General features: G+C 39.4%; 10 protein-coding genes and 1 long non-coding RNA gene across 28 annotated transcripts; 4 read left to right on the top strand and 7 right to left on the bottom strand.

Moving 5' to 3' along the window:
* Window positions 1-75,519: 75,519 nt before the first annotated feature.
* LOC130907933 (uncharacterized) lies at window positions 75,520-79,237 on the top strand. Its single transcript, XM_057823477.1, has 4 exons — window positions 75,520-75,659; window positions 77,788-77,886; window positions 78,085-78,425; window positions 78,511-79,237. Exons 1-4 carry the CDS (start codon window positions 75,603-75,605, stop codon window positions 78,728-78,730), a joined length of 717 nt encoding a protein of 238 aa, XP_057679460.1. The 5' UTR covers window positions 75,520-75,602; the 3' UTR covers window positions 78,731-79,237.
* A 2,361-nt stretch (window positions 79,238-81,598) lies between these two features.
* On the bottom strand, window positions 81,599-94,358 carry nit1 (nitrilase 1). 2 transcript variants are annotated; one of them, XR_009061415.1, is made up of 8 exons: window positions 94,173-94,358; window positions 89,770-90,003; window positions 89,591-89,694; window positions 89,390-89,526; window positions 89,193-89,318; window positions 83,802-89,113; window positions 82,166-82,296; window positions 81,599-82,064 (listed from the first exon to the last, which is right to left on the bottom strand). XR_009061415.1 is itself a non-coding variant. In XM_057822017.1 (6 exons), exons 1-6 carry the CDS (start codon window positions 94,238-94,240, stop codon window positions 88,829-88,831), a joined length of 954 nt encoding a protein of 317 aa, XP_057678000.1. In that variant the 5' UTR covers window positions 94,241-94,358; the 3' UTR covers window positions 83,048-88,828. The 2 variants fall into 2 exon arrangements, 1 of the variants encoding a protein (XP_057678000.1); XM_057822017.1 differs by lacking the exons at window positions 81,599-82,064; window positions 82,166-82,296 and having other exon boundaries at window positions 83,048-89,113.
* A 5,405-nt stretch (window positions 94,359-99,763) lies between these two features.
* LOC130907687 (gastrula zinc finger protein XlCGF17.1-like) lies at window positions 99,764-109,737 on the bottom strand. Of its 5 annotated transcripts, none has more exons than XM_057823056.1 (4): window positions 109,060-109,737; window positions 105,318-105,413; window positions 103,764-103,874; window positions 99,764-102,598 (listed from the first exon to the last, which is right to left on the bottom strand). In XM_057823056.1, the coding sequence occupies exons 2-4, from the start codon at window positions 105,322-105,324 to the stop codon at window positions 101,592-101,594; spliced, it is 1,125 nt and encodes a 374-aa protein (XP_057679039.1). In that variant the 5' UTR covers window positions 105,325-105,413; window positions 109,060-109,737; the 3' UTR covers window positions 99,764-101,591. The 5 variants fall into 5 exon arrangements, with proteins under 5 accessions (XP_057679039.1, XP_057679038.1, XP_057679041.1 ...); XM_057823055.1 differs by having other exon boundaries at window positions 109,580-109,737; XM_057823058.1 differs by lacking the exon at window positions 105,318-105,413.
* Window positions 109,738-117,312: 7,575 nt separating this feature from the next.
* hadhb (hydroxyacyl-CoA dehydrogenase trifunctional multienzyme complex subunit beta) lies at window positions 117,313-132,015 on the bottom strand. Its single transcript, XM_057823684.1, has 16 exons — window positions 131,918-132,015; window positions 129,516-129,588; window positions 129,397-129,438; window positions 129,210-129,306; window positions 129,007-129,051; window positions 128,760-128,859; window positions 126,911-126,998; window positions 124,518-124,705; window positions 121,585-121,765; window positions 121,294-121,415; window positions 121,123-121,202; window positions 120,991-121,038; window positions 120,787-120,874; window positions 120,617-120,691; window positions 120,373-120,537; window positions 117,313-118,047 (listed from the first exon to the last, which is right to left on the bottom strand). The coding sequence occupies exons 2-16, from the start codon at window positions 129,580-129,582 to the stop codon at window positions 118,012-118,014; spliced, it is 1,422 nt and encodes a 473-aa protein (XP_057679667.1). The 5' UTR covers window positions 129,583-129,588; window positions 131,918-132,015; the 3' UTR covers window positions 117,313-118,011.
* Window positions 132,016-132,277: 262 nt separating this feature from the next.
* On the top strand, window positions 132,278-165,575 carry hadhaa (hydroxyacyl-CoA dehydrogenase trifunctional multienzyme complex subunit alpha a). Of its 4 annotated transcripts, none has more exons than XM_057823192.1 (22): window positions 132,278-132,378; window positions 133,098-133,139; window positions 133,338-133,408; window positions 133,519-133,652; window positions 135,153-135,291; window positions 135,393-135,512; window positions 135,729-135,831; window positions 137,166-137,288; window positions 137,506-137,624; window positions 137,727-137,783; window positions 138,238-138,347; window positions 140,044-140,178; window positions 140,284-140,455; window positions 140,531-140,617; window positions 141,057-141,197; window positions 142,669-142,737; window positions 142,848-142,961; window positions 143,099-143,180; window positions 144,487-144,601; window positions 144,679-144,824; window positions 145,037-145,203; window positions 165,005-165,575. In XM_057823192.1, the coding sequence occupies exons 1-21, from the start codon at window positions 132,312-132,314 to the stop codon at window positions 145,180-145,182; spliced, it is 2,292 nt and encodes a 763-aa protein (XP_057679175.1). In that variant the 5' UTR covers window positions 132,278-132,311; the 3' UTR covers window positions 145,183-145,203; window positions 165,005-165,575. The 4 variants fall into 4 exon arrangements, with proteins under 4 accessions (XP_057679175.1, XP_057679173.1, XP_057679174.1 ...); XM_057823190.1 differs by lacking the exon at window positions 165,005-165,575 and adding an exon at window positions 163,745-164,631; XM_057823191.1 differs by lacking the exon at window positions 165,005-165,575 and adding an exon at window positions 163,745-164,631 and having other exon boundaries at window positions 145,037-145,207.
* On the bottom strand, window positions 145,042-182,799 carry gareml (GRB2 associated, regulator of MAPK1-like). 2 transcript variants are annotated; one of them, XM_057823193.1, is made up of 8 exons: window positions 182,566-182,799; window positions 178,557-178,697; window positions 168,961-169,091; window positions 164,945-165,110; window positions 162,667-162,747; window positions 154,153-155,003; window positions 151,285-151,454; window positions 145,042-149,403 (listed from the first exon to the last, which is right to left on the bottom strand). In XM_057823193.1, the coding sequence occupies exons 1-8, from the start codon at window positions 182,675-182,677 to the stop codon at window positions 148,833-148,835; spliced, it is 2,223 nt and encodes a 740-aa protein (XP_057679176.1). In that variant the 5' UTR covers window positions 182,678-182,799; the 3' UTR covers window positions 145,042-148,832. The 2 variants fall into 2 exon arrangements, with proteins under 2 accessions (XP_057679176.1, XP_057679177.1); XM_057823194.1 differs by lacking the exon at window positions 162,667-162,747.
* Window positions 182,597-311,314, top strand: LOC130907760 (nesprin-2). 7 transcript variants are annotated; one of them, XM_057823185.1, is made up of 68 exons: window positions 190,718-190,898; window positions 192,049-192,158; window positions 193,823-194,608; window positions 197,864-198,025; window positions 200,063-200,218; window positions 200,325-200,566; window positions 200,875-202,891; window positions 203,092-203,426; window positions 203,487-203,631; window positions 203,752-203,952; window positions 204,290-204,552; window positions 204,625-204,775; window positions 207,808-207,951; window positions 208,048-208,179; window positions 208,287-208,469; window positions 209,481-209,618; window positions 209,794-209,979; window positions 211,288-211,410; window positions 211,564-211,746; window positions 214,921-214,986; window positions 223,814-223,909; window positions 224,209-224,283; window positions 224,606-225,007; window positions 225,106-225,185; window positions 225,276-225,414; window positions 225,490-225,576; window positions 225,800-225,949; window positions 226,031-226,231; window positions 227,694-227,786; window positions 229,373-229,555; window positions 229,649-229,819; window positions 230,413-230,550; window positions 230,964-231,163; window positions 231,528-231,663; window positions 235,832-236,014; window positions 236,557-236,706; window positions 238,751-238,927; window positions 239,154-239,309; window positions 239,399-239,548; window positions 239,996-240,166; window positions 244,869-245,002; window positions 245,139-245,319; window positions 247,646-247,828; window positions 250,037-250,150; window positions 250,257-250,411; window positions 250,574-250,706; window positions 251,124-251,218; window positions 253,152-253,386; window positions 256,892-257,089; window positions 259,615-259,737; window positions 262,430-262,585; window positions 267,809-267,967; window positions 270,316-270,482; window positions 276,169-276,331; window positions 276,629-276,819; window positions 278,678-278,828; window positions 279,031-279,213; window positions 280,965-281,102; window positions 281,322-281,513; window positions 283,435-283,723; window positions 288,556-288,677; window positions 290,445-290,568; window positions 290,676-290,878; window positions 293,214-293,390; window positions 293,674-293,802; window positions 304,816-305,007; window positions 305,107-305,180; window positions 308,958-311,314. In XM_057823185.1, exons 2-68 carry the CDS (start codon window positions 192,102-192,104, stop codon window positions 309,163-309,165), a joined length of 13,377 nt encoding a protein of 4,458 aa, XP_057679168.1. In that variant the 5' UTR covers window positions 190,718-190,898; window positions 192,049-192,101; the 3' UTR covers window positions 309,166-311,314. The 7 variants fall into 7 exon arrangements, with proteins under 7 accessions (XP_057679170.1, XP_057679166.1, XP_057679169.1 ...); XM_057823187.1 differs by lacking the exons at window positions 190,718-190,898; window positions 192,049-192,158 and adding an exon at window positions 182,597-182,748; XM_057823183.1 differs by lacking the exons at window positions 190,718-190,898; window positions 192,049-192,158 and adding an exon at window positions 190,337-190,409 and having other exon boundaries at window positions 225,276-225,405.
* On the bottom strand, window positions 184,677-187,457 carry atp5mj (ATP synthase membrane subunit j). Its single transcript, XM_057823198.1, has 4 exons — window positions 187,330-187,457; window positions 185,327-185,450; window positions 184,999-185,019; window positions 184,677-184,791 (listed from the first exon to the last, which is right to left on the bottom strand). The coding sequence occupies exons 2-4, from the start codon at window positions 185,448-185,450 to the stop codon at window positions 184,778-184,780; spliced, it is 159 nt and encodes a 52-aa protein (XP_057679181.1). The 5' UTR covers window positions 187,330-187,457; the 3' UTR covers window positions 184,677-184,777.
* Window positions 311,315-311,391: 77 nt separating the features above from the next.
* Window positions 311,392-360,813, bottom strand: esr2a (estrogen receptor 2a). Of its 2 annotated transcripts, XM_057823197.1 has the most exons (10): window positions 360,641-360,813; window positions 347,589-348,059; window positions 347,297-347,500; window positions 343,243-343,403; window positions 342,957-343,073; window positions 340,430-340,732; window positions 334,828-334,966; window positions 332,140-332,273; window positions 322,945-323,128; window positions 311,392-318,628 (listed from the first exon to the last, which is right to left on the bottom strand). In XM_057823197.1, exons 2-10 carry the CDS (start codon window positions 347,744-347,746, stop codon window positions 318,400-318,402), a joined length of 1,629 nt encoding a protein of 542 aa, XP_057679180.1. In that variant the 5' UTR covers window positions 347,747-348,059; window positions 360,641-360,813; the 3' UTR covers window positions 311,392-318,399. The 2 variants fall into 2 exon arrangements, with proteins under 2 accessions (XP_057679180.1, XP_057679179.1); XM_057823196.1 differs by having other exon boundaries at window positions 347,297-348,059; window positions 360,641-360,812.
* Window positions 360,814-363,353: 2,540 nt separating this feature from the next.
* LOC130907354 (uncharacterized) lies at window positions 363,354-366,056 on the top strand. The gene is made up of 3 exons (XR_009061451.1): window positions 363,354-363,452; window positions 365,317-365,678; window positions 365,987-366,056. It is a non-coding gene; the product is annotated as an uncharacterized LOC130907354 (long non-coding RNA).
* Window positions 366,057-432,172: 66,116 nt separating this feature from the next.
* On the bottom strand, window positions 432,173-561,490 carry jag2b (jagged canonical Notch ligand 2b). 2 transcript variants are annotated; one of them, XM_057822239.1, is made up of 26 exons: window positions 560,976-561,490; window positions 559,054-559,368; window positions 508,327-508,381; window positions 490,520-490,777; window positions 488,537-488,597; window positions 475,907-476,037; window positions 468,248-468,367; window positions 468,021-468,134; window positions 466,182-466,295; window positions 462,440-462,553; window positions 462,015-462,052; window positions 461,746-461,919; window positions 455,585-455,747; window positions 455,296-455,457; window positions 453,278-453,391; window positions 449,931-450,044; window positions 449,696-449,809; window positions 447,086-447,202; window positions 446,915-446,942; window positions 446,241-446,326; window positions 442,429-442,542; window positions 442,203-442,318; window positions 439,403-439,651; window positions 439,169-439,300; window positions 437,296-437,446; window positions 432,173-433,322 (listed from the first exon to the last, which is right to left on the bottom strand). In XM_057822239.1, the coding sequence occupies exons 1-26, from the start codon at window positions 561,042-561,044 to the stop codon at window positions 432,787-432,789; spliced, it is 3,759 nt and encodes a 1,252-aa protein (XP_057678222.1). In that variant the 5' UTR covers window positions 561,045-561,490; the 3' UTR covers window positions 432,173-432,786. The 2 variants fall into 2 exon arrangements, with proteins under 2 accessions (XP_057678222.1, XP_057678223.1); XM_057822240.1 differs by lacking the exon at window positions 462,440-462,553 and having other exon boundaries at window positions 560,976-561,489.
* Window positions 561,491-576,716: the final 15,226 nt, after the last annotated feature.

Below are 576,716 nucleotides of genomic sequence, written 5' to 3'. Positions count from 1 at the left end.
ATGTTCCAATATGTCACACATGCATATCGGACAATTTTGAAATTTGGCCAAATTGGGGGTCTCCAAGCGGAACTTCATGTCACGTGAGTGTTTTTCGCCATATACATATAGTTTTTAGATAGATGCATATTTATGTACAGTATATCGGTTTTCTTTAGTGATTTTCCTTATTTGGATTGCCAGTGAAAACAAGTCAAGTGAGCATGTCTTCCATCTCATACAAACACTGCATAGTTGGGGGACCATTTTGTCTCGATCTAAAGATTCAAACAGTACATTTCAGTGAGTAGACTTGGAATCCTTCATATTCTAACTCCATTAGTCAGGTTACTGGGGCTATCCCTCCTGTTTTACAGCATGTGCCTCATCATCTGTGTTTTTACTAAGTGCCCTGGGCAACGTAATCGTCAAATCCATCAACACACTCACTTGGCATCAGATCAGCGAGGTGCTCTTTGAAGGAGATGGACTTCACAGCTTTATCAAACAGACAAAGCGGAGATCCCTTCCGGCGCCCAACAACTACTTTCAGTCCATCTTTCAGCAAGTAGGTGGGTAGCTGCAGTAACACTAGTAGATGGAGGTAATTGTGTGTGAGTGTGTGTTGTGAGTATGCACATGTGTGTGTGTGTGTATGCGGACCTTGCCTCAAGCCAAAGTCATTGAACAGTTAAGGAGTTCCTGCTACACTCCAGGCTAAAGCTGAAAGGCAACCACTAGGCCATGCGTGAAATTACCAGCTTTTTCATGAGTGCACACATACACTTGTGTTCTCGCTCACAAAATCCTAATTGGACATTTCCATGTGCAACATGTTTGTATCAGATCAATGCCACTGACACGCATTCCTAAAAGCTTACCAAAATCCAGATATGCCCCCTCATCTCACAATATCGCCTCATACTTTGACAACATTAGGCAGGGCAAGGCAAGGCAATGCAAATTCATTTACAGTGGGGAAAATAAGTATTTAGTCACCCACCAATTGTGCTAGTTCTCCTACTTGAAATGATTAGACAGCCCTGTAATTGTCAACATGGGTAAGCCTCAACCATGAGAGACAGAATGTGGGGAAAAAAAACAGAAAATCATTGTTTGATTTTTAAAGAATTTATTTCCAAATTAGAGTGGAAAATAAGTATTTGGTCACCTGCAAACAAGCAAGATTTCTGGCTGTCATAGAGGTCTAACTTCTTCTGACGAGGTCTAACGGGGCCCCACTAGTTACCTGTATTAATGGCACCTGTTTTAGCTCATTATCAGTATGAAAGACACCTGTCCACAAGCTCAGTCAGTCACACTCTAAACTCCACTATGGCCAAGACCAAGGAGCTCTCGAAGGACACCAGAGACAAAACTGTAGACCTGTACCAGGCTGGGAAGACTAAATATGCAATAGGTAAAACGATTGGTGTAAAGAAATCAACTGTAGGAGCAATTATTAGAAAATGGAAGACATACAAGACCACTGATAATCTCCCTCGATCTGGGGCTCCATGCAAGATCTCACCCCGTGGCGTCAAAATGATAAGAACGGTGAGCAAAAATCCCAGGACCACACAGGGGGACCTAGAGAATGACCTACAGAGAGCTGGGACCACAGTAATAAAGGCTACTATCAGTAACACAATGTGCCACCAGGGACTCAAATCCTGCACTGCAAGTCATGTCCCCCTGCTGAAGCCAGTACACGTCCAGGCCCATCTGCGGTTCGCTAGAGAGCATTTGGATGATCCAGAAGAGGACTGGGAGAATGTCCTAAAGCATGATGTTTCCATCCCCATGCTTCACAGTGGGTATGGTGTTCTTCGGATGCAATTCAGTATTCTTTCTCCTCCAAACACGAGAACCTGTGTTTCGACCAAAAAGTTCTATTTTGGTTTCATCTGACCATAACGCTGTTTTTCTGCAAAGGGGACCAGGACGACTGATCTGTGTAAAGGAAAGAATGAATGGGGCCATGTATCGAGAGATTTTAAGTGAAGATCTCCTTCCATCAGCAAGGACATTGAAGATGAGATGTGGCTGGGTCTTTCAGCATGACAATGATCCCAAACACACAGTCAGGGTAACAAATGAGTGGCTTCATAAGAAGCATTTCAAGGTCCTGGAGTGGCCGAGCCAGTCTCCAGATCTCAACCCCATAAAAAATCTGTGGAGGGAGTTGAAATTCCGTGTTGCCAAACTACAGCCCCAAAACATCACTGCTCTAGAGGAGATCTGCAAGGAGGAATGGGCAAAATTCCAGCAACAGTGTGTGAAAAGCCTGTGAAGAGTTACAGAAAACGTTTGGACTCCGTTATTGCCAACAAAGGGTACATAGCAAAGTATTGAGATGAACTTTTGGTATTGACCAAATACTTATTTTCCACCATGATTTGCAAATAAATTCTTTTAAAAAATCAAACAATGTGATTTTCTTTTTTCACATTCTGTCTCTCATGGTTGAGGTTTACCCATGTTGACAATTACAGGCCTCTCTATTTTCAAGTGGGAGAATTAGTTGTTTAGTGGTTGACTAAGTACTTGTTTGCTTCACTGTATATAGCACAATTCAACACAAGGCAATTCAAAGTTCTTTACATCACATGAAGATCATAAAAATCACATTAAACTCAATCGAACGTAAAAACAAAGACAATCGAAATAGGAAATAAAATTATACATAAAAATCACATTTAATCACGAATAGAATAAAAAAAATAAAAAAGAAAACAAATACTACTATTACTACTGCTGCTAATAATTGAAATCAGCAATGGAGATAAGCACAATAGGAATAGAAAGCAAATAGATTGAAATATATGGACAGTTATGGATATACAGTGTTAAACAAAAGCCTTTTTAGCCCTGATTTAAAGGAGCCAACAGTTTGAGCATACTTCAGACCTTCAAGTAACTTGTTCCAGAGGTGAGGAGCATAATAACTAAATGCTGCCTCACCCTGCTTGGTTCTTGTTCTTGGAACATAGAGGAGACCTGTTCCAGATGACCTTAGGGGTCTACATGTTTCATAGGAATCTAACAAATCAAGCATGTATTTTGGTCCAAGGCTATTAAGTGTTTTGTAGAAGAGCAGTAGTATTTTACAGTCTATCCTTTGACTCACTGGAAGCCAGTGTAACGATTTCAAAACCGGTCTAATGTGGTCCAGTTTCCTTGTATTTGTGAGTACTCTAGCTGCAGCATTCTGTACTAGCTGCAGCTCCCTAACTGATTTTTTATCAAGACCTGTAAATATACCGTTGCATTTGTCCAATCTGCTGAAAATGCATGCATAAGTTTATCCATGTCTTGTTGAGTGAGAAGCCCCTTAATTCTGGCTATATTTTTTTAGGTGGTAATAAGCAGATTTAGTGACGGACTTTGATGGCTATCAAATTTTAGGTCTGAGTCAATAATTACGCCAAGGTTTCTGACTTGATTTGTAGCTGTAAGTGACATTTTGCTAAGGTGCCTGTTTATATTTGACCTTTCCTTTTTGGGCCAGAAATGATCACTTCTGTCTTCTCCACATTTAACTGCAGAAAATTCTGGCACATCCATTCATTGATTTGATGAATGCATTTAGTTTAGTTGGCATTGAAAACAACAACTATGAAAATGTTTTGCTATTTATTTGTGTGTGCGCGTGTGTCATCACAGAAGGATACCAATAGACCCTACCCACGTGACGTCACAACTCCGCCCTCCTGACTGGTGCCGCCCAATTGTCCGTCAACACATCATGTTTACCTGTTACGGCTACGTACATTCCTCCTATTTACGGCGTGTTTTTCTGCTCGTTAACATTAATGATCAAAATGGTGAAGGCGTGTGTGGCGGTCGGTTGCAATAACAGAGAAGATAGACGGAGAGACTTGAAGTTCTACCGGATTCCGAGAGACCCGGAGAGGAGAGAGCGAGATGGGCTGCTGCAATTCGACGAGAAAACTGGGCTCCAAACGATTACCACAGATTATGTAGTGGTCATTTTATATCTGGTAAGATGCATTTAATATATATTTAGAGGGTTTTGGGCTGACAACCACAATTAATATCATTGCTAGGCTAATCGCCGACAACATACACGTATGTATGTAGTGAGAGTGCTATCGCTAAACCATATAAACATTAAAAGCCCTAGCTCCATTGACAAATGACATGAAATACATTAGACTTGACAGTGGATGTTAGCAAGAACAAAAGATTTTGAATTGAAAATTTCGTAACTCACCTTTCCAAGCACAAGATAGATTCCTGCCGAATTTTCGTGGACGAGGACCTGTTTCACTCAACCAGCAACGAAGTATTTATAAGCCTCCAAGCTCTTAAAGTTTTTCAAACTTTTGTGAGAATAGGCTGATTTTGTGTGGACAAGATAGTTGTAAATATCAGGGTAGCTAGCAGATGTCAGGCAAATACGGCGAAGACAGCGGGTCGAAAAACATCGATTTAGGCATCAAATATGGATCTGGCGAATGGATAAACTGAAGCTTTTCCACATAACGCCTTTTATGCAACGCATCCAGTGAGTTTACGGCATCCGAAAGCACCGGGTCTTCCATGAAATGCATTATAAATTGCTCGATCAATTGAGACCATTGATAATAACAGACACAAAATGACGGACAAGGGGGCGGAACAATACAGCGATCACGTGATTTTGTGACGTCGGTGGGTAGGGTCTATAAAGGCAAAGATGAAATATTTGATATACTTTAATTTTAATTTCACAAAAAAATGTCTGTATTTCGTAACTTTGTCAAGATTTGTTGCTTTTACAGAGCTCATCACATCTCAAGCCAGAGAGTATAACCTCTAAATTGTCTATAGGATTTCAATTAAATCTGATGCAAACTGATTGGGAGCGTTCAATAACCCTCAGACTGTCAAGTGACGCTAAAAACGGCTCTGCTTACTTGGGCTGAAAACTCGATTACGCGTCCCTCACGCAACCTATTTATCTGTCAATCAGTCTATTAATGTTGGTTATGTGTCACTCTTTTTCTCCCTCACACACACACGCGTGCGCACCCCAACAAACGCACACACACAGACCCTCTTGGCAACTGGGTGTCAGTTGATAGTGGGGTAATAAGAACACAAGCCTTTCAGAAAGGAGTGTCACAGCATATTATCTCAATTTTACATCACAGCAAGAGTCATTTAGACACACAGTATAAGATACTTATACGCAGACTGACACACAAGCACGCGCGCACACACACTGAGCCTTCATCACTTCAGTCGTCAGTTAGATTAGATTCTTTTGAAACACAGCAGAAGTGTGGTAATGTCACTGCCCTGGGCGACAGACAGCAAGCGCCCTGTCACCCGTATCACTACTCTCCTCAATGGCCGAGCCACCATCAAGAACAGTTCCCTCCCATTTTACTACTGTAGCTCAAATACAACCATAAACACTGTTCTTAAGTACACGGACCCACTGTTTGAATATGAGTAGTTCAGTCACAAATGTGTTGCTTATAGACATTGATCTTCTTAATGTAATATTTTATTCTATGTTGTAAAAGGTCAAAAAGTGATTAAGATAGATATTCATAATCTGATAAAATACAATAAAAGTTTGGTGAATTTATCTGGTGAATTTATCAAACTACTTAATTTTGGTAACATTGTTAAGAGGTACAGTGGGGCAAATAAGTATTTAGTCAACCACTAATTGTGCAAGTTCTCCCACTTGAAAATATTAGAGAGACCTCAGTCCTGTAATTGTCAACATGGATAACCTTCAAACTTGATAGACAGAATGTGGAGAAAAAAAAACAGAAAATCACATTGTTTGATTTTTAAAGAATTTATTTGCAAATCATGGTGGAAAATAAGTATTTGGTCATTACCAAAAGTTCATCTCGATACTATGTTATGTACCCTTTGTTGGCAATAACGGAGGCCAAACTTTTTCTGTAACTCTTCACAAGCTTTTCACACACTGTTGCTGGTATTTTAGCCCATTCCTCCATGCAGATCTCCTCTAGAGCAGTGTTTTGGGGCTGTCGTTGGGCAACACGGACTTTCAACTCCCTCCACAGATTTTCTATGGGGTTGAGATCTGGAGACTGGCTAGGCCACTCCAGGACCTTGAAATGCTTCTTACGAAGCCACTCCTTTGTTGCCCTGGCTGTGTGTTTGGGATCAATGTCATGCTGAAAGACCCAACCATGTCTTATCTTTAATGCCCTTGCTGATGGAAGGAGATTTTCACTCAAAATCTCTGGATACATGGCCCCATTCATTCTTTCCTTTACACAGATCAGTCATCCTGGTCCCTTTGCAGAAAAACAGCCCCAAAGCATAATGTTTCCACCCCCATGCTTCACAGTGGGTATGATGTTCTTCGGATGCAATTCAGTATTCTTTCTCACCCAAAAACGAGAACCTGTGTTTCTACCAAAAAGTTCTATTTTGGTTTCATCTGACCATAACACATTCTCCCAGTCCTCTTCTGGATCATCCAAATGCTCTCTGGCGAACCACATATGGGCCTGGTTTCAGCAGGGGGACACATCTGGCAGTGCAGGATTTGAGTCCCTGTCGGGGCATTGTGTTACTGATAGTAGCCTTTGTTACTGTGGTCCCAGCTCTCTGTAGGTCATTCACTAGGTCCCCCCGTGTGGTTCTGGGATTTTTGCTCACCGTCCTTGTTATCATTTTGACGCCATGGGATGAGATCTTGCATGGAACCCCAGATCGAGGGAGATTATCAGTGGTCTTGTATGTCTTCCATTTTCTAATAATTGCTCCCACAGTTGATTTCTTTACACCAAGCGTTTTACCTATTGCAGATTCAGTCTTCCCAGCCTGGTGCAGGTCTACAATTTTGTCTCTAGTGTTCTTCGACAGCTCTTTGGTCTTGGCCATAGTGGAGTTTGGAGTGTGACTGACTGAAATTGTAGACAGGTGTCTTATATACCGATAATGACTTAAAACAGATGCCATTAAAACAGGTAACGAGTGGACCCTCATTAGACCTCGTTCGAAGAAGTTAGATCTCTTTGACAGCCGGAAATCTTGCTTGTTTGAAGGTGACCAAATACTTATTTTCCACTCTAATTTGGAAATAAATCCTTTAAAAATCAAACAATGTGATTTTCTGTTTTTTTTTCCCACATTGTCTCTCATGGTTGAGGTTTACCCATGTTGACAATTACAGGCCTCTTTAATCTTTTCAAGTAGGAAAACTTGCACAATTGGTGGTTGACTAAATACTTATTTGCCCCACTGTATTTGTGCCCTCTCATGCAGCATATTACACAAGAAACTACTCTTTTTTTTAATACATAAATCAGTTTAAGAAAATGCAAACTCAGTGATAAAGCAAAACAATCTATTCCATAGAATTGTGTGACTTTACAGCCCCAATTCCAATGAACTTTATACGTTATGTTAAACATGAATAAAAACGAGTACAGGTAGTCCCCGGGTTACGAACGACTTCCATTCCTACGCTGGCGACGTAACCCGAATTTTCGTGTAAATTGGAATCAACCCTTTAAGTACATACAGTGTATCACAAAAGTGAGTACACCCCTCGCATTTCTGCAGATATTTAAATATATATTTTCATGGGACAACACAGACAACATGACACTTTGACACAATGAAAAGTAGTCTGTGTGCAGCTTATATAATAGAGTTAATTTATTTTCCCCTCAAAATAACTCAAAACACAGTATAGCCATTAATATCTAAACCCCTGGCAACAAAAGTGAGTACACCCCTTAGAAACTATGTACATCCCTAAATGTCCAAATTGAGTACTGCTTGTCCTTTTCCCTCCAAAATGTCATGCGACTCGTTACAGGAGTGCTGTCAGCATTGCTGCAGAGATTGAAGAGGTGGGGGGTCAGCCTGTTAGTGCTCAGACCATACGCCGCACTCTACATCAAATTGGTGTGCATGGCTGTCACCCCAGGAGGAAGCCTCTTCTGAAGACGGTACACAAGAAAGCCCGCCCTTCTCATCAGACCATAGGACATGGTTCCAGTAATCCATGTGCTTTGTTGACACGTATTCAGCAAACTGTTTGCGGGCTTCCCTGAAGCATTCATGTGGTACAGCTGGGTAGCGAGGCTTCGGACGTCATCGTTTTCAGAACCTCAGCTAAATTAAGCGAGCCTCACGGAAACGTCCCTTCATTACTCGATATGCGCTTTGAGGACTCTGCGCACCTCGTTGCATAACTAGTATATACTCACTTTTGCACTTTGGATTGTCACAGAACACTGCCTGTATGCTTGTTGGGAACGTCGTTATAAAAAAACCACTTAAAACTGTCATACTGCTTCGGTTGCCATTCTTTTTGAGCAAACGCCCCGCCACATATAATGGCAGTGGTGCGATGACAAGCTGGAGAAAATGACGTTCCCAAAAGCGAAAGGTGGAGGAGGAGGAATTTTCTGAGGGCCAGGGAATGGCGACAGTACAACCACCCTTAGGGGAGCTCCCTGGCCTGATGTGACACACGGGAAACAGGCTGACCATTGTAACACATTGACAAGCATCAGCCAGTAGCCGAGATAGGAGCTACAATGGAGTTCAGCGAGATTTACCAGGAGGTCAAAGGCTTGTAGAACGATAGCCACCTGCGCTTTAGCAAGCAGAATGTAGTGTACAAGATCAGCTGTTAGAGGGGCAACTGAACGTGTAATTAGTACGTAAATAAGAACAAGCTATAGTCTAGCTCAGGGGTGTCCTAACTCTTACACAGAGGGCCGCAGTGCGTTCATTCCAACAAAACTCATTCCACTCAGGGGCGTTACCGGGGGGGGGCAGGGGTGGCAGTGCCCACCCACGGACACGCTCTACTCACCCAAAGAAAACTGGATGTAGTACTAACAGGAGTCTTGGCACCGCGTATGGTATCCCATTCATATAGTAATGATGGGTTCTAAGTTTTAACCTTTGCGTTGTTACCTCCTTTTTCACCTTAAAAAAATAAATAAAATAAAAATGAAATGCAATGTTTTTCCCTAGGGGGCGCTACACGCATTAACACATATTTTTATTTATTTATTTTTTATTTTTTTACATTTTATCAAAGTTTTCACCAGTGTTCACCTGGCTGTTGAGTTTGGTGAGTTTTGAAGCAATTTGAGGGGGTAAGAGTAGGGCTCAAAGTGTCGGCGGGACAATGAATGACGGCCAGGGGGCGCTACATAGCGTAATTGGAATTTGTCTTTACACGGTATTAAAGATTGCATCTGTCTTGACTTGCCTGCCAATTTTGGTGCATTTTGAAGCATTCCAAGGGGGTCAGATTGAGCTCAAAGAGTAACTATAATAATAATAATAAAACCAAGGAACCACAACAATAGGTTACCTAAAAAAAAAACATTGTCACCTGCATGTCCATTTTGTTCAGTTATGGATGTGTTCTAAGTCAAATAAAATCAAATAAACTTTTATTTGTTTAGACCAAATCACAACAACAGTTATCTCAAGGAGAAAACAAAACATGTTTTGAGGTGCAGTAGCCCTACGCTGGATTTCAACCTACTTGAGCATTGTAGCTTTTTTTTTTTTTTGGACCCCCCCCCCCTCCCCCCCCCCCGGCAAGACAAATGCCCACCCACACCTGGCATCTTGGTAACACCACTGATTCCACTGCTTCGGTTGCCATTCTTTGTGAGCAAGAGCACCGCCACACCCTCTCTCCCTCTCACTTGGCTGCGCGATTTCTTCGTGGGAGAATATGCGCTCTTCTTCGTGTGCGCAAATACGTTCTTTTTCGTGTGTAAATGTGGTCTTATACACGTGCGTAAGTACTACCTGCTCTACGCTTCCTGTGCCAAAATAAAAACATGCATCACAAAACAAAAGTCAACATTATGGGAAAAAAAAGTGATGAATAGTGAAAGGCCTTCCATGAGTGTTTTGCTTAATTTTCAAATAAAAGGAGAATTAAACAGCAGCTGAAGAGCTTTTCAGATTTCGGTGATATTTTACAAATACAAACTTTGTACGAGTTCGTCAAAACAACTAGGTTTTGTGCACTACATTAATAGTCCCTTCCCAAACCCGGAAGTGTGACGTAAATTCCCCAAAGCAACAGAAGACTATCCACAGCAAGCATAGCAGCAACAACGATATCAGTGATATTTCTATCCAAAGTAACCATTCAGGATCACTCTTATGTCTAGCATCGTAATTTCTCTCTGAACCTTTCTTTCTCCGGTCATTCTATGATATAATTATCACTAATTGCAAATAAAAAAAAGACGAGTAGTAATATAGATCTAGTAATAAATATATCAAATTGACATGACAAGACAACCTGTCAGCTGTCTTACGACAGGCAAGCAGCAACAACAACAAATAAAAACAGGTCGCGATCAAGTAATAAACATATAAATCTGTCAGTAAGGGTCTACTTATGTTGTATCCTCCTAGACTAGTCTGTTAGGGCTCCCTGATTGCAGGCTGGAGGCCAGACGGGAACGATGACAGCTGCGACCGTTACAATCAGCCGCCTTCATAAGCGTGCTCGTCATTGTTGTTTGTCGCCAGACCAACACTTTCAGCATATCCATCAGTCACGTCCAGCATTCAGGTATTTCTCATATTGTATCACACCCGGCTAAGAATTCCCCGTGCCTGATCCCGAGCTGTCCTGTCGCCTGATTGACCACCTGTCAACTATTGACAGCTACGACCCGGCATGCACGTGCGCTGCTCCGAGCCGCGTGCGAAATTAAATAAACGTTGCATATTAGCACAGTTATTCTCTTTGTCGCCCAGCGCACCCTAACATAGTCGCTGAAATGTTGTAAACAAAGACGCGATTGAGGACCCGGGGAGATGTTCTTCCACTCGACTCTTAAAAAAGATGTCCAAATCCTTGCAGAAGGAGGGTTTTTTTTGGGCCACTCATAGAGTCTCGTGCCTTCGTGTGAGCAATTCATCACCACACATCATGATGTATCTCACGAGTAAAACCCAGAAAATCTTTGCAATACCGTATTGGCCCGAATGTAAGATGGCCCTGATTATAAGACGACCCCCTCTTTTTTTTTTTTCTTTTTAAAAAAAAAAGACTTTTTGAACACCAAATTAATTTTTATACAGAAAATAATTACAGTACATCTGAAACAAATGATTATAACAGTATATTGGAGAGAAAAAGCATGTTATTTTGCCTCATTCAAATCTTAATATCTGAACATTTAAATATGTAAACCAAAGTGCAATCATATTCGTAAATGAATGGCTTCTGGTTTTTGAAATGTAAATAAACCAATCTATTGTGATAAAACAACAAAATTGCAATAACTGCATTAACCATCAAAGTGAAGTCTAACTGTAACTTTAGTCTTGAAACAAATCTGAATAAGGAAAAACATTGCAATAAAATAATGCAAACCGGTTAAACTAGTAGCTGGGATCTGTCATGATAGAACATCGCTTCAATGATATCTGGCGCCATCTAGCGTTGTGAATGGGGAGAGTAGCTGAGATCTGTCATAACAGAACACTGCTTCAAAGATATCTGGCGTCATCTAGCGTCGTGAATGGGTATAATGTCTAGACCGTGAATATAAGACGACCCCCTTTTTTTCAATCTTGTTTCAATGCAAAAAAACACCCTCTTATATTCGGGCCAATATGGTATATGGTGGGGATAGGGTGGTATTCGTATGGAGACCTGGCGAGGTCTTGAGGAAATGACGTCATCAGGTCGCAGCTGGCAGCGAGGCGTGTCCCTCATTGCTAAGGTGTTGCTATAGCAGTAACTCAAAAACTACGCGGTCAATTCAAACAAATTTTTGGTAATGTGAGTTTTGAGACAGCGAATGATGCATTCATGCCAATTTAACTGAGTAAAACGCACATCCGAAAAGCTCTTCAGCTGCCCTTTAATATCTGTCATAGTTCCTATGAATGGAACATTCTACAGTATAACAGCAGTTTGTACTCACACTTTCAGGAATTTGTTTCGTTGCTGAAACTGATTTCTGCAATCCTAGACACAATAACTGCTCAGAGCTTTATGGACGTGACAACTCAACATCTCTACTCAATATTTCATTTCTGTCAGTTAATTTTCCTCACTTTTAAGTCAGCCTTTATACCTGAGAAACGTATGATGCTGGAGAATATTTGGGATGAACACAAAAGACTGTGTGGTTTCACGTGCATGAGGATATACCGCTGTACGAATGTATGTGTGGTCGAAATGTGTGTTGCGGTTTGCATGATAACTTTGGTGTGTGTGCATGTGCGAGTGGGTGTTTGTGTGAAAAAGAGACAGACCATGGCCCGAGGTCATATCTGCGTCAAGCGGCTGCTAGAGCTCAGTGCCGGAGCATGATCCCCTACGCTTTTAATTAGACACATTAACATACACGCAGACACACACTTTTGGCACACACAGACACACACTTCAGTTTCACTTCATCCTCTCTCATTCTCTCTCTCCCTGCCTCCCACAATAGGCCTGTTGCATGACCTGAGGCTATGTCGACCGTACCACATTAAAACCTGGACTTATCAGCCTCATACTCTCATGGACACTTACACACTCACATGGAGCCCACCCACAAGTCACACATAGAGAGCTCAGTAATCATCTAGAGGTATGAAAAAAAGTCGCAATATTTTGACGTGATACACTGTCATGGGTGATAAATTATACCTTCAATCCTACCAAATAAAGAACAGAACTGCCTTCACTGGTGAATAATGAAGGTAGCAGGAGATCATGCACGATGTTTTCTTATGGATTTTTAAATTTGCATTGCCGCGTCGCCAAGGAAAACACATCCGTCTTTTAGCCTGTGGTCAAACAGACTCACCCGCTGAGTAAATGTATAATCATGGACGTAAAAGTAGTACAAACTAAATCAAATAAGACAGGAATGAACGTAAACTTAGGACATCTCTCATAGGGGAGAAATCACAAGGTAGCGTGACAGTATGATCTAGTGGTCTCTAAGGGTGTAACGGTACATGTATTTGTATTGAACCGTTTCGGTTCAGGGTCCTCGGTTCAGAACGGAGGCGTACCGAACGAGTTTCTAACGTAATGTAAATTATGTAACCCTTACTTTTCGAGGATGTGAGTCGATCGGGTTACAGTTTCTATGTGTAGATTATATTTACTCCGTTTTCTCTACTATAATGAGGACCAACACGGTAGGACAGTATAAGAAACGTCAACGGCACGGCACCGTGGCTGCCGCAAGAACGCAGTGAAACGCGGGCGTTAAAGTCATTCAGCCAATGCACACCAGTTGCAATGCGGCCGCGTGTCAGAAGCGTGTCAGAAGCGGCTCAACGCGGCGCACAAGAAAAGAACGGCAGAGTTTATTTTTCGACGCGAGACGCGGGCCTCCTGCGTCAATACAGTCTACTAGCTAGCATCAGGCAGACCGGAAGTCACTCGTGTAAAAACACGGTGGATCCAGTCGATTTTCAAACTAATATGCAATCGTAACTCACTTTTTGAGTCTATCAGATCTCTTGAGTGGTAGATCGGGGCACAGTTCACTTGTCTTTGTTGATTTACTGCTGTCTCCTCTGCTATAATAATAACCAACACAGCTCCGTGTTCAATACAAAACCCTCCGACCACAACAAAACAAGTAGGAACTAATATTCACATAGGAACTGAAGTTATACAACATAAAATATATCAATGAATACTACATCACATTTGTAAAATATAAACACATAATAAAATAAATTAAATTGAAATGAGCTAAAACACCTGTAATTAAATAATAAGATCCTGCTCACACAATTAAATTTATTTATTTCTGTGTGGCGCTTTGAGAAAATCCACAAATAAAGCGTTTGAAAACCGTTCATAAGAAAAAAAAAATGATTCATTGAGGCATTTCATTTGTAAAATACATGTTAAAATCTTTGTCATTGGGATTGCTTTTCTCTTTAGCACAGGACTTCTTTTTTCTTCTTTCTTTCAGAAACAAAGCTGACCAATACGTGGGGTCTGAAAGGCAAATTGTTGTTGGATTATTACCTTTAAATACCCGCTACTTTTTGAGCAGAATTCTAGCTTTGTATAGGCTAATGTTCCTATTGTTGAAAGCACAAAAGTGTGTAATAAACAACTAGCACATTTATATTTTGCATTTTGTTTTCTTACTGTACCGAAATGAACCGAACCGTGACCTTAAAACCGAGGTACGTACCGAACCGAGATTTTTGTGTACCGTTACACTCCTAGTGGTCTCATGTAGATGTCAGACCGTGGAAACTAGAGGTGTGCGAAATTTCCGATTCTAGATTATTCGCGATTCGGCCATGGAACATTCAAGAACGATTCACAAACATCCAAATTACAATTATTTTAAATATGCCAAGTAAAGACTAACTAAAACACAGTCAGCGTGGTCTTCGGGACGCAATGAAGAACGGACCGAGAGTAAACATCATGCGCAACTCATGGCACTGGCTCAACTCATGCCACTAGATACAAAAACAATAATACCTGACTGCGACCGACAGCCACTACAAACTACGCCCACATAATGCTACGGTAGATATCACATATACTATATGAAGAACTAGATGCGAAATGACAGACTCGGCGGCGTTAGTAAACAGCCGCCATCTTAAAGCGGTAGACTTCTCTGGAAGGCTGTTGTAGCAAACCCTCCGAGCGAACCGAATTCGCTTTTTATCTAAAATACTCCTAAATCGGCAAAATCTTGACTTGAATCTATCTTTAAATGATGAAACAGTTTTAAAACATCTCTAAAGTAGATAGAAGGGAAATAATGGAATAACGGGATTTATTCAACTTTAAACAACTTTAACGGTTGATTCACAGCATTAAATTGATTGAATGTAGTTTAAAGCTGCTTATACAGAATGGGGACTTCAAGTATTTTATTTACTTTTTTGAACTGTTAACTTGATCCAGAAATAGTAGTTATTTAAACCTGAGAGGATTTTTGTACAATTTTTGTAACTAATAGACGAAAAATTAAAAGCAGCTAATAGCATGGGGGGTTGCATCAATAATCGATTTAATAATCTAATTGTAGCCTCTGAATTGTAATCGTGATCAAATCACTAGGTGCCCCAAGATTCCCACCTCTAGTTGAAACTATAGTGCTCTTTCTGACTAGCTGATGTTTTTTTTTTTTCCTCCTTTTTTTGGTCATTAAACTTAATATTTCAAGCAGTGTTGATTCATTTATTCATCATCTAAACCACTTATCCTCATGAGAGGTGAATAATCTAATTATTAGTTGTTTTATATATTCTAAAAGGCAGAAACAAAAGTTTTTATTTTGTTAGTTGCTCTATTTGAAAACTTGAACGCATCTAATGTCAGTTCTGACAGTGAATCTCTTTGACTTACTTTTCACTGTTCCATGAGGCAATAATATTATGTGACTCTTCAAGCTCTCCCTCCCAGATAAAGAGACAATCAGTAGCCTGCGGAATCCTTTATCAAATCAGCACTCTTTGTTGGAAATCAGTAGCTTTCCAGCGGCTAGTTTACTGAGGTTTGGACGCAACAGTAGCCTCGGGGTGCAGAGCCAGGGAGCCTTGAGGCTGCCACGAGGAAGTATTGTGAGTAATAGAGGCATGCGCAGGCCGCTAACCTGCTGTTAAATACGACAAAGATTCACTTGTACTGTGCAGTTATCAGTCTGATAGATATTGACGAAAGGATTAATCCGTTTTGGACCTCTCCATCACGTCAATTCATTTAGACATGAGAATAAAGCCATATGTGGAAAGTTGTGTAATTTCAGCAGATTTGAACTGATGGCAATTTTATCGTTAAGTAATGCTTTTATGACAGTGAAATGGTTGAAAATACACTATCATTGTCCCAAAATTACGCTCACACCTTTATACTGCTGTAGTTAATTCCAAACTGAATGTTTGAGTTTGTCATGTTTCATCACAAAAATATCCTGTCTTTATTACCCTGCTTTGTTTGCTGAGAAAAAGCCATTCTTGCACAAAACGGTATGTTGGAATCAAGATTAATTTGTGAAATGCCTTAGGAAAATAAAGAAATAAAAGAGTCATGAGGGCGAACGTTTGTAGTTGAGGTTCACATTTCATTAAGATCATTAAAATGAAGGTATCCTATACATGTGGATGTTATAATACCTTACAATAAATAACATTCAATATGAATGTTGGCTTGTTTTTCATCAGGCCTACTTACATGACTATTTTAATGTCGGTCATCATGGTGGCATTTGGAGAGCTGGAGTATGTCGGTTGTATTTTAAAAATGTTGAAGAAACACCGATCGTGATCAAGCCACCGATTGACTAGTTACCCAATTAAAAGGTATGTCTAATTGGTTAAATGTACTATTTCTGTCAAATTGGAAATAAACATGTGCCGATTACCGGTTTCAAGGTATACCGTGGTATGAAAATGTCAAGATTTTAAAACTGCAAAAAATTTTCCGTTATACCGTCCCTAAGGTATTATCTTTTTTATGTCCCAAATATGCATGGAGAAATCCCTCGCTTGCAGCTCAACCCTCCCCCACCGGTTGTTGCTGGTGCTACATGATGGCTGGAGGAGGTGAATCTCCTGAACTTTTTCCCCAATCAAAGAAAACGAAATCCCTGGTATGGGAATACTTGAGCTACAGAAAAGTTGCAGACGGCCATGGCTTAGAGGAGGAAGGCCAACTGACATGTAAAACATATTTGCAGAGGGTGGCTGCCAAGGAAGCAATACCTCCAATATGGTTTCGCATTTATACAAAATTAAAAGTTAGTAAAAACTGTCATGAACGTTTCCCACCAGCTACGAGAGTTAACTCCAGTCTGTTTAGTGCAGTGGTTGTTAACCTGGGTTCGATTGAACCCGAGGGGTTCGGTGAGTAAGTCTAAGAGGTTCATTCAGAGTAGAGCCTAGTTCGGGCCTAAAAAATCCAGCCCGACCCGACACGGCCCGCTGGTATTGAGGCCCGACCCGGCCCGAGCTCGATCACTTAACTAGATTTGCAGGCCCGAGCCCGAAAAACCCGTATTTTATTTTATTTATTTTTTTTTGAGTGACGCGGAAAAAACGCAGCAGCAGCAATTTATTTTCATTTCTTCGAGTTGGCAGAAAAAAACGCAAGTTTTCTTAATGTTTAAATAATCTACATATTTTTTTGAGAATTATCAAAGCATTCACACAACGAAATAACGCTGGGAAAGTTTGTTAAACATATTTCTGAGTGTGTGGGATATTGTTCTCACATGGACGCGCCTCTCTGACAAGGAAATGAAAATGAGGGCGGCGCCTCGGCCGTGCGCAAACGGTACAGCGGGAGGACAAGAATAAAAAGCGGCCGGCGCCACGGCGTTCGTGCACACGCACAAGCAGAAGCGCAATACAGAGAGCCTGCTCTCCATTTTTTTTTTTTTAAATAATTTATTAGTCCGGCATGGCGGCCCGACCCGAACTGACCCGAACGTGAATGCTTAAAATGTGGGCCCGAGGGTCGGGTCGGGTTCGGGTTCGGGCACAAAATCTAACCTCTAATTCAGAGGAAGGTTGACTCGCACTTGGTATGAGGGAATACAACAGACCAATGGGCAGTGTGGTCTCAAATTTTGACCTGTTTATGAACATGCTGTCAAAATGAGAAGAATTTTGAACTGTAATTTGCTAAATTATTAGCTTGCTAGCTTAGATATATGGGTTTTGAATTTGAAAAAAAAAAAGCTTCATTATCTAATTCCGAAGGGTTCGTTAAATCCACACGTAAAATATGTGGGGTTCTTTACCTTTAGCAAGGTTAAGAATCACTGGTCAAGTGTGTGTAGCGGTGGTAAAACATGGTGTTTTTTTTCTCTATGGCATCTGTCTGTGTTGAGAAAGAGAGTGTGCTTGATGTAAACATGATACAAGTCATACACACGTGCTTTTTATGGAAAATAATTTTTGGTTCTGATGGATGGTAATGTTGAGCTGTGGCTGTGGGTTTAGGCTCACCTAAAGGACTGCATTTAAATAATTTTACTTTCTATTTTTTTTCTTTATTTTAACTTAACATCATACTTCCAATTTGCTAATATATTTTGAAAAATAAATATCCTGTTCAAAAATCAGTTTTGTTTTGTTTTTAAACCCAGATATCTCAAAGTAACAAATTTAAGAGCTGTAATTGCAATACCGTGAAACCGTGAAACAATGATATTTTGGCTAAGGTTATCATACCGTCAGAATATTATACCTGCACATGCCTATTGGAAATACAATGACAGATGGGGTAGTATTCTTTTGAATCATAACACACTGCTGTATAGCCACGAAAGTGCACTGATGCATAATCGGGGGGCCATGGGCAATCGGACATGAGAGGTAGAAAAAGCTCAATGGTTTACGCTCTGAGCACCTCTCACCTGGAAAACTAATGATTATTGACTTCCCTCCAGCGAGCATTGGGGACGTTTGCCTCAGGCCCTCAACCAGCCCCCTCAATGCACACGTAATACACACACAAATGCACAAGCCGGCTACAAAACTACAGTTGACACCAGACACATGCAACCTCAGAGGCAGAAAGCTACAGCCATTTAGCATCTTCCTGACAGAAGCCATGCACACACATTTAACATTGACAGGGCGGGGTTTGCAAGCAAAGGTGCGGGGGAGGGGGGATTGAGGGAGTCAAAGTAGTGATGAGTGAGGGTAGTGGCTGTGGGAGGATAGTCTGCATTTTTTTAAAAACCCGAGTAACTGCATTTTAGCCTGGGGGCCTTCAGATCTGCCACTCCCAGGCAGAGTAGAGGCCCTGTCACTATGCGTCTATGTCACCGTTTGTGTAAAATGTGTGTATGTGTGTTAGTATTCCAGTGTGTTTTTGTGCAATTCTTCAGTGTACGCGTGCACTTGCTTTTCCTTGCCAGTGTTGATGTGTAAGAGTGTGTGTCACCACAACTCTCTGTCACCTGCTTAAAGCTGCCAGGGCGTATTGTGTCCTATCGCTCTCTCGTAGGTTTCCTCTCTCCCTCGCTTGGCTCTGATTGGCCAGTTAGTGACTTCCAGTGGTGACTGAGGCATGAATAAAATAAGTCTGGGCGAGGGCTGCAGCCAAACAATTACATTAGTTTCAACAAGATTTTTTTTTTTTTTAATAACTTTTTATGGACCTTTTTCAACCTTTGATGGTTGGAACATTAAAAAAAAGGGCAAAACAACATGCAATGGTTGAAACGAATACTACTTGTATGAAATGGTCACTAACAAACAATGACCAACCAACATTTTCCAAATTTTAGGTTGAGGTAAAATGGAATATGGACCACGTATGTACAAGGTTAGACACAATTAGCTCTGGGATTGACCAAACATTTGTTCAAATTCCAAAAGAGATGGTTGTTTCAAGAAAAATTCATTATCCAGAGTTATTCTGCTTTTTACATTTTTTGTTAGAAAATACAATGCTACCTCTACATACGAAGTTAGTTCGTACCTTGTTTGTAAGTCGAAATGGTCGTATGTCAAGCAGGATTTCCCATAGAAATACATTATAATTGCATTAATTCGTTCCACAGCCCAAAAACCCTACACTAAATCCTTAATAAATACTGCTGGTACTATTACAAATGGCAATTACACATAGCAAAACAAATAAATTATAAATAAAAATAGCAATAATATAATAATAATAATGATAATAATTCCTGTCATAATGTAACGAATCGGGTTCTAATGTGGCGGACCTTTTTTTTGCTGTACCTGAACGCACCACGTGGCTCAGACGTGACAGAAAGAGGTAGCAGTGAGCTTGAGTTTACTTTCATTTTCAATGTTCTCTTGAGAACACCGTCAACTGCGGCAGGCGTTTTGTGTTGGATAAGTTGAATAATAAAAAAAAAAAAAAAAACGTGACGAAGCCGGCGATTTCTTTGGTGATGTTACCACAAGAATAATTGTCACCTTAACTTATAAAGACTGGCGAACGGTGGTCGGGGGACGACCATGGAGATGTATTGTTGAGCCAGTTCACAGATGTGCACCCCACGCTCACATTTCTCTATAATTTGCATCTTCATTTGGAAGTTAAGCGTCACCTTTCTCCTTGCTTCACCACCTGTACCAACCTGTGAAACCTGTGTTGATTTCTCACACAAGAAAATCCGCCGTGCGTTCATCTGCGGTGATGTCATGTCGTCGTATTTCAAGCATGGCAAGTAATATTTTATGTCGGACGTCAAAATGATCGTGTGTCGAAGCGATGGGATGTCGAGGTACCACTGTATTAGAATTATTTGCCCTCATACAAAGTTACTATACACAAAGCTAACGAAAACAAAAAAATACAATGATGCACCATACGCTTTGAGCAACTTTTGAGAAGATGGCTTGCTAAATGTGAACCCAGTTCATTAACAATGATGCTCTTTAATATTCTTAACCAAGGACAAATTGCAGCGTTAATAACTTTACATTAAAATGGAAAACAGTTGTGTACTCACCATGACAACAGTTACATGTGATCATGATGTGTTCCTTTTCCAACTATAGACAAGTTTCATGAGTGAAATATGGGTGGCGCCATCTTGGAGAATGTCTGCCTAGAAATTCTGGTTTAGAAAAAAACATCATTAGTTGCGGTTAAAGTAATCAGTATGTTGAGTCAGTTATCTCACCAGAAACGGATTCAGCACAACATTGATGACACTCCGAGGCGCTCTGTGCTGTTCTTCAAATCCTGGAAGCGCCTATATATGTAGTTTGAAGTGTTTTGAAGAGCATCCAGCTTCAAAGCGCCAGTGTGGATTTACCTTGCCATACGCCTTAAATCGAAACCAGCTGCAGACAAGAAGTTAAGGATGTGATTTAAACCTACAGATTTACCTAAAAGATTGTATGGTTGTTTTTATCACTTTGTTGGTCAGTCATGGATAAAATTATAACCTGTCAGCTTGTGTTGACGTGAGGTGTAGACTGATACGCCGGCCACTTGAGCAGCCAAAATCAGGTGGAATTACAAATAATATTACATTACCGAATGCAGAAGGGCTGGCACGGATTTTGTTGTTACAAGGTATGTATCTAAAACTAAATAGTATGTCATTCTTTTTAATTGCAGATATTGATCACAATAAAACATCTGGACAACATGATTCCATTTCTTGTTTTATTCAAAACGATTGCTGTATGTGCTAAAAAAGTCAGTAAATCACAATTTATAAAATTATTAGAAAAATAGCATATGATAATGTGATATCAAGACAGCACAGCTCCGGAGCCTCGCTGGGTATAATGCACGTAGTCTCGATACATGTCCACGAACGTACAGTAAGTGTCGTTGACATTGTTGTGAGGCACATCGAGTTGCAACACTTGCATTTATGCGTTGAAATCCTAAACACACTGAATAGCAACAGACTAGTAGCAGATAAATATGTGTTGCAGTCACAGCAGTACAGTAGTTGTAGTAAATAATATTAAAGATCATTATAATTACAAAGCCTCGTCGTCATAAGCGGATTTTAAGGGGGGCAGCGGGACCAGCCCCCCTGCCGGTGGTCTAAACGTGTTATTGCATGAAATTGACTTTGTTATATAAATAAAAGTTGTAAAGCAATAAAACTGCGACAAAAATAAATGAAATGAACAAAAAAATATATTTTTATAATGGGTCAAATTTATTTTTCGAACAGATCATGTGACTAGCACCTTAGACGGTCATTTGCTTGGCATATAATTTGAAAAAAAAAAAAAAAAATTAGGGGAGGGCAATTTTATTTTTCAAAAGTTTTTTTTCTGTGATTGAATATATATATATATATTTGTTTTTTGTTTTTTTTGATTGAAGCAACTTATTTTGGGATTGAATGATTCAGACACAAATGTCCTGACCATAATATGGCCCAAATACAAAAAGGATTGCTTCAATCAAATAAAACTTTTTCAATGAAAAATTAAGTGTTCAAATGCAAATTTTTCAATCTCAAATATTTTTTCGCATTCAAAAAACGTTTTCTACGATTGAAATTTTTCTTTTATTTATTGAAGTGATTTTTCTTTTTGAAAATATTTATTTTTTGAAGTAACTTATTTTTTGATTGAATAATAAAGACAAAAACGGCCTAGGCAAAATGTGGCCCAAACACAGATCAACATTTCTTCAATCAAAAAAGTTGCATCAATCCCCCAAAAAATTGAATCATAGAAAAATAGCTTTCACGTGCATTTTTTTTTAGTTTCAAATTTTTTTAGCATTCAAAAACATTTTCTTTTTGATTGAGGCGACTTTTTTTTTTTTTTTAATTGAAAATATATATTTTGATTGAAGCAACTTTTTTTTTTTTTTTAATTGAAGCTACTTTTTTTTTGATTGAATAATAAAGACACAAATCTACCACCATATGGCTCCGCCCAGGGGATACAATTTTTGACTGGGGTAACTACACTGGCATGATACCGGCGGGCGTACCATATTCAAAGGTTGATGATCTTGGCGAAAAATATTGCCTAAGCATCCTGATTTAGAATTCCCCTCAATAATGATGGGAAACAAAAACTCTCATTGCCATCTTATTATTATACATATTCTTGTAAGATAATTTTATTGCTGACACTGTGTTTCGGGGTCATCATCATGTTGTGCCCCCTCTGCCCCAAAAGTCAAACTCCGCCTATGCTCGTCGTAATAACAATATCAAAGGCAACAGGTTGTTTCATGTGCAAGATTTTAGCTTCAATATTTTTTGAGCATCAGGCACATGAAAATGCAGGGATATGACGAACATACCATCCATAACACCAATGGTAGCACGGCTACAAAAACACTCGGTCTTTGTGGTGGCACGAGCCTGGTTCCACATCTGCCTTCATGAACATGTTGTCCTCCCCTGTTGTGATGATAGCAGATGGATGCGGTATTTCCAAATCATCTTTTTTAAGGGATTTTGATGAGTAATGTTACTCCAGCTCCACTGTTGTTTTGGATGGAGAAATTCAAAAATGGAAGTTGCTGGCAGACATAAGGAAGTAAAGCGGAAGTACCTCTGAAACTTGTCTATACAGTAACCATGACATTTTTTTTCATTGGTATTATTGTTATCTAGTCAAGTCAAATTTATTTACAAGGTATATAGGCCTTAATCACAACAAATGTCTCAAAGCTATCTGTGTAAAATTTTGTGAGATAAAGTATGCCAAATTATTGTGCAATGACATTGAAGATACAAGACACACATTTTTATTTTATATTGTTGTAGATTTGCAAAATACTTAGCGGTTTAGGAAATTTAAGATTTTTAAAAAAAAATTTTAACAATAAATGTGACCGCCAAAGAATGCTGATATTATGACATTTCTTCTACACCTCATTTGCTGCTTTTTAGACTGCAATTTAAAACAATTACACAACGAGAACAAATTTTAATTAAAAAGAGTCGTTCCTCAGTTTGGACAGCTTGAATTAAAAACATCATCAGGCTGACAGATGCTGGCCTGTTTTCATCATCATCATCAAGCACATTTGACTGATGTGAGGTTGCACTTGTGTGTCTGCGTTGTCAGTCTCGCATGTCTGACTGGATTCCGAAACACGCCATGGGCGCGGGGAGGTTTCCCAAAACTGACAGATGCGTTACAGCCGCATGGACCCTCGAAACTCGGCCTTGTCAACCTTCAACACGCCACTGTCAGATTCCTGGTGATGAGCTCTACGGGTGAAATGTCTCTTCTTGTTCAATCCAAAGGAAGCATCGCTTTCTTAATCATTAAAATGATTGGCTGTCATTAGGAGATTTCAAAAAAATGGTTATTTTTCCCATTTGACATAATAAGATTTAATAGACTTTAATCATATTAGATTGATTCTGTCAGTTCGGTGAACTAGTATTCAGGACATCTGTGTGACAGTTTGGAAGTTAAGGGTTCGACCGTGGTTCGGGCCTGAATGTGTGGGTTTTGCCTGCTTTCCCCAGTGCTTGCCTGACTTTTTATTGAGTATTCTTTCAAGGTTCTAAAAACATACATGTTAAAGTCAAAGCCAGTCCTAAATCAGCTTGTATAGGCTAGAGCTCACCCGCGACTGATTAGAACACAAAGCCGCTACTTTTTCCCCTCATTTTGAATCCTGCGTCTTACAGTCCAGTGCAGCTTATTTAATGTTTTATCTGGGTTAATAGGTAACGCTTTATTTGACAGTGGCATCATAAGACTGTCATAATTATAACATGACACGACACGATCATGGTAATTGCTGAATGCTTATGACAGATGTCATTAAGTGTCATCTAACAAATTATGTCACTAACTCCGTGTATGTCCAGCTCAGAACTTTTACATCCATTCAAAAGGGAGATAATTTGTTGGATGACACTAAATGACATCTGTTATAAGCATTCATTAATGCTCATGACAGTATTGTTACGGGGGGTTTAGAACTGCAATTTGAATGTAAAGCAGGAGTTGTGTCTGTAGTTTAGAAGGACTGAATCAGGGGCATGGATCATGAATTTAAAATATACATTTGGGCCATTTTTTCTGTTTTCTGTGTGTGGAGTATAGGGGAAGTGAGTTAAAAAATGTGTAAAAAGTGTAAAACTCCATAAGTAAATATAGCTTGACTTGAACTGACACAAACTATCACATGAATAGTTCAACCGGGGTGGGTTCCCTTCCGTTTGGGCCGAATACCAACACATATATGTCTAGTGGTTGCATTTCTGTATGAACAGCTGTTGTCTGTTGGACAATGACTTACCAATTCAAAAGCACTTGGGTTCTTTTGGGCACCTCTGTGTTTTTCAGGGGGAGAGGCCATAGAATTCTCCGGGACTTCTAGTGTAAAGCAATGAAGCTTTGCAGCTAATTGGTCCAAAGTTTCATGTTGGTTCATTTGGTCTTCTGACAGTCTTATGTTGCCGCTGTCAAATAAATTGTTACCTGTTAATATATTTTGGTGTAAATATCGCACAATACAGTGAGTCTCAAATTAATGTAGATGTTTCTGTCCTCTGATTGCCAACTTCAGCTCGTAAAACCCTTGTTGTGATTTGAAAACAAAAACTACCTGTACATTTAACAATCAGCGTCTAAGGTGAGTATGTTGTATTAGATTCAAAATGTTTAATGTTTTCACCCTGTTTTTAAATACATTTTGATTGAGCTATAGATTACATGTGTCACCACTCCAATTGGTGTCAATTGTCGGTCTATATGTGCCTAAAGATTGACTGGCAAGTGGGATACAATTCAGCTCAATCACAACAATAAAGACAAAACAGCTACGGAAAACAGATCGAAGCACTAAAAATAATTCCAAAGAAGATACTGTATATTATGGAGAGGGGGAATATGTTGGGTTAAGTGGGCTAAAAAAACAAGACTTTCAACTCTTTAAATTCCACTGGAAAAAGACTGGTTAACCCTTAAGTGTTTCACCCCAAGGGCATGCATAAAAACTTAATTAGTGCCACTTGGGAACGACCCTTCTATTACAATGGCTACTATGTGTGTGCGTGTGCATTTTGTTATTTAAACAATGTGAAAAATAGTTACATCAAATTATACTTACTACAATCAATGATTAAGATGTCCGTTTATGGTGAGTGACAGGCAAAGCTCGGTAATTGTTGAGGTTTTGATCTTTGGTCTTGACAGTGAAATATAGCCAGTGGGTGAAAAGTCATGGTCACTGAGGTGTGCAGAGTTATGTCTAATTAATGAATTTGCTGGCAGCTAGTGGGTGGGCGTAGTGTAAACTGTGGCACCAGATTCGAAGAAAATAGTGAAATTGTGCAATGAAATAAACTGACGTCCATATGGACACATTGAGATGATTAGCATGCCCGAAGGCGTGAAAGCTTTAATCTGAATGTGACAACATTGTAGCAAATGATCGTTGCCATCGCTGCAGTAAATTGGTATGGCCTGCGTGTGCTTTTTTATGGCTTTCTGATTGTATTGGAACCAATAAACCTGAATATGATTTATTTTGTTTGTCAGCTTTTGATATGCACAATGATGGCTGTTGTATGTACATGAGCAGTACACTTTTGCATTGGCATTTGGATTATGGAAAAACATTTAAACTCACGAGCACCTGGCTAACTAATAGTCCATGGCATGTACCCCCTTCCTTAACGCCTTAAGCAAACTGGGATTAACTCAATTTTATCCACAACCGTGTTGGTTTTCATCTCCTAAACAGCGACATTTATAATCGCATTAGCTGTCAAAAATAGATAATTTCTGATGTTAAAGAAAACCAAGACTAGGGATGAGCCAGATTCTCGACACTCGATACACGACACGAGTATCCATTTTTTCGAGTGTGAGCAGAACACGAGTGTCCGTGCTCAAGTTGAGAATCCTGCTCACTGAAAGCTCGATGCTTGCTCGTTGCTGTCTTCTTGCTACTCCTTCGTTGCTGGAAGGATGTGGAGGCATTCACTGCCACTATCGCGCGCCTGTACAGACCACACATGACATCTACAGTAATTCTCTGCCAGCACCCCAAATGAATTTGATGATTAAGGCCGATTCATACTGTGTTTTACACAGTTAGCGTACTTGGAGTAAAGGCAAATAATACAGGTGAGATGGTTAAGGTTTGGAAAAAAACAGCCTTAGAATAAATTACAATGAATAATATCACTTTCTAGTTACAGAAGTAATGATATTTGGATTCACATGTGCGTGCTTTCATCAAAACTGCTTTTCAGTGGAAATCGAACTATTCTGTATCCGCAATGGGCTACTCATCGATATCATTGATTACACACTATGGTATATATTGTGTATGGTAATTCTAGAAAGCTAATGAGACACACGCACAGTTTAACCCACCTGAGAGGTAGTTGCTTTCGCCTACAAAGAGGCACCAGAACAAAACATTCATTTATTATTCAGACTTATTTTATTCATCTATTCAATTAGCTGCTCTTCTCCCTTAGCAAACCCAACGAATCAATGTGGCCAGTAGATGTAAAATGCATAGTCCATCGTCTCCAACACACAAGTGCACAAAGACACACGTTTAGAAAATGGGAGAAATTTGTGTCAGCATTCTCATTTTTCTTCAGTTTGACGAGAAATCAAATATACTACAATATTAAGTGTCATCAAATGCAAAGGTTCTTTCATGTGAGCGACCAAAAGAATCTGGATTGTAATTAACTTAAGCTTTGGTGAAAACTACATAATAGTGAATAGAATAGAATAGAATAGAATAGAATAGAATAGAATAGAATAGAATAGAATAGAATAGAATAGAATAGAATAGAATAGAATAGAATAGAATAGAATAGAATAGAATAGAATAGAATAGTGACTTGCAAGTATAAAAATATAAAATCTAAATATAAAATGTGGATGAGGGAGTCCTATGTTCAGGCAGTGCAAATAATCGAAGTGAAGTACCAACAGTTGACAGTGAAGACATTGGAATATTGCACGTTAATATTGCACGTAAATAGTACTACACATAGAATATGTGTGAATAAAAGTAAAGTAGCAGCAGTTGACAGTGCAGGCATTGAATATTGTACTTTAATATTGCACGTAAGTAGTATTGAACATAAAATTTTGCATTTATATGAATATTGGACATTGGATGATGTGGTGTTACATATGGCAGTTCAGGGTGGAGATGGCTTTAGCAAAGAAACTGTTCCTCAGTCTGTTTGTACTTGCTTTTAAACATCTATAGCGTCTCCCAGAAGGGAGCAGTTCAAACAGCTGGAAACACTAACACTAGTGTCTGATGCTAGTGAAAACCCGTCCACCAATATTTTTTCTGAAAAGCAGTTTACAAAGTCTAAGACTAGTATATTTTCATTAAAGGCAACTGTGAAGGACACACAGTATTATTATTATTATCATTTTATTTGGTAAATTATTGTCTTACTGCTGTTCTGGACGACAAAAGATTTGGCAGGAATGATCGATTGTACAAGACCACTTTGGACAAAGCATTCCGACGTTTTTTTAAAAAGTTACTGTTGGCCCATGCAAACCCCAGTACATCAAATTCCTTATCCAATCAGTAGAGAATGTTCTCCCAAGCCCAACTAACATGCAGCGCTGGGGATTAGCAAACACTGCAGAATGCCAGCTGTGCCAGAAGAGAGCCACCCTAGAGCACATCCTCAGTTGCTGCACAAAGGCCTTGGGGGAAGGGCTGTACCGTTGGCGTCACGACCAGGTTCTTAGGGCCCTGGCCGATACGCTCAGCACAGCTATTACCAACTGCAGGTAGCAGCGCACTCCCTACCAGTCCATCACCTTTGGCAGAGCTGGGGAATTGGTGCAACACCAGCCAAGTACCTCTAGGCGGCTTCGCACCACCGCACAGGACTGGAAACTTTAAGTCGACCTGGGAAGACAGCTCAAATTACCAGAGAACATCCTGGCCACTTCATTCCGCCCAGACATGGTGCTAACATCAGGGTCGAACAAGCAAGTGGTTCTGGTTGCGCTTACCGTCCTCTGGGAAGACAGACTGGAGGAGGCCAATGAACGTAAGCGGGCCGAATATGCAGAGTGGGTACCCAAGTGCTGGAACAATGGCTGGAAAGTCTGCTGTCAACCAGCTGAGGTGGGGTGTCCTGGTTTTGCTGGCCAGTCATTAACTTGAACCCTTAAACTCCTTGGAGTACAAGGGCAGCTGTGTCGAAGAGCCATCAAATCAAACTCTGAGGCTGCGGAAAAAGCCTCAAGATGGCTATGGATCCGGAGGGGGGATCCTGGAGTAGCAGGCCACTTGGACACAAGTCGGGCGCTGATCGCCAGAGCGAGAGTGTATGATGATCAAAGACCCGAAACACCCTATGACCTCCGGTTCATTACTGATGATGTGTCCAAATAGCACCAAGAGGTGTACTTAAGAAGCATATCCAAATTTTAGGATTACAGCAACTGTTGTTGTTGACGGTAAGATCGAGGTCATGTAATCACAGTAAGGAAATCAGCTGGATGTTGTAAGTTTGTTGCACATGAACAGAATGTGTCTAGCCTGCCAACCATACAGAACATCTATGAGTGCCCTTCTCTCTGTCCACCAAGGGATACGGCACCGGACGTAACCCCAATTTAGACACTGCAACAACTAAAATAAACCACATACACAGCAGATAGCAAGTTAACTTCTGTGTTTTTTTGTTTTTTTTTTAACATTCCCTGTTTAGCTGCTTGGTCATCCACAATAGTAAATCTGAATGTCGTTAACTGATACAACAGTTTTATTGTGCCAAAGAAGAGATTTGATGCACTCTTGTGGTTGCTGATGTTGTAATGTTATTGATAAACTGCATTTGGGGGGCTAGGGGACGGGAAGAGAGAACTGTCAAAGGGAATGATAATACAGACATGTATGAATATATACTGCATACTGGTAGAGCTAGTCAACATTACCTGTATTTCGGTATATTGTGATAGGAAGTGACAATACTCATATCGCAGTACATTAGGTTTCCAATATATTGCGTAAATACCTTTGTGGCTAAATACTTCATAATTATTAATTTTTTTTTTTTTTTGTGAATGTTTCTCACAGGCGCTATCCTACCATGTGACAATACAGGTCAAAGTCTTTTTTGAAGCAAGCCGCAACCATAGACAATGGATACTCGGGGCCTCATTGAACTGGGCATTTTAGGCCGTTCGCTCCACCACCCTGAGCCCAGACCAGGTCTGTCTGTGTGCATGTGTGCCCATCAGGCTCCTTGATTACATGTTGAACACCAGACAGGTGGAGTGACAATGGGTGTGATCCATCACAACCACTCACCTTCTTAAGCCTGTTCAACGATCCAACTCATCGCCAGATTGACTTTTTTAGGCAACTCGTTCTTTGCGTCTAACACTAAGGTATACAGTATATACAGTATATAATGATATACTGTAACTCTTTCTGTGATCACACGGCTAATTCATGTTTCTTCTACTCGTCCCAGCATCTCCTTTTGCTGATCCTTCGCCTATAAATTACCTGACACCACTTTCTCGCCACACAGCCTGTGACTGGGCTCCTGCTGCCCTCATTACACTCCTTTGAAATAAACTTTTGCTGCGCTAGTATTGCTTTTATTTCATTCTTCTTTGCTTTGGAGTCCTCCTTTCAACACTTCATAATAGGGCATGCAAGTTGCAACTACAATAATCATAATCTAATGATTTTTGTTAAAGGTTGTTATAAAGGTCAAATATGTATGCCTAACTATACAGTGGGGCAAATAAGTATTTAGTCAACCACCAATTGTGCAAGTTCTCCTAATTGAAAAGATTAGAGAGGCCTGTAATTGTCAACATGGGTAAACCTCAACCATGAGAGACAGAATGTGTGAAAAAAACCAGAAAATCACATGGTTTGATTTTTAAATAATTTATTTCCAAATTAGAGTGGAAAATAAGTATTTTGTCACCTTCAAACAAGCAAGATTTCTGGCTGTCAAGAGGTCTAACTTCTTCTAACGAGGTCTAACGAAGCTCCTGTATTAATGGCACCTGTTTCATTATCGGTATAAAAGAAACCTGTCCACTACCTCAGTCAGTCACACTCCAAACTCCACTATGGCCAAGACCAAAGAGCTGTCAAAGGACACCAGAGACAAAACTGTAGACCTGCACCAGGCTGGGAAGACTAAATCTGCATAGGTAAAACGCTTGGTGTAAAGAAATCAACTGTGGGAGCAATTATTAGAAAATGGAAGACATACAAGACTACTGATAATCTCCCTCGATCTGGGGCTCCATGCAAGATCTCACCCTGTGGCATCAAAATGACAACAAGAACGGTGAGCAAAAATCCCAGAACCACACGGAGGGAGCTAGTGAATGACCAACAGAGAGCTGGGACCACAGTAACAAAGGCTAGTATCAGTAACACAATGCGCCGCCAGGGACTCAAATCCTGCACTGCCAGACGTGTCCCCCTGCTGAAGCCAGTACACGTCCAGGCCCGTCTGCGGTTTGCTAGACAGCATTTGAATGATCTAGAAGAGGACTGGGAGAATGTGTTATGGTCAGATGAAACCAAAATAGAACTTTTAGGTAGAAACATAGGTTCTCGTGTTTGGAGGAGAAAGAATACTGAATTGCATCCGAAGAACACCATACCCACTGTGAACCATCGGGGTGGAAACATCATGCTTTGGGGCTGTTTTTCTGCAAAGGGACCAGGACGACTGATCTGTGTAAAGGAAAGAATGAATAGGGCCATGTATCAAGAGATTTTGAGTCACAATCTCCTTCCATCAGCAAGGGCATTGAAGATGAGACGTGGCTAGGTCTTTCAGCATGACAATGATCCCAAACACACAGCCAGGGCAACAAAGGAATGGCTTCGTAAGAAGCATTTCAAGGTCCTGGAGTGGCCTAGCCAGTCTCCAGATCTCAACCCCATAGAAAATCTGCGGAGGGAGTTGAAAGTCTGTGTTGCCCAAAACATCACTGCTCTCGAGGAGATATGCTAGGGGATGGGCCAAAATACCAGCAACAGTGCGTGAAAAGCTTGTGAAGAGTTACAGAAAACTTTTGGCCTCCGTTATTGTCAACAAAGGGTACATAACAAAGTATTGAGATGAACTTTTGGTATTGACTAAATACTTATTTTCCACCATGATTAGCAAATAAATTCTTTAAAAATCAAACAATGTGATTTTCTGTTTTTTTCCACATCCTGTCTCTCATGGTTGAGGTTTACCCATGTTGACAATTACAGGCCTCTCTAATATTTTCAAGTGAGAGAACTTGCAAAATTAGTGCTTGACTAAATACTTATTTGCCCCACGGTAAATATATAGCTACCGTTGATAGCTAACTAGCTATTGTTTGCAGTAGCATGGAATAGATAGAAGTAGTTACAGTAAACCTTGTTTTCAGTTTTTTATTTCGTCTGTATAGCATTGCCCAATATATTACAATGCTTATTACAATATCCCAATACGCTTCATGCCACAATACCCAGACCTATTTGCCAGCGGTGATATTCCCATTTATCATCCATTCTAAAAGAAAAAAATGTCATATATTAAAGGTTGTGCTTTGCTAGATACACTCTATGACCAGACCCATCACCCCTGTGATAATGACAGTGACGGAGAAAAAGACAAGTATCTGTTTGTCCACATGAGTGAATGTGGATTGCAGTAAATAAGCTTTGATAGAGATGTTGGTGCATTTTAATGTCCCTCCAAGGATTATCGTTTGCATATTCATAAATGCAAAAATTACATGAATAATTTCCCTCTCCACCTTCCTCTCCCGCTCTCCAAAGGTTAGTTCATTAATTGCAGCCCCACAATTAGTAGGAAACATTTTTTATAATTAATGTTTTGGTGTTTCTTGGATATCAGCATGTGTGCATAACTTACAGCAGGGTCATAGCCGAGGACAGCTGTTGCCTGTGACGGATGTGAATGATGGCCTCATGCTGATTTAGTTTGTGTGTGTATACATGTGTGAGTTAAATCAGAGACTGAAAAAAAATAAATACAGATTAGTTCATGCACTATCAAGGCAAGACCACAAGGAAATCAACGCAAGTACCAAGACAAAAAAAAACAAAAAAAAAACATGCTTACATCCAGGCCAAACATCCTTGTTCGATCTCAAACTAACACGCACACGCGCGAACACACACAGATCTGTGTGTTGCTTGTTGCCTGTGGGCCTGCAGACTTTGAACTGCCTCGCAGACTCCAGTCTGTCCAAATTCACTATGAGAGATCCAGCGCTGCCTGCCTAAACTACTACTAGTCACATACATACGCACATAAAAAAAATAAAAACAGTTTAAGATACACACATGCGCAAACACACCTAGATTCTCACACCTGCTCACAAAAAGACATACACAAATACATGGCTATATTTCAGCGTGCCCTCACGTCTCAAAAAGTTCACAAAGTCACTTTTATTTTCTAAACAGTCTAATGGTTTAAGAAAACAACTAATATTACATTCTATGTATAAACATCGCATAACAATTTGATGAATAATCACTGAGCTACATAGCAGTAGGTTTATTCAATTGCCTTTTGTTTTAATATATCATGATACAATATGTTAAAGGGTCGCAGGTGAGTTTGAGCCAACCACAGCTGACTTAGTCTACGTCTACACTAGGATGGATAATGGCCTTAAACATGTAATTAGTTGGACTATATGCCATGTCGGCTATACTAGTATGCCTATTATCCGGATTAGTTGTTAGACGTATAATGTAGGCGGGTAATGTTACTCACCGCCTACGCGCCGCCCAATATAGACTGCCGCCTCCATACAACATTCCGATACTCAGGAAGGGACGTCATGCCGTCACTGTTTTTAGTGCGAAAAGCCGAGTGTGCTCCCCGGATAGCCGGTAAAATACCATGGAGAAAATTATCTGTCCTACTGTAGAGGTAGCCTCAGAGTGACAGAAAGTGCTTACCAGGGCCGTTTTACCGCTTAAGCACGTAACGCTATGTGTGTTGGGCACTAATGTGGTCAAAGGGCCCCACTGCAAGTCATAATCTCTATGTCTGTCTTTATTTGTCAACTATGACATGCATGGTTGTCACACCTGGTAAGAGAGTGCATCCGGCAGAGAGGAAGAACAAGTATTCAATTTTTTTTTGCTATTTTTTTTTTCACTAAATTGTCTGTCATATATTTAAGGTCTGTTGATTGATATAAAAAATAGGTCAGACCAAAGACACTGGGTGCCATACTGAATGGTAGAATGGTATGAGACTTTGCGTCGTCATGCAGGTGATAGGTTCATTTCCCATTCAGGTAGGTAACAAATATTTATAAATACAAGAACAAAAGTGACAATGTACATATGGTAATAAAAAAAAAGAATAGGTGGGCGCTCATTATTTGAGAAACTTCACAACTGCTTATTTTAAGTTCTGTTTTTTGACAAAGGGCGAACCAGGAAAATTGGCAATCCAATTATTATTTATTTATTTATTTATTTTGGACTTCTTAAAGGTTCCCCTTTGTTGACAATGCCCTATATTTAGGCTAAACAGGGTGAAAAAGTATATTATGTGGGCTTTAGCTATTTGCAATATTGCTCAGAACATGTAGCTTTTTTTTTTTTTTTTAACTTAGGTTTTGTTGTAATTTGACTTTATTCAGAATAATACTACTATAACACAGTGGTGTATTTCATGTGATTATTAATAAAAACATGTTAGAATTTACAAAAAAAATGTTTCTTGTGACTTATTTGGGTAACATGAAGCTGGGCCCAAGGCACCAACCTGACTTTTCAGCTTTGGTCACCCAAAGGGGTTGCAGCGGCGCTAGGGGTTTGCCCATTAAACCATTAATCACACATACAGGTATAGTATAGAGGGGCACCTTGCTATATATGTTATAAGCGCCACATCTATTTTTTTATTTAGTTATGAGCCATCACTTTTTCCAAAATTTGAGTTACACACATATTTCAGACATGATGCTGATTGTCTAAAATGAAAAAAAGAGAGTCAAAGTCACTGACAGCAATGCTTTCAGCAATTTAGTAAGCAGGTAATTAATGCACACATATAAAAAATGCAAGCAAACGCAAGGAGCATGGAGCAGAAGTTATCATCGACACTGAGCAAACCGCGCAGTGAAATGTAATGATATATAAGCCTTTAGAAAGCACGTAAATCCATTGACTGATCGAAAAGTTGCCGGATCTTCACAATTCAAAGCTTCCAAAAAGTTTGTTTATAAATGTTTTAGGAGATACTTGTGCGCTCATTGTGCAATCAAGGGTGTTCTTCAGCATGTTCCGCTTCAGAGCGCAGAGGTTCCTGATGTAGCTATCCCTTGACTACAGAGCGCTTCACTACATTCCCTCATTTCTCTTCAGCGCAAAACGAAATAACAAAATTTGACAAGGAGTAAACAAAGAACTTATTAAAAGGCGCCTCCAGTCAAAATCGTACTATTTTTCAAAGCCAGACTTACTCTATGTAATGACCTGAAACATACTAGCAATGATTAGTCCCAATCTTTCCAATATTTTTGACACAATTTGACATCGAAGGTGCGCCTGCCTCACTGGGCTACAAGACGCTTCCGGATCAGAGTGTAACACTGTCGCGAGGCCATACTTCTGCGTTTTTCCATTCACGAGTCAGGAGTGATTATAGTGTAATGCATGTGTATTCTACAGCTGTATTCAGTCATTGGAGCCCAGTGTTAGCACACTGCACGGATTTCCAAAGGATACCACTTCGAGGATTGCCTGGAAGTGTTTTTTTTTCAAGAGAACACAACCTCACTAGAGAGGACCATCGAAATAGACTTGTCTGAAGTTACGAGTTTGGTCATGGAACAACATAAACTTACAAGTTAAGGTATAACCATTTACATCTGAACAGTTTAGCATCTTTTATTAAGCTCCTGTCACACACGCCAAAAAATCGCGGAATTTAAATGTGCAACCCTGGCTGGGTGGGGGCCGTGGCCCTGGGGTGGTCTCCGCTCGTCTGCATGGCAGTCGCATGTTTTGATCGGGCTCGCGCACAGCTGGATGTGATTGGGCGCACTCGGGTGGGGGGCCTCGGTGCTGGGATTGGCGATGCGGCTGCGTAGGGTCAGTTGCCGACGGGCTTACACTCACAAGGGATTCACACGATTACTGGTTTCTAGATCACAGAGTTGATCTGTGTACAGTCCACCCCTTCAAATCACTTATCTTATAGCCCCCCCCCCTTCTTTCCCTGGTCAACAGGCCCTCCATATGGTGTCAACCAGAAATACATCTAGCTGACGATAGCACCAACATATTCATAGTTAGTGTAGGTGTTCAATGTATTTCCTGTTGTTGTTTGTGTTTCTTTTCTTTTCTTGTGTTTCTTTTCTTCTGTTCTTCCATAACCCCTTTCTGTTCGCTGCTTTGTCTTAATAAACGAGGTATGTTGAATGATCACAATGGGAGTATGTCATACTCCAATGTGAAACATTAAAACTGTTCAGACCAACCGGACACTTCCAATCTCCGTGTCAAACAGCTGAACAGGACAGGTTTATAAAAAAATAAATACATAAATAAATAAATAAATAAAGGTGCAGTCCTTGTAGGTGAACTAAATTTCCCGGGTCGACTGACACGGAGATGACGCGGACATTTCATGGGTCACGTCTTAGTATAATATCCAGGACTTTCCCGGGAAGCCTTGTGCGTGAAAGCAGGGCTTAAATTCCCGGGTCACAGCACGATGGCTGATGACGTAAATGTCATGGCGGGCCGATCATCACTTCCTCTTTCTTCACAGTGAGACGAAAACTGGTAAACAAACATCGCAACTATCAACATAGCAAGCTGGAAATCGCAAAATTAAACTGAAGGCATAATGAAATTAAATTCCTACAGGATCGTAGAACCGAGGAAAAGAGTCCATCATCCATCTTCGGAAATGTGTGGTTTATTTTGTTGCCGATGATAGGGTCCGGTACTGCGGAAGCAAGGTTGTACTTCAAAGCGGAAAACAACGGAGGGACGCGTTCAAGCGTTTATTAAATACAAACAAAAATATAGTATACGTGAACGCGGAAAAGGGGGAATAAGACAATGGGTCCGTGACAGTAGGTCGACGGGTATCAATCATACTAACCTAAGCGGTAGGCAGAGAGCCAATATTAAATACCAGCACAATGTAAGGGATTTCAAAACAAGGGCAACAGAGGTGTCGAATGGCCCCCAGACAGTTTATATCTCGACACCCTTCTCTTGGATCGCATGGGCTTACAGTCTTGATGAGCTTGAATTGGCTGCAGTTACGGCGTCGGGAATGCTCCCTCCGGAACAAAACACGATTCGACCAACATTGTGACAGCCGATGCTGACCAAAAATTACATATTGTCCGGGTTATAAAATGGCGCCAGCAGCCCTCCCCGCACAGAGAGCGCCAGTGGGAAACACCGGACAGGTCTTTGAAAGAGTCCAACCCGCGTCATTCTCGGGGCATCTCTACATGCGTGAAAGCAATGACGCGAGTAAATCCCATGGCACCTTACACGGGAATTTCCCTGGATATGTGTGTGAAAAGGGCTTTAGTTAAACACGTCTGTTTAAAACACTGCACCTGTAGAAAGCAGATGCAAGCACATCGCAAGCACAGCTGGGATTCAAACCCCAAAATGTTTGGCATGCATAGTTCACCTGCCCAGCAAGTTACCCATTTGTGTGACGATTAAAAATGTTAAAATATTTCTTTCGATTGAATGCATGAAATTATTTTCTTAAAAACTATTTTGCTCTGACTGAGAATTTGAGGGGGTGAAAGTCTTGTATTTAAGTTGTATACACGAACACATACACACATTCTTTGATACAGTATATGATGGAAAACAGACAAGGGTGAAAAAGGAGTTTCTGCTCTGGCTCCCCTCTTTAAAATAAACTGCTGCATTTTAAGCCAACGAACTGTTGTGTTTGATAGAACAATGTGTGTATATGCTGCCATAGCAGATTCATGGCCCAATAAGCCCCCGAACTATTTTTAATTTGTCCGTTTTACCCTGGAAATCCCTGTTTACAGACGTCGCGCAACCGCTTTTGTTTCAACCTAGCCAAAAAGAAGGTAAGTAATCAATCGTATTTGTTATTCAAAATGTCTGTCATTTTTAGCTTAGAATCATTAATTGATGTCTATTATTTAGTTTAAAAAAAAAAACGACTTTAAAAAATTATTCACTCGCATATTTTAAACTTTTAAACTAATTACGTCACAATGAAAAAAATTGGCGTCTGTTAAAAAGTCACGGATATCTACCTCATAACTATTGCATAGTTGTATTATTTTTTCGTTACCGTTGCATTTTCCCCAATATTTTAGATAATAAATGATCGATCCAAACAAAGAAAAATTGGGGGGGAAAATGTTTTAAAGGGTTAATATATGAAAATGAAAATCCTAGATGTCTGCGATTTCTGCATTGCGACCCTTGTTATATTACCATGTTTCACCCGTAAAATCCCCCAAAAATCCGGTTGTGGTCTTTCACAGCTGTGTCTTGACACTCAGTGATATACAGTATGCTACATAAAGTTTTTGGATCGAAAAGAGGTAAGTACGCGATAATATCTCGTTAAAATCATGGCGTCTTTAATTATGCTCTCGCGTGTTCTCACCTCCAGTTAGGGTTTTGCTGTTTAAAGTTTTTTTTTTTTTTTTTTTTTTAAATGCCCTCCTGGTCATAATTTTTCTTCCCCCAGAAAATTGAGATTTTAAGCTTTCCAATGATGTATCGCACATGCATATAGGACAATTTTGAAATTTGGCCAAACTGGGGGTCTCAGAGCGTAACTTCAAGTCACCTGAGTGTTTTCCACCATATACATTCACAATGCAATGCAACTACATACAACAATTTGTAGTTCTAAATATTATTGTACATATGTCAACAAGTGCTTCATGCTATAAGAGCTGCACTTCCCCCAGGTTTTAATGCAAATACAGAGAGGATTATTTCTAACAAATCCCTATTCCTGGCCAATATGACAAAGACTGCATACCTTCACTGTCACAGTGTTATGCAACAAATTACTTGTTTTAATTTGCGCGAAGGTATGACATATTCTCACTTGAAAAGAGTTTGCTGTTTGAGCGTCTATTTGTCTTCTTCCTTTAAAGATGGGTGTTTCAGCACCACGCAACCTGTCCTACTCATTTCTCCTGAAGACCAATTTACCCACGATTTGACTCATGTACGCACCACTCTTCCACGACAGCAAAGCAGTTGTTGACTTCAACGGAGGCAGGTTGCGCTCATCAGTTTGTGCATGTGTGTGAAGAGATGACACGTGGGTGTTTGAAGAGTGAAAGGAAACATTCTGCTGCTCTCTCCTCCCATTAAATATATTTGTACATTTCATCGCCAATAAAAATAGCATATCAATCTCATCCCGCACTCTTCAGAGAGCTCTTTGATGCCTTCTTAGTAAACGACCTCCCACTTTCTCCATCAACTTTAACTCTATACTAAAATAAAAAATAAAAGACTAGTGCAATATTTATCTCACTTCACTAAAATGTCTTTCCTTTTTGGGGGTGAAAAATCCTTGAAATTTTCATCAAAAACACTTTAATCAGCCAGTCCTCAGGTCAGCTAATGAGCTAGCAGGAGCGCGGCCCTTGCTGGGCTGGTCTCTTCAAAGAGCTAGCTCATTAGCATTAGCAGCTCTGATTATGGTTCTTTCACATGCTCCCCTGCATGCATTTATACAGCCGTTAACTATCTGATGCCGGCTTTTTTCCTCAATCAGTCACGCACACACACACACATTGAGAGAGCGCTGTCATTGGACCAGCTAGCATCATTAATGTTGACTAGCCAAGGTCAACGTTTGAAGGCGCCATTACTCTAAAACCAAACTCTTACACTGTCACTTTTAGCTTCTTGAACAGCCCCTAAATAACATTGAGCGAGACGACACAGAGAGGAGAAAACCAAAGAAAGCCAAAGAAAAAAAGTGACCATCTAGCAAAGAGAAATTAATATTTACAGTGTGCTCTTCAATCCTTTGTAGATTTTCTTTGAATCAAGAGTTTCCCATGTTTTTCCCACTGCAAAGAGGAAAGTCACAAGTGATTTGACAACTCCACTGAGAATTAATTAAAAAGAAAAAAAAAATCAAGGCTTATTCAGCTATACATTCAGAGCATCAGAACATCACAAAAGCACATCATTTTTCATGTTTGTTGACATTAACTGCGGTGAAAGCTTGATGAGTACGAGCTATTCTAAACTCCTTTTACCCGTATATAAAATACCCATTTTCAAGAACATTTTACAACTATTGTACAAGTTAGACCCGTTCAATGTATACCAACACAGGGATAGGCAAAATTACTTTCACTGCAATAGTTTCCACACACAAATAAGGGGCACAATTACTTTTCATTTTCAAAAAAGTCTCCAAAGTCATTTACCAAACTACAAATGGCAAGGAAAAAGGTTTCCAACAAGAATGTAGTTACTAGATAAGATAACGCTCAGGGCTCTAAACCTCCTAAAATGAAAAGTGGGAAAAATTTCTTGCCGGAACTATCTGACAAAAAGTCGCCACGGAGCCAGAATTATTTTTATTATTATTATTTTATTTTATTTTTGGTGGTGGGCGTGGGGCAGTCAAACCTCCTAAAACCCCCGAAATGCAAAGAAAACTGCTTTTGGCCCAGTAATAACAATCAGAAACAATAAAACACAACATGTTTTACGTATGCATTACCCTACTGCATGTAACAAGGCATACCGATAAACCGATTTTCATTCAAATGTGTATTTTTGCAGTGTTTTGCAAAATATCAGTTAAAAAAACACTAGTAACATGTCCATCTAATTTTATTTTCCCTCATATCTTCATATCTACATGCAAAACCTCAATTTTAACTACTTAAGAACATAGGATGTACATTAAAATTGAAGATAATGCATACATTTGATTTATTAAAAATAATAAAGATATAAGTAACATACAGTAACAACGATAAGTACAAATTAATTATATTATGGACAGTGACATGGAATATATTTTGAAGAGATGACGCAAACATTTTTTTTTTTAATTATAAGGGAATATAAGGGAATAAGTAACCTAACATAAATATACAAAAATAAGTCCAAAGTGCACATGAAAATGGAAGATATTCTAAATCTCACCATCAGAAAATATAAAATAAGATAAAATAAAACAATATCATTATCTTCAACACTTTCCTTTCTCTTAAAGAACTGATCAATTTCCCGTTGCATTGCCCTTTTTTATCGCATAACAGTGATCCAGTGACCAGAACCCGCCGCAGTATGTGAAAACCACAAAGTAGCACCCCCTACCAAAAAAAAAAAAAAAAAAATTGTATGTGTGTTCAATGTATTTAATCAGATTTAGTATTGGAAAGAGTTAAATATAAGACATGTTTTTTAAAAACCTTTTTTCCCAAAAGTATGATTTGGGAAAAAAATTACAGTATATATATATATATATATATATATATATATTAGGGCTGTCAAACGATTAAAATTTTTAATCGAGTTAATTACAGCTTAAAAATTAATTAATCATAATTAATCGCAATTAATCGCAATTCAAACCATCTATAAAATATGCCATATTTTTCTGTATATTATTGTTGGAATGGAAAGATCAGACACAAGATGGATATTTACATTCAACATACGGTACACAAGTACTGTATTTGTTTACAATAAATCAACAAGATGGCAATAACATTAACATTCTGTTAAAGTGATCCATGGATAGAAAGACTTGTAGTTGTTAAAGATGAATATTAGTATAGTATAGTATAGTATAGTTATAGAAATTTTATATTAAAACTCCTCTTAATGTTTTCGTTTTAATAAAATTTGTAAAATTTTCAATCCAAAAATAAACTAGTAGCCCGCCATTGTTGATGTCAATAACTACTTACACAATGGTAATGGATGCTGAAGCCAATAAAAGCAGTCGCACCCGAGCGCCAGCAGAGGGCGGAAAAACTCCATAAAACACAATTAACAAGTTGGCCTTTCACTATACTGACATTTAAATCTGTCTGAGCGGGGCTAGTGCGTTAATTGCGTCAAATATTTTAACGTGATTAATTTAAAAAATTAATTACCGCCCGTTAACGCGATAATTTTGACAGCCCTAATATATATTTAATATATATTTTATATATATATATATATATTTTATATATATATATATATATATATATATATATATTAATAAATGGTTTTTAAGCACTTCAAATGTAATAATCATGATAACTTACATGCAACTGTCCAAACGAATTATTTTTAATTAAAAATAATGTAGAAAATGCTTGTCTTTATTAAATGCTTCATTGAGTGAGTCCACTCAAATCTGCTCACTTATACACAATGAGTTGCCACAGCAAGTGTTAACAGGCTAAATGATGATTGACACATCCTGCGCTTTGAAGTTTCGGCTTTCAGGCATTTCTGGCAAGATCAAACCTTAACATCTGTCAATCATCGTTAACTTTAATAAGCAACTCCAGTTTACTGCCTGACCAAGAAAAGCAGCAGTAGGAAAAATTAGACTAAGTGATAGGATCGGGACTGTTCATCTGTATTAATTTATTGATTTTTTAATTGAAAAAAAAAATCCGCGATGGACTGAGGGCGGAAAGTTTGAAGTGCGAAGTAACGAGGGATCACTGTAATTCAACAAGCTTGTTCTTTTTCCCTTTTTTGATGTTCCACATGTTCCATTTGAACCAATCAGAGCTAACTATCCATGCTGATTACGTGTCAGTATGTCAGTCAATTGAACGGACAACTGAGTCCGGGGTGGTTTGCTGCGCACATGCGCACATCGACACAATTTGTCTGACTCAGATGCACTGAAACAGAAAGATGCTGGGAAGAATGCTGTAGAATAAATAAAGAATAAATATCGGTGAAAACTGATGACAGTACACAAGCACCTTATTAGGCTTGTTGTCAACACTTGTGTATGTATATCTGACGTTAGTAGTTTCTTCTTGGATATGCATTTGTGGAAGCCTGCCAGTTTTTTTTTTAACATGAGGTTTTTTACCGTTACCATCATATTTTCGGGATCAAAGCTTCGTTCCGCCCCTTTCTGGCCCCGAATCTTTTTACCGGAATGGCGTACCGGACCGTTCCGGCTCACTTTCACCCCTGGTCTCAAGTCAGAGATTTGCGATTGTGGGTGAAGATAACGTTGCTGTGCAAGTATGGTGTGTCGTTCTGGTCATCTTGAATGCACTTCACACTAAAGAGCATTAAGAACACACATGCCAATTTTTTTTGTTCATGTAATTCTTTGTTTATTTCCTCCTTCATACTTATTGTCAATGTATAATAAATCCTAAATTCCTCTTTCAATTTTGGCTCTAGGAATATTTAGAGAAGATCTGATTTATCCATTTGTATCATTTACAGTGCACAGTGCACACAGCGCACGTTGCTCATAATCATCATCGACTACAAATGTCTGTTGGAACAACTTCATGCTCGTGTGTTTGAAAACTTTGTGTGGATGAATGCATCCTGTGTGCATCTATGTGTACTTCCAGGCATAGCCTACTGATGAAAAAACCCTCTATCCAGTCAGATTAGCTCCATTAGTGGATTAACTGGATTAGCGGGTTAATTGCAGTCTGGTGCTGCGTTGGTTTACGCAGGCTAATGATGGTTAACGCTAGTTAATCTCACAACACAGCCGGATAAGCCAGCTCCTGTCACGTCTGGCAACATGGCATACACATCGAGAAGCTTCCCAAGAGGATTAGGAGCAAGGGTTGTTTGGAACACACATCTGTAGCTAATCTCGGATTAATTATCAGAGGTTTATCTATCTTTTATTGACCACTGTGGCGTGTGAATTTTGTTTGACATGACATGTTTTCACTTGGATTGTCTCTCACAATATCAAATTGATATCCAATACATGGCAATGAATGCATTTGAATATATTTCTTTATATCCAGAAGAGCAGATCGGACAACTGTCTGTTACCTGCTCCAGGAGCAAATTTTTTACTATCAAGTTTTGAGGAACAACTAACGTATAAACACTAATTTAATTCACTAAAGAAGATCATGTCTGGCTAACCACAACAAAGATTCTCAATGATTCTTCAACATCTACAGAAAAGTTTCCTGAGAGAAACATGGGCATCTTTGCATCTTTGTCATGTTCTGCTACAGATTTCCAGTTTAGACATAACCGCATGAAGTGCGGTTGTAGTAAGCAGCGTGTAGACAAAGTTAAAACTGCAAAATCAAACCAGAGGAACCCATAGAATCTCCAAAAATGGATTGAGCACGACGTGGATCAGGCACCGGGACTTTCTGTGCTGTGCGTTTGTTCTTATTACTTCGTTAATCGTTTATGGACAAAATTCTAACAATCTGTGCAGCCTGTGTTAACATGACGGGTAGATACGCCGACCACTTGACAAAAGCAAGAGCAAAGGCAAAATTACAAATAATATTACAGTTGCGGAATGCAGATGGGCTGACACGGATTTTGTTGTTACTAGGAAATACCACAAGGTATTTTTAATCTGATTATAGTTATGGTATTATGAGCTCATCATGTACATATAAACACAAATAGAATGTCGTTCTTTTTTTAATGCAGATATTGATCGCAATAAAACTTTTGGACAACATGATTCCATTTGTTCTTTTATTTAAAACGATTGCAAAACAGGTCAATAAATCACAATAGATAAAATGATTAGAAAAATATTAAAGAAGGTGGAGGCTAAATCGAGCCTTCCATCATCAAAGTAGAATCCACGTAGTCTTGATATTTTGTTGTGAGGCACATCAAGTTTCCTTCCCTTGACTAATAGCATTTTCCACCTGTAAACAAATGAACAAAAAACTTACAACGTAACAATTGCATTTATGCGTTTACATAATTGTAACAACCTACACATACGAATTAGCAACAGGCTATCAGCAGTTAGCATGTGTTACAGCCACAGCAGTTCAATAATTGTAGTAAATAATATTGAACATCAACAAAATTACAATCATCATCATAATACAACAACACAATATCAAAGACAACAAGTCGTTTCATACGCAAGTTTTTAGCTTTACTAGTTTGGAGGACTGGACACATGAAAATGCAGGGATAGGAAGAACATGCCTTCCACCACACAGCGGAAACATGGCTACCTGAACACCCGGTCTTTGTGGTGACACGGGCTTGGTTCCACATCTGCCTTTATGAACATGTTGTCCTTCCATGTCGTGATGATGGCAGAAGGATGCAATCTTTCCAAATTGTCTTTTTTAAGGAATTCTGATGAGTGAAGACACTCCAGCTTAATTGTTGTTTTGGTTAGAGAACGTGGAAAACGAAAGTCACGAGCAGAAATAGGGAAGTCAAACGGAAGTAGCTCGGAAACTTAGTCTTTTTAACTCATTTTTTTGTTCTACAGATAGACAAATTCATTTTATGCATTCATTGGTTGGATGTTTATAGTATGTTTGCCGCTCCGTGTTTTGGGGTTGAACAGATTGCAGGTACACTGGGGTCTACTCGGGGGGGTAACAATGAACCCACCCTGGAGGGTGCTGTATAAATAGAAAGCGATAAAGTAGAAAATATTGATAGTGGTAATGCGTCTGGATTTGTTTTTATTACTATCGTTCTCTAGTATCTAATTATGAATATAAATTTTACTATTACTTTTCACGTCCTTTTTAGCTGATTTGAATTGATGAATTAATCATGAATTGATTTTAAGACATCTAAGATTGACGGAACCCTTCAAGGCGATGGAGAGGATCTTGCATGCCCTCTGACTGGAAAAAGACTGGTCAGCATGGGTCCATTGTGGTTTGGGGAATGCAAGGATTTGGTTTCATCGGTTATGGTCTCAGTTGCTATTGTTTTTGCCATTTATTTTGCTGATGTTGCTGTATTCCCTGCATTCGTTCATTTTGCACCCGTGTCATCGTCGGGGCGGTAGAGGGAACTACTCTACTCTACCCTATACTCTATAGTATAAAATTATGCAGTACATATACTTGAACAACATTGTAACTTTCCATGAAAAATGAACAAGGAAACTTTCTTGCAAGCCCCCTGCATGTTTATTTTAAAATCAGAATCTTTGCAGTCAATTGACTCCGCATGTAGATGTGAGCGCCTGAAAGAATAAGCAGTGTTTCAAAACTATTTAGACACAGAATGGTAAAAAATAATATAACAATTGCTAAAACAAGGTACAGTGGGGCAAATAAGTATTTAGTCACCACCAATTGTGCATGTTCTCCTACTTGAAAAGATTAGAGAGGCCTGTAATTGTCAACATGGGTAAACCTCAACCATGAGAGACAGAATGTGGGGGGAAAAAAAACAGAAAATCACATAGTTTGATTTTTAATGAATTTATTTCCAAATTAGAGTGGAAAATAAGTACTTGGTCACCTACAAACAAGTACGTTTTCTGGCTGTCAAAGAGGTCTAACTTCTTCTAACGAGGTCTAACGAGGTCTAACGAGGCTCTTCTCGTTACCTGCATAAATGGCACTCATTATCATTATTTTAACTCATTATCAGTATAAAAGACATCTGTCCACCACCTCAGTCAGTCACACTCCAAACTCCTCTGTGGCCAAGACCAAAGCAGCTGTCGAAGGACACCGGAGACAAAACTGTAGACCTGTACCAGGCTGGGAAGACTGAATCTGCAATAGGTAAAACACTTGGTGTAAAGAAATCAACTGTGGGAGCAATTGTTAGAAAATGGAAGACATACAAGACCACTGATAATCTCCCTCCATCTGGGGTTCCATGCAAGATCTCACTCCGTGGCATCAAAATAATAACAAGAACGGTGAGCAAAAATCCCAGAAGTACACGGGGGGGCCTAGTGAATGACCTACAGAGAGCTGGGACCACAGTAACAAAGGCTACTATCAGTACCACAATGCGCCGCCAGGGACTCAAATCCTGCACTGCCAGACGTGTCCCCCTGCTGAAGAAAGTACACGTCCAGGCCCGTCTGCGGTTCACTAGAGAGCATTTGGATGATCCAGAGGAGGACTGGGAGAATGTGTTATGGTCAGATGAAAACAAAATAGAACTTTTTGGTAAAAACACAGGTTCTTGTGTTTGGAGGAGAAAGAATACTGAATCGCACCATACCCACTGTGAAGCATGTGGGTGGAAACATCATGCTTTGGGGCTGTTTTTCTGCAAAGGGATCAGGACGACTGATCTGTTTAAAGGAAAGAATGAATGGGGCCATTTATCGAGAGATTTTGAGTGAAAATCTCCTTCCATCAGCAAGGGCATTGAAGATGAGACGTGGCTGGGTCTTTCAGCATGACAATGATCCCAAACACACAGCCAGGGCAACAAAGGAATGGCTTCATAAGAAGCATTTCAAGGTCCTGGAGTGGCCTAGCCAGTCTCCAGATCTCAACCCCATAGAAAATCTGTGGAGGGAGTTGAAAGTCCGTGCTGCCCAACGACAGCCCCAAAACATCACTGCTGTAGAGGGGATCTGCATGAAGGAATGGGCCAAAATACCAGCAACAGTGTGTGAAAAGCTTGTGAAGAGTTACAGAAAACGTTTGGCCTCCGTTATTGCCAACAAAGGGTACATAACAAAGTATTGAGATGAACTTTTGGTATTGACCAAATACTTATTTTCCACCACGATTAGCAAATAAATTCTTTAAAAATCAAACAATGTGATTTTCTGGGGGGTTTTTTCACATTCTGTTTGTGATGGTTGAGGTTTACCCATGTTGACAATTACAGGCCTCTCTAATATTTTCAAGTGAGAGAACTTGCACAATTAGTGGCTGACTAAATACTTATTTGGCCCACTGTATTTGTTATGATGGTTTAACAGCATCTTACCAGTCACTGTTGTTTACCTTAGATATCTTGCTCATTGCCTCAAACATAGTGAGTGTTTCGACAATACAGACCAGCCTCATGAAGTCAGTAGTTGTCTGAGCAAATGAGAGGTGAGGCATATTAATGACGCCAATGTATTTACTTGATGGAGTGAACTATGATCATTTACAAAAACAAAACATTCAAAACCTTGATGCTTTGGTGGCAAATTGTGGTGTTGGGATCTGAGTGAATTCGTTGTTATCGATGTGGTAGCCAATGCGGTCTTGACAAATGGCTTCAGGACAGGAAATGCCAGGGGTTATGGGTAAAATGAGTATTACCGAGTGTGTGCGGAAAACCAGAAGTGCGCCTACCCATATGCATGCCGTTTGCACGCCACATTGTGGGAGGGTGGGCATGGTGGACACACACTCAAGTATAGTGTGTGGGCACCTTAGCCTCATTAAGGGGAAGTGAAGCGCTCCCTGCTCATCTTTTAAAGATAAAACAAAGTGCTGTGATGTCATACCTTATCAGCCTTGGCCAAGAAGACGAGAAGCACTTTAGCAGAAAGAGCAAAGTGTGTGATCGCCTGAACGCACAGACCTCCCTCTGACTCTCTGTTGTGCTATTTCACTCGCTGTCTCACACACATACACATACACAGACAGACACACAATCGCTGTGGCGGTGGATGTTGGATGAAGGATGCATGTTGGTTTGGGGCTAAACATGATATCTCCTTTCCCCAGGGCCAGCCAATCAGAACAGCCTGCCAGGGAAAAACAGCAAAAGCACTCAAGACAAGGACAGAGGGGGAAAAAAACGCACTCGTAAATACAAGACACAACACTAACAGGCACGTAGAGCTACAAAACACACGCTCCCCAAACTTCACCGTGGAGCCAAACTCCCTCCGAGCAAACGATCCTTCACGAGAAAGAAATGCTTGACGCACAAAATGAAAGTTAAATGATTCTACACATTACGCAACTTCTACATCATCATTATTTGTGTTCATCAAAAGGAAAATAGGAACACACATACATGGAGAAGTACATGTGAACAAGGCAGTACAAAGGCAAGCCTCGTCCTCCCCGCCATTGTTCTTAGAGTTGCACCAGTGCCTGCAGGGGCTTTGTTACCTTAAGGTGGGTGCTAAAGGGTGTGGGGCACAGGAAGTGAGTACCTGGGGGGCAACAGTGAGGGGAAGTGCCTAGAGGTCCAGCGTCACTGCTGTGGGCTCTGTTTAAGGCGAAACGATCAGGGCAAAGTTTTTCAAGAGGAAGTGGAATAGTGGCAAGAGAGGTAGATCAGAAGATATAACCACTGTCATCAATTTGGTGCCAAGATGAAGAAAATAAATAGGAGCAGATTAAATAAATAAAGAACAGGGCTATGGAAGGTTTCTGTGTAAGAGTTGAGAATTGTTAAAATGCTAGAGAACATAAAAGGCTTAAGACTTGGTTTTATTGTGTGTATATATATATATATATATATATATATACATATATACATATATATATGTGTGTCTACCTCATAATCATCATACCTCCTATTGCTAAATTGTTTTTTTTTTACTGTCACATTTTCCCTGATATGTTAAATGATAAATAATCTAACCAAACGAAGGGGGAAAAAAAGGGGAAAAAAAGGAGAAAAAAACGTTTAAAAGGGTAAATATATGAAAAAGAAAATCTTGACCACTCCTTGATGTCTGAGATTTCTGCATCGCGGCCCTTGTTATATTACCATGTTTCACCCTTAAAATCCCCCAAAAATCCGGCTCTGGCCATTCACAGCTGTGTCTTGACACTCGATGATACATGCTACATGGAGTTTTTATATCGAAACAATTTAAGGACGCGATAATATCTCGTTAAAGTCATGGCGTCTGTAATTCTGCTCGCGCGTGCTCTCACCTCCAGATAGGGTTTTGCAGTTTAAAAACATTTTTTTTTTTTTTAAATGCCCTAATGTCCAAAATTTTTCTTCCCTCAGAAAATTGAGATTTTAAGCTTTCCAATGATGTATCACACATGCATATCAGAAAATTGAGAAATTTGGCCAAATTGGGGGTCTCAGAGCGGAACTTCAAGTCACCTCAGTGTTTTCCGCCACACACACACACGTATATATATATATATATATATATATATATATATATATATATATATATATATATATATATATATATATATATATATATATATATAAAAACAATGAAGTTGCGACACTGTCATAAATCATCATATTTCGAGCATGTCGTCACGTGTCAAGACAAATGATGAATCAAGTTTTCGATGCGATCGTATGTCGAGGTACACTATACATTATATAAATATTATAATCAGTAAGAGAACCGAACAAGAAGCCATTTTGTGAAAAAAATGTTGTATCCAGAAGAATTTTATGTACAGAAAGAATTCAGCATGGTTGGAATGAGTACCAAAATAATCTATTGAGTCAAAGTTATTTTGTTACTTGGGTGTGTGTGTAGAGAGGGGGGGGTGTTGTTTATGTTGAGGTGTGTGGGTGGGGACAACAAAATGTTCTAGAGACAATAACTCGTAGTTGGTTGCAATCACTCTTTGAAGACCATATTATAATAATATTGTAATGTACCTTGACTTTGTCAAACATGAAAAAACTGTGACTTATAGTCAGAAAAATACGGTACATTTGATGAAATTTTGGTATCACTACCCACATTATATTAGGCATTTTATTTGGTTTCCATCGTCAGCGTCTCATATAAATATTATCCTACAAAACAATCGGTACAGCAGGCAATATACAGTAAATGTAATAATAATCCCCAGATTTGATTGAAGTTGCCAGAAAGTATTAATTACATATTAGGCCTGTCGACAATAACGCGTTAACGACCATGATTAATCTGGAAACATTAATGCATTAAAAAAAAGTAACGCAATTTACCGTTCACACTAAGTTTGGCCACGACTGCCTCCCGTAGTCCCACACGCTGATGTTTACATTCTGCAGGACAAAATGCCAGCCACGATGAGTGAGGATGATTACCAAATTCCGTTTTAAAAAGATGCCTAATGGAAACCTGGATAAAACCAAATTTGTGTGCACATACTGCTGTGATGAACTGTCCTTCAATCGAAGCTCAACCAGCCTAAAGTACCACCTTCGGGCAAAGCATATCTTCGCTAGTGTTAGCAATGACGCTAACACTGCGGGAACAAGCTGCAGTCATCAAGCTACACTGGCAGAGTGCAGACTTGGACTTGCCAACAAAAAGAAACCAAGTAGGTTGACTACTGCTATCGCTACATGGGTAGCCAGAGACTTTAGAGTCTCTTTAGAGACAATTAACATTGTCGAAGACGAGGGCCTTGAAAATCCAATGACAACAAACAACAACAACCAATGACAAACCACTAGACAGGTACAAGGCAGTGCCAGCATGGACTCATGTCCACTACAGTGGTGGTCTGCGCACAATAGTGCCCACAGTAAGCTGGCCCACCTTGCAAAAAAAGTATCTGGTCACACCTGCCACAACCGTTCCTTGCGAGAGACTGTTTTCTTTGACAGGGTACATTGTTCAAAAGAAAAGGTCTGCTCTGTTATCTGAAAATGTCAACAAGCTCGTTTGCCTGAGAAGTTGGTTTAAAAAAAAATTAGAGTATGGCTAACTTAAGCAGTGTTTCTAAACACCTTTACACACAGTTTAGTGTAATATTTTTTAGTTAAGTGTGTGAAATATATATATATATATATATATATATATATCTCACACAGCTTTCAGGCCATTTAGTGTAAAACTGCAAATGCTGCATTTATTTGTGTGAAATGTTGAATTTAACAGACAAGTTGTTTACACATTTTTTGAAACACTAGTTATTGTTACTGTATAGTGCTTGTCTGCTCTTTAAATTGGCAGTCAATTTTGGATAATATGCCAAACGGTACTTGAGCCACATTGTTAGTCTGAGGCACTTTAATCTGTTAAAACTCTTTGCTGTATAATACAGACATTTTATTTTTTACTTTATTCGAGCTGAGTTGTTAAATAAAATTTTAAAACTCTATTTGGTTAATTACTAATTCATTCACACATCGTACATTTCATCTTAAAACAAATTTTAAGTCAATTATTGTATTTTCCTAGATTTTTTTTCCCGAAGAGCAACTTTATTCATCCCGAGGGAAATGTGATTAATCATGATTAATCACACAATTGACATATGATTGACTAGATTAAATTTTTTAATCGTTTGACAGCACTATTAGATATATGTTAGTATATTGCCATTGGCTGCAGTGGTGTAGAACAATCGCTCTGAAACATCATATGCAGTATTGAAGTGGTTTTCTAAAATGTATCTCAAACCACATTAGAATCATCTTTAAGATGTCAATTTCTGACCACGTCAAGCAAAACATTATTTAGCATTACCGTAATGTCCTCCAGTAATCCACAACTTTTTTTCCCCACCCTGGAGCAACTGTTTATGTAACATTAAGATCGAATGTAGAGTGGCGATCTGCCATTGTAAAGTGCAGTTTAAATGTGTATTTTTTCCCTTCTTGTTCTATAGTGCAGAATTTATGGTATTACATTTGATTATCTTTGATCCAGCTTGTTATCTGCCTGAGTGCAGCTGATCCCAATGTTGTGGCCACTGAGGGCATCTATGATGAAAAATAAATATTTATAGCTTTTAACTTTCTTTGTGCCTACTTCTATTTGATATGTTGCAACATTAAAATACACAATCAGCACAGCCCAAAGTAACATGCAGGGTGAGGAATAAAGTAGGAGAAGGTAGTAAGGTGAGGTATTTGGCAGAGGCGTGTCATTGTGTACTGTAGAAGCAGGGCAGGAAAAAGGGGTTTGGACGTGGGGGCTGATGGTTGAGGGGATTTGCGCGGGGTGAAGGCTAGGTGGGGGGACTTGGAGGCTGGTGTGTGGTGGGGGTGAGGGAGGATGGTTGGCGCTGGTGGACTGGGGTGGGGTATCAGTGGGGAATGGTGTCAGCTGCGGAGGCAGCAGGGAAAGCCGACATCTTAATAAAACAGCCTCGGGCTAAATCCCATTAAAGGCCTCAGAGCCTGTTACCACTGCTGGCCAGGTAGCACACACACACTCGTAACACACAACAAATTCCTCACATACACACGCATCGGATTCGGGCCCGCGCGTGCACACACGAATATATTATATACGGACCCATGTGTCCGTCTCTCTGCCTGGTACTGTCTGTCCATGTGTGTCTTTGTGTAGTGGGGGATTTTTCTTTGTGTTCATTTTTGTGTCGATACGTGTGGTTTTGGCATCTGATTGTCACGCTATTCCATCCTCCAAATCGACATCCTCTCGCCTTTTGTTGTAGCAGGGTCAAAGTTCATGCGATTCGACACTGAGGTGTGTGCAAATTCAAAGGTCATAAAGCAAAAAACTATAAATGCTGTTGCTAATGTTGTATTGAAATGCTTGGCAGATTGAAACACCTGGAAATTCATTATGCAATGAGATGATGCGATTAATGTATTGTTCAAACAATCACTGTTAGACTACATAAATTGATCTCCCTTCAGAACTCAAATATTCACATTTTCGAAACATGCTTGAGAATTTGCGGGCTGTATTAACTGGCTGTGACTGCTCATACAGCAATGCACCTAATAAAGACATGCATACCAAAATGTTTGGTTTCAAAATAGGACATCACACAAGATTAGGCCCAAGAATAGTGACTTCTGTTGTATATTTTCCCACAGATGTGTAAAATCATTTCAACAATGTCTCTCCAGAACAGCAATTTAAATTTTGTGGCTGCAATGACCAGGGGTCTGAATAATTCCTTTACATAAAAGTGTCAGTGAGGGTGAATGAGTTAAACTATTCAAAATATAAATGCAGTAATAAGTTTGTAATGGGATTTTGAAAAGTGACATTACGAGTTCAACTTTTATGGTTAGACTTTTCACTTTCTGGACTTGGATAGGCACGCCATTCCTCAATGTCTCAACAGCCTGCTCTACAATTCCCCCTGGTGGACACGGGCAGGATTGTCTACTAGGGCAATACTTGCGTCTCTAAGGCAGCCTCCACATGGGATCTTTTTCAAATCCAAACTGTGTTTCGGCTGAACGTCTGCTGGGTCTTTTTCTTTAATTCATTTTTATAAAATGTTAAATTCAACGTTTGTCATTTTTAAATACAATTTTCTTATATAAATCCACTCCACCCCAAGTAGTTAATTCACTCAACACTCGTCTGTTGGGGGAAGGTGCATACAGTTTTAGTAAGGGGCCTTTTTCGAATGATTTTTAAAATATATACAGTAGTATGGAACATCACATATCCTGGCACTATAGTGTTAAATGCAGCCGGAGATTTCTTTGTTTTTGTTTTGTTTTGCTGTTTTGTTTTTTGTTGTTGTTGTTTTTGTTTCATACAGAAGGCAAGAGTTCAATCCCTTGCCAGTGCCACAATAACCAACACCGGATTAAAAATAAAACAGGTGACTTATGTCAAGAATAGTATCTGAGGTAAAACTGTGGCAAACAAATTTCGCAAGTGGATTCCTGTGTCAAACCCTGATGGGACATGGTACACATCACATTAAATGTCTCAAAAAACATCAACTGCCCATAAATGTCTCTCGATTAAGATACTGCCGTCACTGCGGAGCTCCAGACTAACATTTTTTACTAGGAGCACAGTGGCCCCTTACTTAAAATTTTAGGGGCACAAGCAGAAGATTCAGGGGCCCACACGGTAATTCGACATGCAAAGTTTCTTCTAATGTTCATTGTTTAACTTTCAGAAAAAACGCATAAAACTACAAACTTATGGATTTATATTTTATTCTCTATAGGTTTTGACATGAGCCAGTATACTGCTTAGAAATTAGGTAAACTTGGGAATTTTGTTCTATTTCTGTGACAGTCACCTGGCACTACAACCAATCAGCAACAGATTTATTGATCGACAAATCACGTGCGAGGACACTGGACAACCCGGAAATTGACATACTGTACATATGCCACACTTTGTCAACACAGAGGAGCATATCATTTTACCAGTGTGCCACCAGCACATACTTTTTAATACTCGGTATGATTTTCGGGACATAAATATAAAAGCAGCAGTATGGGAAGTTGTTGGCACTCAGAAAAGACCAGAATGTTAAAAATCCCCTCCAAATTGTTAGCTAGTTAGACACGAGTGGCTGTCGCTTGCCGCTGCAGTCGCATCACGCCCCATGTGTTGGGTCTCAGCCCAGCAGCAATGATGTTCACATTTCGCCATTGTTTAACACCTCCTGAGACCCTGAGTCGGACTTATTACCCATGGGCGGAGTCTGATTTTTGAGGCAGGGGGGGCACGACATGGTGATGACCACGAAATACAGTGTCAGCAATAAAATTAACTTACAAGAATATTTTTAATAATAAGTTGAAAATGTTTTTTGTTTCCTATCATTCTTGAGGGGAATTCCAAATCAGGCTGCTTAGGTTATACTTTTCGCCAAGATTGTCATCCATTGAATATGGTACGCCCGCCGTAGTCGTGCCAATGTAGTGACCCCAGTCAAAAATGGTATCCCCTGGTCGGAGCAACTGCACTGCACCGATTTGCTTGATTTTCGTGTTTTGGTGATGTCCAGTCCCTGACAAAAGTCTTGTCGCTTATCCATTTTGTAGAAACAATTGCTAATAACCTGACTTTTAATTATTCAATTGGTTTCAGAAATAGCTCATATGAAAGCTAAGACCCTCCCAAATGATGTTGAATGTACAAAAATATATTTGTTTCACTGAAAAAAGATTTATCATTTAATGAAGACATAAAGGTCCAATTTTGGCAAGACAAAAGTTTTGTCGACTACAGAAAGTAGTGTGAAAATTGAACAAAAAATGTACTTCAAATACAAAAATATGTTACATAACATAAGCGAATTAAGTAGTGGTGCTGTGAGATCCAAATTTAATATTTTGTATGACTTCCATGGGCTTGAAGGACTGCATCCATGCGGTTCGGCAAGGATTCATACAATTTATTGATGAAGTCATCAGGAACATCAAAAAAAGCAGTATTGCATGCCTCCCAGAGTTCATCAACATTCTTGGGTTGCATCTTCCATGCTTCCTCTTTCATCCTACCCCAGTCATGCTCAATGATGTTCATGTCTGGTGACTGGGCTGGCCAGTCCTGGACGATCTTAATCTTCTTTGCCTTGAGGAACTTTGAGGTAGAGATTGAAGTATGCGATGGAGCACCATCCTGCTGCAGAATTTGTCCCTTTTTATGGTTAGGAATGTAAGAGGCAGCTAAGATTTGTTGATATTTCAGACTATTTATGTTGCCTTCTACCCTGCAGATCTCTCGCACACCCCCATACTGGATGTAACCCCAGACCATGATTTTGCCACCACCAAACTTCAATGTTTTCTGAGTGAATCTCGGATCCATGCGGGCTCCAGTAGGTCTCCTGCAATATTTGCGGCAACTGTGGTGTAATTCAATGGAAGATTAATCTGAAAAATCCACCTTTTGCCACTTTTCCAGCGTCCATCCTTTTGACCGGCTGTGGGCCTTGGCAAATGCCACACGGTTTTTTAATTGTCTGCACCCTGGGAGATCTGCAGGGTGAAAGGCAATATAAATAGTCTGAAATATCAACAAATCTTAGCTGTCGCTTACATTCCTAACCATAAAAAGAGACAAATTCTGCAGCAGGATGGTGCTCCATCGCGTACTTCAATCTGTACCTCAAAGTTCCTCATGGCAAAGAAGTTCAACATCCTCCAGGACTGGCCAGCCCAATGTTTCGCTGTTTGACTAATAGGATTACCTATAACAGTTATTACTGTAATTCAAGTCCTGTGTGGAGTTTCTCCAGTTTAAAAAACGTCTATGTCCTAAATATAACTGTGGTTCTTTTGTGGCTTCAATTCATTAAGTCGACATAACTCATGACTAATGCGTGTGTGTATGCGCACCCGCGGCCAGGGGACACAATTTTGGAAGGGGGTAACTACATTGGCAAAACACCGTGGTTGCTCTGTTGTACAATTAGCGTCTTTAGTGGGGCAAATTGAAACTCCGCGCACCATTTTGACGGTGGTCTCTAGCGTTTCATGGTCCACATTTTCAATCTTTGGTTCTTGCTCAGTAGTTGTTGTCGCTTTGAAAGCTTATAGGTTTCAAAAAGATGACGTACATCTATCTTGCTTCTTCGGAACTCGGGTGTTTTGGCTAAGCAAAGCAAATGACTGTCTAAGGTGCTAGTCACATGATTTGTTCAAAAAATAATTTTGACCCATTACAAAAAAAATTTTTTTTTGTTCATTTATTTTTGTTGTATTTTTTGCTTTACAACTTTTATAGACATTATTTTACTGGAAAATTCTTAGTTTTAAAATCATGTACTGTAAAGGAACGTCAATTACACGCCATGACACTTTTCAGCCACCATGGGGCTTATGTTATTACCCTGTCAGCCTCCTTTGAAACAGTACCAGCAGGTTTTTTGGAGATAAAGTAGTTACTTATAGTCCTTTTCGCCATTGTTCGCAAGTGCTGTCAAATTTTCCCACTAACCCCAATTACAACCCACTTCACACATCGCCCACCCTCACCTTCTTTTTCTTCTGTTGTATTTTCCCTTGGCAAACCAGCTCGTTAAATTACTGCCCACTAGTGGATTTAACCGTGAAGGAGTTTGTCAACAACAACGAAAACACCGCAATGTTACTGGTCGCACACGTGCAAGTAGATGAACAAAATACTTGAACTGCCTCTAATTTTAGTCGCAAAATGCAACAATTTGGTCGCAGTCTGAAGTCCTGCACTGCATCTATTTCTTTTAGTCCCAAGTGGAATTAGTTCATTTTAAAAGTTTGGCACATTTATTACTATCTCCCTTTATGCGATGTTTTTGTCAGTACATTTGAGATTGTTCTTTTGGTTTTGGAATCCCTCATTCTTTTCAGGTCACTGTTGAAATTTTGCTTCATGCTGCTTTACAGTTACCATCTCATATCTGCAGGTAGTGTGTATTTTTATAAACTTCCCAATGGTACATTGAAGCTGTTATTTTTTTTAAAAGTGGATGAACTCCAGGCCACTATTTTGGGAATAAGGTATGTCTAAAGTACAATCAGGAAAATGTAACTTTTTATTGCAAGTTCACAAGGCCAAACGGGAGCAAGTCACCAGTCAGTGTCTCACACAGCAATCTCCATCCTCTCTTGTGAGTCACTTTTCTAAAAGAAGAACTTTCTTTCATGCACACAGCAGTGCGAATGTGTGCCGGAGAAGCTCAGGAAAAGATTTGTCTGCCATGGCAATTTCTCCGCGGAGCACTACAGAGACTCTTGTGATGAGCGGCATCTAAACTGTCCTCTGAGTTTTTATGCTCACATAAAATTCTCCGAATATACCCCAAAATTTAGCTATCCATCTATGGATCCACGTGTACTGCCCTGATGAAACACCTACTCACACATGCAAAGTAAGTGTGGGGGCGAAAGGAAATCAATTTGGAAAAGCAATTTCTATACGTCCCAAAGTTGAAGTTAAGCCTCACTGTGACAGAACACTCAAGTTCCTGTTGTAGTAAACTATTGTTTTGACAGGATGTCACTTCTGTTCTGCCGAGTGTGTGTGAGAGCGCCGAGCGTCGCGCGCCTCCTCTTTATCTCAGGCCTAGGGCTACTGTCACTGAGCCGGGGGGAGAGTGGGAGACCTAGGCAGACAGACAGAGGGAGAGAGTAAGAGAGAGAGCTAGAGAGAGGGAGGGAAAAGAGAAGAAAATTGGATAGATAATTCACTTGTCAGCTGCCTGATGAAATGCCATTTTAACTGAAGTTACTAATAGGACCATTACAGGGGTTCGGCAAGCCATAGAAAACTTGCTGGGTGCGCCTGTATTGTGTTTGTGTGTGTGTTTGCCCGCACATTTGTATGTTATAAGCATAACTTTTTCCAATGTGTACATTAAGTCGAACCGATTGGGTAGGGTATTTTTATTTCTCGCAAAATGAAAATAAATGTGAAAAATCACCCGTGCTTGTGTTACAGTAGTTTTACAGGAAAAGTACCGGTAGCCTTAGTTGGTGACTCCAAGTTTATTTGAAATGAACGCTATGGAGCTCATATAAGGCAAGGCAAGGCAAGGCAAATTTATTTATATAGCACAATTCAACACAAGGAAATTCAAAGTGCTTTACATCACAGGAAGATCATAAAAATCACATTAAATCAGTAGAATGTAAAAAAATACTACTACTAATAATAATAATAATAATTGAAATCAGCAATGGAGATAAGCACAAGAGGAATAGAAAGCAAATAGATTGAAATATAAAGATAGTTATAGATATGCTGTGCTAAACAAGAGTGTTTTTAACCCTGATTTAAAGGAGCTAACAGTTTGAGCATACTTCAGACCTTCAGGTAACCTGTTCCAGAGGTGAGGAGCATAATAACTAAATGCTGCCTTACCCTGCTTGGTTCTTGTTCTTGGAACATACAGGAGACCGGTTCCAGATGACCTTAGGGGTCTGGATGTTTCATAGGAATCTAACAAATCAAGCATGTATTTTGGTCCAAGGCCATTAAGTGTTTTGAAGACGAGCAGTAATATTCTATAGTGTATTGTTTAACTCACTGGAAGCCAGTGTAACGATTTCAAAATCAGTGTAATGTGGTCCAGTTTCCTTGTATTTGTGAGGACTCTAGCTGCAACATTCTGTACTAGCTGCAGCTTCCTGACTGATTTTTATTTTTTATCAAGACCTGTAAATATACTGTTGCAATAGTCCAATCTGCTGAAAATGAATGCATGCATAAGGTAAAACAATGCAATTTCTCTAACACAACCAACAAAGAAAGCTCATAAAAAGTTGTCATGTACTCATATAATGTTGTGGGGGTCCAATCTTGAATTGTAGATTTATTCATCCTGTTCTATGAAGGATTATATCTTCAGGATTATTTAAATTATTAGAAGAGGAAGTTAAAGAGTCTGTAGAAACATACACTGGTAATGTTCCACACATACTTTCATGCTATACTTTTATGGGTTTGTTTTTTTCTTCTTTGGTGGTTAAAGTTTGGAAGAGTGTTTTAAAAGTTTTAAAAAAAAATACTTGAACTATATTTGGATTTAATTTGAGGATTGCTGGAAGTTTTCCCTTCTGAAAAAAAAAAACTATGGTAATTTACTTTGAGGTGGCACTCCTGTTTCTCTTTCCTGTCTGGAGTTTCCATGTTCTCCCTGTGCTCTTGTGCGTTTTTTTTTTTTTTTTTTTTTTTTTTTAACAAAACCTGTATATAACAGGACTTGAAGACTCCAAAATGTCGTTAGTGTGCATATAAATTGTCATTGTCCTTTCTGGCACCCAATGACCAGACAAGAACATACCTCTGCTCTTGCACAATGGAAACCGTTGGAGGTTTCAGCTCACCTGCTCACCTACTGAGGGTAAGGGGTGTAGAAACTAGGTGATTAGAAAGATATATAGCTATGATGAGAAAAAGTATATATACATTGTCTATCCCTATATTGTGATACTTGATTTATAAAATACAACTTTGCACGGAGCACTAAAATTCCACCATTAAAAAAATAGTCATGCTCAATTTTAACGGACAGTTTGAGTGAGGTATTAACTCAAGGGTTTACGGTCAATTATTGAGATTTGGGCCTCCAGTTGTAAATGGATTTTATATGCAAGCAACAAACATATATATGTATGGCAGAAAACAAAGACAAGGCTGGAAAAAGTAGTTTCTGCTCATGGAACCCTCTTTAAAATAAACTGCTGTATTTTAAGCCATAAGAACTGTTGTGTTTGATAGAACAATATGTCTATATGCTGCCATAGCAGATTCATGGCGCATTAAGCCCCCGAACTATTTTTAATTTGTCCGTTTTACCCTGAAGACCCCTGTTTACAGACATCTCGCAACCGCTTTTGTTTCAACCAAGCCATAAAAACAAGGTATGTAATTATATTTATTATTTGAAATGTCTGTCATTTTTAGCTTAAAATCATTAATTGATGTCTAATATTTAGTTTAGAAAAAAAATCACACGCATATTTTAAACTTTTGAATACATTACGTCACAATGAAAAAAATAGTGTCTGTAAATAAGTCACGGATATCTACCTCATAGCTATCGCTTAATTGTATTATTATTTTTGTTGTTGTTGTTATTATCGCATTTTTCCCAATATTTTAGATGATAAATAATCAATCCAAACAAACAAAACATTGAAAAAAAAAACAAAAAAAAAAACATTTAAAATGGTAACTATATGAAAAAGAACATCTCGACCACTCCTTGATGTCTGCGATTTCTGCATCACGACCCTTGTTATATCACCATGTTTCACCCTTAAAATCCCCCCAAAAACCCGGCCGCTTTGACACTCGGTGATACATGCTACATGGAGTTTTTGGATGGAATAATATCTAGTTTAAAATCATGGAGTCTTTAATTATGCTCTCTCATGTTCTCACATCCAGTGAGGCTTTTGCTGTTTGTTTTTTTTTTTTTTTTAAACGTCCTCCTGTTCAAAATTTTTAAGCTTTCCAATGATGTATCACACATGTATAAAGGACAATTTTGAAATGTGGCCAAATTGGGGGTCTCAGAGTGGAACTTCAAGTCACCTGAGTGTTTTCCGCCACATATTTACGTATATATACATACATCACTGCGATGCAGTGCACTTGTACATCACTTCAAACTGCTTCAAAAATAACAAATATACCCCATTATAATGCAATGTGTGTACTTTATAAAGTGTTCAGTGGGTGCATGAAGGTTTGTTGAATGAGGGTATATTTAACCCAAAAAGAGTTATGATTCTGCTTTGGATTTCCCGCAGATACAGTGCTGGTTGATATGCAGCATCATCACAGCAAACAGTAGCAGTGTCCACCAGCATTAGCGCTTTAAAAGCAACATCTAAGAGACACACACACTCACTCACACAGAGGAAGGGTTAAGAGAGCCCTGAGGCCAAGTGATTTACGCAAGAATGGGCTGAATACTCGCTGTCTCCTTCTGCATGTGTGTGTGTAAATGTATGCATGTGTGTGAGTAGTCAGAGGCTGCATTCTCCAATACACATTTGATAGATACATGTATATATTAGCTACATACTGTAAATACGAATATGATATAAAGTTCATTATCATCTATTGTTTATACAAGATTGAGAGTGATAATTTTTTAATTGAAGCGTTAAATACTTAGTTTCCCTAACAGTTCTTCAGCGATTTTTTGTTGTTGTTGATTTTCTCAATGTTTATTTTTAGTGGCCTGAATTTCAATCATTATTCATCTTATAAAATAACAACAAGTGCTGTATTTTCTCAGTGTTTATTTTTAGAGGCCTGAATTTCAATCATTATTAATCTCATAAAATAACATAACCCATAGTCTCAAATATTTCACCGAGAAGAAAAAAAAACAAATTAAACTGTTTCGATCATTTTATATAAAAAGTGCACTGGCCTAAAGCATTCTACCACTGTGGGTGTTCTACCATATTTTTTACAAATATTATTTCTCAATGTTAACTCTTTAGAAATAAAATAAACATGAAAAAATGTAAAGGTTATGGAAATAAAAGCAATCCATTTTAAAAACGAATTTGCTCAGTGCCAAACCCTAAAGAGTCTGAAGGCCATCTAGTGGTTAAAACGATACTCATACTTCCTTCTCTTTCAGGCTGATGGCGGCATCATGACCAGAGGTCACATCCGAAGTTACTTGCATGTACACAGCACCCCCTGTAGGCCTAATTTTTAAACGATTATTTTGACATCCATTACTTGGTCATGCAAGGCAATTCCATTATTGGAGGACATTTGGTGTTTCACTCATGTGTTTATAAGATTTAGCTACCCTTAATAAAATTCATAATTTGTTTGGTTTCTGCATATTGTTTGTGCTCTGTTTTAATGTACCTCCTCTGTTACTCCTAAGTCTAAATGCCTCATTTTTTGCATCTATTACATTTCATATCTATTCACTAGCAACTCACCAGGGTTTAACACTGCCAATTATATTAGAATGCAGTCATAAAAAATGAAGTTTGAATAAAGTTTGGAAAAAAACTGAAATTTAAGAATAGTAAATTCAAAGCTTAACAGCTGGAAAATGTAGTCTTGAGGGGTTTACTTATGGTCAAATTGTGATTTTGTGACCAGACCTTTTGAGATACTCTATTTTAAAGTCCCGGTCTGCAATTAATACACCTACATAATCTAACAAGATCCAAAAGAAGTGACTGTTAAATGAGCACATTCAGCAACACCAGAATAACAACTTTCCTAGGTTAAAATAAACACCGTAAATAAATTTTTAAAACGTTGGCAGAGTGTTTAGCACGTCTGCCTCACAGTTCAGAGCTCCAGTGTTCAATCCCGGGCTCCGGCCATCCTGTGTGAAGTTTGCGTGTTCTCCCCGTGCCTGCGTGGGTTTTCTCTGGGTTCTCTGGTTTCCTCCCACATCCCAAAAACATGCGTGGTCGGCTGATCGGACACTCTAAAATTGTCCCTGTATGAGCGTGTGTGCTAATGGTTGTTCGTCCCCTTTTTGCCCTGCGATTGGCTGGCAACCGATTCAGGGTGTACCCCACCTAGTGAGGATAAGCGGTTCGGAAAATAATTAATGAAAATTTTAAAAACACTTCTTCTGCTTCTTCATCGGCATTGTTCATAATCAGTATCCATCTTGTGAAGCGCAGCAAGTGCTGCTTCTTTGAAAGTGGCGTTTGTAACTGACAGCCTTCTTGGGAAGGGTGACCGGTGGTTGGAAACCATATCTTGAACAGCACATACAGTGGGGCAAATAAGTATTTAGTCAACCACTAATTGTGCAAGTTCTCACCCATTCGAAAATATTAGAGAGGCCTGTAATTGTCAACATGGGTAAACCCCAACCATGAGAGACAGAATGGGGGGAGGGGGGGGGGGGGGGGGGCAGAAAATCACATTGTTTGATTTTTAAAGAATTTATTTGCAAATCATGGTGGAAAAAAGTATTTGGTCAATAACAAAAGTTCATCTCAATACTTTGTTATGTACCCTTTGTTGGCAATAACGGAGGCCAAACGTTTTCTCTTCACAAGCTTTTCACACACTGTTGCTGGTATTTTGGACTATTCCTCCATGCAGATCCCCTCTAGAGCAGTGATATTTTGGGGCTGTCGTTGGGCAACACGGACTTTCAACTCCCTCCACAGATTTTCTATGGGGTTGAGATCTGGAGACTGGCTAGGCCACTCCAGGACCTTGAAATGCTTCTTACGAAGCCACTCCTTTGTTGCCCTGGCTGTGTGTTTGGGATCATTGTCATGCTGAAAGACCCAGCCACGTCACATCTTCAATGCCCTTGCTGATGGAAGGAGATTTTCACTCAAAATCTCTCGATACATGGCCCCATTTGTTCTTTCCTGTTTACACACATCAGTCGTCCTGGTCCCTTTGCAGAAAAACAGCCCCAAAGCATGATGTTTCCACCCACAAGCTTCACAGTGGGTATGGTGTTCTTCGGATGCAATTCAGTATTCTTTCTCCTCCAAACACGAGAACCTGTGTTTCGACCAAAAAGTTCTATTTTGGTTTCATCTGACCATAACACATTCTCCCAGTCCTCTTCTGGATCATCCAAATGCTCTCTAGCAAACCACAGACAGGCCTGGAAGTGTACCGGCTTCAGCAGGGGGACACGTCTGGCAGTGCAGGATTTGAGTCCCTGGCGGCGCATTGTGTTACTGATAGTAGCCTTTGTTACTGTGGTCCCAGCTCTCTGTAGGTCATTCACTAGGTCTCCCCGGTGTGGTTCTGGGATTTTTGCTCATCGTAATTGTTATCATTTTGACGCCACGGGGTGAGATCTTGCAGGGAGATTATCAGTGGTCTTGTATGTCTTCCATTTTCTCCTAATTGCTCCCACAGTTGATTTCTTTACACCAAGTGTGTTACCTATTGCAGATTCAGGCTTCCCAGCCTGGTGCAGGTCTACAATTTTGTCACTGGTGTCCTTCGACAGCTCTTTGGTCTTGGCCATAGTGGAGTTTGGAGTGTGACTGACTTGAGATTGTGGACAGGTGTCTTTCATACCGATAATGAGTTAAAACAGGTGCCATTAATACAGCTAATGAGTGGAGCCTCATTAGGCCTCGTTGGACCTCGTTAGAAGAAGTTAGACCTCTTTGAGTCAGAAATCTTGCTTGTTTATAGGTGACCAAATACTTATTTTCCACTCTAATTTGGATATAAATTCTTTAAAAATCAAACAATGTGATTTTCTGGTTGTTTTTTTTCCACATTCTGTCTCTCATGGTTGAGGTTTACCCATGTTTACAATTACAGGCCTCTCTAATCTTTTCAAGTAGGAGAACTTGCACAATTTGTGGTTGACTAAATACTTATTTGCCCCACTGTATTTCACAACATAGGTGCGTTATTTCTTAATACTAGCCAATACTGATGCCTTTATTTTATCAGGACCCCTTCAGATACTATTATCGGTATTTGTGCAACATTATAAGTTAATCAGGTTCTGGAGATTCAGAGCGAGTTTTACATGCAGATAGCCTTTCTTAATCAGAATATTTACAGAACATTAGTTACCCAAAATACGCAGGGCATAAGCATTATATATCTTCTGGCTAGTAGAAAAGCGAGATTTACAAAAAGTTAGAATAAGGGAATTTTCAGACCATCCATTGTCTAGTGTGAAAGTGTCTGATGGCAACACGCTTTTCAGAATGACCAAATTTGGAACTGCTGGCATTGCAGAAAACCAATACAGTAAAGGAAAAAACATGCAAAATTCACACAAGAATGGCCAGAGCCTGGACTGGAAATCAGAACTGGATGTGCTAATCAGTCTGCCACAGGTCTAAAATATAATTGTGTGATGTTCTGTGGGTCTAAACATCCTTATTCAATGGTCACCGATTCATCCAGAAAGGCATTTTGTAGTTGACATGTATAGCAGGTTAAAATGGTCCATTCCAAAGCCAATTAAAGGTGACAGGTGAATGAAAAATCATGAGTCAATAAAAATAGCAGAGAAGATGAGCCAAAAGAAGATGGCCATTTTCCAACACAACCTATAACCCAATGCTGTTGTTAAACTCAAATCCAACACAAATTCAACAGTCTACGACAAAATTTGGGTTATGAAATTTATGTGGGGTTTTACATTGCGGGCAGGGCAATTGTCTCCAAGTCGATTGTTTATAGACGTTTAAAGTAATTAGCCAATAGTTCAGATTGTTTCATGCATAAGATGGGTGTGTGCCCTGGTTGAAGTCTGTTATCTATGTGGCTTTGTTTTTTGTTTTTTCTTTTTATATCAATCGCATTTGTAAGTTAAATAGGTCTGAAATCGGTAGGTTTTTAAATTGGTCATGGTTTTGATGTCACACAGTGCCTTATTATGCAAGTAGTACCTGCCCTCTTCGCTCTTCCTCCTCACCCTACTAATATTGCGAGCTCTGAACACTAAGAAAACCCAACAGGTTGCCACTTCCTGGTTCTAAAATATGTTGCGTTAAGTATTAGTGCGGCAACGACTAATCGATTAACTCAAGTAATTTGATTAGAAAAAATATTCAAATTAAATTTTGCTGCTTCGAGTATTCGTTTAAGTGGCGTTGTAATGGTTTGTTTTGAAAGTGTTTGCTTTTATTTTCATTGATTTGAGTAGATACACTGCCATCTAGTGGCAACAGTGAATATGATATAACTCATTTCAAACGGCTGAATCCAGCCGCTCCCTGTTAAGATCAACATAAGCTACGTTTTTGTTTGCGCTAATGCTTTTTTAATGCATTCGTAATTTAGTTTATCGGTATATTTAGCCGTTTTTGTGGGAATATGTGTTTGAACCATTTGTTACGAGCATTGTAAAAAATAAAAAATAAAAAAACCTTAGCATTTTTTAGCATTTAGTCTAACTGACTTTTGCTATGTAAGTTAGCCAATTGTTCTTTTGTTGTACTTAGATCCTCTTTTTATTTTATTTTTTCCTGTTTGAGGCTCATATCAGGTATTTTAATTTTTTATGTTCCTAATCCAATTACTTGAGTATTCGAACTAACTAGTTCATCGATTAATCGACTACTAAAATAATCGATAGCAGCAGCCCTATTAAGCATACAGTTCATAAATAAAGCCTTATTTAAATCTATACATGTGCATTTGCTGTGGTTCAGTACAATTCTTTTGTCAAACGGTAAAATGGCAACCAAAGTTACAAAAAAAATCATGTAAAACTAAAGCTGTGATGCCACTTAATAATTTCATCCCACTTTTAGTAAAACTGACTGATATTGTAAACCCAACAGTTCAATGGCAAAACTGACCCAGTAGTTTTAGGTGTGCATAAATAACCCTAACCTGAAAGGTCACTTGTAAATATTCACTCATTATGAGTAGTTTAATTAGTGGGTTGGCTTGATAATAAATCATTATTTTAAATGAAGGGATTGCCGTTGGAACTGCCATTTGCCTTCCTCCTCTTTTCTAAAAACATTAGTCAAGCATAAGGAAAGAAAATTGCCGGACTGCAATGCCGTAGTATCCCCAACCATATTCAAGTCCCAGCGGCCATCAGTATTCAGCTGGAGAGTAGAAAACAGTGACACCGAATGGGCTCCCAATGGCTGACTGCAGACGAGCAGACAGAGGCCTATGGAGATAAGACATAATGTGCACACACACGCGCACACATACAAAAACCTGTGTGCACCCTGTGTGGCACCTAGATCTCCTAATTTAGCCTCTAGAGAGCTGAGACGTCGGGATGTCAATCTCACAGTGCAGCTCTTTTCCCCACTTAACTTTTTAACAGAGTTTTCTCCTCATCACTACCCTCTGTATTTATAGCTGCCAAGCCTGGAGCAGCCACGTATTTCTCCCACTGTATGTGTGTGCGCACATTATGCGTCTGTGTGTGTATTTACCAACTGTTTATTCTTTTTGCTGCGTGTGTTGAGCTGCACAGCTGTTGATATTGTGGGGCTACGGGGTTTGGTATTTCAGTCAATTTCCACCGAGACAAAGATGAAGCACAAGGCGAGAGACAGAAGACGAAGAGCGTGAATTGCTGGAGGAGAAAAAACGAGAGCGGAGAGGAAGAAAGTGATGGCGGTTAAAGGGACGGGGTGTTGATGGAAGGGTTTTGAAGAGGATAGAGAAGTGGATGGAGGGATGAGGCAGACTCCTGGCCGAGCGAGCTGCTCTGAGACTAATTAAGGTGAGGTCAATGGCAGAGAGGAGGTAATGATGAAGAAAAGGATTTACTCCTTCCATCCCTGCGTCTAAACTGCACACTGCCAGCTCTCTAGAAATCACTTGGCACCCCCTACACCTATAACCCCACTCTCTCCAACACCTGCATTGCTCTCCAAGCCTTCGTCTGGTCTTCTTCTCCTCTCCATCAATAGTTCTTACTACCAGCAGTTAACAAAACGACAGAGGGTTTTAGTCAGTGACAGAGTATGAAATCAGTTTATTGTTAGAATTCTCAAAGCTTTTAGTTTCAAATACATCTTAGAAAGGAGAGATCTTTCATGTGTACCCCTGGATGTCATGTAGAAATTGAAAAGTTGTTTTATTTTTGTTTTGGTTTTTTGGGAGGGAAAACTGTAATGTTTTTAGAATGTAGATGATATATACAGTACATACTGTATATATACATTACACAAACCTTTTGTAACTGTCTATTCTTCATTGTAACTGGATGAAAAATTTAAGTTGAAACATCATATTGTTTAGCATCAAGTCCCAATCTCAACAACTGAAAATAAACTCAACAAATATTTTTATTTGTAATTGCACCGTTTTCACATTTTGCATTAAGTAAAAAGCAACTTACCATATTGGCCTGAATATAAGACAGCCCTGATTATAAGACGACCCACTCTTTTTCAAGAGCTTCTGGTTTTTTAAATGTAAATAAACCAATCTATTGTGATAAAACAACAAAATTGCAACAACTGCATTAACCATCAAAGTGAAGTCTAACTGTGACTGTAGTCTTGAAACAAATGTGAATAAGGAAAAACATTGCAATAAAATAATGCAAACTGGTTAAACTTGAGAGTAGCTGAGATCTATCATGACAGAACATTACTCCTCAAGTTGAGCATTCGCTTCAATGATATCTGGTGCCATCTAGCGCCGTGAATGGGTATAATGTCTAGACCGCGAATATAAGACGACCCCCACTTTTTCAGTCTTATTTCAATGCAAAAAAACACCGTCTTATATTCGGGCCAATACGTTTTTTTTTTTTTATACAACCACAAATACAAAGTCCAAATATCTTACCCTGCAATGAAGACACTTGATGAAGGCAGCACTGCTTCCTTGCAGTGCCTGGTGCCAGTGCAAAGCAACACCAGTGATAGTGGGCCTGATCCTGCAAGACATTGGGCATGGTACACTGAAAGATAGTTTTTAAAATAAATAACATTTTTAAAAACAAAATATAAATAAATAAACAAACAACAGCAAATAAAGTATCAATAACAGCCATCATTCTCTATCCCAAAATAGAATCGAATCGAATAGAATAGCCTTTGGTCTCACTGTACAGAGTACAATGAGATTTAAAGCGTTGCCATTTAACGTGCACAACATAGAACAAAAGTATAATAAGGCTAAAAAAAATCATCAAACAACACAAGTTACAATTTACACAGAGGGGAATAAAGTGAATAAGTGACTAGCAGCAAATGATGATGTAGTGATAATATAACAGTGTGTACATGACAATTGACAGGCTGTCAGTAGGTCTACTCAGACTAGGAGGCAGATGGCTGACTTGATATGATAGTGAAAATTATACTTTGTGCATAGATATTGATGTAACAGTGCAAAAATGCTATGCTACTGTGCAAATATTGCATATGCAGTACCCAAATTATGCAGTACCCAGATTGAGACAGATGTCTGACAACATATTACTTAGTGAGGTGCAAGTGATAATGTTATGGCATTAGCAGTCACCTCCTTATTAGTTTTACAAGTGAGTTGAAGCCTTTTCCATTTAGATTTAAGTACCTCCAATGTGAGCTTTACTGATGGCTTATGACCAGTCTAGAATGTACCCTGAATTATGTTCTAAGTCAGATGGGAAAGACTCCAGCTCATCAGAGACACTTTTGAGGCTAAGTGGTACGTAAAAAGGTTTCATGGAACTATTTCCAATAGAGGACCGCACGAATGCTATTTTTAGACCGTGACGTCGCCATCGTAACGCGGAAGTGGGACATTATAGACACGCCCTCGCATACAAACCATTTTGTTTCTGCTTGTTTTCTCTGGTAATCTTTCAAAAAAGAACATGCTGATTAAACACTGCTTCTATGGAACTTGTAGAAACGGCTCTAGACATTAAGACATATGAAGGATGTTTTCTGCATACGTTTCCCGAACCCAAAAACTCGGAGGAAAAAATGTGAAGAATGGATCAACTTGCACAGATATCCAAAAGACCAGTTTAACGCTAGCAAGTTGAAGCCATTCACATTTCATATGTAGTAAACATTTTGTCGGGGGGCATGGTCCTTCAGAGGACGAAAAGGTTAGCCGTTTTGATATTTTTACTTATGTTTTAGCTGCTTCTGTCTGACAATGAATTACCTGAAAAAAAATTAAAATGGTATCTTACTGTCACTGTTATCTTTTCTGTTGTTAAAAAAAAAAAAAAAAACTAATTTAGTAAGGGGAAAGTGTATATGAATTATAGAATGAAGATTTCTTATTAAAGAAAAAATTAAAAGTTTTTGCTGGCTGTCACCGAGTAGCATTTGCGATCGCTACACAAAAATAGCAATGTAACTAGCCCCCAAGAACGGTCAGAGACGTAAGACAACCAGAGGGTATAATATGAGAAGAAAGACAGGGCATATGGTGATAAAGGATAGATTTTTGAAACAGGAGACTGTCAGTGGCGTAAGGCAATGCACACAAGAAAAAGGTGTCGATAAAAAAGCTAACTCTGGACGAGTTTGGCTCGGCTCTTTTCCCTGTTCTTTCAGCCCTTGACACTCAAGCCATCTCTTTAACTGAACATTTGTATGTTATCTTTACCAGTGAATTTGGAACCAGGGGCATTATTTTCAGACAGAAATGGTAGGTTTAGCTCAGTACACATCTCGTCCGTACACTATTATGATTCATTCACTATTGGGGACAAATGAGAGGTTGACCCGCCTAGCCACAATTGCTAACGTCATGAATATTAATGAGAATAAGTGACGTGTTGCTTGCGGTACGCCAGTAATGCCGGTCATATTGAAAAAGACAGCGGCCCCTTATGGATGCCGGTAACACTAGCATGCATGTTTTTAGAAACCCACTACCAATAAATGAAATTAATTTCAAAAGGCAGTATAGGTATTATCGGCACGTTCACCTCAGCTCAGACTAACAATTGTTCATAAATACTGGATGCTTTGCATATATTTTTTAGCAAGTATGGCTCCTGTAGGAAAGCATTTTTAACAATCTACACTTAAAATGTCTGAACACACACTTACCTGGCTGCATTCCTGTAACATATTAAGATGACTTACACTTTGTGTTCGTCAATAGGCTGAGTATTGGTTAATAAGCAAGGGGTAGGTTTGCATAGGGACGGTAGGGACATAACACTACCAACTTTTCAGGATGCTCAAATTGTCCCCACCAACTTTTAGGCAACCTTATTTGCATTATATAATGACTTCAGTTATATAGGTAATTTAGATAATCTCCCCATATGTTGTAAGGATAGAATTTACCCTACCATTATTAAGTGAATTATTTTCATTACGTTCAGACTTACATTTGCCCCTTTTCACTGCTGAGTGTGCCAGTCCATTTTACCCCCTCAAATGCACGTTTCATTGGCTGATGACTTGACCACCCCCCCACCACACACACAAGCACTCACAGCCCCAGCCCCATGCCGCCTACTCCGCCCCCTTCGAAGAGGAGGGATATTAAAGGTACAAAGGTGTTTTTTTTTGGCCAGCAGCAGCCACTGTATTTAATGTAAAAAGACGTCGATGTTGTGGAGGTGGGGAACACACCACTAATTTTGCCACTAAAAGGCTAACCTGCAAAACTTGAGTAGGAAGCTGCTTAGAGAGAAGTGTCCTCCTGTATGAATTTTCGACAGTTAACGTGAATTAAACAATGAGAAATCTAGTGAATCAAGGTTTATCCCTTTCTCCCCAATTTTCATTTTTATTTTATTTATGTGGTTTTAAAGCAGCCCAAATGAGCTTTCATTGTTTGTTGAGGTTGACTGTGCTTGTGGATAAAAGCAATAGTGTCTTACCTGAAGGAAGTCTGAATTTTTATATAATTTTTTTATTCCCAGGCTACAGTGTATCACAAAAGTGAGTACACCCCTCGCATTTCTGCAGATATTTAAGTATCTCTTTTCATGGGACAACACTGACAAAATGACACTTTGACACAATGAAAAGTAGTCTCTGTGCAGCCTTATATAATAAGAGTTAATTTATTTCCCCTCAAAATATAGCCATTAATATCCAAACCCCTGGCAGCAAAAGTGAGTACACCCCTATGAAAAAAACGTATATCCCTAAATGACCAAATTGAGTGCTGCTTGTCATTTTCCTTTTAAAATGTCATGTGACTCGTTACAGGAGTGCTGTCAGCATTGCTGCAGAGATTGAAGAGGTGGGGGGTCAGCCTGTTAGAGCTCAGACCATACCCCGCACTCTACATCAAATTGGTGTGCATGGCTGTCACCCCAAGAGGAAGCCTCCTCTGAAGAAGGTACACAAGAAAGCCCGCAAACAGTTTGCTGAAGACATGTCAACAAAGCACATGGATTACTGGAACCATGTCGGTCTGATGAGTCAGGCGGGCTTTCAATACATAAATATTTGCGGAAATGCGAGGGGTGTACTCACTTTTATGATACACTGTAAGAGGTTTTTCAGCTATATCTAATCTATATTTTTATATATTATATATATGTTGATTTCGAAACGATTTTTAGTGGTCTTAAGACGAATGTTTTTTGGTGGTTTTTGCATTCCTGGATAGTTGTAGTTGTAGTAGATTATTAACAAGTTTGTACTTATCATGTATTTTAATATTATTTGAGTTATGTTCAAATATTGAAATATAAATTTGCTAATTAAGTCCAGACATTTATTCTGGAAGTTTTCCAACTGTTTCTTTAGTAGTTTTTGAAAACAAAGGTTTGAATGGAACAGTGTATCACCTGAACCAATACACATGAAAGTTAGTAAAAGTCAATAGATTTATTTTTGCATTGATTATTTAGCCTATCAATTAATTAGGTTCATATTCGTGAGAAACGTAGCCCTGACCCCCGTTCACCCGATCTGTTTGGTCGTATTAATGTCCCGTCCCTAGCAAAAAGTGTACATGCAGGTTATGCTGTTATATCGTCTCTGCCAATGTTGCCCTACGCCCTTGCTAATTAGAGACGCGATCATCTACCAGTATATAATTGTTTTTGGTATTTATTTGCTGATTATGTGGGCCAACACCCGGAAGTCTCTTTGATCTCACTACTTTCCAGTTACTCTCCTGCTCCAATCAAAATGAATGAGCCGAAGCGTTTGAACGCTCCATTCAAACTCTAACCGTTTGGGGTGAAATTAAAAACATCCCTTGCGTTATATTTCCAAATGTTTCTGCCATTTAAAGTGCTTGAGTTTTTAACTTGAAATGTTTGCTAGCATTTGTTACATATTTGCAATGGCTGTGTAAAATCAGGCATGAATATAAGTGTAACACCATAACACCATAACACCATGAAAATGGGTCAGGGGTTGAAAAAGTGAGAAGGGTGTGGAGGAAATATGTTCCGGTACACTGTACAACCCAACAAAATATTGAGCTCTGTCGACCCACACTGTGTTTCAGCAGGGCCGTGCGGGGACAGGTGGAGGGGCGGGTGCTTGTAGATCAAAAGGGGCACATGAACAAGTACTTAATAAACCTTAAAACAGCATAACTTCAATTTTAACCAGCTTTAGATAATAATTGGCTGCAACTGTGACATACTTTAATTGGGAGGGGGCAACAGTGAATCGAAATCAACACTGTCATCAACGCTTTCTGGCTGTGACTCAGTCAGTCTGCCTCTTTTCTTTCTTCAGCCTCTGCATCAAAACTTCCTTCCTCAACTTGTTCATCTGAGAACAAACCACATCAGATGGTCACTGAGCCACCAACAGCACAGTTTTCTCAAAACTATTATTTCATTATTATCCATACTTAACAATTCTAGCACCTAATAATAAAGCAATGACAGCAAATCTTATAGAAAAATAACATTGTAATTGTGTTTATAATTGTATTTTATACCCAACTGTCCTTGCAAACTTAGTCTTATCAAGTGTGCTATTCACCCAGCTGATGAGGTATCCACTGCCTTTAGCAGCTTCAGCCAACTCTTTTTTTTAATCCCTCAATCTCCTTTCCTTATAAGGCACATCTATATAATGAAATATAAATCTTAAAAAAAAAAAAAAAAAACTCAGACTCCCAGGTGGCTTTTATTTTTAAAGCTTTCTTAATTTCTTTCTCTCTCAATAACTATGGAGGTGGATTTGTGTCTTTATTATTCAATCAAAAAAAAAAGTTGCTTCAATCAAAATATTTTTAATCCCCCCAAAAAAGTCACTTCAATAAAAAGATTAGTTTTTGATTGCAAAAATAAATTTGTGATTAAAAAAAAGCATTTGAAAACTATTTTTCTTGATTGAAACAACTTTTTCCATTGAAGTAATGTTGTTTTGTGTTTGGGCCACATTTTGGTTAGAACATTTGTGTCTTTATTATTATTCAATCAAAAAATAAATTGCTTCAAACAAAAAAACAGACCAAAAAAATCAATTAAATAAAAAATAATAATTCAATCATAGAAAAAGTTTGCACATGCGTCAATCATCGTTTAATAAAGTGAGCCGCCACAGAGGATTTGAGTAGACTCACAATGAAGCATTTAATAAAGCCAAACATTTTCTTACTACTTTATTCTTATTGAAAAATAATTCGGTGGGGCAGTAACATGTTTAAAACTTATTGTAATTCTTACATTTTGAATTGCTTAAAAACATTTATAAATGATACTGGGGGGGGGGGTCTTATATATGTATCTTTTTTCCCCAATGTAAAATCTGGATAAATACATTGAACGAACGCGCACAAAACATTGAGGGGGAGGCTACTTCACGGTTTTCACTTATTGCGGCTGGTTCTGGTCCCTATTAACCGCGAAAAACGAGGGATCACTGTATTTCTGAAAAGCTTTAAGAAGCAAGAATCATTCCCACCACTCGGGCCGGTGTTGTGCCGCCCCCGGCCGTCAGCTCAAGTCCCAGCCAAAAATAACGCGTCTCAGGCGGACGTGACGCCCCCCTTCATCCGAGAGCATGCCGCTTAATTTGACTCAACAGTGTTTCTTCGCTTATATTACCGCTAAATACACAAGCTTGACGCCAATTTAACGGGAGCCATTTTTTCACGGGAGATTTAGCTAGCTCTGACAGTGTTCAACGCAAGCTGCAACGAATGACAGTAACTTTATTATATCGCAAAATATGAAAACGGTTGAAACCATTACTCACCATATTCAATCTGCTGGCAAATACAGGCAAGTGTGTATGCTGCGCTCTGGTCTGCCCCGGCTTGGATAAGGCCTGCTTTTTGTTTTCGCAGTTTTGCAATGCTACCAAAGGTTCTCCAAGCACTCCGTGTACACGTAAAGAGTGCGCGCGATTGGAATAATGGAATGCAGTTTGGGCCGATGATTGGTTCTCGTCAGCGAAGCATCTAGAAGGATTTGCTTACTGTCCAAGTGTCACTTTTTTAAAGGACCTATTCCTGAATTGCTCACTTTACGTACTAAGTTCATCACATGATGATAATAATAATAATAATAATTAAATAAATAATATCTCCCGACCCCCCCATGTCAAAAAGAATTTCTCCTCGGATCTACGCAATTCAGGTAGGTCACCCTTTTTGACTTCAAAACGGCGAATTTCGCCGAAAGGTGAGAGATTTTAATGCCTGAAAATACAAACGAGAATAAAACGCTGCTCACAACATGTTTGGGCCTAAATCAAACCCGACCAACACCGGAATGACGTAAACCGTGACGTCACACGACAAGTGCTGCTTTGGCATCAGTTGGGATTTAGAAATACTGTACTATACATTGTAATAATAACCTCAGCGAGGACAATCGAAACTTTTCTGCTCGGTGGCTATACTTTTACAATGTCTACTTCCTACATGTTACGCTCAGCAAGTCATCATCTTGCCATGATGTCAACCGTGAGTTTTGAACATTTCTCTAAAATTTGTTTTAAATTTTGTTGAAGAGCGTCGTCTATTTTAACCGTTGATTTCGCCATTAGTGGTGCTTTGCTAGTGTGTTCATCTACGAACACAAGTGCTACAGAAAAAATAAACAGTACAATATCTTCATACGGTAGATTACAGAAACATAAACAGTACAATATTTTAATAGATTACACATATTGGTGTGTCTGCACTTAAACCCGTCTTTATTCATTGGCGCTAGCTTTTTAACGGTAAAATGCCGAACGAACATGCTTCAGGATGAACTCAAAATGCTCTGTAAACTAAAAGTGCAGTTATTTTAGCCTCTAAATTAAACGCAACCCTACCTAAAATTAAAATCCAGTCGTACTAAAGTTGAGAATCTGGATTTTGGCCCACCTATTCTGAATTTGTATACAACGTGGCAAAAAAGTATTTAGTCAGCAACGAAATGTGCAAGGTCTCCCACTTAAATACATGATAGAGGCCTGTAATTTTCATCATAGGTAGGCTTATATCTGAACTATGAGGGACAGAACTAGGGGGGTGGGGAGCAGAAAATTGTCTGACTTTTAAAGTACGTATTTGCAAATTATGATGGAAACCAAGTATTTGGTTAAGAACAAATACTTTGTTTGTTACATTCCCTTTTTTGGCAATGACAGAGGTCAAAATATTTCCTGTAAATCTTCAGAAGGTTTTCACACACTGTTGCTGGTATTTTGGCCCATTCTTCCATGCAGATCTCATTGAGAGCAGTGATGTTTTGGGGCTGTTGTTGGGCAACACAGACATTCAACTCCCTCCAAAGATTTTCTTTGAGATCCAGGAGATTGGCTAGGCCTTTCCAGGACCTTGAAATGCTTCTTACGAAGCCACTCCTTTGTTTCCCAGGCCGTGTTTTTTTGGATTATTGTCATGCTGAAAGACTCAGCCACGTTTCATCTTCAATGCACTTGTTGATGGAAGCAGGTTTCCACTCAAAATCTCACGATACATGGCCCCATATATCCGTTCCTTTACACAGATCAGGTGTCCAGGTCCCTTTGCAGAAAAACAGCCTTAAAGCATGATGTTTCCACCCCTTTGCTTCACACTAGATATGGTGTTCTTTGGATGTTATTCGGCATTCTTTCTCCTCCGAGCCCAAGAAGTTGCATTTCTACTAAAAAGTTACATTTTTGGTTTCATCTGACCAGATGACATTCTCCAAGTTCTCTTCTAGATCATCCAAATACTCTCTAGCAAACTTCAGATGGGCCTGGACGTATACTGACTTAAGCAGGGGGACACGTCTGGCACTGCAGGATTCAGTCCTTGGTGGTGTATTACTGATAGCAGCCTTTGTTATTTTGGTCCCAGCTCTCTGCAGGTCATTCACGAGGTCGCCCCATGTGGTTATGGGAATTTTGCTCACTGTTCTTGTGATCATTTTGACTGCACAGGGTGAGATCTTGCATGGAACCCCAGATCGAGTGAGATTATCAGCAGTCTTGTACATTTTCCATTTTCTAATAATTGCTCCCACAGTTTATCTCTTCATACCATGCTGCTTACCTATTGCAGATTCAGTCTTCCCAGCCAGGTGAAGGTCTACAATTTTGTTTCAAGGGTCCTTTGACAGCTCTTTAGTCTTGACCATAGTGGAGTTTGGAGTGTGACTGTTTGGTTTGTGGACAGGTGTCTTTTATACTGAGAATGAGTTTGAACACGTGCCATTAATACAGGTAACAAGTGGAGAGGACAGAGAAGCCTCTTAAAAGAAGTTACAGCTCTGTGAGAGCCAGAAATCTGGCTTATTTGTAGGTGACCAAATACTTATTTCCCACCATAATTTGCAAATAAATTCTTAAAAAATCGGACAAAGTGATTTTCTGGATTTTTTTTCTCTCTTTCATAAGTGATGTATACCTATGATGACAATTACAGGCCTCATCTTGCACAATTAGTGGCTGACTAAATACTTTTTCGCCCCACTGGATTTGTTAACATCCTTAAATTAGAACAAGTTGTACTACGTACTTCTGTCACCCTAATGTCAAGAGCAACGGACAGACAAATGGATGGCACTTGTTGGATGTAACTGCTACTAAATTCCTCCAAAATGTGTGTTTTTTAGTGTTCTGTGTCTGGAGTCCTGGAAGATCACGCCCACTATCAGCGCAGCTATGAAAGGAAATATCCCTTTATCAAGTGCTCCACTTGTACGGGGTGCAAGGTAAGCCATTTGAATGTTCTACTGTGTTGTGATTCCATAATTGAATTGTGGAAAAAGCAGTAATCAAAATGATTTGCTTCACAGAGCTAATTCTTTAAATAATATAGAAAACTTTAAATAAACATATATACTGTATTTATTATTAGTATTTAATAATTATAATATTTGTCAAGAACATAATAAATGTTTATCTTGCAGCCATTCCAGAGGTCCCAAGCTCCCCTGAAAAGGAAGAGATCATCTGAGACCCGGCCAGAGGCAGTGGTACCCAGTTTTAGCTCAACCACCCGACCTCATGACCTACCAAAAGAGACCGTGGAATCCATTCCCCTCATAGTCATTCCACCTGTTGGCCAAGAAACAGAGGCAGAGGCACCCATTCCTTACTCAGCCATCCCACATTGTGACCTACCAGTGGCATCCGTTTTTCCTCGCATCCCACAGCCCCCCATCTGCTCTCCTGAGCCACTAATCATCCACAACCTCTCAGTGGAAGAGCACCAGTACATCTATCATGAGATTGTGGATGAAAAATTAAGGTTCGTCTTAACTACACGCCAAGTACATTATGTTGTTCTCTATATGTATTTACAGTATTTAATGTTGCTATATTTTCTGTAACAGGTTCATGAAAGGCAGGACAAGAACTTACAGACTTGCAGAGGGACGTCTCATCAAAGAGAAGTTGTGGGAGCGTCTGTGTCATCCTATGTTCACAACAACAGAGGACGCAAATGGCCGCGTGCAAATCACCCCATCTTACGGAACTACGGCGCTTCCTCCTCAGTATGAGGTCGATATCTCACAAGAGCCCAAACCTCCAAAGTTGTCAAGAACACAATAAAAAGGACATACAGTGGGGAGAACAAGTATTTGATACACTGCCAAGGCAGTGTATCAAATACTTGTTCTCCCCACTGTAGCTAGTATGAATGAAATTCACCACATTTCTTTTAACTACATCAGTTACGAGTGAAAACAAAAGGGTCAGGAGACAACTTCACGATGGCAGAGAGACATTCTTTAATGGTATGGACATAAAGATCAAACATATCTTTCTCTGCTTCTCTGCAGCATGTGATGAATTTAACATTTTAAAACCATTTTTGTACATATGTAAATAGTTCAAGTTTGATAAATGAGTTGTTTTTTTTTGACAAGACTATTTTCTCGTTTTATTGATTTTATGACCGATGTTTTAGTTTGATATTCTTTTTAAAGTAACATTTTAAAAATAAGAACCAATTCCATTAAGATGGCATGGTGACTGCCTCTCTGACAATGGATGGATGAACTGTTGCTTTCAAAATATTAATATTTTTTCTGAATTTTACACAATGATGATTTGTTTGTGGGGGTTTGTCAACAATAATAAATATTGAATACTTATGACCTTGTTTTGTGTGTCATTATTCAGGAAATCAATACACTTCAGTAGGAAGTGGTTGAATAAAATGGAATCTATTTGAACAAACGTGAAGGAGTGGTCAAGATGTTCTTTTTCATATATTTACCCATTTAAATGTTTTTTTTTCCAATTTTTCTTTGTTGGATCAATTATTTATCATCTAACATATCGGCGAAAATGTGACAGTAACAAAAAAAATACATTTAAGCGATAGTTATGAGGTATATATCCGTGACTTTTTTACAGACGCCATTTTTTCATTGTGACGTTATTTGTTTAAAAGTTTAAAATATGCGAGTGAATAATTTTTTTAAGTCTTTTTTTTTTTTTTTTTTTTAACGAAACAGACATCAATTAATGACTCTTAGCTAAAAATTACAGACATTTTGAATAATAAATATAATTAATTACCTTCGTTTTATGGCTGAGTTGAAACAAAAGTGGTCGCATGACGTCTGTAAATGGGGGTTTCCAGGGTTAAAGGGACAAATTAAAAATAGTTAGGGGGCTTAATGCACCGTGAATCTGCTATGGCAGCATATAGACATATTGTTCTATCAAACACAACAGTTATTTTGGGTTAAAATACAGCAGTTTCTTTTCAAGAGGAGTGCAAGAGCAGAAACTGCTTTTTCAGTCTTGTCTGTTTTCCGCCATATACAAAGTCTAAACATCTGCTCAAAAGCCAGGTTCTGTGATTAAAAAAAACAAGCATTAACGTTTTTTTTTTCATTATTAATGCATCCTATAACTTGTACAACTCAAGGGATTTTGTTTAAAAGCAAAAACTAATCACATCCAATGTGTTCAAAATTTACTTCTGTTAAATTAACACACACCTTCAACCATTTAAAATGCCTCTGATTTATCCCAAATTTAAACTGTTCATGTCGGATTTTCCTGCTGTTCATTTTTCTTGCCAAAGCAGTGACTGATACGTTACCTGTTTATAATACCTAACCCTTGACTAAACTGGTCCATACGTGCACAAAAGTTTTCATCAATAGTACTGAACTCATTATCATTGATAGTTGAATATTTGTCCTACATGCTCAAATATTGTGCAATATTAAGTTTGTGCCCATCCACCATAATGGAATGATCAATAGCCCTTGCTTTTGCGTTTTAGTCTCAAAGCAAAAAAAAAAAAAAAAAACACACAAAAGTGGGCTAAAAATTGCTTTCAGCACCGCGCAAAATTTGGTCATGCCATATCATTCAAAGAATTGCTAAATACTGAGCCAAATGACTACAAAAACTTTTTGAATGGATGGAGATTCATTTGATGAACTTTTGGAGTTTGGTACACCATTTATAAGCAAACAAGAGAAAAGAGAAAAAAATTATGTGCAATGCCATAACCTGCTCAGCGACTTTTAATAAGTCTTCGATTTTTGGCAACAGGGAATACAATCACCTGCGGTATTTGTGTAGAAGAATCTCATATGCAAAATCTTTTCATCCGATCATTATCATCCTTGCTTTAGCTTTCCAAAGTGTAGGCCAAATCAGAAGAAATTTCTTTTCTTTCAATGACACCATGACGATGTGTTCCCTTCCATATCAAGTCAAGAAATGCAGATATAAAAGTTGTAAAGCAATAAAACTGCAACAAAAATGAATAAAATGAACAAAAAATATATTTTCATAATGAGTCAAAATTATTTTTTGAACAGATCATGTGACTAGAAACTAAGATGGTCATTTGCTTTGCATATAATTTTCAAAACAAAAAAAAAATTGAGGGAAGGGCAATTTTATTTTTCAAATGATTTTTTTCTTTCATTGAAAGGTTTTTTTTTTTTTTGATTGGGGCAACATTTTTTTGGGATTGAATGATTTAGACACACGTGTCCTAATCATAATATGGCCCAAATACAAAAAGGATTGTTTCAAAGAAAACTTTTTCAATTAAAATTAAGTGTTGAAATGCAAAATTTTCAATCTCAAATATTTTTTCCCATTCAAAAACTTTTTCTTTGACTGAAATTTTTCTTTTTTTGATTGAAGTGATTTTCTATTTGAAAATCTATATCTTTTGAAGCAACTTATTTTTTGACTGGATAATAAAAACAAAAATGTCCTAACCAATCAAAATAGTTGCTTCAATCAAAAAAAAAAAAAAAAAAAAAGAAAAAACAAAATAAAATCTAAGAAAAATTGCTTTCACATGTATTTTTTTTGTTTGTTTGTTTCAAATTTATTTTTGCATTCAAACACATTTTTTTCAATTGAATAATTTTATTTTATATAATAATTTTATTTTTGGTTGAATAATAAAGACACAAATCTACCTCCATATGGCTGCGCACTGGGGATGCAATTTTTGACTGAGGTAACTACATTGGCACGACACCGGCGGGCGTACCATATTCAATGGATGACGATCTTGGTGAAAAGTATTGCCTAAGCAACCTGATTTAGAATTCCCCTCAAGAATGATGGGAAAAAAACGCTCATTGTCAACTTATTATTCTAAATCTTATTATTATAAATATTCTTGTAAGTTAATTTTATTGCTGACACTGCGTTTCGGGGTCATCAACATGTTGTGCCCCCCCTGCCCCAAAAGTCAAACTCCGCCTATGCATTTAGGTCATCAATATCATCCACACAATTACAAAAAATGTCAAAACATTTGACGTCAATAGTATTGATGAAAAACATTGTGCCTGTATGGGAGCCCTAGGATGCAGCTTGAGAAAAACAGCTCCAGATCATCCCCTCTCAAAAAAGGCCTTGTAACTGGTGTGGTCATACATCTTTTGCACTGTAATTTTCAAAGAAAATGAGTTCCATTACTCAAAAAGCCACCATTTTTGTGCATAGCAGAAAATAAAGAATAATAATAAAAAAATTTAAAAAACTGACCTTTTTCCCCATAAAATGTTCAGATGTGTAAACTTTGACCTCTTAAGAGTTTGGGAGTAAAGCACGCTGGATGTGCTCAATTGGACAAGGTCATAGGACATCTTGACCCTGTGGTAGGGGATGATATTTGACTGTGAAGTAAGAGGAACACCAACACTACATGAGCAGGACTACCCAAATGTATGTGTGTGTATGAAATAGCAGTAGAGTAGAGCAGCATGTCAGTGTACACTGTGTCAAGATTGCTGTCAGTCACTCATCCATCCAGCTGGCTAATTGGCTCCTTACCCCTTCTCTTTCTTTATTCCTCTCTCTCTCCCTCAGTCTCTCACTCTCTACTTCCCTCCCTCGCTTGCCCTCTCTCTCTCACTCCATCAGGCATTGCTCCTAACTGCGCGCCGGAGGCCAAAATGCAGATGAGGACTGCCTCGCGTCAGGGGGAGCTTCTGCTCTGCTTAATTATCCGAGTGCGTGTGTGCGTGCATGAATGTGTGTGAAAAAGCATGTGTGTAAGAGAGAGACAGTGCTAGCTTATCGGTTTAGTGGCCCACACGCGCGCGCTCACACACACAAAGTTTTCATCGCTGCTGTTGCTTCTATGCTAAACAGCAAAGCATCCTGGGAATTGCAGTGACAGCTCATTTTGGTTTCCTTGCAGTCTAGGTTTGAAAGCTGCAGAAAGACAACCTGTCCCTTACCCCTTGCCTTCCCCTTTCTCTCCCCCCTTTCTAACACACACTGACACAAAAGCACACCTTCACGCATACACGCACACACAAACTCCTCTCTCCACGGTGCTCATGGGAACAGGTCCGGGGCCTGTCACAACGCACTCCCCACCACCACCAATCCACCCTCCCCTTACCACTGCAGTGACAGTGCTTGTTGACAAACGCCAGCAGTCATCAGGGCACCATGGGAAATCTTCTGCCACCATTTTGTCAGCAGAATGACAGAAGTTGTTAATGTCTCGCCTCTTGCCCTGACACGAGAAGCAGGGGCTGACAGACTCTGACACATGCCATACACACAACACAAACACAAGCGGTGCACACAAACATGCTCCCTGACGCGCACACACTGCTGAGGGCGGCCATCTCTACCAACACATGGCTGTATACGTACAAAACAATATGCTGCACACAAACACACACACCCTTCATGACCCCCAAGCCTTCCCACACTCCGTCAGTGTGTGTTAAGTGCCTGCCAACTAGTGTGGATATTTAGTGTATGAGCAGGCACTGTTAATGAGGAGGTGTGTATGGCTCCTAATGACTGAAGAGTGTGTGCACAAATAGTGTCTCCGTCCAACACAGATCAATAACATTTACAATCCCGACAGGAGATCGAGCCCGACCAACAAGCCTAACTGCCCGTTATGAGAACATGATGAACTCCAGACATTACCAACACACACACACAGATACATATGGACAGCTTCTCTGGACAGCCAATTACTGCTTCTCATAATCCACTAGCTCCACTCCAAGCTGCTGCATCCACCTGTGTGCACTCAGTGTGGTATCAACAAATGCAAGTGTGTATTTTTGTGTTTGATTCTGAGGATGACAAAATTCCCTGGAAAAATCTACAAAGCCAGTGTCTTAAGTACACGGGCCCATTGCCAGTTTACCTGTTCTCTCTGCACTGGCTGTCCTGTTAGGAAGCGAAGTGCCTGTTTCATGTCTCCAGACTTGAGGGAGTGATACTTGCCCGGGTGCAGGATGTGTTGAGGTGTGCTTCAAAGTGTATATTGGGATCCGCTCGAAGCATTCTAAAGCCCTGAGAAGAACAAAAGAAACATGAAATTTGTGTAAATGCTGCTGGTCTCAGTTTGGATTGTTGATATAGTAATGAATTTTGGCAGTGATGGCAAAAAGAAATGGTTTGTACATTTGTTAGCAGTGTCAAGGTGGGCGCTCACTATGGTGAGCTCTCGAAATTATATTTAATCAGAGACAGAGGTATTGTGGTGATATGAAGATAGATTTAGTACAAAAGGGCCTAGCGGAGTAATTTCCCAATGTTAAGCACAATATGTAGAGAAGACTAGCTATGCCAGTGAGATAAAACTAGATCGTAAATATGGGCAAGCTTGTATGCACGATATTGTTATTAGCAAACACCAAGAAATTCAAGTACAATGTGAAAAGGTTAGTATGCCAACAAATGAGGGATTCAATGACAAAGCTCCTTAAGCCAATACTACTTGGTAAAATACATTTTGGTATGTGGCATTTTTTTTGCCATTTGGCAAAATGGATTTTGGCATGTGGCATTTTTGAGTTTGTAGCAAAATGGAATTTGGCATGTGGCATTTTTTTTAGATGTGGCAAAATAGATTTTGTCATGAGGCAAAATGTATTTTGGCATGTGGCATTTTTGGGGTATATAGCAAAATGGAATTTTGGTATGTGGCATTTTTTTGCTATGTGGCAAAATGGATTTTGCCATGTGGCATTTTTTTGGTATGTGGCACAATGGATTTTGGCATGTGGCATTTTTGTTGATATATGGCCAAATTGATTTTGCCATGTGGCAAAATGGATTTTGGCATGTGGCATATTTTTGGTATGTGGCAAAATGGATTCTGGCATGTGGCTTTTTTTTTTTTTTTTGGTATGCGGCAAAATAGATTTTGGTATGTGCCAGTTTTTTTTGCCATGTGGCAAAATTGATTTTGCCATGTGGCAAACTGTATTTTGGCATGTAACATTTTTTTGGGTATGCGGCAAAATAGATTTTAGCATGTGGCTTTTTTTTTCCATGTGGGAAAATGGATTTTGGCATGTGGCATTTTTTTTGGCATGTGGCATTTTTTTGCTATGTGGCAAAATGGATTTTGGCATGTGGCATTTTTTTTTTTTTTGCCATGTGGCATTCTTTTGCTATGTGGCAAAATAGATTTTGGCATGTGGCATTTTTTTTGGGGGGTATGTGGCATTTTTTTGCCATGTGGCAAAATGGATTTTGGCATGTGGCATTTTTTTTGGCATGTGGCATTTTTTGGTATGTGGCACAATGTATTTTGGCATGTGGCATTTTTTTGGTATGTGGCACAATGGATTTTGGCATGTGGCTTTTTTTTTTGTATGTGGCACAATGGATTTTGGCATGCATGTGGCATTTTTGGAATGTAGCAAAATTGATTTTGCCATGTGGCAAAATGGATTTTGGTTTGTGGCTTTTTTTTTCATATGGCATTTTTGAAGGCCATGCACGTCCATGCCATTGACGGCAACGCATGTCCAAATTTTGTATTCATTTTAAATGGCAGAAAATAATGTGTGGCTGTGATTTTTGACGGTACACTTACCATTACAGCACATTGACATTCAACTGGACATTCAACTACCCAAGTCAAGCTATGCCTTTGACGTCCAAATTTTCCATTCATTTTGATTGGCAGAAAAACAGTAGCTAGAGCAACTCTCGGAATCACTGGCAAAAAAGAACAAATTTAATATGAAGAATAAAGAGGAAAAATGTAACAACTCTTGTGTAGCCCAAAGTAACGGAGTAAGAGTAGCCTTTTTTCTTCACACATACTCATACAGCAGATGTCCCTCTTAGACAACTGGATGTCAGGAATGCTAGGCAATAGCCGATGGCAAAGCAGCTATAAGTATGTTACGTTCCACCAACAATACTGTATTTTACCTTTAGTATCCTTAAATTTCTTAACAAGAGGCAATATTTTACTGTTGAGGAATGTCTTAACCTGAAAATTCTGCATGTAGAGACGTTCTTAAGTAGAGATACTTATGAAATTAATTGGTTCTGGAAGTAGTTGAAAATTCTGAAGTAGAGACGCTTTTTTTCCATGGAAATGCCCTAATCTGTTCCAAACCCCCCTATAATTCAGACATAAATCTTTTACAATGTTTATAATACATAAAAATGCATCAAAACATTTAATAAATACGTTACAATTAGATGATTGCACAATAAACATCAAATCTGAGTTGTGCATAATGTAAAAAACCAAGAATAAAGAATAAAACATAATAAACTCATGGAAAGTTGCCAGAGCACGAGGCGCGAATGAAGAGGATGCTGGGATACAGTAGATGTCCCTCTTAACCAATTGGATGCCAGGAATGCTAGGCAATAGTCAATGCAGAGCAGCTATAAGTATGTTACGTTCCACCAGCCATACTGTATTTTTGTCTTTGTATCCTGAAATTTGTTAATAAGAGGCAATATTTTACCATTGAGGAGTGTCTTAACCTGACTATAAAAATAAAATTGAATTGAATTGAATTATATAGAATCAAAACAAAAAACAAGTTTCTGGAAAAATGTGCCTTTTTTTTTTCAGCTGTCAGTACAAAATAAAAATTGGGACATCCGTTTTTTCTTGTCATTTATCTCTTCCAACACTCTGCTTCTCTACTTTGTCTGGATAGCAATAGGGACGTATCACTCTATGTGTTATGCAATTAATCAGTGTTTCTTAACTGGTCGGTTGTGACAAAAAAGTGGTTTATATTACCAGCAGTTGTATGAAAAACTATCTGAACCTTTTGGAATTTCTCACATTTCTCCATAAAATCACCATCAAATGTGATCTGATCTTTGTCAAAATCACACAGATGTATTAAAAATAAAAAATAAAAAAATTTTAAAAAGGAGGAAAATAAGTAGGTGAACCCTCTGCCTAAGGAGATTCAAAGAACAATTGAAACCAATTTTTAGGCAACAATTTAAGTCAGTTGTGTGCCCTATCACTGATGAGTGGTTTAACACTGCCCTTCCCACTATAAAACACACACCTGGTAAGAATTGTCTTGATGGGAAGCATTGTCTGATGTGCATCATGGCCCGGTCAAAAGAGCTGTCTAAAGACCTGCGATCAAGGATTGTTGGATTTTATAAAGCTGCGAAAGGATACAAAAGCATATCTAAAAGTCTGGATCTTCATCAATTGACAGTCAGAGAAGATGTCTACAAACGGAGAAAGTTTGGTACTGTTGCTTCTCTCCCAAGGAGTGGCCGTCATGCAACGATGAAGCCAAGAGTTCAGCGCAGAATACTCAAAGAGGTAAAAACCCTAGAGTGTCTGCTCAAGACGAGCAGAAATCACTGGCACAGTCCAATATCTCTGCGCACACATCAACTATATGTAAAACTATGGCCAAGAATGGTGTTTATGAGAGGACTCCACGGAAGAAGCCACTGCTGTCTAAAAAAAAAACCATTGTTGCTCGTTTAATGTTCTCAAAAAGGTACTTGGACACTCCACACAAGTTTTGGCAAAATATTTTGTTGACTGATGAAACCAAAGTTGAATTGTTTGGGAGTAACACACAGCGTCTCGTGTGGAGGAAAAATGGAACAGCTCACCAGCATCAACACCTCATTCCCATCGTGAAGCATGGTGGAGGGAGCATCATGATTTGGGGCTGTTTTGCTACCTCAGAACCAGGACAACTTGCAATCATTAATGGAAGAATGAATTCAAAAGTTTGTCTGGATGTTTGCTGGAAAACCCGAGGCTGTCTGTCAGACAGTTGAAGCCAAAAAGATAATGGATGCTGCAACAAGACAAAGATCCAAAACCAAGGAGTAAATCAGAATGGTTTCAAAAGAACAAAATACACGATCTGGAGTGGCCAAGTCAAAGTCCAGACCTGAACCCCACTGAGATGCTGTAGCATGGCCTAAAGACAGCCATTCGTGCCAGGCATCCCAGGAATCTGACTGAACTACAGCATTTATATTGAGAAGAATGGGCCAAGATTAGTTCTGATCAATGTGCCAGACTGATCTGCAGCTACAAGAAGCGTCTGGTTGTTGTTATTGCTGCCAGGGATCACAAAATATTAAATGTGATGGTTCACTTATTCATTTTTCCCCCTTCTGTCATTATTTGCATACTATCCTCATTATTATAAATATGAAAACCTATGTTTGGGTGGTTTTAGTTAAAGCAGACGCCAATTTTTTCATCTGTGTGATTTTGACAAAGATCAGACCACATTTGCTAGTGATTTTATGCAGAAATGTGAGAAATTTAGATAATTTTTCATACCACTGTAGGTGGGTTACCAACCTTGCCGAAGCCCGACAGTCCAACATTTAGTTGGTGGACTGCATTTTAAATCGTAACTGGTTCCCTCTTTCTGTAAGTGATTTGGGGTGAAACTGTATAGCAGGTGGCCCACCTTCAGTCTTTTCGTACCCAGGTCCTCGCCTCGCCCATATTGTTAACTATGGAGCTGGTGTGTTATTGCTGCAGGATGACCTGAAAGGTATTGAGCAACCGATTTGCTATTTTTCAAAGAAATTTCTGTTGAACTCATTTTCTACTGTTTTTTGTTTATTGTAGGAAGTCAGGTTAGTGGCTGTTTTGTTTTCCTTTTTACGATTAGCGGGTAAGTTAGCAGGTGGGGTTTTAGTGCAGTATAATTTTTGTGTCGTTTTGGCCTTGCCTTAAGCTTCTCCCATGTACTGAATATACAGTAGTGTGTCTTGGTCTTTGTAAAAAGACTGTGTGAAATTGTAGAAGTGTCACTGCCTTGTTTTATGTTGCATCCCAAGCCAAGCCTTCAATCAGGACACAACGGGCTGATATAAATCAACGAATCTTCATTCAAAATGGATGAAGATGACTCTTTCTTGGATCGTTCTTTTCAGTAGCTATCCACATGATTTGAATCAGTCTTGTGATGTTTGACACAGGGTCTCCAGCCTGGCGTAAAAGGCGGAATCTCTGCGATGCTTTCCGAGCGGCATGTTCAGGCGGACGCTGTGAATTTTCTCCAAGTCCACTTCCACGAGAGCCAGGCCCGCTCGTTCGCCCCCGCAGTCGGCCGTCACCGTGCCCCAAGGGTCCACGGCCAGGGCGTGGCCGTAAGAGGAGCGCCCGTCGTGATGCCAGCCCACCTGCGCCGCCGCCAGAACATAACACTGGTTCTCGATGGCTCGCGCCCGGAGCAGTGGCTGGAAAAGCAAAGGTGTTTAACCCGATTCAGTTTTTGCTCATAGAAAATTGAATGAATGTCGAAACGGCGTGGCCTACCTCCCAGTGAGCGGCTCCCGTTGCCGGCGTGAAGGCCGATGGGAAGGTCAGGATCTCCGCACCGCTCTTCTGCAACGCCAGCGAAAACTCAGGGAACCTCAAATCGTAGCAGACTCCCAAACCGAGCTGAAAGCAAAACGCCACGTTCAAGAGAAAGCTGAGTGGAAGCGCTCGTGCCGGCAGCGAGGTGGAGTCACCTTGCCGATGGGAGTTTGGACCGGCGCTACCAGCGAGGGTCCGGGGATGGCAAAAGCGCTTTCCTTGAGTGAGATACCCTTATTGGGAAGCTCCACGTCGAACAGGTGGCACTTCCTGTAAGTGGACACAATCTCGCCTGCGTGTAGATAAAATCAAATGTGAAGACTTGAACTCAAAGTTGTATCTTAGGAGAACAAGACCTTGATTGTTCATGATGATGTGGCAGTTGTAAATTCGCCGCTGGGCCTCCCACTCCGGTCCACGTTCATGGAAGCCACCCAGAGACAACCAGATGTCCAACTTTCTTTAATAGGGACAAGGCGCTAGAGTTTTGGTAATATGTAATAGCTGTGAATCTTGTGCAACGGGCCAAAAGTACCTGGCCATTTCAGCGTACTGCGTCACTGTATCACCCGTCAGGGTCTCGGACAGCGCCAAGGTCTCCTCTCGACTGGATCCGATGTAGTCAAAGGCTTCGGGAAGGAAGGCCACAAGGGCCCCTCGCCGCTTGGCCTCTTCAAGCAGGCCTCGGGCAGTGCATAAGTTGGCCTGCTTGTCGGCGGTGACGCACAGCTGACACAAGGCGGCCAGCGGATGGACAGAACTAGACATCCTGCAGCAATAATGAATCCCATAAGCCTGAGATGAGTTACTGTCAATAAACTTGACTTTAACTAAGTTGAGTTTTTCAGGTGCCAGGCCCAGAGTGGCTAATCGGGAGGAACGGGACAAGTCCCATTGGGCCGGCCTTTATATACCGTAATTTTTGGACTATAAGGCGCACTTGACTATAAGCCGCCACCCACCAAAACACGAAAACAGCATTTGTTCATAGGTAAACTGCACTGAACTATAACCCGCAGCTGTCCTCACTGAATTATGGGATATTTACCAAAAGATATTAACCAGTAACACTTTGTATGACACTGGCATCATAAGACTTTCATAAGACCAAATGAACCACCATAAAACTTTAAACCAATTGGCTGCGAAGCTTCATTGCTTCAAGAAGCTTCAAATGGCCACTACTGCTCCCTTGAAGGAGACAGTCCGCCACCTGCTGTAAACACTGTTCTCCTCCAACATGCATCCTAGCATGCACTGCAGTGCTAAAGATGTGTATAACAACAAAATTCATATTCTGTGCTAATTATTTCTTCAGTTTCTTTATTGTATGTGTATGAGTTATTGTTGTGTTATCTGTATGCTTACCTGCTGGTAGACAAGTTTCCCCTTCCTAGGAGACAATAAACTTAAACTGAACTGTTCCAATTGTTTCATTAATTGCTAGTTATGGTATTTGGGAACACTATTTGACAGTGGCATCATAAGATCTCCTAAGACCAAATGAACCACTATGAAGCTTTGAACCAATTGGCTGTGAAGCTTCATTGCTTCAAGAAGCTTCAAATGGCCACTACTGCTCCTTTGAAGGAGACAGTCTGCCACCTGCTGTAAACACTGTTCTCCTCCAACATGCCTCCTAGCATGCATTGCAGTGCTACTGATGTAAAGAACTCAAAATTCATGCTCTGTGCTAGTTATTCAGTTACTGTTCCAGTTGTTTAATAAATTGCTAGTTATGGTATTAGGTAACACTATATTTGACAGTGGTGCCACTGTCATAAGACCATCATAATTATGACATGACACTGCCATGAGTATTCATGAATACTTACGACAGATGTCATTTTGTGTCATCCGGCAAATGATTTCACTTTTGAATGGATATAAAAGATCCGAGCTGGACATAAATGGAGTTAGTGACATAATTTGCCGGCTGACACTTAATGATATCGGTCATAAGCATTCATTAATGCCCATGATAGTGTCATGTCATAATTATGACAGTCTTATGGCAGTCTTACCATGCCGTTGTCAAATATAGTGTTACCTATTAATCCAATGAATAAATAAATAAGCCGCATTGGACTATAAGCCACAGGATTCAAAATGAGGGGAAAAAGTAGCGGCTTATATTCCAAAAATGACGGTACTTTTCTGATAAAGCTGTCTATCAAACACGTTAATAATTGTGTTAACACAACCCCACTTTTACTCCGTTAATTTATTATTTATTTGATGCAGTGTGACCAGCGTGAACCTGCCTGCCCCCTTGGCATGACCGATTATGGTTTTCAAGCATTTTTGGATGAAAATACAGCGATGAACTTCCTGGCATTTTGGGCAGATTTCATGGCTGTGCGAGACGCACTATTAGCAGGAGCAAGCACACGGAAGAAGTAGGTGAAATCCCAAAATGTGGCACTCTCAGGCAGATCGTGGCATTTATTGGTCCTGAGCCTATAGGTCAGTCTAAGGTTGGCTCAGAACAGTTCAGACATGCATTGGAAAGACTGCTGATCCAACAGGCAGATCGTGGCATTTATTGGTCCTGAGCCTATAGGTCAGTCTAAGGTTGGCTCAGAACAGTTCAGACATGCATTGGAAAGACTGCTGATCCAACAGGATATTGTCATTTTCTGAGAAGTAGTGTACAGTCATGTGAAAAAATTAGGATACCCCATTAAATATTCAGTAACATATCAATGTCTGATCTTGTTTTTCCTTATCGCTGGAAAAGAACGTGATTTGATTGGAGGTAAACAACAAAACATTTTTATACTCATTAAACCAAATATATCAACAAAATTGCATATTCTAACTGAGGAAAAAGTTAAGACACCTTACCACCTAATAGCTAGGTGTTACCCCCTTTTGTGAGATGTATTTTGTAGCCATCTATCTGTCTTTGACATCGCTCTGATCAGATTTTGCCCCACTCCTCAATGCAGAGTACTTTCAGCTGTGAGATGTCTGAGGGGTTTCTTGCATGTATAACCCGTTTCAAGTCACCCCACAGCATCTCAATTGGATTAAGATCTGAGCTTTGACCCGGCCATTTCTTCCTTTTCAGCCAGTCCTTGGTGGATTTACTGGCATGTTTTGGGTCATTGTCATGTTGCAGGGTCTAGTTTCGCTTCAGCTTTTTAATAGATGATCTTACATGTTCCTCAAGCACCCTCTGATACACGATAGAATTCATGTTGGATTCTATGATGGTGAGCTGGCCTGGTCCTGCTCTAGCAAAGCATCACCAAACCATGACACTTCCATCTCCATACTTCACAGTTGGTATGAGGTTCTTTTCCTGGAATGCTGTATTGGGTTTACGCCAAACATGTCCTCTGTTCTGGTGTCCAAATAATTCAAATTTTAGATACATCTGTCCAAAGAACATTATTCCAGAAGTCCTGGACTTTGTCTACATTCACTCTGGCGAACTTCAGTCGGCCTCCATGTTCTTCTTGGAGAGCAAAGGTTTCCTCCTTGCACATCTCCCATGAAGGTTAAACTTGTGAAGTCTCTTTTTGATTGTAGAGGCATGCACTTTCACATCAACAGAAGCAAGAGCCTGCTGTAGGTCCCGTGATGACATTTTAGTGTATTTGGAGACTTCTTTTAGCATCTTGCGGTCTGGTCTCGGGGTGAATTTGCTTGGAAGGGCAGACCAGGGCATGCTGGCAGTTGTTTTGAATGTCCTCCACTTGTAGACTATTTTCCGGACAGTGGAATGGTTGATTTTATATTCTTTTGAGATCTTTTGAAATCCCTTACCAGATTCATTAGCATCTACAGTCTTCTTTCTGAAGGCCTTAGACAGCTGCTTTGATCTCACCATGGTGTTTTCTCTCACTTCAACAGTCAGGGGCACACCAAACTAAATATGAGGTTTAAATAAGGGAAGCCTCCTTCAAAACACTGGATAATGATGTTCTAATCATGTGCACCTGATGTGATACACCTGTAGTTCATTTTAAGTGGGATTGAATGTGGAGGTGTCCTAATTTATTCCTCAACAGAAATTGCATTTAAAATTACATTTTACAGAACGTTATAAAAAATCTGTTTTTTTGTTTTATTGGTTTAGTTCTATTACTTGAATCTCTGAAGATTGTTAGAATTGATATTAAATATCCATCTAACCCAAAGTGTTAGAAAACACACAGTCTTCAATAGAGTCACTTAGGGTGTCCTAATTTTTTCACATGACTGTATATAGTAAAATACAAGTACTATAGATTGTGACTGAGGAGGAAAAAAAGTTTTGGGCTACCAGGATAGACAAAATAAACATTGGCTCGGCTTTCACTCACTGGCGTGACGCCTCCCTCCCCTCGACCGAACTTGTTGGTAGGGCGAGGGGGTTTGCCACACTAAGCCACAGGTTGCTAACCGTCATATGCTATGATTTAGCCACAACTGGATTCATCACCTTATTACTATTCCCCCTTCACACAGCCGCTGGAAACAGAAATGTTTAATCCATCTGCAGGCGACCGGGAGATCATGATTTTGCGACACTGTGCGGGTGTGCGCTGGTCCTCATGGGAAACACAGTCTTCCTTAAGGCGAAACACTACCGTTTTTGTCCACCGGCACCACTAAAATCGATCAAAAATGAAAAGTTACATAGTGTTGCTTTAACTGCAGACATCACACAATTCATCGTGAGTAAACTATGAGCAGCATGATGTTAATAATGATTAAAATTTTAATCGCTTGACAGCACAATATAAGTACATTATTTAGGTAGGTCTATAGTCCGACTCCGTCCTAACCCTGACAGTTTATTTTTTAAAAGCCATTTTCTATTCTCTCCCATTGTTTTCAACTTATTTCTTTCACTCCCTGGTGTTGTTTACTCACTGAACTTTGGTTCGGTTTTTTAATGTGAAGTCACATAAGGTGCACATGACATGTAGCGGGAATGATAAATACCTGGAGGGTACTTGAGGAGTCCAAAGAGGCAGAGAGACGACTGATGACCGCAGCACAGAGACCAACATTGGTGAAAATTATCAACTGTGTCTTCATGCCATGTTAAGGTTTAACTCTTGTGTCCTGGTCCGCTAGTTTAGACTGGTGGCTAATCAGTATGCGAAAGCAACTCCACTTCAGGCAGCCACCAGGTCGGCCGTTTATTTGCATACAGGCAATCTCGCAGGCAGCCTTTGGGTTGTCCCGGTTGACTGACGTGCCTACCTGGCCGCCATGTTGGCAAGGACAAGGTTCCCATCAAAACCGACACACGACTTTGATGTTAGCACAAATATTTAGTCGTTTTGGCCTCAAACCCATAAACCAAAAATAAATGTTACTTTTTCTCTGGTGTTTTTTTCTAAATAATGTATTTTCGTTTATTTTTGAAAACATACAAACAGTCGATATAATCACAACCAACATAATAACTACAGTCATATGAAAAAATTAAAACACCCTATGGAAGCATGTGTGTTTTCTAACATATTTGGTCATATTGATATTTAATATTAATTTTAACAATCTTGACAGATTCAAATAATAGAACCAAACCATTAAAACTGAAAAAAAAGATTTTTTATAACTTTCTGTAAAATGTCATTTTAAATAAATGCAATTTCTGTTGAGGAATAAGTTAGGACACCCCCCACATTCAATTCCACTTAAAATGGCTAAAATCACACACAGGTGTATCACATCAGGTGCATATGATTAGAACATCATTACGGTTCTATTATTATAGTTTTGAACGAGCCTTGCCTTATTTGAACCTCACATTTAGTTTGGTGTGCCCCTGACTGTTGAAGTGAGAGAAAACACCATGGTGAGATCAAAGCAGCAGTCTAAGGCCTTCAGAAAGAGGATTGTAGACGCTTATGAGTCTGGTAAGGGATTTCAAAAGATCTCAAAAGAATATAAAATCAGCCATTCCACTGTCTGGAAAATAGTCTCCAAGTGGAGGACATTCAAAATAACTGCCAAAATGCCCAGGTCTGGCCGTGCAAGCAAGTTGACCCTGAGAGCAGACCGCAAGATGCTAAAAGAAGCCTCCAAAAACCCTAAAATGTCATCACGGGACCTACAGCAGGCTCTTGCTACTGTTGATGTGCAAGTGCATGCATCTACAATCACAAAGAGACTTCACAAGTTTAACCTTCATGGTAGGTGTGCAAGGAGGACACCTTTGCTCTCCATGAACAACATGAAGGCATGACTGAAGTTTGCCAGAGTGAATGTAGACAAAGACAGGACTTCTGGAATAGTGTTGTTTGGACAGATAAATCTAAAATTGAATTATTTGGACACCAGAATAGAAGACATGTTTGGCGTAAACCCAATACAGCATTCCAGGAAAATAACCTCATACCAACTGTGAAGCATGGAGATGGAAGTGTCTAGGTGTCGGGATGCTTTGCTAGAGCAGGACCTGGCCAGCTCACCATCATAGAATCCACCATGAATTCCATCGTGTATCAGAAGGTGCTTGAGGCTCCCGGGGTGTGGCCTCCCCTCTGCCTCGGCTGCCGGCCGCGGGAGTGGGTTGGGGGGTCGGGTCTCCGATCTTGCACCGCCCCGTGGCAGTTCCTGGGCGTTCTCCTGCCTCCGCCTTCCCCTCTCTTCTCTGGCTGGGCATCCGCCCTGCGCTCCGTCGCGGGTCGCTGGCTGGGCGCCGGTGTATCAGCGGGGTGTCGCCTGCACCGGCGGGGGACCCTGCCTTGCCTGGGGCTTGGTGGGCTGCTGGGGGTCCCGTGGCGTGCCGTGCCGGTTGGGGGGCTGTGGCTGTGGCTCGTGGCCCGGGTTGTAGGCGTGGGGTTGGTGATGCGTCCCCTCCTGCCATCCCTGTAGGCCGGTTGATGGGCGCGCGGGTGGCCCGGGGGACCACCCTGGGTCCCGGGGGGGGGACGGTGGCTCCTTTGCTGGGCGGCGGGAGGAGGGATTGGCTGCGCATTGCCCCCCCACCCCCCCGCCCCGGGCTGGCTGGGTGGGGGCAATGGCCCTGGGTTGGCGCCCGCGCGGTTTCTCCGCCCGTCTGTGTGGCTGTCCCGCGCCCGGTGGGGCTTGCGTGCTGCTGGATGTGGTAGGGCATGCTCGGGTTGGGGGTTCCGGTGCCGGGATTGGCGATGCGGCGGCGTAGGGTTGGTCGCCAACGCGCTTACACTCATAAGAGATTCACACGATTACTGGGTTCTAGATCACAGAACTGATTTGTGTACACTCTACCCCTTTCAATCACTTAGCTTATAGTCTTACAGACACCCCCACCCCCATTCTCCTCTTTCACTGGCCAATTGGCCCCCACATGGTGTAAACCGGAAATACATCTCGCTGACGATAGCACCAGCATATTAGTAACTAGTTTAGATGTTCAATGTATTTCTTGTTGTTGTTTGTGTATGTGTTTCTTTTCTTTCTTCTCTTGTATTTCTTTTCTTCTGTCCCCCCATAATCCCTTCCTGTTCGCTGCTTTGTCATAATAAAAAGGTATTTTGAAGGATCACAATGGGAGTATGTCAGACTCTCCATGTGAAACATTAAAACTGTTCAGAATCTGGGCACTTAGACTTCCATTCTCTGTGTCAAACAGCTGAACAGGACAGGTTTTAAAAAAAAAAAAAAAAAAGAAGGTGCTTGAGGAACATGTGAGATCTTATGTGAAAAAGTTAAAGCTGAAGCGAAACTGCACTCTGCAACATGACAATGACCCAAAACATACCAGTAAATCCACCAAGGACTGGCTGAAAAGGAAGAAAAAGAGAGTCCTAGAATGGCCGAGTCAAAGCCCAGATCTTAATCCCATTGAGATGCTGTGGGGTGACTTGAAACGAGCTGTACATGCAAACACCTCAAACATCTCAAGGCTAAAACTATTCTACGCTGAGGAGTGGGGCAAATTTTCTTCAGACCGATGTCAAAGACTGGTAGATGGCTAAAAAAAAGGCATCTCACTGAAGTTATTTCACACTAGCTATTATGTGGTATGGTGTCCTAAATCTTTCCTCTGTTAGAATATATTTTTGTTGATAAATTTGGTTTAACGAGAATAACAATGTTAATTTTTGTTGTTTACCTTCTTTAAATCACTTTCTTTTCCATTAAACAAGATCAGACATTTATATGTGAACATTTTTTTTTTTTTTAACTTTATATATCTAGATACTTTTTTTTTTTTCATACTATATGTGAACACTTCTTAATAAAGAACTGAATATTTCATGTGATGTCCAAATAAACAATTTAACAATTCATATACAATCAACAAATTTAGAACAAACAAACAAAATAATGAAAAAAGGGTCAGTGTTATTTTTAACAAAAGCTGTATTGTTTGCAGTCTCTTGGTCCTTATAGCCTTGGGGTTCAAACAAAACTTAAATCGTCCAAATACAGTGGTATGAAAAAGCACCTGAACCTTTTGGAATTTCTCACATATCTGCATGAAACTACCATCAAATGTTGATCTGATCTTTGTCAAAATCACACAGATGAAAAAATAGTGTGTTTATCTAAAACCACCCAAACATTTACAGGTTTTCATATTTTAATGAGGATTGTATGCAAAAAAATGACAAGGGGGATGGGGGGGGGGAGACAAGTAAGTGAACCATCACATATAATATATTGTATATTGTGCCCCCAACCCCGTTTTGGCAGCAATAACTTCAACCAGACACTTCCTGTAGCTGCAGATACGTCTGGCACATCGATCAGAACTAATCTTGGCCCATTCTACTCTACAAAACTGCTGTAGTTCAGTTAGATTCCTGGGATGTCTGGCATAAATCGGTGTCTTTAGGTCATGCCACAGCATCTCAATGGGGTTCAAGTCTGGACTTTGACTTGGCCACTCCAAAACATGTATTTTGTTCTTCTGAAATCATTCTGAAGTTGATTTAATTCTGTGTTTTGGATCATTGCCTTGTTGCAGCATCCATCCTTTTTTTAGTCTCAACTGTCTGACAGACGGCCTCGGGTTTTCCTGCAAAACATCCTGATAAACTTTTTAATCCATTCTTCCATTAATGATTGCAAGATGTCCAGGCCTGGGGCAGCAAAACAGCAAATCATAATGCAGAGATATTGAACTGTACCAGTGATTTCTGCACCAAGACACTCTAGGGTTCTTTTTCACCTGAGTATTCTGCGCTGAACTCTTGGCGTCATCTTTGGTGGACGGCCAGTCCTTGGGAGAGAAGCAACAGTGACAAACTGTCTCCATTTGTAGACAACATCTCTTACTTTTGACTGAGCAATGGTGCACATCAGACAATGCTTCCCATCAAGACAATTCTTACCGAGTGTGTTTTTTATAGTGGGCAGGGTAGCTTTAAACCACTCATCAGTGATTGGGCTCACACCTGACTTAAATTGTTTGGTAAAAATCAGTGTCAATTGCCCTTAGGCAGAGGGTTCACATATTTTTTCCCCTTCTGTCATTGTTTATATGCTATCCTCATTAAAATATGAAAACCTATAAATGTTTGGGTGGTTCTAGTAAAAGCACTTTTTCATCTGTGTGATTTTGACAAAGATCAGATATTTTGAACACTACTGTATCATATCGTGACCCTGCCATATCGAGGCGAATTGTATCATACAGTGGCACAACAACATGAACAATAAAATTTTTCATGCACACAGCAGGCTTGTTCTGAAGGACCAGAACAGGAGGCTCGTCCTGAATGAAAACAGTCTTTATTATGATTAAAAATAAACAAGTACGGTTGAGTACAAGCACTTTGAAGTTTGAAACAGAGTTGAGTGATTTTCATCATCGGGGACTGGTATGATTAAAAGCACAAACGATATAAATATCATATTTCCATTTCATAGTATAATAGCCAAAAAAAGGGAGAGATTAAAGTGATACTGTTATATTAAGATAAAAGAAGTCAAACTGTCGCTACAAGAAAATAAGTCGTACGATTACTATGAGAGTTAAAGTCGCATTACGTAGATTTGGGGTTTACCGTTTCAAATGTTAACTGTGAAAAGTGTAGTTTGAAAGAGGGGGAATAATGTATACAGTCATGGACAAAATAATTTGCCCCCCTGGAATTTTTCCAGAACATACACGGTTTCTCCCAGACATTAACGCAATTACAAATGTTTTCATTGTGAATGTGTTTATTTTTTGGATTTGCATTTGAAAAACACAAAAAAGGCTGAAGAGAACAGCCAAAATGTACACAATTTTACACAGAAAACAAAAAAGGGGCTGGACAAAACTGTTGGCACCTTCAACTCAATATTTGGTTGCGAATCATTTGGAAGAAAAGAAAAAAAAAAAAATCGCTTCCTGTAACCATCAACAAGTTTCGTGCACCTCACAGATGGAATTTTGGAACACTTTTCATTTGCCAAGACCAGGTCTCTCAGATTTGAAGGTGCCCTTCTTGCAACAGCAATTTTGAGATCTCTCCATAGGTGTTCAATGGGATTTATATCCGGACACATCGATGGCCACCTCAGAATTCTCCAGCGCTTTGTGTCCAACCATTTCTTTGTGCTACTTGAGGTATGTTTTCGGTCATTGTCCAATTGGATCACCCATGACCTCTGACGTAGACCCTTTTTTCTGACACTACATTCTGCATTGCGGCCCAAAACATTTTCATGGTCTCCACATATCTTGCTCCAGACTCCTTGCACACTGTCAAATCACCAAGTGCCAGAGGCAGCAAAACTACCCCAAAACACCATTGGACCTCCACTATGTTTGACTATAGGCACTGTGTGCTTTTTCTGGCTGCCTTGACAGTGTGCAAGGAGTCATGAAATATACAGACTATCAAAAGGTTTTGGGTCAGAACATAGGGTGTAGTGTCAGAAAACTGTCTGCGTCAGAGGTCATTGGTGTTCGGACGGGGGTGGGGCGGGCGTGGGGATGGTGGTGCGTCCCCTCTTCCCGTCTCTGAGGGCCGGTTGATATGAGCGCGGGTGGACCGGGGGTGGGGTGGGGGGTGGGGGTAACGATGGCTCCTTTGCTGGGCTGCGGGAGCAGGGATGGGCTGCACTACAACCCCTCCGGGCACCCTCCCTCCCCGGGCTGGCTGGGTGGGTGCCGTGGCCCTGGGTTGGCGCCTGCGCGGTGTCTCTGCTCATCTGTGTGGCTGTCGCGTGTTTGGTGGGGCTCACGTGCGGCTGGATGTGATTGGGCGTGCTCGGATGGGGGATCCCGGTGCCGGGACTAGCGGTGGGGCGGCGTAGGGTTGGTTGCCAACGGGCTTACACACACAAGGGATTCACACGATTACTGGGTTCTAGATCACAGAGATGATTTGTGTAAACTCTACCCCTCCCAATCACTTAGCTTTTAGACTTCCCCACCCCCCTTCCCTTCTGTACCTGGTCAACAGGCCCCCCACATGGTGTCAACCGGAAATACATCTAGCTGACGATAGCAACAACTTATTAATAGTTAGTGTAGGTGTTCACTGTATTTCTTGTCGTTTCTTTTCTTCTGTTCTCCCATAACCCCTTCCTGTTCACTGCTTTGTCATAATAAACAAGGTATGTTGAATAATCACAACGGGAGTCATGAAATATGGAGGCTATCAAAATGTTTTGGGCCGGAATGTAGGGTGTAGTGTCAGAAAACTGGGTCTGCGTCAGAGGTCATGGGTGTTCCAACAGGACAATGACCCAAAACATACCTCAAATAGCACCAAGAAACTGTTGGAGACAAAGCACTGGAGAATTCTGAGGTGGCCATCGATGAGCACTAAATTATTTTGAACACCATGGAGAGCTCTCCAAATTGCTGTTGCAAGAAGGCACCCATAAAATCTGAGAGACCTGAACATTTCGCAAAAGAAAATTGGTCCAAAAGAGAGGTGCACGAAACTTGTTGATGATTAGAGGTAGCGATTGCTTTGTTATTTCTTCCAAATATTGAGGTGAGGGTGCCGAAAATTTTGTCCAGCCTGTTTTTTGAGGTTCATCTAAAATTGCGTCAATTTTGACTTTTTCTCAGCTTTGTGTTTTTCTAATGCACATCAAAGAAATATACACATTCATACTGAAAACATTTGTAATTGCTTCAATTTCTGTGAGAAATGCTGTATTTTCTGGAAAAATTCCAGGGTTGCCAATAATTTCGTCCATGACTGTACATAATGCCACTTAATTTAAGAGTTAAATCAGGTGAGCCAATACTTTTGGCAATAGTGTGGATCCACGTCAAACAAGGAATTGACAAAGCACATGTAATCCTCAACAGGAAGCGCTACAGAATAATCATCCTGCGTGCACAATCTGATGAAGGCAGCATGGATGACAGGCAAAACAGTCACTGGCCACTGCTTCTCACACCAACACACACTTCATCTGGTCCTACAGAGCGAATCCTTGACCACAAACTGAGCAGGAAAAAAAGTTTTATATTCCAGTGTGGGTTCTTATGTGTCTTTGCATGTTTTGCTTTCGAGTGAACCCTTGACCACAAACTAAGCAGGAAAAAGGTTTTTCACCAGTGTGGGTTCTTGTGTGTTCGTTTACGTTTTGCATTTGAGCAAAACCTTTACCACAAACTGGGCAAGAAAAAGGTTTTTCACCAGTATGGGTTCTTGTGTGTCTTGTTAAGTCTCCCGAACTAACAAATCTTTTTCCACAAACTGAGCAGGAAAAAGGTTTTTCACCAATGTGGGTTCTTGTGTGTACTATTAAGTTTTGCTTTAGAGTGAACCCTTGACCACAAACTGAGCAGGAAAAGGGTTTTTCACCAGTGTGAGTTCTTGTGTGTACTATTAAGTTTTGCTTTCGATTGAACCCTTGGCCACAAACTGAGCAGGAAAAAGGTTTTACACCAGTATGGGTGCTTGTGTGTTTAGTTAAGTCTGCCGTCCAAGCAAATCGTTTTCCACAAACAGAGCAGGAAATAGGTTTTTCGCCAGTGTGGATTCTTGTGTGTCTGATTAAGCTGGTCTTCCAAGTGAATTTTTGACCACAAACTGAGCAGACAAAAGGTTTTTCGCCAGTGTGCCTCCTCATATGCAGACGACAAGTGTAGTTATTAGCAAAGGTTTTCCCACACTGAGAGCATTTGCAGAGTTTGTCGTCACTGTGAGATCTTTTATGACCATCATCTTTGTAAGTTGAGAGTGACGTGGCGCCATTTCTATCTGATGATGCTCCGATGGCCTCAGTCTCCCTGCTGGACTCAGTCGGACCATCTTCACTCTTCAAGGGCTCACCAGTCGACCTGGTGATATCGTCCTCCTCTTTAACGTATGGCAGCTCTACCTCCTCCTTTTTTATTGGAAGTTGCACTTCTCTCTTTTGCTGTCGAAGGTGCTCTGGCTCTTCCTCTTTCATATGCCAGTGCTCGACTTCCTCTTTAACGCCAGGAGACTCCTGCCACTCAAGATCAAGATAGTTGCCGAAACCTGCAAGACACAAGAAGACAAATGATATATTATATAGACCGTCAAAATGTTTACATCTTCTTTTTAGGGTAAGGGGGCCGTAAAAGAAAATAATTGAGAAGCACTGGTCAATGTAAACATAGGTGTATCATGAACAAATGTTCCACTTGATTTGGTGTGGTTGGAGTGACCAGGTGATTGTCTTTGGTATGTTTTACACAACGTTACGTTCTCGTTTGCTCCACTCCGTGTGTGTGTGTGTTCTATACAGGTAATTGTGCGTAATATACACTATATACAGCACATGATGTAATTACTTCAAACTAGGGCTGTCAAATGATTAAAATTTTTAATCAAGTTAATTACAACTTCAAAATTAATTAATCGTAATTAATAGCAATTCAAACCATCTATAAAATATGCCATATTTTTCTGTAAATTACTGTTGGAATGGAAAGATAAGACAAAAGATGGATATATACATTCAACATACGGTACATAAGTACTGTATTTGTTTATTATTACAATAAATCAACAAGATGGCATTAACATTATTAACATTCTGTTAAAGCGATCCATGGATAGAAACACTTGTAGTTCTTAAAAGATAAATGTTAGTACAAGTTATAGAAATTTTATATTAAAACCCCTCTTAATGTTTTGATTTTAATAAAATTTGTAAAATTTTCAATCCAAAAATAAACTAGTAGCCCGCCATTGTTGATGTCAATAATTACACAACTCTCATGGGTGCTGAAGCCAAAAAAATCAGTCGCACCCAAGCGCCAGCAGAGGACGACAAAACTCCAAAAAACACAAGTAACAAGTGGACATTGCACTGTGCTGTCATTTTAATCTGTTTGATTGGGGCATATGCGTTAATTGCGTCAAATATTTTAACGTGATTAATTAAATAAATTAATTACCGCCCGTTAACATGATAATTATGACAGCCCTACTTCAAACAAATCAAATTTGTTTCCATAGAAAGAAATCTTTCAATCTGCAAACAATTGTAAAGTCGACGCCGTGGCACAACCCTCACGTCGGTGAACGAGTCCATTGCACAGCTACTAAATGAGATAAGCCACTATATTAAACGAAGACATTTCCGCACATATGAGAAGGTACCATTGTTTGATTTCTGCCTGATCTGAAGAAGAAAAAAAGCCATGCTTAGAATGACCTTGAATGGGTACGGACTCTTGCTCATCCTTGATGTATGGTGACTCCTCCTGCTTCTTAATGCATTCTGACTCCTGGTGCTCAGGAGGATGGGCTTGGGTGACATTTAGATCTGCAAGACCACAAACACATGGGCCAAATCTTATTTCCTTAATTGCAAACTTGTGTCCCCAAAGTTGATTTAAAAAAAAAAAAATTTTTAAAGCCTGTCCTGTTCAGCCGTTTCACACGGAGAATGGAAGTCTTGGTGTCCGGTTGGTCTGAACAGTTTTAATGTTTCACACTGAGAGTATGACATACTCCCATTGTGATCATTCAACATACCTCGTTTATTATGACAAAGCAGCGAACAGGAAGGGGTTATGGGGGAACAGAAGAAAAGAAACACAAGAAAAAAAAAAGAAACGCAAACAACAACAAGAAATACATTTAACGTCTACACTAACTATTAATATGTTGGTGCTATTGTCAGCTAGATGTTTTTCCGGTTGACACCATGTGGGGGGCCTGTTGACCAGGGAAAGAAGGGGAGGGGGTTGGGGAAGTCTATAAGTGATTGGGAGGGGTAGAGTGTACACAAATCAGCTCTGTGATCTAGAACCTAGTAATCGTGCTAATCCCTTGTGAGTGTAAGACCGTTGGCAACCGACCCTACGCCGCCCCACCGTCAATCCCGGCATCGAGACCTTCCACCCGAGCGCGCCCAATCACATCCAGCCGCACATGAGCCCCACCAAACGCGCGACTGCCATGCAGACGAGCGGAGATGCCGCACAGGCGGCAACCCAGGGCCACGGCCCCCACCCAGCCAGCCCAGATTGTTGAAATTTACACAGCGCTAATTGATTGCGTAATTTCCATTCCTCTCCACCAGGCTTTCAAGGTACATGCCATCAATGGATTCTCGAAGCAGCTATGGTGCTTGATATTAGAACTAATGAAGGGGAGGTTTGCCAGTTGTATTCTACTGCAGTCTGTTTGCACTAATTCTAGCCATGACTGTTGTTCAGTGTTCAGATGTAACCACTTAATAAGATATTGTATTGATTTGCTATATAATAGTGTGGGAAATTGGGAGCCTCTAAACCCCCCTCTGATTTATTTCTTTACAAGTCGGAAAGCCTAATTCTGTTTTCTTGTTCTTAAAGTAGAATTTTGTGACAGCTGAGTCTAGGTCTTGAAACCATTATTGAGTGGGTTTACAGGGGATCATGGAGAACAAATCATTTATTTGTGGTAATATTTTCATCTTGACTGTTGCCATCCGGCCCAAAAGTGAGATGGGTACATTATTCCAGTGTATCAAATCTTCACATAATTTTGCCAAGATATGTGTATGATTTAGCTTGTAATTCTGTAAGTTTTGGTGAAATGTTGATTCCAAAATACTTTATGTTCCCCATTGGAATATTGTGAGTTTGTTGATAAGGGCATTACAATTGATTTTGACCAATTTATAGCATAATCTGATATTTGTATTGAGTTCATTTTGCCTACGCTTATAGATTAGTCAAAACTTTCTTTTATCCCAGACAATAGTAGGTGATTTAATTACCTGACATGTTTCGGCGAACACTTCCGCCTTCGTAAGAGGGTCACTGGTGTTGGTGTGACGCGTCTTTATCAGCTGATGGATGAAGGCGTGACCCACCTGTCAGATTGACAGACAGGCGAGTCAGTAGGCAAAATGAACTAAATACAACTATTAAGAGAAAGTTATGGAGAAAATTTCGTCAAGGAGTTCGCCTCCTGGAAAAATTGACGAGGAAACGGGCCCGGTACAGAAACCACCTGAGATTCAACTTGCGCTGCCAGGACGAGGAAGTAATACCGGCCAGCCTGAATATAAAGAGCCCGATCCCAACCAGGAACGCGGAGCGGATCATCAGGAAAGGATCACAACCAGTAAACTCAACAACATCAACAGTGAACTACAGTGCCTAACGGAGCACTTTGAATGCCGATTTTCCCTTGGACAACAACAAGGTAGCAACACTACGCGCACACTTAGACAACATACACGAACAAGAATTCACAACCACCAAAAGCCGACACATCCGCAAACTGGACGGACTCATCGTACAGAAAAAGAAGGCAGAAGCGGACCACACGCACATTAACGACAAATGGATTCAAAACATGTCACAACTTAATCTCACACAGGCCGAGCCCAGCATCTTGGCAAAAGGACTCAACTACGCCGTCACACTCAAAAAGATACCGCAGGAGGAATTTATTTTAGCAACGGAACTAGCATGTGAAAAAATACACAACTCAGGGCAAAAAGCGGCATTACCCAATGAAATAGCAGGAATACTAAAAACGGCCAAACCAACACCCAGCTATATTACCAAACAGGAAGCAAGAGCAATTTCAACACTATCAAAAGATAAAGATATCACAATACTCCCACCAGACAAAGGCAGAACAGTAGTTATTATGGACACCGACACATATGAAAAGCAGATGCAGCACAGGATGATGCTTATGAGGTGTTAAAAAAGGACCCAACAGAAAACAATCAACTTAATGTGCTACTCAAACCACTACTTAATGAAAATAAAATAGACAAACAGTCGTACAACTACTCATTACCCACAGCAAACATCATCCCCAGGATGTACGGCACCCAAAAAATCCATAAACCAGGTACACCTCTCCGCCCCACAGTAGACAGCATAGGATCAGTAACATAGAGTATAACCTTGAAAGCACTCACAGAAATAATAAAACCATTACTGGGTCTCACAGATCAACATTGCATCAACTCAAAACAACTTGCCACAGAACTCACAAACATAAAAGTACAGAAAGATGAAATGCTCACATCACATGATGTCATTTCACTCTTCACCAAAACACTCACGCAGGCCACCATACATATAGTGCAGGACAGGTTAATTGCAGACAGAACACTGAAAAAAACGCACAAATCTAACAGTACAGGACATCACTCAGCTACTTCATTTCATCGCAACTTCCACCTACTTCCAATGCAAAAACACAATTTACAGACAAAAAGAAGGATTTGCCATGTCTGCCATCATGTGCGGTTTCTTCATGGAGGATTTGGAACAGAAAGCACTCACGGACCACCTCAACACTATAGACACCACCGGCAGCATCAAATTCACCCATGAAGAAGAAACAGATCAATCCATAGCCATTCTGGACATAAACATACATCACACAGACAACGGCGACATCAAAATAAAAGTACACAGGAAACCCACACACACCGACCAATACCTCCTATGGGCATCGGAACACCCCACTATCCACAAACTGTCAGTAGTCAGAACACTGCATTAACGTATGGCAATTATAATGGACCCGGAAAACAGAACACAGGAAGAAAAACATATACAACAGGCATTAAAAAGGTGTCAGTATCCACAGTGGGCAATAGTAAAAGGTCCAGGACAGGTCAAAAACAAGAACAAGACAACATCAGGGGGAAAGAAAAAAACAAACAAAACAAGAACACAGAGATATGGTGATGTTGCCGTACGTGAGGGGAGTCACGGAACGTATCCAAAGGGTCATGAAAAACTACAACATAAACACACCGGTAACACCACACACAACACTCCGCCAGATTTTGGTCCATCCAAAGGATAAAATCCACCCAGAAAACAAATGCAACTCCATATATGAAATTCAATGCAAATCATCCAATAAACCATACATTGGGGAGACAGGGAGGAGTTTTCTTTCAAGAAAAACAGAACACAAGAAGGAATGTGAAAAGGAGACAACAATGAGACCAACAAGGGCAATAAAAGAAGAATCACAACAAGAACATCACAAATCAGCCATCACTGATCACTGCAAAAGGGAAAACCACATCATGGACTGGGAAAAGGCCGGAGTCATCCGCACCGAAGAAAACAGACATAAGCGCTGGATCAGGGGGGCCACTGAGATCCGCAAGCGGGGCCCGAGGACCATCAACAGGGACGTGGGGGCGTACATGCTCTCTACGACCTGGAACAGCATCCTGGAAGAGTGAATGGGCAGCAGAGGGCGTGACTCGCCTGTCAATCTGACAGGTGAGTCAAGCCGTCATCCATCAGCTGATAAAGACACGTCACACCAACACCAGTGACCCTATGACGAAGGCTGTGTTCGTCGAAACATGTCAGGTAATTAAATCACTTACTATTGTTTGGGATAAAAGAAAAGCTTTGAATAATCTGATACTTGTGAAAATTTCTTTATAAGTTGAAAAACCTCATGAAGGGAGGATTCTATTTTTTCTAGATATAATATCGTCTGCGTATAAGTTAATTTTATGTTCTAATGTTTGCGAGCGGATCCCTTTAATATTAGCATTATGTCTTATTGCAATTGCTAATGGTTCAATAAATAGAACGAATAATAGGGGTGAAAGTGGGCAGCCTTGTCGAGTTCCCCTGAGACAGAAACAGAAGACAGAAACTTTGTGACCCCGTTTGTGTTGACAGTGGCTTTTGGAGCGTTGTAGAATGTTTTTAACCAGCGGATAAATGGCTCACCAAAGCCAATTTCTAATAAAAAAATTTAAGAGAAAAATCCAGTGAACTTGTCAAATGTCGGTTGTGCAGCTAGCAAAGCCGACGCTCTGCGCACGCGTCTACCGTCGTATAGAATAGAATAGAATAGAAGAGAATAGAATAGAAGAGAAGAGAATGCCTTTATTGTCATTACACAAAGTGTTATGGTGCTTTCTCAAGGAGGCGTTGAGGGGTGACTATAGACCCTACCCACGTGACGTCACAACTCCGCTCTCCTGAATGGTACCGCCCAATTGTCCGTCAAAACATAGTGTTAACCTGTTACGGCTACGTACATTCCTCCTATTTACGACGTGTTTTTCTGCTCCTTAACATTAATAATCAAAATGGTGAAGGCGTGTGTGGCTGTTGGCTGCACAAACAGAGAAGATGGAAGGAGAGACTTGAAGTTTTACCGTATTCCGAGGGATCCAAAGAGGAGAGCGAAATGGACGGCTGCAATTCGACGTGAAAACTGGGCACCAAAAAATCACCACAGACTATGTAGTAGTCATTTTATATCCGGTAAGATGCATTTAAGATATACTTAGAGGGTTTTGGGCTGACAAATAACCACAATTAAGATCATTGCTAGGCTAATCGCCGACAACATACACGAATGTATGTAGTGAGAGTGCTATCGCTAAACCATATAAACATTAAAAGCCTTAACTCCATTGACAAACGACATGAAATACATTAGACTTGACAGTGGATGTTAGCAATAACAAAAGATTTTGAATTGAAAATTTCGTAACTCACCTTTCCAAGCACAAGATAGATTCCTGCCGAATTTTCGTGGACGAGGACCTGTTTCACCCGACCAGCAACGAAGTATTTATAAGCCTCCAAGCTTTTGAAGTTTTTCAAATTTTCGTGAGAATAGGCTGATTTTGTGTGGACAAGATAATTGTAAATATCAGCCTAGCAGATGTCAGGCAGACAGGGCGAAGACAGTGGGTCGAAAAACATCGATTTGGGCATCAAATATGGATCTGGCGACTGTATAGAACGAAGCTTTTCCACATAACGCCTTTTATGCAACACATCCAGTGAGTTTACGGCATCAGAAAGCACCGGGTCTTCCATGAAATGCATTTTAAATTCCTCGATCAATTGAAACCAATGCTAATACAGAGACAAAATGACGGACAAGTGGGCGGAACCATACAGCGAGCACGTGGTTTTGTGACGTCGGTGGGTAGGGTCTATTCAATGACTTGATACAAAAGCTAGCCTCCGGTCCGTTAGCTGCAGCGTGCAAGGGAGGACGCAAACCAACCTTGGCGAAGCCTTAAATCCATTCAGGACGCAAGAGTTCATCTTGGCTCTGGCTTCCAATCGCCTACTTTAGACAAGCAGACGATTGCGCAAGCGGCAGCAACGGTCGCAACTCTCTCGTCAATCGCCCCTATGTTGTCGTCTCCCGTCTTGTTCCTGGGTCAGTGACGGTTGCTTCCGGTTTTCCGCGCATGACGTCACCTGGTCGCACTTGTTAGGGCTCGTGCAAAGGCTGTATATATAATATATATATATATATATATATATTTACAGTGGGGCAAATAAGTATTTAGTCAACCACTAATTGTGCAAGTTCTCCTACTTGAAAAGATTAGAGAGGCCTGTAGTTGTCAACATGGGTAAACCTCAACCATGAGAGACTGAATGTGGGGAAAAAAAACAGAAAATCACATTGTTTAATTTTTAAAGAATTTATTTCCAAATTAGAGTGGAAAATAAGTATTTGGTCACCTACAAACAAGCAAGATTTCTGGCTGTCAAAGAGGTCCAACTTCTTCTAACGAGGTCTAACGAGGCTCCACTCGTTACCTGTATTAATGGCACCTATTTTAACTCATTATCGGTATAAAAGACACATTTCCACAACCTCAGTTTATCACACTCCAAACTCCACTATGGACCAAAGACCAAAGAGCTGTCAAAGGACACCAGAGAAATAATTGTAGACCTGCACCAGGCTGGGAAGACTGAATCTGCAATAGGTAAGAAAATGGAAGACATACAACACCACTCCCTAACACCAATCTCCCTGGATCTGGGGCTCCATGCAAGATCTCAGCCCATGGCGTCAAAATGATAACAAGAACAGTGAGCAAAAATCCCAGAACCACACGGCGGGACCTAGTGAATGATCTACAGAGAGCTGGGACCACAGTAACAAAGGCTACTATCAGTAACACAATGCACCCCCAGGGACTCAAATCCTGCACTGCCAGACGTGTCCCCCAGCTGAAGAAAGTACACGTCAGGGACTGTCTGCGGTTCGCTAGAGAGCATTTGGATGATCCAGAAGAGGACTGGGAGAATGTGTTATGGTCAGATGAAACCAAAATAGAACTTTTTGGTAGAGACACAGGTTGTCGTGTTTGGAGGAGAAAGAATACTGAATTGCATCCGAAGAACACCATACCCACTGAGAAGCATGGGGGTGGAAACATCATGCTTTGGGGCTGTTTTTTTGCAAAGGGACCAGGACGACTGATCTGTGTAAAGGAAAGAATGAATGGGGCCATGTACAGAGAGATTTTGAGTAAAAATCTCCTTCCATCAGCAAGGGTGTTGAAGATGAGACGTGGCTGAGTCTTTCAGCATGACAATGATCCCAAACATACAGCCAGGGCAACAAAGGAGTGGCTTCGTAAGAAGCATTTCAAGGTCCTGGAGTGGCCTAGCCAGTCTCCAGATCTCAACCCCATAGAAAATCTGTGGAGGGAGTTCAAAGTCCTTGTTGCCCAATGGTAGCCCCAAAACATCACTTCTCTAGAGGAGATCTGTATGGAGGAATGGGCCAAAATACCAGCAACAGTGTGTGAAAAGCTTGTGAAGAGTTACAGAAAACGTTTGGCCTCTGTTATTGCCAACAAAGGGCACATAACAAAGTATTGAGATGAACTTTTGGTATTGACCAATACTTATTTTCCACCATGATTTGCAAATAAATTCTTTAATAATCAAACAATGTGATTTTCTGGGATTTTTTCCCCACATTCTGTCTCTCATAGTTGAGGTTTACCCATATTGACAATTACAGGCCTCTCTAATATTTTCAAGTGGGAGAACTTGCACAATTAGTGGTTGACTAAATACTTATTTGTCCCACTGTATATATATATATATATATATATATATATATATATATATATATATAAACATTTATTCATTCATTCATTTTCCATGCCGCTTTTCCTCATGAGGGTGGTGGAGGTGCTGGAGCCTATCCAAGCTAAGTACAGGCAGTAGGTGTGGTACACCCTAAATTGGCTGCCAGTCAATCGCAAGGCACAATGAGACATACAACCATACACACGCACACTCATACCTACGGACAATTTAGAGTGTTAAATCAGCCTACCACGCATGTTTTTGGGATTTGGGAGGAAACCGGAGTCCCCGGAGAAAACCCACACAGGCACGGAGAGAACATGCAAACTCCAGTCAGGAAGGCCAGATCCCAGGATTGAACACTTGATCTCAGAACTGTGAGGCGTACGTGCTAACCACTCGGATATATATATGGCGAAAACACTCAGGTGACTTGAAGTTCCGTTCTGAGACCCGCAATTTGGCCACATTTCAAAATTGTCCTATATGCATGTGTGATACATCATCGGAATGCTTAAAATCTCAAATTTCTGGGGGAAGAAAAAATTTGAACAGGATGGCTTTAAAAAAAATAAATTTTAAAAGCAAAACCCTAACTGGAGGTGAGAGCATGAAAGAGCATAAAGACGCCATGATTGTAACGAGATATTATAGCGTACTTACCTCTGTTTGATTCAAAAACTCCATGCAGCATGTGTCACCGTCACCAAGACACAGCTGTGCATGGCCACAGCCAGATTTTTGGTGGATTTTATGGGTGAAACATGGTAATATAACAAGGGACGCGATGCAGAAATTGCAGACATCAAGGAGTGGTCGAGATTTTCTTTTTCATATATTTACACTTTTAAACGTTATTTTTAAAATATTTTTAAATGTTTTCTTTGTTTGGATCGATTATTTGTCATATAAAATATGGAACATACAGTACAAAAAACAAGCAATAGTTATGAGGTAGATATCCGTGACTTATTTACAGACACTATTTTTTCATTGTGGCATAATTTGTTTAAAAGTTTAAAATATGCGAGCGAATAATTTTTTAAAGTCGTTTCTTTTTTTTTTTTTTTTTTTTTTTTTTTTTTTAACTAAATGATTCTAAGCTAAAAATGACAGACATATCGAATAATAAATATAACTTCGTACCTTATGGCCCCCAACATAACTTTTTTTATATTTATACATTAATTTGATAGCTTTTAAGTGAGGGTTAATGCACTGCTGTCTAATCTAGTTGGCTATAATAATAGATAATTGTCATAGGATATAGGCAGGGTTGAAAGTGGGCCAGAACGGTGAGGAACGCAGTTCCGGTATAAGATTCAGGGCCAGAACGCAGTTCTGGTACACGGTGCTTTAATTCCAAAAATATGACGGCAACTGTCAAACCAAACAAACAAAAAAAAAATGCTTAGCTGCCACACATGCATTTCATCTCCAAGAAGAAAACAATCCACCAACATCAGATTTACATATACACAAGTGTTAACAACAAGCATAAAAAAGTGCTTGTGCAGCGTAATCCGTTTCCACCGATGTGTATTATTTATCTTATTCCACGGACGGTTTCCCCAGCTGCTGCAGTTATTTGAGTCTGACGATGATGAGTCACGTCAATGTGAATGCACGCAGCACAGCAAAACACCTGGACTCATCCGTTCAATTGGTTGACATACTGACATGTGATCAGCAGAGACAGTTAGCTCAGATTGGTTCAAATGTGCATGTTTTCTGGAACAGCAAAAAAAAAATAAAATAAAAAATAAAAAATTGATGCGACCAAAAAAAGGGCATTGCAAGATACAATGGATCAAATCTTTAAGAGTAGCGAAAGAGTTGAGTGGGCTTATTTATTATATTTAGTTTTATTTGAGCTACTTATTCATTTCCTTATCATTTAAACAAGTCAATGTTTGCACGAGCTTCAAAATATATTCCATTTCACGCAGCATAATATAAGTCATTTGTACTCATTTTTCTGAATCTATCTTACTTATATCTTATATATCTTGAGAAAAAAAAAAAAAAAAAAAGCAAATGTTTATGTCTTCAATTTTAATATACATCCTATATTCTTAACTAGATAACATTGAGATTTGGCATTTAGTATGTGAAGAAATGAGGGAAAATAAAAATTAGGAGATGGAGGTTGGAGTTATTGCTGTTTTTATTTACTTTTATTTTGCAAATCATTGAAAAAATACAATTTTGAATGAAAATCTGTTTTTGTATGTGTTATAGAAATAACTGCTAAAACCATTTTCTTTGCATTTCAGTAGTGGTTTGAACCCCCACCCCCACCAAAAAAACAAAAAACAAAAAAAAAAAAAACAAAAAACGAAAGAAAGAAAGAAAGAAAGAAAGAAAAAAAAATTGCAAAAAATTTCTGGCTCCGTGGCGACCTTCACGTCGGTGAGTTCCGGCAAGAAATTCTAGTCACTTTTACACCTGGATTTTGGTGAAGGACAAAGTGACCTAAATGACATCATAATGTTTAAAAAAAATTAACCAAAGGTTACAGTATACTTGAAGTACTTCTGTGACAAGTTACGACCCTCCCCATACAGGCGCACCACTGTACCCTGCTTTAGCATCAGAGGCTGAGCAGATGTGCACGCTCCATCCTAAACATTTGAACAGGTGTGCGCGTGCGCCAGGGAGTACGCGATGAAAGCGCGCTTATACACGCACCAACCCCTCCTCGCCCTCCACTTCCACGCGAGTCCCGCCGCACCAGCACCGCATCCTCCCCGCGCGCACGCCGAAGTAGACGTGTAGATTTGTAGTGACAGCAGCGGGTGCCTCCGCCAGTCATCCCCGATAAAAGGTTGAGCGTGATCAAAGCCCGCTGAGGCAGGGAGGCGGCCCGCCATGTCTACGCGTGTCTCCGGTGTCTCGGGTTGAGGCGCTTTTTTTGTTGAAGCTTTAAAAACACAAAACCCTCGCCTGTCTCTCTCCCTGCTATTTACATTTGAGCGGCGTTTTGCCTTAGCGGTAAAACATTGGTTTTATTCCCCGCGCCTGCAGCCGGTGACAGGTTCGGCTGCATAATCGAGTCTCGACAAGCGTGGCTTCAACTGCAGGAATTAAATCTTTAAATACATTTAAAACGGAAGTGTCTGTCTGAAGTTATGTTAACAAGGCTTCTCCAACCCGAGCTGTATGTGTGTGTTGTGTTGAATTTAATCCCTGGTGGTGGGGTAAAAAGTGAGGAAATGTTGATAAAAAAAATAAAAATAAATAAATAAAAAAATCCAGCCATCCGAGGTGAATTAGACAAACATATGAGCTCAGCACCCCCCCTAAATATCTTTTCTGTGAAGTCAACTTTTTAAGTCACCTGCCATTCACGCCCCAGGGTTTCCATATTCATGTTGTTTAAACATTACCAGAAAGGAGCATCCATTTTCCCACCTCATTACCATCAGTCATGTAGTCAAGAGGCAGACAGCAATATTCACTATCAATTAATTTTGCAGTCAGTGCTGACACATCTTGGTGCAGGGGCCCACATGCAAATACCCTCCAAAATGAAGGCAATGCACATTTTGAATTCTGATTTTGAATAAAACACCCCTAAATTATGTTTGCTTCCATATGTTGATCTTCTTTCTTTTGCTATAGTTTCCTGCTGAATAAAACATGACCTTCATCATTAGTGGAATAAAGACAAAATAAGAGGCAGGCATGTGTGCTCACAATGCTCTGTATTTCTAATTGCATTTTAGTTATGAAATTGGCATAATAATGCTTTCATCATTAGGAATTTGTTTGATCCTATGGTCATAATCCACATAATCAAGAAAATGATGTAATGGTTGCACGGATACTAAACAGCTATAGCTTTCAGCGATTGAAGAATAGGGTGCTTGCAGGTAACAGAAATTATCTGAGAAATACGACCAGGCCCCTTAAACCCTAATAATAAAGATAATCTTATCATCAATCATTTATACAATCTTAAGAGCATAGACTTCATAATGATGTTGACAGGACACATTTCCCAGACACTGCGCCCCGCCTTAAAGTAGGGGGTCGTCCCACACTCCGCTTCAGTCGGTCAAAGCCGGTCGCGGTTATTGTCAAACATGCAGCGATCCAACGCTGGATTTAGGTTGAAAAAGTACGAAAGCTGTACCGCATACAAAGAAGAGGGACTGTCTCAGGAGTGATTTGTTCGAGGTAATTATTATACTTTTTGTACCATGCCTGCATTTTAAAACGTCGTGAAAAAATCAATGAGAGAAATTAATCGCTACAGCATTTGCGTCATAATTCACAATATTTACGTAAAATAAATGCTAACTGCCCGTTCTTGTCTGCTTTTCAACAAGAATTGAGATTGTTTTACGTTCATATCTATAAAGAATTCAGGGAATTAAGCATTTATTCACAATAATTTTCAATGAAAACAGCTCTTTGTTGTTATAAGGCGGCACCACAGTGACTTAAAAACTAGCCGCACATTCGACACATTTATGTAAAATAAATGCTAACCGCCCGGTTCTTTGCTCTTTTAACAAAGAATCGTGACTGTTTTATGTCTATATCTATAAAGAATTCAGGCATTTACGCATTTATTTACAAGAATTTTCTACGTAAAAAGCTCTTTGTGGTGATAAGGCGGCGCCCCAGTGGCTTAAAGACTGGCAGCACATTCAACATATTTACGTAAAATAAATGCTAACTGCCCATTTTTTTCTTTTCTTTTTGCTTTTAATCAAGAATCGAGACTGTTTTACGTCCATATCCATAAAGAATTCAGGGATTTAAGCATTTATTCACAAGAATTTTCAACGTAAAAAGATTTTTGCTGTGTTTCCACTCGGTCAGCTTTGAAGGAGATAGGCCCTCTATTAATCTCCCCCAGTGTCAAGTCAATAATAAATATATTATGAAGTCTATGTTACAGGATTCAGCAACACAGAGTTTAACTATATAATTTGGAGGTCAAATGGACATAAAGAATAATCAACCGAGAAAACAATAAAAAGACTGTACTAAGCTAAAATGGTCCCTAATATTAAAAACAACACAATTTTAATGAAGTTCAGGATCACAGATAGTGACCGCATCAGTTTGAGACCCCCTTAAACTATCTCAATTAATGAGAGCATAGTAGGCAACTAGCCTACTGTACAGTGAATCAGTATGGTCTGATACTACCTTGGAGCAGCAAACACTTGCTGTCCTTAACACCACCACTATAAACTGAGAAGAGGGGCTTTTTAAAGATAGCCTAGGGCGCTTGAGCTAACTACTGCAATAACAATTGTCACCAGTTCACAACTTAATTTACACATTGGGCTCTATTTTCACATGCCATCAAAATCTAGACCAGTGCTTGCGGTGCCCAGAGAAATGGTTTGTTATACCAGGTTTGGTAGTTTGTAAAAATGCAATTATGTTCACGAAAGTGCCACTTTCTGCGTGTGTCTGCAAAATTACCATCACTGTGCCAGTATGCCAATATAACAATGAGGACGACAGGTCTAGCAACTTCCGAAACTTGTGCGGGGTTGTTTTCGTTGTCACGAAAATACAGGAAGGAGCATTGCATCCTCTTGGAAAATTGAGACCATTGTGTATATTGTATTGTTTATTACAATTCTTACATGTTGTCAAAGACATTGACATGTTAATTTCCCGGAAGACTAACAAAATATGTGTCAATTTTGAACAATATGGAGTTTTATTTAACAAAATACTAATAATTCTTTTAATCGTTTATTTTTCAATACAATAAGGAATTTGTGTGCCGTTTGTCAATAAAGTTACCGTTGAATCATATTTAATTTGATTTATGAAAGACAGAGTAAAAAACCCAGCGAAGGGATAATGGACATATAACAAAGACACAAGATATAAAACCATATTTTATATAATAAAAATAATTATCTATGATAATTTTCTGTAAAGTCATCTGAATAATTGCAGCATCAATAAAACATTGCAAATGTGTTTTTGTTTTCCATATTTCTGCTTGGGACACAAATTCTTTGATAGTTGGAAAATCACACAATTACATTATCATCTGCTGAAGCAAAATTAAGTTTAAGATGGTAATTCTACCCGAAAAATTGCTTTAAGATTCAAAGAAAAACAATATTCCTTTTGGCAAAAGGAATTATGATTCCTGCAAATCTGCCTGCTATAACTCGACTTATTTTATGAACATTTATACAATAAAAAGTAAAATGAGTATGGATTCATGATAACAAAGAAACAACTGCAGTCTGTACCATCACATGCTTTAATTCCATCAGTTTTGTAAGAAAAACATTCTAACAAGTATAAACATTAGCATAATCTTATCTCATCTGAAGGCCTTAACTTTGCAATGATACATTGTACTGAAAGTGCTGACATGATGCTCCTGCAACTTCCTAAACTCAAAAGGCGACTTTCCACATTTCCCTGCAATAATTGACTGACATTTCACACGAGGCTCCCGCCCACTCTACATAGATTCTCTCTAATCAAGGCAAGTGGTGGAGAAATATACACTCGGCTGTTAAGTACTGAATGTTTTTGAGTATCGCTCTTGTGATAAACATGATGATGTTGGTAAGCGGTGTTAATGTACATGCTTTACTGGGGGTAGGCTTCAATCACCATGGCATGACCCTGCAAAACAAAAGTGTGAAATATTTATACAGTAGAGATGCGAAGATAATTACAGGCATGAAAATGGGTCAGGGGTTAAAAAGGTGAGAAGGGTGTGGAGGAAATATGTTCCAGTACACTGTATTGTACACCCCAACAAAATATTGAGCTCTGTCGACCCACACTGTGTTTCAGCAGGGCCATGCAGAGACCGGTGGAGGGGTGGGTGCTCGTAGATCAAAAGGGGCACATGAACAAGTATTTAATACACCTTAAAACAACATAACTTAAATTTTAACCAGCTTTAGATAATAATTGGCTGCGACTGTGGCATACTTTATTTGGGAGGGGGCAACAGTGAATGGAAATCAAAACTGTCATCAACACTTTCTGGCTGTGACTCAGTCAGTCTGCCTCTTTTCTTCCTTTAACCTCTGCATCAAAACTTCCTTCCTCAACTTGTTCATCTGAGAACAAACCACATCACATGGTCACTGAGCCACCAACAGCACAGTTTTCTTAAAACTATTATTTCATTATTATCCATACTTAACAACTCTAGCACCTAATGATTAATAAAGCAATGACATAAAAATCTTATAGAAAAATAACATTGTAATTGTGTTTATAATTGGATTTAATACCCGACTATCCTTGCAAACTTGTTCTTATCAGGTCTACTATTCACCCAGCTGATGAGGTATCCCCTGCCTTTAGCAGCCTCACCTAACTCCTTTTTTTATCCCTCAATCTCCCTTCCCTACGACGCATGTCTATGTAATGAAATATAAATTTTTTAAAAAACAAACAGACTCCCCGGTGGCTTTTAGTTTTAAATCTTTCTTAATTTCTTTCTCACTCAATAACGATAGTTAGATTTGTGTTTTCATTATTCAATCAAAAAACAAGGTTACTTCTATCAAAAACAAAGTTGCTTCAATCAAAATACAGTATATACTTTTAATCCCAAAAAGTAGCTTCAATAAAAAAAAAACGTTTTTGATTGCAATAATAAATTTGAGACAAAAAAAGCATTTGAAAACTATTTTTCTTGATTGAAACAAATTTTTCCATTTAAGTAATGTTTTGCGTTTGGGCCACATTTTGGCTAGGACATTTGTGTCTTTATTATTCAATCAAATAAGTTGCTTCAAACAAAAAAATATATATAAAAAGAAAAACTTTGCACATGTGCCAATCACAGTTTACCAAAGCCTGAGAGGGTTTGAGTAGACTCACTATGAAGCTTTTAATAAAGCCAAGCATTTTCTAACTACTTTATTCTTGTTTAAAAATCATTCGGTGGGGCAGTAACATGTTTAAAACTTATCATAATTCTTACATTTTGAAGTGCTTGAAAACCATTTATAAATGATACTTTGGTGAAAAAAGTGAAAAAACATGTCTTGCATATATGTATCTTTTTTCCAATGTAAAATCTGAATAAATGCATTGAACACACACAAAAAGATGGGTTTGGGGCGCTACTTCGCGGTTTTCACTTATTGCGGCGGGTTCTGGTCCCCATTAGCCGCGAAAAACGAGGGATCCCTGTATTTCTGAAAAGCTTTAAGAAGCAGGACTCATTCGCACCACTCGTCGGGCCGCTGTTGTGCCGACACCGGCCGTCACCTCAAATCCAAGCCGAAAATAACACGTCTCCGGCGGACGACGGGAGCGATGTGAGGCGCCCCCTCCATCCGAGAGAATGCCGCTTAATTTGACTCAACAGTGTGTTTCTTCGCTTATATTACCGCTAAATACACAAGCTTGACACCAATTTAACGGGAGCTATTTTTTTTCATGGGAGATTTGGCTAGCTCTGGCAGTGTTCAACGCAAGCTGCAACGAATGGCAGTAACTTTTTTATATCGCAAAACGTGAAAACGATTGAAACCATTACTCACCAAATTCAATCTGCTGGCAAATACAGGCAAGTGTGTATGCTGCGCTCTGGTCTGCCCCGATGTGGATAAGGCCTGCTTTTTGTTTTCGCAGCTTTGCAATGCAACCGAAGGCTCTCCGAGCACTCCATGTACACGCGTAAGGAGTGCGCGCGTTTGGAATAATGGAACGCAGCTTGGGCCGATGATTGGTTCTCGTCAGCGAAGCATCTAAAAGGATTTTGCTGACTGTGTTCTTAAGTGCTCAGTTTACGTACTAAGTTAATCACATGATGATAATAATAATAATTAAATAAAACCTCCCGACCCCCCCCCCACCAAAAAGAATTTCTCCTCGGATCTACGCAATTCACGTAGGTCGCCCTTTTTGACTTCAAAACGGCGAATTTCGCCGAAAGGTGAGAGATTTTCATGCCTGTAATTAACACAAGATATAACTAACCTGTCCTCCAGCAGCACATGCGGCCACGAGTCCATATTGTCCTCCTTCTTTCTGCAATCTGTGTGCAACTGTGGTGACCAGTCTGCAACCTGTAGCACCAAATGGATGACCCAAGGACAGAGATCCTCCCCAGATATTGAACTTCTCCATGGAAGGAGTGCCCACCTATATGGATTGTTATGTTGATTTGAATTGCTTAATGAATATGAACAGATTGACAAACAACAGACAAATGTAAGTGTACCTTAGATTTTCTGCCCATATAAGTCTGGGCAAACCAATCAGAGTCCATAGCCTTCAGATTTGCCATAATCTGACCCTAGAAAACCGACGTGATATGTAAGACGTACATACAATATACGAAACTATGTAACTCCTGCAAAACCTTTTCCCAAATAGCGTGTGATCACTTACTGCGAATGCCTCATGGAACTCAAACACATCAATGTCATTCATTGTCAGACCGGAGCGTTCTAAGGCTTTAGGTGTAGCATACGTTGGTCTGAAATGGTCAGATAGATTAATTGTAAAAATCGAGTAAATTAGTTTATAGTATTAAAAAATAATAATAATTCAATGTAAGGATCACCAAGTAACATTGATTTAAACATGACTCACCCAAGAAGAAGTTGATCTTTAGGATCCTGAGACACGTAAACAAAGTCTCTGTCAAGAGGAATATAAGGAAGCGTAAATCAAATGCCATTTGGGGTGAAATGGAGGCACTAAGGCCGTAGAAGGCACAGTTACCTCAGATACGCTTTAGGCTTGTAGCCCATTGCCAGAGCTTTCTCTTCAGACATAATGAGCACAGCAGAGGCACCATCAGTCTGAGAGCATGAACAAATATGAGACAGCTTGGTAAGGAAAAATCACACGACCAGAGAAAGGTTAGCAGCTCCTATGGCCTATGTGTCTTACCAAAAAGGAAGAGTTAGCGGCAGTGACGGTGCCGTGAGGTTTCACAAAGGCTGGCTTCAGTTTGGCCATCTGTTCCTTGGAGGATGGACGGATGCCGTTGTCCTTGGAAACAATATCTCGACCTAAATAGATAGGAGAGTGAGGCAAAACCAAAAAAAAAAAAACAATCAAAAATTACTTAAATAATACGTCTTTGACTGCAATTACCTCAGAGAGCAAACACATTTTTAAAATTGGTGACTTTTTAAGTAAATAGCTGAGGGTACAATTTCTGTGGGACGAAATATTTACCTGGCACTTTAAAGGAGATGACATCCTTCAGCAATCCTGCATCCTGAGCCTTTTGGGCAAAAGTGTGCGATCGTAGTGCAAACTCATCCTGCTCTGCTCTGGATACTCCAAATGCTGCAGCCAGGCGGTCAGCACTGTGGCCCATTGTTTCAGCTGTTGAGAATTCAGCTACAGCCGGAAGCTTTAGGCACATTACATAAAGGTGCAGCATTACAATGGATGCAATTTCTGGCAACACAGGAAGCATTCGTTCATTTACAGTACTTTAAAACTCACTCCTGTAACACATGCTGTGAATATGACATCTTTGATTCCGGCACCCTCTTATTGGTCTAAGGCAGTACTATCTATACACCTAACATTATACCTGTCCCGCCCCCTGCTCCAAGAGAAGCATAGCATATTAAAAAAAAAAAAATAAATAAAAAAAAATATATATATATATATATATTTTTTTTTTAAATTGATATTATCTTAGAGCTGAAATGACTACTCGAGTAACTCGAGTTTAAAATTTTATTCGGCCTGAGGAATTGTTTAATTTTGCGAGCTCTAAGCATCACGTTTTGCCCGGACTACTTTTAATGTGGGACAACGCGCTGACGTCACGTCTATAGAGGAAGAAGCAATAATACCTGATTGTAGCAGACAGCCACTACAAACTATGCCAACGTTTCTACAAACGACGGCCGCATGATGCTACAGTGGTAGCAGGTAGTGTCTGATGCTTTTCATAGATATGACATGTATATGGAACTAGATGCGACATGACAGACTCGGTGGCGTTAGCAGATGTGTATAGAACTAGATGCGAAATGACAGACTTGCCAGCATTAGCAAACAGCCGCCATCTTAAAGCAGTAGACTTCTCGGTGCTAATAAATAAGATTAACGTTACTGTACCTTGCTAACATAATGTTAGCCCTGCGGAGGGCTAATTTTCTATTAATTATAACCACTGTCGATGCGTGGCTAACGTGTCTTACTTACAGGCTTTATTTTATCTGTAAAAACACAGCCCTGTAGAGTGATGAGGGTGAAAAATAAAAACATAATAAAGCTAACGGTCAGTTTTAGCTCAGTAGTCACTGCTGAATGAAACACCTAGTAGCACTGGTGCCCAATGTGCTCCAATACAGCAGGTATCATACATTTATTTTGAACACTGCAAAAACTAAAAATCATTTTAGGACTTTCAATTTAGACTAATTTAAAGTGCCCGTGACACGAAAAAGCATGTTTATTTCATAATACACGCGGTATTTTATGCCCCTGAATGATATGGACCGCTTGGATGTGTGTAGAAGCGATCGCTATATTTATTTAGTTTTTTGAATCCCGCGCCATTAAAATGAGTGACTTCCGGCTTCGGTCTTGCATTGAGGAGGAGGGCGCTGTGACGTGTACGGTAGAAGACGTTCTCTTCACTATACAGTGTACTGTTGTGTATGAAGACGAAGGATTCAGCTGATTTTGCGGATTAATACTTTTATTTTTTGCATCACGCCAGCCAAACGGCTGCAGAAAAATCATTCTGTGTGCGGGAGAGGCGTATGCGCCTTTTTGGAGTTTCAAAAGGTTCCCATTCACCATGGATATTTACTGTGGGACCATTGGACTTACAAGGAAGTGAGTAAACATCTTGTTTTGTATTATGTCAAATACGAATACAGTGATTACAAAGTAAACACTATAAAATTCATTTAAATAAAGGACTACTTACGTTTGATCATTGATAGGCATGTAAAAAGCTATCCTCATGGTCATTAGCAGTTAGCTGTTAGCACGTTAGCTGCACAACAACTCCAGCCACCCTCCTCCAGGGAACGAACTGTAAATTGCTTTCCGCTGGGCGGTTTGCCGATCCGCAAAGAAACTCGACAACCGGGTGGTCATGTCAAATAATCCAGGCTACTTATGTGTGATTTTCCACTTCGAAGATTTTGAAACATCCCTCGGTTCGGGTTAGCATGTCGGCTAGCTGTCACTCCTTCTGGTCTGTTTACATTCTCCGAAGCCGGGGAAGGGAAATTACATATGTCCGATTTAGGTGTCATAAAATATCGTTTGGGAGGTGTGACAGTAAAGGTGAAGTCGACTGTTTTGACCATTATGGAGTAATTTTGCCATGTCGTCTTGAATAAATGGATTTTTATTATTTTATATTCCATTTAGCACAAGATTGTTATTTGTCATGACCATGCCATTTATTTAGCAATTGGGGAAAGTACTTGGGTAAAAAGAATATCCTGTAAAAATATTGAAGAGACAGAAACAATGACATTTTGCCGCTCTCTTCGTCGCGTTTTCCTCATTGTGAATAGTTCCCCCTCGACGGGCTGACTGGTCCTTCTCAAGCCATTTATATAGCTATTGGGGAAAAATACTTGGATAAAAAGAATATCCTGTAAAAATATTGGGAGTAGAGAGACTGAAACAATGACATTTTGCAGCTCTCTTCGTCTCGTTTTCCTCGTTCTGAACAATTCCCCCTCAATGGGCTGAATAGTAAAACCGATGAGCCCAGTCTACCGCTGACGTCATCCACCTGTTGGGGACGCTAAAGCCCTACAATGGTAGGCGTGGCTAACCGGCAGATTAAAAGACTAATTTCTCGTCATCTGCGCTTTGCTAAATTGTTGTATATAGTCGAATCGTCTCAAAATATGATTCTAATTCACATAATAATGCCATTTAAGACTTTTTTTCTGGTGTCATATGCTCTTTAAACTTAACTACAACTTAAAAATAGCTTGATACAAATGGAAAATCTATTGAAACCCGTGGGAAAAACACCTAACCTTTAAGTGATGTGTGTTGCCAAGCGTAATAACCTCTTAGGTAAGAAATACGATTTTTTTTTTTTTTTTACTAGATCTAGAAGTATTTTGAGCGAGTAATCTGTTTACTTTACAACGAATACAAATACTTACTTCTGGTGACAGGTGTGCCAACCGAATGCTGCCAATCAAACTGAGCCTCTGGCCAAGGGTCTTTGCCTTGTTGAGCGAAAGCATCGTCTTCCTCATCTTGCGGCTGTGACGAATAGGAACGTCAGACATGAACTCGACCCCGCCTGCCACCACGGCGTCACATTGGCCCGCAGCAATTAGGCCAACAGCTATAAAGAGTGAAAAGAGAAAAATAAATTACAAGTTCTAATCTGGGGTCAGTTTTCATTTTGCTGTCCAGTGTCAGTAAAATGCTATAAGGTACCACCTATAGGCATACATTTATGCTGGCGGGAGAGTATCGTAACAAATGAATGCCTTTCATTTCACCATCATTAACTTGTAGTAACATGATATTACATAACATGACTATTTTTTGGGTAAGATGAGGACCACTTTTAGTTTTCATGTATGCATTTAGAAGCAAACCTTAGCCCCTGCCTTTTTATGTATAGAAATAACACCAGTATTAATACCTTTAAAACAATTTTTTAAAATGGATTTTACAATATTTGTAGTACTTCGGCAATGACCTGTGGGGTAAGCAATTGGTTATGGCCACAAGGCAGTAGGAATTAGGCAAAAGAGTATGAGGCTAGATCAGTGAACACACACATTTAACATAAAGCACACGCAATGTGGGATTTATAAACACATTTGACACAAAACACACACATCCAACATGAAACGCATACGCACTGTACGATTCGTAAACAAATATCACACGAAGCACACACGCATTGCACGATTTGTAAATAAACATCACACGAACCACACACGCATTGTACGAGTTCTAAACACGCAACACACACACATTCATCAAATGTGTGTGTGAATTGCGTTATGCACATTTATAACGTGTTTTTAATTTGAAATTCCCACTCACGAGAGTAATTATTTGAGACTCATTTCACGCAGCCGAGAAGCACACTTGCATTTTTGCTAAACGGCGCCCGTCTGCAGCCAATCAGACATCTCCCTCTTAAACAGCCAATTACACGGGCTGGGCTGTTTTGTTGCTGTGTGCCTTCGAGTACAGCACAAGAAACCTCATCTGGCTTGCAACTTCGGTGAAATTAGCTGCCTTTTCTAAATAAGTGGTTAAGCCAGCTGAACTTTATTCTCAGTTGCATTTCCCTTTAAGGTAGTAGTAGTCCCTTTATTGCAAAGAGACAAAGCATGTGGATTCCGTCGGGTTTAAAAAAAGAAAATCATCACCACGTTGTTCAATGGTAGTGTAGTCCAATGGTATGAACGGTTGACTGTCACAGAGGAAGCGTCACTTTGAAACCCGTTGGAGTCTATTTCCATTTATTGTATTTTCCTCAATAAAAACATGAATTATGGCTGCCTCACTAATAAAAACATTACTATTGTTATCATCCAGATAACCACTCATTTTACATTTATTCCTGTAAATATTTGCACAAATTGAAGAATTAATCAAATGTTCAGCAAACAGCAATGAGAGTAAAAAGGTCACAACACCAATTAGCGATTGAAGTGAAAAGGAAGTCACTAAATAAAAAGAACCTTAAAAAAACTAAACAGATATATTGGGGAACAAAGAGGTGTGCCCCAGCCTACAAGGAGAGTACTCTCCTTGCTGTAGGCGAAACAGTTATTTTTATCATTCAGACAGCCACACATTTTACATATACTCCTGTAAATATCAGCACAAATTGAATATAATCTGTCAATATACTTGCGACAATTAAACGAAATGCGTGCGTAATTCCCTTGCACAGCAATTTTTTTAATAATCAGGCAGCCATAATTCATACTGTTATTGAGGAAAATACAAGTAAATAAAAATGGTCTCTAACTGGATCCGAACCGACGCTTCATGTGTGACAGTCAACCGTTTATACCACTGGACTATACTTCCACAGTCATAATTTTCTTTTATAAAGCCGACGGAATCCACATGCGTTGACTGCTTCTGTGCAATAAAACATAAAAAGGAAACTCAACTGCAAAGAAAATGCGGTAACTTGACCGATGTTGCCAGCCAGCCTGTGTGATTGGCTGTTTAAGAAAGAGACGTCTGATTGGCTGAGGACGGGTGCCGTTTACAAAAAAATGCAAATGTGTTTCTCAGCTGCGTGAAATGAGTCTCAAAAAGATCAACACATTCGTGAGTGGGAATTTCAAATAAAAAGCACGTTATAAATGCGCGCAAGACAATTCACATTTCACAAACACATTTGATGAATTTGTATGTGTTTCGTGTGAAATGTGTTTACGAAGCGTACAATGAGTGTTTCATGTGTCATATGTGTTTATAATTCCCAAAATAACTGTGTGTTTCATGTTAGATATGTGTGTGTTAATTATGAGACTGATCTAGCACCATAAAAGAGGCTCTGGCATACCTGAGGTCATGGCCTGGTTGGAGGAGATGCATGCCATGGTGACTGTGTGAGCAGGGATCTTATCAGAGAAGCCTGCACCCAGTGCCGCCTGAGGACACAGTAAAGCATTAGTGTGAGATCTACCATTTGGTAAAACGAAGCTGTTATGCTAGCATATTGCTAACTGCATTTGTTAGCCACTTTGGGGATTTTAATCGATGAAGAAGGCTCATGCCTTGGTGCCATTACAGAAGAATAAGTTAAGACTAGCCATGAGGTGTTTGACAGAAAAGAAAATAATGGAAATCCAGCGTGCTACGACAAAGCTGCTATAGACCCTACCCACCGACGTCACAAAACCACGTGCTCGCTGTATGGTTCCGCCCACTTGTCCGTCATTTTGTCTCTGTATTAGCATTGGTTTCAATTGATCGAGGAATTTAAAATGCATTTCATGGAAGACCCGGTGCTTTCTGATGCCGTAAACTCACTGGATGTGTTGCATAAAAGGCGTTATGTGGAAAAGCTTCGTTCTATACAGCCGCCAGATCCATATTTGATGCCCAAATCGATGTTTTTCGACCCACTGTCTTCGCCCTGTCTGCCTGACATCTGCTACGCTGATATTTACAATTATCTTGTCCACACAAAATCAGCCTATTCTCACGAAAATTTGAAAAACTTCAAGAGCTTGGAGGCTTATAAATACTTCGTTGCTGGTTGGGTGAAACAGGTCCTCGTCCATGAAAATTCGGCAGGAATCTATCTTGTGCTTGGAAAGGTGAGTTACGAAATTTTCAATTCAAAATCTTTTGTTATTGCTAACATCCAATGTCAAGTCTAATGTATTTCATGTCGTTTGTCAATGGAGTTAAGGCTTTTAATGTTTATATGGTTTAGCGATAGCACTCTCACTACATACATACGTGTATGTTGTCGGCGATTAGCCTAGCAATGATCTTAATTGTGGTTATTTGTCAGCCCAAAACCCTCTAAGTATATCTTAAATGCATCTTACCGGATATAAAATGACTACTACATAGTCTGTGGTGATTTTTTGGTGCCCGGTTTTCACGTCGAATTGCAGCCGTCCATTTCGCTCTCCTCTTTGGATCCCTCGGAATACGGTAAAACTTCAAGTCTCTCCTTCCATCTTCTCTGTTAGTGCAACCAACAGCCACACACGCCTTCACCATTTTGATTATTAATGTTAAGGAGCAGAAAAACACGCCGTAAATAGGAGGAATGTACGTAGCCGTAACAGGTTAACACTATGTTTTGACGGACAATTGGGCGGTACCATTCAGGAGAGCGGAGTTGTGACGTCATGTGGGTAGGGTCTATTCATGGGGCAAGTGCAGTATATGGATTTTAAAAGGACTCTATCCGCTACAAACTAAGAAGTCAAGGTAAAGTGGATATTTTTTTATTTCTCTTCATAGGTGTAACGATCTGTTTTTTTAATGTTAATGTAAAGTGTTTTCACGGTTTAAGACTGATTTTGAACACACAGGTGGGACTTGTGACATTGTTTGGCTGCCTTGACAGAGGGGTGCACATGAAGAACTGGACACACAGTATGAATAAGGGTGGGGTAACTCGTCATATTGATGATGTTAATTTGGAAAATAAATATATTTTTGATCAATCAAAGCTTTCTGTGTGTCTCTGTACATATATTAAAATGTGGACACCTGCTGCTTACAGTCAGATATGCAGTTTGGAATTTATGGTAGTTTAAAAAATTGACATATACAAATGTTGAAAATGACCGCTTTTTTTTTTTTTTTTTTTTTGCAACCCGATGGTGGTTTTGGAGATTCACACCTAATGCCAAAAATATTAATGCTTGAATGATTTTTTTAAATACCTCTCTTGCTACATTGCTTGTCTTTACTTCCTGAATGACTGTTCCATAGATGATATAGTCCACAGCATCTTTGGGTAGGCCTGTTTTGTGTAGAAGACCTCTAAAATACAAAACAAAACAACAAAAAATACTGGTTTGGTAGTAAATTGCATAATGAAAGACAAGATAAGAAGATAAGATTTACTTTTTTATCTATAAAAAGCTTTCATACTGCACAAATGGTAGTGTTTATAGGCCACACACTTACTGTAAAGCTGCTCTGGCTAAATCGTGAGGCATCAGGTCAGCATAGCTAAAAATAGAGCAAAAATTGAATGCTAATGAGGTTATTTTTCTGACAGAATTGTGTATCTGCAAAATTTGAATCGTAATTGTTGAAATTTGATTATCTTCTGTGAAAGATAAACCTTACAAATTAATAGGAATCCAAACAAACAAGAGTAGACGTACGTAGTCCCCGACATTAAGAACGGGGTTCGTACTCCTTCGACCAGTACTATGTTCTTCACACCAGGACGAGCCAGTGTCTTCTTGCTTTTTGTCTGAGCTGGAAAAAAACAACAACGACAACAGTTTAGCACACTGTAATAGTCATTAGTCTCATGCTTCCTTTCATGAAAACAATCTTGGTCAGCACCTTGAGCCTGCAGCTGAGTCGTCGTGCTAAGGGATCGTGTGGCTGAAACGCAAAGAGTGAGGGTCAGTGTTTAGGTGTGTTTAGGATCCAAGCATTTGGATATACAGTACTTGGCTTACCGAACTGCAGAGCCCATGAGGGACTGACAGAGGAGTTACGAACTGACTTCAGCAGCATGGAGGCCATTGCGTCCTGCAAAGAAGTGTGATATTATAGTGCAATTAAGGGCATAGGTAGGAAACCTAGGAAAAAATAATGACAACAAGGACCACTGGAAAATGAGAAGTATTGCAAAAAGTGATTAGCTTAGTCAGCATAATTTACCATCCTCCGATATTGTATAACACCAGTGCTGTACAATATGAGGATATACAGTGCCTTGCAAAAGTATTCGGCCCCCTTGAATCTTGCAACCTTTTGCCACATTTCAGGCTTCAAACATAAAGATATGAAATTTAATTTTTTTGTCAAGAATCAACAACAAGTGGGACACAATCGTGAAGTGGAACAACATTTATTGGATAATTTAAACTTTTTTAACAAATAAAAAACTGAAAAGTGGGGCGTGCAATATTATTCGGCCCCTTTACTTTCAGTGCAGCAAACTCACTCCAGAAGTTCAGTGAGGATCTCTGAATGATCCAATGTTGTCCTAAATGACCGATGATGATAAATAGAATCCAAATGTGTGTAATCAAGTCTCCGTATAAATGCACCTGCTCTGTGATAGTCTCAGGGTTCTGTTTAAAGTGCAGGGAGCATTATGAAAACCAAGGAACACACCAGGCAGGTCCGAGATACTGTTGTGGAGAAGTTTAAAGCCGGATTTGGATACAAAAAGATTTCCCAAGCTTTAAACATCTCAAGGAGCACTGTGCAAGCCATCATATTGAAATGGAAGGAGCATCAGACCACTGCAAATCTACCAAGACCCGGCCGTCCTTCCAAACTTTCTTCTCAAACAAGGAGAAAACTGATCAGAGATGCAGCCAAGAGGCCCATGATCACTCTGGATGAACTGCAGAGATCTACAGCTGAGGTGGGAGAGTCTGTCCATAGGACAACAATCAGTCGTACACTGCACAAATCTGGCCTTTATGGAAGAGTGGCAAGAAGAAAGCCATTTCTCAAAGATATCCATAAAAAGTCTCGTTTAAAGTTTGCCACAAGCCACCTGGGAGACACACCAAACATGTGGAAGAAGGTGCTCTGGTCAGATGAAACCAAAATTGAACTTTTTGGCCACAATGCAAAACGATATGTTTGGCGTAAAAGCAACACAGCTCATCACCCTGAACACACCATCCCCACTGTCAAACATGGTGGTGGCAGCATCATGGTTTGGGCCTGCTTTTCTTCAGCAGGGACAGGGAAAATGGTTAAAATTGACGGGAAGATGGATGCAGCCAAATACAGGAACATTCTGGAAGAAAACCTGTTGGTATCTGCACAAGACCTGAGACTGGGACGGAGATTCATCTTCCAACAGGACAATGATCCAAAACATAAAGCCAAATCTACAATGGAATGGTTCAAAAATAAACGTATCCAGGTGTTACAATGGCCAAGTCAAAGTCCAGACCTGAATCCAATCGAGAATCTGTGGAAAGAGTTGAAGACTGCTGTTCACAAACACTCTCCATCCAACCTCACTGAGCTCGAGCTGTTTTGCAAGGAAGAATGGGCAAGAATGTCAGTCTCTCGATGTGCAAAACTGATAGAAACATACCCCAAGCGACTTGCAGCTGTAATTGGAGCAAAAAGTGGCGCTACAAAGTATTAACGCAAGGGGGCCGAATAATATTGCACGCCCCACTTTTCAGTTTTTTATTTGTTAAAACTAAGTTTAAATTATCCAATAAATTAAACACTTGTAACTTAGTTCATTAGATGAGGTCTTTAACTTGACCTGATTTCACAGTTGTTTATATTAGCTTTAAAACAGCATACAGATATATAAAAAAAAAAACCATATTATATGACATTGCTCTGATACAATATTGAGCTCAATGAAACGATCAAATACAACAAAATTATTGTCGTTGGCATTTTAAAAATAACACTTGGTTACACAATCGTAAATGATGAAGACACACGTCATCATACATTCTTGATTGTGAAGCTAACATTCAAACGCAGAGGTTTATAGAATGGCAACCTTTTTTTTGTTAAGGATATTTCATTGACGGTCACCCACTTACGTCCAACCTTCCTCACCCGTCTATGACCCTTCACCCAGATTTACTAGTTTGAGAATGTATAGACCAAACAGGGTCAAAAAGTATTCCAAAGTGGATTGTGCATCTATTTAAGTACAAAACAATGACTTCAGAACAGACATTTGAAATAAACCGTTCTGTATTACTACAGTTTACTGATAACGTGACTGTTAGCTTGTGGGCAGCCCTTTTTCATTGTTAAGTTACCCATTTATAAATACACATTTTGGGGCGATCACAGAATGCTCAAAATTACTTTCTATAAACAGCCACTTATACTAAAATGAGAATTTGGTTTTTACCTGTATAACACTTCAACTATGTGTTCGCAAACGCCGCTCCCCTGAAGGCTTGGCCTCAACCGTGTAGCTGAACTACAAACCCGCTTTCAGTCTCAAGGACCCAGAAGTCTATTTTAGCTGACCAAAAATATGCCAGAACATGCATGACAGTCAGCACTGACATTATAAAGTGTATGTGATTTGTTTCTGAGATTATAATGACATAATTGTTATTATAAAACATAGATTATGTGTATTTCATTATTTAAAACACAATTTAAAAAAAAATAGAATAACATTATGCAACGGCGATATTGTGCTTTTTGTACGTGCTTATATCATTCGCCATACCAAAATCTATTGCGCCCTCTACTGTTTCAACGTCCCTCTTCTTGGTTTCCAGTTTCAGTTAAATATGGCTGCAACTCTTTCTGCCGGTTGTTTCACTAGGTTTGCGATCAAAAAATACCTCCTGTTGTCAGGTACGTGTCACAAACATACCTAATATTCACATAGTTTAAATTCACATGGTTCCAGCATGCCCTGTCTCACCGTTTCATAGACCCGAGATGAACTTTCACCTAGATCAAAGCGACAATAATTAAAGATTTCGCAGGGTGGTGCTATAGTCGCTAAACGCTATGTCTTTTACCAATGCACGTATACGCATGTATACTTTTGCATTATTATGTGTTTTGATTTGACTATATCGCCCACAATTTAAAAGAGTTTATCATATGAACAGTAGGCAAACATGTTACAATGCACAGTGCAATTAAATTCTTACTTTGCCATCCACATACATGCAAACACAGTATTTATTCGACAGATAATCAATGATGCATAGAAAACACATATAAGGCAAATCATTACGTATTTCATTCATTCATGCATGCATTCATGCATGCATTCATTCATTCATTCATTCATTCATTCATTCATTCATTCATGTAAATAACTGTTACTTTTATTCGGCCACCTGAACAGTTTTGTGTCATCAGATTCTCATTTTCCCTCCAAAGATGCAAAACCAAAATAAACTGGGCCAAGTGGTGACTTATAAGAGGCACATTTAAAAACAAGCAAAAGAGTGATTTATAAGACTCTAATATGATGCAATACAATATGAATAAGTGAGACAAAAACAGGTTCACCGGTGATATATGGGTCGAAATTCCAAAGCTGCCTTTTTTTTTCTTAGGCCATGCAAGACGCTGCATTTCTATGTCCTCTTTGCTGGCAGGTAACTATCAGCTTAATGGTCCAATAAGGACAACCTTTTTTTGCTCTTGACTTTTCTTGGCTCCCTCTTACTGAGGACATTTTTCAGAACGTTTGTGATGTTTGCATCAACGTTGTAGATGCTAATACGTAATGCAAAACAGGTCGGCACATAGCTGAAAAGTTCCATTTGAAATTTTTTTTTTTTTTTTTCATGAAGCTCGAACACACATCAGCTACGAGCTCAAGGACGATGTTGCAGTTATCCGTCTCAATGATCCAGCATCCAAGGTGAATGTTTATGACTGTGGCACCACAGGGATTGTGACAATCTTATTTTTCCCAATTCAGTCTCTTAGTGACATACTGTATTTGGCATGATTATTTGTGTGTTTGTGCAGGTGAACACACTTTCTGTGCAGATGCAGTCTGAGCTGACAGAAGTGATGAGTGAGATCTGGTCAAACGGAGCTGTGAAAAGTGCCGTCCTTATATCCAGCAAGCCTGGTTGCTTTATTGCTGGGGCAGATATTAAGTAAGCTGCACTTTCACACTTTTGCAACTTATGTGTGGGAAATAGTGTCACCATGGAAAAGATGATTCAATCTAACAAAATATATCACAAGGACACTAGTCAATCTTACCTGTAGATTGTTTGCAATTCACAACTTGTTCTTTTTTTTTTTTTTTTTTTTTTTTTAAATAAAACCACCAACAAACATTAATGTGCGAAATTCATTTTCAACATTCCTAACTTTAATACAATTCTTAAAATAAGTTTAAATAACCTGTTATTATTTAAAGGGAACCACAGATAGAGTTGTAGTTCTTAATTAATTAATTAATATGAGTTTAAATAATTTGATATCAAAATCCCTGTTGATGTTTTCGTCTTTATACAATTTGTAAAATTAGTTTAAGTTGTAGGTCGCCATTGCTGTTGATATCGCAGGGCAGTGACATCACTGGACTACGCTGCCAGACTCCTAGAGTATGACTAGGGAAATAAACATGTCATCTGTTCAGCCCTTTCAATTTGAACCCGAGAGAACATTAATGAGCATGACAGCACTGTCGATATTTCACAAAATGAGCAGCAAAACCAAATTAAAACAGGAAAGACGGCATGAGACGAGAGTAGGACAAAACTGGTGTTCTGCCAAAATGTGCTACGCCGGTGAAACTGACATTTGAAATTTGACATCCAAAGTACTACCATGCGCTTTCAGCTTGTTTTGTTTAGAGGAATACAGGCAGAACCTGCTAAAGATGCCTTTAGCCTTAAGAAAATACTTAAACGTACTATTATCAAATAAGATAAGGTTTGAATACGCTCCGTGAGTGATGTGACAATCTGCCTTAAATCTACCACAAGAAAACACAATGCTTAAAAGTATGAGAGGGAAACACATGCAAAAAGTATTTTGGGGCAATGAAAAGATATTAAAAGACTCAATAAAAACACAAATTGTAAGTACTCACCGCTTTTAACCGATATGCGCATGTGTTGGACGTCTCGCCGCGTAAAAAAACAAGGCAAGCAAATAAGGGATCAAGAATACAAATTGTCAAATGGCAGCAAGTCAATATCTCGGCAACCTGCCTAGGATCAGTTTAAAGACACCGCTGATGAGCTGGAATTGGATGCAGGTACAACGTTGGGAACTCATCCCACAGCTCTGTAACAAAACAATCTGACCAGCAGCAGAATGTGACAAAGTCATGCCAGTCGTCATACTACTTCGCTTGCTAGCTAGCACAGCTATTCTCCCGGTCTAGGGCAACTGCGTCATCACCCCGAGCGTCCATTGTGCGGATAAAACATGGCGCCCTCTGTAGGTCATAACATGTACTAAGTTATAAATTTTTAAATCAATGGCAATATTTTATTTGTTTTCTAATAACATATTTTAGTGAAAGAGAACAATTGTGGCTTATTAGAGCCTACCAAGTTATAAGTCCGAGATTCCATTTAAGAAGTACACACCCTCCTAAGGGCATTTGTCTTTAGGTGGTCCATCTATTTCTTTCACAGTATGATACAGGCCTGTAAGAGCAGCGATGAGGTTACCCGTCTCTCTCAGGAAGGTCAGAAGATGTTTGAAAAGATTGAGAAGTCTCCCATCCCTATTGTTGCTGCCATTAATGGCTCATGTTTGGGAGGAGGCCTTGAGGTGTGTGAGTGTGTGCTTGCCTTAATGTTTGGTTGTCTAAAATAGAATGGATTGAAAATATCTGCTTAAGATGAATCTGCTAAATCTGTGTTTTTCTGTAGTTTGCCATATCTTGCCAGTATCGAATTGCCACGAAAAGTCGGAAGACAATATTGGGCACACCAGAGGTCATGCTTGGACTCCTTCCTGGAGCGGGTGGCACCCAGAGACTACCCCAAATGGTACACATCTACACACACCTGTTCATCAAATGCAGCTGTAGATGTTTTTTATGTGACGTCACTGGCTCATTCTTTGCCACATTGTTGTTCTAGTAGTGGAATGACCAAGTTTCATAGTTAAATATGTCACTAAGCTGCGTAGTTTAATTTTAGTTGACAATAAACAAGAAAATGTGTGTGTGCGCGGTCTGCGCGTGTATGTGCATGTTCATGCAGGTGGGTCTACCTGGAGCGTTTGACATGATGCTGACAGGCAGAAACATCCGTGCTGATAAAGCAAAGAAAATGGGCCTAGTGCATCAGCTTGTGGACCCGCTGGGTATGTGCTCTACATGTCATATTTTAGCTGTTACATTTTATTAGACACTGGCAACAGTTATGTCAACACTCAGCATTAAATGAAACTATATATTTTTCCCGGTTTTAGTTTCCGGTACAATATATTCATGAGTTTCGTTTTGTTGCTTTCTGCATCATATTATCTTATACTTTACAACTTCATAATGTCAAATTATGATGAAACATCATGAGAGTGCATTGAGATTGCTGTCATTATCAGTTATTTCAGATCTTCATCATTTGAACTGAACTACTTCTCACTTAAAGCTGCAAGGATGTGGAATTCATTACCATTAACTGTCTGCAACAGTTTAAATTGAACCTTAAAAAATGGTTGAACTTCTTGTTATTTTATTTTTTAATTTATTTTATTTAATCTTTATTTTATCAGGCAGTCTCATTGAGATTAATATCTCTTTTACAAGAGAGGCCTGAGCACAAAGAAACATTCACAAATGTCAGACAACACAAAATACACTAATGGAAACAGTTACCTGTACAATAATCAGTAAAAACATCAGACAAAAGAGATTTGAAATCACCAAGATGAATGATGGACTGTAGTTTAAGAGTAGATTGCAATTCGTTCCACTTAAGAGGAGCATAATAGCTGTAGCCAGTTCTGCCAACATTAGTGCGTGTGAGAGGGATATTTAGGGTTAAATAGTTAGTTGATCGTGTTTTGTAGTTACTGGATTTAAATGACAGGAGAGACGTGAGGTAGTTAGGAAGTTTGCACAGTAAAGCCTTATAGATAAATAACATGAGGTGGATATTTCACTGTAGTGAAGACCACCCAACGTTTTGATAAAGGGTACAATTATGAGTGCAGAAATTGTCATTGGTGATGAAACGTAGTGCACTGTGATAGACCAGGTTTAACTGATGAAGAGATGATGGAGCTGGATGACAATACAGGATGTCCCCATAATCAAAAACAGAAACAAAAGAAGATAACACAATGGTTTTTCAGTTATAAGTTGACAGACAGCATTTGATTCTATACAGGAAGCAAAGTTTGAATTTAAGTTTACGGATTAGATGATGAATATGGGTTTTGAATGATAAATTACTGTCAATCCAAATTCCTAAGTATTTGTATGAATCAGTGAGAGTAATTTGGGTACCATTTTGGGATTTGATTCCGGGTAAATCATTGTCAGTAATGGTGGAAGTGGAGAAAACCATGTATTTAGTTTTTTCAGCATTTAAAACTAATCTGTGGTTATGAAGAGATATTTGTAAAGAATCAAAAGCGGTCTGTAAATGAGTTATAATGTAACGCAATGGCTGTGACTGACCCAATCACTCCAGGTCCTGGGTTGAAGCCAGCAGAAGAAAGAACCATTGACTATTTGGAGGAAGTGGCAGTAAATGTTGCTAAAGGCATTGCTAATGGGACGGCGTCTCTCTCAAAGAAGAAAAGTGTCATGCAAAGTAAGTAAAATCCTGCTCTCCCCAATCTCATTCAAATACAAAAGTGGACTTTTCAACAATTCAAAGCTAACTTTCAATTTGAATACTGTATATCAATGGAAATCACACTTTATCATTCCAAATTCCACTATGGTTGTGTAAAATTAAATCCAAAGAATCTTAGGCACTTTGAATAGAGAAATGATCCTCCGCCGAGATTAACTTTGCTCATGTGCAGAGCTGCAGGAAAGAGTGATGAGTCTTGGCCCAGTGAAGAAAAAGATCTACAAGACTGTCAGTGAGAAAGTTCAGAAACAAACTAAAGGACTGTACCCCGCTCCTGTCAAAATCATTGAGGTAGTCAACTTGGAATGTGGCAAACAATAGTAGATCTAAAGCACAGGACTTACCGAATGTGTGTACATGTTCATGTGTGCGTATGTGTCTACAAACGAGCAGACGATCAAGACTGGAGTGGAACTGGGAAGAGAAGCAGGTTATCTGACTGAAGCTGAAGTATGTTTGTTGTCTTTATTCATTTTACACATGAGATTAGTGTGTATGGAAACTACAGAGTACAATGCAGTTCGGATGATAAGAATATTAACATGACTATGCATAGGCACAATATTTTGGTGAGAAGGGAAGAAAAAGTAAAATACTACAGTAGGGAGAAGATAAAGTTGTAATGTTGAAATAAATCCAAAGGGATGGATGGAAAGAGAGGAGTTTATTGTGCCATGGGACATCCCTTAGTAGTCTAGGCCCATAACAGTCAGTCCTAAATATAAATGTATCAAAAAGGCAAGCCCTCTGAAATATAAAAGTAATGTGTGCCTCCCTGGGGAGAGAGAATCAAGATGTTTCCACTGGAGAGGAGCCTAGTTTTTGAAGGCAGACCATAAAGAACTCAATAAGCTCTTTACATTCTATTATGAACTACACTTATCTACTTTTTCCCCTTACGCAGAACTTTGGTAAACTGGCTTTGACGCCAGAGTCCAAAGCCTTGATTGGCCTCTACCATGGTCAAGTGACTTGTAAGAAGAACCGATTTGGCACCCCTAAAAAGGAAGTCAAGTAAGAGCAATGCAGTACACTCCTTTTACAAACCTTTACTCCAATGAGATGCATTAAATATTTTGACCCATTTTGATTTATGCTGTAAAAGTGTACATTTCAGTGACACTAGTTAGCTTCATAAAGGAAGTGTAGTTGATTCATTTTTTAGATCTACGTACAGTGGGATGAAAAGTATCTGAACCTTTTGGAATTTCTCACATTTCTGCATAAAATTATCATCAAATGTGATCTGATCTTTGTCAAAACCCTCTGCCCTAAGGAGACTTAAAGAGCACTTGAAACCAATTTTTACCTAACAATTTAAGTTAGGTGTGTGTCCAATCACTGATGAGTGGCTTAAAGCTGTCCTGCCCACTATAAAACACCCACCTGGTAAGAATTGTCTTGATGAGAAGCATTGTCTGATGTGCATCATGGCTCGGTCAAAGAGCTGTTTGAAGACCTTTGATCAAGGATTGTTGATTTAGAAAAACGTCCGAAAGGATACAAAACCATCTCTAAAAGACAGAGAAGTTGTCTACAAATGGAGAGAGTTTGGCACTGTTGCTTCTCTCCTAAGGAGCGGCCGTTCACCAAAGATGACGCCAAGAGTTCAGCACAGAATACTTAGAGAGGTAAAAAAAATAATCCTACAGTGTCTGCTAAAGACTTACAGAAATCACTGGTATATCTCTGTGTAAACATCAACTATACGTAAAACTATGGCTAAGAATGGTGTCCATGGGAGGACTCCACAGAGGAAGACACTGCTATCTAATAGTAACATTGTTGCTTGTTTCATGTTTGCAAAAAGGCACTTGGACACTACACAGAAGTTTTGGCAAAAATATTTTGTGGACTGATGAAACCAAAGTTGAATTGTTTGGGAGTAACACACAACGTTATGTGTGGAGGAAAAATGGATCAGCTCACCAACATCAACACCTCATCCCCACCGTGAGGCATGGTAGAGGGAGCATCATGATTTGGGGCTGTTTTGCTGCCTCAGGTTCTGGACAACTTGCAATCATTAATGGAAGAATGAATTCAAAAGTTTATCAGGATGTTTTGCAGGAAAACCTGAGGCCGTCTGTCAGACAGTTGAAGCTAAAAAGAGCATTGATGCTGCAACAAGACAAGTAAATCAACTTCAGAATGGTTTCAGAGGAACAAAATACACATTCTGGAGTGGCCAAAGTCCAGACTTGAACCACATTGAGATGATGTGGCATGACCTAAAGAAAGCGATTCATGTTAGACATCCCAGGTATCTGACTGTACTACACCAGTTTTGTATAGAAGAATGGGCCAAGATTAGTCCTAATCAATGTGCCAGACTGATCTGCAGCTACAGGAAGCATCTGGTTGAAGTTATTGCTGCCAAAGGGGGGCCACAAAATATTAAACGTGAGGGTTCACGTACTTATTTTTCTCCCTTTTGTCATTATTTGCATACTTATCCTTATTCAAAATATGAAAACCTATAAATGTTTGGCTGGTTTTAGTTAAAGCAGACACTGTTTTTTCATCTGTGTGAATTTGACAAAGATTACATCACATTTGGTGGTGATTTTATGCAAAAATATGAGAAAGTCCAAAAGGTTCAGATACTTTTTCATACCACTGTATCTATTGCAGCCTCATTATTGTACAAAATAGAGAGTCCTTTTTGTGCAAAGTACCTCTGACAATTTGCCAATGCTTTCTCGGACAGGAATCTGGCAATCCTGGGTGCAGGACTAATGGGTGCAGGTATAGCTCAAGTATCAATAGACAAAGGCATCAGAACAATACTGAAAGACACCACAGTTGAGGGTATCAGCAGAGGAGAAGAACAGGTCTACAATGGGTAATATCTGCATGCATTTGGCAGTTTCTATCTACTGTGATCTGCACCAAGCAAGGACCAAATCATAAAAAGTGGGAATTCATGTCATTATGTTTTTATCGATAGTCTGAACATGAAGGTGAAGAAGAAAACACTGTCTTCATTTGAGCGCGACGTCACGCTGTCCAACCTCTCAACCCAGCTCGATTTAACGGGCTTCTCATCTGCCGACATGGTGATCGAGGCCGTGTTTGAGGATATTAGCGTGAAACACAAAGTTCTTAAGGAAATGGAGGCAGTAAGTCCCTAATGATCACTTGAATTCAATGTAGTGAATTTCTTCTTGCTAGTTTTTTTATGTGTGTCTGTGTAGGTGATTCCTCCTCACTGCGTGTTTGCCTCCAACACTTCCGCACTGCCCATTAAAGATATAGCTGCTGCAAGCAAACGGCCTGAATTGGTAAGAATACCTTTTGTGGGAATAACTGCAATCAAATGATTTCTATGAGTGTCAATTGGACTTTTTTATGGCATAACATGGTACAATGCCCCCCCTCCCAAACTATTATGTTTTCGTTAACTGTGTGTTTTTGTTCATTGTGTTGGGTGATTTGCTACCAACCGAAAGACTGATTTGCACATTTTGCTCCAGACTGCTTTGTTAGTTTTAAGACTGAGTGCAAGTTGTGGCAAAGCAGACAGAACGTTACTAAGCCTGTTGTTTGTTTCACCCTTGATAGTGTTTTGTTTGCTTCACATGACAGACAGGACAACAGCGTTGTTGGTACCCTTCTGTTAAAGAATGAAGAACCAAGAGTCAATAAATAACTTCAAATTAAATTTCAATGCAAAAAAAATTCAAATGTAACATACGCTACCAAAATTAATGTGATTCACAGGTGATTGGAATGCACTACTTCTCACCAGTGGATAAGATGCAGCTGCTTGAGATCATCACCACTGATAAAACATCCAAGGACACTCTGGCTTCAGCTGTGAGTGTGGGGCTCAAACAGGGCAAGATCGTCATTGTTGTCGGGGTAAGAGCCGCTCCTCTCTAAATCAAGCAGTATAATACAGTGGTACTTCTACATACAAAGTTAATTCGTTCCAGGTCCTTGTTTGTAAGTCGAAATGGTCGTATGTCAAGCAGAATTTTTTCATAAGAATACATTATAATTCCATTAATTTGTTCCACAGCCCTAAAACCTACACTAAATCCTCAATAAATACTGCTGGTACTATTACAAATGTCAATTACACGTAGCAAAACAAAAAAATATAAATGAAAAAAAAAAAAAAAAAATTCCTGTAATAATGTAGCAAATCGTGTTCTAATGTGGCGGACATGTTTTGCGTGCTGTACCTGAATGCACTGTGTGGCTGACGTGACAGAAGGAAAGGTGCGGTAGAGATTTTACTCTGTTTTAATGTTTTTTTGTTGGCGTCAACTGCTACGGACAGTAGGTGTGTTGTGTTGCACAAGTTCTGAAATAATTAAATAATAAATGATTAAAAACCTGACGAAGCTGGCAATGTTACTACAATAATAACTTATAAAGACTGGCGAACTGAGGTCGGAGCAGGACCGTCGAGATGGTAGACATTCTACATCCGTATTGTCGAGCCAGTTCATGGATGCGCACACGACGCTCATATTTTTCATTTCCATCTTTATTTCAATGGGAAGCATCACCTTTTTCCTTTTTTTTCCACCACCTGCACTAAACTTCTTGGAACCCATGTTGATTCCTGAAATACGCCGTGCGTCTGTCTTGCGGCAAAACAAAGAAACTGCGGCAGGGAATTCAGGGATTTAAGCATTTTTTCACAATTTTAAATGGAAAAAGCTCTGTTTACATATGGTGGCTCTAATTTCCTTACTCACCAGCCTCATAGTTCGGAATATTTACGTAAAATAAATGCTACCTGCACGTTTTTTTGTTGTTGCTTTTAACCAAGAATCAAGACTGTTTTACGTCCATATCTATAAAGAATTCAAAGATTTAAGCATTTATTCACAAGAATTTTCAATAGAAAAAGCTCTTTGTTTACATATGGCGGCCGCTAATATCCTTATTGACTAGCCTCCTAGTTCGCAATATTTACGTAAAAGAAATGCTACCTGCACGGTTATTTAGCTTTTAACCAAGAATCGAAACTGTTTTACGTACATATCTATAAAGAATTCAGGGATTTAAGTATTTATTCACAAGAATTTTTAACAGAAAAAGCTCTTTGTCTGTTTTTCCACTCGGTCAGCTTTGACTTGGATAGCCCCCCTATGAATCGGCCCCGCACCCCGTGTCCCGACAATACATTATGAAGTCTCGGGTAGAGGTATTACTGTACTTGTGTTTTCACTGTGTGAGAAGGCCATAGATGTAGGAACACTATAATGGTAAATGGTGTTATTCTTATATAGCGCTTTTCCACCTTTCAAGGCGCTCAAAGCGCTTTACATAAACAACTTTTGTTACTTCTTGTTACTACTGCTCACTTTGAATACAGGATGGTCCTGGTTTTTACACCACTCGCTGCTTGGCTCCCATGTTGGCAGAAGCTGTCAGGGTGCTTCAGGTAAATAATAGATTTTACACTTAAAAAAAAAAAAAAAAAAAAAAAAGCATTTCGTCATTTTTCACTAAACTAAAAATTACTACTATGATCTGTATGTATGTCGAACGCAGGAAGGTGTAGGTCCAAAGAAGCTTGACAACTTGACAACAAGCTTTGGCTTCCCTGTCGGCGCGGCAACTCTGGCAGATGAAGTCGGTATTGATGTGGCTGCTCATGTGGCCGAGGTAATATCGTTTATTTTTCATGAGTCATGTTTAACGCAAGAATTAAATGCTGCTCTCTGGAACGTCCAGACGTATTAAAACTCGGAAGAGAGAATTTTCAATGCAGAATCGTGTAAAAGCTGTGTGTTTGATTGTAGGATCTGGGCAAAGCTTTTGGTTCTCGGTTTGGAGGTGGAAATGTGGATGTTCTTAAGACCATGGTGGAGAAAGGCTTCAAAGGTAATATTTTTAATCCATCCATTTTATGTAGGGTTTGTCCTCATTTGGGTCATTAGTGAGATGGAGTCGATCAAAACTGTCTGTTGGTGAGAAGGGTATGGTTCACCCTGGTCGCCAGGCATACATCGACAGCTATTATCATAGACACCTAAAGGCAATTTAGTGAGTTAAATGAACACAACTTGCATTTTTTTGAAAGTAGCTTTCGTGTTAATCATTAACCAAAACAATTAATGGTGATCCTGTCAGCTGAACACATTTCATGACCTTCTTCATTGACAATTAAGAGTTTACTCATTTTTGCTCTTACGAGTTCCATGGATGGGTTTGTATTCTAATTTCCACACAATTTCTATTTTTTGCTTCTGTCCTTTCCACTAATGAGGTACCATTTTGAAAGTGGCTTTCAATTAGGAGTGGAAACCTCTTGGTACCTCACAATACGATACGATTTGCGATACAAAGCTCACGATAACGATGATCTGACGATATGGCGATACAACGATTATCGAACCTTTGGTCAGGAAATCATTCTAGGATATTATACAAACAACTAACAAAAAGAAAAACAAGCTTCTGCTGTGAATTGGAATGAGTTTATCACTAGTAGACGTCCAATCCATTTGAACTGGGAGGGATGGCAGCGAATGAACATTCGTTCATTCGCTGCCATCCCAAATGGATTGAACGTCTATGGCTGTCAGTGGCAGCCAATGCCAGGCAATGAGGTAATTTTGGGCCATTTAAGGTAATTTACTTGTTGATTTTCAGTTACTTCCTGTTGATTTTGGGGTATTTTATGGGTCACTTCCTGTTAATTTTGAGTTACAGAAGAGGAAGTGACCTGGGAATCACCCAAATAACTCAAACTCAACATAAAATGACCTGTAAATGCCCTACAATGAACAGCAAGTGACCTCTAAATGCCCTAAAAATCACAGAATGACTGTGAATGCTCTGGTTTCGAATGAGCGAACGTTCCCAGTCTAAATGGATTGGGTGTCAAGCACCATCAATGCAGCTTTAGTGTTAACTGAGACACTATTATGGTGGAAGATTTTGGTAGCAACTTGTGTGTTCCTTTTTATTTCTTATTTTTTAAGACATTGACACCTTTTTAAAACGATATCTTGATTCTTGGCAGGACCATATCGATAACCTTTTTGGGATACAAAGTATCACGATATATCACCATTTCGATATTTTGTCACACCCCTACTTCCAATAGCACTAATAATAATGAGACAGTGCTTTACCACAGTGTTTCGATGTGCTTACAATGTACAGTATTTATTGTTTTGCGCAGGTCGTAAATCGGGAAAAGGCTGTTTCATCTATGGCAAAGGGAAGAAGGAGAAGAGTGTAAATCCCGAAGCTGAAGCAATTCTCAAGAAATACAAACTGTCTGCTGCTCCATCAGTGTAAGAGGAGATCCTGTGATTTATATTTGCTTTTAAGTTTTTTTAAAGGTCACCTTTTTTTTTTTTGTTTATTGCAGATCATCAGACTCTGACATCCAGTACCGGCTAGTGTCTCGCTTCGTGAACGAGGCCGTGTTGTGTCTCCAGGAGGGGATACTGACAAATCCAGTAGAGGGAGACATTGGAGCTGTGTTTGGACTTGGCTTTCCTCCCTGCCTGGGTGGTATGTCACATGAAAATATATTCACAGAACACTCAGTCTCCCCCCCCCCCAAAAAAAACAACAAAAATACCAAAAATGATGATAACGTTGAAATATATAGAACACATGGTGATCGCGGTAGCTTTTTTTTTTTTTTTTAGTCAAGGGACCCAAGCATTTACACTATTTAAAATCAGTTTTAATAGATTGTTTATTGTCTCGGTCTCATACAGGTCCATTCAGGTTTGTGGACTCATTCGGCGCTGATCGTCTTGTAAGCAACATGAGACGTTTTGAAGAAGTGTATGGAAACCAGTTCACACCATGCCAGCTCTTACTGGACCATGCTGGAGACTCCAGCAAGAAATTTCACAATTGATTCAGCCAAGTATTCTGAAATGTGGGTAAGCGTCAATATTCTAAAAAAACAATCATCTCATAGACTGAATACACTTGTCTGGTGTCAGGAATTAAGTGAGGGGAGCATAAATTCATTCATCAGTTTTAACCACCACCACCACCCCCTTTTTTATTTATTTATTCATTTATAAAACATCACTTTTTGGAAAAGGTTCTCAATTCTACTTTGAACAGTTTTTGGGTGGTGTTCTATTATGTGTTCATCCCATTTAGTCAGCTTTTAATCATTTCATACATGACAATTAATGTATTCAATTGACTACAGATTTGTATTACATTTGACTACACTGTGATTTCAGCTTGTTCAAGTGAGTGACAGCTACTAACTCAAAAGTTCTATCTATTCCTAATGTGACTGAACTGGGACTTATTCAGGGTTTGGAAAAATTGAGGAAGTTCACTCAAAACTAACAAACATGTATTAAAAAAAACAACAACATTTTGTTCAATACTTCATTACATTATTTTCTGATGAAATGAAATTTAAATATGACCATATAGTAAAATCAAGCATGATTTAATTTATTATTTATGCATGGCATTTCAAAGTGATCTGAGGTACATTTTAGAAACTATATTTTTGAGGCAGTCAACATTTACATGTCTATAAACAGAACAACAGTTTGTGTTATTCAAAAGGGAATGTTAAAAAAAATTGACTCCTATAGTATAAACAAAAATGTCACCCATCACATAATGTTGCGAATGTACTGATTTACTGATTGCAGATGGCTTCTAATTATCTTACGCCACACAGTTATTGGCCGCAGATTTTTTTTTTTAAGGCATCTGTTTATCTGAAAAAGGCTGAAAATTACTTTTGGCCATATAAGTGGCATCATATTCCTCATCTGTAGTCAAGATAGTTCATTCATTATCAGCATTGTATTTGGAAGGATCCACTATAATCAGGTAACACTTAGAATAGTCTTTCAGCAACTTCAGCATTTTTGTGCAAAAAAATAATTCGATATACTAGTTTGTACTTTGGCCATAATGTGGCATTGACCATATTTGACTGTAGCTGTGCGAAAGACACAATATAATATCTTTAGTATGTCATTCCATTTGTTAGTAAACCAATTCTAGTCTGGGTTTCAGACAAAAAGCAAGTCTGCAATGTCGGTTCAGGAGTTGGGGGGAGCGGCTTCATTTAACTTGGTCACAGTCAAAGGCACATTTAGGATGGCTAAAAAGGCACATTCTAGCCCTGCTTCTACCAAGTAATCCAATTTGGCTCATGTGGTTGTGCAATGTGTACACACATATTGTGAAACGTTATTTCATAACTCATTCACTGCCAGTTGTTTTCAAGGAAGCCAACCTTATATTTCAAGCTATTTTTTTCAACATGTTGACTGATTTTGTTTTCAAGATCCACCAAATATTGCATTCTACAACTCCACATACAAGAATATGCTTTTCTTTTGCCAGGAAAAAAGAACATATGTATGGTTTTAGATTGCATGTTTTAGAAAATGTAGCTGTTCCTCTCAAAAAGTGGAGAAATGTTGTATTGTGAAACAAAACATATGAAGCAGAATTAATGTCAGTCACAGGCACGGTTGCCAGATCAGAAAGACAGTCTCCAGCCCAATCACATCATTAAAAAGGCCCAGTTCAATGGAAGAAAAAAAGGGGGGAAAAAAAAACCCCCAGTCAAAATTACAACTTCCCGTTCATGATAAAAGGTTTCCCTTATACAACTCTGTACTCTTTATGTTTTCGTTTTATAAGTTATAAACAGTATGAATAAATACGCCAAAATCAAGTTATTGTTGTGGAATCAATGCTGTTTTGCCAATAAGCATCAAAGGAGTTGAGTTCTGTATATTTACTCATTATTTAATGCCAAAGATACACGTTTGCCAATAGAAATCACTGTCGAAGTACAACTTATACAATATTTTCAGCATGCACACCTGCATGTGAGCCCATTAAAGAACTGTATTTGAGTTCATCTCCTGGGCTCTCTAACGGTGCCGGAGCCCCTGTAGTGGTCAACACGTCTTAGCCAACTATTCACAAGTAAAAGCTTTTACACTTTTGTTTTTATTAATATTTGTGATTTTAAATGAATATTCTCATGCACATATTGATTTTTGTGCACTATCAAATTGCATGATAGCATTAACAAATGTAACCCTCTTAACAAATACTGTGTTTCGGTTGTTAGGTTGTGCTAAGTACACTTCATGTGCTGTGTTTTGTGAGTGAACCGTAGGCAAGTGCCGATGACCAGTTTCAAGGCATAACGTGGTATGAAAACGTCACGGTTTCTAAACCCCCAAAATTTTCCGCCATACAGTCCCTAAGGTATCAGCTATTTTTTAGGTCCCAAATGCAGGGAGAAAATTCGCTTGCAGCTGCAAGGCTCAACCCTCCCCCATCAGTTGTTGCTCAGTATCAGTGAGTCAGCTGTGGTACACGATGGCTGGAGGTGGTGAAACTCCTTAACTTTCCCCCGCCCATCGAAGAAAAAGAAATTGCTGGTATGGGAATACTTTAGCTGAAGAAAAGTTACGGCCGGCCGCAGCTTAGAGAAGGAGGGCCAACCGACATGTATAACATGTTTGCAGAGGGTGGCTGCTGAGGAGGCAATACCTCCAATATGATTTCGCATTTCTATAAAATTAAAGGTTAGTAAACGCTATTCCCACCAGCTACAAGAGTTAACTCCAGCGTGTTTAGTGTGTCTAGCAGTGGTAAAATATGTGTTTTTTTTTCTCTGGCAACTGTCTTTGTTGAGCGAGTGTGTGTGTGTGATGTAAACATGATACAAGTCATACACATGTGCTTTTTATGGAAAATAATTCAATTATTTTTGTTCTGATGATAATAAATGCAAAGCTATGGCTATGGGTTTATGCTCACTTAAAGGACTGCATTTATTGTAATCTTATTCATAATATATGTTTTTTAATTTAACATTATACTTATGTTCCCATTTGCTAATTTGTTTTGAAAAAATAAAATTCCTGTTCAATGTTTTTTTAAAATCCAGATATCTTAAAGTAACACATTTTAGAGCTGCAATTGCAATACAGTGAAACCGTGATATTTTTGCTTAAGGTTATCATACTGTCAGAATCTCATACAGGCACATGCCTAGTCAACCGTTGTTGGTTTTTGGCAAGGGGTTCTATTTTTTTTTTTTTAATCAACCCGCCCAATACATTACTCTCTCGCCCTAAAAATAGCCAAATTTTGGGGAACCTGCCCAATCGGACAACACTCGTCATGGGGTCATATTTTTTACAGGCTCCTTATTCAGCAAGAGCTATTCTCATCATTACATCTAAAATATCTGTTATATTTCACTATATTATTTTTTTTCACCATACCATGTCATAGCAAGAAAAAGTTCTGACATCAAATCTGAAATGGTGTATCATAACCATCTTCTGCTGGCGGTAGTGCATTGGTACAGTTGTTTGGACACCCGAAATTAACAGTGGAGCAGAATTGGATCCTAACACACAATTGACAAGTACACTTGTCAATGGCAGTGAATGAGTTAAGAATTTCAATGTAATAGATAATGTACCAGCTCCTACTGGAGTAAAGCCAGTGCTATGGATTTGTTTGACAGGGAATAGTGTTTATGTGTTAGATTTTAGGCCTCCATCCTTGTATAAACTGTGTGATCTTGGTGACATGGAGTCGGCTCAGGTGAAAGTCATGTGACAGGATGTCCTCTGTCAACTGAACTAAAAGGCTACCATCAATACGCTCCCTCTGGAAAATGGACACTGCAGCCTCCGACAGGCCTATGAAACGCAGGCAGGCCGACACTTCCTCCAATGACAGCGCGGACAAGTCAGCGGGGGGACGCCAGGTCGGGTCGGTGGGTGCGGCAGAGCCTTCAGTTATCCCACCTCCTTCTGCCCCTCTAGAGGTTTCTGGATTGTCTGACAGCTCAGGTGATGGGCAAGGGGACTGACGGTTGAAAGGGTTCAAAGCACCAAAGGGTGCGAAGCGACTTTGCGGGGGCGGCGGTTTCAGCCGAGGGCCACTAGTGAAGGAGTCCACCCACGGCTCGACCCAGGTGGCTTGTGCTGTCTGGGGGTTGGCTGTGTTGTCCGCGGGGATGGTTGAGACAGGCTCAGGATTGGGGGCAGGACAATCACTCCAGGAACATGGGTAACAGTAGAGGGAAGCGTCTGGAGAGAGTGAGCAGCTACAACAGACCAAGGAAATATAACATCAGTCAGAATTAATCAAAATAATTTGTTTTATTATTTTAATTTGGAGGACTTTGTCCAAGAATGTTAATAGTTTAGCTGAGCCTTCCCGAATATATCCCATTAACAGAATTACTGTACACACAGCGCCAGCCTGAAAAGAGTTGTTGATTTGAACGTACACTGCTGGCCAAAAGTATTGGGGCTCCTGCAATTCTGTCAGATAATGCTCAGTTTCTCCCAGAAAATGATTGCAATTACAAATACTTTGGTAGTAATGTCTTCATTTATTTTGCTTGCAATGAAAAAACACAAAAGAGAATGAAAAACATGAAATAATATTTAATTTTACACAAAACTCCAAAAATGGGCTGGACAAAAGTATTGGCACCCTCAGCCTAATATTTGGTAGCACAACCTTTAGACAAAATAACTGCGAACAACCGCTTCCGGTATCCATCAGTGAGTTTCTTACAATGCTCTGCTAGAATTTTAGGCCATTATTCTTTGGCCAACTGCTCCAGGTCTCTGAGATTTGAAGGGTGCCTTCTTCAGACTGCCATTTCCAGATCTCTCCACAGGCGTTCTATGGGATTCAGGTCTGGACTCATTGCTGGCCACTTTAGAAGTCTCCATTGCTTTCTCTCAAACCATTTTCTAGTGCTTTTTGAAGTGTGTTTTGGGTCATTGTCCTGTTGGAAGACCCATTGCCTCTGAGGGAGACCCAACTTTCTCACATTGGGCCCTACATTATGCTGCAAAATTTGTTGGAAGTCTTCAGACTTCATAATTCCATGCACACAGTCAAGCATTGCAGTGCCAGAGGCAGCAAAGCAACCGCAAACCATCAGGCAAACCTCCGCCATGTTTGACTGTGGGGACCATGTTCTTTTCTTTAACGGCCTCGTTTTTCCCCTGTTAACTGTATGTTGCCTTTTCCCAAAAATCTCTACTTTTGTCTCATCTGACCAGAGAACTTTCTTCCAAAACGTTTTTGGCTTTCTTAGGTAAGTTTTGGCAAACTCCAGTCTGGCTTTTCTATGTCTCTGGGTCAGAAGTGGGGTCTTTCTGCCATAGTGTCCCTTTTCATTCAGACGCCGACGGATAGTACGGGTTGACACAATTGTACCCTCAGTCTGCAGGACTGCTTGAACTTGTTTGGATGTTCGTCGAGGTTATTTATCCACCATCGGCACAATCTTTTGTTGAAAAATCTCGTCAATTTTTCTTTTCCGTCCAAATCTAGAGAGGTTAGCCACAGTGCCATGGGGCTTTACACTTCTTGATGACACTGCGCACGGTGGACACAGGAACATTCAGGTCTTTGGAGATGGACTTGTAGCTTTAAGATTGCCCATGTTTCCTCATAATTTTGCTTCTCAAGTCCTCAGACAGTTCTTTGGTCTTCTTTCTTTTCTCCATGCTCAATGTGGTACACACAGGACAGAGGTTGAGTCAACTTTAATCCGTTTTAACTGGCTGCAAGTGTGATTCAGTTATTGCCACCACCTGTTATGTGCCACAGTTAAGTAACAGGTGCTGTTAATTACACAAATTAGAGAAGCATCACATGATTTTTGACCCATTTTTGGAGTTTTGATAATGATAATGTTTTAAAAAAAATTCCATTATCTTTTGTGTTTTTTCATTGCAAGCAAAATCAATGAAGATATTAATACCAAAGCATTTGCAATTGCAATCATTTTCTGAGAAAAATTGAGCATTATCTGACGAAATTGCAGGGGTGCCAATACTTTTGGCCAGCAGTGTATGTAAGTGTCTGGATCTCTTGTATTATGGCATTATAAAAATATCACACTATCATATTGCCAAAGAGCCAAAAGGGTTTCAGTAATTGCAAGGAAAAGTGACTGAACCTGTCCTGCAGTCCTGAGGAGTAGAAAGAAAGATTGGGTCTGGCAGAGATGGCAGCCTTGGTGAAGCGAGGAGGCACAGGAGGGCTGGGGGCTGGACTGGAGATGGAGCCCAATTTAGAGCCACGAGGAGGGACTGGAGGAGCAATCAAGTAGCGACACTCTTCTCGCACCTATAGAGTCAGATGCATACGCACACAAACAATGTGAACCACAATAGCAGATGCAGAGTGCATGTGAGTGAGTGAGTGAGTGAGTGAGTGAGTGAGTGAGTGAGTGAGTGAGTGAGTGAGTGAGTGAGTGAGTGAGTGAGTGAGTGAGTGAGTGAGTGAGTGAGTGCGCATGTGGGCAGGTTTGTGTCACTATTACCCTCTCTCCTGGTTGGTAAATGTCAAACTTGGATGACCTTTAGACACCAGGAAAAACTCTTTCCACACACATGCATGTACACATTCAGACAGAAATGTTTTGAGATGCTTCACCATGCAGTAGGAAATGTTTGCCTGCAGGTGTACACAAATTCAGTTTGGCAGACTAAATATCAGGGAATGAGGAACACTGTCAGGCGAGTCAGGCAATGATTCAGACGAAGGAAGCTCCCACACTTCAATTTTGCTGACAGAAACCATGACGATAAGTGTACAATTCAGATGACCGAAAACAAGCCTTGTACGTATTCATAAACTTCACAGAACATGCAAAATATGAGAAATGTTAGCAGTTTGTTGTTTTTACAGACACAATTCAGGCAAATCCTACTTTCGAGTTGTGCATCTGCAGTGTAGTACTACATTTTGCCACATCATGCCAGATAGTACTGAGCTGCAATATGTTGACAGATTCTTTAAGGCCCACAGAATATTTTTCTTATATTATAAGGACACACAATCTATCCACCAAGACACCGTGCTTTCATCGTGAAAAAGTTAATTATTCTTTTTATTTTTTTAGGAAATACCAATTGACAATGCTTTAAAACTTAAATAGTGGTATTTTATAATGCAGCTAAAACACATTTGTGAACAGTTTTGATAGCGATATTATGTATTTAGTCATATTTGAACGCTACAAGTAACGTAACTAACTGGAATACACAAATCGTGCTCCCTGTAATGTGTAATCTTTATCATATAGCCAAGATCTCAGCTGTAATTTTTCACATTTATGAACAATGCAGAACTCTGCTAACTGCCACAAAACAGGGCACATGAAATCTATACATCCACACTATCTGTTTGAGTGTAAAATGCCTCAAACACTCTGTCTTCAAGCCTGTAGGCGCCACCATGCAATCCTCATACATTGTAATGTGTGGACTAGAGCAACCTAGGCTGGCTTCAAATTAAAAATGATGCTTTGCTGCCCTCTATAGGAAATTTCGTTTCATTCACCATGTCTGCAAGCTTTCAATTCACAATACAGCTTCTTCATCAATCCCTGTGAAAATGTAAAAGATTACATAAAAACAATAGATTCAAAATGACACGTGCGCATCAGACACCAGTAGTTTCGGTGTGCTAAAAATAATAATACAACATTTAGTTGAGCTTTACTTCAATCTTGAACTCAACTAGTCTCAAACGATAAAATAAATAAATAAATGAGGATCTAATTACAACAAAAGAACAATTGGATAACTTGCATAGCAAACGTCCGCCAATTTAAATGCTATATAATGCTATTGCATAGACTTCATAATGATAACTGACAGACCAGCATCGTACTTCGACATATTTACGTAAAATGAATGCTAACTACATGTTTGTTTGTTTTTTTGCTTTTAACCAAGACTCGAGACTGTTTTACGTCCATATCTATAAAGAATTCAGGGATTTAAGTATTTATTCACAAGAATTTTCAACGAAAAAAGCTCTTTGTCTGTGATTCCGCTCGGTCAGCTTTGACGGCCACGCCAACAATGCAGGCCCCCTATTAATCGGCCCTGCACCCCTTCAATAAACCGTATTGGCCCGAATATAAGACGGCCCTGATTATAAGACGACCCCCTCTTTTTCAAGACTCAAGTTTGAAAAAAGACTTTTTGAACACCACAATAATTTTCATACAGAAAATAATTATAGTACATCTGAAACAAATGATTATAACAATATATTTGAGAGAAAAAGCATGTTATTTTGCCTCCTTCAAATCTTAATATCTGAACATTTAAATATGTAAACTAAAGTGCAATCACATTCGTAAATGAATGGCGTCTGGTTTTTGAAATGTAAACAAACCAATCTATTGTGATAAAACAGCAAAATTGCAATAACTGCATTAACCATCAAAGTGAAGTCTAACTGTAACTGTAGTCTTAAAACAAATCTGAATAAGGAAAAGCATTGCAATAAAATAATGTAAACTGGTTATACTTGAGAGTAGCTGAGATCTGTCATGACAGAACATCGCTTCAATGATATCTGGCGCCATCTAGCGTCGTGAATGGGCATAATGTCTAGACCGCGAATATAAGACGACCCCCTCTTTTTCAGTCTTATTTCAATGCAAAAAACACCGTCTTACATTCGGGCCAATACGGTAATTCGGAAGTCTATGGCTAATACTTACTAGATTGTTTCTGGTGCCCACCTGAAACAATCCGGTGCGCACAAGAAACAAGCAAGTGCGCACCAGATTGTTTCAGGTGCGCACTATAAACAATCTGGTGCGCATCAGATGGTTTAAATTTATTTTATTTCCATCAATGTTCCCTTTAGGGGCTCCGTAGGATAGAAATATTTATAAAAGAGATAATTGCTGATAGAACGTCTGTAACATCCCTAGCGATATACGGGTAATTCATGAGCAGCATCCTCACTGCCGATGTTGCCTTGAACAGGATTTTGGGGGGGGGGGGGGGGGGGGACTCACAGCATCAGATTTTGGTGGCACGGGCGGCGGAACAGCCACTGTTGTCACCACTGTACCCAGGGAGCCATCCATTGAGGTGGATGAATGGAAGGAAATGAGGTTTGGCTCCTTCCCTAGGCCGTCTGCATTCTGGTTGGTCCAAAGTTCCTCATAGGGTATCTCCTCAGTGGTCCTCATTTCAGCCTCGGTCCATTCGGGAGTGACGTACTCCCTCTCCTCACCTGGTCCCTCCCCTAACTGGACCCCAAGAGAGTCCCTGCAGCGCTGTGATAAGTTTTCTGAGACCCCGCCCCCATAACTGCACATGGACAGCTGCTGAAGGGCCGGCGCCAATGAGTCCTGTGTTGTCACATATGTACGTGAGTGTCGTGGACTCACACATTCCTCTGTCATACACTCCAACTCAGGGCGGGTTTCCCTCACAGCTCGAGAGTAGGCATCCGGGTCAAAGGAGTATCGCAAAAGCAGGCTTTCCAGGGCTGCTGTGTGCACAGAGGCGTCGGCCACGTTGAACCGAGGCATGCAGCGTAGCAGTAGGAAGTGGGAGGGCGACACTTCCTGTCTGCGAAGCACCATACAGAGTACCACTGTCTTGCTGACGATGTTGAGCAGCTTGAAGCGGTGGCCTTCTCTTACCGCATGGCGGTCATATGGGTTTCGTGGCGGGCGGGACGGTACAGATACATTGACGGGGAGGCGGACCCTCTCGATGATGCTGCGCACCGTATGCTCTCCACCCAGCATACCTTGCTCCAGTGGCGAACGTGTGCAAAAGCGCCCACGGCAGGCAAAAGGCAAGCTGACGCTCTGATTGGTGCGATGGTTCATACACACCAGGCAAGGGGTTTTACCTGGACACAATAAAAAGACACCTCAGTTTTGATTGATTTCAATTCGATTGTTGTAACAAATCTATATATTGATATAGAATGAATAATTGTTTCATCCCAAATGATTACTAAGTTTTTAAAAGAATGCTCTTCTTTTTTCATTGGTTTCTAGATGTTTCCGAGCAAATTAACTTGTTCACAGTTCGCAAGGTAGAGAGACGATTTTTGAAGCTGGACAATTTAAACCATCCATAAGCAAGTACATACAAATACATTGGGTGAATTATTATATTTTCGAAGGTGACCAATAGTAAATACAGGTTTCCCGGGTTACGAATGAGTTTCATTCCTATGCTGGCGACGTTAGTCGGAATTAATCATTTAGGTACCCATAAATACCCCCTAAATCTCAAAACAACTATCCAAAAACATGTATCATACGTCATTGTACTGTCCTGGCCAAGGCGTTGGAGCTAAGTCCTAGCTAGACAGCAAGCTAAACTCTGAAATTACGATGTCAGATTTCGGAGTGGTTTGCTGACTTTATTCAGCTGCTTATGGCATCAACACTTGTAGAATGAAACTAAAATAAAAATGAAATTAAGTAATCTTTAATAACAGAAATTCAAAATTTGTGTTCATAACTAATATTAATAACAATCCACACAAACGACTAGCACATATCAGTTAGCGTCTGCACGTCATCTAAAACAAACACATAAACTCGCCCCAAGTATTTGACCACAATCGAAAACGCACAATAAATAGTACAAACGCTGTTACATCTAGGAGTTGCCTCCGTTGAAGCTTCACAAGCATAAAATGTGCGCGCAGGCTTGCAACTGTAATCTTTCCTCTCTCTCACTTGGCTGCGCGACTTATTTGTGGGAGCAAATGTGCTCCTCCTTGTGTGTGTGCGAGCGCTCTTCTTCGTGTGCACAAATGTGTTCTTCGCGCTCTTACTCGAGTGTGTACTCGAGTGTGGAAGTACGACTTGCTCTAGACTTCCTGTGCCAAAATAAAAGCATGCATCTAAAAAAAAGTGAACATTATTTTTAAAAAATAAAAAAGGACTGGAGACAAAATGGTGGTTGAGACTCCGGCATTGGCATCGTAAAGTCTACTGCTCTAAAATGTGTTACTTATATCTAGATTTAAAAAAAAAAAAAACTTTTTTCTATTGAGCAGAATTTTTTTTTTTCAAAACAGATTAGCAAATTGGAACATACTTACAATGTTAAGTTATAATGTTAAGTTGTAAGTTGTTGTTAAGTAATGTTAAGAATAAAAAAAAAAAAACAACAAAGTCTTTTAGGTGAGCCTAAACCCAAGCCACAGCTCAACATTCTTACCATCAGAACAAAAATAATTGGAATATTTTCCCATAAAAAGCACGTGTGAATGACTCGTATCATGTTTACATTATATAAGGGGTCCCCAACGACCGCATTTGGTACCGGGCCGCGCAGAAATAATAAATAATTTATTAACGACTGCTTTCTGGCCGGCTGACTTTGGCCTGTGCCGCTTAACCCACCAATATCCCTGTCTACTGTAGATATACAACTACAGAATGGGAGGTTGTCATAGAAATGCATTGATTGGACTGTTAGCAGTACATCTTGTTTTGTATATCTATGTGTGCTTGGCCTCGATAATAACGTATGACGTAGGTCATCGCCCATCACATTTGTTCCTGGAAATAATTAGCCCCCACACTAGAATGACTGAAAAACAGACGTCTTTGGACAGATTTTTAATGGGGAAAAGGGAACCTCACGAACCAGAAGATGAGCCTACAACCTCGAAGAAAACAAAATCTATGCTACTTCCCAATCACTAAAGACCCACGAACTGCAAAGGAGTGGGTTCGTGACCCGTATGTGAATGAACCGAGTGATTCGACCATGTCTGTGCAACAGAAATATCAGCTTGTAGAGATCGCAAATCACGGCGACCTGAAACGTACATTTGAGACAACAACTCTACCGCGGTTCTGGATTAAAGTCATTTCGGAATATCCTGACATCGCTAGGAGAGCACTGAAACAAATGAAACAAGCTCAGGCAGGGAAAATACAACTCACCCGCTGAATCAGTGGGAGCACTGATTCAGCGGGTGAGTTGTATTTTCCCTGCACTTAACACGACGGGGCTAAAAACAAATGTTATTTTATATTTGCTGTATTTTTCTGCCGCGCATTGCCGGTGTTTTGACAAATTTGGCATGCGCGTAACGTTAAAAATGACCGCGAATGCAGCTATTCCAAAGTCACACTACAAACTTTCTTTAAAGAAAGGAACATTAACTTACGTTTGCCATGTTAGCTGCAAACAACAACTGCACGCAGATCTCTCACTTAACGACTTCGCCGTGTCGTTAAGCATTATTTTACGCCATTTTCGTGTTGCACATGTATGTTTATGATATAAATAGTTTTTTAGCACCGTTGGATAACATTGAGAGTCCAACTGAATATAAAAGAGGGCTTTTTTCCCCCACCACAAAAGCTTTGGGAGCAAAATTTTATAAGGGTGCAAAATTTGAACACCGATCCGTGAAAAAAAGACCCAAATCACACCGGACCATGGTGCAAAAAAGGTTGGAGACCCTTGCATTATATACACACTCTCTTTCTCATTATAGACAGTTGCCGGAGAGAAAAAAAAAAAACACGTTATACCACCGCTAGACACACTAATCACACTGGAGTTAACTCTCGTAGCTGGTGGGAAACATTTATGACAGCGTTTTCTAACCTTCAATTTTGTATAAATGTGAAATCATGTTGGAGGTATTGCCTCCTCGGCAGCCACCCGCCACAAATATGTTTTACATGTCAGTTGGCCCTCCCCCTCTAAGCCACGTCTGTAACTTTTCTGTAGCTGAAGTATTGCCGCACTAGCGATTTCGTTTTCTTCGATGGGGGAAAAAGTTTCATGAGTTTCACCTCCTCCAGTCATCTATAGCACAGCTGACTCACTGAAACTGAGCAACAACCAGTGGGGGAGGGTTGAGCCTTGCAGCTGCAAGTGAGGGATTTCTCCATGCATTTTTGGGACATAAAAAATAGCTAATACGGTATGACGGGAAATTTTTGCGGTTTTGAAACCTTGACGTTTTCATACCACAGTATATCTTTAAACCGGTAATCGGCACATGTCTAGTCGTAACCTGAGGACTACTGTACCCGTATATAGATTTTGGCAATGATTGGTCGCTTTATTCGCAGGTCATGCCACAAGCTATGGCAAAAGCTCTATGGGCATCACTTTTGTCCATAAAATCTAAATATTGGGCAACTCTTGATATTTTCATATTCGAAGTGTGCATGAGTAGATGTGTCCTCATAAATTTTGGATGTCTTCTATGTCAATACATACGCTGTTAGGTTTTGTGTTTGGTTTCTCCTTGTGTGACTTGTCCTGTGATTACCCATTGCTCTCACCTGTGTGTGTTTTCCCAGTGTATTCTGCAATCTGCATCCACCTGTGTTACCCAGCTGTTCCTTGTCTCGTTATCCCTTGTCTGCTTGTGTGTATATATGCTCCCATTTTCTGTTCACTCCTTGCTGCGTCATTGTCCATGTCTATCTGCCAAACTTCAAGTCCGTTCCAAGCCCTCGTGTACCAGTCCCTCTGATTTAAGTAAGTTTTGTTTCAATCTTGCCCTTTGATCCCCAGTGGTTTTGTTTGTACTTTGTGTTTTTGTTAGTTATAATTAAAACGTTTTTTGAGTTCATTGCCTTCTGCCTCCTGCCTTGCATTTTGTTTCCTGCGTTTGGGTCCACACACACCTGCCTGCCCAGCATTCCCTGACAGAATGACGCAGCCTTTTGTGGACCCAGCGGGAAAAATTCGCCGCCGGCGTACACGCCGACGACCATCTGCCCGTTCCCCTGATTATGTTTTTCCTCGACATATTTTTTTGGATTCAGGTTTTTCGGATTTTGAGGAAGATCATAATTTATATGATCTTCTCTCTGATTCAGACTCTGATTTTGATTTCATGCCCTCTGTCTCCCCTGATTATTTTTCTTGCCACCCTCCGCACTCGGTGTCACGTTCGGAGATCATAGCCAAGGACTCCTACCTGGGATCCCGTTGGGCCATCTATCGGGGACCCCCCCGGGGTGGTCTACGGGGTCGCCCAGGCTCAAGGCGGCCTAATGAGGCTGTTCTGCCGCCCCTGCCACCTGAAGGCGCTCACCAAAGGCCTCGGCGTGGTCATCAACGCCGACGGCGTGCGGCAGTTCCTCCAGCGCCGGCTCCCCGCAGTCAAGTTCCTCCCGCGCCGGCTCCCCGCAGTCAAGTTCCTCCCGCGCCGGCTCCCCGCAGTCAAGTTCCTCCCGCGCCGGCTCCCCGCAGTCAAGTTCCTCCCGCGCCGGCTCCCCGCAGTCAAGTTCCTCCCGCGCCGGCTCCCCGCAGTCAAGTTCCTCCCGCGCCGGCTCCCCGCAGTCAAGTTCCTCCCGCGCCGGCTCCCCGCAGTCAAGTGGCTCCCGCGCCGACTCCCCGCAGTCAAGTGGCTCCCGCGCCGACTCCCCGCAGTCAAGTGGCTCCCGCGCCGACTCCCCGCAGTCAAGTGGCTCCCGCGCCGACTCCCCGCAGTCAAGTGGCTCCCGCGCCGACTCCCCGCAGTCAAGTGGCTCCCGCGCCGACTCCCCGCAGTCAAGTGGCTCCCGCGCCGACTCCCCGCAGTCAAGTGGCTCCCGCGCCGACTCCCCGCAGTCAAGTGGCTCCCGCGCCGACTCCCCGCAGTCAAGTGGCTCCCGCGCCGACTCCCCGCAGTCAAGTGGCTCCCGCGCCGACTCCCCGCAGTCAAGTGGCTCCCGCGCCGACTCCCCGCAGTCAAGTGGCTCCCGCGCCGACTCCCCGCAGTCAAGTGGCTCCCGCGCCGACTCCCCGCAGTCAAGTGGCTCCCGCGCCGACTCCCCGCAGTCAAGTGGCTCCCGCGCCGACTCCCCGCAGTCAAGTGGCTCCCGCGCCGACTCCCCGCAGTCAAGTGGCTCCCGCGCCGACTCCCCGCAGTCAAGTGGCTCCCGCGCCGACTCCCCGCAGTCAAGTGGCTCCCGCGCCGACTCCCCGCAGTCAAGTGGCTCCCGCGCCGACTCTCCGCAGTCTTGTTCTCCCGCCAGCAGTCTCCTGCGACTCCGCTGCTGTTCCGCCAGCAGTCTCCTGCGACTCCGCTGCTGTTCCGCCAGCAGTCTCCTGCGACTCCGCTGCTGTTCCGCCAGCAGTCTCCTGCGACTCCGCTGCTGTTCCGCCAGCAGTCTCCTGCGACTCCGCTGCTGTTCCGCCAGCAGTCTCCTGCGACTCCGCTGCTGTTCCGCCAGCAGTCTCCTGCGACTCCGCTGCTGTTCCGCCAGCAGCCTCCTGCGACGCCGCTGCTGTTCCGCCAGCAGCCTCCTGCGACGCCGCTGCTGTTCCGCCAGCAGCCTCCTGCGACGCCGCTGCTGTTCCGCCAGCAGCCTCCTGCGACGCCGCTGCTGTTCCGCCAGCAGCCTCCTGCGACGCCGCTGCTGTTCCGCCAGCAGCCTCCTGCGACGCCGCTGCTGTTCCGCCAGCAGCCTCCTGCGACGCCGCTGCTGTTCCGCCAGCAGCCTCCTGCGACGCCGCTGCTGTTCCGCCAGCAGCCTCCTGCGACGCCGCTGCTGTTCCGCCAGCAGCCTCCTGCGACGCCGCTGCTGTTCCGCCAGCAGCCTCCTGCGACGCCGCTGCTGTTCCGCCAGCAGCCTCCTGCGACGCCGCTGCTGTTCCGCCAGCAGCCTCCTGCGACGCCGCTGCTGTTCCGCCAGCAGCCTCCTGCGACTCCGCTGCTGCTCCGCCAGCAGTCTCCTGCGACTCCGCTGCTGCTCCGCCAGCAGTCTCCTGCGACTCCGCTGCTGCTCCGCCAGCAGTCTCCTGCGACTCCGCTGCTGCTCCGCCAGCAGTCTCCTCCGACTCCGACTCCGACTCCGCTGCTGCTCCGCACGACGACTCCGACTCCGACTCCGCTGCTGCTGGTCCGCACGACGACTCCGACTCCGACTCCGACTCTGTTCCTGGTCCGCACGACGACTCCGACTCCGACTCTGTTCCTGGTCCGCACGACGACTCCGACTCCGACTCTGTTCCTGGTCCGCACGACGACTCCGACTCTGTTCCTGGTCCGCACGACGACTCCGACTCTGTTCCTGGTCCGCACGACGACTCCGACTCTGTTCCTGGTCCGCACGACGACTCCGACTCCGTTCCTGGTCCGCACGACGACTCCGACTCCGTTCCTGGTCCGCACGACGACTCCGACTCCGTTCCTGGTCCGCACGACGACTCCGACTCTGTTCCTGACCCTCGCCCCGATGATGCTGCTCCCCGTTTCCTGCCAAAACGTGGCGGTATGGACAACCGAGCACTACCTCGTCGGGGACGCCCGCCTGATCTGCCTGTGCGGTCGCCCAATGTCTGGCGCCCCGGGCGCCCTCCCGATCGACCCGTGCGATCGGCCCACGTCTGGCGTCCTGGACGCCCGCCTGACTGGCCGTGACGGGCTGGTGTTGCTCCCTCCTCCGAGCAACCTTCTGACTTTTTGTTTCCTCGGGACGTCTGGGATCCGTCCCTTGAGGGGGGGGTACTGTTAGGTTTTGTGTTTGGTTTCTCCTTGTGTGACTTGTCCTGTGATTACCCATTGCTCTCACCTGTGTGTGTTTTCCCAGTGTATTCTGCAATCTGCATCCACCTGTGTTACCCAGCTGTTCCTTGTCTCGTTATCCCTTGTCTGCTTGTGTGTATATATGCTCCCATTTTCTGTTCACTCCTTGCTGCGTCATTGTCTATGTCTATGTCCGTCTCTGCCAAACTTCAAGTCCGTTCCAAGCCCTCGTGTACCAGTCCCTCTGATTTAAGTAAGTTTTGTTTCAATCTTGCCCTTTGATCCCCAGTGGTTTTGTTTGTACTTTGTGTTTTTGTTAGTTATAATTAAAACGTTTTTTGAGTTCATTGCCTTCTGCCTCCTGCCTTGCATTTTGTTTCCTGCGTTTGGGTCCACACACACCTGCCTGCCCAGCATTCCCTGACATACGCACACAGTTCGAACCTGCGATGCTCTGAATCAGGAGAGTTTTACACAGAAATTTACAAGATTAGGCATTATACAGTATGTATATTAGGATGGAAGTACGTTTTTCACAATTGGTATCGGTAAACATTAAGGGTGTAATGGTGCATGTAATAGTATTGAACAGTTTCGGTACGTGGTGGTCGGTTCGGAACGGACGCGTACCGAACGAGTTTCTGACGTAATATAACCCTTACTTTTCGAGGCTGTGAGTCGATCGGGTTAGTTTCTTTGTGTAGATTACATTTACTCTGTCTTCTGTACTATAATGAGGACCAACACGGTAGGACAGTATAACCCATGAAACGTCAACGGCGCGACAACGTGGCCGCTGCGAGAACGCGGTGATACGCGGGCGTTAGAGTCAATCAGCCAATGCACACCAGTCGCAGTGCGGCCGCGTGTTAGATGCGTCCCAGAAGCGGCTCAACGCGACGCACGCGAAAAGAACGGCAGAGTTTATTATTTGACGCGAGACACGGCCCTCCTGCGTCAATACTACTACCAGTAGCTACGATCGGGCCAGAAGTCACTCGTGTAAAAATATGGTGGATCTGGTCGATTTTCAAACTAATATGCAACCGTAACCTACTTTTTGAGTCCATCAGATCTCTTGAGTAGTAGATCGGGGCACAGTTGACTTGTCTTTGTTGATTTACTGCTGTCTTCTCTGCTATAATGATAATAACCAACACGGCCCCGTGTTCAATACAAAACCTGAGTCCTACCACAACAAAACAAGTAGGAACTAATATTCACATAGGAACTAAAGTTATACAACATAAAATATACAATATAAATGAATATTGCATCACATTTGTCAAATATAAACACAAATAAAATAAATAATAGCCCATTTAAATAAAATAAACTGAAATGAGCTAAAACACTTATAATTAAATAATAAGAATAATACACACATCCTGCTTACACAATTAAATTTATTAATTTCTGTGTGGCGCTTTAACTTGAGAAAATCCACCAATAAAGCTTTTGAAAACCGTTCATAAGAAAAAAAATGTTCCATTGAGGCATTTCATTTGTAAAATGCATGTTAAAATTAGGGCTGTCAAAATTATCGCGTTAACGGGCGGTAATTAATTTTTTTAATTAATCAAGTTAAAATATTTGACGCATTTAACGCACATGCCCCGCTCAAACAGATTAAAATGACAGCAGTGTAATGTCCACTTGTTACTTGTTTTTTTGTGTTTTGTCGCCCTCTGCTGGCGCTTGAGTGCGACTGATTTTATGGGTTTCAGCACCACATAAGCATTGTGTAATTATTGACATCAACAATGGCGAGCTGCTAGTTTATTTTTTGATTGAAAATTTTACAAATTTTATTAAAACGAAAACATTAAGAGGTGTTTTAATATAAAATTCCTATAACTTGTACTAACATTTATCTTTTAAGAACTACAAGTCTTTCTATCCATGGATCGCTTTAACAGAATGTTAATAATGTTAATGCCATCTTGTTGATTTATTGTTATAATAAAAAAATACAGTACTTATGTACAGGGTGACCCAAAAAAAGTTTACACTGCCATAATACAACTTAAATGCCATGTTTATTCATCTTAGAATTAGAATTTAACCACAAATTATACATTATTGTTAAGAACATGTAGTCTAACACTCTATTTTTCAATGTGTCCTCCCTTAAGTGTCACAACAGCCTCCAGGTGCCTGCGGAACGCTTGACAGGTCTTCTTTATGAAGGATACTGTCATCTTTTCCCAAGATCTAACAATGGACCTCTCCAAGGCTGCCACAGAAGTGTGTGGCTTCTTACAGGCACTGTCCTCCACAGTTGCCCATATGCTATAATCCAGGGGATTGAGATCTGGACTCTGGGTGGCCACATATCACCTTGTCAATCAATTTTTTGGTCCCCACAGATCGGGCACTTCCAGACCCAGGTTTTCGTGAGGCTGTTCCAGTATCTTTCAGCTTCTTTTTAACTTTGTAGACTGCACATCTGTATATTCTCAGATTTGCTGCAATCTCAGTAGGTGTCAGACTGGCACGCAGCAATTCAGGTACAGCTAAAGTTTTCTTCATTTTCAGCAGAAGCACAGGAATTGTAGAGACGAGAGATTACCAGCTGCATTGAGTGACCTTAATGAATCACTTAAGCATGACAACCTATTTAGATATGTTTCAATGGCTTTTAAACAAGCAGTCAACTGAGTGTAAACTTTTTTTTTGGTCACCCTGTACTGTATGTTGAATGTATATATCCGTCTTGCTCTTGTGTCTTATCTTTCCATTCCAACAATAATTTACAGAAAGATATGGCATATTTTATGGATGGTTTGAATTGCGATTAATTACGATTAATTAATTTTTAAGCTGTAATTAACTCGATTAAAAATTTTAATCGTTTGACAGCCCTAGTTAAAATCTTTGTTATTGGGATTGCTTTTCTCTTTAGCACAGGACTTCTTTTTTCTTCTTTCTTGCAGAAAGAAAGCTGACCAATACGCAGGGTCTGAAAGGCAAATTGTTGTTATCTTTAAATACCCGCTACTTTTTGAGCAGAATTGTAGCTTTGTATAGGCTCATGTTCCTATTGTTGAAAGCACAAAAGTGTGTAATAAACAACTAGCACATTTATATTTTGCATTTTGTTTTCTTACTGTACCGAAAATGAACCGAACTGTGACCTCAAAACCGAGGTACGTACCAAACCAAGATTTTTGTGTACCGTTACACCCCTAGTAAACATCTATACAGTAAGACAGATTTTCTTAATTTGGTTGTTCACCGTATGCATTCGCAACACATTCAATTATTGATGATATTTTTGCCCCCCACAAAAAGTGCAAACACGCAGAAAACTACAGTATATCATGTTTTCTTACTTCGGGGAGTCTTTCCCAGGCGTTTCAAAAGTGCACTCAGTCCTGTCTTTTCCTTCGTAGGCGTGGCACATAGGATCTCGGCCTTTCCCATGAGTGACAGCTCATCTCCCGCCTGCAGAGTGAAGCTGTATGGCTCACTGTCCTCACTGAACTCTCCTGAAACCACCTGCGCAATTTCATACATGCATAACATAGTATGTGAAAACGCAAGTGGTCTTCATTCTTACCAAGATGTATGTAGAGTTGCTATAGACCCTACCCACCGACGTCACAAAATCACGTGCTCGCTGTATGGTTCCGCCCCCTTGTCCGTCATTTTGTGTCTGTATTATCAATGGTCTCAATTGATCGAGCAATTTATAATGCATTTCATGGAAGACCCGGTGCTTTCGGATGCCGTAAACTCACTTGATGCGTTGCATAGAAGGCGTTATGTCGAAAAGCTTCAGATTATCCATTTGCCAGATCCATATTTGATGCCTAAATCGATGTTTTTCGACCCGCTGTCTCCGCCGTATTTGCCTGACATCTGCTAGCTACCCTGATATGTACAACTATCTTGTCCACACAAAATCAGCCTATTCTCACGAAAGTTTGAAAAACTTTAAGAGCTTGGAGGCTTATAAATACTTCGTTGCTGGTTGGGTGAAACAGGTCCTCGTCCACGAAAATTCGGCAGGAATCTATCTTGTGCTTGGAAAGGTGAGTTACGAAATTTTCAATTCAAAATCTTTTGTTATTGCTAACATCCACTGTCAAGTCTAATGTATTTCATGTCGTTTGTCAATGGAGTTAGGGCTTTTAATGTTTATATGGTTTAGCGATAGCACTCTCACTACATACATACGTGTATGTTGTCGGCGATTAGCCTAGCAATGATCTTAATTGTGGTTGTCAGCCCAAAACCCTCTAAATATATATTAAATGCATCTTACCAGATATAAAATGACTACTACATAATCTGTGGTAATCGTTTGGAGCCCAGTTTTCTCGTCGAATTGCAGCAGCCCATCTCGCTCTCTTCTCTCCGGGTCTCTCGGAATCCGGTAGAACTTCAAGTCTCTCCGTCTTCTCCGTCTATCTTCTCTGTTATTGCAACCGACCGCCACACACGCCTTCACCATTTTGATTATTAATGTTAACGAGCAGAAAAACACGTCGTAAATAGGAGGAATGTACGTAGCCGTAACAGGTAAACATGATGTGTTGACGGACAATTGGGCGGCACCAGTCAGGAGGAAGGAGTTGTGACGTCACGTGGGTAGGGTCTATAGTTCTTGTATTGGCTACACCTTCACACATATGAGATTGAGAACAAAAGCTTTATATTTTGCCTTTCAAGAGATAAAAATGGTCAGTTTTTAGACTGCCTGGGGGGGAAATCTCAAGTTCTCACTACACTGTTCTTCCTCTTCTTGGGACACTGACTAAAACTGCTCCTCCATTATTTTCATAATGAAATGTGGTAGGGATATTCTAGGGATGTATACCGACTGTCACAGCTAAATTTGAGATTTTTTTGTCTCAGGGCTAATAATTTAGATGAATAATATGCTGAATTAAAATTGCTACTCCTTTGTTATTCATGAAAAGATCACAATGAAATTTGGTAGATATATTGTAACGGATATATAAGCATCGTTCCTTGGAGGACTTCGAATTTTTATTTATCCTATCACCTTTGTGTCGCCGCTGGAAGCCTGCAAGACGACAATGACCTCCAGCCTTGACGCACCATGTGAGTGTGTTGCCATCAAGTTTCTTTACGTAGAAATATTACAGGAATATCTAAGCATTTTGGAACCAGGAAATCCAAGCAAAATATTGCCTCCTTACTAAATAAACCTATTTGTGCGCAAGCACTCACAGAGCCCGTTGAGGTGTGAGTGTTACGTGAGTAAATATTTAATTTTCACATAACTTTGAAATACAGAAGCTTGGTGTCATTGAAGAACAATTTAGTCAGCATCTCTGCGATGAGTTAAAGTCACCACATGAGTTGCCAACGCCCACGAGCTTCCCATCGACACAACCTCTCCGCCGATAGCCAATCAGAGCAAATAGTGTTCAAATTAGATCCAGTCAACTGCATATTAATGAGAAACCACATGTCTCCAGAAGGGCCCCAAAAGGGCCAACCAAAGTAGCTTGAAAAATGACATTCTGGTCACTTTCAATGCAAAATGAGCCCTTTTCACACACATATCCAGGGAGATTCCCATGCAAATTGACCCTGGACTTACTCCAGTCATTGCTTTCATTCATGTAGAGATGTCCCGAGAATGACGTGGGTTGGACACTTTCACAGACTTGTCACGTGTTGCCCACTGGCGCTCTCTGTGCGGGAAGGGGTGCTGGCGCGATTTTGTAGCCCGGACATTACGTCATTTTTGGTGGGCATCGGCTGTCATAATGTTGGTCATATCTTGGTTTGTTCCGGAGGGAGCGTTCCCGACGTCGTAACTGCAGCCAATTCAAGCTCATCAAGACTGTCTTTAAGCCCAGGCGATCCAAGAGAATGGTGGAAGAAAGAATCCCGCTGGTTTGGGAAGAAAGAACCCCGCTGGCTTTGTTTTGTTGTCTTATCGACTCTCTGCCTACCGCTTAGGTTAGTATTTTATTGATTACCGTCGACCTACTGTTACGGACGCATTGTGTAATTCCCCCTTTTCAGCGATCATGTGTATTTTTGTATTCAATAAACCATTGAACGCTTCCCCCCGTTGTTTTCTGCTTTATAGTACAACCTTGTTGTAGCGGACCCTAACATCGGCAACAAAATAAACCACACATTTCCAAAGATGGACGATGGACTTCCTTCCTTGGCTCTACGATCGCGTAGCAATTATTTTGTTATGTTTTCAGTTTAATTTAGCTATTTACAGTTGCTATGTTGATAATTGCGATGTTTGTTTACCGCTTTTCGTCCTACTGTGAAGACTGAGGAAGGGACGATCGGCCCACCATGATATTTGCGTCATTTAGCCATCGTTCTGTGACCGGGGAATGTAACGCCTGCTTTCACGCACACCTCTTCCCGGGAAAGTCCCGGACATTATACTAAGACGCGACCCGTGAAATGTCCACGTAATCTCCGTGTTAGTCGACCCGGGAAATTGTTTTCACATACAACTGCTGCACTGTTAAATCCCGCGATATTCCCAGTGTTTTGGAGTGTGTGAAAAGGGCTTTATTGTGCCAACCTAATAAAATTGCATCACTGATTATAAAAAACGATGTAAAAAAAAAAAAAATAATAATAAAGCTTTAGTGCCAGTAAGTGGGTCAGACTAGTGCACTGCTCAGCTGCAAGGAACTGAGGTGTTATTTATGTCTCATTCAGTTTGAGGTTTAAAAGCATAAGACCGAGAAAATAATGTAAAGCTGAGTTACATCTATCCTCATCCCAACTACAGTATTATTCTTAGTGAAACAATTATGGCATTAAAATAGAAGTTCAGAACATTCACAAAGTTATTTTTACATTCATTTGGGGTAGCATCTGAGCAGTTTTCATCCAAGCTGAATTTGGGGCAAAGGTAACATACCACCTGGACTGGTCACCAAGCAATTGCAGGGCAGACAAACAACCATTTTCAGATGCACACCATTTGACAATTTAGTGTCCACAATGTAGTTAATGTGGAACATCTAAAGAAGTCAGAGTGCTAAAAGAAAACACATTTAAACATTGGAAGAAAATGTAAACTCCACATATTTGATCAAGTGAATTTAATCAAATACTCATCAAACTAATGCATGAGAAGTTACTGTATAACCAAAAGGTTCAGGCACAGGCTATGTTTGGAGTTGAATAGTTACAATTTGGTGCTGATCCAGTTAAGCAATTATCACTTTGGCATGCTTCTGCCTTCTCCTGAATGCCGTTCTAGTTGAGCCTAACCTTCTACAACTCTGTGCAAGTGTACCAAATGTTGGCCAGTTTGAGTGTACATAATGTCGACAATGTAGTTAAAAATCAGCACATTCCTAAGTAGAAGCAACAGGCCACGAACCTTGACGCTGAAAGTGATTGTTTCCATGACAAATACTCGGTCGGGGAACACTCCAGCAACCTCCTCCACACTTGAGAAATACTGGATGGGATCCCTGATGTCTCTGTCTTCATCCAACAATTTGAATTTCCCTGTGGAGGGAACAAGAACAAGATGAAGGGTCAAAGGGTGGTTAAGGCCACTTCCCTGCATCTATTACAGGATTGACCTATAAGATTGAGGAGATACAGAGTAAAAAATGGATTAGGAAAGAGGGTAAGAAGTGTTTAGTGTCTTCTTTGTCTGCCAACATTCTTCTTACAACAACACATCTGCAGCGCACACAGTTTTGGATGACGGTAGTACAAAGACACCTCAGCGACCTCTGACCTGGCACCAGCTCTTGAACCAATCAACAGTCGACGGGGTTGTCAAGGAAACCGGTAAAGGACCTCCATTCTCACGCAGAGCAGAGACACATCACCATGGAGACACTAACACACTCTCACACACAACCCTCTGCCTTTCTTTCACTTCCTCGTCCCCTCCTTCATCTGTAAATCTGTCCCAATCAGTGATGGCGAGCATACCGTATTGCGGACTAGTAACACTATTTGTTTTGGTTTAATTGGTGCTACTTTTTCATGTTCAATTAAAGTGCCCTTAAGATACCCATAAAGAACATTTTAAGATGTTATTGCATTCTCACTCATTCCTACAGGTTAATTTGAATGCTGCATAGATGTTGTCTTGAATCCCGAGAACCCCCAAAGGTCCTTCTATTTCTTCTGTGAAAGATGAGATTTTTTTATGCATCAGAGGCAGAGCAGAATACCAAACTCCAGCATCTTCTTTGCCTGCAAGTCCCTCCTTCATTCTTTTCTGCATTCACCCCCACAATCCCCAGCCAACGTTCAAGCCAAACAGCTCCCAGGCTAAGACAAGACAGAACAATGCCAGCAAGTAGTGCTACCCAACACCGCTTTTTGGGATGAAAATTGAAGGACTACACCTGGATTTGAAATTACAAGAAAGAATTCCACGAATACAAAACACTGAACAAGTGGGAGGACTTGTTGCGAAAGTGACACCAATGCTATTAAGACCCTGACAAATCCAGTATACCTATTTAAAACAAATGTAAGTATTCCTGTAGTTTACTTGTAATTCACGGATCAGATACTGTAACGGGTACACACACATAAACATACCCTCACTATTTCATTGGCTAAATAAATGTAAGTATCATATATAAAACGGTGTTTTTTGCATTGAAATAACACTGAAAAAGAGGGGGTCGTCTTATATTCGCGGTCTAGACATTATACCCTTTCAAGACGCTAGATGGCGCCAGTTATCAATGAAGCGATGTTCTGTCATGACAGATCTCAGCTACTCTCCCCATTCATGATGCTAGATGGCGCCAGATATCATTGAAGCGATGTTCTGTCATGACAGATCTCAGCTACTCTTTTTCGTTTAACCAGTTTGCATTATTTTATTGCATTTTTCCTTATCCAGATTTGTTTCAAGACTACAGTTACGGTTAGACTTCACTTTGATAGTTAATGCAATAATTGCAATTTTGTTGTTTTATCAAAATAGATTGGTTTATTTACATTTCAAAAACCAGACGCCATTCATTTCCGAATGTGATTGCACTTTAGTTTACATATTTAAATGTTCAGATATTAAGATTTGAATGAGGCAAAATAACATGCTTTTTCTCTCAAATAAATTGTTATGATCATTTGTTTCGGAGGTACTGTAATTCTGTATAAAAATTAATTTTGTGTTCAAAAAGTCTTTTTTCAAACTTGAGTCTTGAAAAAGAGGGGGTCGTCTTATAATCAGGGCTGTCTTATATTTGGGCCAATACGGTAATTAAATTTGTCTCATCACACTTAATGTCATTTATTTAGTGTGTCTCTCTTACTGTATGTCTTCGTCTGTGTGGTCATTGATGAAATGAGACTCCCACCCCACACAGGGTTTTGGCATTAGGCAATGTGTGATATAACCAGATAAAAAGAAAAAAACATTCTGCTGGTTCACATTGCTGCATCTAGTCTGGGGGTCAGCAACTAACGGCTCTAGAGCCGCATGCGGCTCTTTAGCGCTGCCCTAGTGGCTCCCTGGAGTGTTTAAAAAATGTTTGAAAATGGAAAAAGATGGGGGAGGGAAACACATACTTTTAGTTTTTATGTGGTTTATGTAGGAGGACAAATATGACACAAACATTCTTCTAATTGAATAATATTGTAATGAAAAACTTGAGGTGGCATCGTACAATAGTGTAGTCACGTGATGCATCATTCTCTATAGGATGCAGTGCAGGGAAAATACACGTTTACCATATTTTCCACACTACAAAGCACATCGGAGTATAAGGCGCACCTTCAATGAATGGCCTATTTTAAAACCGTTTTCATGTATAGGGTGCACTGCATTATAAGGCGCAGTAGTAGGAGTAGTAGTGGTTGGCGTTGTGTTGCGTTATGCATCCACAAGATTAGCTGAGGTAAATGGAATGTCATGCCATCATTAACCAATATTGATCCCTATACAGTATAAGGCACATCGGATTATAAGGTGCACTGTCAACTTTTGAGAAAATTGAAGGGCTTTCAGGTGCGCCTTATAGTGTGGAAAATTCGGTAATCATGAAGTCTCATTATGTATTTGTAGCCAACTTAGTCATTTTGATAGTAGGCTAATACAGCGAAGACAGATACATACAGTACAGCATGTGCTGCCTTCATTATGGGGCTTCCATTTTTTCGCAGCTCCAGACTTATTTGTTTTTTTGCTCCAATATGGCTCTTTCAATATTTTGGGTTGCCGACCCCTGATTTAGTCCAAAACTGATTTTTCTTCAATTATGAATAAAATGTATCATTAATTATGTTGTGTTCGCTATGTGAGTCATAACAGAGCTGTATGAATACAAAATAAAGTGTGAAAGGATCCTATGGGAAAACAGGCAGACTACACCCTGGACTGGTTGACAGTCAGTCACAGGGCACATAATAGAGACAGACAACCATTCACACTCGTTGTATTTCAAAAGATTACTTGGACTTGAGGGCTTTTGGGCAAGGTATCAAGTACTGTACGTGACTTTCACATCACTGCTTAGAAGAGAATTGAAAATATTGAAAGCTGTAATTGAGCATGGGCTCAGTGTTTTGATCCCCCCCCCCCCCCCCCCCAACTAAACATTGAAAAAAAAAAAAAAAAAAACACAGCACACTTGCATAACGCAACACAAAAAAATTTAAACATGTACTCTGAAAGAAAGAAAAGTACCCAGAAAGCTTGTCAAAAGTTACAATTGATTGAGAGACACATACAGTGCCTGAGCATTCAGGTCCTGATTCTATTCGCTATGACTCAAAATGATCCGGCTTGTTTTGGGTAAGATTCTCTCAGAAGGGATTGACGTTGCTGCAATGCATAATTTTAAGCAGAAAGTTTGAAACTCTTGCACTCTGGAACATGCTTGCGTTTACTCCCCCTCCTCTCTGCTCAGCATAGTTCAGCACAGCTCAGCACTAATCATTAATTTGAAAGAGACTGCTTGTTTAGTATTGCATATTGCTTCAAAAATGCTCAATAGTGGTACGAGGATTTTCAGTGGTATCTGATACCTTGCCTTTTAAAAACCTGGGTTATACTTGAAAGCAAAAATTGGCCCACGTCAAAGGGAAAGAGTGTGACAGGTCTTATAGAAAAGCAATATTAATTTGGAAGGTGTCATTGTAATCTCACATGCACTTATAGTCTGTGTGTAACATCATCTTTGTGTGTAAGACAAGGGCGTAGGTTTGTATAGGGATGGTAGGGACAACACTACCAACTTAAATTGTCCCTACCAACTTTTAAGCAACCTTATTTGTATTATATAATGACTTCAGTTATATCGGTAATTTAGATTGTCTCCCCATATGTTGTACGGATAGAATTAACTTTACCATTATTAAGTAAATTATTTTCATTATGTTCAGAGTTACATTTACCCAGTGCTTAATTTGTAAATCATATGGTGCCGGAACGCAAAGTACATATGACAGCGCAGGTATGATGACACGGGCACAGGTCCCGCAACATACGCAGAAAATGGTGCTGAAAACAAAATGCACTTCGCAGTTATTTTGTTCATTGTTTTCTTATTGTTGCCACAATAAAGTGGAGAAAGCCATCAACGACTCCTCTCCATCTTTCCGCCCAATGTTTTTATATTATTATTATCTTATATGCACGAGAGGTGCCGGATCTGCCCAAATAAGTCCTGGAACACAGGGAGGCCAAAATCAAGAGGTGAAGGATCTTGTTCCGGCAAAATCCGGCTCAAATTAATCCAAGCATTTACCCATTTTTTCACTTGCTGAATGTGCCAGTTCTTTTTTCCCCTCAAACGCACGTTTGATTGTCTGTTGACTTGACCCCCCCCCCCCCCCCCCCCCGTCCCGCCACACACACACAGAGCCTCGACAGAAATACAACATGTCAACAATATGGTGCCTCCTCCGCCCCCTTCGAAGAGGAGGGATATTAGAAGTTTTTTCGGCAAGCGGCAGCAACTGTAAGTAATGTGAAAAGACGTCAAAGTTGTGGAGGTGGGGAACAAACCATTTCGCTACTTAAAGTCCGACCGGCATCAAAGTTAGCATAATATTAAACTGTGTAAATTTGCTAACCTGCAAAACTCGAGTAGGAAGCTGCTTAGAGAGAAGTGTCCTCCTATATGTGTTTTCTGCTGTTAACGTTAATTAAGCTGTGAGAAATGTAGTGAACCGAGGTTTTCCACCTTCTCCCAAATATTCATTTTTATTTTATTTATATAGTCTTAAAGCAGCCCAAAGGAACTTTTTTTTTAGTTTGGGTCTGCTTTTTGACAAAAGCAGATGTTTTACTTGAAGGAAGGCTCCATTTTCATTTATTTTTGCTATTCCCTCACTAAGACGTTTTTTAAGTTATATTTAATTTCGTTATTTAGACAATGTTGAGTGATCTTAAGACTAAGGTTCATTTTTTGCATTCCTTGTTACTTAAGAGATTATTAACAAGTTTGTATTTATTGTGTATGTTAATATAATTTAAGTTATGTTCAAATATTGCAATTTGAATTTGCTAGTAACACCCAGACATTTGTTCTGGTAGTTTTCAAAATTTCATTTTTCTTTTTTTTTTGATTTTTTTCTTTTTTGTGGTTTTTGAAAACAAAGGTTTGAATCGAATGCTGTATCACCTGAACCAATAAATATGAAATTGTTTTGCATTGATCATTTAGCCTATCAATGAATTAGGTTCATATTCGTGAGAAATGTAGCCCTGACCCGTTCACCCAATCTGTTTGATCATATCATGGTCTCATCTCCAGCAAAAAGTGTATATGCATGTTATGCTGTTTTATCGTCCCTACCAATGTTGAGACCAAACCTGCGCCCTTGGTGTAAGGGTTACAATATGGGATGTCTTGCTAATCCATCTTTTCAATTGCAAAGATGATCTGGGGCCAGGAATGGCTGAGCCTGAGACACCACTCACTTTCAGATACCCATTCATAATAGTGAATCATTCAGCTTTTCTGTCCTCTACACTTCACTCATCATTTGAGAAGAAGGGAAGAAAGAGAGATGGAGCATCCTGTTGTGTATCCTCAAGAGGAAACCTATATTACCCTTCTCCAAAGCATATTTGGACTTCCTGTATGAAGTCATCACACAGACATGAGCTCATCACTGCCAGTGATTTGTCATTCAGACTGCAGTTCTCTACCATTTCTGGAATTAATTAAACCATTAACCATTTAAATTGCATGGCAGGCAGAATTCATATATGAAGTGCATTTTTCTTAAAATAATTAAACATTTACAATAAAATAATACATTTATGGATGTAGATATGCTTAGCAGACAAAAAAATCCAAACCATATCGTGCAAGAAAATTCTTCCAGAAACATCCACAATTTCAATAATTTGAGTTAAACTTCATGTTAATGTAAAAAAATAAAATAAAATAAAAAATCCAAATACTCTAAGAGTATCGTTGCATCAAAATACTATTACTCACATAAAAGTAGTCATCCAAAAAATGTACTCACGTACAAGTAAAAAGGTATTTGATGAAACAAATGCTCAAGTAATGAGTAACGTTGTGAGTAACAGCTTATATATATTTTTTAATTTTTTTAAACAATGGTATTTTTTTTCTAAGCACAGTTATCTATATGACTGTTGTTATAATGATACTGTACAATAACCATATGTACAACCAATGACATAATGACATTAGCCAAAGAAATACAAAAAAAAAATAAATAAAAATCGTTAAATTCCGACGAGAGCCAAAAAAAAAAAAAGTAATGAAGCATTATTCGTCCAAAGAGCATGAGTGCCCTCTGGTGGAGAAAATAGTTCCTAGTTTGAATAGTGAAGAGTTCCTTCATAATTACTATTTTGAAATTAAAAGGATTATGTCTCTGGTTTTCCGTGGTCAATTGGTGGGTTTTTTATTTTTGAAATGATTGTTTTGATCATACTGTGATTCCATCTCTCTTGTGAAGCGTCTTTGTGTGGCTTGAAAAGCGCTCTAGAAATAAAATGTATCATTATTATTAAGTAAAAACTGGGAGAGAGGTTAAAATCTGTGCTTTCGAGTCATGTTGAGGGCAGCGCTCTATATCAAATACTTTATTTTTTACGGTGCTTTAAAGACACCACATGATTGAACAGGCTGGCGTGAAGATAGAACGGCAAGCTTGCGTCTGAACGGTATAATGGAGTCATGTGATTATTGTTGCGATGTCTTATTGGTGAAATCGTTAGCGCTACCCCAGTAATACACCAGGCACGTCTCTCCTCTTGGTATCGCTGGCAAAAAAATAATAAATCTAATACTTAAATAAAGAGGAAAAATGTGACAACCCTTGTATAGCCCAAAGTAGCGGAGTAATAGTAGCGTTTTTTTCTTCACAACTAATCAAGTAAAAGTAAAAAGTATAGCTCTGTAAAACTACTTTTAGAAGTACATTTTTCTAAAAAAGTTACTCATGTAAATGTAACGGAGTACATGTAATGCGTTACTACCCACCGCTGATAAAGATTGAGTCTTAAAAAATACTTTGAATTATACATTGGTTTCGATTTTCGGCCTCAGTTTTCTCGACTTCGGCTAAGACTTTTCATTACGGTGCATCCCTAGTGTACACCCATCTACGTATTTACTTCACAGTTTACTACTAAACTTTAAAATGTCATGGAGTACTGTATTGGAGGCTTGTTCCTAAATGTGTCAAGCAATAATCTTCAATCATCTTCGCTAGACCCTATATGTCCTCTCATTCCTCCAAAAAGGAGCAAGTGAGGCAGTAGTCGTGTGAGGTGACATCAGCGCTCCATCAGTAGAGGAAGCAATGAAGAGGAGACATAAAGCTCCAGTTACACTGTGAATAATACAACTGGTCGGAAGAATGGGATTGCGGGGATGAGTTTTAGTGAGGTCATACTAAGTAGATGCATATAGCTTTGCAGTCAATAAAGTAAAGCAAGAGAAACTATCAGTGTAGGTTTCTTGTTCCACCCCAGAATATAGTGAGACTGTCTGGAGCATACTTCCTTAGAAAAATGCAACTTACACTCTTTTGTTATACACTTTTCGTACGTATGATTTTGTGCTTTTCAACACAAATTAAGGACGGCCAACACTAGAACTTGGTCAAATTGTTTCTAATACATCCATATGTCACAAAGTGTGGTCAATTTTATGTTTCACAACCACCACGCTAATTCAAAACGGACATGATTATAAGTAACTTTACATACATAATGGAACATACATGCACTGTGAGGGTAACTTAAGGCTGAGAGTAGAGTGCACATAGTACACAGTCTTCAAATCACCTAACATGCATACAGTGGGGCAAATAAGTATTTAGCTAACAACTAATTGTGCAAGTTCTTCCACTTGAAAATATTTGAGAGGCCTGTAATTGTCAACATTGGTAAATCTCAACCATGAGGGACAGAATGTGGAGAAAAAAAAACAGAAAATCACACTGTTTGATTTTTAAAGAATTTACCGGTATTTGCAAATCATGGTGGAAAATAAGTATTTGGTCTGTATCAAAAGTTCATCTCAATACTTTGTTAACGGCGGCCAAACGTTTTCTGTAACTCTTCACAAGCTTTTCACACACTGTTGCTGGTATTTTGGCAATTCCTCCATGCAGATCTCCTCTAGAGTAGTGATGTTTTGGGGCTGTTGTTGGGCAACACGGACTTTCAACTCCCTCCACAGATTTTCTATGGGATCGAGATCTGGAGACTGGCTAGGCCACTCGAGGACTTTGAAATGCTTCTTACGAAGCCACTCCTTTGTTGCCCTGGCTGTGTGTTTGGAATCATTGTCATGCTGAAAGACCCAGCCACGTCTCATCTTCAATGCCCTTGCTGATGGAAGGAGATTTTCACTCAAAATCTCTCGATACATGGCCCCATTCATTCTTTCCTTTACACAGATCAGTCGTCCTGGTCCCTTTGCAGAAAAACAGCCCCAAAGCATGATGTTTCCACCCTCATGCTTCACAGTGGGTATGGTGTTTTTCGGATGCAATTCAGTATTCTTTCTCCTCCAAACACGAGAACCTGTGTTTCTACCCAAAAAGTTCTATTTTGGTTTCATCTGACCATAACACATTCTCCCAGTCCTCTTCTGGATCATCCAAATGCTCTCTAGCGAACCGCAGACGAGCCTGGACGTGTACTTTCTTCAGCAGGGGGACACGTCTGGCAGTGCAGGATTTGAGTCCCTGGCGGCTCATTGTGTTACTCATAGTAGCCTTTGTAACTGTGGTCCCAGCTCACTATCTGATCATTCACTAGGTCCCCCCGTGTGGTTCTGGGATTTTTGCTCACCACTCTTGTTATCATTTTGACGCCACGGGGTGAGATCTGGCATGGAGCCCCAGATCGAGGGAGATTAGCTGTGGTCTTGTATGTCTTCCATTTTCTAATAATTGCTCCCACAGTTGATTTCTTTACACTGAGCTTTTTACCTATTGCAGGTTCAGTCTTCCCAGCCTGGTACAGGTTTACAATTTTGTTTCTGGTGTCCTTCGACAGCTCTTTGGTCTTGGCCATAGTGGAGTTTGGAGTGTGACTGACTGAGCTTGTGGACAGGTGTCTTTTATACCGATAATGAGTTAAAACAGGTGCCATTGATACAGGTAATGAGTGGAGCCTCGTTAGACCTCATTAGAAGAAGTTAGACCTATTTGACAGCCAGAAAACCTGCCTGATTGTAGGTGACCAAATACTGATTTCCCACTCTAATTTGGAAATAAATTCTTTAAAAATCAAACAATGTGATTTTCAGTTGTCGTCCCCCCCCCACACACACACACATTCTGTCTCTCATGGTTGAGGTTTACCCATGTTGACAATTACCGGCCTCTCTAATCTTTTCAAGTAGGAGAACTTGCACAATTGGTGGTTGACTAAACACTTATTTGCCTCATTGTATATCTGAAATATTGAAGGAAGCCAGAGCACTTTGAGTGGTAAATTTGTGTGTGAACTTTATATGTATGTGTGGTTTTATAGTGTCCAGTCACCTTGGTATTGCAGAGGGATGTCAATCTTGGGCCCAATCACATAGTGCCCTTCTTCTAAGCTATGAGCTGTCACTGTGGTCCACTGACGACAAGAGTGGAGCAGAACCACATCCTCTTCTGACAGACCCTCAACGCATTCACCTGATAAACACACAAACACACATACATAAACCACACTTCAGAGAGCATAACTGGATTTGCCCCAAAGCCTTATTGCAGGCCTGATAAGACAAATCTGATACCAATGAACATTCAAGAAATGCACACTAAAACCTATGTTACAGCATGGAAGATCACTAAATGATTGAATGAATGAACACACACAAACACATACATTCAGGAAAGAAAGGCCACAATTACAACCACAAGTGACAGTTCAAGTTACCTGCTGTTGTCGCTGGTAACCCGCTATTACAGTGCATATACAAAGAGCTCTGAGCTCTGGGTCAGTCTTTATCGGATATCGGTAACTGTTCGATACTTTTTAAAACGCTTTCGGTACTGAATTGGTTCCTAAACAGATTCTTAAAAAATAGGTTTGTGTGCATTTCATTTATTTAACTCAAAATCACTATCTTTTAATTAGCGGTGTTGAATTGAATACAACATAGAGTAACATTTTCAAATTTATAAATACAAGTACAGTAACATGACAATGATAGCTAATAATCTGACCAATTGCAAGGCACATATAGGCAAACAACCTTCCGTGCACACACTTATATACCTATGGCCAATTTTGAGCATTCAATCAGCCTACCACACATTTTTGGAAAGTTTAAGGAAACTTGAATACCTACACAGGCATGGTGAGAAGATACAAACATGTTATTGGCATGGCACCAAATCGATTTGTTTCAAATGTTTAGTGATTTTTTAAATCTCATTCCCCAAAAATAACAAGACAAAAATTTATAATTTTTCAATATGTGAAACAAATGTCTGGTTTTAGTGGAATGCTTCACAAATTATGAGTATATACTGTATATATATGAGTATTATCTTTATAAAAAAGTTAGGAATAATAAGATTCTTTATGAAATTGCAGGATGAGCCTTTACTTAATTTGGTCTTCTGTAGTTTTTGAATGCCCTTCCATCCAAATGTTCATAGCTCATCATAATCCATGCCTCTCTGTCCTTTGCATCTTTTGTTTTATCCGTCAAACATATAGTAAAGATGTGACCGAAAATTTGGCGCCGGAAATAAGTAGCTAAAATTGCATATTCGGTTTTCTGTTAAAAGGCCGAAAGTTTACCACCGAAAAGTGAAGAACCTTAGTCTCTTATTGTTGTGATGACGTAATCAAAATACAGCGAACTAAGACTACTGGCTCAGAGCCAACATGTCTTCGGTTTGGAAGTATTGAGGTATCAAAGAAATATATTAATTTCTAAATGAAGGGAAATAAAATAAATCTACTTTATCGCTGCTACATGCTTGTTCTGAAGTTGCTTTCCAATGACGTCCCGCTTCACATCACAAGTTTCCGAGGTACTTCCGCTTTACTTCCACATTTCTGCTCGCAACTTCCGTTTTACACTTTCTTTAACCAAAACAACAGTGGAGCTGGAGAGACATTACTCATCAAAATCCCTCAAAAAAGACAATTTGGAAATGCCGCAGCCATCTGCCATCATCAAGACATGGGAGTACAACATGAAGAAATGGCTAAAAGTCGCTACAACCAAAATAGTTTCGCAATCAGGGACCTGAAAATCTCTGAAACATCCAGTTGAATGTGTCCTAATACATGAACATGGGAATTTTGTGTTCATGAAGGCAAAAAAACGGTACAAAGATGTTCAATTTGACTACAATTCCATGTGTTGTGTCACGCTTGAGACATCATCAGCTTTGCATTAGCTTCAACGATAAAGAAATGGCAAACAAACAGTCATCTACGACAAGCTGGCTTTTTACCCTTAATGCATTAATAATTTATGCATTAAGGGTAAAAAGGAATTTAAAATTCAAGCATTAGACGTTTTTTGATCGTTTGTTAACAGGTGGAAAACACTGTTAGGAAAGAGAAGACAACTTGATGTGAATCACAGCAACACTTATGATGATGGATATACCGTATTTCGAGACTACATGCATTCTACCTTGATGATGGAAGGCTCGATTTATGCTCCTCCTTCATTAATATTTTTCTAATAATTTTATAATTTGCGATGTATTGACCTGTTTTGCACCTGCACCAGTCGTTTTAAATAGAACAAGAAATGGAATCATGTTGTCCAAGAGTTTTATTGCGATAAATATCTGCAATAAAAAAGACATACTATTTGTGTTTATATGTACATGTGTGATACACTCATAATAATCTAAACAGATGAAAATTACCTTTTAGTATTTCCTTGTCACAACAAAATCTGTGTCAGTCCTTCTGCCCTCGGCAACTGTAATATTATTTGTAATTTTGCCTAATTTTGGTCCCTCAAGTGGCCGGCGTATCAACCTACGCCTCATGTTAACACAGGCTGCACAGCTTGTTAGAAATTTGTCCATTAACGAAATGAAGTGATAAGAACAAACGCACAACACAGAAAATCCCGGTGCCCCATCTACGTCATGCTGAATCCATTTTTGGAGATTCCGTGGGTTCTTCTGGTTTGATTTTGCAGTTTAACTTTGATGGGGTAATGGGGTGGAAAATCTGACAGACCACCTGGACCGCACCCTCCCATGGGGCTTCAGAATCGGCAACTTTCGAACTAAATGTCACCTTTCAAACTAATTGTCTCCAGCCTCCGGGATTGTAAAACCAATGCCAAGGCAAAGGGCATTAAATGGAAAATAATGATACAAAATAATAATAAAAAAATAAAAATAAAAAATAAAAAAATTAAAAAAAAGAGCGAGAGAGATGAAAAATGAATTTTATGCATCACAAAGTACAGCAATATCCGTCTGATGACCACCTGCAAGGTATTTTGTCCTAGACCTAGTAAGTAAAGCGCTCTCGTGAATGGTATTAAGTATAAAACTGAAACTTTTACCTGCCTGTTCTTAATTTACCAGCACTTATGTGGAAGTAACTCTATGGTGCTCTTAAACAGTGCGGTTGCACTCGGCAGATGCAAGGTGCGTAGTCGTGCGTTTTATTGGAGCGTGAGAGACGCATGAGTCGCGCGCTTTTCGGGAAGTCGCAAAGCTGGAGCTTTTCCCACTCGCAGTCCTTAGTATTCAGCGCAACCACCGACACGTTGCATCATTTACATATGAAAAGGATTGAGCGGCACTTTAGCCGCACAACAGACACTTTGTGGCTTTTCCGGGCAGCTCTGGACCAGAACAACTTGGACAGAACACCCACGCCGCTGGTTCCCAAAGTCAAGCCCCCTGATGTGCAGGCGACAGATTCACTTTGGCAACGGGCGGTACTCATGACGAAACAACGAGAAGTTTCAAATGTTTCCACTACGAGTGGGTCGTTTAAGATTAACTCGAAGAGGCAAAGGACGGTCATGACATCAGTCCAGCTAAAGTGATGTGAGGGACGGAAATATTTTTTTAATTCCTTCTCTCGAAAAAGAGCTCCTGCTTAACACCTATTTTTTACTGAAAGTTTTGATATCAATGTTACAATTAACATATTTTATCAGACATACATAGACCCATTCATAACACTACTTTAAATAAATAAAGAGAAAGAAAAAAAAAAAGTTTAAAAACATGAATGTTTTATTTTGTATGTCTACCGGAAGCAGCACAACACATTTTCGCTAACCTGCCACAACCAAAACAGTTAAACTTTAAATGTCACCTGCAGAGATTTTCAAAGTCCACACCACCTGTTGACTATTTAGTCGTTTATAGTCTCAATTCGGTGTCCTAATCGCCACATTAAATAAATTTTGCTGATGTATTTGCACCTGCACGAGAAGCAGGTGCCATAGTTAGCCAACAGTTGTCTGAAAACTCGACTAAGAAAAATGTCTTAGTTTTCTAGAAGAGATGTGTCCAACAGAATGCATTGTCACATGGATAAGATGTCTTTTACCGTGGACCAGGCGGACCAGAGTGGGCAGACGAAACTTGCTGACCACCGCGTCCAACGGCAGCGCGAGAGGGCTCCAGCAGATCTCCGACAGGCTCGCCGACAACTTCTCCATCCTCCCGGGTCATCACTGTGCCGGAGATGAGGTGGAGGGTGAAGATGGCGGCGTTGGTTGTACGGTTGAAGGTGAGGAGGGTGGATTTGAAGGAGGTGAAGTGGCGGTGAAGAGTTTCGCCATGTTCGAATGTGGTTAAAAAAAAAAAAAAAAAAAAAGCCGCAGCTTGTGAGCGCGAGCTGAGGGAGGGCGCCAGAGACCCTTTCACACCTCCCACTTTACATGCTCAACTAACACAGTGCAAATAACCCCCTCTGAAATTCTTTACATTGGGTCTGTTTGGCAAAGAAAACACCAACAAAATGCAGAGTAATACAACCGAATGTTTTGGAAACGAGTGACTGTGAAGTTTACTTGTTTGCAAACAAGTGGGATCTAAATGGAAAATAAAGATCACAATCTGTTTATTTTCATCACTTTTTTTTATGTGTCACTTTCCAATGTGTCATTTTAACATTTATTCAAGGGCGTAGGTTTGCATAGAGACAACAGGGACGTAACGCTAGCAAATGTTCAGGATGCTTAAATTATCCCTACAAACTTTTAAGCGACCTTATTTGCGTTGCAGTGCTGGCCAAAAGTATTGTCACCCATGCAATTCTGTCAGATAATGCTCAATTTCTCCCAGAAAAGTATACAAATGCTTTGGTAGTAATATCTTTTTTTGCTTGCAATGAAAAAACACAAAAAAGAGAATGAGAAATAAATTAAATCATCATCATTTTACACAAAACTCCAAAATGACTCTATGGTAGGATACCCAGGAAGACCCCACTTCTGACCCAGAGACATAAAAAAAAAAAAAAAAAAAGCGAGGCTGGAGTTTGCCAAAACTTACCCGAGAAAGCAAAAAAACGTTTTGGAAGAATGTTCTCTGGTCAGATGAAACAAAAGTAGAGCTTTTTGGGAAAAGACATCACCATAGATTTTACAGGGAAAAAATGAGGCCTTCAAAGAACAGTCCCCACAGTCAAACGTGGCGGGGGTTCCCTGATGTCTTGGGGTTGCTTTGCTACCGCTAGCATTGGACTGCTTGACCGTGTGCATGACATTATGAAGTTTGAAGACTACCAACAAATTTTGCAGCACAATGTAGGGCCCAGTGTGAGAAAGCTGGGGCTCCCTCAGAGGTCATGGGTCTTCCAGCAGGACAATGACCCAAAACACACTTCAAAAAGCACTAGAAAATGGTTTGAGAGAAAGCACTGGAGACTTCTAAAGTGGCCAGCAACGAGTCCAGACCTGAATCCCATAGAACAACTGTGGAGAGATCTGAAAATGGCAGTTTGGAGAAGGCACCCTTCAAATCTCAAGAGACCTGGAGTAGTTGGCCAAAGAAGAATGGTCTAAAATTCCAGCAGAGCATTGTAAGAAACTAACTGATGATACCGTAAGCGGTTGTTCGCAGTTATTTTGTCTAAAGGTTGTGCTACCAAGTATTAGGCTGAGGGTGCCCACACTTTTGTCTGGCCCATTTTTGGAGTTTTGTGTAAAATGATAATGACTTTTTCCCCATTGTCTTTTGTGTTTTTTTATTGCAAGCAAAATAAATGAAGATATTACTACCAAAGCATTTATAATTGCAATCATTTTCTGGGAGAAATTGAGCATTATCTGACAGAATTGCAGGGATGCCAATACTTTTGGCCAGCATAAAATTCATAAACACTCACAGGAATACTCCACAAGTTCATAAAAAATATTAATAATAACATTACCAGATTTTAAACAGAGATATGTTGTTTTCCTAACTACTTAAGGGCTGGACTAATGATCAGTAGTAACAAACTTTGACCCAGTTCAACATTGACTCCTTCTTAAAGTGCCAATCAACAACGAGCAGTATTAATTTGTAAAGAAAAGTTTTACATGAGGTTATCCAGGACCAGAACAATAAACCTATTTCTAAGTGGGATATAATCAAATAGGGTATTCAGTGAATCATTCAGTAAACCTTAAGGGTACGTCAGCAAAGGTTCACTCATTAAAACGACCAAAATTTTTCTTGGTTGACATTTTTATTTGTTCCATATTAACAAGATGTCCGATGTGAAAGGGGCAATTTTACAGCAGGAGGGGTTGTTCAGTAGGAATTGAAACCTAATGAGCTGGCTCTGCAAAAAACAAAGATATATTGATTAGACGTTGCTGCAGTGACATCTAGAGGAGAATGCATGTAAATGCTAAAACAGCTAAATGAACAGATTCATCATGATCAATTTAAGTGAAGCAACCAGTCAAAGACAATTTCCCTACATAAACCACATTTAAAACAAACAAAAAAAGGGGAAAACAATATATTTAGAAGTTTGGATACTTACTGTCCTTCACTGCCTTCTTGCCTGAAATGACAGAAAATACATGTCACTCCCATATACCAGTAAGGCAACATGTTCATCGAAGTGACTTATGATCGCAAACGGTATATCTGATGAGTGTATCACACCTTTAGATTTTTATTTTATTTTATTTTACTGTAGTTCCATGGTCTCTCTCAGAGTATTGACAACTTGGTATGAAATACTGCACAGACTATAGTTTGGAATATTGCATTCAGATGTTGGCCTACTCTTTCCCAACACATTAAAGTAACTTGCAGTCAGCTACACAAATCCATGCTCAATTTATCAACAGAAACACTTGACTTACCTCCATAGGAGATTTTGTAGTAGACGTACGCCATGAGGCCAACACCCACCCACATCTCTTGATACGCTTTGGTGTAGTAAGGGCTCATCTTGGCCCACCAACGTGCAAACACGCTTCCGGCCATCTGCGGAAGGAATCATCATTAGAAACACGAGTGTCGTTTTTGGTTGGGGTGGGGGGGTGATATTATTTCAAGTTATATATTTTGTGGATGTTTTACTGACGACTAAGATGAGATCAAAGGCGTAGGTTTGCACAGGGACGGTAAGGACATAACACGACCTAAATTTTCAGGATGCTCAAATTATACCCATCAACTTATAAGCGACCTTATTTGCATTATATAATGACTTCAATTATATAGGTAATTTAGATTATCTTCATATATGTTGCAAGTATAGAAACGGCCCTTAATGAAGTGAGTTAGTATCATTATAGGTAATTTAGATTGCGTTCCCATATGTTGTAAGTATGAAATGACCCCACCTTTAATAAGCGAGTTATTATCATGATGTTCAGACTCACAGTTTCCCTTTAGACTTGCTGAATGTGGCGGTCCATTTCCCCCCCCCCTCAAATGCACATTTGATCGGCTGATGACTTGACCCCTCAACCCTCCCACACACATACCCACACAGCACCGACAGAATTGTATGTTGACAACATGCCCTTCGAAGAAAAGGGATATTAGAAGTGTATTTTCAGCCAGCAGCAGCAGCCACTGTAAGTAATGTAAAAAGACATCAATGTTGTGGAGGTGGGGAAAACACCACTAATTTTGCTACTGAAAATCCGACCTGCATCAGAATTAGCATAAAATTAAACTGTGTGAATTTGCTAACCTGCAAAACTCGAGTAGGAAGCAGCTTAGCGAGGTGTCCTCCTGTATGTTTTTTTTTTACTGTTAACGTTAAACTGTGAGAAATGTAGTGAACCGAGGTTTACCCCCTTCTCCCCAAATATTACTTTTATTTTATTTATGTGCTCTTAAAGCAGTCCATAGGAGCTTTCATTTTTTGTTGAGTTTGGCTGTGCTTGTAGACAAAAGCAGTAGTGTTTTACCTAAAGGAAGGCTCCATTTTTAAATTATTTTTGTCATTCCCAGACTAAAAAGTTTTTTTCAGTTATATTTATTTATTTAGACAGACAACTTTGAGTGGTTTTAAGACAAATGTATATTTTTTGCATTCCGGGATCGTTAACAGATTATTAACAAGTTTATATTTTTGTGTAAAGTGTTAATACAACTCATGTTCAAATATTGCAATTTAAATTTGTTAAAGAAATCCAGACATTTATTTTGGAAGTTTTCAAAATGTTTTTGTAGTTTTTTAACAACAGTTTTAATCGAACAGTGTATCACTTGAACCAATACACATGAAAGTTCGTATTAATCAATTCAGATTTATTTTGCATGGATTTAGCCTATCAATTAATTAGGTTTATATTCATGACAAATGTAGCCCTGAGCCCCATTCATTCACCCAATCAGTTTGGTCTTATTAAGGTCCTGTCCCCTGCAAAAACTTTACATACAGGTTATTCGGTCCCCACCAATGTTGAGACCAAACCTACGCCCTTGCATCAGGTATTACAAGCTACAAAGTTAAAAATAAAAAAGGAAATGATTTTAAATCATATATTTTATTCATAACAGAATTTCTGCCATTTATAGGTAGTAGCGATTTGTTGTACAACATTATGAATGTGCTACATGAGATACAACTTCAATTGTTCATCTTCGCCAAGTTATTACATTTACGGCAAGACATTCAGCTCATGTATTCACTTTTGTAACAAAACAACGTGTACCTCACTGGTTTTATTTCTATGAACGATTGCCATCTAAACTAGCACAGCTAGCTTTAGGCTAACAAGATGAGCTGACACAATGCGCTTATTACTGTTGCACGCAATATATTCCAGCACTTTCATTTAATAATTAACGGCTAAGCACCAGCGACATGCATGATCATACGAGTTACAATACACAGGTAGTTTACCTTTTAGTTTGTCACGAAGCAAGAGGAAGGTCAAGATAGCCCAAGAATGCCGACGTCAAAGTCGTGGTGATGAATCTTCTTCTCCTCTGAACTACGCAGTTGAGCACTGGATTTGTTAACAGCGTGCCACCCAACGGATAACTATGGACAAACACCAAATCTCGTAGAAAATCTTTGAAGAATGGAAGTTGGCATATTGGAATTTGCAAAGAGGGATACCAAGCTGATATTATTATTATTATTATTATTATTTTATCATTGCAGGTCACCTGAAGTTTAGTAAGGGACGTGTTTTAAAATACCGTTCTCAATAATGTCTATGAAAACAGAAGATTCACATAGTCAGACTATGACTCATTTCATGGACAGCTACTCCACCTGAAGTACCTGTATGAGACAATTTTCAAATTAATAGTGTCTTAAAATCTACTGGAGCTGCAGGCCTAGTGAGAAATAAACAAATCAAAGCTATCAAAACATCACATCCGTATTGAATTAAAAAATCCAGCAGAGTCTGTTCTGAAAAGAGGACCACCTCCATGTGAAAGTCCAAAATCCAGAAATAGAGGAAGAAAGGTAGTTGAATAATGATTCTCTTTATAGGTAACAGAAAATGTAGTTCAAAATGCCTATGTCTAATGTTAATGTACAGTACATCGATCTACTTACCGTATGCCTTCTTTTGTAAGAGCCGCAGTTAATTTATGGTATTTTAGTGGTTTCTGTAGATGCTTAACCAAGTGTTGTCTTAATGTGCAAAAAAGTAGTCTTTTAATGGACAAAATACATGGGTATGAAAAAGTATCCGAACCTTTTAGAATTTCTCACATTTCTGCATAAAGTCACCATTAAATGTGAGCTGATCTTTGTCAAAATCACACAGATTTAAAAAAAAGTGTCTGCTTTAACTAAAACCACCCAAACATTTGTAGGTTTTCATATTTTATTGCGGGCAGCATGCAAACAATGGCAGAAGGGGGAAAATAAGTAAGTGAACCATCTGCTTATGGAGACTTAAAGAGCAATTGAAACCAATTTTTACCAAACATTTAAGTCAGGTGTGTGCCTAATCACTGATGAGTGGTTTAAAGCTGCCCTGCCCACTATAAAACACACGCCTGGTAAGAATTGTCTTAATGAAAAGCATTGTCTGATGTGCATCATGGCTCGGTCAAAAGAGCTGTCTGAAGACCTGCGATCAAGGATTGTGGATTTGTATAAAGGTGGGAAAGGATACAAAACCATCTCTAATAGTCTGGATGTTCATCAATCAACAGTCAGAGAAGTTGTCTGCAAATGGAGAGTTTGGCACTGTTACTTCTCTCCCAAGGAGTGGCCGTCCACCAAAGATGACGCCAAGAGTTCAGCGCAGAATACTCAGGGAGGTAAAAAAAGAACCCCAGAGTGTCTACTAAAGACTTACAGAAATCACTGGCACAGTCCAATATCTCTGTGCACACTTCAACTATATGTCAAACTGTGGCCAAGAATTGTGTTCATGGGAGGACTCCATGGAGGAATCCACTGCTGTCTAAAAAAAAAAATTATCGTTGCTCGTTTGATGTTCGTAAATGGCATTTGGACAGTCCACAGAAGTTTTGGCAAAATATTTTGTGGACTGAACATATTAAAGTTGAATTGTTTGGGAGTAACACACAACTTCATGTGTCACCAACATCAACATCTCATCCCCGCCGTGAAGTATGGTGGAGGAAGCATCCTGATTTGGGGCTGTTTTGCTGCCTCAGGGCCTGGACAACTTGCAATCATTAATGGAAGAATGAATTCAAAAGTTTATCAGAATGTTTTGCAGAAAAACTTGAGGCCGTCTGTCAGACAGTTGAAGCTAAAAAGAGGATGAATGCTGCAAAAAGACAGTGATCCAAAGCACAGATGTAAATCAACTTCAGAATGGTTTCAGAAGAACAAAATACACGTTCTGGAGTGGCCAAGTCAAAGTACAGACATGAACCCTATTGAGATGCTGTGGCATGACCTAAAGACGGCGATTCATGCCAAACATCCCAGGAATCTGACTGAACTATAGCAGTTTTGTGGAGAAAAATGGACCAAAATTAGTCCTGATCGATGTGCCAGACTGATATGCAGCTACAGGGAGCCTCTGGTTAAAGGTATTGCTGATATCACTGAGCAATGTATGAAGAATGTTAATCACTATAATTACAAAGTTATAATTTAAATCAATAAAAGAAAATGACATCATGCTTGAATATAGTTATTTCTGCATATGACAATAATATTTTGGGTTTAAAAGCTCTAGCATTTATTTTAATTAGTCTGCAACAAAGGTTTCTAAATATGCAAGGTCAGTAATCTAACATTTATTGAGGACAGGCACATTTTAAACATTTCATAACACACTCCAACAGTATGAATAGTGATATAACAATGATTTTGTCTCAACTTACCCACAATTTTATTTCTATCTGTAAAATATGGGATTGTTTGAACACAAAATTGAAATACTCGCAGGAAGTGATTTCTTATTTTGTCATATGACAGGCAAAAGGTGAATACAACAGGTTTTTTTGTTTGTCCTCTGACCTCTCATAAAAGTGGATCAAATGTTTTTCCCCATCACTAACCACCACAAAGAGTCACTGGCATACATAGATGAACAAAAAAAATCAGTCTTTTGACAAATTAAATAAAAACTCAGCAAGCTTCTATTTGGGGAATAATTGCTGTAGATACTGGATTTTGAATAGAAAATGTTTAATTAGAGGACAACAATAATTGATGTAATTAATTAGTGTCTTCAACCTATTAAACTGTATTTGAGTTCACTTTCACTAGTCACATTTTCAGAAATACAGTATCAATAGTTTTGATGAAGACGTTGGCATATGAAATGAGTAGTGTGACTAGTTCTACTTGTTTGCTCAAGTTGCGTTGTGTGTGTATGTGCATGATCACCAATATGCTCACTCTTGCATTCATGTGGATGTGTGTTGTTCCTGGCTACAGAAAGTGAGTGTGTATTTGGAGCAATGCTTCCATGCTGCTGTGCTCAACACAGCAACACAGGATATACTGAAAGAGCCGACACCGTATCAAAGGTATTTAAAAATAAAAAAGTGTAACTCAGACAGCATGTGCTAAATAAGTTATATTTTTGCACCATAACATATGGAAGCTTTAAGACATAAAACATTGTAGCACAGGAGATTTTGTAGGGCAAGCTCGGCTTGTGTGTTATTGTGTCACATATGGGTGTGTTCGTACTGATCTTTTTTTTTTTTTATTTTTAATTTATCCCCTTTTTGTTTCCACTTGCTCACTAAGGTGTGTCCATTTGTTGCCTGAAAACATTTTGGAAAATCAAGATTTGCCACGCAGGTGTGTTTTGTAACCACTCAGTTCATTATTTTATTTAGTGTTTGAAAACTCATTTGTAGTAATATACTACATTCAACGGCAAGCACACATTAGATTGCTGAGATTTATTGGAAATAATGTGAGCTGCAGGAAAAGGATTGAAGCTGGAAATTTAAGACAACAAATGAGACGTGAAAGGTGGCTCCGCACTCAGTACAACCTTGTCTCAGGTGAGTGAACTGAAACAGACTGACAACAAAATCTTAGAGAATACTACAGAACTATGCATACCTACTTCAAGGTCAAACGGCACTAATTAGGAACAGCTTCAAAATGAACACAAATTATGTGAGAATTGAAGCTATGCAGTATGTATTCTGTCTGAAAGACCTTTCTACGACTTGTCAGCTGGAATATGCTCTGCTCAATCGCGACTATAACGAGAACAATTGGTATTAAAAAAATTGATGGATGGTGCTTAGGAGTGGGAACCTCTTGGTACCTCACGATACGATACGATACGATTTGCGATACAAAGCTCATGATAACGATGATCTGACGATATGGCGATACAACGATTATCGATATATTGGTCAGGAAATCATTCTAGCATATTCTACAAAATAATAATAAACAGAAAAAACAAGCTTCTGTTGTGAATTGGAATGAGTTTGTCACTTATAGACGTCCAATCCATTTGAACTGGGAGGTTCATTTGCTGCCATCCCTCCCACGTCAAACGGATTGAACGTCTATGGTCGGTAGTGGCAGCCAATGCCAGGCAATGAGGTAATTTCGGGCCATTTAAGGTCATTTACCTGTTGATTTTCAGTTACTTCCTGTTGATTTGGGAGTATTTTATGGGTCACTTCCTGTTTATTTCGAGTTACAGAACAGAAAGTGACCTGGGAATCACCAAAATGAATAGGCAGTGACTCAAACTCAACAGGAAATGACCTTTAAATACCCTAAAATGAACAGCAAGTGACCTGTAAATGCCCTGAAAATCGGACAGAATGACTGAATGCTCTGGTTTAAATGAACGAATGTGCCCAGTCTAAATGGATTGGGTGTCGAGCATCATCAATGCAGCCTTAGAGTTAACTGAGACACTATTATGGTGGAAGATTTTGGTAGCAACTTGTTGGTTCCTTTTTATTTATTTATTCATTTATTTATTTTTAGACATTGACACCTTCTTAAAACGATATCTCGATTCTTGGCAGGAGCATATCGATAACCTTTTGGGATACGAAGTATCACGATATATCACCATTTCAATATTTTGTCACACCCGTAATGGTGCTATGTATTTTTGCTTTAAAAGGTAACCCACCTCAGAAAAAAATTCTGTTTTTCTATCTTCTACTCTATCTGTAGATGATGGTCCATTTGTTGACGAGAGAAACAGAAGTTCATTGACAACATGACTTATGCTACGAAGCCACCTCGGACATACAGTTCACACAGACCAATCTCAATTTGACGAGGTAATATAAGTTTAAATAAATAAAAGTACTGTCATTTTCAGACTATAAGCCGCTATTTTTTCCCTCATTTTGAATCCTGTGGCTTATACTCCAGTGAAGCTTAGTTGTTGATTAATTTGGGTTAATAGGTAATACTTTGACAGCGGGGTCATAACACTGCCATAAGACCGTTAATGACATTGCAATGTCACTAACTAAATTTATGTCCAACTCAGATCTATGCATCCATTCAAAAGTGAGATAATTTTCCGCATGACACAAAACGACATCTGTCATAAGCATTCATTAATGCTCATGGCAGTGACCTATCATAATTATGCTCTTATGACAGTCTTATGGCGCCACTGTCCAATAAAGTGTTACCAAATACCATAACTAGCAAATAATGAAACAACTGAAGCACTAACTGAAGAAATAATTAGCACAGAATATGAATTTTGATTATTATTTACATCTGTAGCATTGAGATGCATGTTAGGAGGCATGTTGAATGACAACAATGTAAACAGCAGGTGGCAGCAGGGGTTGACTGTCTCCCCCAAGGGAGCAGTGATGGCACGCAACATGTCACTTTTGCTCATTAATATTCATGACGTTAGCAATTGTTAGTTGCAAGGCGGGTCAGGCTAGCGTTTGTCCCAATGCTAAATGCATGTAAATGGTGTATGAACGAAATGTCTACTGACCTAAACCTACCAATTCTATCCGAAAATAATCCTAAATTCATTGGTAAAGATGTGGAAGAACATACAAATATTCAATTGAAGAGATGGCTTGAGTGTCGAAGGCTGAAAAAGACGGGAAAAAGAGCCGACCTGATCCAGAGGTAGCTTTTTTATCGACACCTTTTTCTTGTGTGCATTCTCCTGTTTCAACAAACTATCCTTTACCACCATATGCCCTTTCTTTCTTATATATTATATCCTCTGGTTGTCTTACGTCTCTGACCATTCTTGGGGGTAATTTACGTTGCTATTTTGTGAAGCGGTCGCAAATGCTACTCAGTGACAGCCAACAAACACTTTTAATTTTTTTTCATTAACGTCCGCGCAAGTTGATCCATTGTTCACATTTTCCCCTCTTTTTTAGCTTCGGTAAACGTATGAAGAAAACATCCTTCATATGTTGTAACGCCTAGAGTCGTTTCAACAAGTTCCATAGCAACAGTGGTTACTCGGCATGTTCTTTTTTTAAAGATTACCGGTCGAAAACAAGTAGTAATAACATGAGTTGTATGTGAGGGCGTGTTTACGTTGACCCACTTCCGGGTTACGTTGGCGATGTCACGGTCTAAAAATAGCATTCGTGCGGTATGCTATTGGTTCAAAGCTTCATCGTGGTTCATTTGAATCTTATGACAGTCTTATGATGCCGCTGTCAAATATAGTGTTACCGATTAATATCTTTTGGTGTAAATATCCCATAATCCACTTAGGACAGCTGTGGTTTATAGACCAGTGCGGCTTATTATTGAACAAATGCCGTTTTTTGTCAAATTTGGTAGGTTGTGGCTTATAGTCAGGTGCACCTTATAGTCCAAAAAATTACGGCAACTATATTCAATAAAGGTACTAGTTAATGGCTCAAAAAAACTCCTCACATTTATTAAAGTGTTCATGCCTAAATACCAATAGATTGTAATAGAGTGCTTTTTTTACTTATAGGTTGAAAAAATGAGTAAAGATACAAGAAAAGGAGTGGACTCAGAAGTGGTTCCAGTTACATCTGACAGCAACATGGAACTCAAACACATCTCAAACAGCAGGCCACGAAGACATCATGGTTCCACAGAACCCACTATGCAAAGTTTGGATGCTCTGGGTACGGAACAAGCTTGGAATTCAGTCCAACAACAGGCAGGAAACAGCGGAACACATACTTTAGATCATTTTAAGCAAACACCTGATGCAGAAGCCTATCATCAAATGCATTTCCCATGTCCTGATCTATTGATGGACATGCACCGTTTAGCAGAAGGCGGGGACAAAGGATCACACGCAGCTATTCGTTTTGAGAGTGCAAAGAGCAAGAATGACAGTACAGACACAATCCTACAAAGAAAACATGAAGTTCCATCATTTGAGAAGCCCCTACCGGATGTCTCTCCTTTTTCTAGTTCAGAGTCACAATCCTCATCAAGATGTATAAACACAAAATTGTGCGATTTCAAATCTACAAATGACAAATTATTCTCTGGGTACCAAGAAATCAAGGGGAAACTACTTTGTGGGTCCTCTGAGTCAAGTGGAATCACAGCAAACTTTAATCTTGTTAATTCAGATTCAAAAGGATCATTTCCGGATGCCAAAAACAGAGAGATTTCAGATTACAGTTTCCCCAAGGGGAAAACACACCGAAATAAATATTTGATTCCCGAAAGATGCAACGATTCAAAAGCTGAGGAGGAAAGTGAGTTACTGTTGTCTTTGGAGGCCAGAGAGATGACAGAAGTAAGTTTAATATTTTTTCCTTTTTATCTTGTGTGTTCTCAGGAGTTTGCGGCTTTTCTGTTCTAAAAGGATACATTGTACTAGTATGTCTATAATTCATTTCATGTTGAAATGTTGATTAATGTTCTTTTTGGTTACTTCAGTGTTCAAATAATATCACTTGAGTCTTTCGATGTTAGTCAGAAATAAGCATTGTACATGTATAAGAAGGGTTTTCCTTTAAGCAGCTTTTAGCAAGCAGATAGTTAGGCACATTTGCTTCAATAACTAAATGTCAAAAGAATTTCCCCTTGACATTTCCAAAACATGCTCCACCTTATTTCTGGTTATTTAGTATAACCAGGATATATTTGACATTTGGCAGCAATAATACATTGAACAATTTATTCCAAGCACCCTTTTGCAATTTCGTCTCATCAAGTGAGCCGCTGACTTTTGGGAATTGCATGTTTGTTGACCATTTTATGATCATTTAAATGCATTACATGTTTGAATTCAAATGGGCATTTTGTTAAGGAAAAAAAACAATGAACCAGGGCAGACTAATGGACTTAAAGTGCCTATGGCAGGATAAAAAAAAGTCTTAAATAGCATTATTATGCGAATTAGAATCATATTTTGACTATATACAACAATTTGGCAAAGCGCAGATGACGAGAAATTCGTTTTTTAATCTGACGTTTCGCCCCTACCTGTCATTATAGCGCTCTAGCGTCCCCAACAGGATGATGTTGGCAGGGTCATGGTTTCATCTGATTTAGAATCAGCCCATTGAGGGGGAATTATTCAGAACGAGGAAAATGCGACGAAGAGAGCCGCAAAATGTCGTTGTTTCAATCTCTCTACTCCAATATTTTTACAGGATATTCTTTTTATCTCAGTATTTTCCCCCAATTGCTAAATAAATGGTATGGTCATGACAAATAACAGTCTTGTGCTTAATGGAGTATGAAGTATTAAAAATGCATTTATTCAGTACGACATGGCAAAATTACCCCATAATGTTCAAAACTGTCGACATTTTATGCCACCGGAGTTAGTCCGGCTTTTGTCATTTCCCTGCCGGAGAGCGTAAACAAACGAGGAGGCGTGACAGCTAGCTGACATGCTGACCCAAACCGAGTGATGTTTCAAAGTCTTATTCTCGCTTTTCGAAGCAAAAAATCACACAAAACTACCCCGGATCATATGGCGGGGTTGTCGATTGTCTTCGCTGATCGGCAACCCGCCCGGCTGCCAGCAACTTACAGCTCGTCGTTCCTCTGCTGCGGGCAGGAGAGCTCGTTTGCCGGGGAAGCAGCTGGAGAATGACTGCCGGACAAACCGGCCAACGTCAGAGGAGCGTGTCGCTGCAACATGGGCAACATGAATATGGCGTAAGTGAATGCAATACACGGCGAAGACGTAAACAGTGAGAGAGCGGCATGAAGTTGTTGTGCAGCTAATATGGCAGGATGTGTCTGAGGAAACCTTTTCTACATGTCCATCCGTGATCAAACGTAAGTAAATTGTCCTTTATTTGAAGAAAGTTTGTAGTGTTTACTTCGTAATCCCTGTATTCGCGGCCATTTTTAACACAAAGTTGCAATTTCTTATTGGGTGCAAAATTTGACAGAACATCAGGCACACGAAGAGGGCAATAAGCCGAGTATAGCGCTAATCCGGCGAGCACGAAGGACCGAGGGGGGTGTGCGACCAGCAGCCGGTCGTCGGTGGACAAGGAGCATTGTCAGCCATAATATAAAGCCACCTCCATATTAAAACGTGTGCCATGATCCCAGTATTTGACATAATACAAAATACGATGTTTACTCACTTCCTCATAAGTCCCACAGTTGTCAGACTTGTTTTGGCCATTCTCCGAGGGTGAACGGGAACTTTTTGAAATCCAAAAAGGCTCACATGCCTGTGAAATATGAAATAAACATGCATTTTGGTGTCATAGGCACTTTAAGCACAGCAAAAATGTATATGTTATGATGCATCAGCATGCATTAGCTGGTATGAAGCTTAATAAGTGTCTATTTGGTATTCTTTTCTCTAAATAAAATATTGCAGTAAAATAGTTGTAAAATGAATACACTGTAATTACTGAGCACTACAGCCAACTAATTAAAATATAATTGGAATATTCACTATTCTTCTATCCCTTCAGAATTGGAAATAATAAAAGGTTAAAGGTCCCATGCCATCAATATCTAAAGTTTCCCACTGTTATATGCATAACATATGTGAAAATGGATCTGAGAGTGATCGAAATGTGAGCAAAGGGTAATTTTCCAATTATTGTGATTGATTATGTTAACATCCTAAAAGCAACGTTGCTATGAAAGCTTAGCCGACACAAGCCAGTTACCCCTGTAATTTTTACAGTCGTAACGCACAAGGCTATCATGATAATGAGTGTTGACAAGGTGCTATATAAGGTGAAAAAAAACACAATCCTGTGTGCAGTATGACAAATCAGAAAAAAGATGGTTTCCATATTCAATTTAAGGGTACACAGTGATTCATTTAAATATCAAATATTATGAGACGTCTAACCGCCTCAGCTGCACTATATCTGCCCAATACTCACAATGCTTTCAATTGATTTTGACCATATTCTGCACGTACGTAATGTATGCTCTATATGGTTTTTAAATGCAATAACACATATTTTAAATTTTTTCCCAAGACACCCTTTCATTTGTGCCTGTAATTATGATCCGCCTCCCACTCTGTAAAGAGCTATTAGTCAGGACTCCCAAGTTTTTTATGATCTAATTCCCAAAATATTTCAAACGTTACACGATGACATCAAAATGTGTACTGCAGTTGTCGCTGCCAACTGCTACCTCTAAAGCCACTGCAAAATTAAAAATCCTGATGATTATGTTTTTTTCTTTTGCAAATGCACTTGTATTGAACATCAATTTTTGGTGCAAGTGACGTGCTGGTGTACGGTCAGTTATTTCAACATACAGACAGCCTTGGTTGACCTCTTTGGTCCATGATCATGTTGCCTACTTATGTTATAATTGTTCACGGTTTAAGTCTGACAAGTTCTCAACTTTTAAACTCATAGCAGTTCTTCAACCCTGAGGCGTGCTGTTCCACACTTGGCAAATTCTTGTGTTCAATGCACTGACTCGCCTGGAGACCGTCAACATCGTAACATTAACAGGAAACTCTGTTATTATCTGGGCCCAAACAGGAACCGAGGGAGGCTGTTTTGTGACACTGCCCTTTAGTGTATATTTTTTGTGCATTTAGGTCGATGCAGAGATGTCCTCCACCATAAGGATTGAAGAGATGGAGTCTGACCAGGAGAAGACTTGTGAATCACCTGGAAAGGCTTCATACAAACATAGCTTTACCATGCAGGATCTTTTCTCTGAGGTCCAGGAAATAGTAGAAAGGAATGACATTATAAATGTAAGTACGGTATTCACTCTTAAGTAATTATTTTTACAATTCTCTCAGATCTTTCTTTCAACTTAAAATTACTGTGACAATCATGATCATTGTACTTAACCTGCTGGAATGCAATAACTTAATTTAAGTCATGGAAGACTGAGAAGATAAGATGTTCTGATGATGTTTATGCCTATTGCGCTTCTTACGGAAAGATGGGTTGATTTCCTGCTGCTTTACAAGAGTGCACAACTGGGGATTTGTTGTGTTGATAGAATAGAACATCAATGTCTGTGATATTGGTCAACCTATGATTAATTCAGATTTCAAAAATAATTTTTCCATAAATCATAATTGGTATCTACATCATTTGATCCGGGGTTAAACTGTCGCCATGCCCAAAATGTAAAGTGGCTCATGTTTTTTTCTTTCTTAAGTAACATCCAGTTTAATTTAATTTTAAGTTACAATAATTAAATTGTACAGTGGGGCAAATAAGTATTTAGTCAACAACTAATTGTGCAAGTTCTCCACTTGAAAATCTTGGAGAGGCCTGTAATTGTCAACATGGGTAACCCTCATCTATGAGAGACAGAACGTGGGGAAAAAAACAGAAAATCACATTGTTTGATTTTTAAAGAATTCATTTGCAAATCATGGAGGAAAATATGTATTTGGTCAATACCAAAAGTTCATCTCAATACTTTGTTATGTACCTTTTGTTGGCAATAACAGAGGCCAAACATTTTCTGCAACTCTTCACAAGCTTTTCACACACTGTTGCTGGTATTTTGGCCCATTCCTCCATGCAGATCTCCTCTAGAGCAGTGATGTTTTTGGGCTGTCGTTGGGCAACACGGACTTTCAACTCCCTCCTCACCCCGTGGCGTCAAAATGGTAAGAAGAGCGGTGAGCAAAAATCCCAGAACCACACGGGGGGACCTATTTAATGACCTACACAGAGCTGGGACCACAGTAACAAAGGCTACTATCAGTAACACAATGCGCAGCAGGGGCTCAAATCCTGCACTGCCAGACGTGTCCCCCTGCTGAAGAAAGTACACATCCAGGCCCGTCTGCGGTTCGCTAGAGAGCATTTGGATGATCCAGAAGAGAACTGGGAGAATGTTTTATGGTCACATGAAACCATAATAGAACTTTTTGGTAGAAACACTGGTTCTCGTGTTTGGAGGAGAAAGAATACTGAATTGCATCCGAAGAACACCATACTTACTGTGAAGCATGGGGGTGGAAACATGGGGGCTTTTTTTCTGCAAAGGGACCAGGACGACTGATCTGTGTAAAGGAAAGAATGAATGGGGCCATGTATCGAGAGATTTGAGTGAAAATCTCCTTCCACCAGCAAGGACATTGAAGATGAGACGTGGCTGGGTCTTTCAGCATGACAATGATCCCAAACACACAGCCAGGGCAACAAAGGGGTGGCTTCGTAAGAAGCATTTCAAGGTCCTGGAGTGGCCTAGCCAGTTTCCAGATCTCAACCCCATAGAAAATCTGTGGAGGGAGTTGAAAGTCCGTGTTGCCCAACGACAGCCCCAATACATCACTGCTCTAGAGAAGATCTGCATGGAGGAATGGGTCAAAATACCAGCAACAGTGTGTGAAAAGCTTGTGAAGAGTTACAGAAAACGTTTGGCCTTCGTTATTGCCAACAAAGGGTACATAACAAAGTATTGAGATAAACTTTTGGTAATGACCAAATACTTATTTTCCACCATGATTTGCAAATAAATTCTTTAAAAAGCAAACAATGTGATTTTCTGGGTTTTTCTTCCACATTCTGTCGCTCATGGTTGAGGTTTACCCGTGTTGACAATTACAGGCCTCTCTAATATTTTCAAGTGGGAGAACTTGCACAATTAGTGGTTGACTAAATACTTATTTGCCCCACTGTATGTTAATTTATTGTTACTCATTTTGCACATTGAATACTTAAAGTATTTGGTGTGTATATTTTCTTAGATGGTCACTGTCTTCAGGCATAGAAGCTATATTGTATGTGTACCAAGATGCATATAACTTTTGTTTATCTTATAGAGGACAACACGCATGGATTTAAACTGGTACCTACAGTCTTCACCGAGTGAAGCAGAGATAAGACTGGTCAGAGCGGTCCAAAAAGTGTTGGTATGTCGATATCTGCCAGCACAGCTGAATGTTACTGCTATGGCTGAACAAATGAATGAAGCAGAAGTAAGTCATACATTGTTTAATGCGTATAGCGAATTAATCTCTGAATGCTTTTTTCTTTATTGCACACTACCAATAAAAAAATGTCTTTTCATTCTGACTACTGCAGGATTATAAGAATTGTGTCCTGGAACAAGTTGCCTTGATGAAAAGTACCAGTTTGTCTCAACTTTGTGGTCCAAACGTCTTGAAAAGACTAGAAGCCCAGTGGAGTAAAGCAGTGTTGGATGCCTCAGCCACAGTGCAAGTCAAAACAGCCCAGATGGGTGAAGTCATTCAGTATCATAAACTGTTGGGAAAAATCAAAGCGCTCCTGGAGGAAGTGGATGGTCAGAAGAAAACAATTAACTTGTGAGTAATCTCATTGTTTGAATGTCATCCTGCATCTCAGCAGCTCCCATCAAGGGATTAGGATATTTTACATCATACATTTTGGAGATGACCATAGCCAACTTTGTAAAACTGATACTAGTGTACTGATACTAGATACTACTGTGGACTCTTTATGGTGCTATTAAGTTTTGTACTTTCTCATGCAAAATATGACCAGTCTTATAAATCCCAATGATATTTTACTCGCACACGTTTTTAATGTACTGTAGGCTATGTGTGTGTTTGATGTAAGTTTTCTGAATAATCTTTTCTATTGATTTTATTAGACATCCCTTGGAAAGCAGTGCACAGCAAGCTGAACAGCTCCAAGCCCTGCTGCAAAGGTTAAATCGAAGCGAAGAAATGTGGGAAGAGCTCCTTGCCTTGAGTAGCCAATTGGCTGTCCACTTGAGTGATGCGGAAAGCTCAGGTGTTCTACTCGCTCAGCTTGGAGATGTCCAAGATGCATGGAGACTTTTGAGTGGTCATATTAAGAGAGCCCTGTGGCAGTCAGCTAACTCTACCTGTCAGTCATCTGTCCTTATGAAAGAGGTTCGACGTCTTAAAGACAAGATTGCAGGTGTCCAGGAATCTATTAATTCCTACGGGGAATGTCATGACACCAAAAGCATTTTAGAACTTTTTTGTTTGAGCGAAGACCTAAAAATGTGTTACCAAATATATGGGCATCTGCAGTCTTTCTCAGATGCTCTTTTCCAGTGTTCTATTGGCCAGAAAGAGAAGAAAAGCATTGAACTTCACCTTGAAGAATTGAGGACTTTACTGCAAACTGCCCAGATCAGACCCTCCGTATGTGGTGATAATCCTCATAAGCAGTTCAAAGAATGGATCACATGGGCAAAACAGATGGAATACCGCATTACCATGGGCCAAAAATTGTCGCTTTTCCCAGAAGAAGCTCGTATTCAGATTGTTGAGATGAAGAAGTACCAGACAGATAGCTTGAGCAGAAGGTCAAAGATGAAACTAGAGGAAATGAGAGAGGACATGTCAGACATGAACAATGAGGACTATCGCCAAGGGTTGAAAGTTGTAGAAGACCTGTATCAAACTATGACTGAAAACTTGGATAATGTTATAGACAGAATGAAAAAGAATCTTCAGGAGAGGGAGACACTATTAGACCACATTGATAGTATTGATGTATGGCTTGTAGAAACTAAAGCGAACAAGGACCCCAGTGCTTATGTTGAGAATGTTTCAAGAGTTGACATCAGCTCACTTGAGAACAAGCTAAAACGTCATCAAGAAGTCGCTGATGAAATTGAAAGACATCTAGCTCTGGTAGAGTCTTTGGAGACAAAGTTCAAGGAAGTCTCAGAAAGCCTGAGCCCTGTAGAGAGCTGTTACATTGTCAACAGACTCTCAGGCATCTGGACAGAATTCGATGGGTTGCTGGCGCAAGAGAGTGCAACAAGCTGGCATTTGGCGGAGATGATTCACGAGCGTACCTCGTCTGGTGAGGAGCTTGCTACCATCAAGGATAGTCTAAAGAACATATACATTTCTTTGGACCAGCTTCATTTTCCGATGACACAGGAAGCAATTTTGACAATTGCGCATCTGGAGCAGATGCTAATGGAACATCAGTGTCAAGTACAAGAGATTCAACACAGTGATGAGGTAGAGCGGAGCTCTTTACTCTGCACCATTGGGGAACTGCAAGAGAGGTGCAAAGTTCTTAGTTTTTTTGCTTTTGAGCAAGACAAATATCTGCAACTGAAAAAGCAGATGGAGTATTCAATGGACACGTCTGAAGAGCAAATCCAGCATGCTAGAGATAGAACATTGAGTCTGGGTGAAAGGTTCAAACTTTTCCAGGCCCTCTTAGTGGACCTCCCGCTGATGAAGACACAGTGTCAAGAAGCGGCGGACCAACTGGAGGTGATTGCTCAGGAGCTGAACCCAACAGAGCTGGATTTAGAAAGGCAGAACATTCGCTATACTGTGGACAAATTTGTTACTTGGGAGCACACGGCCTCAGATGAGATCAAACATTTGGAGGGCAAGCTTCTTCTGGGACTGCGCTTTTCCTCTGAGCTTCCTACATTGATGGCATTTTTCCAAACAACTACCCAAGAATTGCAGAGCACGGAACCAGTCAGTCCAGATGAAAGAGCCATAGATGTTGCACTGCAAAGGCGTTGGGTGATATGGAAAAACATGGAGTCTGGCATGCGAATGTTGCGAGCTCTAGCTTCGAAAGGGAAAATTAACTTACAGAGCCACAGTGATTTGCATTCATTTAGAGAGGCTGCCATGCACGAATGCCATATACAGATGGTAAGTCTAGACATGACTAATGATGTGAATTGTAGAACCTTGAGTGTCAATTAATTGATCAATCAATATCACATAATATAATGCATTACTGCAGTTAAATTGCTTTACTTGTATGACTTTCAAAACACTTGTTGTATGAACTCAAGGATGGTTACAGCATGCGACTTTCACCACATTGTTCTCAAATTCCTATTCTACAGGAATGTTTATCCAAGACTCGAGAATCCTTGAAAGATTATCAGTGGGCTGCCCAGGGGGCTATTCACTTCCTTCACAATGCTGAAATGACATTTTTGTCAGCTCCTGGTGGGTTTCTTGACTGTACGGAGGAACAAACTCAGACCCAACAGGCCATTGAAGCTCTAGAAGAAGGATTTGTTGCCCATATCCAGCATCTTGTACAACTGGTGCCGCAACAAGCTTGTCTTTCCTGCTCAAAGACTCAAGATCTTCACATTGGCATCCTCAGCCAGTTGCTAGTGGGACGAGCCATATTGGAGGCTCAGGCACAACTCAGACTTGAGTCCTTACAGAGGTACTGCAATTTCCTTATTGTGATTTTTTTCTTAAATAAGTAATAACAATTATTTTTCAGATGTGCACTTCGACAACAGAGTCACAGGGTTTGTCACAGTGACGTACAACTGCGTCTGACTGAGTTTGAAGCAAAACTTTCAGCATGCGCAGCAGAAGAAGTGACATCATACAATAAATGTACTGCGCAACACAAACAATCTAAGGTATGCTTGATGAGCCTAGATATTTTATGTGTGACATAACTCCAATTGAACCTAACTAATGAGTTTGAACCATACCCAGAGGTGTTAGATGCTCAAAGATGCTATGTTTTTTCCATTAAGGACTTGATGGAGGGTGTCTATGATCTTGCAAGGAAGACTGAAGAACTACGAGCAAGATGCCCCATGCAGGGATGTGGTGTTGGAAAGGATGGGGAACTTGGTGCCCTCTGGAGGCGATGGGTATCACTGCGTCGTGGTGTTGGTCTGTTGATGGCACAAACAGATCAAAGAGTAGAGGAATGGAAGGACATCACAACCAGTGTAGGACAAACACCTCTTATTAGAACGATTGTCATCCATTACAGCACAGGCATTCACCAAGGATAGATCTGATTTTATATTCAGGCTTACATTCGCCGTACATAAGAACATCCCTGTGTTAATAATTGAAGCCTGTGATCTTTATTCGAATACATTTAGGCGTACTTTTTGATTTACACAAATTAGCTCATTTCCTATTTGGCCAATTTACCACCTGTAACAAATTGAAATGAAAACATAACATTTGTCCCTTTTGTATGAATTGAGGAATCAATTGAATGTTTTTTTTCTCTCTTTTGAATAAAAATAGATTAACAGCATGCAAATTTTCCTTTAGGTGGAGCAGTGCCGCAACTCCTTGGCCATACTTCAGACTAAAGTTCCTGACTCCTTGACTGTAATTTTGACACAAGACGAGCTCCAGAGGCTTGTTTCCCAGGCAGAGATGCAGCAGGTCGGTCTGGAACAAGAACAGCAGACTTTAGCATCCCTGGAACACTGTTTAGAGCATGCGTTGGGTTGGACTACATCCAAAGATCCCAGCAGTCTGCCAGGGCCATTTGGTGTAACACTTGTGAAGATTCAAGAAAATATCAAATGGTTTGTTATGTTTAGGAAAACCCTGATATTACCTTCGAACCAAACATACTAAAAAATATATTTTCTCTGCAGTTTGAAAGAAAGAAATCTCCATGTGATAGCTGTTGCCCATATGGAGGAGAGGCAAAGACATCAGTTTGAAGAGAGGATAGGAGAGGTTGAGAAGAGCATGATCACTATTCTTCCCATGTTGGATAACGACATGAATTCATCGCAACACCAGGTAAACTAAAAAAAATGTTTGAGGTGTTAAAACTGTTTCATTTCACTGTCACAGTATTCACAGGACATCTTGATGACCAATTACAGCCTGCCATTCTGTCAGCCGGTGACATTCTGCCAGCCAGACATGTTTCGCCAATTCGCGATCTTTTACCAATGAAATACAATTTTTTTTTTTTTTTACAAGACTTTGTCTTGTCAAAGATTCTAAAAAAAGAGCTGTTACCGTGCCAGAATTACTGAATATATTTCTCACCAATACATAGTACCAGTGTGCTTGCCATTGGGTCTGTAAACATGATGTGCAACACTTAAAAAAATTATTCTAGTGAAGTACTGCGTTTTGAGTATTTGTCTAGATGAGAAGTGGAAATATTACATGTAATGCTACATTATGCAAATTCATTTCCATTGCTTATTTTCAGAGGTGGGTAGTAATGCGTTACATGTATTCCGTTACATTTACTTGAGTAACTTTTTGGGAAAAAGGAACGTCTAAGAGTAGTTTTACTAAGTCATACTTTTTACTTTTACTTGAGTAGATTTGTGAAAAAAAAAAACCCTACTCTTACTCTGCTACTTTGGCTACTCAAGAGTTGTTACATTTTTCCTCTTTATTGTACATATTAGATTTGTTTTTGTTTTTTGCCAGTGATGCCATTGCCAAGAGTAGAGCTATTAATTTCACCAGTGAGACATCGCAACACTAATCACATGACTCCTTTGCACCAATCAGACGCAAGCTTACCATTCTATGATCACGCCAGTCTGTTCAATCACTTGGCGTCTTTAAAGCACCGTAAAAATGAAGTATTTGACATGGGCTAGGTTCATACTACAGGTCTTAATGCACAAATCCAATTGTCCATCCATAATCCATATGTGTTTTTTTGGCGTGCCCGTTCAGACTGCCTTTGTCCATTGAGACCGTTCAAGCATCACGCATGCGCACTAATTCGCAGTCCGAGATGCGCTACGCAAAGAGACCCGCATGCGCAGAAGCATCAAAACAAATTACACATGCTAGCTGTATGTCATTCCAGAGGGATCATATTTTGATTTCCAAAAAGAGGACACAAATAACAGACATTAATAATCCCCGTTTAGTCTTATATTCAAAGTAGGGCTGTCAAACGATTAAAATTTTTAATCGAGTTAATTACAGCTTAAAAATTTATTAATTGTAATTAATCGCAATTAATCGCAATTCAAACCATCTATAAAATATGCCATATTTTTCTGTAAATTATACATATATTCTGTAAAATAAATTGTTGGAATGGAAAGATAAGACACAAGATGGATATATACATTCAACATACGGTACATAAGGACTGTATTTGTTTATTATAACAATAAATCAACAAGATGACATTAACATTATTAACATTCTGTTAAAGCGATCCATGGATAGAAAGACTTGTAGTTCTTAAAAGATAAATGTTTGTACAAGTTATAGAAATTTTATATTACAACCCCTCTTAATGTTTTCATTTTAATAAAATTTGTAAAATTTTCAATCAAGAAATAAACTAGTAGCCCGCCATTGTTGATGTCAATAATTACTTACACAATGCTCATGGGTGCTGAAGCCTATAAAATCAGTCGCACCCAAGTGCCAGCAGAGGGCGGCAAAACTCAAAACACAATTAACAAGTGGGCATTTCACTTTTTCACATTTAAATTTGTCTGAGCGGGACATGTGCGATAATTGCGTCAAATATTTTAACGTGTTTAATTAAAAATTACCGCCCATTAACGCGATAATTTTGACAGCCCTAATTCAAAGTTTATATGGACTGATAGAACGCATACACGCACACACATGAGCCTTGATGTGTGTGCGTGAAATGACGTGGGTGCGTCAGTTTGCCCCGACTCGGCCATGTGTGCAGTAATGAAATATTGCTCATTTGGCGCACAGAATGAAAATCGAAAATTGTAAGGCTTATTCTTTTCTTCATTTTGTTTCTTTATAACTGTGGTCAAGCCTAAAAGCTGAGTTCAAGCTAGGTGCTAATGCCTACATGGCTGCAGTCCTCCGTGCCTCTTGCTCTTTGCTGACATAATTGCTACATGAATTCCAATTTGGGAGTTTTGACAGTGAAGACTGCCAGTCACGTTCTGAAATAATGTGGCCCAGATCGGATTTGAACCACATACGAAAGTGACTCAGATCGGATTTGAAATGGTCCACTTCTATGCGACTAGTCCCGTTCAGACCGTCAAGTTAATGCCTGACTCGAGTCGGAAAAACACGAAAAAATCGGATTCGTGCATTAAGACCTGTAGTATGAACCTCGCCATAGAGCGCTGCCTTCAACATGACTCGAAAGCCCATATTTAAACCTCTCTCCCAGTTTTTATTTGGCACTGATTGACCATAGACAACCAGAGATATGATCCTTTTAATTTCATATTAGTAACTATGAAGGAACTACAGTATTTACTATTCAAACTGTGAAGTATTTTCTCCACTAGAGGGCACTCATGCTCTTTGGATGAATAATGCTTCATTACTGGTTTTCCTTTCTCTCTTTAATACTTTTAAAAAAATATTTCTATGGCTTAATGTGGTCATGTAATGGGTTATTGTACAGTATCATTATAACAACAATTCCTATAGATAAGTTTGTGCTGAGAGAAAAAAAATACCATTGTTTAAAAACAAAAAACAAAATAAATCAAACAAAATTAAGCATTTACTCATAATGTTACTCCTTACTTGAGTATTCTTTTCACTGGATACTTTATTACTTGTACTTGAGTACATTTTTTTGGATGATTACTTTTACTTGTGTAATATTATTTTGAAGTAACACTACTCTTACTTGAGTGAAATTTTTGGCTACTCTACCCACCTCTGGTTATTTTATGTATCGCTATATAAGCTGCTTTAAAAAAAAAATGATAATAAAACAAAACTGGACTTCCATTGTTGGATAAAAAAATGCTTGCAAAAATTCAATTTAGATCACTATCTTTATGATTATTATTTCTTTTCTCTTTACTCCTTTATCGTCACACTGAAAGGAGCTAACAAAAGATTTGACCAACCAGCGGGTTGAGCTAAAGAGTATCCTGGTAAGTCTGCAGGAGAAATACACTGATATTCCACCTGATTTTGGAAAGCGAATACAAAAACTTGAAGAGTCTGTGGAGGAAGCTGAGAAGAAGGTAGTGTATTTAAGACAATCCTCAACCACGTTATAATTTCCTTACCAAATGTTTTACAGTATTTGTGTGTGCATTTACATTATGGCCTTCCCGCAGCTGATTAAACAGAGTGAGATGATTCGGAAATTGGCTTGTCAAGTGACAGAGTTGATTTCTGGCCTGGAGCAAGTTAAAATATCTTTGGGGCAAAAGAGCACTACTCTCCTTGAGGCCCAATCTGCTCTCAAAGTAAGGAAATGATGTGTCATGTCATATTTGCATTTGCCTCATTGAGTAAAGCAGAACTACAGTGCAGGAAACTTAACGTATCAATCAAATGATTTTCTTTTTTCCAGCATGTGTGGGACAGGTTAGACTCTTGCCACAGTCGCTTGATGCTCCTGGAGAATGACGTGCAGGATCTTGTAGAAGAAAAATCCGACCAAGCTCACCTATTCATGGACCAACTGACACGTCCAATGCAACTTTACCAAGAAGCTGTGCAGATGGCCGAGCACCGCACTGCTTTCCTCAACAAGGTAAGGCAAAAAAAAATATTGTTATTCTTTTTTCAAATCGTATGTCTGTCCATCCGTTCATCCATCAGTCTTTTGGTCTTGGAAGAACTTTTACCGTAATTTTCGGACTATAAGGCGCACCTGACTATAAGCCACATTTGACCCGAAAACAGCATTTGTTCATAGATAAACCGCAATGGACTATAAGCTGCAGCGGTCCTCACTGTATTATGGGATATTTACACCAAAATATATTAACCGGTAACACTTTTTTTGACAGCGGCATGGTAAGACCAAATGAACCACCATGACTCTTTGGACCAATTGGCTGCAAAGCTTCATTGCTTCAAAAAGCTTAATTTAGCCATCATTGCTCCCTTAGTGGAGACAGTCAACCTCTTCTGCCACCTACTGTCAACACTGTGGTTGTGCAACATGCCTCCTAGCATGCATTGCAGCGCTACAGATGTAAATAACAACCAAATTCATGTTTCCAGTAGGTTCATTAATTGCCAATTATGGTATTTGGTAAGACTTTATTTGACAGTGGTGCCATAAGACTGTCATAAGACAATAGTAATTATGACATGACACTGTCGTGAGCATCAATGAATGCTTATGACAGATGTCATTCAGTGTCATCCGGCAGATGGTATCACTTTTGAATGGATGTAAACGATCCTAGCTGGACATAAATAGAGTAAGTGACATAATTTGCTGGATGATTGCTGCCCCCGCGACCCGACCCGGATTAAGCAGCAGGTGATTAATGGATGGCACTGTCATAACACCTGTCATTACATGACATCTGTTATAAGCATTCAGTAACGCCCATGATAGTGTCATAATTATGACCTTAAGACAGTCTTATGACGCCGCTGTCAAATAAAGTGCTATGTATTAACCCAAATAAATCAACAAATAAGCCGCACTGGACTATAAGCCGCAGAATTCAAAATGAGGGGAAAAAGTAGCGGCTTATAGTCCGAGAAATACGGTAATTGTAGGTAATGCAATTTTGTGTCTCTTTAGATACCTGCCTTTCTTCAAGAGTTTGAAGACCTGCTTTCCAGTGCCAACTGTTGGTTTGATGAAGCTCAGGCATGGCTGAATACTCCGTGCTCTTTCCCAACATCAAAAGGCCTCCATAGTCATGCAAGGTCCCTGCAGGTTAGTGGCTAAAAACAATTGGAATATCACAAGGGCACTTTTGGTTGGTGTCACTCTGCACTAACGCAATTTAGGGGCAACTTGACAACTAAATAGACAAGCCTTTTCAATGCGTATCTCAAACTCTTTTTCAATGTGTATCTCTAAAAAATGTTTATTCCATCCATGTTTCCAGCTGGTCCTCGATGACTCAACAAGAATTAGGAGCATGCTGAAGGATTTTAGGCCTGTGTTGGCTGAGATTTCCACTGTATGTGATCTCAGTGCACAGGAGATGAAGATGGAGATTACAGACCAACAGGTGGAAAAGATGCAAAAGTGCATTTGCGAGCTAATGGAGCAACTTAAACAGGCTGTTGAGGTGCTGTATGTTTTTAAATCTAACACATTAAAAGCCGCATTATTTTTTGGAATGGTGGGAAGTTTTTCACTTGGAGCCCTTCTTTTAGGAATTTATCCATTTTTCGTGTAAACAAAAGCATTGAGACATGTGAGTGACAGGTGTTGTTGACAACTCAACCAACAATGAGTGCTGTCTGGGCTCAGATTTGGAATGGATTTGGAAGACTACATTTACATTTAGAGGTGTAACCAACATGTAACCCATATGCTTTCTATGGGTGATGAGCACAAAATTGTGGACCTGAGAGAAAATGGAAAATCAAATGAAAATGAGGCTTATAAGTTTTGTGACTGATGCAGATGTTAATGCCAGGGGTGCTAGAAGTCACTCACAGCAGGGGGAGCTGAGGATCTTTTTTAGTTTTTCCCATCCAAAAACAGTGGTTTCACAAGCTCGCGCGTTCCTCCATACGAGGCGTGCACAATGGAAGTACACACGCATGCTGGATAGTTTATGTACTACTAATAGGCTACTACAAAGACAGCGTTCTATTTCACCTAGAGTGTGTGTTTGAGTTTTTGTATTGGAAATAAAGGCTCCTGTGTACAAACAATAATATGGCTACAATGCACACATGTCTAACCTATTTGAAGACCGAAAAGGACAATCATCTTCATTTTTGACCTCAAATTGAGTTTTAGAAAATGTCGCTGTTTTTGTGAAGAAAAAAAATGCCAGTTTGTTTTTGTGTCATGTTAACACCTCCTCTGGCAACAATTTACTTTTCTGTTCCCATAGCGCCTTATGTATCGTGACCCGGTAGCAAGCAAGGTGTCAGGTGGTGTTATTAGCAAAAAAAAACAAAACTTTTTCAACATATATACTGTATTTAATCCCCAAAGTTAAATACGCTATTGTTTCAATATGTTTAATGAATTTATTTATTTTTATCACACAAAAAAAAAAGAATCTACCAAATCTTTTTCCCCTTCCCAACACCAGGGGGTGCTGCAGCACCTCAGCACCCCATTTCCCGTGCCACTGTTAATAGCTGAAAATGATTTTATTTACTGTATGCCTTATGATGCCATAAGAATTGTTTTAATTCTGCTGCAAAAAATAAATAAATGCAAGAATAGACCTCTCTGACAATACCAAGAGTCAAAAAAGACACACAAAAACAAAGTTATCACCAGTAATTTTGATTATACAGTATTTAATGGGGATTTCAGTAACAATTTGATATGATCAGTTTCCATGGTACATACAATTGACTACTGACATACAGGCCAAAACAGTCAAGTTTTTCATCTATACATTTTCTAGGTAGTGGACACCATGGAAAATGAGTTGCAGGCCTTTGAGGAGAATATCCCCAAAATCAGAACTATTTTATCTTCTATGAATAACTCCAGCATCACAACATTAGAGCACCTTCAAAACCAAAAGGTAAAATAAGGTTTATTAAAATATAATTTAAAAATGTTCAAAGGCTTTTAAACAAACGAAACATACAGCTACCGCTAATTAAATGTAATCCTGTCCATTTAAACCCAAACATGACCGTTTGACTTTGCTTTTCTTCCCCCTTGACTTTTAAAGGTGATCTTGGACAATGTCCACTCCATGCAGAATACATTAGCAGACATGGAGCACTACAAAGAAGATTTATCCCTCCCACAGGAAACAAAGGAGAGTCTTCTGGTGTTCTCCCGAATAAAAGTTCTCCTACAGGTGCTGAACGATTTGGAACATCTCACCCGGCAACAAACCATTCTTTTGGAGGTAAAGCACGCTATGTTACACTTCAATAAAACCCTGGACAGTAGCTTTAACAGCTAACAATGATAGGAACATGAACGTGCTGACATTATCTAAGACCAAGCAAAATTTGACTAGCACCAAATTTAGGTGCAATAGAGGTAGGTAGAGAAGCCAAAAATTCTATCCATGGATAGAAAGACTTGTAATTCTTAAAGGATAAATGTGAGTTTGTATATTGTGACTAAATATTGCCATCTAGTGTATTTGTTGAGCTTTCAGTAATTGATACTGTAGCGACTTAACTGTTCTGCCCAAATGCATGATGGGAAGTGGTGCAACCATAACTGTGTGTGGTGGCTGCAAATGCTATATCTTCTCTGCGTTGGGTACACTACAGGGTGTTAAGAAAAAGATCAACTCCTGTCAATCTTCCCCACGTCACTTCCCACAATATTTATAGTCGCTGTGGGAGAGATGATGAAGCTTTTGCCAATTAAAAGCACGGCCCCAATGAATGCTTGTATCTACTCCACTTACTTGACACTGCCTCTTGTCTCTGTATATACAGTAAGTAAAAACGGCGCCATTGTAGGCTGTTTGCGGCAATGCGTTAATGAGTCGTACCGCGAATGCGTTAATTGCGATAAATATTTTCACGTGATTAATTAGAAAAAAATAATTACAGCCCGTTAACGCGATAAATTTGACAGCCCTACATTTAAAAAAACAAAATAAATGCATTCATTTGGGATGAAATGCATAACTGATGCTTCAACAATCTAACAATACACTGGCAAGCGGGGTGGCCAGTGGGGTGGCCAACCAATTTATAGGGGTGGCCGTGGCCACCCCCTGGTGGCGCCACTGGTTGAGAGACGCAAAGGCCAACCCCTTATCATGGCGAAACGAGCGGGCAGCGATACATTCACTCACCATGCCAAAGTAAAAAAGAAATGCGGTTCATATAAGATGGAGTGGCTGTCGGAGCATGTGCAAATAGACGAACAAGCGGTGAAACTGATATTTGCCACGAAGCCAAAGTACCAAGTGAGTTTTCAGAGGGAAAAATGCAGACTGAATGGAAGTTTGGCTACCTCAAGTGTCATATTCAGCAGAAAAGTCATTTGAAAGCTGTTGAAAATTACGAAGACTCAAGATGGGATAGGCAATTGGTACATTATTGCGGGAGAATGCAAAAAGACCGACAGAAGAGAAACAAGCTGTCCCACGAAACAAAATTTGACCCAGAGTAAGTTGAAGTTCTCATTGACGATATTTTACTTGCCATCGAAATGAATGCGTCAATGGTGTCAGTTCAACAAATCCGCAATCACATGGCAAAGTATGTAAGTATACCAGAAAACTGGCGAAGTAAAAACTATGCCTTTGAATTTGTAAACTCAATAAATGAGATAGTGGAGAATGAGACTATGTGCAGTGTTAAAAATGCACCCTGGCATACACCGATAATAGATGAGAGCACTGTCATATCAGTACACCAAATGCTAGTCCTATATGTTAAGATGTGAAAAATAAGGTACAATTTAATTCAGATTGGTGTGTATTCTAGTGACATTTATAAAGATATTTTAATTATGGATATTAATCATTAAATGCTCTTAATACTAGATAATTTAAGGGCAGTAGAAATGTTAATAGGCGTGAAAAGGTGTGATACTGGTATGTGGCCGCCATGTACCGTATTTTTCGGACTATAAATCGCAGTTTTTTTTCATAGTTTGGCAGAGGGTGCGACTTATACTCTGGAGCGACTTATACTGTATGTGAACTTATTCACACATTATTAAATCATTGTTGCTAGTTAGCATGTTCTTTATGCTATAGTTATCTGAATAACTCTAAATAGCTATGTTACATTAACATACCAGGCATGTTCTCAGTTCGTTGTTTATGAGTCATGTAATGTTAGCATACCGTACACTTCTTCAGCCTTTTGTTCTCTATTGTATTTTTACTCTAAATTGCCTTTCAAAATGACATGTCTGTTCTTGGTGGTGGATTCTACCAAATAAATTTCCCCCAAAAATGCGACTTATACGCCAGTGCGACATATATGTTTTTACCTTTTAAATGCGCATTTTTTGGCTGGTGCGACTTATATTCCCAAAAAATACGGTACACATCTGATGTTGCTCACCATGGGCCGCAGTGTGCTCAGGGAGCTGGTGTGTTTGCTCAGACACATAAAAAATTAGAGGGAACATTGGTTGTGAGTAACTGCTTACAATGTCTGATTTTTAAACAAATAATGTAATAGAATTATTTTTTTCTCTGCCCAACTTCGTCTATATGAACTGTTGTTATTATTAAACTGTACCCAGTGGTCCCCAACCTTTTTTGCAACACGGACCGGTGTGATATGGGCCTTTTTTGTTCACGTACACAGCCAATAGCTGGGATGCTATAGGTATGCAAACACTCCAGTAATGGCGGCCAAACACTAGAGGGCGACATACACAAATCTCTACTCGGATTAGTCAAAAGGCACAGGCCAGATTGCGTTCATTAACAAATTATGTATTATATCTTTGCATAATGGTAGCAACTGACTGCTACCGGTCCCCGGCCTGGCGGTTGGGTATCCCTGCTGAGTTGCTGAGCCTATTACATGACCGTATTATGCCAAAAAGATGACACATAAATTATCAAATTTCGACCAGAACGCTATGACTCATTACCCATCCAAAGAGCATGAGTGCCCTCTAGTGGAGAAAAAACATTGTTACCTCTGAATGGTATAATGGAGTCATGTGTTTATTGTTGTTTATCTCATTGGTGAAACAAGTAGCGCGACTGTCGGCATTTCTGGCAAAAATAAAGTCAATATGTAGAATAAAGAGGAAAAATGTAACAACTCTAGTGTAGCCCAAGGTAGCGGGGTAAGAGTAGTGTTTATTCTTCACAAATCTACTCAAGAAGAAGTAAAAATCTAAAAATCTACTCTAAGAAGTAATTTTTCGCAAAAAGTTACTCAAGTAAATGTAGCGTTACTACCCAACTCCGCTGAAAATCTCAAATATTTTGTCAACTCCTTCTCACCAACAAATGGGGGGGAATACATTACATAATTATAAGGGAGGTACAAATAAATCTCTTTGTGACTTTGATGCTCTAGTGTACAGTAGTACTAATGATGTGAGTTTACTATGTGAGCATGTCCATTTTTTTTTAAAGGATAAGCGTGACAGGACCTGTGCTGATGTGTCCCACTTGGATGGAGATAGAAGATACTTGGTCCAGGTAACAATGATTAAACACATTTGTCCAACAATTCAATATCAAATTGAACCCTTTGTATAATTCATTTCTTTGTCTTTGAGATAAATTGGCTATTCCTAACTACTTCCACTGATCTGTTGTTCATTTGAGTGGCACAATGACCCAAGTTATTCCGGCTTCCTTCCACTTTTTTAAGAGCTTTGTTCTTGGTTGAACTTGAATTTCGCTGTAGGTTTGAATGGTTGTTTGTCCATACATTTTCCCCGCGAATGTCTATTTTTTCCCCTGCCATTGTTTGGCAACAAGTTTACGGTGTAGCTAGGATAGGCTACAACTCACTGATTACTGGTCAATGTTCACTTCACTAACAGCGGAAATATTGTCTTCACAGAACTTTAGCTAATTGGATTTTTCTTTATTCCCAGACAATTGTTTTAGGTTGTTTTAATTACCTGACATGTTTTGGCGAACACTTCCGCCTTCATCAGAGAGTCACTGGTGTTGTGGTATGACACGTCTTTATCAGCTGATGGATGAAGGCGTGACTCACCTGTCAGAATGACAGGTGAGTCACGCCCTCTGCTGACCATTCACTCAAGGATCAGGGAGGCCACAAGCGGGGCCTGAGGACCATCAACAGGAGTGAGGGGGCTTGAATGCACTCTACTAACTGGACCTGGAAGAGCGAATGGTCAGCAGAGGGCGTCACTCACCTGTCAATTTGACAGGTGAGTCACGCCTTCATCCATCAGCTGATACAGACATGTCACACCAACACCAGTGACTCTCTGATGAAGGCGGAAGTGTTCGCCGAAACATGTCAGGTAATTAAACAACCTAAAACAATTGTCTGGGATAAAAGAAAAATTCAACTACCCGTAATTTTCGGACTTTAAGCCGCTACTTTGCGGCTTATTTGTTGATTTTTTTTTGTGTGTGTGTTAATAGGTAACACTATATTTGACAGGGGCTTCATAAGACTGCCACAAGACTACAACTTATTTACTTATTCACATATTTCTTTCTACCACTATCATGGGCATTAATGAATGCTTATGGCAGATGTCATTAAGTGTCATTCGTCAAATTATGTCAAAAACTTCATTTATGTCCAGCTCGGATCTTTTACATCTATTCAAAAGTGAGATAATTTGCCAGATGTCACAAAATTCAATCTGTCATAAGCATTCATTAATGCTCATCGCAGTGTCATGTCGTAATTATGATGGTCTTATGACAGTCTTATGGGGCCACTGTCAAATGTATTCCCTATAATACCATAACTAGCAATTAATGAAACAACTGGAACAGTAACTGAAGAAATATTTAGCACAGAACATGAATTTTGATTGTTATTTACATCTGTAGCGCTGCAATGCATGCTAGGAGGCATGTTAAACGACAACAGTGATGACAGGTGGCAACAGAGGTTGACTGTCTCTCCCAAGGGAGCAGTGATGGCCAAAATAAGCTTCTTGAAGCAATGAAGCTTTGCAGCCAATTGGTTCAAAGCTTCATAGTGGTTCAATTGGTCTTATGACAGTCTTATGATGCCGCCGTCAAATAAAGTGTTCCCGGTTAACATCTTTTGGTGTAAATATCCCACAATGAGGACAGCTGCGGCTTATAGTGCAGTATGGCTTATCTATGAACAAATGCCTTTTTCCTGTCAAATTTGGTGGGTGGCGTCTTATAATCAGGTGCGCTTAATAGTCCAGAAATGAATCTATGATAAGTGTAGAAAAAATGAACTCAGTACAACTACTTCACAGAGCGTTGTACATAAGATGATGCTATTGAACATTACACACTGGACTGTATTTACCAAATGAGTGGCATTGGGTAAAATCCTCCGACCACCAAAACCATATTTTTTTTAATTAACCAGAATAATGCTTGCATTAATATTGCATCCCCAATAGCAATACATTTTCAACAGTTTATATTGATAAATTATTTGTAAAAATAACAGACCAATAGGGGGGACTGGATAATTTGACTTTTTTTTTTTTTTTGGTTGTTGTTTTTTTTAAGTTTAGACAAAGGAAATTTGGACCAACGGCAGTTAAATACAGTAGGTGTTTCTAAATATATAATAACATTTGAGATGTTAATATGGCAGAAACTACATGGTCATGTCATATTTGTGTGTGTTCTCAGTTCTTTTTTCTTTATGCAGCACCTGATTGAGCCAGATTGGCGGGGTAACACGACACACCTGTGCTTCATTAGGAAAGCTCAGTATTTAAGGAAGCCTGTCACCATCTGCAAGTGTCGGACTATTGCTTGCTATTTGCCTTGCTTACCGCCTGTGTGTTCATCGTCATCCTTCAAGTTTCCCGACGTTCTACGGTCGTATTCTGGTTTGGTTAGCTTTACTTTAGTGCTCTTTTGGACTTTGTAGTTAGACTCTTGTACTCTGTTATATTCATGCATTTTAGCGTGCTCTCTTAGTTGTACTTGTTAAACTCGCGTTTGTTAGCGTGCCCTTAGTTGTACTTGTTAAACTCGCGTTTGTTAGCGTGCCCTTAGTTGTACTTGTTAAACTCGCGTTTGTTAGCGTGCTTCCTTTGTTGTACTTGTTAAACTCGCGTTTGTTAGCGTGCTCCTTTTGTTGTACTTATTAAATACAAACATTTACTCTACTGATCTCCTGGTCTGTGTTTTTGGATCCACATTAACGGCTTGCCGTTCCTAACAGAATAGTCCGACCATGGATCCCACAGACTCGGAGAGTATTCGCCATGCACTTGCCGGTCATGGCCATACGATCAGTAAGCATGAACAATTATTAAATGAACTTGTGAACGTGACCACCGCATTAACCACTAGAATAGAAAATATGGCCCCACCTGCACGGACCGGTGGTGTAGGTAACGCTGCCGCGGCGCCCGATCACTCCACCCCGTCTCCGGTTGTTCCACCGGCTTCTTTTCGGGAGCCGGTGTTGCCACATCCCCATCGTTATGAGGGAAAACCTGGCGCTTGCCAACAATTTTTGCACCAGTGCTCTCTTGTATTTGATCAACAGCCATATACGTTTGCAAGTGACAGGTCCCGTGTAGCGTATACTATGAGTCTCCTCGCCGGTAAAGCGGCCACTTGGGCAATGGCGGTGAGCAACGCTAATCCCGCGATCCGTCAATCGTTCGAGATTTTTAAAACTGAGTTTGTGAGGGTTTTTCATCACCCGGTTAGGGGCAGGGAGGCAGGCAGCCGCCTGCTGGATTTTTTTCAGGGCGATCTTAGCGTGGCGGACTACTCCATTCAATTTCGCATTTTGGCCGTGGAGTGCGGTTTTGGCGAAGCTGCGCTGTGTGGAATTTTTCGGCGGGGGTTGTCTTCTGCGGTGAAAGACGAATTGGCGGCCCGGGAGGATTCTTCGGGCTTGGAGGACCTGATTTCTTTGTCCGTAAAATTGGACAATCGGCTGAAGGAGCGTGAGAGGGAACGAGCCTTGGAGCAGCGGGGACGTCAGGGGTCGTCGTCATCGTGGAACGGCCCAGCTGGGGTCCGTGCTGAGGGCTTCATCGAATCGCCATCTGCCTCTACGCCGACGCGGAGTCCGGCCCTGACGGGGGAGGAGCCAATGCAACTCGGCGGCGGTCGTCTTCCTGCGGAGGAGCGGCGGAGACGGATGAGGGCAGGCTTGTGTCTTTACTGTGGCTTGCCGGGGCACCACATCTCCACCTGTGACGCGATTCCTTCACGTCGTCCTGGATCTTCGGCTCCTGAGGTTCCTCTCGCCCGAGGGGGGCCCAGGTTCGTACGTGATGGCAATCAGTCAAATGATTTGCCTCGCAACGAGTTGAAAGAACTAAAACAAACTCTAAGTGAAATGAGACTGCAATTGCCGGGAGAAGTTTCGCATGGTGGGGTTAATTTTAGGTTCACTGCCTTAATAGATTCGGGGGCAGATGACTGTTTCATGGACCAGAGTGTTGTTGATGCGCTTAAATGTCCATTAATAAGACTCTCTTCTCCCAAAAGGGTTTTAGATCTCGATGGGCGACCCCTGGCGGACGTAAGGTTTATAACGCCCCCGCTTAAAACCAAGTTGTCCGGGAATCATTTTGAGGTCCGTAGTTTTTTGATTATGCCATGCAAATCGGCTCCGGTTGTGCTAGGGCTCTCCTGGCTAAAAGTGCATAACCCTAATATTGACTGGGCTAAGACACAAGTAGTGACTTGGAGTTCCTTCTGCTACGCGCACTGTTTACGCTCGGCGTGCCTACTTCCTGATCAAGCCCAAACTGTTCCCGAGCCTGTTAATTTGGTAAATGTGCCTGCCGAATACCATGATCTCCAACACGTTTTTAGTATAGACCAGGCTAAGACCCTGCCCCCGCACCGTCCTTACGATTGCGCCATTGACTTGCAGCCCAATGCCCCTCTGCCTAGCTCGAGATTATACAAAGTCTCTAAACCTGAGCAGGAGGCTATGAAAGAATATATAACCTCTTCCTTGGCAACTGGCCTAATTCGCCCTTCGTCTTCACCATTGGGAGCAGGGTTTTTCTTCGTTGGTAAAAAAGATGGGGGTCTTCGGCCGTGCGTCGACTACCAGGGCCTTAACGAGATTACTGTTAAAAATAAATATCCACTGCCATTGTTAGATTCGGCCTTCGCACCGTTAAAATCAGCCACCATATATACTAAATTAGACTTACGCAGCGCTTACATTTGGTTAGGATTCGGGATGGAGATGAGTGGAAAACCGCTTTCAAAACCCCGCTCGGACATTTTGAATACCTGGTCATGCCTTTTGGTCTGACTAATGCACCTGCCGTTTTCCAGAGCCTCATAAATGATGTGCTTCGTGACATGCTAAATATCTTTTGTTTTGTTTATTTAGATGACATTTTAATATTTTCAAGAAGCTTGCAGGAACACCGCCAACACGTCCGCATGGTCCTGCAAAGACTTCTGGAAAATAGGTTGTTAAGGCCGAGAAGTGCGAGTTTCACCGGGGGTCAATGCAGTTTCTTGGTTTTATCGTAGAAAAAGGGCAACTACGGCCTGACCCAGCCAAAATTCAGGCAGTGGCAGAGTGGCCAACCCCCACTTCACGTAAGCAGCTACAAAGATTCCTCGGGTTTGCTAATTTTTACAGGCGTTTTATCCGGAACTATAGTATGAGGGCCGAGCCCCTTACCAGGCTGACCTCTAATAAACGCCCATTTGTGTGGTCCTCGGTGGCGGAGGCCGCTTTTGTAAGTCTAAAAAGGGCATTCACTAGCTCTCCTGTCCTTGTTCACGCTGACTCAGATCTTCCTTTTGTGGTCGAGGTTGACGCGTCGAGTTCCGGAGTGGGGGCCATCCTATCCCAGAGGTCTGCAGTCGACCAGAGATTGCACCCCTGCGCCTTCTACTCTCGCCGCCTCACCCCCGCAGAGGCAAATTATGATGTCGGCAACAGGGAGCTGCTCGCTATAGTCCAGGCTTTGCAGGAATGGAGGCACTGGTTGGAGGGGACGGAGGTGCCGTTCCAGATACTCACCGACCATAAGAACTTGGAGTACCTTCGGGCTGCCAAGCGCCTCAACTCACGCCAGGCCCGTTGGGCGCTGTTCCTGACGCGTTTCAACTACGTGATTACTTACCGTCCAGGATCACGCAACGGGAAACCGGATGCCTTGTCGAGGATTCATGAACCAGTGGAGGAGAGGCCTTCAGAGGAGCCTGTTGTTCCTGAGAACCTGATCATCGGCGCACTACGATGGGAGGTCGAGCGGCTTGTGGAAGACTCTCTACGAGGTGTTAGGGTGCCCGGAGGCTGCCCTGCTGACAAACTTTTTGTTCCAGAAGCTCGGCGTGCGGGAGTGCTGAAGTGGGGGCACACCTCAAAGTTCGCCTGCCATCCGGGTGTGTCCCGCACGTTCTTCCTAATTTCCCAGAGGTTTTGGTGGCCAGGTATGCGAAAGGACGTCATGGACTACATTTCAGCTTGTTCCATCTGCGCTCGGGGCAAATCAGTCCATCAAGCTCCAGCGGGACTTCTGCGCCCATTGCCTGTTCCATCTCGCCCCTGGTCCCATGTTGCACTCGACTTTATCACTGGCCTTCCACGCTCAAGGGGATATTCCGTCATCTTGACAGTGATTGATCGGTTCTCAAAGATGGCGCACTTCGTCGCTCTCCCAAAGTTGCCTTCAGCTCTGGAGACCGCTGACCTGCTGGTAACGCACGTTTTTCGACCCCATGGCATTCCGTCTGACCTGGTTTCTGACAGGGGACCCCAGTTTGTGTCTCGTGTTTGGAGAGCGTTCTGCAAGGCCTTGGGGGCCACGTCAAGTATGTCTTCTGGCTACCACCCACAGTCCAACGGGCAGACAGAACGGGTCAACCAAGAGCTGGAGGCTGCCCTCCGTTGCGTTTGCCAACTGCATCCGGCCTCTTGGTCTTCACACCTGCCTTGGGTGGAATACGCCCACAATACCCTCGTTTGCTCAGCCACTGGGAGGTCACCTTTTATGACTGCATACGGGTTCCAACCGCCACTGTTCCCTTCTCAAGAAGCCGACGTCGTCGTACCGTCCGTCCAAGTGCACCTGCGGAGGGCCCATAGAGTCTGGAGGGACGCAAGGGCAGCACTAGTCCGCACTGCGGCCCGCAACCGCCTGATTGCTGACCGCCGCAGAAGACCCGCTCCGGTCTATCGTCCGGGCCAGATGGTCTGGTTGTCAACGCGGGATTTGCACCTTGCTGGGACTTCCAAGAAGTTGGGCCCTAGGTTCGTGGGCCCTTTTGCTGTGGACTCTGTGGTGAACCCCGTAGCGGTCAGGCTCAAGCTTCCCAGTTCAATGAAGATCCACCCGGTCTTCCACGTGTCTCTGCTCAAGCCGGTCTCCACCTGCCCCCTGAACCCTCCGCCAGTGCCTCCGCCTGCCCCTCGCGTGGTTGACGGTGGGCCGGTGTATACGGTGCGTTCTATTCTCGATTCTAGGAGGCGGGGTAGGGGGGTGCAGTACCTGGTCGACTGGGAAGGTTATGGCCCAGAGGAGCGCCAATGGGTCCCCCGCTCCTGGATCCTCGATCCGTCGCTGCTGCGGGATTTCCACTCCCTTCATCCCACGAAACCAGGTGGTCCGCCAGGGGGCGTCCGTTGAGGGGGGGGTTCTGTCATATTTGTGTGTGTTCTCAGTTCTTTTTTCTTTATGCAGCACCTGATTGAGCCAGATTGGCGGGGTAACACGACACACCTGTGCTTGATTAGGAAAGCTCAGTATTTAAGGAAGCCTGTCACCATCTGCAAGTGTCGGACTATTGCTTGCTATTTGCCTTGCTTACCGCCTGTGTGTTCATCGTCATCCTTCAAGTTTCCCGACGTTCTACGGTCGTATTCTGGTTTGGTTAGCTTTACTTTAGTGCTCTTTTGGACTTTGTAGTTAGACTCTTGTACTCTGTTATATTCATGCATTTTAGCGTGCTCTCTTAGTTGTACTTGTTAAACTCGCGTTTGTTAGCGTGCCCTTAGTTGTACTTGTTAAACTCGCGTTTGTTAGCGTGCCCTTAGTTGTACTTGTTAAACTCGCGTTTGTTAGCGTGCTTCCTTTGTTGTACTTGTTAAACTCGCGTTTGTTAGCGTGCTCCTTTTGTTGTACTTGTTAAACTCGCGTTTGTTAGCGTGCTTCCTTTGTTGTACTTGTTAAACTCGCGTTTGTTAGCGTGCTCCTTTTGTTGTACTTATTAAATACAAACATTTACTCTACTGATCTCCTGGTCTGTGTTTTTGGATCCACATTAACGGCTTGCCGTTCCTAACAGGTCAAGGTTATTCATTAATACATTTTCCAAGCCGTCTATCCTAACAAGGTTTACCGTCAAATTTGAATGCTAGACCATAGACTTCATAATATAGTTACGGGACATGTGATGCGGGGCCGATTAATAGAGGGCCTATCTTTGTCAAAGCTGACCGAGTGGAAACGCAGACAAAGAGCTTGTTACGTTGAAAATTCTTGTGAATAAATGCTTAAATCCCTGAATTCTTTATAGGTATGGATGTAAAACAGTCTCTATTCTTGGTTAAAAGCAGAAAAAAACGGTCAGTTAGCATTTATTTTATGTAAATATGTTGAAAGTGCTGCTAGTCTTTAAGCCACTGTGGCACCGCCTTATCACCACAAAGAGCTTTTTACGTTGAAAATTCTTGTGAATAAATGCTTAAATCCCTGAATTCATTATAGATATGGACATGAAACGGTCTCGATTCTTGCTTTAAAGCAAAAAAAAAAAAAAAAAAACGGGCAGTTAGCATTTATTTTCCGTAAATATTGCCAATTATGACGCCAATGCGGTTAATTTCTCCCATTGATTTTTTTCACAATGTTTCAAAATGCATGCATGGCACGAAAAGAATAATATTGTCCTTGAATCCTTGAACAAATTACTCCTGAGATAATCCTTGCTATTCATATGTGGTACAGCTTTCATACTTTTTTTCAACCTAAATCCGGCGTTGGTTCGCTGCATGTGTTTGAGAATAACTGCGACCGACTTCGACCGACTGAAGGAGAGTGTGGGACAGCCCTGTACTTGAAGGCGTGGCGCAGTGTCCGGGGAAGTGTCCCGTCAATATTTTTATGAAGTCTATGGATAAATTCTAACATATTTATTTCATAGCTGATTTTGATGCGCTCTGCAGGCCAGCTGCGTGCCAATTGCATGCTTTAGTCATCATAAAAACATTACATCAAAGGAAGAGGGTGTGGATCATAGCAGTTTATTATCTGAAAATTACACTTACAATACAATTACATGAAACAGTATGTTTTAATTAAGCTTTCCACACTAAAAATAAACAATCAAATAATCCCATTTACTTTGCCATTGCCCCTCAAACTAGGAGGCTTTTGAAGAGTCTAATTCGGAAGATGGTCTAGATGAAGATGAGAGCTGTCACTCGTCCTCCTCTGACACACTAACATGCAGTATTCCTGAGGTAACAGATGCTTTCATTTGGGTTTTATTCCAAAACATCTTTAAAGTATTCCTCACAAACTGAAAATGATCACTACATTTTGAAATTGAACCCAAAAATCTTTCTAATATTCCTAATAATCCTTCCTCTCTCCTGGTTGACATTTTTTTTTCACATACATTGTTTTAATATTCATAATTCTTGTTTTTTCTACTTATTTGGGAATTAATATTGTACAGTACGTGTTGATATCAGGCTCTGAGTGGTCTAATTCTCCTGTCACAAGCAGCTGTTGAAGACTCATACGTTTCATTTGTTAGGACCCAGAGGATACGCTCGATGCTTCAGAGGTGCAAAGTAAAATGACTGATATGGAGGGACAGTCTGACGACAAGGTAAATAATCCTTTGACTGCGTACATAATGGTTGTTAAGTCATACAACACGAAATGATGTTGCAAAATATACCTCCGCATAGTATTTTGTTTTATGGGGAATAGTCTGGCCACATACTACGTATATGTGGAAAATCTGCTGTGTTTAAAGAAATATTTTTGCATCATGTTAAAAGAAATAAAATAAATAAACTTCATTTTAATTTAATACTGCATCGATTGCCATGATAACCCCAGATTTCCTAGATTTGTTGTCAATATTTTTGGTGCCATTTCAGAATATTTCCTTAATATCCTAAACTGACTTGCTGTATTTTTTTCAGGTCTTGGAGACTGTGTCTGCCAAAGTCTCTGCCCAGACAGATTCTGAAGTGGAAACAAGTTTAAATAATACTGAGTTATCTGGTCTTCATTCCAAGATGTTAGAGCAAGAAATTCCTCAATGTGGATTAATAAATCCAGAAACAAGACTGGATGCGGAAACTGATAGTAGTGAAGTACATGGACTCAAAATTATGGCACCTGACTCTTTAATAATTGGCACTATTTCTGGCAATGAAGACTTTGCATCAGTTGTGGCCTCAGAAAAAAATTCTACACTTCAAATTTCTGACATGTGTCCCCCAAACACCAATATAATGTTAAATCAGCCTGCAGTGCATCTCATTAACTCTGTTACTCTAGTCACGGCCACAAGGCAATCCACTGCTACATATTCAAGTCAAGTAAGTGGTTAAAAATGTATTATCTGAAATTGTTTTGGAAGTTGATACATTACCATTCAAACAAGCTTTTTTTCTTAACTTTATTCTGTAAATTAAAGGTACAAAGTGGACTGACAAACAATGATTGCACGGAGGGAAAACAACAAAATGACTACAGTCCCTCAGTGGTTTCTAGCATGTAAAATCTCATCCATTATACAAATACCGTACATTCTGAAATACTGTATATCAAATGCTGCAGTGCATTAATCCATCATCTCCATTTAAGATTGGTGGGGCCCAGCAAAGATTGCACGGACCAGCAACAGTGGAGCCAGCTTCACCTCAAAGTATCTCAGAAGTTGGAGACGCTACAAAATTTTCAACAGGAGCATCAAAATCTGATTACTTATGACAAGGTTGCAAAGGTTGACTTTTATTTTAAATGCAGCCCAGTATAAGGTGAAAATCATCACTCTTTTGATAACTACATTTCTATTCAGGTTCCAGAAGGAGAAATTGTGTCAACCGGGTCAGTTTCAGTTGTTCTCCAGCATGCAAATGAATCCATGACAATGCTGAGTAAAATAGTAAGTGCACGAGCATTAAAGTCAGATTCTCATACAGTGTACACAAGATGAAATTGATATATACACATTTAGTCTTTTCAAGTGTATCTGTTAGGGCTTACTTTGTACAATAGATATTTTGTTCGGTGTACTTTATCTAATTTAACAGTATGTCCTCGTCACACAATGAGAACCATTGCTTTTCACTTTAACAATGTAGTAATGACAATGTATTGATTCTTAGGTAAGTTCTCCAGATGATCCAGACCTTAAAGAACAGCTATTAGTGATGACACAGCAAGTTCTTAAATCCTTGGATGCTTTAACAGACTTTCTGTCAATTCCTGGAGGTCTTGGGGACAAACAGAACCAGCTAAGGATATTACAGCATGAAGTGAATAACAATGCGTCTCAATAATTTTGAAGGTCTCAACCACAGCTTCCCTAAATGACTCCATCTTCAATCCTTTTGTAGTGTATATCATTTGAGCTGGTGAGGATGGTTGGTCTGCTGCATGATGTGGAGTCAAAGATCAGACCTATACTTCAGAATGATGAACCGGATGCTTTTAAGTGTTTAACATTCCTGCAGAAAAGTTTGAAAACTGTCCAGTTGATCATCACTTCTTTCAGTAATCCCTCCTCTGACCCTCTGGATATTAAAAGCCAACATCAGGTAGAAAATGCCTTACAGATTTCGATTGTTTTTGACTGTATTTTAAGCAGAGTTATTTTCATCAGCTGTTTAAATTTATGTCATAGTCTTTTGGACGATAATACATATTAGTCTTAGTCATATTTTAGTCATCTCAAAGTTTGTTTGTCTCGGTCTAGTTTTTCTTGACAAAAATTCAAGACAAATTTCATCTAGTTTCAGTCGACGTTTACTGAAAATGTTTTTGTCAAAAAAAAAAAAAAAAAATTATATATATATATATATATATATATATATATATATATATATATATATATAAAATAAAGGTTTCCAACTATTTCGAATGAACATTGATAGAGGAGCACATATTGTAGCGTCTACAAAGACAACAACAACTTGGTGATTATACACACTCAGCAGGAAAACAGTACATTATTTTCAATTAAATACACTACCGTTCAAAAGTTGGGGTCACTATGACCCCAAACTTTTGAAGCGCAGTGTATCAAATGGGATTTTTCATTATGTACACTCTGGTTCAAACTTTTGAACAGTCGTGTATACCCAAAAAATTGTCCGAGAGTTTAAGAGGACGCGAATGCTATGCTAACGCTACCAGTTATATTTAGTGTGTGATGATAACTCAGCACAGACTTTAAAAGGCTAAAACAATATTGCATATTCTCTCTGGCCAAGAAAACTAATCTTACCGTGTGTGCAAGCCTGAATTGAGACTGGAGATGACATACTGGTGAGTTGGGAATTAAGGGTGCGCAGCAGATAATGAGTGACATAACCAGACGCTGCTACATACAAGCTAACTACAGATAAAATGTCACACATTGTGAACAACTGCCGGAGACTATTGCGCATTTTCATCTCGTCAGACGAAAAATGGCATTCGTCTCGTATGTTTTAGTCTCCCAAAACAGGTTTTTACCTCATTATTTTCTTGTCATCATCATGAAAAAAGTCTTCGTTGATGAAATATTTTTGGTATCATTGACGAAAACAACACTGATTTTAATTGGTTGTGACCTTTTACAGATAATTACCAACTGCATTGCCCAATAATTGAATATTTTAAAACTGTATTTCATCGTTGGTAAATTATCTGTCAAATGCGATATTGCAAAAGATTATATTTTTTAAAATGTATTACCAAGAAGTTTAACACTTATTAGACTGCTGATTGAATTGTTTAGTTGCAGTTAGTGAAATAATGTAACTGAAAATTCTAAGTTTGAAATACTGCCAAATACTTCTAATGTAACTGAAAATTCTAAATTTGAAACGTTGCCAAATATTTCTGTTTACACAATATCTTTGTTTTTGAAAAGTTTTGTGATACATGTCTTAATTATTATTATTTGTATTTAGACATATGACTTGAAATCCAAATGAGCATAGAGCAAGTGCTTACAAAATCTATATAAATACTGAAAAAACACTATATACAATAAACACCACTTTTTCCACTCAGGAACTATTCTCCAACCAGCTTTGTTTTATGGGGGAGATTCAGTTGGGGCATCATGAAATAATCCCATGTCAAAAGGAAGCTTCCATGCTGGAGGTAATATTATATGATTGTTGTGTGGTTTTGTTGAAGTATCATGTCACATTTGCTAATGTATGTATTTAACATTCTAACAGAATAGATTGTGTGATATGTTGCAACTTCTGTATTACAGTGGGGAGAACAAGTATTTGATACACTGCCAATGTCTCCCACTTGAAAATATTAGCGAAGCCTGTAATTGTCAACATGGATAAACCTCAACCATGAGAGACTGAATGTGGAAAAAAAAACAGAAAATCACATTGTATGATTTTTAAAGAATTTATTTGCAAATCATGGTGGAAAATAAGTATTTGGTCAATACCAAAAGTTAATCTCAATACTTTGTTATGTACCCTTTGTTGGCAATAACGGTGGCCAAACGTTTCCCGTAACTCCTCACAAGCTTTTCACACACTGCTGCTGGTATTTTTGGCCCATTTCTCCATGCAGATATCCTCTAGAGCAGTGATGTTTTGGGGCTGTCGTTTGGCAACACGGACTTTAAAATTCCTCCACAGATTTTCTATGGGGTTGAGATCTGGAGACTGGCTAGGTCACTCCAGGACCTTAAAATGCTTCTTACGAAGCCACTCCTTTGTTGCCCTGGCTGTGTGTTTGGGAACATTGTCATGCTGAAAGACCCAGCCACGTCTCATCTTCAATGTCCTTGCTGATGGAAGGAGATTTTCACTCAAAATCTCTCGATACATGGCCCCATTCATTCTTTCCTTTACACAAATCAGTCGTCCTGGTCCCTTTGCAGAAAAACAGCCCCAAAGCATGATGTTTCCACTCCAATGCTTCACAGTGGGTATGGTGCAATTCAGTATTCTTTTTCCTCCAAACACGAGAACCTGTGTTTCTACCAAAAAGTTCTGTTTTGGTTTCAACTAACCATAACACATTCTCCCAGTCCTCTTCTGGATCATCCAAATGCTCTCTAGCGAACCGCAGACGGGCCTGGACGTGTACTTTCTTTAGCAGGGGGACACGTCTGGCAGTGCAGGATTTGAGTCCCTGGCGGCGCATTGTGTTACTGATAGTAGCATTTGTTACTGTGGTCCCAGCTCTCCGTAGGTCATCACTAGGTCACCCCGCATGGTTCTGGGATTTTTGCTCCCCATTCTTATCATTTTGACGCCACGGGGTGAGGAGGGAGTTGAAAGTCCGTGTTGCCCAACGACAGCCCCAAAACATCACTGTTCTAGAGGAGATCTGCATGGAGGAATGGGCGAAAATACCAGCAACAGTGTGTGAAAATCTTGTGAAGAGTTACGGAAAACGTTTGGGCTCCGTTATTGCCAACAAAGCGTACATAACAAAGTATTGAGATGAACTTTTGGTATTGACGAAATAATTATTGTCCACCATGATTTGCAAATAATTTCTTTAAACATCAAACAATGTGGTTTTCTGTTTTTTTTTTCTTCTCCACATTCTGTCTCTCATGGTTGAGGTTTACCCATGTTGACAATTAAAGGCCTCTCTAATATTTTCAAGTGGGAGAACTTGCACAATTAGTGGTTGACTAAATACTTATTTGCCCCACTGTAGGTGTGTGTTTTTAAAATAAAATGAGCTTATCTTTATCTCACCAGTGTTTGCTCGGAAGACATGAAAGAGAGAGTTCAGTAGAAAAGGCCATGTTACAGAGAGCAACTGGGTCCTTACTTCATGGGATAAGTAGCCTACTGGATCTTGGTGAGCAATCCATGGCTGAGAGGCAGGCTAGACCTGTTCAAAACATCACCCAATTACACAGTGGTCTCCATAGGGACGAGGTATTTGTGTCCTTCATTAGAAATGTAACATTGTTTCACAGTTGACTGATTAAACTATAGTGATAGTATTCCATTAAAATGTATTTTATCCAGAAGTTCCAGCAAGTACTTGGAGCTCACCTGACATTTATACAACATCTATTCCATCGAAAGCAAGAGGTACTCCAAGCTCAAGAAGATGAGCAAGCACAGCTGGATGTTCGGGGCAAAGCCTTGCTACAACAGATGCTACAACAGGAAGTGGCATCACAATATACACTCCAGGTCTGTTATTTTCTAAGAATATGTAATATACATGTAACATCACACATCGTGAAGAAGCTGGACTTGGAACATAGCCGGCAGCCAAGGATGCCCTTGAATTAAATTTTATGTGGATATCAGTAAATTTACATCATCCTCTCGTATCTAATTAACTGTTCATTAAGTGTTCATGGGTCGACAATGTAAGTGGCCCAGTGGCCCTGACGTACTTTCAAAACCGTCAGGGCCGCAGACCCGCCTCCTCCTGGAGCTCCCAAGAAAAAAAAAAGTTTTTGGGGTGTGTGTTTGTTTCCCAAAAACATTAAAATATGTGTAAGTGGTCAGTGTAGTCGATTTGGGTTTAATCATGTTTCTGGTTGGGTTATTTTTTTGCACTGTTTTGCTACACTTTTCATTAAATCTACCGCAAAAAAAATGTTATTCGAACAAATTGTTCTTTTTCGTGATTATTGGGATCAATAACTGACGTGTTGACCTGGGCCAGTGGTTTTGATAGCGGGGCCAGTGAACTTCAAGTTTCCTTATTTTCTACCCCTCATGTTAATTAGTTGTTAATTTTATTAGCTCTCAAAACAAATGTTTACTTCCTGCAGGAGTGGACCCGCTGGGAGGATAATAGCAGTCGATTTGGTAGACTGCTAGACAACCTTGAAGTCTGTGTCAGTAGATCTGAAGCAGAGGGGGAGGATGAAGAAGAGTCCCACATACAGCAACGTCTACATACTTGTCAGGTAAGTGAGCACCTATTACATTTAAGATGGCTATGCTGTGGTAGAAGGATGACATGATCAGCGTGCCAACTTAAAAATGAGGACTGGATTTTAACAACAGGACAGAAATGACTCAAGCAAACTGTTCACACACTAAAGTTGATTCAAATGCCAACTAATTATGTTATTGATGTATTTTGTCCACATAAGTGAATTTCATAGTGCTGGTTTGAACTGTTTGTTTTTCTAATGGTTTAAATCTATGGTAGTTTAAAAATTACAGTGATACTGTAAAATTTACAAAATTATTTCCACTGCTGCCTTGCCGTCCTGCAGTTTTATGATCAACTCAACAGTTGGCCTAAGTATTTATTTTAATGCTGATCGGTAAAAGCTGTTGGCTAAGATCGCTGTTGATTCTCTTTCTCATTCAGCAAACTTTGGTCGAAATGGAAGTGAGCAGAGCTGCCCTGGGACTGCTTGTAGATCAAACATGTGGTTTGCAGACAGATCCTACGTTTGCAACTTCAGTCAAACAGGCAGGTGGTGCTCTAGAGTTGCGATGGCGACGCCTTCGCAGCCGCGTGGAAGAGAAGGTTCAGCACTGGAGTGACATCTGGGAAAGATGGGTCAGGTGGGCTATCTGACAATACGGAGTTCTGCCGCTACCGTTTTTTTATTCAGTGATTTTGTCCAGGCCCTAAACAACACATTTTTATACTGATAATAATTAAGGATAAAAAATGATAGAGAATGGATTTTATGCAGGTGAACAAAGTGAACAAAGTTTCTTTTTCTGTTTTTCTTAGGTATTTACTTTAATTATACTGTATCTAGAAGATTTATCTGTAGCATGGATAATATCACAGAGAGTTAAAAGAAGGTCCTGTTATCAGTATTGGATCGAAGCCCCTTTCCTCCTCTCCCACTTAGAGAGACGAGTCATGTTCTGCTTCACTAACTGAACTGCCTATGTGTTATATTTGTCCTCCCCACAGATTCCAGACAGACTTTGCCTCTGTCAGTAAATGGCTCCTTGACGCCAACAAACACCTGACAATTTGGTCAGAACTGAGCACTGATGCCTCACATGTGAACCAGGAGAATGTTTGCAAGGGTTTCATCAAGCTTTTGGTAAGACTCCGGTCTCTACTAAGAACATTGACTAATGTTTCACAATAGACATGTGCCGATTACCAGTTTCTAGGTGTACCGTGGTATGAAAACATAAAGGTTTCAAAACTGCAAAAATTTTGCGCCATATTGTCCTTAAGGTATTAGCTATGTTTTGTCTCAAAAATGCATGGAGAAATCCCTCGCTTGCAGCTGTAAGGCCTCAACCCTCCCCCACCGGTTGTTGCTCAGTGTCAGTGAGTCAGCTGTGCTACACGATGGCTGGAAGAGGTGAAACTCCTGAACGTTTTCCCCCATCGAAGAAAACAAAATCGCTGAAATGGGAATACTAATACGGCAGAAAAGTTACAGACAGCCGCAGCTTAGAGGAGGAGGGCCAACCAACATGTTAAACATGTTTGCGGAGGGTAGCTGCCGAGGAGGTAGTACCTCCAATATGATTTCACATTTATACAAAATTAAAGGTGAGTAAACATTGTCATGAATGTTTCCCACCAGCTACGAGAGTTAACTCCAGTGTGTTTAGCGTGTCTAGAGGTGGTAAAACATGTTTTTTTCTCTCTGGCAACTGTCTGTGTTGAGAAAGAGAGTGTGTGTATAATGTAAACATGATACAAGTCATACACACATGCTTTTATGGAAAATAATTTAATTATTTTGTTCTGATGGTAATAATGTTGGGCTGTGGCTGTGGGTTTAGGCTCACCTAAAGGACGGCATTTATTTTAATTTTATTTAGAATTTTATATATATATATTTTTTTATTTGAACTTAACATTATACTTATGTTCCAATTTGCTTATATGTTTTGAAAAGTAAAAAAAAAATTTTAAAATTTTTTTTTTAACACAGATATTTCAAAGTAACACATTTTAGAGCTGTAATTGCAATACCGTGACACCGTGACATTTTGGCTTAAGGTAATCATACCGTGAAATTATCATACAGTGGTGTGAAAAAGTATCTGAACCTTTTGGAATTTCTCACATATTTGCATAAAGTCACCATCAAACGTGATCTGATCTTTGTCAAAATCACACAGATACAGTGTCTGCTTTAACTAAAACCACCCAAACATTTATAGGTTTTTCATATATTAACGAGGATAGCATGCAAACAATTACAGAACGGGGAAAAATAAATAAGTGAACCATCACGTTTAATATTTTGTGGCCTACAAGTCACTTGTTAAACAGAAAACATTGGCCATCTAACATAATCTGTAACATGTTATTATAACCATAGAATTAGAAGAATACGTGGCATGGTGGCTGGTGGTTAGCAGGACATGTCAGTTCTGAGCTTCAATTTTCAATCCCGAGCTCCTCCTGCCTTTCTGTGGATAGTTTGCATGGTCTCCTAATGCCTGAATGGGGTTTCTCCGGTTTCATTCCACATCCCAATAAATTATTTGGTCACTCTAAATTGTCCATCGGTGTGCTTTTATGTGCAAAAGGTTGTTTTTCTATATGTGCCCTGAAATTGGCTGACAACCAGTTCAGGGTGTACCTCGCCTCTAGCCCACACTCAGATGGAATAGGCTCCAGCACTCCCATGACCCTTGAGAGGTTAATTATTATAGACTAACGGTCCCCAACTTTTTTCTCACCGCAGATTGGTAAAGGCATTCCAATTTTAAAAATCTCGCGGACTGGCGGGGTGCCAAAGAAGTGTGGGGGGTGCACGTTAGCAAAACACAGACCTCGCCACGGCCAGGAAACGAAATCCCAAGTAGAAATGCTTTCTTTTTCTTGACTCTTATTTTTGCAAGGAGAAGGGGGAGATTGAAACGGTCATACGTAAGGTGAGCCACTTATCGAGTGTCCCATCGCCCAGGGACAAACACACAAACTGATTGGGTTTCCGTTCTGCAAGCCTGTTACTGCTGTTGCTCGTTTGAACAGACCTTTATGCCCGGTGCACACAAGACCTCATTGGCAATCCGCAGGGTTCTGATCGCTCCCAAGTGTCTGTTTATCGTACAACCAAGCACTGACTGCACTGCAATGAAAAGAATTAAGTTTCTGAAACATACTCACAGTGTGCCGCCATATCATATTGTATGAAGAACGCATGTGCAGTGAGTGCAGTGGTGCAGCAGTGTTGACAGACTGAGCTGGTTCCCACCGAAACGGGCGGGTTATATTTACGGTGTGATTGGGTTGGAGAATGTTCTGATCTGGCAACACTGAGGCGCAGCGGGCCGTTGGATCCTGATCTCTACACTTCTGTGTCAAAAGTGAACACATGATTTACAATCAGGGGTGAAAGTGGGCCGGAACAGTCCGGAACACCATTCCGGTATAAGATTAGGGGGCCGGAACGGGGCAGAATGGTGCTTTGATCCCAAAAATATGACGGCAACTGTCAAAATACTATGTAAAAATAAAAACAACCAACCAACCAACAACAACAAAAAAAACCTGCCAACATCTACCAACGTCAGATTTACAAACACAAGTGGTAACAACGAGCATAATAAAGTGCTTGTGTAGCGTCATCCATTTCCACCGATATTTATTATTAATTACCGTATTACCGACGACCCCCTCTTTTTCAAGACTCAAGTTTGAAAAAAGACTTTTTGAACACCAAATTAATTTCTATACAGAAAATAATTACAGTACATCCGAAACAAATGATTATAACAATATATTGGAGAGAAAAAGCATGTTATTTTGCTTCATTCAAATCTTAATATCTGAACATTTAAATATGTAAACTAAAGTGAAATCACAATCGTAAATGAATGGCTTCTGGTTTTTGAAATGTAAATAAACCAATCTATTGTGATAAAACAGCAAAATTGCAATAATTGCATTAACCATCAAAGTGAAGTCTAAGTGTAACTATAGTCTTGAAACAAATCTGAATAAGGAAAAACATTACAATAAAATAATGAGAGTAGCTGAGATCTATCATGACACAACATCGCTTCAATGATATCTGGCGCCATCTAGCATCGTGAATGGGGAGAGGAGCTTAGATTTGTCATGACAGAACATCGCTCCAATGATATCTGGCGCCATCTAGTGTCGTGAATGGGTATACTGTCTAGACCGCGAATATAAGACGACCCCCTCTTTTTCAGGCTTATTTCAATGCCAAAAACACCGTCTTATATTCGGGCCAATACGGTATTTATTTATTCCACAGACGCTACGGCGCTTTCCCTAGCTGCTGCAGTTATCTGAGTCTGACGAGTTGCGTCGATGTGCGCATGCGCGCAGCAAAGCAAACTGCCTTGGACTCAGTTGTCCGTTCAATTGGCTGATATACTGACAGGTAATCAGCAGAGATAGTTAGCTCTGATTGGTTCGGTTCAAGTTTGCGTGATCTTCAAAATATATTCCATTTCACTGTGCATAATGTAAGGCATTTGTATTTATTTTTGTGAATGTATGTTACTTACTTACTTACTTATTATATCTTTATTATTTAAAAAAGAAAAAGTACATCAAGTACAGCTTCAATTTTAATGTACATCCAATGTTCTTAAGTAACTAAAATTGAGGTTTTGCATTTAGAAGTGAGGAAATGAGGGAAAATAAAAATTTAGAGATGAAGGTTGGGGTTAGTGCTGTTTTTGTTAACTTTTTAAAAAATACAATTTTGAATGAAAATCAGTTGTTTTGTTTGTATGTGTTATAGAAATAACAGTGCCAAAAGCAATTTTATCTGTATTCATTGGTTTTAGGAGGTTTGACCCTCTCAGACCCCCAAAAAATAAAAATTCTGGCTCCGTGGCGACCTTTACGTCAGTGAGTCCTGGCGACAAATCCTAGCACTTTCACCCCTGTTTCCAACTAAAATGTTATGTTTTTTGCGGACCGGTTCCAAGAGGCTCACGGACCAGTACCGGTCTGTGGACCGGTGGTTGGGGACAACTGTTATAGACGATAAATTAATTTTACGAATTACATATCAAAAGAATGCATAAAGTCACAATTTGATATATTGGTTTCTTGAGGATGTTTTGCCAACTGTAGTCCTGTGAAGCCCTTTAATTCATTGTTTTTACCAAATTAAAAAAATGCTTCTTTATGATTAAAGGTTATACAAATAAACTTGATACTTCACTCCAATTTAAAGACATCAATTTTACAGTCATTTTCCTATTGTAACATTTAAAATGAGTTTTCTGATAGAAGTTGAACATGTCCGGCAGGATTTCTCTATAGAGATGGAAAGCATGTCTGCCATCAAGAAATCTACCTCCAGAGAAGCCACTCAACTTCTTCATCTGAGGGAAATGGAATGCCCTGGTCTGAGAGGGTGTCTCGCAGAACTAGAGGATACCTGGTGCAAGGTCACCTCTGACCTAGCAAATATACAAGACCAGCTACAACAGGTCCAAATGACTGCACGTAAACATATTGTTAAACATATTGCACTTTTCTACTTGTAAGATAAATGAAATAGCCAATACTTAACTTGTACATTAAGGGCGGTCCTGGCACAGTTGATAAAAGGGTCAATGGTTAGATCCTGCCTCCAATTGGCCTCTGTTAATTGTCCTTTAGCAAAACACTGAACCTGAAATTGGTCCTAGTGGGCATAGCAGCAACACCGCTATAATGGTGTTTTATGGATGTGTGTTTTTTTTTAACCACATGAACTCTGTGAACATGCCTAAAGTGACTGAATGTTCTGTTTTATTGAAGGACATTTAAAGGCCGCAGTTTATCAAAAATAATGAGGGTTCAGCCTTGGGAGTCAAAATCACTTCAGTCACATATTAAGACTAAATTCCCACAAGTGGGAGGATATCTTTAATTTCTAACTACCATTTATCACCTGTGACTACAAACCCATCTTTTCAACACTTGATTAAATACCAGTTTACCAAATGATGAGTCAATTTTAAACGGTGTGTGCTGCTTGTGTAATCAGAAGCTGCTGCTGATGTGGCCACCGATGCAACTGCTGGCTTACTTAGAAGATTGGCTCACAAAACAGGAGGTCCAACTGGAGAAGGAGGGAGAAAAAGTCCACAAGGTCACAGATGCTGCACATATCATTAAAACCCTGCAGTGTTATCAGGTACGCATACTGTAGCACCTCAATCCCATATCTAGCACCTTGACATATTGCTCCAGTTTGAAATAAAGATGTTAATTTACTGTATCCTCATAATCTTTTCCAACAAGCAGCTCTAGAGACATTGATGTTTTGTGACTAAGTGTTCAAAAATTGCAGATATCTCGTCTTTATAGATACTATTGTGTGCTAGCATCACCTCCCCACAATCCTGAAATCACATCCCACACAGCGTGGAAAGTTCACTATAAAAATACACTTGGCCAACCGATGTTTGGCCCAAAAACTTTCTGGGGACATTTTCTGAGATCATAAAGCAGACACATCAAATGATATATAATACATACATACAGTGCTGGCAAAAAGTATTGGCACCCCTGCAATTCTGTCAGATAATGCTAAATTAATCCCAGAAAATGATTGCAAATACAAATGCGTTGGTAGTAATATCTTTATTTATTTTGCTTGCAATGAAAAAACAACAAAAGAGAATGAAAAAAAAAAAAAAAGAATTTTACACAAACCGTCAAGAATGGGCTGGACAAAAGTATTGGCACCCTTTGAAAAATCATTTGATAGTTTTGTGTAATCAACAGCACCTGTTACTTACCTGTGGCACATAACAGGCGGTGGCAACAACTAAATCACACTTGCAGCCTGGTAAAATGCATTAAAGTTGACTCAACCTCTGTCCTTTGTCCTCGTGTGTACCACATTGAGCATGGAGAAAAGAAAGAAGACCAAAGAACTGTCTGAGGACTTGAGAAGCAAAATTGTGAGGAAGCATGGGCAATCTCAAGGCTACAAGTCAATCTCCAAAGACCTGAACGTTCCTGTGTCTACCGTGCGCTGTGTCATCAATAAGTGTAAAGCCCACGGCACTGTGGCTAACCTCCCTAGATGTTGACGGAAAAGAAAAATTGATGAGAGATTTCAACGAAAGATTGTGCGGATGGTGGATAAAGAACCTCAACTAACATCCAAACAAGTTCAAGCTGTCCTGTAGTCCGAGGGTACAACAGTGTCACCCCATACTATCAGTCGGCGTCTGAATGAAAAGGGACTCTATGGTAGGACACCCAGGAAGACCCACTTCTGACCCAGAGACATAAAAAAGCCGGGCTGAAGTTTGCCAAAACTTACCTGACAAAGTCAAAAACGTTTTGGATGAATGTTCTCTGGTCAAATGAGACAAAAGTAGAGCTTTTTTGGGAAAATGTATCAACATAGAGTTTACAGGAAAAAAAACGAGGCCTTCAAAGAAAAGAAAACGGTCCCCAATGTCAAACGTGGTGGAGATTCCCTGATGTTTTGGGGTTGCTTTGCTGTATCTGGCACTGGACTGCTTGACTGTGTGCCTGGCATTATGAAGTCTGAAGGCTACAAACAAATTTTGCAGCATAATTGGGCCCATTGTGAGAAAGCTGGGTCTCCCTCAGAGGTCATGGGTCTTCCAGCAAGACAATGACCCAAAACACACCTCAAAAAGCACTACAAAATGGCTTAAGAGAAAGCACTGGAGACTTCTAAAGTAGCCAGCAATGAGTCTAGACCTGAAACCCATAGAACACCTGCGGAGAGATCTGAAAATGGCAGTTTGGAGAAAGCACCCTGAAATCCCAGAGACCTGGAGCAGTTAGCCAAAGAAAAATGGTCTAAAATTCCAGCAGATTCTAAGAAACTTATTGATGGATACCTGGAGCGGTTGTTTGCAGTTATTTTGTCTAAAGTTTGTGCTACCAAGTATTAGACTGAGGCTGCCAATACTTTTGTCTGGCCCATTGTTGGAGTTTTTTGTAAAATGATAATGATTTTAAAAATTGTTCATTCTTTTTTGTGTTTTTTTCATTGCAAGCACAATAAATGAAGATATTACTACCAAAGCATTTGTAAGTGCAAACATTTTCTGGGAGAAATTGAGCATTATCTGACAGAATTGCAGGGGTGCCGTACTTTTGGCCAGCACTGTATACTGTTGCTTCATCAACTTGATCTAATTTCTCTTCATGGGAATGCTATAGGATTCATTGATATATTTTTTGTATAGGCATTAAAGATGTCTTTGGTCAATGGACAGCCTCTTCTGGAATTCCTCTCACAAACCCCTCGTAAAGTGATGGGAGTGGATGTCCAGACTCTTCGAGCGGAACGTATAATGTATGCAGAGCAACTTGGTGCCCTCAGGCAACGGTGGATTCACCTGCAGGGGTCGCTGGAGAGCCAGGTCTGTTTTTGTTGTTGTTTTTAAAAAAAAAAAAAAAATTCTGGACGCTTTATTATGCTGAGCAACATTTACATAAATACTCTGTTGTACTGTATAGTGATGCCATAAACCAATGTAGACAAGGTCATTTATAAACCTGTGAATTATGAGGAGTTTACAGTAATTAGTTATTCAATACTGTTTGTGTTTTCTAGCATTTTTATGTGTTGCACAATTTCTTTTGCAGATTCATGGTGATCAAGAGCTCTATTACACTTGTAGTGCGAGAGAAAAACAGTTGAAGCATCTCCGTCACTCAGTTGAACAACAGAAAAAGCAAATTAATCAGTGGAAATATCCTTCTAGTCAAACACAGATTCAAAAAGTTCTGCAGGAGTGGGAGGTATGCAAACATGATATGAGTTACAGGTTATATGCACCGTGCTTTCTGCCATTCTAATCTGAACAGATATTCTTGGATTTTTCCTCCAGGCCGTTGTTGGAAGAATAAAAGATGTGGCTGCAGCTCTGCAGGGGGTAAAAACCACACGAGTTTTTGTCGAAAAGGAGCATCCGTGTGATGTCGCTTTTTGTGAGCAGGCAGAGACTGTCAGTCTTGCTTGTGAGGATCTCATTCAGCAGGTAGAAATTGATGATAAATGGTAATCATGAATTTAAATTTGTGTAAATTGGTTAGTAGAATATATGATGAGAACTAACAAAGCTTCATCATCCAGAATATGTGCACTATACATTAAGAAGGTGCTGCAAGGGTGCACTTAGAATGAAATCTTGCCAAAGCACTCTCTATACACAACTCAAGTACTTCAAGTTTGCCCTCATTTCATAATAATAAACGATTCATATGACTATCATAACATTCCCCAGACAAGCAAAAAAAAAAAAAAAAAAAAATCACTGCTGTTGAATTGCAACTGCAATCATGTTTTGCCATTAGTCCTACTGGGTCATTATTCTATAAACTGATTGTTGCACGATAAGACCAAAACAACACACTTAAGAAAGTGTAGTTCCATTGAAATAATGACTGAAATATATTCACCCGTTTGGCTTTGTGTGGATTCTCAGATGCAAACTTTGGACCCTGTGTTACAACAAGTTGTCAAAGAATGGTCCTGTCTAGACAGGAATCTGCGGGAAGTTTCTCAGTATACTAGCAGGGTTCTCTGCACCATGAAGCTTAACAGAGAAAACTTGTTTTCACTGAAGTTGACAGAAGAGTATCTGGAACTTCTGCAGGTGAGCCCCATGTCTTTTGTACTTGTGAACCAAGGGCGTATAGGTTTGGTCTCAACATTGGTAGGGACACTTCTTGCTGGGGACAGGACATTCATAAGACCAAACAGATTGGGTGAACAGGGGTCAGGGCGACATTTCTCACGAATAAGAACCTAATTAAATGATAGGCTAAATGATCAATGCAATATTAATCTGTATTGATTTATACTAACTTTCATGTGTATTGGTTCAGGTGATACACCGTTTGATTCAAACCTTTGTTTTCAAAAACTACTAAAACATTTTGAAAGCTTCCAGAATAAATGCCTGGATTTTATTAGCAATTTTAAATTGCAACATTTGAACATAATTTAAATTACATTTACATACACAATAAATACAAATTTGTTAATAATCTCTTAACTATCCAGGAATGCAAAAATATAAACATTTGCCTTAAGACCACTCAACATTGTCTTGTCTAAATAAAGACTATGAAATATAAGCAGGGGTGCACATAAGTGGTCCGCATGCGCACATGCGGACTGGACGTAGACAAACGCGCTGGCCCTAAACGGCTTCCATACGCTTTTGCGTACCGATGGCTGACCACTGTTTTTGCGGCGGACACGAGAAAATAACTTCTCAAAATGTCGAAGAGGCAGGCCACACTGAATAATTACTTCCGTGTTCCCCACCACCGTCAAAAGACAGACAGACGACAGAGACGTCACCGGAGCTACCGAAAAAAAAGGACTTTTGCTGAAAAGTGGCTACAGGAGGTACGATGGCTAGAAGCAAATGATGCTCACACGGAAATGCGGTACAAAATGTGCCGTGAGAATCCCAATGTCGCCGATAAGAGCAGCGCATTTTATGTAGGGTCAAAGAATTTCAGCCATCCAAACTTTGAAAAGCACGAAAAAAACAGAGAGCATGTGGCAATTAAGCAAACTATTGATGTCAAACAGGACCCCACTCGCCCTATGGACAAGTAGCGAAATAGGGCGGAATAAAGGTAATGAACAGCGACATGCACTGACAAACTTGTTTTTGCTCGCATTTTACAAAGCTAAACATGCACGTTCAATGAGGTCTTATGAGGAGGACATCCCACTTTTAAAAAGGCTTGGAGTTAATGTGGGAGCCGCATAATGCCCTTTATTTTGAATTGGTGCTTTTTATTTCTTTACATTTCACTTCAAAGTAATGGCAATTTTGTTGTGTCAGTTGATGTTAATCAAGCATTAATTGTTAATATAATTAATTAAAGTTAATTGGCTCTAAGTAAAGCTTGTCATAAATTTATCGCATCAGGCGGGTCGGCTCTCAAGCTCAATGAGGACCAAGTCACATCTCCAGGTCCTCCTCTGAGAACCTGGGCAAAAAAATTATGTGCACCCCTCAATATAAGACTAATATAATATACTAATATATAATTACTAATATAATATAATAATATATAATTAGGGCTGTCAAACGATTAAAATTTTTAATCGAGTTAATTACAGCTTAAAAATTAATTAATCGTAATTAATCGCAATTAATCGCAATTCAAACCATCTATAAAATATGCCATATTTTTCTGTGAATTATTGTTGGAATGGAAAGAAAAGACAAGATGGATATATACATTCAACATACGGTATATAAAGACTGTATTTGTTTATTATAACAATAAATCAACAAGATGGCATTAACATTATTAACATTCTGTTACAGTGATTCATGGATAGAAAGACTTGTAGTTCTTAAAAGATGAATATTAGTACAAGTTATAGAAATGTTATATTAAAACGCCTCTTAATGTTTTCGTTTTAATAAAATTTGTAAAATTTTCAATCAAAAAATAAACTAGTAGCCCTATTCTGTCCTCAATGTGTGTGAGTACACAAATTGACAGATAGCGAACATAAGTTCCAAAAAGAAATCAGACGGTGTGGCAAAGTTGCATGGGCTTTACTGAAGTCATCTCTTTTTGACAGGAGCACGTTTCTTGTATTTTTGTAAAACTGAAAATAACAAGGCAATGTGTCAATAACTTGCATAAATCACAAAATAATATAAAATGTACACACACGTGTCCATTTGAGCAGTAGCACTAGCCAATTAGCTCACAAGCATCTAACAATGTAACTGCATTTCACCATATATGTGAACAAATTCAAATACACATCATCAATAACTATCTAATGCTCATGAATATAAACAAAGGAGGAATATAACTCACAAGCGATGCATGTATTAGACACAAACAGTGTGATGGGGCTATGAGAACTGCCACTGAATACTGGATGCGGACGTTAGCTGGTCTGAATAGCAGTGTCTATTAGTGTGAGTTCGCGTCGACATATAATCACGTCAGAAAAGCGCGCCGAAACCCAAATAATCAGCTGCACTGAATCGCCAGCAGAGGGCGACATTACGCCACATAACATATGCAAGTCACACCCAAGCGCCAGCAGAGGGCGGAAAAACTCCATAAAACACAATTAACAAGTTGGCCTCTCACTGTACTGACATTTAAATCTGTCTGAGCGGGCCTAGTGCGTTAATTGCGTCAAATATTTTAACGTGATTAATTTAAAAAATTAATTAACGCCCGTTAACGCGATAATTTTGACAGCCCTATATATAATATATAATAATATAATAATATATAATATATATATACATAATAATATATATATATATATATATATATATATATATATATATATATATAATTTACTAATATAAATATAAAGACTATGAGAAATATGACTGAAAAAACTTAGTCAGTGAATAACAAAAATAAATAAAAATGGAGCCTTCCTTCAGGTAAAACACTCCTGCTTTTGTCCACAAGCACAGTGAAACACAACAAAAAACGAAAGCTCCTTTGGGCTGCTTTAAGACCACATAAATAAAATAAAAATGAAAACTGGGGAGAAAGGGGTAAAACTCTGTTCACTACATTTCTCACACTTTAATTAATGTTAACAGTAGAAAACACATACAGGAAGACCCGTTTTTCTAAGCAGCTTTCTCCTCGAGTTTTGCAGGTTAGCAAATTCACACCGTTTAATATTATGCTAACTCTGATGCTGGTCGGACTTTCAGCAGCAAAATTAGTGAGGTGTTCCCCACCTCCAAAACATTGATATATTTTTACATAACTTACAGTGGCTGCTGCTGGAAAAAACAAACAAAAAACTTTTAATATCCCTTCTCTTCAAAGGGGGCGGAGGAGGCGGCATGTTGTCGACATGTATTTCTGTCAGGGCTGTGAGTGCGTGTGTGTGTTGGGAGAGGGGGGGTGGTCATCAGCCAATTAAATGTGTGTTTGTGGGGGGAGACTGTACTGGCACATTCAGCAAATGAAAAGGGGTAAAAGTCTTAATATAATGAAAATAATTCACTTAACATTGGTAGGGTCAATGGCGTACCGCAAGCAACACGTCACTTTGGCTCATTAATATTCCTGACGTTAGCAATTGTTGCTAGGCGTGTCAACCTCCCATTTGTCCCTAATAGTAAATGCATGGAAAAAGTGTACGAACGAGATGTTTACTGAGCTAAACCTACCAATTCTGTCCAAAAATGATGGCCCTGGTGTCAAATTCACTGGTAAAGATGTGGAAGAATATACAAATGTTCAGTTAAAGAGATGGCTTGAGTGTCGAGAACTGAAAAAGATGAATAAAGAGCCGATCTGATCCAGAGGTAGCTTTTTTATCGACCTTTTTCTTGTGTGCATTGCCTTACGCCGCTGACAATGACATTCTCCTGTTTCAACAATCTATTCTTTACCACCATATGCCCTGTCATGTATATTATATCATCGGGTTGTCTTATGTCTCTGACCGTTCTTGGGGGTAATATACATTGCTATTTTTGTGTAGCGATCGCAAATGCTACTCAGTGACAGCCAACGAACGCTTAATTTTGTCAAACATCTTAATTCTATAATTTATTTACACTTCCCCCTTACTAAAGTTTTTTTTTTTTTTTTTTTTTTTTTTTTTACAACAGAAAAGGTAACAACGGTGGCAGTCAGATACCATTTTAATTTTTTCAGGTCATTCATTGTCAGACAGAAGCAGCACGGCAAAATGCCATGCTAAAAAATAAGTAAAAATATCAAAATGGCTTACCTCGTCGTCCTCTGTAGGACCATGCCCCCCAACAAAATGTTTACTGCATATGAAGGTGAATGGCTTCCCCTTGCTGGTGTTTAAACTGGTCTTTTAACGTCCGCACTAGTTGAGTTTTTCCTCCGAGTTTTTGGCTTCGGGAAATGTATGAAGAAAACATCCCTCATATTTCGTAATGTCTAGAGTCGTTTCTACGAATTCCATAGCAGCAGTGTTTACTCGGCATGTTCTTTTTTGAAAGATTATGTTGACCAACTTCCGGGATAAGATGGCGACGTACTGTCTAAAAATAGCATTCGTGCGGTATGCTAATCTAGCCTTACAACATATGGGAAGACGATCTTAATGACCTATAACTGAAGTCATTATATATTGCAAATAATGTTGCTTAAAAGTTGGTGGGGACAATTCGGGCATCCTGAAAAGTTGGTAGTGTTATGTCCCTACCGTCCCAAGGCAAACCTACGCACTTGGTGTGAACGTTTTTTTTAATGACTTACTATTTCACAGTCATTGTAATAAAAAATCAAAATGATTTGAAATAAATCTGGCGTTTGCTATATGAAAAAGAAATGTTTTGTTCAAAGCAACTCCAGGAGATGTGTGAACAAGCGAAGAAACTTTGGACAGACATCAGCAAATCCTTTCAGATTCTTTTGAAGACTCTTAATGCTGAAGCAAGCCAGTCACTGAATGATCGGATAGAACAAGAGAGAAAGCGGTCAGTGACACAATCAAATATTTCTTTCATCACTTTGAAGTTATTTTGGTGGCCATTGTGTTGTCCACAGGTGTCGGACTGAGGAGTTTTACTGTACTGTAAGATATAAATTTAAAGTTACTTCATCTAATTCCAGGTGGGAGGACATGATGGATAAATTAAAGGAGGAACACCAGAAAACTGATGAGACTCTTATCCTCTGGCAGAAGTATAATCACGCCTTTGATAACAGTTCTCTTCAACTGGAACACCTTTGGTGTCAGTTCTCCTCCTTTTCACCCCAACAGGAACCACAGACTACTGTCCAGCTCATGGAGGTTAGTTCATGCAGTCCACATAAATTATGGAATTAACTGGATAATTTTTTAAGAGTAATTTTCAGTCCAGAAATCACTTTAACAAAAATTGTAATCATTTCTATTACCAAACAGGTGCATGGTCACAGAGTGCAATCAATTTATTTTAATTATTAGACCATAGACCACCCTTTTCTTTTTCTGTTATTTAGTTCTGAAGAATAGTTGAATAACCTGCTTGACTCATCGTGTACTTATATTGATTGAGAGGATGAACTCATGACTGTTATGCCTCTTTCGCTCTGCTATGTTGGTTGGTGGTCGTGTACAGTCCACATGCTGCATTAGAGGTTGTTTTGAAAAACAAAATTGAGGGGCAGAGGGTTCAAACTTTAATATTTTCCACATCCCTCCTCAAACATGGGATTTTAGTCAGAATCATTCATGCGAACAACTGTTTTTCAAGCAATGAGGTCAAACAGATATGAGCATTTATTTTGTAAATGCTTTGACCATTACCGTAATTTTCAGACTATAAGCCGCTACTTTTTTCCCTCCTTTTGAATCATTCGGCATATAGTCCATTGCGGCTTATTTGTTCATTTATTTGGTTTAATAGGTAAGACTGTCATAAGACTGTCATAAGACTGTCATAGTTTTTACATGACACTATTGGCATTACTGAATGCTTATGACAGATGTCATTAAATGACATCTGTTATAAGCATTCATTAATGCTCATGACAGTGTCATGTCATAATTATGATTGTCTAATATCAGTTTTATGGCGCCACTCAAATTAAATATTTCCAAATACCATAACTAGCAATTGATGTAACAACTGGAACAGTAACTGAAGAAATAATTAGCACAGAACTTGAATTTTGATTGTTTTCTACATCTGTAGCGTGCAATGCATGCTAGGAGGCATGGTGGACAATAACAGTGTTGACAGCAGGTGGTAGCATAGGTTGACTGTCTCCTCCAAGGGAGCAGTGATGGCCAAATGAAACTTCTTGAAGCAATGACGGAGGTTCATTTGGTCTTATGACAGTCGTATGATGCCGCTGTCAAATAAAGTGTTACCGGTTAATATCTTTTGGTATAAATATACAGTGAGGACAGCTGCATCTGATAGTCCAGTGCAGCATATCTATGAACAAATGCCATCTTCATGTTAAATTTGGTGGAAATTGGCTTCTAGACCCTACCCACGTGACGTCACAACTCCTTCCTCCTGACTGGTGCCGCCCAATTGTCCGTCAACACATCATGTTTACCTGTTACGGCTACGTACATTCCTCCTCTTTACGACGTGTTTTTCTGCTCGTTAACATTAATAATCAAAATGGTGAAGGCGTGTGTGGCGGTCGGTTGCAATAACAGAGAAGATAGACGGAGAAGACGGAGAGACTTGAAGTTCTACCGGATTCCGAGAGACCCGGAGAGAAGAGAGCGAGATGGGCTGCTGCAATTCGACGAGAAAACTGGGCTCCAAACGATTACCACAGATTATGTAGTAGTCATTTTATATCTGGTAAGATGCATTTAATATATATTTAGAGGGTTTTGGGCTGACAACCACAATTAAGATCATTGCTAGGCTAATCGCCGACAACATACACGTATGTATGTAGTGAGAGTGCTATCGCTAAACCATATAAACATTTAAAGCCCTAACTCCATTGACAAACGACATGAAATACATTAGACTTGACAGTGGATGTTAGCAATAACAAAAGATTTTGAATTGAAAATTTCGTAACTCACCTTTCCAAGCACAAGATAGATTCCTGCCGAATTTTCGTGGACGAGGACCTGTTTCACCCAACCAGCAATGAAGTATTTATAAGCCTCCAAGCTCTTAAAGTTTTTCAAACTTTCGTGAGAATAGGCTGATTTTGTGTGGACAAGATAGTTGTACAGTTCAGGGTAGCTAGCAGATGTCAGGCAAATACGGCGGAGACAGCGGGTCGAAAAACATCGATTTAGGCATCAAATATGGATCTGGCGAATGGATAAACTGAAGCTTTTCCACATAACGCCTTTTATGCAACGCATCAAGTGAGTTTACGGCATCCGAAAGCACCGGGTCTTCCATGAAATGCATTATAAATTGCTCGATCAATTGAAACCATTGATAATACAGACACAAAATGACGGACAAGGGGGCGGAACCATACAGCGAGCACGTGATTTTGTGACGTCGGTGGGTAGGGTCTATAGTCAGGTGCGCGTTATTGTGCGAAAATTACGTCATGTTTTTAAAGCTAATTTGCTCACTTGTGTCCAGTCATCAGTGTCACCAATCTGTTTCATTCTAACATTCCTTTTCATCACTGCAAAGAAACTGCAGAATTTGTCTGAGGATCTACAAAATAGCGTGGAAAATGTGCTGGCCTTGTCAAAGCCTCTCATTGGATGTCTCAAACCACTGGCCCAAAATGTTGTCCAGTCAGAGAGCATGGAGCTGTCACTTGAAGTCCTCCTGCTGAACCAGGCGATGTCAGACACAAAGAAAAGTTTTCAGGTATTGTCTAAATCACAGGGTTAATTATAAACCATAGATCAATTGAAGTTGCAAGGGACAATTAATTACAAAACAGTGGGTAATATTTTTGAGAGGAATGTACAGACTTTATTGAGAACCAAGGCGCTTCATGGACTGGTCGCCACTCATCCGTAGGCTACAGTAAGACAAACTACCATTCACATTCTTACATTTGTCACTTTTCGAATATGGGAACCTGAGTACTTAGTTCCTATAGCTATTGGCCTCTCCAGTACTTATAGGCAGAGATGGGTAAAGTAGCAAAAAATATTACTCAAGTTAGAGTAGTGTTACTTTTAAACAATATTACTCAAGTCAAAGTAAAAGTAGTCATCAAAAAAGTTACCCGAGTACAGGTAAAAAAAAAAGTGTTCGTTGAAAAGAATACTCATTGAGTAACGTTGTGAGTAACTGCTTACAATGTCTGATTTTTTAAAAAAATAATGGTATTTTTTTTCTAAGCACAACTTCATGTATATTATTATACTGTACTATTACCTATTACATGACCACATTATGCTAAAATGATGACACAAAAATCATCAAATTCAGCCCAGAACAACATTATGACCCATCATCTGTCCAAAGAGCATGAGTGCCCTCTAGTGGAGGAAAAAACATTGTTAGTCACGTGTTTATTGTTGTGACGTTTTATTGGTGAAACTGAGACAGCTGCTATCGGCATCTCTGGCAAAAACAATACATAGAATAAATAGGAAAAATGTTACGACTCTAGTGTAGCCCAAAGTAGTGGAGTAAGAGTATTGTTTCTTCACAACTCAAGTAAAGGTAAAAAGTATAGCGTGGTAAAACTACTCTAAGAAGTATATTTTTTTTTCCAAAAAGTTACTAAAGTAAATGTAACGGAGTAAATGTAAAGCGTTACTACCCACCTCTGGTTATAGGAACGATCCTTCGCTAGGCAGTCGTGTTCAAACTTGATACGAACTGCTGTGACGTTGGAGTCTGCACCAGTGAAGCATTATTTTCTCGCCACACCCACCTCCGGCAAAATAAAACCGCGAAAATTAAGGTGAACGGAAAACAACGAAATGGAGAGGACAAAGTGTCAAATCTTGCATGTCCGAAGGAAATAGTTTCCGTCGGCGAGCAAATCTAGTATCCAACTATGAGACTGGAAGAGCACATAGATTTAGTACTGGGAAGTTTTTTTTAAAAATACTGTATGTTGGCGCCTCGAGACGCACGAGTATGGAAGGGGAGTAGCTGCTGATTTCAGCAAATCACCAAACACCTACGTAATCGGGTTCCTACGGCCACACTGAAAGTAACTACCTTAGAGTAGGAGCTAAAATGTTTCCCAGAAACATTTTAGCATTGGTGGAGTTTGACTTTTGTGGCAGGAGGGGCAAAACATGTTGATGACCCCTCCCTAGGCTTCTTAGGACAGCTAAGCTTTTGGCCAAGATCATCATCCATTGAATTTGGTATTGGCTGGTTTTGGCTCTGTTGTACAATTAACGTCTTTAGTGGGGCAAACTGAAACTCTGCTTACAATTTTGGTGGTGCTCTCCGGCGTTTTATGGTCCATATCTTCAATCCTTGGTTCTCGCTTTTGAAAGCTTAGGTTTGAAAAAAATTCTCTTCTGTCGTCAGTTGTTTTTTTTTAATTGTTTTTTTTTTTCTGCTAAGCAAAGCAAATGACCGTCTCTAAGGTACTAGTCACATTATCTGTTCGAAAAATAATTTTGAACCTTTAAAGAAATATATTTTTTTGATCATTTCACTCATTTTTGTTGTGTGTTTTATTGCCTTACAGCTTTTATAGACAACATTTTACCGGCAAAGTCTTAATTTTAAATTCATATATAGGAAAGTCAATTGCTTGCAATGATATTTTCGGCCACCAGGGGGCTATGTCCCACGGCCGCACATTAATCTCCGCGTATGGTTCCTCGTACCGAGTTCCTACATGTGCGAACACTCAAAATGATGTCATCGTCCCTCAAAAGGATCTAGGTATTAGGTAGTTCATACAATGCAAAAGCGGCTATTGACACACATTGGGGGGAAAAAGGATTCTTCAGTTAAGCTAATATGTTTATTTTTTGGAATTTGGGAGTAAACTGGAGTTGAGTGAGGAAAACAATGTCCTGGTCAAGATTTAAACACAGAGCATCTTGACTGTGAGACAGATGTGCTAACTCTGTCCCATTTCTTTCTTAGGAAGATTTGGAAAACGACACACTATTTCACACGCAGCTGGAAGCCCTTGAGCAGCAGATACAAAATATAGTGCATGGGGAGAAATCTAACATGAATGACAAAGACATTGTGAAGGTTGGTTTGAGTACGTGCCAGCAGACAGGAGCAATGGTTGCTTTTAAAGTTTTTTTTCGATCAGATTATCTAATCAAGGGCTCTGTTTTATTTCTTGGCTGTATAGCAAGAGCTTTTGAAACTAATTGAACGGCTTCCATCAGTGGTTGATGTCAGCGAGATGAGTGGCTGTGTGATCCTTAACAAGGAGGAGAAAGACACACTGCACAAGCTCAGCAAAAAATGGACCCACAGTGTGAATCACATGTCCTTTTTGTACAGGTGAGAATGTTTAATCAGTGTGACAGTGAAATGAGACTACTCTGTGGAGAATAGAACCAATAGTGTAGAACAGGATGAGAAGGAGTGTCATTCAGTGCACTAAAATACCTTTTGGCACAAAATTATATTCCTTTTTTATTTGTATGAATGCTGTTTGTTCAGAACTCTGCAGCGTGAACTTCAGCAGTCCCAAGACTTTCATCTGAAGTGTCAGGAGCTAACATTTATTCTGGAGACGCTAGAGTCAGAACTTCCAGAGAGCTTCAACATCCAAGAAAAACTTGCTGTCCAGCAGGTACATTGGTACAATCACGTATATTTGTGTCAAATGCTGAACTCCCATTTGCTCCCGATTCTTCAATAGTATTAAAATGCTTTAAGTACCTTAAATGTACAAAAGGGTGATCAATGTGAAAGTCCTTTTCCCATTTACGGATAACAATACCCCAATATGCTATAAATGTGATCGCAAATATAATGGCTTTATTTACTTAGGTTGACAAATTAAACTATGGTTTGAGTAACATCATGGTCAATGAAGCCATTTTGGCAAAGTGCTTCATCCAAAAAGTTGAACTTGTGACAATATTTATGTTCATTTAAGAATTGCAGATGAATCCTCAAGTCAATCCTCTGCATTCCAAAGATATTTTGTTGTTTGTAACTTACATTATTATGTTATTATAATTGTGTTGTTTTATAACCGATTAAGAGGCATCAGATTGAAGTGATTACTGGACAAGAGCTTCTTCAAAGTCTGCTTTGCAATGCATTGAAGTCCGTGGAAGAGCAAACAATAGAGGAAAAGTAAGTGATCATAATATACACACACACTCACCGCCCACTTTATTAGGTATACCTGTCCAACTGCTCGTTAACACTTAATTTCTAATCAGCCAATCACATGGCGGCAACTCAGTGCATTTAGGCATGTAGATATGGTTTAAGACAATCTCCAGCAGTTCAAACAGAGCATCAGTATGGGGAAGAAAGGTGATTTGAGTGACTTTGAACGTGGCATGGTTGTTGGTGCCTGAAGGGCTGGTCTGAGAATTTCAGAAACTGCTGATCTACTGGGATTTTCACGCATAACCATCTCTAGGGTTTACAGAGAATGGTCCGAAAAAGAAAAAATATCCAGTGAGCGGCAGTTCTGTGGGCGGAAATGCCTTGTTGATGCCAGAGGTCAGAGGAGAATGGCCAGACTGGTTCGAGCTGATAGAAAGGCAACAGTGACTCAAATAACCACCCGTTACAACCAAGGTAGGCAGAAGAGCATCTCTGAACGCACAGTACGTTGAACTTTGAGGCAGATGGGCTACAGCAGCAGAAGACCACGCCAGGTGCCACTCCTTTCAGCTAAGAACAGGAAACTGAGGCTAAAATTTGCAGTAGCTCATCGAAATTGGACAATAGAAGATTGGAAAAACGTTGCCTGATCTGATGAGTCTCGATTTCTGCTGCGACATTCGGATGGTAGGCTCAGAATTTGGCATCAACAACATGAAACCATGGATCCATCCTGCCTTGTATCAACGGTCCAGGCTGGTGGTGGTGTAATGGTGTGGGGAATATTTTCTTGGCACTCTTTGGGCCCCTTGGTACCAATTGAGCATCGTTGGAATGCCACAGCCTACCTGATTATTGTTGCTGACCATGTCCATCCCTTTATGACTACAATGTACCCAACTTCTGATGGCTACTTTCAGCAGGATAATGCGCCATGTCATAAAGCTGGAATCATCTCAGACTGGTTTCTTGAACATGACGATGAGTTCACTGTACTCAAATGGCCTCCACAGTCACCAGATGTCAATCCAATAGAGCATCTTTGGGATGTGGTGGAACGGGAGATTCACATCATGGTTGTGCAGCCAACAAATCTGCACCAACTGTGTGATGCCATCATGTCAATATGGACCAAACTTTCTGAGGAATGCTTCCAGCACCTTGTTGAATCCATGCCACGAAGAATTGAGGCAGTTCTGAAGGCAAAAGGGGGTCCAACCCGTGACTCAAAAAACTCCAAAAAGACATTACATAAATGTCTATATATTTTTATATATATATATATATATATATATATATTTGCCGAACCACAAATTACAGTACTGTACTTGGGTATATGTACAATATGCGTCCTCCATTAGCATTTGCGGGGTCATACACCATCATCAATCAAGTGAACAGATCTTCGGCTTCCCAGCTGTATTTAATTTTTTGTTTGTTGGGTATGAGACACTGGATACGCACTAGTGCGACAAAGTGTAGTAATATGCAGATGTTTCCGGCCTTGGAAGAGCTAAATGTCCCTCTCCTTGATCCTTCCATAAATCCTGTTTGTGGTCTCTTGATACTTGGACAGCCCAAGGATTATCACTGAGGTCTAAGGGAAAGTTTTTTCCTCTTCTGCTTGGTGAAAGTGCCAAAGGCTGTTAACGGTCGTAAAATCCCACTGGTTTTATGCTGATTTGGGAATTGGTTGAAAGAACTATGACTGACATGTATGATGTTGGCTGCTGTTTCATTAGTATTTTATTTTATTTATTTATTTTTTTAACAAGGAAAGTCATATTGTTGAACTTTTGATTGTAAACCTTGATTTATCTTTAGTAATCCATATATTGTAAAACAACTAATACAACTATACTGAGAAGTATGTGCTTTACAGTACATTCTTTACGCAGTCCGTTGAGTGTTCTGGAGTGTGGACCAAATGTAGCTTTTGCTTCTGCCATAGATCTGAGCTGCTGACACAAGTGGTCCAACTGCGAAAGAGATGGTTCAGGGCTTTGTCGCTGGCTGGTCAGCACCAGTCTAAAACTAGAGAACAGATCCACCAGTGGAGGATCTATAAACAAGGCATGAAGGTTCTGGGGAAGACACTGAAAACTGCTGAAACCCTGCTGTCCTCTGCTCAACCTTCACTCACTCTCTCCTCCGTCACATCACAACGGCTTGCAGGTTGCTACCAGGTTAGTCTGTCAAGTAAAATGACTTCAATTCATAGGTGGGTAGAGTAGCCAAAAATTTTACTGAAGTAAGATTAGTGTTACTTCAATATAATATCACTCAAGTAAAAGTAGTAATCCCAAAAATGTATACTGAGTACAGATTAAAAAATATTTAGTGAAAAAAATACTCAAGTAATGAGTAACATTGTGAGTAACTGCTTACGATGTTTAATTTTTTTAAGTTTATATGAACCGTTATATACTGTAAAATAACAAATTACATAACCACATTAAGCCAAAGAAATACAAATACAAAAAGAAATCATTGAATTGAGAGAAAAAAAAAAACTGAAATAAAGCATCATTTGTCCAACGAGCATGAGTGTCCTCTAGAAGAAAATAGTTCCTAGTTTGAATAATTGAATAGTGAATAGTTCCTTCACAGTTCCTATTATGAAATTAAAAATACCATATCTCCGGTTTTCCGTGGCCAATCGGGGCTAAATAAAAACTGGGAGAGAGGTTAAATCCGTGCTTTCGAGTCATGTTGAGGGCTGTGCTTCATGTCAAATACAGTGGTACCTCTACATACGAAGTTAATTCGGTTCAGGACCTTGATTGTAAGTCGAAATGGTCGTATGTCGAGAAAGATGTTCCCTTAATTCGTTCCACAGCCCAAAAACCAACAATAATTATTAATAAATACTGATGTTACTATTGCAAATATCAATTTCAAAGAGCAAAACAAATAATTTATGAATAAAAATTGTAATAGTAATATAATAATAGTAATAATGATACCTGTAATAATGTAACAAACCGGGTTGTAATGTGGCAAATGTGTTTGCGTGATGTACCTAATCGCATCGCATGACTGACTTGTCGGAGTGAGCCTTTTTACTGTCATTTTGTTTACTTGCTGCGGGGGACACTAGGCGTGTTGTGTTGCACAAGTTGGTGGAATAAATGATTAGAAACCTGACGAAGCTGGCGATTTCTATGGCGATGTTACCACAATAATAATTGCCATAAAGACTGGCGAACGGAGGAGACCCGCCGAGACAGACAGTGTATTGTTGAGCCATATCACAGATGCGCACCCCACGCTCATATTTTTCTTATAATATTCATCTTCATGTCAATGGTAAGCATCACCTTTTTCCTTTTTTTCACCACCTGCACTAACATTGTTGGAACCCACGTTGATTTCTCTCAGAAGAAAATATGCTGTGCGTCCGTCTTGAGGGAAAACAAAGAAACTGCGGTGCTGTCATACTGTAGATCATCGTATTTAGAGCATGTCGTCGGATGTAGAAACAAATGGCGAGTCAAATTTTTCGTCGGATGTCGAAAAGATCATGTGTCGAAGCGATTGATCGTATGTCGAGGTACCACTGTACTTCATTTTTTACGGTGCTTTAAAGACGCCCTGTGATTGAACAGGCCGGCGTGATCATAGAACGGCAAGCTTGAGTCTGATTGGTATAATGGAGTCATGTGATTATTGTTGCGATGTCTCATTGGTGAAACTGGTAGAGGTACTGTTGGCATCGCTGGCAAAAAATAAAAAATAAAATCTAATATGTAGACCAAAGAGGAAAAAGTAATGACTAGTGGAGCCCAAAGTAGCAAATACAATACAAATCTACTCAAGTACAGTGGGGCAAATAAGTATTTAGTCAACCACTAATTGTGCAAGTTCTCCCACTTGAAAATATTAGAGAGGTCTGTAATTGTCAACATGGGTAAACCTCAGCCACGAGAGGCAGAATTTGGAGAAGAAAAAAAGAAACAGAAAATCACATTGTTTGATTTTTAAATAATTTATTTGCAAATCATGGTGGAACATAAGTATTTGGTCAATACCAAAACTTCATCTCAATACTTTGTTATGTACCCTTTGTTGGCAATAATGGAGGCCAAACGTTTTCTGTAACTCTTCAAAAGCTTTTCACACACTGTTGCTGGCATTTTGGCCCATTCCTCCATGCAGATCTCCTCTAGAGCAGTGATGTTTTGGGGCTGTTGTTGGGCAACATGGACTTTCAACTCCCTCCACAGATTTTCTATGGGGTTGAGATCTGGAGACTGGCTAGGCCGATCCAGGACCTTGAAATGCTTCTTACGAAGCCACTCCTTTGTTGCCCTGGCTGTGGGATCATTGTCATGCTGAAAGACCCAGCCACGTCTCATCTTCAATGTCCTTGCTGATGGAACAAGATTTTCACTCAAAATTCCTCGATACATGGCCCCATACATTCTTTCCTTTACACAGATCAATCGCCCTGGTCCCTTTGCAGAAAAACAGACCCAAAGCATGATGTTTCCACCCCCATGCTTCACAGTGGGTATGGTGTTCTTCGGATGCAATTCAGTATTCTTGATCCTCCAAACAAGAGAACCTGTGTTTCTACCAAAAAGTTCTATTTGGTTTCATCTGACCATAAACACATTCTCCCAGTCCTCCTCTGGATCATCCAAATGCTCTCTAGCGAACCGCAGACGGGCCTGGACGTGTACTGGATTCAGCAGGGGGACACGTCTGGCAGTGCAGGATTTGAGTCCCTGGCGGCGCATTGTGTTACTGATAGTAGCCTTTGTTACTGTGGGCCCAGCTCAGCTCTCTGTAGGTCATTCACTAGGTCCCCTCGTGTGGTTCTGGGATTTTTGCTCACCGTTCTTGTTATCATTCTGATGCCACGGGGTGAGATCTTGCATGGAGCCCCAGATCGAGGGAGATTATCAGTGGTCTTGTATGTCTTCCATTTTCTAATAATTGCTCCCACAGTTGATTTCTATACACCAAGCGTTTTATCTATTGCAGATTCAGTCTTCCCAGCCTGGTGCAGGTCTACAATTTTGTCTCTGGTGTCCTTTGACAGCTCTTTGGTCTTTGCCATCGTGGAGTTTGTAGTGTGACTGACTGAGGTTGTAGACAGGTGTCTTTTATACCGATAATGAGTTAAAACAGGTGTCGTTAATACAGGTAACGAGTGGAGCCTCTTTAGACCTCGTTAGACCTCGTTAGAAGAAGTTAGACCTCTTTGACAGCCAGAAATCTTGCTTGTTTGTAGGTAACCAAATACTTATTTTCCACTCTAATTTGGAAATAAATTTTTTAAAAATTAAACAATGTGATTTTCTGTTTTTTCCACATTCTGTCTCTCATGGTTGAGGTTTACCCATGTTGACAATTACAGGCCTCTCTAATCTTTTCAAGTAGGAGAACTTGCACAATTGGTGATTGACTAAATCCTTATTTGCCCCACTGTATAAGTAAAAAGTAAGTAGTATACTCTTAGAAGTACTTTTTTTTCCCAAAAAGTTACTCAAGTAAATGTAACGGAGTAAATGTAATCTATTACTACTCACCTCTGCTTCAATTTAAAGTTTTCATTAACATTTAAACCATTGCACAGATTTTGTCAAGTGCTGTTTTTCCAAATAAAATGTCCAGTATACACTGTATTTTTCTTCAGTGATTTATAAAGTCAACATTCAACATTTTTCTCTCAATCTGCTCTAGTGTCTTGAAAAATCTCTGGAGCTCCACTCATCCATGCTCACAGATACTTTAGAGGCTGGCAAAAATTTGTGTGAGACTACGTCAGACTCACAAAGTCGGAGTCGATTGGAGTCAGATATCCGGGCCATAGAAGGGGCCTGGAAACACACTAACTCACTGGTCCTTAAAAGGAGAGCCCTGCTCAGCACCACTGTTCAGGTAATTGCTGTGTTCGCAATAATATTATTTACATCCAGAAAATTCTCAATGTTGTTTTGGGGAGAGGTATTGTGTGGGAGAAATTTTGAGTTCCAATAGAAAACCTAAGCAGTCGTGGGAAGAACACTCAAGCCGAGAACAGGAAGCCTAGAATTGTCATAGTCTTCAATGGACTTTTATCATAGTGGATGCAAGCTCTGGACTGAAGGAATTCAAACACGTGGGTTACAATGTTAATGTGGTAGCAGGGGGTGGGGTCAGCTTTACATGACCCATATCCAAGCCCTGATCCCAACATAAACACAAAGATACACGCGCACACGCGCACACACACACACAAAACACACTATCACACATAAATTCTCACACTCAACCATGGCGTGAGCCCTGGCGCAAAGCTCCTGCCAAGAGGGATCAAAGTGCAGCTCAAATCTATCACTGATCCACATTCAGAGACAGCTGGGTACGACTGACAGTCATTTCATTCTATCATAGTCGCTCCTGAAAAATGGAAAACATATAAACGTAATTTAAAAAAAGCAAAGAAACAGGATGCAGAAACTTTACCGCTTTTGCCCTGTGATGTCTCAGCGCCTAGAGTTTCATCTTTAGATGGACCAAAATGGAAAAACTATATTCATATGAGTTGTTTGTCATGTTGTAGTAATGAGTAATTACAGTTGTGTTCCATAGTATTCAACGCCCACAGTGGATAAACGTTTTTTTCAAGTTTGACATTCATTTTTCATCTTCTTTAAAATCACATGAAATAATGACATGTCAAGTAGACAAATACAACTGAAATAACAAAAATATTTTTTGGAATACTGTATAATGGCCTTTCTGTGATTACCTCATTGACAAATTATTCAACCCCCTAAGTCCACCACTCTTAAAAACAAAGTTTCCATCAGGGAGTTGTAAAAAGCTGATGAAAACATCTGTAGATGTGACCAGAACCCTAATGAGCAGCAATTAAGCAGATTTAAAAGGACTGTGACACATGGCTCTTTTTGACAGTTAATGACATCTTTACAACATGGTGAAGTCCAAGGAATGGTCAAAAAAGTTCAGAGAGGAGGTGATTTCACTTCATGAGCAAGGATATGGATATAAAAAGATAGCAAAAGGACAAAACATTTCAAGAGACACAATTGGGAGAATAGTCCAAAAGTTTAAAGCTAAAAGCACAATGGAAACGCAAAATGAGCGTGGTAGAAAGAGGTTTTTTAAAACCACATACGAAAGTGACAGCTGAGGAACTACGACAGGACATCTTATAGAAGGTATTCAGGGTTCATCCCAGACAATAAGACACACACTGTGAAATGATGGCTTCCTTGCAAGAACTCCCAGGCGCACCCCCTGCTGACTCCAAAGCACAAGAAGTATGCCAAAAACCATGTGGACAAACCACAAAGGTTTTGGGATACTGTTCTCTGGAGTGATGTGACCAAACTGGAAATTTTGGGGCCAATGCATCAACGCTACATGTGGATGCCTATAAAGAAAAGAACACCCTATCTACTGTGAAGCACGGTAGGGGGTCAGTCATGCTCTGGGGCTGTTTTGCTTCTTCAGGTACAGTGAACTTTCAGCGTGTGTAAGGTATTATGAATTCAGTTCAATACCAGGAGATCAAGGATGCAAATGTCATGCAGTCTTTGACAAAGCTGATGCTTGGGTGAGGTTTGACCTTCCAACACGACAATGATCCTAAGCATACCACAACATCTACTGCATCATGGTTGAAAAAGAGGTGCTGGAAGATTCTGGAGTGGCCATCGCAATCACCAAACTGAAATCCCATTCAAAATCTCTGGTGGTACTTGAAGAAGGTAGTTGCAGCACGCAAGCCCAAAAGTGTTAATGAATGGGCAAAGATACCTGTGGATCAGTGCAAGAAACTTGTGTCAAGCTATGCCTCACGTCTAAAGGATGTCATTGTTGCAAAGGATGTTGTAAATAATAAAGCTATACATTCCTAAGGGGTTGAATAATTTTGTCAATTAAGTAATCACCGCAAGGACATAAATTTGAATATTCCCAGAAATATTTTTGTTATTTCAGTTGCATTTGTTTATTTGACATGTCATTATTGAATGTGATTATAATCCAGATGAAAAATAAATGTCAAACTTGCAAAAACACTTATCTACTGTGGGGGTTGAATAATTTTGAACACAGCTGTAAGTTAAACTCTTGCTTATGTGTCACACATTACACTTATCATCATTACCACCCAAAAAAGAATTGACAAATACTGAACTAAGTGTGTCCAAATATGGAAATAATGCTGAACGTCTGTAATTATGTTCTTGGATAAAAGAAAAATTCGACTAATGTAATCATGCAGATTATATTTTTATGAGCTCTAGCAGGGGCATTTTTATGTTAAAAAGCTTAAAAATTCAGCGTGCATATCTAAACCCTAATTGCAAACAGTGCTTAGGATGCGTATTTTAGACTCCCTCAAACCTTCATTAAATTTACAGTTCAGTCCTGCATCTTTGTTGATTTGATAGAACTGGTCACAATGTCAAGATGGGATGAGTACCATAATGTGTGAGTTGGACAAGCTGAGGACCCAGTTGAAGTGGCAGCTGCCTGAGAAAATGGAGGAGTCTGAGCAGGAGGAGCGCCTTCAGGTGATTACAGTACCAGCATGCAATAGTTAATTCTTTTATTGTAGGATAATGTACGTACACTCGTTCCAGTGGAATATGAATAGGTTAATTTTGTCTCAATAGTGTTGGTAAATTGAAAAAAAAAAAAAAGAGATCATTTACAGCGTAGCAGCTCGTCTGGATATACACTGCAAAAACGCACTTCGTTCACACTAGTCAAATTCCCTTGTTTTCAGTGGGAATCTACTAGAAACAAGTGAAATTATCCTCCATTGCTCCAGCAAATTTTACTCACTTAGATTTCTTGAAATATGAAAAATAGCTAGCTGAAAACACGTTTAGCAGATTTAGTTTAGCAAAAAACTAGTATATTAATCTCATCTTTAAAAAAAAAAAGCTTTGAAATGTGGAAATGTTCTTAATTCAAGAATAGATAATGTTCAAAATATTATTTGAAAGCTTGTTTCTTGATGTAGGTGAAAAATGACATAACTTTTAGGTCTATGGGCTTAGTAAGAACAAATACTAATATTTACTTAAAGTGCCTATGACAGGATAAAAAAAGAAGTCTTAAATAGCATTATTATGTGAATTAGAATCGTATTTTGAGACGATTTGACTATATACAACAATTTGACAAAGCGCAGATGACGAAAAAAAGTCTTTTAATCTGCCATTTAGCCCCTGCCTGTCATTATAGTGCTCTAGTGTCCCCAACAGGAGGATGTCAGCAGGGTCATGGTTTCATCTGATTTAGAACTCGGCCCATTGAGGGGGAATTATTCATAACGAGGAAAATGCGACGAAGAGAGCAGCAAAATGCAATTGTTTCAATCTCTCTACTCCAACATTTTTACAGGATATTCTTTTTATCGAAGTATTTTTCCCCAATTGCTAAATAAATGGTATGGTCATGACAAATAACAGTCTTGTGCTAAATGGAATATGAAATATTAAAAATGCATTTATTTAGTACAACATGGCAAAATTACTCCATAATGGTCAAAACTGTCGAATTCTTGCACATTTAATGCCACCGGAGTTAGTCCGGCTTCGGGGAGCGTAAACAAACCAGGAGGTGTGACAGCTAGCCAACATGCTCACCCGAACCGAGTGATGTTTCAAAGTCTTATTCTCACCTTTTGGAGCGAAAACTCACACAAAACTACCCCAGATCATCTCACATGGTGGCGGGGTTGTCGGTTGTCTTCGCCTATCAGCAACCCGCCCGGCGGCGAGCAAGTTACAGCTCGTCGTTCCCCTTATGTGGGCAGGAGAGCTCGTTTGCCAGGGAAGCAGCTGGAGAATGACCACCGGGCAAACCGGCCGACGTCAGAGGACCACGTAGCTGCCACATGGTCAACATGAATATGGCATAAATTAATGCTTAACTACATGGCGAAGCGAGTGAGAGAGCGACGTGCAGTTGTTGTGCTTCTAACATGGCAGAATGTGTCTGATGAGAACTTTGCTACATCCCTCTATGATCAAACGTAAATAAACAGTCCTTTATTTAAAGAAAGTTTGTAGTGTTTACTTTGTAATTGCTGTATTCGCTGCCATTTTTTACACAAAGTTGCAATTCCTGATGGTGTGGAAAATTTGACAGAAAAGCGGGCACACGAAGAGGGCAATTAGCCGAGTATAGTGCTCTCCCGGCGGGCACGTGAAGGACCGAGGGGGGTGTGTGAGAAGACGCCGGTCATCGACCGAGTGGCATTCTCGGTGGAAAAGAAGCATTGTCAGCCACAAAATGCAAGCCACCTCCGTATTAAAACGTGTGCCATGATCCCAGTATTTGACATAGTACAAAATAGGATGTTTACTCACTTCCTCATAAGTCCCATGGTCCCACAGTTGTCGGACTTGTTTTGGCCATTCTCCGAGGGTGAACGGGAACTTTTTGAAACCCAAAAAGGCCTGGTACAGCAACAAATCCCTGCAGCACATTTGGCTGGCGTAATGCGAAAAATAAACAAATTTATCCGCAAAATCAGCTGAATCTGCAGTCCCATCTGCATGCTATAAAGTAATGCTGTATTGTGAGATACTGACCCGGGTGACGACACATTCGCATTCCTCCTCAAAACAGGAAGTTATTCATTTTCGTGGCGCAGGATTCAAAAATTGAATAAATAAAACGGTCCAATTTATTTAGGAGCATAAAATACCGCATGCAATATGAAATAAACATGCATTTTGGTATCATAGGCATTTTAACACTCAAGATGGAGAAAGTTATTTGACTAGATTTAAGAAAAATAATCTGATTAAGACATTATAAATTTGCTGTGTACATACAGCAGAGTTATTAACAGAGAGTTATTATATCTCTTTAAACCAATTAGAAAAAAAGATATGTAAGCAGTAAAATTACAACTGTTAATATACAACAATAACTGTGGTTTGGTTCAACAATATTAAAACCACTCATATCATGTCATGATATATTAGCACAGCATTTATTTCCTTCCAATTGTCCTGTCTGTTCCACCAGAGTACTTTTGTGTTTACCCCCCCTTCCCCTTATTAAATGCCCTCATGGCTTTGCTCCCCTCCCCCTTTTGGCCCTCGACCCCCTTCCTCCCCTGTCCCGTTCACAGCCCTTTTAATCTGGACAGTCGGAGCAAACAGGAGCAAGAAAGTGTGTACATACAGCCTCTTTATGGCTGCCTGATCGTGTTTTGTGTATGGTCGTGTTTGTACGATGCAGAAGACGGACCTCTCTCTGCGCCTGGTAGCTGGTGGATTGAAAGACCTGGCCTCCATGAAGACTGACCTGTCTCCATACGTTGCGGCAGCGGATTCTGCTCTGCTGGAGCAGCAGCTGGAACAACTTCACATCCAGTGGGAAGAACTGTGTACCAAGGTGAGGAAAGACTGAAAGATGACAGACATCAACAGTCAGCATTATAGTGTTGGTGCAGGTGCAGTGAGAGTAGGAGGAGAAAGTTAATTCCATTGGTGTCTTGGTGGTCAACAGCAGCACAATGCCTCTGCCTCACACACTCATTTGTGTGTTAATGTTTTAGGAGGGAAAAGTACTTAAGTCTTTTCAGCTCTTATACAGAAAACTGAAATACATTTTTCCTACTCCAGTGCACCTTTTAGTCCATACATACTGTGGTTGCCTATTAACAAAAAGAAGAAGAAAAAAAAAAAAAGAGTTAGCTGGTAGTTTTCATCATGAAACTTTCGAAAGCTTTCCTGTACAATCAGATGTTAATGTGTTGACTGACAGATTTCATCATAAAATGTAAAACCTGCCCTATCTTTTTATTTTTGCCTGGCAGCTATCAGTATTAAAGTCCAAACATTTTTCTACAAAAAACAATTGTGTTTTAAAAAAGTTGCCTGGCAATGTCATGCATTTAAATGATTCTCTGGCAGCTATCAGCATAAACAATTTAAATGTTTTTTTCCCCCCTCGAATTTCTGAAATGGTTGCTGGGAAGCTTCTCTCGGTAAAAATGCTGACTATTTTTTCAGTCCAATCCAAGTTTTTACTACAGCTTTCAGTATTTAACAAGCTCAATCTGCTTGCTGACTAATCACTTGGAGCGTAGCTGATTCTGTGCATGCTATTCAAGTGAATGCAGGGTCAAATTCCTACAGTTTAAGTCTTTTGGCTCAAACACAAACACACTCTTGTTCTTGAAAATTCACTGATTATGTCATCTCATCTGTAAACAAAGATCCGTGCGCAGTCACTTAGACTGGTACTAATTGGTTCTCCACTTGAAATGGATGCTGTCACCTGCTCCACCTTGGCAGCACTGAATGGCACTCACAAATGCAACAACAGCAGCAGGATGGTGTCCAATTGTCAGGTTTTGTTTTAATGATTGGTGCTCTCTGGGCAGCACTTGTAAAACGTCAACCATAGAAGTGGGTTTGTCTCTAATACAGTTGAAGAACTTGTTTACTTGTTTACCATCCCACTACTAATACTCTACAAATGCAATTGTTGTCTCAAAACATTTCCATACATTTTTACAAACTAAGCTACAGGCATGTGAATAAATTAGGACACCCCATTAAATATTCAGTTCTTTATTAAGAAATGTTCACATATCAATTTCTGATCTTGTTTTTCTTTATCTCTGGAAAAGAATGATTTAATAGCAGGTAAACAACAAAAATTAACATAGTTTTACTCATTAAACCAAATTTATCCACAAAAATGCATATTCTAACTGAGGAAAAAGTTAGGACACCCTACCACCTAATAGCTAGTGTTACCCCCTTTCAGTGAGACGCTTTTTGTAGCCATCTACCAGTCTTTGACATCGGTCTGAAGAAAGTTTGCAACACTCCTCAACGAAGAATACTTTCAGCTGCGAAATGTTTGAGGGTGTTCTTGCACGTACAGCCCGTTTCAAGTCACCCCACAGCATCTCATTGGGATTAAGATCTGGGCTTTGACTCAGCCATTCCAGGACTCCTTTTTAGCTAGTCCTTGGTGGATTTACTGGTATGTTTTGGGTCATTGTCATGTTGCAGGGTCCAGTTTTACTTAAGCTTTGATTTTTTTCACAGATGATCTCACATGTTACTCAAGCACCATCTGATACACGATAGAATTCATGGTGGAATCTCTGATGGTGAGCTGGCCAGGTTCTGCTGCAGCGAAGCATCCCCAAATCATAACACTTCCACCTCCATGCTTCACAGTTGGTATGATGATCTTTTCCTGGAAGATATCATCATGTCCTCTGTTCTGGTGTCCAAATAATTCAATTTTAGATTCATCCATCCAAAGAACATTATTCCAGAAGTCCTGGTCTTTGTTTGCATTCTTTCTGGGCCTGGCACACTTCAGTCTGGCCTTCATGTTCTTTTTGGAAAGCAATGGTTTCCTCCTTGCACACCTGCCATGAAAGTGAAACCTGTGAAGTCGCTTTCTGAATGTAGAGGCATGCACTTTCACATCAACAGTAGCAAGAGCCTGCTGTAGGTCCCGTGATGACACTTTTAGGTTTTTGGAGACTTCCTTTAGCTCTCGGGGTGAACTTGCTTAGCAACCAGACCTGGGCATGTTGGCAGTTGTTTTGAATGTCCTCCACTTGTAGACTATCTTCCGGACAGTGGAATGGCTGATTTTATATTCTTTTAAGATCTTTTGAAATCCCTTACCAGACTCATAAGTGTCTAAAATCTTCTTTCTGAAGGCCTCAGACAGCTCCTTTGATCTCACGATGGGGTTTTCACTCACTTCAACAGTCAGTCACTGTTGAAAGTATTCTGCGTTGAGGAGTGGGGCAAACATTCTTCAGATCGATATCAAAGACTGGTAGATGGTTACAAAAAGCGTCTTACTGAACACTAGCTATTAGTTGGTAGGGTGGCTATCTTTTTCCTCAGTTAGAATATGCAATTTTGTTGATAAATTTGGTTTAATAAGTAAAACAATGTTATTTTTTGTTGTTTACTTGCTATTAAATAACTTTATTTTCCACAGATAAAGAAAAACGATCAGATATTGATATGTGAACATTTCTTAATAAAGAACTGAATATTTAATGGGGTGTCCTAGTTTTTTCACATGACTGTATAACTTGTTTTTTGGTTGCACCAGTCTCCTACGCCTAGCTAACAGGTTGTATGTTGGGGGACGCCACTGGAATGGCCCTGACAACCAGATGGCCTGGTTGGGCTGAAGGGATTCAGGGGGCAGGGTCCATTGTTTTCAGGGGGAAGCACAAAGTCCTCACAGTGCTGACAGCAGCTTTGAATACCTACTTAATACTCAGGGGTCCAGGACACCCACAAATCCTGTGTTAAAACAGAACCAGAGCTTGTTTAAATCAAATAAATGCCTCCTAACCATAAAAAATAGCACCTCAAAACAAATCACGTTTGACCTACCAAAAGATAATCACCGCCTCTGATGTGCAATGTGAGGTTTTCATGGCCTTAAACTGTCATTGAGAAAATGGAACTTGTTAATCAGCCAAACTCTGTTGAAGATGTTCCCCAATTCAGATTATTACTAAGATCACTGAGAGAATAAATGATTCTGTTGAGTTTATTACCGTAATTTTCGGACTATAAGATGCATGGATGAATGGATTTCATAATTTATGAATCAGAGGGTTAATATTATTCAAAAGTATATCTTTTTTTTCAGTCAAGCTCACAAGGATTGCCATGGGCCAACACATTTACATTCTATCAAAGATCATAATGTTAGTTCATAATGCTGTCATATTATTATGTTCTTAGTCCAAACCCTGCACCTTGCGGCGATTGGCCTGCCCACGTATACCTAACGTATCCTGACATATCCTAAAGTAATCCTAACATATCATAACGTTTCCTAATGCCTGTCCGATATATCCGAATGTTTTTCGTAACTAAAGCTAACACATCCGCGGGGGAAAGGCATGAGTGCCAATCGAGAGAGCGGATGGAGCGAGCGGGTCGACGTAGCACAGCCAATCACGTGTAAATGCGAAGATGACCGGCGAGTGTGTCATAGTCAGCGCAGCCAGTCACGAGCGAGTGCTGAAGAATAGCGCCAACCAAGTCCAAGTCGGCGCAGCCAATCACGAGCGTGGCCCCATTGGAGACGAGCAGCATACTTTAGTGGAGACTAAAAAGGGTCGCGCTTGAAGACCAGGAGCGAGAGGCAAGGGGGGAAGCCCCAAAGAAAAGGCGGTTTAGAGAAAACCATGAGTACAAATGCCAAAAATGTGTAAAAAAAAACAAACAAACAAAAAAACCGCACCACAGGTCACAGCCAGGTAAAGGGAATATGGTACTGTCCTGCTTCTGGCAAAACCATAGAGGAGTGGAGGAACATGCTCACAATGTAAATATAATTAATAAACATTCAAACATTGACATTTCTTCAAAACTGAATATTGTTTATTTTGCTTGTGTGATTTTTTTGCTTTTTATATTTTAAATATGTGTTTAAAATTTGCATGTTGTAAATAGTTCGTGTTGTGAATAATTCCCACTTTTTTCTCACAATGTAAAATCCATATTTTTGGACATACGTGATGTTATTTTTGTTGTTGAAGAATTTCCAGTTGTTATTAGTGTTATATTTGAGGACATGAATAACTGTTATGTGTTTAAAATGACATAATGGTGGAGATACATAAATCTCATTTTTACGTTAATGTAACATTGTGAACATTTTCTTTAATACATTACTTTACAATCATAGTTTTCTTTGTGTGTGTAATTGCAATTGAAATTCCTCCTTACTACTACATACATTTAGGCCCCAAACAAACACACAAAACAAAACAAAATCTGATGACGTATTGTTAATAATTAAAGATTTGATTGTTTAAAAAAAAACAACAACAACATGTGACTGTAAGTCACCGCTGACGTAATGTGTGAAGGAATAAAGTTTGATTGAAAAAAAAAAAAAAAAGTGACAGGAAGTCACCACTGTTCTGGCTAGCGGTGGTTCGATTCCAGCTGGTGACGCATCCCACCCCCGTCCTCCCATTGACTTCTTTTCGTCTTTTCTGCTGTTTTCGTGGACATTCGCCCAATTTTTTTCATTTTCTCTCCCATTTTCCCCCTCTTTCTTTTCCCTCTTTCCCCCGCTCAGGCTGGCTGTTATGCCCTGGCCCATGCTGTTAGATTCCAAAGTCAGTAAGCTCAAAGATCAGAGACGCAAAAGCAATGATGCCACGATGATGCCGTTGCATCACCAAAAAAAACACTAGCAAAATATCTAATTGGTTCACTATGATGTCATCTCTATTTTTGTCAGAGTCCCTGGCGGGCGTACTTTTATAGTATGTTGGTATTGCTGTTAAAGGATTAGTGTTATTTAAAGTCAATGAAATATTGGTTTGACATTTAGGTTTGGCAACATCAACTCTCATCATTCACACAGAAACTTTGGGTTGAGTAACCATTATTTTCATGGTGTTTAATCTTATAAACAATTTTAGACATCAGCAATATTTGTTTAGGCCTTGTAAACCTGCTCTTGCCTTTTAACAACACATTTATATGGTGAGGTTTACGTCTTTTAAAATGAAATGTTTGATACAAAAGTGTCTTCTACACTGTGCATGTATGCCATAGACTTAACACCCTCATATGTCTCTTTCCCCAGGTATCTTTGCGCAGGCAGGAAATTGCTGACCACCTCAACGCCTGGACTATATTTAATGACAAAAACAAAGAGTTCTGCGATTGGCTTACCCAGATTGAAAACAAGGTGTGCCAGAGCACGGATCTCAGTATTGAAGAAATGGTGGAGAAGTTGAAAAAGGTACCGTAATTTTCCCACTGTAAGGCGCACCAAATTTGGCACGAAAACGGCATTTGTTCATTGATAAGCCACACTGGACTATAAGCCGCAGCTGTCCTCACTGTATTATGGAATATTTACAGCAAAAGATATTAACCGGTAACACTTTATTTGACAGTGGCATCATACGACTGTCATAAGATCAAATGAACCACCATGAAGCTTTGAACCAATTCGCTGCAAAGCTTCATTGCTTCAAGAAGCTTCATTTGGCCATCACTGCTCCCTTAGGTGAGACAGTCAATAGCTGCTGCCACCTGCTGTCAACACTGTTGTTGTCCAACATGCCTCCTAGCATGCGTTGCAGTGCTACAGATGTAAATAACAATCAAAATTCATGTTCTGTGCTAATTATTTCTTCAGTTACTGTTCCAGTTGTTTCATTAATGGCTAGTTATGGTATTTGGTAACACTTTATTTGACAGTGGCGCCATAAGACTGTCATTAGACAATCATAATTATGACATGACACTGTTATGACCATTAATGAATGCTTATAAAAGATTGATCCGGGAAATTATATCTCTTTTGAATGGCTGTAAATGATCCTAACTGGACATAATGGTGTTAGTGACATAATTGGCCGGATGACACTTAATGACATAAGCATTCAGCCCATGATAGTGTCATGTCATAATTATGACAGTCTTAGGACAGTGTTATGACACCGCTGTCAAATAAAGTGTTACCTATTAACCCACATAAATCAACAAATAGCCGCACTGGACTATAAACCGCAACATTCAAAATGAAGGAAAAAAGTAGCGGCTTATAGTCAGAAAATTACAGTAAATTATTTGCTCTGTTTTGAAAGCTTCTTGTTTATTTAATTCCGTCAACGTCAAGGTTATTCACTGTGGTCCCATTGTAAATCAGCGTCAACGTCAAGGCTATTCTCTTTGGTCCCACTGTAAATCAGCACATGCACGTTACTGATGTAGTCTTTATTAAACTATACAAACAAAATGTTCAATGCTGTTCGTAGCAGATTGTAACAGGTTACCTGGGATGTAGTGGTGTTTGTATACAACAGTTCACTCTTCTGTGGCTAAAAGAGCCTTTTGTACCTTGGTATTTCATAAAAAGGCATGTTCATTCAGCTGACAAGGTAATTGCTTGAAATGTTGTACGTTGTTTCTGGTACTGTGTGGAAATTCTCGAAATTACCATAAATTGAATGTTTTGGTAGTAATTGTCAGTTTTTTGGGGGAATAACCAGACTCTTGATAGCCTTTTTAAACACAGCTTCCAAGAAGCATTTTTTAAACAAAACTTTCGTTCGTTCATTCATTAATTCGTCCTCCTTACCACTTATCCTTATTTGGGTTGCGTGGTTGCTGGAGCCTATGTCAGCTAACTATGGGCAGGAGGCAGGGCCTGAACTAGTTCTACGGCAGACAAAATTTTCATTCGAGAACATTTGTTTAGTGACTCATGAAAAATGTATGACTACAGTGGTACCTCTACGTACAGAATTTTCAGGTTAAGACATGCCTCAACGGGGAAAATATTGCCTCTTTTTCCGAAAGAAATTTCAGGATATGAAAGTCAAAAATACAGTATGGGTGGTCCTCCCTGCTCCCAGAGTTTTCTGAACGTAACATACATATAGCTGCTCTGCCATTGGATATTGCCTAGCATTCCTGGCATCCAATTGGCTGAGAGGAACCTCTACTGTATGTGTGTATCCCAGCGTCCTCTTCATTCGACCCCCGTGTTCCGACAGCTTTACATTAGTGTATTAATATTTATTCTTTATTCTTATTTTTTTTTTTTTTAGATTTTACAATACTCTGATTTTATGTTTAGATTTTACAATACTCTGATTTTATGTTTATTCTGTAATAATCTAATTGTAAAGTGTATTTGTTACATGTTTTGATGCATTGATATGCATTATAAAAGATTTATGTCTGAATTTTGGTGGGCTTAGGGCATCTACATGGAAAACACGTCTCTACTTACAGAATCTTCAAGTTATGAAGCTGCTTCCAGAGCCAATTAATTTCGTTAGAAGAGGTTTCACTGTACTGTTAATCTAATGATTTTCGATCATTGATTTACAAATGATACGGTATATCTCATATTCAAATATATGCCTGCAATATCCTTTTTTTTTTTTTTCCACTGCACCTGCTAACGTCTGAAAATGCTTATATCAGAAATGTTCCCAATCACCATAGATGCTGAATCCTGCCCTGATATATTTATTGGTATAAGACCAGAAATGTTATATGAAGAATGCTTGACTTAAGATGTTCAGTACAAAATTCATGAATCGGCATAACCTTTTTATAATGTTTTCGTAGGATTGCATGGAGGAAATCAATTTGTTCAGTGAGAACAAAAGCCACTTGAAGCAGCTGGGAGAGCAGCTGCTGTTGGCCAGTGACGAGGCCAAGCAGACCCAAGTGTTTTGCTCCCTGCAAGAGATTAACCAGAGATGGCACAACCTCTTCGGCCACATCGAGACCAGGTGATTATGCAACCTGAATGTCCGGGTTCAAGATTCACTATAGCTCCACCTCAGTGCACCAAGTAGGGTTAATGCAGTCATTCGTGCATAGACAGAGACAAGACAATTCTTGCAAAACACTAAACTTAAAATAATTAGTTTATTTCCATCCATCCATTTTATTTCCCAAGTACAACACAAAAGTTGTGTTAAGGTGGAGCTTATGCCAGCTGACTAGTCCTTTGATAAGCACTATAGTTCTAATGTGAGTCCATCCACCTGCTGTTGCTTGCTCTGCAGCTGTCAGGAAAACCTGACTCCTAATGTACACAAAGCAGGTTAAGCCCCCCTAATCATGAAATAGGTCCTGCTAGACAATGTTGTGCTGGAGCAGCTGCTTGAATCCCTTGGTAGCTCTACTCACTCAGTCCAGCCACACCAACTAGAAAAAAAACTTTGCCATAATCTCAGACAGGACCATATGTCCTTATATCCACGCTGACTACCCCCTCCATCTCAGCTTCATTAGGGGAGGGTGGGCTACGAGGGCGTGATCTGTCAGCATGAATTACCAGTGATCCTGAAAGCACAATTCAAAAAGAGCATTCGGGGGACACCCGTGGCAAGATATGGACATTGACAATGCTGCATTGTTTAGAATTTGCTCCTAAAATAACAGAAAGTATCCGAAACAGTTTCTGGCATTGTCTGATAAAGTCCAATAAAGAAGCTCAATGGTTAATAGACAGAAGATATCGTATCCAACCATAAATGCGACTAATCTTTTCTTAAGATGGTAGATGTCCATTCGTTTGTGTTTGGCATTTTGTAAGTACATAGCGCCAACTGCTGCCTTTTATTACAGGAAACAGCATGTCAGCGCTATGACTTGGTGAACAATGTCTCATCTAAGAGTCTCCCCTCACCAAATAGAGGTTGCAGTGATAATAATACTTAGTACAGGGGTGCCCAAGTCCGGTCCTCAAGAACCCCTATCCGGCTTGTTTACCATGTCTCCCTCCGCCAACACACCTGAATCAAATAATCAGGATCATTATCAGGCTCCTGCAGCGCTTGCTGATGAGCTGATCATTTAATTCAGGTGTGTTAAAGGAGGGACACATGGAAAACATGCTGGATAGGGGCTCTCGAGGACCGGACTTGGGCACCCCTGACTTTGTCGTGGGGGCATTAGAGAGCATAATTAAAGGCACCATGATTTTAACGACATATTATCGCGTACATACCTTTTTTCGATTCAAAAACTCAGTGTAGCATGTCTCACTGAGTGTCAAGACACAGCTGTGAATGGCTACAGCTGGACTTTTGGGGGATTTTATGGGTGAAACACGGTATAATAACAAGGGTCGCAATGCAGAAATGGCAGACATCAAGGAGTGGGCGAGATTTCAAAGCCCTTTTAAACTTTATATTTTTCTTTGTTTTATCGATTATTTATCATCTCAAATACCGGGGAAAATACGACATTAACAAATGAAAAAAAAATACAATTAAGCGATAGTTATGAGGTAGATATCTATAGCTAGATGATCTATCGACAGACACTATTTTTTTCATTGTGACATAATTTCTTTAAAAGTTTAAAATATGCGAGTGAATAATTTTATAAAGTCGTTTTTTTTTTAAACTAAATATTAGACATCAATTAATAATTCTAATGAAAAATGATACATTTCGAATAAAAAGAAAATTACCTTCTTTTCTATGGCTGGGCTGAAACAAAAGCGGTTGTGCGGTGTCTGTAAACGAGCGTCTCCAGGGTAAAACGGACAAATTAAAAATAGTTTGGGGGCTTAAAAAGCCATGAATCTGCTATGGCAGCATATAGACATATTGTTCTATCAAACACAACAGTTGTTTTGGCTTAAAACACAGCAGTTCCTTTTAAAGAGGAGTGCAAGAGCAGAAACTGGTTTTTCATTCTTGTCTCTGTTTTCCATATATATATGGAAAACGAACATATATATGTGTATATATATGTATATATATATGTGTGTGTATATATATATGTGTGTATATATGTGTGTGTATATATATATATGTATATATATATGTGTGTGTATATATATATGTGTGTATATATGTGTGTGTGTATATATATATGTATATATGTGTGTATATATGTATATATGTATGTATATATGTATGTATGTATATATATATATATATATGTATGTATATATATATATATATATATATATATATATATATATATATATATATATATATATATATATTTATATATATATTTATATAGTATATTGTAGTATATTGTCCCTTTTACCCTGAAAACCTTCGTTTACAGACGTCGCGCAACCGGTTTCGTTTCAACCCAGGCATAAAACGAAGGTAATTAATTATATTTATTGTTCAAAATGTCTGTCGTTTTTAGCATAGAATCATTAAGTGATGTCTCATATTTCATTAAAAGAAAAACGATTTAAAAAAAGTATTCACGCACATATTTTAAACTTTTAAACAAATTGTGTCAAAATGAAAAAAATGGCGTCAGTGAAAGTCACGGATACAGTATCTACCTCATAAGTATCGCTTAATTGTATTTTTTTGGTTACTGTCGCATTTTCTACGATATGTTAGATGATGAATAATCAATCCACACAAAGAAAAATTGGAAAAAAAAAACATTTAAAAGGGTAAATATATGAAAAAGAAAATCTCGACCACTCCTTGATGTCTGCGATTTCTGCATCGCGACCCTTGTTATATTAGCATGTTTTCCCCGTATAATCCCCCAAAAATCCAGCTGTGGCCATTCACAGCTGTGTCTTGACACTCAGTGATACATGCTACATGGAGTTTTTGGATCGAAACAAGGTAAGTGAGCGATAATATCTCGTTAAAGTCATGGCGTCTGTAATTCTGCATTCGTGTGCTCTCACCTCCAGATTGGGTTTTGCTGTTTAAAAAAACTTTTTTTTTAAAAAATGCCCTTCTGTTCAATATTTTTCTTCCCACAGAAAATTGAGATTTTAAGCTCTCCAATGATGTATCACACATGCATATCGGACAATTTTGAAAGTTGGCCAAATTGTAAAAAAATGGTTTCATGTGTAACGCTGAAATCTTTGGGGGTGAATTTTTTTAAGTTCATCCATCAACCATTTTTAAGTTGTGGTTTATGATTTGGACTGAAATATTATTGTTTTCAGCAAGAATATGCAGGTACACGCTCATCTTGCTGAAAGTTCACATTGGCCCAGATTTTTTTTTTTTTAATATTGTGTTTATATAGTCCATGTACTGTATACAGTAACACAGTGTTCTCAACAAATAGTTATAGCCCTCCTGAGATACTCACACTTTGTCCTCCACCGACCATCCTTACTGTTCCTGCAGCTTTTCCCTTCACCCATTACGCCCTTGTCCTTCTTGGAATGGACCCCTGACCGGGTTTTGTGTCTTTGTTCAGCCCCTACATTAAGATTCTAGCTTTTGTTGAGCTGTCAAAGGTTAGATAAGGTAAATCAGACCAAGTCACACTATAGTAGACCATGATGGTGACGCAGAGGGGGATTTAAGCCTACTCTACTGTCTTTATTTCCCACCATAAAACCTGAAATGTCAAGTACAAGTGGAAGCGGCGACTTGTATTGTGTGACTTGAGCTCTATCTGTTTGATCAAGTTCAGGTTTAAAGAGCAAAGCCTTGCTTTTGTTTGTCACAAAACCGAATTTTAGGGAAATTCATTTCTAAATGTTACACTTTATATATGGCCATGTGCAAAAAGACCGAAAGAATGCTCAAACTGTCCACACCAACCTATAATACAGTATCTATTATGATCAAAATTTATGGGTTTGACTATATAAAAGTATATTGTTGTACAAGCTACTCCTCTTCGTCATGGTATCGCATATGTCGTCAGTAGGTGAATGAGCTGCAACTTTCCAATGGTGACAATATTTTTCATTTATCATTGTTTATTGAGGTTAAAAGCAAAGTACAAGTGATGTCCATTTAGGATTTAGAGTTTGGTTGGATTTCATGCTCTGCTTCTGTCTGAAATTACAACCATTCTTTGGCCCTCCATTTACAGTCAGGACTGTTTTTAGTGCTTACTGTTTGGGCTGAGCGCCTCTAGTTCTCCTCACTGACCAGCCTTGATGGACCTCAACCGAAGAAAAGGGATCAAATAGGGAGATTAACTCAAACTCCTGAATGGGGCACACTTCAGGCTTTTTTAGTCTCTGGGGAGAACTTCTATTGTCTCGAGCGTTACTATGACACCAGTCGGGGTGGGGTGGGGGGTGTTGCCATGGTGATGTTAGGGGTATAATGGGGGATACCTGAGAACTGGAATGAAGACCTTATAACATTTTCCTTTGCCTTAGATTTTTTTGTAGTGGCATGTTAAACAAGCGATTTAGGGAGTCCCAAACATTAGATTGTAAAATAAATCCCGGCAACATTAGACAGGGAAAATGGTTGAGTAGGGTTATCAGTCTCCCCTTTTTTCCTTGCAAGAGCAATGTCCACACCACACCAGACCAAGCATGCAAATGCCTTATACATTTATTCATTTGCTATTGTTTTTTTAAATGCGGGATTGTGAGCCGTATCCATTTCCTGTAACATTTAAAATGTTATAGGATTTGCTTTGCTATACTAGTGTCTGTCTAACATTTTGTACTTAATTACCGTACTTTTCGGACTATAAAACACTACATTTTCCTTTGATTTTGAATCCTGTGGCATATAGTCCAGTGCGACTTACTTGTTGCTCTATTTGGGTTAATAGGTAACACTTCATTTGAAAGCGGCGGCATAATTATGACATGACACTATCATGGACATTACTGAATGCTTATGACAGATGTCATTAAGTGTCATCCGGCAAATTATGTCACTAACTCCATTATGTCCAGCTTGGATCTTTTACATCCATTCAAAAGTGAGATAATTTGCTGGATAACAATAAACGACATCTGTTATAAGCATTCATTCATGCTCATGACAGTGTCATGTCATAATTATGATTAACTAATGAGTCTTATGGCGCCACTGTCAAAAGTGTTACCAAATACCATAACTAGCTGTTAATGAAACAACTGGAACAGTAACTGACGAAATAATTGGCACAGAACCTGAATTTAAATTGTTATTTATATGCAACGCATGCTAGGAGGCATGTTGGACGACAGCAGTGTTGACAGCAGGGGGCAGCAGAGGTTGACCGTCTCCCCTAAGGGAGCAATGATGAACAAATGAAGCTTCTCGAAGCAATGAAGCTTTGCAGTCAATTGGTTCAAAGCTTCATGGTGGTTCATTTGGTCTTATGACAGTTGTATGATGCCACTGTCAAATAAGTTTTTACCGGTCTTATATCTTTTGGTGTAAATATCCCATAATACAGTGAGGATAGCTGCGGCTTATTGTCCATTGCGGCTTATCTAGAAACAAATGTCGTTTTCGTGCCAAATTTGAAGGGTGCGGCTTATAGTCCGGTGCGCCTTATAGTGTGAAAATTACGGTAATGTACCTTTTCCAAACCCTTTCTACTTAAAATGTGGTCTACTTGAATTCTGGTTCATGTACAATATTTTTTTTGCGTTATTTTCGGTCATATTGTTGTTCCGCCCCTTGAGCCTTCTTGTGCCTTCAGTGGAGCTGTAGCTCAGACTTTGAAAACTACTTCATGCATGTCCCAAAATGTTTGCTTGTTTAGAGTGACAAAGCTGAAAGAGACCTTGCTAAGAGTGCAGCAGTTGGACAAAAACATGAGTAACCTCCGATCATGGCTTTCGCGTGTTGAGGCTGAACTGTCCAGACCCATCACTTACAGCGTGTGTCATCACCAGGAGATCCAGAAGAGGCTTGCTGAGCAGCAGGTAATACACACACACACAAAACAAAAACACCAATTTAAACTGCCATTCACTACTTGTGTGTTGTTCTTTTGTGATTATCTTTTGTCTTAATTTTTCAATGTCACTGCATTTTTAAGTGTCCCCATCACGTTCTTTGCATGTTTTTTTTTTTCTTCATTTTTTCATTAATAATGAATTTTGATCTCTCCATTGTGTAAATTTGGGTGGGGTAAACTCATGCAGCTGTCAAGGTCTCTTTTATTATGCTTCTATGTTTGAGGATTTGAAGAAATGCTTGCTGCACTCGTGTCTGTTCAGGAGCTGCAACGCGACATCGAGCAGCATACGGACGGCGTAACCTCTGTCCTGAACCTTTGCGACCTTTTGTTGAGGGACGAAGATGCCGCTGCTGCCACTGAGATGGAAAATGACTCCCTGCAGGAAACCAGTCGTAGCCTGGACCAGCGCTGGAGGACCATCCGTGTCATGGCTCTAGACAGGCGACTTAGGTAGGAACTCTAACATCACTTTAGAAAAGCCAGTGTAAAACCCAACAAATATGTTTTGAGAAAAATGGATTCAGTCGCTACTTCTACTTTAATCACATAAACACATCAAAGTAGTAATGTTTTTTGGACTATTGGGTCACATTTTTTTTTTTTTTTTCATAGTTTGACTGGTCCTGCGCATAAGTGGATTTTATGAGGCGGGGCCAGGCCCCCCCGGTGTCCAAAAAGTGTCATTGCATGTAATTGACTTTCCTATATATATATATATATAAAAGTTGAAAAGCAAAATAACTGCAACAAAAATTAATGAAATGAACAAAAATATATATTTTTATAATGGGTCAAAATTATTTTTCAACCACCTTAGACGGTCGTTTGCTTTGAATATAATTTTAAAAAAATGTTTTTTAAAAAATCATTTTAAAAAATGATTTTTTTTCTTTGACCGTAAATATTTTTTTGATTGAAGTTTTTGGGGGACTGAATGATTTAGACACAAATGTCCTAATCATAATATAGCCCAAACACAAAAAGGATTGCTTCAATCAAAGAAAACATTTTCAATTAAAAATTAAGTGTTCAAATTCAAATTACTCAATTTAAAATATTTTTTCGCATTCAAAAATGTTCTATGATTGAAATTTTTCTTTTTTTTTTTTTTTTTTTTTTTTGGAGTAAAGTGATTTTCTTTTTTAAAATCTATATTTTTTTGAAGCACCTTTTTTTTTCATTGAATAATATAGCCACAAATATCCTAGCCAAAATGTGGCCCAAAAACACATCAACATTAAGGTACTTCAATCAAAAAAGTCTGTTCAATCAAAAAACCTTGACTTCAGTAAAAATCAAAGAAAAATAGCTTACACATGCATTTTGTGGGACAGGGGGGGGGTTTGATTTTCAAATTTATTTTTGCATTCAAACACTTTTTTTTTTTTTTAATTGAAGCGAATATTTTTTGGTTGAATAATAAATACACAAATCTACCTCCATATGGCTCCGCCCAGGGGATACAATTTTTGACTGGGGTAACTACATTGGCATGACACCGGCAGGCGTACCATTTTCAATGTATGACAATCTTGGCGAAAAGTATTGCCTAAGCAGCCTGATTTAGAATTCCCCTCAAGAATGATGGGGGAAAAAAACACTCATTGTCAACTTATGATTATAAATATTCTTGTAAGTTAATTTTATTGCTGACACTACGTTTCGGGGTCATCAACATGTTGTGCCACCCCTGGCCCAAAAGTCAAACTCCGCCTATGGTCCTGCGACTTATACTCTGGTGCGATTCGTATATTGAAATATGTAATTTCACAATTTCTTAAATGTTATTTCACACTGACAGACTTGACTAAGGAATACTGGACTGTCTCAGGAAATTAGAATACACAATATTCTAATTTTCTGAGACAGTCCTGTATATTGTTCTATGTAAAGGACGTCAGCCAAGGTCGGCCCCCCACATTTTTACCACGCCAAATCTGGTCCCCTTTGCAAAAAGTTTGGACACCCCTGCTTTAAATGGTGGATTAATGTACAGGACTGTCTCAGAAAATTAGAATATTGTGTATTCTAATTTTCTGAGACAGTCCAGTAAATATGACCTACAATAGTGTATTATGTGTGTTATTTTGTTTTTTTCCCCCTCCCTACCTTGATGCATTTTCTATTTAGTGGTGCGGCTTATACTCCAGAGCGACTTATAGTCCAAAACATACAGTAGTTCTTGTCAACATAATCAAGATCCTGTCAAAACCGCTATTTAAAACTTCAGTTGTGATCTGTGGCTTTGGTAAAAATGATCAGTTTTACACTATAATCCAAAGTACTTTGGTTTTATTTCGCCTTGTAGGATTGAGGAAACATGGAAACTTTGGTGCAAGTTTCTAGAGGACTATTCACAGTTTGAGGACTGGCTCAAGATGGCTGAGAAAACTGCTTCCAACCCTAATACTGGAGATGTTCTTTACACAGTCGCCAAGGAGGAGTTGAAGAAGTTTGAGGCAAGTTGAGGATTGGCTGAAAGTTTCCATTGTATCTAATTAGTATCCAGGTATACTTTAGTTTGATAGTTAAGGATTGAACTCAATCATCATTGACTGACTTTAAAATTGAAGAATACAACAAGAAAAAAACTTATAGCCACTTTGTTGTTATGAGATTCCTTCGTCCTAACGTTTTGTTTATTCCGCCTCCAACTTTTAGGGTTTTCAAAGGCAGGTGCATGAGCGCCTGACCCAGTTAGAACTCGTCAACAACCAGTACCGGCGTCTTGCAAGGGAGAATCGTACGGATCGCTCCAGCCAGCTTAAAGCTATGGTCCACGAGGGCAACCGTCGCTGGGATATTCTGCACCGACGAGTGGCCGCTATCCTTCGCAGGCTTAAGGTAGCATCAAGGAACATGTAAAAACAACAATACATGACATTAACCTCAAATTTGTACTGGCTAAATTGTACCTGGAACACAACATATGTCATTTTCTTCCATGTTTCGAATCAGAATAAAAGTTTGGTGCCAGATATTGGCCAATGGAAAGTCAAATTAGTGGCCTAACTTCAATTTAAAGAGAGTACGTTTTCCCTCCTAAAGTCCGAAGCTGAAATATAACAGTGTGAAACATTCTTCCACTGAAAAGTATGATCTTGTTATTCCTCTTAATCAGAGGTGGGCTACAGTATCCCAAATTTTTGTTCAAGTAGCATTACCTTTAAATAATATCACTCAAGTAACAGTAGTCATCCAAAAATTTACTCAAGTACAAGCAAAAAAGTGTTTGTTGAAAAGAATACTCAAGTAACGAGTAACATTGTGAGTAACTGCTTTACATGTCAGATTTTTTTTAAAATTAAATAATGGTATTTTTTTTCTCAGCACAACTTCATCTTTATGAACTGTTATTATTATACTGTACTATAGCCCAGTGGTTCTCAACCTTTTGTGTACTTTGGACCGGCAATGTGTGGCAGAAAATGACCGTAAATTTAAAATAACACGACGGGGCTAAAAATGAACATCAAGTGCAGGGTAAATGTAACTTACCATTCTCTGAATCAACCTCTACCAACAGCGGTCTCTTCTAAAACTTGACAACAAATATACTTGGTCGCCGGCATAATGAGTTCTTCTCCAATCATGAAAGGTTTCTTGGCTTTAGCCATAAGGTTCACCACTAGGTATGATGCTCTCAGTGCACTCGCTTTTGTTGCCTCAGTAAGGGGTGCGTGTGCAGAGGGGGGATCCTAAAGCAGTCAGCCGATTGTGATGAATGATATTTTATTGGTGAACACAAGATAGTTGATGACGTTAGAGCCAAGGGAGAAGGCGGGTGACGTTAGGGAGAAGGCGGGTGACGTTAGGCTTGTAGTAGTTTAGCCGGGGGCAAAGAGGAGGCTCGGACGGAGGCAGGCGTGGAAGCCGACAATCCGCGCTCATAAGACAGGTCCTGAGGCAAGAGCAAAAATAGTGAAAAAAAACAGTGATCAAAACAATGAATCAAAATGGCGAGATGCAACTGACGGATGTAACCAGACGAGTTGATCGGGCGACGAGGTGGTGGCATCCACTGGCTTTTAAAGGTGGCTGATTGTTATTGCCCGCACCTGTCGACGTCCCAACCTATAATCAGATAAAAACACGAGTACCTGCCCAAGTTGGGTCAGGTCTCAGGAGGGAGGGGCGGAGGCCCTGACAGCCCCATTTGCTAGCTTTTAGCCACGTATTATGCAGAGTGGAATTGGTTGTAGGCTCCTCTCCTGGCTCAGCAACTGGCATTTTCCCCATAAAAAGCTATCCAAAGACATCGCCGCCTGCAGCACAGAGCCTGCAGCACAGAGCGACAGCAGCTAATGTTATTGTTTACATTGACTGTTTATATTGGCCAACCACTGGAGGGTGACGCACGCAAATTTCCACTCGAATTAGTCACAAGTCGAATATAACGACTCTAGTGTAGCCTAAAGTAGCAGAGTAAAAGTAGTGTTTCTTCTTCACAAATCTACTCAAGTAAAAGTACTTTGTGGTAAAACTACTCTAAGAAGTACATTTTCTCAAAAAGTTACTCAAGTAAATGTAACGGAGTAAATGTAACGCTTTAGTAGTCTGCTCATAACATCCTTCACTTTCTTTATTTCTTGCAGCATTTCACTAGTCAGAGGGAAGAATTTGAAGGCACTCGGGAGAGCATGTTGGTGTGGCTGACGGAACTGGACTTGCAGCTTACCAACGTCGAACACTTTTCTGAGAGCGATGTCCATCACAAGATACAGCAGCTTAGTGTGAGAATCATATTTTCATTAGACTTCGTTCATGTTGTGTTAATGCAGTCTATAGATGGCCTTCCTATTACATATTATATCAAATGTTTGGCCTTGGATATGTGTGCATTTTTTTGTTTTTGTTATTAGTTTTTGAGCGCAAACAAGTAGTATTACAGTCAAATGCATTTTGTTGTGTTTCCAACTATGATAGTTATTTTGTTCATCTTTTTGGTGCAGAGTTTCCAGAAAGAGATCATCGTCAACACAGAGCGAATTGACGGGCTGATCGTGTTTGGTGAAAGTCTCATCCAGAGGAGTTCACCTGAGGACGCTGCACTGATAGAGGAAGAGCTGGAGGAGCTTCACTGCTACTGTCAGGAGGTTTTCAGCCGACTGGTTCGGTTCCATCAACGTCTCAGCCAGCCCCCGGTAAAGTCAATTTTTATCATTCATAAAATTATATCATATAATACAGTGGTACCTCTACATACAAATTAAATTTGTTCCAGGAACTGATTTGTAAATCGAAATGGTCGTATGTCGAGCGGGATTTTCCCATAAGAATACTCGTTCCTCAGATGAAAATTCCACGCTAAATCCTTGATAAATACTGCTGGTACAATTACAAATATCAATTACACATAGCAAAGCAAATAAATTACAAACACAAATCGAAATAATAATATAATAATAATGTAACAAATCAGCTTCAAATGTGGTGGTTGTGTTTTGCATGCTGTTCCTGAACGCACCCTGTGACTGACGAGAGAGAGCGGTGCGGTAGAGTGGGAAGTTTTAACTTTTTTTGTTGCTGTTGGTGTCAGCTAATGGCAGGCAGTAGTTGTTTTGTGTTGCATAAGTTCTAAAATAAATGATTAAAAACATGACAAAGCTGGCGACTTCCTTACGGATGTTACAATAATAATAAACACAGGTGGGTAGTTACGCGTTACATGTACTCCGTTACATTTACTTGAGTAACTTTTGGAGAAAAATTTACTTCTAAGAGGAGTTTTGCCAACCATACTTTTTACTTTTACTTGAGTAGATTTGTTAAGAAAAAACGCTACTCTTACTCCGCTACTTTGGGCTACACAAGAGTCTTTACATTTCTTTATTATACATATTAGATGTATTAATTTATTTTGCTAGCGATGCTATTGTCAAGAGTAGCGCTACTAATTTCACCAACGAGACATCGCAACAATAATCACGTGACTCCATTACACCAATCAGACGCAAGCTTGCAGTTCTATGATCACACAAGCCTGTTCAATCACACGTCTTTAAAGCACCGTAACAAATGAAGTATTTGACGTAGAGCGCTGCCCTCAACATGAATCGAAAGCGCTGATTTAAAACTCCCAGTTTTTATTTGGCACCGACTAACCACGGAAAACCGGAGATATGGTCCCTTTAATTTCATAATAGTAACTATGAAGGAACTACAATTTCCACTATTCAAACTAGGAACTAATTACTCTATTAAATAGAGGGCAAGGTACTCATGCTCTTTGGACGAATAATGCTTTTTTACTGTTTTTCTTTTCGCTCCTTTATTTTTTTTGTTATTTCTTTGGCTTAATGTGGTTATGTAATCAGTTATTGTACAGTATTATAACAACAGTTCATATAGATAAGTTTGTTCTGAGAGAAAAAAAATACCATTAAAAAAAAAAAAAAAAAAAAAATCAAACAAAAATAAGCAGTTACTCAAAATGTTACCCATTACTTGAGTATTTTCACCAGATACCTTTTTACTTGTTCTTCAGTACATTTTTGGTTGACTACTTTTACTCTTATTTGAGCAAGATTATCTTGAAGTAACGCTACGCTTACTTGAGTAAAATTTTTGGCTACAATACCCACTTCTCATCATAAATTGGGAATTAAAAAACAAAAAGCGTTTTTATTGTCACCTTAAATTTTAGAGACTTGCGAACGGAGGTCGAAGGAGACCCGCAATATTGTCGATCCAGTTCACTCACACACACACCACGCTCAAGTGTTTCTATCATTTCCTTCTTAATTTCAATAGTGTCGCCTTTTTCCCTTTCTTCACCGCCTGCACTAACCTTCTTGGGACCCACGTTGATTTTTCTCACAACAAAATCCGCCGTGCGTCCGTCTTCCGGGAAAACAATGAAATTGAAACGCTGTGGTAAAAATCGTCGTATTTCGAGCATGTTATCAAATGTCGAGACAAATGACGAGTCAAATCAGATGTTGAAAGGATCGTATGTCGATGCGATCGTATGTCGAGGTACCACTGTATTTTGAATGATGAAGGTTAAGGTTGTCAGACGTTATGACAAAAATAGAAAATAAATAAGAGTATTTTTCAACTTAGATTATCGCTAAAGAACCGGAGTTCTCCGGCACCACTTTTTCCTTGGAGTCAAGCTTGGAACTGATTGGAAGGCCATGGCTAGGCCGGAGCCAAGGAAGCCTTCCGGCCACACCCTCCCACCTGCTGGCGTTTCCCCTGGAGCATTCCGGGCGGGAGACACCTGTGAGCGTGGACTCACTGCCCTTAGAGTGGGACCACACCGGGGATGTTGGAGGATCATCATCACATGAGGATGATGAGGATGACGGTCGACACGATGAAGAGGGAATTTACTTCAGTGCATTGTCAGGTAGTGATACAGTATCAACACATACTGGACCCTTTATCAGGTACCCCTCCACAATCTAAATAGATCAAATAAAACAGACGCGTGCCTTAATGAAGTCAAAAATGTAGATTTTAAGGAATACACTGTCATAACTGTAATGTATATTCAATCTAAATATTAATGAATCAATTCACAATTTAGTAGAAATTATATATTATAAACACATAAAACTTAACCAACAGCATGAAATAATAAACAGATTAATAAAAACAACATAAATGAATGCTAGACAGGCTACTTCAATTTTGAATTCAAATTTGTGTCAAAGAGCTTTACAAATGGATATTTGGCATGAAAGAAAATCAATGTATACATCCAAAAGGACATCATTTTAAACTAATACTGCCATAAATCTAGTGCCTCAACAATTAATCAATTAACTCGAGTAATTGATTGGAAAAAAGATTCAAATTAAATTTTGCTGCTTCGTGTATTAGTTTAATTAAAGTGCTGTTGTAATGGTTTGTTTTGTAAGTGTTTGCATTTAGGGTGGATGCACTGCCCTCTAGTGGCAATGATGAATATGACTCATTTCACATGGCTGAATCCAGCTGCTGCCTAAGACCAACATAAGCTAAACTTTGGAGTTGTTTTCTTTTTTTAATGCATTCGTAATTTAGTTTATCGGTATATTTAGCTGTTCTTTTGTAGTACAATGTGTCTGAACCATTTGAGACAAAAAATTGTTAAAAAAAAAAAAGTTAGCATTTATAGCATTTAAGCTAGCGGACTTTTGCTGTGTAAGTTAGCCAATTGTTCTTTTGTTGTACTTAGATCCTCATTGTTTTCCTTTTTATACCATTTGAGGCTCAGCTCAGGTATTTAATTTTTTATGTTCCTTATCCCATTATTCGATTCATTGAACTAACTAGTTAATCGATTAATCGACTGGTTGGGAAGAGGGATGGGCTTAATCGAACGAATTAGTTCATCGATTAATCGATTACTAAAATAATCGGTAGCTGCAGCCCTACATAAATCGCATAAATACACTTATTGGCCTGGTTGCTGTTTTTCTATTTTAGTGTTTCGCTAAGCACAGAAAGCAGTGCATATATATTTCTCTGAGACGAAATCAGTGGTTCCCTTAAAAAAATAAATAAATGAATAAAAATCAGGCATTCAGTAGTGTTCCCATAGTGATGTTTGATTGGATGTTGTTGAGGAGATTGAAAATAGAATTGGATTAAGATTGAGGATTCTGCACATCTGATGCAGGCTGCTTTCCTTAATATGTTCATGGTTATATTGGACAGATCATGGATGTGTCCATTACTTTTTTTCCCAGTAAAATCTTACATTTTCTGGCTCATTTAGTGCTAACGTCCCTTAACTCTGTTCAGCTTCTTTTTTTTTTTTTTTTTTTTTGGACAGGGTTTAGAGCCAAGCAAAATTTTCACTCTCATTTTTCTTTTCTTTGACACATTCTTGTTTGATGAAAGTTACGTGAACTGGGTCAACTTGGTGCGTTAGGATTATTTTACTACAAAGTTGACCTTGTTTCCTGCTCCCATTTATTTTCCTCCACAATAAAACTCCCAATTAATTAATTTTGCTCCTCCTCCCTCTTTCATGCCAATACCCCTTCCTCACCGTTAAGCAACATAATCACAATAACGAGCACCATAAGCCTCTATTTACTGTCCCCTTCTGCTGTCTTTTACAACCATTTAATGTGGCCACTTTAGTTTTACAAATGCCTCTGAAGTAATTTTTCTGTTTTTATACTCATCGTAACGTTTCCAGCAGGACACTGTTAATACACAACCATACAATCTAATCAGACCGCAGCTTTAATAAAAATACAAATTAGGTTTGTTTGGCAACTCATTTTTTTCCAACTATGTTTATAGTTCAACTACCAAACGTAAGGTTTTTCTAATATTTTGTCCCTTTCAAACAACACCCAAAATATTACGAACTCCTTTCAAAATGAATCATTAGTTCTGCAAAACCCTCAAATAAAAACATATTTATAACCAGAAGTGGGTAGTAACGCATTACATTTACTCCATTACATTTACTTGAGTAACTTTTTGACAAAAGTGTACTTAGAATAGTTTTACCACGCAATTATTTTTACTTGAGTAGATTTTTGAAGAAGAAACACTACTCTTACTCTGCTACTTCGGGCTAGACTAGTTGTTACATTTTTTCTCTTTATTCTGCGTATTGACTTTATTTTTGTCAGAAATGCTGACAGTGGCTGTCTTAGTTTCACCAATGAGTCAAAAATATCCACATGACTCCATTATACCAATCAAAGGTAAAAATGTTTTTTTTTATCCACTAGAGGGCACTCATGCTCTTTGCATGGATTATGTTTATCCCATCAATATAATAAAAACAGTTTATATAGATAGGTTTCCTGAGTGAAACATTGGCGGTGCCATCTTTGGCAATTTCTGCTCCGAACTTCCAGTTTAGACAGAACAACATGAAGTGCGGTTGAAGGAAGCAGTGTATTGACAAAGTTAAAACTGCAAAATCAAACCAGAGGTACCCATGGAATCTCCAAAAATTGATTCAGTATGATGTAGATGAGATTCCAAGACTTGCTGTGCTGCGCGTGAACTCCTGAATGCGCCTATATATATGGTTGGAAGTGGAATGTTTTGATCAGCGACCATCTAGTAGCTACAATGCGCCAGTGCGGATCTAGCAGCTGCAGCCAATAAGTTAAGGATGTGCTTTCAAACTAAGGAGCTACATAAAAGATTGTATTTTTGTTCTTATTGTATTTTTGTTCTTATCACTTCCTTGACCATTCGTGGACAAAAGTCTAACAAACTGTGCAGCCTGTGTTAACATGAGGTGTAGATATACACGCCGGCCACTTGAGTGACCAAAATGAGGTGAAATTACAAATAATCAAGCCCATCGACAGAGGGGGCAACGGGGTATGTTGTCCCGGGCCTCAGGACCATAGGGGCCCCTGAATGACACTTAATTTATTTTACTTTACATTCACATATTTCTTTTTTTATTTAAATCATTTTCTGATTAAATATTATGTTCTACTCGATATATACTTAAAAACCATAACATATTAAATATTTCAAACATATATTTTTTCCTTTTTTTGGACACCGCCCCCACCCCACCCACTCTGTCTTAGCAGAGAATGGTTTGACCCCGCTCTGGCGCACTCAAGGCTAGACTACGTACGTGCCCTAAAGCGGGAAATTAAAATCTGTCATTCTTATAAACTCTAAACATGGCAAATTGTCATAAATTGGGTGCGTATAAAAGAAAAGAAAAAAGAAAGATGAAGATCATGGAGGTGAACGAGAAAAATGATGAAGTTTTTAAAAGGGGGACAAGGAGCCAGAGAATTAGGGCTAGAGTTGCCTGTGGATGGTTGTCGGTAAGTGAACGACAGCCGCTAACACTGAGCTTTTACTTTCGCGATCACCGTGACCAAAGCCCGATTCTAGTCTGTCCTCCAGACGAGCTTTCTCCCGCTGTCCTTGGTAATTCCAGCTCCGATAGTGTATCTTAAAGTTGCTGGAGTTAAAAAGCTCGTTTTTGAATCTCGGGATCGAGCTGACGGTCTGCTGCGAGGCGAGCCACCGTCTGTCCCAGCCCCTGCCTCTCGGCCGCCCCCAGGAGTCGAGTCTTCCATCATTCAAGTAGAATGCACATGGTCTCGGTATATGTCCATCAACATACAATAAGTGTTGCTGTGAGGCACATCAACTTGTCTTCCCTAGCCTAACAGCGTTTTCCACCTGTAAACAAACACACCAAAAAGTAACACTTGCATTCATGCATTTACATAATTGTGCCATCCTACACGTACTGATTAGCAAAAGGCTAGCAGCAGATGGCATGTGTTGCAGCCACAGCAGTACAGTAGTTGTAGTAAACAATATTAAAAATCATCATAATTACAATCATCATCGTAATAACAATATCAAAGGCATTTTAGCTTTAGTATTTTTTGAGCAGCGGACACATGAAATGCAGGGATAGGAAGAACCTACCTTCCATAACACAACGGCAACATGGCTACAAAAACACGCGGTCTTTGTAGTGGCACAAGCTGGGTTCCACATCTGCCTTCATGAACATGTTGTCCTCCCGTGTGATGATGATGGCAGATGAATGCGGTATTCCAAATTGTCTTTTTTGAGGGATTTTGATGAGTACTGATGAGTAATGAGTCTATAGATGATGTTGTGCTGAGAAAAAAAATATACCAATATTTTAAAAAATAAAAAAATCAGACATTGTGAGCAGTTACTCACAATGTTACTCATTAACCTGAGTACTCTTTTCAATGAATACTTTTTTTTACTTGTTCTTGAGTAAATTTTTGGATGACTTTTACTTGAGTAACATTATTTAGAAGCAACGCTACTTTTCTCAAGTAAAATTTTTGGCTACGCTACCCTCCTCTGTTAATAACATATTTCAAACAAGTAAAGGCATACTTAAAAAAAAGTTTCTGTCAAAATTCTCCCTGCAAAGATAGAATTTGTAATGTAGGAAATGTGCCTGCTGCGTGTGTATCAACAAGAAAGCTTTTATGAAGCTTGAGTGTTAAAAAGGGTTATATTTGGTCTGAATCCATGTTGTACAACTTCACTGAATGAGTCGTAAGAGACCCTCCTGCTGGCCTGTACTCTATTAATCATGTGATCTATTTATGAGCCCACATGGGTTTGACAGGTACACTATGAACATGTTTTTGTTCAGAAAATACTAATATTTTTGGTGAATGGGCTCTGCTAGATCTCAAGGTTACTATTGTCTATGGGTTCTCCTTCATTTTTTTGTTTCTATATCAGGCAGGTCGATGGCTGCCTATGACTCACCAACATGGCAACCAGCTGGAGAAGAACAAACTGATGCGGGAAGCGACACTAGGACTAATCCCACCCTCACCAGCACACCTGTAAAGCAGAGCTATGTACGTTTCACATTTATCTTTCTGCGAGATCCAAACAAATCAGTGACCGCAGAATGCTTATTGGTGAAGAAAATGTTTAATCTGCTATTATTCATCAGATTAATCTTTACCTTTATAAATCATTACACTGAAATAATTGTTAGATTACCCTTCAAATGAATCAAATCAGTCAAATGTGATGGCAAATAATTGTAAAATTAAGGTCAATCGCAGAAATTGTTGACATATCAACCTACTATCGACTTGATTTTGCATTAGAAGTCGACCGATATTGGATTTTTAAATGCCGATGTCATATCTAAAAATTTTTTAGCCGTTTGCCGATACTATTTGAGGCCGATATACCTTTTTTTAACATATTATTTCAACAGCTTCAAATTTACAAAGAAGACCTGAGACTTAAAGGAGAAATTTGGTCAAGTCTCTAGTGCTACCAAACCAACGAACGCAGCACTTCTTTTTATGATGATACACACACTCAAGCAAGAACAGTACATTATTTTTAGGGATGTACCGAAAGCAAAATTCTTGGCGGAAACCAAAAACGGAATATTGGAAACACTTGGCCGAAAAACCGGCAGAGGGGGTGTGGGAGTCGCGGAAAAAATGTGACAACGCGTTGAAGTGGTCGTTCCATAAAATTATTGTACTAAACCAAGGCAAATGCACATGTATGCATATAAATACTACTTTATTTGTATACTGCTCGCTTGATTATAAAGTCCATACTACCGTATTTTTCGGACTATAATTCGCACCAGCCATAAAATGCCCAACGAAGAGGAAAAAAACATATATAAGTCGCACCGGAGTATAAGTCGCATTTTTAGGGGGAAATTTACTTGATAAAATCCAACACATAGAATAGATATGTCATCTTGAAAGGCAATTTAAAATAAAAATACAATTGAGAACAACATGCTGAATAAGTGTACAGTATGATAATGTTACATGATGCATGAACAACGAAATGCGAACATGGTCAGTATGTTAATACCATAGCTATTAAGAGTTATTCAATAAAGAACATGCTAACAAGTTTACCAAACCATCAGTGTCACTCCAAAACACCAAAATAACATGTGAAATAATAATGTGTTAATAATTTCACACATAAATCGCTCCAGAGTAAGTCGCACCCCCAGCCAAACTATGAAAAAACTATGAAAAAAAAACTGCGACTTATAGTCCTTAAGTCACGCATGCACGAGTTTAAATGCACTGTACTCGATGTGACACGGGACATCAATGGCAAGCAACTTCAAGGATGAAGCAAATTTCTTTTATTTTCCTTCATTTAATAATTTATGTTTTTATGTCATGAAAATAGTATGTGATGCAAGAATGTGACAATAAGATTAGAATGTAGACATGAAAACAAAAACAACAGTGTGAAATGAAATTTCATTTAATTTACCAATGTGAAAATCAACAGAAAAATGCAACATTTTTCTGGAAGAAATTTGAACAGGAATTTGCTTAGATGTTAGCTTGCTAGGTTTTGAATCAGTTAAAAAATTGCTTTATTATGAAATTCCGAAGGGGTCGGTAAATGCACCGATAAGACTCATGGGGTTCGGTACCTTTAGCAAGGTTAAGAACCACTGCTCTCGAGGCTTAAATGTTATTTTGTACTGCAACATGTTATAAAAACTGCACAATGAGCTATTAGCCATTTTGCACAGGCACTTGAAAAAAATCCTTATATCAGTCATTCACTTATGTGACACTGGACTAAAAACATGTACACTACTACTTTGTTTCCAGTTGCATCAAATGTCTCAGTGCAGTGATGGCGTTGAAGAGATTAAAAGAGTGTCTTTTATGCTCAATGATGAGGAGCAGCCTGAGATTTCTTTTAGCAACTGCGAAGGCTCGGACTTACAGTCAGGTGAGCAGTGGGTTAAAAGTGAAAATTGAATTGATTTTAACAATATATTCGAATACATGTTTCCATGAAAGGCTCCCTCAGCATGTACTGTATGTCTGATCTCTCAGGTGTGATTGAACGCTGGGAGCTGCTCCAGGCTCAGTCCAGGAATGAGCAAGACGCTGACCCCCGGAACCCACAAACTGTCACATCTGACATTGATGATGTCATTTCCTGGTTAGACAATATTCATCCGGTACTAGACCGCCTCCAGCAGGCGCAGTCAACTCACAGGATTGTTGACATGGCAACCAGAGCTAAAGAGATGAAGGTAACATTAAGGTCCAAAATAAAATAATTATTCGTACAAGCATAGCATTGTGAACAGTTTAGACCTGCACCAACAACAAATTGATTTATTGTGTTTCAGTTTGTTTGTCCAATTACATTGTGGAGGTTACTGTTTTCATCAACATTCTGATAACATGGCTGTAAATGAACAAAAAATAGACATTTTTACCCTGTTGACAGTCACGTGGTGCAAGGGGAAATACATGCTTAAAATGTTGGAATTGTACTATATTTGAGCAGGGGTGTGAGCATTTCCCTCGTGATGAAGTTGCCGAGCCATAGTTGTCAGCCATCCCACCACAGCCTCAAATGTGGGTCAAAACTTAAAAAATGAAGATTTTTGGCTTTTAGAACTGGTCAAGTAAACATTCTGTCTCCTTCAAATTTGAGGTAATCTAAGAAAATCGACAAAGAGGAGAGAGATGTTTTCTTTTTAAAAGTCCTTAGCTACCATGTTTTTTGACCCTTATTTTGAAAATGTGTGGAAAAGTGGCATTGTACTAGTATTTAGTTGCCAATTCTATAAACATGATACAAGCTGGTCAAAAATGGGCTTTGGCCTCCTCTCCGCCGGGGGCACCGGTTGCGGGGGTGGGGTCAGTGCTCCAGTCCCGCGCTGCCCTGCTCTCCTGCTTCCGCCTCCCCATCCCTTTTCTACCCGGGTATCCTAGTTGGGCCCCGGCGTGGGTTACTGGCTGAGTGGGTCAGAAGGGTGTCGCCCACTCCGGGTGGGGAGTCTGTCCTGCCCCGGGCCTTGTTGGCCATGGGGTCCGTTGTGTGTTGGGGGGTTGTGACGGTGGCTGGTGGGCCGGGTGGGCTGGCGGTGGTGGGGGCGGGTGTTGGTGATGGTGGCACGTCCCTTCATCCCTTCCCTGAAGGGTGGCTAATAGAGGCACGGATGGTTGGGGGACCACTCTGAGTACCAAGGAAATGTTGATGGCCCCTTTGCTGAAGCTGCAGGAGGAGGGATGGGCTGCACTGGCTCACCCCACTGATTGGCTGGAAGGAGGGCGTGGCCCTGGGGTGGCCCCTGCGTAGCATTTTCACTTGTCTGCAGGACTATCACACGTCTGATGGGATTCACGCATGACTGGGTGCAATTATTCCAGCGGTTCTTAACCTTGCTTAAGGTACCGAACCCCACGAGTTTCACAGGTGCATTCACCGAACACTTTGAATTCAAAACCTAGCAAGCTATAAGTGAACTCCTGTTCAAATTTCTACCATATTTCAAATTTACTATAAATAATTTTGCCTTATGCTGTTTTGATGTTCACGTTGGTAAATGAAATGTAACTTATTTCATTTCACAATGTTCCTTTTTTTGTTTTCATGTCTGCATTCTCATTTTATTGTCACATCCTTGCATCACATACTATTTTCATGGCGTAAAATAACGCTATTTCTTTTTTTTTATTTTTTATTTTTATATACGCTGTCTATAGGTTTGTTACACTTTACTCATACAAAGTGCCAGTCATCCTTCCACTGAGCAACCGATTTCTCCTCCCATTAGAGGACTAGCATTTGAAAGAAATGGAATAAAGCCTGTAAATTGAGGGCAAACCAGTCCAAAACCTTGTCTAAAATTACACTTTGCCTAGATTTAGTCAGCATACAAAATAGGGCTCTGCGTTTCTTAACCTTCACCGAACCCCTGAGGCTTACTCCCCGAACTCGAACCCCAGTTAAGAACCACTGAATTAGTCACACTCAAGTAGAGAGAATGTCAGTGCCAGGATGAGCGACCACGCAGCATAGAATAGGATGTAAACATATCCACGCATACAAGTGATTCACATATGACTGGGTTCTACACCTCACATTGCTGATTTATGTACGCTCCACCCTACCTAATCACATCTCCTTTTGATTCACCCCCTCCTCTTTTTCCTCGGCCCCGCACATGGTGTGCACAGGAAATAGAATTAGCTAATGAAAGCACCACTATATTCATAGGCACTGTAGGATTTCAATGTATTTCTTATTGTTGTTTGTTCTTCTCCTCTTCTGTCTCTCTTTCCTCTTTTATTTTTCTTTTGGTCCCCCCACAACCTCTTGCTGCTGACTGCCTTCTCCTAATACATGTGATACATTAAAACTGTTCAGACCATAAATACACTCAGGTTCCTATTGACAGATTAAAAAAAAGAAAATGGGCTTTGGCGTCTTTAATTTTTTCATATATTAGATGTTTTCTCAACGCTTAAATGTAAATGTTTATAAGGTGAGATTTTAGTCAGAATTCATTTAAAATGCTAATCATTCATGAGTATTAAAAACATATGTTGAAGCTGCTTTTTTTTTTTCTACAGGAGATGCAGAAGATGTTTACACGCTACAAGCCTATAATGCTGTCTGCCAACCTGCGTGCTCTTGAAGTCCCAGAAGAGCAGGAAAAACTCATTGATTTGAACCGAGCCTGGAGTCGAGCTTCTACGCAGCTTCACCAGTGGGAGACTGGTTTGAGAAGGACTCTGATGCGCTGCGAGGTTAGAAGTGTCATTTATCACAAATGAATGATCAGTCTGTTTTAGTGGGGCCTTTCAATATCTTGGATGTGTGCGAAGTGTTTCCAGCAAATATTTTTTATATGATGTAGTCTGCATAGTTTTGATGTTTTTAACAATGCCCCTTTTAAGACAATCTAATTTATTGGTTTTTTAAGCGGATCCAGCATATTATACAATCGTGCAGACAGAAAAACAAACCAACAGATGTGTCTAAGAACGCACCCTCTTTGGAGACACTCACCTAAGACTATCCATCACACAGGAGTTTCATGAGAGCCTCCATTCTCTGTTGCTGTGGTTGGCGCACGCCGAGAACAGACGCTTAGCAGTGGACATCAGGGACCCCGAGACACCTGTCCAAATTCTCAAACAACACCATAACTCCCTCACTGTAAGCACATTTGTTACTGCCTGCAAAGTGTACGTGTATTATGCACTGCTTTTCCAATCAAGCCATTCCAGGCAAAAAGGTTTGATAAGTACTCGAGTGTGTGCGGTTTCACTTGTTACTCCGCATTATGGCTTTGAAAAGATCATACAATGTAAAAGTAAAGAAAATAATGCGGGAAAACAAGTTATTGGAATACAGTCATGGGAAAAAATTAGGACACCCCATTAAATATTCAGTTCTTTATGAAGGAATGTTCACATATCAATGTCTGATCTTGTTTTTCTTTATCTCTGAAAAAGAAAGCAATTTAATAGCAGGTAAACAACAAAAACTAGGCCTGCAAGCAGGACTGAACGGGCCCTCGCAATCTAGCGCAACTCGGACGTCACGCAACTCGGACTGTGTGCAGGTCAGGGTGGTGGCAGATCCTCCTCTCTAATCATCTCATTAGAACCTAACATGCTCGAAAGTCGCCTAATTACATTCCCACACCCAAGAGATAAAAACCCCTATTGGAGAGAGTACTACAAAAAAGGAGCCACTACTGAGCTGTGCAGCCAAGCCCTTATTCAAAACCAAAATTAATCTTCTAACTTGGCCAATTCGACCAAGTGTGCCAAATATTGTGGCTCTATAAGCTGCCTGAGTCTCTGAAAAAAAATATTTCCTTTAAATGGCGAACAAAGGGTCGTCACGGCAACAGACAGAGACACGTGGACATGGGCCGTAAAAAAGTATTTTAATAGGTCTTGAAACTACAATGACCAACATGAAAAGAACTGGACATGTTTTGGAAAAACGAGTGACTTCCTATCGCCACTAGTTGGCGCTGTAGGGTTGATGCAAATGACCCCTACAAGTTCCTTCAGGGTATGACTCTCAACAAGCACGGGAAGTTTGGCGCAGATATGTTCTATATCTGCCGAGTTATGATTGTTCAAAGTTTTTGGAGAGAAAAATTGTTGACAGTCATTTTCACTTTCCTGTATGGACCCCTCCGCTACAACGAAACTTCAATATTTTTCATCAGGCACCTGAAGACAGGTCTTAAGGCTTCCCTTATGCAGGTTTGAGGTAGATTGGTTTTTTCCCTTTAGAGGAGGAGTGTGTCCCGTAAAAAAGGGCATTTCCTGTTTCCACTAGGAGGTGCCAGGCACAAATGGTAAATTTTCAATCCAGTCCTGCTCAGGCTGGTATACCTCACACACATGCCAGATTTAAAATAGATTTAACATTGTATGAGGGTGTTATCAGTCATTTTCCGAATTTGGTGTTTTGGCGAAAAAATGTAAGAATTTGGCGCCCCGCCCAGGTCAGGCCCGTGAATGAAAACACACCATTTTTATAACTTAAGATTTCATATGCCTCATGAACAGTCTCGCCAATTTTGAGAATGATCAAACTAATTCCCTAGGTGCCAAGGTGTAAAATGTGCACACTGTAAATCGATAAAAAGTTCACATTCAATCCAAAATACCCGATTTCCTGTAGGATTTGGAATGTGTGTGCAAGAGACTTTTTGGAGCAGTTTTGCACAAAGTTTTGACTCTCCAAATTTTATCACTCTATGTTAGAAAAACCTAAATGGAGAGGCCTTTTTGAAAATTTCAAGGGGGCGCCACTGAGCCATTTTCTTAAATTGTTTCGTAACGTTGCAAGATTATCGAACGTTATCCAAAGCCGCATGTATGTGCAAATTTTGGTGAGTTTTTATGCATATTCAAGCCTCCAAATGTAAACTCTTACTGTGAACCCATGAAAATTTCACATTCGATCCAAAATACCCGATTTCCTGTTGGATTTGGAATATGGGTGCAAGAGACTTTTTGGAGCAGTTTTGCATAAGGTATCTACTCCCCAAATTTCCTTGCTCTATGTTGAAAAAACCCAATAGGAAAGGCCTTTTTTAAAACTTCTTTCTGTCGCCACTAGTTGGCACTGTAGAGTTGATGCAAATGACCCCTACAAGAACCTTCAGGGTATGACTCTCAACAAACACGGAAAGTTTGGCGCAGATATGTTGCATATCTGCCGAGTTATGACTGTTCAAAATTTTTGGCGAGACAAATTGTTGACGGTCATTTTCACTTCCAGTTTGGACCTCTCCGCTTCAACGAAACCTCAATATTTTTCATCAGGGACCTGAACACATGTCGTGAGGCTCCCCTGAAACAGGTTTGAGGTCAATAGATTTTTTTCCCTTGGAGGAGGAGCCTGTCTCGTAAAGAAGGCCATTTCCTGTTCCCACTAGGGGGCGCCAGGCCTAATGGGTAATATTTCAATGCAGTCGTGTTCAGGCTGGGATATCTCATATACATGCTAGAAATGAAAAAGATTGAACGTTGTATCACGGAGTTTTTAATCATTTTCTGAATTTGGTATTTTGCCCAAAAATGGCCGACTTTGGGACCACGCCCAGGTCAGACCCTTGAGTGAAAACTCACCATTTTGAAAACTTAAGATCTCATATGTCTCCTGAATAGTCTGACCAATTTTGAAGACTATCCAACTATTTTCTTCAGCGACAAGGTCTCAAATGTAAATCGATAAAATTTCACATTTGATCCAAAATTTCCGGCTTCCTGTTGGGTTTGGAATATGGGTGCAAGAGACTTTTTGGAGCAGTTTTGCACAATGTATCGACTTGCCAAATTTCATCGTTCTACGTTGAAAAAACCTAATAGGAAAGGCCTTTTTGAAAATTTCAAGGGGGCGCCACTGAGCCATTTTGTTAAATTTTTTTGTAGATTATCAAAATTTACGCAAAGTTGCATGTATGTGCAAATTTTGGTGAGTTTTCGTGCATGTTCAGGCCTCCAAATGTAAACTCAAACTGTGAACCGATAAAAATTTCACATTTGATCCAAAATATCCGATTTCCTGTTGGATTTGGAATATGGGTGCAAGAGGCTTTTTTGAACAGTTAGGCATAAGGTATCTACTCCCCAAATTTCATTGCTCTACGTTGAAAACCTGAGAGGAGAGGCCTTTTTGAAAATTTTAAGGGTCAAGGGGGCGCCACTGAGCCATTTTTTGACATTTTTTCAAAACGACACAAGATTATCGAAATTTACGCAAAGCCGCACGTTTGTGCAAATTTTGGTGACTTTTCGTGCATGTTCAGGCCTCCAAATTGGCCATTTTCATTTGCCCTGAAAAAAGAAGAATAATAATAATAATAATAACTAGGCCTGCAAGCAGGACTGAACGGGCCCTCGCAATCTAGCGCAACTCGGACGTCACGCAACTCGGACTGTGTGCAGGTCAGGGTGGTGGCAGATCCTCCTCTCTAATCATCTCATTAGAACCTAACATGCTCGAAAGTCGCCTATTTACATTCCCACACCCAAGAGATAAAAACCCCGATTGGAGAGAGTACTACAAAAAAGGAGGTACTACTGAGCTGTGCAGCCAAGCCCTTATTAAAAACCAAAATTAATATTCTAACTGGGCCAATTCGACCAAGTGTGCCAAATATTGTGGCTCTATAAGCTCCCTGAGTCTCTGAAAAAAAATATTTCCTTTAAATGGCGAACAAAGGGTCGTCACGGCAACAGACAGAGACACGTGGACATGGGCCGTAAAAAAGTATTTTAATAGGTCTTGAAACTACAATGACCAACATGAAAAGAACTGGACATGTTTTGGAAAAACGAGTGACTTTCTATCGCCATTAGTTGGCGCTGTAGGGTTGATGCAAATGACCCCTACAAGGCCCTTCAGAGTATGACTCTAAACAAGCACGGGAAGTTTGGCGCAGATATCTTGTATATCTGCCGAGTTATGACTGTTCAAAGTTTTTGGAGAGAAAAATTGTTGACAGTCATTTTCACTTTCCTGTTTGGACCCCTCCGCTTCAACGAAACTTCAATATTTTTCATCAGGCACCTGAAGACAGGTCTTAAGGTTTCCCTTATGCAGGTTTGAGGTAGATTGATTTTTTCCCTTTAGAGGAGGAGTGTGTCCTGTAAAAAGGGCATTTCCTGTTCCCACTAGGAGGCGCCAGGACAAATGGTAAATTTTCAATCCAGTCCTGCTCAGGCTGGTATACCTCACACACATGCCAGATTTAAAATAGATTTAACGTTGTATGAGGGTGTTATCAGTCATTTTCCGAATTCGGTGTTTTGGCGAAAAAATGGAAGAATTTGGCGCCCCGCCCAGGTCAGGCCCGTGAATGAAAACACACCATTTTTATAACTTAAGATTTCATATGCCTCATGAACAGTCTCGCTAATTTTGAGAATGATCAAACTAATTCCCTAAGTGCCAAGGTGTAAAATGTGCACACTGTAAATCGATAAAAAGTTCACATTCAATCCAAAATACCCGATTTCCTGTAGGATTTGGAATGTGTGTGCAAGAGACTTTTTGGAGCAGTTTTGCACAAAGTTTTGACTCTCCAAATTTCATCACTCTATGTTAGAAAAACCTAAATGGAGAGGCCTTTTTGAAAATTTCAAGGGGGCGCCACTGAGCCATTTTGTTAAATTTTTTCGTAACGTTGCAAGGTTATCGAACGTTATCCAAAGCCGCATGTATGTGCAAATTTTGGTGAGTTTTTATGCATATTCAAGCCTCCAAATGTAAACTCTTACTGTGAACCCATGAAAATTTCACATTCGACCCAAAATACCCGATTTCCTGTTGGATTTGGAATATGGGTGCAAGAGACTTTTTGGAGCAGTTTTGCATAAGGTATCTACTCCCCAAATTTCCTTGCTCTATGTTGAAAAAACCCAATAGGAAAGGCCTTTTTTAAAACTTCTTTCTGTCGCCACTAGTTGGCACTGTAGAGTTGATGCAAATGACCCCTACAAGAACCTTCAGGGTATGACTCTCAACAAACACGGAAAGTTTGGCGCAGATATGTTGCATATCTGCCGAGTTATGACTGTTCAAAGTTTTTGGCGAGACAAATTGTTGACGGTCATTTTCACTTCCAGTTTGGACCTCTCCGCTTCAACGAAACCTCAATATTTTTCATCAGGGACCTGAACACATGTCTTGAGGCTCCCCTGAAACAGGTTTGAGGTCAATAGATTTTTTTCCCTTGGAGGAGGAGCCTGTCTCGTAAAGAAGGCCATTTCCTGTTTCCACTAGGGGGCGCCAGGCCTAATGGGTAATATTTCAATGCAGTCGTGTTCAGGCTGGGATATCTCATATACATGCTAGAAATGAAAAAGATTGAACGTTGTATCACCGAGTTTTTAATCATATTCTGAATTTGGTATTTTGCCCAAAAATGGCCGACTTTGGGACCACGCCCAGGTCAGACCCTTGAGTGAAAACTCACCATTTTGAAAACTTAAGATCTCATATGTCTCCTGAATAGTCTGACCAATTTTGAAGACGATCCAACTATTTTCTTCAGCGACAAGGTCTCAAATGTAAATCGATAAAATTTCACATTTGATCCAAAATTTCCGGCTTCCTGTTGGGTTTGGAATATTGGTGCAAGAGACTTTTTGGAGCAGTTTTACACAATGTATCGACTCACCAAATTTCATCATTCTACGTTGAAAAAACCTAATAGGACAGGCCTTTTTGAAAATTTCAAGGGGGCGCCACTGAGCGATTTTGTTAAATTTTTTTGTAGATTATCAAAATTTACGCAAAGTTGCATGTATGTGCAAATTTTGGTGAGTTTTCGTGCATGTTCAGGCCTCCAAACGTAAACTCCAACTGTGAACCGAAAAAATTTCACATTTGATCCAAAATATCCGATTTCCTGTCAGATTTGGAATATGGGTGCAAGAGGCTTTTTTGAACAGTTAGGCATAAGGTATCTACTCCCCAAATTTCATCGCTCTACGTTGAAAACCTGAGAGGAAAGGCCTTTTTGAAAATTTTAAGGGTCAAGGGGGCGCCACTGAGCCATTTTTTGAAATTTTTTCAAAACGACGCTAGATTATCAAATTTTACGCGAATCTGCACGTATGTGCAAATTTTGGTGACTTTTCGTGCATGTTCAGGCCTCCAAATTGGCCATTTTCATTTGCCATGAAGAAAGAAGAATAATAATAATAATAATAACTAGGCCTGCAAGCAGGACTGAACGGGCCCTCGCAATCTAGCGCAACTCGGACGTCACGCAACTCGGACAGTGTGCAGGTCAGGGTGGTGGCAGATCGTCCTCTCTAATCATCTCATTAGAACCTAACATGCGCGAAAGTTGCCTCTTTACATTCACACACCTAAGAGATAAAAACCCCTATTGGACAGAGGACTACAAAAAAGGAGCGAATAAAGGGTCATCACAGCAACAGACAGAGACATGTGGACATGGGCCGTAAAATAAGTATTTTAAAAGGTCTTGAAACTACAATGACCAACCTGAAAAGAACTGGACATATATTTAAAAAAATGAGTGACTTTCTATTGCCACTAGTTGGCGCTGTAGGGTTGATGCAAATGACCCCTACAGGACCCTTCAGACTATGACTCAACAAGCACGATATGTTTGGCGCAGATATGTTGTAGAAGTTATGACTGTTCAAAACTTGTGGTGAGACGAAATGGCTTCAGTCATTTTTACTTCTCCTGTTGGACCCTTCTGCTTCAACCAAACCTCAGTATTTTTCATCAGGCACCTGAACACATGTCTTCAGGCTCCCCTGATGCAGGTTTGAGGTGAATAGATTTTTTTTTCCTTGGAGGAGGAGCCTGTTTCGTAAAAAAGGCATTTCCTGTTCCCACTAGGGGGCGCTAGGCCTAATGAGTAATATTTCAATGCACTCGTGTTCAGGGTGGGATCCCGCACATACATGCCAGATATGAAAAAGATTGAACGTTGTTTCAAGGAGCTATTAGTCCTTTACTGAATTTGTCATTTTGCCGAAAAAATGGCCGACTTTGGCACCACGCCCAGGTCAGACCCATGAATGAAAACACACCATTTTGAAAAGTTTAGATTTCATAGGTCTCCTGAATTGTCTAACCAATTTTGAAGATGATCCAATTGATTCCCTCTGTGACAAGGTCTCAAATGTGCACCCTGTTAATTGATAAAAATTTCACATTCGATCCAAAATACCCGATTTCCTGTTGGGTTTGGAATATGGGTGCAAGAGACTTTTTGGAGCAGTTTTGCACAAGGTATCGACTCCCCAAATTTCATTGCTCTACGTTAAAAAAACCTAATAGGAAACGCCTTTTTGAAAAATTCAAGGGGGCGCCACTGAGCCATTTTGTTACATTTTTTTGTAACGTTGCAAGATTATCGAAATCCACACAAAGCCGCATGTATGTGCAAAATTTGGTGAGTTTTCGTGCATGTCCAGGCCTCCAAATGTAAACTGTACTAGAAATGGACAGAAATTTCACATTTGATCCAAAATACCCGATTTTCTGTTGGATTTGGAATATGGGTGCAAGAGGCTTTTTTGAGCAGTTAGGCATAAGGTATCTACTTCCCAAATTTCCTTGCTCTATGTTGAAAAAACCCAACAGGAAAGGCCTTTTTTAAAACTTCTTTCTGTCGCCACTAGTTGGCACTGTAGAGTTGATGCAAATGACCCCTACAAGAACCTTCAGGGTATGACTCTCAACAAACACGGAAAGTTTGGCGCAGATATGTTGCATATCTGCCGAGTTATGACTGTTCAAAGTTTTTGGCGAGACAAATTGTTGACGGTCATTTTCACTTCCAGTTTGGACCTCTCCGCTTCAACGAAACCTCAATATTTTTCATCAGGCACCTGAACACATGTCTTGAGGCTCCCCTGAAACAGGTTTGAGGTCAATAGATTTTTTTCCCTTGGAGGAGGAGCCTGTCTCGTAAAGAAGGCCATTTCCTGTTTCCACTAGGGGCGCCAGGCCTAATGGGTAATATTACAATGCAGTCGTGTTCAGGCTGGGATATCTCATAAACATGCTAAAAATGAAAAAGATTGAACGTTGGATCACGGAGTTTTTAATCATTTTCTGAATTTGGTATTTTGCCTAAAAATGGCCGACTTTGGGACCACGCCCAGGCCAGACCCTTGAATGAAAACACACCATTTTGAAAACTTAAGATCTCATAGGTCTCCTGAATAGTCTGACCAATTTTGAAGACGATCCAACTTTATCCTTCAGCGACAAGGTCTCAAATGTAAATCGATAAAATTTCGCATTTGACCCAAAATTTCCAGCTTCCTGTTGGGTTTGGAATATGGGTGCAAGAGACTTTTTGGAGCAGTTTTGTACAATGTATCGACTCACTAAATTTCATTGTTCTACGTTGAAAAAACCTAATAGGAGAGGCCTTTTTGAAAATTTCAAGGGGGCGCCACTGAGCCATTTTGTTAAATTTTTTTGTAGATTATCAAAATTTACGCAAAGTTGAATGTATGTGCAAATTTTGGTGAGTTTTCGTGCATGTTCAAGCCTCCAAACGTAAACTCCAACTGTGAACCGAAAAAATTTCACATTCGATCCAAAATACCCGATTTCCTGTTGGATTTGGAATATGGGTGCAAGAGGCTTTTTTGAACAGTTAGGCATAAGGTATCTACTCCCCAAATTTCATTGCTCTACGTTGAAAACCTGAGAGGAGAGGCCTTTTTGAAAATTTTAAGGGTCAAGGGGGCGCCACTGAGCCATTTTTTGACATTTTTTCAAAACGACGCAAGATTATCGAAATTTACGCGAATCTGCACGTATGTGCAAATTTTGGTGACTTTTCGTGCATGTTCAGGCCTCCAAATTGGCCATTTTCATTTGCCATGAAGAAAGAAGAATAATAATAATAATAATAATAATAATAATCCTTTGCATTACAATAGGGCCTTCGCACGTCTAGTGCTCGGGCCCTAATAATAATCCTTTGCATTACAATAGGGCCTTCGCACGCCTAGTGCTCGGGCCCTAATAATCCTTTGCAAAACAATAGGGCCTTCGCACGCTTAGTGCTCGGGCCCTAATAAACATTGTTTTACTCATTAAACCAAATTTACCAACAAAAATGCATATTCTAACTGAGGAAAAAGTTAAGATGCCCTACCACTTAATAGCTAATGTTACCCCCTTTGGCTGAAATAACTTCACTGAGACGCTTTTTGTAGCCATCTACGAATCTTTGACATCGGTCTGAAGAACGTTTGTCCCACTCCTCAACGCAGAATACTTTCAGCTTTGAGATGTTTGAGGGGTTTCTTGCATGTACAGCCCATTTCAATCACCCCATAGCATCTCAATGGGATAAAGATCTGGGCTTTGACATGGCCATTCCAGGACTCATTGCTTCCTTTTCAGCCAGCCAGTGGATTTACTGGAATGTTCTGAGTCATTGTCATGTTGCAGGGTTCAGTTTCGTTTCAGCTTTAATTTTTTCGCAGTTTAACTCACATGTTCCTCAAGCACCCTTTGATACACGATAGAATTGATGGTAGAATCTATGATAGTGAGTTGGCCAGGTCCTGCTGCAACAAAGCATCCCCAAACAATGACACTTCCACCTCCATGCTTCACAGTTGGTACGAGGTCCTTTTCCACAGTATTTCAGAAGTCCTGGTCTTTGTCTACATTCACCCCAGCAAACTTCAATCTGGCCTTCATGTTCTTCTTGGAGAGCAAAGGTTTTCTCCGTGCACACCTCCCATGAACGTTAAACTTGTGAAGTCTCTTTCTGATTGTAGGGGCATGCACTTTCACATCAACTGTTGCAAGAGCCTGCTGTAGGTCCCGTGATGACATTTTAGGGTTTTTGGAGACTTCTTTTAGCATGTTGCGGTCTGCTCTCATGGTGAACTTGCTTGGATGGCCAGTACTGGGCATGTTGGCAGTTGTTTTGAATGTCCTCCACTTGTAGACTATTTTCCGGACAGTGAAATGGCTGATTTTATATTATATTTTATTTTTATATTTTATAGACTCATAAGCAGCAATCTTCTTTCTGAAGGCCTCAGACAGCTCCTTTGATAGGACCCTGGTGTTTTCACTCACTTCAACAGTCAGACACTGTTGAAAGTATTCTGCGTATAGGAGTGGGGCAAACTTTCTTCAGACCAATGTCAAAGACTGGTAGATGTCTACAAAAAGCGTCTCACTGAAGTTATTTCAGCCAAAGGAGGTTACACTAGCTATTAGGTGGTAGGGTGTCCTAACTTTTTCCTCAGTTAGAATATGCATTTTTGTTGATGAATTGGGTTTCATGAGTAAAACAATGTTAATTTTTGTTTTTTGCCTGCAATTAAGTCACTTACTTTTCCAGAGATAAAGAAAAACAAGATCAGTCATTGATATGTGAACATTTCATAATAAAGAACTGAATATTTAATGGGGTGTCCTAATTTTTTCACATGACTGTACATCATGGACAGAAATGTGTCAAATTGGTTTAAAAACTGTTACAGATAGAATATTTTTTATTACCAACACAGTAGACAGCTAGACAAAAATCTGCTTTGGATAATAATAGGACATTTGGAGCTGGTTTGGCAGGATGCTTTGCACCATATTGTAGTCAAAATGCCCTTAAAGAGACCAAATCCAAACAAGCTGCTCATTCATAGTGACATCACTCCCTTGCTGGTTTCCCTACACGAGTCTTACATTATTATTGCAGTGTAACCCAGCTAACATTAAAATAGTGTAAATGGGACACTATTTGGGGATTAACAGCGTCCTATTCTAAGTACACAATAGCACTTATTAGTGCACGGATTTCCATTAAGTTCAAACTGATAACAAATGTGAATAATAAAGGCTCACATGAGTATAGTATTGATTTGTTTGTCTGATAGACAGACTGAACCATTTATATTTCAGTCTGGAAGGAATGGTTCTATCATGAGAAAATGAATTCCTCTGTCCACATTTTGAAAATGTCTTATGTACATGTAACCTTTCTAAAAAGCCTTGGATGTACCCAGTGTCCTGCCCAAAATAGGCTGGGATATAGCCCATCTCCCTGGCACTGACCCTGAACAGAATAAGCTATTGTTAGGTGAAAATGGATAGTGATAAAAGCTGTCCAATTTTTTTTTTTTTAAAGAACAAGAAGGATGTTGTTGAACACGTGTTGTGTAGGTGCTGCGAGAGGAGTTACTAGAGAGGCAGACCCAGCAGGCCTCGCTCCAAACTTTGTGGTCTCAACTGCAGCCGGATGACTGGGATGAAGGAAGTGACGAGGCCCAGGAGAAGATCCATGTGACGGGCACCAAACTCAAGTTACTTTTGAGTGATGTGACACAGGATTTGAGCACCCTGCAACAGTGTCTGGTAAGCTCTAAACACCCACATTTTTATCCTTAGTTACATGTGCTAGAGGGTTATATACAGTTAAATCTGAAAGCAATACTTTTGTCTTTTTCAATGCAGGATTTCAGAGGTCAAGATATCCCTACGGATTCTTTTCAGAAGGTCACACAAACAGTGACATCTCTCACTAAAAGGTATAACAGTATTTACTCAGTGTTGTTGAGAGAATTACTGTATTTTCCGCACTATAAAGCGCACCTTGAATGAATGGCCTATTTTAAAAAAATTTTCATATTCAGATAGTTCCTGTGTTGCAAACGAGTTACGTTCCTACTCTGGTGACGTAACCCAAATTTCCGCATAAATCTGATTCATCCCTTTAAATACCCTTAAATACCCCCTGAATCTCAAAATAACTATCCAAAAACACAAATTATACGTGATTCTACAGGTGTTGCGTCTGTAGATGATTCACAAGAAACAAATGTGCGCGCAGGCTTGCAGCTGTAATGTTTCCCCTTTCCCTCTCACTCGGCTGCACGACTTCTTCGTGGCCACAAACGCGCTCATTCTGATGCGTGCGCGCTTCTTCGTGTGCGCAAATAAATTTTTCGTATGTACATGCGCTCTTACTCACATGCCATTAGTACTACCTGCTCTTTGCTTCCTGTGCCAAGATAAAAGCATGCAACACAAAACAAAAATCAACATCATAGAAAAAAAATAAAAAAATAAAACAAGACTCCGGCATTATAAAGTTGAAATCAAGTACGTTGTGTACGTCGTAACCCGGGGACTACGTGTATAGAGCACACCACATTATGATTAACCAATATGATTCATATATAAAGCGCATTGGATTATAAGGCTCACTGTCGGTTTTTGAGAAAATTGAAGGATTTTAGGTGCGCCTTACAGTGTGTTATTACAGTGGATTGTATATAATACTGCAATAAGGCTCACTGTCGGTTTTTGAGAAAATTGAAGGATTTTAGGTGCGCCTTACAGTGTGTTATTATAGTGGAGTGTATATAATACTGCAAGTGTTTTTAAACTTTGGGTCTCTCTTTAGGCTGTTGGTGCTTTTGCAGCAATTTAACACATTTGAAAGACGGAGTTTGTTATGCTTTGAGCATGAGCACAGCCAACTCCATTCTATGCCAATCAAAGAGGCTTCTTACATTCCCTTTAAATGTGGCAAGGGGTGACTGATAAATAACACCATGTAGCACATATTTTGTTCCCGGGTTCTAATAGCGTACCACACGTAACACGTCACATTTGCTCATTAATATTCATTCCGTTAGCAACTGTTGCTAGGGGGGTCAAACTTGCGTTTGTCCCTCATGCTAGATGCATGTAGAGCAGGGGTGTCCAAACTTTTTACAAAGGGGGCCAGATTTGGTACGGTAAAAATGTGGGGGGCCGACCTTTGCTGACGTCCTTCACGTAAAACAATATATTTAAGCAAATTTTAGCAAGCCATTCGGTGTGTCACATTTGCTTTATTATTATTATTTTTTTAGTAATAATTTCCACATTTTCCATCTCGCAACTAGCCTTTGTGACGTTCTTTTTCGACTCTCGGGCTCTTGTGAAATACTGCTGCTGTAAAATTAAACTAGTTTCAAGTTGCTTGAATTTATCGCTACGTATCTTCTCTGTAATCTTGTCGTAAATGTCAGCGTGTCGTTTGGTAATATCGCCTCACATTTAACTCTTTAAAAACAGCGACTAGCGCAGTCAACTTTCTTTTTTGTGTTGATTGTCGCCATTTTAGAACATTGGGAATAAAGGGTCACGCGGGGTAATGTTGCTTAGAGTGCTGCTGCCTTTTAGTGGGTAAATGAGGAGCAGCATTTAGTGTGTAAGCTACTTCATATGCTGGTAGAAGTACTGCTGACCAATTTATTAAGTCTGTGTGCGGGCCAGACGTTATTGATTTTATGACAGAGGCTGGGGGCCGGATGAAATTTGACCAAGGGCCACATTTGGCCCCCGGGCCAGACTTTGAACATGTCTGATGTAGAGTATGAATGAGATGTTTACTGAGCTAAACCTACCAATTCTGTCCGAATATGATGTCCCTGGTGCCAAATTCACTGGTAAAGATACAAATGTTCAGTTAAAGAGATGGCTTGAGTGTCGATGGCTGAAAAAGACAGGAAAAAGAGCCAACCTGATCCAGAGGTAGCTTTTTTATCGACACCTTTTTCTTGTGTGCATTGCCTTACGCCACTGACAATGACATTCTCCTGTTTCAATTAGCACCCTACGCCCTTCTTATACAGTATGTTATATCCTTTGGTTGTCTTATGTCTCTGATCATTCTTAGGGGTAATTTACATTGTAGCGATCGCAAATGCTACTCAGTTACCGCCAACGAACACTTTTAATGGTAAATGGTGTTATACTTGTATAGCGCTCCACCTTTCAAGACACTCAAAGCGCTTTACACTACATTGCCATCCACCTACTGGTGACACAGCACCAGGAGCAATGTGGGGTTCAGTATCTTGCTCAAGGATACTTAAGCGAGTTCATCAGGGCAGAGAATGGAACCCACAACCTCTGGGTTGGGGGACAACTAATCTACCACTGAGCCACGCCCCAAATGTTAATGTTTTCACTAACAACACATTTTAATTCTATGAATTTATTTACACTTCCCCATTACTAAAGTTGTTTCTTTACAACAGAAAAGGTAACAACAGTGGCAGTCAGATACCATTTTAATTTTTTTCAGGTCATTCATTGGTAGACAGAAGCAGCACGGCAAAACGCCACACTAAAAAATAAGTTAAAATATCAAAATCGCTTACCTCTTCGGAGCAGGCTGTGGCAGGCAATGGATCAGCATTGTTATTTGTAGGACCATGGCCCCCAACAAAATGTTTACTGCACATGAAGGTGAATGGCTTCACGTTGCTTGCATTCAACTGGTCTTTTGTACGTCTGCACAAGTTAATCCATTGTTCACATTTTGGCTTCGGGAAACGATGAAGAAAACATCCTTCATATGTCGTAATGTCTAGAGTAACTTCTACACGTTCCACAGCAGCAGTGTTTACTCGGCATGTTCTTTTTTGAAAGATTACTGGCAGAAAACAAGCAGTAGTAGCATGGGTTGTATGCTAGTGCGCTTCTATGTTGACCCCCTTCCGTTTTACGACGATGACGTCACGCACCCTTTCGGTCTAAAAATTGCATTCGTGCGGCACGCTATTGGTATTTTCTAGTTTGTTTGGTTGCATTGATTGACATATAAAAACTTTTGTTTCCCAAAAAGTTTCCTTACTTTATAGACTCAGTTTGACCTAAAACATGAAGAAATTACATTTAACAAATATTTTCTGCATTACTAGGATGCGCAATTGGAAATTCTGAATAAAGCCTCTAATTTTAGCAAAACCTAACTTTCACCTTTTTAGAAGCACTTTTTCCATTTAGTTTGGACCCAAGCAACACAAAATGATTACAATCCAGGAATAAAATTAAATTTTTTTCTGGAACATGATGTACCGGTAATCTGTAAGTAAAGTCTTAAACAGACTTACGTATTTACAATTTTCTACAGTAAATTTATTTATTTAAATTTAACATGACTTTTAAATGGCATTGTAATCCATCTGGTAGGTCTTGAATTACTTATATTGTGCCACATTGAATGACATTTTTGTATGAGTTATTTATTTTGCGTCTCACCTGCCAATCAAAAGAACTTCAGAACTTCTACAAGCCCGAAAAATGGATTCTACTTTGTCATGTGTAAATTCCATCTCAAATGCAACTATAGTGATGCCTTCAATACTTTTAGAATTTGCATTTTCACATGGATTTTTTTTCTTTTTAAACCTTAATGTGTGTCACTGATCTTGATTCATTCTGGTTCAAAATATTTCCACATTTTCTTAGTATGTTCCCATATTCCCGAAGCAAATTTTCTTAATGACTCTATGTGTGCCACCCAGAGAGAGCGGACACTCAGCTCCATCTCGGCCCTTCTTCCATCGGGTCCTGCGAGCTGCTTTCCCGTTTCATCTCCTCTTCTTGTTCCTGCTGCTCCTCACGTGTTTGGTCCCTCATTCGGACAGAGACTCAAACTGTACTGTTGTCAACAACTTTGCCCGATCTTTTCATCCCATGTTACACTACACAAACGGACCCCCGCCCACCTGATTATAAGGTGAACTTCAGGGCCATGACACTTTTTTGGAATCAACTTTTTCTACACTGGCACCTGTAATTTACTGTAATTGGCATCAGAGTGATGAAGTAGTAATTTTCCCAAACAAAAGCATCCAAAGCCTACATATAATATTTGTTTGTATTTATTCTACAAAGACATCCTTAGTAACAATAGATTCACAAGTACCGTAATTTTCGGACTATAAGGCACAGCTGACTATAAGCCGCCACCCACCGAATTTGACACGAAAATGGCATTTGCTCATAGATAGGCCGCACCATACAATAAGGCGCAGTGCTGTCCCCACTGTACTATGGGATATTTACACCAAAAGATATTAACAGGTAACACTTTATTTGACAGCGGCATCATAAGATTGTCATAAGACCAAATGACCCACCATGAAGCTTTGAACCAATTGGCTGCAACGCTTCTTTGCTTCAAGAAGCTTAATTTAGCCATCACTGTTCCCTTGGGGGAGACAGTCAACAACTGCTGCCACCTGCTGTTCACATTGTTGTCGTCCAACATGCCTCCTAGCATGCACTGCAGTGCTACGGATGTAAAAAACAATGAAAATTCATGTTCTGTGCTAATTATTTCTTCAGTTACTCTTCTAGTTGTTTCATTAATTGCTAGTTATGGTATTTGGCAACACTTTATTTGACAGCAACATCATAAGATTGTCATAAGACCAAATGAAACAACATGAAGGTTTGAACCAATTCACTGCAAAGCTTCATTGCTTTTAAAAGCTTCATTTAGCCATCAAGGCTCCCTTAAGGGAGACAGTCAACCTCTGCTGCCACCTGCTGTCAACATTGTTGTCGCGCAACATGCCTCCTAGCATGCATTGCAGCGCTACAGATGTAAGTAACAATCAAATTTATGTTCTGTGCTAATTATTTCTTCAGTTACCCTTCCAGCTGTTTCATTAATTGCTAGTTATGGTATTTGATAACACTTAATTTGATAGCAACATCATAAGATTGTCATAAGACCAAATGAACCACCATGAAGCTTTGAACCAATTGGTTGCAAAGCTTCATTGCTTCAAGAAGCTTCATTTGGCCATCACTGCTCCTTTGGGGGCGACAGTCAACCTCTGCTGCTACCTGCTGTCAATATTGTGGTCATCCAACATGCCTCCTATGATGCATTGCTGTGCTACAGATGTAAATTACAATCAAAATTCATGTTCTGTAAGTCATGTTATTTCAGTAAGGAAAATAGAAAAGGAGAGAGAGACAGAAGAGAAGGAAAAACAACAAGAAATACATTCAACGCCTAGGCTAACTACAGTATGTACATAGTAGTGATTAATGACATCTGTCATAAGCATTAATTAATGCCCATGACAGTGTCATGTCATAATTATGACAGTCTTAAGATGCCGCTGTTAAATAAATCAACAAATAAGCTGCACTGGACTATAAGTCGCAGGAATCAAAATGAGGGGGAAAAATAGCGCCTTATAGTCTAAAAATTACAGTTCAGTATTAGGGTACCTGCCACAAAAAGGAACTGAAAAGAGATATTTTTTTTCGACACCCTGGCACTGCGACCATTGGAAAAGAAACTTGTTTTTCAAGGTTGCCTGGGCTTGGGTATAATGTATGGCTCCCAACATCATTTTCATGGTCAAAGTTCTTTGTCAGATTCTTATTGTATTTTTAGCAAGGTAAGTAGTTCATTTTGGCTGTTATATTTAATTTGACATAAGTTTAAAGTTTAAAGCATAGCCGAGTTAGCACATTTTTATACTGTACAGATATCTAATTTATCATCATTTCCGATGGGTTATTGTTTTGCGTTTCTAATCATTATTTGCTATGGCTATATTTTTGGGGTAAATTAAACTTTAAAGGCTGAAAAAATATATGCTCTGTATGGTCAGAGGGGGTATTTAACAACTGATTGTTTATTATTGTGACTGTAATTTTCAGTATTAGGGATGTGATACAGGAAGAAAAAAAACCTAATTGGTCTCATACTGTGCAAGTGTACCTAATGTTGATTCTGCATGGTGTTATCACAACCATGTTTCTGCATGATGAACCACAAAAACACTCTGGAAAAATATGTTGTTACACGTTTGGATGCTTAGAATTAAATCATATTTTGCCAAGGGCACAATCATTTATTGTCTAAGTGTACTATGTGCATTTAAAAACACGTTTACATTCATGAACATGAATAAGCATGACTAGTATCTGTAACATTAAGCTTGTTTAAAGACATATAAGCCACTCATCGTGAAAAGAACCACTCTTCTTGCCACTTAAAGGTCTCAATACTGTACAACAAAGAATGTGTTTGCGAGATGATTCATGATTAACACATTGCCCAGCAGTCTTTTCACTTCAAATGTTACTTGTTTACACATGGTGGTCCTGTAAGTGAACACCAGATATGAAGCAGTAATAATTCATGTTAAAATAGCACAAAGCAGACAAGCTGGAACTGGTACAGATCTTCAACCTTGATTTTTTTCTTTTTTTTTTTTCCCCGTTTCACAAAACATTCAGTGAACATTACATTATTTTACCAATGCGTACAACAGCGCTAGCTACAAGAAGATACAAAAATAGTTGTTGTTTTTTTTTCTCAATCAAAATTCCAACAGGTAAGTGCAACTTTGTCAGACGTACAGTAGTGGTTACAATTCTGACCAAAATAAAAAAGCCACAATTGAACACAATTTTTTTAGCGAGCTATGCTAGGTGGTATAAAGTAGTAAGAAGTGATTTTCGCACAATTTGTCGCTGTCCAATGAAAAGCATGTATTGTTCCTCCGAATAGTTATTTCCCTTTTTATCCAGCACTCATTTCTGCACCATTTCGAGATTCATACTTTTGGTTAAATAGCGGCAAACTGGCACAAGCATTGTCAAATTGAATTGTGGTTTCATGTTCATAGATCACTGAAGAAAAGCTGAAAAATAATGATTGTAAGGGCTTTCTGCTACCATATACAACTTTGCACATGATTATGGATTCATCTCATGTCTCTAATTGCTTCCTCGATGACCCCATCAAATGAAGATGGCAACAATGATGTCTCTTCGTTGAAGCTTGTCACAAAATGGTCACGAATCAATTGTCTGTATGTCGAAATTGTTACAACAGTGGTACCTCTATTTACGAAATTAATTGGTTCTGGAAGTAGTTTCGTAACTTGAAAATTCTGTAAGTAGAAACGTGTTTTCATTGTAAATACACTAATCCGTTCCAAGCCCCCCAAATTAGACATAAATCTTTTATAATGCATAAAAATGTATCAAAACATGTAACAAATACATGTTACAATTAGATTATTGCAGAATAAACATAAAATCAGAGTTGTGCATAATCTAAAAAAAAAAAAAAACAAGAATAAAGAATAAATGTTAATATACTAATGTTAAGCTATCGAAACACGAGGGGCAAATGAGGACGCTGGGATACATACAGTAGAGGGCCTTCTTAGCCAAGTAGATGCTGGAAATGCTAGGCAATAGCCAATGGCAGAGCAGCTATAAGTAAGTTATAACAATAAGTTACGTTCTGTAAACTCTGGGAACTGTGAGTACCAGCCATACTATATTTTTTGTTTTTTCGTATCCTGAAATTTCTTTCGTAACAAGAGCCAATATTTTCCCGTTGAGGCGTGTCTTAACCTAAAAATTCTGTATGTCGAGACATTCTTAAGTAGAGGTACCGCTGTATAAAATATTGAATTATTTAGCAAAAATATTCCTATAACCACAAAATATCCATTTTGTGCTTTACATGCTTTATATTTGAGTTGGTATTAAATTCAAATCAAATATAATGAAAAGCTTTCATGTTTCACAACTTTCGACAATCGTGATTGGTTGGCATCACTTTTGAGGAACCATAAGACATAGACTTCATAATCGTATTGATCAATTTGGCCAGAACAACGCCTTCAAGCAGGGGGCCCATCCCACCATCCGCTTCAGTTATTCGCAGTCGGTTCCAGCGACACATTCAGTGATTCAACACCGGATTTAGGGTAAAAGTACGAAAGCTGTACCGCATACAAACAGGAAGGATTGTCTCAGGAGTGATTTGTTCGAGGATTCGAAGAAATTATATTTTTCGCACCATGCATGCATTTTGAAAAGTTGTGAAAAAAATTAATGGAAGAAATTAGCCGCTACGGCATTGGAGTCATAGTTTGCAATATTTACGTAATATAAATTCTACCTGCATGTTTTTTTTTTTTTGCTTTTCACCAAGAATCGGGACTGTTTTACGCCCATATCTATAAATAGTTCAAGACTGTTTTACGCCCATATCTATAAAGAGGTCAAGGATTTAAGCATTTATTCACAAGAATTTCAGCATAAAAAGCTCTTTGTTGTGGTAAGGCAGCACCACAGTGACTTAAAGATGAGCAGCACATTTGACATATTTATGTAAAACAAATAATACGGCCCTTTTTTTTTTTTTCTTTTAAGTTTTAACCAAGAATCGAGACTTTTACGTCCATATCTGTAAAGAATTTGGGTATTTAAGCATTTATTCACAAGACTTTCAATGTAAAAAGCTCTTTGTTGTGGTAAGGCGGCGCCACAGTAACTTAGACGAGCAGCACATTCGACATATTTACTTAAATGCTAACTGCCTGTTTTTTTTGTGTGGTTTTTTTTTGCTTTTAACCAAGAATCGAGACTGTTTTACGTCCATATCTATAAAGAATTGAGGGATTTACACATTTATTCACAAGAATTTTCAACGTAAAAAGCTTTTTGTGTTTCCACTTGGTCAGCTTTGATGGAGATAGGCCCCCTATCAATCGGCCCCGCGCCCCATGTCCCGTCAATATAATATGAAGTCTATGCATAAGATTTTCTCAAGAGTATATATCAGAACTTCTTCAATTTAAGCTAGCCCAAGGAAGTTACTCGATCCTTGATGAGCGTTAAAGCGGGAAGGGTCTGAATGTAGCCCAGAGCCAAGCGACTGCCGCCGCAAACAACACCTCATACAAACCACGCCTGCTGTTGGTACGTTGGCGAGAAGAATTTGTTTATTATGTGAAGTTCAACGGGTTTTTGGGGCAACAGACCCTTACCCAATTCCTCACCCTATATTTAACTAGACACAGGGGGATTGCGGGCACAGAGGCGTGCCCATTGGTTCTTAACTGGGGTTCGATTGAACCCCAGGGGTCCGGTTACTAAACCTCAGAGTTTCGGTAAAGGTTTTCAGAAACGCAGTCCTATTTGTTAGGCTGACTAAATGCAGGCAAAGTGGCGTTTAAGACCAGGTTTTGAACCAATTTGCCCTCAGTTTACAGGCTTTATTCCATTTCTTTCAACTGCTAGCCATCTATCTAAAGGGAGAAGAAATCGATTTGCTCAGTGAAAGGTTGACTCGCACTTTGTATGAAGAAGTATAACAGACCTACAGGCAGCATGAAATGCGTGAATATATTTATATGTATTTTTTAAATTCCGTCATTTTACGCCATTAAACGAGTATGTGATGTAATGATGCTACAATGAAAACAGAAAAGGGAACTGTGTGAAATGAAATATTTGTAGTAAATTAGAAATCTGGAAGAAATTTGAACATTTACTTAGATGTTAGCTTGCTAGGTTTTGAACTTGTAAAAATGGGGTCCGGTACCTTTAGCAAAGTTAAGAACCACTGGGCATGCCAAAACATACCTAGATTGTAACCTTTGCAATGTTTGGAAGTCATTTAATGTTATGAATCAACCGTTAAAGTTGTTAGAATTGCTCCCGTTATGGCATTATTGCTTTATTTCCCTTCTGTCTACTTTCGACATGTGAACGTGTTTAAACCGTTTCAGCATTAATGATAGATTCAAGTCCAGATTTGACCAATTTAGCAGTATTTTAGATTAAAAGTTGCTCACTTTAGGTTCGCAACGACAAAGCCTGCCTGAGACGTCTTCTGCTTCAAGATGGCGGCTGTTTACTAACGCGGCCGAGTCTGTCATTTCGCATGTAGTTCTATATACATGGGATATCTATGAGAAGCATCAGACGCTACTAGAGGTGGGTAGTAATGCTTTACATGTACTCCGTTACATTTACTTGAGTTATTTTTTGAAAAAAACGTACTTCTTAGAGTAGATTACTAAGCTATACTTGAGTAGATTTGTGAAGAAAAAATGTTACTCTTGCTCCGCGACTTTAGGCTACGCAAGAGTCGTTACATTTTTCCTCTTTATTCTACATATTATTATTTTTGCCAGCGATGCGATGAGTAAAGATGCGCGTGGTGTATTACCGGGGTAGCTTTACCGATTACACCAATGAGACGTCGCAACAAAAATCACATGACTCCATTATACCAAATTGGAGGCAAGCTTGCCGTTCTATCTTCACGCTAGCCTGTTTAATCATGTGGTGTCTTTAAAGCACCGTGAAAAATGAAGTATTTGATATAGAGATATAGATATCTCTCCCAGTTTTTCTTTGGCACCGATTGACCACGGAAAACCGGAGATATGATCCTTTTAATATCAAAATAGTAGATATGAAGGAACTCGTCACTATTCAAACAGGGAACTATTTTCTCCACCAGAGGGCACTCATGCTCTTTGGAGGAATAATGCTTTATTTTTTTTCTCTCGTCGGAATTCAATGATTTAATTTTTATTTATCTTTTTTCATTGACCTAATTTGGCTATGTAATGGGTTTTTGTATCATTATCACAACAGTCCATATAGATAACTTTGTGCTCAGAAAAAAAAAAAAAACAATTAAGAGATGCCGATCGATCGGGTCCGATCACGTCATTTTCAAAGTATCGGAATCGGCAAAAAAATATCGGCCATGCCTTTTTTCAAATTTTTTAATTTTTTTAATTAAATTGTTTTCTAATTGTATTTAACGTTACAGACATAATATGTTACACTTACCCAGAGTCTTTAGTTTAGGCTTAAGGTAGGGTTATCAAATTTATCCCAATAACGACGGTAATTAATTTTTTAAAAAATGTATCACGTTAAAATATTTTACGCAATTAATGCATGCGCTGCACGACCCATTCACGCATTGTCACGCTCCATTTGTAATGGCGCCATTTTGCCTATATAGAGAGCTAAAAGGCAGCGTAAAATGAGTAGAGTGAATTTTGGCAGCCTTTGGAGCCTTATTTTAATTGGCTAAAGCCTTACAATCCCTCTCCCTGATTAGAAATATCATGGGAAGCAATGTGGTGAAGCAAGGTAGCAATTGATCTTTTTCTTAACACCTTATGTTACTTCCCAACGCAGAGAAGATATATCAACTGATAGCACTATGCACAGTCATGGTTCCACTTCCCATCATGCATTTGGGCATGGCCTTCAGTATCATTTACTGAAAGCTCAACAAATACTCTAGATGGCAATATTTAGTCACAATATACAAAGTCACAAGTCTTTCTATCCGTGGATCCCTCTCACAGAAAGAACGTTAATAATGTAAATGCCATCTTGACCATAATACCATAATAAACAAATACAGTACTTATGTACTGTATGTTGAATGTATATATTCGTTTGAGTTTTATTCATTTTTTTCTTAATGCATTGACAAAATGTATATGATCGGGAAAAATTATTGGGAATGATTGGAATTGAATCGGGAGCAAAAAAAAAAAGCAATTGGATCGGGAAATATCGTGATCGGCAGATACTCGAACTAAAACGATCGGGATCGGATCGGGAGCAAAAAAACATGATCGGAACAACCCTAATACCAATTAAAAAAAAAAAAAAATCCAACATAAATATAAGTGGTTACTCACAATGTTACTCATTACTTGAGTATTCTTTTCACCAAAATACTTTTTTGAGTACATTTTATGGACGACTACTTTTACTTGAGTAATATTATTTTGAAGTAACACTACTCTTACTTGAGTAAAATTTTTGGCTACTCTACCCACCTCTGGACGCTACCACCGTAACATCATGTGGGCGTAGTTTGTAGGGGCGTGGTTTGTATGAGGCGTGGTTTGTAGTGAATGTCGCTTGGCTCTGGGGTGAAGTCAGGTATTATTGGTTAAACAGGCTTGAGGCGCTTCTTAATATTGTGGCTGTAATATTTTGGGAACACTGAGTGAGGAATATTGCATTCAAGGGATTTGAGATGACCCCATAGAATGGATGACTCCTGTTTAGCATCACAGAAAGACAGTATGGCTCACTTTGCTAGATTGTATGGGTTATCCAATATTATTCCGTGATTACCGGTTATAAGACAGTTGTTTTAACCAGAAAAATGTCGACTAAGTTGATTGAAAGAGTAATAATTTGTACATAGGAATTCATACTGCAATTAATGAGGTCGCCCTCTGCTGGCAATTTGGACGATCCTACAGGTTTAAGGCACTTTTCACATTGGCTTAGGTTTTGAAGCTACATCTACACTTTATACATGATAAAAAAGGAACAGTATTGTTCCCACATGTGTTAACCCTGCCTGTTGTTCTTTATAAGTGCCATTTTACCCACAACTGATTTGATGACGGTCTTTAAGCACATTTTATGGGTTCTGTTGCCTTCGGCTCCATACACAGGCACACACAATATAATTTTCACTGTTTCCTCTAGTTTATTTATCTGGTCCCAGACATTTTTCCCCATAGAAATAGAGCATCTACTTTGTTCGCTTGTCTGAATTATTAAGGCAAATATTCGGTTCATTCATTGTCCTTTTGTTCTATTTTATGTAGCAGGGAGTAAGGCACTACCTCCAGATGATGCTTTCGATATAAGACCTTGTGTGTTCTTCACCAATAAACACTAGAGAGTGCAGCACCAGGAAAGATCAATAATCGGCTAATTAAAAACTTGGCCTAGAATAAAAAGATCTCCAAGATGGCACCAGCATGGATCAATTTTAGGCACAAATGCGAAATTAAGTAAAACAGTATGTTGTTTGTCATTATTTTTCGTCTCGCACGGTCCGTCTGCATGTTATTAGTAAAATTAAATGATCTTTTCACGATGGAGCCAGTTGCCATCTATAGTATTTATAGGCCTTGATATGGTGCGGCAATAAATACAGTACAGTACTGCATGAGTTATGTTTTGGACGATGTGTTGTGCAAATAAAATTATGAGCGTCTACATTCACAAGACGGAATTCAATAAACATCACAGTTTTTTTTTTTTTAAACCAATTTTTAGGCAAAGAGATTCATATCATTGCATCTAGATGCATTTCAAAGCCAAGAGGCGACTTGATAGCTACTGAGCATCACCTCCGTTTTCGGTAGTGCAACTATTGGAGGAGGCGCTGCTGGAACCCTCGTGCTTGGTGCAGCTCTCCTCCTGCTTGTAGGCCTCCTGTTGCGGACCCTTGGCGGGCAGCCGAGAGCTGTTCATGATGTGAGCATCCAACATTTCCAGCAGCAGGTCATACAAAGGCACCATGTTCTTCATTTTCATGCAGTGGAGATGGTCCATGCCCTTGTTGCTGCGCATTGAAGAGGTAAAACAATAATTATTGTTGGACTGTTTTCCCCCCAAACTACTGGTTTTGAAGTGCTCATATTTTACTTTTTAAAGAAAAAGCATGCCATACAATATATCACAAAAGTCCTTCCCCATGTCAGAGTCAATCCAGCCAGATGAAACAAGTTTTCCCGGCATGTGATATGACAAAATTAGTGGCCATAAACGACAAAGGAGATTAAGAAAGTGCCACACAACTAAAATAAGAAATTTTGATGAATGAAGATTTTTTTTTTTTTTCGTCACCGCAACATTTTGTCTCAGACGTAGCTTAAACTGGAAACTATCATGTAGAGGACATAATTGACCTGCAGTGAGTCATTCAAAGCACTCAAAATATTGATTGGAGTAAAGAATAAATCGATGTTAATATTGTGCAATTGGTATCAAAGGTTTGTAAACATGATAATCAATGACTGGTGGCTAGAGTCAATTTGTCCCAGTGTAACATTAGGGGCCGTTTACATGGTGATGCGCTGAGAATACAACACATTTCATGTTTGCATTAACATGGTTCCGTCTCCATTTGAACTACAGTGATCCCTCGCTACTGTGCGCTTCAAACTTCGTGCCCTCAGTCCATCGCGGATTTTTTATTTTCAATTAAAAAAAAAAAGATTAATACAGATGAGCTGTCCCGAGCCGATTGCGCTGTTTCACGCTCCCTCCCTCTCCCCGCTCTTTGTTCGTCAGAGAGTGAATTGGAGTTGCTTATTAAAGTAAACAATGATTGACAGACGGTTAAGCTTTGATCTTGCCAGAGACTGGACCTTCAAAGCGCTTCATGTGTCAATCATCGTTTAACTTGTTAAACAGTTGCTGTGGCAACTCATTGTGTGTAAGTGAGCAGCTGGAACGGATTTGAGTGGACACTCAATGAAGCATTTTTTTTTTTTTTTTTTTTTTTTTTTTTTTAAACCTGTCCTGTTCAGCTGTTGACACAGAGAATGGAAGTCTAAGTGCCCGGATTCTGAACAGTTTTAATGTTTCACATGGAGAGTCTGACATACTCCCATTGTGATCCTTCAAAATACCTTTTTATTATGACAAAGCAGCGAACAGGAAGGGATTATGGGGGGACAGAAGAAAAGAAATACAAGAGAAGAAAGAAAAGAAACACATAAACAACAACAAGAAATACACTGAACATCTAAACTAGTTACTAATATGCTGGTGCTATCGTCAGCGAGATGTATTTCCGGTTTACACCATGTGGGGGCCAATTGGCCAGTGAAAGAGGAGAATGGGGGTGGGGGTGTCTATAAGACTATAAGCTAAGTGATTGAAAGGGGTAGAGTGTACACAAATCAGTTCTGTGATCTAGAACCCAGTAATCGTGTGAATCTCTTATGAGTGTAAGCCCGTTGGCGACCAACCCTACGCCGCCGCATCGCCAATCCCGGCACCGGAACCCCCAACCCGAGCATGCCCTACCACATCCAGCAGCACGCAAGCCCCACCGGGCACGCGACAGCCACGCAGACGGGCGAAGAAACCGCGCGGGCGCCAACCCAGGGCCACGGCCCCCACCCAGCCAGCCCGGGGAGGGATGGCGGGCGGGGGGGTGGGGGGGCCATGCGCATTGAAGCATTTAATAAAGACAAGCATTTTGTTTTAGACATTTTTCTACTTTTTTTTTTTTTTTTAAAGGAATGGGCGTCTACTTTTTTCTTGTTTGAAAATAATTCTGTGGGACAGTAACATGTTTAAAACTTATAATTATTACATTTAAGTAAATATATTCATCTAAATTACATAAATACACAATCAATACAAAAAAAATTAATTAAATACTTTGGGGAAAAAGGTAAAAAAAAACATGTTTTATATGTATCTCTATGTATTAGCAAAAAAAAATTTTTTAAATTGGAGGGGAAGGCGCTACTATGCAGTTTTTCACTTATCGCGGCGGGTTCTGGTCTCGATTATCCCTGAAAAATTAGGGATCACTGTACGTCGCAATTCTACGTAAAAATGATGTAGTATTCATGCCAGGCCCAAGGAGGGAGTGCAGTTTTAAAAAGTGACAGCCAATGATGCACTTTTTTGACAAATACCTTTTTTTTTTTTTTTAACTGAACCATATACAAATAAAACAGAGCCTTCAAGTATCAACATCAAATATAAATAAATTATAAATATAAATTCTCTCTTGAGAGAGGACTTTTTAAATCAACTCAAATTCTTTAAATAAACAAAACAGATGAAGGGCCTTCCCATGTATCAAATTCAACGCTTTGCAAAATATAGAGAAATCACTTCTCCAATGAGCCAAACACTTACTTAAGAATGAAACATTTCTCCATAAGCATCATCACATTTACAAAAAATTCTATCATGTCATCTTTTTGATAAACACCAAACAAAATTGTTTCTTCTGTCAGGGGCATATCATTTTTTTCAGATTGCAGCCAAGTCTTTATTTGATTCCAGAAGGAATTAACTACAGTGCGATGTAAAAAAGATATGATTTAAATTTTCAACATTCGCATTACTTGCATCAAACCAAATTTCAGTCTCAAAAATTCCTTTGTTAGGCAAATTTAGTTTAAAAATTTGGAATAGAAACTCTTTAGTCTTTAGTCCTTGACAACTACCTGCAATCGTTCCGCTTTGGAGGCCGAAATCAAAAGTTTGCATCTTCACCTTACGTTTTCGCCTTCACTCTGTAAAGGCAAGGCAATCTTTGCATCCTGGTGTCGCAGCATCACCACATAAAAACACCCTTAGAATAGTTTACATCTGTCCACAATGTTTCTGATGGAAATTTACAACAGGTGTGATCACTATGGTGCCCCAAAAGGACCACACATCGCAAATCCCACAAATGTCATGAAATTTAATCATTTCAGTAAAATAAGGGTTTTATTGAAAATACTTGGAATTACAGTATACAGTGGTACCTCGACACACAATCTTTTCGACATCCGACGTAAGATTTGACCCGCCATTTGTTTCTATATCCTACGACATGCTCGAAATACGACGATTTATGACAGCGCCGTAGTTTCTTTGTTTTCCCGCAAGACGGACGCATGGCTCTTGTGAGAGAAATCAACATGGCTCCAAGAAGGTCAGTGCAGGTGGTGAAAAAAGAAGAAAAAGGTGGCGCTTTCCATTGAAATTAAGATGGAAATGATAGAAAAACATGAGCGTGGTGTGCGCGTCCGTGAACTGGCTCGACAATCTGGTCGTAGAATGATCTCGACAGTCCTCCTCCGACCTCTGGTTACCAGTTTTTATAGGTTAAGGGGACAATAATTATTGTGGTAACATCGCAAAAGAAATCACAATCTTCGGCAGGTTTTCAATCACTATTTCAGAACTTGTGCAACACATAACAACACGCCGCAGTTGACGCTAGTAACAACAGAGCATTAAAAGAGAAAGTAGAATCCCTACCGGACCTATCTCACTTTCACGTCAGCCATGTGTGGTGTATTCAGGTACAGTACGCAAAACACAACCGCCTCATTAGAACCCAATTCGTTACATATTACAGGAATTATAATAATGATTATAATGTATTATTATTCAGATTTTTATTTATAGTTTATTTGTTTTGCTATGTGTAGTTGCCATTTATAATTGTACCAGCAGTGTTTATTAAGGATTTAGTGTCTGTTTTCGGGCTGTGGAACAAATTAATGGAATTATAATGTATTCTTATGCGGAAATCCTGCTCGACGACCATTTCGACTAACAAACAAGATCCTCGAACTAATTAACTTCGTATGTAGAGGTACTACTGTATATCAGTTGTCTGGAAGCTGTGAAAGTTTACAGTACATTGAGCACTCTACAGCATTGCTTAAACTTTTAGTAGTGGAGAAAGTACTTGAATTAGTTTCCACAGTATGTCTAGAAGTTGTGGTTTTTGGAGCGCTCATGGATTTTGCAGCACAAAATTTACAGTCGGTTGTCATCGGTGTTGACCTTGAATCCTAATCTCCACTCATCTGCTTCACAACAGATTTTTGTTCAAATATATAACGTAGTTTGGTTGATCTGTTTGGTTGTTTTTTTAAATATACAATGTTTAATACTCCTTTGAGTTATGAATTAGATTTACAGTAAATGTCAGCTGGTTGCAAAAGCAGAAGTTTGAAGTCGGCATGATTTGTGGATTAAAATCTGAGAACTGAGCATGCAATATTTTTCTTATTTTTCCATTTCTTCAAAGCAACATAAGATTGACTCCAATTTCCGAGTGTAGTAAAACACTTTAGAATTTTCTTTTATGGCCTCTTATATCGTGGTGTTGAAGCACTCCCTCACCTGACATGGCGAATATGCGAGAGCAGCATAAGAAGATGAGCCAGGCGGGTGTACTGCTGTCGAAACGGGAGACCGGTTTTGGCGATGGCCCACACAAGAGCTTCGGTGACAGCGTCAAGAAGACGCAGCAGCTTGGAGCGACTCTCCACCTCATCGCTGCCCTCAGAAGAGGCGAGGCACATGTCTGGGTAATAAAAAACAAGTCATGTGAGGGGAAAGATCTTTCTGAATGGATGCTTTCTCCATTTGTAAGATCATTCCTAAAAGTATGACACCGCTGCTGGCTACATTTCATGTTGGACTAGGACAGCGACTGTTGTTTCCCCACATTACTGATAAGATGTAAGGACTGCTGGTTAAATAAAGACTACTGAAGCGGGATCGAGACTATTTGACCTTGATCCCTAGAATTCAGAGAAGTAAAAATAAAAGTACTTATAGGAACTTTACAAGTTTTTCAGCCATCTCGTGGCAGACATCATTTAGAATGATGGATGCTCTTCGTGTAAAAAGTACCAAAAAGCTTCCTCGAAGTCAAAAGATGAGCACTGGGTGAAAAAAACCTTAACACAGGCAAGAAAAAAAAACCAATATGACTGTAAAATACAGGTGGTCCCCAGGTTATGAACAAGTTCAGTTCCTACGTTGGCGACGTAACCTGAATTTCCACGTAGGTTTGACTTAACCCTTTAAAAAATCAAAATAACTATTCAAAAAATCCAAAAGTATTGTATTTTGTTTAATGGTGGAGGATACATTGCCCTATGGTGGCAGCGTTGGGTCTGGCTAATTTGTCGTTCAATAATGCTTCCACACAGGAGCAGACATCTCACCTGGATAAAGGATAGCTGCACTTTGGTTTGGCCCACATTAGGGTGTAACTTGTTTCAGCTAATATATGTTTGTGTATGCATTTGTAATTAATTTTAGAGCTACAGTTTGTGAGATTACATGTGAGCGATTTGCTATGAGAATTGTAAATATGTTAAAATTCATAGCATTTAAGCTAGCAGACTTTTGTGAAGCAAATTTAATCTACTACAGTGGAAGGAAAACGTATCTGAACCTTTTGGAATTTCTTACATTTCTGCATAAAATCACCATCAAATGTGATCTGATCTTTGTCAAAATCACACAGATGAAAAAACAGTGTCTGCTTTAACTGAAACCACACAAACATTCATAGGTTTTCATATTTTAATGAGGAAATTATGCAAATAATGACAGAAGGGGGAAAAATAAGTAAGTGAACCATCACATTTAATATTTTGTGGGCCACCCTTTGGCAGCAATAACTTCAACCAGATGCTTCCTGTAGCTACAGCTCAGTCTGGCACATCGATGAGGACTAATCTTGGCCCATTCTTTACAAAAACCACTGTAGTTCAGTCAGATTCCTGGGATGTCTGGCATGAATCGTTGTCTTCAGGTCATGCCTAAAGACAGTGTCTCATCTCAATGGGTTTCAAATCTGGAGTTTGACTTGGCCACTCCAGAACGTGTATTTTGTTGTTTTGGAACCTTTCTGAAGTTGATTTACTTCTGTGTTTTGGATCATTGTCTTGTTGCAGCATCCATCCTCTTTTTAGCTTCAACTATGTGACAGACGGCCTCAGGTTTTCCTGCAAACATCCTGATAAACTTTTGAATTCATTCTTCCATTAATGATTGCAAGTTGTCCAGACACTAAGGCAGCAAAACAGCCCCAAATCATGTTGCTGCCTCCACCTTACTTCGCAGTGGGTTGAGGTGTTGATGTTGGTGAGCTGTTCCATTTTTCGTACACACATGTCGTTGTGTGTTACTCCCAAACAATTCAACTTTGGTTTCATCAGTCCACACAATATTTTTTCAAAACTTCTGTGGTGTGTCCAAGTGCCTTTTTGTGAACATTAAACGAGCAACAATGTTTTTTTAGACAGCAGTGGCTTCCTCCGTGGAGTCTTCCCATGAACACCATTCTTGGCCATACTTTTACATATAGTTAATGTGTGCACAGAAAAATTGGACTGGGCCAGTGATTGCTGTAAGTCTTTAGCAGACACTCTAGGGTTCTTTTTTTACCTCTCTGAGTATTCTGCGCTGAACTTTTAGCACCACTCCTTCGGAGAGAAACAACAGCACCAAACTCTCCATTTGTAGACAACTTCTCTGACTGTCGATTGATGAACATTGAGACTTTTAGAGATGGTTTTGTATCCTTTCCCAGCTTTATACAAATCAACAAACCTTGATCGCAGGTCTGCAGACAGCTATTTTGACCGAGCCATGACGCACATCAGACAATGCTTCTCATCAAGACAAATTTTTCCAAGTGTGTGTTTCATAGTGGGAAGGGCAGCTTTATACCACTCATCAGTGATTGGGCACACACCTGACTTAAATTGTTTGGTAAAAATTTGTTTCAATTGCTCTTTAAGTCTCCTAAGGCAGAGAATTCTCTTACTTATTTTCCCCCCTTCTGTCATTGTTTGCATGCTATCCTCATTAAAATATGAAAACCTATAAATGTTGGGGCGGTTTTAGGTAATACAGACTGTTTTTATATCTGTGTTATTTTGACAAAGATACAACACAATTCGATTGTGATTTTATGCAGAAATGTGAGAAATTAAAAAAGGTTCAGATACATTTTCATACCACTGTAAATATACATATTGATCAGACTAGATGGACGTTTGAACATCAATCGTTTTGTGTCGAGTGTTTTATTGTTAAAATGTGTGTTGTTTTGAACAGACGTGTACATATGTGTGTTACAGCTTTACAAATTGTCCAAAGGGAAGGAAGTAAAAAGCTTCAAAAAGCACAATTGCTTTGTTTGCTGTCTGTCAAGCTGAACAACTTCATGTTTAGTGAAGTCATGGTTATAAAGCAAAGTAAAAAATAAGATACTTTGAGATACAACTAGGTACTGTTTGTGTGACTAAAAAAAAAAAAAACTGAGGTACAACTAGGTACTGTTTGTGCGACCAAAAAAAAAAAAAAATTAAATTACAAGACTGGAAATGGCAGACGAGACTCCGGCGTCGTAAAGTCGAATACGCCGCAACCCGGGAACTACTTGTATTTACAATAAAAGGATTAAAAATACTTTGTTTTTGGAATTACGTTCCCCTTTCACCAGATTTGAATTTTAACAATGAAAGTTATATGTTGTTTCTTAGCAGGTTCAAATCCCGTTATATTTTTATGTCCACATGAAGATTCTTTTTAGCCCGACATCTGTTTTTGGTCTCTATCAAGTCCTAAGGGAACACTTCCGTCCTTTCAGCAGCTAAACACATCACAGGGTCTTCTATTCAGTCATTAGATCTGCACACTGTTCACTATTTCCTGTTCAGCAAGAACTACTGTATTTCGGCTCCAAAGAGGTAAAGGCGAAAAATTGTTCGCACATTTTTTTTAAACCAAAGAATGGCCATATCAAAGAATTTTTATGGACATTCACCACCTGAAGAGACTTGGAGTTATTTTTCTTCAAATACTCCAAACTAGCAGCACTGAAACACATTAAACAGTAACTGCAAAGTGAAAACGGCCTGTTTAATGACTTCCCTGGGCCTGTAAAATAAAATGTTGAAACCACGAATCTAATAAAATGTGACATTTGATATATTGTTTCTCATAAAAAGTCCTCACAGAAACTCTTTTTCATTCAAAACTTCTATAAATGTCTCTGCTACAAGAGCTGGATTTCATATGAAACAAAATTGACTTTTTACTGTTTGCAAACAAAGAATCGGGTCTTCGGCACGTGTGCCAACTTATCAAGGGGAAAATTAAACAACCACACAAATATTTGATGTACTTATTTTTATACATGTGTCTCTGCGTGAATTGTCCTGCACTTTTGTTTCGCTGTTACACATCAGGGGCTGATTAACATACCGGTAATTACTAAGGGTGTAAATTGCATATCGATTCTTTGGACAATGATAACGATATTTGCCAATATTATAAAGTCTGTTCGAATCGATTCAAGGGCCTTCTATTAATTTAACACAATATTATGTACTCATTTAGCACAATTTCAATTTTATTATGCAGCATAAAAATGAAATTGGCATACAGATTTCAAAACATCTGTTTTTTTTCTAGCAGTTTTTTTTTTTCACTCCACAGCTTATTGTTACTATGATATTACAATACTTGTTTACAACTAGGCATACATTTTGTAAAAACTTGCCAACATTAGCATTTCAATCAGGCCCGTTTATTTTTATGTGTGTCAATATTACATTTTTTGTTTTGTGGATGAAGTACTCACTTTTTTTTTTTTTTTTTTTTTTTTTAACTTAAATAATACTACAGATACAAGGGCAAAAATGACTTCAGTAAAAGTACAAGTATCAAGAAAAAAAAATTACTGAAGTAAAAGTACAAAATTACTTGCTTTAAAATTTACTTTAAAGTAAAAAGTAAAAATGTTCTCGCTCGGTACATAAATGTAATATATGTATATCTATATACTACATATACATATTTTTTAAAATATACATACATACATACAGAGATCTGAGTCAATTTTCAAGAAAGAACCAGAAAATTCATTGACTGCTCTGGTTTATTAAAAACTGCAGAATGCACAGAAATAAATAAATAAAAATATTTACAAGTAAAAAGAACAACTATTTCCCCCGATGCATCAATGTGATACAGTGATCACTCGTTTTTCGCGGTTAATGGGGACCAGAACCCGCCGTGATAAGTAAAAAACCTGTTCCATGTATTTATTCAGATTTATCATGAGAAAGAGATACATATAAAACATGTTTATTTTCACTTTTTTTCCAAAGTATAATTAAAAAAACTTTTACAGGGTGACCCAAAAAAAGTTTACACTGCCATAATACAACTTAAATGCCATGTTTATTCATCTTAGAATTAGAATTTAATCACAAATTATACATTATTGTAAAGAACATGTACAGTACACTCTATTTTTCAATGTGTCCTCCCTTAAGTGTCACAACAGCCTCCAGGCGCCTGTGGAACGCTTCTTTATGTAGGATGCTGTCATCTTTTCCCAAGATCTAACAATGGACCTCTCCAAGGCTGCCACAGAAGGGTGTGGCTTCTTACAGGCACTGTCCTCCACAGTTGCCCATATGCTATAATCCAGGGGATTGAGATCTGGACTCTGGGGTGGCCACATATCACCTTGTCAATCAACTTTTTGGTCCGCACAGATCAGGTTTTCCAGACCCAGGTTTTCGTGAGGCTGTTCCAGTATCTTTCAGCTTCTTTTTAACTTTGTAGACTGCACATCTGGATATTCTCAGATTTGCTGCAATCTCAGTAGGTGTCAGACCGGCACGCAGCAATTCAGGTACAGCTAAAGTTTTCTTCATTTTCAGCAGAAGCACAGAAATTGTAGAGACGAGAGATTACCAGCTGCATCGAGTGACCTTAATGAATCACTGAAGCATGACAACCTATTTAGATATGTTTCAATGGCTTTTAAACAAGCAGTCAACTGAGTGTAAACTTTTTTTTGGGCCACCCTGTATGGCGGAAAACACTCAGGTGACTGGAAGTTCCACTCTGAGACCCCCAATTTGGCCAAATTTCAAAATTGTCCTATATGCATGCGTGATACTACATCATTGGAAAGTTTAAAATCTCAATTTTCCGGGGGAAGAAAAATTTTGAACAGGAGGACATTTAAAAAAACAAACATTTTTTAAAACCCCTACACCCTCACTGGAGTTGAGAGCAGTGGACAGCATAATTAAAGATACCATGAATTTAACGAGACATTATCGCGTACTTATCTTGTTTCAATCCAAAAAGTCCATGTAGCATGTATCACCGAGTGTTAAGACACAGCTGTGAATGGCCAAAGCCGGACTTTTGGGGGATTTTATGGGTGAAACATGGTAATATAATAAGGGTCGCAATGCAGAAATCGCTGACAACAAGGAGTGGTCGAGATTTTCTTTTTCATATACAGTATTTACCCTTTTAAATGTTTTTTTTTCAATTTTTCTTCGTTTGGATCGATTTTTATCATTTAAAATATTGGGAAAAATGCGACAGTAACAAAATAAAAACAAGTGATAGTTATGAGGTAGATATCTGTGACCTATTTTCAGACACTATTTTTTTTTTCATTGTGATGTACCGGTAATTTGTTTAAAAGTTTAAAATATGCCCCCCAAAAAAACAAGTGATAGTTATGAGGTAGATATCGGAGACCTTTTTACAGACACTATTTTTTTTCATTGTGATGTAATTTGTTTAAAAGTTTAAAATATGCGAGTGAATAATTTTTTTAAGTCTTTTTTTTTTTTTTAAACTAAATATTGGACATCAAATTATGATTCTAAGCTAAAAATGACAGACACTTCGAATAATAATAATTACTATAATATAATTACCCTCTTTTTATGGCTGCGTTAAAACAAAAGCGGTTGTGTGGTGTCTGTAAACAGGGGTCTCCAGGGTAAAACGGACAAATTAAAAATAGTTCGGGGGCTCAATGCACCATGAAACTGCTATGGCAGCATTTTGACATACTGTTCCGAATTATTTTTAAACAAGAAAAAAAGTGGACACCCAATCCAGTTAAAAAAAAGTAGAAACGTCTTTATTAAATGCTTCATTGAGTGAGTCCACTCAAATCCGCTGAAGCTGCTCACTTACACACAATGAGTTGCCACAGCAACTGTTTAACAAGTTAAACGATGTTGAAGCATGCAGCGCTTTGAGGTTTCGGCTTACAAGCGTCCTTGGCAAGATCAAACCTTAACTATCTGTCAATCAACTTATATAAGCAAACCCAGTGTACTGCTTGACCAATAAAAGCAGCAGGAGCGAGACAGAGAGATTAGGTGATCGGATTGGGACAGCTCTATAAAATACTGATTTTATTTATTTATTTTTTAATTGAAAAAAAAAAAAATCCGCAATGGACTGAGGGCGCGAAGTTTGAAGCGGGAAGTAGCGCTTCAAACTAATATAATATATTTTATATTTTGAATATAAATATATTATATAACCGGGCAGAAGGGAAAAAGTAATAAAACTGAATGCACTGTAAACAGAAGCTTAACAAGCTCAAAAAACTCCACACCTTATATTAATCGCGGATCACAAGCAACTATCAGGTGCATATTCCCACGCACTGTACAAGAGTGTGCAGCACCCATTTGAAGGCGCGTTGCTCTCACTGTTGTTTTTTTATTGGTCAAAATCTTTTGGTCAATATTCACCTGCCTAATCTTGCTTGTACTCATGTTGCTACCTCTAGTGCTCAATAACGGTATAGTTGCTCCGGGCTTATGGATTGCGCTGGAGGCATGAAAACGAAACTATTAATTTACAATGAATGAAAAACAAACAGAAGTAACTTTTAACGCAGACGCCAATTTGAAAAGTAGTAGAGTAAAAAGTAGGGTTGTTCCGATCATGTTTTTTTCTCATGTTCCGATCCCGATCGTTTTAGTTTGAGTATCTGCCGATCCAGATATTTCCCGATCCGATTGCTTTTTTTTTTGCTCCCGATTCAATTCCAATCATTCCCGATAATTTTTCCCGATCATATACATTTTGGCAATGCAAGAAGAAAATGAATAAAACTCGCAAGAAGAAAATGAATAAAACTCGGACGAATATGTACATTCAACATACAGTACATAAGTACTGTATTTGTTTATTATGACAATAAATCCTCAAGATGGCATTTACATTATTAACATTCTTTCTGTGAGAGGGATCCACGGATAGAAAGACTTGTAATTCTTAAAGGATAAATGTGACTTTGTATATTCTGACTAAATATTGCCATCTAGTGTATTTGTTGAGCTTTCAGTAAATGATACTGCAGCCATTTAACTTCTGCCCAAATGCATGATGGGAAGTGCAACAATGACTGTGCGTAGGGGCAACAATTGATATATCTTCTCTGCGTTGGGAAATAACATAGGGTGTTAAGAAAATGATCAACCACTACCTTTCTTCCCCACATTGCCTCCCACATTATTTTTATTTGCTGAGAGAGGTATTGTAAGGCTTTAGCCACATTAAAAATGGCTCCAAAGGCTGTCAAAATTCTCTCTACTCATTATACGCTGCCTTTTAGCGCTATCTATAGGTAAAACGGCGTTTTTATAGATTGAACACGACAATGCGTGAATATTACCGCCGTTAACGCAATAAATTTGATAGCCCTACTTTAAGCCAAAACTACTCTGGATGATTGTAAGACATTTTGTCTGTAACGTTAAATACAATTAGAAAACGATATAATTAAAATATATATATATTAAAAAAGGCATGTCCGATATTTTTTTGCCGATTCCGATACTTTGAAAATGACGTGATCGGTCCCGATCGATGCCGATCGATCGGGACATCTCTAGTAAAAAGTATGGATACGTGCTGTGAAATGTAGTGAAGTAAAAGTAAAGTACAAATACAAGTATAGTACAAATACACAAAAATGTACTTAAGTTCAGTAACAAAGTACTTCTACTTTGTTTCATTCCACTACTGGAAAAGCGTTGTGTTTTGTTACTATGAAAACAAGGATCCTATAGTTACCCCTTTTTTTCATTTCATTCCCAAAAATGAGTGAAAATCGGCAGTTAGACTGAAGTAAAAAAAAAAAATGTTTTGCCCAGCGTTGTAATCGTTCTTACTAGTAGTATTTCTTCAGGCCCTCATTCTTGTTAGAGCAAACTTTCTCTTTGTCTCAGTTTCTAAATTTTTTTTTCTATCCGCTCCAAGAAGCCCGACATTGTTTGTCTGGCAGGCTCAACCTCCGAAAGCTCTGTCAAAGCGGCAACAGGAAGAGCCATTAAAACGGGCCCAGATATATTCATTAAATCATTTTTTTTTTCCGGGGATAGTGCTACATGTGGTCTGCAGAGCTCCGGTAACACGAATTCATTTTATTTTCTGACTCACGGCCATTACACAAATGATGAGACACGATGAAAGCAGTGTTGGAGGAGAAGGCGCAAAAACCCAAACCCTGTTCATCTTTTTTAGCAAGGGAAGACAGCTCGGCGGTAATGCTGTGAACACAGCTCACCTTGTAGCTGGTAGCGCCCGATTGCCACCGACACAAACATACGCAATTGCGTCCTGTTGTACCTGGCCCACATCACACACAAAAGCATTTGACAGGGGCACGGCCTGACTCTCATGTAAGAGCCGCAGTGTGTGTGTGTGTGTGTGTTGACTCACTGGAGTTAAGGAGGATCATGGCCTTGAGGCAGACATACTCCTCCCTCTGCAGCTTGAGTTCTCGCACCCTGGATGTGGCGGCTACGAGCATGTCAAAGATCTCCACAAAGCCCTGGACGCAGCTGCCCTCTTCTCTGCCGCACAAACAAAACCGTTGTTATTTCCTCTGGATGATGAGATTAAAGTAATGTGCATAACGCAAAGGTGAATACATGAATAAAAAAATAAAATAAAGGGTGATGGTTATGGAACCGGCCAGCTCTACCAATGAGGTTCAGTGAGTTGGCATCCCTAATAGTGTACGTAGAGTGCCCTCCATAACTATTGGCACCCCTGAAAAAGATGTGTTTTTTAGCTTGTAATATATATTTTTTTAATTCAAATAGTATGGGACCTTAATGGAAAAAAAGAGAAAAATCCAACCTTCAATACAAGTGCATTCATTCAGTGGGGAAAAAATCCCACTTAAAGAAAAAATTATTTGACATCAAATAATGTGTGTCACAATTATTAGCACACCTGGTGTTAATACTTTGTACAACCCCCTTTTGCCAACAAAACAAGGTCTGGGGACTGAGATTGCCATGGGAGGAGCTTGATTTTGTGTCTGGTGAACCATTTCTGTGTAAATTTGGCTATATTTTTAGGGTCATTGTCTTGCTGAAAGACCCAGTGACGACCCATCTTCAGCTTTTGGGCAGAGGGCAACAGATTTTGATTTAAAATGTCCTGGTATTTCAAAGCATTCATGATGCCATGCACCCTAAAAAGGTTCCCAGGGCCTTTGGAAGCGAAACAGCCCCACAGCTGATCACTGACCCACCCCCATACTTCACAGTGGGTATGAGGTGCTTTTCAGCATGCCCATCTTTCGTGGCACGCCAGACCCACTTAGAGTGTTTGTTGCCAAAAAGCTCAAGCTTGGTCTCATCTGACCAAAGCACACGGTCCCAGTTGAAGCCAGTTGAAGCCTGGGCCAATAATTATGAGGGCACTATATATAGCCATTTTTGATATGTGTATTCTGAATTATATATTAAAAGTGTACAGTAAAAATATTTAGTATAATATACTATACTGTACTGTGAAGCAAATGTGGGCACTTGAACCTGAGCATAAATCTGGCGTGATGCCATCCTGTGGAATCTAACCAAGTAAAATCGTGACAAAATAGTGACATTCCTGTTTTTACCAGCATACAGCAAACTTATTTGTGTATTTGTGTATGGGTGGTCGTAGTGCAGTTGGTAGCTGGAGTTGTCCCTGGACCGAAGGGTCAGTGGTTTGATTCCCGGCTACGACTGCCCACTGTCGAAGTGCCCTTGGGCAAGGCACTGAACCCTGGCCCGATTTGCCTCCAATGGGTTGACAGCGCCTTGCATGGCAGCAGCCCCATTGGTGTGTAAATGTGTGTTAATGTAAAGTGCTTTGGGCATGGTAACCATGCAGATAAATGCGCTATATAAGTACTGTCCATTTACCATTTATTTTTGAGTTGTGTTAACCAGCGTTACTACCCGAAATATATTACTTTGTTGCCACTTAAAGCAACACTTGGTAACTTTTCAGTTTTGGTCACTTCTAGCGACACTGGTGGACAAAAGCAGTAGTGTTTTGATAAAATCATAAAAATTTTCATAAAAGACTGAGTTTTCCCATGAGAACCAGCGCTGCATTTCCCATGAGGATCAGCTCGGACCCACACAGTGTCGTAAAATCATTAATAAATCGAAAATCAATCTCCCGGTCACCTGCAGATGGATTAAACAGCATTTCTGCTTCCAGCGGCTGTGTGAAGGATGAATAGTAATAAGGTAATGAATCTACTTGTGGCTAAACAATAGCATACAACGGTTAGCAACTGTGGGGCTTAGTGTGGCTAACATCCCCACCCCACCCGAACTCGAAAATGCTGGCGAGTTCAGTTGAGTGGTGTGGTGTCACACCAGCGAGTGAAAGCCGGGCCATTGTTTATTCTTTATATCCTGGTTCCCTCCCTTTTTTTCCCTCCTTAGACAAAACATTTTGTGTCTTTTGTTGCTCTGCCATCTTTGCAGAATTCTCGCGAAGGCGTTCGCATCGACTTTATAATGAATGGGGAAATGGAGAAGTGACGTATGCCATAAAGCAGTCAGCACAATTGTAGTTTTTTTTGTGTGTTGGGGTTCCTGCCACCCTCCTCAAATTAATTAGTGCGCGTGAAATCGATACAGACTCCTTCAAGACATAAAAGAGGTGTCATTCAACTAGTTGTCAGTTGACACATTATCACAAATGTTATGAACATATTTTATAAAGGGTGAAAAGTTACCTAGTGTTGCTTTAACTTGCTCAATTTTTGGATTGTCTAGATTTCAACCCTTCTGCTATCTTCAGATTGTCATTTCATTTATTCCAATTGTCTTCAAAGCTTTGAAATAAGACAAAAATCAGTGATGCAAAAAAGGGATGATATTGCTTGTGAAATGAATTGAAAGCTCATATCAGTCCCCCGATAAACAACACACCCTACTAATCAGAGGATGGCATCATAGCAATATGTCAAGACATATAGTAGCCACAACCATATTGCTTTTTTGTTCATTAACCTTTCTATGATAAAAGATGGAAACTAAACAGCCTGCCGATTTTCTTCTTTGGACAAATCCCTAAAATGACATGCTGAAATCTTAAGAGAAAAATAAATACCTGTTCAGACTTAGGTCAGGTGAGAAGATGAGTTTCCCTGGGTGGTTGACCGACCTCCACATCAGCCCTATCATTAGCACCTCCAGCCAGCAGCACTCCAACAGGTGCACTTGGTCCAAAATACTGAGCTCCACAAACCCTGAAAAAGTCACAGTGAGCCATGTGTGTAATACTCAGAGCTGACAATGTCAAATACGTATATTATACGGTAAAGGCAACTCTTCCCTAATTCCCTTTTTCTTTATTAATCTGCAATTTTTGCCTGCATGGTCAGGCAATATGCGGGATCTCAATGAGAATGGCTCAACTACAGCATTTGATAACATGACAACGACTTACTGTGAAATAGCCAGTAGTGGAGAAGCAGATAACTGGAATTATGTTAACTATCTGACTATTATTATACAGTATTTTGGCAGACATACTCCTCCTGCAGACATGCTCCTCCAAATGAACATCCCTTCTCATAATCCAAGTGTGCCCTATTCATGAATTCTGGTTGTGCTTAATGTCAGAAAGACCACATCAGCTCGGAACTACTGACATTGTTGTTTGAATACATATAATGCGTCGTAGAGAGCGAAAGCGTTACTTATATTCCTCTTCTATCGCAGTCATCAGACGATTGGACATCAACCTCGACAGCTGCTGACTGCCCTATTCCCTTGTGTTTGTTGATGTGTGTGAATAAGCAAGAACTAGTGTGCTACTACAGGCTCAGGGCCGTAACGAAGACTGTGCATGCCCTCTACTGGCTAACTCCTAACTGGCAGGCAACAATAGTTCCGCAATGATTTAATTAGCACTGATACAAAAACAAAAACAAACAAAAAATCGGGTTCTGAGAATCCAGGCGTACCCATCCCTTGAGTCCACAAATAACGGAGGAATTGATAAAAAATTATAGTTAACCCCAACAACAACAACATGATCGGTGACTTGACAGGCCTTCAGCCTGTAAAAAAGTTGACCTTATTCCTTATTTTTGTAAGATATCTTCGTTGTACATGTCATGCTAGTTAAGGCCGACTTATGCTACTGCGGAAGTTCTGTGCCGTCAAGGCAGACCCAATTTACAACCGTCCGCCGCAGCCTTTCGTGTTCCTTCACAATTTTCTGACTTCGCGTCGCGTCAACGCATGTGACATGGTGGAAATGGACTGTGATTGGAATTTGAATTGTGAATCACCGCCATTGTCAAACATCATTTTGCTACACGCAAAAATTGACCAAGCCGACGAGAGTACCAACGAAGAGCAAGTACGACAACTTCTACAATGTCTCGTCAAGACATTATGAAGATTGCCAAATGGCAAGCAATTCGTGGGAGGAGATTGCTGAAAATATGGGGCTGGAGGTCAGCCAGCGATTGAATAAAAAAATGGAAGAACCACCGAGACAATTTACGTGTCGCACTTCAAGGATATGAAGAATAAAGTACAGGTTTGGTGTCAAAAGAGTTGTTTTGATGTTTAATTTTCAACTAGACCAGCGGTGTCCAAACTATTCCACATAGGGCCGCAGTGGGTGCGGGTTTTTGTTCAAACCCATCATGAGGACAACCTTTCACCAATCTGGTGTCTCACAAGTGTAATCAGTTGATTGCAGTCAGGTGCTGCTTGTTTTAGCACAAACTTCATTGGTTTAACTGTCTGTGCTCGATTGGTAGGAACAAAAACCAGGACCCACAGCGGCCCTTGAGGACAGGTTTGGACACCCATGAACTAGACAGTTCACACACTTGATACAAAAAAATGGAAGAACCACCGAGACAAGTATGTGTGTTCGGAATTGAATGGCCACACGAGGCGGTGACCCAGCTGGCCAAAGACTGCCAGCTTTTTATAACTTTCTGTCATATTTTTGTTTGGAGCACTTCATCGTTTATTATGTACACGTTTGCTGTGAGTCTGACTTATTTACGTGTCACACTTCAAGGATATGAAGAATAAAGCTCAGGTCTGGCGTCAAAAGAGTTGTTTTGATGTTTAATTTTCAACTAGACTGTTCACACACTTGATACATCATCACCGATTGAGAGTGCCTTGGTGCTTTTATGATAACGTGTTTACCATCAAGGCTTACAATGCAGTTTGGGAAGTTCCATAGCCGCCAGGAATCTGCTATGGCTTTCCACTGGCAGGTTGTAGGACACGGCAAAAAAAATTGGGCTGGAGGGCTGTCCACAATTCTTTGCAGACCTCGGACAAAACGCTGGACACGGTGCTCTACGGCAGTTTGAAGCTAGCCACTACAGCTTCCTGGCTTCTACCCGAGGCTAGAATTCATAATGTGACGGCATCAACAATTCGACAGACCACCTCCGAAACAGTCTTCTGCATCGCCTGTGCCTCAACATTTGTATGATCAACATTTGCTGTTCAATGTTGAGGAGGTGAAGATCCACATTTAAACAATTTATCTCCGTTAGCATTTTAGCATAGCAGTGTAACTGAAAGAAAACTTGAAGTCGTCAAGAGTCCCCCAAAACCCTACAAACACAACGCCACACCCCTCTAGTGGCTTGGCGGTGAATTACAGAGCAACGCCGCAGAAGTATCGAATGCTCATTGATGCCGTAGTTGCTTCGCCGTCACCGCAACGCAGTAGCATAACTCAGGCTTTAGTGTAATGATATGCTGTATGTGAATTATTAGTTAAATTTCATCAACTTTAAAATACAGTGATTTGTATTGTTGAGCACACTGTTGTGCACCCCATTGACATGTATTACATAATTTGTTTTACACATATTTATGTTGTGTGTAACTTATTTAGCTGTGTTGTTGCAGACCACAGTAAATGAACCGTTGTGGAATACGTGAAATAAGAGCTGTGTTCTCTAATCAGAACTCAACCCACGATATTTTACCGATCTAAACCGAACAAGTTGGCGACATCAAGCACACGCCTCTGATCTTCTACCTTTCTTTTAGAGAACTTGAGCTTATTTTGTTGGCGCATAATTGTATCTATTACACTGATCCAGTTAAATTAACACAGATTAATTGTTCATTAAACAATAAAACTAATAATAAATAATTTCATGACTGAAACAAATATTATAATGTTAAAAGATAAAGAACAAATGACAATGCAGTACACTCATGCAGTGATGTACCTAATAATCAGGTGCACCTTATATATGAAAATCAACTTAATCTCTCGTCGTGAGCCTTCCAGTCCGATGAACACAGTAATCTATACAATAGTAACTTAGTATTATTATTAGTGTTTTCCGTACTATAAGGCGCACCTAAAAGTCTTCAATTTTCTCAAAAGCCAACAGTGCGCCTTGTGATCAATACGCTTTATACAGTGAGGAAAATAAGTGTTTGAACACCATGTGATTTTGCAAGTTCTCCCACTTGGAAACTGATGAGCGGGTTTGAAAATTTCACAGTAGGTGCTCGTCCACTGTGAGAGGCAATAACAAAAAAAACAGAAATCAAAATGAAGAAACACAGAGTTTGAGCTTTCTCCAAAATGTTCTATTAAGTTTAGGTCTGGCCACTGGCTCGGCCCCTCCAGAATCTTGATATGCTTTTACGAAGCCACTTCTTGGTTATTCTAGCTGTCTGCTTTGGGCCATTGTCATGTTGGAAGACCCAGTCACGACCTATTTTGAATGCTCTATCTGAGGGAACGAGGTTATTTCCCATAATTTCACAATACATGACCCTGGTCATTCTCTCCTTAATACAGTGCAGCCATCCAGTCGCATGTGTAGCAAAACACCCACAAAGCATGATACTACCACCCCCATGCTTCACAGTAGGGATTGTGTTCTTGGGACGGTACTCATTATTCTTCTCCCTCCAAACACAACGAGTGGAATTAAGACCAGAAAGTTCCATTTTGATCTCATATGACCACATGACTTTTTTTCCATGACCCCTCTGGATTATCCAAATGATCATTGGCAAGCTAAAAAACAGGCCTAGGCATGTGCTGGCTTAAGCAGGTGAACCTTCCGTGCCATGCATGATTTTAAACCATGACATCTTAATGTATTACCACCAGTAACCTTGGAAATGGTGGTCCCAGCTCCTTTCAGGTCATTGTCCAGCTCCTGTGTAGTTCTTGGCTGATTCATCACAATTCTCAGGATCACTGAGACCCTACAAGGTAGATCTTGCATGGAACCCCAGTATGAGGGAGATTAACAGTCATGTTCAGCTTCTTCCATTTTCTAATAATTGGTCAAACGGTGGATCTTAGACGACCAAGCTGCTTGGCAATTGCCACATAACTCTTTCCAGCCTTGTAGAGGTCTCCAATTCTGTCTCTGGTGTCTTTCGACACCTCTTTGGGGTGTTTATTTACATCTAACCGCCTCAAACAGGTCAAAAAGTCCACCTATTTAAGAGAACACAGTAAGTGGAGTGGAGGTGGACTTTTTAAAGGTGACTAAAAGGTCTTTGAGGCTCACAATTCTAGCTAATAGACAGGTGTTCAAATAATTATTTGCAGCAGTATAACAAAAATAAAATGTTTAAAAAAATCGTACACTGTGATTTCTGGATTTTTTTAGATTGTCTCTCACAGTGAACAAGCACCTACCATGAAAATTTCAAACCCGCCCATCATTTCTAAGTTGGAGAACCTGCAAATCGCAGGGTGTTCAAATAGTTATTTGCCTCAACTTACATGGATCACTATTAGTTAATCATGGCATGAAATTCCCTTTAGCGCAGCTTCATCTAGTAGTATGCATAACGCAACCCCAATACCTCTACTACTACTGCACCTTAAAATAGGCCATTCATTCAAGGTCCGCCTTATACTCCGCTGAGCCTCATTGTTCGGAAAATACGGTATTTGTGATTGTACGTACCACCGTTTATCTTGCCAATGTTTAGAATATACAGCATTCGCAGAAAAGAAAAGGTTTAGCTGAGTGAATGACACCGCAATTATGCAAACTAAATGACAAAAAATTGGCCCTATTTAGTGAATTGCCCATGAATGTATGGGATTGGACTTTTCCTGCAACACATCAGCATTTCTCCCGTACTGAGTGTGCCAGATCCATGAAACGATTCTAGTAAATGGACTGAACTACTAATAACATATTTTTGCCAATGATGCCGCTATTCCAGGGTAACGGAATAAAGAGGCTGCACGTGTAGTGCCTTTTATTATTTTTTTTTTAGTAGTGGTAAGAAAAAAATAAGCTAGACAAGGGGTAGGAGTGTGGTAGACATGGACATTTTCCACACTCCTTTCCGAGAAATTATAATGCTCTATTTATATGAAAATCAGAATGTAGTTTAAATGAGAGATAACATCTATTTTGATTTTAATAATAAGGTTGAGGAAATAATGTTTAGTCAAGGGTCATTTATCATTTTTGTAAAGGTGTGTTTCAACTCTTTTCTTTTTTTAATTACCTGGGGTGTAGTAATCATTTTAGGCATATACAGTACATGTGTAAATGATACGCGACCATGTGCTGTAATCTGCTTTTTCACCCCTTCTTACTAGCACGCTGTCTTGTGAGTAAAAAACCAATGCAGAATGGTTGACTGGTGTCAAACTGCCAAATTGCCAGCAAAATACATACTATATTATGGTTAATAAGAGCTCTAGACACACCCACCTGGGATCTTCTTCGCCCAGCTGATCATGTGAACCAGTTCCTGATCAGCGAGGTTAGTCAGAGACATCATGACGTTTGCTTCAGTGAGTGGTCTCCTCATATCCTGCATCAGGTAAATCTCAGGTGGCTCCGCCTCCATGATTTGCTTTATTAGCTGCTCTGGAGTCATAGCAGGAGGATGGAGCTCAGGAATTGCTGCTGGTTCAGTTGACGCCTTTGCTGCTTGAGTCTTGTTGTGTGAGGACACACCACTCACTCGCCTCCTCTGCTGGTTCCGGTAGTTTCCACGTTCTTTGCGCATACCTGAGTCAGCAAACACAAGATAAAACATGATGAAATGCAAGGTAAATATTCGTTGTTTAAACAAAACATAGAGAATATACAGTACACTGGTGAGGAGTATTGTATGCTGCAGTTGTATGTGTTGCTGCTCGGTGTTAATATAGCAGCTGGCGATAAAGTTCAATGAAGTAGATGAATATTTTGTGCTCAAGAATACTTTCAAAAGTGTGTTCTAATGAGTTTGTAAATGTTATTAAAGTGTGTGATAGGACATTTTAATAATTTTCTATTAAAATATGTCCGATAGCATTTTTTGCACCTGAGTCCGAATCATCTGATTTTGAGAATCTGTCAATAAAGTCCCGATCCGATACTGAAAAAAAAGTGTTGATCAAGTAAATTTTTTTTTTATCTTAAAGTTTTCAAACATGTTACTGCGCCCCCATGCCGACTTCATAATGCGAATTAATTTTAAACAACAAAATAAAAAAATGCTTGTCTTAAATAAATGCTTCATTGATTGAGTCCAATCAAATCCGCTCATGCTGCTGAGAACAGCCTCTCACTTACACAATGAGTTGCCACAGCACACTGTTTAACAAGCTAAACGATGATTGACACATTTAGGCCTTCGATGGTAGATCACAGCTACAAACCTGTCAATCATTGTTAACTTTAAAGGGTACCACGGATAGAAAGACATGTAGTTCTTAATAGATGTCATAACACGAGTCATAACAATCTGATACTAAAACCCCTCTTAATGTTTTCGTTTTCATAAAATTTGTAAAATTTTAAATAAAAAAAAACTAGTAGCTCGCCATTGTTGTTGATGTCGCAGGGCGGTGACGTCACATGGCCACTGTTGTACTTCACAGTGTCACTCATTATCCATGTAAGGTAGTGATAGTGTAGTTAAATACACCACAGGGTGTCAATCGCGAGTTTTAAATTATTCAGAGATCAAGCCAATGAGTGCGTTTTGTCCCTCGACTGATGCCGTAGTTTCTTGTTTAGTGCGGGTCCATTGTGATTTACCTTCATTTGAGTGTTGTCTTCACACCAAACAAGACTCCTGAAAATGGCTTCCGACATAGTAGTTTGTATATTGTGACTACATATTGCTATCCAGGGTATTTGTTGAGTTAAACGAGTTGCTAAAATGTTTAAAAAGAGTTTGACCAAAGTCCAAGTAAGTTTTATGTATGTATTGCGAATTTATGAATGCCTCTTTGCATTGTTGTTTAACTGTGTGAGAATAGGGCCTCATTAACACAGATTAAAGCACTTTTCTTTTTGTGAACATTATTTTTTTGAGAGATATGAATATTATTTCTGTTGTATTTTCACTATATGATACTTATTTTTGTTGTGAAGGAGTTGCCGAAGTTTTTGCCAATAAACGGCGCGGTCCGAGCTACGAATCTGAACGCCTGTGTCCACTCTCCTTTCTCTCTACCGTACACCCCACTGTGGATTAAAGCAAAACTACAGCATCAGTCAAGGGACATAACACACTCATTGGCTTGATCCCTAATTAATTTAAAACTCGCCATTGACACCTTGTGGCGTATTTAAATCAGTACCTTACATAATTAAAAAGTTACACTTTTTTTTTTTTTTTTTTAATAAAGAGTGACACGTGGAATTCAGGCAGCATGGCCATGTGACGTCACCGCCCTGCAATGTCAACAACAATGGTGACCTACTAGTTAAAATAATTTTACGAATTTTATTGAAACTAAAACATTAAGAGGGGTTTTAATATCAAATTACTATAACTTGTACTAAGATTTATGTATTAAGAAGTACATGTCCTTCTATCCGTGGTTCCCTTTAAATATGTAACTCCAGGGCACTGTTGCCCAAGAAAATCAGCAGGAGGGAGAGGGAGACGCTGTACTGCAATATTGTTTTTTAATTAAAACACGATCCTTTTCACCCGACTCCGATCCGCTGAAAAATGTCGCGATCGACCCGATTTCCGATCACGTGATCAAATCAGGACACCCTTAGTTTATTATTCACCTCAAAAAACGCCATTTTTCTTGAACATGAACCTTTAATAAATAATCGTTCACTGTAAAAATTTGTATGAAAAGCACTTCTATGAACTACAGTAAATAACAATAATAAAACACTTGTGGCACTGTGAAAAGTAGTTCATTGGGTGTCCTTCAGAACCTTAGTATGTTGGATAATTGTGAACAGAAACCCAGGTGAAAGAAATGAAAAGATAGCTCACCACATTTGGTCATGCCGGCTTCATAGCACTTGCGAAGACGGCATGCCTGACAGCTCTTACGGCGGTTCTTGTCTATGGTGCACTGATTAGTTGCTGGGCAGATGTAGTCATTGTGGCCTGAATCAAAGAGGACAGGACAGATCAAAGATAAGGATTAGCGATGGCTAATTCAAATCCAAACAGTCAGTGCTGAATCTACATATACTTACAATGTGGAAATAAATAAAAACTAATTCATAAAAATCCTTAGGATTGACTTATTAAGAAATGTTTTTCTTTGCCTCACCTTGAATGCTCCTTTTGAAGAAGGCCTTACACCCTTCACAAGACCAGACGCCATAATGATAGCCAGAGGCGTAGTCCTGGCAAACAGCACAGAAGTGAAGATCTGCTTTTCCACCTGACGACACCACAACTTCCTCGCTCTCCTGGGAACGCCTGCGCTTACTAACAAACACGTGAGTCAGTAAAGGTTTATAGTAGGCAACACTAAACGTGTGTGCTCATTTGGTTAAAGGTGAACACCAGTAATGTGCTGCCAAAAAATGTATTGGTTTGACTTTTGACCACATTATTAACTCGGTAGACTAGCATCTTGCATTGAATATCTTTAAAAATCAATACAGTTCTTGCACAGACGTATTTCAATAATATAAAACAAGAAGAGAGGCCATCATGAACATGAACACTTGACTTTGGACACTGGCATCTTAAATCCAATCAGGGTTCAGATTTAATATTCTTAATTGTCTGATATAAAACAATAAAGTTGCTCATGGGAATATAAATAACCTTGTGAGAATTATGACTTGTAAACAAGTGACAGTCAACTACTAGTAGGCAACGCTACTGATGTGAAATGTCACCATTCTTGGATTGAATAGGATTTAAAATCAACTAAGTTATTTCTCTAGTGAATAATGATTGAAAATGGGGATGATTGTAGAGGAGATAAATAACATGAGCAGCTTAACCTTTGGATGCAAACTATTTCAAGCACTTATAATGGATACAACCTTTGTATCAAATCAATGATCAAAAGTAAAAATCAATATGTTCTTGCTCAAAAAGTGTGCAATAAACAGAGAAATTGTGAGCAGTTTAGAGCACAGTGACACGAGCAGGGTTCCTGCTCTGTTATAGCTAAATCTAAAAAAAAGGAAAAAGAAAAAAAAGAATATGTTTGACAACAATGATTTTGAATTAGATTGCAACATGACAGGCATGGAAAAATTATGGGAATTTTGGCACTAAATGTGATTCCCTCACCGGACCTCAGCATATTAGTGTGTGACGTTGTGACGTGATATATTAATACCATTTCACAAAGACTTGGTCTGAAAAATAATATATATTCGCTACAAATAAATAATGCATTTGTGTTCACTATACAGTGTTTGCTATACAGTACTTACAGTATGCCAGAGGCGTGCAGTGATAGCCAGAAAAATTCCACTACAAGCGCCTGATTTCATTGGTCTTGCTACTCTGTAGCTCTATTAAAAAAACCTACCAAATTCCCAAAGACTATTGGCGCCACTGCCAGAGGTCAGTTAAAGAGGCCAAAACAGAACACCTCTCAAACCTCATTTAGTGTAATTGTCGCAACATACACACAATTTAAAAACGCAAATCAAGTTTCCAAAGTCAAAGCATCCCACATACAGTATGTTATTGCTCCATTTTACCCGATTTAAACCATTCCAAATTTAAAATGTTCCAAAATTCACACGACGCAGCTACACAAGGTTGTTTTTATCAGCCCAAATTGATTGTTCTCACAAAAAAAAAAAAAAAAAAAGCCCAATTCTTTTCCAATGACACATTCAAACTAACATATTGGCCTTATTCATTCAAATCTGATTGCCACTGATAAAATTAAATGATCCATTCACACCTTTAGCTTTCAACTTTGACCCAAAAAAAACCCCTCCATGACCTTGGGGGTCTTGTCCTGCTGGCCCAAACTGTAATGTTTAATTTAAAGATTTTTTTGTCAATTCCGTTTTGGGGTGTAGCCTTTCATATTGCACAAACATGCGATTTGCAGTGTGACGGGAATGCATATGTGACAGCACATGCATGTGCACTGCAACACGTGTGACACTTCTTCTCGTGTCACAGTGTTTCTGAAGTGAATACGGTCCCTGCAGGTGGTCTCAGCCATCACGCTTTTTCCAACTTTGATGATTTTATGCTACTGGAGCCAACCTTTTTTTTTTTAATGTGATACGAATTTCATGTCTGGAATGAAGAAGAAAAAAGTATTTCTACTAGGGATGTCCCCGATCCGATCATGTGATCGGAAATCGGGTCATTCGCGCCATTTTTTAGAGCTTTGGAATTGGGTGAAAAGGGTCAGGTTTTTAATTAAAAATATACATATACAGTATGTACAATCTACATATACATACATATATATATATATATATATATATATATATATATATATATATATACACACACACTCACCGGCCACTTTATTCGTTTTTATTTATTTATTTATTTACTATTATTTGTTTTAACGCAGCCATAAATAGAAGGTAAGTAATTCATTCATTCATTTTCCATGCCACTTTTCCTCACGAGAGTCACGGAGGTGCTGGAGCCTATCCCAGCTAACTACGGGCAGTAGGCAGGGTACACCCTGAACTGGTTGCCAGCCAATCGCAGGGCACAAGGAGACATACAACCATTCACGCACACACTCATACCTACGGTCAATTTAGACCATGCATGTTTTTGGAATGTGGGAGGAAACCGGAGTTCCCGGAGAAAACCCACTCAGGCACAGGGAGAACATGCAAACTCCACACAGGAAGGCCGAAGCCCGGGAATGAACCCTTGATCTCCGAACTGTGAGGCAGACGTGCTAACCACTCAGCCACCGTGCCGAGTGAGTAATTATATTTAATTTTTTCAATGTCTGTCATTTTTAGCTTAGAATCATTAATTGATGACTAATATCTAGTTAAAAAAAAAAAAAAAAACACTTCAAAAAATTATTCACTTGCATATTTTAAACTTTTCAACAAATTACGTCACAATGAAAAAAAATAGTGTCTGTAAATAGGTCACGGATATCTACCTCATAACTTTTGCTTAATTGTTTTTTTTTTTTTTTTTTTTGGTACTGTCGCATTTTCCCTGATATTTTAGATGATAAATAATCGATCCAAACAAAGAAAAATTTATGAAAAAGAAAATCTCGACCACTCCTTGATGTCTGCGATCTTTTTGGATCGAAAAGAGGTAAGTATGCGATAATATCTCATTAAAATCATGGTGTCTTAAATTATTCTCTCTCATGCTCTCTCCTCCAGTGAGTGTTTTGCTGTTTAATTTTTTTTTTCAAAATTGTTCTCCCCCAGAAAATTGAGATTTTAAGCTTTCCAATTATGTATCATACATGCATATAGGTAAATTTTTAAATGTGTCCAAATAGGGGGTCTCAGAGCTGAACTTCAAGTCACCTGAGTGTTTTCCGCCATATACATTTTACACTCCCAGAAAAAGTGGAAGAGGAAGTACTGTAAAGTGTAAACAACACAGTGCTGTAACATGTTTGGAACTTTTGTTCCAGTAATTTTTTTTTTTTTTTAATTGTTTTTAACTTTTTTTCTCCGGTATTGGACCGGTAGTTGCTACCGGCAGATTCTCTAAATCAGGTGACTCAGACTCCGGTGCAAAAATATGCGATCGGGATGTCCCTAATTTCTACACCTTCATCTACACCTCCATTGGTCATTCGAGTCTGTTATTTGTTTTGTCGAACAGTGGTAACGTATTTTTAGTTTTTGATGTATGGTTCACATTCACGTGGATATGTATTGATACTGCAGAGGTGTCAGATAGACATTAGACTTTTAGCCACATATGAATGAGCCTCGATCGGATATGGGAAAAGAATTCAGAATTGACCTGCAGTGTGAACGTAGCCTTGGTCTCTACATTGCCTTGTGAATAAGTGGTAGTGCTCTGGATTGGTTTTGATGTAAGGGTGTCCAAACAAAGGCCCATGACTGTTATTAAAAATTTAAAATGGCTGCAATCCTAAATTTTCCAAGCTTTTATATAGTGCTATGTGCAGCGTGCATGTTTGTTTGATCGTCTCTCGCCTCCAAACAGACTGGATGACAAAAGAGTTCACTCTGTGCATCGGCCTCACTACCTTGGTGCATTTGTTTTTCATTAGAATTAATGAAGTAAACCTTGCTGTCAGTCATCTAGTCTCTTTGTCTGTTGCACAGAGGCAGGGCGGCTAGCTTAGACAAACAGAGTGCAGGTTGAGAAACACAGTAGAAAAGGCTAATAGTCCAACAAGTTATGTAGTGTCCTACCTGACAGTCAACTCACTGTCCCCTGGTGACAGCTCCACCCATTGACTCTGGACAGGCTGGCTCTGCTGTGGACGTACCTGGGAAGGGTGCAGCGGTCCAGAAGGACCCATGTGGCCGTGGCTGGGCCAGAATAAGGAAGGCCTTAGGGTCTGGTGCACAGGCGAACAGTCTGAAAGTCCTGGCCCAGCGTATAAGATAGTCGGACTGTAGAAAGGGATGGTGGGAAAGTCATGGCTGAGCTCGGTGTAAGGTGAGGGGATACAGATGGGCTGACTGGTTTCGAGGGACAGACCCGGGGAGGAGGTGTTGAGGATGGGGGAGAGCACGCGACAGCCCACTCGACTGGAGTCCACCTCCTGGAGTTGAAGGAGGGGCTGACCCTTGTCGGTGGCCATCATAACTATAAGATTGTGTCTCTATAAATGGAATTTCTACATCATATACATCCATGTAGAATAAACACTTCTATGATTGATTAATACTTTTCCACTGCATAAGTGCAAAAACCCTTAACTGGTTAAAACTGAGAGATTACAGTATATTACGACTGAGCTCCAACTGCCCTGTGACCTAGTTCTTGTTGACTACACCCACTTTGATATACCAGTGTTGGCATGCATTCTGTACAAATAAGGAGAAGCTTGAACTGATATTCCAAAATATCCCAGAATTATGAGATGTGTCCAGGCTACACTAAAGAAGCAATGACATTCAGTGTTCAGGCCAGCCACGAGCAAGAGTCACGGAGACAGACAGGAGATCCCTGCAAAGAAAAGAAAAAAAAAAGAAAATACTCATTATAACACCATGAGAGAGCATTGTGGCAGACCAAGATGAGTTGACCCAAAGAGACAACCAAATACATTTTACACATGTGAACTATTGTCCTGTCAGTGCCCCCGTGGATTGCAGTATCAACATTATTTGTACATTGTAAACAATATTTGCACATACTGTCAAATACAATCTGCACATTTGTTAATGTCTCAACACTGTTGACCATACAGTACATATAAAATTAGACCTTATTTGTTTAGCTCCACCCAAACTCTAACTTTTTCTTATACAGTACATCACATTTTTCTTTGTTAAATGCAATGCTTAGCCCTTGTGAGAGGAAATTCAAAGGTAGGAAAATTCATTCCTTCATGTAATCACTAAGGTCTGCAAAAATGAATCAATAAAACTGATGAAAATCAAACATTCACAGTACTCGCAAAAAAACAAAATCTCCCTATGCTATCCCAGTTTGACTTTTTCAGCATGCCGATTCTGCACACACATTAGCTTCTTGCGTGTGGGCTATACATTTTGCATACCTACTTTAGATAAGCGTTGAGGAACAAAGTTGTAAATAAACCATTAAATTTACTCACTTTCAAAAAGTACGAAGAATATACAGCATGCTTTTGATTGTTGTCTCATTGTGTGATTAGTCTATTTATGTGAATATCCATTGCCAATAGTGGATGAAGTACTCACTTTTTTTACTTAAGTAAAAGTACAGATACTGGTGCAAAAAAAATTACTTATCTAAAAGTACAAGTATCTAAGAAAAAAAATACTCAAGTAAGTCTACAAAAGTACTTGCTTTAAAATTTACTTTACAAATAAACAGTAAAAGTGTTTTCTCACAGTGCAAACATGTAATAAACATACAGTGGGGAGAACAAGTATTTGATACACTGCCAATGGGAAAACCCATTGACAGTGTATCAAATACTTGTTCTCCCCACTGTACATACATACTTATATACATACAGAGACCTGAGTCAATATTCAAAGAACTAAACTGAAAATTAATTGACTGCTCAGTTTTATTCAAAACTGTGCAGCATGAAAAAAAACAAGCAATAAAATTGTCGGCACTGTAAACAGAAGCTTCACAAGCTCCAAAACTCCAAAACTTGGGTTAATGGCAGATTTCAAGCAACTATCAGGTGCATATCGCCACCTACTGTACATGAGTGTTGTGGTTTTTATTGGTCAATATCTTGTTCACCTGCCTAATCTTAATTGTACTCGTGTTGCTGCCTCTAGTGCTCATTTACGGTTGCACAGGGCTTATCGATTGTGCCGGAGGCATGAAAACGAAACTATCGATTCACAATGAGAAAAAGGAAAACAAATAAAAGTAACGTATAACGCAGGCGACAATTTGAAACAGGTACCTGCTGTAAAATGTAGTGAAGTATGAGTAAAAAGTACCAATTCATATTTGTACTCTAGTAAAGTACAGCCACACTGAAATGTACTTAAGTAATGAGAATGAAATACTTTTACTTCATTACATTCCGCCACTATCCATTTTTAAGGGTTAAATATGCTAACTTCAATACAATTTTTCGTTAGCATATAGTTAGCATATTACATTGTGTATTAGTAGTCCTGCATAATTATACAGTATATACACATAGTGTTAAGAATGTGCTAATAGTTATACTGTTATACTGTACATAATAGGGCATGAAAATGTAAGATTTTACTTATAGTTTGGCAGGACTAGTACTCTTACTATGTGTTAGTAATAAAAGACAGGACTTACTACTATTTTTCTGTAGAACCCTCGTTTCTCCTATTACAATTCAATACCGTTACTGTTATGAGTTGTAGTTTTCACCTATAACACTTTTGCAATAGTAATCTATTACAATTAGGGTTGCACTATTAAACAAATTTAATTGTGATCATGATTTTACCTGCCATGAATAAATTACCTTGATCGTGAACAGTATTTAGATTTAAAATTATACATTGTGAACAAGTATCCAGCCAATCCCCAGTGTGTGGATGTGTGGGTAAACTTCATTATGCTGCCTAAATAACAAGGGAGCCAATCATGTTAAGAGAAGAAATTACTGCAAATTAGGAACATCTTGGTGGGGCGATGGAGGCAACAACATTTCTTGTCTCGATGCTTCAGATACAGGGCAAAGGGTTTAAAACAGGTTAATAGCATAAGCCGACCTCAGTAATGTTTAAATTTGTGGGCTTATTTTATTTTATTTTATTTATTAATATATTCTAAAATTATAATCGGTTGCTAAATTTGCACCCAAAAACTGTTTCCATAGTTTGTTGAAAAACTGCAATAAAATACAGACATTTTCACAAACATGATGAATTATTTGTTATTAATAATCATTGGCAGTTTTGATCAAATTTAACAGGATGAGCATTTTGGCTCATATCATGCAACCCTGACAAACCAGATAAATCCATTTACTACCACATGCAATCTTGGCAAAGTTAATGTTGTTAAAAGGTCAAAAATCATTGCGCCACCCATTGGGTCACATTAGCTCTTAAAAATCCTCAAATGCTGGATGTAATTTGCATATTTTACTTGCTGCATCTACTGAAGTCGTCAGCCAGAACAGGAAATATGATTAATAATGTACTTTAGACATTCACCTGTTCGATCAATAGGCAACACAGACTAGATCCCAGGAAAGTAAAGGACATGTTCGTTTGCTTTTACAACATCTGATACAGCATACCCAGCAGAGTTAATCATTCCTGGGTGGCAGCTGTCTCGTCTTCACTCCGAGTTGGAGAACGTTCTTTTCTCCATTTTGGCATCACGTTCATTTATTGTTATCTTATTTCTACACGAGTCGAGGTTAACCATGTACTAAGGAGTGATCTATCTTTCCGAGCTTCACAATGAGTTGCCAACATCATTTGGTAAAATGCTCCAATCTATTATACATTGACATTGGAATTAAACTTCAGAACACTCTAAGATCACAGTGACCCTGAAAAGTAATCAGTAATTACTTGTAAGGAACACTCATTCAAAGTTGTAAAAAGTAATGGTCAAAATGTGATTTTTTTTTTAATTAACCTATGACCTTTTTGAATTATTTCAAATGGTTATTTTACAGATAACAGCACTGATGTGCACTTTTGCACATGTACTTTTTTTACCTTTGACCTTCCTCTGCAAAAGTGACTCTGAACATCTTCGATATCTGTATTAATGGTTAAGGCCAACATTTAAAGGGCCAATCAATTAAAGAACAAGCTGAGCCCCGCAGTTCACCAAAACTAGTTTTTTAAGGCTCATAGCACCTATTCAATCAACTCAATTAAATGTGTATTTTTTCAGTGGTCTCTGCGTGAGCATGAGTGGTCCTGGAATATTGAAATTATAAACAGGACTGAACCTTCATATACTAATGTTAGCATACTGAACAACACTGTTCAGAAAAAAAGAAGACAAAAAAAATGTTGAATAAATAAATAACTGAAAAAGCACAGTTTGCAGGCACCCATCAAATTCTATTATCTAGGTACAGTGGTACCTCTGCTTATAAAATTAATTGGTTCTGGAAGTCGTTTCGTCACCTGAAAATTCTGTTAGTAGATGTGTTTTAAGATGTGTGTATGTAGAGACATGTGTAAGTAGAGGTACCACTGTACAGGTAGTTCCCGGTTTACGAACGAGTTCCGTTCCTGCGCTGGCAATGTAACCCGGGTTTCCGCGTAAGTCGGAATCAACCCCTTTAAATATCTCAAAACACCCTCTAAATTAAAAAAAAAAAAAAAAAAAAAAACCTAAAACAATTGTCTGTGATAAAAGAAAAAAATCAACTAATCTACGAGTGTAGACAAAATGAACTTAATACAACTAAAAAAAAAAAAAAACTATCCAAAAACATGTAATATACGTCATTGTATAGTCCTCGCCAAGACATTAGAGCTAAGTCCTAGCTAGACAGTGAGCTAAGCTCCGAAATGAAGATGTCGGAAGTGTGGTTTGCTGACTTTATAGAGCTGCTCATGACATCAATACTTGCAGAATGAAACTAAAATAAAATGAAATTAAATCAGTCTCAATAACAGCAATTCAAATTTGCGTTTACAAGTTACGGCTGATACAGCAATAACAAACGATTAGCATGCATCAGTCAGCGTCCGCACATCATCAGAAGCAATCACAAAAACTTTCCCCAAGTATTCAACCACAATTGAAAACGCACAATAAACAGTACAAAAGGTGTTATACACAGCCGTCGCCTCTGGATGCTTCACAAGCAACAAATGTGCGCGCAGGCTGTCACCTCTGTCACTCGGCCGCTCTGTGTGTGCGTGTGTGGGGTCAGCGGTCGCGTCTGTACATGTGATCGCTTCCTGTTATAAGCTTCCTGCACCAAATAAAAGCATGCATCACAAAACAAAAGTCAACATTTAAAAAATAAAAAATAACGACGAGACTCAGGCGTCGTAAAGTTGAAATCGCGTAGGTCGGGTCCGTTGTAACCTGGGGACTACCTGTAATTTTTTTTTCAATCCATTTCTTTTTTCATTTCTATATTAACTTCTTTGTTCTGTACTGGTGTTATTCACCTACATTTTTGACATGTTTAGTGGATACACGCAAACACCGTGATATCTATTATAGGTCACATGAAAGTAGAAGTACAGTCGAAAAAGCGCTAACAAGCAGGGAAAACAACATACTTTTTCATTGCTTTTTCAATGATGACTTGATGAATCATTTGCTCAAAACTGCACTGATCCCACTTTAATGCCTATAAATAAGGACTAACATGGATGTCTTTAAACGCTAATCCGTATTTTAACTCCAAGATAAATTAATTTAGCACAACAAATACATTATAATGACACATGTGTTTAGAACGTTTTCACAGTAAGATTTCAAGATTATATTGCAGAAACACCTTATTAACTGAGATGAATACATTTTGAAATATGAAAATGTAAACATTTGCTAATGAAACTGGTTATTTCCATAGGGTCCATCGGTAATTTATGTGAGAGATTGTGCTTGTGCTTATGTCGACATAAAGTAAGTAAATATCAGTTAATACAACAGAGACATAATGATACTGGATGCCCCCTTCCTTTACTGCTACTGTGATCAGTGGCGTCGCATTATGGACATTTTTTTTAAACAAACAAACATCAAATTCTGATTGCTATACAAGCACCGATAAATAGTGTTTAACAGATGACTTGTGAAGGACATAAACATTAAGCAATTGACTGGGTGAATTGCAACCTACATGTACATTTACATTACAGCATTCTGAGTTGTTTTGAAAATGTCTGTACAAAAACAGTTTTGTCGCCTCGTGCTGAACGTACCCTTAAAAATGGTCATTGGACATGATCACTTGTTCACTCATATAAAATTATCCAGTGATGACAAATGAGCGAGCTACAACATATTAACATTGGATTTTACCTTTACCTCAGTTAAATAAGAGTTTATGAAGGTTCATGAAACACCGCAAAGTTAGATTTTTAAGGGTGTACACTCTGTTGATGTTTAATGAATTTGCCAGACAGCTCACTAGTTTAACCAATCTCGCTCGTATTGCACTGGATCTTAGAAGTAATTGAAGTAAATTAAGAACTACTATTTACACTTTGATTGACTATACTGCGCACAAACAATAATAGGGGTGTGACAAAATATCAAAATGGTGATATATCGTGATACTTTGTATCTCAAAAGGTTATCGATATGCTCCTGCCAAGAATCCAGTTATCGTTTTAAAAAGGTGTCAATGTCTAAAAAATAATAATAAAAAGGAACCAACAAGTTGCTACCAAAATCTTCCACCATAATAGTGTCTCAGTTAACTCTAAGGCTGCATTGACGGTGCACGACACCCAATCCATTTAAACTGGGAATGTTCATTTTTTCGAAACCAGAGGAGTCACAGTCATTCTGTCCGATTTTCAGGGCATTTACAGGTCACTTGCAGTTCATTTATAGGGCATTTACCGGTCATTTTGAGTTTGAGTCACTGCCTAGTCATTTGGGTGATTCCCAGGTCACTTCCTGTTCTGTAACTCAAAATAAACAGGAAATGGCCCATAAAATACCCCAAAATCAACAGGAAGTACCGTAATTTCCCGAATATAACGCACACTTTTTTCCCCCCAAAATCAACTTGTAAAATCATGGTGTGCGTTATAAACGGGTACATGGATGGAGACAGAAATATATATATATATATATAAACCGATTTTTTTTTTTATTGACACGGCCACGTTGTGTTGAAGAAACGTATGCGGCGATCCGTTGCCGACTATTACGGTACGTGACGTCACCATTTTGTTTCGGTAATACTTCACTCTGATTGGCCGAATGATTTCGTCTGTGTTAAATTCTGCTTTTTTCACTCTTCAAAAAGCACATAATTTAGTTTCTTGAACTCATTTGAGTCAACGTTTATAGCAGCTCCGCAACTCGGACCATAACAAACGTAACAACACAGACTTCCCGTGTGTGTCCGTCAACTATATCTGTCCCTTGGGACACTCAAACCCAAATAACAATAGTTCATATTTTTACTGTCGTGTCGACAGCGATGAGCTCTCTCGGATTTCCGACTTATGTTCTCACTTTCATTTTACCGTATCACTCCATGGAAGAAACATTTATTCATCATTTATTCATGAAACGAGCAAGTTATACAGCAGCCTTTAAAAGAAAAGTCACATCCGTTTTGTTTTCTCCTAGATTCTGTTAAGTTGGAGAAGTTGTCAAATCATATTATTACTAGAGATGCACGATAATATCGGTCACCGATAATTATCGGCCGATAACAGCAATTATGACGTCACACAGATAATCCAGATAAAACGAAATTCAACCGATAATGCAATCCGATAATTATATACTTGATTTAGCCTCCAAATGTGCACAATCAACAGTTTTGTCCAATTCTGCTAGTTTTAAGGAGGTGTTTTTGCAGTGTAGTAATGTGATATATGTTAGGAATAGCTTACTTTTAAAGGCATTTGTGTGCAACTTGGGTGTTTACGCTCTAAGTAATTGTTGCCAAAAGATTACCATTACACAACGTCATTGCCATTGTTTAGTTGTTGGAATTTACTACTTGTTCACATTTGATGTGGAAAAAAATAGCACTAAATTACATTTTTGCACAGTAACATTTGATCTTTGTATACTTAAAAATTTTACACACATATTTGAATAGAATTATCGGAGTGACATTATCGGTTATCGGGTGGAAGGGGCAGGAAATGATCGGTTATCGATATCGGTTGAAAAATGTATTATCGTGCATCACTAATTATTACCGTAAATATTGTCAGTTTATGGTAATGTTATGCTTGTGCTGTGTTTCACCAGTCATTAAAATGACATTTCTGTATCTGTACACCAGCTCTGTTTTCTTGTATTCTTCTATGTATTGGTGCTAAAATTAGGGTGCGCGTTATAAACGGGTACAATAATTTTCCCTAGATTTTACAAGTAAATTTGGGGTGCGCATTATACACGGGTGCGCCTTGTATTCGGGAAATTACTGTAACTGAAAATCAACAGGTAAATGACTTTAAATGCATGCTTTTAATACAAAATTATCTCATTGCCTGGCATTGGCTGCCACTGACGGCTATAGACGTCCAATCCGTTTGAAGTGGGAGGAATGTTCATTCGCTGCCATCCCTCCCACTTCAAACGGATTGGACGTCTACTAGTGATAAACTCATTCCAATTCACAGCAGAAGCTTGTTTTTACTGTTCATTAGTTGTTTGTAGAATATCCTAGAATGATTTTCTGACCAATATATTGATAATCGTTGTATCGCCATATCGTCACATCATCATTATCGTAAGCTTTATACCGCAAATCGTATCGTATCGTGAGGTACCAAGAGGTTCCCACTTCTAAACAATAAGTATACAAAAATGAAACTACCATGTCCCATTAAGTTTTCAATAAAGTTAAGTCTGTTTCTAACAAAATGACTAGTAAATCAGATGAGTCATGCTAGCAGAACAACAAAATGAGAAAATACAATAGCGGATGGGACTGTGCTTCTTAAATTGGCATTGGAGGGGTAAATGCTGATGTGGAGGAATTACCCGCCTTCATTGGAAGCTTTGACCTTGACTTTAAAGCTGTCTCCCTTCTTGTCATACATGCATTGTGTGTCTATGTGTAAACGTGCCTGTTTAAGTGAGACTTTTATGTTTGTTATAAGCGGACAATGGAAAATATTGAATTCCTAAAGTGGCGAGTAAAATGTAAAGTTTCCTCGATCACTGCACACCATGCATAGTGCTCAATACACACTCATATCCAAACAATGCTCATGCAAAAGGGTTTGTATTACATTTGCAACACGATAAACCAAGCTTCAACACCTGTATGCTACATTAATTACATTTGCAAATATTTTGCATACGCTCACACTCCCACCATGTGCACAAAAGGTCAGAGCCAAATAAAACAAAGTAATGAATGACACACTTTTCCCAGCCATTAAAGACACTTCCATGCTTTGAACAGAAAAGCTCAAGGCCATTGCCATTTCCCATCCATTCCTCCCCCTTAAGGGAAAAAAAACCCTCCCGCTCTCTTAATATTGCGGATATGGAACGGCTGTGGATCATGAAGCTGCACCTTCTTCAGTTAAGGAGTGTGTGTTAGACCATGCCAGTGGGAGTCAATAGTGAGAATTTTAATAAAGAGAAAAACTGCCCTTTTGAGAACTTAGAGAAAGTAAAGTAAAAGCATGACTTTGATTCACTGCACTATTTTCTACAAGGGCATAGGTTTGGTCTCAGTATTGGTAGGGAAGATATAACAGCATAACCTGCATGTACACTTTTTGCTGGGGACGGGACATTAATAAGACCAACCAGATTGGGTGAACGGGGGTCAGTGCTATTTCTCACCAATATGAACCTAATTAATTGATAGGCTAAATCAGGGGTCGGCAGCATGCGGCTCTTTAGCGCTGCCCTAGTGGCTCCCAGGAGCGTTTCAAAAATGTTTGAAAATGGAAAAACATGAGGGAGGGAAATATATTTTTTGTTTTAACATGGTTTTTATAGGAGGACAACATGACACACACAATCTTAACATATTCCAATGCTGTAACAATGTGTACAATAATTATTACATTTCAACCTTTCTGTCAACGAAGAGTTGTGTCGTGGTCTGCGACGCACGTTTCTATCAGCAGGGCAGCTGTTGTAAACAATATATGATGGACATAGATTCCAAAGAGGAAAAGAAAAAAACTGAGGAGAACAGAGGATTCAGCGTTTCTTGGGCAGAATCAATTGCATTCATTGCCAATGCGGAAGGATGTTTGCTCTGTAGCGAGAACTTGTCAGATCACAACAGGAGTAATGTGGAAAGACGTTCGCAGGGAAGGCATACTACTTTTGCTGCCGAGTGCCCAGTAAGTGCGACTGCATTACTTGTGGACAAAATAAGAGGAGTGCAAAAACAGATTTAAAAAGTGGATTGCATCTCCAAACTCCACTACTGCTGCAAGTTTTGTAGCAACACCGGAAAAATAAAGCGTGGGAAACCATTCATAGATGGTGACTGGTAAATGAAGGAGTCATTCATCAACACATCAGAACACCTATTTGAAGATTTCAAAAGCAAAATCGAGATAATACAGAAAATCAGTGAAGAAAGGGCCATAAAAATGGCAGGCAACTTCACCAATCAGCAAATCAAGGATATTAATTCAGCGGCAGCATACTCTGTGATGAGTCGAGTGATGTGATCGATATTGAACAACCATCGCTTCTATGCAGGTACGTGAACTCCGATTATATACTTTACCTTTTCAAAAGGGTGCTGTTTTATTTTTTCATAAATGCAGGCTGCGTTTAGTTGCACTATATTTGTTCTATTTTGTTGTTGTTTATTTCGAATTTTCAAAATACAAATGACATCAAAATTTGGATTTCTTTATTGCATTTCTTTAATCTTATCAAAGCAATTAAACATAATTCATTAATATTGTAATGAAGTTAAACTTGCGCCAGTATCGGACAACAACAAGTAGTAACGTAGTGCGTCATTCTCTAAAAAATGCACTGCAAGGAAAATAAACATTTAATCATGAAGGCTCATTATGTATTTAAAGCCAACTTAGTCATTTTGATAGTAGGCTAATATATCTAACATCGAAACATACAACATTGGTTGCCTTCATTATAATGCTTATATGATGCTTATATTTTTTTTTGTGGCTCCAGACATATTTGTTTTTTCTTATTTTGGCCTAACATGGCTCTTTCAACATTTTGGGTTGCCGACCCCTGGGCTAAATGATTAATGCAAAATAAATCTGTATTGACTTATACTTACCTATACTTAACTTATCCACTGCAAATTTATAAAGTCTTAATCTGATAATATTTGTTAAATCTAGTCAAACAATTTTCTTCGTCTTGTTTTAAGTGCCAAAGGCTAGTTAACAGATGAATGCGTCAGATTCTTCCACTTACTTTAAGTAAATATTTCTATTTGTTCGTATTGAGCCTATACTGTACATCTAAAAGTTGGTCATTTTTCACCTAAATCAAGAAAAATTTGCTTTCAAATAATGTTTTGAACTATATCTATTCTTGAATTAATAACATTTCTGACAAACAGGTTTTTTTTAAAGATTAAATACATAAACCTTTTGCTTAAAATAAGTCTGTTAGGCTTATTATCAGCCAGCTGTTTTTCTTACTGTATTTCAAGAAATCTAACTGAGTAAAATTGAATTGAGGCACTGTAGCAGTAGCAAAATTAGTGGTGTGTTCCCTACTTCCACAACATTGACGTCTTTTTACATTTCTTACAGTGGCTGCTGCTGAAAAAAACTTCTTATATCCCTCGTCTTCCAAGGGGGCAGAGGAGGTGGCATGTTGTATTTGTGTCGGGCTGTGAATACGTGTGTGTGTGTGTGGGGGGGGGGGGGGGGGGGCAAAACAGCTAATCAAACATGCGTCTGAGGGGGAAAAAATGGACTGGCACATTCAGCGAGTGAAAAGGGGTTAATGTAAGTCTGAACATAATGAAAGTAATGTAATTCAAATAATAATGGTAGGGTCAATCCTATCCTTACAACATATAGGAAGACAATCTAAATGACCTATACATAAGGTTGCTTAAAATTTGGTGGGGACAATTTGAGCATCCTGAAAAGTTGGTAGGGTTATGTCCCTACCGTTGCTTGCAAACCTACGCCCTTGATTTGCTATCATTCCGAACATGTATTTAAAAGGAGGATGCAATTAGGAATTGTATGCCGTGCAATAAAAATCATCAAATCATGCCTTTTTTCCCCCATTGAGAACAAAAAACATTTACATTGTAGTCTGACTGCAGTTCACTTCCTAGGAAATGTATACTTGAAATGTCTTGTGTTAAATACTCAGCAGTAAATATGCAATTGTTAAAAAATAAACTTGGTCAAAAGTTACTTATCGCAGCTAATGAATAAACAGTGTGTGCTAACTGAACAAACATTAAAAAAAAAATCTTGTCACGTCACGGTTTGTTCAAAGTGCAAAAACCATATAGTCTGAACTGTAAGGTTCGCAAGTGTCCTAGTCATAATAGAAACCAGTGGAATACTTCATAGTGATAACTAAGACACTTTTTGATTACAAGCGATTAACGTGATAATATTTTGAGGTCTGGTTATTGGAAATAAATGCTTTAAAATTGATGGCATTAATGAAATACAGTATATACTCTGCACGTGGCTAACTCTAGAAAGGGTGATAATCATTAATTAAGCAAATGAAAGCTTAGGAAATGAAGACATAATATGAACATTTGTATCAGATTTGAGTCCCGAATAAGATGCATCTTTTTAATCTTGCCAAACAGTTAGAATTAATGACACAATATTTGCAAGCCATAACATTGCACACATTTGCCACAGATCTGCATAAAACAAACCATTAGGAGAGTAAGTGCATTGTCTTCAACACATTCATAGACCAGTCAATCACTTAAATAAATAAACCATTAAGACAACTAACAAAAGAACAATTAGTTTAAACGTAGCACCACTAAATGTCCATCTATGAGAACAAAAAATATATATTTTTTTTATCTCTCTTGTGTGCTTGAGTAATAGCAGACTGTTGTTTACACACAGTGATAAGTGCTTGTTGAAATTTATCCAGGATGACCCCACACTCCTCCCCAAATGTTTTTACAGATACAAAATTGTTATTACGCTCAAGGATAAACGTGTCCAGAAAAAGAACGTTTAAAATTCTAATAAAGCAGCGCACACCTAGTACTCACTGAGCTCTGCTCAGAGTACGGTAAACGCACCATGAATTATTATTACTATGAAATCTGAAGGAGACTCAGATCACACTGGTGATCTCTTGCAGGAATATTGACGTTCAAGTGTAATCTGATTAAACTCGCAGTTTCGCCGGGCCTTCCACTTGTTGCTTGAGCAGAAAATGTTTGATCCTGCCGGACTTTAGCCGAACCTTCCTCCCTGCGTGGTGTCCATGTAATCATGAACAATAATGTACATTGAAAATAATAAAACAACAACACTCACCTTAGAGCAAAGTTGTCGCGGCTCTGTGTGGCCAAGACAAGTCACTCCGCAATGTGTCGACTCACTGAAGTGTCAGTGTCAGTGGACTGAGCTCGCCGAAAAATTGCTTTAAAAACGACCAACTGATTCCAGCTCCGAACCAGGGGGGAGTCGGACCAAGTGGAACCTTGTCAAATAAACGATTGTAGTTTACCCCGTATCCGGTTATTCCCTTCAAAATAAAACGGTTGCTTTTGTTTTGTCTAGTGGCTAGAAAGGCAAATAGTCGTCAATTTTTCCTTATCAATGTAAGATAAGATATGACAAATTACTGTAGAACCTCTTTTCTAAAATGTAGGGTCATTGTTGGGTGCTCTATTGCCAGTGAAGGTGTCATAGAATACCAGGTTAGATCCGTTCTTGTTTGGGATATGGATTTTAGGCCGATCCGTCTGCGTGGGCGTGCCCCCCCCCCTACACACACACACACACACTCACGCGCTGCATAAAACCCAGAGGTGGGCAGTAACGCCTTAGTAACTTACATGTACTGCCTTACATTTACTTGAGTAACTTATTGAGAAAAATGTACTTCTAAGCAAGGGCGTAGGTTTGCATAGGGACGGTAGGGACATAACACTACCAAATTTTCAGGATGCTCAAATTATCCCCACACACTTTTAAGCGACCTTATTTGCATTATATAATGACTTAAGTTATATAGGTACTGCATTGGCCCGAATATGAGACGGCCCTGATTATAAGACGACCCCCTCTTTTTCATGACTCACGTTTGAAAATAAGACTCTGAACATCAAATTAATTTTTACACAGAAAATAATTACAGTACATCCCAAACAAATGATTATAAGAATATATTTGAGAGAAAAAGCATGTTATTTTCTTAATATCTGAACATTTAAATATGTAAACTAAAGTGCAATCACATTCGTAAATGAATGGCTTCTGGTTTTTGAAATGTAGATAAACCAATCTATTGTGATAAAACAACAAAATTGCAATAACTGCAATAACCATCAAAGTGAAGTCTAACTGTAACTGTAGTCTTGAAACAAATCTGAATAAGAAAAACATTGCAATAAAATAACGCAAACTGGTTAAACTAAAAAGAGTAGCTGAGATCTGTAATGACAGAACATCGCTTCAATGATATCTGGCGCCATCTAGCGTCGTGAATGGGTATAATGTCTAGACCGCTAATATAAGACGACCCCCTCTTTTTCAGTGTTATTTCAATGCAAAAAAACACCGTCTTATATTCGGGCCAATACGTTCATTTTGATTATCTTCCCATATAAAATTACCCTACCTTTATTTAGTGAGTTATTATCATTATGTTCAGCTTACATTTTCCCCTTTTGACATGCTGAATGTGACGGTCCATTTTTTCCCTCAAATGCACATTTGATTGGCTGATGACTTGACCCCTCAACCCTCCCACACACACATGCGCACACCCAAACAGCCCCGACAGAATTACATGTCCATGACATGCCTCCTTCTCCACCCCCTTCGAAGAGGAGGGACGTTAGAAGTGTATTTTCGGCCAGTAGCAGCAGCAACCACTGTGAGTAATGTAAAAAGACATCAATTTTGTGGAGGTGGGGAACACACCACCAATTTGGCTACTGAAAATCCAACTTGCATCAGAGTTAGCATAACATTAAACTGTGTGAATTTGCTAACCTGCAAAACTCGAGTAGGAAGCTGCTTAGAGAGGTGTCCTCCTTTATGTTTTTTACTGTTCACTTTAATTAAGCTGTGAGAAATGACGTGAACCGAGGTTTACCCCCTTCTCCCCAATTTTCACTTTTATTTTATTTATGTGGTCTTAAAGCAGCACAAAGGGGCTTTCATTTTTTGAGAGTTTGGCTGTGCTTGTGGACAAAAGCAGTACTGTTTTACCTGAAGGAAGGCTCCATTTTTAATTATTTTTGTCATTCCCATACAAAAAAGTTTTTTTTTCAGGTATGTTTATTTATTTAGACAAACAATGTTGAGTGGTCTTAAGGCAAATGTCTATTTTTTGCATTCCGGGATAGTTAAGCGATTATTAAGTTTTTAAGTTTTTTAAGTATTAAGTTTATATTTTTGTTTATACTGTTAATATAAGTTATGCTCAAATATTGCACTTTAAATGTGCTAATAAAACAACCGTTTTAATCAAACGGTGTATCACCTTAACCAATACACATGAAAGCTAGTATAAGTCAATACAATTTTATTTTGCATTGATCATTTAGCCTATCAATTAATTAAAGTTTATATTCTTGAGACATGTAGACCTGACCCCGGTTCACCCAATCTGTTTTTTCTTATTAAGGTCCCGTCCCCAGCAAAAACTTTACATACAGGTTATGCTGTTATATCATCCCCACCAATGTTGCGACCAAACCTAAGCCCATGCTTCTAAATATATTTTTTCATATTTTTTCCGGGCTGAAAAAATGCTACTCTTACGCCGCTACTTTGAGCTATAGAAGAGTTGTTACATTTTTCCTCTTCATTATACATTTTAGATTTTTTTTCTAGCGATGCGATTGCCAAGAGTAGAACTACTAATTTCACCAAAAAGACGTCGCAACAATAATCACATCACTCCATTACACCAATCAGACGCAAGCTTGCCGTTCTATGATCACGCCAGCCTGTTCAATCACATGGCGTCTTCAAAGCACCGTAACAAATAAAGTATTTGACATAGAGCGCTGCCCTCAACATGAATCGAGAGGTATAAAACTCTCTCCCAGTTTTTATTTGGCACCGATTCACCACGGAAAACCAGAGATATGATCCTTTTAATTACATAATAGTAAGTATTAGGGACCACAGTATTCACTATTCAAACTAGGAACTATTTTCTCCACTAGAGGGCAGGGCATTCATGCTCTTAGAACGAATAATGCTTCATTACTTGTTTTTTCTCTCTCTCTTGCCGGAATTTAATGACGCCCCCCCCCCCCCCCCCCCCTTTGGCTTAATGTGGTTATGTAATTGGTTATTGTACAGTATCATTATAACAACAGTTCATATACATAAGTTTGTGCTGAGAGGAAAAAATATCACTTTTTTAAAAAGAAATCAAACAAAAATAAGCAGTTACTCAAAATGTTACTCATTACTTGAGTATTCTTTTCACTTGACACTTTTTTACTTGTACTTGAGTACATTTTTTGGATGACTACTTTTACTCGAGTAATATTATAATAATAATATAATAATATTTTGAAGTAACGCTACTGATATGTAAGTAAGATTTTTGGCTACTCTACCCACCTCTGATAAAACCACGTTGTATGTCAGGGAGTGGGGGGAAATATCAAAAACTGACATTCTACAAGGTTTCCTTCATTGATTTCAATACTGTATATTGTTTAAGTTTTTCGCCCCTGTGCTAATGGAGAGGGACTGTTTAATTCACTAGCTCACTTTCCTGCCACTTTCATACTCCACCCCCCACCCCCCACCCTTAAAATTAACGTCTGGTGATGAGTTTGAGCTCAGCCTTCCAGTGCAAAGTTTGCATACCGTTTCTCCATAATCCATCTACATACCGAAAATATGTTACGTTTACTGAACAATCTGACTTGTTAAAAGTTTTGAATAATGAATTTGAGTGTGAATGTTTGTTTGCCCACATGTGCCCTGTGATTGGCCTCTTGCACAATAACAGCCGGGATAGGCTCCAACTCACCCATGACCCTAATGAGGACAAGCAATAGAAAAATGGACTTGCGGATATTTACATAATAATGAAAATAACACTTACCTACAAGGTGCCGTGTGTTGCCATAAACATGTAAACCGGTACAGGTGTGCCAGCTTTCTCTTACATTGCGAATAGATACATGTTAGGCTTTTAGGCTAAATAGTTCATAACTTTGAACAGGACCAGTCCAGCGTGAGCAGGAAAACAATGGGAGAATACATGAAAACTGGGGTCATGGAAATAATTTCAAAAATATTTTTGTATTGGAACTTTTACAAACAACATGAAATTGGATTTATTTCCAGTGATTTTAAATCTAAAAAAATGTACCAAAATACATGTTGAGCAAGCCTTCTTACAGCAAGGCCTCAAAACATGAAGCGGAGTACAGTTTTGTGATTATTCTTTGCTGCTTTTCATTGACTGTAGGCATATACTTTAAATGTTTTTACTGTCTAGAAATGGAGTTATAAAACAGTTTTTTTTTTTTTTTTTTACCAATACCAAAGTTTTGCGTCAAAAAATAAAATAAATAAAATTAAAACGTTTTTTGACAGTGCTTAATTGAAGTTTTTTTTTAGCTATGTCAAATTTGAGGAAGTTCATAATGGTAAACTATGAGAAAATGACCAAAGCAGCCTTTTAGAAGCTAGACGCAACCATTCCCCCCCCCCAAAAAAAAAGACCTCTGAACCTCATTTAGAAAACTGATGTTGAATCGGCGCTACCATCTTGCTGCCTAGACTACTGCATTTTGCATTTGATCTTTGTAATATAGTGAAAAACAGAAAATGAGGGGCTTATTATAAGTAGTTTTCTCAATACTGTGTAACGTGTTTGCTTACAAAAGAGCACTAAAAATCAGCGTTAAAATGACAACCCTGAGGTCAAGATTTCATAGAAGAGAGTTTATTCATAAACATTTATTCCCTAAATACAATTGATAAAATACACACTTCACCTTCAGGGGGCATCATATCTCATTTTGACACGGTGCGAGAAGCATCTGGGGTCAAACTTGGACTAAAGAAGAACAAGACAATAAAAAATATTTCAGGCAAGTTTCCAAGTTACTTCCACTTTACTCCCACATTTCTGCTCGCGACTTCCGTTTTACACTTTCTCCATCCATGACAACAGTGGAGCTGGGGTAACATTACTCATCAAAATCCCTCAACAAAAAAAAAACAATTTGGAAATACCGCATCAAACTGCCATCATCACGACATGGGAGGACAACATGTTCATGAAGGCAGATGTGGAACCAAGCCCGTGCCACCACATAGACCGGGTGTTTATGTAGCCATGTTGCTGCTGGCGTTATGCAAGGTATGTTCTTCCTATCCCTGCATTTTCATGTGTCCGCTGCTCAAAAAAATACTAAAGCTAAAATCTTGCACAGGAAACTTTGATATTGTTTTTACGATGATGATTGTATTTATGATGATTTTTAATATTATTCATTACAACTACTGTACTGCTGTGGCTGCAACACATGCTATCTGCTGCTAGCCTGTTGCTAATCAGTACGTGTAGCATGGCAAAATTGTGTAAACGCATAAATGCAAGTTTTACAGGTTTTTTTGTTTGTTTGTTTGTTGGTTGGTTGGTTGGTTGGTTGGTTGGTTGGTTTACAGGTGGAAAACACTGTGAGGCAAGAGAAGACAAATTGATGTGCCTCACAACAACACTTTCTGTATGTCGATGGACATATATCGAGACAAAGTGCGTTGTACTTTGATGATGGAAAAGTTCTTATGCTCCACCTTCATTAATATTTTTCTAATAATTTTATGAATTGTGACCTGTTTTGCACATGCACCAATCATTTTTAAATAAAACAAGAAATGGAGTCATGTTGTCCAAATGTTTTATTACGGTCAATATCTGCAGTAAAAAAGAATGACATACTCTTTTCGCTTATACAGTATGTACATACCTTGTAGTATTTCCTTGTCACAACAAAATCTGTGTCAGCTTTTCTGCATTCGGCAAATGTGCAAGTTCTCCTACTTGAAAAGATTAGAGAGGCCTGTAATTGTCAACATGCGTAAACCTCAACCATGAGAGACAGAATGTGGGAAAAAAACAGAAAATCACATTGTTTGATTTTTAAATAATTTATTTGCAAATCATGGCAGAAAATAAGTATTTGGTCAATACCAAAAGTTCATCTCAATACTTTGTTATGTACCCTTCGTTGGCAATAACGGAGGCCAAATGTTTTCTGTAACTCTTCACAAGATTTTCACACACTGTTGTTGGTGTTTTGGCCCATTCCTCCATGCAGATCTCCTCTAGAGAAGTGATGTTATGGGGCTGTCGTTGGGCAACACGAACTTTCAACTCTCTCCACTGATTTTCATTCAAACATTACACTTTCAACCATATATAGGCGCTTCCAGGAGTTCACGCACAGCAAAGAATGTCTCGGGGTCTCATCTTTGTGCAGAATCCATTTTTGGAGATTCCGTGGATTCCTCTGGTTTGATTTTGCAGTTTTAACTTCGTCAACACACTACTTACTTCAACCACACTTCATATTGTTCTGTCTAAACCAGAAGTTTGGAGCAGAAATTATCAAAGATGGCGTTGCCCATGTTTCGCTCAGGAAACTTGTTTTCCATCTTTGTATTTGCTTTGTGACTGACTGGCGACCAGTCCACGGTTAACCTTTTGTCAGTTGGGATAAGCTCCAGCACCCTGTGACTGTGAGCAGGAAAAACATAGTTGAAAAAGAATGGATGGATCTTTAATCACGATTATTGGTGCAAATTTTATAAGATAAATTTAGTTTAGCTTGAAAATTAGCTGGATTCAGATTGGGTATTTCTATATATAAAAATTGTATTTATTGTGGAGGTTGTCCGAAATGTAACCCTCGTGATTAAGGGGCAATTACTCTACCTGTGCTTTGCTATGAGGTGCTGTGATGCACGAACCAGCATCATTACCAGTCTATATGACGTCATATCTCTATTCCATGCATTGTTTGATGCAAACCCACCTTTATGTTACTCAGCTCAATGAACAAACTCAGCAGAAGTAGGGGTTACTCCTATTCTCAGTTTATTGGCGACATGCAGAACAAAAATTTGCCAATAATATTGTTACCAAGACTGCATGACATGAAAACAATGTTATTTCAAGAAGGTAGCTTGCACAATCAGGCAAATGGTGAAAGTGACAAACATTAATCTTAGGATGATACAATGTAATTTCAAATGATATCTAAATATTTCTATGTATGATTATTTTACCATGTAGTTCCTGTATAATGCATAATTTAAAATAAATAAATACAGTGAGGAGCAGAAGTATTTGCACCCCTTGTGATTTTGCAAGTTCACCCACTTAGAAAATAAGTAGAGGTCTGAAATTTCAATCATAGAAGCATTTCCACTATCGAGACATAATCTAAAAAAAATATCTCACTCACTTTGTATGATTTTTCAATAATTTATTTGTAATTTACTGGGGTTCATAAATAGTTGTACACCTGAGAAAATCAGTGCTAATATTAATTGCAGAAGCCTTTACATGCAATTACAGAGGTCAGACGTTGTCTGTAGTTCTTCACCAGTTTTTCCACATATAGAAACAGGGATTTTGGCCCATTCCTTCGCACAAATCTTCTTTAGATCTGTGAGGTTTCGGGGCTGCTGTTGAGAAACACAAAGTTTCAGCGCCATCCAAAAATTTTCTATTGGATTCAGGTCTGGAGACTGGCTAGGCAACTCCGGAACCTTGATTTGCTTTTTACGCAGCCACTCCTTGGTCAGCTTGACTGTGTGGTTCGGATCATTGTCATGTTGGGAGATCCAGCCATGACTCATCTTCAAGTCTCTGACTGAGGGAAGGAGGTTGTGGCTCAAAATCTGACGGTACATTTCACCATTCATCCTCTGCTTTATAAAGCACAGTCGTCCTGTCCCCTTTGCCGAAAATCAGCCCCAAAGCATGAGGTTTCCACTCCATTCTTCACAGTGAGGATGGTGTTCTTGGAATTGCACTAATGCTTTTCCCCCACACACGACGAATAAAGTTTGGACCAAAAAGTTCTACTTTGGTCTCATCTGACCACATGATTTTCTCCGATGACCCCTCTGCATCATTCAGAATGTCCCTGGCATACTTCAGACAGGCCTTTACATGTACTGGCTTCAACAGGGGAACCTTCCGAGCAATGCATGATTTTAAACCATTGCACCTCTGCAGTCTTCTACTGACAGTAGCCTTTGAAACTGTGCATCCAGCTCTCTTCAGGTCATTGACCAGCTCCTGCCGTGTAGTTTTAGGCTGAGCCCTCACTTTTCTCATCATTAGTGATGCCCCACGAGGAGAGATTTTAGATGGAGCCCCAGTCTGAGATAGATTATCAGTCATGTTTACCCTTTTCCATTTTCTAACAATTGCTGCAACTATTAATTTATTCTCAGCAAGCTGCTTTCTAATTGTCCCATAGCCTTTTCTAGCTTTGTGGAGCTCAACAATTTTTTCTCTGGTGTCTTTCGAAAGCTCTCTGGTCTTGCCCATGGTAGCAGTTGGATTATGACTGACTGTGGGGTGCACAGGTAATAACGTTGAGCTCGTACTGGTGGTGGGTGGGTGGTTATTCATAGGGTAAAGGTGGACTTTTTTTAAGGTAGCCCTAACTCTTTGAGTGTCATAATAATTGCTGATTCTCAAGGGTACAAATATTTATGAACCCCAGTTAATTACAAATAAAATATTTTTTTTAATTATACAATGTGATTTCTGGATTTGCTTTTTCAGATTATATCTAAATGAGTGGAAATGCATCTACTGTATGATTGAAATTTCAGACCTCTACCTATTTTCTAAGTGTGTGAACTTGCAAAACCACATGGGGTCCAAATACTTCTTGTCCTCATTGCATATGAAAAAAATAAGTCCAGTCAAACTTTTATTGATATTTAGCATTTTCCGTGCAAATAAAGCACAAATGTTGCACTGCAATATATCGTAGCAATTTATTCTGATTGACCACTGCTGTAATCATATTACGTTTAATGTTGATAGTGGCAAGCCTTGATGTAAGCAACAAGCTCTTGTTATTCATTTTTATGAAAAAAATATACCAGCATTACAAGAATAATTTTAAAGCTAATAAAGCTAAAAATACATCATTTATGAGCTGTAGTACTCTACTTCACTTCCCCTCTTCATGCTTGCTCACTGCCACAAGTCATGATGTGTGTCTAAATGAGCGTTTCATCCTTGTAATTTCCCGCCGAACATGGACCACCACCTCACCTGCCAAGATAATCTTTTCAAATTACGATGCACTCATTTCTCACCTCTCAAAAACCAATTTTGGTGATTACGTTTTGTGGTTGAACAATCTGTCGCTGCTCCAGTAGCTCATCTGACGTGGCCACGTAATGGACTCCCGTCTTTACGTTTGGACCCCCAACCCCCACACACAACTAGCTGGGAGCTGCAAAATTGCGCTATAAGTCACTATGGCTTCGATTTTTGTCATCCATCATTTGGTTTTTGGCAGTCTGATGGGAAATTTTCTGCAAAAGTTGTGATTTTAAAATTGGCTTTGCTTTATGATACAATAAATAATTGAAAATTTAAGATTTTTTTTACAGTTAGCATTCCATGTTTTTCCACATATATATGTGCTTGCTTTATCTTATTTAGAAATTCCTTGACTCACTCTTTCTTTAATCTGCTGATGGTGGTGGTGGACAGGAAGCAACATTTTATAGCGGCCATAAAGCAGATTCTATATCTGATATCTTCTTTTACATCGTTATAAAATGATTGGTGTAGGCAATAATTCTGTGTTATGACTATTTTCACTGTCCTCTATGTCCACAGTGTCTATATGCTGTATGTAAATGTGTTGTTGGTCTAATGTCTAATCATAAATATAGTAACAGTGGTTCAGTGGAGTAATAGTTAGCAGCTCTCACAAATTGATATTCTGCTTTCAAATCTCAGCTGTGGTCATCCAATATATAGTTTATTTTCTGGCCTCCTCCCAAATTTTAATCCACATACTGTATGTGAAGCAACTTTCTCAATGTGAACGTGAATTTTTGTTTGTCGTTACGCAATCTGTGAATATATATTTCAAATCCACATAAATGCAGCAGTCTTTGGCCCATTTCAGAAATTAGTCCTGTCCAGTCATTGGCTCATTTTCTCATAGTTTAACTTTACAAACTCTTTATTTAGGTCATAGTTTTCTTCTGTTTTATTTTGGCGGGGGGGATATTTTAAAAGAAACACGAGTAAATGTTAATAAAACAACAAATTTATTTTATTTTGTGTCATTAATGTTACACATCGGTTAAAAGCGGCGAGTACTTACTATTTGTGTTTTATTAAGTATTTTATTACCTTTTCATTGCCTCGAAATACTTTTTGCATTGTGTTTTCTTGTGGTAGCTTTAAAGCAGATTGTTGATCTGTTGACCACATTGGTCACGTAGAATATTTAAACCACTCTTATTTGATAATACTACGTTTAAGTATTTTCTTGAAGTGATCCTCAATCTTTAAGACAAGTAATTCTTAAAAGATAAATGTTAGTATGAGTTATAATAATTTGATATTAAAACCCCTCTTAATGTTTTCGTTTTAACAAAGTTTGTAAAATTATTTTAAGTGATAGGTCGCCATTCTTGCTACGTCGCAGTGCGTGACATGACTTGGCCCGTTGCCAAACTTTCAGCGTGTCACTCTTAGCTACCCCAACATGTCGTCGGTTCTGCCCATCCAATTGGAACCAGATCGGAAAAGTGAAGAGCAGGACAGCACTGTTGGTCATTCACAAGACGAGCAGCAAAGGCTAAATGAGAGCAGGAAATACAATACCTGATAACACGAGTTGGGAAAAACTGGTGATGTACTCGCAGCAAGTGCGTCTCAACGACAATGGAGCTAAAGAGTGTATGCTGTTGAGAACACCGGTTTATGTTCCTCAAGGTAAGCTATTGCGTTTTCAAACTTATCCCAGTGTAATTATGTAGATTTTTAGCATCCAGAGCTGTCGTGTGCTAACTGTCCTCGTTAAATTCATCATCTGACGGGAACAAATCCTGAAATCGAGTGTAATCCATGTCTTGTACATTGTAACGCGTGGTAGGTAGGATACGTGAATAAAAGTACCAAAAGGGGGAGAAGCTTCCATTTATGCAAATTTATTCACAAAAAATATTTCCACCTTGACCACTCGTCACTCGGGAGCTCAGCAGTACACACACACGCGTTCCCAGATGAACTCCAACATAAAAGTAATGTCCATGTCAGAGTCACTGTCATCACTGTAGTGTGCCATAGTGCTTTAATTATTTGGTATGATTTGGGGAAAACTCACTCAAAGATCCAGGAATTAGACCAATCCCATGATAACGTTGGAGCCGCGATCAGGCTCGAATCCACAAAATAGACGGATCCGCAAAGCCGCTGTGGGACCGTCGAATCCAGAAAATAAATAGACAGATCCGAAACCAATATTGCAGCCGCGGTGGGACCGTCGGATCCAGAAAATAGATGGATCCCTTACTTGACTAAGGATCCAGGAAAAATATTCGTGCGCCAGTTGTAACACGTGGTAGGTAGGATACGTGCATACAGGGACCAAAAAAGGGGAGAAGCTTCCACTTATGCACATTTATTCACAGAAAAATAATAATTCCACGATGACCACTCACGTCACTCCCCTTGTTTCAATTTGACTGGAAATTGCATCCAAAAGCGGCACATCTTGGCATTTTACTTCGCGAGTTTAGGCAGCAATACGCAATTGTTGTATACGCTACACATTTGGAAAGATCTCCTTTACGCCATCACTGCGAGCCCGCAAAACATGGCGCCAACTATCGGTCAAATTGTGTTCTTAATGTTATAAGATATTGCCATTGATTTAACATTTTATGTGTTCCTAACAATATATTTTAGTACAAGAGAACAATTGTGGTTTATTAGAGCCTAAATGTATTTAAGGTAGAGGATCACTTTAAGGCATCTTTAGTATGTTCTGTCTGTATGCATCTAAACAAAACAGTCTGAAAGCCCACTGTAGTACTTAGGGTGTCAAATTCGTCTCTTGTAGGACGTTTCACTGGTGTAGCATATTTTGGAAGAAGAAGTTTTATATTCCTACTCTTGGTTCTTCTCATCCCGTCTTTCATGTTCATTTTGCTTCTGCTGCTCGTTTTGTGAAATATCGACAGTGCTGTCATGCTCATTAATGTTCCACTCGGGTTCAAATTGAAAGGGTTGAACAGATGACATGTTTACGTCATTAGAGTCATACTCTGGTAGCCCGGCAGCGTAACCATGTGATGTCACCGCCCTCCGACGTCAGCAAAAATGGTGACCTACTAGTTAAACTGATTTTACAAATTGTATAAAAACGAAAACATCGAGAGGGGTTTCAATATCAAATTACTTTTAACTTATAATAATGTTTATCTTTTAAGAAGTAAAAGTCTTTCTTTCCGTGGATCCCTTTAATATCGGACATTTTCGTCCAACAGGTAAAAAATGAATGAACTCTGGCAGTGGTAAGTGGTGCTGTGGAGAAGGTGCACGTTAACAACCCCCAATACTCAAACAATAATGCTTGCAAACGTGGATAAAAATGGCTGGGTCACATCAGAAAAAATCCCAATACACAGTACAAACTGGGTCACATCACACAAATATGTGGATGACCCTTAAAAGGGAAATGCCCAAGTTCACTTTTTGTATTTTAAGTAACTCAAATATCAATAGTATTCATTCATTTATTTATTCATCTCCTGTACCGCTTATCCTCAGTAGTGTCATGGGGGCGCTGGAACTTATCCCAGTTAGCTATGGGCAGGAGGCAGGGTACACTCTGAACTGGTTGCCAGCCAACAGCAGTGCAGACATCTGGACAAACAACCATTCACACTCACAATTACACCTATGGGAAATTTACAATGTTCAATGAGCCTGTCATGCATGTTTTTTGGGATGTGGGAGGAAGACGGGGTAACCTGTGAAAAACTCACGCAGAACATGCAAACTCTATACAGGAAGGCAGGAGACAGGTATGAACCAACAATCTCAGAACTGAGAGTCAGACGTGTTGAACACGCTACCGCCCTGCCACCTACCGATAATATATTAGATAAATGCTTCAAAAACACAACTCTGTAAATCCATAAAAAAAACAACTGATGATATTGGTTGGTAGAATGATTACATTTCTTCCATCTCTTTAATAATTATCAAAATGCACACTCATTTCAACAGCGTTGTTGTCCATGGTTATTTATTATATATTTTTGGGATGTTTTGCTTTTCGGGCGGAAACAGCTGGCAGAGAGAAAGGAGAAGTCCTGTCTGCCCATAGAGAGAGATGGAGCCATCAGTAAGAGGAAGACAGATGATTATGCCCCTCTTTAAAATTCATTATCCCAAAGAATTGTCCTCCGCCGCTCCTAACTTTGCAGCCCTATGCTGTTTACAGCAAGATGTTACATAAACTTGGCATGTAAACACTTTTGATGAATTGACTCACAGTTACGTTAATAAATCACATTGTGAACCTGATGTTCAAAAAGAGTCACCTCAATGTCTCTGTCTATGAATAAAAACATCTCCCTGTGAACAAAGACACATTCGATGTTATATAAAACTGCTCGTCTCAAAAGCAGGAATCAAAACTGCTTGACCTCGAGTCTGGCAAGGTCAAGCCAGGGTTAGAGGTTCATGCTGACCTTTTAGGCTTGGGACAGGGCACAGGATCACATGATGCCAGCTTTGTAGAAGTGAGAGTGGGAAGTTATTGCTCATATTTTGGTGATCTGGCACACGAGGTGACACTAAGGGCACAGCTCTGCTTGTTGTGAAGCTGGCCGCACACAATGACGGCTGTGGTTTCCCATTTGCCGTCTACTGTAATGCATTCCCAACCAGTGTGCCGTGAGAGATCATCAGGTATATTGCAAGTAATATTTCATTTGTAGTAATCCTGACCGAATACGCCTTAAACATGGCATTTTAAAGTGCCTATGACAGCAAAAAGCATGTTTATTTCACATTTCACGCAGTATTTTATGGTCCCGAATGAAATGGAGCGCTTGGGTGTGTGTGGAAGCCATCGAATTATTTGGAATGAAATTAATTGAAAATGAGTGACTTCTGGCCAGAATCTGGTTTAAGGAAGAAGGGGAATGTGACGTCAGTGGACTAATCAAATTCACAATACAGTCATTTCTATATTATGCAGAATGACTGCGGATTCAGCTGATTTCGCGGAATAATTCGTTAATTTTTCGCCTCACGCCAGCCCAATGTGCTGCAGGCTTTTGTTGCTGCACCAGGGAGAGGCATGTGAGCCTTTTTGGGTTTCAAAAATATCCTGTTCACCGTGAAGAATGGGCAAAACAAGTCAGACAACTGTGGGACCATTGGACGGACAAGGAAGTGAGTAAGCTACGTGTTTTATATTTTGTCGACTACTGGGAGCATGGCACACGTTTTAATAAATAGGTGGCTTGCATTTTGTGGGTGACAATGCTCCCTGTCCACCGAAAAGGTGGGAGTGGCCACCACCATCGGCCGACAACGTCGCACAGCATGGTCATCGGCCGATGAGTGTCCGTGCTTGGGCAGCCACGGCTCTCGTCTGCAGTCTTTTATTGTGTACAGACTTCCACCCCTCTCAACCCTCTTTGTGTGCCTGCCGAGAGAGCTCTATCCTTGGCTTGGGCTCGGTCAGCCAGGCGCTCCGACGTCGGCAGGTTTGTCGACCAAGGATGCGTCATTTTCGGCGTTCAACGACAAGCAAAAACTTGCTCTCTGCTGGGGGCTGGCCGATCGGTGAAGACAATCACCCCCGCCGCCGTGTGACATGAGTCAGGGTAGTTTTGTGTGATTTTTCGTTTTCAAAAGGCAAGGAAGAGACTTGGAAGAGCCGCTCAGTTCGGGTAAGCTCTCAAACTCGGCATGGCAAATTGACTCATTTCTCGGCATCTGTGCTTTGCCAAATTGTTGTATATAGCCGAATCGTCTCAAAATATGATTTTAATACACATAATAATGCTATTTAAGATTTTTTTATTATGTCACAGGCACTTTAAAAACTATTTCTATAGAGCGAAATGCCTTCATAACCCCAAAATAAAAACCACCTACTCGAAAGTCATGTTTTTGAGTTCATCTACAATTGGAATAGACAAATGGTTGATGAGGCTTGTTTTGCAAGCCATTTCTTGGTTTGTTAATTCAAAATTACAGTATGAAAAAAAAACTACACAACTGATTTCCATGAAATTTGGTGTAGGGCTGCACATGATCAACAAGAACTCAATGAATTTTGGTGAAGAACAGAATTCAATTGTGAATACAAGACGCCAACCACTTGCATTCAAAATGGATTAAGTACATGTTTGGTACATTTTTCTCCAATGCCAGATCGTGCTAATTAAATGGATGTAAGTTCAGGCTGAAGAAGATTGATTATTGTTCTTTTCTAATTTGTTTCTAAAAAAAATTCTCATATTTTAGGCATTATTACCTAGCCTCCAACTCTGAGTTCCATCCTCTTCCTGCTCTCCTCTTAATGTGGATAATATTACATCTGATAGATGCTGAGTGCTTCTTTGTGTGTGCAACAGCTCGATACTCACCTTCCCTGCCATGCGCAAGCACGATTTTAAATTTCCGATGTGGCCAGTTAGAAATGCAAAATAAAAACAAAGTGCTTGAGAAAAACCCGAAGCTTCACAATACTGCAATGTATGATATGTTATTATGGGCAATAAAATAAAATAATTTATGTACGACAGAATGACACCAAAGCATTTTTCTTTAAGAATCAAGCCTCACTTTATTGGCATTCAGAAAGCTGAGTGAAACTTCAGCATGGCTCATTAAAACAAGAAAAAGTCATGAAAAATGTAAAAAGACTCTCCATGATGGAAGGGCATTATGTCCTGTTGAAAAGAACTATAAAATAAAAGCAGGAGAATATTTTAATATACAGATTGAGAATAATCGACAGTAATTTTGCGAGGTTGTTTTACTATAATCATAGTTTAAGTTTTACTTGACAAATAAAGAAAGAGTCATTTCTGAATACTTGCCTTGCCTCAAAGCTCAGTGGTTAAAGCAGTGGGCTTGTAAAGCAGAGGTTATACGTTCAATTCACTCTGGGGTCTGACCACAATTTTATTCGGCAAATAACTCATCAATAAAGACTGGAACAGTTGCAGTCCTATTAATGACAACAACAAAAAATGTGTTGTTTTAGAGATGGCAGAGTTCTTCCTGACAGGGGCGCAACTACCCATTCTTGTGAGGGTATGCGAAATGACAAACACCCCCACCCCCTTCCCTCCCGTCCCACACGTTGTTTTTTTGGGCGGGGTTGGCATCTTTGCTGCTTTTTTAGTATCACGGTGATAGGGCTGCAATTAACGATTATTTTTACAATCAATTATTCAGACAATCAATTAAATGATTAATTTGATAAATGTCACTATTTTCAATTACAGTGTCAATTTCTCTTGAAGTCAAGGGCGTAGGTTTGCATAGGGACGGTAGGGACATACAGTAACACCACCAACTTTTAGGATGCTCAAATTGTTGCCACCAACTTTTAAGCAACCTTATTTGCATCATATAATGAGTTCAGTTATATAGGTAATTTAGATTGTCTTCCCATAAATTGTAAGGATAGAATTGACCCTACATTATGTTTAGATTAACCGCATACCGCCCCAACAGAACACTCCGCTCTCAGAATGCAGGTCTACTGGTAGTTCCCAGGGTTTCTAAAAGTACTGTCGGAGCTAGAGCCTTTAGCCACCAAGCCCCTGTTTTATGGAATCAGCTTCCAGCTAATATTAAAGAAGCCGAGACAGTCTGCACATTTAAGATTAGATTAAAAACGTTCCTATTCAGCAAAGCTTTTGGTCAGGCTAGTTGAAGTCGGAGTAGACTCACAGTTTAGTCTAAGCTGCACTAGAAGCTATAATGCTGGGGGAAGTACAGCCACTGAACTCTATCTCCTTTCTCTCACTCTACCTACCACTTGTCTTACTTTATTTCTATTTTCCAATGCTAATATCTACTTGTCTAGTCTCTTCATCACTAGTCACCCGGTGTCCCCTTTCCCCCTCCCCTCTGGGGAGGGGCTATTTTTCAGCGGCAGCCTCCTAACTGTCCGGACCCCTGGCTGGATGGACGTCCTCGTTGCTACCCCGTCTCATCTGGCTAGATGGACCTCTTCTTGTTCCTTTACTCCACTGCATCTTTACGGACTGTAACTTCGCCTGCTAATTCCCATTAGCAGTCCTGGGGCTTCCTGTCTATCCGTCCTGGGAGTGGATCTCTCCTGACTGTGGTACTCCCCAAGGTTTCTCATTTTCTCCCAAAGACTCTGGAGTTTTTGGGGTTTTCCTTGCCGACATGGAGGGTCTAAGGATGGGGGATACCCAGGACTTGAACTTTATCTATTCATCTTTGTTGCTTCATTTGCTGTTTCTGATAGTGTCTCATATTGCTTCTGCAAAGCCCTTCGAGGCAACTTTGTTGTGATTCAGGGCTATACAAATAATATTGAATTGAATTTAATTGAATAGATTTAAATTTACCCCTTTTCACTTGCTGAATGTGCAAGTCCATTTCCCCCCCCTTCAAGCGCACGTTTGATTGGCTGATGACTAGAACCCCCACATTCACACAATCCCAACAGAAATACATGTCGACATGCCGCCTCCTCCGCCCCCTTTGAAGAGGAGGGATATTAGAAGGTTTTTTTCGGCCAGCAGCAGCTACTTTAAGTAATGTAAAAAGACGTCAATGTTGTGAAGGGGACACATCACTAATTTTGCAACTGAAAGTCCGACCTGCATCAGAGTTAGCATAACATTAAACTGTGTGAAATTGCTAACCTGTAAAACTCGAGTAGAAAGCTGCTTAGAGACGTGTCTTCCTGTACTTTTTCTACTTTTAACGTTAATCCAACTGTGCATTTTGTTCTTTTATTCCCTAATTAAAATGTATTTTCTATCCCTTATCATTAAAAAAATATTTTCATGTGCAGCCGATGCACATTTTTACCCCCCACCCAAAAAAAAAAAAAAAAAAACCACAACAACTGTAAATTTCCTTTATATAAAGCAAGCATTTTGAAAAATTACTTTCTCCCATGAAAATGATTTTATTGTATTTTTTTTTTTATTTTTAAGTAGGAACCAGCTATATTTGAGAAATGTACCCAGTCTGTTTGGTCTTATCAATGTCCCGTCCCCAGCAAAAAGTGTACATGCAGGTTATGCTGTTATAGCGTCCCAACCAATGTTGAGACCAAACCTACGCCCTTGCTTGAAGTTGTTTTAGACATGTTGTAAGTAACAATGAAGACAAAATGGATGACTATTTCCTTCAAAAATAAAATAATACAGCTTCCCGACTTAATTGTAGTCTCTATCTGTGCTGTATTATGTACATAAAAGTTTTTAATAAAGGTTCTGAGTTTAAAACATAAAAAAAAAATCCTCAGTACACAAATCAGACAAACATCTAGTTAATTCAAATAAAAAAAAACAAAAAGCTGCTGATTGACATTTTTTTTCTTGTGGGCAAAGCGCAGATATACATTGTGGTTCTTTTATTTTCTTTAAATAAACTAAACAACACATTTGAATTAGAAGGAGGCAGACTGGAATGAATCCGTTTTCTTAATCAAACAGTTGTTCATAAATACAATCCAAATCCAATTTCAAACCACACTCTTGTTTGACAATTTACAGTTTTAATGGCAGTTTGTGTTGAAAGGAGACTTTAAGGTGTTATATGAATGGGTTTATGTGTGTGATTTCTTTATAAGAAGAAATGAGAAAACTTTACTACTTAACAATAACTCAAGTGCTAATATGTTTCTTAAAACAATACAAACGCACGCTTAAGACACAGATTAGCATCATCGCTATCTAGGTTAGAGCTCCGTGCTAAGTAGTAACGTCTCATCAACAAAGAATACAAACAATACAATTGGCTTCATTTACTCACCTCTGATGCACACTGGGTTTAACAACACACAAGGCAATCTAACTCATGGCTTTACTGATTTGCTCTAATCACTGTCACACAGTCTCACATTACACACAAACAAGGACCCAAACGGCACTGCTCATAGTTGGCGGCAAAAATTGATCATCAGATTCGTTTGGAACAATCCATTGACTTACCTAATGAACAATTTAAAGGTGTAAGTTAGGGTGACATAACGTCCTCTTTTGCCCGGACCAGTCCACTTTTTACATCCTGTCTGGGCGTCCGGCGGGTTTTATAAATTCATGAAAATGTCCAGTTTTCATTATTTTTCATGTATAGGAGCAATTAGCATGTGTTGAATTTGACTGGCGTATTTGCACATAATACTTACGGTACTGTGCTGCCTGGAACCTGTTCCCACAGAAGAAATTTGTACATGCGTGCGCAGTCACAGACTGGCTTTATCTGGCGTCAACTGTCAATTCTCATTCACAAAAAAACCTGACGACAGGAGCTCACAGACTATCGATATGTACACTTGCTAAACATCCCTTTCGGCAACTGTTGACTTCTGTCAGAGCTTTATACCGGAGTGATCTGTAAAATCCTGTTTGGTGTCGCATCGTTGCACTGCCCATGACTGTAAAGTTTTATAGCAATGTTTGCCCCAATAGCAGGCGACTGCATGGCGGATCCGGCCTCAGCTCGCCAGATCTGCATAGCAATCACACCCGCTTAACATCAGTGCGCCAGATGCGGCCCCGATCAGCACTATGGCAATTTTGCCTTAATTATCAGTTTGATTGCACAGATGAGTATGCCTGGGACCAGTGCTGCTGATCATTGTCAGCAGCTTACTTCAACCGGTCCTTGGCCTCACATCATCACCGGATCAACAACTCACCTACAGGTATGTGACTTTCAGCTTACAAAAAAATTTGTAATCTGATACTGAGCTCATTTTTGAGTTTTTTTCCCCCCCTAGATCCTGTACTGCTTGTCTGGCAAAACGCCTGCCTGTCCGTTCACCTGTTCTATCACCAAACTGCCCACCGGATTTTTCGGACACTATCTGCCACTCCCTCTCATTGTCAGTGAATTAGGTCCCCGTCACCCCACAACCTTAAAAAATACAATATGTGATTTAAAGTCAAAAAATGGGTCATATCTAATGTGGAGTTGCTTGTTCCAATTAAAATATTTTGTGAAAAAAACACAATGTTGTATTGTCATGTTGTTGTATGTTACATTGATATGTTAACATTAGGGCTGTCAAACGATTAAAATTTTTAATCGAATTAATCACAGATTAAAAATTAATTAATCGTAATTAATTGCAATTCAAACCATCTTTAAAATATGCCATATTTTTTCTGTAAATTATTGTTGGAATGAAAAGATAAGACACAAGATGGATATATACATTCAACATACTGTACATAAGTACTGTATTTGTTTATTTTAACAATAAATCAACAAGATGGCATTAACGTTAACATTCTGTTAAAGCGATCCATGCATAGAAAGACTTGTAGTTCTCAAAAGATAAATGTTAGTACAAGTTAAACAAATGTTATATTAAAACCCCTCTTAATGTTTTCATTTTAATAAAATTTGTCAAATTTTCAATCAAAAAATAATTTAGTAGCTCGCCATTGTTGATGTCAATAATTACACAATGCTCATTGTGCTGAAACCCATAAAATCAGTCGCACCCAAGCGCCAGCAGAGGGCGACAAAACACAAGTAACAAGTTGACTTGACACTGCGCTGTCATTTTTATCTGCTTGAGCGGGGCATGTACGTTAATTGCGTCAAATATTTTAACGTGATTAATTTTAAAAATTAATTACCGCCCGTTAACGTGATAATTTTGACAGCCCTAGTTAGCATTAATAAATGGCATGAAAAAGATGTGTTGTCATTATTGCTTTTAATGGACAATTTTAATTTGCAATATAAACACATGACAGTATGATACATTGAATAAAATGGACCCCAAATGAAATACTAAAAACAGTTCTGACACAAATCTGGCACGGATTGGGTAACATGTGTGCCATATCCGTGTCATACATCTGCTATTTTGGACCAGATCTGGCCCAAAACTGGTTGCTGATCCGGCAAGTGACTCTTTACTGGGTTTGGGCTATTGTTCAAAAAGACACTGGGGCGGATCCGTTTCACGAAGTTGGGCCGAAATTTGCAGTACATTTGGCCCATGTTTGCTCCAGTTATATTTTTCTATCTGGGTGATTTTGCCTCGACTAACTAAAGGATTCATCGTGACAGCTCCCTCTGTTGGCTAGCGCCCATATGCGGCACATTCTCTATCGAACGTGTAGTTGCGCCACTGCTCCCTGATAATTGTTGAGTTGCATTCAGCTAGACACTTAAAAATATCACTCCGACATACCGTAATTCATCATAAAAAAGCGCAGCAGCGGAATTTATACTCATGACCTGTGAAGTATCAGTATTCAGTAGGAAGGTCCTGGTGATTTTGGGCTGATAACTTAGGGATAATTGGCCCAGAGATATGGTTCATTGAGCAGTTGCTATTAATATTAGAATAACATCAAAATGTCTTGAGACATACTTTGGCAAAGTTTAAAGTGCATGCTTGAATGAGTCCAGTTATCCTTTCACTATTAGTAGATCAAGTCTTAGAACACATCAGTCTGCTATAGCTAAACTAAAAAAAAAAAAAGAAAAAAGAAAGAGTGGAAGAATTCTTTTGATCACATGAGTCAAGGCCAGACCAGACTGTGATCTAGAGATTTATGTCCTTACACTTAAACAGCTGGAACAGGACTACCTATAATCTTTTCTCGCTCTAAAACTACCCTTTCGCAAATTCGAAGAAATAAACATTATATCCATAAAGTGTGGATGGTTTCAAATGATGTTTGTTTCTCCACGGGGGCTAAAACCCCATACCAGCGCTGGGGTGTTTTATGTTGCTTGGATGTGCATTCTGTTCTGTAATTTATTCACATAACAGAAATCCTAAGATTTATCATACAGTGTAAGTTCAGAAAAAATAATCACGAATCTCATTGACAAAGCAGGACAATGGGTTTGAAAGATTTGTCAATTGCTTTTACTTTATAAATAAAGGCCTACAATGATATTATACATCTGGTATTATAGGCAGGTGAATTTGATTTGGGCAGGCCACGGTGCAGGTGTTCTTGTGATCCTAATGGCAGATAAAACCTGCAAAAGTGTTTCAGGGGAGCTAGGGAGGATAAAATGTATTTATTAAAAAAAAGATAGCTGGGTGGAATTAAACTGGGACAATAAAAAGTTAAATAAGCAAATCAATGTCTTATCTAGCTCCATTAAAAAATCTTTTTAAAGAGTCTCACCTCTAATAATAATAAAAATGATAAGGATAATAATAAATATACGGCTGCATTTTACATTAAAAGTTTTTTTTTAATGTCCTTGGCTAATATTTTACCTGCCTCATGTGGTTTTATTGAGTATTTTAGCAGAAGACTTCAACTTAGCCTGGCCTTGTTGATCCCTCTAATAACAAGATTCTCCAAGGAAAGAGCCAATTGCTCTAGGACTGCAACGGAAGCTCAGCTTCCCCTAAAATGTCAAAAAATTAGTGATTAAATGTGTACTGTGAACATCGACTAAATATGCGCTACACACTGCAGCAAAATGGGACGAGTCTATGGATAAATGCTTGGCCTGTCCCACCAATCGGACGCTCAGTGCCTCTGGGGGTCTATGGGGTAGTGGGCAGGGCTCGGCTGACTCAGACGCTTAGCTTCTCTGCTTGATAATTGGATGATCTGTCTAAGGCTAAATCCCTTTTTGATTGACAGCGAAATGTGTGAATCAGTGAACTTGTGGCGTATGCGTCCACATTTTCCCATTTTTGTCCCGTTGTTCTGAGTTGAACTTGACTTTGACAGTGGTCATTGAGAGCAAGAGCGTAGGTTTGCATAGGGACGGTAAGGACATAACACTACGCACTTTGCAGGATGCTCAAATGGTTCCCACAAACTTTTAAGCAGCCTTATATTCATGATATAATGAGTGCAGTTGTATAGGTCAATTGGATTGTCTTCTCGTAAGTTGTAAGGATAGAATTGACCCTGCCATTATTAAGTGAACTATTTTCATTATGTTCAAACTTAGATTTACCCCTTTTCACTTGCTGAATGTGCCGATCCATTTTTCCCCTCAAACGTATGTTTCATTGGTTGATGACTTGACCCACCCCTAACAAACACACGGACACTCACACAGTCCCAACAGAAATTTGAATGAAGCATGTCAAAACACAAGAGAATAGGGATATTAGTTTTATTCCAGCCAGCAGGAGTAATTTAAAAAGATTACAATGTTGTGGAAGTTGGGAACAGACCACTAATTTTGCTACCTAACCTAACCTGCATCAATGTTAGCATAACATTAAACTGTGTGAACTTACTAACCTACAAAACTTGAGTAGGAAGCTGCTTAGAGAGAAGTGTCCTTCTGTTTGTGTTTTCTACTGTTAACGTTAATTAAACTATGAGAAATGTAGTGAATTCTGCTGGAAACTATACAGAACTTGAAAATTATGAAGAAGCTGCTTAGGGATAGAGGTGCTCCATAACCTCATATGTTGCTCACAAAACACAACATTCACACAACATATTCATAATTAACTATGTACATTCAATTTTTTTTTTTTTTTTTAATTGTGGGGGGGAATGCCGCGAGCTGCCCACACTAGCTTTGCGATCGACTGGTTGATCGTGATCAATGCATGCCTGATACAGCATATCAATTAATTAGCTTCATATTTGTGAGAAATGTAGCCCTGAACCCCGTTCACCCAATCTGTTTGGTCTTATTAATGTCCCATCCCGAGCAAAAAGTGTACATGAGGTTATGCTGTTATATCATCCCTAACAATGTTGAAAAACCTTGATTGAGAGGACATTAGTCAAATCCCTGGAAAAGACGCCTTGTTGATACGACAGGGTCACAGATACTTTTCTTTAAAAGCAATGGAGAGTAGAATTTAAGTATAAATAAAAAAAAACACATTTGTGATGTATGCTGAAATTGAGCCTTACCTCCTTTAAGGGCCACCATCCATCACTGGTCAAGAACAGGTTAGTTTTAAAATGTATAACGAACTTCTCTCAGAGAAGCTACCCCTACCACATATTTTTTAATACCAAGTCCAAACTTCACTTTTTCAAAAAATCTTATTAAGTTCTTTTTAACAGTGTCAATTGCTCTCTTTGGATAAGCACCTTACTCCAGCCTTATAAAAAACTGATAAAATAGCAGATCAATTTTAATGATTTTAACCGTTAATAGTCTAATTTAGCATTTTTAACCATAGAGTGGGATGTCATTTTAACAGAAAAGTGGTGTGCCGCAGGGAGGAAGTTTAGGCCCTCTACTGTTCACATTGCTCCCTTTCGACAACTCCTGTTTTTACTTATGATGTACCGCTGAATATTTCCTGATAATACCACTCCAGTGGATGCTCTCTTTGTCTGAATTTTAGACATTAAATCCTAGATGCCAAAGTATCTGTTCAATATTTTCTTTTGAATAAAACAATTCCACTACTGAAATTGGAAGAACCTTTTCACGTTGTGTTGTATGTTAAATGTACGTATATTAGGAGTGGGAACCTCTTGGTACATCACGATACGATACGATTTGCGATACAAAGCTCACGATAACGATGATCTGACGATATGGCGATACAACGATTATCGATATATTGGTCAGAAAATCATTCTACAAACAACTATTAAAAAGAAAAACAAGCTTCTGCTGTGAATTGGAATGAGTTTATCACTAGCAAACGTCCAATCCATTTGAAATGGGAGGGTGGCAGCGAATGAACATTCGTTCATTCGCTGCCATCCCTCCCACTTCAAAAGGATTGAACGTCGATGGCCGTCAGTGGCAGCCAATGCCAGGCAATGAGGTCATTTTGGGCCATTTAAGATAATTTTCCTGTTGATTTTTCAGTTACTTCCTGTTGATTTTGGGGTATTTTATGGGTCACTTCCTGTTTATTTTCAGTCGTAGAACAGGAAGTGACCTGGGAATCACCCAAATGAATAGGCAGTGACTCAAACTCAACAGTAAGTGACCTGGAAATGCCCTAAAATGAACAGCAAGTGACCTGTAAACCGGACTGAATGACTGTGAATGCTCTGGTTTTGAAGGAACAAAAGTTCCCAGTCTGAATGGATTGGGCTTCAAGCACCGTCAATGGTAGCCTTAGAGTTAACTGAGACACTAGTATGGTGGAAAATTTTGGTAGCAACTTGTTGTTTTGTTTTTGTTTTTTTTTTTGTTTTTTTTTTGTTAAACAAAAAAAAAAGATTGACACCTTTTTAAAACGATATCTCGATTCTTGGCAGGAGCATATCGATATCCTTTTGGGATACAAAGTATCACGATATATCACCATTTCGATATTTTGTCACACCCCTAACGTATATACAGTACATTCTGATGTAAGAAGTTCAGTTTGAGAAATTTGGCGTAAAGCACTCAGTGTCCAATTCTTATGCACAGTCCATTAATAATTGGCCAGCATTTTGATCACAAAGAAGGAAAAGTTCACCGTGTATGTGGGAGAGGGCGAGTGTGTTAGTGTCTGTGTTAGAGACTGAAGAGAGATTTGCGTGTCATTTTTTTGGATATTTGCTGCTTGTGTCCTGCAACAGACTGAAGAGGTTATTTATTGCCGCACAGCGGCGTGCCTCACATTCTCGTTTGGTACACGTTGTGATGTGGGAGTAATGCAGCTCCACTGAAAAGCAATTAAAACCATCTACAGTATTGAAAAAAAAAAGAGCAACTAACCACACAACCAACACATAATTCCACGATTAACTTCTCAGAAATGATATTCAGCTCTTTTATTTCACAGGTTGAAGACTGTTATTTTAGAGGGTTTAGAGTTTTATTGCGCTTTCTTAAAATAAAGCCAATGAAAATAAATCAAAATCATCTATTCCACAGAAAACACGTTACTCCACATCTGCCATTCACCCTAAATCTTCTCTCGGGAAATTGTTTTTTTGTCTCCTTCCAGGAGGTGGACACCTTTTACTTTTAGAACATTCCATTTATATTGCATTCTGTTTATATTTAGGTTTTGTTTAAAATTGTCTTAAAATGTCATGATATGATTCAGGAGTCCAAGACCTCATCCACTTCAACTCAGTCTTCACATATGAAAAAAAAAAAAAAAGGAATCAAATTTCAGTTAAATTGTGGTATACACATGAAAAGACCCCATACATGGCAAGGGAAAAATACTGTAAGCATGTGTGTCTGCTCTTATAGTAATTTTAGTGTACTGTTGCAGATGAACAATACACCACACAATTAAGACCATAATAAATCTCCTCCAACAGTAATTAAACTTGATACAGTTGAACCTCTACATACAAATTTAATTCGCTCCAGGACCTGGCTTGTAAATCGAAATGGTCGCATGTCGATCAGGATTTTCCCATAAAAATACATTATAATATGATTAATTCGTTTCGCAGCCTAAAAGCCTACGCTAAATCTTTATAAATACTGCAGGTACAATTACAAATAGCAATTACACATAGCAATACAACTAAGTGATAGAATCAAATGGGTATAATAACAATATAGTAATAATAATGTAACAAATCGGGTTCTAATGTGGCGGTTGTGTTTTGCATGCTGTTCCTGAACGTACCCTGCGACTGACAAGAGTAAGAGAGGTGCGGAAGAGTGGGAAGTTTTTACTTTCTCTTTTTATGTTTTGTTGATGGCGTCAGCTAAGGCGCGCAGTAGCCGTGTTGTGTTGCAGAAGTTCAGAAATAAATAATTTAAAACCTGATGATGCAGGCGACTTCCTTGCCCATGTTACAATAATAATAATCAGAGTCGTCCTTGAGATCGTAGACATATTCCTGCTGTATTGTCGAGCCAATTCACAGACATGCACACCACGCTCATTTTTTCTATAATTTCCTTCTTAATTTCCAGGGTAAGCGTCACCTTTGTCCTTTTATTTCACCACCTGCACTAACCTTCTTGGGACCCATGTTGATTTCCCTCACAAGAAAATCCGGCGTGCATCCGTCTTGCGGGAAAACAATGAAATGCGACACTGTCATGAATCGTAGTTTGTAAAGGATGTCGTAGACGGAGACAACAACTAACTAGCCAAATTTTACGTCAGATGTCCAAAGCATCGTATGTCGATGTATATGTATGTCGATATATACCATAATATTCCAATAATTCACACTGGAGTATAAGTGGCATTTGCAGATTTTTTTTTTTTTTTTTTTTTTTTTTAATAGATACTAAGAACAAAAACTATACATTATAGTATGTACATAGTATATTAAAAGTCATTTGGATAATTATGGATAAACAGCATAAAAACTTGTTTACCAGCTATTTCTCAACCTCCCTCCAAATCACTGCCAAATCCATTTAAAAGGGTCCATGAAAGGCTTGTAGATCTCAAAAGATAAACATTGAGTTAAAATAATTTGATATCGAAACCCCTCTTGATATTTTCGTTTTTATAAAATTTGTAAAATTAGTTTAACTAGTAGGTTACCATTGTTGTTGACGTCGCAGGGCGATGACATCACATGGTTACACTGCCGGGCTTCCAGAGTATGACCATTTGCGACATAAAATGTCATCCGCTCAACTTTAAATTTGAACCCAAGAGGAACATTAATGAGTATGACAGCACTATCGATATTTCACAAAACGAGCAGCAAAAGCTAAATGAACAGGAAAGACGGGATGACACAAGACAAGAGTAGGGGGAAAAAATTGGTGTTCTACCAAAATGTGCTACACTGACGAAACGTCTTACAACAGGCGAATTTGACACCCAAAGTACTACAGTGCGCTTTCAGCTTGTTTTGTTTAGATGCATACAGACAGAAAATACTACAGATGCCTGAAGAAAATACTTAAAGGTAGTAATATCAAAAAAGGTTTGCGTGACTTATGTGGTCAACAGATCAACAATGTGCTTTAAAGCTACCACAAGAAAACACAATTCTTAAAAGTATAAGAGGGCAAGACATGCAAAAAGTATTTCGAGGCAATGAAAAGGTAATAAAAGACTCAATAAAAAACACATATAGTAAGTCCTCGCAGCTTTTAACCGATGTGTGCATGTGTTGGACATCTCGCCGCGTACAAGGAATTGGAGTAACCCGGTAGTGTTCGTCTAGTGACAGTGACAATCTACGTCATCACCCCGAGCCTCCATTGCGCGCATAAAAAATGGCGTCCTCCATAGGTCGAAACATGTACTAAAAAAAATTGATTTTTAAATTAATGGCAATATTTTGTGTGTTTCTAATAACATATTTTAGTAAAAGTCCGAGGATCCCTTTGAATCTTCATTGTCAGTATCACTTCTGAACAACTCCGCCAACTCTGCCAGGATGGGGTTGGGGAAAGATAATTTGCACCTGAGTATATTTTACAGGCCCTAAACTATAAAGGAAAAAAAGTGCAATTCAGAGTCTGGAAAATATGATACTTAGATTGCTGCTTAAAATACTGGTAGCCACAAGATTGAGTGAATTGATCTTCTTCCTTGGTTTATGACTTCTCCAAGAGGAGGTAATCACATTCAGAAAAATTTAATTCCAATCAATGTGATGATTTTGGAAGTGTTGGTTAAAGCTGCCCTGCCCTACAAAAATCACATACCAATTTGGAGTTTTCTATTTGCAGGAAGCATCAATTGGTAAAAATACAGCTCTGAAAATGCAAATAAACAAATTCCATTTGACTTTGAGCAGAAGGCAACATACACCCTGGACTGATTGCAAATAAATTGCAAGGCATTCTAACAGTATTGTCACTGAGTGGCAACTGAAGGCAAACTTGTCTGTTGAAATGAACTCTTCCTGTCTTTGTAGATGTATTTCGGTAATTGTACATGTGTTAAGTCAACCTGGATAGGCATTAATAGTTTGAACAAGTGGAGAAAATTGACAAAACTATGCGGCCATTAGACCTTTGACCCACACGAACTCAAACCCTTTGAACTTGAAATAACATAAAATCCATCAATTGCATCCCTAAAAGCTTGTCGAAATTTACAACTCAGCCTTGAAGAGAGCATACAAGGACGTTGTGCAGATGTAGCGAACAAAGCCAGATCTTACTTTTGGTTTTCATCTCTTCTCAGGAATAACAATGACTCAATTGATAGATCAAGGCAGACTACAACGCAATGTCAGTTTTATGTACCTTGGTTGAAGGAAGCTCTCCTCCCTATTGTTGTCAAGGTAGGATTGTTGCTAACCTAGAAGTACTCCTCAAGATGGACACAGATGATCTTGATGATCTACAATATATGAAACTATATACTAAAAATACAGAAATAAAGTCAAAGGACATGCCAACCTACTGTATAGTGTTACTCAACCACAAAATTCAACAGATTTTCTGCATGAGGAATTCATAAAATCTAGCGATTGTGTTTCTTTCTGCCTGAACTTAAAAGCCATTTAATGACTTGGCTAAGAGTCGCTTTGCAAATGAATCACGCCGTCAGCGAGGAGACACAAGACGTGTTTACGAGGTTTTGTTTTGACGCGAGCTGACAGATTTAAAGTATACTGGTCACAGTTCAGTTTCAGACGCAGATTAACGCAAGACTATGAGTCACTAATAAACACACAACATTACGTGTGTCATGATAAATTACAATGATCCAGGAAAAAACAGCCAGACGTGAATCCAGTCTCTGCCCTTTCAATTGTTTTATTGTTCTCAAGCTTGTGCGAAACATTTTGTGCCTAGAATGCTTTTATCAACCTTACTTGCATATTTTTCCTGAAATCAGACGCAGCATTGAGAACTATCAGAATATAAATAAAAGCATGGTAGTTAGTGTGGTGAAGTTCCAGGTTCGAATGTCAACTGGCCTTTTTGTGTTGAGGATAGATGTTCACCACATGTTTGAGAGTGTTTTCTACATTCTAAACCATGCACACATGCATGTTTATTGAACTGTAAATTGTGCTTTAGGTATGGATGTGAGTGGTTGCTTGTTTATACCCAGTGATTGACTGGCGATTATGAGGTCCAGGGTGTACCCCACCCTGAGTTAGTATATGAAAATGAATGGATTCATATATTTTAACTGTTACAAATAAATAATGTGAAATATCTTTACAGTTTTATTAGCATATTTGTTCCACACAAGAAACAATACAGTAATTATTAATGTTAAGTTAAAGTATTATTATTTGTTTACTGAGGCTTTCTGATAAATAATGAATAAATAATTGGTTCGTTTAAACCTTGACGTCCGATGGTCATGTAAGGTCACAAGATGCACAATTGATGTTGTATTGCCCTCCAGTGGAAAGTCTTTGCACTTACACCAACAAGGGACACTACGATGATGGTGGCAGGATAAATTTGTCTGTCTGTCCGTCCGTCCGTCCGTCCGTCCGTCTGTCTGTCTGTGTAAGAGGATATTAAAATCCTAGACTGGTCACCATCAAATATTATTATTACTGAACAGTACAGTATTGTTTTGATTGAAGTTGATATGATTGTTGTTGTTGTGTTTTGCAATGGTATCCGAATCAGTTCACTGTGTACATGTAATGAAGTGTGGATACATACCAGTATGTCTATCATGGGGTTTTCCAGCGTTTAATAAGTCATTATACACAGGAGAAATAATAATTTAAAAAATGCAATTTAAAACGATCATATAAATCTCAATGCATGCTGTCATAGACACTGACAGTGGCTTCTATCACAATGTAAATTACGGTACCGTATTTTAGAACTATACAGCGCACCTAACTATAAGCCGCCACCCACCAAATTTGACATGAAAACGGCATTTGTTCATTGATAAACCACACTGGACCATAAGCCGCAGGTGTCCTATTGTATTATGGGATATTTACACCAAAAGATATTAACCGGTAACACTTTATTTGACAGCAGGATCATAAGAACCAAATGAACCAGCATGACCACCATTCATTGCTTCAAGAAGGTTCATTTGGCTATCACTGCTCCCTAGGGGTGGGACAGTCAACTTCTGCTGCCACCTGCTATAAACACTGTTGTCCTCCAACATTCCTCCTAGCATGCATTGTGGCGCTACATATGTAAATAACAATCAAAAATTATGTTTTGTGCTAATTATTTCTTCAGTTACTGTTCCATTTATTTCATTAATTGCTAGTTATGGTATTCAGTAACACTTTATTTCACTGTGGTGCCATAAGACAATCATAATGCGTCGGAGGTGGGCCTCCATGACTCCCTCGGCTATTCTTCCCTACACAAATCTGACAATCACCCTAACCAATGAACTCACAATTGATCGACAACATTACCTAAGTGTTATGGCCAATCAATAACTTTTGGGACGAAAATTCATGTGAAGACAAAGCTCATGTAACGCAATGTACAATGCCTACTCTACCATGTATTGATTGTGCGTCCTTAGTTGCAGGGGAAGGGACTCGATAAGCATATGCTTCTCCTGTCAGCCCTTGTCTTTCTGCGGTTCTTTGTTTCTTATATCACATCTTGTAACTGTCAACGATACCGATGATGATGACAATAAATAAATAAATAAATAAAAATAATTATGACATGACAGTATCATCAGCATTAATGAATGCTTAAAACAAATGTCATTTAGTGTCTCCGGCAAATGATCTTACTTTTGAGTGGATGTATAAGATCCGAGCTGGACATAAACGGAGTTAGTGACATAACATGCCGGATGACACTTAATGATATCTGCCATAAGCATTCGGTAATGCCCATGATAGTGTCATGTCATAATTATGACGGTCTTATGACGCCGCTGTCAAATAAAGTGTTATCTGTTAACCCCCCAAAAAATCAACAAATAAGATGCACTGGTCTGTTAGCTGCAGGATTCAAAATGAGGGGGAAAAGTAACGGCTCATAGTCCGAAAATTACGGCATTATTATTATTTGTTTATTTTATTTTTTTCAGTTGTGAAGTCCAAATATACTGTTGAATGACTGTCATATCTCCAACTCAAAAGCAGCAAATACGCACTTGACAATAAACAGAGAAACGGTCAGAAACTAGTGAATGTTCTGTACATGCTAAACACTATACTTCTTTTATACTACTTCGTTTTTTCCAAAGTAAGATCTTGATGGAGTAAACATTGTTCCATTATTTTGTTTGAACCCTGCACACAACTATGAACAATATTATTCCAACAATACAACTATGATCAGAAATGTTTCAATGCAAATGTCATTCAACCCTATTGTTTTTAAGGTTTTATTTCATGCTTAAAATGACTGATTATGCTGTCACTCAGATAAATTTAATTCGGTGTTAAATTGTGGTTAGGGTCTGTTTCCCTAAAATTGATTAATAACTGAAACACGTGCACACTCTGAGTAGATGTTGATACAAAGGGAGAAGTTCAGTGAACTGTGAGCTACTAATGGGATTTCTGACAATATAATTTACTAATGAGGCCGATGGAAACGACAGCACTCCATCACCAGACACCCATCCCCAAATTGAGACCCCTCCCCCCCAGTAGATGCAATGCTCTCCCATCTGCTGCTGTTTGCCTCCATTTTAGTCCTTATGTGCACCTTCACGATTTTATGGATCACTTACAGCTTCTGTGTTTTGTTTCCACAGTCATTAGCTCCAATAAGTAGAAGTCAGATGCTTTTATTTAGAAGTGAATAAATTGTCATACTAGCACTTTATTATTCTAACTATAATCTCTTCCTTAATATTGAATTGATTTATTCCTAACAGTATAGTCCCTTTACTTTATATATTTCTTTTGACTACTCAGCTTCTGTTTGCAGTGATTGTAGTTTGTAGTGGTGTAGAACAGCATGGAACCCTGAAAATATGCTTGTGATATTTTCACCTCATGTGGTTAACTTTTGGTATGAATCATTACGAATTTGAGGTATGAAATTGTATTGCACATTTCATAACAGTTAGCATTGTTATGTCTATTAATGGCTTCTTCTACTCTTTTCCTTTTTTAGGGGGGCGCTTGTATTAGATAATATTTTTGCTGATCAAGGGTCCCTTTTGATTTTTAAAATGGTTAATGGGTCAGATCTGTGTGGGTCAAAATAAAGAAAATTCTAATAAAGACATACTAATCTGCTCTCATTTTAAAACTATTACTTACCGTAATTAATTTATTTCTAACCAATAATCAGTCAAATAAATATTTTATTTTTATATTTGAATATTTACAATGAATCAATCAGAGAAGATTTCACGAGATATGTTCATTTTAAGTATACTTTTGATGAATAAAAACATTTTACTGATAACAACATTCATTATGTTGCTATTATTATTGTTATTATTATTATTATTATTATTAAGTAATTTTAGACACAATAAGGCACACCTTCAATGAATGGCCTTTTTAAAAACTGTTTTCAAAAAAAGTGCACACGGCATTATAAGGCAGTAGCCGTAGTAGTAGTAGTAGTAGTAATGATTGGAGTTGCGTTATACATCCACTTGTAGGGGGGCGCTAAAGGGAATGTAATGCCATGGTTAACCAATATTGATCCATATATAAGGCACATTGGATAATAAGGCGCACATTCTGCTTTTGTGAAAATTGAAGGCTTTTAGGTGCGCCTTATAGTGCGGAAAATACGGTAATTAAATTTAATTTGAGGAAAACAGCCCAACAGGGCCACAGGTGGGCCAAACTTTCAAGGTTGATGACGATGCAGTGATTGACTCTTAAATGGTTTCTGTTGTTGTTGTTGTATTTTAGTTTTGGATGTTTGTTTGCTCCTACAGTTTTATGCATTATTTTTTTGCCTCTATTGAGTGAGTTATGAGTGATGCTTCCCAGTGTGCGGCCGACACCAGCTGGGCATTAAATCCTCCAGTCTGATGTGTGTGAGTTGCTGCTTTTACCACCTGCCTGTTGTGATTACAACCTACGCTCAGTGGGATGACACATTTGGCCTAAAGACGAGACCGCTGTGAGTGCGCGCGTGAGTGAGCTTACCCTTTGGAGTCTTAAAAGGCGTTACAAATGAAAATGGTCCATTTTTCACAAACAACCACCCTTGTTGTGTTGTTTTGCTCCGAAAAATTACACCGGCGTTAATTTTCATTCATATCAAATCACTGTGGAATATTCTGCTAAACAACTAATTGTCTCCTATAAAGCACAAACAATCGTTTGGCGCCTCAACTGATTATCTTCAGGTAAAACGAAAAAAAATAACTTGCAATTATGGGACTCAGACATTTGCAGCTTTGACATGATTTACAGTGCACATCATAATTGAGTACACCCTCTTTGGAAATTTAATCGACCTTTGAATACAGGAACAGTTTATACAATTTCAAAACAACAGCTCTTTCTACTATACAATGCTTGCTTGACTTGCACCATGAAACTTTGTTGTTAATAAAACTTAGAACACAATATTACCGTAATTATCGGACGATAAGCCACTACTTTTTCCCCTCATTTTGAATCTTGGGGCTTATAGTCCAGTGTGGCTTATTTGTTGATTCATTTGAGTTAATAGGTAACACTTTATTTGACAGCGCCGTCATAAGACTGTCATAAGACAATCATAATTGTGACACTATCATAGGCATTAATGAATGCCTATGACCGAGATGTCATTAAGTGTCATCCAGCAAATTATTTCACTAACTCCATTTATGTCCAGCTCCGATCTTTTACATCCGATCAAAAGTGAGATGATTTGCCGGATGACACAAAATGACATGTGTCATAAGCATTCATTAATGCTCATGGCAGTATCATGTCATGACTATGATGGTTTTATGACAGTCTTATGGCGCCACTGTCAAATGTGTTACAAAAATACCATAATTAGCAATAAATGAAACAACTGGAACAGTAACTGAAGAAAAAATTAGCATAGAAACTAAATCTTGACAGTTATTTACATCTGTAGCGCTGCAATGCATGCTAGGAGGCATGTTGGACAACAACTGTGTTGACAACAGGTGGCAACAGAGGTTGACTTTCTCCCCCAAGGGAGCAGTGATGGCCAAATGAAGCTTCTTGAAGCAATGAAGCTTTGCAGCCAATTGGTTCAAAGCTTCATGGTGGTTCATTTGGTCTTAAGGTCCTGCTGTCAAATAAAGTGTTACCTGTTAATATCTTTTGGTGTAAATATCCCACAACATAGTGAGGATATCTTCGGTTTATAGTCCAGTGCAGTTTATCGTGAACAAATGCCGATTTTGTGTCAAATTTGGTGGGTGGCGGCTCATAGTCAAGTGCATCTGAAAATTACGGTAACAGTCTTATGAAATTGGGTGGGTGCAAATGTGAATACACCCATAGGCGGATTTACTATTCAGGCGAAGTAGGCGATCGCCTTAGGCCCCAACCAGTAAGGGGCCCCCTACCAGATGCCCTTGCCCCAACGAGCAAGGGCTTGGGCCACCGGAGCCAGCAGCACCTCCAACTATTCGTCATGTATAATTATGTCAGCATACCAAACAAACAAATAACAAATCAAAAAAGAAAGCCATTTGAATGCTGCATTTATATTATCTCTCCCCCACACACATGCACTACAATGGACTGTTCCACGACGACGGACTGAGTATCAGTCGCGTAGCTTCATTTAGCGCCAGCGTAGCTTCATTTAGCGCCATTTAGCTTCGCTTAGCTCCGTTTAGCATCGCTTAGCTGTTCGTTAGCTTCACTTAGCTATCCTGCGTTTTTCACGCCACTAAGCTCGCTATTTTTACAGCTCACTTGCTACTTTGCACGTCGGCTATTGTTTATTTTGAACACATGACCGAACGTGCTCTCCGTGAGAGCCAAAGTGCAGTGAGGGAGAAGCTGAGAACAGGCCGCTAATGCCTCTTTTGACTTTCTTCTTCTTCTTCTCACCGAACATAAAATACACGACAGCACACCCAGTGGCGAAACAATGCAGTACAGTTCCAATCAGTCATACAATAACACTCAACAGCTGGTTAACAGCATTTGCTAACAAAAAAATACATAAATCTATCAGTGACACCACAAGCAATGACGAAGAATGTGTTTTTACGGAGTGTCAAGCTTTCGGTAAGCGGTTTAGCGAACATACCTCCGGTGAACATTTCAAAATAAAAGCACGCCATGTTCGTCACATAAATAACGATTTGTGGAGTTAATCCCACCTACCTCAGAATTAATATTATAATATGTTGAGTAAATACTACAGAATACAGATTCTACACTAAGAATAGCTTTCAAATGACACTCTTTATGACAAATATGATTGGCAATGAATAATTATTATAATTATTATACTACTATTATATATAGTAGTATACTATAATAATAATGCTAGAATTTTTTTAAGAATTGCTTTGAATAATGTTGGAAAAGCAAAGTCAGTGTTCTGAATCTGTTTACTTTCCATTCTTTCACACTAGTAAATGCTATCAGCATTTAACCTCATTGTTTATTTGTGATTAATTATTGTTATTTACATGATCATTTGTACTTTAATAAAGAATTTAAGTGTTCCAAAATGGTTTTATGAATTAATAAGCGTCAACAAAAATTTCATTGCTAAATTAGTAATAAATTTTTTTTTTTAATTATTAGACTAGTCGAATAATCGTAAAACTGGTCGGCTGACTAAACAGGAGAAAATTTGTCGTCTAGGACAGCCCTAGTGTACCGGAACATATTTCCTCCACACCCGTCTCACCTTTTTAACCCCTGACCCATGAAGAGGGCCCCTGGATATGTTCGCCTTAGGCCCCAAAATTGCCAAGTCCGCCACTGAATACACCCCTTAGCAAAGCTGCCGTAAATAGTATTTGTATGACCTCCATGACTACAGCAAGGCAGCAAGTCAGTAAGGCATTGAATAAACAAGTTTCTGCCGGATTACAACACTCATCTTTTTCCATTCTTCAAGAAAGACCTGTTTTAAAGTCACAATGTTCGAAGGAGAGTTAAACTCCACTTGTCTCTTCAGAATTCCCCACAGGTGCTCAATCGGGTTTAGATCAGCAAACATACTTGGCCACTGAACCACTCTGACCTCGTTCTTCTTAAGAAATGCTTCTTGGCGTTGGCAGCTTGCTAGGTGCTCCAGAAAACCCGTCGCACTCATACATCCCCATAAAGGGACACCATCACCGTCTTGTTTTACTGTAGATACCAAACACACTTATGTGTACTCCTCACCAGCACTGAGCCATCAGTTCTAAAAAGATTACTCATTGCTCCAGTGAATAATTTTGGTATGGGCCGTGAAACACACTTTTCCTTTGTTCTGGGCTGAGAAATTGAGTGTTGCTCATTGGTATGAATACATTTCCAACCCACTGTAGCTCAAGTATGCAAACAAGCCTAAATGAGTGCTAGTTAACGGTTAACCTCTGGTCATGCTTAATTAGACTGTTAACACTATTGGGTACCCTAAAAGGCTGTGCACTCTGGAGGTCACGGATCTGTGATGCTAAAGTCACCAAAGTGGCTGTGACCGGCGACACAAACATCACTTACATTGTGCTCCACTGTCACCGGCTTGACGGTGCTCACTAATTTATTGCCCTTTTCCAAAAAAGGTTCCCTTTGTGCGGCAGAATAAAAGCCTGGAATGTTGAACATTATTGATTGGATAGTGTGTTGTGCTTACAGAGGAACATGCTAATTATTAAGCCATTCTGCTGCTCCCATTATATACATGCAATTATTTGTAATAGGTGTGTTGAATGTAAGTGTTGAGGATGTAGTAGAGAAAACACAGGAATACTTATAATGCAGAGCTCATGTAAATGTTCTGCATTTACATTTTTCATGTTAATCCCCCCCCCAAAAAAACTTATCTAATGCATTATATACATACAATTATTTGTAATAGGCGTGTTAAATGTTAGTGTTGAGGATGTAGTAGAGCAAACATACAGGAATACTAACAATGCAGAGCTATGTAAATGTTCTGCATTTACATTTTCCATGTTCATTTCCCCCCAAAAACCTTATCTAATTGTTTTGACCTATGACCCTACCAATAAACATATTAAGACTACATTTTGGCAGTAGGGGGCAGTATTATCAAGTGTAGCAAAGAGCCATGTATGTAAATATTCATGTGCACTGATTCGTGTGATGAATACTTCTGATAGTAAATGTAATCATTTAAACATATAACGAGGAGAAAAAAGTAGCAGTACAGACCACCACCCTATTTCAATGTTCTTTTTTCTATATACTGTATATTCCCTGATTAAGGGATTTACGGCACAGCAATTTTCTGAGCATTTCTGCATCACAGTGCTAAATAAGATGCAGAATTTGAAGCTTAACCCAGGCCGCCTTGTGTGGCGTTTTTTGTTGTTGTTTTTTCTTTGTATTTGTATGGACTTTCTCTGTACTTTAGCTTTTAGCCACATTTTTTTAAATGATTGAAAACCCAAATTCAACATACGTGTGAATGTGAATAGTTGTCGGTCTTCCATTTGAGGCCGTGCCTCAGTGCCTTTTTAAATATCATTCCAAAAAATTGAATGTTGAGAGTATTTTCCCTCCCTAGCGTGGTTAGACTCTAAAATTACCAGAGGTGGGTACCTGAGTAACTTTTTTGAGAACTGAGTAACTTTTTGTACTTGTAAGAGTAATTTTACTAGAGTAGATTTGTGAAGTAAAAATGCTACTCTTACCCCGCTACTTTGGGCTACACAAGAGTCGTTACATTTTTCCACTTTATTATTCATATTAGATTTATTTTTTTGTCACAGATGCCAAGAGTACCTCTACCTATTTCACCAATGAGACGTCGCAACAATAATCACATGACTCTATTATACCAATCAAACGCAAGCTTTCCGTTCTATGGTCACGCCAGCCTGCTCAATCACGTGGCGTCTTTAAACAACTGTAAAAAATTAAGTATTTGACATGGATCGTTGCACTCAACATGACTGGAAAGTGCGGATTTTAACCTCTCTCCCAGTTTTTGTTTAGTTTTGACCATGGAAAACCGGAGATATGATCCTTTCAATTTTATAATAGTAACTAGCACTCACGTTCTTTGGACGAATAATGCTTCATTTCTGTCATTGTCTTCTCTCGCCGGAAATCAATGATTTTCTTCTTTTCTTTTCTTTTTTTTTTGTATTTCGTTGGCTTAATATGGTCATGTAATGGGTTATTGTATAGTACCACTGCAACAACAGTTCATAGATAACTTTGTGCTGGTAAAAAAATCGAACAAATTTGTAAGCAGTTTCTCACAATGTTACTCATTACTTGAGTACCGTAATTTTCGATGCTACTTATTTCCCTCATTTTAGTCCTGTGCTTATTTGTTGATTTATTGGGTTAATAGGTGACACTTTATTTGACAGCGCTGTCATAAGACTGCTGTAAGACCGTCATAATTATGATATGACACTATCATGGGTATAAATGAATGCATATGACAGAGGTCATTAACTGTCATCCGGCAAATTATGTCTCTAACTCCATTTATGTCCAGCTACGATCTTTTTCATCCATTCAAAAGTGAGATAATTTGCCGGAGGGCACAAAATGATATCTGCCATGAGCATTGATTAATGCTCATTGCAGTGTCATGTCATAATTATGATGGTCTTATGACAGTCTAATGGCACCACTGTCAAATTAAGTTTTACCAACTACTATAACTAGGAATTAATGAAACAACTGGAACAGTAACTGAAAAAATAATTAGCACAGAACAAATTTTGATTGTCATTTACATCTGTAACACTGCAATGCATGCTAAGAGGCATGTTGGACGACAACAGTGTCTACAGCAGGTGCCAGCAGAGGTTGACTGTCTCCCTGAAGGAGGGACGTGATGGCCAAATAAAGCTTCTTGAAGCAATGAATTGGTTCAAAGCTTCATGGTGGTTCATTTGGTCTCATGATACCGCTGTCAAATAAAGTGTTACCGGATAATATTTTTTGGTGTAAATACCCCAAAATACAGTGAGGACAGCTGCGGCCTATAGTCCAGTGCAGCCTATCTATGAACAAATGCCGTTTTTGTGTCAAATTTGGTGGGTGGTGCCTTATAGTCCAAAAATTACAGTATTCTTTTCACCAAATACTTTTTTACTTGTACTTGAATACATTTTGGGAATGACTACTTTTACTTTTAGTTGAGTAATCTTATTTTGAAGTAATGCTAGTCCTACTTGAGTACAGTTTTTGGCTACTCTTCCCACCTCTGAACATTACCATCTTCTTTCAGTATTTCAGCGTTCATTTTGGAATCATGCTACCCTTTCAATTCAGTCTTAGTATGACAAAAAGGCTTTTGGTTTCGTACGGAAATATTCCCTTAAAGTTTATTAAATGTCTCAAAATGTTCCTTGAAATGCCTTATCATATCTCATTCATATCTTATCTATTCATATCAAATGTGAAACTGTATTTCAATGGTGACAGCCGCATGTGTAATTCATTTGATCGCAACATTCCAACCAAAAAATCTCATTGGCCCTTTCACCTTACACCCTTGTCTCATGTGTTGTAGAAACCCTGCCCTCATTTGGCTGTACACTTACTGACCCTCTTTGCTGCAGCAGTCATTCATATCGATGTATTGACTTCTTCAAATCAATAAGTTAAGGTCAAAAAAAGGACTGAGTTTAGAATCATAAAACCTTGTGTTGGTTCAGTAGCTGGGTATTGTAAAAACCATTTCCTCATTGAAATAAAACTTTGTAATGGGTTAGAGATGTAATTTCGGTGTGGGTCTGCCTTACCGCATGACAAAACGGGGTTTATAGAAGTTCCATGCTGTACAATTTGGTGTTGGTTCTAACTACGCTTTTTTGGCCATGGCAAAGGCCTGAATTGAATTGAGCACTATTTTAGCATCCATTGTCCAATGCAAAATGTGTTGCGTGTTTTCACAGTTTTTTAGCTGTTTTTTTGTGTGTGTGACGATTTCATAGTTAGCAAAATTGCCAAATATAATCCAGCCAATTTCTGATGTGCTGAGAAAAAGGCATTATGTGCAAATCCAGAAGAAACAATTGTTTTATCTTTGTAGTAAGTTAAACTGTAGCCTGTAGACAGACACAGGAAGTCTCTGATAGGCCTCCGTCGAAGACACAAGTCTCTATCCTTTCCACACATGCCTTTCACCTCTCAGCACGCTTTTTCCTCACCATGAATGTGCTGCCCTGGATTTATCTTTGGCTCCACGCCTGCTGGTGTCCAAGCTGCGCTCAAGCTCTTTATCAGGTGTCAGCTGTGGGTTCAGTGTCACTGAAGTCGTGTTTGTTTCCTTTCACACCTTGCTTTTTAAAGTGAGACAGTAGACAAATGGAAGCGTCCGCAACACATTCAAGAATCGTTGAAGAAGTGTGAAGAATAGTTTGTCTAACCAAATTAGATTTCATTTGGCCTAATTACTGTCCATTAGTAGTTTTTTAAAATTTATTACTAATAATTGTTGTGTTCTTGATACACATGACTAAATATGAATTATCTTCCCTCCTATCTTTTGGAATGAGTTATAATGATATACATTAAGGCTGCAATAACTCAATGCAAAATCGATTAACTCATTCACTCCCAGCCATTTTCACCAGAGCAAGGCCCTTCGCTCCGTTTCACTGGATTTAACTGATTTTGCAAGGCCCACAGAAAATTTTGTTGTATTGCTATATAAACATGGAACCCACCAAAAGAAAGATTAGACTCCCTTCTTTCGCCAGAAAAAAAAGTTAGTTCATATCTTTTTCCATTCTTTAGAAATCAGCATTAGAAAATAGCTTAGTTTGAGCAATTTTCCAATATCTGATGAAAAAACTGAGAAATTGAGCTTTTTGTGAAAGCATACATTTCAAACATAAGTTTGACTTACACACAGCTATTTTTGCTTTAGTTACATCCCAAACATCTGAATAATCTTTTCCTTTTACAAAATAAGATAAACAACAAGACAAATAGAGCTTTTGATAGCAAAGTAACAATTTATTTACACATACAGTAACTAACTGAAAGATGACACTGTTCCGGCCGCGACAGCCAGTTAAACTTTTCCCTTATCGCCATCTGTCTCGTAAAGATGAATTTTTTTTAGTCTCTGCGGGCTCTGCTTGCGAGTAGCACGGACTCAAAGAAATCGTCAGCTGCACTAGTGGTCCCGGTCGTTCTGCTCGGTCGTCCAGCACCTGGCATCCCGGGCATCCTACCGGTTGTTCTGCACGGTCGTCCGCCGCCTGGCATCCATTCGGTCGTCTTCCACTGGCGCCCGGCCATGCGGCTTGGTCGGTCGTTGCCGTTGAAACGGGTTGCGGGTCTTACCAAATGCGCTACTGCCCTCCAGTGGCCAGTTTTATTGCTTTAAAATGGATTTTCAGCTTTGTGCTTTTGAGCTAGATTGAATCACGACCCAGAGATGTTGTTTTTGAAAAAGAACTTAAAAGACGCATAAATACATCTTTGGGAAACTGAAACAATTAAAAATAGAACGTATTGATACGTTTTTGGGAGTAAATGAGTTAATAAATTAGTTGCCAACTAATTTGATAATTGATTTTTGCCAGCAGCTGTGAGCAGTCCCGTTTGGGTCCTTGTTTGTGTGTAATGTGAGGGTGCGCGCGCGTCAGTGATTAGAGCAAGAGAGGGAGAGTTCACTGCTACACTCATGCTGGGTTGCTTAATCAACAATATTACGAAGTGTTGAGAGTTAGATTGTCTTTTGTGTTGTTAGATGTAGTGTGCCTCCGTCAGAGGTGAGTAAATGAAGCCAAATGTATTGTTTGTATTCTTTGTTGATGAGACGTTACTATTTAGCACAGAGTGCTAAGATAGTTAACGATTATACTAATTAGTGTCTTAAGTGTTCGTTTGTATTAGTGCTGCAACGATTAATCGATTAACTCGATTATTCGATTAGAAAAAAATATTCGAATTAAATTTTGTTGACTCGAGTATTCGTTTAGTTAAATTAGGGTTTGAATGGTTTATTTCGAAATTGTTGCATTTAGTTTTATTGATTAGGCTGGATACACTGCCCTCTGGTCTGCCTCTTTTCACATGGCTGAATCCAACCGCTCCCTGTTAAGACCAACGTAAGTTAAGTTTTTGTTTGAGCTAATATTTTTTAATGCATTCGTAAATCGTAATTTAGTTTATAGCCATATTTGGCCATTTTTTGTGGGAATATGTGTCTGAACCATTTGTTTAGAGCATTGTAAAAAAAAAAAAACTTTAGTATTTTGTAGCATTTAAGCTAGCGGACTTTTTCTATGTAAGTTAGCCAATTGTTCTTTTGTTTTACATAGATCCTCATTTTTTAAAATAAACTTATACCGTTTGGGGTTCAGCTATGGTATTTTAATTTTACATGTTCCTTATCCGATTACTCGATTATTCGAACTAACTAGTCCATCGATTAATCGACTACAAAAATATTCGATAGCTGCAGCCCTAGTTTGTATTGTGTTGAGTTATTGTTAGATAGTAAAGTTGTCTCATTTCCTTTTATGAAAAAAAAAAACACACACACACATAAATCCATTCATATAACAGCTTAAAGTATCCTTTCAACACAAACTCAAACTGTAAATTATCATACAAGAGTGTACATTCAAAGTGGATTTGGATGGTGTTTATGAACAACTGTTTGATAAAGAAAACTGATTCATAACAGCCTGCCACCTCCTAATTCGATTTTGTTGTTTAATTTCTTGAAAGAAAAAAAGTCATTGCAGAGGTTGGCAGTAACGCGTTACATTTACCCGAGTAACTTTCTGAGAAAAATGTACTTCTAAGAGTAGTTTTACTAAGCCATACTTTTTTACTTTTACTTGAGTAGATTTGTGAAGAAAAGACACTACTCTTACCCTGCTAATTTTGGCTACACAAGAGTCGTAACATTTTTCCTCTCTATTCTACAGATTAGATTTTTTTTTTTTTTTTTTTTTTTTTTTTTTGCCAGCGGTGTCATTGCCAAGAGTAGCGTTACTAATTTCACCAATGAGACGTCCCAACATAATCACTTAAATCCATAACACCAATCGGATGCAAGCTTGCCGTTCTATGATATCGCCAGCCTGTTCGATCATGTGGCGTCTTTAAAGCACGGTAAAAAATGAAGTATTTGAGATAGAGCCCTGCCCTCAACATGACTCAAAAGCGCGGATTTAAACCTCTCTCCCAGTTTTTATTTAGCACCGATTTACCACGGAAAACCCGAGATATATATAATTTCACAATAGTAACTATGAAGGACCTACAGTATTCACTATTCAAACTAGGAACTATATTCTCCACTAGAGGGCAGGGCATTCATGCTCTTTCGATGAATAATGCTTTATTTGTGACTTTTTTTTTTCTCTCTTGCTGGAATTCAATGATCCCCCCCCCCCCTTTGGCTTAATGTGGTTATGTAATGGGTTATTGTACAGTATAATTATAACAACAGTTTATATACAGTAGATAAGTTAATGCTGAGAGAAAAAAAATAACATTGTTTAAAAAAAAAAAAAAAATTGCAAGCAGTTACTCACATTGTTACTCATTACTTCAAAAAAAAGCTAACAAATTTGTAAGCAGTTACTCACATTGTTACTCATTACTTGAGTTTTCCTTTCATTGGATACTTTTTTTACTTCTACTTGAGTACATTTTTTGGATGACAACTTTAACTCTTACTAATATTATTTTGAATTAACGCTACTCTTAAGTCAAATTTTTGGCTACTCTACCCACCTCTGGTCATTGACAATTTATATCAGCGCTTTTCTCACAAGAAAAATAATGTCAATCAGAATTCAGCAGCCCTTTTTTTATTTTATTTGAATGAACAGGACTTTTGCCCTATTTGTATACTGAGAAATTCTTTTTATGTTTTATACTCAAAACCTTTATTAAAACGTTTTATTTCAAGTTTTATGTACTTAAAACGGTACCGTTGTAGAATACAGTACAGTTAAGTCAGGAAGATGCAATATAATCTTTTTTGAAGGAAATAGTCATCCATTTTGTTTCCATTGTGGCTTACAATATGCCTAAAACAACTTCAAGTTGAATTGTGAAGCTAACTGAAAAAAAGTGACATTTATCTGATTAATCAATCGTTTAATTCATCATCCGATTAATCGATTATAAAATAATCGTTGTATACTATACATTCTTCAACCTTCTGTATTTTTTTTATGTAAGAACATGAAAACGTTGGCTACAGTCCAACAGTTTCCAATCCTTTGTCCGCCGTGTAAGTTCCTATTCCGAGGTAATATGCAAGTGTAGTTGAGTTAACAATGTCCAATCCAAGCTGTCTGCACGGTTAGGAAAGTCCCACGGCGGCCCGTGGGAATAAAGGAACTTAAAAGGAAAAGTGAATAGATGTTTGAAATGCAATGTAGTCTCATCCACATTATTACATTTAGTGGCTGATCAGTCGGCAGGAAAGGCAGCAGACTGTGGGAATGTCACAACAGAACCCAGACATCACACATCTAACAGCATCTTAATTTAGAAAGAGAAAAGGTATAGTCATTCCAAACCAGTCAGTGGAGGAGAGTCCTTGAAGATGCTTAATTTGTCTGATTAGTGACTGAGAAGAAAGTTTTGAAGCAGAATTTACTTTTACACCACAGCATTAGATACATTTCAAAGTCAGAAAAGCTTTCAATAAGAAGACTGAGATTTAGCTCAATATTGATGGTTTAACAGATATTCAAGCCTATACACTCATAAAGAAAAATTATTTGTATCCTGCAGGTTCTAATTTTATCTTGTGTAAAGACACCCATGGCCGAGGGCTCGACTATTTATATTTTACTGTACATTTTTGTTTACTTAGAAATTAGCATTAGTTGACTAAAAATAAAATATAACTTTAAGTGGAATTATATACAGTATGCTAAACTGTTATATCTAGTAAGCAGCAACACAGCACGTCTCAGTAATATGTTACTGTTAGTCAGTCGTCTTTTTATGAAAACGTCAAGGTTTCAAGACCGCAAAAAAGTTTCCGTGATACCATCCCTAAGGTATTAGGTATTTTTTATGTCTCAAAAATGCATGGAGAAACCTTTCGCCTGCAGCTGTAAGGCTCAACCCTCCCCCACCGGTTGTTGCTCAGTGTCAGTGAGTCAGCTGTGCATCAAGACGGCTGGAGGAGGTGATACCCCTGAGTTCCCCTATCGAAGAAACGAAATCGCTGGTGTGGGAATACTTCGGCTACAGAAAAGTTACAGACGGCCGCGGCTTAGAGGAGGAGGGCCAACCGACATGTAAAACATGTTTGCAGAGGGTGGCTGCCGCGGAGGCAATACCTTGAATATGATTTCGCATTTACCGGTATACAAAATTAAAGGTTAGTAAAAACACTGTCATGATTGTTTCCCAACAGCTAAATGTTGGGAAACAGTTGTTGCAGACTTAACTCCAGCTTGTTTAGTGTGTCTAGCGGTGGTAAAATGTGGTGTTTATTTCTCTCTGGCCGTTGTATGTGTTGATAGAATGTGTGTCATCCCTTTTGTTCTGGTGGTAAGAATGTTAAGCTGTGGCTGTGGGTTTAAGTTCACCTAAAGGAATTTATTTTCATTTTATTTAGAAAAAAAAAAATATATATATATATATATATATATATATATATATATATATATATATATATATATATATATATATATATATATATATATATATATATATATATTCGGGCTGTCAAACGATACAAATTTTTAATCGAGTTAATTACAGCTTAAAAATTAATTCATCGTAATTAATCGCAATTAATCGCAATTCAAACCATCTATATAATATGCGATATTTTTCTGTAAATTATATATATATATTCTGTAAAATAATTTGTTGGAATGGAAAGATAAGACACAAGATGGATATATACATTCAACATACGGTACATAAGGACTGTAGTGGGCATTTCACTCTACTGTCATTTAAATCTGTCTATGCTGTCCTCACTCCGAAGCGTCTACTTTTTCCAAACCTAGACAGCAAGTGAACAACGCCTTAATAATCAGACTTCTTCCTTTTTCATCTGATTTATTAATAAAATAGTCTAAAACCACTGTCCTCTTTAGACCGTAGTGAAACTACAAAAAAAAAGTACACAAGCATTGCATTAGCAACAACGTTAGCTTCGCACGCTAGACAGGTTCACTAAACATAAACAAAAAGCGTCTCATACAAAAAATATAACATTTCGCTTACTAACATAATTTGTACATTCTTTACAACAACCATACTTACGGACAAATCTTGTCCAAGGATCATATAAGCACAACATTACATAGGCGTCAGCCCGAGACGTCGTGCAGCCATATTGAACTGGCAAGAAAGCAATAAACAATGTCGCAAAGCGACCACAAGAGTTCGCTGTTAGACAGCACAAAAAACTTTCCTGTCAAACTTACCAAAAGGTAAAATACTGTCTGAGTGGGACATGTGCGTTATTTGCGTCAAATATTTTAACGTGATTAATTTAAAAAATTAATTACCGCGCGTTAACGCGATAATTTTGACAGCCCTAATACATATATATATATATATGTATAAATAATGTACTGTATTTTAACTTAACATTATAATTATGTTCCAATTTACTAGTATGTTTTGAAAAATATATTTTTTTTCAATTGAAAAAAGTTTTTTTTTAAAAATAAAAACCCAGATATAAAATATTTTAGAGCTCTAATTGCAATGCCGTGATACCGTGAAACCGTGATATTTTGGCAAAAGGTTATCATACCGTCACAATATCATATCGGCAAATGCCTAGTCACCAATGTACAGTAATGTCCAAAAAGTATTACAAGGTAGCTTTCATTCACATTATTACATTAATAGAGCTTAAAACGATGAAATATAGAACCCTTTGAGGCTCAAAACCCGCCAATATGTCAAATTAACCAAAGTAACAAAGCTCTCTGACATGAAAGTCACTCAAATCAACAATATTTTCTGCTCAATACTGCCTACTTTTGGGGATATTGTAGTTTGGAAATGACAAATATGTTGAAAATAAATTGCATGAAGTTGCAGATTCATTTTGAACAAGTTTTAGGTAAAACTTGCCCATACATCAGCTTAAATCTTGATCTTGTGTTGGAATTTTCTCCCCCCCTTTGATGTGTCTCCAAGGGTAACTATTTATACAGTACAGTCACCACTTGTTGTCTGGAAAGTGCGGGCCTGTGTTGCTCTGTGGGCCCTCACTGTATGTTCGCATGTAAACACAGTCAGGCGCAGAATGCTGCCCTCTTATCAACAGGAACCCAAAGTTCCTCCAGTGGAAATGTCTTTGTTCCCCTTCGACTGCCACACAATGAGCGCGACTCTCTGGAGTCGTCTGAAGGCAGAGCACCGCAAGACTTTGCTCATTCCACACATAGCACAGTTAAGGCGCTGACCTTGGCGAGAAGCTATTAAGATTGTTTTGAACGGAACACGAACACATACAGTTGCTTTGGTGGACAACCTCTACAAAAAAAAAAAAGCTATTGAAAAAATATCTTGTATAACATTGGAGCCCTGAATCTATGATCATCTCTTATCAGACTAAAGACAAAAGATAAGTAGAGACATCCAAAATATACAGTATCAAACAGGTTGGAGGTAGTTGTGGTTAGACAAGAGTGCTGAAATAGTGAGCTGCGTAAAATAAGGTTGAACTAGACTAATATGTGATTATTCATCTCATACGGTCAAAGGACATTTTACATCCCACCCATCAATTAAAAAAAACATACACAAAATACCAAAATTCCTCTGGCCAACATGCACTCTAACCAAGGGTGTAAGTTTGGTCTCAACATTGGTAGGGACGATGTAACAGCTTAATTTGCATGCACACTTTTTGCTCGGGATGGGACAAGACCAAACAGATTGGGTGAACGGGAGTCAGGGCTAAATTTCTCACAAATGTGAACCTAATTAATTGATATGCTAAATCTAGGGTGCTCATTACGTCAATCACGATCGACGAGTCAATTGCAACGCTAGTGTGGGTAGCTCACAGCATCCCCAAAAAACAAACAAACTTTGTTTTACGTTGTAAATAGTTAATTATGATTATGTTGTGTGTATGTTATGTTGTGTGAGCAACATATAAGGTTATGCAGCACCCCTGTCTGTCCAAGCAGCTTCTTCTAGTTCCATATAGTTTCCAGCAGAGTTCACTACATTTCTCACAGTTTAATTAACGTTAACAGTAGAAAACACAAACAGAAGGATACTTCTCTCTAAGCTGCTTCCTACTCGAGTTTTGCAGCTTAGCAAGTTCACACAGTTTAATGTTATGCTAGCTGTGATGCAGGTTGGACTTTCAGTAGCAAAATTGGTGTATTGTTAAATTACTTACAGTGGCTGCTGCTAGCCGAAAAAAAAAACCCTTCTCATATCCCTCCTCTTCGAAGGAGGTGGAGGTGGCGAAATGTTTTTTGACATGTATTTCTTTTGGAGCTGTGTGAGTTTGAGCGTGCGTGTGTGTCCGGGGTCGGTCAAGCCAACAGCCAATGAAACGTGCGTTTGAGGGGGGAAAAAAGGGAAGTGGAAAGCAGTAAACGTATGTTTGAACATAATGAAAACAGTTCACTTAATAATTGTAGGGTCAATTCTATCCTTGCAACATATGGGAAGACAATCTAATTGACTTAAAGTTTATCACAAAGTGAGCACACCCCTCGCATTTCTGTAAATATTTAAGTACATCTTTTCATGGGACAATACTGACAAAATGACAAAATGACACAAGGAAAAGTAGTCTGTGTGCAGCTTATATGATAGAGTTAATTTATTTATTTTCCCCTCAAAATAACTCAAAATATAGCCATTAATATCTAAACCCCTGGCAACAAAAGTGAGTACAACGCATGGGAACTACGTAGTGTACATCCCTAAATGTCCAAATTGAGTACTGCTTGTCATTCTCCCTCCAAAATCTCATGTGACCCGTTACAGGAGTGCTGTCAGCATTGATGCAGAGATTGAAGAGGTGGGGGGTCAGCCTGTTAGTGCTCAGATCGTACGCCGTATTCTACATCAAACTAGTGTGCATGGCTGTCACCCCAGAAGAAAGCCTCTTCTAAAGACGGTACACAAGAAAGCCCACAAACAGTTTGCTGAAGACATGTCTACAAAGCACATGGATTATGCCCTGGTTATTATGCCATAGTTATGCCCTATGGTCTGATGAGACAAGGGTACTAAACATCCTGTGAAAAACAATTTAGAGTCAAATAAATCGAATATTATGCAAAGGTCAAGTTTTCTACTGACTGAAGAGCAAAATAAAGTGTGTCAGTGTCTAAAGACTAATTCGAAGAAACACTTCCAGTCCTATGGATCTACAGGAACTGTAATATCAGCAACAAGACATACAAGCGTAGACACACATGACACCGACATGCAAACACACAAGCATGGAGTTTTCCATAATGAATGGCCTCACGGCAACAGTCAGTCTGAACTTCATGGAGAACAAAATGCTGTTACAGCTGCCTTTATCATGATGTCTTTAACCGTATTACATTCCCCCTCTCAAGTCCAGATCCAATTTCCCTGTCAGACGAGGCTGCTCTGTGACATGGTCGCCTCCCTTAATATCGTAAAACGAAAGTGGTTTCTACTCTCTGAATCTCCAGCCATTGCAATTCTACTGGGTGAATGGGAACGGGAACTCAGTCAGACAGTTAAGTTTAGGAGGGGGATGCACTGCATCTCCTCTTATCAACCTTTGTTTATTCAGTTGTTTTATGGAACGTTTGGCAAGGTGTAACTGAAATATAACAATAACGGTGAAAAAACCAATGCGGATAAAATACAAGGGCGTAGGTTTGCATAGGGACGGTAGGGAAATAACACTACCAACTTTTCAGGATGTTCAAATTGTCCCCACCAACTTGTATGCAATCTTATTTGCATTATGTAATGAGTTCAGTTATATAGGTAATTTACATTGTCTCCCTATATGTTGTAAGGATAGAATTGACGCTACCATTATTAAGTGAATTATTTTCATTATGTTCGGACTTACATTTACCCCTTTTCGCTTACTGAATGTGCCAGTCCATTTTTTCCCCCTCAAACGCACATTTGATTGGCTGATGTCTCTACCCCAACCCCCACCCCGAACACTCACAGCCCGGACGGAAATACTTGTCAACAACATGTGGCCTCCTCCGCCCCCTTCCAATAGGAGGGATACTAGAAGTTTTTTTGTGCCAGCAGCAGCCGGTGTAGGTAATGTAAAAAGCCGTCAAAGTTGTGGAGGTAGGGAACACCACCACAAATTTTGTTATTGATAGTCCGACCTGCATCAGAGTTAGCATAACATTAGACTATGTGAATTTGCAAACCTGCAAAACTTAAATAGGAAGCTGCTTCGAGTGAATTGTCCTCCTGCATGTGTTTTCTACTGTTAAAGTTAATTAAACTGTGAGAAATTTTGTGAACTGAGGTATACCCACTTCTCCCCAGTTTTCACTTTTATTTTATGTATGTGGTCTTAAAGCAGCCGAAAGGACCTTTCAGTTTTTGTTGGGTTTGGCTGTGCTTGTGAACAAATGCAGAAGTTTTACCTGAATGAAGGCTCTACTTTTATTTATTCTTGTAATTCCCTGACGAAGAAGTTTTTCAGTTATATTTAATTTCTTTATTTAGACAGACAATCTTGAGTGGTCTTTAGACAAATGGGTTTTTTTGCATTCCTGGATAGTAAAGATATTATTAACAAGTTTGTATGTATTGTGTATGTTAATATAATTTATGTTGAAATGTAGTAATTTAAATTTGCTAATCCAGACGTTTATTCTGGAGGTTTTCAAAATGTTTCTGAAGTAGTTTTTGTAATCACCTGAACCAATACATATGAAAGTCAGTCTAAGTCAATACAAATTTATTTTGCATTAAATAATGAGGTTCATTTTTGTTAGCCATGACTCACGTTCACCCAATCTGTTTGGTCTTATTGATGTCCCGTCCACAGCAAAAAGTGTACATGCAGGTTATGCTGTTATATCATCCCTACCATTGTTGAGACCAAACCTATGCCCTTGATAAAATATTTTACAGTGATTATTAGAAATTATCTGGTTGTGATAAACAACAACCATCAAAGTTCACATTACTTTGAATTATATTGTCAGGATCTTGATACCATACAAGCACACAGAGGTATATAAATATATTTTTGACACACATTTGTATAGATTGAATTGCAGAAGCTTTGGAAACCAAGTGCTGATGGAATTGCCCAGGTTAAAAGACCAATGGCTACGATGGACTTTACTGCCCTGATCATTTAAAGCCACATAACGTAGCTTTGAACACCTCGTTGCAACATCCGAATGCAATATTTACCAAAGATGTGAAAAGGATGCAAAATTACAAGAATCCACGTCTATTAGTTTTTATTAGTCCTCCGTATTATAATGGAGAGAAAAACTGATAAGATCGTATGGACGCTAGTTATTTATAATTTTTTCAGATCCACATCTATAAATTTAACTGACATTGGGATAAATTATGGCGGGTCCAATTTTGTTTTAGTGCCCATCTGTCCATTTTCACTCCAGGAAGCAGGCAGTATATGTTCTGCCATGGTAGCAAGATATTCACATGAGTGCTGTATGAGCCATTTTTACTAAGTCAGCAATCACATGTGGCTGTTTGCCAAGCAGCTCACAGTGTCATTAGGTTTCAGTGCTAAGTCTTTGTCCTAATACAGAATTACGCCGTTTCTGCTTGCAGTTCAATTCAAACACAATTGTTGGCTTGATTTTTAAATTTCCAATCAAGACACCGTAATGGATGTAAATACAATAGAGTTACCATAAAGGAATGGTAGCATTCAACAACTTGGAAGCATGATGAAAATTTGCCTTCCAATCATAATTGTGCGCAACGTCCAATTAGAGTCCTACAATACACATAGTTTAATTTTATATAGACAAAGAGTTAAGAACATGCATCTCAAGGTTATTCATTTGGCCCCCAAATAACCACACTTAAGAAAGGCCATCAATTGTTTTAGTGTTACCCCATCTTTCTGTCTTTCCATTATCTTCTTCATTCAATGTAATTTGAATTGAGAAAGCACAGATGGAGTTGACCCCCGATCATTTTTGGAAGGTCATTCCTGTCAAGTGTCAAGTTGTGCCAATTGATTAAAGGATCAAATGGGATTCCTTTTTATTGATGCACTCTTTCCTCCCCCACTTGGTGTCACTACGCTATTTTAAAAACAGATCGAATCTAAAAAATGCTGTATTCCTCCACTTGGTGTGCATATTTTGTTTTGTATTTTGTATCCTTATAGTACTCTAATAATTGGTCTTTCTCTCTCCATTAAATTTTTATTTTCTTTTATCGTAAATTGTGACTGAAGTAACCTTGGTTGAAATCTATCTGGGTTGTTTGAAATGAATAATATAGAAGATAATTGATTTGACGTTGAAGTTTACTGCTTTTTTTGTATTGTGTGGCACACCGCTAAGCTATTAAATACAATTAATTACCACTATTGAAATATTAAATTGAGCAATTCCAGCTCTTGATGCCTTTGTGACAACATTAATCTTGAATTAATAAAATTGCTGCCGGAGGATAGAAGTTTTTTTTTTTTTTTTCTCCACCCTTTTGTGTCATACAGTCTCTGTAAGTCAGTAAAGCGGTGCTAAAGAATTAGTGTGGCTTATTTGGTGATTATGAGTCAAACGTACTGCATTTGCTAACATAGCATAGCGCATTTCTGTGACATGTCCCGACAAATACAGGAATGTACCATGTTGCAAAATCATGCCTTTATTATTTCATAATTACCAAATGGGGTCAGACAACACTTTCTATGACACACGGCGGAGGTGAGCATGAGTTGGTAATTTTTAATGTTGACAGATGTTTATATAAAGCAGTGTATTTATTAATGGGTTTTCTTTGTTATCAGATCAAATGGTACGCGGACTCGGTATTGGTCCATCATGGTGAAGAAGGAGCTGAGCATCGAAGGCAAAGCTTTCTATTTACCGTTCGAGCAATGTTCCTACTCTCACCTAGAGTCAAGGGCCGCGGATCGTCACCGAAAGAACAAGATCCCGGATACAAGGGTCTGAAATTAATTTCCTCCACAGGGTGTTCTGGGTCTTCTTGAGAGATGAGAAGCTCAATCATCCAGGGGGGCTCAGAGTGGAGCCGCTGCTCCTCCACATTGAGAGAAGCAGATGAGGTGTCCTGGACATTTGATTAGGACGCCCCCAGGACGCCTCCCTGGTGAGGTGTGCCAGGCACGTCCAACTGGGAGGAGGCCCCAGGGTCTACCTATGACATGCTGGGGAGGAACTGAATGAAGTTGATGGGGAGAGGGAAGTTTGGGCTTCCCTCCTGAAACTGCTGCCCTCGTGACCTAACCTCAGATAAGCGGTGGATGGATGGATGGATGGATGGATGGATGGATGGATGGATGGATGGATGGATGGATGGATGGATGGATGGATGGATGGATGGATGGATGGATGGATGGATGGATGGATGGATGGATGGCAAAATGAATAGCAACCAACAGGTGTACTTTATGTAAACTAACAAGTGGTGATGCGCTTTTAACATGTAATAAAAACAAAAAATAGTTAACGATGTAATTATAACTTGGTGACCTTATGTTGAATTTCAATTTGTTCTACTCTTTCATGCATAAAATGAGTCAAAATGAGTTTGCAACCTGGCTCAAGATTTTCATCTACCATAATTTTCGGACTACAAGGCACACCTGATTATAAGCCGCGACACACCAAGTTTGACATGAAAACAGCATTTGTTTATAGATAAGCCACAGCTGTCCTGAATGTATTATAGGATATTTACACCTAAAGATATTAACCAGTAACACTATATTTGACAGCGACATCTTTAGACTGTCATAAGATCAAAGAACCCCCATGAATCTTTGAACAAATTGGCCGCAAAGCTTCATTGCTTCATTTGGCCATCACTGCTCCCTTGAAGGAGACAGTCAACCTCTGCTGCCACCTGCTGTCAACACTGTTGTCGTCCAACATGCCTCCTAACATGCATTGCAGCGCTACAGATGTTATAATCCAAATTCATGTGCTAATTATTTGTTAAATTACTGTTCCAGTTGTTTCCTTAATTACTAGTTATGGTATTTGCTAACAAGTTATATGACAGTGGCGCTATAAGACTGTCATAAGACCATTATAATTATGGCATGACACTGCCATGAGCATTAACGAATGCTTATGGCAGATATCATTTTGTGTCATCCGGCAAATAATCTCACTTTTGAATGGATGTAAAGATCCGAGCTGGACATAAATGGAGTTAGTGACATAATTCCTAATGTCATTAATGCCCAACCGCTGTCAAAGAAAGTTTTACCTATTAACTAGGGCTGTCAAAAATATCGCGTTAACGGGAGGTATTTAATTTTTCAAATTAATCACGTTAAAATATTTCACGCAATTAATGCACATGCCCCGCTCAAACAGATTAAAATGACAGTACAGTGTAATGTCTGCTTGTTACTTGTTTTTCGGTGTTTGGCGCCCTCTCCTGGCGCTTGGGTCCAACTGATTTTATGGGTTAGTACCATGAGTGAGCATGGTGTAATTATTGACATCAACAATGGCGAGCTACTAGTTTATTTTTTGATTGAAAATTTTACAAATTTTAATAAAACGAAAACATTAAGAGGGGTTTTAATATAAAATTTTTATAACTTGTACTAACGTTTATCTTTTAAGAACTACAATTCTTTCTATCCATGGATCAATTTAAGAGAATGTTAATCATGTTAATGCCATCTTGTTGATTTATTGTTATAATAAACAAATAAAGTACTTATGTACCGTATGGTGAATGTATATATCCGTCTTGTGTCTTATCTTTCCATTCTAACAATAATTTTCAGAAAAATATGGCATATTTTATAGATGGTTTGAAGTGCGATTAATTACGATTAATTAATTTTTAAGCTGTTATTAACTCGATTAAAAATTTTAATCGTTTGACAGCCCTACTATTAACCCAAATAAATCAACAAATAAACTGCACTGGACTAAAATCCACAGGATTCAAAATGAGGGGGAAAAGTAGCGGCTTAGAGTCTGATAATTACAGTATGTGGTTTGTGATTTGATACAGTATACGCATTATCAGTAAATCAAACGGCTCCTTTATTTAAAAAAAAAAAAAAAAAAGTTTAACTTATGTCAATATGTACAAAATAGCTCTCTCAGTGATCTTAAATTATTATATCTTGTAGTGAAGACAACTCATCTCCTTTAAACTCCTCAGAGCATTTTACACTGACTAATGTCAGTCAAGCTCAGGAGGTGCAAATTGACCTTCCACATATCACTGTACAAGGGATTGGGTTGCACTGCACACTGACATTTGAGCAAGCACAAACAGACATGTGCAGAGTACGTAGCAACAAACAAACAAACAAACAGTGTATGGAAAAATATACTTTGCAAGTATGTGTGTTCCCATGTGAGCATATATGTTGTGTCTATATCTAAGATACCTGTATATGATCTCCTGCTCTGCTTTTTTTCCCCCGAGACTAAATTGTCTCCAGTTATTGTTCAAATGACCAATTCTAGGAAGCAAGAGTGTGTGTTTTTGCGCATATTCATGTGTATATGTGCGTACATTTCAGCATGCCTGTGGATACTTGTGGACACAGACTAGGGACATACAATAGAAAATGGTCGCAAATTCACAGTTTGTTTACCCTCTTCTGCCCTTTGCCCTTTTTGCTGTCAGTGCAACAAAATCTGACATGTAAGTATGAAATGACTTCCACGGCTAACATGTACTGTAAAGTAGCTGTGCAACAACAAACAGCAACACAGGAAGTCCAACTTATTAAAAATATATACTTTTTAGGTACACTTGCATTTAGAAAGGATTCAACAAAACACTAGTACCAACAATGAGGCTATTGATTTGGGAATAAGTTGACTATTGTAGGTGTAGCTTTTTGCGGTGTAGAACTTCACTTCCCATAATGAAAGGTTTTGTTACTTACCAAATATTTGGTCAATTAAAAAGAATGCAAGAAAATTGACAGGATACAATGTATATCAGTAGAAATTGCAGGTTAGCTGAGATCAAGGGAAATGGCATGACACAAAGACAAATAACATTTCACACTCCTAATCATATTTACTGTATGGTGATATAAGATACTTCAATTATCCTAAAATGCAATTATATTTGCTAAATACTTCCATAAAGTCCTGGAAATTTCCTCGAAATTTTCCACCGCATTGCAGAGCTTTGTATGAGATATAGTGCAACTGCAAACAGCAATTATTTTTCTAATTGCCCGATTGCATACCTTCATAAATATCTGAAAGCTGTCATTTAGAATCTTGCACTATTGAATGAAAATTATATGAAACAAGTGAATTGTTTGAGATGACATGAGATGTAATGATTTTTAGACCGCCCTGGGGGAGGGAGCAAGATCTCACTTGCTTTATTCTTCTGCTTCTTTGTGAGGACAAACTAAAATGGCTACTCCTTCGTTATTCCTGGACAGATCAGAATGAAATTTGGTAGGTAAAGATGTATACGCATCGAACCTGGGAGCCCAAATCTTTTGTATCGGGGCTGATTAATTAATTGTGGACTTATTGTTGCCTGTAGGTTCGATGTTTGCCAGTATAGGACATGTGCGCACTTCAGGTGTGCTTATCATGTGTCTGGGCTGATGATACATTAGTTTTAGAGAGCCAGGTGGTCTTAGTTTTTAAAAACTTCTTGGAACTCAAAAATATAGTATTTTTATTGCACTGCATCCCATAATGAAACTCTCTTTGTCTGCAACCATCATCGTACACCGACCAGTTGGGTTGGGCATCGTTTGACTTTGAACAGTTCCTGTTCCGATTCCACGTTTCGATTCCGGTTCCAAACGATTCCTGATTCTGATTCTTTTAATAGGCAGGGTCCAAAAAATTGCATTGTGTGTATTAATTTCATAACTTTATTTTTTTTAATCATATGAACTTTCAATTAACTTTGCTATGAATTTCTCACAGGGCTATTTTTAACTTGTATATAAACATCAGTCTTTAAACTTGAATATGGTAGTTTCTTTCCACAGGAGAGCACTTTCACAAAGATGTTTATTTTTCAAAAGCTCACGGAAAAAAAATGTACACATATTCTTTTACCTATGTTTTACAGTGTCTTATACTGCAGGTATTTTTACTTGTTATTGAGCTCCAACTAACGGGCTAACCTGGTGCAGAATAGGAAACAGACAACAACTTGTGAAACCCAGTCCAGATTAGCAGCGGGTACAGTATAAAATCAGAAACAGTTTTTGTTGAGGAAAATGATCATATCTGCCTTCTCAGGCCCTAAATGTGAGCGTTCTGGACAGATAGTGTCTCCTGCAGTGGAGAACACACGTTCACTGGGTTTAGATGAAGCTTTAACGTATAACAGCTGGTGGCTGGTGCTCACATATCACTAGTAAAGCAGGGGGGGGGGGAAACTAATGAGGCACATTGATAGGACGGAGTATATTGGCTAGGGCCAAATTGATAAATTTTACTACGAGATTAGTTGTACTATTGCTATGAGAAAATCGCAAATATTACGTAAGGCCAAAGGTATCTGTGCGCCTCTACGCACTTTACATACACGTACCTTCCCTGGGAACTATGACGAAGTATTAGTATAAATTCTTCTATAGATTATGATTTGAAGATCTTTTAATATTGTTGATTTTAACGGAGGCGGCAGCGTGCTACGTAAAGTACGTAGCTGCTAATATAGCTGCATTAGCCCGGCGTAATAATACGACTTATTCAGTTATTAATCCATCCATCCATCATCAACCGCTTAATCTGGGGTTGGGTCGCGGGAGCAGCAGAAGAAAGACATAATTTAGTGTTATACTTACCTGGTTCTGACTGGTTAGAGGTCCGGCTCAGCTAAAGTGTTGTTAATAACGGCGTTAGAGTATAACAGCTTTACTAATGGCGTTTTTTTTTTTTTTTAGTAGTGAGTAATTTAATGAATTCTTTTTCTCATTTTGGCAACACCGTTACTGTTACTGAGGCTGTAAAGGCGTGTGTTACCATGCGTTACTATGTTGGTTGAATGACGTGAGAAAAGTCAGAGACACAGACTCACGTAGACTAGAGAGCAGAGTGGGAGTGGGGAGGAGGGAAGAGAGTTGTGACGCCGTTGCAAACACGATGCTTGGTGGCTCCAATAATACCTGACTGTAGCCGATTGCCTACAAACGATGCCCACATGATGCTACCGTAGATATCACATGTAGGCCTATATAGAACTAGATGTGAATTGACAGACACGGCGGCGTTAGCAAATTTATAGAGAACTAAATGCGAAATGATAGACTCGCCGGCGTTAAGTAAACAGCCGCCATCTTAAAGCAGTAGACTTCTCAGGAAGGCTCTGTTGTAGAGAACCTTCCTGCGAACCTAAGTAATTTTGTATCCAAAATACTCCTAAATCGGCAAAATCTTGACTTGTATCTATCTTTAAATGATGAAACAGTTTGAAAACTTTAACATGTGGAAAGTAAACAGAAGGGAACTAATGCAATAACGGCAGCAATTTTAACAACTTAAAGGTTGGTTCACAACATTAAATGACTTTCAAACGTAGCAAAGGTTACCATGAATTTTTTTGGGGGGGTGGGAATGAAAAAAATAAAACATGATAGGTAACACCAGTTACTTTGCCAAGTAAGTAATCACTCTTACATTCAGGTAACTGAGTTACTAACTCAATTACTTTTTAGGAGAAGTAATTTGTAATTGTAATAAATCTATTTTTAAGTAAAATTAACAACACTGCTCAGCTACCCCCCACTCGGCACTTGTATTCCATGAAGCCGGAGGTGTTTAATCATATTTGGCGTGCAGCCAGCTTTGCATGATATACAGTGGGGTAAATAAGTATTTAGTCAACCACTAATTGTGCAAGTTCTCCCACTTGAAAATATTGGAGAGACCTGTAATTGTCAACATGGGTAAACCTCAACCATGAGAGACAGAATGTGGGGGGGGGGGGGACTGAAAATAACATTGTTTGATTTTTAAAGAACTTATTTGCAAATCATGGTGGAAAAGAAGTATTTGGTCAATACCAAAAGTTCATCTCATACTTTGTTATGTACCCTTTGTTGGCAATAACGGAGCTCAAATGTTTTCTGTAACTCTTCACAAGCTTTTCACACACTGTTGCTGGTATTTTGGCCCATTCCTCCATGCAGATCTCCTCTAGAGCAGTGATGTTTTGGGTCTGTCGTTGGGCAACACAGATGTCTCACCCCGTGGCGTCAAAATGATAACAAGAACGGTGAGCCAAAATTCCAGAACCACACGGGGGGACCTAGTGAATGACCTACAGAGAGCTGGGACCACAGTAACAAAGGCTACTATCAGTAACACAATGCGCCACCAGGGACTCAAATCCTGCACTCCCAGACGTGTCCCCCTGCTGAAGAAAGTACACGTCCAGGCCCGTCTGCGGTTCGCTAGAGAGCACTTGGATGATCCAGAAGAGGACTGGGAGAATGTGTTATGGTCAGATGAAACCAAAATAGAATTTTTTTGGTAGAAACACAGGTTCTCGTGTTTGGAGGAAAATGAATACTGAATTGCACCATACCCACTGTGAAGCACGGGGGTGAAAACATCATGCTTTGGGGCTGCTTTTCTGCATAAGGACCAGGACGACTGATCTGTGTAAAGGAAAGAATGAATGGGGCCATGTATCGAGAGATTATGAGTGAAAATCTCCTTCCATCAGCAAGGGCATTGAAGACGAGACGTGGCTGGGTCTTTCAGCATGACAATGATCCCAAACACACAGCCAGGGCAACAAAGGAGTGGCTTCGTAAGAAGCATTTCAAGGTCCTGGAGTGGCCCAGCCAGTCTCCAGATCTCAACCCTATAGAAAATCTGTGGAGGGAGTTGAAAGTCCGTGTTGCCCAACGACAGCCCCAAAACATCACTGCTCTAGAGGAGATCTGCATGGAGGAATGGGACAAAATACCAGTAACAGTGTGTGAAAAGCATGTGAAGAGTTACAGAAAACGTTTGGCCTCCGTTATTGCCACCAAAGGGTACATAACAAAGTATTGAGATGAACTTTTGGTATTGATCAAATACTTATTTTCCACCATGATTTGCAAATAAATTCTTAAAAAATCAAACAATGTGATGAGTTTTTTTTCCACATTGTCTCACATGGTTGAGGTTTACCCATGTTGACAATTACAGGCCTCTCTAATATTTTCAAGTGGGAGAACTTGCACAATTAGTGGTTGACTAAATACTTATTTGCCCCACTGTAGTTGTGTTGCAAATGTTGCACTGAGCTGACTGGTCATTGTGCTATGTGAAGTCGAGCCAAACTTTTGAGCGCCACCGCACAGTGACTACAATTGAAATCAAGCTGCAATGCACAAACACATACTTCATGTGGCTTCTTCTTTGTAGTGTTTGGCAGCTATTTTTTACGGTCGGCTGTCAGGGAATCGAAATAAAAAATTTGAACGGGAGAACCGGAGTGTTAGTCCCGGATCCCATCGATGCTCGATGCCCAACCCCACCGACCAAGACGAGAAGCTATAACAGACACTTACTTTATTTACTGCTACTTACATTATGATGAAACAAATATAAATGTACATATAAATGTACTGTCAAAAAACACTGATGTTTTCTAAAAACAGTCAAATATGACTTATAGACGTTTCTTAAGTAAGTGTTTGTATGTGTGTTGTCTGCTTTGTAAACACAAATGTTTTGTTTCTCTCCATGTGCAAGCTCAGAGTAGTACTACAGGCGTACAGCGTACAGAGTCCTTGGCTACCTCTTGAGTCCGGTGTCAGTTTACTGATGCAGTCTGGGATCAGTGCGGTGTATTGATGCATGCAGGATGTACAGGAGTTAGAGCTACTTTGTGCCAGGAAATTACAGTAAATAAACATGATTTGATGGTTTGTGTTTGGATGTCTGAAGTTATTACTGTGACCAGAGGATTCCAAACTCGAACCACAATAATTAATACATTATTACCTTTTGGGTAGTGTGATTGAAACTTGGAAGAAAATTTTAAAACATTTTCCTTCCAAATACTTAGAGTATGTTTCCATAAACGTTATCCTGCTCTATGTAAGCTGATCTTATGACCAAGTGAGGTCCCATTAGCGTGGGCAGCCATGGGGAAAAGTGTCCCAGCCCACCCTGCTAAGCATCATAATATTACTCATGAAACATTCACATCTTCATGTGGCCAGGATACATCACGCCAGCCTCTCCATTGGTGGAGACGGGATGGGCCCAGAACAGGAGATGAGTTTGTATTGGTTTACTGAGAGGCTGCTGAGCAATTTCCTATCGATTGAACCAGCCTAGTCAGCCCACACAGACGTGGGCAAGGATAAATACAGAAATGGTCAGATGTACTTTTTAGGTATATCAAATAAAGCAAAAAGCAAGACATAGAATTGATATTCCGTAAGTTAGATGCGCTAGTAGGGAGGGTTTCAAGATCATAGTGTAACTAAACATTAATTCCTATAGTTTGTTAATAGTTTGGAAAACGCTTCATAGCTGTCCCTTTATGACCAATGAATTTTAACCAATAATCCAAATGTGCAAATCAGCTTCCTAGTTTCCCATATGTGTTGTAAAGTACAGTTAGGTATTGTGAACAAACATGCCTGGGGACCTACACAAAGTGGATCAAATTCAGCTGATCATTGCACAAAATGAAACTAGAAACTGCTAGAGCATATTATTTTCTCGGTTTGCACTCAATGGCCTGTTTGAAGCGGGAATATGTTAATTTGGCTTTTGATAATACTGTACCTTCAAAATCTGGTTGAAGGCACACTGGCTTATGTGAATATTGACTGAGAAATTGCCATGGCAACCATGGATCATCTGCTTTCGTTGTCTGTAATACTGATGGGCCAACCAAAATGATATTAGCGGTTTAAAATGATAAAATTATGCTTTTTATTGTCACAAGTATGATTTAAGATTTTAAAAAGATCTTTTCCCCGCACATTAAGAAGGATTCATTTCAGATGTCAGTTTACAAATATATGTCCTGTGTTAACTTATCACAATGGAAAAAGCTATCGTATAGCTCACGTTTGGGAGGGCAATGAATGCAAAAGTGATGACACAGTTCTGAGATCAAGGGTTCAATTCTGGGCTCTGGACTTCCTGTGTGTTAGCATGTTCTCCCATTCCTGCGTAGGGTTTCCCCCCCCCCTACGTACTCTGGTGTCCTCTCAAAAATGTGAATGATAGGCTGATTAAACACTCTAAATTGTCTTTAGGTAGGAGTGTGTGTGCATGAATGGTTGTTTTTCAACTTGTGCCCAGCGATTGGCTGCAACGAATTCCTGGTGTACTCTGCCCACTGCCCAAAGTTAGCTGGGATAGGCTACAGCAGTGATCCCCAACCACCGGTCCGTGGTGCATTTGCTACCAGGCCGCAGAGAAATAATAATTTGTTAACGACCGCAATCGGACTTGTGCCTCTTGACACATCAATATGCCTGTCTACTTACTCTACTGACTAACCCGAGTAGAGATTTGTGTACGTCGCCATCCAATGGTTGGCCGCCACTACTGGGGTGTTTGCACACCTATGGCTGCCCAGCATCAGACAATGTAAACAGTATCGTTAGCTGCCGCTGGCTGTATGCTGCGGGCGTCGTCGTCTTTGGGCAGCTTTTTTACGAGGAAAAGCCCACCTGCTGAGCCAGAAGAGGAGCCTACAACCAAGTCCATTCTACATAATATCATATGTGGATAAAAGCTAGCAAATGAGGCAACAAAAGCGAATGCACAAAGAGCATTATACCTCATGGCGAACTGTATTGCTAAAGCCAAAATCTTTCACGATTGGAGCAGAACTTAATATGCCTGCGACCAAGGATATGGCCGTCAAGTTTTAAAAATGTTGATTCAGCGTATGGTGTTCCATTTTCCTGCACTTAATGATAGTTTTTAGCCACGTCGTACCATACCATACCAAACCAAACCATACCATCATCTTCCACTTGCTCAGAGGTCAGGTCGCGGGGGCAGCAAGGAAGCCCAGACTTCCCTCTCCCCAGCCACGTCAACCAGCTCCTCCGACGGGATCCCAAGGCATTCCCAGGCCAGCCGAGAGACATAGTCTCTCCAGCGTTTCCTGGGTCTTCCCCAGGGCCTCACGCCGGTGGGACATGCCCGGAATACCTCTCCAGGGAGGCGTCCAGGAGGCATCCTAACCAGATGCCCGAGCCACCTCAGCTGGCTCCTCTCAACGCGGAGGAGTAGCGGCTTTACGCCGGGTCCCTCCCGGATGACCAAGCTTCTCACCTTTTCTCTAAGGGAGATCCCAGACACACTGCCGAGAAAACTCATTTCGGCCACTTATATTCGGGATCTTGTTCTTTCGGTCACGAACCACAGCTCATGACCATAGGTGAGGGTAGGAATGTAGATCGGCTGGTAAATCGAGAGCTTTGCCTTTCAGCTCAGCTCCTTCTTCACCACTATGAACCGCTGCAGAGTCCGCATTACTGCAGACGCTGCACCGATCCGCCTGTCGATCTCCCTCTCTCTCCTACCCTCACTCGTGAACATGACCCCATGGTACTTGAACTCCTCCACTTGGGGCAGGATCTCATCCCCGACCCGGAGAGGGCACTCCACCTTTTTACGACTGAGGACCATGGTCTCGGATTTGGAGGTGCTGATCTTCATCCCAACCGGTTCACACTCAGCTGCGAACCGCCCAGTATGAGTTGGAGGTCATGGCCTGCTGAAGCCAAAAGCACCACATAATCTGCAAAAAGCAGAGATGCAATGCTGAGGTCACCAAACCGGAACCCCTCAACGCTTCGGCTGTGCCTAGAAATTCTGTCCATAAAAATTATGAACAGAATCGGTGACAAAGGGCAGTCTTGGCGGAGTCCAACCCTCACTGGGAACGAATTCGACTTACTGCCGGCAATGCGGACCAAACTCTGACACCGGCCTTACAGGGACCGAACAGCCATTACCAAGGGGCTTGGTACCCCATACTCCCGGAGCACCCCCCACAGGACTCCCCGAGGCACACGGTCGAACGCCTTCTCCAGATCCACAAAACACATGTAGACTGGTTGGGCGAACTCCCATGCACCCTCGAGAATCCTGCCGAGGGTGTAGAGCTGGTCCACTGTTCCACGACCGGGACGAAAACCACACTGCTCCTCCAGAATCCAAGATTCGACTTCCCGACGGACCCTCCTCTCCAGTACCCCTGAATAGACTTTACCGGGGAGGCTGAGGAATGTGATCTCTCTATAAGTGGATCACACCCTCCGGTCCCCCTTCTTAAAAAGGGGGACCATCACCCCGGTGTGCCAATCCAAAAGCACTGTCCCCGTCGTGTTAAATTATATTTATTGTAATTTTCTGCCAGACATTGCCGGTCCATGAAAAAAAGGTCCACATCCAACCGGTCCGTGGTGAAAAAAAGGTTGGGGACCACTGGGTTACAGTACACCCACAACCCTTGTCAGGATAAGGGTCACGGAAAATGAATGAAGGCAAACAAAATAAGTTTTACATCTTCATTCTCAGACATTCAAATTTGAAAATGGATCAAATACTGATATGCTTTAAAGGCAGAACTTTAGTTTGACCATGTATGGCAATTCATCTGTTTTCTCGTCAGGTTCCTCTGGTGGAAACTTGGAAGTCCTACTCCATTATTCGTGAACTCATCATCTTGACAGTTGGTAGCTAAATAGCACCATTCATCAATCCTCAAAGCCCCATTTAATTTTTTTCACCTATCAGAGCTCATTAATTAATTGCAGACTTATTTGTGCCTGTGTTGTTTTTAGCTACAATTTAGCGAATGCACACACAAACATCAGCTTGAAGTGTGCTGTAGCAGACTTGTGCGTGTTTTCTTTAAATTTTGTTGGACCTAAAAGTCATCCATCTTCTGTAACGCTTATCCGGTCATTCAAATATAAATTTGCCACGAGACTAACATTTTCATCACCTGACGTCACTCCTGACTTACCCAAAAATATGACATCTGTTGAGTTCAGGATGTTTCTTTCAATGACTTGTAAGTGTGTTTGGCTTCACAATCAAGGTATAGCTTCTTTTGAGTATGTTAGAGAATATGGTTTAACTAGGTTCTAAATTATATTTAATACAAGAAGCAGAAATACAGGGGTTGAACTAAATAATGGAAACACCTAACATTTTGGCATCATAATAACTGAACATAATTGTTCAAGAATGGCAATTCTAATGAAGTTGAGCATCTCTTATGGCCGGCACAATTCCCAGACCTCAACATTATTGAGCATTTATGGACAGTTTTAGAGATTCAATTGAGACATTGATTTCCACCGTCGTCCCAAAATATTTAGAGGGTATTCTAACTGAAGAATGGCTTAAAATTTTGTTGGAAACAATTCACAAGTTGCATGAATCAATATCTCGGAGAATTGAGGCTGTAATTGCCGCAAAAGGCGGACCTACACCATGTTAAATTAATTTTTGTTGATTTTTTTTTTTTTTAATTATAATCAGATTTGTTTCTATAGCCCTTTACAAAAACGTGAAAAGTCCTCAAAGTGTTTTACAACAATGATATAGTTCATGATAGATCAGAGGCAGGAAAGTATCATACAATTACATAAAAAAAAACAAAAAAAAAAAAAACGCATATACGCAATAAAAGTCAAAACAGCAAACAAAATAACCCCCAATAAAACAGATAAAATCCCAAAGCATTAAAACCCCTTAAGGGATCCACGGATAAAAATACTTTTTCTTAAAAGATAAACGTTATTGTTAAAATAATTTGATATTGAAACCCCTCGATGTTTAACTAGTAGGTCGCCATTGTTGTTGACGTCACAGGGCGGTGACATCATACGGTTACGCTGCCGAGATTCCAGAGTATGACTAGCGACATAAACATGTCATCTGTTCAACCCTTTCAATTTGAGCTCAATAGGACCATTTATGAGCATGACAGCACTGTCGATATTTCACAAAACGAGCAGCAAAAGCAAAATGAACAGGAAAGACTGAATGAGACAAGAATAGGAATATATAAATAAAAACGGTGTTGTGCCAAAATGTGCTACACCAGGGAAACGTACTACAAGAGGCGAATTTGACACCCAAAGTGCTACTGTACACTTTTAACTTATTTTGTTTAGATGCATACAGAAAGAACATACTAAAGCTGCCTCAAGAAAATACTTAAATATGCTACGTGAAAAACACAACACTTAAAGGTATGAGAGGAAAACACATGCAAAAAGTAATTTGAGGCAATGAAAAGGTAACGAAAGAGCCAATAAAAACACAAATAGTGAGTACTCGCCGCTTTTAACCATTGAGCGAATGTGTTGGATGTCTCGCTGCGTAGAAGGAACTGTGGTAATCCGGCAGTATTCGTCGAGTGACAGTGACAATCTTCGTCAGGGGTCTCCAAACCGGTCCTCGAGGGCTGCTGTGGTTCCTGGTTTTTGTTCATACCGATCAAGCACAGACCTGTTAACTAGGGTTGGGCATCGTTTGAAATTGAACGATTCCAGTTCCGATTCAGATTCCAAATTTCAATTCTGGTTCAGAACGATTCTTGATTCCGATTCTTTTGAGAGGCAGGATAAAAAAAATGCAGGGTAAAAAAAATTTGCATAGTTTCTAAAAAGTCTTAGCCTCTCGATTTTTTTTTCAATTAAATAAACTTCTAACAGGGTTAATTTTAACTTGTATATAACTATCAGTCTTTGAACTCGAGCAATTTTTTTCTACCCGGCGGTCAGGGCATTGAAACAAGGAATCAAAATTTAAAAATTTGAATGATTCTGGGAGCATTGGAGTGTTAGAACCGGTTACCATCGATTCCCAACCCTACTTTTAACCAATGTGATTTGTACTAAAACAAGCAGCACCTGACTGCAATCAACTGATTACACTTGTAAAACACCAGATTGGTACACGTGTCGTCCTGTTTTGTTGGAAAGAAATCCAGCACCCACAGCGGCCCGATGTGGAATAGTTTGGAGACCACAGATCAACGTCATCTCCCCAAGCATCATCAAAACATGGCGCCCTCCGTAGGTCAAACATCTACTAAATATCATAGATTTTTACATCAATGGCAATATTTTATGCGTTTCGAATACCCTTTCCAACTGGCCAAAAAACACATGCCAACCCACTAACAATCGGCTTATGGTGGCAGTGGGAAAGGCACAGCGACCCACCTCGACCAGTGTCAATCAACCCGCCAAGCGACCCGCATTAAAATCACCTTGGCGCTGATCGTCATGCAGTGTGAAAGCAAAACCCCGGGTCAACAGTCTCACACCCTAATCTACGTGGTGACGTAGGCTCTTACGTGATGCGTCATACAGTAACAACGTGCCAGTCGCCTCCCATTTAACACGCCCCACAACCGTAGTTACGTCGATGCTCTTAACAAAGCTAGTAGAAGAAGAAGAATTCACGTCGCCTACGTTGCCTCAGCACAAGCAGAGTGTTGATCCTTTGCTGCATTTCGATCATTTTGAGGGCAGTAAAAAGCATGAAAACAGAACACAAACGGAAAGGAGGCTTCCATGTTGCTCTACATTGTTTACTTCCTTGAACTGAATGAATTCGGTCGCACTTGTCGACGCGCATTTTAGCGTGGTGACGTCACGTAACCTTACGCACGGCTGAGGAGGGGTTGGGGGTTAGACGGGTGAAAAAAAACCAAAAAAGACTGCTTTTTTTTTGTCAATGGGAAAGGTGCCAAATGCCAATTGCTAGTGGGTTCCATCGGCTTGGAAAAAATGCGCGTTGACCCACTAGTTTCAGTGGGAAAGGGGCATAATATTTCAATTTAAAAAATTTTAATTTTCAATTTACCGATCTCTCCTTTGTCCCAGGTTAAGAGTCTGGGTGTCATCCTCGACAGCACACTTTCCTTCCGGTCACATATCAACAGCATCACCAGATCAGCCTATTTCCACTTTCGCAACATTTCTCGCCTCCTCCCTTCCCTCACCCGCCATACCGCTTCCACCCTGTTCTGTAATCTAATAACCTCCCGGCTCGATTATTGCAACTCACTGCTCTTCGGTCTCCCTAACAAGTCCCTCCAGAAACTGCAGCTCCTCCAGAACTCAGCAGCACGCCTCATCACATGAACCCCCGCAACACACCACATTAACCCCATCCTCCGTCAACTTCACTGGCTTCCCGTCAAACAAAGAATCAATTACAAAATCCTCATCATCACCTTCAAAATACTCCATGCCCTGGCCCCTCCCTACCTTTACGATCTTCTCCGTCTAAACAATCCAACCCGTTCACTTCGCTCTACCACTATTCCTCCCCTCTCCGTCCCCCGTGTCCGCCTCTCCACCTTTGGTTCCAGAGCTTTTAGTCATTGCGCCCCCCAGCTCTGGAACTCCCTACCCCCTGATCTCCGCAGCATATCTACTCTATCACTTTTCAAATCTAGACTGAAAACACACCTGTTCACTCTTTCTTACCCACCATAACCCCTAGCTGTCATATTTTTGCTTCTTTTTATCGTGCTTTTAATTTTTTTACCCTTTTAATACCTTTTTATTGTACCGTGATTCCATGTCTCTTGTGAAGCGTCTTTGTTTGAAAAGCGCTCTAGAAATAAAATGTATTATTATTATTATTATTATTATAATAATATATTTTAGTGAAACAGAACAATTGCGGTCGTCTTTAAGTCCGAGGTTTCCTTTAAGAAATAAAACCAGGCTACGCTAGTCTGGAAAAGTGAGTCTTTAACCATGGTTTAAAAAGGCCTGGATTCAAAATGGTGCTGATTCCAGGGGGCAGGCTATTCCACAACCTGGGGGCAGCAACTGCAAAAGATCGGTCACCCCACTGTTTAAGTCTTGACCTTGGAACTTGAGAAAGAAGCTGGCTGGCGGTAGAACAAAGAGCCATGCCAGAGTTACGGAGGGTTAAAATCTCCGATAAATAAGATGTAGCCTGGCCATTAATAGAATTAAAAACAAACAGTAAAATAAACTAATTTTTTAAAGCGGTTTCCATTATTTTGTCCAACCCTCCCTCGTTTTCCACGTTTTTTCTTCCACATGCTGCAGTTTGGTCAAAAAAAAAAAAAAAAAGTCACAAATGTGGCTAAACAATCTTGCTGATTTTGTTACTCTCTGCATAAAATCAAATCTTACAAGCTTGATCAAAATGTGTCAAAACAGCTTTAATAACTGTCTTTGTAACAGTCACTAAAAGAATGAAAACCTTTCTTTTGTACAAAATTATATTGGAGGTGAAAAAAAAATGCATGAAATATGAATATTCAGTTTTTACACCAGCAGTGATGCTGCTTTAATTCTTTATTTTTGCTGTGTCCCATTAACAGAAAGCATGATGGTCTTACATGATATGAAAATTTGAGTTAAACTTTGACATGAGCCATTTTTGGACTGAGTTGGTAACTGAAACACACCTGCAAGGTAGCATCTGCAAACATTGTTCCCTTCATTAAAGCCTTGAAACCAAACATGAAAATAATGCTTTTTGTCCACATTTAACCTACAGCCATCCACATTCCTGACACTTGTGGATATATATATTTTTTCTTCGTTTCTCTTTCTTCCTTTGCAATTCTGCCATTATCTTAGCCAGAAATCTCCATGAAAGCAAAGTGAGACAAGAAAAGCACTTTACGAAGGCGAATAAAACACGCCACAATACAACACACCATGTTTTAAAGAGTTACTTGTGAAAACAAAACAAAAAACATAAAATGACAACCGATTACACAAATAATGAATCACTCGATACACCAAGGCACCTGAAACAAAAAGGGTTTATGATGGGCTTAGAAATGGTTCGTGTTGCACTGGTGAACCACTTTAAGGCTGCTATATTGGGCCAAATCCAAAGAGAACAAAAACAAAAACGACAAATTCCACTTTTAATGTGGAGTTGGAATAAATTAACAATGAAAAATTGACCTAGAAAAATACAGCACATATTTGGACAGTCCAAGTTGACAAACCGCAATGATTTGGCCTGATATTTCACATGAGTCTCTAATAAATGTAGTAGCAAATTTTCACCAAATAAGTTGGTGAACCAAGGGAAAAGGTAAACAGTCGGTCCCTGCAACAAACCATTTTTAAACCCTTCAAAAATTCCTTCATCGGCGGTACCTCATTGTAAAGGTTCTTTTCTGTGTGACTCTGTATATGACATTTTATAAAACCTGCCTATTTTGACTGGCATAAATAAAAGGAATGGCGTTGTAAAAAAAGAAACAAAATAAAAAATAATATTAATCATCATAACAATAATAATAATAATAAAAATGTGTGACTTGTCTTAAGTTACTTATTTCAAATATACACAGCGACTCCTTTTTTTGTATTTACACATATGTACAGAGTAATCATTTCTGTTTGGATCAAATACCTTGAACGGCGTTGCTGTGAAATGGAACTCTTTAAATGCACCCGAAGACATTTGAGATTGGGAAACAAGGAGGTCAAACTGGGCAGCGCGACTTGGGAGCCTCGAACGGGCTCGTGTAAAGGCACTTGCTACCAACTCAAATACTGCAAAAGAAATTCTCAAACAGAGCTTTCAGCCAAGACAATTGAGAGACAGGACAAAATTATTGAAGGCCACATCATAGGCACTGGGGTTTGTGCCCCCCCCCCCCCCCCCCCCCCAAGCCAAGTGTTTTGGTAAGGCTGGCATGTGATGGCCTCAGGCAGATTCGAGGGTAAAGCCGAGGGCGGGTTCTCCTCTGTAGTTTCAAACAGCAGCAACCCAATAAAACCCTTCTTGGCCCTTCAAATTTGTACAGTATCCGTCCCAATCGCATCATCATAGACATCAAATAGACGCCTGCTGACTACTCAAAGTCATAACAGTCTGTAAAAGAAAAATTATAGTTTTCTACTTTCAAATGATTCATTTTTTCTTAAATGATAAACATTTTTTTCCTCATTTTTTGATAAACAAAAATTGCAGTGGGTTTCTTTTACCTACTGAAAATTGTTACACTTCAGTTTCAGCAGATGGTTAAAGAAAAAGACAAATGGAGGCAAAAAAAAACGTTCACTGTGCCGCCTGAAAACATAATACAATGTCAGGGGACAGTGACAAACATGATGTTCACAAAGCAAATCATGGCTTATTGAAACACAAAGCCTTTTCCTTCCCAAAGGTAGTCAACCTCACTCCCTTCCCCCTCCGAAAAACAAAACAAAACAAAAAAAGACTGCCTCACAGCCTCTCGCCTCCACTTTGCGAGTCTATAGTTGAAATGTCTTATACACAATGGTCTCTGACGTCTTTTTGGCCAGTCATGACGGCACTGACATTTTTCCAGCGGTTGTCTTTGGGGCTGTAGCCTGGGGTCCGGTGGGGTGCTTTGAGGGGCGAACTCGAACTGTGCGTGGTGCAGATTAGCCCCCCACTTGACTGCATTGCAGTCTTTGAGTACTTATAAACTGGCTGCTCTTCCGCTTCCGCGCCGCACATCTCCTCCTCCAGCTCGCCTTCCGTCTCTTCCTCGTCCTCCTCGTCCCCTTCATCACACGTCCGATAGGAGGGCTCCATGAGCTTTTTGCGCTCCTGCTCGGCCTCCCTGTTGCTCTCTTTCAGCTGCTGCTGCTGTTGCTGCTGCTGCTGACGTCCCACCACGAGCCGAAGCGGCTCCCATTGGTTGTTGACGCTGTCGTCTGCCGGCAAGCGTACGTTCCTTTCACGTTCTTTTCTCCGCTTGCGAGTCCACCAAACACAAACAATGATGCAGAAGAGGCAGAGCAAACTGAAGATGACGCACAGCAGAGGCACCAGGTAGTCTGTTGACATAACAGGGAGGGGTCAGTAGAGTAAAATAACAGTTACTAATACACTAAGCTAGTTCAAAAAAACAATGCTTGCATCAAAACAGTACAGCTTTCTCTCTGCCAAGATTTATTTGTTGCGGTAATGTTTTACACAACATCAAAATTAGGGATCCGATCGATCCCTCGCCCGATCCGATCACGTGATCGGAAATCGGGCCTACTGCGCCAATTTTCAGAAGATCTGAATCTACTGAAAAGGATCTGGTTTTTAATTAAAAAATAGATACCGTTATTTTCTGACTATAAGCCGCTACTTTTTTCCCCTTATTTTGAATCCTGTGGCTTTTAGTCCAGTGCGTCTTATTTCTTGATTTATTTGGGTTAATAAGTAACACTTTATTTGACAGCAGCGTCATTAAACTGCCATAAGACAGTCATAATGATGACCAGTGTTGTTAATTACGGCGTTAGAATATAACGGCGTTATTTTCTTCAGTAGTGAGCAATCAATTAATTACTTTTCTCATCTTGGCAACGTCCTTACCGTTACTGAGGCGGGAAAGGCGTGCGTTACTATGAGTTACGATGTTGGTTGACTGACGTGAGAAAAGTCTGAAAAAGACGAACTCACAGAGACAAGAGAGCAAAGCAGGAGTGGGGAGGAGGGAAGGGAGTGTGACGCCGTTGCAAATGCGATGCTACTATGCTAGGTGGGTCCAATAATACCTGACTGTAGTCGATAGCCTACAAACTATGCCCACATGATGCTTCGGTAGATATCACATACAGTGGGGCAAATAAGTATGTAGTCAACCACAAATTGTGGAAGTTCTCCCACTTGAAAATATTAGAGAGGCCTGTAATTGTCAACATGGTTAAACCTCAACCATGAGAGACAGAATGTGGAAAAAAAAAAACACAGAAAATCACATTGTTTGATTTTTAAAGAATGTATTTGCAAATCATGGTGGGTGGATAATAAGTATTTGGTCAATCTTAAAAGTTTATCTCCATACTTTGTTATGTACCCTTTGTTGGCAATAATGGAGGCCAAACATTTTCTGTAACTCTTCACAAGCTTTTCACACACTGTTGCTGGTATTTTGGCCCATTCCTCCATGCAGATCTCCTCTAGAGCAGTGATGTTTTGGGGCTGTCATTGGGCAACACGGATTTTCAACTCCCTCCGCAGATTTTCTATGGGGTTGAGACCTGGAGACTGGCTAGGCCATTCCAGGACCTTGAAATGCTTCTTACAAAGCCACTCCTTTGTTGCCCTGGCTGTGTGTTTGGGATCATTGTCATGCTGAAAGACCCAGCCACGTCTCATCTTCAATGCCCTTGCTGATGGAAGGAGATTTTCACTCAAAATCTCTCGATAAATGGCCCCATTCATTCTTTCCTTTACACAGATCAGTCGTCCTGGTCTCTTTGCAGAAAAAAAGCCCCAAAGCATGATGTTTCCACCCCCATGCTTCACAGTGGGTATGGTGCAATTCAGTATTCTTTTTCCTCCAAACAAGAGAACCTGTGTTTCTACCAAAAAGTTTGTATTGTGGTTTCATCTGACCATTACACATTCTTCCAGTCCTCTTCTGGATCATCCAAAATGCTATCTAGTGAACCGCAGACGGGCCTGGACTTGTACTTTCTTATGTAGGGGGACACGTCTGGCAGTGCAGGATTTGAGTCCCTGGCGGCGCGTTGTGTTACTGATAGTAGCCTTTGTTACTGTGTTCCCAGCTCTCTGTAGGTCATTCACTAGGTCCCCCCATGTGGTTCTGGGATTTTTGCTCCCCGTTCTTGTTATCATTTTGACGCCACGGGGTGAGGAGAGAGTTGAAAGTCCGTGTTGCCCAACAACATCCACCCCACCCCCCCCCAACAAAAAAAAAAATCACTGCTCTAGAGGAGATCTGCATGGAAGAATGGGCCAAAATACCAGCAACAGTGTGTGAAAAGCTTTTGAAGAGTTACAGAAAACTTTTGGCCTCCGTTTTGGTATTGACCAAATACTTATTTTCCACCATGAGTTGCAAATAAATTCTTTAAAAATCAAACAATGTGATTTTCTGCAGGCCTCTCTAATATTTTCATGTTTACAATTAGTGGTTGACTAAATACTTATTTGTCCCACTGTATAAACAGAGCTAGATGCAAATGACAGACACGGCGGCATTAGCAACATGTATAATAAAGAACTAGATGCGTTACTAAATACCTGCCATCTTAAAGCAGTAGACTTCTCAGAAACGCTCTGTTGTAGAGAACGTTCCTAGCAAACCTAAGTAACTTTTTATCTAAAATGCTCCTAAATCGGCAAAACTTAATTTAAATCTATCTTTAAATGATAGAACAGTTTTAAAACTTACACATGTCGAAAACAGACAGAAGGGAACTAATGCAATAATGGGAGCAATTTTAACAACTTTAACGGTTGATTCACAACATTAAATGACTTCCACACATACGTAGCAAAGGTTACTATCTAGTTATCGCAATATCCGCAATACCCCTGTGTCTAGTTAAGTTTAGGGTATAGAATTGGGCTAGGGCCAATTGTCTCAAAAACCCTTTACATTGTGTGACTTGTTTTTTTTTTTTTTTTTTTTTTTTGTGAAAAAAAAACAAACAAACAAACAAACAAAAAAAAAACAAAAAAAAAAAAACAAAAAAAAAAAAAAAAACATGAAAATTATTATTATAATCAGTTACTTTGCCAAGTAACTAATTATTCTTACATTCAGGTAACTGAGTTACTAATGCAATTACTTTTTGGGAGAAGTAATTTTTAACTGTAATTTTTTTTTTTAAGTAAGATTAACAACACTGATGATGACATGACACTATATTAGGCATTACTGAATGCTGCTGACAGATGTCATTAAGTGTCATCCGGTAACTTATGTCACTAACTCCATTTATGTCCAGCTTGGATCTTTTACATCTTTTTCAAAAGTGAGATAATTTGCCGGTTCTGTTGTAAGCATTCATAAATGCTCATGACAGTGTCATAATTATGATTCTCATATGACAGTCTTGTGGTGCCACTGTAAAAATGAAGTGTTAACAAATACCATAACTAGCAATTAGTGAAACAACTGGAACAGTAACTGAAGAAATAATTAGCACAGATCATTAATTTTGATTGTTATTTACATCTGTAAAACTTCTTTCTCCACGCACTTTACGTCAGAGCGTTGTCCCACATTAAAAGTAGTCCGGGCAAAACGTGATGCTTAGAGCTGTCAACATTCAACGATTCCTCAAGGCGAATAAAATAAAACGGATCAATTTTTTAAACTCGAGTTACTTGAGTATTCCTTTCAGCTCTAATGTCATCAAAACACAACGAGAAGTAACACGCTGGCCGACGCCATCTCGTTAACACTACTGGCTCAAAATCAACATGTCTGTGATTAGGAAACGTGTGCTTCTCGCCATGTTGTGATGATGTCACCACAAAAGGCCTAAGGTTCTTCTTATAGTGTATCTTTTTTACACTTTACTTTGTAGTGCATCTTCTTATAGTGTATAGTTTACTATACAGTGGTAAACCTTCGGTCTTCAAAACCGGAAACCAATAATGCATTTTCAGCTATTTTCAGCCAATAGTTGTCGGTGCTGAATATTCGATCACATCTCTACCGACAGTGCATTTTCAGCTGATAGTTGTCAGCGCCAAATATTTGGTCATATCTCTAAATATCATCATTACTTCTTTATAAAACTGACCCCCGATCCCCCCTATCAAATTAAAAGCAAATTTAACTAATAAAAACAGTTTAGTGACATTTTTGTGTTGTTGAACCTTTGTTCAGTTAAGCTTAAGGAAGCCCTGGACTCAGAATTCATGTACTACCATTCAAAACTGTGTCGTTGCATACCAACTGACCTGAACCTTTTCATGCAAAAGTGTCTTAAGTGACTGTCAAATAAATAGTGGTTCAAAAGCATTTTAACATCGTAGTTGCGCAGTACTGACCCAGTGAACGGGAGTTGACTTGTGTTTCCACTTTGACCTCAATGACTGCCAACATGATGGAGCTGTTGTGCCTCTTTGACAAGGTGCCCACTATGGTGTTGGCAGTCTCCTGTATCAGACTGTGGTCTGCGAGATCCTCGGGCTGGAAAGACTAACAAGAAAGTGAGAGAATATGCAAGAATTGTAAGTCCTATAATTATAATAGAACCATCAATGTCATTATGGTCGCAAAGGATAAACTCAATATATAGAAATTTTATAAAATGTCCATTCACTTTGTGTAATGGATTTTGTCGGTTGGGAATAAACTGAAGTGTCAGGATGTTCGTGTAGAGAATGCATAGCTGAAGTACTTCAAAGTGCTTCCAAATATATTTGTGTTATATAAACTTATTTCTCATATTTCTAACAAATCACCTAATGGTTCCTGTTTTATTTATGATCAATACCTTTAAAGGTTCTCTTTATATAAAGAAACAATGGTAAGCATGTGTCACTGTATAAATCTGCTATACTCATATACAAATAGTTAAGTGTAGTAAATGTGGTGCTTCCTCCATGAGGGAAAATTCATATTTTAAGGGTTTTCGTCTTTTAAATTATTACTATTTAAATCGTCATGCCTTATCATAGTAACAGAAGCCATTCATGGTAATAACTGCTGCAAACCTAATGGTCATTTTCTGGGAGGCTTAAAAAAAAAAAATACAGCGTAAACTAATGTAATTTTTCGTGCTGTCAAATTTATCGCGTTAACGGTCGGTAATTTAAAAAAAAAAATTAATCACGTTAAAATATTTGACACAACGCATGCACGGAATGACATGTTAATGCGTTTCCTCAAACAGTTCACAATGACACCGTTTTAGAACATTGAGAGCGAAAAGGCAGAGAAATGAGAGTGGATACAGTCATTACACCGCGCCATTTATTGGCTTAAGCTTTAGCAACTCTTTCACAAGAAATGTAAATATTGTGGCGAACGACATGGGGAAGAGTGACAGGAGACAATCTTTTTTTTAATACGCTTAATTGAACAACACAGAGCGTACTGTATACCATTTGCGGCCACCACTGACAGTCATGGTTGCCCAACCTCCCATCATGCATTTGGGCGGAACAGTTAAGTCGCTCCTTATCATTTAGTGAAAGCACAACAAAAATAATATTCCTATCTCTCAATAAAAATAATGTTCACAAAAAGAAAAGTGCTCAATGCAAAGAGAACTGGCATTTCCAATCAAAATAGCTATGCAAAATACACATAAAACAGACTTTGCCTTGGCTAGATCTCTGATTAATTTAAAACTCGCCATTGACATCTTGTGGTGTATTTCAATCACTACCTTACGTAGTTAAAGACACTGTTGGAGAACGGCAGAGCCCGTGTGACGTCTTGCTCGGCGACGACAACAATGGCAAGCTATAGGTTTATTTTTTGATTGAAAACTTTAAAAAATTTATTAAAACGAAAACATTAAGAGGGGTTTTAATATAAAATTACTATAACTTGTCCTCAATTTTATCTTTTAAGAACAAGTCTTTCTATCCGTGGATCCCTTTAACAGAAAGAATGTTAATAATGTTAATGCCATCTTGTGGATTTGTTATAATAAACAGTTACAGTACTTATTAATTTTTAAGCTGTGATTAACTCGATTAAAAATTTTAATCGTTTGACAGCCCTAGTAATTTTTGATCCACAGCAGTTCAAGACAGAAGTTTGTCACAGACACGTTATTTTGGGAACCTGGGAACTTTTCATTTGCCCGAAAAAATATCAATCAAAGCGGCATATGCTAGATTTTAGTATTTTGCAACGTGAGAATAACAAGGAAAGACCTTAACAGTTTTTGTGATATGAACGACTTACTATGGCCACTTCAACAGCATCCTGAGTGGAATGAGAAAGGTCACACAGAAGGAGGAGAGTGTGGTCTTTTGCCAAAGTTCTGGTGTCAGGAAGATATCTCAGCTCAAAGCAGATGTTCTCCACTGTTGTTCCCTGAGAGCAAAACATTAAACCATTGTAATAGCAGAGAAATATGAAAAGCCTTCCTGGAAATCTTAAAAAAAAAAATCTAATTGCATGCGACAATGGGCTCACCAGTGGGACTTTGTCTTTGTTGAAAACCAATGTGATGCGGCCGCAATTGTTGTCCAGGTGCCCACTGTTTGGCTGACACTTGGTGGTGGTTTGTGTCTGCGCTTGAGAACATACCCCCCACTGATGACAAGGGGCTGAAAAACATGTGAGGTATCTGTGTGGTTCACACTCGCGTCCAGCAGGGCAGGAATGACTGGTTGCATCTTGGTCTGTAGACTGCAGGCGGCAGGGCCGTCGACCGCACTGAACCTGGTAAAAGTTGTTCAAGAACATTTTTGGTCATGTTTGTTGCATGTTGTCATCACACAATGCAGCTCTATTACATGGATGAAAATGATGGTGACATGGACACATGATCATTAAAAACAGTAAAATTTATCGATATATCAAGACAAAGAAGACCTGTTAAATTCAAGCCTTCCAATTTTCTAGGGTAGGGTAGGGGTAATGGATTTCTTTGAACACTGTCTTGTAGCCCTCAGTCGAGCTCTAGAACACAATGAATCTTAAAACTACAGGGGCAATTTGAAGGCATTAATGCCATGCCTACTAATGACAGCCATAGACATTCAATCCATTCCAAGAAGTAGGATGTCCCTGTTGTAAAAGGCTATTGTGAGTACTATGTAATGCTACTCAGTCATGTAGCATAGCATATATGGCAATGTTTTCTTCATCGATGATGACGATAAAGAAAAGATGTCGGCGACGAAAAAATTATGACGAGACAAAAACAAGCTAAAAACGTGTCTAGGGAGACTAAAACATAACGAGTTGAATGCCAGTTTTCGTCTGACGAGACAAAGATCCGACATTGTTTCCCTCACATGTTCACAATGTTTAACATTTTATTTGTAGTTAGCCTTCATTGTAGCAGTGTATGGTTGTGTCACTCATGTGATGTGCTCCGCCTCCCCAACTCGGCATGTCCTCTTTCGGCTTGCTTGTTTTGAAACACTCGGTAAGATTAATTTTCTTATCTTGGCAAGAGAGAATATGCAATGCTGCTTTAGCATTTAAAGGTCTGTGCCGAGTAATCATCACCCATTAAATGTAACTCGAAGTGTTAGCACAGCATTCATGTGTGTATTCACCAAGTTGGCGTTGTTCTTGTAGACACTACAATATCTGCTCGTCTGTCAAAGTTCATTTGAAATTGTTGAAAAAATTATTTTTGGACTCAAACTTATGAATTTTACAGACGAAAACATTTTGAGTAAACGTCAACTAAAACTAGACAAATTCAGTCGGTTTTCGCCGACAAAAACTAGACAAACACATTTTAAGATGACTAAAACAACATTGATGTAAGGTTTCAAATGCCCCTTTCCACTGAAACTAGTGGGTCAACTACCAAAAGCCGATTGTTAGTGGGTTGACATGGGTTTTTTGGCCAGTGGGAAAGGGGTAAAATACACTTAAATCATTGGCTGCCATTGAAAGTGAAAGATGTCAAACCAACATAGAAGATCAGAATCAACACAGATTTAAGTTTTTAATTAAATGGGTGCACTTGACGGTGACGGACCCCAAGACATTTGGACTGTGAGAATCACGGCCAGTACCTCTCAGTTCAAATGGATGGGGCCAGAGGTGGGTAGTAACGCGTTACATGTACTCCGTTAAATATACTTGAGCAACTTTTTGAGAAAAATGTACTTCTAAGAGTCCTTTTATTAAGCTGTACTTTTACTTGAGTAGATTTGTGAAGAAAAAAACGCTACTCTTATTCTGCTACTTTGGGCTACACAAGTGTTGTTACATTTTTCCTCTGTATTTTACATATTATTATTATTATTATTTATATTTTTTTTTTTTGCCAGCGATGCCAAGAGTAGAGATGTGCGTGGTTTATTACCCGGGTAAGCTCTACCGATTTCACCAATGAGACGTCCCAACAATAATCACATGACTCCATTATACCAATCAGACACAAGCTTGCTGTTGTAGCTTCACGCTAGCCCTTTCAATCATGTGGTGTATTTAAAGCACTGTAAAAAAACGAAGTTTTTGATAAAGAGCGCTGCCCTTAACATTACTCGAAAGCTCTTCCAGTTTTTATTTGGCACCGATTGACCACGGAACACTATAGATATGATCCCTTTAATTTAAAAATAGTAATTATGACGGAACTCTGTCATGCTCTTTGGACAAATAATGCTTTATTAATGTAATATTTTTTCCTCTTGTCGGAATTCAATGATTTAATTTTTTTTTAAATTTCTCTGGCTTAATGTGGTTATGTAATGGGTTATTGTACAGTATCATTATCACAATAGTCCATATAGAAAAATACCATTATAATTTTTTTTTTTTTTTTTTTAAATCCAAAAAAACACAAGCAGTTACTCATTACCCGAGTATTCTTTTCACCAAATACTTTACTTCTACTTGAGTACATTTTTTTGGACCACGGCTATTACTTTTACTTGAGTAATATTATTTTGAAGTAACGCTACTCTTACTTGAGTAAAATTTTTGGCTACTCTGCCCACCTCTGGATGGGGCTTCTGGCGAGTGACTAAGTTATATAAAATCACAGTCGAAGGATAACAAGAGACACATGATGCTCTCGAACTGCAGCTTTCAGGCCCCTGATTGGATATCTATCATAGTCAATGGCACTGGAAGTCAGTATGTTGCAATGTACATGGACTATTTTTATACTGAATTTCATTTGATGGGTTCTATTTTAAGACAAGTAGGTTTTTTTTATGGATGGAAACTTGAACCTCATTGATTGATTGTTATTTGAAGGGACTTGCAAAATGGCAGACTTTGAATATGCTTGAAGTGTTACCTTTGTGCACTCCACTTTTCCGTTGCCACAGTAGCAGTTGTTGCACTCCTCCTCCCAGCGACTGCCATGAGGAAACTGCAGCCCGGCATAATGACATGACTTGCCAATACCTATGACTGAACACACATGAAATCAACATGTTAGTTATCAATTTATCTATGTGAATTACAAATAACATCCCTAAAAATATCTCTTAAACAATAACAGTAATTAAAAAGTTGTTTACATTCTTGACATCGGACTCCCGTTCTACCGAGTGGACAAATGCAGCGGAACCCATTGATCTCGTCCACACAGGTGGCGCCGTAGGCACAGGGGGATGACTGGCACTCATTGATGTCTGAGGGGTAAATGGACAAATTTGAGGTTGATCTAGCCATAACAATGGCTCAAGATAAGAGTGTTCGCCAAACATAGGGCATTAAACTGTATTGCACACCCTATCTATGCAGTAAGCAAATTGTATGTTAGTATATAAACGATTTTGGCATGAAAAAGTCTTTTTCATTCTTGTTTTAGGTTTCATTTTGTTAAAATTACAAAAAATGCCAGCATTTGAACTGGCGTGTGCAAACCTTTTACAGACAGTGTAGGCACAACAAATTGCATTCTAGTCTGATGAGATATGACAGTGCGATAAAAGTGTCAAAACGTGTTAAATTTGATTTTAACCCGTGCTGCCAAATTTACAATTTGGATCAAATCCATATAAAAATAATTTGACACTTAACACTGCAAATGAGACAAGATCAGGCAGAAATATGAGTCAGGAGCATTTTTGTCCATCACAGAAGATAGTGAGGAACATGTCCAAGTTGTCTTAGAAGAATATCTAGCAATCATTAAAACAAAATTCAGTGAAAACGGAGGTATTCAAATCCGTACAAAGGGAGTCAAATACATCAACCAAGTCATGGAGATTAACATTAAAGCTTTTTGGAGGTGGTAGATTATAGTTAGAGTCTCCTAATAATTGGGCGCAGTTGGTAGGAGTTGTCCTGGGACCGAAGGGTCAGCTGTTCGATTCCCAGCTACGACTGCCCACTGTCGAAGTGTCCTTGGGCAAGGACATGAACCCTATTTTGCCCCAATTGGTTAGTAGTGCCTTGCATGGCAGCAGAACCATTGGTGTGTGAACGTGTGCGTGAAAGGCGAACATTGTAACCATTAGATAAATGCGCTTTTGAAGTATTGTCCATTTACCATTTGATTATGACTTTTTAACCGATAACCCGATATTGTCCAACTCCAAAAATCCAATACCGATATCAAAACGATATATATGCTGTTGTGGACTTAACATATAGCTAATTGTATTGTGATGCCCCACTGTATGCTTTAATCACGATAAGGCTCACATTTAAAATCCTAAGCATCTAGTTTGAAGACATCTAATAGTCAAGAAGCGTAACTGCTGTGCTAAACTATGACCAGCCCTTGTACAAAGGCAGAAGGCGCTGTACAATTGGGGACACTGGCATCCCCTTGATTTATGAGGGCCATAACGTCTGTTGTAATGTTTATAAAGACGTCACTTTTGGCCAGTATATAGAGGAATAGTAGCTCTTTCATTCAACACCAGAAGTATGCACTGTCGCATGGTAACTAAATGGGGTTTTCGGAGAGCTGCCTTGAAGTTAGTGAGCTGAAGTTAGCTTTGGTGGCCGCCATCTTGTATCCACAATGTTTCACATCACTTTTCTGCTGGAATAATTTTTTAAATTTTTTATTTTTTAAATTACATCGCCTAAGTGGCATCACAACGACAAGGCGCAGGTAAAAAAGGTGTAGGACACCAGTAGAGGAGCATCTGGTCCTTTGCTGGCGAGTAGAAGCAGTGAATTATGCAGAGTCTGAAGATGACTCCCCAGAAAGAGGGGACATGATCAACAATGGCATTGATCCCTTCCAAAAAGGTAATAAAATGAAAACATATAGTAATTTATCATGAACAGACCCCTACCAGATGTAAAAGATGAAGTTTCATTTCAATAAAGTGATATAAAAAAAATTATTTTTCAGATTTCATTACAATAATGTCTATTGCATACAAAATATACCGTAATTTTTGGACTATAAGCCGCTACTTTTTTCCCCTCATTTTGAATCCTGTGGCTTACAGTGCAGTGCAGCTTATTTGTTGATTTATTTGGGTTAATAGGTAACACTTTATTTGGCAGCAGTTTCATAAGATTGCCATAAGACCGTCATAATTATGACATGACACTATCATGGGTATTAATGAATACATATGAACAAACGTCATTAATTTCATCCAGCAAAATATGTCACTAACTCTATTTATGTCCTCCTTGGATCATTTACATCCATTCAAAAGTCAGATAATTTGCTGGATGACACAAAATGACATCTATCATAAGCATTAATTAATTAATGCTCATGGCGGTGTCATGTATTAATTATGATGGTCTTATGACAGTCTAATGGTGCAATTGTTAAGTAAAGAGTTACCAAATCCCATAACTAACTATTAATGAAACAACTAGAACAGTAATCAAAGAAATAATTAGGTCAGAACATGAATTTTGATTATTTACATCTGTAGCGCTGCAATGCATGCTAGGACGCAAGTAGGACGACAACAATGTTGACAGCAGGGGGCAGCAGAGGTTGATTGTCTCCCTCAAGGGAGCAGTGATGGCGAAATGAAGCAATGAAGCTTTGCAGCCAATTGGTTTAAAGCTTCATGGTGGTTGATTTGGTCTTATGATGCGCTGTCAAATAAAGTGTTACCGCTTAATATCTTTTGAAGTAAATATCCCATAACACAGTAAGGACAGCTTCGGCCTATAGTCCAGTGCGGCTTGGCTATGAACAAATGTCGTTTTCATATGAAATTTGGTGGGTGGCGGCTTTTAGTCAGGTGCGCCTTATAGTGCGAAAATTACGGTAGTCATAGTGTCATTTTTGCCATGTAAATTACTCCATGCTCATTTGCTCAACCTCAATGTGCAAGATGTCAAATTAACACATAGATGTTGCATTTTTATAATCAGTTGTCAAAACCTTACTGAGATTTATAGTTTATCGGTAATCAAGAAATGTATGTGATTTTTCCATATTCTTCAACTTTAGCTGGTGACGACACGTTCAAAAATCTAAAAATTTTGGCATATAATGACATTGTAGTAGTAACCACTACCTCTTAACAGAATTCACCTAGGGAACTTGTGTGGGGCATGTTGTCCGGGGGGGAAAGCTTTGTTGTCGCGCGCGTTTCCGGCACGGACACTCTAGAGTTAACAGAGTCACAAGCGGCCGGAAATGGCAACACGTCTACTCAACGAGCTATCGAGACTCCACAACATCATCCGCTACAACATAATCCTTTGATGGCTTAGGAATAAAAAGATGTCAACAAGGCATTTTAGTATTGTTTTTTTTTTTTTTTTTTTTTTAGTTTATAAACACTCATAGAAAAATTAACTCCTAATTTCACAAAAAATGCTCGTGTCATGAGTGTAAAGGGTTAAAGGTAACATGCATATTGGCCCAAAACCGACAATGAAAAACCGATGTTGATATTATCCGATATCATTCTAAAATGCTTTTACCGATGTCGGCTACTCAATAATATCCAACAACTCTAATTATAGTTCACAGTAAAAGTATGTTGAATACATCTTATTCCCTATTTTCCCGCGGTGGCTCCCATGATCACTAAGAACTTTGGCTATTGTCATTTGAAATTCACACAAACAGTCGGAATGAAAAAGCTCAAATTCAAGCTGGACCGAAAAGGTGGACACTTTCTGGCCATAACAAAGGAGAAAAGAAGAAGAATTTCAGGGTCACTGGTTAATTTGTCTTATGTGGGCATTTGTGTGACTGCGTGAGTATAGAGGAGGGGTGACCCTTGACCCCTGAAGGCATGTAAGGACAAAGAAAAAGCCGAGAGGGCGCCGTCCGGGGCTTGGATTTTGGTGTTGATGTGACCCACAATAGTCAAAGGGTTCCTGTTTGAACTGCACTGATGAGTGTGCTGTATAATTAGATAAACCTTGTGTCAGTACTCACTGATTCTGCAGTCAGGCCCGGCAAACCCAGGGGCGCACTCACATCTAAACCAGTTGACTCCATCCACACAGATACCACCATTGTAACTGAGAGAGGGCAGACATAAATGATGATTAGATGAGTGTACAAATCTACATCCTTTCCCCTTGCAACAAAGCACATCATTTGTGTGTGTGTATGGTGTTTGAGGAGGGGGGTGAGGGGGTTACAAAGCCCAGTTCAACTCATCAATACAAGCTACCACCTTTCAGATGCTAATAGGCGTGTCCAGTCCCTCCCCTCCTCTCCTCTCATCATGCCACTCTTCCATTCCTCCTCAAAGCCCATCCCCGCTTCCCCCTCCAGGTCGCACAGAAAGAAAAGGGCCATGTGCGCTACCTCCTCCTCTTCTGCCTATCCCACCCCCCACCTGCATTCACCGTGGGGTAGTTGGTATTACTCCACCTCTCCCTGTCCTATTCAATTCCCAAAGCTCTCTGCTTGGCGAGATGGCCCTTTGAGGCTTGATTTAAGGACAACTTCCACTCCTTTTAGGGAGTCCCTGCACCCCTTACAGCCTTGTGAGGCCTGTGTGAAGTGCACAGAGGAGGAAGGCTGGGATAAATGGAGAGGAGGATGGGTGGGGTAGCTTTGACGATACCACAGGAGTGTGTGAGGCAGGAAACGATACATACCATGGATGAGGGTTGCAGTCATTTATATCTGTTGAAGGAGCACAAAAGAAATGACTTGTGACTGGCAGCAATTTTGCTTTTATTACAGTGGAAAAGGTGGTAAAACTTCACACATTTTTGGGTTTATTTATGCGATTTTACAAAAGGCACAAATGGAAAAAGATAAGTTACTTTGGTTGCAGGTGGGTCCTTCCCAGCCGTCTTTGCAGATACAAGTAAAGGTGTCAACGCCTCCCACGCAGGTTCCACCATTCAAACAAGGACTAGAGGCGCATGTGCTGTTCTTGGCTGTCAAAAGATTCACAGACCAAAGATTATTGAAAAAGAAACTGTGGATGCATTTTTAACACAGTTCGAAAAACTATTTAAACATCAGTGTTATGCGTTAACTATACTAAAATTGTTATCCATCTTTAGTGAGAAATTATAATGAATAAAGCTGCAATTTTGTTTTAAGGGAAACATTGAAAATGTAACTTGGTAATTGGTAAATAAGTAACCACAATTGCGACCAGTCTTTTCATTCTTGGTACAATTTGCCTTATTTTTCAGTCAAGACCAGGCATCTTGCACTTTAGGTGCTTAAATGTCAGATAAACTACATTCAAATAAGCAGTATTGATTAAAAAATGTTGATCCGTGTTGACAGACTATCTTTTTCAGCGTTTACTGCTAAAAGCCTTGCACTTAGAAGCAATGTGTGCACAACTTAAATTAAACAGAAGCTTGGTCTACTCATTAGGCAGGGTTAATTAGCAACAAATACAGCAAATAGTCAACAATGAGTCATCACTAGCACTCAAAAGTTTGGACGCTGCTTCCCAACCAATATCAATGGAAAGGTATCTGATTTTGAGCGGCAGTTTTGACAACGTCATTTTGTATTCTATAAAAAGCATTTTTTTCCCTTTTTATTGAGAAAAACCGTCCATACACTTTGACACAAGAGCTCATTATTTGCTTTTCCGATACGCGAAAAGTGAAGAAAATCTATTAAAAATTTAAAAACAGACTATGTGTGTGTGGGAGTTAACTGGGAATTTGATTTTTACAAAAATACAGTGATACCTCTACATACGGAGTTAATTCGTTCCACGACTTTGTAAGTCAAATAGGTTGCATTTCAAGCAGGATTTTCCCATAAGAATACATTATAATTCCATTAATTCGTTCCACAGCCTGAAAACCTACACTAAATCCTTAATAAATGCTGCGGGTACTATTGCAAATAGCAATTACCCAGAGCAAAACAAAATAAATTATGAATAAAAATCGTAATAATAACATTAGTACCGTATTGGCCCGAATATAAGAGTTTTTTTTGCATTGAAATAAGACTGAAAAAGAAGGGGTCGTCTTATATTCGCAGTCTAGACATTATACCCATTCACGACGCCATATGGCGCCAGATATCATTGAAGCGATGTTCTGTCATGACAGATCTCAGCTACTCTCGAGTTTAACCAGTTTGCATTATTTTAATCTTTTTCCTCATTCAGATTTGTTTCAAGACAAGTTACAGTTAGACTTCACTTTGATGGTTAATGCAGTTATTGCAATTTTGTTGTTTTATCACAATAGATTGGTTTATTTACATTTGAAAAACCAGAAGCCATTCATTTACGAATGTGATTTCACTTAGTTTACGATTTAACTGTTCAGATATTAAGATTTGAATGAAGCAAAATAACATGCTTTTTCTCTCAAATATGTTGTTATAATCATTTGTTTCGGATGTACTGTAATTACTTTCTGCATAAATATTAATTTGGCGTTCAAAAAGTCTTGTTTCAAACTTATATTCTTATAAATCTTATATTCGGGCCAATACGGTAATTATAATACCTCTAATAATGTGACGAATCGGGTTCTAATGTGGCAGATTTGTTTTGTGTGGTGTACCTAAACGCACCGAGTGAGAGGAGATTTTACTTTCACTTTGTTCAGCTGCGTCGGACAGTAGGCCTGTTGTGTTGCACAAGTTCTGAAATAAATGATTAAAAACCTGACGAAGCTGGCGATTTTTTGGCGTTGTTACCACAATAATAACGGTCACCTTAACTTATAAAGACTGGCGAATGGAGGTCGGGGTAGGAGGACCGTGGAGATCGTAGACATTCAACGGCCGTATTGTCGAGCCACTTCACGGATGGCACACCACCAATATATTTTTCTATCATTTCCATCTTCATTTCAATGGTAAGCCTCATCTTTTTTCCGTTTTTCACAACTTGCACTAACATTCTTGGAACCCATGTCGATTTCACTCACAAGAAAATCCGCAAAGAAACTGCGGCGCTGTCATAAATAGTTGTATTTCGAGCATGTCGTCGGACGTAGAAACAAATGGCGAGTTAAATTTTACTTCAGATGTCGAAAAGCTCTTGTGTTGAAGCGATCGTATGTTGAGGTACCACTTTACCATATTTTCCGCATTATAAGGCACACCTTCAATGAATGGCCTATTTTAAAACTGTTTTCATATATAGGCCGCACCGCATTATAAGGTGCGGTAGTAGTAGTCGTAGTGGTTGGGGTTGCATTATACATCCATTAGATGGTGCTGCGCTAAAGGGAATGTCACGCCATGATTAACCAACATTTATCCATGAAAAGGCACGTCAGATTATAAGGCGCACTGTCTGCTCTTGAGAAAACTGAAGGCTTTTAGGTGCACCTTATAGTGCGGAGAGTGCTGTACTAAAGATCTAGATTGTGTTCTCAGTCAATTTCGCCTAGACAGACCAACTAGAAACAACAAGAAAATTCCAAGGTTCTCACCTGTGTTGCATGTTTTTCCTCCCCAGCCAGGTGGGCAGGCACAGCGGAAAGTGTTCCCGTGGTCATAGCATGTGCCTCCATTACCGCATGTGGTTGCGTCACACTGGCTTTCGCCTGTCCCACGTTACAGACACACACGCATGTGACACATCAGCGGCAAATGGATCTCAAATATAAAGATAACCAAGACGGTGGACTTGAGGCCACCGACGAGTGCGAAACTCTCATTACTCACGCGAATGGCAGGTCTTGCCCTTCCAGTTGTCAGCACACTCGCAGTAGAAGTCATTCACAAGGTCGACACAGTGGCCGCTGTTCTTGCATGGGTTGTGTCTGCACTCGTTGACATCTGAGAAAGCCAGCAAAAAAGACTTTTTCAGCATTTGGACCTGAGCAAACCACCACAGACCTTATTTACCCACAGTCTATGGTTGTAAAAACAGAACCAACCAGATGTGGAAATCTCACTTGTGTCAACTAGGATTATATGCAAATTGATTAATTTATTACATGCAATGTGACTAACCCCAGCTTTACACCAGGCGCGTCTGCGGCACGTCGACAACCCGTCAACGCACTGCTGACGCTTGCCCCTTATTTCAACAGGATGCGTTTTAAGAGCAGAGCGTCTGTAAAGTGGCTTGATCGGTTCATCCGAGGATTGCTAGATCAAGCCAGAAGTTGTGAGCAAGCCCGTTGACCGGGGGGGACCGGGCATGTTGTCCCGGGCCTCAGGACCATAAGGGCCCCTGAATGACCCTTTATTTATAGTATATATTTATATTTTTTATCATTTATTTTACTTTACATTCACATATTTCTTTTTCATTTAAATCATTGTCTGATTAAATATTATGTTCTACTCGATTTATACTTAAAACCTTTAATATATTAAATATTTCAAAAATATATTTTTTCCTTTTTTTGCACAATGCCCCCCATCTTAGCACACAATGGTTTGACCCCGCTGTGGCGCTCTCAAGTGCTACGCATTTTCTTGTCTTTGCCAGTGACTGTAGCTGGAGGAGAGCGAGCCTTCAGTAAAATTAAAATAATAAAAAACTACCTATGCTCCACCATTATCACAGCACAGGCTTAACAACCTAGCCATTGTTACCAAACTGCACTTTATGGTAAGTTGCGGTGCTCTCAACTCCGCACCGTAGTGTGGAGTGGATCGGTGGGCGGTTCGTTTGTCGTCAGTTCATCCGGGTCTTCCTTTAGGAACGTGGTGATGTGCATAAAAAAGCAGACACATGTCGGACGGCTTTTTGCTGGAACTTTTATTGACAATTGAGGACTCCCAGTCGCTCAACTCAGCGCTACCACTCAACAACTCCTATCTCACCCTCTTACGCTCACCCACCTCTTCTTCTGCGCCGGTGATATTGTAGGGGACAGCGGCCCCTTGGGGATGTCGGCTACACCATGCTCTGCATTGAGCGTGAGCTTGCTCAAAAACTGGATTTCACTGATATTATAAATGACTTTGCTGTCAAAAAATCTGGGCGCATCACTGTTTGAGGGCTTGATAACTCCAGGGATGTGGAGGGGTCAGGCAAATGATGTTTAGTTTTACTGTTTTTTTTTTTTGCTTAGCAGGCAGGCATAGCACTCTCAGTTGTATTGTATTAATAATAATATTTTTTTTTTTGAAGTCGCCTTTTTGGCACTCAAGGTCGCCGCACAATCATTTAAAAAACAACTAGATAAATTAAAGACCTAAAACAGTAAAAATAATTAAGTATAGAACATTCAAAACAATAAAATACTAATCTATGAAAATAATTTGCAGAACAGTAATATATAAAGAAATCGGATTATTATGGATGTCTGTACAGGTGAGTTTTGATTAAAAAAGGGGGAGTGAGTGTGTATTGTAGCTACAAGGGACAATCGATGGAAATTGTTTATATGGTGTCACATCACATTATGGTCTGTTAAATCTAACTGTCCATATAATTTGAACATTTACACTGTCATTGCTTGCAAAGCGTTAAGGTACTGCGTATGTTGTCTTGACAACCCTGTGGCAGGGGTGGGATGGGATAGGATAGGATTTTTTTTTCTTTAAACTTTGAATGTTTTTTTTTTTTTTTTAACTTAGAAAGAGCGATCATAAAAGCCTTTCATCAGTTAAGGAATGCGATTAAGGAGGTTCTAAATGATTTAAAGTGAGACTTGGATCGAGTCACAACAATAAGTCGGCCTTATCGCTAATGACGAAAGTTTCCTTGCATTTGGATTAGTTCAGAATAGGGCTGCAGCTATCGAATATTTTAGTAATCGAGTATTCGACTGAAAATTTTATCGATTAATCGAGTAATCGGATAAAACTTTTTTTTTTTTTAAGGTAAAGAGCAATTATAAATATACATGAGCAAAAAAAGACATTTAATCTGATATTGAACCATTTTCAGTCAATCAATGTCTTTATTTTCGATGTACATTGTTGAAAACAGCCAACAATTGCATCTCAGATGTGACTAGAAAAAAAAATTCACTGCTTTCACTCAAAAACTTCTAGATCTTAAAAAACGAAAACGTATTTCTTACCTAAAAATGTAATTATGCTTGATAATACACATTACTTGAAAGCTACGTGTTTTTCCCACGTGTTTCAATTTAATTTCCATTTGTGTCAAACTATTTTTAAGTTCTAGTTAAGTTTTAAGTTAGTCTAAACCGTAAGTACTGATAGGATTTTGAGTTTTTGCAGTGTTCAAAATAAATGTATGATACCTGCTGTATTGGAGCACATTAGGGACCAGTGCTACTTGATGTTTTATTCAGCAATGACTACTGAGCTACAACTGACAATTAGCTTTATTATGTTTTAATTGTAGACCCTCATCACTCTACAGCGCTGTGTTTTTACAGATTAAATAAAGCCTGTATTTAAGACACATTAGCTACACATCGACAGTGGTCATAATCAATAGAAACCTAGCCCTCCGAAGGGCTAACATTACGTCTACGTGAGCGAGTGACAGTAACGTTATGTTTAGTAGTGATAAGTCTACTGCTTAAAAATGGCGGCTGTTTACTAACGCTGCCCAGACGTGGCCGAGTCTGTCATTTCGCATCTAATCCTAAATGCATGTGATATCTATGAGACGTATCGGACACTACCTGCTACCTCACTAGCATCATACAGGCGTAGTTTTTAGCAACGTCGGCGTAGTTTGTAGCGGCTGTCGGCTGCAATAAGTTTTTTTTTTTTTTTTTTTAATTGCTTCTTTCTCTACGTCAGCGCGTTGTCCCGCATTAAAAGTAGTCCGGGCAAAACGTGATGCTTAGAGCTGGCAAAATTAAACGATTCCTTGAGGTGAATAAAATTACTCGGATCAGTTTTTAAACTCGCGTTACTCGAGTTGCTCGAGTATTCGTTTCAGCTCTAGTTCAGAAAACAGCTAATTCCAATAAGAAACTACCTGTACATTCATTCTCACACACTTTGGTGATTTAAAATAAAATGTATCTGTTGTGTGGTTGTTTGCATGCCCAAAACAATCAGAGTGACACAAAATTCAACACAAGCTGTTGTGACAGTGGAAATTTGGTTGCATGCTAGTCACTCACTGAGGTCGCAGAGTTGTCCCTCCCAACCGTCTGCACAGAAACACTGAAAGGAATTGACGCCATCAATGCAGGTTCCACCGTTTCTGCACGGGCTTTTGAGGCAGTCGTTAATGTCTGAAACATCAAGAGAAGTCTAAGATTACGTTTTCATCAGGGTTTTAACAAAAACTATAAAAACACTACCATATTTTTCGGACTAAAAGTCGCACCCAAGTATAAGTCGCAAAGGCCAAAATGCACAATGAAGGGGGGGGGGGGGACAAATCGCACTGGAGTATAGGTCAAATTTTGGGGAGATAATTTGATCTAATCAGAGACCAAGCACAAACATTATTCATTATAGTAGTCATAAAACAAGAACAATGTGCTAAATGGGTATCTGTTGACATACTAAGTTTTTTTTACCCTGTCCTGTTCAGCAGTTGACACAGAGAATGGGAATCTGAGTAATAGGGCACTCAGAAAAGTTTTAATGTATCACATGGGAGCATGACATACTCCCATTGTGATTATTAAGTATTATTACGTAATATTAAGTTATTCATATAATGATAAGCAGAACAAACTCTAAAAATTACTCCAAATCACTACCAAATCCATTCAGGTCTATCTTCAGTATCACTTTTTGAACAATTGCACCCACATACAACAATCTGACACTAAGGAAGTGATGTCATGCTGTTGCCATTTTTAGTGCGGCATGACGGCATAGTAAACAATGGAGGTGGACGATCACTGTTTACGATGCCGTGGCATTCCTGCTCCTCTTTTCTTTTCCACACATTTTTCTTGAACCTTCAAACTACGTCGCAATAATGTGCTTCAATTCAGTGCCCATTTATGGTCCCCTCCAACGTGGATTACGCGGAGATGAGCGTTTTTACAGAACTCGTCTCCGCGTTGTCTCCGATCAGCCAGCTGCGGGCTGGCCCCTCCCAACTCAATGCCGACTGAACATGAGTATATAAAAATGCGCAGAGGAAAATTGAACCCCGAAAACTGACCAGCGTGGTACCCCCAGTCAAAGGGGCGCACGATCAGTTTTTTTCCATGACATTGCTGCCTGTCAAAACTTTGCCACTTCCAGGATCGCCACTTTTATGCACAAGCACTGCTGGTTGCGGCTTCCAGGAAATACACGCAGCGCCACACCATATGCTTCTATTTGTTATTTTCCAAGTGGTATGAGCACAACTGAGCATCAATTGTAACATCCCAAGTAACGATGTCAGGCTTTCGTTGTTTTATAAAGATTTGTTTCAATCACAACTCGGCGACTGCTTGTAAAAGCCAAGCGTGCTTCACTCTTGCTCCTGCGTGATGCGTTCAATTGCGTTCACAAAAAAAAAAAAAAAAAACAGTGATTATAAAATAATGACAGTCTAGAAGGTGTAGTAATTTCGAAATTTGCCGCCGGAGAGTAATGAGTTTCCAGTTAAGAGGTAAACTGTGCAGGGGATGACCTAACATATGAGGGTTGCTCCTTTCTATGCACACGTAGTTTGCGCAAATGCAGGCGTACCTTGCAGAAGCGGAGGGGCCTTAAATGCACCTTAAACGCAAGTGTGGACAGTTATAAAAAATAGTGTGCAAAATACCCTGGGGAAAATTATCTGTCCTAGTATAGACATGGCCTAAGTAGACGGCACACCTTGAGGATATGTATCAACATATAAGCCGCACCTGAGTATAAGTTGCATGCCCTGCCAAACTATGAAAAAAAAGTGTGACTTATGTTCCGGAAAATCCAGTATATTTAGAATGTTGTGGGTGGTTGGGCAATTATCCAAAGAGCAAAGCTTCATTTGGGTGTTGATCCAAGATTTGAAACTAAATCTCTGCCATTGCACAACTTTTTGCAACATATTTAATTTTTACGTGATTATTACTTATATTAAAAAAACAATAACACAAATACGAGAATGGCATTCATTGTGCATTTTGGTGGAGGTCTGCTGTTCAATGAGCTATTTTGTTCTGTAGTTTGTTGGTTTGGACCCAAATAGGCATCTACGTACTTTCATGACAGTAGATGCCACTAAACCCTGGATCACAGATACAGGTGAAGTTGCCAGTCAGCCCGCTCACACAGTGCCCTCGAGGTCCGCAAACATTGGAGGAGATGCGCCGCACTTCTGCGGAGTCGTTGGTCGCTATAGCAACAGTGCAGCTGTCGATAACTGCAAGCAAATAAAGAAACAGTTACTTCCTCTATTTGGCCATTTTTTCACACACTGTTTAAACAATTAACATAGTAAAAGGGGCTTTGCCACATGGCAGGTTTTTTTATTGTAGGATTATGGTCACCTTGACAAGGGGTGGTTTTACAGTCCTCCTTGGGTTTCTCACAGGTCTTTCCCTCAAAGCCCTCAGGACATGCGCAGTAGAAGTCCTGGACCATACTGTGGCACTTGGCATTGTTCTCACATGGGTTGGGGTCGCATGCGTCTGAAGGGACCGAGACCTGGATCTTTGTGGATTACAGAGGTGCGAAAGGATTAGAATTAAGTCAAAATCAAACAAATAATTGTATGTACAGTAAAAATCCTAAGAAATCGCAGTGTTACAAGTGGACACATTTACTATGCTCACATAACTGGTTGTTTGACCAGCGAGCTGCTTAGCTTTTACTCATGCCAGCTTCACTTTTGAAGATAAACGTTTAAGGGAGACTCAAAAGCTCATCAAGAAGAGTCAATGTCTTGTTTAAACATCACTGACATGCTAAATTAACCCAAGGCAAAAGCTTGAAGGAGAAAACGAAGTTACTCACTGACATGTTCGGTAATATATTGGCAGAACCAGTAAACGAAGTCAAGACAAATGAACCACCCTGCTAGTGACCACGGCGGCATGTTTGTTTTTTTTTTCTTTTCTTTTCAAACATTTCATTACAGAGGTTGAAGGGAAAATCTCCAGGTTTTTGTAAACATCACTACTGTGCATATATATGCTGGGCTGCACCCGCTGCCATTTAAGGTGCTGAGCAGGAGCGTTTTAGTGGGTCAGCAGAGTGGGTGAAGTCTGTGGTCACACGTAGTTTATTTTAACCCAAGTGTCATGCGTACATACCAATTTTCTTTACTATTTGGATGTGTGTGGTCAGAGCAAGAAGCAGTAAATCATTCCATTTGAGTGTTTTTGTTGCATTTCTTCACATTATGAATTTCGTTTTAGAGGTCATTATAGAATTCATTTTTTTGTTTGTTTTATGTATGGGCATTATAACTCCAGCACAACCCTACAAACATGTTTATTTAGGTTTAAGCACAATGAGGTTTTCTAGTTAAGCGCTTAGTACTACTACCTAACCCTTTCTGAGTAATAGAAGATTTAATGTTCTTTAAACACATTTGTGAATGGATTGCAAGTATTTAATTTACAAAGAAATTTTCATTTGGTGTTGGATTATTGACAGCACCCCAAAATCAACCCGATTTTGGGGGGATTTAGGAGTTTAATTTTTGGCGTAAAAGATTAACTTTAAAGAGCTTTGCGACAGTCTCCATGTCATTGCAATTCAGTGACATAAAAAGATGGTAATTCTTATAAATACACTTGCCATATCAAACTAAAAGTTTCAGTGGTATGAAAAAGTATCTGAACCTTCTGGAATTTCTCACATTTCTGCATAAAATCATCAAAACTGCTTTTTGTCAAAATCCCACAGATATAAAAACACTATCTGCTTTTACTAAAACCACCCAACATTTATAGGTTTTCATATTTTAATGAGGATAGCATGCAAACAATGACAGAAGGGGGAAAATAAGTAGGTGAACCCTCTGCCTCAGGAGACTTAAAGAGCAATAGAAACCCATTTTTACCAAACATTTTAAGTCAGGTGTGTGCCCAATCACTGATGAGTGGTTTAACACTGCCCTGCTCACTATAAAACACACACCTGGTTTAAAAAAAAAAAAAAAAAAAGTCTTGATGAGAAGCATTGTCTGATGTGCATCATGGTTCATGACATTTGTGATCAAGGATTGTTGATTTGTATAAAGCTGGGAAAGGATACAAAACCATCTCTAAAAGTCTGGATGTTCATCAATCGACAGTCACAGAAGTCTAAAAATGGAGAGAGTTTGGCACTGTTGCTTCTCTCCCAAGGAGTGGCCGTCCACCAAAGATGACGCCAAGAGTTCAGCGCAGGATACTCAGAGAGGTAAAAAAAGAACCATAGGGTATCACCCAAAGACTTACAGAAATCACTGGCACAGTCCAATATCTCTGTGCACCATCAACTATATGTAAAACTATGGCCAAAAATGGTGTTCATTGAAGGACTCCACGGAGGAAGCCACTGCTGTCTAAAAAAACACATTGTTGCTCGTTTAATGTTCGCAAAAAGGCACTTGGAAACTCCACAGAAGTTTTGGCAAAATATTTTGTGGACTGATGAAACCAAAGTTGAATTGTTTGGGAGTAACACACAACGTCAAGTGTGGGAGAAAAATGGAACAGCTCACCAACATCAGGGCCTGGACAACTTGCAATCAATAATGGAAGAATGAATTCAAAAGTTAATCAGGATATTTTGCAGGAAAATCTGAGGCCGTCTGTCAGACAGTTGAAGCTAAAAAGGGGATGGATGCTGCAACAAGACAATGATCCAAAACATAGAAGTAAATCAACTTCACAATGGTTTCAGAAGAACAAAATACACGTTCTGGAGCGGCCGAGTCAAAGTCCAGACTTGAACCCCATTGAGATGCAGTGGCATGACCTAAAGACCGTGATTCATGTCAGACATCCCAGGAATCTGACTGAACTTGACTGAAAAATTATTCCTGATCAATGTGCCAGACTGAGCTATACCTACACGAAGCGTCTGGTTGAAGTTATTGCTGCCAGAGGGTGTGGTGGGGGAGCAAAATATTAAATTTGATGGTTCACTTACACCCCCCCCCCATCATTGTTTGCATACTATCCTCATTTTACTATGAAAACCCATAAATGTTTGGGTGTTTTTAGTTAAAGCAGACACTTTTTTCATCTCTGATTTTGACAAACATCAGATCACATTTGATGGTGATTTTATGCAGAAACGTGAGAAATTACAAAACGTTCAGATACTTTTTCATACCACTGTACTTACTTACCTGATGTTTAAATTGGTTCTGTTATTATTACCAACATTGGATGTAGTAGTAGTATTTGTATTACCATCATCAAGTAAATGAGTAATTAAATATGTTGCTAATGAAGGCTGCTTTTTAACAGGCAAGTGGACAGCGCTAAGGCAGACTTGAGTGTTTTGTAGTAAGCCGGCAGCGACCCAGCGTCACCTCATTCAGCGAGGCTGGTGTATATAGTGGAGATGCTAAATCAGGATTGGCTCCTGACCAGCAATGTCCTCCATTCAAGTCCCAAGAGAAGCAGAACAGAATCAGTTTCCTCACAGCTAACCTACATTGGCTTCAAACGCACACTAAATATAACAGATTACAGCGAGGAGACAGAGACATCATGTGATAGCCAGTACACCCGGGACAGGTGGCTTGCTCTTGGTTTGGTTCCTGTCTATGTGCAGTGAGTTTGAAATCTTGTACGTTATATCACTGATTAATGTTATTATATCATTTTTTAAACTTTACCTTTTTAAAGTTAGCATTTTTTAAAGCAGCCCTTTTAACTGGAATTTGTGAGATTCTCTAATAATTGGATGTCCCTGACCCCACTTTAACACCAAACTGGCAATGCTCTCAATTTGAAGACAGAACAGCACAGTGAGTCACTGACAGGTTAGCTGCATTGTTTTGTCTCAACATAAATGTATGCATCTACATGGCTGACATATGTTAAAATGCTACTGCCGAGATTTGTGATGGTGGTGGCATGACTTCCTTCAGTGTCCATTATTTTCAATGGGAATCAGAGTGCTGAAATCCAATCTAATGGACCTATCGCAAAGCCCCGCCCCCTTCTAAAACTGTGTCAAATTATCTCAGTGACAGCGATTGAGTGAACAAACGATTTATGGATGATGGCAGTTCAAATTTCTGAATTTGCACCACCACATCTGGCAATAGACCAGTTTTTTTCTTTATTTTATATTACATAATATTAGGCCCGCACAATATATCATTTGAATATCGCCATTGCAGGATGCGCATGCGCAACAGTCACATCACAGGACGTGCAATTGTTTTTTTTTTTTTTTTTTTTTTTTAACATGTAAACTTTTGTTTTACTTCAGAAAAGTAGAAAGTGTGCAGATCCTGGATCCATTTTATATACAGGAAGCCTGGATTAATTGCCATTATATAAATTAGGGATGTCCCCGATCAGATCACGTGATCCGGCTTATCGTGCCATTTTACAGCGGATCGGAATCTCGTTTTTAATTACAAAAATATTCATGTTTTTCTGCTTCATGTCGTACAGCGCCAAAGATTCTCACCCTTCCTCATGTTAGGCATTGCGACCAAACTGTCTTTCTTGGTCACCAGTGCAGCTGGCATTTGGTACTTAACATTAACGATGATTGACAGGTTTGTAACTTTGATCTGGCCTGAGAAGCCTCGTTAACTCTACAATCAAAGGCACAAATGTGTTAATCATCGTTAAACGTGCAGCCAAGCCTGAAGTGTGCTGTGCCAGTCATTTATTGTGTAAGTGAGAGGCTGTTCTTGGCAGCATGAGCGTCAAAGTTTTGTGCTGGTGCACCTTAAGAAAAAAGTTGGGTGCAACCAATGCAAAAAGTAAGTGTGGAGCCTTGGCAATATATATCGCAGTGTTATTTTTTTCTAATATCATTCAGGCCTATCCCAAACAGAGCTATTCAAGTTATCGGTGAATATTCCTGTCGTTTTAATAAATAAATTTGTTTTTTCCAATATTGTTCAGCCCTACCATATATCTATCTAGCAATATACGTTAGTGACTTGCGTTATGTCATGTGTAGTGTCAGATTTTTCTCCCAAAGCTTTTGTGTTGATGAATAAGCAGTCTTTTACATTTAGTTGGATTGTCAATATTTCCAGAGGTGCTAAATAAACTTATATCATAAATATACATGTGCAACATGAATAAGACGCAAATAAATGCTCAACGTTGAGAGACCTGCGTGCATTCGACTTGACCGCAGCCAAATGTGTGGTCATGAGAACTTTCCCTCGTGTGCGTCCATGACCAAACGTAAGTACATCTTCCTTTTTTTTTATAAAAAGATTGTGTTTACTTTAGACTTTAAGTGCTTGGGTCTTGACAGCTTAGTTATATTTTATTCTATTTGTGTAGTGACAGGCTAGTAAACAAAACAAACATTTTTACGACATGCTATCAAATATATATACATATATAAACATATTAAAAAAAAATTTTTTTTTTTTTAAAATCGATCATTTAAGCTGCTTTCAGACTTATATCCCGGTAAATTCCTGTAAGGTGACGTGGGATTTATCCACGTCATTGCTTTCACACATGGAGAGATATCGCGGGCTGGACACTTTGACAGATGTGTTCCGTCTTGCCGATTTTGCGCTCTCGATCCGGGGAGGACGGCTTGCGCGATTTTATAACCCGGACGTTACATCAGTTTTGGACGGCATCAGCGACAAAATAAACCACACCTTTCCAAAGATGGATGGACTCTCTTCGTCGGCTCTACCAACCAATACAAATTTAATTTCAATATGTTTTCAGTTTCATTTAGCTATTTCCAGTTTGCCATGTTGATAATTGCAATGTTTACCACTTTTCGTCTGACTGTGAAGAAAAAGGAAATGACGATCGGCCCCATGATATTTACTATGTCATCAGCAATCGTGCTATGACCCGGGAATTTAACGCCTGCTTTCACACATACTGCTCCCTGGGAAAGTCCCGGACATTGTATTAAGACGCTACTCGATAAAAGTCTGTGTCATCTTCGTGTCAGTCGACCTGGGAAATTGCTTTCACACATAAGGGCTACCCGTTTAAATCCCGGGATTTTAACGGTGTTTAGGTATGTGTGAAAGGGCCTTAACTTACCTTTAAGCAAGCCTAAGTGTCTTTGGGTGACTTTCTTGACATTCAGTTGATAAAATAGTCGACGATAGAGCCTTATCCGTAGATAAGCGTTTGATATGCGTTTGGCGAGCCTTCTTTTAGGCTTTGAAAAAGGCCAGAAAATAACCCCCACCCCACCCTCTCTCTTTCAAGGTACCTAGTGTCAGAATTACAAGTTCGCCCCCGTACAACATTAAACCATCGGGTTTTTGCTATTTTAAACTTACAAAAAATATGTTTTAAGTCACAACCACATAGTATTCCGATGCAACTCTACAGCTAAGTGTCAGACTTTTGTGATTTCGGGGCGTGGTTTGCGATAGGTCCATTGGAGAGAGACCTAAATCTCACAGCATGCCTTGTACAATTTTCTCCTTAATTAGTATAACGATACAATACGTTTGTTGATCACTATGTTGTGTGTGTATGCCTTAATGAATTCTATTACCAACTCAAAACCTAATTTGTACCTCACACAGTAGTCCTGAAAACTGAGTTGGGCATTGGCACACAAAGCCACCTAACAAAGTGTGGCATTGGCCTCCATTCTGACAGGGTCTGCTGTCACACTTATTCCTTTGGATTTCACAGTGAGAACCGACAAAGCCTGGTGGGCACTGGCAATGGTAACCGCGTGGGCCTTCCTAATAAAGACAAAAGGAGCAAGGGTAAAAAAAAAAAAATGCAGAAAACAATACAGTAAGTCACATGAAATGTTTTGTAACTGAAAATGACAAACCTTGCAAGTTCCTCCATTCTGGCATTGACCATGGCAGTCTGATGAGCAATAAAATATCATATCAGCATATGTTTTAAAATATTATGTTTACAGACAAGGGTAAAGTTGCAAAAAGGTAGTGGTACCAGTAAAGCTGAGGATCTTTTCATGCATTGAATCCACAGTGGGCATGCAGTTGGTTTCGTGAGGGGAAAAAAGGCATTTGATTTGCCAAGACAAGAGAGGAACATGTTGCCACATGTGAATGAATGAATAAGACTAAACTTCACCTATGTTGTGAGTCCAGAAAGTGAGTCAAGGCGTTTAAAAATGTAAACATTCCATTTTTTTCCCCTTTCTTAACTCAAGAGACGAGACTGCCGGTTGAGAGATTGCAGGGACAAACATTTAAAAAGGCGGTGGCTAAGATGTAAGAAAATACTGACTGATGTCACAGTTTTGTCCAGACCATCCCCGATAACAGTCGCAGTGATATCCACCAATCAAATTTTTGCAAGAATTAGCGTTCACACACGGCTTTCTTGCACACTCATTAGCATCTGTGAAAGCAGGAAGTAGAAGGACACCATGTCCATAAATGGGGACAAAGAAAGTAAAGTACAAGGATAGGAGTAGGAATTATAGTTCGGAATGATAAGATTTTTATGACTGAATTTAAAAGACACTGAAGTACGGAGCCCACATTTTGTAATGGAAAAAAACAATGGAATTTGCCACTTTAAGAGATTCAACTCATCTGGGAGGCCTTCCAACACATTCAAAGTACAGTGAAACCTCCGTGGTCAGTTATGTATTAAGAGTTCAACCAATATTTTAGGGAGAAATTCATCTCTATAAAGTTGCAACAAAACAAAAACATAAATTCAAATAAGAGTACCTCCTTGGCATTTTGGAGGATTTCTGTTATTATCCCATTGACCATGCTTTCTGAAACTGGTAAGCAACGGAAATACTTCACAGTCTTTTGATTATTTATTTGTGCCCTACGCATACTTACAGATGGGCCTTAACAGACCCAGAATCTAAGAGTTTCAAAATTCTACCAGGTTTGTGGTTTTTTCAAAGGAAAATTCAATAAAAATGACAGTTTTGCTTTTTTTCTTTGTATCAAACTACAATGGTTGGCACTTGCTACATTTACTTGGACAACGTTTCCTTAATACGATCAATTTTCAAATTAAAATGATCGAACGCACGGTTTTCACTGACACTAAAAATATTGATCCAAATAGGACTTGCATGTTCATGCATCAGGCAATCAGTTGGAAATATATATTTTGACATGCGCAGATTGACCCAATACAGGTAGTCCCTGGGTTATGAACGAGTTCCCTTCCCACGCTGGCGACATAACCCGTATTTCCGTACAAGTCAAAATTAACCCTTTAAGTAGCCCTAAATACCTCCTAAATCTCAAAATCAGTATCCAAAACTTGCATTGTATGTCATATTAATTAAAAAAAAAAAAAAAAAGTAAAGTAAGATATTGTGAGGTACGTTGTGTTAAATGCAGTTACCGTATTGGCCCGAATATAAGACTGTTTTTTGCATTGAAATAAGACTGAAAAAGAGGGGGTCATCTTATATTCGCGGTCTAGACATTATACCCATTTACGACGCTAGATGGGGCCAGATATCATTGAAGCGATGTTCTGTGTTCTATGACAGATCTCGATGTCATGAAGAGCTGAATAAAGTCAGCAAACCACACGGATGTCTGATATCGTAATTTCGGAGCTTAGCTCGCTGTCTAGCTTGGACTTCGCTCCAACGTCTTGGCGAGGATGGTACAATGACGTATAATATATGTTATTGGATAGTTGTTTTGAGATTAATAGGGTATTTAGGAGTACTTAAAGGGTTAATTCTGACGCGGAAATTCAGATTACTGCGCCAGCGTACAAACGGAACACCTTCGTAAACTTAGGACTACCTGTAGGCCTAAATTAGTTTGTTGTTGTTGTTGTAATATTTCAACTTTATTCCCATAAACCTTAGGCAGTTCCCCATAATCTCACTAGATTCCATTACCGTATTGGCCCGAATATAAGACTGTTTTTTGCATTGAAATAAGATTGAAAAAGTGGGTGTTGTCTTATATTCGCGGTCTACACATTATACCAATTCACGACGCTAGATGGGGCCAGATATCATTGAAGCGAATGCTGAACTTGAGGAGTAACGTTCTGTCATGACAGATCTCAGCTACTCTCAAGTTCAAACAGTTTGCATTATTTTATTGCAATGTTTTTCCTTATTCAGATTTGTTTCAAAACTACAGTTAAGACTTCACTTTGATGGTTAATGCAGTTGTTGCAATTTAATAAGCAACTTGTTGGTTCCTTTTTAATTTAATTTTTTTAGACAGTGACACCTTTTTAAAACGACATCTCGATTCTTGGCAGGAGCATATCGATAACCTTTTGGGATACAAAGTATCACGATATATCACCATTTTGATATTTTGTCACACCCCTACTATCCACTATTTAGATCTTATAACTAGAACTATGTTCTTGCAATTGATCAGTGCGAAAGGGGCTACTGATGGACGTACCTTGACCTTAAGAGTTCACCAATAATTTCCTTGGAGCTTGATCTAGACTCTTTTTTTCACCATTTGTGGGATCAGGCTCATCAATTTTCGTCCTGCCGTCCCTTATGGGAAGGTTGGCTTCAGTCCCATGGATGTTATATTTTGGAATAATATGGGAAACTGTTGTTACCGCAACATCAAGGTACTCAAAGATGGTCTTTACCTTTAACAGGCTTGTCTATAATTTTCTTCTTTCTTCTAATCTCCTGAGACAACTCTCCTTTGCTTCCTCTTGTCTATGTTAAGTGTGGTGCACAACATGTCACCAAACATACAGCAAAGTGACTACTCGTTACCCTTGAAACAGACCGACTGACTGATTACAAGTTTGAAGAAACTTTTGAAGCTAATTAGAGGACACCTTGGTTGAACATCTCCCTATGGTCAAATTATTTTCCAATGTTTCCTAGCCAACCAGTAGCCAACCATCATTTTTGTATATAAATAATTACGTGGAAAGGGAAATTTTGATTGTCATTTGACATCAATATCATTTAGGCCTATTTACATACATCAAACACTTTCGGGGAAGAAAACCCCTTAAAATGCACAATAATAATCACACACAAATAGCTACATTATAAAATTGAGCTATAGCCATTTAGTTCTGTGTGTGTAAAAATCATTGACGATTGTGATGTTTAATAAATTCTAGCAAAAAGTTTCAAACGAACTGGGTGCCACCATCAATTGGTTGGCAGTGGAATTAAACCCAACATAAACAGGATGCAGAAACACACAGATAAACAAACCCTACAATAAAAAATTGTGACTTCAACTGCTACTTCTTGATTGATTTTGAGTGGTAAATCCAACATCATGAAGTGTCTCATAAATGTTTGAAAAACTAGCAACAAAAAAACACAAGCAAACCTTCACAGACATTTTAAGTATAACAGCAAAGCACTTCTGCTCAAATATCTAAAGGCATGGTGAAGTGGGGGGTGGGCAGTCCTCAGGGGGTCCTGCTGTACGCATGCACATTCACAAACACACTCACACCTGTCTTCTATCTGAAACCCTACACTTAACACACACACGCACACACACACACACACACACACACACACGCCAGGTAAGACTGGAAGCCGATTGCTGCTTGTAAGCTGAGATCTAAGATTGTAAAATGAGAAGGTCTCTTGGGATCGTTTTTCTGGCCTTCACCTCCCAACACACATCGGCCTACACACCCGACTTTATTTACCAGTTGTAAATTTCCTGGCTTTACGCCTGTCATGTCTGCTTTTGACAGGGGCCATACAGAAACAGCCGGATATGACCAAATGTTAGCTTATTTAAGAAAAAAAATGTGAAAAAGTAAACAGTGGGCAGCTGCCATCTTAACAGAATACTGACAACAGGGTAGTTAGTGATTGCATATTTTCCCCCATGCAAGAATATAATTATTCGGAACAGTGAGTAATTCTGCTGGCCTCTAAGAGGTATTTGTATTTCTTCATAAATACAAACACGAAAAAATGACACATGAAAAATCCTCCAGGTGAGAAAAATATATGTCACACAATCTGAAGCACATGCGCTCCTCTTAGATTGATGATGATGATACTCACCAATCTGGCAGGTTTTTCCTTCCCACTCAGGTGGGCACACACAGTCGAAGCCATCTTCCCGGTCGATGCAGGTTCCACCCCGAGCACAAGGATTGGAAGCACAGTTGTTTACATCTGAAAAAAAAAAAAAAAACATAAAATACTAGCTTTAATTGACAATATCAAAGTGGAATTCATTTAACAATGTTCATGATTGATCTTATAGACACGTTTCTGGGGTACTTCCACTTTACTTCCGCATTACTGCAAGCAACTTCCTGTTTAGAATTTCTCCATCCAAAACAACAGTGGAAGTGGAGTAACATTACTCATCAAAATCCCTTAAAAAAAATTTTTTTTTTTTGACATACCGCATCCCTCTGCAATCATCACGACAAGGGAGGACAACTTGTTCATAAAGGCAGATGTGGTACAAAGAACTGGTGTTTTTGTAGTAATGTTGCCGCTGTGTTATGGAAGGTATGTTCTTCCTATCCCTGCATTTTCATGTGTCCGGTGCTCGAAAAATACTAAAGCTAAAATATTGCGCATGAAACGACTTGTTGCCTTTGATAGGCCTATTGTTATTTCAATGATAATCTTTAACTCATTCACTCCCAGCCATTTTCACCGGAGCAACCCCCTTCGCTCCCGGCCGTTTTACTGTATTTTGATTTTGCAAGGCCCACAGAAAATTCAGTTCTATTGCTATATAAACATGGAACCCACCAAAAGTAAGATTAGACTCTCTCCTTTCAGCAGGAAAAAAAGTTCATATCTTTTTCCATTCTTTAGCTATTAGCATTAGAAAATAGCTTAGTTTGAACAATTTTCCAATTTCTGATGAAAAAACGGAGAAATTTAGCTTTTTGTAAAAGCAAACATTTCAAACATACCTTTGACTTTAACACAGCTATTTTTTTGCTTTTGTGACATCCCAAACATCTGAATAATGTTTTCCTTCTACAAAATAACATAAACAACAAGATAAATAAGAGCTTTGATAGCAAAGTAACAATTTATTTACACATAACTAAACTATTGAAGTGAGAGATGACGCTGTTGTGGCCGTGGCTGTATCGGCAGACGGGGTAAATTTTTCCCCTCATCACCGCCTGTCTGTCTCATCAAGATAGATTTTTTTGAATATTTCTTTTGTAGTGACCACTACCTCATAACATAATTCACCTAGGGAACTTGTGTGGGGCATGTGCCATTTTCACTTCCAGGAAATATATGCAGTGCCACACCATGACTCTATTTGTTATTTTCCAAGTAGTGAGTGCGCAACGATTGTAACATACCAAGTACCGATGTCAGGCTTTTGATGTTGTTTTCTAAAGATTTATTTCAGTCACAACTCGGCGACAGTTCATAAAAGCCGAGCATGCCCTCACGCTTGCTCCTGCACAATGCGTTCAAATGCACTCACAAAAAAAAAAAAAGTGATCACAAGACTCGGACAAGCTAGCAACAGATTATTACATAGACATATATCTATATAGATATATTCACACACTCTTGTGGAATCATATTTTAAAATATGTTGGGTGTTTTGGCTCTCTCGGTTCTATAGGTTCCCTACCCCTGGTGTAGGTGTACCGAATGTAAATGTACAGTATTTCCCCACACATACGTATATGCAGTGCTTATTTCTTAATTGTATTTGCCACTTTTGTAGCAATCTTAAATTTGGAGTGACAAACTCTTTGACCTGGTCTTTATAGAGTGTGATTGCATTGAAACAATAACTGGGGTTTAATACACAGCCAAACCCAGTAATTGCAATATGACAGAAATATGAAAAAAAAATGTGGACGGAAAGCAAATAGCGATGTATGTATGTGTCAAGCAACTCACTGTTTGAACAAGTTAAACCTTCCCAGCCTGGTAGACACTGGCACTCAAAGCCTGATGGAGCTTCGTGGCATGTACCGCCATTCGCACAAGGACTGGAAACACACGAGTGCTCAGCTGATGGAGGTAGCAATATATAAAACAGTGTTAATCAGGTTGAGATGATGCAAATCGCTTACAAACTAATCTCAGACGATAAATTTGGGGATAAATTCCAGTAGAGTGCTTACCTATCTCACACGTTTTGCCAGAGTAACCCTGAGGACAGGCGCAGTGATACTCATCTGGCTCCGTGTTCATGCACGTGCCCCCATTGACGCAAGGCTGGTGGCGCCCACAGTAATTCAGATCTAGAAGAGACCGGAAACATACATTTTGTATGAATGAGACAACCGTAAGACACATTTTGTAAAGTATCCACCATTCTGTCTCGAAAACAATCTCTTATCATGTTTTGCTTGTATCACTCATGCATTACTTGTTGTGAGATACATATAGGCTGTACACTAAAGGTTTTTCTAAGTCAGCACCACAAAATCAATATGAGGAAATACATACTCCTCTCATACTGTGTTTATGCTGTCAAAGCAACAGAGGGTAATAGTGACACTTATGGACCTTTCAATTATGCGCTGTCATTGCCAGGTCTACCCCAGATAACCTTTTATTTATATATACATACACATATGTACATACTGTATATAATATTGGACTAGCCAGGACACCTCATGTTTCATTGTAATTCTACGTAATTCAACACGTTGTGAATACCAACTCATGGGTAAGTGCAACCGATCAATTTTTCTTTTATTTCATCAAACAAAGTCTTTTGAAGTTGTGTCGGGAAGATACAAAGTAGAGAAAGATTTCTCTTTGAACATGACAAGCTCTTGGAGTAATATCAGTTTCCACGGCATCCTCAACTTTGCTAATTGGCTGCCAACATTCATCCGTTCAGTGCCAGGAGTTCCCGGGAAGCATGTCGGAGTCTTCTCTCAGTATAGAGCACCAGCTGTCAGTTTGATGGGAAGCACTGAGTGTTTCCTCAACCACTCTGCTGCTCGGAATCATAAGAGTGAGTTTACAGTATTTACAGGATGCGCTCTAAGAGTTCGAACCTCGCCTCTCTTTGAATTATTAAACAGTGACGGAATCCCAATTATTCAAGAAAAAAAGACACCGTAAGCCAAGCTTGTTTCTTTGTGTTTTTTTCCACATACAAAACACTTCAACTAAACGCATTTGATCCTTCAGAAGCAGTCTTAGCCTAAAGGACAGGTCACACTAAAGGCTGTTAAATAAATGAACAGGGATGAGTCTCCACTGGGGATCTTAGGACCCACTCTCATCCCCCAAAGTGCACTCAAGTGACGAAGAGGATGTGTAGGGATCGAGTGTCCTCGCGAGTGCTCAAATCACACGAGCAGTAAAACTATACAGCTGCTGTTTTCCAGTCAGAGAAGGGGGAAAGACGTCTGTGACCCGATAAAGCACTTAAAGCAGTGTTTCCTAACCTATATTAAACAAACAATCACATTGACAAAAGCTCATGTCACACCACCTGGATATACAGGTTACCGTATTTTTCGGACTATAAGTCGCAGTTTTTTTTTTTTTTTTTCATAGTTTGGCTGGGGGTGCGACTTATACTCATGAGTGACTTATGTGTGAAATTATCAACACATTATTATATCATTTCACATGTTATTTTGGTGTTTTGGAGTGACACTAGCCACGTTTACATGCTGACTTTTATTCATACCGATTCAAATCATTCCGAATGGAAATTTCACATCAGCTGTTTACATGTCACTTCATCTATTCCGATCCAGCGTTTACATGTGACTGCCTTTATTTCGAAAGGACGTTTGACAACTGCCGTTTGACATGCGCAGATTAATCAAAACAAAGCGTCACGTTGCAAAACATGGAAATCGATCGTCAGATCAGCTGCTGTTTTAACTTTTCGAGTGGAAACAAAACTTCAGAATGATACGCCATTCATTTAAAAAGTTGTGTGGGTGCGCTGTGCGTGTGCTTGGAAGCCATGTTGCAAGTGACGTTACTTACGTCACCGAGGGACGTCACCACGTCAGTACGGAGCATGCGCAGAAAGAACGCAACCAGACACCATTCCGCTTCCCTGTTTACATGATATAATTTTACTTCTAATCGGTTTGGGAAAAGGAATATTCCACCCCTGTGAATCGGAATGAAATTCCATTTGGTTTGGGCCTGTTCATTCCGAATGAAGTGTTTATATGGAACACATTTATTCGGTTTGAACAAATATTCCGATTGTAATTGGAATATTTGGCTCCATGTAAACGTGGCAAATGATGGTTTGGTAAACTTAGCATGTTCTTTATACTGTAGTTGTTGCTGTAGTTATACTATAGTTATCCGAATCACTCTTAATAGCAATGTTACGTTACATACCGGCCACGTTTGCATTTCGTTGTTAAATCTTAATGTAACATTATCATATTGTACACTTATTCGGCAAATTGTTCTCTATTGTATTTTCATTTTAAATTGCCTTTCAAGATGACATATCTATTCTATGTGTTGGATTTTATCAAGTAAAATTCCCCCTTTTCTAAATGAGACTTATACTCCGGTGCGACTTATATATGTTTTTTTCCTCTTCGTTGGGCATTTTATGGCTGGTGCGACCTATAGTCCGGGAACACGGTAATTTTCTACCTTCAATCCAGCAAAGAAGCATTTCATTTTTTTGTCAATTGCATAGGTATTTGAAAAAATATACTGCATTTTCCCCCCAGATTTTCCCATCAAGTGACATTGGACAACCTATAGCATTCTAATGTGCAACGGTACACTGGTCGAGATTACAGTTCTTCGACAATGACTTTTTAACCGATATTCCGATACTGTCCAGCTCCAAAAATCCGATGCCAAACCGATACTGATATATGTGGTCGTAACATATTTTTCAATCATTTATTGATCGTTTAATTTTTGCACAATGAATGCAAATGGTCTGCTCACACAAATCCCATGAAACTTAGGGGCAGTTTACATGGTGACTCTGCAACACGAAGACACAATGACCGAGTAGTGGAATTGCCTCGCGTGCATATGGTGTCACCGAAGACGGAAGGCGAAGACGACAAATTCTGAATCCTGCCTCAAAAATGGAAGAATTCGATTGCGGGGGCTTGAGGGGGGGCTGGCTTCACATGTATATCAAAAGCTCCTGCCGTACAGGACCCGCACCGATAACGTCAGCACTCGTACTCGTCACATTGGGCGTGCGCAGCGGTGGTATTAAACATTAAAAACAGCTAATGGCGGAACGTCGGCTTTAATTTACCGTTTTAATAATATTTTTATATTTAAATATGTTGAGTGTTTCCATTTTTGTGCCTTTTTGAACAAAAAAAAAAAAAAAACAACAACAAAAAAAAGCCATTGCTTGGAGTGGGCGGGCATGTTGTCTTCCGGCCTGAGGAGGTCAAAGTGCATCATTCGCTGTCGCCTTTCAAATCTGCACTGCCCCCTTGAGCCTGGCATGAATACTACACCGTTTTCATACAGAATTGCGACATTGTTCGAATGGAGACGGAACCATATAAATGCAAATTCGAAATGTTTCGTCTTTTCGGAGAGTCACCATGTAAACTGCCCCTTAGCTTGGAGACATCTAATGGTCAATAAGCATAATTGCTGTGCTAAGCTGTCACCAGCAGTGTTGTTAGTAAAGGCATTAGAGTATAATGGCGTTACTAACGGCGGTATTTTCTTCATCAGTGAGTAATTTAATTACTTTTCTCATCTTTGCAACGCCGTTACCTTTACTGAGGATGTAAAGGTGTGCGTTACCATGCGTTACTACGTTGGTTGAATGACGCGAGAATAGAGACACAGACTCACTGAGACGATAGAGCAGAGCAGAGGGAGATGGAGGAGGGAAGGGAGATGTGACGCCGTTGCAAACGCGATGCTAGGTGGCTCCAACAATACCTGACTGTAGCCGATAGCCAACAAAATGCGGCCACATGATGCTACGGTAGATATCACATGAATATAGAACTACAGTAAATGCGAAATGACAGACACGGCGGCGTTAGGAAACCTCCGCCATCTTAACCCCTTAATGCCTAAATTTATTTCCAATAATTAAAAAAATGTTTTGGGTGTGTTTTTACCTTCAAATAGATGCTAAATTAAATGGAAAGTGATAATTTGAATATAGCCCATAAAATAGGCATACATTTAGGTATGATGCCGATTAGCGACAACAGGCAATTAAGTAAAACAAATGGCAAAAAAGGCACATGTTCTCATCTCAGGTCTGAACACACTTTTATTGATATATTTTTTCACTGCTTGTGAAATTCAGAAAAGCAATTATTGTTTCTGTTTAAGCACAGATGTACATTGCACTTTTCACATTTGAAAACGCTCTGCCCCTTACAGTTTGGGAGTGTGCAACGTTGCCGCGCATTTTGAGCATTCGGCACAATGTTACCACTGGCTCCTATGTCTGGTTGGCTTGGTATCGGATCTATTTCCCCTGTGAATACATCAAATGAGTGCACCAGACCTCTTGTGTCGCAAAGCACAAAAAGCACAAAAAAATTGTATCCCCATTTGTATGGCTTTTAGGGGATGTATTGTTTTAGGCTCAATCTGACCTTGAAAGGAACCATTTGCTCATCTACACACGACATTTGATCCTAAGGGAGAGCTTGAAATTTGGAGAGAAGTGTGTCAATTAGTACTCTAATTTTGTAAAGCTTTGTTGGGTGCCATGTTGTCACATAAATGAAGTGTTTTATTTCTTCCCATCTGTCGCGGGTCATGACATTTGCTACTATTGGAATTCGAGTTATACTGGACCAGTACAACATGAACAAGTTTTGCAGAGTTCTGCTGTTTTACAGTTCTCCAAGGTATCCTGCTTCTTTTCGATGTAGTAGCTCTTGCAGGTGCAGCACTGGTGGTTGGAGGTGGATGAGGGGGCCTATCAGCATCTGCCCTCACTTTCACTGAGAGCACTCTAATCACTCTCCACAGGAGGAGTTTTGGTCTGATGTGCTTGCTTAGCGTAAAAAGCCGCTGCGTCCATTTGTATTTCTGCAGAAAAATAAGGACCAGAAATTACGGTTATAATTTCAAAATAAAATGTGTTGAAAACAATCAACATACATATTCTTCCATTTGATAGTTATCAGCACATGCTGTATTCATTTTTCATTAGAGAAACAAATCAATAGCAATTACACTGTTTATACAACATGTTATGTTTGTTATGTCTACAGATGATAAGTGTGGCAATGTCTAAATAAAACGTGTCTAAAAGCGGAAAGACATGGAGGCACACGTGTGCACCGTTGCATATAAAGGATGCGTTCATTTTTTTGTTCCACAGAAAAATAGTAACCACAAATGCCCTTTTTTTAATGCAACACATTACTTTTGTAATGTTTACAGATGATAACGAGAGTGATAGTTTATAGATAAAACACGTGCGAGTGTTGCAAACCGGCAACAAACAACGCATTTACGTTAGCGGGCTGGCGGGGGAGGGGGGAGGTGCTTTTCCGATTATGCCGGCTGTGGCGATAACGCTACAAACCAAAATCGTCATAGAGCTTCAAAAATACTCATCACAGAAACTCTATCTCATCGTGTTAGCAAAACAAGTACACAATAAGACGGTACATATTTTTTTATTTCAGCTGACTTACCTTGAATTGGACGAATTAGTCAAGTTGGTGCGCAGGAGTTCGACGTGACTTTCAACTCGAATGTCGCGGTCCGGTAAAGGAAGTGGTGTCGTTTCTGGTCGGACCGGACAAACTAATGCTTGAAAAAGGTTCCCAGGCATGTGTTTGCAATTAATCTACCGGCAGTGAACAAAGGCAGACGATATTTTGGCCGCTTTCAAAGCGAGAACGGTATGATGCCGAATCGCCACATACGGCATTAAGGGGTAAAAGCAGTAGACTTCTCAGGAAGCCTGTGTTGTGGAGAACCTTCATAGCGAACCTAAGTAACTTTTTATGTAAAATACTCCTAAATCGTCAAAATCTTGACTCGAGTCCATCTTTAAATGATTAAAACGGTTTTAAAACTTTCACATGTCGAAAGTACACTTGAACTAATGCAATAACGGGAGCAATTTCAGCAACTTTAACGGTTGATTCACAACATTAAATGACTTCCAAATATAGCAAAGGTTATTATCTAGAGATCGCAATATCCGCAATACCCCTGTGTCTAGTTAAGTTTAGGGTAAAGAATTGGGCTAGGGCCAATTGTACCAAAAAACCCTTTGAACATTACATAGTATGACTTTTTTTTTTTTTGAATGAAAAAGAAAACAAAACAAAACATGAATAGTAACACCAGTTACCGTATTGGCCCGCATATAAGATGGCCCTGATTATAAGACGACCTCCTCTTTTTCAAGACTCGTTTGAAAAAAGACTTTTTGAACACCAAATTAATTTTTATACAGAAAATAATTACAGTACATCTGAAACAAATGATTATAACAATATACTTGTGAGAAAAAGCATCTTATTTTGCCTCATTCAAATCTTAATATCATTTAAATATGTAAACTAAAGTGCAATCACATTCGTAAATGAATGGCTTCTAGTTTTTGAAATGTAAATAAACCAATCTATTGTGATAAAACAACAAAATTGCAATACCTACATTAACCATCAAAGTGAAGTCTAACTAACTGCAGCCTTGAAACAAATCTGAATAAGGAAAAACATTGCAATAAAATAATGCAAACTGGTTAAACTTGGGAGTAGCTGAGATCTCTCATGGCAGAACATCGCTTCAATGATATCTGGCGCCATCAAGCGTCGTGAATGGGTATAATGTCTATACCGCGAATATAAGACGACCCCCACTTTTTCCGTCTTATTTCAATGCAAAAAAATACCGTCTTATATTCAGGCCAATACGGTACTTTGCCAAATAACTAATTATTCTTATGTTCAGGTAAAAGTTACTACCTCAATTACTTTTTGAGAGAAGTAATTTGTAACTATAATTGATTACTTTCTTAAAGTAAGATTAACAACACTGATCACCAGCCCTTGTACAAAGGCAGAAGGCTTCTACATTCACTATGACGGCAACATGCATATTAGCCGAAAACCGATATTGAAACCCGATGTCGATATTATCCGATATCATTATAAATGCTTTTATCGCCAACTCTACAATAACCCAGAAGATGATGTTATTGTTCTTCTTATAAATTAATATTTTGCAGCTGCAGCAGGGTCTTGTCTGTCTTGATGAAGAAGAACATCGTCTCCCAGGTCAAGAGTAATTGTAAAAGCGAACTTGGTGGAAAACAAATATTGGGCGTATTTTGTTTTTCGACTTCAGTTCAATAAACTGACATTCGAAAAACGGATTAAGGCTCGTTTTCTGTTATTGAATTACCGGTTTTTAATCGGGAAACTAGAGACATTTCATTTCTCGTAACGCACATAAAAACAAAAAACAGAGTTGGGCTCATTTTTTGTTTTTCAAAATTAGAAGGAAAAACGAATGGCTAAAAGGTACACGGACACTGGCCCTTCTAATTAGCTTTTAAAAACGTTTTCATTCCCAAAAGATTTGATGGAATTAAGAGTAGGGCTTTCATGTTGTTCCACACTAAACTCATACAATGTTATCTATTTGATGATCTAGGAAACAAAAAAAAAATCTTCAGACAAGATCCAGACACGAACAGTACGTCTCAAAGGCATGAAAAAAAGCTAATGGAACAAATGTGTTGATATACTGCCCAAACTTAAAAAAAATCATAGCTTGAGGGTACTTGCAGGAGTATAGAGTGCCAAATTCAGAAGCAAGGAAGGTGATGACACAAAACCTTGGCATACCTTTATCGCACAATAGGCCACCCCAGTTCCTCTCACAGTTGCACTGCCAGGGGATGTTACAAGTGCCGTGGACACATCCGGGGAACACGGCACAATCATCACAGAACTGACCCTGCCAGCCGTAGTTACACCTAGATGAACACGTACGAGCACAAAAAAGACAATATTAGACCTTCTGAATGTCAATTAACACTTGGCTATTTTATGATACATATGACATGATACAATAAATATCATAGCTTTGCCAAGGAGAAAAACAGGCGCAATCAGTTCCTTATTACATTTCTATCAAAGAAGAAATTATATTCCAACCCTTTGAACATTTAAACATTACATTCTTGTTTAAACAAAAGAACAAGAAGCTCTGTTCAGATGTGCAAGTCAACCATATCAAAATAAACTCCAGCTTAGAGATTTGTGTTGAGAAATGCAAGCATGCCAGCACTTGAAAGCAGCCTAGTGACAGTCAGAGAAAAACACCCATTCTTTAACACAACCAGAGTTTAGGGGGATGACGACAAGATGTGCCCACCTCACCAATCTGGGCATCGCTCCAATATTTTTGGCATTAACACAATATTAAATTCCTGTTTTATTTATTGTGCAGCCTCCTTTAGGAGTAAACTAAATGGGCCAGATTTACATATTGGAGGACCTCTGCTGCTTGCTACAAAGAAAAAAAAACCCATCAAGACTGTAATTATAAAAACAACCTCATGCATTTAAACAGTCATCCACAAACTTATGTTTGAGATGCAAAAACATCAGATAAAAAAACACAAGTTATTTTCTGGAATTAAATTCGCAATTTTTTTTAATTTTTTTTTTTAGATGGTTTGGCTGGGTTTACGACTTTTACTCAGGTGTTTTTCTACCCCTCACATAAAAAGCTGCGAGAAGTGGGGGTGAGGGTCTAAATATAGATTTTTAGACTTCCATTTTTTTCGTAGCATGCTTTGTCAATATCGAACAGATACCTACATTTTTTAAACCAATTAAATAAATGCATCCTGAAGTTACAAATATCCATTTTATTTTTGCAGTTTGAAAAATGAACTGCATTGCAACAAGTTTTCTCTGACAACCAGTCTATAAAAATATATCAAATAATATATATCGTAATTTTCGGACTATCAGGCGTATCCGACTATAAGCCACCACCCACCAAATATGACACGAAAACTGCATTTGTTCATAGATAGCCGCACTGGACTATAAGGTGCAGCTGTCCTAACTGTATTACGGGATATTTTCACCAAAATATTTTAACCGGTAACACTTTATTTGTCTGCGGCATCATAAGATGTCATAACACCAAATGAACCACCATGAAGCTTTGAACAAATTGGCTGAAAAGCTTCATTTGGCCATCACTGCTCCCTTAGAGGAGACAGTCAACCTCTGCCGCACCTACTGTAAACACTGTTGTCATCCAACATGCCTCCTAGCATGCACTGCAGCTCTACTGATGAAAATAACAATCAAAATTCATGTTCTATGCTAATTATTTCTTCAGCTACTGTTCCAATTGTTTCATTAATTGCTAGTTATGGTATTTGGTAAAACTTTATTGGACAGTGGCACCATAAGACTGTCAAAAGTCCATCTTAATTATGATATGACACTGCCATGAGCATTAATGAATGCTTATGACAGATGTCATTCTGTGTCATTTATTCATTCATTTTCCATATCTCACTTTTGAATGGACGAAAAAGTTACATAACATAAATGGCGTTTGTGACATAATTTGCCGAATGACACTTAATGACATCTGTCATAATTATGACAGTCTTATGGCAGTCTTATGACACCGCTGTCAAATAAAGTGTTACCTATTAACCCAAATAAATCAACAAATAAGCCGCACGGGACTATTAACTGCAGGATTCAAATAAGGGAAAAAATTAGCTGTCTATAGTCCGAAGTTTACGGTATGTAAATACCAAAACCTATAATACAACATAGTTTTACAGATTAAATAGTCAAACACTGAAGAAAAAATGCTGGTGCTAACTTCGTTGGATGAATCCGCTGTAAATGACTTATCAAGTTTCTTTGTAATTAAGTGAGCCCTTCTAGGACCTCCTCGAAAAATGTTCTTTTACTACCAATGTCTTCTAAAGAGAAGTACTGTAGTTCCTCACGTTTGCCTGGTGATTTGATTTACAGTACTCAAAAGCACGACGTGCTGAAAACACGTGAATACTCTTTCAGACCCGACCGATCCTGTGACCGTATAAGACACTCCAAAAATAGCCATAATGGGCACAGATATCGATATGGAATATCAAATCAAAACACCTCTAGTGACAAGCACACTCTAGGCATATCCTCTATAAGTTGGCAGAGGTGTTCAGAAGTGACACTGAAAATGAAGACTAATGGATTTGACGTGAGATCGAGAGTTTGATAAACTAGTTGTTATGTTGTGTTGTTTAGACTACAGCTATGTTACATTAACAGTCTTACTGTTCCTCATTTTGTCATTACTAATGTATAATGTCCGTTCTTGTTCTCTGGAAAAATAAAATTCACCCCAAAAATGCAACTTAAACTACCGTTAGACTTATACTCAGAGGTGAGCAGAGTAGCCAAAAATTTTACTCAAGTAAGAGTAGTGTTACTTCAAAATATTGTCACTCAAGTAAAAGTAATCATCCTGAAAATGTACTCAAGTACAGGTAAACACGTACAGTGGTACCTCGACATACGATCGCTTCGACACACAGTCTTCGACATCTGACGTATAATTTGATTCTCCATTTGTTTCTACATCCCAAATACTGTACATGCTCGAAATACGACTACATGACAGCGCCGCAGATGGAGGCACGGTGGATTTTCTTGTGAGCGAAATCAACACAGGTTCCAAGAAGGTTAGTGCAGGTGGTGAAAAAAAAGGAAAAGGCGACAATTACCATTGGAATGAAGATGGAAATGATAGAAAATTTTTAGCGTGGTGTGCGCATCCGTGAACTGGCTCAATAATACGGCCCTAGAATGTCTACAATCTCGACGGTCCTCCTCCGACCTCCGTTTGCCTGTCTTTAGAAGGTGACAGTTATTATTGTGGTAACATTGCCAAAGATATCGCCAGTTTCGTCAGGTTTTTATCATTTATTTCAGAACTTATTTCAGAATTATCAGAAGTTGTGCATCACAACACCTACTGTCCGCCACAGTTGATGGTAACAACAAAATAAAAGAGGAAGTAAAATCTCAACCGCACCTTTCTCTGTCACATCAGCCTCGCGGTGCGTTCAGGTACAGCACGCAAAACAAGTCCGCTACATTATGACCCGATTCGACACATTATTACAGGAATTAATATAATCATTATTTTATTATTCCGGCTTTTATTAAAAATGTATTTGTTTTGCTATGTGTAATTGCCATTTGTAATAGTACCAGCAGTATTTATAAAGGCTTTAGTGTAGGTTTTCGGGCTGTGGAACGAATTAATGGACAAAATATAATGTATTCTTATGGGAAAATCCTGCTCGACATACGACCATTTTGACTTACAAACAAGGTCCTGGAACGAATTAACTTCGTATGTAGAGGTACCACTGTATTTGGTGAAAGGAACACTCAAGTAATGAGTAACATTGTGGGTAACTGCTTATGGTGTTTTGATTTTTTTTTTCTTAGCACAAACTTATTAAGAACTGTTGTTATACTTTGAAGACGAATCAAATCAAATGTATTTATACGTATAGCCCCTTCATAAAAACCCGAGAGGTCCTCAAAGTACTTTACAACAAAGCAAATATAGCTAATGAAAAAGAAATGATCACATTAAGCCAAAGAAATACAAAAAAAAACCAACTCATTGAATTCCGGCGAGAGAAAAAAAAAATACAGAAACGAAACATCATTCATCCAAAGAGCATGAGTGCCCTCTAGTGGAGAAAACATATTTCCTATTATGAAACTGAAAGTATCATATTTCATATCATATCATACCACATTTCCGTGGTCAATAGGTGCCAAACAAAAACTGGGAAAGAGGTTAAAATCTGCGCTTTCGAGTCATGTTGACGGCATCGCTCCATATCAAATACTTCATTTTTACGGTGCTTTGAAGATGCCACGTGACTGAATAGGCTGGTGTGTGCTTGAGTCTGATTGGTATATTGGGGTCATGTGATTATTGCTGCAACGTCTCATTGGTGAAACTGGTTGCACCACTGTTGGTGTCTCAGGCAAAAAAAAAAAAAAAAAAAAAAAAGATAAAATCTAATACTTAGAATAAAGAGGGGGAAAAAACTAACGACTAGTGTAGCCCAAAGAGTAGCGTCTCTTCTTCACAGTCTACTCAGGTGGCTTAGAAAACTACTCTTACAGGTATTTTTCTCAAAAAATTACTCAAGTAAATGTAATGTCCTACTCCACACCTTTGCTTATGTTTTTCTTTTTCATTAAGCATTTTGTGGCCACTGCAACTGATATTCAGTTGGCTAATGTTCTGAAAAAAGCCAGCCATTGTTTGTAGTTCTCATTATTTTTATATACTGTATAATGTCCTTTGACCTTTGTGTTTTTTTTTTTTTTTTTTTTAAATCCACAGTTAGGTATTTGGCCCCCAGATCCACACCTATGTGAAAAAACTGAGTGCAGCTTCATTGTTCAAGGGAAAAGAGGACAAAGTACAACCGCGAAGAGCAAATTCTTGCGAATAATTCCAACCATAACTATACAAGCTATGTTCACAAAACACTTAACCTTTGAAACACTTACAAACATATTACTGTATCACATTTTAGGTGAACCCATCCCAAGTACCCCTACCAACTAATCTTAGTGTTGGGTGACATTCCAGGGCAGGAGGGGTTAAGAATACATCCAACAGGCTCCTGTCTGGACTGGGTTTGAGGGGGTGTCTGAAAGCCTATGATGATGGCGGTGGTGCGGCGGGTTCTGAAGGCGTCTGGAGACGGCCGCGTGTTTACAGAGGCTGCGCACGCGCCTGCCGTTTCATGACAACACCCGGCTATTCCGAGGCTGTGGTGTCGTCGAGCCAGCTGTCTTGTCAATTGGCTCCTATTTTGAGCCAGGGCTCCTTCAGACGGCACCGCTGCCAATGGGGGAGACAAGGTCTTTGAACGTTTCTTGGCTGGGGAGGGGTGAAGAATACTTGACATGCTTTGCTCCACTATATGATCAGCTACATGGGATTGGACATCAATGTGTCAGTAACTTCGGTATAGCCTCTTTTAAGCAGATTTCACAAAATCGCAATAGAGAACCTGCACACAAAACCAGCGAGTTGTGACAGTCCTCTTGTTTTTTTTTTCCAAACTGTAGTACTTCACTGCAGTCGAACACAAGTGGCATGTTAACCACTAATGTTTGAGGTTTTTAAGTTGCGACTTGTTTTGCCTTACCGGCCAAAATATGTGTTACAAACAAGATTAACATGCACCAGTGCACGAGTGAAGTGTGGGGGATAGTAAATAACATAATATGAATAGGCATTAAATGCAAGGAGGAATAGTAAGCCAAAACTAATGCCCACGTGCTGTCCTTGCTGCCAAGTGGGCCAATTGGACTAATGTCATTAACTAGGCCACAACCCTTAAAGCAGTGCTTCTCAATTATTTTCTGCTCCAACCAGGAAGAAGTAAATGTTTCACACCCCCCAAACTTTCTGCCGCCACTGTAAATAGTTTAATTTGTCTACAAAATTATTATAAGAACACCTCTGCATAACATTGTTTCCTTGTTATTAAAGAAAAAATACAGATCAACTTATAAAAAAGTATAACTTTATTAACATTGTTTTTGTTTGTGACAGAAAAGAGATCTTGTGATCGGAAATCAGGCCGATTGTGCCATTTTTCAGAGTATAAGAATCAAGTGAAAAGCATCCAGTTTGTTTTTTTAATTGAAAAAAATATATGTTTCTCTGCATCATGCTTGCACAGCCTCTAACTCTCTCTCCTGCTGCTTTTCTTGCTCACTGAGCAGCTGCTTGTTAAAGTTAACAATGGGTGACAGCTTTGAAAGCATTGACAAGTGAATATCTACCTGATATCTACCTCATAACTATCGTTTCAATGTATTTTTTTTTGTTACTGTCGCATTTTCGTCGATATTTTAGATAATAGAAAAAAACAAAGAAAAATTGAAAAAAAATATTTAAAGGGGTAAATATATGAAAAAGAAACCATCAACCACTCCTTGATGTCTGCGATTTCTGCGTCGCGACCCTTGTTATATTACTTGTTATATGTTTCACCCACAAAATCCCGAAAAAATCCAGCTGTGGGCATTCACATCTGTGCCTTGACACTCGATGATACATGCTACATGGAGTTTTTGGATCGAAACAAGGTAAGTATGCAATAATATCTCGTTAAAATCATGGCGTCTTAAATTCTGCTCTTGCGTGCTCTCGCCTCCAGTTAAGGTTTTGCTGTTTAAATTTTTTTTTTTTTTAAATTTAATAATACCCTCCAGTTCAAAAAAATTTTCCCCTAGAAAATTGAGATTTTAAGCTTTCCAATGATGTATCACACATGCATCTCGAACAATTTTGAAAGTTGGCCAAATTGGGGAGCGGAACTTCAAGTTACTTAAGTGTTTTCCGCCATTAAGATATATATTTATTTATTTATAATATATATTTTTTATGAAATGTTTTTTAAGCACTTCAAATGTAATAATCATGATAAGTTTTAAACATGTTACGGTCCTACCGAATTATTTTTAAATAAGAAGAAAGTAGTAGAAAAACGCGTAGCTTCATTACATGCTTCATTGAGTGAGTCCACCCAAATCCGCTCAAGAGATCACTTACAATGAGTTGCCACAGCAACTGTAACAAGTTAAATAACAATTGACGCATGCGGTGCTTTGAAGCCTTGGCTTACAAGCATCTGTGGCAAGCTCAAACCCAAACATCTGCTATCATTTTTAGCTTTAATAAGCTACTCTAGCGCACGGGTTGATGAATAAAGAGCAAGGAGAGAGAGGGAGGGAAGGAGCGAGAGTGCGAGTACGCGATCGGCTCGGGCCAGCTCCCCCCCACCCCCAAATTGAAAAAAAAAATTAAAAAATAATAGAAAAAAAAAGCTGTGATGGACTAAGGGCGCGAAGTTTGAAACGCGAAGTAACGAGGGATCACTGTATTTGATACTGAAAAATAAAATTAAAAAATCAATAAATGATAACAAATTCAAATTGATTAGCAGCATTATCTTAGAGCACAATATGCCAAACAAAAATTGATCAAACAAAAACGAATGTCATTGGACAGAGGGACAGTTTTTATTTTTGCAGCACTTCCAGCATGGCCGAACCCATGTCTAATACTGCAGGCAGTATCAGTTCCTCTACTAAGGTATGGGGTTTTTTTGCACTGGGCAACTTGGTATGTCACCTTGTATGATGTTAACAGTGCTCGCTAAAGAAAAATGCGTACATGTGTAAATTTTGTACTGTTACGCTTCAACACATCATCAACTGGTTTGATACAGTACATGTACAGTGAATACTTCCTCGACAGCAACAACATTTAACATTGAATTGCTAGAAATTTAGTCTGGTGTTATGGCTTATTCTATTCATATCCTACAAGTATGGAAAATTGCAATATTGAATTAGTCTACCATTCCATTTCGGGCTGATTGTACAGAAGAGAAACACTGAAAACAGGCATAAAAAGACCCACTTATGCAGGCGATGTAAAAGTGGCTTGAGGCTGTAATTCTCAGCAGGCTTCTGTGGATAAAATCTAGGACACAATAGTACCGTTACTCATCTGCAAGTAGGCGTGTGTTCGATTCCAAAATCATGGCACTACAACTTGTCAAAGGTAGCTCAGGACACACCAAGACTAACAAATATGTCAGAACATGCCTAATGTGTGCCAATATAAAATCCTCAATGCCGCAGCCACACATGGCGCACGCACCAAAGCCTCTAGCAAAATGGGACTGTGTAAAGCCCACAAAATTGATGAAATAAACGGAATGAAAGGGCACCGAGAGATCACAAGGGATTTATTGCCTGCTTTCTGTGACCTGAGGCTTCATTAAATTCATGCCAGAGCAGGAAGAATCTTTACTGCTACTCCTCTACTCATATCACTTTTCCTGTCTGCTGGGACCTGACATTTCAGGAGAAGAAGATGCCTCGCTTCTTTCTGTGCCGCTAACTGGAGTGAGAATACAGTTAGGTCAAGTCTCCTCTTAATAATCATTAAATCTAATAATAACACAAAGCAAGTGTTGAATTTTATACAAGCAATGTGAGGGGCAGAACGTGGATACACGATAAAATGCATAGTATAAGGCAGGGGTTCCCAACCTATTCCACTAAGGCACACTGTGGGTGCAGGATTTCATTCTTACCAAACAAGATGACAACACTTTTTCCCCAATCTGGTGTTTTACAAGTGCAATCAGTTGATTGCAGTCAGGTGTGGCTTGTTTTAGCAGAAGCCTCATTGGTTCAACTGTCTCTGCTGGATCGGCTGGAACAAAAACCAGGACCCACAGTGTGCCTTGAGGACTGGGTTGAAAACCCCTGGTATAAGGTATATATCAAGGAAACCTTCAGGGTCATTCTGTATCTTTTCAATGAGTATTTAATTGTCTACCCTTTGCTCTTAAAAAGAAAAGCGCATTGCAGATAAAAGAGGGGGTACGGCGATTCTCAGCACGTTTGCAGTCCACACACTGACAACCCCCCTGTCTCTGGCTCAAGTGGTAAAAAACTGATGAGATGCTTGGTATTCTGTGAGGGATTTGGGATGCCTAAAAATATAATATGTCAAGCAAGGCATTGCCTGCCCTAAACTGAGATGAGATGAACATGCCTGCAAGGAAGAAAAGGAAAAAGAAACCAAGGCAAGACCGAGTGTGGGCGTATGAGCGTATTGAAATGAGCACTTATTATTTTTGCATTACCTTTTCAATATACTTTACATTTTTGTTTCGTTGCATTCTAAAAATTTGTAACTTGAGATGATGTGCAACTATAGCAAGACTCAAGAATTTATTATTTTTTATATTAGGGTAAAATCAACAATACTGATGCTGATTAACACCAGGAATGTCTGATTTATATGCTTTTCTGCACATCATTTTACAGTGCTGTTTCGTCAACAATGACAATAGCGAAAATATTTCGTCAACGAACACTTTTTTTAATGAAAATGACGAAACGATAACGAGCTAAAAACATGTTTTGGGAGACTAAGGGGCACCAAGACGCGATGATTGTCTTGCGGATAAGCCTCGCCTTTACTTTGCTGGCCAAAAGCATTGACACCTCTGCAGTTCTGTCAGATAATGCTCATTTTCTCCCAGAAAATGATTGCAATTACACATGCTTTGGTAGTAATATCTTCATTTATTTTGCTTGCAATGAAAAAACACAAAAGAGAATGATTTTTTTTTTTTTTTATATCATTATCATTTTACACAAAACTCAAAAAATGGACCAGACAAAAGTATTGGCACGCTCAGCCTAATACTTGGTAGCACCAGGGATGCCCAAGTCCGGAACTCGAGAGCTGCTATCCAGCTTGTTTTCCATGTCTCCCTCCTTGAACACACCTGAATCAAATGATCAGCTCATCAGCAAGCTCTGCAGGAGCCTGATAATGATCCTGATTATTTGAGTCAGGTGTGTTGGAGGAGGGAAAAATGGAAAACAAGCTAGATAGGGGCTCTCGAGGACTGGACTCGAGCACCCCTGCTTTAGACAAATTAACTGCGAACAACCGCGTCCGGTATCCATCAATGAGATTCTTACAATGTTCTGATGCAATTTTAGACCATTCTTCTTTGGCCAACTGCTCCAGGTCTCTGAGATTTGAAGTCTTCTCCAAACGGCCATTTTCAGATCTGCCACAGGTGTTCTATGGGATTCAGGTCTGGACTCATTGCTGGCCACTTTAGAAGTCTCCAGTGCTTTCTCTCAAACCATTTTCTAATGCTTTTTGAAGTGTGTTTTGGGTCATTGTCCTACTGGAAGACCCATGACCTCTGAGGGAGACCCAGTTTTCTCACAGTGGGCTCTGCATTATGCTGCAAAATTTGTTGGTAGTCTTCAGACTTCATAATGCCATGCAGACGGTCAAGCAGTCCAGTGCCAGAGGTAGCAAAGCAACCCCAAAACATCAGGGAAACCCTGCGTCATGTTTGACTGTAGGTTTGACTTTGTTTTAGGCTTTCTCAGGTAAGTTTTGGCAAACTGCAGCTGGCTTTTTTATGTCTGCGGGTCTTCCTGGGTATCCTACCATACAGGGTGACCCAAAAAAAAGTTTACACTGCCATAATACAACTTAAATGCCATGTTTATTCATCTTAGAATTAGAATTGAATCACAAATTATACATTATTTTAAAGAACATGTACAGTACACTCTATTTTTCAATGTGTCCTCCCTTAAGTGTCACAACAGCCTCCAGGCGCCTGCGGAACGCTTCTTTATGTAGGATGCTGTCATCTTTTCCCAAGATCTAACAATGGACCTCTTCAAGGCTGCCACAGAAGTTTGTGGCTTCTTACAGGCACTGTCCTCCACAGTTGCCCATATGCTATAATCCAGGGGATTGAGATCTGGGCTCTGGGGTGGCCACATATCACCTTGTCAATCAACTTTTTGGTCCGCACAGATCTTCACTTCCAGACCCAGGTTTTCGTGAGGCTGTTCCAGTATCTTTCAGCTTCTTTTTAACTTTGTAGACTGCACATCTGTATATTCTCAGATTTGCTGCAATCTCAGTAGGTGTCAGACCAGCACGCAGCAATTCAGGGTACAGCTAAAGTTTTCTTCATTTTCAGCAGAAGCACAGGAATTGTAGAGACGAGAGATTACCAGCTGCATTGAGTGACCTTAATGTATCACTTAACCATGACAACCTATTTACATATGTTTCAATGGCTTTTAAACAAGCAGTCAACTGAGTGTAAACTTTTTTTTGGGTCACCCTGTAGAGTCCCTTTTCATTCAGAAGCCGACGGATAGTACTAGTTGACACTGCTATACCCTCGGACTGCAGGACAGCTTGAATTTGTTTGAATGTTAGTTGAGGTTCTTTATCCACCATCCGCACAATCTTTCGTTGAAATCTATCGTCAATTTTTCTTTTCCACCCACATCTAGGGAGGTTAGCCACAGTGCGATGGGCTTCACACTTATTAATGACACTGTGCACGGTAGACACAGGGACACTCATGTTTTTGGAGATGGACTTGTAGCCTTGCCCATGCTTCCTCACAATTTTGCTTCTCAAGTTCTCAGGCAGTTCTTTGGTCTTCTTTCTTTTCTCCATGACCAATGTGGTACACACAAGGACACGGGACAGAGGTTGAGTCAAGTTTAACCCATTTTAACTCGCTGCAAGTGTGATTTAGTTATTGCCACCACCTGTTGTGTGCCACAGGTAAGTAACAGGTGCTGTTAATTACACAAATTAGAGAAGCATCACATGATTTTTCAAAGGGCGCCAATACTTTTGTCTGGCCCATTTTTGGAGTTTTGTGTCGAATGATAATGCTTTAATTTTTTTCCCATTCTCTTTTGTGTTTTTTCATAGCAAGCAAAATAAATGAAGATATTACCAATTATTTTCTGGGAGAAATTGAGCATTGTCTGACAGAATTGCAGGGGTGCCAATACTTTTGGCCAGCAGTGTATATGGTGGCAGCGAAAATGGAAGGCGAAGACGCAAACCTGTGATTCCGGGCTCCAAAGTGGAAGGATTTGATTGCGGGGCTTGCTCCGCAACAATATCAGTCGAAAGCTCTCGCGCCGATGATGTCAGCACTCGCATACATCGCTTTGGGTGTTCGCAGCGCTGCTACTAAACATTAAAAACAGCAAATTTGTATGTAGATATGTTTAATGTTTCTACTTTTGTGCCTTTTGGAACAAAAGAAAAATGCCATTGCTTAGAGTGGGCGGGTATGTTGTCTTCCGTGCTGAGGAGGTTGTTGGTGTCAAGCAAGTGCATCATTGGCTGTTGCCTTGTAAATCTGCACTGCCTCCTCGGGCCTAGCATGAATACTACATCATTTTCATGAGGACTTGCGACATCGTTCGAATGGAGAGAGAACCATATAAATGCAAATATGAAATTTCTCATTCTCTGAGCGTCACCATGTAAACTGCCCCTCAAACATAACGAGACTAATGTCAGTTCTCGTCTGACGAGACGGGAACGAGACGAAAATGTGCAATAGTTTTCGTCACGTGTTCACAATGTGTGACATTTTATGTCTAGCTAGCCTGCATCGTAGCAATGTCTGGTTTTGTCACTCATGAGTGCTGCACCCCCCACCCCTGACTGACCAGTGTGTAGTCTCCAGTCTCCATGCAGGCTTGCAGACACGGTAAGATTTGGAGAGAATATGCAATGTTGCTTAAGCCTTTAAAGGTCTGTGCTGAGTTATCATCAGTCACACACTTAATGTAACTTGTAGCGTGAGGATAGCATTCGCATTAGGCTAATGCTAATGGCATAAATAGTTGTAAACCTTTATATATATATATATATATTTTTTATTTTACAGACGAGAACATTCAGGAAACGTCAACAAAGACAATGCAAAGAATTATAGCGACCACAAAATGTGCCTGCTTTACCATAAGTGAGTTCACTCGTCTTACCTGCATTCTCCTGGAACCGAGCAACCACCATGTAGCAGATTACAACCTTGCTTGCAGGTTGCTAAGAGAGAAAAAGATCAAACCAGCTATAGTTAAAATTTCAAATTGTGTAAACATGCTTAGTATATGATTTGGAAAGGAAGTGGTCACAGGTTTGGTGGGCAGACTTGTTAATTCTAAATCAAGTGCAACAGAACATCATGATTAATGTTTCTCTGAGCAGTTAGTGGTTAAAGGAGTGAGTCATCTGCCTGTGCAAACATAACTAAAAAACAAGCCATGTTAATTTCCAAGGCATCTGAAATTCTGTGTTCATAAATTCATCATTTACCTGCCTCTAATATTATTAACAAACAAATGTAGCAAAGTATTTTAATGCTGACAAGAATAAAGTTAGAGCCGCAGTATCATGATATTATGGTCAAAGATGTATGTGACAATGTGAAGATAAGACCACAATGTATTTTGTTATTGTGAGTAATGTTGTTACTGCTTGGTTTGATTGAACATTTTGATGCTTAAAACACAGTGGGGCCCCACAAATTCACAGTTCAGCATTGACCCTTTTTTGTAGAGCAAGGAAAATTTATTTGTATAGCACAATTTCACACAACATAATTCAAAGTCCTTTACATCACATGAAATTGAGAGAAATAGAAACCCAAATGCAACGATACCTAAAAGTCACATTAAATGATCAAGACAATTAAAAATAAAAAATGTGAAATAGATATAAAAACCAAAGAAATTGAAAAGCAAGCTATATCACTTGGAATTTGAACGATATAGGCAGTTATGATTACGCACTAGTAAACGGTAAACAATAGCGTTTTTAGCACTGATTTAAAGGAACTAACCGTTTTAACACACTTGTAACCTATACTCAGGTATTATGCCGTTGTGAAAACTAAGTAATAATCTCAGCCTGTTGCAATATGTAATAAGTCAATTTATCGCACGGTAAATAAAAATGAGGGCGGTAATTTTCCCGGCTCAGATTTATCGCTGCGTGCCTGCGTATTGATTGCATATGAGACTCCAGTTCATTTCATCTATCTTTATTGGCCATCAACATGCCATAGAATTAAAGTTCAGACAAAAAAAGGAAACGCATCTATATTAATCATTGTACAATGTTAGCATTACTACATTGAGGCTAACGGAAAAAAGGCAATGTACTAACCACTTTAACCTGCTATAAAACAAGGGCAGACTTCTTCAAAAGGCAAAATTGCAGTTAAAATGTGACGCTTCAAACATAAAAACTAGCTGGTTAACAGCATTGGCAAACGATGCGAAAAAAAGAAAAAAATGTATTACTGACACCACATGCATGATGAAAACAGAAGTGCACTTTTTTTTTACGGAGTGTAAAGCTTACGGTTAGCGGCTTAGCGAACATACTTCCGGTGAACATTTCAAAATAAAAGCATGTCATGTTCAACATGTAAATAAAGATTTCTTGAGTTAATCTCACATACTTCATGTTCCACACTAAGAATGGCTTTAAAATGACACCCACAATGAAAAAATCTGATTGGCAATGACTCATTTGGCTTCAAATTTACTAACGTGCACTTTGCTGGAACAAACAGGGAAAAAAACGTTTTGATGGGCTTTCATTGGCAGAGGAAAAAATTAGCGTTGGGTTTCTCACCCATTTCATATTCTGCACTTAGCCAGCATTCAAATGACACGCTATGCATTGAGTTTTTTTTAATAGTTATGATTTTTAACATATTTTGTGTTTTATTGAAGAACAATTTTTTGCATTTGAATGGGCGACAAATGTATTTTCACTACATTAGTGCTCGAATTGTTTTTAAAAAATTGACAATCATATCGCATATCAGCAATAATTTATGAGACAAGATATCTCCGACTAAAATTTTTTATCACGAGACGCGATCATTTAAAGCCACAAAATGTAATGCAAGTAACACCATAAAACACCAACAGCTAATTGTCTGATTGTTAGCTCACCTGTTTTACAGTCGGGACCCATCCAGCCCTCTAGACAAACTTGAGCGCCTGAAGCCTCACAGCGATAGTGGCCAAAGTAGTCGTCACGTGGAACACATAGTTTATTGCACTTGTTGCCGTAGTAATTCTCGTCACAGCGAACCCGGATGCGGTAGTTCATGCGAGCAACAGGCCCATCATGATGGATGGTCTGCCAGGGGGCACCTGGAATCCCCGTGCCAGTGTGAGCGCTGCGCTCAATCAGGTGGTCGTCCTCATCTGTAATAAATAATAAAAGGAATTAAAAACAATTTTGCTGGATAATAGTCTGAAATTAGTTAATAAACATTTAGGGCTTTCGTATAGAGAGTATGCACAGGGGTACTTCATAAAAATGCATCAGTTAACGTGATTTTCACATAAAAAGTGGTCATTTAAAAATTCTATCTGGCATTATTGATTGGCTTCACACACTACTGTTATGTCCATTGAAGCAGTGGCATAAGGATATGAAGTAGGGATGTACTGGATGTACAAAAATTCTTGGCCGAAACAAAAAACCGAATAGTGGACATACTTGGTAGAGGTTAGATCGGGCCTAAAAAATCCAGCCCGACCAGACCCGCGGGTGTTAAAGCCCGACCCAGCCCTATCAATTAACTTGATTTTCAGAACCGAGACCGAAAAATCCCGAAATTTTATGTTCTACTTGTAGGTGCGAGCCCGAACAAAAAAGTTTTATTTGTACGCCCGAGCCCGTTATCGTATGAGAGCAAAGCGCCACTTTCGTTTACATTCAGCGAAGCAGACACAGGTCTCTGTATAGCATCTTCAACAATCAATTTGAAGCCTTTCCATACTCCACTCCTACCAGTGAATGTTTGCCTTTTCAATTCCCCTGTCTTTAGTTTTTCACTTCTTGGTGCTCCATATCGAAAAGGAAAAACCAGGATTGGACTCGCAGAGGGCGCCAGGGCGGGAGGGAAAGATTAAAAAGAGAGCGGAGCCACGGCATGCACAGCGCCTTCTCTGTTTTATCCAATATATTTATTTTATAAAAAGTATTCCTTAGTTAAACATCCATACATCGTTTTAATATATATATATATAAATACATATTTATTTTTTTTTTAAAAAGTTAGCGAGAGAAGTCCAGCCCGACCCAAACGTAAATTGACATTTTGGGCCTGACCAGGCCCGAAATTATTGTTGGGTCAGGTGGGGTTCGGCCTTAAGATCTATCCTCTAATATTTAACCCATCCATCCATCCATCCATCCATCCATTATCTTCCGCTTAGTCCGGGGTCGGGTCACGGGAGCAGCAGCTTTAGCAGGGAAGCCCAGACTTCCCTCTCCCCAGCCAATACTTAACCGAAAAAATGAAAGGCCGAATTATTATTATTTTATTTTATGAGTTATCATTATGGCGGCACGGTGGCTGAGTGGTTAGCACGTCTGCCTCACAGTTCTGAGATCAAGGGTTCAATCCCGGGCTTCGGCCTTCCTGTGTGGAGTTTGCATGTTCTCCCCGTGCCTGCGTGGGTTTCCTCCGGGAACTCCGGTTTCCTCCCACATCCCCAAAACATGCATGGTAGGCTGATTGAACACTCTAAATTGTCCGTAGGTATGAGTGTGTGCGTGAATGGTTGTTTGTCTCCTTGTGCCCTGCGATTGGCTGGCAACCAGTTCAGGGTGTCCCCTGCCTACTGCCCATGGATAGCTGGGATAGGCTCCAGCACCTCCGCGACCCTCGTGAGGGAAAAAAGCGGCATGGAGAATGAATGAATGAATGAATGAGTTATCATTATTTATCTATTATTATTTTATTTTATTATTTCCCGAATAATGTTTGTGGCAAACTCTGAATACGCCCTTTAGCAGCAATGCCGGCGTCGTCGTAGTATTCTGTTTGGTGGATGTCACGGCTGATGAAACCTTGATAAATGCACTTGCTTGGCAGTTTGGGACAAAATGGGTCTCACAAGTCCAGTTGCTAAGCTAAATGAGGTCTCGATGTGCGTTTTTGTGGAACTGTAGTTCACAACAACAAAAAAGTACTCCGCTCTCGCCAAAACTAGTGAAGCTCTTTACAAGGCTTACAATCTCTCGTCCTCCTTAAATAAGATTCGGTGTTTTCAACAAGTGGAATCGATCGAGAGCCAGGCGAGTGGGCAGTCTTAGCGGCAACGAAGCCGAGCGAAGTCGCTCCCAGCCGGTTTAAACGCCGACTAGCAGAGGGGGTGTCGAAGTCGCAGTAAAAACAAAGTGGTCATGCCATAAAATTATTGTACTTAAACACAGCAAATGCACGTGTATGTTTTTAAATACTACTTTATTTGTATACTGCTCGCTTGATTAAACTCCAAACTACTCAAACTTCAGAACGCACATGTAGCAGCGATGGAGAAAATTTATTTTTCTTCATTTAATATTTTTATATATTTCTTTGATACCCCAAAATACTTCCAAACAGCGGACATGTTCGCTGTCAACCAGGAGTTTTGCGTCTCGCAGTATTTTGATGTCATCATCACAAGAAGACAACGGTTCTTCTTTTAACCGAAAACCGAAATTGCAATTTTAGCTATTTTCGGTGCTGGATTTTATAAATGCAAGTTTTTTCTCATTGTTGGTTCACTGTAACACATAGTCAATTAATCAAAGTGGGATTGCAAATGGTCAACAAACTTTGGGGATGTGGAGGGCCTGCAATTTCCTTTCCCGCATAGCTTTGAGTTGTGCTCAACTATCGTCACTTTTGAAGTGAGCAAGCACTCACACACAAACATGTACACGCACTCATGCATTTTCCTCTGCCGGGGTCTGACACAATGTCAGACAGAATTAAGCAACAATAACAAATATAACCCCCGGCAGTTGCCAGATAGAGAACAATGGGCCCCGGGCCCAAGCGGGCTCAGCTACCTCGGTGTCTAAACACCGAGCCCAGCCGCCCAGTCCGCTCCACTTCCTGCTCGATAAACACAAGGAAAACAGCCGACTGCCTTTCCTGAGGACGCAGGAGGTGTGGGGGTTGTGTTAGGGAAGAGAGGCGAGCGGGAGGATGTGATGCTGGAAGAGAGGAATCTCACTGACACACTGGCGGGCTCTTACGTAGGACAAGACAGGAGGCGGATGCTGACTCAGGTCAGGAATCCACTCCGATCTCTTAAGATAGAGAATATGCCCGTGCATGCACAATATAAAACTACTTTCCAATTCAAACTTAAATGTCTTTAACACCATGGACATTTCTTAGCAAATGTAGTATATCAACAGGTGGCACTATAACCCAGAGGCAAGAAGAAAATGGGATTAGTCACAAGGAGTAATAGTGGAGTAAAATATGTCAAAGAAACAAGTGAGCATACAGTTTGCAGGCATGAAAATGGGTCAAGGGTTAAAAAGGTGAGAAGGGTGTGGAAGAAATATGTTCCGGCAGGGCTTTCCGAAACAACAAATTTTCTCCCGATTAGTCAGCCGACTATTTTTACAATTAGTGGACTAATATACATATATCTATTTATTTTTATTTATTTATTTCTTAAAATAATTGAGCGATGAAATTTTTGTTGACGCTTATTAATTCGCAAAAGTATTTTGGAACACTTAAATTCTTTATTAAAGTACAAATAAACATGTAAATAACTAATTAATCACACATGAACAATGAGGTCAAATGCTGATAGTGAGTCTGAACGATATTAGAAAAAACTATCATTGCCATTTTTGGGGAGTTTGCAATATTATATTGCGATATTAAAACGAGAAAATTTTCACCCAATAACTTGAATAGCTCAGTTCGGGATAGCTGCACTGTTGACGAAGAAAAACAGTTTGGTTGCACTGCCTAGCAGGAGGGAGAGCGAGACGCTGTGGTGCTGTATGAGTATATATAATATATATAGTATACTACTATATATAATAGTATTATAATAAGTATAATATTAATTGCAATCATTTTTTTAAAAAGGGTGTCACTTTAAAGTTATTCTTAGTGTAAAATCTGAATTCTGCAGTATTATAGTATTTACATATTATAGTATAAAATCTGAAGTATGTGGGATTAATTCCAGAAATTATTATTTATATGAAAAACGTGACGTGCTTTTATTTTTAAATGTTCACCGGAAGTACATTCGCTAAACCGCAAACAACTTTACACTCCGCAAAAAGCACTTTTCGTCATTGCTTGTGGTGTGGTGTCACCAATAGATTTTTTTTTCTTTTCATTTTTTCGTTTGAAAACGCTGTTAACCAGCGATTTTTCATGTTAGAAGTGTCACCTTTTAACAGCAAGTTTGCGTTTTGGAAAAGACTTTTGTAGCAGGCTAAAGTAAGTTGTCTTTTTTTCCCCATTAGTATCAGTGTAGCAATGCTAACGTTTACAGTGTTTAATATAGATGCTTCTCCTTATTTTGTATGTGAGAACTGTAATTCTACAGCGTGTTGTTGACCATTAAAAATCTGGACACAACAACTGAAGTCTCATATGTCATCTACACGCACGCACAAATGTATGCACACACGCACTTGGTGATAAAACGCAGCCGTGAAAATTACCACCCTCATTTTTATTTTCATATCCCGACAGGCTTAGCTAATTCAATAAAACATGTCGTTAGTTAGATGGACTTACGACAAACCAACACCCCCCCACACACAAAAAAAAAAAAAATTCTCCTCGGATCTACACAATTCACATACGTCACCCTTTTTTTTACTTCAAAACTGCGAATTTTGCCGAACAGTGAGTGATTTTCATGCCGGAGTTTATAAGTTTTCCATTATTTGTGGCATCAGTTGTATTGCTTCCATGATTTTACAAAAATTGTATACATTCCCTTAATTCATATTAAAGAAAGGGCAAGCAACAGTTAAGTTTAGTTAACATTAAAGAGAAATTTAGCATGGCACTGAGGCTTTATCAAAACTCATTTGTCTGTATGGCATAATTACAAACAACAGCACTGTACAGTAGTTTGAAGACGTCAACATTGTCAATATGACCATGACGATTCCACTCTGTACAAAACCTACAAGAAGATTTGTTTCTGGTTGACAGCATATAAAAAATATGTACAGAAGGAACAGACATTTGTTGAAGGCATCTCTTTCATCAACTCATGACATTAAGATTGAAGTCAGCTGACGAGTGATGCAATGCACAACACACCACTGCAACAGCTAAGCACCAATGCTCTGTTGGATAAGTGTTTTTCAACCTTTTTTGAGCAAAGCTACCCTTTTTTTTTAAATGAAAAAATGTAAAAAGTGAATTCTGTAGCCTATAATTAATAATACAAAATTGTATACTGGATAGGAATCAAACAAATACAAAAATACATTTTATTATCATATCTCACTAACTCAGTGCGACACCTGTGCCTCTTGTATTTACAGTAGGTATCATTGCATCCCCGGTGAAAGTTAATCCCGCTATGTCCAATTCTTCTTTACAGTCTATGGTAAATACCAACGAACTAGGCCTGCACAATATATCGTTTAAAAATCGTCATCGCAATGTGAGCATGCGCAGTAGTCCTATTGCAGGGCGTGCAATTGTTTTTTTTTGTTTTTTTTTTTTTCCCCCATAAAAGCAGCAAGTGGGCAGAGACTGGATCCCTTTTCTCAGGGATGGGTAGAGTAACCAAAAATTGTACTCAAGAGTAGCGTTATTTCAAAATAATATTACCGTATTGGCCCGAATATAAGACGGCCCTGATTATAAGACGACCCCCTCTTTTTCAAGACTGAAGTTTGAAAAAAGACTTTTTGAACACCAAATTAACTTTTATACAGAAAATAATTACAGTACATCTGAAACAAATGATGATAACAATATATTTTGATAGGAAAAGCATATTATTTTGCCTCATTCAAATCTTAATATCTGAACATTTAAATATGTAAATTAAAGTGCAATCACATTTGTAAATGAATGGTTTTTGAAATGTAAATAAACCAATCTATTGTGATAAAACAACAAAATTGCAATAACTGCATTAACCATCAAAGTGAAGTCTAACTGTAGTCATGAAACAAATCTGAATAAGGAAAAACATTGCAATAAAATAATGCAAACGGGTTAAACTTGAGAGTAGCTGAGATCTGTCATGACAGAACATCGTTTCAATGATATCTGGCGCCATCTAGCGTCATGAATGGGTATAATGTCTAGACCGCGAATATAAGACCACCCCCACTTTTTCAGTCTTATTTCAATGCAAAAAACACAGTCTTATATTCGGGCCAATACGGTACTCAAGTAAAAGTAGTCATCATCCAAAAAATGTGCTTAAATAAAAAAAGTATTTGGTGAAAAGAATACTTAAATATTAAGTAACATTGCGAGTAACTGCTTAACATGTTTGATTTTTATCAATATTATTATTTTTTAAAAGTGGTAATTTTTTTTTCTCACCACATACAGTAAAAATACTAAAAAAAAATTACGGTGCTTTAAAGACGAGTTATTGAACAGGCTGGCGTGACAGAGGAACAGCAATCTTGAATCTGGTATAATGGAGTCATGAGATTATTTTCTCATTGGTATCATCTCATTGGTGAAACTAGTGGAAGTCCTGTTGACATCTCTGACAAAAATAAAGTCATCATGCAGAAAAGAGGAAAAATGTAACGTCTCTAGTGTAGCACAAATTAGCGGAGTAATAGTAGCGTTTCCTTTCATTAATCTACTCACTAAAAAAGTACATTTTTCTCAGTTTCTCAAGTAAATGTAATGGAGTAAATGTAACGCGTTACTACCTACCTACTTCTGCCTTTTAATTACAGTAATCTTCATCATTAACAAATTAACCCCCTTAGCCTGGAATTAACTGCATTACATGTATACAATGTAGTTTTTTCCCCAATATCGTTCAGCCCTACAGTGAGCTATAGCCTCCAATTGGAGACAATCTGCAAGCAAACAGTCTTTGCTATATTTTGACAGCCACTCATACTCAGTCCTTCATCTGGGTCAGAATTTTGTCCAGTGTCCAGTTCTCCCCCCTCCCCCAAAGACCTTTCCATTGCTGTCACTGTTATACTTTCTCTAGTGGCTAGCCACAAAGCCACTGTCAATTCCACCTGACGCATTACTAAAATTGCTACCTGTTACCACCGACTGATATGGAAGAAAATTATACGACCGCTGGACACAACAAGACACTCAACAAGGGGACTTTTGCGGATTCATTTTCAAATCAAATAGGTGAACGTGGATGATTTTCCACAGCACACCAGTAGGCATGTGCCGATAACCGGTTTGAAGGTATACCGTGGTATGACAACATAATTTACGTCATACCGTCCCTAAGGTATTAGCTATTTTTTATGTACCATAACGCAGAAGGGAAAAAATCCCTCGCTTGCAGCTGCAAGGCTCAGCCATCCCCCACTGGTTGTTGCTCAGTGTCAGTGAGTGAGCTGTGCTACCTGATGGCTGGAAGAGGTGAAACTCGGGAACTTTCCCCCCCATCGAAGAAAAGAAATTGCTGGTACGGGAATAGTTCGGCTACAGAAAAGTTACAGATGGCCGCGGAATAAAGGAGGGCCAACTGACATGTAAAGCATGTTTGCGGAGGGTGGCTGCTGAGGAGGCAATAACTCCAATATGATCTCGTATTTATACAAAATTAAAGGTTAACACTATAATGAACGTTTCCCACCAGCTACGAGAGTTAACTCCAGCGTGTTTAGTGTGTCCAGCGGTGGTAAAACGTGTTTTTTTGTGTGTGTGTGTGTCTCTCTCTCTGGCAACTGTCTTTGTTGAGAAAGAGTATGTAATATAAACATAATACAAGTCATACATGCGTGCGTTTTATGGAAAATAATTGAATTATTTTTGTTCGGATGATAATGATGTTAAGCTGTGGCTATGGGTCTACCCTCACCTGCATCTATTTTTATTTAGTATATATATATATATATATATATATATATATATATATATATATTTTTTTTTTTTTTTTTTTTTTTTTTTTAACATTATACTTATGTTATAATTTGCCAATTTGCTTTGAAAAAAAATCATGCTCAATGGAAAAAAGTTGAGTCGTGTTAGAGATTGTGGTGCGAATATGATTCTTCCAATTCTAGACACACATACTGTATGGTAAAGGGGGGGGATTAACAGTGGTGCCAAAATACACTCGCATATAGTAAAACAACGTCCATTACATCATTACAGAGGTTTAATTCCAATTTAAATATACACATATCCCTTGTAATCATATATTTCTACACAAAAGGCAAGTTTATCCCCTTATGTTTTAATCTTAGTGATTTTGAGTGACAGAAAAAGAAAAATACAACATCAAACTAGTTACATTTTAGGATCTATTTTCATAGATGGCGCAGCTGTGCTTCAGTACAAAAATAGACTCACTTGATTGTCGTCTCGCTGCACCTGTTTGGGAATTTTGCAAACGCTCTGCGCCAAGTTGGGCAAACTGAAGGTGTGTCCCTCGAACACACGGCTGGCGGATTGACAATTTGGTGGGAAGCAAATCATTCTAATAATACGACTTCTGAAAGCACATTTAATATTTGTGCAAATTGTGCGCCTGATCATAATGTAGGCAAACATACACAAAAAATATAAGCAGTCTGCATACAGTGTATATCATGCATAAATGATTGAACATCATGTATCAAACCCTAGGAATCCTTGTGGAAATCAATTTGCAGTTTTTTTCTTAGAGCTAATCAAGCATATCTGTTACCTCTAAGACGATCAGTGTACTTCTGCATGATTATAAAGAATAAAAGTAGCTGCTATGATTGGCTGTGATTGGAGTCACAGTTAGGGGTGTGACAAAATATGGAAATGGTGATATGTCATGATTCTTTGTATCCTTTAAGATTATTGATATGCTCCTGCCAAGAATCAAAATATCGTTTTAAAAAGGTGTCACTGTTAAAAAAGAAACAAACAAAGAAACAAACAAGCTGCTACCAAAATCTTCCACTGGTCCACTCTCTTTTAACTCAATGGCTGCCATTGATGGCGGCGACAGGGAGGGGCAATAGAACATTCGTTAATTTGAAACCAGAGCATTCGCAGACAGTATTTCTGATTTTGGGGCATTTACAGGTCACTTCCTGTTGAGGTTGAGTCACTTCCTGTTCTGTAACCCAAGATCAACAGGAAGTGACTCAAAAATGGCTCAAAATCAACAGGAAGTGACTGAAAACAGCAGAAGACCTGAAACATTAAAACTTATTGGTTGCCATTGAACGCCATAGACGTCCCACCATTTGAAGGGATTCAAACGGATTGGACGTCTACGAGTGACAAACTCAATTCAATTCACAGCAGAAATATGTAAAAAGGATGTTTTTCTGTGTATTACTCGTACACTAAAATATTGTAGAATTAGCTCCTGATCCATTTATCGATAATTTTTATACAGTGATCCGTCGTTTTTCGCGGTTAATAGGGACCAGAACCCGCCGCGATAAGTGAAAAACCGCGAAGTAGCGCACCCCACCCCCCCAAAAAAACTTTTTTTTTTTTTTTGGTGTGTGTTCAATGCATTTATTCAGATTTAGCATGGTAAAGAAATACATTTTAGACATGTTTTTTTCCACTTATTTTCTCAAAGTATAATAAAAAAAAAAATTTATGTAAATGGCGGAAAAAACACAAGGCTGAAAAAGCAGTTTCTGCTCTTGCACCCCTCTTTAAAATAAACTGCTGTATTTTAAGCCAAAAGAACTGTTGTGTTTGATGGAACAATATGTCGATATGCTGCCAAAGCAGATTCATGGCACATTAAGCCCCCGAGCTATTTTTAATTTTTCTGTTTTACCCTGGAAACCACCGTTTACAGATGTCGCGCAACCGCTTTTGTTTCAAGTAATTATATTCATTATTCGAAATGTCGGTCATTTTTAGCTTTGAATCATTAATCAATGTCTAAAATTTCATTTAAAAATAAATTTAAAAAAAATTTTTTTTTTTTTAAATAAAAATTAAAAAAAGACTACAAAAATTACATTTAAAAAATTATTCACTCGCATATTTTAAACTTCCAAAACAATTTACGTCACAATGAAAAAAATTGGTGTCTGTACATAAATCACGAATATCTACCTTATAACTAATGCTTAATTGTATTTCTTTTTTTGTTACTGTCGCATTTTCCCCGATATGTTAGATGATAAATAATCGATCCATACAAAGGAAAAAAAAAAAAAAAAAAAAGTTTAAAATGGTAAATATATCAAAAAGAAGATCTTGACCACTCCTTGATATCTGATTTCAGCATCGCGACCCTTGTTATATTCCCACGTTTCACCCATAAAATCCCACAAAAATCCGGCTGTGACCATTCACAGCTGTGTCTTGACACTCGGAGATACATGCTACATGGAGTTTTTGGATCGAAAAGAGGTAAGTACGTGATAATATCTCGTTAAAATCATGGCATCTTTAATTATGCTCTCGCGTGCTCTCACCTCCAGTTAGGGTTTTACTGTTTTAAAAAAATGTGTTTTTTTTTTCTAAAATGTCCTCCTTTTCAAAATGTTTCTTCCCCCAGAAAATTCCGTTTTTAAGCTTTCCAATGATGTATCACACATGCATATAGGACAACTTTGAAATTGGGGGTCTCAGAGCAGAACTTCAAATCACCTGACTGTTTTCCGCCATATATATTTTAGTAGATGGTCTTTAAGCACTTCGAATGTAATAATTATGATAAGTTTTAGACATGTTATCGTCTCCCAGAATTATTTTTAAACAAGACTAAAGTAGTAAAAAAAAATCTTGGCTTTATTAAATGCTTCATTGAGTGAGTCCGCTCAAGCTGCTTACTTACATACAATGAGTTGCCACAGCAGCTGTTTAACAAGTTAAACAATGATTGACGCACGCGGCGCTTTGAAGTTTGTGTCTCTGGCAAGATCAAACAAACATCCGTCAATCATCATTAACTTTAATAAGCAACTCCAGTGCACTGCCTGACAAACAAATGGTAAATGGTAAATGGTGTTATACTTATATAGCGCTTTTCCACCTTTCAAGAGCAAGGAGAGGAAGGGAGGGAGGGAGGGAGCGTGAGACTACGCGATCGCCTCGGGAAAGTTCATCTGTATTGTTTTTTTGTTTTTTTTTAATTGGAAAAAAAATCTGCGATGGACCAGTAGCGAGGGATCCCTATTAGAGATGTCCCGATCCGATATTTGGATCGGATCGGACGCCGATATGGGCAAAAAAATGTGGCTCGGTATCGGATCGGCCGACACGGAAAAATTCTGATCCAGATTTTTTGAAAATCCGGTCCGTTTTTTCCAGCGCACCAATATACATAATCCATTCCAGTTTTTGCTTCAGTTTCCGTAAAATCCGGTCCGCATTTTACTGCACTCCTTCAACACACTACATTACCGTCTCCCAATTTACCGAGAGACTTTTTGGTAAAAATGTCAGCTGTGTGGGATCATTTCACCTTAAAGGACGACAAAGACGAAGAGGCAGAGTGCAACATATGCCACAATAAAGTCAAGCGTGGTGGTAAAGCTGTAAGAAGTTTTAATAGAACCAACGCAACTTACACTGGCAGAAACTTTTGCTATGCGTGACAAACTGGCACTCGGCAGTCCCAAAGCCCAGGGAATAACAAGAGTCATTGCCGAAGAATTAATTCTGGATGACGAGCCATTATCTCTCGTGAGTAAAGACGCACCATCCAACACTTTTATGCTGCATTCCAGAGAAGTGGGAAGTCGGATTTATCCCGCTCGGATGGTACCAGTTCCGACCTCAAAGCGTTCCAAGCAAATGTAAACAACAAAGATGGCTGATCGCGACGAGGTGTGTTTTATTTTGGCCATCCAAAGACATTTTGACCTCCAGCGAACCTGCCTTCTTATAAGCGATCAAATAGTAGAGGAAAAACAACGGCTGCGTTATTGCCCACACTGTAAACTGCCTTTTTTTAGTTACATCCTTTGCTGATCGTCAATATAAAAACATAGCACAACAAAGATAATTCACTGTATGAGAAAAAATACATGGCGTCTCAAATAAACTTGATTTACTTCATTATTGTGTTATCATTCAATACGTTTTCTTGAGCGCCATTTTGTCCAGTGACGTCAGATTGAAACAACTTGGAAGTCGGGGTAGTTATTTTTTCTCCGACTTCGCGACTTGGACCTCCCAGTTTGAGTGGCGTTCCAATGATATTTTCCTAGTCGGAGGTCGGAAAAGTCCAACATCCCACTTTTCTGGAACGCAGCATTAGAACCACGGTACAACATGCCCAGACGTCATTACATCCTTCAGCGATTCGGCCGTGGTAGATCTGAGAACAATTCACAAACATCCAAATTCCGATTATTGAAATATGTCAAGTAAAGCGGAACTAATACACAGCGCGGTCTTCGGGACGCAATGCCGTCCATCATGCTTGTCTAATAGATATCATATGTATATAGAACTAGATGCAAAATGACAGACTCGACACTGTTAGCAACACGTGCATTAAAAACTACCTGCGTTAGTAAACAGCCGCCATTTTAAAGCAGGAGACTTCCCTTGTAGGCTGTTGTAGTGAACCTTTCAAGCGAACGTAATTAACTTTTTATCTAAAATACTCCTAAATCTTGACTTGAATCTATCTTCAAAACAGTTTTAAAACTTTCACATGTTAAAAGTAGACAGAAGGGAAATTATGGAATAACGGGAGCAATTTTAACAACTTTAACAGTTGATTCGCAAAATTAAATTAATTGAATGTTTAAAGCTGCTGATACAGAATGGGGACTTGAGTATTTTATTTACCGTTTTAAAATGTTAACTTGATACTGAAATAGTCGTTTATTTAAACCTGAGAGGCTTTTTACACAATTATTGTAACTAATGCACGAAACATTAAAAGCATCTAATAGCTTGGGGGGTTTGTGGGATTTTCCTCTGACAGTTTACAATATTATTTGCACGTTTTACTGACTGACTACGCCATTTCTGTTTGTTATTTATAATGTTTTGTGTTTGTCACTGAATAAACAGGTCAGTTTCTTGTTACCAATCATTGTGTGTTATTCAAACTCACCTAATTCAGCTGGCTAGTTGTTATCAAGAGTACTAAAACCCTTTTCAACATGAGTCTGACAACTAAGTAAGGAGGCTAAATAACTTTAAACTTTAATACATGCTCAGATAGGCCGGTATCGGTATCGGCCAGTATCGGTATCGGATCGGAAGTGCAAAAGAATATCGGTATCGGATCGGAAGTGCAAAAACCTGGATTGGGACATCCCTAATCCCTATATCGCCATACTGTGAGAAATGTTATCGGGAGCCTTGTTTCGCAACTCGTATTGTATTGTGAGGTACCCAGAGGTTCCCCACCCCTAGTCAAAGTGCAAACTGTGTCTATCAAATGCAGCAGAAAATTGCCTAAATCAGTCTTGAATGCCTCCTTTCATTAATGCTGATTTACACCAGGGATGAAAATAGAGACCTTCGTGTTTTGCAAAACTAATGTGTGTAAGTAATAGAGCTGTCCCGACTAGTCGACATAGTCGACGTCATCGATGACGTAAATCCGTCGACGAGCACAACATCCCGTCGACGGTTAATGAAGGGTTAAAAAGATATATGTGTGGAAAGTTCAGAATGTTGGATGCTCTGTATGCAAGCGGGGAAAGCGGCACAAAGCCAAAAAAAAGCGCACCAGAGTGTCCAAAACATTGACTTATTTCAAAGAAATAAAGGAGGGTACACTCTTCTGTCCTGTCTCTTCAATGCCAAGCTAGGCTGCACGTTGGCCGTGAATAAACACCAAGCGCCGTCACTCAGTTTGTATTTTTTTTTTTTTTTTTGTACACCAGAGGGTGCTGTCGCCTTACTAAATAATGATGTTTCATTGACAATGGGCCTATAAGTGCTATTAGTATTGTTCTTAATGCTAATTGAAAGGTATTTCATGTTATGGTTTATTTTATGGTATAGAAAATTATATAAGGTTAAAAGGTCATAAATATATACAGTATATATAGTGATTGCACTCAAGGGAGAGATTGTCAATGATAAGTTAATAATTTAAGGTAAAGGCAATTCATATAGGCAATTAATTGATATATAAGGTTTCGAAGGAAAAAGGTGAAAAGTTTTTGTTAATTTCTAATTGTGTTGTTTTATTTGTGTGCACCGTAGCTCTTACAGTGTTGTATACCATCAGTTTAAGAGACCATCTTTCCAATCGGGATGCTACACTAGTTAATTCTATCAGCATTTGAACTCATTGTTTATTTGTGATTTATTATTGTTATTCACGTGTTTATTTGTACTTTAATAAATAATTGAAGTGTTCCAATATATTTTTTGTGAATTGATAAGCGTCAACAAAAAATTCATTGCTAAATTAGTAAAAAAAAAAAAAATTTTTTTTTTTAATTATTAGATTAGTCGACTAATCGTAAAAATAGTCGGCTGACTAATCGGGAGAAAATCAGTCGTTTGGGACAGCCCTAGTAAGTAATGATCACAATGTAGCAGAAGTGTTTAAGAACTTGTTTGCCGCATAGTGGCCAGGGGCAATTCCTTCAACTACCAGCTGACAATTGGTGGTAAGGCATAATTAGACAGGACTATGGGAAGGGTGCTTTATTGACACAATGCATTTATATAATGTAATTAAATACTATAAAATGATCATGCAAATTGGTGTTTGTTGTCAAAATGAGTATGTTAAATGAATTGCCAATATATGACAGTTTTTACTTCAACATGTACAGTATAAAAAGCGCCTGACTCATTGCAGATACAGTGGTACCTCGACACACACGATCGCTTCAACAGACCATCTTTCCGACATTCCACGTAAAATTTGTCTTGCCATTTGTTTCTACATCCAACGACGTGCTCGAAATACAACGATTTATGACAGCGCTGCAGTTTCTTGGTTGTCTTACTAGACGGCCGCTCGGCGGATTTTCTTGTGAGAAAAATCAATACGGGTTCCCAGAAAGTTAGTGCAGGTGGTGAAATAACGTAAAAGGTGACGCTTACTATCGAAATGATGATGATAATGATATAAGAATATGAGCGTGGGGTACACATCTGTGAACTGGCTCGACAATACGTCCGTAGAACTAAGCCTGTGGCAATACGCAATAATTCCATTTATCGCACGATAAATAAAAATGAAGGCAGTAATTTTTCCGCTGCGATTTAGCGCCTCACGTCCACGTGTGTGTGCGCGCGTGCAACAGATGTGCTGTTAAAAGTTCGGATTCCTTGTTACCAACTACGCAGAATGCATCTTCCTTCCGGGTCCGGCAAAAAATAGCACCGGAGCCAACCCGTTCCCATTATAACCTATTGTTCAACGTATACCGGCCGCGTCTGCTCCTGATTGACTGCGGACCATCTCCGGCGTGCTGGAGCCCGCCGAATGGTTTAGGCAACTTTCTATTTTTGCTGGAGACACATCCGTCAAAATGGGCGGATCCAGGCCTGGACTCGACAGCCCAGTGTCTTATTAACGGTTTAAACACCAGCGAACATGGACGAAGAATGTTTCATCATGGAGGTGGAAAGTCACAAAGTGATTTATGATGCAGCAGATCATTATTATAAGGACAGCCTTAAAAAGGAAGCTGCAAAGTCTCCTATTAGGTGTGTTTTTCTGGCAATGTTATCAAACACACGACGTGCTGACAACTTTTTTTTTTTTTTTTTTAATTAACACACGGCGCTAACAACAACCTGTGGCTCTCGGTAAACCGCTGTTGCGTGCGCTTCCAGATACTTACAACGAAGTCCGCCAAAACATTGCTACCGACTTGGCTGCTACGAACAACCTTGCTTTGACAACAGACAGCTGAATGGACATGATGAACATTGAGTGGCAAATTAAGAGCGCTGTGCTTCAAACTCGTCCTGTTTATGAAAGTCGATTGTCATATGCTGGTGTTGTCCAGTAATGAGCAGACGTGGCTTTTGTGGCGTTTGCTAACATTTTTAATGCGCGCACACACTAGATATCACGAAATGGCAAACTAGATGTGCTGCGTCCCATGCCATTGGCTACGTGAGCCCAGAGTGATGGGACATGTAGTCCATATACTACATCGATGAATTATAAACCGCCATTTCTAAATGGAAGTTAAGCGGGCCAAATCAATCCATACCAGTGACTATAGATAATGCTGCAAATATTGTTAATTCAGTACGTGACACAGATGGATTTGGACCACAAATAGGATGTCTTGCTCATATAGTAAACCTAGCTGCTAAGAGAGCTGTAGCAATCAACAGTGTGTCCCGCCTCACTTTACAAACACTAAAGATTGTTCTCAGCACTTTTATACAAAATGTCTTCAGATCAGTAAGAAGTAAGCACATACGTATTATGCACTGAAATGCATGTTTATATGATGGCAATTTAATTTTTGCCCGTTAGCGCATTAAATGTATTGAATCGGATCGAAAATCGTGTCCCCCGTATCGAAAATCAGACCGAACTGTGACTTAACTGTATCGTTGCATCCCTATGGAACACCATAGCAGAAGCTATGAGGGGAAAAGTTTTCATTTGCCTAAATGCTTGAGTTATTAATTTTTTTTCCCCTTGAAATTTCTTGTAAATTAAAAAAAAAAAAAATTTAATGGGGGGGGCGCAATAATATCGCATATCGCAATAATTTATGAGATACTAATTTATCGCACACTAAAATTTGTTATCGCGACAGGCCTACGTAGATCGTCTACGATCTCGACTGTCCTCCTCAGACTTCTGTTTCGCCAGTCTTTATACGTTAATGTGACAATTATTATTGAGGTGACATCGCCAAATAAGTCGGCAGCTTCGTCAGGTTTTTAATCATTTATTTCAGAACTTCTGCAACACAACACACCTGACAACAACAGAACATTAAAAGAGAAAGTAAAATCTTTACCACATCTATCTCACTGTCATGTCAGCCATGTGGTGCGTTCAGGTACAGCACGCAAAACACATCTGCCACATTACAACCGGATTCATTACATTATTACAGGAATTATTTAATGGTGTCAGCAGTATTTATTAGGGATTAACTGTAGGTTTTCGGGCTGTGGAACGAATTAGTGGAATTATAATGTATTCTTATGGGAAAATCCTGCTTAACATATGACAATTCCAACTTACAAACAAGGTCCCGGAACAAATTAACTTCGTATGTAGAGGTGCCACTGTATATGCATTTACTGTTGGCTTCCTCTAAAGAACCCGGCGACTACATAGGCCAAGTAGCTAATCAGAGGTCTGATGTCAAATTCTATTTCTTCTCCATTGTCTGCAATAATGAGTGTGTTTGATGTCATTGACTAAACAGGATGTGACGGTCTTTTACAAATAAGGCAGAGGAGTGGACAAAAGAATACAGTGTGGTATGAAAATACATCCATCCCCACACACAAACACACACATTTCCATGCACACACCAAGGATATTTGAGTATTGTGAAAAATGCCAAGGGATCAAGGGTGCCACTACATTTATAGAACTCAAAAGATGGCCTCCTAGACCTGGCTAGTGGTAGGATGGGGGGGGGAAAGGGGATGTACAGGAGTCGAGCCAACGGACATTTCCGAATGAAAACAGGATACAGCTGGTCAAGCACTGGCCACCGACATAGCTGCTTGTATTGTATACAGGGTGTCTTGGGAGGCCAATATATCCAATGCTACATATCTTCAAGTGAGAAATGTGGCAAACACAATAAGAAGTAATATATTTTTGCTAAAAACAACAACTCAATGTTATCTTGCTCAAACACTTGTTAAACCCTCGTTGAACAATTGACGCTGAGATATGTCACTTACTGTTCCGAGTAGTGTTGTCCCAGTCCCAGGCCTCAACAATTAAGGTGTACGTCCGCTGAAGAAAGAAGACAAAAAGACGACGTCAGTGGAGTTAGTTGATAGATACTGCCGTTTTCATGTTTTGAAGGTAACAGTCTTTATAAAAAAGCTTTGTGCGTTCCCAAAAACATGCATTTAAATACTGTGTAGTCACAACTTGTGTGCATAAATAGACTTGCACCAGTCGCTGAGATCCTATTACGATCTTAAAAAGATCTGGCAGCAATACGTATATGACGGCATACAGTACATCTCATGTCTTCCTTTCTGCATAAAGAGAAGCATTTTCTGCAGAGAAGCTTAGGTTTGCAATAATCATAAAATGTATTGCCGGTATGGGAGGTTGTTTGTGTCAATTCCCTTGGTTGATTATGGAAAAACCATAAATTTTTGTTCGTTTCTTGGCGAGTTTCTCATTCCAAAATGATAATCTCTTGATCCAAAATCCATGTAATTTATTAACTGATCTGAATAAGGAGTTACAATACATCATCGAGCTCCTATGTTGTATCTTATTTTTCCTTATGTGGCATTCTGTTGTTCTTGTTCAGCTGGAAAGTGGAGCCTGAATGGACAGCGGTTGTATGAACACACTGTTTTTGGCCTTAATAATCAGCCTCTAATTCAAACCATGGCCAAGTCGTGTAAATTTAGCCTAAAGTACACTGCGGTTTATAATCTAGTGCGGTTTATTTATGGTTTTCTACAGGCTAAAGAACTGCATGTCTTTTGGTGATAATATAGCTTACGGTCAAATACGCCTTAAAAGTAAAAATGATGGTAATTAAGTGTTTTTCTTTTCAGGCAGTAAATTGTCTGTAGTTACATTATCTAGCACTAAGACATTCATTCATTAATCTTCCGTTCCGCTCATCGTCACAAGGCTCCCGCGGGTGCAGGAGCCGATCCCACCTTACTATGGGCAGTAGGCAGCATACAGTCTAAAGGCACTATGAAATTAACTTGTTACACAATAAAATTATCAAACGAATATATCAAACGATAAATTATGACGCCCATTTCTGATTTTCATCTCCAACAATATATACTGTGATCCCTCACTACTTCGTGCTTCGCGCCCTCAGTCCATCGATTTTTTTTTTTCCAATTAAAAAATAAAAAAATAAATGCAGTACAGCTTCTTTTATAGACCTGTCCTGATCCGATCACGTAGTCTCTCACACCTGCCGCTTTACTTGGTCAGGCAGTGTACTGGAGTTGCTTATTAAAGTTAACGATGATTGACAGACAGTTAAAGTTTGATCTTTCCAGAGACGCTTGTAAGCCGAAACTTCAAAGCGCCACATGTTTCAACATCGTTTAATTTGTTAAACAGTTGCTGTGGCAACTCATTGTGTGTAAGTGAGCAGCTTCAGCGGATTTAAGTGGACTCAATGAAGCGTTTAATAAAAGACAGGCATTTTTCTACTTTTTTTAAATGGATTGGGCTTCTGCTTTTTTTCTTGTTTAAAAATAATTCGGTCAAACAGTAACATGTTTAAAACATCATAATTATAACATTGGAAGTGCGAAAATCCATTATATACATTTTATTATTATACTTTGGGGGGGGAAATCCTAAATGTATCTCTTTCCAATGATTAATCTGAATAAATACATTCAACACTAGAGGCGTGCAAAATTTCCGATTCTTAGATTATTCGCGATTCGGCCGTGGAAGATTCGAGAACGTTTCACGAACATTCAAATTCCGATAATTGAATTATACCAGGTAAAGCGGAAATAAAACACAGTCAGCGTGGTCTTCGGGACGCAATGAGGAACGGACCGAGAGTAAATATCATGTGCAGCTAATGCCGCTAGGTAAAAAAAATAAATAAATAATACCTGACTGCGGCCGTCAGCCGCTACAAACAGCACCCAGTTGGTAGTTGCTACAAACATACGGCAACATATGGCTATGGTAGATATCACATATATCTAGACTAGATGTGAAATGAGACTTTCCCGCGCTAGTAAACAGGCGCCATCTTAAAGCAGTAGACTTCTCTAGAAGGCTCTGTTATAGAGAACCTAATTACTTTTTATCTAAAACACCCCTAAATTGGCAAAATCTTGACTTGAATCTATCTTTAAATGATGAAACAGTTTTAAAATTTTCACATGTCGAAAGTACACATGAGGGAAATTATGGAATAACGGGCGCAATTTTAACAACTTTAACGGTTGATTCACAACATTAAATTAACTGACTGTAGTTTAAAGCTGGTGATACAGAATGGGGACTTGAGTATTTTATTTACTGTTTTTAACCGGTAACTTGATACTAAAATAGTAGTTTGGTCTATTTAGCCTGAGAGGATTTTGAATAATTTTGGAACAAATATACAAAATTAAAAAAAAAAAAAATGGGGGTATGGGGGGGCATCAATAATCGATTTATAATCGAATCGGAGTCTCTGAATCGTAATGGCAATCGAATCGTTAGGTGCCCAAAGATTCCCACCTCTATTCAACACACACAAAAAAAAAATTGGGGGGAGAGGGGGACGTTACTTCACGGTTTTTCAATCATCGCGGCAGGTTCCGGTCCCCATTAACCGCGAAAAATGAGGGATCATTGTAATTACAGTATTTAATAAGGTCTAATATGTACTAGGGCTGGGAATATCTTGGTTCCTCACGATACGATTTGCGATACAAAGCTCACGATTACAATGATCTCACGATATGGCGTTATGAACATTGGTCAGGAAATCATTCTAGGACATTCTACGAAACAACTAACAAACAGGAAAAACAAGCGATCGTCATTCTTCGGCTGAGAGTTTATCACTAGTAGATGTCCAATCTATTTGAACAAGGAGAGTGGCAGCGAACGAACCCCTCCCCCTCTTCAATCGGGCCCCTCCTACTTCTATGGCAGCCAATGCCAGGCGACGAGGTCATTTCGGGCCATTTCAGGTCATTTCCTGTTGCTTTTGGGACATTTTATGGGTCACCTCCTGTCGCTTTTAGGTTTTAGAACAGGAAATGACCCAGGAAACTCAACAGGGAGTGACCTGTAAATGCTCTAAAATGAACAGAAAGTGACCTGTAAATGCCCCGAAAATCGGTGAATGGTTTCAGATGAAAGAACGTAGCAACTTGTTGGTTCATTCAAAAACATTGACCCCTTTTTAAAACGATATCTCTATTCTTGGCATGAGCATACTGATAACCTTTTGAGATGCAAAATATCACGATATATCGCCATTCCGATATTTTGTCACACCCTAACAATTTACAAAAACAGCACAACTACTGTATGCTAAGAGGACAAATCTTTTCAACTTTCATTTCCTACCACTATGATCAAAACACGCTGTAATATGACATGTTTAGAGACTACAGGGTCATAAATGCCTCAAATAACCACGCTTCAAAGGGAAACTTCACTAACTCACCAAATATGAGGTCTATTAAGAAGGTCACTTTGCCATAATTAGCTACAGTATGAGAGCTGAAATCAGACTGGCTTTGTCCTTGCTTGTCAGACACTGAGGTACAGTAAATAAGCAGCTAATGGGATTATCTTGTTTCAGTTATGCTTTGCTCCAAACACATCATGCAATGGATTAATATAAACACTCACAGCATTTTTGTAATGTAATACGATATGCAGTTAAATAGATAAAAGGATGTTGGCTGAATGGAGTCACTTTATTGAGAAAAGAGAAAAAAAAATCTTCAGTTTTTATAGGTTCCCTGTCATTTATACAGATATACAATGAAAAATAAATTTATGATTTTGTATTGCCATTTTTTGGGGTTTTAAGAGAAAAAGTATGACTATTTGTACTTCAGTCACCAATCTCATATTTCACACACATAAAATGCCAACTTTTGTGTTAAGCCTCACACACACAAACTGTAAAAAAACAGTAAATTCAGCCCGTTGATTTTTGTTGCGGAATCCAGCACGAACATGCCAACAGAGTCTACTAGAGAAAAAAAAACAAACTCTCCAGCTCTAAGGTTTAGTTGTCCAATTAAAATCAGTCGGAAAAGTACCATGTACTAGTCATCCCAAGGAATCCGTGATCATAGATTTGACCACATATTTCAATGCCTTTCAAGGAAATCAAAACAATCCACGAAATACAGGGCGAGGAGTGGAATATTTCATTATATTTGTAGTTTTCTTCCCGGCTGCTAGATATTGCATGAAGATAATGGCTGCCTTATTATCGAAAAAAAAAAGTTTTTTTCTTTCTTTATGCTTTTGCCTCAGATGGGGTGGCCAGGATGTCAGGCAAATTCCAATCACTTTGCAAAAGAAAAACAACAACACATCGCAACACAAAAGGACCACAGCAGAAGTATAGGTTTTCAACTGAAGTGGACTTTTAACGGTATATACAGAGCTCTCTTTGTGACCATGTGTACTCATAAGTAGTCATCCAGTAGAGATTGTTGTATGACGTTAGCCGCTGATGTTATCATCCCGAAGCGATAGTTGTCGTGCTGACGTTAGCTGCTAATGATATCCAGTCAGCCATAGGTGTGTACCAACTTCTGTTGTCTTTCAACAAAAGCACTTTGCTTCTGAGAGAGCAAAATCATATCCAAAACATTTTTGTTTTGTGTTTAAAGAAGGCAAATTGTGTTCAATTGATGAAAGTTCACATTTTTTGGCAGTCAGCAACAATTTTGATCAAACACGTGGATAATTTTTTTTACTTGGTAGAGCCTATTCCAGCAGACTAAGGCTACGTCTACAGTCGGACGGAACAGACTTAAGCGTGTAATTAGTCGGACTATACGGCATGTCGGCCACACTAGTATGCCTACTATCCGGATTAGTTGTTAGACGGATAACGCCTACGCGACGCCTAATATGGACTGCTGTCTCCGGACAGCATTCGGGATATTCAGTCATGCCGTCGCTGTTTTTAGTACGGCATGACAGCACGTAAACAATGGAGGCGGACGATCACGACGTAGCATTCCTGCTCTTTTCTTTTCCACATATTTGTCTTTAACCTTCAAACTACGTCTCAATAATATGCTTCAATTCAGTCACCATTTGGGGTCCACCTATCGCGGATGAGGTGGAGATGAGCGTTTTTTACAGACCTCGTTTACAGAGTTGTCTCATATCAGCCAGCTGCGGGGCTGGCCCCTCCCAACTCAATGCCGACCGAACATAAGTACCGTATATAAAAATGCAAACAGGAAAATTAAACCCCGTAAAGTGACCTGCGTGGTACCCACAGTCAAAGAGGCGCGCGATGTTTTTTTTTTCCCCAAGACATTTCTGCCTGTCAAAACTGTTGCCACTTCCAGGATCGCCACTTTTATGCACAAGCAGCCTGGTTGTGGCTTCCAGGAAATATACCCAGCGCCACAACATATGCTTCTATTTGTAATTTTCCAAGTGGTGAGAGCGCAACTGAGCATCGATTGTAACATCCGAAGTATTGATGTCAGGCTTTCGATGTTTTATAAAAATTTATTTCGATCACAACTCGGCTCCAGCTCGTAAAAGCCGAGCGTGCTCTCCCCTCCATTCTCGCTCCTGCATGATACGTTTGATTGCGATCACAGAAAAAACAGTGATCACAAAATAATGACAGTCTAGAACAGGGGTCCCCAAACTTTTTGCTGTGAGGGCCACATAACGTTTCCCTTCTCTGATGAGGGGCCGGGTCTGTTTGTAAGAGATATAGTGTGACAATTGCAGGAGTGCCTAAATGTAAAAATGTATTGTTTTTCAGAAAGCCACAATCAGATAACCTCTTTTGGATTCTTCATTGAACAATCGTCTGCGTGGCTGTCGCGCGCCCGGTGGGGCCTGCGTGCTGCTGGATGTGGTAGGGCATGCTCTGGTTGGGGGTCCCGGTGCCGGGATTGGCGATGCGGCGGCGTAGGGTTGGTCGCCAACGGGCTTACACTCATAAGAGATTCACACGATTACTGGGTTCTAGATCACAGAACTGATATGTGTACACTCTACCCCTTTCAATCACTTAGCTTATAGACACCCCCACCCCCATTCTCCTCTTTCACTGGCCAATAGGCCCCCACATGGTGTAAACCGGAAATACATCTCGCTGACGATAGCACCAGCATATTAGTAACTAGTTTAGATGTTCAATGTATTTCTAGTTGATGTTTGTGTATGTGTTTCTTTTCCTTCTTCTCTTGTATTTCTTTTCTTCCGTCCCCCCATAATCCCTTCCTGTTCGCTGCTTTGTCATAATAAAAAGGTATTTTGAATGATCACAATGGGAGTATGTCAGACTCTCAATGTGAAACATTAAAACTTCAGAATCCGGGCACTTAGACTTCCATTCTCTGTGTCAAACAGCTGAACAGGACAGGTTTAAAAAAAAAAAAAAAAAAAAAAGAACAAAAGTAAATAAAATAAAAATAATTATAATACAATTAGGGCTGTCAAACGATAATTTTTTTTTTAATCAAGTTAATCACATCTTAAAAGTTAATTAATCATAATCGCAATTCAAACCATCTATAAAATATGCCGTATTTTTCTGTAAATTATTGATGGAATGGAAAGATAAGACAAGACGGACATGTACATTCAACATACTGTACATAAGTACTGTATTTGTTTATTATAACAATAAATCAACAAGATTGCATTAACATTAACATTCTGTTAAAGCGATCCATGGAAAGAAAGACTTGTAGTTCTTAAACGATAAATGTTAGTACAAGTTATAGAAATTTTATATTAAAACCCCTCTTAATGTTTTCGTTTTAATAAAATTTGTATAATTGTCAAGCAAAAAATAAACTAGTAGCTCGCCATTGTTGATGTCAATAATTACACAATGCTCATTGTGCTGAAACCCATAAAATCAGTCGCACCCAACTGCCAGCAGAGGGCGACAAAACACCAAAAAACACAAGTAACAAGTGGACATGACACTGCTGTCATTTTAATCTGTTTGAGCGGGGCATGTGCGTTAATTGCGTCAAATATTTTAACATGATTAATTTAAAAAATTAATTACCGCCCGATAACGTGATAATTTTGACAGCCCTAAATATAATAATAAATAATAATAACACTATTAATTGAATAGATAATAACCAAATAACCCTCTCTGGGTTCTTCATAGAAAAAAGCCAGGAAATAAATAACACTATTGAAAAAAAATAATAAAAAATTGTTCCACTGGTCTAGAATGTGTAGTAATTTCGAAATTTGCCGCAGGCGAGGAATGAGTTTCCGGTCCAGAGGTAAACCGCGCGGGCGATGACGTAACACATGAGGCTTCTCATTTTTACGCATGCGTGGTTTGCGCAGATGCAGGCGTACCTTGCAGAAGCAGGGGGGCCCTCAAACGCACCTTAAAAGTGTGGACACGTATAAAAATAGTCGGCAAAATCCCCTGGAGAAAATTATCTGTCCTAGTGTACACGTAGCCTAAGGAAGAGGTGGGTACGCCCAGGAGTTTATACCATAAAACAATTATTAGGGATGTACCGATCCCATCATGTGGTGGGATATCGGACCGGTCGCGCCATTTTTCAGAGGATCAAAATCGGTTGAAAAAGATAGGGTTTTTAATTAAAATACATATGTTTATATTTTTCTGCTTCATACAGAAACAGCGCCAAACTCTCCCTTCTGTTAAGCAATGCGACCAAACTGTCCAGTGCAGCTGATGTTTGGTTAAAGTTAACGATGATTGACAGGTTTGTAGCTTTGATCTTGCCAGAGAAGATTCAGTAGCACTACCTTCAAAGGCACAAATGTGTTAATCATTGTTAAACTTGGAGCCCAGTCATAAGTGTGCTGTGGCAACTCATTGTGTAAGTGAGAGGCTGTTCTCGGCAGAGTGAGCGTCAAAGCGTGAGTGGATGTGAATGTACTCACACAATGAAGTATTTTAATACAGACAGGCATTTTTCTACGTTAGATGAAGTCAACTGATTCGCTGTGGCAACCCCTGAAAGGAAAAGCCAATAGGAAAAGAATAAGAAGATTCTTTAAAAATAATTTACATTATAAAGTAGGAGTGGGGACCTCTTGGTACCTCACAATACGATATGAGATACAAAGCTCACGATAACGATGATCTGACGATACAACGATTATCGATACATTGGTCAGGAAATCATTCTAGGATATTCTACAAACAACTAATAAACAGAAAAACAAGCTTGTGCTGTGAATTGGAATGAGTTGATCATTAGTAGAAATCCAATCCATTTGAACGTTCATTCGCTGCCATCCCTCCCACTTCAAACGGATTGAACATCTATGGCCGCTAGTGGTCGCCAATTCCAGGCAATGAGGCAATTTTGGGCCATTTAAGGTAATTTACCCTGTTCATTTTCAGTTACTTTCTGTTGATTTCGGGGGTATATTATGGGTCGCTTCCTGTTTATTTTGAGTTACAGAACAGGAAATGACCTGGGAATCACCCAAATGAATAGGCAGTGACTCGAACTCAACAGAAAATAAACTCTAAATGCCCTCAAATGGACAGCAAGTGACCTGTAAATGCCCTGGAAATGGAAATGGTGTTATACTTATATAGCGCTTTTCCACCTTTCAAGGCGCTCAAAGCGCTTTACACTATATTGCCATCTACCTACTGGTGACGCAGCACCAGGAGCAATGTGGGGTTCAGTATCTTGCTCAAGGATACTTAGGCAAGTTCATCAGGGCGGAGAATTGAACCCACAACCTCTGGGTTGGGGGACAACTACTCTACCACTGAGCCACGCCATCCCCCAAATCGGAGAGAATGACTGTGAATGCTTTGGTTTCGAATGAACGAACCTTCCCAGCCTAAATGGATTGGGCGTTGAGCACCGTCAATGCAGCTTTAGAGTTAACTAAGACACTCTTATGGTAGAAGAAAGATTTTGGTAGCCACTTGTTTGTTCATTTTTTTTTTTTTTTTTTTTTTTTTTAAAGACTGACACCTTTTCAAAACGATATCTCGATTCTTGGCAGGAGCATATCGATAACCTTTTGGGATACAAAGTATCACGATATATCACCATTTCGATATTTTGTGACAACCCTATTATAAAGGTAGCACGGTGAGAGAGTGGTTAGCACGTCCAACTCACAGTTCTGGGATCGTGGGTTCAATCCCCTGTATATTCTTGTATAGAGTTTGCATGTTCTTTCCGTGCCTGTGTGGGTTTTCTCAGGGTTCTTGCCACATCCCAAAAAAACGTGCATCGTATGCTGATTGAACATTCCCAAGTAGGTGTGAGTGTGCGCATGAATGGTTGTGTGTCTATATGTGCCCTGCGACTGGCTGGCAACCTGTTTAAGGTGTACCCCGCCTTCTGCCTGCAGTTAGCTGTAAACAGGGTCTCTGTACATTTCTGACAAGCAGATATAATGGTCTTTAAGATCGTTTTAAGACCTCTGAGTATAAAAAATAAGACCACTACCATGGACCAAATATGTATACGTGCCCAGAAGACAGTGCCCAGATCTTCGTTTGAGGTGTACGAGTGGCGTCGGCTAATCGCTTGCAGCAACCACACTATTTGTGCCTTTAGCGTAGCAGTTGGGGCGAATGCAGCGAAAACACTTGTGCTGGGACCCGGGCTCGGCACCAAAGGCCTTGTACTGGGACCCGGGCTCGGCACCAAAGGCCTTGTACTTGCATTAGTGCCTGGTGGTGCAAACATTTGCATGTGGACTGTTGTTGCCTGACTAGCAACATAGCTAGGCCTGTCGCGATAACAAATTTTAGTGTGCGATAATTTATTTAATAAATTCTTGCGATATGCGATATTATTGCACCCCCCCAATTTAAAAAAAAAATAACACTGAGAATACAGTATATATTAATAGATCATGTACACCCATTTAAACGCAATAAATGTTTACTCTTAAATTTAAAAATACTTTTTAGGAAATCACAACTAAAACAATAGACCATGCCTCTTTTAAGTAAAAGACAACAATATTAATACTGCACAGAAACAGAGAAGAAATCAAATGTGTTTTTTAAGAAAAAATAAAATTCCACTTAATAATTTAAGCATCTAGGCAAATGAAAACGTTTCCCCTCATAGCTTCTGCTATGGCGTTCCATGCGTAATACGGTGGTACCTCTACATACTGAGTTAATTCGTTCCAGGAGCTTGTTTGTAAGTCGAAATGGTCGTATGTCGAGCAGTATTTTCCCATAAGAATACATTATAATTCCAATAATTCGTTCCACAGCCCAAAAACCCACACTACATCCTAAATAAATACTGCTGTTACTATTGCAAATAGCAATTACAAAGAGAAAAACAAATAAAATATGAATAAAAATCAGAATAACAATAATATACAGGGATTCCCCTATATTCAACAGATTGTGGCGCACCGCCACACTAAAATGAAAGCCGCCACGCCTGGCAAATGAGATGTATTATATTTATTTATTTAAATAAAAAAAATTTTTTAAGGCCGCTTCAAACTAGCGGCAGCCGAGTGGGAGGAGTTCAGCGGACACCTATTCATTGTGTGTTGTAGCCTAATGTTCGTAACTATGCAGGCCCCCCCTTAAGAGACGCAAGGGGAACGAGTAGGAAGAATGGGAGAACGAGCGAGATAGCGAGAGATAGCGGTCGCATGTCGTAGCAGCCCGCTGTTATTTTGTTATTGTTTTTCTTTATTATTGTTACCACAATAAAGTGGGTAAGCAAATACAGACTTCTCTCCTTCTTGCCCATATCCGGGGCATTACAATAATTTGGATCGGACTTTTCGGCGAAAGTGAGCGGTGGACGGCCGTCTTGGACGGAAAGCAAACTTTGACTAACTTGCGCTGAGAGACTGCGGAGAGGCGGGGCCCAAAATAAAGCCTTGCTCTATTTTCAGAGCGTTGGTCACAGTAAACGATTTATCAGTTCAAGCAGAGTAAAATGATACATATTCACGGTACAAGAACGTCGTTTCTGGTTCCATCGATTGGTAAGAAAAGGCTGTTTGTACGAGTGACGTGTGGGCGCTCCCGTCAGGGGGGACATTTCACGTGGAGTGGCTATTTTTCGGCACAACACCGGCGCGCCAACTTCAGACAATTACGGCTGACGAAACTTTGATAAATGCGCCCCCCCACCCAAATTTCGCGAGCTCTGGGACACTCGAAAAATGACTCTCATACCTCTCCTTGCTAAGTTAATGGTACCTCGACGTGCCTTTGTGTGGAAATTTAGTTTACGAACAACGGGGAAAAAACTATTCACCTTCTCACCGAATCAAGTAAAACTCTTTACACGGCTATTAGAATTCCCCCAGTGCTCTAAATGGGTCAGTTGACAGAAGGACTGTTATTGTTGTGGTAATGTAGTACTTATGAGGGTCAAATAAAAGGAAAAAAAGGAGGACTACGACGGTGGTCTGCAACCCGCGGCTCTCGGGCCGCATGCGGCTCTTTAGCGATGCTTCGGCGCTTTTTTTTTTTTTTTTTTTTTTTTTAAATGAAAAAAGATGGGGGAGGGAAATATATTTTTTTGTTTTAATAGGATTTCTAGGAGGACAAACATGACACAAACATTCTTTCAATTCATTAATATTGTAATGAAGTTAAACTTGTGGTGGCATAGTACAACAGAGTAGTCACGTGGTGCGTCATTCTCTATAGGATCCACTGCAGGGAAAATAAACATTTAATCATGAAGGCTAATTACGTATTTCTAGCCAACTTAGTCATTTCTATAGTAGGCTAATATAGCTAGTATCGATAATTATAAGGCTTGTACAAGGCTTTTAATTTTTTGTGGCTCCAGACATACTGTATCAGTTTTTTTTTTGTTTTTTTTGGGGTCAAATATGGCTCTTTCATCAGTTTGGGTTGCCAACCCTGAGTCACTACGAGATGTAAGTCGTACTATTGCCACGAGAAAAAAAGTCGCATTAGTACATCGGGTAACGTAGCTGTAATCAGCTATGCATTTTACATACATGTACTGTAGCTGAGAGGTACAACATTAGCCTGGCTAATGAAATATTTCAAATATATCTTTGTTATGGTTCTTCTTGGGGGAAAAAATGAAGAAAAAAAAATTCGCTGTGGCACGACATGGTGAGGCTGTCCGACTCCGATGCAGCCCACCACCACAGCTTCAAAAAATCCTAGGGGAAACACTGATATAATAATAGCAATAATAACAATAATACAGTACCTGTAATAATGTAACGAATCGGCTTCTAATGTGGCGGACTTTTTTTGCTGTACCTGAACGCTCCGCGGGGCTGACGGTGAGCAGGGGAGCGCTATTTTACTTTCTGTTTCGATCCTGGCGTCAACAGCAGTGGGCACTCGGCGAGTTGATGGAATAAATGATTTGAAACCTGACAAAGCTGGCGATTTCTTAGGCGATGTTACCACAATAAGAACTGTCACCTTAACTTATAAAGACTGGCGAACGGAGGGGGACCGCCGGCCGAGATCGGCATTCTACGACCCAGTTTATGGATGCACACATCATGCTTATATTTTGCTATCTTTCACATCTTCATTTCAATGGTAAGCGTCACATTTTCTTTTTTTCTCCACCTGCACTAAACTTAAACTGCACTAAACTAAAAACAGAACTAAAATGCATTTTGCGTAGTTGGTAACAAGGAAGCCGAACTTTTAATAGCACGTCAGCCACACGAGCGCACGCAGGTGCACTCGAGGCGATAAATCGCAGCGGAAAAATTATCGCCTTCATTTTTATTTACCGTGCGATAAATGGAATTATTGCATATTTTTCGGTATCTGATCAGGACTCTGTATCGGCAGATTCTCAAAATCAGGTGACTCGGACGCAAAAGTGCGATCGGGACATCCCTAATTATTGTTATACAGTGAGTGGTTTAACAGTAACTGCACGTATGTTTTCAAAATGGCAAGGTGACAAATACAGTACAAAAACGTCAAGGTGACAAATACAGTACACCTTGTTTTCTTTGTTAAGGAAACAATGTTCCTGATAACATATTTCCATCTGTGTCTAGCAAGGAAACTTCTGGTGTGGTTTTTTTGTGAGTCTAGTTTGTAATTTTAACCATATACTTTTAATTTGGTCCAGGTTTAACAATGCCAGAATGAATTTAAGTGAACCAGAACTAAAAGTGTGATGCAAAACACACTATGTATCATTTTCAGATTTGGTCTGGATGAGAAAAAATATTGCGTGAACACACCCTTTGATGCTGGTAAATTATGGTCTGGTGTTAAAATCTCACCACAAAAAAACACTACATTACAGCTGATTTAGTTGAGAACTACTCTTCCCATATAAATAGAGTGATAACCCCACTGAGTTTTAAAGAGGACATACAATGGTATATATGGGTTGCCTATTGTACTTTCAGTACTATGTTGACATCAGGTTGTTACTAGGCAACTGTGATGTTTGTAGTGACAGAGCAAAATCCAGAAAATTATTCCTGCGTCAATGGCGCGTGCTCGTGCGGGCACATGCACGATCCATAAGAGTAATCTAGCCGGTGTGCTGCAGGGCACACTGCTAGGCAACCAGCTGACCTAAATAGCATTCATTACATCACCATCAGAGACAGTTGTAGTAGCCACAATGTGACCTCTACTGTAATGTCACTGATGAAACATGAGACCTGAGACGAGTTTGGCAGTGGGCATAAGACTAGTATTAGAACTTGTGGTTCTTCAAATGAAGCAGGAAAGAGAAACTGTGGGGAGGAGGTGGGCGATCTGTCAAATGTTGTGTGTGTGTGTTGTTGATCAAGGCGACCAACAAGCTGGTAGCTGCTGGGCTGCAGGATTAAGTTGGCTTGTCTGGCAATGGGTGGTGGCGGGAGGAAGGGGAGGGCGTGTTATTGTGGAGAGACCACAGTGTGAATGGGCGAGAATGGAAGATGAAGTTACGGAGGGCTTGGTTTGAAGTGCCTCAATTTTTGATCCCACTACAGGTGGGTCGAAGGTCTGCAAGAAACAAGGTCTTAAGATGGTTTGGGATTTCTGTCGACTAGTTCATCTAGCAACACCATTCAATGCAGATTGAAGCCGCCGTTGCGCAGACGCACAACAGATGCAGCCTCAGTGATGGATTATTTGACATGAACGTGGATCATCCCACGACATGTAGCACGGCTTCTGACCTTTCCACCTTCCCTACCCTCCTCCCCCACCACAATAGAGGGAGCTAGTCTGAGCATGTGGGTGGATGCGTATGCCAATGCATAGAAAAGGTACAATAAGTGGCAAAGTGCGCTCCAGCGGCTCATTGGGCGCGAAACCCTTAAATCTGTAAATGATTCAGAATCAATAACTGATGAACAGGTGCCTTAAGTGACTTCCTTACATGCCGGTTGCATGTTGTAAATGCCTGGATAAACAGTCTGCACAGTCCGTGTGTGTTGGGCTTGAGCAAAGCCACTAGTCTGGTTTCCCACAGACCATCCCAGTCTGTGATTAGCTGGATTAAGTGACAGCTGCCCAAATGGTCGGAACAAGATAGATGATGGGCAGGAGGGGTAGATAAAGGGGAGGGGGTGGGGGAGGAGAGGCACTACTGAACAAAGACCCTTGTCTCAACACCGTAACTCACCCCCATCCCAATCAAAACTATTGTCCGGGATGAGACCGTAGCTTGAGGACAATTAGCAATCTGCATTTGCACTAGCAAATCAGGCCAGATTAGTAGGATAGAGTCAAAAAGACAACACAATTGCATAAGATTCAGGCATCTATACAGATCATCTGTCCAACAGATTGCTAAAATACGTCTCAAATTTTATTAAGCTCTAAAGACCAATTCCCATGTTTGAATCTTCAAGCGGCTGCATCAAATACTTTGTCTAATAGCATGAAGAAGCTGCTGTCAGTCAAATCTCCAAAAACCCTCCCCTACCCTACCCCGAATGGATTAGAGGATTTACTAAGAGAAATCCTAGTTTTCAAGTGAAGAAGGGGGTATTTTATTGAAGGGGTAAAATAAAAAGGCCTTTACTGTGCCAATGACTTGGTGAATATGCTAGCAAAGATTTCAAACTTGCATTAAAAAAAATTAAAAGGGAATAATCGCGACATTTCTTGTCATATTCAGGTAGTCCCATGCCATCGGAAGTAAGTGATTTATAGATATCTCTACATAGAGCCACAGGTATAGAGCTCCTCACCAGATGAGTAGTGGATGGTTTGGTGGGTAGGAGCCCTCACTCCTGCTGCTGCAGTCATTTTGTGCTTTCAATCAAAAGGGCCGGGAAACAGAGGGAGGCAGCAGTGGGAAGTGGAAGCTGGGGCAGGTTGGGGTCACTAAGCATGGGGATCTGCACGCTTCTTTTTCTAAAGAGGGGTCAGCGCTCTGCATGTGGGGCGATGTGCGTGTTTGCATTCGAAGAATACTTAGAATGTGAGATCCAGGCCTGGTGTGTAATCCCATGCAAAATCCCAGTCGGCCAACAGTCCGCTATCAGTGGGAGCGTCTGCAATGAGGATCAGCAGACTGATTGACTCATTTGTTTCTGCCAGGAATATTTTGCATTTTGGATGTTACTTTCACAATCGCACCAAGCCGTTGCGTGCCTTTTATTTTCCATTTTCATTGAAGGGACAGTAAAACATTTTAAACTTAATTTGCCATGTCACATTTCAAGGTGACCCAAATGGCCAACGTTCCCGCCCCTCCATGCAGAGTGTCACTGACATCTCTTGATTTATTGCCTTTTGATGGGACATGAGGTCATCACGATTCATCCCGTGGCCAGTAATCGCTACATGTAATCTTCATTAATCTGTGATGTCAATCCCAGCTTTTAGTTTTACTAGGGCTGAGTCTACACTATCCCAGCGAGGGCAACGCGCCACATCGTCTCTGCTGGTGTTTATTTTGTGACACCCCTTCACCACATATCTGAGGATTGCTCAAATGGGGAAAAATAACCGCAGTTCTCATGCATAATTGAAACACTGCTGTCAGAAAATAGGGACTAACAATTGCAAGAATTTACTGTATGTGAAACGATTCTGGAATAACTTTATAATTAGTCGTTAAGATTAACTGATGTACAGTGAGGAGCAGAAGTATTTGTACCCCTTGTGATTTTGCAAGTTCACCCACTTAGAAAATAGGTAGAGGTCTGAAATTTCATCATAGATGCATTTCCACTTATAGAGACAACCTATTAAAAAAAATCCGAAACTCACATTGTATGATTTTTCAACAATTCATTTGTAATTTACTGGGGTTCACAAGTATTTGTACCCCTGACAAAATCTGTGCTAATATTTAGTGCAGAAGCCTTTGTTTGCAATAACAGAGGTCGGACTTTTTCTGTAGTTATTCACCAGGTTTTCACATATGGAAACAGGGATTTTGGCCCATTCCTCCACACAAATCTTCTCTAAGTCTGTCAGGAAACACAAAGTTTCAGCTCCATCTAAAGATTTTCCTGTTGGATTGAGGTCTGGAGACTGGCTAGGCCACTCTAGAACCTTGATATACTTTTTACGCAACCACTCCTTGGTCAGCTTGTCGGTGTGCTTCGGATCATTGTCATGTTGAAAGATCCAGCCACGACTCATCTTCAAGTCGCTGACTGATGGAAGGAGGTTTTGGCTCAAAATCAATCATTTCACCGTTCATCCTCAGCTTTATATAGTAGTCATCCTGTCCCATTTGACGAAAAGCAGGCCCAAAACATGAAGTTTCCACCCCTATACTTCACAGTAGGGATGGTGTTTTGGGGATTGTAGTTATCCTTTTTCCTCCACATATGACAAGGTTACACCAAAAAGTTCTACTTTTGTCTCATCTGACCACTTGACTTTCTCCTATGACCCCCTCTGCATCATTAAGATGGTCCCTGGCAAATTTCAGAGGGGCCTTCACATGTACTGGCTTCAACAGGGGAACCTTCTGAGCAATGTGTGAGAATTTTATTCATGCTTAAAACACAACCATTATACATTATATTTTGTATGCTTTTGTTATGCTTGCATGAGAACATTGTAGCATAGAACTTCATTGTTATATTAATCTGTTTGAGTGTGCCTTCCCATGGCCTTGACGATTGTAGCCTGTATCACAATATGCCCAAATATGGACTGTTATGTTCCTATGTTTTTCAATATGCTCTGAATGAATACAAGGGAGGACTGTGGTTTCTTATTATCGTTCTAGCCGGAGCCGGTGTTTAAGGTCTCAGCTCAAAGATGTTTTTGTATGGAAAAATACCCAGGGTTGTGAGATGATGAGCTTCGTATCTTAGCAAGTTTCGTTTCACAGTGGGCTTCAGCACCGCCCGTTCAACAGTATAAATGTCAAGCCTCTATTGTACTTCTTTGTACTTTTGAGTAATTACAGCTCCTGGCTGGGTCACATCATTTTGTATCCAAGAGCTCTTGTTCATAAAGCCTTCGAAGCAAAGCAATCCATGGTTGGGGTCGTATTTATTTCTCTAATCGAGCTATCGAGGTAACACTTGTCTTGGAGTTCAAAGTTGAATTTCCCTGACACAATGCATGATTTTAAACCATTGCACAGTGTTGTTCTACTGACAGTAGCCTCTGAAACTGTGCATCCAGCTCTCTTCAGGTCATTGACCAGCTCCTGCTATGTAGTTCTAGGCTGAGCCCTCACTTTTCTCATCATGTGTGATGGCTCACGAGGAGAGATTTTACATGGAGCCCCAGTCTGAGGTAGATTATCAGTCATGTTTAGTCTTTTCCAGATTCTAACAATTACTGCAACTGTTGATGTATTGTCACCAAGCTGCTTTCCAGTTGTCCCATAGCCTTTTTCAGCTTTGTGGAACTCAACAATTTTTTTCTCTGGTGTCTTTCGAAAGCTCTTTGGTCTTGCCCATGGACGCAGTTGGATTATGACTGACTGACAATTATGAGCTCAAACAGGAGGTGGGTTGGTGGTTACTCATAGGGTGAAGATGGGAGTTTTTTTAAGGTAGACTGATAACTCTGTCATAATTACTGCCAATTTTCAGGGGTACAAATACTTATGAACCCGAGTAAATTAACAAATTATTCATAAATCATACCATGTGGGTTCTGGCATTTTTTTTTAGATTATGTCTCTATAGGTGGAAATGCATCTTTGATTAAAATTTCAGACGTCTACCCATTTTCTAAGTGGATGAACTTGCAAAATCACAAGGGCTGCAAATACTTCTGCTCTTCACTGTATATTTGGTAAGGGTTAAAGAGGTGGATGTAAGAAAAAAAAGAAGAAAAAAAAAGACATTAACCAATTTAGTGCCAGGAGTGTGTACCCAATCAAAAGTCTTATCCAACAAAAATCAGTCAGTTCAGAAGCAGGGATGAAAGACTTTCAGGGGTAAAACCATGCATATAGGTGTTGAGAATGTTGGCAGTACAATTTGTAGTTTGTGTTACTGTGTTTGACAAACATCAGTAAATAACAGTCCTTTACAATTTTATTTTTTATTTTTTATTTCCTGAACAAATTAGTTTCCCTTTGCTAACTACTTTTTACATAAAGGGATTTTGAACTGTTGGCAATGGTCCCCACGACACTTGACAGTTGCTGAAGTATTGATTCTACAAAAGATGTATGGTTTAGTTCCATTGAGAAAAAAATACGGCAGATAAATGTGGCGGAGAAAGGTACCATACACCTGTTTACTTGCTAATGTTATATTGAACTGAATTAAGAATACATTTTACTGGCAAAGACACAGCATGCAAGGAGATTCAATTTTCTGCTTTAATTTCAATGATGTAAAACCTGGGCTGTAAAATGGTATCACTGAGAAAATAAAGATTGCATCATTGTAAAGCAACGTTTGTGATCTGCACAGACAGAATTGAAAATAAGGCAGTAGAAGGCTACTTAAAGGAAAAAAATCCCTCCCTTAACATAGTGATAGAAAAAGAATGGTATTTGCTGTTACAGGTTGTTTGTAAGAGTGCCAAGAGTGAAGGCTAGGCATTTGGCTCGCTGGTGTACACCGGCTGTGCGCGTGCACACAGATACACAACAGAACACACACACACACACATTAACTCACAGGAACACACGGCCCATTGAACAGGCTGCTATGATGCCAACAGGGTCATTAACCATGCACTTCCAATTCAACACACTCTGGTGCTAATTAACCAGCATGATCCCAGCACTATGCAACATACAAAACAAATAAAATGGATGTTTTCAAGGACAACAACTACATGGCTTGACATGCACTTGTACAGAAATACTTAAGCATAAAACAACATGCTACTTTATTTAAACTTAAAGAAAAACCGAGAGCTGTACGCTTTCTTAACGAGTCTTAAAGGTTTTCATGCTGTGATGACGTCGGCCTACTCGGCTTTCGCTGGCTTGATTCCTCAATACTGCCATCTTAAAACACTAGTATAGTGGCACCTCGACACACAAACACATCGAAATACGATTAGGGATTTGCTGGTACGACCCCAGTAACAGACCAGGCACGTCTACGGCGCGTCACCGTTACTGGCGCGTCAACGCACCGCTGATGCTCGCCCCCAAGTTCCATAGGACGTGTTGCATGAGCAGAGCGTCAATGGAGATAATTCACGCGAGGATTGCAAGATCGCGCGAGAGTAGCGGGTACTTAAAGATAAGCTTTCTTTTTTTTTTGAAGAAAAGAAAAAAAGAAGTCCTGTACTAAAGAGAAAAGCAATCCTAATGACAAAGATTTTAACATTTATTTTACAAATGAAATGCCTACATGAATCCTTTTTTTTTTTTTTTTTTGTTATGAATGGTTTTCAAAAGCTTTATTGATGGATTTTCTCAAGTTAAAGCGCCACGCAGAAATTAATCAATTTTAATTGCATATTATTTTGAAAATCGACCGGATCCCCTGTATTTTTACATGAGTGAATTCCGGTCTGCCCCATCCTACCGAGTAGTATTGACGCAGGAGGGTCAAATAATAAACTCTGCCGTTCTTTTCTAGTGCGACGCGTTGAACCGCTTCTAGGACGTGTCTAAAACGGGCCGCACTGAGACTGGTGTGCACTGACTGATTGACTTTAACGGCCGCATTTCACTGCGTTGACGCGGCAGCAATGTTGTCACACTGTAGACGTGCCTGGTGGATGGTGAGATTCTGATGGTATGATAACTTTAAGCCAAAATATCACGGTATTGCAATGACATCTGTAAAATGTATTAGACTTTGAGATATCTAGCCAAAGTATGCTCATACTAGCGATTTAGTTTTCTTCGATGGGGAAAAAAAAGTTCAGGAGTTTCACCTCCTCCTCATCACTGAGCCACAACCGGTGGGGGAGCGTTGAGCCTTGCAGCTGCAAGCGAGGGATTTCTCCATTTTTTGGACATAAAAAAAATATAGCTAATACCTTAGGGACTGTATGACGGAAAATTTTTGCGGTTTTGAAACCTTGACGCTTTCATACCAAGGTATACCTTGAAACTGGTAATCGGCACATGTCTACATAGAATCTTTTCGACACCCGACGTAAAATTTGACTCGTCATTTGTCTCAACATATGACGACATGCTCGAAATACGATGATTTACAACAGTGTCGCCATTTTATTGTTTTTCTGCACGGCGGATTTTCTTAAGAGAGAAATCAACATGGATCCCAAGAAGGTTAGAGCAGGTGGTGAAAAAAAGGAAAAAGGTGACGCTTACTATTAAATTAAGAGGAAAATGATAGAAAAATATGAGCGTGGTGTGCACGTGAACTAGCTCGACAATACGGCCGGAATATGTCTACGATCTCGACCTCCGTTTGCTAGTCTTTATAAGTTGACAATTATTATTAATGTAACATTGGCGAGGAAGTCGCCAGCTTAATCAGGTTTTTTGATTATTTCAGATCCTGTGTAACACACAACACGGTTACTGTCCGTTGTAGCCGACGCCAGCAACACAACATGAAAGACAGTAAAAACTTCCCATTCTTCTGCACCACTCTCTCTCTCGTCAGTCACACATTGCGTTCAGGAACAGTATGCAAAACACAACCGCCACATCTAACCTGGTTCATTAATGTATTGGTTTTTCTATGTGTAATTGTACCTGCAGTATTAATGAAGGTTAGGTTTTTGGGCCGTGGAATGAATTAATCAAATTATAATAATGTATTCTTATCGGAAAATCCCGCTCAGCATACGACCATTTCAACTTACAAACCAGGTCCTGGAACGAATTAAACTTGTATGTAAGTGTTCAACTGCACGTGCGTAAGTATATGCTTTATTGTGCAAGCACTAAACACTACAAAGATGCAATGCAACAAACTCCTGGCATGGGATTCCCTTGCCCATTCCAGTCATAGTGACAGCCCTGACTTGGAGGGAAACTTCCGCACATTTTCAAAAACGCGTGTATAAAGGCATACTGTGCACTGCATAGCCACAGTAAAATCAAGTCATTTACCGCCACTGTGAGATTGTCTACAGCTTTTTCTCTTTAGAGCTCTATTTCTGTGATTCAAGATGGAGCCTTAAAATATGGTCGCATTAGCTTTCAAAGCATCATGTTAAAATGCAACGCCCTTATGTGTGCATGCCTGTTAGTCCATTACCCCCTGAAGGTGACACTTAAGAGTTGCCACAGCAATGGACATGCGCTGCAAACATTAACAGGCTAATTCCTGATCTGAAGTAACAAGGGGCCTTAGCGCAATGGAGCACCACCTTCGGTCGAGACCCATTATCATTTCAAACAGGTTAAGCAGTACGGTGACGAATTAACTGCCCATGTAATGACATGCATCAATTACCTTCACAAGAAACCCGTTAAACATGCACACCTGTAAAGAGGAAGGGGTCGCTATGGCCACGCAAACATGTTTAAAGTCATGAATTACCATGTTAATGAAGTGCATTTAACTGATCTGCAGACAGGTCAATGCAAGGAAGACATTCAGACTCCTGCATTGGAGCGATGCAAGCAAACATAGCACAGTGCTACATGTTGCATGTCACAATCCTAGCAGCATCTTTACCCGGTGTCGTCACAATGCTGCTTTAATAGCCCTACAAAAGCATCCTGCCGGCCCACAAAAAGCATAGTGTAGACTCGCCTTGGCCAGTAAGCCCCACCTCCCCAGCTTAGGAAGTTTATTTCTGTTGTACAAGTTTCCATGACAGCTCATAACCACTTTGAATGGTGGTTTACACATTCAAAACAAGGCCGACTCAAATGGCGCACGGGCACCAACCTGGGCAGGTTGGATTTCCATACAACGATGCCACTGGATATGTCACAAGAATTTTATTTTTGAACGGCTGCTTGATAGAATGCAGACAAGAGGGTGGGCCCTTCCATGAATTGATGTAAAATTAAATGCTGACATTTAATGAATACCCTCAGCTGGTTATTAATGGAGTAGCCACAATTGGTATTAGTATACACAATAACAGCTGCAATCAAGATCTTTGCAAAAAAATAAAATAAAATACATAAGTCAATCAAGTACCCCAGTAACCCAGTCTTTTCCACTGTATATACTTGTGCCACATACGTGCAAAGCGTAATTGTGCTTCATCATGCACTTCCTTATAATGCTTAATGCATTTTAACGGGATTTCGTAGGTCGCCGTCGACAGCTATTACGTGAAAAGCCGCACATGTACAGCACATTGATGCACACGAAAACAGGTACAAAGTAGCTAAGAAAACAGGCGCACACCCATAACAGTTTATGAAATCGGTTCCTTCTTTTTTGGATAACCCTGATATTTGTCAATAAATCAAAGGACGGTCCACCACTCCAGAAGGCTATGACTGGAACCCCACAAAGGGTTGCAGGAAAATGAGGCTGTCAACAACTTTTACAAAGCAAATGCAGAAAATACTCCTACTTTCTTTTAGTCTTTCTAAATAGACGATTGATGAGATCTCCATAAACACTGCGCGGAAGTGAACCAAACTTCAATAAATGTTGAATTGTGTCATATTCTAGTAATTATTTTTGTGCTGTGAAAAACCAAGTGTCTATTGGGAAATTAAAATTAGAAATAATTTGAATCATCTTTATTGGCTAAGTATGGAGAGACACTCTAGAACTGTATAAAGATCAATCCAACCACTACAACAAAAGTAGATTTAGAACATAAGACATTAAGGGTGGGAACCTCTTGGTACCTCACGAAACAATTCGATTTGCTATACAAAGCGCATGATAACTATAATCTCACAATATGGCGATTCAACGATTATCGATAAATTAGCCAGAAAATCATTCTAGGATTTAAAAACCCCCGAAATACCTAAAAAAACGAAAAACAAGCCATCTTCATCCTTCTGCTGTGAGTTCATCACTAGTAGATGTCCAATCTATTTGAACTAGGAGGGTGACACCTAGGAGGGTGACAGCGAATGAACCCCTCCCTCTTCAAACGGGCCCCTCCCACTTCTATGGTCGTCAGTGACAGCCAATGCCAGAAAACAAGGTAATTTGGGCCATTTCAGGTCATCACGCGTTGATTTTCAGTCACTTCCGGTTGATTTTGGAGCATTTTATGGGTTACGTCCTGTTGATTTTGGGTTACAAAACAGGAAGTGACCCGGGAATGAAGAGGCAGTGACTCCAACTCAACAGGACCTCAACCTGTAAATGCCCTAAAATGAACAAAAAGTGACCTGTAAATGCCCCGAAAATCGGACAGTGACTGTGAATGTTCTGGTTTCGAATGAACGACCGTTCATTCGTCGTACCCAGTCTTAACGGATTGGGCTTTGAAATGAATTGTGTCTTTTCTCATATTTACCTATTTACTGTTTGACTGTTTTTATTACTCTAACACACTTAATATAATCAATCAGGCAATACCATATTTTCTCTTATTAACTATTTGTATTACTCAAACACATCCAATATAAAATAAACAGCATTTACAGTATATCATAGTTTAAGAAAACAAGCAGAATATATTTGATATTATGACTAGTTGGACTTGAAATGATTAGAATTTGCAGCGCCGAGACAACAGACAGACAAGGGTAGAACAAATACAGGGCGCGTTCTGACCACGGTAGCCCAACACACGCGTCATGCACCTGACTGAGCAAGATTTACGCAGCTGATAAGCAAGATATGTACAAACCCATGTCTGCAACACTAAATCCCGCAATCAGCTCTTCTGGACAGTCCAGAACAAATGGCGGGACACCTTGTCTTGCCACAAGGAACATCTGATAACGAGGAACACGCGACTGAGAAGTTGACACTCAGCACTCACATGGCACTGAGGTGGCAAGATCCTGAACACTTGTTGCCCTGACAACAGTAATGCCCGAAACCCTCCTGCCCAATCCACACAAAGAATAATCGTATACAACGCGCAAACACACCCTTCTTCTGAACCACAGCCCACCTCACCAGAGCCTTTAAAAGACAATGTTTAACTCAACGGGAATCTTTTGTTGACTTGTGATATGGTGACCTTGGATCCAGTTTGCGTTCTCGCCTGGGTCTCTCTGTGCAGCATAATTGCTGCAGACTTGGAATAGTCAACTTGAGTTTCGAAGCCTTTTTTCAGCTTTTAAAATGGAGTCAGTAGAAGGGGTTAAAAAACTAAGGTGAACGCGCGGAGTTCAGCCTTTTGGCCGGGTAGTCAGATTTCTGCAGGCCCGGGTCGTCCGATATCTGCTGGCCCGGGTCGTTGCAATTGCACTAGCGCGGTTCCGACGGTTCGGCTGGTGTGAATCTGGCATTCTGGCTAAAAAGGTCAGATTCCTTCAGCGTCGAACACTGTCAATGGCAGCCATAGAGTTAATTGAGACTATACTGTGCTGGAAGATTTTGGTGGCAACTTGTTGATTCCTTATTTTCTAAATTGACACCTTTTTCAAAACGATATCTCAAATCTTGGCTTCAGCGTATCAATAACATTTTGGGATCCAACGTATCACGAAATATCACCATTTTGATATTTTTTCACACCCCTATAACACATAGTACACGGAGCAAATTAGCCATGTAAGGATAGAGGCATTGCAAAGGTCCTGTGCAATGACAGCTGTAAAAGTGTCCATTATGCTATTTTAACATTATATAGCATTGCTATAAACACATGATATATACAGTACAGGACAAAAGTTTCGACATACCTTCTCATTCGTGCATTTTCTTTATTTCTATTTCAGACTATTTACAGTGTTAATTCTCACTAAAGGTAATAAAACTATGAAGGAAAACGTATGGAATTATGTACTTAGCAAAAACAAAGGAGAAAAGACTAAAAACATTTATAAAATTCTAGTATCTTCAAAGTAGCCACACTTTGCTTTGATGACTTGTTTGACCTCTTTCCATTCTCTTAATGAGTTTCATGAGGGAGTCACCTAAAACGGTTTTTGACTTCACAGGTACAGTGGGGATAACAAGTATTTGATACACTGCCAATTTTGCACTTGCAAAGCCATGTAGAGGTCTGTAATTTGTATCATAAGTTTTCTTCAACTGTGAGGGACGGAATCTAATACAAAAATCCAGAAAATCACATTGTATAATTTTTAAATAATACATTTGTATTTAACTGCATGAAATAAGTATTTGATACATTACCAACTAGTAAATATTTCGGCTCTTAGTTCTATTTTAAGAACCCCTCCTGTTCTCCACTAATTACCGGAGGTAACTGTGCCTGTTTGAACTTGTTACCTGTATAAAAGACACCTGTTCACATGCTCAAACAAACAAACTCCAACCTCTCTTCAATGGCCAAGACCAAAGAGCTGTGTAAGGACATCAGGGATAAAATAATAGACCTGCACAAGGCTGAGCTGGGCAACAGGAAAATAAGCAAGCAGCTTGGTGAGAAGGTAACAACTGTTGGACCGATTATTAGAAAATGGAAGAAGTTCAAGTTGACGGTCAATCTGCCTCGTTCTGGGGCTCCATGCAAGATCTCACCTCGTGGGGCATCACTGATCATGAGGAAGGTGAGGGATCAGCCCAGAACTACATGGCAGGACCTGGTCAATGACCTGAAGAGAGCTGGAACCACAGTCTCGAAGAAACACATTACGTCGGAAACACATCGGAAACACATTACGCTGTCATGGATTAAAATCCTACAGCGCACGCAAGGTCCCGCTGCTGAAGCCTGTGCATGTCCACACACGTCTGAAGTTTGCCACTGACCATCTGGATGATCCAGAGGAGCAATGGGAGAAGGTCATGTGGTCGGATGAGTACAACCCCAAGAACACCATCCCAACCGTGAAACATGGAGGAGGAAACATTTTTTTGGGGCTGCTTCTCTGCCAAGGGTACAGGACGACTGCACCGTATTGAGGGGAGGATGGATGGGGCTACAGTATGTATTGCCAGATCTTGGCTGACAACCTCTTTCCTTCAGTGAGAGCCCTGAAGATGGGTCGTGGCTGGGTTTTCCACCATGACAACGACCCAAAGCACACCGCCAAGGCAACTAAAGAGTGGCTCCGTAAGAAGCATCTTAAGGTCCTGGAGTGGCCTAGCCAGTCACCAGATCTGAACCCGATAGAAAATCTATGGAGGGAGCTGAAAGTCCGTGTTGCCCGGCAGAAGCCCCGAAATCTGAAGGTTCTGGAGAAGATCTGCATGGAGGAGTGGGCCGAAATCCCTGCTGCAGTGTGTGCAAACCTTGTCAAGGACTACAGGAAACGTTTGGTATCTGTAATAGCAAACAAAGGTTTCTGTACCAAATATTAAGTTCAATTTTTGTGATGTATCAAATACTTATTTCATGCAATTAAATGCAAATTTATTATTTAAAAATCATACAACGTGATTTTCTGTTTTTTTTGTATTAGATTCCGTCCCTCACAGTTGAAGAGAAGTTATGATACAAATTACAGACCTCTCTACATGCTTAGCAAGTGGGAAAACCAGCAAAATCGGCAGTGTATCAAATACTTGTTCTCCCCACTGTATACCTTTTCAGGGTTAATTAGTGGAATTTTTTGCATAATCTATGGGGTTGGGACCTTCATTTGTGTTGCATTGAATGAGGCGTGTCCAAACGTTTGGCCTGTACTGTATACATACACACAGTAGTCCAACATAAAGTGATCATAAGTGTAGAGCTGTGACACTTCAACAATAATTTTGCATAATAATATACAGTTAATAGACAGTAGTATGAAATGCTGATCAATGCAATATAAGGTGACAGTGGCAATGAGTACACACCAAAAGTCGTTATTATGTAAAGAGTTCGTACACCTTTTAAATGGCCAAATTCAAGGACTTGAGACTAATTTTCCAGTACCTTTAAATTTAATCCCAGTGTTTTCATTAATTTATTCTTACGATGAGGCAGAAATCAAACATAGTGCCTTCTTACAAGTACATTTTTCAAAATGTTTTATAACACTGAGGGCTCCAAAAATGTGGTTTAAAGTTACAGATTCTGTAACCCCTGTGATGTAACAGCAAGGTGGCTCGTTCAAAATTGCATAAGGTAAATAACGAAGTTTACGCGACACGCTCGCAAGGAGACAGCCAATAGATTAAAACTTTTTTCGCTGATGATGACTTTTTAATGCCCCTGGGCCCTAACTGCAATCAATCCATAGACCTGTTTTTTGAGGTCACAAAAGGCTGTCCATACGAAAAAGAACCGGAACATTTGATACAATCAAATCGGAATATCGAACCAGTTGCCATCATTAATTCAATGGGGAATAAAATGATGAAATGAGTTCCTGTGCCTCATGTAATTGGTGTCTGCTGGTGTTTCTCTACTAGGTTGATGATACATCAAATTCTATTTGTTTTTTTCATGACTTGATGGCACTGGACAGCATGGTTTTGATCGCAGTACATTTCTCCGTGTGAACTGCATAATCTGATATAAAAACATGCAGCCTCAACATATAAATTTTAATGATTTATTAACAATACTTCCATATTAACTGAAGGATATTAAAGGGAATTTTTTTTTTGTTTGTTTCACAATCAGTCACCTTTCAATACCAATCGCTAAAATTATGCAAAACAAACATTTTTGTGTCATTTCTGTTTGGTAGCTTGCGAAGACATTGTTAGAATATAAAATGTGTTTGGACAAAAAAGGCTGGAATTATCTACAGTAAAATCATAACTAAACGAGATGAAGATGAGTACAGGCTAGAGGAATACCCCAATAAACTTATATAAACTAAGAATATTCAGATGAATCACCACTGTTTCAAGGGCTGTGTTTACCTCTCCAAACTCTAGGTTCAAAGACAAACACCAGAGCCTCAAGCTCCACTTTTATGTTGCTTTAAGCTCAAAGCCTTGGGAGTTTTGGCCATCTAGGCAATTAGATGATCGATTCAATGCTGGGCTGAACCACAGGTGAGTGGTTTTGCACGCTACAGGATGGGGGGAGGGAGGCACCGAGGCGAGCAAAGATAATTGTTTACCACAGGCCTATGTAGCCGTCTCCTAGCAACAGCTTTTGACAAGCTCCGTATCAGGTGTGGCTGAACCACGGCCGCCTCCACGCGGCCTCAGTTGGCGTGTTCATCTATGCACTTAACAGGCCAGTATAGCTAACACTAGTGGTGAGTTAGTGTACTAGTCCTGATTCAAAGTGTTTGAATAAAAAACTTTTTATTCAAAGTCCATATTGTTTAAAAAAAAAAAAAAAATGCTTGCCTAATTTTGAGAGGATTTATTTTGTCTCAGTAGTCAAGTCAAGAACACAAACAGTAGTTTTCATCATCGGTATATTGGCAATAAACTGGTTGTGCACAGCAATTTAATCGCCAAGAACTCTCTTCAAAAATGGAATTTGCTCTTATTATGTTTTTTAAAAACCTGAAGATTAACCCCTGGATTACTCATTATTCCAACATAATCTGGCAATGTACTGTATATAGCTATCCGGACATCACGTTTGTAAGAACATTCGCGTTCTGCTTGTAAAACTTGAAAACACTTTAAAGCCAAAAAGTGTGCCCAATTTATTAGTCCATCGATCATCTTATGCTTGCTCCGTTTAAGACTTATTGACAGTAGGAAGTAACACGTTAGCAAGATCTACAAGAAGTGCATATAAGGTTACGAGAAACAGGGTGCCACAATCTTGTTAATTTGCATGATGATATTTGTGCATGTTGATTTTATTTATTTATTTATTTTTTTAACAATGCTCTCAAAAATGAGTTCCGACACATATTCCCACAAAAATGGGCTAAATATACCTTCAAACTAAATTACGAATGCATTAAAAAAATATTACCTCAAACAAAAACCTAGCTTATGTTGGTCTTAACAGGGAGCAGCTGGATTTGGCAATGTAAAATGAGGCGACTAGAGGGCAGTTTATCCACCCAAATCAATGAAACTAAATGCAAACACTTTCAAAAACAAATCATTACAACGCCACTTTATTTAAATGAACACCCGAAGCAGCTAAATTTAATTTTAATCTTTTTTTCTAAGCGAATACTCGAGTTATTCGATTAATCGTTTCAGCACTAATCTTAATCAATTCACTGATCAACCGAGATTCAATAAAAAAAAAATTTAAACTGATTATTTAACCATTCATCGATTAGGATTAAAAGTAGAACAACATTAAAATTATGAACAGAATTTTGAAAGCAACACCTACAATAATTTGCTCGACAACATGGGCATCCAGGCAGGAGTTCAAAACATTCTTCTCATGATAATGCCATCTCCACCATGCAATTTGGAAAACGACAACAAAATTCCTTCAGGTAAAATTATCTGATTTTATTCCAACCGGTGACTGATTTGCAGGCACCAAAGAGATGTTTTGAGAGTCTCTAAGTGTGTTTGGCCAGCAATCTTTCCAGCCTGCCTTTTGCCTGAAGTCAAATAATGGCTCCTTTGAATCCTAAACAGTATAAGTGGTACAGAAAATAGATAAAGAAATGAATGTGTTATACGGATTACAACTGAAGGACTGTATGTTTGTAATTCAGAACATCCAAACACTACCATTCTCAGGAATTAAGCCTCACTATTACTTACAGTAGCTCGAAATTGACTCCAATTTCTTCACATTGAATATTCTCAACATTTGGATTAATTCTTAAAGCCCTGTATATTCGCAAGAAGTTACAACATTTTGTCATGCTCACTCTGTGGTAGGAGTGGGCGATTTTAGATACCTGTATTTTTCGGACTATAAGTCGTACATGAGTATAAGTCGCACCAGCCATAAAATGCCCAACGAAGATGAAAAAAACTTATAAGTTGCAATGGAGTCTAAGTCGCACTTTGTGGGAAATTTACTTGATAAAATCCAACACATAGAAAAGATATGTCATCTTGAAATTCAATTTAAAAAATACAATAGAGAACAACATGCTGAATAAGTGTAAAGTATAATAATGTTACATGATGCATGAACAACAAAATGCGAATGTACTGTCCTCACCAGGACGCTACGGCTCGGTCCTGGCTATACAGCGAGCTAAACTCCCAAATGACGATGCTGGACGTCCGTATAATTTGCTGACTTTACAGTGCCCTCCATAATTATTGGACTTTTCAGCATGCGCATCTTTCGTGCCACGCCAGACCCACTTAGTGTTTGTTGCCAAAAAGCTCAATCTTGGTCTCATCTGACCAAAGCAAACGGTCACAGTTGAAGCCCCAATACCGCTTGGCGAACTGCAGACGTTTGCGTTTATGATTGTGAGTGAGGAAAGGTTTTCTCCATGCATGCCTCCCAAACAGCTTGTTGGCGTGTAGACAGCACCACAGTGAAATATGGGGGTGGGTCAGTGATGCTGTGGGGCTGTTTCGCTTCCAAAGGCCCTGGGAACCTTGTTAGGGTGCATGGCATCATGAATGCTTTGAAATACCAGGACATTTTAAATCAAAATCTGCTGCCCTCTGCCCGAAAGCTGATGATGGGTCGTCACTGGGTCTTTCAGCAAGACAATGACCCTCAACAAATGGCCAAATCTACACAGAAATGGTTCACCAATCACAAAATCAAGCTCCTCCCATGGCCATCTCAGTCCCCAGACCTCAACCCCATTGAAAACCTGTGGGGTGAGCTGAAGAGGAGAGTACAGAGGAGAGGACCCAGGTCTCTGGATAATTTATAGAGATTCTGCAAAGAGGAATGGCTGAAGATCCCTCTTTTTGTCTTTTCCCATCTTGTGAAACATTATAGGAGAAGATTAGGTGCTATTTTGTTGGCAAAAGGGGGTTGTACAAAGTATTAACACCAGGGGTGCTAATAATTGTGACACACAATATTTGATGTCAAATAATTATTTCTTTAAGTGGGATTTTTTCCCCACTGAATAAATGCACTTGTATTGAAGGTTGGATTTTTTTCTTTTTTTTTCCATTAAGGTCCCATATTATTTAGAAAAAAAAATATTAGAAGCTAAAAAACACATTATAAATCCAATAATTATGGAGGGCACTGTATTTTGGCCGTTGTTATGACACCATCATTTGAAGAATGAAACTAAAAAAAGAAATAATACAAATCCATTTCGTCCTCGATACCGAACAGGTTCGCATCAACATAAATAAATGATAATTAGCTGCCATTACAGCAATGACACAAACGGTTAGCATGCGTTCACTAGCATTAGCACATCGTTCAAACAACCACACAACCGGCTCTAAGTGTCTCTTTGGCCCACTCGCTCGGACGCTGCTTAGCTGTCCGCCTTCTTCTGGCGTGTGAGCGCGCTTCTTCGCGTAAACAAGTGCGAGTGTGCCCGCACTTGGCCGTGAAAGTGCCACAAACATGTATTTCAACATAAAAAAGTCAAATAATACAATTGAACACACACTGCCAAAGGCAGAACGCGAACGTGGCCATAGCTATTGAGTTATTCAGATAACTATAGCATAAAGAACATGCTAACAAGTTTACCAAACCATCAGTGTCACTCCAAAACACGAAAAAAATAACATGTGAAATGATATGATAATGTGTTAATAATTTCACACATAAGTCGCTCCTGAGTATAAGTCGCACCCCCAGCCAAACAATGACAAAAAAACTGCGACTTATAGTTTGAAAAATACAGTAGATTGAAAAAGGGGGAAAAAAGGTCGATCTAGTAATCAACAATTAAGATGACGTGGTGCTGATGGAAACTGACCATTTGTTTACTCCAGTTGAGGTATGCTGTAACACTAAGCGCACGCAAAAAAATTGCATATACAATGCATTAGAATACAAAAGGTACAATTTTTTTAGCCCCAATTGTGAGCCATATTTACTTTTTTTCACTCTTGCATTGGTTAAACTTATTAGGTTTTCATTTTTTTCTCTCTCTCTCTCTCTCTCCATTCAACTGTGTTTGGGGTCTACCTTTTTTTAAATATTGACCATGGGACCCGTGTTATTGCCAAATGTATCACATTTGATACACCTAAAATTTCATGATTTGGGGAGTAATTCCGGATTTTGACATTTCTTTTTGGGAAAAAAATGATGGATGCAAGTCAACACATGCATCTGCAGGTTTCATGAGAAAAAAAAAAACAGGACTTAGCTAGGGTTATGAATATTAGAGCGCTTATTACATATATTCATTTTGACATTTCTTTTCACAAATTTGAAAAAAAGGTTTCATTAGGACCTTATTTTTCAAATTTTGGGATTCTCTGATAATTGCTCCATGTTGCAGGTCTTTATGGGTTAACTAATTTCATTGCATAGTCTTTAAAATTACAAACAAAAAGTAACCCCCCCACACACAAAAAATCATGAAAAGAACAGATTGGACAATAGGAGATTTGTTTATATATATATATATATATATATATATATATATATATATATATATATATATATATGTTTTTTTTTTTTTTTTTTTTTTTTGAGGGGGGAAGATCGTCCAGAAAATTCTCATGCCAGCAATATGTAGCATATACCGAGAGAATTAGATAAATGAAACAGAACAGTCAAACACTGTTGAAATCAGATTGGTCCATCATTTGGCCTGAATAGCATTCACTGAAAATACAAATGATACACTGTATTATGAAATGACAATGAAAGAGGTCGTTATAGCTGGTTTAAAAAAAAAAAAAAAAAAAAGTCAGTTACGCAGGTATATGGAATCGACAGAATGGTTAGGAGGAATAAAAAGATTTTTCAAAACTATTTGGACCAATCAGCCAATTTCAGAGTACTATAGCCGTTATATTGTGAAAGTTAAAAGACAGTAGATTCTTTTAATATGCGTTTGAATCAGAAAACAGTTAAAAAAGTACTATATAACTTGACAGCCACATTTCAGCAAGTAGTCAAAAGTTTACTCTCTGTGTTCCACAGTTCCCACTTTAAAAACCACACGCATGGCTGGCTGCACTTGACTGCATCTGCTTGAAAGTGCACGCCGCGTGCATTTGACGGACACGTGGCTTGAGGAGGGAGCCAAACCCATTCAAATAGTTTGAGTTCCATCCAGTAAAGGCAGTCTCATACAGGTCCGTGCAGATTAGCACATGGTTTTAATACAAGTCAGCACTTCCTCTTTTGATACGGTCACGTTCGTGAATCAAAGTGTTCGCCAATGATAAAATGTATAACTATTTCATACTCAAACACTTCACTAGCAGAAGTTCTACGATTTGAGGATGCTGTCTGCTCAAATAAGGCGTTGATTTCTGGTTGTCCTGCTGTTTGTCCGACATTAATTCACACAGAGGCAAAAAAATCCATAATGTGTCTAATGGCTTTAATGCAGTTTCCTTGTGCACTACTTTTCAGTAGCAGCACATCGAGTAATGACTCAATGTGATGGAAAGCCTTATGTGACTTTGGAAGTCAATTAATGGTGCAAGAATTAGCAGTACTCCTTTGAGTCATTACATCATTTATCAGCTGGGCAGCCTAATGATCCAGAAAATGTATCATATTTTTAACTAATTACAAGAATTGAAGTGAGCTTTGAGGGGAAAAAAATACTTATAGTAATTTATTGTAAAATGTGTTACCTTTATCCGAACAAAATAGGGCCGCAACCACATCTTAAAATCTGAGCTTCTTAAAAAGAACACTCTTTATACACAGCGCATGCTACAAACTAGTTGAATATCTGAAGGAAAATTGAAAAGGTAGTGTCATCATCATCTAAAAAAAAAAACAAAAAAAACAAATTGAGTTTTGAATTATCACTCCCTACCCTTTCATTGTCTCTGTCCCCTTCAACTCATTTGCTCCCAAAAATGTATAAATACGTTGTATTCTTAATTGTTTCAGTGTCCCAAAGACGTATTTATACGTCTTTTACATTTTTTTTCTTTCAGAAAAAGACATCTCTGGGTCGTGATTCAATTTAGCGCCAAAGCACAAAGCTGAAAATCCATTTTAAAGCAATAAAACTGGCCACTGGAGGGCAGTAGTAAGACCCGCAACCCTATTCAACGGCAACGAACGGCCAAGTTGCACGGCCGAGCGGCGGCGGAAAATGACCAAACGGATGCCAGGCGGCGGACGACCGAGCAGAACAACCAGTAGGACCTCCGGGATGCCAGGCGTTGAACGACCGAGCAGAACGACCAGGACCACTAGTGCAGCGGACAATGCCTTTGAGTCCATGCTGCTCGCGAGTAGAGCCCGCAGAGACTCAAAAAAATTCATCTTTATGAGACAGACGGCGATGTGGGAAAGGTTTAACCGACTGTCGCGACCAGAAAAGCGTCATCTTTCATTTAGTGATGTGTAAATAAATTGTTACTTTGCTATCAAAAGATCTATTTGACTTGTTGTTTATCTTATTTAGTAAAAAGAAAACATTATTCAGATGTTTGGGATGTAACTAAAGCAAAAAATAGCTGTGTATAAGTTAAAGTTATGTTTGAAATGTATGCTTTCACAAAAAGCTCAATTTCTCAGTTTTTTTCATCAGAAATTGGAAAATTGCTCAAACTAAGCTATTTTCTAATCCTGATTTCTAAAGAATGGAAAAAGATATGAACTAACTTTTTTTCCGCTGAAAGAAGAGAGTCTAATCTTTCTTTTGGTGGGTTCAATGTTTTTATAGCAATAGAACAGAATTTTCTGTGGGCCTTGCAAAATCAGTCAAAATCCAGTAAAACGGCCGGGAGCGAAAGGCCTTGCTCCGGTGAAAATGGCTGGGAGTGAATGAGTTAAGTAGTTTGTATCATACTGTTACGAAATAATTACTGATTTACATGTACTATTTGTATAAAAAAATGAAATCTAATAGCAAGGAAAGATTGACTTATTATTGGCCTTTATTTGTGTATTCTTTAGGTATATCATTCATTGCCATCATAACTTGTAAAGCACAAAAAGTGTGGGCCCACCCCTGTAATAAACTCCTTGGAAATAGCACTATGCATTCAAAATTAGGTATGGTCATATACTCTACATAGCCCTTGCTACCATTACTATAACACATATATACATACATACAGTGCCTTGCAAAAGTATTCGGCCCCCTTGAATCTTGCAACCTTTCGCCACATTTCAGGCTTCAAACAAAGATATGAAATTTAATTTTTTTGTCAAGAATCAACAACAAGTGGGACACAATCGTGAAGTGGAACAACATTTATTGGATAATTTAAACTTTTTTAACAAATAAAAAACTGAAAAGTGGGGCGTGCAATATTATTCGGCCCCTATACTTTCAGTGCAGCAAACTCACTCCAGAAGTTCAGTGAGGATCTCTGAATGATCCAATGTTGTCCTAAATGACCGATGATGATGAATAGAATCCAAATGTGTGTAATCAAGTCTCCGTATAAATGCACCTGCTCTGTGATAGTCTCAGGGTTCTGTTTAAAGTGCAAAGAGCATTATGAAAACCAAGGAACACACCAGGCAGGTCCGAGATACTGTTGTGGAGAGGTTTAAAGCCGGATTTGGATACAAAAAGATTTCCCAAGCTTTAAACATCTCAAGGAGCACTGTGCAAGCCATCATATTGAAATGGAAGGAGCATCAGACCACTGCAAATCTACCAAGACCCGGCCGTCCTTCCAAACTTTCTTCTCAAACAAGGAGAAAACTGATCAGAGATGCAGCCAAGAGGCCCATGATCACTCTGGATGAACTGCAGAGATCTACAGCTGAGGTGGGAGAGTCTGTCCATAGGACAACAATCAGTCGTACACTGCACAAATCTGGCCTTTATGGAAGAGTGGCAAGAAGAAAGCCATTTCTCAAAGATATCCATAAAAAGTCTCGTTTAAAGTTTGCCACAAGCCACCTGGGGGACACACCAAACATGTGGAAGAAGGTGCTCTGGTCAGATGAAACCAAAATTGAACTTTTTGGCCACAATGCAAAACGATATGTTTGGCGTAAAAGCAACACAGCTCATCACCCTGAACACACCATCCCCACTGTCAAACATGGTGGTGGCAGCATCATGGTTTGGGCCTGCTTTTCTTCAGCAGGGACAGGGAAGATGGTTAAAATTGACGGGAAGACGGATGCAGCCAAATACAGGAACATTCTGGAAGAAAACCTGTTGGTATCTGCACAAGACCTGAGACTGGGACGGAGATTTATCTTCCAACAGGACAATGATCCAAAACATAAAGCCAAATCTACAATGGAATGGTACACTCTCCATCCAACCTCACTGAGCTCGAGCTGTTTTGCAAGGAAGAATGGGCAAGAATGTCAGTCTCTCGATGTGCAAAACTGATAGAAACATACCCCAAGCAACTTGCAGCTGTAATTGGAGCAAAAGGTGGCGCTACAAAGTATTAACGCAAGGGGGCCGAATAATATTGCACGTCCCACTTTTCAGTTTTTTATTTGTTAAAAAAGTTTAAATTATCCAATAAATTTTGTTCCACTTCACGATTGTGTCCAACTTGTTGTTGATTCTTGACAAAAAAATTAAAATTTTATATCTTTATGTTTGAAGCCTGAAATGTGGCGAAAGGTTGCAAGGTTCAAGGGGGCCGAATACTTTTGCAAGGCACTGTATATTTGGCATGTCCGGCATACTAGTTTGCTGCTATAGTGTGGGGTTAAATAATGATCTTTTTTACATGATTTCCATTGTCCATAACAACTGCTATGACAAAACGAGTCATTTTGATCATGTCTATTCTATTTTCATAATCATGTAGAACATTTCGTTTGTGTCCCTAAAATTGCTGTCCACCCTGTCATTATGGGGTAACTGCCCCTTTAAGTATCACTCTGAATGTTTTCAGTGACATTATGACAAGCATTTTGTACTTCTTCAATGGAAGCTGAAATAGTGGAAAGTTGTAGAGCAAATGTTTACATTTTAGACAGGCAAGACTCGTATTATACTTGTAGCTGATTGTTCTTGTTGAAGTGCTACAGCAATGTGTTTGTATGTTAAGGCATTTCTTGTTGGAACCCCGCCTGAAACTTGGAAATTGCTGCAAACTCATTGAGCTATCTTATATAAAACAAAGTGCTTTAGATGTTCACTGCATCATGTTTCAACAAATCAGTTCCTAAATATATTTATTAAATAATGCACACCGCCTGCCAACTGAATCCTGTTGATAAGTGAACGTCCACCACTATAGCCGCAATGAATATGAACTTTAGGCTAAAAGGTTTAGCCTGTCAAGTGCACATAATTAAAATAAATAAACAAAATAAAACAAGGTTTTGCCTAGGATTTTCTGAAGATGTGGTGGTGGACTGCATCGGAGTGGGACAGCCTTACCATGTCATGCCATGGCGAAATTGTGTCATATCATGACAAATGATTTTTTTCTTTTCCCCCAAGAAGAACCATAACAATGATCTATTTGAAATAGCCAGGCTAATGTCGTAGCTCTCAGCTACAGTACATGTACTTAAAATGCGTAGCGGATTACAGCTACATTACACTATGTACTAATAATACAACTTTTTTTTTGTCGCAGCAATAGTACGAGTGGTAGTAGTAGTTGTGTAAAGTGTTTTACTAATTTGGGTGAGAAGGTGAATAGTTTTTTTGTTGTTGTTGTTTGTGAAATACGTTTCCACAGAAACGCAAGGAGATATATGACTCATTTTTCGAGTGTCCCAGAGCTTGCGAGACTTGAAAAAAAGTGTATTAAGGTTTCGTCAGTTTTGATTGCGTATACCTGTCTGCTGAAACAGCCTGATAGCACAGATATTAGTACGCCTGCCCCTGCTGTTGGATGCGTTGTTGACGTTAGTGCGGCGGCGCTCTGAAAATAGAGCAAGGCTATCGCCGCAAATTCATTCAAACTTGCCGTTCCGTCCAAAAAGGCCGTCCACCGCTCACTTTTGCCGAAAAGTCAGATCCAAAATACTGTAATGCCCCGGATGAGGGGGAAAAGGAAAGGAGTAGGTATTGGCTTACCCACTTTATTGTGGCAACAATAATAAAGAAAAACAATAACAACAGCGGGCTGCCACGACATGCGACCGCCATCTCTCGCTCTCTCTCTTCCGTTCTCCCATTCTTCCTACTAATTTCTTCCTACGTCACAGCTCTCATTAGGGGGCTCTGCATTTTCCTGGCACAGCCAGACTATTCTCCCTGAATTTTTCAAACACTGTGAAAAATAGTCTGGGACCCAGCCCATTAACGTCCTCTCGAAAAAGTACAAAATCAACCGTCCAATCAGATTCGTTTATTTGCATGACGTGTCACGTCACTCTTGCGTGCCGAAAGTCATCTCTACAACAACACAGATGGCGAACGGGAGAGCCAAGAATATGTTCCAATCTGTGGTAAAACCAGTTTTAAATTACCAAAAACACATCGACACAAGTCATTGACAACAGTCAACATGGCTCGCGCTAGCCATGTTGAATAAACGTCTCCATTCTCCGCTCACGCTAATTACTTGTCGCTTTAACAATGTTACGTCTGCCCGTCGCTGATGGGTCCACTCCGCTGTCTGTTTGCAGTGGCCTGCTCCGCCCTCGGAAATTGATCCGCCGGACAGTCGCCAGACTCAATCGCTGGAACGTTGGTGAGTCTGGTATACCAGGCAAGCTGTGCATAGTTATGGACATTACAATACACAATTAATAGGTTGCCACTGAACCCTTCACACTAGGCTGCCGCTAGTTTGAAATGGCCTTGGGGCGGGGGGGTGGACAAAAAAAACATCTCTCTTGCAAGGCGTGGCGGCGCGCCACAATCTTTTGTATGTTGGTGAAACCCTGACACGACTTTCAGACAACATTATGCATCTACTTAATTTATCCTTTCATGTTCTGCACATCACAATAATGAAAGCTGATTAATGCTTCTGCGTTGCGGTGATAGCGGATTTACGCCGTCAACACAGACCTGATTTACGACCCTAGGCCGTAGCCTGACGTGTGCCTCCAAAAAATCCTGACTACTCGTCACGTCAACGTGTCGTGACGTGAATGTCAAAGGACTGTGATCGGTCGGCAAAACAACACTGCAGTTTTCAAACATTCAAAAACGTTTACAGCATCGCCTACGCTTCAACATTTGTATTCACAACATTTGTTGTTCAATATTGATTAGCTGAATCTGCAAATACACACGTTCCGTCTATGACTGGAGGAAAACTAAAGGAATTCAACAAGAGTTCCCAAAACCGTACAAAGACAAAGCCACACCGCTATAGTGGCTTAGCGGTGAATTATGAAGCAGAACTTGAACAGAATGCTCAATGACGCCGTCGCAGAAGCATAAACAGTGCTCTTTCTTGACTGTGACTAAATAACATAAAGGTATGAGATTGGTTTAACCAGTAAACATTTCCTGACATTGACTTGTGACCAGATAAGGGTGTGCCCCGCACCAAAGTCAGTAGGATTGTCTCCATGACACCTGCTACCATGAGGGCAAGCAGTATGGAAAATTGATGGATGGAATACATTTCACCCGTGTCAAATATTTGGCTGAACACTTGTTGCTAGGCAGAATTTAAAGGGCTCAATCATGCATGTCCCTCAGGCTCAGAAGTTTGGCCAGAAGTTCACGCCAGACTCATTAGGTTGATTGAATGGCAAATTAGGTGTGGAAGACAAACCAAAAATAAATCATTATTATTATTAAAAATAAATAAATAAATAAATAAATAAATAAATTAAAAAAACAGCACTTTGATGATGAGACCACTTTCCAGAAATTAACTACAATTTTGTATGAAATTAGCAACATGATCAAATTGTGGTGAGAACTTGAAGAGCAAAAGAGATTCAGGGTATACCAATTGATAACTGACAGAGTCGAGCTATTCTTTTGTCCACACTGCTCTTCTGACCAATCATGTTAGTTTTGCGCCATGTTAGTCCAGTTCTAATGCTATGTGACTCCAGTTAAAACATCACAGTAGCTATCAATAGTAGTACAGTACAGTAGTAGTTATTTTTAACCGAAATTTGTGGAATGGAATAAATGATATTTTCAGAAATAATTACATCCTCTATTACTCCCAAAATTTCTTAGCTGATTTTTAAACATTATATAATTTTTAGGGCTGTCAAAATTATCGCGTTAACGGGCGGTAATTAATTTTTTAAATTAATCACGTTAAAATATTTGACGCAATTAACGCACATGACCTGCTCAAAAAGATTAAAATGACAGTACAGAGTAATGTCTGCTTGTTACTTGTTTTTTGGTGTTTGGCGCCCTCTAATGGCGCTTGGGTCCAACTGATTTTATGGGTTAGTACCATGAGTGAGCATGGTGTAATTATTGACATCAACAATGGCGAGCTACTAGTTTAGTTTTTTGATTGAAAATTTTACAAATTTTAAAACGAAAACATTAAGAGGGGTTTTAATATAAAATTTCTATAACTTGTACTAACATTTATCTTTTAAGAACTACAAGTCTTTCTATCCATAGATAACTTTAAGAGAATGTTAATAATGTTAATGCCATCTTGTTGATTTATTGTTAGAATAGTACCGTATGTTGAATGTATATATCAGTCTTGTGTCTTATCTTTCCATTCCAAAAATAATTTACAGAAAAATATGGCATATTTTATAGATAGTTTGAATTGCGGTTAATTACGATTAATTAATCTTTAAACTGTAATTAACTCGATTAAAAATTTTAATCGTTTGACAGCCCTAATAATTTTTGCAACAACAAAAAAAAGTTTTCCCCAGAGGGTCAATTTTACTAAGCAAATCAAACAAAAATTCTTTGGAACCCATCATGCAATTTTCAAAATTCCATGTACTTGGGCTGAAAATAGCCATTCTAATCTTGCTAAGCAATTTGACAGGCTTGAATTTTCTGGGTTTCTTATCATGTGATTAATTTGATATTAATAATGAAATGTGTTTTACTATAAATTCAAAACCATCTTAGGTCGCTTTAGTTACATTTAATGGCAAGAACAAAAAGAGGGCAACTGGAGGAATTCCAGAACATTATGCAATCTGAGTCCAATCTGATATTAGCGAAAGCATCACGCTGGTCACTACACAAAAACGAAGCTATGATGTCTCGTCACGGAACAAGCAGCTCTTACCAGAAATGAAAGGTGAGACGCACTAGGACAAGCTGATGGTAGCAGATATTTACTGTACTTAGACTACTGTATGTCTGCAACTTGTTATTTGAGGCTTTGTAAGTTATGGTTAGTTAATTTTACCACCTTTGAATGGGATATACGGCAAAAAAGTTAAGTAAAACAGCATTAGCCATAGTAATAAAATGCAGATTTGCCATTTAATTCACAGTAGAAAAACAGTCATAAGATAGTCTTAAAAGCAAAAATGAAAAGTTATTTATCTTATTTGATTTTCAATTTTCTCACCAACAATGCTCAACTCTTTTGTGTACTTTTCAGACGCTTAGAATTCTTATACAGGTGACGTGACAAGATTCTCCAGCCTGGTGATGTCAGAAGGGGGAGAAGCAGTGTGTCAAATGTGTAAAATGGGCCGTTAGCCAGATGACACAGCCAACGGTACACTGCATCTTTGTTTTCTCTGTGTGCAATGTGACGACGCCACACAGCAAGTGACCCCGACGGGCTTGTTGTGACATCTGTCACTGGAATACTGCAGTGCTATCAGCCAGGACCACTTGACAGATCACACCAAGAATAAACCTCTTCACCTGTGACTAAAAGCGTCAAGCACCGCCTCAAATCAAAAGAACTTTGAGGGTTTATCATTTGTCCATTGTGAAATACATTCACTTGGCACAATTTTATGCACACTCACACAGGTTTTGTTGCCGTTTTTAGTTGGGCAACTGCAATCAAATTAGGGCTGCAACTGTCGATTGTTTTAAGAGTCGATTATTCGATGAACTAGTTAGTTCCAATAATCAAGTAATCGGACAAGGAACATTAAAAAATTAAAATACCTGAGCTGAGCCTCAAACGGTATAAAAAAAAAAATTATAAATGAGGATCCAAGTACAACAAGAGAACAATTGGCTAACTTACATAGCAAAAGTTCGCCAACTTAAGGGCTATACAATGCCAACTTTTTTTTTTCTTTTTACAATGCTCTTAATGGTTCAAACACATGTTCCCGCAAAAAAAAAAAAAAACAGCTTAATATACCTATAAACAATTACAAATGCATTAAAAAAAACGAGCTCAAATAAAAACTTAGCTTAAGCTGGTCTTAACAGGGTGCAGCTGGATTCAGCCATGTGAAATGATTGTCATATTCGCTGTTACCACTAGAGCGCGGTGTATCTACTCAAATCAATAAAACTAAATGCTTTCAAAATGAACCATTACAACGCCACTTTAATTAAACGAATACTCAAAAAAGCAAAATTTAATTTGAATTTTTCTAAACGAATTACTCCAGTTAATCGATTAATCGTTCCAGCACTAAATCAAATCATTTTGTAATTATTCTGCCAAAAACTCATCCGATTGTTCAGTTAATTTTCATTAAAACAGTACCAAGTTTCACAAACAATAGACAAATATATTTCCATGAAACCTAGCGCTCCTATTGGTTTAACAGTCCAACAAACAGATTCATTATCACAAATGTTCTCGTGTTTGAATTAAAGTTTTAATACTTATCAACTTAAGTAATTTTGTTTCAGATCTAATAAGATATTATACGTAGGCCTGTCGCGATAACGAATTTTAGTTGGCGATATATTGTCTCATAATCATTGCAGATATGCGATATTATTGCCTGTTTTTTTTTCCCCCAACCTATTTAACCACGAATATAGTGACAATACATCCTAATAAATCACCGATTCAAATGCAATAAATTGTTATTCTTAAATAAAACAAACTATATTAAAAGTTATAACTATAAAAAAAATGCATGAGTCATTTTAAAGCTAGTTAGGTGTAATTTATGAAATAGGTGAGAAACCCAATGTCATTTTTGTTGTTTACCAATTAGAGCACTTTAAAAGTGTTAATTTTATCCAAAATGACTGTCATCTTGCCCTGCAAAATGTGCATGCAACAAATTTGAATCCAAATTATTATCATTTTTTACATCATATTATCATTGCCAATCAGATTTTTCATAATGGGTATCATTTCAAATTTATTCTTAGTGTAGAATCTGAAGTATATGCAATCGCCTCCAGAAATCTGAACATGACGTGCTTTTATTTTGAAATGTCCACCAGAAGTATGTTTGCTAAGCCACTAACCGTAAGCTTTACACTTAATAAAAAGAAACAAAAACAAAGTGCACTTCGCTTTCATCATGCATGTGGTATCAGTAATAGATTTTTCCCCCTTTTGTTCGCATTGCTTGCAAATTCTTTAATCCAGCGAGTTTTCATGTTTGAAGTGTCACCTTTTAACCGCAATTTTGCGTTGTGGAGAAGACTGCCAATGTTTTATAGCAGGCTAAAGATGTTAGTACTTTTGTTTTTCATTAGCCTCAATGTAGCAATGCTAACGTTTTACAATGTTTAATATAGAAGTGTTTCCTTATTTTGTATGTCCGAACTTTAATTCTGTATCTATGGCCAATAAACATTTGTGAAAACTACTGGAGTCTCATATGCAATCAACATGCACGTGTGCCGAGTGCACGCAGCACACGCACGCACAAATGTACGTAAGCACATGGCGATTAATCGCAGCCGAGAAAAATTACCGCCCTCATTTTTATTTACCGTGCGTAAGTGTGTAACGGTACATGTATTCGTATTGAACCGTTTCGGTACTTGGTGCTCGGTTCGGAACGGAGGCATACCGAACGAGTTTCTGACGTAATGTAACCTTTACTTTTCGAGGCTGTGAGTCGATCGAGTTACAGTTTTTTTGTGTAGATTATATTTACTCCGTCTTCTCTACTATAATGAGGACCAACACGGAAGGACAGTATGAAACGTCAACGGCGCGACAACTTGGCCGCTGCGAGAACGCAGTGAAACGCAGGCGTTAGAATCAGCCAATGCACACCAGTCACAGTGCAGCCGCGTGTTAGACGCGTCCCAGAAGCGGCTCAACGCGATGCACATGAAAATAACGGCAGAGTTTATTATTTGACGCGAGATGCAGCCCTCCTGCGTCAATACTACTAGCTAGCAGACCGGAAGTCACTCGTGTAAAAATACGGTGGATCCAGTCGATTTTCAAACTAATATGCAATCATAACCCACTTTTTGAGTCCATCAGATCCCTTGAGTGGTAAATCAGGGCACAGTTGACTTGTCTTTGTTGATTTACAGTTGTCTTCTCTGCTACAATAATAACCAACACCGCCCCGTGTTCAATACAAAACCCTCCTACCACAACAAAACAAGCAGGAACTAATATTCAAATAGGAACTTAAGATATACAACATAGAATATACAATATAAATGAAAACTACATCACATTTGTAAAATATAAACCCATAAAAAAATAAATAATAGCCCATTTAAATAAAATACAAAACACCTAAAACACCACTAATTAAATAATATGAATAATACACAGATCCTGCTTACACAATTAAATTTATTAATTTCTGTGTGGCGCTTTAACTTCAGAAAATCCACCAATAAAGCTTTTGAAAACCGTTCACAAGAAAAAAAATGATTCATTGAGGCATTTCATTTATAAAATACGTGTTAAAATCTTTGTCATTGGGATTGCTTTTCTCTTTAGCACAGTTCTTTTTACTTTTCTTTCAGAAAGAAAGCTGACCAATACGCGGGGTCTGAAAGGCAAATTGTTGTTGGATTATTATCTTTAAATACCCGCTACTTTTTGAGCAGAATTCTAGCTTTGTATAGGCTACTGTTCCTATTTTTGAAAGCACAAAAGTGTGTAATAAACAACTAGCACATTTATATTTTGCATTTTGTTTTCTTACTGTTCCGAAAATGAACTGAACCGTGACCACAAAAACGAGGTACGTACCGAACCGAGATTTTTGTGTACACTTACACCCCTAACAGTGTGACAATTTGACTTATTACATATCGCGACAGGCTTAATTATACGACTTGTACTAGTGCTAATCAATCACAAAATAATATAACATTCTTCAAAACCTATATAAAAGTGAACAAGTCCAACCAATGGCGCATAGACGGGTGCGTGCATCTTCCCCTTGTAGCTACAGTAATTGGGCAAGTAGAACTAGGACAATTTAAGTATGCACACCTAATTCACAAAATCATCCTCTATCAACACTCTACTGTGGGACTAGCTTAATTGCCCTAGAGGGGCCACCTGGCACCCACAGCAGGGGAGGAAGCGGTGGGATGCAGAAGGGGGCACTCTTAACAGAGGCCCACTCACAACATATGATCATTGTGAGTCATATTAAAACATTGAGGAACTCACAAGACTCCAAGCCTGAAGTTGGTAATGATATAGGATGCTATTAGTAGATGAATGAGAAAAATATTCATTTTCTGCGTCAAACTCTTTAGAAATACAATTATTTTTTAAATGACATCCTTTAATTTCGGAATTTAGCTGGGGCTCACCACACAACTGTCTCTGGGTAGAAACAGCAACACGGATCAACTTCAGGCTTTGCATATTGAAGTATGTCCCCTGTCCAATTAGCCTTTGGTGGCCTTGGCAGGTGCTTAGTGGTGCACTGGAACAAAGCCAAACCTCATATCAGGACCACTTTGGAAGCGACGACCCAGGTGACATTAGCAAGCGCTATGGCCGCAACAAGAGCCTTGGAAGGTATGCAATCTTCAGCGATGCTCAAAGTAATTGTGCGTATTAAGAGGACACATTTGAGGATGACCGAAGGGGGAAAATTTTTTGAAGCATGTTATCCAAATATTGGTAACCCAATGTAATTTTAACACATTTTAATCCCTTCTGATAATAGTAAGCAAAAGGCCCTAAAATGCTAAGCAATGACCCAATCTATTCCAAAAGTGGTAAAAGATCAAGCTTACGTTTTAAACTGGTAAACGCTGAAAATTTCCACTTGCACATTCTTGTCTGTGGACATGGAAGTAACCTAAGGCTTTTTGCCAGACACAAATAGAGACGCAACTGGTTGTGTTGTGGGGTTTTGCGCAATATGTCTCATAACTCGTTCACCACAGTCAATCTGACAAGGAGGAGAGCGTTACCTAAGTTTCGACCCTTTCTTTCTCTTTTTTGTTTGCTGAAGACTGCATGGAATATCAACACAAGTTAGTTTTATTATCAGTGACATATCTACCGTAATTTCCCGAATATAACGCGCACTTTTTTTCCCCAAAATCAACTTGTAAACTCATGGTGCGCATTATAAACGGGTACATGGATGGAGAGAGAAATATATATGTATTACATATATATATAAACAGATTTTTTTTCATTGACACGGCCACGTTGTGTTGAAGAAACGTATGCGGCGACCCGTTGCCGACCATTACGGTACATGACGTCACCATTTTGTTTCGGTAATACTTCACTCTAATCGGCCGAATGATTTCGTCTGTGTTAAATTCTGCTTTTTTCACTCTTCATAAAGCACAGAATTTAGTTTCTTGAACCCATTTGAGTCGACGTTTATTGCAGCTCCGCAATTCGGACCATAAATAATGTAAGGACACACACTTCCTGTGTCCGTCAACTATATCGGTCCCTCGTGAAACTCAAACCCAAATTACAATAGTTCCTTTGGTTACTGTCGTGTTGACAGCGATGAGCTCTCACGGATTTCCGACTTACGTTCTGACTTTAATTTTACCGTATCAATCCATGGAAGAAACATTTATTCATCATGAGGAAACAAGCAAGTTATACACCAGCCTTTAAAAGAAAAGTCACATCCGTTTTGTTTTCTCCTAGATTCTGGTAATTTGGAGAAATTGTCAAATCATATTATTACCGTAAATATTGTCAGTTTACGGTAATGTTTTGAACTACCAATGTGCTATGCTTGTGCTGTGTTTCACCGGTCAGTAAAATGACATCTCTGTATCTGTACACGAGCTCTGTTTTCTTGCATTCTTCTATTTATTGGTGCTAAAATTAGGGTGCGCGTTATAAACGGGTACAATAATTTTCCCTAGATTTTACAAGTAAATTTGGGGTGCGCATTATATACGGGTGCGCCTTATATTCGGGAAATTACGGTAGTTTGAGACAGGAGTCGCGCTGGGCGACAGTCTAAATTTGATTTCTCAATTTTTTTCGAATGTTGATACGACTCAATATTTATCCAAGAAATGTATAAAATAGGGATGTCCCGATCCGATCACATGATCGGAAATCGGGCTGATCGCGCCATAAAGGATCGGCTTTTTAATTTTAAAAATATATTTATGTTTTTATGCTTCCTGCTCGTACAGCATTTCACTCTCCCTCCTGCTGCTTTTCTTACCCCGAAACACAGTTGCGTGACAGATTCAAAAACATAGCAGGTGAATTTCTACTGGTTGCGTTTGCGCTACGAATGTCTGCGGCAATCAAACAGAGGAAATCACAAGTGCTCTCACGAGAATGCACAAATTCAAGCACAATATGTACTATGTACGTCCCAATGTCAGACACTTGAGAATAAACAATGGGTAGTAAGTGCAACATTTGTTTTATCACGACACAAATAATAAAATATAAATTATCAACTGAATTTGTCTTTTTTCCGCATGAGGACGCTACCAGCTCATGAAAAAAAAATATTTTATCTCTTCAAGTATGGAAAACGAAATAGCTTGACATAACATTTCACCTCGAAGTGAATACAATGACCATGATCCTCTTTAACAAAAGTGCTTTATTATAAAAGGAAACCGGTAGTTTAATTTTGTATCAGTGTTAAACGTCCTTTCCAGCACTGTGGTATTGTTGTTATGTCATGAGGTCGGGCTACGCCCATAAGCAGAGTTTAAGGGGGGGCCAGGCTCCCCCTGGTGGCCGAAAAGTGTCATTGCATGTATTTGACTGTCCTATATATGATTTTAAAATTAAGAATTTTCCAGTAAAATATGTCTATAAAAGTTGTAAAGCAATAAAACAACAAAAATGAATGAAATGTGCAAAAAAAAGATATTCGAACTGATCATATGACAAGCACCTTAGACGGTAATTTGCTTTGCTTAGCCAAAACCACCCGAGGACCAAAGAGGCAAGATGGATATACATAATTTTTTTAAACCTAAGCTTTCAAAAATGACATCAACTACTGAGCAAGAACCATGGATTGAACCAAGCCCCACTAAAGATGCTAATCATACAACAGAGCCACCACCGGTGTCTTGCCAATGTAGTTACCCCCGACAAAAATTGTGTCCCCTGGCCGCGGGAGTGCGCAAACACACATAAGTTATGAGTTATGTCGACTTAAACAATAAATTGAAACCAGAAAAGAACCATAGTTATATATTTTGGACATCAACGTTTATTAAACTGGAGAAACTCCATACAAGACTTGAATTACAGTAATAACAGTTATGAGGTCATTCTTCGAGTAAAAAAAAGAGAAAAATAGCCTTTTTTTAAGTTCAGTACGTATGTTACGTGATACGACAGAATTTGTTTTAAAACCTCGTAGATAACTACATCACCAAAACACGGAAATCAAGCAAATCAGTGCACCGCCCAGGGGATACAATTTTTGACGGGGGTAACTACATTGGCACGATACCGGCAGGCGTACCATATTCAATGGATGACGATCTTGGCGAAAAGTATATCTTTCCTGAGCAGCCTGATTTAGAATTCCCCTCAAGAATGATGGGAAACAAAAAAGAAGAAATTGTATAATGGGCCTCCAATTGACTAGCCTTGGGCCCAGTTTGCCACCAGCTGTGACAAGCGATTAACAACCACAAACACTTTGAATTGCACATTGATCTTTGACGCTTTATTCGTACGTCACAGTTATATTTTTCAATTTCACGGCTAGCCGTGGTTTGCCGGTTGCGGATTGCGCGGAGTTGGGCACAGAGATGGTCTTCTAAAGGGCAGTTTACATGGCGACTCTGCGACACAAAGACGCAGTGACTGAGTAGCGGACTCGCCTCGCGTGCATATGGTGTCGGCGAAGACGAAAAATCTGAATCCTGCCTCCATTGTGGAAGAATCCGATTGCGAGGGATTGAGGGGGGCTTCCTCGGCATGCATATCAAAGGCTCCCGCGTCACATTGGGCGTGCGCAGGGGTGCTACTAAACATTAAAAACAGCAAATATGGCGGAATGTCGGCATTAATTTGCTGTTTTAACAATATTTTTAAACTAAATATGTTGGATGTTTCCATTTTTGTGCCTTTTTGAACAAAAGAAAAATGCTATTGCTTCGAGTGGGCGGGCATATTTTTTTCCGGGCTGAGGGAGCTTGGTGGGATCAAGGTGCATCATTCTGTTGCCCTGTAAATCTTCACTGCCCCCTAGGGCCTGGCATGAACACTACATCGTTTTCATGCGGAATTGCAACATTGCTCGAATGGAGACGCAAATGCAAATTTGAAATTTTTCGAATTCTCGGACAGTCACCATGTAAACGGCCCCTAAGACTCAAAAGCCGAAAAAGCTTTCAGTTTTCAAAGCCTTCACAGTGCGTGCTCAGCCGACGGTGGTGGCACTTAATGACTCACGGCCGAATTTAAGAATTTTATAAAGTGGAGGAAAAACTTAAACCACGAAAATGACCTGTGTGGTAAACCAAATCACGCACGCACGGAACTGAGGCTTTACAAATGACACCCTGGGAGGCTCCACCTGTTTTGGACACACGTCCATCCCCCCTGGTTGTGGTTCCCACTTTAAACTGTGTTTCTATTTGCCAATGGTATATTGGGAGGTGCGCATTGCGAACATTGATTAAAAATGGCAGATGGTTATTTCAATGGCTAATTAAGATTTTCCTTCTCATTGTTCGTGGAGAGCTACAATGGTTTCAGTCTTTGTGTATGCTAAACCAACACTCTTACATCAGAATCTTGCGGCTTCCACTGTATGCAAATTAAATTCAATCCATTTTCTACTCGATAAAATAATTATTAAATAAACTATTAGATATACTACAGGGACAAGGGAGGAAACTCGCAAATGCGTATGGAATTATCACTTGTGTGGTGTTTGTGATCTCAATTACACCACTCTCAAAAGCACTAAGCACACAATTGCAGTTTTTTTTTTTTTTACCTCATCGAGTGTGAAGTCTGACATTCTAAACATTGCGTGCAGCCTGGTTTAAAGGGCAAACATGAGAGTGAGATGCGAGAGTCACTAAAGAATCAATTTTTAATCCCAGTGACGGGAAAAAAGCCATTCATATATTTCAACTATGAAACATGCCATTGCAAGGCTGTTTTTCTTCAATGACACATTAACTATTTACTTTCATCTTCTTAATTACGGCTGTAGCGGTGTGAAAGAATGCTGGCTGGCACACATACATATTCAAGGACGTGAACTTGAAACATTCCCAATTCTGAATCATCTTGAGAAAGGAAGTAGACATGTTAACCTTCAAGCTTAATTGGAGCATAAATCAATCTCTTACCGGCCATGCGAACTGGAAGTGGATCACGATCTTGCCAGCCTCGTCAATTTTGTTCTTCGCGTTTTGAAAACTCAACATATTTCCACCAAGAACTTGCGTAGATCCAGCTCCGAAGATGCAGGGCCCCCCAGTGGTGATGTCCACCTGATACTCCTTGAGGCACACCTTGAAATAAGTGTCACACTCGTCCTCCACGCAGCTCAGATCCTCCTGGGAGCTCCTGGAGCCGTCGCAGCACTCCCCGCTCGCCAACTCGCCGTTCACATTCTCAACAGAGATCAGCTGCAGCTCAAAATAGCCTGTTGACTGGGACGCCTGGAAACAACGTTATAGAAATGCCCACAATTACACGAGAGCTAACACGAGATATCTGTTTTTAAACTAGATAAAGCTAAGTTTTGATAGACGTTGTCAGTTTACCTATTGGTTTATTGTGTTAGTCGTTTACAGCGGGTCAGAACTTTTTTAAAATGACAGCATTTCTAATGTTTTAACAACTTGAAGCAGACTTTTGACTGCGTGCTTCAAGAGAATCAAGTTTTTTGCTTGAGTGGCTCAATTTGGATATGCATCATGGTAGCGTCGATACATAAAATTGGACAAACACAGTATGTCTCCACATTGCATTCAAGTCATTTCTAATCAAAGGTTCTAATGCCAACTTATGAGTGAACACAGAGCCCGTCAACGCAAGACTGATATCATCGAATTACACAAATCGGTCAACTGTTTAGGCATCTACATTTGGTTTTAGTGTTTTATCAGTGTATAACATCAGCCAATTGTAAATGAGTCACTTAAAATGTACTGTATGTGGGAAAAATCACATATTAATTCTATTAAAACAGAATGGCCACTTAGCCTTGCAGATAGTTGCGAGCTTAATTATTTTAAATAGGTTATAATATTTTGTTTGAGTGCAGTTCCACAACAATGCAAATTTCATTCACAAAAATTAAAAGTTAAACAGAAGTTCTAACCAAATGCAAGCATTGCCTTCATGTATAAACAACTTTGAAACACCTTGGTCCACGTTGCACTTTAAATCCAGGTGCACCTGATACTATGTTTGGGGAACACAAAACCCAATAAATCAAAAACAGCACCTTAATACATAATTTTAGACAAATATCAGTATTGATAGACACTGCTTCCTTCCCAAATGATATGAATCAAATATATAACAAACCACTCATGAATATGATCATCACCGCAAACTACATATTGATAAACTATCAGCATCAGCACTGTACGTTTAACACGCACAGAAAAATATTTTCCTAAAATAATATTTTACTTTATATAATCCGATGCAAAATGCATTGTACAACTGAGTTGTAGTTCATTGAGATCAATCAAATACAGTATGCTTCCATGTGGCCGGTCTATTGTACATATAGTGTTTATATATATAACAGCGAGCAACCACAACATCATGACCATAGATCACTGTCATGGCATTGTGCAAGTGCTCATAATGTTACGTCTAGTCGCGTGTACATCCTCCATGAGGCATAGCAAAAATATAAAGTGTTAGATCATGAACGTCTGAAGGTCTCTAGTGTGAATTGGTACGCTGCGGCGGCCAATTGATGCAATTGACTGGACGCACCGGCCAATTAACATGAATAAAACCCCGAAGCGTGGTGTTAATTGATAGCAATCGAAGGTCGGGAAGGGGTTACAACGCGCTGTCGATTCATCTCTTTTGATATGAGGTGGCGTGAGCGTACGTAACGTCTGCGTAATTTAATTATCGATGAATGTGATGCAAAGAAGGTGCAAATCGGACCACGCCCACCAACTTTTGGACACGGGTGATTACAAGCGTTTATTGGATGTGTGCGCTTATGCGCGTGCGTGCGTTTGGCGATGCTAAATTGATGTTTTATTGTTCAAAGCGAAGCAGAGAAGCGTCTTACCTTGGCCCATAACGTCAACAGCAGGCACACTATTAGGAAGCGATGTCTAATCCTGGTGCGAGTCCACATGCCTCCGATTAATTAGAGTCCCATAGGAGGAGGGAGGGGGCACGGTGAGCGCAGACAAACAGCCGCAGAGCCAGCGAACAGCAGCTCCGAGCCTTCTGACATGCAACAACAACAATAACAAAAACTAGACCCCTTAAAAATAAAAAAAAATCTAATTAAAAAAAAAAAAAAATCACACGCGTGTCTCGGTCACACCGCGCCGGGCGGAACACGCGTGCGCAAGGGGCGGGCAGGCTGCGGCGCGCTAGTGATGGTCCACGCACAACCTTCACAAGAGTGGGCTCTCTTCCCCTCTGTCCGTGCTCTCTCCAAACAGCGATCTGACTGAGGCGTCTCTCAGAGCCACAAGCCCGACGAGAGGACGTCGCTTTTGATTGACGGCTGCGCCAACCTCTCAGCGCTTGGCCACGGGGCAGGTTGACAGCCAACCGGATTAAGGGGCGGACATTAGGAATAACCTCCCCGACGCCTCACCAACCATCCACCCACCCACCCATGCTACTCTTCCTCCCCCTAAAACTTGAATTTTTAAGAGCATCTTATTAACCCTCCTGAGCACAAAAAAAAAAAATCTTCTATGACGATTTATTGTTGGATATAACCAACTGTAACATTTAAAAAAATATTCATAAAACTGCTAATTAATATAACCAAACTCAAAATACGCATGTGTCCGTATGATATTCTGACGGTATGATAACCTTAAACCAGGGGTTCCCAAACTACGGCCCGCCTACACATTTGGTCCGGCCCCCTGAACAATACCAGAGAGCAGTTTGATTATTATTATTGTTATATTTTATTTTATTTTTTTCCATAAGTGTTATTTATTTCTTGGCTTTTTTTCTGTGAAGAACCCAGAGGGGGTTATGTGATTATTATCTATTTAGTTAATATTTAATATTATTAATATAATTACTATATTATAAGCGGCACGGTGGCTGAGTGGTTAGCACGTCTGCCTCACAGTTCTGGGATCAATCCCGGGCTTCGGCCTTCCTGTGTGGAGTTTGCATGTTCTCCCCGTGTCTGCGTGGGTTTCCTCCCCCATCCCAAAAACATGCATGGTAGGCTGATTGAACACTCTAAATTGCCCGTAGGTGTGAAAAATGGTTGTATGTCTCCTTGTGCCCTGCCATTGTCTGGCAACCAGCTCAGGGTGTCCCCTGCCTACTGCCTGTAGTTAGCTGGGATAGGCTCCAGCACCTCCGCGACCCTCGTGAGGAAAAAGCGGTGTGGAAAATGAATGATATTATATATATATATATATATATTTTTTTTAATTTACTTTTGTTCCGTGAAGAATCCAGATAGGGTTATTTGATTGTGGCTTTCTGAAAAACAATAATTTTTTACGTTTAGGCACTCCTGCAATCGTCACACTTTTTCTGTTACAAACTGACCCCGGCCCCTCATCAGAGAAGGGAAAAGTTCTGTGGCCCTCACAGGAAAAAGTTTGGGGATTCCTTGTGGCTTAAACCATAATATCACAGTGTCATGGTATTGCAATTCCAGCTCTAAAATGTGTTTCTTTCAGATATCTGGGTTTAAAAGAAAAATAACTTTTTTTCAATTGAACGCAATTTTTATCAAAGCTACTAAATTGGAACATAAATATAATGTTAAGTTAAAATAAATTTTTAAAAAATAATAATAATAATCAAAATAAAATTAAAACAATGCAGTCTTTTAGGTGAGCCTAAACCAGTACTTCTCAAATAGTGGGGCGCGCCCCCCTGGGGGGGCGCAGAGCAATGCCGGGGGGGCGCATGTGACCTCGGGGAACATGTTTTATGTGGTTTTTTTTTTTTTTTTTTTTGCCGTACTGGAATAAAGTGTACTTGCACATCCACTCAGTAGGTGGCAGTGGCGCTCTCATTTTCAGAATGCGCGCAGTATTTCTGAACTAAGGAAGAGCACTCAGCACACACAGACAACAGATATGAAGAGCAGTGTGCCACCGCCGTTTTCGAAAGCCATTTTCCGACCGGACTCACTCACGCAGCGACCCACTGTCTTGTCCGGTTCTCACGTCACCGCCCGAGAAGTGCCATTTTCGGCTTGGGATCGTCACGACGACTGCCCTCACCTACGGTTCTACCTCGGCCGCCGTGAATGCGCTTTTTTCGTGCCGTTTGCCTTTTAGCTTTGACTTTTAATACAGTGGGTGATGATGAAAGACCACTGTTTACTGTGTCCAAAAATAATTATAGCAGACAGCAAGAAGCCAAATCAATTAAGACGCCACTTAAAGACATTAGACCCCAATCTCATTGTTAAGCCGCTTGATTTTTTCAGTGAAAACGTGCCGAATATTGCCAACAATCGTCCTGCTTTGTCAGTGTTATATCAGTAAGCCAGTGAGCATTGTTAGCATGTTAATTGAAAAATGACTCCACATCATTGCAAAGGAGGTAAATACTGTGAGCAGCAAAAATAAAAACTGTCCTGTCCAAGGACACCCCCCCCCCCCCCCTTTTATTCAGATTTGTTTTTTCGGTCAAATTTTTTGGCACATTGTCCTCATGAGTGAATGTTTCTAATCAATTTTAATTTGGTATTGTTTACTGATTTTATTACATTTTATTTTTCTGTATCAAATGGTCAAAAATGTACCTTGAGTGTATTTTTTAGTTTGGATGTGAATTTTTTTTTTTAATTCAGGCAAATTGATGCACATCAAGTCTTCTCTGTTACAAACAAAACAATGTTTATAATAAAGTTATACTTTATTATAAGTTGATCTATGTTACTTTTTTTCTTTATTAGAAAAAAAGGACACAATGTTAGGCAGATGCGTATTTATAATAGTAATTTTATAGACAAATGATACTATTTACAGTGGCGGCAGAGAGTTTGGGGGGGCGCGAAACATTTACGTCTTCCTTAGGGGGGCGTGACAGAAAATAATTGAGAAGCACTGGCCTAAACCCACAGGCACAGCTCATCGTTATTACCATCAGAAAATAAATAATTATTTTCCATAAAAAGCACTAGTGTATGACTCGTATCATCTTTACATTATACACACATTCTTTCTCAACACAGACAGATGCCAGAGAGAAAAAAACACGTTTTACCACTGCTAGACACACTAAACACGCTGGAGTTAACTCTCGTAGCTGGTTGGAAACGTTAATGACAGTGTTTACGAACCTTTAATTTTGTATAACAACGAAAATAAAATATTTTTAAATACATTTTCTGCATTTCCCACTTGCTCATATTTCTTTATGTTTTGTGTGTGCAGTGTTATGCTTTACTCTTTTAAGAGCCCACAATGAGATTTTAAAGACCACCAGGTAAGACTTTCTGTGGGGAACTGAGCAAATCTGATGAAAACTCTCAGTTTAATGCTCACTCCTGAATAGTTTCCACCATCCAATAAAAAATACAGAACAACAATAATGACATGTATAGTGGCATTGTAAAACCTTATTTTAGAAGACAAGGGTCAAACTTTGACCCGGAATTGTCTCACTGCATACAAATATTGAAAAACTGTACAAGAGAATGCTATCTTTAATTATTCTTATTTTTGGATCACTTCATCATCCAATTCCAAGATTCAATAATAATATTTAGGGTGGATTTATTGTCAAATGGCAAAATACAGTACATCAAATATTATTAAAAATATATCCTAAAATTACTGTTTCTCATCGATCAGCTGGATTTCTGTTCTGTTTTGATATATTGTGAAAAAAAGATTACTGACATGGCCAAATATATATCATACAGTCTATGCCAGCCCAGGGACCATTTGTGGCCCATGACACATTTTTCATTGGTCCAACGCCAACAACATCAAAAGGATGAACAAGAGCAAAGTAAATGTTGAAGCTAGAACTCTACTTTTTTTTTTTTCAAATATAAATTAAAAACCCCACGACCCTCGTGAGGATAAGCAGCTTGGAAAATGAATGAAAAAACAAATTTAAAACGCAGCCAAAGGTCGAAGTTAAATCAAACATATCAAGCTAAATATGACTGCTAAAACTGTTTTGCCTTGTCATCAGTAACAGCCAGCTGAAATTTAGGTATATACAGTATTTTGGGTGATGAACACCCATTTTTCATATCATGAACTACTATCAGGATGAACTTCCAAAAATACAGCTTGGCCAAAATGCCCCAAGTATATTTTAGATTGTGGTATTCTTTTCATTACTTTTGATAACCTTTCATGAATGCCAGATTATTCTATTTATTATAGCTATGGCAGGTAATTGTTAACATATTATTTGCCTTTGTCAATGTGAAATTTGGGTTATTTGAGATATGGTATCAAAGCAGCTTCCATTGCTTCAGTTAAGAGCGCCCTCTACCGTTTATAGTAAAACGTGTTTCAAGGTCAGAATGTGATCTGAAGCAGTACACATATTTAGGTCAAACTGATGTGGCGACTTTGTATTTGTACCTATGCAATGTGGGACATAAAAAATTTTCTTACCACAGTTTTCATACGGCATATTACAACAGAAATAGTATATTAAAAGTGTTAGAATGTCTACCTGCTTGGATGAGAAGCACTTTGTGGCAACAAGTTTAATCGTCTGGATGTATGCCACGTAGAAACACATATTTTGTATCTAACCATTCTGTATAAACATACTGTATATCTAGCCATTCTGTAAATACACAAAGGCAAGCCTTCATTAAGATATTTTCATTTCCTGACAGGATGGCCAGGTGAACTGACCCATGATGACGGATGGCCAATGGTGACATGAGAGGGAATGTACTCGGGGATTTCGCATGTATTGAGCTCAAATATAGACTATTTTGAATGAAAGATTTAAAAATATGTCTCACAATATTCTGTTCTAAAATGTGTAATACAAGTGCAGACAATAGTTTGTTGTTGTTGGTGTTGTTGTTTTTTTTAAATACTTCCTGCTCCTCAAGGCCGATACCGATACGATAAACGATAATATATAATTTTTTAATGTATATCAATCAGTCAATATCATTGACGATGCCTCCCCTGAACAATTAGCACTGATCTAAAACAAACAGAAACCCAACCCCAGGTATTGTGCTTTGTCAGCAGATAAAACATTTGGTGCAACAGGAGAGGAGCCTTTTGTCGTCTTGGTCTATGAAACAATTTTCTTAACCTGGCAATTACAGAACAGCAAGCCTATCAATACCCAAAAGGCCTCTCAATAACTTCTAAACGTAACTCTGTAAAATACAAACATTTTCAAATTGCCTAGTAAGGTTTATCACTCAGTGAAGGAAAAATACAGCCTCTAGAACAGTAAAAAGCCTTTGCATACTGGCAAAATAGGAGTGGAAACAAATGCACCTCCAAATCCCAATCTGACACCAAAAATATTATTAATCGGCCCGATAACATATATCGTTATTGGATTTATTGGGATGACGTCATAATTCCTATTATCGGATTATAATTATCGTGCACCTCTACTTGATATACAAGTTCAACCTATCCATTAACACAGCCGTATCTCTAAACACTCTTATCTTGAAATGAATAGGAATACAATTAAGCTATTTCAGCCCCCTGAAATACCTTGAATCTTAAACTCACATTTTCAAAAGAAAAACTGCACTCAACAGTACTATTCTGACTTAAAACAGAAACAATATCACCTATGCACGAGTTGCTTAATGCTAACATGTACAGTAATATTAAATGTCAGACAGATGAAAGTTTACATTGATGTTACCGTAATCAAAAAACTTCAAACAAGTGCTACCTTACACAAAAAAGGCAGACAACAATAACCAGAGGCAAATAATCGCTGTTCTTTAAGATAACAAACATTACTGAAGACTAGATATGTGCCGATTACCAGTTTCAAGGTATCTGAAGCATAGAGAAATCCCTCGCTTGCAGCTGCAAGGCTCAACCCTCCCCCACCGGTTGTTGCTCAGTGTTAGTGAGTCAGTTGTGCTACACGATGGCTGGAGGAGGTGAAACTCCTGAAATGTTTTCCCACCATCGAAGAAAAAGAAATCGCTGGTATGGGAATACTTCGGCAACAGAAAATTTACAGACGGCCACGGCTTCGAGGAGGACTGCCAACCGACATGTAAAATATGTTTGCAAAGGGTGGCTGCTGAGGAGCAATACCTCCAATATGATTTCGCATTTATACAAAATTAAAGGTTACTAAACACTGTCATGAACATTTCCAACCAGCTAAGAGAGTTAACTCCAGGGTGTTTAGTATGTCTAGCGGTTGTAACACGTGTTTTTTTTTTCTCTCTGGCAACTATTTGTATTGAGAAACAGTGTGTATAATGTCAACATGATACGAGTTATACACACGATCTTTTTATGGAAATAAGTCAATTATTTTTGTCCAGATGGTAATAATGTTGAGCTGTGGCTGTGGGTTTAGGCTCACCTAAAGGACTTACTTTAATTTTATTTAGAATATATATATATATATATATATATATATATATATATATATTTTTTTTTTTTTTAATTAGGTTTATTTTAACCTAACATTAAACTTGTGTTCAAATTTTTTAAAATTACAAAAAAAAAAAAAAAAAAAAAAATCCTGTTCAATGGAAAAAAGTTTTTTTTTAAAGCCAGATATCTCAAAGCAACACATTTTAGAGCTGTAATTGCAATACTGCGATACCGTGATATTTTGGTTTAAGGTTGTCATACCGTGAGAATATCATACCGGCACATGCCGACTGGAGACCGACTGTGTTTCTTCTTTGATTTGCACTGTATATGAGCGAAAGTTGGAGGTGTGCAACTCAAAACTGCTGTAATAACCTATTTTCCAAAAACAATTACAGAAAGCAAAAGATAAATGATAATATAGAGGGGAAACACTTGTCAGAAAGCTTTTTATATCAGAGGGCTAAAGGCTCCATTAAAATGTTTGCATATACAACCTCCCCAAACCCACTACTTTGTGTTTTCAGCTCATTGGATGGTTGCCAGTCAGTCAGATAGGTAGATCTTTAAAAAAGGCAACCGATAGCCTGACCTGCTGCAGCCTCTTTGACTGGAACATTTCACACACAGCCACAAGTGCATGAGTGCCCTAAATTGTGTCACACCTGGCTTTGAGTGCACGAGGACAAATGTGGGTGTGGCTTTCATGTCTCCCACTAAAATATGTCATAGACATATTGGTTTTCCTTCATTGGCTGTGCATCCATTCATCCATTGTTGCAGATCATGGCCAACAAAGAACTATCATAAGCAAAAGCTTACATTTATAACCCTAACTCGCAATGTTGTTCTTCAATGTAGTATTAATATACTTTTATTCGATTAGCCAATTACATTCATTTTGTACTATTTGACTTATACACTGGTTCGAGTAGTGTATATGGATGTTAAATTTTCATCCAGTCCGAATCAGAACATCTATGTATTGCAACTGCAAAATCATTTTCCAAGGATTTTCAGAATGTGTAGTGCTGATCAATGTAAATTAAAACTGTATTAGCTATGGGACTGTTTCTTGAACCAATCAAATTTCAAATTCTCGCTCACAGGGAAATTATTGTTTGCTCAATGCAGAATGTAATATATTATTATTTATATCGCAATTTTGTTTAGTATTGATGATCGTTATGAACGTATTGTAGTAGTGATAGTGTGAAGAGGTGGAATACATTGTGTAAGCCCTGCTAAATGCCCAGAAAACAAATGCATGAAATATTTTGCAGAAATTATTTGGTTGTTTAGGAAATATACTTTTAGAAATCAACTTGATTAAAATTGCAATTTTTGCAGGATTTTTTTGTCTTCAACTATTTGAGTCACTTTGGCATGAAAGGTACGGTCCACCCCCGCAGAATTCCAATGGCGAGTCACATCTGTTGTAATACTACATGAACCAGGAAGTAGCCTGCTAACAAACAAAAATTGTAGTCAAGCAAACACAAAATAACCATGGAATAGTTTGCGGGAAAAGGTGCACTATGCGGTACTTGCACAGCAGAGAGTCTGATAAGAGAAACGAAAGTACTTATTCCACGCTTTTACTTAAACGAAAGTTGATAAAACAATTAAATTCAATAAAAAGAAAGTATGGATAGGTTCAAAAGTAAATAAGAACATTTACTGCCCGTTATTTACAATGTCTATTTGGATAACTTGTAATAACTTGCATTGTGCTCATATTTAGAAGGAGCACCAACAAAAAATGTTTCCACAGCAATATACTGTATATACACACAGACACACACACACATACATACATATATGTATATATATTTTTTTAACAATCTGAAGGTCTGTCAAGCTGAAAATCATGTTGTCATTGTTGTTGTTGGGGACGGGGGTGTTTTTTGTTGGCAGATCACAATGAAATTAGGTAAGTACTGTATATACACATCGATCCTCGAAGCCTGATTTTTTTTTTTTTCTTTTTTCTGCATAAGGGCTGATTAATTAACTGCAGAATTATTATTGCCTGAAGATTAGGAGTCAGCCAGTTTGTCAAAGCATTCAGCCTGTAGTTGCTCATTAGTGCTTTTTAATGAGGAAAAAAGCTCAAAAGAAAAAATCAAAATACACTAAAAGCTGATGATTTATGGCTTGCACAAGAGACACGTCAAAATAATCATTTGAAATAAACCTGTCTTCTTTCACATCACTTCTTTCCCATTAATCAATAAAGACTTCAAACCGTGGCTGTCTTTACCTTCCACTTGTAGTGAAGTACAGGTCGCCTGATATGGGATTTTCAAATGCCGATGCCGATATGTAAAAAAAAATTGCAACTGGCTGCAGATTTACAAAGCTGATTTTGTGAGGCATTTTTTAAAATAGCCTCAACAGCTTCAAATTTACACACACACTCAGCAAGAACAGCGCATTATTTTCAAATAATTACACCAATCAGGAAGTCACGACGAAATATAAACAAGTGAGAGTGAGAGTTTAAGAGGATATTCGCCATGCTAAAGCTAATGCTAACGCGAATGCTATGCTTATGCTACGAGTTACATTTAGAGTGTAAGGATCACTCACTAAATACATTAAAAGGCTAAAGCTTACAATATTTACAAAAGAGGCAAGCCTGAAGCTTCCTGCAGCAGCCTACCTTCAAGCTGCTGCAGGGTCCTTCTGGGGTTCTACCGTCAGTCAGCGGTGGCCACAGTTACTCACACAAATGCCTGATTAAAATCCTTTTTTATGGGCTTTTTTTTTTTTTCCGTTAATCGGCCAATGTTGGAAAAATGCCCATATATCGGCTGCCCGATATATTGGTCGACCTCTATAATAAAGTATATTTTATGTCATTTTACGGGTTTGGTGGGGTAATAAAACAATTTTAACAGAGAAAGGAGTAGGAAATGTTAAAGTAAAAAGAACTAGCTAAACTACCATTGTAGAAAGCCCAGGTAAAAAGTTATCAGGTATGTTATAAATATTTATGATAAGTATGTATACATCCTTGAATTATTTACGTATTTAAGTACAGAATTCGCATTTGTACTTTGCTACCACAATTCAGCCATTATTGCACTACCGTGATAACAAATCCATTGTTTGCCGACGAATTTAGAGAAGTAGACGACTGTATTTTTAACCGATAACTGGGCTAACAATTGTGCATGATTTACTGTACTTTTGATAGGATTCAAATCTGCTGAGCGATGGACCTGCTATTTCAGATCGCAGTAAATTAATAAGGTATATATATTACAGTTAATAACAATGTATGTCTCACAGCATTTACAAAACTAAATTCAAACATATAAACCGAGATTCTAAACTGTAATTGTACGACCAACCCATCCAAGGGCGGTGTGTAGTTCTTCCTCCAGTTTCCACGCGTGTGTGTGCATGTTAGCATGTGTATTTGTGTGTGTGTATGTATGTAGGAGAAGGATGGATGATGAGTGGGAGCGCTGCGGGGGGTTCGCTAGGCTCCGGTGTGTGTGTGTGTGTGTGTGTTGAAGTGGATTTCTTCCCTCATTCATTTTTCATGGGTTTCCTCTTCCCAGATCTCTGAGTGTACGTATGTGAGTGATGGGGCCCAATTCTCTTTTATCTACTCTATCTTTTTGGGGACTTGCTTGTGTGTTGGTGTGTGTGCTCGTGCTTGGTGGAAGGTTTTGGTGAACACGTGGCTTCGTTTTGTTCTAACCAGGCTATAATGATGGCAAGCTGTGCTTAGGTTTATGCAAATATTCTCATGTATTCACATTGTCATTTTGCTAATAATTAATAGGAATAACATTCAGTTGATGATTTGCTGGTGGATTATATTTAGTGGCAAAACCAGTCATCTTGGGAAAAAAATTATCCAAGCAGGACTACTTGAATCATATAGCGGTTTATCCCCGTGAGTAAATTCAACTTTGAATAATAAATGGCCTTGAGTGTTGACCTCAGGGTTGTAGGTTTCAGCATCATTGATATATGTTTCCTGCCCAACAACACCCTTCCCCTCTTTAGCACAATAGCATGTGCGACAAAATTGTGGTGTGAAAGAATGAAATAATAGAGCGGCTTTGTTTTGTAATTTCATGTTTTCCCCCTCCTTTCCTTCCTCTTCACTATATTGTTATATTGTTTCTTCTGTACTTTTCATTTTGTGAAGAGATTAACACTTTGCAATAAGGGGACTCTTATGACAAGGTTCACATTTTATGTAATCGGTCAAAGGTGGCAATATATAAAGTATTTGAGTGTAATTAGAACTATAAGTGTCTTTCGACTTGGCTCTGTATTTGGTCATTTCAAGCAAAAGTCGTGCTTTAAATCAAGTGTCATCTATTCTGTTCTGATCCAGTATTCACAATAGGCATGTGCCAGTATGTTATTCTGACGGTATGATAAGTTACCTTAAGCCAAAATATCACGGTTTCACAGTATCACGGTATTGCGATTACAGCTGTCAAATGTGTTGCTTTGAGATATCTGGAGAAAAAAAACACCACGTTTTACCACCATTAGGCACGCTAAACACCTCAGAGTTAACTCTCATAGCATGTGGCAAACATACCTGTACATGACAGTGCTCACTAACCTTTAATTTTGTATAAATGCGAAATCATGTTTTACATGTTGGTTGACCCTCCTCCCCCGTCTGTAACTTTTCTGTAGCCAAAGTATTCCCATGGCAGCGTTTTCGTTTCTTCGATGGGGGAAAAAGTTTCACTTCCTCCAGCCATCGTGGAGCACAGTTGACTTACTGACACTGAGCAACAACTGCTGGAGGAGGGTTGAGCTTTGCAGCTGCATGCGAGGGATTGTTCTATGCATTTTTGGGACATAAAATATAGCTAATACCTTAGGTACGGTATGATGGAAAATGTTTCAGTTTTGAAACCTTGACGTTTTCATACCATGGGATACCTTGAATGCGGTAATTGGCAGTTGTCTAATTGACAACCTATTAGTCTTTCTGAAATTAATTTTACAAACACTAAGTGCATATTCATATGGTTATCTGCTTTGGGAGAATGCATTTCTTAGAATGGCAGTATCTTGAGTCATAAACAAGAAACACAAAGATACTTTATTTCCGGTGTTCTTGAGTTGTGAACTATGCAATCTTCTTGGATCAAATTACTTCAACAATTATGTTACAAATCACTTTTTCAAAACAGCTAGCCCCTTAATTTCTCGTTTTTTGTGTCCTACAAGTGTCAGCTCCCCTCCAATTTCCATTGATCCGAACATTTACAATTTGCATTCTGGAGCAATATCATATCATGTACCTTCTTCTGATTGTGCTAATCTTTGGGGAGAATTTTAAAAAATAAAATTAAAGAAAGCCAACCTTTTGTGCTTCACTACAATTTTTGAAATCTTATATTAAAAATCCTTGTAAATGTTTTATGTATGGAGACAATTTGACACCAACAGATCAATTTATTTTCTATTACAGTGGTACCTCTACATACGAAGTTAGTTCGTTCCAGAACCTTGTTTGTAAGTCGATATGGTCATATGTCAAGCAGGATTTTCCCATAAAAAACATTATAGTTCCAATTAATTCGTTCCACAGCCCGAAAACCTACACTAAATCCTTAATAAATAATACTGGTACTATTGCAAATACCAATTACACAAAGTAAAACAAATAAATTATGAATAAAAATAGGAATAATATAGAATAATAGTAAAAATAATAATGATAATAGTACCTGTAATAATGTAACGAATCAGATTATATTGTGGCGAACGTGTTTGCGTGGTGTACCTGAATGCATCGCGTGGCTGACTTGACAGAGTGAGATAGGACTTTTTACTTTCACTTTGTTTACTTTGTTCAGCTGCGGCGGACAGTAGGCGTGTTGTGATGAAGAAGTTGATGGAATAAATAATTAGAAACCTGCTGAAGCTGGTGATTTCTTTGGAGATGTTACCACAATAGTCATTGTCACCTTAATTTATAAAGACTGGCGAACGGAGGTCAGAGGAGGACTGTCAAGAGTAGACATTCTATGGCCGTATTGTCGAGCCAGTTCACATGTGCGAACACATCGCTCATACTTTTCTATCATTTCCATCTTAATTTCAGTGGTAAGCATAACCTTTTTCCTTTTTCTACGGTAAAACAAAGAAACTGCGGCGCTGTCATGAATCGTCGTATTTCGAGCATATCATCAGATGTAGAAACAAATGGCGAGTCAAATTTTACGTCGTGTGTCGGAGCGATCGTATGTCAAGGTACCACTGTATTTTCACTTGGGAATTTTGTGTAAATTCAATGTTAAAGGTTCCACTGCACCAACAAGAAGTTCTTTTGCAGTAATCACTTCCTGTCATTCAGTGTGGTTATCTTATTTGTTTAAACCTCAGTAATCATGATTCTACTCTGGCATTGTAATTCCCTTCTTTCAGGCAACAAGAAACTCAACTTTGGCTTTGTATTCTCATGTCTATCTGGATCTAGCCTATGTCTTAAAGTCGCGGCCCACATCCTTATTTAATGTCTTTGTTTCTAATGTATACATACCAGTGAAGCTGCAAATGATGAACCTGGTGTGTCAATGACTGAGTTTACTGCCCTTTCCCTTTGGTTCCCATGGTTGACTGAGCTATCAAGTGTGTGTGGAAATGGCAGTTCCGCTGAGATAAGAGGAGACATGCAGTCACCACTGACACACAGAGGTATCTTTTTCATACCCTTATGTTCTGCTCTGCTGGTGGTACTGTATGCATTTGTTTGCTGTCATGCAGAAAGCTCAGGTTTCATTCATTGCACACCAGCTAGCCAGACAGCTAGCCAGTCTGTGTGAAATGTTGCTGTTCAAAGTGGAAGACTTTCCCAAACAAACGGGAAATGCATATTTGCATGCTATTACCTTTGCAGCCCTACCCATAGACAAACATGTTAGCCAGTTAAGCAAGTAGATGACAATAATGCCATTCAAAATATCTTGCATGATGCATTGGAACGGATTTCTCACATGAGATTGAGGATGACGACAGCCATCTTAGTGTGCCTTAAATACCGATTGCACATTTGGATCACGTGGACAAATGATACGCAAAAAAAGTATAAAATAGTCTATATACGTGTAAGGATAATAATGTTTTTCTAGTTCCCCGACATAGACTTTATGGCTAGGTTCATGCTACAGGTCTTAATGCACATATCCGATTTTTTGCCATATCTGTTTTTTTGGCGTGCCGGTTCAGACTGCCTTTGCCCAGTGAGACCATTCAAGTATCACGCATGCGCACTAATTCACAGTCCGAGAAGCACTCAGCAAAGAGACCCGCGTGCGCAGAAGCATCAAAACAAATTACACATGCTAGCTGTATGTCATTCCAGAGTGATCATATTTTGATTTCCAAAAAAAGGACACAAATGACAGACGTTAATAATCTCCGTTTAGTCTTATATTCAAAGTTTATTTGGACTGATAGAACGCATACACGCACACACATACGCATACACGCACACACATATGCCTTGAAATGTGTGCGTGAAATGACGTGGGTACGTCACTTTGCCCCGACTCGGCTATGTGTGCAATAATGAAATATTGCTCGTTCGGCGCACAGAATGAAAGTCGAAAATGGCAAGGCTTATTCTTTTCTTTATTTTATATTTTCATGACTGTGGTCAAGCCCGCTTTGTGCTTAAAAGCAGAGTTTAAGATAGGCGCTAATGCCTACATGACTGCCGTCCTCCGTGCCTCTTGCTCTTTGCTGACGTAATTGCTGCATGAATTTGGGAATTTGGGAGTCTTGACAGTTCAGACCGCCAGTCACGTTCTGAAAAAATGTGGCCCAGTTCAGATTTGAACCACATACGAAAGTGACTCAGATCGGATTTGAAATGGTCCACTTCTACCCGACTTGTCCCGTTCAGATCATCAAGTTAATGCCTGACTGGAGTCGGAAAAAGATGAAAAAATCGGATTCGTGCATTAAGACCTGTAGTATGAACCTAGCCTAAGTCGGCCTACTACTTCTGTTGTATGTTTTATACGTTTTTTGGTCACTGTCAACGTTATTTGCACATCCTGAAAAGAGATTACCGCACCAATGGATGCTACATTCGACCATACAGTGCTGATGAGTTTGATGATTTGAGCCATTTTTTTTAACCTAAACAATGGGCTGAGATGTCATCTATGTTAATTAAGGGTGACATGGAAAAGGGAGGAAATGTTGCACATTGCCGAACTTTCCTGACAGCCTGAACATCACTGATAAGACCATCTCTTTCCACATGTGGAGGCATGCAAGCAGGGTACCCTTAGCCCCACACCATACACCCCTCCAGGTAAAGCTCAGGGTGCTCATAAATATCCCGATAAGCCACAGCAGACGCTTTGCACAGCTCCCTCGCTTGCAGAAAATGGAGCAAAACCTCAAACAGCAATTCAGCCTTGGTAGTTTTTAAAAGCAGAAACAGGTTGTCAGCATTCACCTTCTTATCTATGACTGGACCAGTGCCTCACCCGCTGCTCTTCCTCAAAGCACGATGGTGAATCCATTAGGTCATGACCCTGCTGTAAGAAAGAACAGTGTTTCTACTTTTAGGCGCAAGATACTGTAGATGGGAAACAGATTAGAATGTGTAGATGCACTGAATTTAAAGATAAAATCCACTAGAAAGTATGAACTGGAAAAGTGTATTCTGAAGCAGAAATTTTTTTACCTTGAGCATGTTTGGAAATTACAGGTGTTCCTCTTCAAACTGTTGGATAATAAAAACTCAAGAGGTCAAGAGGTTTAGCGTACAGTCAATATATTAATCTTCTCCACACTGACCTCCCACAGGACATTCAGCACGTTTTATTGAGGGATGGATGATCCATAGGGCGCATTGGTTTCTAAACCAGACAGATGGGCCAGGTCATTTGTAAATAAGATAGTGGGGAAAATGTTCTTTTTTATTATTATTAACCATTTTCCCCCAAATATTGTCAGTAATTCATACTCATTTGTATTAACTAATATTATTTTAATATTATTTACAATTTACTAAATTGTAAAAACTATGGCTGCAGCTATCGATCAATTAGGTAATCTATTAGTCTAATGATTAGCATAGACTTGACACACGAGCTCCTACAGACATTGTGCCACGCCTTCTCGTAAGTGGCTGGGCCAGGCAGAGCGTCGTGTAGCTTTCACTGCTATAAACTCAAAGACAAGCTGCATTCTAACTCCAGACTTAGTTGGAAAAGGACGAAAGTTTTACTGCATACATGGCGGCAGGAGTGTCTCAAGAGTGA

The sequence above is a fragment of the Corythoichthys intestinalis genome, chromosome 19, assembly GCF_030265065.1.
Source record: "Corythoichthys intestinalis isolate RoL2023-P3 chromosome 19, ASM3026506v1, whole genome shotgun sequence".
Classification (NCBI taxonomy): Eukaryota; Metazoa; Chordata; class Actinopteri; order Syngnathiformes; family Syngnathidae; genus Corythoichthys; species Corythoichthys intestinalis.
Note: the sequence above shows the minus strand (reverse complement) of the source record. Positions and strands in the feature narration are given on the sequence as shown.

Coding starts and splice junctions, on each gene's coding strand:
- LOC130907933 (XM_057823477.1), top strand. CDS start 75,603: ATGTCTACTTCCTACATGTTACGCTCAGCAAGTCATCATCTTGCCATG. Junction 75,660..77,787: donor ATCTTGCCATGATGTCAACC/GTGAGTTTTGAA, acceptor TGTGTTTTTTAG/TGTTCTGTGTCTGGAGTCCT. Junction 77,887..78,084: donor CCACTTGTACGGGGTGCAAG/GTAAGCCATTTG, acceptor TTTATCTTGCAG/CCATTCCAGAGGTCCCAAGC.
- nit1 (XM_057822017.1), bottom strand. CDS start 94,240: ATGTTGGTCTCTGTGCTGCGGTCATCAGTCGTCTCTCTGCCTCTTTGG. Junction 90,004..94,172: donor ACTCCTCAAGTACCCTCCAG/GTATTTATCATT, acceptor TTATTGCTGCAG/GATGTCTAGTTCTGTCCATC. Junction 89,695..89,769: donor CAGTACGCTGAAATGGCCAG/GTACTTTTGGCC, acceptor TCCCTATTAAAG/AAAGTTGGACATCTGGTTGT.
- LOC130907687 (XM_057823054.1), bottom strand. CDS start 109,601: ATGGATTTAAGGCTTCGCCAAG. Junction 103,875..109,579: donor GGATTTAAGGCTTCGCCAAG/GTTGGTTTGCGT, acceptor GTGGTCTTGCAG/ATCTAAATGTCACCCAAGCC. Junction 102,599..103,763: donor AGAGTCCGTACCCATTCAAG/GTCATTCTAAGC, acceptor TGTGTCTTGCAG/GTTTCGGCAACTATCTTGAT.
- hadhb (XM_057823684.1), bottom strand. CDS start 129,582: ATGGCCTCCATGCTGCTGAAGTCAGTTCGTAACTCCTCTGTCAGTCCC. Junction 129,439..129,515: donor CTCATGGGCTCTGCAGTTCG/GTAAGCCAAGTA, acceptor TTTGCGTTTCAG/CCACACGATCCCTTAGCACG. Junction 120,692..120,786: donor AGTTCCATGAGGCATTCGCA/GTAAGTGATCAC, acceptor TCGGTTTTCTAG/GGTCAGATTATGGCAAATCT.
- hadhaa (XM_057823192.1), top strand. CDS start 132,312: ATGGCTGCAACTCTTTCTGCCGGTTGTTTCACTAGGTTTGCGATCAAA. Junction 135,513..135,728: donor CCCAGAGACTACCCCAAATG/GTACACATCTAC, acceptor ATGTTCATGCAG/GTGGGTCTACCTGGAGCGTT. Junction 135,832..137,165: donor TCAGCTTGTGGACCCGCTGG/GTATGTGCTCTA, acceptor CAATCACTCCAG/GTCCTGGGTTGAAGCCAGCA.
- gareml (XM_057823193.1), bottom strand. CDS start 182,677: ATGGAGAAGTTGTCGGCGAGCCTGTCGGAGATCTGCTGGAGCCCTCTC. Junction 169,092..178,556: donor CATCCCTCTGCAATACCAAG/GTGACTGGACAC, acceptor TTCCCTCCACAG/GGAAATTCAAATTGTTGGAT. Junction 151,455..154,152: donor TGCCACCAAAATCTGATGCT/GTGAGTCCCCCC, acceptor CTGACTCTATAG/GTGCGAGAAGAGTGTCGCTA.
- atp5mj (XM_057823198.1), bottom strand. CDS start 185,450: ATGGCCGGAAGCGTGTTTGCACGTTGGTGGGCCAAGATGAGCCCTTAC. Junction 185,020..185,326: donor CTACAAAATCTCCTATGGAG/GTAAGTCAAGTG, acceptor CTGTCATTTCAG/GCAAGAAGGCAGTGAAGGAC.
- LOC130907760 (XM_057823182.1), top strand. CDS start 190,341: ATGCTTCCATGCTGCTGTGCTCAACACAGCAACACAGGATATACTGAA. Junction 224,284..224,605: donor AGGGACAGTCTGACGACAAG/GTAAATAATCCT, acceptor TATTTTTTTCAG/GTCTTGGAGACTGTGTCTGC. Junction 225,186..225,275: donor CCCTCAGTGGTTTCTAGCAT/GTAAAATCTCAT, acceptor TCTCCATTTAAG/ATTGGTGGGGCCCAGCAAAG.
- esr2a (XM_057823196.1), bottom strand. CDS start 347,694: ATGATGGCCACCGACAAGGGTCAGCCCCTCCTTCAACTCCAGGAGGTG. Junction 323,129..332,139: donor CATGATCCTCCTTAACTCCA/GTGAGTCAACAC, acceptor TTTATTACCCAG/ACATGTGCCTCGCCTCTTCT. Junction 318,629..322,944: donor TCGCATATTCGCCATGTCAG/GTGAGGGAGTGC, acceptor TTCAATGCGCAG/CAACAAGGGCATGGACCATC.
- jag2b (XM_057822239.1), bottom strand. CDS start 561,044: ATGTGGACTCGCACCAGGATTAGACATCGCTTCCTAATAGTGTGCCTG. Junction 468,135..468,247: donor TGGCAAAACGTGTGAGATAG/GTAAGCACTCTA, acceptor TACCTCCATCAG/CTGAGCACTCGTGTGTTTCC. Junction 442,543..446,240: donor CGGGCCTGACTGCAGAATCA/GTGAGTACTGAC, acceptor TTTACCCCTCAG/ACATCAATGAGTGCCAGTCA.